General features: G+C 42.9%; 2 protein-coding genes and 2 long non-coding RNA genes across 15 annotated transcripts in view; 1 reads left to right on the forward strand and 3 right to left on the reverse strand.

Moving 5' to 3' along the window:
* Positions 1-14,048: 14,048 nt before the first annotated feature.
* On the reverse strand, positions 14,049-22,257 carry LOC144062084 (uncharacterized). Its single transcript, XR_013296334.1, has 2 exons — positions 20,767-22,257; positions 14,049-19,515 (listed from the first exon to the last, which is right to left on the reverse strand). It is a non-coding gene; the product is annotated as an uncharacterized LOC144062084 (long non-coding RNA).
* A 148,942-nt stretch (positions 22,258-171,199) lies between these two features.
* LOC144062592 (neuroligin-1-like) lies at positions 171,200-421,695 on the reverse strand. Of its 9 annotated transcripts, XR_013296419.1 has the most exons (15): positions 421,681-421,695; positions 420,646-421,015; positions 357,895-358,546; positions 341,288-341,347; positions 316,363-316,422; positions 278,312-278,464; positions 273,482-273,694; positions 253,380-253,646; positions 251,429-251,790; positions 238,179-238,339; positions 226,485-226,553; positions 226,265-226,414; positions 225,789-225,919; positions 224,599-225,685; positions 220,193-224,419 (listed from the first exon to the last, which is right to left on the reverse strand). XR_013296419.1 is itself a non-coding variant. In XM_077584130.1 (14 exons), exons 3-14 carry the CDS (start codon positions 358,349-358,351, stop codon positions 225,624-225,626), a joined length of 2,145 nt encoding a protein of 714 aa, XP_077440256.1. In that variant the 5' UTR covers positions 358,352-358,546; positions 420,646-421,015; positions 421,681-421,695; the 3' UTR covers positions 220,193-225,623. The 9 variants fall into 9 exon arrangements, 8 of the variants coding, with proteins under 8 accessions (XP_077440249.1, XP_077440250.1, XP_077440253.1 ...); XM_077584130.1 differs by having other exon boundaries at positions 220,193-225,685; XM_077584131.1 differs by lacking the exon at positions 226,485-226,553 and having other exon boundaries at positions 220,193-225,685.
* A 20-nt stretch (positions 421,696-421,715) lies between these two features.
* Positions 421,716-422,877, forward strand: LOC144062593 (uncharacterized). Its single transcript, XR_013296420.1, has 4 exons — positions 421,716-421,990; positions 422,381-422,537; positions 422,617-422,670; positions 422,758-422,877. It is a non-coding gene; the product is annotated as an uncharacterized LOC144062593 (long non-coding RNA).
* An 18,880-nt stretch (positions 422,878-441,757) lies between these two features.
* ect2 (epithelial cell transforming 2) overlaps positions 441,758-576,716 on the reverse strand; it is a 191,101-nt gene continuing 56,142 nt past the window's right edge. For 2 of the 4 annotated variants that reach the window (XM_077584339.1, XM_077584338.1), the window contains exons 8-26: positions 575,777-575,850; positions 575,400-575,530; positions 565,870-565,985; positions 562,141-562,203; positions 561,651-561,821; positions 547,427-547,643; positions 541,710-541,828; positions 532,042-532,161; positions 531,813-531,881; positions 518,738-518,848; positions 503,978-504,074; positions 487,901-487,982; positions 486,965-487,043; positions 482,490-482,609; positions 475,342-475,480; positions 469,589-469,743; positions 463,423-463,530; positions 451,045-451,170; positions 444,444-445,776 (exon numbers count right to left, since the gene is read on the reverse strand). In XM_077584339.1, coding sequence (XP_077440465.1) covers positions 445,624-445,776; positions 451,045-451,170; positions 463,423-463,530; positions 469,589-469,743; positions 475,342-475,480; positions 482,490-482,609; positions 486,965-487,043; positions 487,901-487,982; positions 503,978-504,074; positions 518,738-518,848; positions 531,813-531,881; positions 532,042-532,161; positions 541,710-541,828; positions 547,427-547,643; positions 561,651-561,821; positions 562,141-562,203; positions 565,870-565,985; positions 575,400-575,530; positions 575,777-575,850 — 2,250 coding nt within the window. In that variant the 3' untranslated portion in view covers positions 444,444-445,623. Of the gene's footprint in view, positions 443,280-444,443; positions 445,777-451,044; positions 451,171-463,422; positions 463,531-469,588; positions 469,744-475,341; positions 475,481-482,489; positions 482,610-486,964; positions 487,044-487,900; positions 487,983-503,977; positions 504,075-518,737; positions 518,849-531,812; positions 531,882-532,041; positions 532,162-541,709; positions 541,829-547,426; positions 547,644-561,650; positions 561,822-562,140; positions 562,204-565,869; positions 565,986-575,399; positions 575,531-575,776; positions 575,851-576,716 lie in introns of those variants that run through there. The other 2 variants (XM_077584340.1, XM_077584341.1) reach the window with 2 other exon arrangements.

Genomic DNA, 576,716 nt, shown 5'->3' on the forward strand with positions numbered 1-576,716 from the left:
CTAGGGGTCGAAATCCCCCATTGAAATGAATGGCTGGATCCAAGTCATCGAAATCCCTCATTGAAATGAATGGCAGGCTACCAAGGGTCGAATTCCCCCATTGAAATGAATGGCGGACTACCAGGGGTCGATATGCCCCATTGAAATGAATGGCGGGCGCCTAGGGGTCGAAATCCCCCATTGTAATGAATGGCTGGCTCCCAGTGGTCGAAATCCCCCATTGAAATGAATGGCGGGCTTCAAAGGGGTCGAAATCCCCCATTGAAATGAATGTCAGACTACCAGGGGTCGAAATCCACCAATTAAATGAATGGCGGGCTCCCAGGGGTCGAAATCCCCCATTGAAATGAATGGGGGGCTCACAGGGGTCGAATGGCGGGCTTCCAGGGTTCGAATTCCCCCATTAAAATGAATGGCGGGCACCCAGGAGTCGAAGTCCCTCATTGAAATGAATGGCGGGCGCCTAGGGGTCGAAATCCCCTATTGATATTAATGGTAGGCTGCCAGGGGTCGAAATCCCCCATTGAAATGAATGGCGGACTCCCAGGGGTCGAAATCCCTCATTGAAATGAATGGCGGAATACCAGGGGTCGAAATCCCCCAATGAAATGAATGGCTGGCTACCAGGGGTCGAAATCCCCCATTTAAATGAATGGCGGGCTCCCAGGGGTCGAAATCCCCCATTGAAATGAATGGCGGGCGCCCAGGAGTCAAAATCCCCCAATGAAATGAATGGCGGGCTACGAGGGGTCAAAATCCCCCATTGAAATGAATGGTGTGCGCCTAGGGGTCGAAATCCCTCATTGAAATGAATGGCGGGCTCCCAGTGGTCGAAATCCCCCCTTGAAATGAATGGCGGACTACCAGGGGTCGAATTCCCCAATTTAAATGAATGGTGAGATCCCAGGGGTCGAAATCCCCCATAGGAATGAATGGCGGGTTACCAGGGGTTGAAATCCCCTATTGAAATGAATGGCGGGCTCCCAGTGGTCGAAATTCCCCATTGAAATGAATGGCGGGCTACCAGGTGTCGAATTCCCCCATTTAAATGAATGGTGGGCTCCCAGGGGTCGAAATCCCCCATAGGAATGAATGGCGGGTTACCAGGGGTTGAAATCCTCCATTGAAATGAATGGCGGGCGCCTAGGGGTCGAAATCCCCCATTGAAATGAATGGCTGGCTCCCAGTGGTCGAAATCCCCCATTGAAATTAATGGTGGGCTACCAGGGATCGAATTCCCCCATTGAAATGAATGGCGGGCGCCCAGGAATCAAAATCCCCCAATGAAATGAATGGCGGGCTACCAGGGGTTGAAATCCCCCATTGAAATGAACGGCGGGCGCCCAGGGGTCGAAATCCCCCATTGAAATGAATGGCTGGCTCCCAGTGGTCGGAATCCCCCATTAAAATGAATGGCGGGCGACCAGGAGTCAAAATCCCCCATTGAAATGAATGGCGGGCGCCTAGGGGTCGAAATCCCCCATTGAAATGAATGGCTGGATCCAAGTGGTTGAAATCCCCCATTGAATCGAATGGCGGGCTCTCAGTGGTCGAAATCCCCCATTGAAATGAATGGCGGGGGCGCCTAGGGGTCGAAATGCCCCATTGAAATGAATGGCTGGCTCCCAGTGGTCAAAATTCCCAATTGAAATGAATGGCGGGCTCCCAGGAGTCGAATTCCCCCATTGAAATGGATGGCGGGCGCCCAGGGGTCAAAATCCCCCATTGAAATAAATGGCGGGCTACCAGGGGTTTAATTCCCCCATTGAAATGAAAGGCGGGCTACCAGTGGTCGAAATCCCCCTTTGAAATGAATGACGGGCTCCTAGGGGTTGAAATTTCCCATAGAAATGAATGGCGGGTGCACAGGGGTCGAAATCACCCATTGAAATGAATGGCGGGCTACCAGGGGTCGAAATACCACATTGAAATGAATGGCGAGCGCCCAGGGGTCGAAATCCCCCATTGAAATGAATGACGGGCTCCAAGGGGTCAAAATCCCCCATTGAAATGAATGGCGGGCTCACAAGGGTCATATCCCCAAATGAAATGAATGGCGGGATACTAGGGGTCGAAATCCCCCATTGAAATGAATGGGGGGCTCACAGGGGTCGAAATCCCCAATTGAAATGAATGGCGGGCTTCAAAGGGGTCGAAATCCCCCATTGAAATGAATGGCGGGCGCCCAGGAGTCAAAATCCCCCAATGAAATGAATGGCGGGCTACGAGGGGTCAAAATCCCCCATTGAAATGAATGGTGGGCGCCAAAGGGGTTGAAATCCCCCATTGAAATGAATGGCTGGCTCCCAGTCATCGAAATCCCTCATTGAAATGAATGGCAGGCTACCAAGGGTCTAATTCCCCCATTGAAATGAATGGCGGGCGTCCAGGGGTCGAAATCTCCTATTGAAATGAATGGCGGGCGCCTAGGGGTCGAAATCCCCCATTGAAATGAATGGCTGGCTCCCAGTGGTCGTTAACCCCCATTGAAATGAATGGCGGGCTACCAGGGGTCGAATTCCCCTATTGAAATGAATGGCGGGCGCCCAGGGGTCGAAATCCCCCATTGAAATCATGGGCTGGCTACCAGTGGTCGAATGGCGGGCTCCCAGCGTTCGAATTCCCCCATTAAAATGAATGGCGGGCACCCAGGAATCGAATTCCCTCATTGAAATGAATGGCCGGGCTACCAGGGGTCGAATTCCCCCATTGAAATGAATGGCGGGCGCCTAGGGGTCGAAATCCCCCATTGAAATTATTGGTAGGCTACCAGGTGTCGAAATCCCCCATTGAAATGAATGGCGGGCTTCAAAGGGGTCGAAATCCCCCAATGAAATGAATGTCGGACTACCGGGGGTCGAAATCCCCCAATGAAATGCATGGCGGGCTCCCAGGGGTCGAAATCCCCCATTGAAATGAATGGGGGGCTCACAAGGGTCGAATGGCGGGCTTCCAGGGTTCGAATTCCCCCATTAAAATGAATGGCGGGCACCCAGGAGTCGAATTCCCTCATTGAAATGAATGGCGGGCGCCTAGGGGTCAAAATCCCAAATTGAAATTAATGGTAGGCTACCAGGGGTCGAAATCCCCCATTGAAATGAATGGCGGGCTCCCAGGGGTCGAAATCCCTCATTGAAATGAATGGCGGAATACCAGGGGTCGAAGTCCCCCAATGAAATGAATGGCTGGCTACCAGGGGTCGAAATTTCCCATTTAAATTAATTGCGGGCTCCCAGGGGTCAAAATCCCCCATTGAAATGAATGTCGGACTACCAGGGGTCGAAATCCCCCAATTAAATGAATGGCGGGCTCCCAGGGGTCGAAATCCCCCATTGAAATGAATGGCTGGCTACCATGGGTCGAATGGCGCGCTCACAGGGTTCTAATTCCCCCATTGAAATGAATGGCGGGCGCCTAGGGGTCGAAATCACCCATTGAAATGAATGGCTGGCTCCCAGTGGTCGAAATCCCCCATTGAAAATGAATGGCTGGGCGCCTAGGAGTCGAAATCCCCCATTGAAATGAATGGCTGGCTCCCAGTGGTCGAAAACGCCCATTGAAATGAATGGCGGGCGCCCAGGAGTCGAAATCCCCCATTGAAATAAATGGCTGGCTACCAGTGGTCGAATGGCGGGCTCCCAGGGTTTGAATTCCCCCATTAAAATGAATGGCGGGCTCCCAGGGGTCGAATTCCCTTATTGAAATGAATGGCCGGGCTACCAGGGGTCAAAATCCCCCATTGAAATGAATGGTGGGCGCCTAGGGGTCGAAATCCCCCATTGAAATGAATGGCTGGCTCCCAGTGGTCGAAATCGCCCATTGAAATGAATGGCGGGCGCCCAGGAGTCGAAATCCCCCATTGAAATAAATGGCTGGCTACCAGTGGTCGAATGGCGGGCTCCCAGGGTTTGAATTCCCCCATTAAAATGAATGGCGGGCTCCCAGGGGTCGAATTCCCTTATTGAAATGAATGGCCGGGCTACCAGGGGTCAAAATCCCCCATTGAAATGAATGGCGGGCGCCCAGGGGTCGAAATCCACCATTTAATTGAAAGGCTGGCTACCAGGGGTAGAAATCCCCCATTCAAATGAATGGCGGGCGCCCAGGAGTCAAAATCTTCCAATGAAATGAATGGCGGACTACCAGGGGTCGATATCCCCCATTGAAATAAATGGCTGGCTACCAGTGGTCGAATGGCGGGCTCCCAGGGTTTGAATTCCCCCATTAAAATGAATGGCTGGATCCCAGTGGTCGAAATCGCCCATTGAAATCAATGGCGGGCGCCCAGGCGTCGAAATCCCCCATTGAAATAAATGGCTGGCTACCAGTGGTCGAATGGCGGGCTCCCAGGGTTCGAATTCCCCCATTAAAATGAATGGCGGACTCCCAGGGGTCGAATTCCCTCATTGAAATGAATGGCTGGCTCCCAGTGGTCGAAATCCCCCATTGAAATGAATGGCTGGCTCCCAGTGGTCGAAATCCCCCATTGAAATGAATGGCGGGCGCCTAGGGGTCGAAATCCCCCATTGAAATGAATGGCTGTCTCCCAGTGGTCGAAATCGCCCATTGAAATCAATGGCGGGCGCCCAGGGGTCGAAATCCCCCATTGAAATAAATGGCTGGCTACCAGTGGTCAAATGGCGGGCTCCCAGGGTTCAAATTCCCCCATTAAAATGAATGGCGGACTCCCAGGGGTCGAATTCCCTCATTGAAATGAATGGCTGGCTCCCAGTGGTCGAATTCCCCCATTGAAATGAATGGCGGGCGCCCAGGGGTCAAACTCGCCCATTGAAATGAATGGCGGGCGCCCAGGGGTCGAAATCGCCCATTGAAATCAATGGCGGGCGCCCAGGGGTCGAAATCCACCATTGAAATAAATGTCTGGCTATCAGTGGTCGAATGGCGGGCTCCCAGGGTTCGAATTCCCCCATTAAAATGAATGGCGGGCTCCCAGGGGTCGAATTACCCCATTGAAATGAATGGCTGACTACCAGGGGTCGAATGGCGGACGTCCAGGGTTCGAAATCCCCCATTGAAATGAATGGCGGGCTTCCAGGAGTCAAAATCCCCCAATGAAATGAATGGCGGGCGCCTAGGGGTCGAAATCCCCCATTGAAATGAATGGCTGGATCCCAGTCATCGAAATCCCTCATTGAAATGAATGGCAGGCTACCAAGGGTCGAATTCCCCCATTGAAATGAATGGCGGACTACCAGGGGTCGATATGCACCATTGAAATGAATGGCGGGCGCCTAGGGGTCGAAATCCCCCATTGTAATGAATGGCTGGCTCCCAGTGGTCGAAATCCCCCATTGAAATGAATGGCGGGCTTCAAAGGGGTCGAAATCCCCCATTGAAATGAATGTCGGACTACCAGGGGTCATAATCCACCAATTAAATGAATGGCGGGCTCCCAGGGGTCGAAATCCCCCATTGAAATGAATGGGGGGCTCACAGGGGTCGAATGGCGGGCTTCCAGGGTTCGAATTCCCCCATTAAAATGAATGGCGGGCACCCAGGAGTCGAATTCCCTCATTGAAATGAATGGCGGGCGCCTAGGGGTCGAAATCCCCTATTGATATTAATGGTAGGCTGCCAGGGGTCGAAATCCCCCATTGAAATGAATGGCGGACTCCCAGGGGTCGAAATCCCTCATTGAAATGAATGGCGGAATACCAGGGGTTCGAAATTTCCCAATGAAATGAATGGCTGGCTACCAGGGGTCGAAATCCCCCATTTAAATGAATGGCGGGCTCCCAGGGGTCGAAATCCCCCATTGAAATGAATGGCGGGCGCCCAGGAGTCAAAATCCCCCAATGAAATGAATGGCGGGCTACGAGGGGTCAAAATCCCCCATTGAAATGAATGGTGTGCGCCTAGGGGTCGAAATCCCTCATTGAAATGAATGGCGGGCTCCCAGTGGTCGAAATCCCCCCTTGAAATGAATGGCGGACTACCAGGGGTCGAATTCCCCCATTTAAATGAATGGTGGGATCCCAGGGGTCGAAATCCCCCATAGGAATGAATGGCGGGTTACCAGGGGTTGAAATCCCCTATTGAAATGAATGGCGGGCTCCCAGTGGTCGAAATTCCCCATTGAAATGAATAACGGGCTACCAGGTGTCGAATTCTCCCATTTAAATGAATGGTGGGCTCCCAGGGGTCGAAATCCTCCATAGGAATGAATGGCGGGTTACCAGGGGTTGAAATCCTCCATTGAAATGAATGGCGGGCGCCTAGGGGTCAAAATCCCCTATTGAAATGAATGGCTGGCTCCCAGTGGTCGAAATCCCCCATTGAAATTAATGGTGGGCTACCAGGGATCGAATTCCCCCATTGAAATGAATGGCGGGCGCCAAGGAATCAAAATCCCCCAATGAAATGAATGGCGGGCTACCAGGGGTTGAAATCCCCCATTGAAATGAACGGCGGGCGCCCAGGGGTCGAAATCCCCCATTGAAATGAATGGCTGGCTCCCAGTGGTCGGAATCCCCCATTAAAATGAATGGCGGGCGACCAGGAGTCAAAATCCCCCATTGAAATGAATGGCGGGCGCCTAGGGGTCGAAATCCCCCATTGAAATGAATGGCTGGATCCAAGTGGTTGAAATCCCCCATTGAATCGAATGGCGGGCTCTCAGTGGTCGAAATCCCCCATTGAAATGAATGGCGGGGGCGCCTAGGGGTCGAAATACCCCATTGAAATGAATGGCTGGCTCCCAGTGGTCAAAATTCCCAATTGAAATGAATGGCGGGCTCCCAGGAGTCGAATTCCCCCATTGAAATGGATGGCGGGCGCCCAGGGGTCAAAATCCCCCATTGAAATAAATGGCGGGCTACCAGGGGTTTAAATCCCCCATTGAAATGAATGGCGGTCTACCAGGGGTCGAAATCCCCCATTAAAAAGTATGGCGGGCTTCCAGGGGTCGAATTCCCCCATTGAAATGAAAGGCGGGCTACCAGTGGTCGAAATCCCCCTTTGAAATGAATGACGGGCTCCTAGGGGTTGAAATTTCCCATAGAAATGAATGGCGGGTGCACAGGGGTCGAAATCACCCATTGAAATGAATGGCGGGCTACCAGGGGTCGAAATACCACATTGAAATGAATGGCGAGCGCCCAGGGGTCGAAATCCCCCATTGAAATGAATGACGGGCTCCAAGGGGTCGAAATCCCCCATTGAAATGAATGGCGGGCTCACAGGGGTCATATCCCCAAATGAAATGAATGGCGGGATACTAGGGGTCGAAATCCCCCATTGAAATGAATGGGGGGCTCACAGGGGTCGAAATCCCCCATTGAAATGAATGGCGGGCTTCAAAGGGGTCGAAATCCCCCATTGAAATGAATGGCGGGCGCCCAGGAGTCAAAATCCCCCAATGAAATGAATGGCGGGCTACGAGGGGTCAAAATCCCCCATTGAAATGAATGGTGGGCGCCAAAGGGGTCGAAATCCCCCATTGAAATGAATGGCTGGCTCCCAGTCATCGAAATCCCTCATTGAAATGAATGGCAGGCTACCAAGGGTCGAATTCCCCCATTGAAATGAATGGCGGGCGTCCAGGGGTCGAAATCTCCTATTGAAATGAATGGCGGGCGCCTAGGGGTCGAAATCCCCCATTGAAATGAATGGCTGGCTCCCAGTGGTCGTTAACCCCCATTGAAATGAATGGCGGGCTACCAGGGGTCGAATTCCCCCATTGAAATGAATGGCGGGCGCCCAGGGGTCGAAATCCCCCATTGAAATCATGGGCTGGCTACCAGTGGTCGAATGGCGGGCTCCCAGGGTTCGAATTCCCCCATTAAAATGAATGGCGGGCACCCAGGAATCGAATTCCCTCATTGAAATGAATGGCCGGGCTACCAGGGGTCGAATTCCCCCATTGAAATGAATGGCGGGCGCCTAGGGGTCGAAATCCCCCATTGAAATTATTGGTAGGCTACCAGGTGTCGAAATCCCCCATTGAAATGAATGGCGGGCTTCAAAGGGGTCGAAATCCCCCAATGAAATGAATGTCGGACTACCGGGGGTCGAAATCCCCCAATGAAATGAATGGCGGGCTCCCAGGGGTCGAAATCCCCCATTGAAATGAATGGGGGGCTCACATGGGTCGAATGGCGGGCTTCCAGGGTTCGAATTCCCCCATTAAAATGAATGGCGGGCACCCAGGAGTCGAATTCCCTCATTGAAATGAATGGCGGGCGCCTAGGGGTCGAAATCCCAAATTGAAATTAATGGTAGGCTACCAGGGGTCGAAATCCCCCATTGAAATGAATGGCGGGCTCCCAGGGGTCGAAATCCCTCATTGAAATGAATGGCGGAATACCAGGGGTCGAAGTCCCCCAATGAAATGAATGGCTGGCTACCAGGGGTCGAAATCCCCCATTTAAATTAATTGCGGGCTCCCAGGGGTCAAAATCCCCCATTGAAATGAATGTCGGACTACCAGGGGTCGAAATCCCCCAATTAAATGAATGGCGGGCTCCCAGGGGTCGAAATCCCCCATTGAAATGAATGGCTGGCTACCAGGGGTCGAATGGCGCGCTCACAGGGTTCTAATTCCCCCATTGAAATGAATGGCGGGCGCCTAGGGGTCGAAATCACCCATTGAAATGAATGGCTGGCTCCCAGTGGTCGAAATCCCCCATTGAAAATGAATGGCTGGGTGCCTAGGAGTCGAAATCCCCCATTGAAATGAATGGCTGGCTCCCAGTGGTCGAAATGGCCCATTGAAATGAATGGCGGGCGCCCAGGAGTCGAAATCCCCCATTGAAATAAATGGCTGGCTACCAGTGGTAGAATGGCGGGCTCCCAGGGTTTGAATTCCCCCATTAAAATGAATGGCGGGCTCCCAGGGGTCGAATTCCCTTATTGAAATGAATGGCCGGGCTACCAGGGGTCAAAATCCCCCATTGAAATGAATGGTGGGCGCCTAGGGGTCGAAATCCCCCATTGAAATGAATGGCTGGCTCCCAGTCATCGAAATCTCTCATTGAAATGAATGGCAGGCTACCAAGGGTCGAATTCCCCCATTGAAATGAATGGCGGACTACCAGGGGTCGATATCCCCCATTGAAATAAATGGCGGGCGCCTAGGGGTCGAAATCCCCCATTGTAATGAATGGCTGGCTCCCAGTGGTCGAAATCCCCCATTGAAATGAATGGCGGGCTTCAAAGGGGTCGAAATCCCCCATTGAAATGAATGTCGGACTACCAGGGGTCAAAATCCCCCAATGAAATGAATGGCGGGCGCCTAGGGGTCGAAATCCCCCATTGAAATGAATGGCTGGCTCCCAGTCATCGAAATCCCTCAATGAAATGAATGGCAGGCTTCCAAGGGTCGAATTCCCCCATTGAAATGAATGGCGGGCGCCCAGGGGTCGAAATCTCCTATTGAAATGAATGGCGGGCGCCCAGGGGTCGAAATCCACCATTTAAATGAAAGGCTGGCTACCAGTGGTCGAATGGCGGGCTCCCAGGGTTCCAATTCACCCATTAAAATGAATGGCGGGCACCCAGGAGTCGAATTCCCTCATTGAAATGAATGGCCGGGCTACCAGGGGTCGATATCCCCCATTGAAATGAATGGCGGGCGCCTAGGGGTCGAAATCCCCCATTGTAATGAATGGCTGGCTCCCAGTGGTCGAAATCCCCCATTGAAATGAATGGCGGGCTTCAAAGGGGTCGAAATCCCCCATTGAAATGAATGTCGGACTACCAGGGGTCGAAATCCCCCAATTAAATGAATGGCGGGCTCCCAGGGGTCGAAATCCCCCATTGAAATGAATGGGGGGCTCACAGGGGTCGAATGGCGGGCTTCCAGGGTTCGAATTCCCCCATTAAAATGAATGGCAGGCACCCAGGAGTCGAATTCCCTCATTGAAATGAATGGCGGGCGCCTAGGGGTCGAAATCCCCAATTGAAATTAATGGTAGGCTACCAGGTGTCGAAATCCCCCATTTAAATGAATGGCGGGCTCCCAGGGGTCGAAATCCCCCATTGAAATGAATGGCTGACTACCAGGGGTCGAATGGCGGGCGCCCAGGGGTCGAAATCCCCCATTGAAATGAATGGCGGGCGCCCAGGAGTCAAAATCCCCCAATGAAATGAATGGCGGGCTACGAGGGGTCAAAATCCCCCATTGAAATGAATGGTGTGCGCCTAGGGGTCGAAATCCCCCATTGAAATGAATGGCTGGCTCCCAGTCATCGAAATCCCTCATTGAAATGAATGGCGGGCGTCCAGGGGTCGAAATCTCCTATTGAAATGAATGGCGGGCGCCCAGGGGTCGAAATCCACCATTTAAATGAAAGGCTGTCTACCAGGGGTCGAAATCCCCCATTGAAATGAATGACGGGCGCCCAGGAGTCAAAATCTTCCAATGAAATGAATGGCGGGCTACCAGGGGTCGATATCCCCCATTGAAATGAATGGCGGGCGCCTAGGGGTCGAAATCCCCCATTGAAATGATTGGCTGGCTCCCAGTGGTCGAAATCCCCCATTGAAATGAATGGCGGGCTCCCAGGGTTCGAATTCCCCCATTAAAATGAATGGCGGGCAACCAGGAATCGAATTCCCTCATTGAAATGAATGGCCGGGCTACCAGGGGTCGAATTCCCCCATTGAAATGAATGGCGGGTGCCTAGGGGTCGAAATCCCCCATTGAAATTATTGGTAGGCTACCAGGAGTCGAAATCCCCCATTGAAATGAATAACGGGCTTCAAAGGGGTCGAAATCCCCCAATTAAATGAATGTCGGACTACCAGGGGTCGAAATCCCCCAATGAAATGAAGGGCGGGCTCCCAGGGGTCGAAATCCCCCACTGAAATGAATGGGGGGCTCACAGGGGTTGAAATCCCCCATTGAAATGAATGGCGGGCTTCAAAGGGGTCGAAATCCCCCATTTAAATGAATGGCGGGCGCCCAGGAGTCAAAATCCCCCAATGAAATGAATGGCGGGCTACGAGGGGTCAAAATCCCCCATTGAAATGAATGGTGGGCGCCTAGGGGTCGAAATCCCCCATTAAAATGAATGGCTGGCTCCCAGTCATCGAAATCCCTCATTGAAATGAATGGCAGGCTACCAAGGGTCGAATTCCCCCATTGAAATGAATGGCGGACTACCAGGGGTCGATATCCCCCATTGAAATGAATGGCGGGCGCCTAGGGGTCGAAATCCCCCATTGTAATGAATGGCTGGCTCCCAGTGGTCGAAATCCCACATTGAAATGAATGGCGGGCTTCAAAGGGGTCGAAATCCCCCATTGAAATGAATGTCGTACTACCAGGGGTCGAAATCCCCCAATTAAATGAATGGCGGGCTCCCAGGGGTCGAAATCCCCCATTGAAATGAATGGCGGGCGCCCAGGGGTCGAAATCTCCTATTGAAATGAATGACGGGCGCCCAGGGGTCGAAATCCACCATTTAAATGAAAGGCTGGCTACCAGTGGTCGAATGGCGGGCTCCCAGGGTTCCAATTCCCCCATTAAAATGAATGGCGGGCACCCAGGAGTCGAATTCCCTCATTGAAATGAATGGCCGGGCTACCAGGGGTCGATATCCCCCATTGTAATGAATGGCTGGCTCCCAGTGGTCGAAATCCCCCATTGAAATGAATGGCGGGCTTCAAAGGGGTCGAAATCCCCCATTGAAATGAATGTCGGACTACCAGGGGTCGAAATCCCCCAATTAAATGAATGGCGGGCTCTCAGGGGTCGAAATCCCCCATTGAAATGAATGGGGGGCTCACAGGGGTCGAATGGCGGGCTTCCAGGGTTCGAATTCCCCCATTAAAATGAATGGCGGGCACCCAGGAGTCGAATTCCCTCATTGAAATGAATGGTGGGCGCCTAGGGGTCGAAATCCCCAATGAAATGAATGGCTGGCTACCAGGGGTCGAAATCCCCCATTTAAATGAATGGCAGACTCCCAGGGGTCGAAATCCCCCATTGAAATGAATGGCTGACTACCAGGGGTCGAATGGCGGGCGCCCAGGGGTCGAAATCCCCCATTGAAATGAATGGCGGGCGCCCAGGAGTCAAAATCCCCCAATGAAATGAATGTCGGACTACCAGGGGTCGAAATCCCCCAATGAAATGAATGGTGGGCTCCCAGGGGTCGAAATCCCCCACTGAAATGAATGGGGGGCTCACAGGGGTCGAAATCCCCCATTGAAATGAATGGCGGGCTTCAAAGGGGTCGAAATCCCCCATTGAAATGAATGGCGGGCGCCCAGGAGTCAAAATCCCCCAATGAAATGAATGGCGGGCTACGAGGGGTCAAAATCCCCCATTGAAATGAATGGTGGGCGCCTAGGGGTCGAAATCCCCCATTGAAATGAATGGCTGGCTCCCAGTCATCGAAATCCCTCATTGAAATGAATGGCAGGCTACCAAGGGTCAAATTCCCCCATTGAAATGAATGGCGGACTACCAGGGGTCGATATCCCCCATTGAAATGAATGGCGGGCGCCTAGGGGTCGAAATCCCCCATTGTAATGAATGGCTGGCTCCCAGTGGTCGAAATCCCCCATTGAAATGAATGGCGGGCTTCAAAGGGGTCGAAATCCCCCATTGAAATGAATGTCGGACTACCAGGGGTCGAAATCCCCCAATTAAATGAATGGCGGGCTCCCAGGGGTCGAAATCCCCCATTGAAATGAATGGCTGGCTCCCAGTCATCGAAATCCCTAAATGAAATGAATGGCAGGCTACCAAGGGTCGAATTCCCCCATTGAAATGAATGGCGGGCGCCCAGGGGTCTAAATCTCCTATTGAAATGAATGGCGGGCGCCCAGGGGTCGAAATCCACCATTTAAATGAAAGGCTGGCTACCAGTGGTCGAATGGCGGGCTCCCAGGGTTCCAATTCCCCCATTAAAATGAATGGCGGGCACCCAGGAGTCGAATTCCCTCATTGAAATGAATGGCCGGGCTACCAGGGGTCGATATCCCCCATTGAAATGAATGGCGGGCGCCTAGGAGTCGAAATACCCCATTGTAATGAATGGCTGGCTCCCAGTGGTCGAAATCCCCCATTGAAATGAATGGCGGGCTTCAAAGGGGTCGAAATCCCCCATTGAAATGAATGTCGGACTACCAGGGGTCGAAATCCCCCAATTAAATGAATGGCGGGCTCCCAGGGGTCGAAATCCCCCATTGAAATGAATGGGGGGCTCACAGGGGTCGAATGGCGGGCTTCCAGGGTTCGAATTCCCCCATTAAAATGAATGGCGGGCACCCAGGAGTGGAATTCCCTCATTGAAATGAATGGCGGGCGCCTAGGGGTCGAAATCCCCAATGAAATGAATGGCTGGCTACCAGGGGTCGAAATCCCCCATTTAAATGAATGTCGGACTCCCAGGGGTCGAAATCCCCCATTGAAATGAATGGCTGACTACCAGGGGTCGAATGGCGGGCGCCCAGGGGTCGAAATCCCCCATTGAAATGAATGGCGGTCGCCCAGGAGTCAAAATCCCCCAATGAAATGAATGGCAGGCTACGAGTGGTCAAAATCCCCCATTGAAATGAATGGTGTGCGCCTAGGGGTCGAAATCCCCCATTGAAATGAATGGCTGGCTCCCAGTCATCGAAATCCCTCATTGAAATGAATGGCAGGCTACCAAGGTTCGAATTCCCCCATTGAAATGAATGGCGGGCGTCCAGAGGTCGAAATCTCCTATTGAAATGAATGGCGGGCGCCCAGGGGTCGAAATCCACCATTTAAATGAAAGGCTGGCTACCAGTGGTCGAATGGCGGGCTCCCAGGGTTCCAATTCCCCCATTAAAATGAATGGCGGGCACCCAGGAGTCGAATTCCCTCATTGAAATGAATGGCCGGGCTACCAGGGGTCGATATCCCCCATTGAAATGAATGGCGGGCGCTGAAGAAGGTATATTTAAATCACCAACTGAGGGATGTAGTTAATCCATAACTTTATGCGTGTTCAATAAACCAACTGGTGAGATGAGAAATGAACAGAGTTTCCTGCGCAGGATAATTCTTAAAGGAGATCTCCTGTTGCACCATTGAATCAAACTCCGACAAGTTCTGATCAACAATGCACACCCTCCTCTCGAAGGGCCAGCCTTTTATTACAATTCAGTCTCCAAGCAGAATATCTCTCCCTTCATGAATGAGCAAATGTGTTATACAGTTGAAGGACATGTCAAACAATAGAACTCTTAGTGCAGTTGCAGCTGTCTTCGTCTCTAGCCAAAATATGTATATTTTCAAGGCACTTTTCATATTCTTCTTCATAACAAAATCTCACTTTATCATTTGACCCAAAAGCACCAATGACCGTGACTAATGGAAAAGCAAAACAAGTTCTGTTCAAGACCACAATGTACGTGTACAAAATAAAACAAGAAATTCTGGACCAATCAGTGTATAGCAAAATCAAGGGCGAAAATATGTTTTCGTACAAAGTGATGAGAAGGAACTTTTCTAGACTAAATAATATGGTCCCAGCTTTAACCCAGAACATACGAGGTCAACATCATGTGCCCTGCTCAGGACACAAGACACTTTGACAAACTTAAAATGAAGAATTAAATGTTCATGATCAGTAACAATAATCGATATATGAAAATAGGTATTAAAATGTTATAATATCCTTCAGTCCCCCTTTTGGGCTTACGTAAACACTAAGCCCAATAACTAAATATTTAAACATTTTACACAAAGATTCCAGCGGGATCTACATCGGATGTTGCAGCAGGCCGGGCTGAGGAAGTAACAGACTCCATCATCATGTAAGAAGACTTATTTCGTACGTCCTGTTTTTCAATTGCGGCAGAAATAATTTTCTCGCAAAGGGAACGAATACAGGGTATACAACAACATCCGCATATTGTTATTAGAGCCGTAAATACAGCAATTGATATCAAAATTGTGGAAATTAAGGTTTTGTAGCGGCCAAATACAGTCATCCAATTATCCCATAGCGAAGTGTCTATACCCGAGTGTTCATTCATCTTTCTATTAAGTGTCCGGAGTCCCTTAATTGCCATAGTTAAAGTACCATCCGGTGCGGTATTATTAGGAATGAAGGTACAACATTGATCTGCGAACATTGAGCAAACTCCCCCTTTTTCTGCCAATAGCATATCAAGTGCAATTCGGTTCTGAAAAGCCATCAAAGATGTGGCAGCCAATTGGCCATGTACAGCTTCAAATCCAGATTGAGTCCAATTTCCTAGTCTTTGTACATTGTAATGCACATAATTAATTCTGTCTACATTTTTGTTAATGGTACACCACCAACAAATTAGGGATTCAAATCCTGAAGTTATTTGATTAGTCAATTTGTATTCATTTGGCACACCTCTCGGCACTCCAATTGCATCAATGTAGGTGGGGACATTTTCCTGTTGCCAAGAAGATCGTTTAATTCTATGGAAAGGAGGAGAAGATTGTGGTTCCCAAGTGTCAATCATTTGTAAAAGGTTATCAACCGAGGTGGGAAAAAGTTGTACTGGCAGAAGAAGGGTGATGAGAGCACAATATCCTTTGCCATCCCAAGGCAACTTGTCAAATATCTGATTATGCCCACACCACCACCAAATGTCAGCCCTTGATTGCGGCTTGAATTTTTGACCCACATTTATTATTGTAGTGCAGTGTGAAATGTGATCTAGTTCTCCCAATTGTTCTCCGGTACCTGTCATTTTAATACATGAAAAATTACCATCTGCAATTTCCTTTGAAAATATTGGTTTAGTTGTCTGCAAATTCACTAGTGGATATATCTTATCCCATTGAGAGCATTTGGCATTTGGGGCAGTTTTATTCATAATTTCCATTATACATTGTTCCTCGATTTTAGCCGGGATTACTCTCAATAAAGGTCGTGGTCCCACACATACTACACACTCCTTACCAGAGGCGTGTGCTGCCTCGTGTGCTAGCAATAGCCAATTGTTGCTGCTTTTGGACACTCCTGTAGTAACCCTAAACCATTCAATTACACCATCAATCGGTACACTTACAGCTTTTACCCCATTCTCCATTGAGTATTTAGTCATTTTTGGTTGGTCTAGCTTACTCATAGTCTTATTTACACAGATTAGAATAGGAAAACGTGGGTCAACGCCGTGGGACCATGCCCATAACAGTAATCCAAAACAGGAGGTGTTGTACAGAGTTACATTAGCTGGTCGTATATTCCCGTCGGGAATGGAAAAGGTTAATTCTAGTTGACCTCCCATTTTACGCAGTGTTGTCCTTTTAGAAAAGAAAACAGCCTCCTTGCTTTTTCCCGGTGGCCAATATTGTCCACTTTGGGTGGTTATAAAAGTACCCCAATCTAGTTGCGCAACATTTCCTGTCAAATACCACCAATATTTCACCCATATTCCTCCCCTTGTCTCTTCCCATCCTCTAAATCCCTTTAATGACGTAATGGGAATTTTGACAGAGGTGTTTGTGTTTGGGGCAACTGTCACCGTGACTGAGTCATCATACGTTTTGGATATAACCCAGGGAATGTGTGGAGAGTTCATGTCTCGCTTAGCCCGAATTTTTGTGGTTGCGTTTACAGATGTGGTTAGGGGATCCCAAAAACACAAAATTGGCATAACAGTCAGTATAAGAAAGAGTGTCGTGATGCAGACGCAATTGAAGACGCATTGTCTCTTCGAAGTAGCCATCTTGTGATTTTTTTTTTTTTTTTTTTTTTTTTTAAACAGTCGTCACTTTCTTTATTTTCTTGTGTGGATGGTGCACTCAGGTTCCTTGAGCAGCATCAGCAGAAGGTTGAACAGAGCCTTTTTGTGAAGAGGGTCCTTCTGCCTCTCTCCAACTGCCAGGGGTGCAAAAATCGGTCACCGGGATTTTATCTTCCCAAGTTGTGACTCATTCTTTGTGGAATGCCCTGGAAAAAGGGACACATTCCTCCTGTTTCCATTCGAAAGACGTCCTCAGCGAAACTCAATCTTCATGTAGTAATTCCTCAGCTCGTTAGCTGACACTGGAAGCAGTTGAATGGCCTCTCGGCTGGCACGTCTGGTCACTGGAGCAGCTGGCTGGTCTCTCTGTTGATTCCCGGTGGTGGCTGGCTCCTGAAGGTGGGGGTTGAGTAGAAGGCGGACCTCCGGCTGGTCTAATAGGCAAGATGTGGAACCAGGTGCCCCGTGGACTGGACTAGATTGACCTTTTCATCACCTTATCTGGGTGCAAAATATTTTCATTTAGTCACTAATAAACATTTATTCACATCCCTTCTTTTTGAAAGAGCATTTTGGTAGTGTTATTAGTTAGGGGTTAGTAAATGTTAGTAAAGTTCTGTAGGCATCTCCTGTGGGAAAAAATTCTGTTTGTTGTGACATTAAATTAGGATCCAGCCTTTGGCTGACTTTAATGACCTGAGCACATTCTTAAATGCAAAAAATGAAAATCTTTAGCCAGTTCAAATCTGACGAGGCCAATTTTGTTTACAGAATGTAATAATTATTGGAATGTTTTATAATATTTATTGTTATAGATATAGCATGGATGTGCTTCCAGCCATTAAATAAATGCAACTTTCGTCAACAAATAAAATCAAAAAATAACATCTAACCCCAGGGCCCCAAGGGAAAAATAGAAATAGAAATGGAACATATTCACCTTATTTTCGCCGTCCCTGCCAAAACTTACTCCTTCTCCATGGTCAAGGAAATCCCCAATTGTCCTCCTGTAAAATTCATTCTCACGGACTATCTATAATTATCGCATTAAGACTAACTTTTAATTTTAAATTTATTTATTTAACATGGACTGTTTGTGTCCTTCGCGACGATATACCCAGACCAACCAATAATTCCCCCATCTGAAAAAAAAATCGCTTTAGAGACTCTTTCAGACTAATATATAAAGTTTTGCAGTAAATAAATTTTGCTTGCTTTTTGTTTAGAAAGAGGGGAAAATTTTACATTTAACCAGCAAATTCGACAATGCGTCCCAAGCAACTATTTAAATTTCAAAAGAGAATTCGGGAAAACACTAGAAGACCAAACTTAAAAAAGTAAAATATAATAATTAAGATTGAAATAAATTGTATCTTATCTGTATTCATATTAGCTGTTTCAATTTCTGAAACCAGACGAAATTTACCTGTATTATCTTTTGTACTATAAAAATATTGTAGCTTATGCCAATGAATTTTACAAAGAATCTCAGTTTTCAGCCAATTCATCAATTATTATTAATACATAAAGTTGCCCTTAGTTTTAATGTTACCATTAAGCTTGCTAGTCCCCCTTTTTGATGTTTGTCCAAAAAGCTGACTGTTTCAAAATAGACAGAGATAAACAAATCAGATCAAATCAAAATAGACATCAAACGTTTTTAAAATGTAATAAATCTGTGTGTATATAGTGTTGTCAATCAGTTCATTATATTTACGAAATGTTTTACTGTAGATGTTATCACCTTATATCTGTCAAAAATAGAGTGCAGTGTAAACAGTCAGTATCACATCATATGGCCTGGTATCACTAATTCAAGGAAAGCATTGTTTGTGGGGTTGAGTCACCATCGTAGTGGACAGTTCTGGACGCAGGAATGCTTTAAGGACGCTTGTGCAGAGCATATGGAGCAGTTTTTCATAGGACAGTTCGTGCGGAGCATTGTGTGCATTGGGCAGTGGAGCAGTTTTTCTTTTATCACATTTGTATATGATGGCACAGTCATTGTTGCAACAGGTGGCGCCAGGAACCTCCCCTCTCCATCAGGTATTGGCAGGATGTTTTGTGATGATGGCTGCATCACGCCCCTCTGATGGTGGTGGCAGTTGCAGTTTCTTTGTGGGTGGGGGTTTTTAAAGAGGTCTGTGTCCCGCCAGTTGACTTTGTTCCGAAATAATGACCCTTGACCAATAATCCTCACTCGACTGAAAACATTAAAATCTGCCCCAACAGTATTTAGGTTATAACATGTCAGTAAATATTAAAACCAAAAACTTCCTTTATTAAAAAATTAAATAAAAATAAAAATAATAAAAAATAATAATTAAAACAATGAAAGTTTACAATTTTAAATAATTGCTAATTATATGTCAATATTTGTTATGGTTTACAATATTTAATTTAATATGTTTTGCATACCTTCATAAATAATACTTAGGATAAAATAGGACAGATATACTCTAACAATTTACAAATATAGTTAATTAATAAGTGTGTAGTTTTCAATTAATGTTTTCTCAATGGAGGCCGCAGCCCGTAAAGTCAGCCTTTGGTCAAACGTCAAAGCAGGAATGATTTTTAATTACATAGCACCTCAAATTATGTCAAAAATGTGTTTCTTCCAGATAGCTTCCCCAGTCTGTTTGTAATGAGACTTCAAATGTCGAATTCAAAGGTTAAATATATTCAGGAGAGATTAAAATTACTTTCTATTTATAAACGTCGGAGAAAAAATAAATAAAAAACTCCTTTTAAATTATAATTAACACATTACTTCATCCCCAGGACCGGAACATGGCACTTTGGTGCGACCCCAATTGTCCTTAATGGGTGTGTCTCCTGATTCTGAAAAGATATTTAAAATTTATTAAACAATGTTCTCGCGCACAAACAAAATCATAAGGGAAAAAACAATCATCTATATAAGAATTATTCCACATTAATTGCCATCCAAGTTATTTGTTTTTAGTTATTATTATTATTATTATTAAAATAAGAGTAGAGACTAAACTATTTAATCTAAAACAATCACACAATTAACATTACCTTTTATAAAAACATTTTATTTGACCTCATTACAAAGATTGATGGCTGTTGGCATTTTTTAACCCGAGAAAGGGAATGAGTCATAGCAACTACAATCAGTCAAAGCCACCCATGCTCTACAAGCATAAGACATGCATCTAAATTTTATAATATCTTAAAACTATACCTCTCTATGTTATTTGTGTATTAATATTCGTTCGTTTTATAGCAAACATAATTTTTAAATATGACGTATTTGCACTCTTGAAGCCAGTTTAAGTATTCAACATTAGTGCTTAAGAAATTTATGTAAGGGGCTTATAAAATCAGTTACGGCAACAATTTATATAATGTCGTTCAATTATTTAACACAGACAATTGCGGGTTTTAGCGTTAGAAGTTTTATTAGTAATTTTACCGTCTAATTAATTTATCCCGTTTAGCGCTTATTAAACGGCTTAATTTGTTTTATTACATAAATTTGTATTATACAGTTATTTTATTTGCAAAGCAACATTTCAGTATTAATCATTTTTTCAATACACTTTTCTTAAAGATACGTCCGGGACTCTATATAAAATTACATACACTCATAACATTATTAACGGGCGGTCGCCGTGTACGCACATTCAAAGTTAAATTGCAGTCATTAAAACCATCGAACAAATGCCATATCTTATTAGAATAAACTAACCTTTTTCACAATATAATCAAGTCCCGTCGTTCAATATTAATTACATTTTAAGTCATTATTTAAACGGTATGATTAATCCGGAAGCTTTAATTCCGACTAGCGGAAGTCATATCAGGTCAAATCATTTAGTCTTATATCATTATTTAGTTATATAAATGGTTATAACTTCACAAAAATACCTAAAGCTAGTATTCTAGCATTATTCATTATTTTGTCAACAAGCTTTCGATCATTTCTGGCTTTTCTTCCACTCGAAGAAATTACAGATGTGTGTTGCACCAGCTCATCTAGTTCGTGACGTTTTTTCACACATGCAAGTTCAACGTTCTTCATCAAAGAGATTAGACACACTGCAGATTGTAATGACGGAAAATAACCTTTTCTACAGCCGTCTTGCATCCAGTCGCAAAGTTCTTTTTTTGTTTCTCGTTTAGCCTTTGTAGGTAAAATCCCTATAGCCACAGCGCATGCGTTCCCAATTTGTTTATCCAGCGTCATCCCATCTAAACTCAACGGAATCCCATTCGGGTCAAACCACTGTGTTTTGAGTTCAAATAGAGTGTCCATGTTTCGTCTTAATTATTAACTCAGGTATTTTATAGCTTATTGATTTGTATTATATTATATTATATTGTAAATTATCATAGTTCAGTTGTATTATTATTTAAATGAAGTGACGTCTCACTTATAACAGAATTAATCAACTGTTCTCGTCGCGGTCCCTTTAAGATTTTACCGTAACGTTAGAGTTTCTTCACCGATCAGACGGCATACACACAACGGACAGACAAGACATGTCGTTTTGTACGACATATCAACACATAAATATCCGGATGTCAACTGCGCTACCCCAGCTTCAACAGTTTCTTTGTCTTTGAATTTTAGTCACGAATATTCAATAGACCTATTGGCTTGATCTAAAACGTCGTATCAAATATGCTTTAGTCAGCCCGACTTACACGAGTTGAGTCAATACATCTTATATCTCTTATATCTTGTCTAAAAATGTCAATATCCAATTATTCATAGACCTATCGATTAATCTTAAAACGGCGTACTAAATCCGTTTTATGTCAATCTGACTTCCTATAAGTTGAGTCCTTTGTCCCTAGAAAATGAAGCAGTCGATCCTCCCGCAGCTTTAATCGGCAACACTTATTCAAGGATCTTTGTTATCTAATTACCCAAGAATCTATTACTCATAAAAACAAAGTGTTTGTCTCTCCCGCGCATCAGGCAGGGATCAAGACAAAGATGCTTTTTGAGCCGACTTCTCTCAACTTAAATATGTATGGACGTAAAACCAATGCCCACACATCTAACGCTTGGTTACAACAATAATGTTTCCCCAGCTGATTTACTCTCAACTTCAACAACTTAATCTTATGTCAACTGCGCTACCTCAGCTTCAACAGTTTCTTAACCTCATATACACAGACTTCAAATCAATTATCTACGTATCTATCGTCTGTAAAAACCAAATTGTAAAGACAAAATGTTTCCCAGTACTGACTTACAAGCGATCGCTATTCAATTCAATGTGCACCACAAATATGTATACTTCAAATACCGTAGGAAATTATTCAATTCAATGTGCACCACAAATATGTATACTTCAAATACCGTAGGAAATTCCACAATTATTGACTCCATACAACCAAACAACTTAAACTTCTACCTCTGCTCACACAAATCTCACCCTTGATTTGGTTATCTTACAAGAACGCATGGCGGCCGGAGCGCTCCTAGACAGAAAGAATTCCTCAAAACGTGGATAAGATCTCCACTTACCTCAATTAATATGGCGCCAGGAATTCAAACCGTCCGCGAACGCAACAACCGTCAAACGCCTTGCCGTCGGAGGGTCACCAACTGAAGAAGGTATATTTAAATCACCAACTGAGGGATGTAGTTAATCCATAACTTTATGCGTGTTCAATAAACCAACTGGTGAGATGAGAAATGAACAGAGTTTCCTGCGCAGGATAATTCTTAAAGGAGATCTCCTGTTGCACCATTGAATCAAACTCCGACAAGTTCTGATCAACAATGCACACCCTCCTCTCGAAGGGCCAGCCTTTTATTACAATTCAGTCTCCAAGCAGAATATCTCTCCCTTCATGAATGAGCAAATGTGTTATACAGTTGAAGGACATGTCAAACAATAGAACTCTTAGTGCAGTTGCAGCTGTCTTCGTCTCTAGCCAAAATATGTATATTTTCAAGGCACTTTTCATATTCTTCTTCATAACAAAATCTCACTTTATCATTTGACCCAAAAGCACCAATGACCGTGACTAATGGAAAAGCAAAACAAGTTCTGTTCAAGACCACAATGTACGTGTACAAAATAAAACAAGAAATTCTGGACCAATCAGTGTATAGCAAAATCAAGGGCGAAAATATGTTTTCGTACAAAGTGATGAGAAGGAACTTTTCTAGACTAAATAATATGGTCCCAGCTTTAACCCAGAACATACGAGGTCAACATCATGTGCCCTGCTCAGGACACAAGACACTTTGACAAACTTAAAATGAAGAATTAAATGTTCATGATCAGTAACAATAATCGATATATGAAAATAGGTATTAAAATGTTATAATATCCTTCAGCGCCTAGGGGTCGAAATCCCCCATTGTAATGAATGGCTGGCTCCCAGTGGTCGAAATCCCCCATTGAAATGAATGGCGGGCTTCAAAGGGGTACAAATCCCCCATTGAAATGAATGTCGGACTACCAGGGGTCGAAATCCCCCAATTAAATGAATGGCGGGCTCCCAGGGGTCGAAATCCCCCATTGAAATGAATGGGGGGCTCACAGGGGTCGAATGGCGGGCTTCCAGGGTTCGAATTCCCCCATTAAAATGAATGGCGGGCACCCAGGAGTCGAATTCCCTCATTGAAATGAATGGCGGGCGCCTAGGGGTCGAAATCCCCAATTGAAATTAATGGTAGGCTACCAGGGGTCGAAATCCCCCATTGAAATGAATAGCGGACTCCCAGGGGTCGAAATCCCTCATTGAAATGAATGGCGGAATACCAGGGGTCGAAATCCCCCAATGAAATGAATGGCTGGCTACCAGGGGTCGAAATCCCCCATTTAAATGAATGGCGGGCTCCCAGGGGTCGAAATCCCCCATTGAAATGAATGGCTGACTACCAGGGGTCGAATGGCGGGCGCCCAGGGGTCGAAATCCCCCATTGAAATGAATGGCGGGCGCCCAGGAGTCAAAATCCCCCAATGAAATGAATGGCGGGCTACGAGGGGTCAAAATCCCCCATTGAAATGAATGGTGTGCGCCTAAGGGTCGAAATCCCCCATTGAAATGAATGGCTGGATCCCAGTCATCGAAATCCCTCATTGAAATGAATGGCGGGCGTCCAGGGGTCGAAATCTCCTATTGAAATGAATGGCGGGCGCCCAGGGGTCGAAATCCACCATTTAAATGAAAGGCTGTCTACCAGGGGTCGAAATCCCCCATTGAAATGAATGGCGGGCGCCCAGGAGTCAAAATCTTCCAATGAAATGAATGGCGGGCTACCAGGGGTCGATATCCCCCATTGAAATGAATGGCGGGCGCCTAGGGGTCGAAATCCCCCATTGAAATGAATGGCTGGCTCCCAGTGGTCGAAATCCCCCATTGAAATGAATGGCGGGCTCCCAGGGTTCGAATTCCCCCATTAAAATGAATGGCGGGCAACCAGGAATCGAATTCCCTCATTGAAATGAATGGCCGGGCTACCAGGGGTCGAATTCCCCCATTGAAATGAATGGCGGGTGCCTAGGGGTCGAAATCCCTCATTGAAATTATTGGTAGGCTACCAGGGGTCGAAATCCCCCATTGAAATGAATGGCGGGCTTCAAAGGGGTCGAAATCCCCCATTGAAATGAATGTCGGACTACCAGGGGTCGAAATCCCCCAATTAAATGAATGGCGGGCTCCCAGGGGTCGAAATCCCCCATTGAAATGAATGGCTGGCTCCCAGTCATCGAAATCCCTAAATTAAATGAATGGCAGGCTACCAAGGGTCGAATTCCCCCATTGAAATGAATGGCGGGCGCCCAGGGGTCGAAATCTCCTATTGAAATGAATGGCGGGCGCCCAGGGGTCGAAATCCACCATTTAAATGAAAGGCTGGCTACCAGTGGTCGAATGGCGGGCTCCCAGGGTTCCAATTCCCCCATTAAAATGAATGGCGGGCACCCAGGAGTCGAATTCCCTCATTGAAATGAATGGCCGGGCTACCAGGGGTCGATATCCCCCATTGAAATGAATGGCGGGCGCCTAGGAGTCGAAATACCCCATTTTAATGAATGGCTGGCTCCCAGTGGTCGAAATCCCCCATTGAAATGAATGGCGGGCTTCAAAGGGGTCGAAATCCCCCATTGAAATGAATGTCGGACTACCAGGGGTCGAAATCCCCCAATTAAATGAATGGCGGGCTCTCAGGGGTCGAAATCCCCCATTGAATTGAATGGGGGGCTCACAGGGGTCGAATGGCGGGCTCCCAGGGTTCGAATTCCCCCATTAAAATGAATGGCGGGCACCCAGGAGTCGAATTCCCTCATTGAAATGAATGGCGGGCGCCTAGGGGTCGAAATCCCCAATGAAATGAATGGCTGGCTACCAGGGGTCAAAATCCCCCATTTAAATGAATGGCAGACTCCCAGGGGTCGAAATCCCCCATTGAAATGAATGGCTGACTACCAGGGGTCGAATGGCGGGCGCCCAGGGGTCGAAATCCCCCATTGAAATGAATGGCGGGCGCCCAGGAGTCAAAATCCCCTAATGAAATGAATGTCGGACTACCAGGGGTCGAAATCCCCCAATGAAATGAATGGTGGGCTCCCAGGGGTCGAAATCCCCCACTGAAATGAATGGGGGGCTCACAGGGGTCGAAATCCCCCATTGAAATGAATGGCGGGCTTCAAAGGGGTCGAAATCCCCCATTGAAATGAATGGCGGGCGCCCAGGAGTCAAAATCCCCCAATGAAATGAATGGCGGTCTACGAGGGGTCAAAATCCCCCATTGAAATGAATGGTGGGCGCCTAGGGGTCGAAATCCCCCATTGAAATGAATGGCTGGCTCCCAGTCATCGAAATCCCTCATTGAAATCAATGGCAGGCTACCAAGGGTCGAATTCCCCCATTGAAATGAATGGCGGACTACCAGGGGTCGATATCCCCCATTGAAATGAATGGCGGGCGCCTAGGGGTCGAAATCCCCCATTGTAATGAATGGCTGGCTCCCAATGGTCGAAATCCCCTATTGAAATGAATGGCGGGCTTCAAAGGGGTCGAAATCCCCCATTGAAATGAATGTCGGACTACCAGGGGTCGAAATCCCCCAATTAAATGAATGGCGGGCTCCCAGGGGTCGAAATCCCCCATTGAAATGAATGGCTGGCTCCCAGTCATCGAAATCCCTAAATGAAATGAATGGCAGGCTACCAAGGGTCGAATTCCCCCATTGAAATGAATGGCGGGCGCCCAGGGGTCGAAATCTCCTATTGAAATGAATGGCGGGCGCCCAGGGGTCGAAATCCACCATTTAAATGAAAGGCTGGCTACCAGTGGTCAAATGGCGGGCTCCCAGGGTTCCAATTCCCCCATTAAAATGAATGGCGGGCACCCAGGAGTCGAATTCCCTCATTGAAATGAATGGCCGGGCTACCAGGGGTCGATATCCCCCATTGAAATGAATGGCGGGCGCCTAGGAGTCGAAATACCCCATTGTAATGAATGGCTGGCTCCCAGTGGTCGAAATCCCCCATTGAAATGAATGGCGGGCGCCCAGGAGTCAAAATCCCCCAATGAAATGAATGGCGGGCTACGAGGGGTCAAAATCCCCCATTGAAATGAATGGTGTGCGCCTAGGGGTCGAAATCCCCCATTGAAATGAATGGCTGGATCCCAGTCATCGAAATCCCTCATTGAAATGAATGGCGGGCGTCCAGGGGTCGAAATCTCCTATTGAAATGAATGGCGGGCGCCCAGGGGTCGAAATCCACCATTTAAATGAAAGGCTGTCTACCAGGGGTCGAAATCCCCCATTGAAATGAATGGCGGGCGCCCAGGAGTCAAAATCTTCCAATGAAATGAATGGCGGGCTACCAGGGGTCGATATCCCCCATTGAAATGAATGGCGGGCGCCTAGGGGTCGAAATCCCCCATTGAAATGAATGGCTGGCTCCCAGTGGTCGAAATCCCCCATTGAAATGAATGGCGGGCTCCCAGGGTTCGAATTCCCCCATTAAAATGAATGGCGGGCACCCAGGAATCGAATTCCCTCATTGAAATGAATGGCCGGGCTACCAGGGGTCGAATTCCCCCATTGAAATGAATGGCGGGTGCCTAGGGGTCGAAATCCCTCATTGAAATTATTGGTAGGCTACCAGGGGTCGAAATCCCCCATTGAAATGAATGGCGGGCTTCAAAGGGGTCGAAATCCCCCATTGAAATGAATGTCGGACTACCAGGGGTCGAAATCCCCCAATTAAATGAATGGCGGGCTCCCAGGGGTCGAAATCCCCCATTGAAATGAATGGCTGGCTCCCAGTCATCGAAATCCCTAAATTAAATGAATGGCAGGCTACCAAGGGTCGAATTCCCCCATTGAAATGAATGGCGGGCGCCCAGGGGTCGAAATCTCCTATTGAAATGAATGGCGGGCGCCCAGGGGTCGAAATCCACCATTTAAATGAAAGGCTGGCTACCAGTGGTCGAATGGCGGGCTCCCAGGGTTCCAATTCCCCCATTAAAATGAATGGCGGGCACCCAGGAGTCGAATTCCCTCATTGAAATGAATGGCCGGGCTACCAGGGGTCGATATCCCCCATTGAAATGAATGGCGGGCGCCTAGGAGTCGAAATACCCCATTTTAATGAATGGCTGGCTCCCAGTGGTCGAAATCCCCCATTGAAATGAATGGCGGGCTTCAAAGGGGTCGAAATCCCCCATTGAAATGAATGTCGGACTACCAGGGGTCGAAATCCCCCAATTAAATGAATGGCGGGCTCTCAGGGGTCGAAATCCCCCATTGAAATGAATGGGGGGCTCACAGGGGTCGAATGGCGGGCTTCCAGGGTTCGAATTCCCCCATTAAAATGAATGGCGGGCACCCAGGAGTCGAATTCCCTCATTGAAATGAATGGCGGGCGCCTAGGGGTCGAAATCCCCAATGAAATGAATGGCTGGCTACCAGGGGTCAAAATCCCCCATTTAAATGAATGGCAGACTCCCAGGGGTCGAAATCCCCCATTGAAATGAATGGCTGACTACCAGGGGTCGAATGGCGGGCGCCCAGGGGTCGAAATCCCCCATTGAAATGAATGGCGGGCGCCCAGGAGTCAAAATCCCCTAATGAAATGAATGTCGGACTACCAGGGGTCGAAATCCCCCAATGAAATGAATGGTGGGCTCCCAGGGATCGAAATCCCCCACTGAAATGAATGGGGGGCTCACAGGGGTCGAAATCCCCATTGAAATGAATGGCGGGCTTCAAAGGGGTCGAAATCCCCCATTGAAATGAATGGCGGGCGCCCAGGAGTCAAAATCCCCCAATGAAATGAATGGCGGTCTACGAGGGGTCAAAATCCCCCATTGAAATGAATGGTGGGCGCCTAGGGGTCGAAATCCCCCATTGAAATGAATGGCTGGCTCCCAGTCATCGAAATCCCTCATTGAAATGAATGGCAGGCTACCAAGGGTCGAATTCCCCCATTGAAATGAATGGCGGACTACCAGGGGTCGATATCCCCCATTGAAATGAATGGCGGGCGCCTAGGGGTCGAAATCCCCCATTGTAATGAATGGCTGGCTCCCAGTGGTCGAAATCCCCCATTGAAATGAATGGCGGGCTTCAAAGGGGTCGAAATCCCCCATTGAAATGAATGTCGGACTACCAGGGGTCGAAATCCCCCAATTAAATGAATGGCGGGCTCCCAGGGGTCGAAATCCCCCATTGAAATGAATGGCTGGCTCCCAGTCATCGAAATCCCTAAATGAAATGAATGGCAGGCTACCAAGGGTCGAATTCCCCCATTGAAATGAATGGCGGGCGCCCAGGGGTCGAAATCTCCTATTGAAATGAATAGCGGGCGCCCAGGGGTCGAAATCCACCATTTAAATTAAAGGCTGGCTACCAGTGGTCAAATGGCGGGCTCCCAGGGTTCCAATTCCCCCATTAAAATGAATGGCGGGCACCCAGGAGTCGAATTCCCTCATTGAAATGAATGGCCGGGCTACCAGGGGTCGATATCCCCCATTGAAATGAATGGCGGGCGCCTAGGAGTCGAAATACCCCATTGTAATGAATGGCTGGCTCCCAGTGGTCGAAATCCCCCATTGAAATGAATGGCGGGCTTCAAAGGGGTCGAAATCCCCCATTGAAATGAATGTCGGACTACCAGGGGTCGAAAGCCCCCAATTAAATGAATGGCGGGCTCCCAGGGGTCGAAATCCCCAATTGAAATGAATGGGGGGCTCACAGGGGTCGAATGGCGGGCTTCCAGGGTTCGAATTCCCCCATTAAAATGAATGGCGGGCACCCAGGAGTCGAATTCCCTCATTGAAATGAATGGCGGGCGCCTAGGGGTCGAAATCCACAATGAAATGAATGGCTGGCTACCAGGGGTCGAAATCCCCCATTTAAATGTATGGCGGACTCCCAGGGGTCGAAATCCCCCATTGAAATAAATGGCTGACTACCAGGGGTCGAATGGCGGGCGCCCAGGGGTCGAAATCCCCCATTGAAATGAATGGCGGTCGCCCAGGAGTCAAAATCCCCCAATGAAATGAATGGCGGGCTACGAGTGGTCAAAATCCCCCATTGAAATGAATGGTGTGCGCCTAGGGGTCGAAATCCCCCATTGAAATGAATGGCTGGCTCCCAGTCATCGAAATCCCTCATTGAAATGAATGGCAGGCTACCAAGGTTCGAATTCCCCCATTGTAATGAATGGCTGGCTCCCAGTGGTCGAAATCCCCCATTGAAATGAATGTCGGACTACCAGGGGTCGAAATCCCCCAATTAAATGAATGGCGGGCTCCCAGGGGTCGAAATCCCCCATTGAAATGAATGGGGGGCTCACAGGGGTCGAATGGCGGGCTTCCAGGGTTCGAATTCCCCCATTAAAATGAATGGCGGGCTCCCAGGGGTCGAAATCGCCCATTGAAATGAATGGTGGGCGCCCAGGGGTCGAAATCCCCCATTGAAATAAATGTCTGGCTATCAGTGGTCGAATGGCGGGCTCCCAGGGTTCGAATTCCCCCATTAAAATGAATGGCGGGCTCCCAGGGGTCGAATTACCCCATTGAAATGAATGGCTGACTACCAGGGGTCGAAATCCCTCATTGAAATGAATGGCTGGCTTCAAAGGGGTCGAAATCCCCCATTGAAATGAATGTCGGACTACCAGGGGTCGAAATCCCCCAATTAAATGAATGGCGGGCTCCCAGGGGTCGAAATCCCCCATTGAAATGAATGTCTGGCTATCACTGGTCGAATGGCGGGCTCCCAGGGTTCGAAATTCCCCAATTAAATGAATGGCGGGCTCCCAGGGGTCGAAATCCCCCATTGAAATGAATGGCGGGCGCCCAGGGGTCGAAATCCCTCATTGAAATGAATGGCTGGCTCCCATTGGTCGAATTCCCCCATTGAAATGAATGGCGGACTACCAGGGGTCGATATCCCCCATTGAAATGAATGGCTGGCGCCTAGGGGTCGAAATCCCCCATTGAAATGAATGGCTGGCTCCCAGTGGTCGAAAACCCCCATTGAAATGAATGGCGGGCTACCAGGGGTCGAAATCGCCCATTGAAATCAATGGCGGGCGCCCAGGGGTCGAAATCCCCCATTGAAATAAATGGCTGGCTACCAGTGGTCGAATGGCGGGCTCCCAGGGTTTGAATTCCCCCATTAAAATGAATGGCGGGCTCCCAGGGGTCGAAATCGCCCATTGAAATTAATGGTGGGCGCCCAGGGGTCGAAATCCCCCATTGAAATAAATGTCTGGCTATCAGTGGTCGAATGGCGGGCTCCCAGGGTTCAAATTCCCCCATTAAAATGAATGCCGGGCTCCCAGGGGTTGAATTACCCCATTGAAATGAATGGCTGACTACCAGGGGTCGAATGGCGGGCGCCCAGGGGTCGAAATCCCCCATTGAAATGAATGGCGGGCGCCCAGAAGTCAAAATCCCCCAATGAAATGAATGGCGGGCGCCTAGGGGTCGAAATCCCCCATTGAAATGAATGGCTGGCTCCCAGTCATCGAAATCCCTCAATGAAATGAATGGCAGGCTTCCAAGGGTCGAATTCCCCCATTGAAATGAATGGCGGGCGCCCAGGGGTCGAAATCTCCTATTGAAATGAATGGCGGGCGCCCAGGGGTCGAAATCCACCATTTAAATGAAAGGCTGGCTACCAGTGGTCGAATGGCGGGCTCCCAGGGTTCCAATTCCCCCATTAAAATGAATGGCGGGCACCCAGGAGTCGAATTCCCTCATTGAAATGAATGGCCGGGCTACCAGGGGTCGATATCCCCCATTGAAATGAATGGCGGGCGCCTAAGAGTCGAAATACCCCATTGTAATGAATGGCTGGCTCCCAGTGGTCGAAATCCCCCATTGAAATGAATGGCGGGGTTCAAAGGGGTCGAAATCCCCCATTGAAATGAATGTCGGACTACCAGGGGTCGAAATCCCCCAATTAAATGAATGGCGGGCTCCCAGGGGTCGAAATCCCCCATTGAAATGAATGGGGGGCTCACAGGGGTCGAATGGCGGGCTTCCAGGGTTCGAATTCCCCCATTAAAATGAATGGCGGGCACCCAGGAGTCGAATTCCCTCATTGAAATGAATGGCGGGCGCCTAGGGGTCGAAATCCCCAATTGAAATTAATGGTAGGCTACCAGGGGTCGAAATCCCCCATTGAAATGAATGGCGGACTCCCAGGGGTCGAAATCCCTCATTGAAATGAATGGCGGAATACCAGGGGTCGAAATCCCCCAATGAAATGAATGGCTGGCTACCAGGGGTCGAAATCCCCCATTTAAATGAATGGCGGGCTCCCAGGGGTCGAAATCCCCAATTGAAATGAATGGCTGATACCAGGGGTCGAATGGCGGGCGCCCAGGGGTCGAAATCCCCCATTGAAATGAATGGCGGGCGCCCAGGAGTCAAAAACCCCCAATGAAATGAATGGCGGGCTACGAGGGGTCAAAATCCCCCATTGAAATGAATGGTGTGCGCCTAGGGGTCGAAATCCCCCATTGAAATGAATGGCTGGCTCCCAGTCATCGAAATCCCTCATTGAAATGAATGGCGGGTGTCCAGGGGTCGAAATCTCCTATTGAAATGAATGGCGGGCGCCCAGGGGTCGAAATCCACCATTTAAATGAAAGGCTGTCTACCAGAGGTCGAAATCCCCCATTGAAATGAATGGCGGGCGCCCAGGAGTCAAAATCTTCCAATGAAATGAATGGCGGGCTACCAGGGGTCGATATCCCCCATTGAAATGAATGGCGGGCGCCTAGGGGTCGAAATCCCCCATTGAAATGAATGGCTGGCTCCCAGTGGTCGAAATCCCCCATTGAAATGAATGGCGGGCACCCAGGAATCGAATTCCTTAATTGAAATGAATGGCCGGGCTACCAGGGGTCGAATTCCCCCATTGAAATGAATGGCGGGTGCCTAGGGGTCGAAATCCCCCATTGAAATTATTGGTAGGCTACCAGGGGTCGAAATCCCCCATTGAAATGAATGGCGGGCTTCAAAGGGGTCGAAATCCCCCAATTAAATGAATGTCGGACTACCAGGGGTCGAAATCCCCCAATGAAATGAATGGCGGGCTCCCAGGGGTCGAAATCCCCCACTGAAATGAATGGGGGGCTCACAGGGGTCGAAATCCCCCATTGAAATGAATGGCGGGCTTCAAAGGGGTCGAAATCCCCCATTGAAATGAATGGCTGGCTCCCAGTCATCGAAATCCCTCATTGAAATGAATGGCAGGCTACCAAGGGTTGAATTCCCCCATTGAAAAGAATGGCGGACTACCAGGGGTCGATATCCCCCATTGAAATGAATGGCGGGCTTCAAAGGGGTCGAAATCCCCCATTGAAATGAATGTCGGACTACCAGGGGTCGAAATCCCCCAATTAAATGAATGGCGGGCTCCCAGGGGTCGAAATCCCCCATTGAAATGAATGGGGGGCTCACAGGGGTCGAATGGCGGGCTTCCAGGGTTCGAATTCCCCCATTAAAATGAATGGCGGGCACCCAGGAGTCGAATTCCCTCATTGAAATGAATGGCGGGCGCCTAGGGGTCGAAATCCCCAATGAAATGAATGGCTGGCTACCAGGGGTCGAAATCCCCCATTGAAATGAATGGCTGACTACCAGGGGTCGAATGGCGGGCGCCCAGGGGTCGAAATCCCCCATTGAAATGAATGGCGGGCGCCCAGGAGTCAAAATCCCCCAATGAAATGAATGGCGGGCTACGAGTGGTCAAAATCCCCCATTGAAATGAATGGTGTGCGCCTAGGGGTCGAAATCCCCCATTGAAATGAATGGCTGGCTCCCAGTCATCGAAATCCCTCATTGAAATGAATGGCAGGCTACCAAGGTTCGAATTCCCCCATTGAAATGAATGGCGGGCGTCCAGAGGTCGAAATCTCCTATTGAAATGAATGGCGGGCGCCCAGGGGTCGAAATCCACCATTTAAATGAAAGGCTGTCTACCAGGGGTCGAAATCCCCCATTGAAATGAATGGCGGGAACCCAGGAGTCAAAATCTTCCAATGAAATGAATGGCGGGCTACCAGGGGTCGATATACCCCATTGAAATGAATGGCGGGCGCCTAGGGGTCGAAATCCCCCATTGAAATGAATGGCTGGCTCCCAGTGGTCGAAATCCCCCATTGAAATGAATGGCGGGCTACCAGGGGTCGAATTCCCCCATTGAAATGAATGGCGGGCGCCCAGTGGTCGAAATTCCCCATTGAAATCAATGGCTGTCTACCAGTCGTCGAATGGCGGGCTCCCAGGGTTCGAATTCCCCCATTAAAATGAATGGCGGGCACCCAGGAATCGAATTCCCTCATTGAAATGAATGGCCGGGCTACCAGGGGTCGAATTCCCCCATTGAAATGAATGGCGGGTGCCTAGGGGTCGAAATCCCCCATTGAAATTATTGGTAGGCTACCAGGGGTCGAAATCCCCCATTGAAATGAATGGCGGGCTTCAAAGGGGTCGAAATCCCCCAATTAAATGAATGTCGGACTACCAGGGGTCGAAATCCCCCAATGAAATGAATGGCGGGCTCCCAGGGGTCGAAATCCCCCACTGAAATGAATGGGGGGCTCACAGGGGTCGAAATCCCCCATTGAAATGAATGGCGGGCTTCAAAGGGGTCGAAATCCCCCATTGAAATGAATGGCGGGCGCCCAGGAGTCAAAATCCCCCAATGAAATGAATGGCGGGCTACGAGGGGTCAAAATCCCCCATTGAAATGAATGGTGGGCGCCTAGGGGTCGAAATCCCCCTTTGAAATGAATGGCTGGCTCCCAGTCATCGAAATCCCTCATTGAAATTAATGGCAGGCTACCAAGGGTCGAATTCCCCCATTGAAATGAATGGCGGACTACCAGGGGTCGATATCCCCCATTGAAATGAATGGCGGGCGCCTAGGGGTCGAAATCCCCCATTGTAATGAATGGCTGGCTCCCAGTGGTCGAAATCCCCCATTGAAATGAATGGCGGGCTTCAAAGGGGTCGAAATCCCCCATTGAAATGAATGTCGGACTACCAGGGGTCGAAATCCCCCAATTAAATGAATGGCTGGCTACCAGTGGTCGAATGGCGGGCTCCCAGGGTTCGAATTCCCCCATTAAAATGAATGGCGGGCACCCAGGAATCGAATTCCCTCATTGAAATGAATGGCCGGGCTACCAGGGGTCGAATTCCCTTATTGAAATGAATGGCGGGTGCCTAGGGGTCGAAATCCCCCATTGTAATGAATGGCTGGCTCCCAGTGGTCGAAATCCCCCATTGAAATGAATGGCGGGCTTCAAAGGGGTCGAAATCCCCCATTGAAATGAATGTTGGACTACCAGGGGTCGAAATCACCCAATTAAATGAATGGTGGGCTCCCAGGGGTCGAAATCCCCCATTGAAATGAATGGCTGGCTCCCAGTCATCGAAATCCCTAAATGAAATGAATGGCAGGCTACCAAGGGTCGAATTCCCCCATTGAAATGAATGGCGGGCGCCCAGGGGTCGAAATCTCCTATTGAAATGAATGGCGGGCGCCCAGGGGTCGAAATCCACCATTTAAATGAAAGGCTGGCTACCAGTGGTCGAATGGTGGGCTCCCAGGGTTCCAATTCCCCCATTAAAATGAATGGCGGGCACCCAGGAGTCGAATTCCCTCATTGAAATGAATGGCCGGGCTACCAGGGGTCGATATCCCCCATTGAAATGAATGGCGGGCGCCTAGGAGTCGAAATACCCCATTGTAATGAATGGCTGGCTCCCAGTGGTCGAAATCCCCCATTTAAATGAATGGCTGGCTCCCAGTCATCGAAATCCCTCATTGAAATTAATGGCAGGCTACCAAGGGTCGAATTCCCCCATTGAAATGAATGGCGGACTACCAGGGGTCGATATCCCCCATTGAAATGAATGGCGGGCGCCTAGGGGTCGAAATCCCCCATTGTAATGAATGGCTGGCTCCCAGTGGTCGAAATCCCCCATTGAAATGAATGGCGGGCTTCAAAGGGGTCGAAATCCCCCATTGAAATGAATGTCGGACTACCAGGGGTCGAAATCCCCCAATTAAATGAATGGCTGGCTACCAGTGGTCGAATGGCGGGCTCCCAGGGTTCGAATTCCCCCATTAAAATGAATGGCGGGCACCCAGGAATCGAATTCCCTCATTGAAATGAATGGCCGGGCTACCAGGGGTCGAATTCCCTTATTGAAATGAATGGCGGGTGCCTAGGGGTCGAAATCCCCCATTGTAATGAATGGCTGGCTCCCAGTGGTCGAAATCCCCCATTGAAATGAATGGCGGGCTTCAAAGGGGTCGAAATCCCCCATTGAAATGAATGTTGGACTACCAGGGGTCGAAATCACCCAATTAAATGAATGGTGGGCTCCCAGGGGTCGAAATCCCCCATTGAAATGAATGGCTGGCTCCCAGTCATCGAAATCCCTAAATGAAATGAATGGCAGGCTACCAAGGGTCGAATTCCCCCATTGAAATGAATGGCGGGCGCCCAGGGGTCGAAATCTCCTATTGAAATGAATGGCGGGCGCCCAGGGGTCGAAATCCACCATTTAAATGAAAGGCTGGCTACCAGTGGTCGAATGGTGGGCTCCCAGGGTTCCAATTCCCCCATTAAAATGAATGGCGGGCACCCAGGAGTCGAATTCCCTCATTGAAATGAATGGCCGGGCTACCAGGGGTCGATATCCCCCATTGAAATGAATGGCGGGCGCCTAGGAGTCGAAATACCCCATTGTAATGAATGGCTGGCTCCCAGTGGTCGAAATCCCCCATTGAAATGAATGGCGGGCTTCAAAGGGGTCGAAATCCCCCATTGAAATGAATGTCGGACTACCAGGGGTCGAAATCCCCCAATTAAATGAATGGCGGGCTCCCAGGGGTCGAAATCCCCCATTGAAATGAATGGGGGGCTCACAGGGGTCGAATGGCGGGCTTCCAGGGTTCGAATTCCCCCATTAAAATGAATGGCGGGCACCCAGGAGTCGAATTCCCTCATTGAAATGAATGGCGGGCGCCTAGGGGTCGAAATCCCCAATGAAATGAATGGCTTGCTACCAGGGGTCGAAATCCCCCATTTAAATGAATGGCAGACTCCCAGGGGTCGAAATCCCCCATTGAAATGAATGGCTGACTACCAGGGGTCGAATGGCGGGCGCCCAGGGGTCGAAATCCCCCATTGAAATGAATGGCGGGCGCCCAGGAGTCAAAATCCCCCAATGAAATGAATGGCGGGCTACGAGTGGTCAAAATCCCCCATTGAAATGAATGGTGTGCGCCTAGGGGTCGAAATCCCCCATTGAAATGAATGGCTGGCTCCCAGTCATCGAAATCCCTCATTGAAATGAATGGCAGGCTACCAAGGTTCGAATTCCCCCATTGAAATGAATGGCGGGCGTCCAGAGGTTGAAATCTCCTATTGAAATGAATGGCGGGCGCCCAGGGGTCGAAATCCACCATTTAAATGAAAGGCTGTCTACCAGGGGTCGAAATCCCCCATTGAAATGAATGGCGGGAACCCAGGAGTCAAAATCTTCCAATGAAATGAATGGCGGGCTACCAGGGGTCGATATACCCCATTGAAATGAATGGCGGGCGCCTAGGGGTCGAAATCCCCCATTGAAATGAATGGCTGGCTCCCAGTGGTCGAAATCCCCCATTGAAATGAATGGCGGGCTACCAGGGGTCGAATTCCCCCATTGAAATGAATGGCGGGCGCCCAGTGGTCGAAATTCCCCATTGAAATCAATGGCTGGCTACCAGTGGTCGAATGGCGGGCTCCCAGGGTTCGAATTCCCCCATTAAAATGAATGGCGGGCACCCAGGAATCGAATTCCCTCATTGAAATGAATGGCCGGGCTACCAGGGGTCGAATTCCCCCATTGAAATGAATGGCAGGTGCCTAGGGGTCGAAATCCCCCATTGAAATTATTGGTAGGCTACCAGGGGTCGAAATCCCCCATTGAAATGAATGGCGGGCTTCAAAGGGGTCGAAATCCCCCAATTAAATGAATGTCGGACTACCAGGGGTCGAAATCCCCCAATGAAATGAATGGCGGGCTCCCAGGGGTCGAAATCCCCCACTGAAATGAATGGGGGGCTCACAGGGGTCGAAATCCCCCATTGAAATGAATGGCGGGCTTCAAAGGGGTCGAAATCCCCCATTGAAATGAATGGCGGGCGCCCAGGAGTCAAAATCCCCCAATGAAATGAATGGCGGGCTACGAGGGGTCAAAATCCCCCATTGAAATGAATGGTGGGCGCCTAGGGGTCGAAATCCCCCATTGAAATGAATGGCTGGCTCCCAGTCATCGAAATCCCTCATTGAAATGAATGGCAGGCTACCAAGGGTCGAATTCCCCCATTGAAATGAATGGCGGACTACCAGGGGTCGATATCCCCCATTGAAATGAATGGCGGGCGCCTAGGGGTCGAAATCCCCCATTGTAATGAATGGCTGGCTCCCAGTGGTCGAAATCCCCCATTGAAATGAATGGCGGGCTTCAAAGGGGTCGAAATCCCCCATTGAAATGAATGTCGGACTACCAGGGGTCGAAATCCCCCAATTAAATGAATGGCGGGCTCCCAGGGGTCGAAATCCCCCATTGAAATGAATGGCTGGCTCCCAGTCATCGAAATCCCTAAATGAAATGAATGGCAGGCTACCAAGGGTCGAATTCCCCCATTGAAATGAATGGCGGGCGCCCAGGGGTCGAAATCTCCTATTGAAATGAATGGCGGGCGCCCAGGGGTCGAAATCCACCATTTAAATGAAAGGCTGGCTACCAGTGGTCGAATGGCGGGCTCCCAGGGTTCCAATTCCCCCATTAAAATGAATGGCGGGCACCCAGGAGTCGAATTCCCTCATTGAAATGAATGGCCGGGCTACCAGGGGTCGATATCCCCCATTGAAATGAATGGCGGGCGCCTAGGAGTCGAAATACCCCATTGTAATGAATGGCTGGCTCCCAGTGGTCGAAAGGCGGGCTTCCAGGGTTCGAATTCCCCCATTAAAATGAATGGCGGGCACCCAGGAGTCGAATTCCCTCATTGAAATGAATGGCGGGCGCCTAGGGGTCGAAATCCCCAATGAAATGAATGGCTGGCTACCAGGGGTCGAAATCCCCCATTTAAATGAATGGCAGACTCCCAGGGGTCGAAATCCCCCATTGAAATGAATGGCTGACTACCAGGGGTCGAATGGCGGGCGCCCAGGGGTCGAAATCCCCCATTGAAATGAATGGCGGGCGCCCAGGAGTCAAAATCCCCCAATGAAATGAGTGGCGGGCTACGAGTGGTCAAAATCCCCCATTGAAATGAATGGTGTGCGCCTAGGGGTCAAAATCCCCCATTGAAATGAATGGCTGGCTCCCAGTCATCGAAATCCCTCATTGAAATGAATGGCAGGCTACCAAGGTTCGAATTCCCCCATTGAAATGAATGGCGGGCGTCCAGAGGTCGAAATCTCCTATTGAAATGAATGGCGGGCGCCCAGGGGTCGAAATCCACCATTTAAATGAAAGGCTGTCTACCAGGGGTCGAAATCCCCCATTGAAATGAATGGCGGGAACCCAGGAGTCAAAATCTTCCAATGAAATGAATGGCGGGCTACCAGGGGTCGATATACCCCATTGAAATGAATGGCGGGCGCCTAGGGGTCGAAATCCCCCATTGAAATGAATGGCTGGCTCCCAGTGGTCGAAATCCCCCATTGAAATGAATGGCGGGCTACCAGGGGTCGAATTCCCCCATTGAAATGAATGGCGGGCGCCCAGTGGTCGAAATTCCCCATTGAAATCAATGGCTGGCTACCAGTGGTCGAATGGCGGGCTCCCAGGGTTCGAATTCCCCCATTAAAATGAATGGCGGGCACCCAGGAATCGAATTCCCTCATTGAAATGAAAGGCCGGGCTACCAGGGGTCGAATTCCCCCATTGAAATGAATGGCGGTTGCCTAGGGGTCGAAATCCCCCATTGAAATTATTGGTAGGCTACCAGGGGTCGAAATCCCCCATTGAAATGAATGGCGGGCTTCAAAGGGGTCGAAATCCCAAAATTAAATGAATGTCGGACTACCAGGAGTCGAAATCCCCCAATGAAATGAATGGCGGGCTCCCAGGGGTCGAAATCCCCCACTGAAATGAATGGGGGGCTCACAGGGGTCGAAATCCCCCATTGAAATGAATGGCGGGCTTCAAAGGGGTCGAAATCCCCCATTGAAATGAATGGCGGGCGCCCAGGAGTCAAAATCCCCCAATGAAATGAATGGCGGGCTACGAGGGGTCAAAATCCCCCATTGAAATGAATGGTGGGCGCCTAGGGGTCGAAATCCCCCATTGAAATGAATGGCTGGCTCCCAGTCATCAAAATCCCTCATTGAAATGAATGGCAGGCTACCAAGGGTCGAATTCCCCCATTGAAATGAATGGCGGACTACCAGGGGTCGATATCCCCCATTGAAATGAATGGCGGGCGCCTAGGGGTCGAAATCCCCAATTGTAATGAATGGCTGGCTCCCAGTGGTCGAAATCCCCCATTGAAATGAATGGCGGGCTTCAAAGGGGTCGAAATCCCCCATTGAAATGAATGTCGGGCTACCAGGGGTCGAAATCCCCCAATTAAATGAATGGCGGGCTCCCAGGGGTCGAAATCCCCCATTGAAATGAATGGCTGGCTCCCAGTCATCGAAATCCCCCATTGAAATGACTGGCAGGCTACCAAGGGTCGAGTTCCCCCATTGAAATGAATGGCGGGCGCCCAGGGGTCGAAATCTCCTATTGAAATGAATGGCGGGCGCCCAGGGGTCGAAATCCACCATTTAAATGAAAGGCTGGCTACCAGTGGTCGAATGGCGGGCTCCCAGGGTTCCAATTCCCCCATTAAAATGAATGGCGGGCACCCAGGAGTCGAATTCCCTCATTGAAATGAATGGCCGGGCTACCAGGGGTCGATATCCCCCATTGAAATGAATGGCGGGCGCCTAGGAGTCGAAATACCCCATTGTAATGAATGGCTGGCTCCCAGTGGTCGAAATCCCCCATTGAAATGAATGGCGAGCTTCAAAGGGGTCGAAATCCCCCATTGAAATGAATGTCGGACTACCAGGGGTCAAAATCCCCCAATTAAATGAATGGCGGGCTCCCAGGGGTCGAAATCCCCCATTGAAATGAATGGGGGGCTCACAGGGGTCGAATGGCGGGCTTCCAGGGTTCGAATTCCCCCATTAAAATAAATGGCGGGCACCCAGGAGTCGAATTCCCTCATTGAAATGAATGGCGGGCGCCTAGGGGTCGAAATCCCCAATGAAATGAATGGCTGGCTACCAGGGTTCGAAATCCCCCATTTAAATGAATGGCAGACTCCCAGGGGTCGAAATCCCCCATTGAAATGAATGGCTGACTACCAGGGGTCGAATGGCGGGCGCCCAGGGGTCGAAATCCCCCATTGAAATGAATGGCGGGCGCCCAGGAGTCAAAATCCCCCAATGAAATGAATGGCGGGCTACGAGTGGTCAAAATCCCCCATTGAAATGAATGGTGTGCGCCTAGGGGTCGAAATCCCCCATTGAAATGAATGGCTGGCTCCCAGTCATCGAAATCCCTCATTGAAATGAATGGCAGGCTACCAAGGTTCGAATTCCCCCATTGAAATGAATGGCGGGCGTCCAGAGGTCGAAATCTTCTATTGAAATGAATGGCGGGCGCCCAGGGGTCGAAATCCACCATTTAAATGAAAGGCTGTCTACCAGGGGTCGAAATCCCCCATTGAAATGAATGGCGGGAACCCAGGAGTCAAAATCTTCCATTGAAATGAATGGCGGGCTACCAGGGGTCGATATACCCCATTGAAATGAATGGCGGGCGCCTAGGGGTCGAAATCCCCCATTGAAATGAATGGCTGGCTCCCAGTGGTCGAAATCCCCCATTGAAATGAATGGCGGGCTACCAGGGGTCGAATTCCCCCATTGAATTGAATGGCGGGCGCCCAGTGGTCGAAATTCCCCATTGAAATCAATGGCTGGCTACCAGTGGTCGAATGGCGGGCTCCCAGGGTTCGAATTCCCCCATTAAAATGAATGGCGGGCACCCAGGAATCGAATTCCCTCATTGAAATGAATGGCCGGGCTACCAGGGGTCGAATTCCCTTATTGAAATGAATGGCGGGTGCCTAGGGGTCGAAATCCCCCATTGTAATGAATGGCTGGCTCCCAGTGGTCGAAATCCCCCATTGAAATGAATGGCGGGCTTCAAAGGGGTCGAAATCCCCCAATTAAATGAATGTCGGACTACCAGGGGTCGAAATCCCCCAATGAAATGAATGGCGGGCTCCCAGGGGTCGAAATCCCCAATTGAAATGAATGGCTGGCTCCCAGTCATCGAAATCCCTAAATGAAATGAATGGCAGGCTACCAAGGGTCGAATTCCCCCATTGAAATGAATGGCGGGCGCCCAGGGGTCGAAATCTCCTATTGAAATGAATGGCGGGCGCCCAGGGGTCGAAATCCACCATTTAAATGAAAGGCTGGCTACCAGTGGTCGAATGGCGGGCTCCCAGGGTTCCAATTCCCCCATTAAAATGAATGGCGGGCACCCAGGAGTCGAATTCCCTCATTGAAATGAATGGCCGGGCTACCAGGGGTCGATATCCCCCATTGAAATGAATGGCGGGCGCCTAGGAGTCGAAATACCCCATTGTAATGAATGGCTGGCTCCCAGTGGTCGAAATCCCCCATTGAAATGAATGGCGGGCTTCAAAGGGGTCGAAATCCCCCATTGAAATGAATGTCGGACTACCAGGGGTCAAAATCCCCCAATTAAATGAATGGCGGGCTCCCAGGGGTCGAAATCCCCCATTGAAATGAATGGGGGGCTCACAGGGGTCGAATGGCGGGCTTCCAGGGTTCGAATTCCCCCATTAAAATAAATGGCGGGCACCCAGGAGTCGAATTCCCTCATTGAAATGAATGGCGGGCGCCTAGGGGTCGAAATCCCCAATGAAATGAATGGCTGGCTACCAGGGTTCGAAATCCCCCATTTAAATGAATGGCAGACTCCCAGGGGTCGAAATCCCCCATTGAAATGAATGGCTGACTACCAGGGGTCGAATGGCGGGCGCCCAGGGGTCGAAATCCCCCATTGAAATGAATGGCGGGCGCCCAGGAGTCAAAATCCCCCAATGAAATGAATGGCGGGCTACGAGTGGTCAAAATCCCCCATTGAAATGAATGGTGTGCGCCTAGGGGTCGAAATCCCCCATTGAAATGAATGGCTGGCTCCCAGTCATCGAAATCCCTCATTGAAATGAATGGCAGGCTACCAAGGTTCGAATTCCCCCATTGAAATGAATGGCGGGCGTCCAGAGGTCGAAATCTCCTATTGAAATGAATGGCGGGCGCCCAGGGGTCGAAATCCACCATTTAAATGAAAGGCTGTCTACCAGGGGTCGAAATCCCCCATTGAAATGAATGGCGGGAACCCAGGAGTCAAAATCTTCCATTGAAATGAATGGCGGGCTACCAGGGGTCGATATACCCCATTGAAATGAATGGCGGGCGCCTAGGGGTCGAAATCCCCCATTGAAATGAATGGCTGGCTCCCAGTGGTCGAAATCCCCCATTGAAATGAATGGCGGGCTACCAGGGGTCGAATTCCCCCATTGAATTGAATGGCGGGCGCCCAGTGGTCGAAATTCCCCATTGAAATCAATGGCTGGCTACCAGTGGTCGAATGGCGGGCTCCCAGGGTTCGAATTCCCCCATTAAAATGAATGGCGGGCACCCAGGAATCGAATTCCCTCATTGAAATGAATGGCCGGGCTACCAGGGGTCGAATTCCCTTATTGAAATGAATGGCGGGTGCCTAGGGGTCGAAATCCCCCATTGTAATGAATGGCTGGCTCCCAGTGGTCGAAATCCCCCATTGAAATGAATGGCGGGCTTCAAAGGGGTCGAAATCCCCCAATTAAATGAATGTCGGACTACCAGGGGTCGAAATCCCCCAATGAAATGAATGGCGGGCTCCCAGGGGTCGAAATCCCCAATTGAAATGAATGGCTGGCTCCCAGTCATCGAAATCCCTAAATGAAATGAATGGCAGGCTACCAAGGGTCGAATTCCCCCATTGAAATGAATGGCGGGCGCCCAGGGGTCGAAATCTCCTATTGAAATGAATGGCGGGCGCCCAGGGGTCGAAATCCACCATTTAAATGAAAGGCTGGCTACCAGTGGTCGAATGGCGGGCTCCCAGGGTTCCAATTCCCCCATTAAAATGAATGGCGGGCACCCAGGAGTCGAATTCCCTCATTGAAATGAATGGCCGGGCTACCAGGGGTCGATATCCCCCATTGAAATGAATGGCGGGCGCCTAGGAGTCGAAATACCCCATTGTAATGAATGGCTGGCTCCCAGTGGTCGAAATCCCCCATTGAAATGAATGGCGGGCTTCAAAGGGGTCGAAATCCCCCATTGAAATGAATGTCGGACTACCAGGGGTCAAAATCCCCCAATTAAATGAATGGCGGGCTCCCAGGGGTCGAAATCCCCCATTGAAATGAATGGGGGGCTCACAGGGGTCGAATGGCGGGCTTCCAGGGTTCGAATTCCCCCATTAAAATAAATGGCGGGCACCCAGGAGTCGAATTCCCTCATTGAAATGAATGGCGGGCGCCTAGGGGTCGAAATCCCCAATGAAATGAATGGCTGGCTACCAGGGTTCGAAATCCCCCATTTAAATGAATGGCAGACTCCCAGGGGTCGAAATCCCCCATTGAAATGAATGGCTGACTACCAGGGGTCGAATGGCGGGCGCCCAGGGGTCGAAATCCCCCATTGAAATGAATGGCGGGCGCCCAGGAGTCAAAATCCCCCAATGAAATGAATGGCGGGCTACGAGTGGTCAAAATCCCCCATTGAAATGAATGGTGTGCGCCTAGGGGTCGAAATCCCCCATTGAAATGAATGGCTGGCTCCCAGTCATCGAAATCCCTCATTGAAATGAATGGCAGGCTACCAAGGTTCGAATTCCCCCATTGAAATGAATGGCGGGCGTCCAGAGGTCGAAATCTCCTATTGAAATGAATGGCGGGCGCCCAGGGGTCGAAATCCACCATTTAAATGAAAGGCTGTCTACCAGGGGTCGAAATCCCCCATTGAAATGAATGGCGGGAACCCAGGAGTCAAAATCTTCCATTGAAATGAATGGCGGGCTACCAGGGGTCGATATACCCCATTGAAATGAATGGCGGGCGCCTAGGGGTCGAAATCCCCCATTGAAATGAATGGCTGGCTCCCAGTGGTCGAAATCCCCCATTGAAATGAATGGCGGGCTACCAGGGGTCGAATTCCCCCATTGAATTGAATGGCGGGCGCCCAGTGGTCGAAATTCCCCATTGAAATCAATGGCTGGCTACCAGTGGTCGAATGGCGGGCTCCCAGGGTTCGAATTCCCCCATTAAAATGAATGGCGGGCACCCAGGAATCGAATTCCCTCATTGAAATGAATGGCCGGGCTACCAGGGGTCGAATTCCCTTATTGAAATGAATGGCGGGTGCCTAGGGGTCGAAATCCCCCATTGTAATGAATGGCTGGCTCCCAGTGGTCGAAATCCCCCATTGAAATGAATGGCGGGCTTCAAAGGGGTCGAAATCCCCCAATTAAATGAATGTCGGACTACCAGGGGTCGAAATCCCCCAATGAAATGAATGGCGGGCTCCCAGGGGTCGAAATCCCCAATTGAAATGAATGGCTGGCTCCCAGTCATCGAAATCCCTAAATGAAATGAATGGCAGGCTACCAAGGGTCGAATTCCCCCATTGAAATGAATGGCGGGCGCCCAGGGGTCGAAATCTCCTATTGAAATGAATGGCGGGCGCCCAGGGGTCGAAATCCACCATTTAAATGAAAGGCTGGCTACCAGTGGTCGAATGGCGGGCTCCCAGGGTTCCAATTCCCCCATTAAAATGAATGGCGGGCACCCAGGAGTCGAATTCCCTCATTGAAATGAATGGCCGGGCTACCAGGGGTCGATATCCCCCATTGAAATGAATGGCGGGCGCCTAGGAGTCGAAATACCCCATTGTAATGAATGGCTGGCTCCCAGTGGTCGAAATCCCCCATTGAAATGAATGGCGGGCTTCAAAGGGGTCGAAATCCCCCATTGAAATGAATGTCGGACTACCAGGGGTCGAAATCCCCCAATTAAATGAATGGCGGGCTCCCAGGGGTCGAAATCCCCCATTGAAATGAATGGGGGGCTCACAGGGGTCGAATGGCGGGCTTCCAGGGTTCGAATTCCCCCATTAAAATGAATGGCGGGCACCCAGGAGTCGAATTCCCTCATTGAAATGAATGGCGGGCGCCTAGGGGTCGAAATCCCCAATGAAATGAATGGCAGACTCCCAGGGGTCGAAATCCCCCATTGAAATGAATGGCTGGCTCCCAGTCATCGAAATCCCTCATTGAAATGAATGGCAGGCTACCAAGGTTCGAATTCCCCCATTGAAATGAATGGCGGGCGTCCAGAGGTTGAAATCTCCTATTGAAATGAATGGCGGGCGCCCAGGGGTCGAAATCCACCATTTAAATGAAAGGCTGTCTACCAGGGGTCGAAATCCCCCATTGAAATGAATGGCGGGAACCCAGGAGTCAAAATCTTCCAATGAAATCAATGGCTGGCTACCAGTGGTCGAATGGCGGGCTCCCAGGGTTCGAATTCCCCCATTAAAATGAATGGCGGGCACCCAGGAATCGAATTCCCTCATTGAAATGAATGGCCGGGCTACCAGGGGTCGAATTCCCCCATTGAAATGAATGGCGGGTGCCTAGGTGTCGAAATCCCCCATTGAAATTATTGGTAGGCTACCATTGGTCGAAATCCCCCATTGAAATGAATGGCGGGCTTCAAAGGGGTCGAAATCCCAAAATTAAATGAATGTCGGACTACCAGGAGTCGAAATCCCCCAATGAAATGAATGGCGGGCTCCCAGGGGTCGAAATCCCCCACTGAAATGAATGGGGGGCTCACAGGCGTCGAAATCCACCATTGAAATGAATGGCGGGCTTCAAAGGGGTCGAAATCCCCCATTGAAATGAATGGCGGGCGCCCAGGAGTCAAAATCCCCCAATGAAATGAATGGCGGGCTACGAGGGGTCAAAATCCCCCATTGAAATGAATGGTGGGCGCCTAGGGGTCGAAATCCCCCATTGAAATGAATGGCTGGCTCCCAGTCATCGAAATCCCTCATTGAAATGAATGGCAGGCTACCAAGGGTCGAATTCCCCCATTGAAATGAATGGCGGACTACCAGGGGTCGATATCCCCCATTGAAATGAATGGCGGGCGCCTAGGGGTCGAAATCCCCCATTGTAATGAATGGCTGGCTCCCAGTGGTCGAAATCCCCCATTGAAATGAATGGCGGGCTTCAAAGGGGTCGAAATCCCCCATTGAAATGAATGTCGGACTACCAGGGGTCGAAATCCCCCAATTAAATGAATGGCGGGCTCCCATGGGTCGAAATCCCCCATTGAAATGAATGGCTGGCTCCCAGTCATCGAAATCCCTAAATTAAATGAATGGCAGGCTACCAAGGGTCGAATTCCCCCATTGAAATGAATGGCGGGCGCCCAGGGGTCGAAATCTCCTATTGAAATGAATGGCGGGCGCCCAGGGGTCGAAATCCACCATTTAAATGAAAGGCTGGCTACCAGTGGTCGAATGGCGGGCTCCCAGGGTTCCAATTCCCCCATTAAAATGAATGGCGGGCACCCAGGAGTCGAATTCCCTCATTGAAATGAATGGCCGGGCTACCAGGGGTCGATATCCCCCATTGAAATGAATGGCGGGCGCCTAGGAGTCGAAATACCCCATTGTAATGAATGGCTGGCTCCCAGTGGTCGAAATCCCCCATTGAAATGAATGGCGGGCTTCAAAGGGGTCGAAATCCCCCATTGAAATGAATGTCGGACTACCAGGGGTCGAAATCCCCCAATTAAATGAATGGCGGGCTCCCAGGGGTCGAAATCCCCCATTGAAATGAATGGGGGGCTCACAGGGGTCGAATGGCGGGCTTCCAGGGTTCGAATTCCACCATTAAAATGAATGGCGGGCACCCAGGAGTCGAATTCCCTCATTGAAATTAATGGCGGGCGCCTAGGGGTCGAAATCCCCAATGAAATGAATGGCTGGCTACCAGGGGTCGAAATCCCCCATTTAAATGAATGGCGGATTCCCAGGGGTCGAAATCCTCCATTGAAATGAATGGCTGACTACCAGGGGTCGAATGGCAGGCGCCCAGGGGTCGAAATCCCCCATTGAAATGAATGGCGGGCGCCCAGGAGTCAAAATCCCCCAATGAAATGAATGGCGGGCTACGAGTGGTCAAAATCCCCCATTGAAATGAATGGTGTGCGCCTAGGGGTCGAAATCCCGCATTGAAATGAATGGCTGGCTCCCAGTCATCGAAATCCCTCATTGAAATGAATGGCAGGCTACCAAGGTTCGAATTCCCCCATTGAAATGAATGGCGGGCGTCCAGAGGTCGAAATCTCCTATTGAAATGAATGGCGGGCGCCCAGGGGTCGAAATCCACCATTTAAATGAAAGGCTGTCTACCAGGGGTCGAAATCCCCCATTGAAATGAATGGCGGGCTACCAGGGGTCGATATACCCCATTGAAATGAATGGCGGGCGCCTAGGGGTTGAAATCCCCCATTGAAATGAATGGCTGGCTCCCAGTGGTCGAAATCCCCCATTGAAATGAATGGCGGGCTACCAGGGGTCGATATACCCCATTGAAATGAATGGCGGGCGCCTAGGGGTTGAAATCCCCCATTGAAATGAATGGCTGGCTCCCAGTGGTCGAAATCCCCCATTGAAATGAATGGCGGGCTACCAGGGGTCGAATTCCCCCATTGAAATGAATGGCGGGCGCCCAGGGGTCGAAATCCCCCATTGAAATCAATGGTTGGCTACCAGTTGTCGAATGGCGGGCTCCCAGGGTTCGAATTCCCCCATTAAAATGAATGGCGGGCACCCAGGAATCGAATTCCCTCATTGAAATGAATGGCCGGGCTACCAGGGGTCGAATTCCCCCATTGAAATGAATGGCGGGTGCCTAGGGGTCGAAATCCCCCATTGAAATTATTGGTAGGCTACCAGGGGTCGAAATCCCCCATTGAAATTAATGGCGGGCTTCAAAGGGCTCGAAATCCCAAAATTAAATGAATGTCGGACTACCAGGAGTCGAAATCCCCCAATGAAATGAATGGCGGGCTCCCAGGGGTCGAAATCCCCCACTGAAATGAATGGGGGGCTCACAGGGGTCGAAATCCCCCATTGAAATGAATGGCGGGCTTCAAAGGGGTCGAAATCCCCATTGAAATGAATGGCGGGCGCCCAGGAGTCAAAATCCCCCAATGAAATGAATGGCGGGCTACGAGGGGTCAAAATCCCCCATTGAAATGAATGGTGGGCGCCTAGGGGTCGAAATCCCCCATTGAAATGAATGGCTGGCTCCCAGTCATCGAAATCCCTCATTGAAAAGAATGGCAGGCTACCAAGGGTCGAATTCCCCCATTGAAATGAATGGCGGACTACCAGGGGTCGATATCCCCCATTGAAATGAATGGCGGGCGCCTAGGGGTCGAAATCCCCCATTGTAATGAATGGCTGGCTCCCAGTGGTCGAAATCCCCCATTGAAATTAATGGCGGGCTTCAAAGGGGTCGAAATCCCCCATTGAAATGAATGTCGGACTACCAGGGGTCGAAATCCCCCAATTAAATGAATGGCGGGCTCCCAGGGGTCGAAATCCCCCATTGAAATGAATGGGGGGCTCACAGGGGTCGAATGGCGGGCTTCCAGGGTTCGAATTCCCCCATTAAAATGAATGGCGGGCACCCAGGAGTCGAATTCCCTCATTGAAATGAATGGCGGGCGCCTAGGGGTCGAAATCCCCAATTGAAATTAATGGTAGGCTACCAGGGGTCGAAATCCCCCATTGAAATGAATGGCGGACTCCCAGGGGTCGAAATCCCTCATTGAAATGAATGGCGGAATACCAGGGGTCGAAATCCCCCAATGAAATGAATGGCTGGCTACCAGGGGTCGAAATCCCCCATTTAAATGAATGGCGGGCTCCCAGGGGTCGAAATCCCCCATTGAAATGAATGGCTGACTACCAGGGGTCGAATGGCGGGCGCCCAGGAGTCAAAATCCCCCAATGAAATGAATGGCGGGCTACGAGGGGTCAAAATCCCCCATTGAAATGAATGGTGTGCGCCTAGGGGTCGAAATCCCTCATTGAAATGAATGGCGGGCTCCCAGGGGTCGAAATCCCCCATTGAAATGAATGGGGGGCTCACAGGGGTTGAAATCCCCCATTGAAATGAATGGCGGGCTTCAAAGGGGTCGAAATCCCCCATTGAAATGAATGGCGGGCGCCCAGGAGTCAAAATCCCCCAATGAAATGAATGGCGGGCTACGAGGGGTCAAAATCCCCCATTGAAATGAATGGTGGGCGCCTAGGGGTCGAAATCCCCCATTGAAATGAATGGCTGGCTCCCAAGTGTCGAATTCCCCCATTGAAATGAATGGCGGGCGTCCAGGGGTCGAAATCTCCTATTGAAATGAATGGCGGGCGCCCAGGGGTCGAAATCCACCATTTAAATGAAAGGCTGGCTACCAGGGGTCGAAATCCCCCATTCAAATGAATTGCGGGCGCCCAGGAGTCAAAATCTTCCAATGAAATGAATGGCGGACTACCAGGGGTCGATATCCCCCATTGAAATGAATGGCGGGCGCCTAGGGGTCGAAATCCCCCATTGAAATGAATGGCTGGCTCCCAGTGGTCGTTAACCCCCATTGAAATGAATGGCGGGCTACCAGGGGTCGAATTCCCCCATTGAAATGAATGGCGGGCGCCCAGGGGTCGAAATCCCCCATTGAAATCATGGGATGGCTACCAGTGGTCGAATGGCGGGCTCCCAGGGTTCGAATTCCCCCATTAAAATGAATGGAGGGCACCCAGGAATCGAATTCCTTCATTGAAATGAATGGCCGGGCTACCAGGGGTCGAATTCCCCCATTGAAATGAATGGCGGGCGCCTAGGTGTCAAAATCCCCCATTGAAATTATTGGTAGGCTACCAGGGGTCGAAATCCCCCATTGAAATGAATGGCGGGCTTCAAAGTGGTTGAAATCCCCCAAAGAAATGAATGTCGGACTACCGGGGGTCGAAATCCCCCAATGAAATGAATGGCGGGCTCACAAGGGTCGAATGGCGGGCTTCCAGGGTTCGAATTCCCTCATTGAAATGAATGGCGGGCGCCTAGGGGTCGAAATCCCCAATTGAAATTAAAGGTAGGCTACCAGGGGTCGAAATCCCCCATTGAAATGAATGGCGGGCTCCCAGGGGTCGAAATCCCTCATTGAAATGAATGGCGGAATACCAGGGGTCGAAGTCCCCCAATGAAATGAATGGCTGGCTACCAGGGGTCGAAATCCCCCATTTAAATTAATTGCGGGCTCCCAGGGGTCGAAATCCCCCATTGAAATGAATGGGGGGCTCACAGGGGTCGAATGGCGGGCTTCCAGGGTTCGAATTCCCCCATTGAAATTAATGGCTGGCTACCAGGGGTCGAATGGCGCGCTCACAGGGTTCTAATTCCCCCATTGAAATGAATGGCGGGCGCCTAGGGGTCGAAATCACCCATTGAAATGAATGGCTGGCTCCCAGTGGTCGAAATCCCCCATTGAAAATGAATGGCTGGGCGCCTAGGGGTCGAAATCCCCTATTGAAATGAATGGCTGGCTCCCAGTGGTCGAAATCGCCCATTGAAATGAATGGCGGGCGCCCAGGAGTCGAAATCCCCCATTGAAATAAATGGCTGGCTACCAGTGGTCGAATGGCGGGCTCCCAGGGTTTGAATTCCCCCATTAAAATGAATGGCGGGCTCCCAGGGGTCGAAATCCCCCATTGAAATGAATGGCGGGTGCACAGTGGTCGAAATCCCCCATTGAAATGAATGGCGGGCTACCAGGGGTCGAATTCCCCCATTGAAATGAATGGCGGGCTCACAGGGGTCGAAATCCCCCTTTGAAATGAATGGCGGGCTCCCAGGGGTCGAATTCCCCCATTTAAATGAATGGCGGGATCACAGGGGTCGAAATCCCCCATTGAAAAGAATGGCGGGCTTCCAGGAGTCAAAATCCCCCAATGAAATGAATGGCGGGCTACCAGGGGTCGAAATCCCCCATTGAAATGAATGGCGGGCGCCTAGGGGTCGAAATCCCCCATTGAAATGAATGGCTGGCTCCCAGTGGTCGAAATCCCCCATTGAAATGAATATCGGGCTACCAGGGGTCGAAATCCCCCATTGAAATGAATGGCGGGCGCCCAGGAGTCAAAATCCCCCAATGAAACGAATGGCAGGCTACCAGGGGTCGAAATCCCCCATTGAAATTAATGGCGGGCGCCTAGGGGTCGAAATCCACCATTGAAATGAATGGCTGGCTCCCAGTGGTCGAAATCCCCCATTGAAATGAATGTCGGGCTACCAGGGATGAAATCCCCCATTGAAATAAATGGCTGGCTACCAGGGTTCGAATTTCCCCATTGAAATGAATGGCGGGCGCCCAGGGGTCGAAATCGCCCATTGAAATCAATGGCGGGCGCCCAGGGGTCGAAATCCCCCATTGAAATAAATGGCTGGCTACCAGTGGTCGAATGGCGGGCTCCCAGGGTTCGAATTCCCCCATTAAAATGAATGGCGGGCTCCCAGGGGTCGAATTACCCCATTGAAATTACCGGCTGACTACCAGGGGTCGAATGGCGGGCGCCCAGGGGTCGAAATCCCGCATTGAAATGAATGGCGGGCGCCCAGGAGTCAAAATCCCCCAATGAAATGAATGGCGGGCGCCTAGGGGTCGAAATCCCCAATTGAAATGAATGGCTGGCTCCCAGTCATCGAAATCCCTCAATGAAATGAATGGCAGGCTACCAAGGGTCGAATTCCCCCATTGAAATGAATGGCGGGCGCCCAGGGGTCGAAATCTCCTATTGAAATGAATGGCGGGCTTCAAAGGGGTCGAAATCCCCCATTGAAATAAATGGCTGGCTACCAGTGGTCGAATGGCGGGCTCCCAGGGTTCCAATTCCCCCATTAAAATGAATGGCGGCACCCAGGAGTCGAATTCCCTCATTGAAATGAATGGCCGGGCTACCAGGGGTCGATATCCCCCATTGAAATGAATGGCGGGCGCCTAGGGGTCGAAATCCCCCATTGTAATGAATGGCTGGCTCCCAGTGGTCGAAATCCCCCATTGAAATGAATGGCGGGCTTCAAAGGGGTCGAAATCCCCCATTGAAATAAATGGCTGGCTACCAGTGGTCGAATGGCGGGCTCCCAGGGTTCCAATTCCCCCATTAAAATGAATGGCGGGCACCCAGGAGTCGAATGCCCTCATTGAAATGAATGGCCGGGCTACCAGGGGTCGATATCCCCCATTGAAATGAATGGCGGGCTTCAAAGGGGTCGAAATCCCCCATTGAAATGAATGTCGGACTACCAGGGGTCGAAATCCCCCAATTAAATGAATGGCGGGCTCCCAGGGGTCGAAATCCCCCATTGAAATGAATGGGGGGCTCACAGGGGTCGAATGGCGGGCTTCCAGGGTTCGAATTCCCCCATTAAAATGAATGGCGGGCACCCAGGAGTCGAATTCCCTCATTGAAATGAATGGCGGGCGCCTAGGGGTCGAAATCCCCAATTGAAATTAATGGTAGGCTACCAGGGGTCGAAATCCCCCATTGAAATGAATGGCGGGCTCCCAGGGGTCGAAATCCCTCATTGAAATGAATGGCGGAATACCAGGGGTCGAAGTCCCCTAATGAAATCAATGGCTGGCTACCAGGGGTCGAAATCCCCCATTTAAATTAATTGCGGGCTCCCAGGGGTCGAAATCCCCCATTGAAATGAATGGGGGGCTCACAGGGGTCGAATGGCGGGCTTCCAGGGTTCGAATTCCCCCATTGAAATTAATGGCTGGCTACCAGGGGTCGAATGGCGCGCTCACAGGGTTCTAATTCCCCCATTGAAATGAATGGCGGGCGCCTAGGGGTCGAAATCACCCATTGAAATGAATGGCTGGCTCCCAGTGGTCGAAATCCCCCATTGAAAATGAATGGCTGGGCGCCTAGGGGTCGAAATCCCCCATTGAAATGAATGGCTGGCTCCCAGTGGTCGAAATCGCCCATTGAAATGAATGGCGGGCGCCCAGGAGTCGAAATCCCCCATTGAAATAAATGGCTGGCTACCAGTGGTCGAATGGCGGGCTCCCAGGGTTTGAATTCCCCCATTAAAATGAATGGCGGGCTCCCAGGGGTCGAATTCCCTTATTGAAATGAATGGCCGGGCTACCAGGGGTCGAAATCCCCCATTGAAATGAGTGGCGGGCTCACAGGGGTCGAAATCCCCCATTGAAATGAATGGCGGGCGCACAGTGGTCGAAATCCCCCATTGAAATGAATGGCGGGCTACCAGGGGTCGAATTCTCCCATTGAAATGAATGGCGGGCTCACAGGGGTCGAAATCCCCCTTTGAAATGAATGGCGGGCTCCCAGGGGTCGAATTCCCCCATTTAAATGAATGGCGGGCTCACAGGGGTCGAAATCCCCCATTGAAATGAATGGCGGGCGTCCAGGAGTCGAAATCCCCCAATGAAATGAATGGCGGGCTACCAGGGGTCGAAATCCCCCATTGAAATGAATGGCGGGCGCCTAGGGGTCGAAATCCCCCATTGAAATGAATGGCTGGCTCCCAGTGGTCGAAATCCCCGATTGAAATGAATATCGGGCTACCAGGGGTCGAAATCCCCCATTGAAATGAATGGCGGGCGTCCAGAGGTTGAAATCTCCTATTGAAATGAATGGCGGGCGCCCAGGGGTCGAAATCCACCATTTAAATGAAAGGCTGTCTACCAGGGGTCGAAATCCCCCATTGAAATGAATGGCGGGAACCCAGGAGTCAAAATCTTCCAATGAAATGAATGGCGGGCTACCAGGGGTCGATATACCCCATTGAAATGAATGGCGGGCGCCTAGGGGTCGAAATCCCCCATTGAAATGAATGGCTGGCTCCCAGTGGTCGAAATCCCCCATTGAAATGAATGGCGGGCTACCAGGGGTCGAATTCCCCCATTGAAATGAATGGCGGGCGCCCAGTGGTCGAAATTCCCCATTGAAATCAATGGCTGGCTACCAGTGGTCGAATGGCGGGCTCCCAGGGTTCGAATTCCCCCATTAAAATGAATGGCGGGCACCCAGGAATCGAATTCCCTCATTGAAATGAATGGCCGGGCTACCAGGGGTCGAATTCCCCCATTGAAATGAATGGCGGGTGCCTAGGGGTCGAAATCCCCCATTGAAATTATTGGTAGGCTACCAGGGGTCGAAATCCCCCATTGAAATGAATGGCGGGCTTCAAAGGGGTCGAAATCCCCCACTGAAATGAATGGGGGGCTCACAGGGGTCGAAATCCCCCATTGAAATGAATGGCGGGCTTCAAAGGGGTCGAAATCCCCCATTGAAATGAATGGCGGGCGCCCAGGAGTCAAAATCCCCCAATGAAATGAATGGCGGGCTACGAGGGGTCAAAATCCCCCATTGAAATGAATGGTGGGCGCCTAGGGGTCGAAATCCCCCATTGAAATGAATGGCTGGCTCCCAGTCATCGAAATCCCTCATTGAAATGAATGGCAGGCTACCAAGGGTCGAATTCCCCCATTGAAATGAATGGCGGACTACCAGGGGTCGATATCCCCCATTGAAAAGAATGGCGGGCGCCTAGGGGTCGAAATCCCCCATTGTAATGAATGGCTGGCTCCCAGTGGTCGAAATCCCCCATTGAAATGAATGGCGGGCTTCAAAGGGGTCGAAATCCCCCATTGAAATGAATGTCGGACTACCAGGGGTCGAAATCCCCCAATTAAATGAATGGCGGGCTCCCAGGGGTCGAAATCCCCCATTGAAATGAATGGCTGGCTCCCAGTCATCGAAATCCCTAAATGAAATGAATGGCAGGCTACCAAGGGTCGAATTCCCCCATTGAAATGAATGGCGGGCGCCCAGGGGTCGAAATCTCCTATTGAAATGAATGGCGGGCGCCCAGGGGTCGAAATCCACCATTTAAATGAAAGGCTGGCTACCAGTGGTCGAATGGCGGGCTCCCAGGGTTCCAATTCCCCCATTAAAATGAATGGCGGGCTTCAAAGGGGTCGAAATCCCCCATTGAAATGAATGTCGGACTACCAGGGGTCGAAATCCCCCAATTAAATGAATGGCGGGCTCCCAGGGGTCGAAATCCCCCATTGAAATGAATGGGGGGCTCACAGGGGTCGAATGGCGGGCTTCCAGGGTTCGAATTCCCTCATTGAAATGAATGGCGGGCGCCTAGGGGTCGAAATCCCCAATGAAATGAATGGCTGGCTACCAGGGGTCGAAATCCCCCATTTAAATGAATGGCAGACTCCCAGGGGTCGAAATCCCCCATTGAAATGAATGGCTGACTACCAGGGGTCGAATGGCGGGCGCCCAGGGGTCGAAATCCCCCATTGAAATGAATGGCGGGCGCCCAGGAGTCAAAATCCCCCAATGAAATGAGTGGCGGGCTACGAGTGGTCAAAATCCCCCATTGAAATGAATGGTGTGCGCCTAGGGGTCAAAATCCCCCATTGAAATGAATGGCTGGCTCCCAGTCATCGAAATCCCTCATTGAAATGAATGGCAGGCTACCAAGGTTCGAATTCCCCCATTGAAATGAATGGCGGGCGTCCAGAGGTCGAAATCTCCTATTGAAATGAATGGCGGGCGCCCAGGGGTCGAAATCCACCATTTAAATGAAAGGCTGTCTACCAGGGGTCGAAATCCCCCATTGAAATGAATGGCGGGAACCCAGGAGTCAAAATCTTCCAATGAAATGAATGGCGGGCTACCAGGGGTCGATATACCCCATTGAAATGAATGGCGGGCGCCTAGGGGTCGAAATCCCCCATTGAAATGAATGGCTGGCTCCCAGTGGTCGAAATCCCCCATTGAAATGAATGGCGGGCTACCAGGGGTCGAATTCCCCCATTGAAATGAATGGCGGGCGCCCAGTGGTCGAAATTCCCCATTGAAATCAATGGCTGGCTACCAGTGGTCGAATGGCGGGCTCCCAGGGTTCGAATTCCCCCATTAAAATGAATGGCGGGCACCCAGGAATCGAATTCCCTCATTGAAATGAAAGGCCGGGCTACCAGGGGTCGAATTCCCCCATTGAAATGAATGGCGGTTGCCTAGGGGTCGAAATCCCCCATTGAAATTATTGGTAGGCTACCAGGGGTCGAAATCCCCCATTGAAATGAATGGCGGGCTTCAAAGGGGTCGAAATCCCAAAATTAAATGAATGTCGGACTACCAGGAGTCGAAATCCCCCAATGAAATGAATGGCGGGCTCCCAGGGGTCGAAATCCCCCACTGAAATGAATGGGGGGCTCACAGGGGTCGAAATCCCCCATTGAAATGAATGGCGGGCTTCAAAGGGGTCGAAATCCCCCATTGAAATGAATGGCGGGCGCCCAGGAGTCAAAATCCCCCAATGAAATGAATGGCGGGCTACGAGGGGTCAAAATCCCCCATTGAAATGAATGGTGGGCGCCTAGGGGTCGAAATCCCCCATTGAAATGAATGGCTGGCTCCCAGTCATCAAAATCCCTCATTGAAATGAATGGCAGGCTACCAAGGGTCGAATTCCCCCATTGAAATGAATGGCGGACTACCAGGGGTCGATATCCCCCATTGAAATGAATGGCGGGCGCCTAGGGGTCGAAATCCCCAATTGTAATGAATGGCTGGCTCCCAGTGGTCGAAATCCCCCATTGAAATGAATGGCGGGCTTCAAAGGGGTCGAAATCCCCCATTGAAATGAATGTCGGGCTACCAGGGGTCGAAATCCCCCAATTAAATGAATGGCGGGCTCCCAGGGGTCGAAATCCCCCATTGAAATGAATGGCTGGCTCCCAGTCATCGAAATCCCTAAATGAAATGACTGGCAGGCTACCAAGGGTCGAATTCCCCCATTGAAATGAATGGCGGGCGCCCAGGGGTCGAAATCTCCTATTGAAATGAATGGCGGGCGCCCAGGGGTCGAAATCCACCATTTAAATGAAAGGCTGGCTACCAGTGGTCGAATGGCGGGCTCCCAGGGTTCCAATTCCCCCATTAAAATGAATGGCGGGCACCCAGGAGTCGAATTCCCTCATTGAAATGAATGGCCGGGCTACCAGGGGTCGATATCCCCCATTGAAATGAATGGCGGGCGCCTAGGAGTCGAAATACCCCATTGTAATGAATGGCTGGCTCCCAGTGGTCGAAATCCCCCATTGAAATGAATGGCGAGCTTCAAAGGGGTCGAAATCCCCCATTGAAATGAATGTCGGACTACCAGGGGTCAAAATCCCCCAATTAAATGAATGGCGGGCTCCCAGGGGTCGAAATCCCCCATTGAAATGAATGGGGGGCTCACAGGGGTCGAATGGCGGGCTTCCAGGGTTCGAATTCCCCCATTAAAATAAATGGCGGGCACCCAGGAGTCGAATTCCCTCATTGAAATGAATGGCGGGCGCCTAGGGGTCGAAATCCCCAATGAAATGAATGGCTGGCTACCAGGGTTCGAAATCCCCCATTTAAATGAATGGCAGACTCCCAGGGGTCGAAATCCCCCATTGAAATGAATGGCTGACTACCAGGGGTCGAATGGCGGGCGCCCAGGGGTCGAAATCCCCCATTGAAATGAATGGCGGGCGCCCAGGAGTCAAAATCCCCCAATGAAATGAATGGCGGGCTACGAGTGGTCAAAATCCCCCATTGAAATGAATGGTGTGCGCCTAGGGGTCGAAATCCCCCATTGAAATGAATGGCTGGCTCCCAGTCATCGAAATCCCTCATTGAAATGAATGGCAGGCTACCAAGGTTCGAATTCCCCCATTGAAATGAATGGCGGGCGTCCAGAGGTCGAAATCTTCTATTGAAATGAATGGCGGGCGCCCAGGGGTCGAAATCCACCATTTAAATGAAAGGCTGTCTACCAGGGGTCGAAATCCCCCATTGAAATGAATGGCGGGAACCCAGGAGTCAAAATCTTCCATTGAAATGAATGGCGGGCTACCAGGGGTCGATATACCCCATTGAAATGAATGGCGGGCGCCTAGGGGTCGAAATCCCCCATTGAAATGAATGGCTGGCTCCCAGTGGTCGAAATCCCCCATTGAAATGAATGGCGGGCTACCAGGGGTCGAATTCCCCCATTGAATTGAATGGCGGGCGCCCAGTGGTCGAAATTCCCCATTGAAATCAATGGCTGGCTACCAGTGGTCGAATGGCGGGCTCCCAGGGTTCGAATTCCCCCATTAAAATGAATGGCGGGCACCCAGGAATCGAATTCCCTCATTGAAATGAATGGCCGGGCTACCAGGGGTCGAATTCCCTTATTGAAATGAATGGCGGGTGCCTAGGGGTCGAAATCCCCCATTGTAATGAATGGCTGGCTCCCAGTGGTCGAAATCCCCCATTGAAATGAATGGCGGGCTTCAAAGGGGTCGAAATCCCCCAATTAAATGAATGTCGGACTACCAGGGGTCGAAATCCCCCAATGAAATGAATGGCGGGCTCCCAGGGGTCGAAATCCCCAATTGAAATGAATGGCTGGCTCCCAGTCATCGAAATCCCTAAATGAAATGAATGGCAGGCTACCAAGGGTCGAATTCCCCCATTGAAATGAATGGCGGGCGCCCAGGGGTCGAAATCTCCTATTGAAATGAATGGCGGGCGCCCAGGGGTCGAAATCCACCATTTAAATGAAAGGCTGGCTACCAGTGGTCGAATGGCGGGCTCCCAGGGTTCCAATTCCCCCATTAAAATGAATGGCGGGCACCCAGGAGTCGAATTCCCTCATTGAAATGAATGGCCGGGCTACCAGGGGTCGATATCCCCCATTGAAATGAATGGCGGGCGCCTAGGAGTCGAAATACCCCATTGTAATGAATGGCTGGCTCCCAGTGGTCGAAATCCCCCATTGAAATGAATGGCGGGCTTCAAAGGGGTCGAAATCCCCCATTGAAATGAATGTCGGACTACCAGGGGTCAAAATCCCCCAATTAAATGAATGGCGGGCTCCCAGGGGTCGAAATCCCCCATTGAAATGAATGGGGGGCTCACAGGGGTCGAATGGCGGGCTTCCAGGGTTCGAATTCCTCCATTAAAATAAATGGCGGGCACCCAGGAGTCGAATTCCCTCATTGAAATGAATGGCGGGCGCCTAGGGGTCGAAATCCCCAATGAAATGAATGGCTGGCTACCAGGGTTCGAAATCCCCCATTTAAATGAATGGCAGACTCCCAGGGGTCGAAATCCCCCATTGAAATGAATGGCTGACTACCAGGGGTCGAATGGCGGGCGCCCAGGGGTCGAAATCCCCCATTGAAATGAATGGCGGGCGCCCAGGAGTCAAAATCCCCCAATGAAATGAATGGCGGGCTACGAGTGGTCAAAATCCCCCATTGAAATGAATGGTGTGCGCCTAGGGGTCGAAATCCCCCATTGAAATGAATGGCTGGCTCCCAGTCATCGAAATCCCTCATTGAAATGAATGGCAGGCTACCAAGGTTCGAATTCCCCCATTGAAATGAATGGCGGGCGTCCAGAGGTCGAAATCTCCTATTGAAATGAATGGCGGGCGCCCAGGGGTCGAAATCCACCATTTAAATGAAAGGCTGTCTACCAGGGGTCGAAATCCCCCATTGAAATGAATGGCGGGAACCCAGGAGTCAAAATCTTCCATTGAAATGAATGGCGGGCTACCAGGGGTCGATATACCCCATTGAAATGAATGGCGGGCGCCTAGGGGTCGAAATCCCCCATTGAAATGAATGGCTGGCTCCCAGTGGTCGAAATCCCCCATTGAAATGAATGGCGGGCTACCAGGGGTCGAATTCCCCCATTGAAATGAATGGCGGGCGCCTAGGGGTCGAAATCCCCCATTATAATGAATGGCTGGCTCCCAGTGGTCGAAATCCCCCATTGAAATGAATGGCGGGCGCCCAGTGGTCGAAATTCCCCATTGAAATCAATGGCTGGCTACCAGTGGTCGAATGGCGGGCTCCCAGGGGTCGAAATCCCCCAATTAAATGAATGTCGGACTACCAAGGGTCGAATTCCCCCATTGAAATGAATGGCGGACTACCAGGGGTCGATATCCCCCATTGAAATGAATGGCGGGCGCCTAGGGGTCGAAATCCCCCATTATAATGAATGGCTGGCTCCCAGTGGTCGAAATCCCCCATTGAAATGAATGGCGGGCTTCAAAGGGGTCGAAATCCCCCATTGAAATGAATGTCGGACTACCAGGGGTCGAAATCCCCCAATTAAATGAATGGCGGGCTCCCAGGGGTCGAAATCCCCCATTGAAATGAATGGCTGGCTCCCAGTCATCGAAATCCCTAAATGAAATGAATGGCAGGCTACCAAGGGTCTAATTTCCCCATTGAAATGAATGGCGGGCGCCCAGGGGTCGAAATCTCCTATTGAAATGAATGGCGGGCGCCCAGGGGTCGAAATCCACCATTTAAATGAAAGGCTGGCTACCAGTGGTCGAATGGCGGGCTCCCAGGGTTCCAATTCCCCCATTAAAATGAATGGCGGGCACCCAGGAGTCGAATTCCCTCATTGAAATGAATGGCCGGGCTACCAGGGGTCGATATCCCCCATTGAAATGAATGGCGGGCGCCTAGGAGTCGAAATACCCCATTGTAATGAATGGCTGGCTCCCAGTGGTCGAAATCCCCCATTGAAATGAATGGCGGGCTTCAAAGGGGTCGAAATCCCCCATTGAAATGAATGTCGGACTACCAGGGGTCGAAATCCCCCAATTAAATGAATGGCGGGCTCCCAGGGGTCGAAATCCCCCATTGAAATGAATGGGGGGCTCACAGGGGTCGAATGGCGGGCTTCCAGGGTTCGAATTCCCCCATTAAAATGAATGGCGGGCACCCAGGAGTCGAATTCCCTCATTGAAATGAATGGCGGGCGCCTAGGGGTCGAAATCCCCAATGAAATGAATGGCAGACTCCCAGGGGTCGAAATCCCCCATTGAAATGAATGGCTGACTACCAGGGGTCGAATGGCGGGCGCCCAAGGGGTCGAAATCCCCCATTGAAATGAATGGCGGGCGCCCAGGAGTCAAAATCCCCCAATGAAATGAATGGCGGGCTACGAGTGGTCAAAATCCCCCATTGAAATGAATGGTGTGCGCCTAGGGGTCGAAATCCCCCATTGAAATGAATGGCTGGCTCCCAGTCATCGAAATCCCTCATTGAAATGAATGGCAGGCTACCAAGGTTCGAATTCCCCCATTGAAATGAATGGCGGGCGTCCAGAGGTTGAAATCTCCTATTGAAATGAATGGCGGGCGCCCAGGGGTCGAAATCCACCATTTAAATGAAAGGCTGTCTACCAGGGGTCGAAATCCCCCATTGAAATGAATGGCGGGAACCCAGGAGTCAAAATCTTCCAATGAAATCAATGGCTGGCTACCAGTGGTCGAATGGCGGGCTCCCAGGGTTCGAATTCCCCCATTAAAATGAATGGCGGGCACCCAGGAATCGAATTCCCTCATTGAAATGAATGGCCGGGCTACCAGGGGTCGAATTCCCCCATTGAAATGAATGGCGGGTGCCTAGGTGTCGAAATCCCCCATTGAAATTATTGGTAGGCTACCATTGGTCGAAATCCCCCATTGAAATGAATGGCGGGCTTCAAAGGGGTCGAAATCCCAAAATTAAATGAATGTCGGACTACCAGGAGTCGAAATCCCCCAATGAAATGAATGGCGGGCTCCCAGGGGTCGAAATCCCCCACTGAAATGAATGGGGGGCTCACAGGCGTCGAAATCCACCATTGAAATGAATGGCGGGCTTCAAAGGGGTCGAAATCCCCCATTGAAATGAATGGCGGGCGCCCAGGAGTCAAAATCCCCCAATGAAATGAATGGCGGACTACCAGGGGTCGAAATCCCCCAATTAAATGAATGGCGGGCTCCCAGGGGTCGAAATCCCCCATTGAAATGAATGGCTGGCTCCCAGTCATCGAAATCCCTAAATGAAATGAATGGCAGGCTACCAAGGGTCTAATTTCCCCATTGAAATGAATGGCGGGCGCCCAGGGGTCGAAATCTCCTATTGAAATGAATGGCGGGCGCCCAGGGGTCGAAATCCACCATTTAAATGAAAGGCTGGCTACCAGTGGTCGAATGGCGGGCTCCCAGGGTTCCAATTCCCCCATTAAAATGAATGGCGGGCACCCAGGAGTCGAATTCCCTCATTGAAATGAATGGCCGGGCTACCAGGGGTCGATATCCCCCATTGAAATGAATGGCGGGCGCCTAGGAGTCGAAATACCCCATTGTAATGAATGGCTGGCTCCCAGTGGTCGAAATCCCCCATTGAAATGAATGGCGGGCTTCAAAGGGGTCGAAATCCCCCATTGAAATGAATGTCGGACTACCAGGGGTCGAAATCCCCCAATTAAATGAATGGCGGGCTCCCAGGGGTCGAAATCCCCCATTGAAATGAATGGGGGGCTCACAGGGGTCGAATGGCGGGCTTCCAGGGTTCGAATTCCCCCATTAAAATGAATGGCGGGCACCCAGGAGTCGAATTCCCTCATTGAAATGAATGGCGGGCGCCTAGGGGTCGAAATCCCCAATGAAATGAATGGCAGACTCCCAGGGGTCGAAATCCCCCATTGAAATGAATGGCTGACTACCAGGGGTCGAATGGCGGGCGCCCAAGGGGTCGAAATCCCCCATTGAAATGAATGGCGGGCGCCCAGGAGTCAAAATCCCCCAATGAAATGAATGGCGGGCTACGAGTGGTCAAAATCCCCCATTGAAATGAATGGTGTGCGCCTAGGGGTCGAAATCCCCCATTGAAATGAATGGCTGGCTCCCAGTCATCGAAATCCCTCATTGAAATGAATGGCAGGCTACCAAGGTTCGAATTCCCCCATTGAAATGAATGGCGGGCGTCCAGAGGTTGAAATCTCCTATTGAAATGAATGGCGGGCGCCCAGGGGTCGAAATCCACCATTTAAATGAAAGGCTGTCTACCAGGGGTCGAAATCCCCCATTGAAATGAATGGCGGGAACCCAGGAGTCAAAATCTTCCAATGAAATCAATGGCTGGCTACCAGTGGTCGAATGGCGGGCTCCCAGGGTTCGAATTCCCCCATTAAAATGAATGGCGGGCACCCAGGAATCGAATTCCCTCATTGAAATGAATGGCCGGGCTACCAGGGGTCGAATTCCCCCATTGAAATGAATGGCGGGTGCCTAGGTGTCGAAATCCCCCATTGAAATTATTGGTAGGCTACCATTGGTCGAAATCCCCCATTGAAATGAATGGCGGGCTTCAAAGGGGTCGAAATCCCAAAATTAAATGAATGTCGGACTACCAGGAGTCGAAATCCCCCAATGAAATGAATGGCGGGCTCCCAGGGGTCGAAATCCCCCACTGAAATGAATGGGGGGCTCACAGGCGTCGAAATCCACCATTGAAATGAATGGCGGGCTTCAAAGGGGTCGAAATCCCCCATTGAAATGAATGGCGGGCGCCCAGGAGTCAAAATCCCCCAATGAAATGAATGGCGGGCTACGAGGGGTCAAAATCCCCCATTGAAATGAATGGTGGGCGCCTAGGGGTCGAAATCCCCCATTGAAATGAATGGCTGGCTCCCAGTCATCGAAATCCCTCATTGAAATGAATGGCAGGCTACCAAGGGTCGAATTCCCCCATTGAAATGAATGGCGGACTACCAGGGGTCGATATCCCCCATTGAAATGAATGGCGGGCGCCTAGGGGTCGAAATCCCCCATTGTAATGAATGGCTGGCTCCCAGTGGTCGAAATCCCCCATTGAAATGAATGGCGGGCTTCAAAGGGGTCGAAATCCCCCATTGAAATGAATGTCGGACTACCAGGGGTCGAAATCCCCCAATTAAATGAATGGCGGGCTCCCATGGGTCGAAATCCCCCATTGAAATGAATGGCTGGCTCCCAGTCATCGAAATCCCTAAATTAAATGAATGGCAGGCTACCAAGGGTCGAATTCCCCCATTGAAATGAATGGCGGGCGCCCAGGGGTCGAAATCTCCTATTGAAATGAATGGCGGGCGCCCAGGGGTCGAAATCCACCATTTAAATGAAAGGCTGGCTACCAGTGGTCGAATGGCGGGCTCCCAGGGTTCCAATTCCCCCATTAAAATGAATGGCGGGCACCCAGGAGTCGAATTCCCTCATTGAAATGAATGGCCGGGCTACCAGGGGTCGATATCCCCCATTGAAATGAATGGCGGGCGCCTAGGAGTCGAAATACCCCATTGTAATGAATGGCTGGCTCCCAGTGGTCGAAATCCCCCATTGAAATGAATGGCGGGCTTCAAAGGGGTCGAAATCCCCCATTGAAATGAATGTCGGACTACCAGGGGTCGAAATCCCCCAATTAAATGAATGGCGGGCTCCCAGGGGTCGAAATCCCCCATTGAAATGAATGGGGGGCTCACAGGGGTCGAATGGCGGGCTTCCAGGGTTCGAATTCCACCATTAAAATGAATGGCGGGCACCCAGGAGTCGAATTCCCTCATTGAAATGAATGGCGGGCGCCTAGGGGTCGAAATCCCCAATGAAATGAATGGCTGGCTACCAGGGGTCGAAATCCCCCATTTAAATGAATGGCGGATTCCCAGGGGTCGAAATCCTCCATTGAAATGAATGGCTGACTACCAGGGGTCGAATGGCAGGCGCCCAGGGGTCGAAATCCCCCATTGAAATGAATGGCGGGCGCCCAGGAGTCAAAATCCCCCAATGAAATGAATGGCGGGCTACGAGTGGTCAAAATCCCCCATTGAAATGAATGGTGTGCGCCTAGGGGTCGAAATCCCGCATTGAAATGAATGGCTGGCTCCCAGTCATCGAAATCCCTCATTGAAATGAATGGCAGGCTACCAAGGTTCGAATTCCCCCATTGAAATGAATGGCGGGCGTCCAGAGGTCGAAATCTCCTATTGAAATGAATGGCGGGCGCCCAGGGGTCGAAATCCACCATTTAAATGAAAGGCTGTCTACCAGGGGTCGAAATCCCCCATTGAAATGAATGGCGGGCTACCAGGGGTCGATATACCCCATTGAAATGAATGGCGGGCGCCTAGGGGTTGAAATCCCCCATTGAAATGAATGGCTGGCTCCCAGTGGTCGAAATCCCCCATTGAAATGAATGGCGGGCTCCCAGGGGTCGATATACCCCATTGAAATGAATGGCGGGCGCCTAGGGGTTGAAATCCCCCATTGAAATGAATGGCTGGCTCCCAGTGGTCGAAATCCCCCATTGAAATGAATGGCGGGCTACCAGGGGTCGAATTCCCCCATTGAAATGAATGGCGGGCGCCCAGGGGTCGAAATCCCCCATTGAAATCAATGGTTGGCTACCAGTTGTCGAATGGCGGGCTCCCAGGGTTCGAATTCCCCCATTAAAATGAATGGCGGGCACCCAGGAATCGAATTCCCTCATTGAAATGAATGGCCGGGCTACCAGGGGTCGAATTCCCCCATTGAAATGAATGGCGGGTGCCTAGGGGTCGAAATCCCCCATTGAAATTATTGGTAGGCTACCAGGGGTCGAAATCCCCCATTGAAATTAATGGCGGGCTTCAAAGGGCTCGAAATCCCAAAATTAAATGAATGTCGGACTACCAGGAGTCGAAATCCCCCAATGAAATGAATGGCGGGCTCCCAGGGGTCGAAATCCCCCACTGAAATGAATGGGGGGCTCACAGGGGTCGAAATCCCCCATTGAAATGAATGGCGGGCTTCAAAGGGGTCGAAATCCCCATTGAAATGAATGGCGGGCGCCCAGGAGTCAAAATCCCCCAATGAAATGAATGGCGGGCTACGAGGGGTCAAAATCCCCCATTGAAATGAATGGTGGGCGCCTAGGGGTCGAAATCCCCCATTGAAATGAATGGCTGGCTCCCAGTCATCGAAATCCCTCATTGAAAAGAATGGCAGGCTACCAAGGGTCGAATTCCCCCATTGAAATGAATGGCGGACTACCAGGGGTCGATATCCCCCATTGAAATGAATGGCGGGCGCCTAGGGGTCGAAATCCCCCATTGTAATGAATGGCTGGCTCCCAGTGGTCGAAATCCCCCATTGAAATTAATGGCGGGCTTCAAAGGGGTCGAAATCCCCCATTGAAATGAATGTCGGACTACCAGGGGTCGAAATCCCCCAATTAAATGAATGGCGGGCTCCCAGGGGTCGAAATCCCCCATTGAAATGAATGGGGGGCTCACAGGGGTCGAATGGCGGGCTTCCAGGGTTCGAATTCCCCCATTAAAATGAATGGCGGGCACCCAGGAGTCGAATTCCCTCATTGAAATGAATGGCGGGCGCCTAGGGGTCGAAATCCCCAATTGAAATTAATGGTAGGCTACCAGGGGTCGAAATCCCCCATTGAAATGAATGGCGGACTCCCAGGGGTCGAAATCCCTCATTGAAATGAATGGCGGAATACCAGGGGTCGAAATCCCCCAATGAAATGAATGGCTGGCTACCAGGGGTCGAAATCCCCCATTTAAATGAATGGCGGGCTCCCAGGGGTCGAAATCCCCCATTGAAATGAATGGCTGACTACCAGGGGTCGAATGGCGGGCGCCCAGGAGTCAAAATCCCCCAATGAAATGAATGGCGGGCTACGAGGGGTCAAAATCCCCCATTGAAATGAATGGTGTGCGCCTAGGGGTCGAAATCCCTCATTGAAATGAATGGCGGGCTCCCAGGGGTCGAAATCCCCCATTGAAATGAATGGGGGGCTCACAGGGGTTGAAATCCCCCATTGAAATGAATGGCGGGCTTCAAAGGGGTCGAAATCCCCCATTGAAATGAATGGCGGGCGCCCAGGAGTCAAAATCCCCCAATGAAATGAATGGCGGGCTACGAGGGGTCAAAATCCCCCATTGAAATGAATGGTGGGCGCCTAGGGGTCGAAATCCCCCATTGAAATGAATGGCTGGCTCCCAAGTGTCGAATTCCCCCATTGAAATGAATGGCGGGCGTCCAGGGGTCGAAATCTCCTATTGAAATGAATGGCGGGCGCCCAGGGGTCGAAATCCACCATTTAAATGAAAGGCTGGCTACCAGGGGTCGAAATCCCCCATTCAAATGAATTGCGGGCGCCCAGGAGTCAAAATCTTCCAATGAAATGAATGGCGGACTACCAGGGGTCGATATCCCCCATTGAAATGAATGGCGGGCGCCTAGGGGTCGAAATCCCCCATTGAAATGAATGGCTGGCTCCCAGTGGTCGTTAACCCCCATTGAAATGAATGGCGGGCTACCAGGGGTCGAATTCCCCCATTGAAATGAATGGCGGGCGCCCAGGGGTCGAAATCCCCCATTGAAATCATGGGATGGCTACCAGTGGTCGAATGGCGGGCTCCCAGGGTTCGAATTCCCCCATTAAAATGAATGGAGGGCACCCAGGAATCGAATTCCTTCATTGAAATGAATGGCCGGGCTACCAGGGGTCGAATTCCCCCATTGAAATGAATGGCGGGCGCCTAGGTGTCAAAATCCCCCATTGAAATTATTGGTAGGCTACCAGGGGTCGAAATCCCCCATTGAAATGAATGGCGGGCTTCAAAGTGGTTGAAATCCCCCAAAGAAATGAATGTCGGACTACCGGGGGTCGAAATCCCCCAATGAAATGAATGGCGGGCTCACAAGGGTCGAATGGCGGGCTTCCAGGGTTCGAATTCCCTCATTGAAATGAATGGCGGGCGCCTAGGGGTCGAAATCCCCAATTGAAATTAAAGGTAGGCTACCAGGGGTCGAAATCCCCCATTGAAATGAATGGCGGGCTCCCAGGGGTCAAAATCCCTCATTGAAATGAATGGCGGAATACCAGGGGTCGAAGTCCCCCAATGAAATGAATGGCTGGCTACCAGGGGTCGAAATCCCCCATTTAAATTAATTGCGGGCTCCCAGGGGTCGAAATCCCCCATTGAAATGAATGGGGGGCTCACAGGGGTCGAATGGCGGGCTTCCAGGGTTCGAATTCCCCCATTGAAATTAATGGCTGGCTACCAGGGGTCGAATGGCGCGCTCACAGGGTTCTAATTCCCCCATTGAAATGAATGGCGGGCGCCTAGGGGTCGAAATCACCCATTGAAATGAATGGCTGGCTCCCAGTGGTCGAAATCCCCCATTGAAAATGAATGGCTGGGCGCCTAGGGGTCGAAATCCCCTATTGAAATGAATGGCTGGCTCCCAGTGGTCGAAATCGCCCATTGAAATGAATGGCGGGCGCCCAGGAGTCGAAATCCCCCATTGAAATAAATGGCTGGCTACCAGTGGTCGAATGGCGGGCTCCCAGGGTTTGAATTCCCCCATTAAAATGAATGGCGGGCTCCCAGGGGTCGAAATCCCCCATTGAAATGAATGGCGGGTGCACAGTGGTCGAAATCCCCCATTGAAATGAATGGCGGGCTACCAGGGGTCGAATTCCCCCATTGAAATGAATGGCGGGCTCACAGGGGTCGAAATCCCCCTTTGAAATGAATGGCGGGCTCCCAGGGGTCGAATTCCCCCATTTAAATGAATGGCGGGATCACAGGGGTCGAAATCCCCCATTGAAAAGAATGGCGGGCTTCCAGGAGTCAAAATCCCCCAATGAAATGAATGGCGGGCTACCAGGGGTCGAAATCCCCCATTGAAATGAATGGCGGGTGCCTAGGGGTCGAAATCCCCCATTGAAATGAATGGCTGGCTCCCAGTGGTCGAAATCCCCCATTGAAATGAATATCGGGCTACCAGGGGTCGAAATCCCCCATTGAAATGAATGGCGGGCGCCCAGGAGTCAAAATCCCCCAATGAAACGAATGGCAGGCTACCAGGGGTCGAAATCCCCCATTGAAATTAATGGCGGGCGCCTAGGGGTCGAAATCCACCATTGAAATGAATGGCTGGCTCCCAGTGGTCGAAATCCCCCATTGAAATGAATGTCGGGCTACCAGGGATGAAATCCCCCATTGAAATAAATGGCTGGCTACCAGGGTTCGAATTTCCCCATTGAAATGAATGGCGGGCGCCCAGGGGTCGAAATCGCCCATTGAAATCAATGGCGGGCGCCCAGGGGTCGAAATCCCCCATTGAAATAAATGGCTGGCTACCAGTGGTCGAATGGCGGGCTCCCAGGGTTCGAATTCCCCCATTAAAATGAATGGCGGGCTCCCAGGGGTCGAATTACCCCATTGAAATTACCGGCTGACTACCAGGGGTCGAATGGCGGGCGCCCAGGGGTCGAAATCCCGCATTGAAATGAATGGCGGGCGCCCAGGAGTCAAAATCCCCCAATGAAATGAATGGCGGGCGCCTAGGGGTCGAAATCCCCAATTGAAATGAATGGCTGGCTCCCAGTCATCGAAATCCCTCAATGAAATGAATGGCAGGCTACCAAGGGTCGAATTACCCCATTGAAATTACCGGCTGACTACCAGGGGTCGAATGGCGGGCGCCCAGGGGTCGAAATCCCGCATTGAAATGAATGGCGGGCGCCCAGGAGTCAAAATCCCCCAATGAAATGAATGGCGGGCGCCTAGGGGTCGAAATCCCCAATTGAAATGAATGGCTGGCTCCCAGTCATCGAAATCCCTCAATGAAATGAATGGCAGGCTACCAAGGGTCGAATTCCCCCATTGAAATGAATGGCGGGCGCCCAGGGGTCGAAATCTCCTATTGAAATGAATGGCGGGCTTCAAAGGGGTCGAAATCCCCCATTGAAATAAATGGCTGGCTACCAGTGGTCGAATGGCGGGCTCCCAGGGTTCCAATTCCCCCATTAAAATGAATGGCGGCACCCAGGAGTCGAATTCCCTCATTGAAATGAATGGCCGGGCTACCAGGGGTCGATATCCCCCATTGAAATGAATGGCGGGCGCCTAGGGGTCGAAATCCCCCATTGTAATGAATGGCTGGCTCCCAGTGGTCGAAATCCCCCATTGAAATGAATGGCGGGCTTCAAAGGGGTCGAAATCCCCCATTGAAATAAATGGCTGGCTACCAGTGGTCGAATGGCGGGCTCCCAGGGTTCCAATTCCCCCATTAAAATGAATGGCGGGCACCCAGGAGTCGAATGCCCTCATTGAAATGAATGGCCGGGCTACCAGGGGTCGATATCCCCCATTGAAATGAATGGCGGGCTTCAAAGGGGTCGAAATCCCCCATTGAAATGAATGTCGGACTACCAGGGGTCGAAATCCCCCAATTAAATGAATGGCGGGCTCCCAGGGGTCGAAATCCCCCATTGAAATGAATGGGGGGCTCACAGGGGTCGAATGGCGGGCTTCCAGGGTTCGAATTCCCCCATTAAAATGAATGGCGGGCACCCAGGAGTCGAATTCCCTCATTGAAATGAATGGCGGGCGCCTAGGGGTCGAAATCCCCAATTGAAATTAATGGTAGGCTACCAGGGGTCGAAATCCCCCATTGAAATGAATGGCGGGCTCCCAGGGGTCGAAATCCCTCATTGAAATGAATGGCGGAATACCAGGGGTCGAAGTCCCCTAATGAAATCAATGACTGGCTACCAGGGGTCGAAATCCCCCATTTAAATTAATTGCGGGCTCCCAGGGGTCGAAATCCCCCATTGAAATGAATGGGGGGCTCACAGGGGTCGAATGGCGGGCTTCCAGGGTTCGAATTCCCCCATTGAAATTAATGGCTGGCTACCAGGGGTCGAATGGCGCGCTCACAGGGTTCTAATTCCCCCATTGAAATGAATGGCGGGCGCCTAGGGGTCGAAATCACCCATTGAAATGAATGGCTGGCTCCCAGTGGTCGAAATCCCCCATTGAAAATGAATGGCTGGGCGCCTAGGGGTCGAAATCCCCCATTGAAATGAATGGCTGGCTCCCAGTGGTCGAAATCGCCCATTGAAATGAATGGCGGGCGCCCAGGAGTCGAAATCCCCCATTGAAATAAATGGCTGGCTACCAGTGGTCGAATGGCGGGCTCCCAGGGTTTGAATTCCCCCATTAAAATGAATGGCGGGCTCCCAGGGGTCGAATTCCCTTATTGAAATGAATGGCCGGGCTACCAGGGGTCGAAATCCCCCATTGAAATGAGTGGCGGGCTCACAGGGGTCGAAATCCCCCATTGAAATGAATGGCGGGCGCACAGTGGTCGAAATCCCCCATTGAAATGAATGGCGGGCTACCAGGGGTCGAATTCTCCCATTGAAATGAATGGCGGGCTCACAGGGGTCGAAATCCCCCTTTGAAATGAATGGCGGGCTCCCAGGGGTCGAATTCCCCCATTTAAATGAATGGCGGGCTCACAGGGGTCGAAATCCCCCATTGAAATGAATGGCGGGCGTCCAGGAGTCGAAATCCCCCAATGAAATGAATGGCGGGCTACCAGGGGTCGAAATCCCCCATTGAAATGAATGGCAGGCGCCTAGGGGTCGAAATCCCCCATTGAAATGAATGGCTGGCTCCCAGTGGTCGAAATCCCCGATTGAAATGAATATCGGGCTACAAGGGGTCGAAATCCCCCATTGAAATGAATGGCGGGCGCCCAGGAGTCAAAATCCCCCAATGAAACGAATGGCGGGCTACCAGGGGTCGAAATCCCCCATTGAAATTAATGGCGGGCGCCTAGGGGTCGAAATCCACCATTGAAATGAATGGCTGGCTCCCAGTGGTCGAAATACCCCATTGAAATAAATGGCTGGCTACCAGTGGTCGAATGGCGGGCTCCCAGGGTTCGATTTCCCCCATTAAAATTAATGGCGGACTCCCAGGGGTCGAATTCCCTCATTGAAATGAATGGCTGGCTCCCATTGGTCGAATTTCCCCATTGAAATGAATGGCGGGCGCCCAGGGGTCGAAATCGCCCATTGAAATGAATGGCGGGCGCCCAGGGGTCGAAATCCCCCATTGAAATAAATGGCTGGCTACCAGTGGTCGAATGGCGGGCTCCCAGGGTTCGAATTCCCCCATTAAAATGAATAGCGGGCTCCCAGGGGTCGAATTACCCCATTGAAATGAATGGCTGACTACAAGGGGTCGAATGGCGGGCGCCCAGGGGTCGAAATCCCCCATTGAAATGAATGGCGGGCGCCCAGGAGTCAAAATCCCCCAATGAAATGAATGGCGGGCGCCTAGGGGTCGAAATCTACCATTGAAATGAATGGCTGGCTCCCAGTCATCGAAATCCCTCAATGAAATGAATGGCAGGCTACCAAGGGTCGAATTCCCCCATTGAAATGAATGGCGGGCGCCCAGGGGTCGAAATCTCCTATTGAAATGAATGGCGGGCGCCCAGGGGTCGAAATCCACCATTTAAATGAAAGGCTGGCTACCAGTGGTCGAATGGCGGGCTCCCAGGGTTCCAATTCCCCCATTAAAATGAATGGCGGGCACCCAGGAGTCGAATTCCCTCATTGAAATGAATGGCCGGGCTACCAGGGGTCGATATCCCCCATTGAAATGAATGGCGGGCTTCAAAGGGGTCGAAATCCCCCATTGAAATGAATGTCGGACTACCAGGGGTCGAAATCCCCCAATTAAATGAATGGCGGGCTCCCAGGGGTCGAAATCCCCCATTGAAATGAATGGGGGGCTCACAGGGGTCGAATGGCGGGCTTCCAGGGTTCGAATTCCCCCATTAAAATGAATGGCGGGCACCCAGGAGTCGAATTCCCTCATTGAAATAAATGGCGGTCACCCAGGAGTCGAATTCCCTCATTGAAATGAATGGCGGGCGCCTAGGGGTCGAAATCCCCAATTGAAATTAATGGTAGGCTACCAGGGGTCGAAATCCCCCATTGAAATGAATGGCGGACTCCCAGGGGTCGAAATCCCTCATTGAAATGAATGGCGGAATACCAGGGGTCGGAATCCCACAATGAAATGAATGGCTGGCTACCAGGGGTCGAAATCCCCCATTTAAATGAATGGCGGGCTCCCAGGGGTCGAAATCCCCCATTGAAATGAATGGCTGACTACCAGGGGTCGAATGGCGGGCGCCCAGGGGTCGAAATCCCCCATTGAAATGAATGGCGGGCGCCCAGGAGTCAAAATCCCCCAATGAAATGAATGGCGGGCTACGAGGGGTCGAAATCCCCTATTGAAATGAATGGCTGGCTCCCAGTGGTCGAAATCGCCCATTGAAATGAATGGCGGGCGCCCAGGAGTCGAAATCCCCCATTGAAATAAATGGTAGGCTACCAGGGGTCGAAATCCCCCATTGAAATGATTGGCGGGCTCCCAGGGGTCGAAATCCCTCATTGAAATGAATGGCGGAATACCAGGGGTCGAAGTCCCCCAATGAAATCAATGGCTGGCTACCAGGGGTCGAAATCCCCCATTTAAATTAATTGCGGGCTCCCAGGGGTCGAAATCCCCCATTGAAATGAATGGGGGGCTCACAGGGGTCGAATGGCGGGCTTCCAGGGTTCGAATTCCCCCATTGAAATTAATGGCTGGCTACCAGGGGTCGAATGGCGCGCTCACAGGGTTCTAATTCCCCCATTGAAATGAATGGCGGGCGCCTAGGGGTCGAAATCACCCATTGAAATGAATGGCTGGCTCCCAGTGGTCGAAATCCCCCATTGAAAATGAATGGCTGGGCGCCTAGGGGTCGAAATCCCCCATTGAAATGAATGGCTGGCTACCAGGGGTCGATATCCCCCATTGAAATGAATGGCGGGCTTCAAAGGGGTCGAAATCCCCCATTGAAATGAATGTCGGACTACCAGGGGTCGAAATCCCCCAATTAAATGAATGGCGGGCTCCCAGGGGTCGAAATCCCCCATTGAAATGAATGGGGGGCTCACAGGGGTCGAATGGCGGGCTTCCAGGGTTCGAATTCCCCCATTAAAATGAATGGCGGGCACCCAGGAGTCGAATTCCCTCATTGAAATGAATGGCGGGCGCCTAGGGGTCGAAATCCCCAATTGAAATTAATGGTAGGCTACCAGGGGTCGAAATCCCCCATTGAAATGAATGGCGGGCTCCCAGGGGTCGAAATCCCTCATTGAAATGAATGGCGGAATACCAGGGGTCGAAGTCCCCCAATGAAATCAATGGCTGGCTACCAGGGGTCGAAATCCCCCATTTAAATTAATTGCGGGCTCCCAGGGGTCGAAATCCCCCATTGAAATGAATGGGGGGCTCACAGGGGTCGAATGGCGGGCTTCCAGGGTTCGAATTCCCCCATTGAAATTAATGGCTGGCTACCAGGGGTCGAATGGCGCGCTCACAGGGTTCTAATTCCCCCATTGAAATGAATGGCGGGCGCCTAGGGGTCGAAATCACCCATTGAAATGAATGGCTGGCTCCCAGTGGTCGAAATCCCCCATTGAAAATGAATGGCTGGGCGCCTAGGGGTCGAAATCCCCCATTGAAATGAATGGCTGGCTCCCAGTGGTCGAAATCGCCCATTGAAATGAATGGCGGGCGCCCAGGAGTCGAAATCCCCCATTGAAATAAATGGCTGGCTACCAGTGGTCGAATGGCGGGCTCCCAGGGTTTGAATTCCCCCATTAAAATGAATGGCGGGCTCCCAGGGGTCGAATTCCCTTATTGAAATGAATGGCCGGGCTACCAGGGGTCGAAATCCCCCATTGAAATGAGTGGCGGGCTCACAGGGGTCGAAATCCCCCATTGAAATGAATGGCGGGCGCACAGTGGTCGAAATCCCCCATTGAAATGAATGGCGGGCTACCAGGGGTCGAATTCTCCCATTGAAATGAATGGCGGGCTCACAGGGGTCGAAATTCCCCTATGAAATGAATGGCGGGCTCCCAGGGGTCGAATTCCCCCATTTAAATGAATGGCGGGCTCACAGGGGTCGAAATCCCCCATTGAAATGAATGGCGGGCGTCCAGGAGTCGAAATCCCCCAATGAAATGAATGGCGGGCTACCAGGGGTCGAAATCCCCCATTGAAATGAATGGGGGGCTCACAGGGGTCGAATGGCGGGCTTCCAGGGTTCGAATTCCCCCATTAAAATGAATGGCGGGCACCCAGGAGTCGAATTCCCTCATTGAAATAAATGGCGGTCACCCAGGAGTCGAATTCCCTCATTGAAATGAATGGCGGGCGCCTAGGGGTCGAAATCCCCAATTGAAATTAATGGTAGGCTACCAGGGGTCGAAATCCCCCATTGAAATGAATGGCGGACTCCCAGGGGTCGAAATCCCTCATTGAAATGAATGGCGGAATACCAGGGGTCGGAATCCCACAATGAAATGAATGGCTGGCTACCAGGGGTCGAAATCCCCCATTTAAATGAATGGCGGGCTCCCAGGGGTCGAAATCCCCCATTGAAATGAATGGCTGACTACCAGGGGTCGAATGGCGGGCGCCCAGGGGTCGAAATCCCCCATTGAAATGAATGGCGGGCGCCCAGGAGTCAAAATCCCCCAATGAAATGAATGGCGGGCTACGAGGGGTCGAAATCCCCTATTGAAATGAATGGCTGGCTCCCAGTGGTCGAAATCGCCCATTGAAATGAATGGCGGGCGCCCAGGAGTCGAAATCCCCCATTGAAAATGAATGGCTGGGCGCCTAGGGGTCGAAATCCCCCATTGAAATGAATGGCTGGCTCCCAGTGGTCGAAATCGCCCATTGAAATGAATGGCGGGCGCCCAGGAGTCGAAATCCCCCATTGAAATAAATGGCTGGCTACCAGTGGTCGAATGGCGGGCTCCCAGGGTTTGAATTCCCCCATTAAAATGAATGGCGGGCTCCCAGGGGTCGAATTCCCTTATTGAAATGAATGGCCGGGCTACCAGGGGTCGAAATCCCCCATTGAAATGAGTGGCGGGCTCACAGGGGTCGAAATCCCCCATTGAAATGAATGGCGGGCGCACAGTGGTCGAAATCCCCCATTGAAATGAATGGCGGGCTACCAGGGGTCGAATTCTCCCATTGAAATGAATGGCGGGCTCACAGGGGTCGAAATTCCCCTATGAAATGAATGGCGGGCTCCCAGGGGTCGAATTCCCCCATTTAAATGAATGGCGGGCTCACAGGGGTCGAAATCCCCCATTGAAATGAATGGCGGGCGTCCAGGAGTCGAAATCCCCCAATTAAATGAATGGCGGGCTCCCAGGGGTCGAAATCCCCCATTGAAATGAATGGCGGGCGCCCAGGGGTCGAAATCCCCCATTGAAATGAATGGCGGGCGCCCAGGAGTCAAAATCCCCCAATGAAATGAATGGCGGGCGCCTAGGGGTCGAAATCTACCATTGAAATGAATGGCTGGCTCCCAGTCATCGAAATCCCTCAATGAAATGAATGGCAGGCTACCAAGGGTCGAATTCCCCCATTGAAATGAATGGCGGGCGCCCAGGGGTCGAAATCTCCTATTGAAATGAATGGCGGGCGCCCAGGGGTCGAAATCCACCATTTAAATGAAAGGCTGGCTACCAGTGGTCGAATGGCGGGCTCCCAGGGTTCCAATTCCCCCATTAAAATGAATGGCGGGCACCCAGGAGTCGAATTCCCTCATTGAAATGAATGGCCGGGCTACCAGGGGTCGATATCCCCCATTGAAATGAATGGCGGGCTTCAAAGGGGTCGAAATCCCCCATTGAAATGAATGTCGGACTACCAGGGGTCGAAATCCCCCAATTAAATGAATGGCGGGCTCCCAGGGGTCGAAATCCCCCATTGAAATGAATGGGGTGCTCACAGGGGTCGAATGGCGGGCTTCCAGGGTTCGAATTCCCCCATTAAAATGAATGGCGGGCACCCAGGAGTCGAATTCCCTCATTGAAATAAATGGCGGTCACCCAGGAGTCGAATTCCCTCATTGAAATGAATGGCGGGCGCCTAGGGGTCGAAATCCCCAATTGAAATTAATGGTAGGCTACCAGGGGTCGAAATCCCCCATTGAAATGAATGGCGGACTCCCAGGGGTCGAAATCCCTCATTGAAATGAATGGCGGAATACCAGGGGTCGGAATCCCACAATGAAATGAATGGCTGGCTACCAGGGGTCGAAATCCCCCATTTAAATGAATGGCGGGCTCCCAGGGGTCGAAATCCCCCATTGAAATGAATGGCTGACTACCAGGGGTCGAATGGCGGGCGCCCAGGGGTCGAAATCCCCCATTGAAATGAATGGCGGGCGCCCAGGAGTCAAAATCCCCCAATGAAATGAATGGCGGGCTACGAGGGGTCAAAATCCCTCATTGAAATGAATGGTGTGCGCCTAGGGGTCGAAATCCCCCATTGAAATGAATGGCTGGCTCCCAGTCATCGAAATCCCTCATTGAAATGAATGGCAGGCTACCAAGGTTCGAATTCCCCCATTGAAATGAATGGCGGGCGTCCAGGGGTCGAAATCTCCTATTGAAATGAATGGCGGGCGCCCAGGGGTCGAAATCCACCATTTAAATGAAAGGCTGTCTACCAGGGGTCGAAATCCCCCATTGAAATGAATGGCGGGAGCCTAGGGGTCGAAATCCCCCATTGAAATGAATGGCTGGCTCCCAGTGGTCGAAATCCCCCATTGAAATGAATGGCGGGCTACCAGGTGTCGAATTCCCCCATTGAAATGAATGGCGGGCGCCCAGGGGTCGAAATCCCCCATTGAAATCAATGGCTGGCTACCAGTGGTCGAATGGCGGGCTCCCAGGGTTCGAATTCCTCCATTAAAATGAATGGCGGGCACCCAGGAATCGAATTCCCTCATTGAAATGAATGGCCGGGCTACCAGGGGTCGAATTCCCCCATTGAAATGAATGGCGGGTGCCTAGGGGTCGAAATCACCCATTGAAATGAATGGCTGGCTCCCAGTGGTCGAAATCCCCCATTGAAAATGAATGGCTGGGCGCCTAGGGGTCGAAATCCCCTATTGAAATGAATGGCTGGCTCCCAGTGGTCGAAATCGCCCATTGAAATGAATGGCGGGCGCCCAGGAGTCGAAATCCCCCATTGAAATAAATGGCTGGCTACCAGTGGTCGAATGGCGGGCTCCCAGGGTTTGAATTCCCCCATTAAAATGAATGGCGGGCTCCCAGGGGTCGAAATCCCCCATTGAAATGAATGGCGGGTGCACAGTGGTCGAAATCCCCCATTGAAATGAATGGCGGGCTACCAGGGGTCGAATTCCCCCATTGAAATGAATGGCGGGCTCACAGGGGTCGAAATCCCCCTTTGAAATGAATGGCGGGCTCCCAGGGGTCGAATTCCCCCATTTAAATGAATGGCGGGATCACAGGGGTCGAAATCCCCCATTGAAAAGAATGGCGGGCTTCCAGGAGTCAAAATCCCCCAATGAAATGAATGGCGGGCTACCAGGGGTCGAAATCCCCCATTGAAATGAATGGCGGGCGCCTAGGGGTCGAAATCCCCCATTGAAATGAATGGCTGGCTCCCAGTGGTCGAAATCCCCCATTGAAATGAATATCGGGCTACCAGGGGTCGAAATCCCCCATTGAAATGAATGGCGGGCGCCCAGGAGTCAAAATCCCCCAATGAAACGAATGGCAGGCTACCAGGGGTCGAAATCCCCCATTGAAATTAATGGCGGGCGCCTAGGGGTCGAAATCCACCATTGAAATGAATGGCTGGCTCCCAGTGGTCGAAATCCCCCATTGAAATGAATGTCGGGCTACCAGGGATGAAATCCCCCATTGAAATAAATGGCTGGCTACCAGGGTTCGAATTCCCCCATTAAAATTAATGGCGGACTCCCAGGGGTCGAATTCCCTCATTGAAATGAATGGCTGGCTCCCATTGGTCGAATTTCCCCATTGAAATGAATGGCGGGCGCCCAGGGGTCGAAATCGCCCATTGAAATCAATGGCGGGCGCCCAGGGGTCGAAATCCCCCATTGAAATAAATGGCTGGCTACCAGTGGTCGAATGGCGGGCTCCCAGGGTTCGAATTCCCCCATTAAAATGAATGGCGGGCTCCCAGGGGTCGAATTACCCCATTGAAATTACCGGCTGACTACCAGGGGTCGAATGGCAGGCGCCCAGGGGTCGAAATCCCGCATTGAAATGAATGGCGGGCGCCCAGGAGTCAAAATCCCCCAATGAAATGAATGGCGGGCGCCTAGGGGTCGAAATCCCCAATTGAAATGAATGGCTGGCTCCCAGTCATCGAAATCCCTCAATGAAATGAATGGCAGGCTACCAAGGGTCGAATTCCCCCATTGAAATGAATGGCGGGCGCCCAGGGGTCGAAATCTCCTATTGAAATGAATGGCGGGCTTCAAAGGGGTCGAAATCCCCCATTGAAATAAATGGCTGGCTACCAGTGGTCGAATGGCGGGCTCCCAGGGTTCCAATTCCCCCATTAAAATGAATGGCGGCACCCAGGAGTCGAATTCCCTCATTGAAATGAATGGCCGGGCTACCAGGGGTCGATATCCCCCATTGAAATGAATGGCGGGCGCCTAGGGGTCGAAATCCCCCATTGTAATGAATGGCTGGCTCCCAGTGGTCGAAATCCCCCATTGAAATGAATGGCGGGCTTCAAAGGGGTCGAAATCCCCCATTGAAATAAATGGCTGGCTACCAGTGGTCGAATGGCGGGCTCCCAGGGTTCCAATTCCCCCATTAAAATGAATGGCGGGCACCCAGGAGTCGAATGCCCTCATTGAAATGAATGGCCGGGCTACCAGGGGTCGATATCCCCCATTGAAATGAATGGCGGGCTTCAAAGGGGTCGAAATCCCCCATTGAAATGAATGTCGGACTACCAGGGGTCGAAATCCCCCAATTAAATGAATGGCGGGCTCCCAGGGGTCGAATCCCCCATTGAAATGAATGGGGGGCTCACAGGGGTCGAATGGCGGGCTTCCAGGGTTCGAATTCCCCCATTAAAATGAATGGCGGGCACCCAGGAGTCGAATTCCCTCATTGAAATGAATGGCGGGCGCCTAGGGGTCGAAATCCCCAATTGAAATTAATGGTAGGCTACCAGGGGTCGAAATCCCCCATTGAAATAAATGGCGGGCTCCCAGGGGTCGAAATCCCTCATTGAAATGAATGGCGGAATACCAGGGGTCGAAGTCCCCCAATGAAATCAATGGCTGGCTACCAGGGGTCGAAATCCCCCATTTAAATTAATTGCGGGCTCCCAGGGGTCGAAATCCCCCATTGAAATGAATGGGGGGCTCACAGGGGTCGAATGGCGGGCTTCCAGGGTTCGAATTCCCCCATTGAAATTAATGGCTGGCTACCAGGGGTCGAATGGCGCGCTCACAGGGTTCTAATTCCCCCATTGAAATGAATGGCGGGCGCCTAGGGGTCGAAATCACCCATTGAAATGAATGGCTGGCTCCCAGTGGTCGAAATCCCCCATTGAAAATGAATGGCTGGGCGCCTAGGGGTCGAAATCCCCCATTGAAATGAATGGCTGGCTCCCAGTGGTCGAAATCGCCCATTGAAATGAATGGCGGGCGCCCAGGAGTCGAAATCCCCCATTGAAATAAATGGCTGGCTACCAGTGGTCGAATGGCGGGCTCCCAGGGTTTGAATTCCCCCATTAAAATGAATGGCGGACTCCCAGGGGTCGAATTCCCTCATTGAAATGAATGGCTGGCTCCCATTGGTCGAATTTCCCCATTGAAATGAATGGCGGGCGCCTAGGGGTCGAAATCCCCCATTGTAATGAATGGCTGGCTCCCAGTGGTCGAAATCCCCCATTGAAATGAATGGCGGGCTTCAAAGGGGTCGAAATCCCCCATTGAAATAAATGGCTGGCTACCAGTGGTCGAATGGCGGGCTCCCAGGGTTCCAATTCCCCCATTAAAATGAATGGCGGGCACCCAGGAGTCGAATGCCCTCATTGAAATGAATGGCCGGGCTACCAGGGGTCGATATCCCCCATTGAAATGAATGGCGGGCTTCAAAGGGGTCGAAATCCCCCATTGAAATGAATGTCGGACTACCAGGGGTCGAAATCCCCCAATTAAATGAATGGCGGGCTCCCAGGGGTCGAATCCCCCATTGAAATGAATGGGGGGCTCACAGGGGTCGAATGGCGGGCTTCCAGGGTTCGAATTCCCCCATTAAAATGAATGGCGGGCACCCAGGAGTCGAATTCCCTCATTGAAATGAATGGCGGGCGCCTAGGGGTCGAAATCCCCAATTGAAATTAATGGTAGGCTACCAGGGGTCGAAATCCCCCATTGAAATGAATGGCGGGCTCCCAGGGGTCGAAATCCCTCATTGAAATGAATGGCGGAATATCAGGGGTCGAAGTCCCCCAATGAAATCAATGGCTGGCTACCAGGGGTCGAAATCCCCCATTTAAATTAATTGCGGGCTCCCAGGGGTCGAAATCCCCCATTGAAATGAATGGGGGGCTCACAGGGGTCGAATGGCGGGCTTCCAGGGTTCGAATTCCCCCATTGAAATTAATGGCTGGCTACCAGGGGTCGAATGGCGCGCTCACAGGGTTCTAATTCCCCCATTGAAATGAATGGCGGGCGCCTAGGGGTCGAAATCACCCATTGAAATGAATGGCTGGCTCCCAGTGGTCGAAATCCCCCATTGAAAATGAATGGCTGGGCGCCTAGGGGTCGAAATCCCCCATTGAAATGAATGGCTGGCTCCCAGTGGTCGAAATCGCCCATTGAAATGAATGGCGGGCGCCCAGGAGTCGAAATCCCCCATTGAAATAAATGGCTGGCTACCAGTGGTCGAATGGCGGGCTCCCAGGGTTTGAATTCCCCCATTAAAATGAATGGCGGACTCCCAGGGGTCGAATTCCCTCATTGAAATGAATGGCTGGCTCCCATTGGTCGAATTTCCCCATTGAAATGAATGGCGGGCGCCCAGGGGTCGAAATCGCCCATTGAAATCAATGGCGGGCGCCCAGGGGTCGAAATCCCCCATTGAAATAAATGGCTGGCTACCAGTGGTCGAATGGCGGGCTCCCAGGGTTCGAATTCCCCCATTAAAATGAATGGCGGGCTCCCAGGGGTCGAATTACCCCATTGAAATTACCGGCTGACTACCAGGGGTCGAATGGCGGGCGCCCAGGGGTCGAAATCCCGCATTGAAATGAATGGCGGGCGCCCAGGAGTCAAAATCCCCCAATGAAATGAATGGCGGGCGCCTAGGGGTCGAAATCCCCAATTGAAATGAATGGCTGGCTCCCAGTCATCGAAATCCCTCAATGAAATGAATGGCAGGCTACCAAGGGTCGAATTCCCCCATTGAAATGAATGGCGGGCGCCCAGGGGTCGAAATCTCCTATTGAAATGAATGGCGGGCTTCAAAGGGGTCGAAATCCCCCATTGAAATAAATGGCTGGCTACCAGTGGTCGAATGGCGGGCTCCCAGGGTTCCAATTCCCCCATTAAAATGAATGGCGGCACCCAGGAGTCGAATTCCCTCATTGAAATGAATGGCCGGGCTACCAGGGGTCGATATCCCCCATTGAAATGAATGGCGGGCGCCTAGGGGTCGAAATCCCCCATTGTAATGAATGGCTGGCTCCCAGTGGTCGAAATCCCCCATTGAAATGAATGGCGGGCTTCAAAGGGGTCGAAATCCCCCATTGAAATAAATGGCTGGCTACCAGTGGTCGAATGGCGGGCTCCCAGGGTTCCAATTCCCCCATTAAAATGAATGGCGGGCACCCAGGAGTCGAATGCCCTCATTGAAATGAATGGCCGGGCTACCAGGGGTCGATATCCCCCATTGAAATGAATGGCGGGCTTCAAAGGGGTCGAAATCCCCCATTGAAATGAATGTCGGACTACCAGGGGTCGAAATCCCCCAATTAAATGAATGGCGGGCTCCCAGGGGTCGAAATCCCCCATTGAAATGAATGGGGGGCTCACAGGGGTCGAATGGCGGGCTTCCAGGGTTCGAATTCCCCCATTAAAATGAATGGCGGGCACCCAGGAGTCGAATTCCCTCATTGAAATGAATGGCGGGCGCCTAGGGGTCGAAATCCCCAATTGAAATTAATGGTAGGCTACCAGGGGTCGAAATCCCCCATTGAAATGAATGGCGGGCTCCCAGGGGTCGAAATCCCTCATTGAAATGAATGGCGGAATACCAGGGGTCGAAGTCCCCCAATGAAATCAATGGCTGGCTACCAGGGGTCGAAATCCCCCATTTAAATTAATTGCGGGCTCCCAGGGGTCGAAATCCCCCATTGAAATGAATGGGGGGCTCACAGGGGTCGAATGGCGGGCTTCCAGGGTTCGAATTCCCCCATTGAAATTAATGGCTGGCTACCAGGGGTCGAATGGCGCGCTCACAGGGTTCTAATTCCCCCATTGAAATGAATGGCGGGCGCCTAGGGGTCGAAATCACCCATTGAAATGAATGGCTGGCTCCCAGTGGTCGAAATCCCCCATTGAAAATGAATGGCTGGGCGCCTAGGGGTCGAAATCCCCCATTGAAATGAATGGCTGGCTCCCAGTGGTCGAAATCGCCCATTGAAATGAATGGCGGGCGCCCAGGAGTCGAAATCCCCCATTGAAATAAATGGCTGGCTACCAGTGGTCGAATGGCGGGCTCCCAGGGTTTGAATTCCCCCATTAAAATGAATGGCGGGCTCCCAGGGGTCGAATTCCCTTATTGAAATGAATGGCCGGGCTACCAGGGGTCGAAATCCCCCATTGAAATGAGTGGCGGGCTCACAGGGGTCGAAATCCCCCATTGAAATGAATGGCGGGCGCACAGTGGTCGAAATCCCCCATTGAAATGAATGGCGGGCTACCAGGGGTCGAATTCTCCCATTGAAATGAATGGCGGGCTCACAGGGGTCGAAATCCCCCTTTGAAATGAATGGCGGGCTCCCAGGGGTCGAATTCCCCCATTTAAATGAATGGCGGGCTCACAGGGGTCGAAATCCCCCATTGAAATGAATGGCGGGCGTCCAGGAGTCGAAATCCCCCAATGAAATGAATGGCGGGCTACCAGGGGTCGAAATCCCCCATTGAAATGAATGGCGGGCGCCTAGGGGTCGAAATCCCCCATTGAAATGAATGGCTGGCTCCCAGTGGTCGAAATCCCCGATTGAAATGAATATCGGGCTACCAGGGGTCGAAATCCCCCATTGAAATGAATGGCGGGCGCCCAGGAGTCAAAATCCCCCAATGAAACGAATGGCGGGCTACCAGGGGTCGAAATCCCCCATTGAAATTGATGGCGGGCGCCTAGGGGTCGAAATCCACCATTGAAATGAATGGCTGGCTCCCAGTGGTCGAAATCCCCCATTGAAATAAATGGCTGGCTACCAGTGGTCGAATGGCGGGCTCCCAGGGTTCGATTTCCCCCATTAAAATTAATGGCGGACTCCCAGGGGTCGAATTCCCTCATTGAAATGAATGGCTGGCTCCCATTGGTCGAATTTCCCCATTGAAATGAATGGCGGGCGCCCAGGGGTCGAAATCGCCCATTGAAATGAATGGCGGGCGCCCAGGGGTCGAAATCCCCCATTGAAACAAATGGCTGGCTACCAGTGGTCGAATGGCGGGCTCCCAGGGTTCGAATTCCCCCATTAAAATGAATAGCGGGCTCCCAGGGGTCGAATTACCCCATTGAAATGAATGGCTGACTACAAGGGGTCGAATGGCGGGCGCCCAGGGGTCGAAATCCCCCATTGAAATGAATGGCGGGCGCCCAGGAGTCAAAATCCCCCAATGAAATGAATGGCGGGCGCCTAGGGGTCGAAATCTACCATTGAAATGAATGGCTGGCTCCCAGTCATCGAAATCCCTCAATGAAATGAATGGCAGGCTACCAAGGGTCGAATTCCCCCATTGAAATGAATGGCGGGCGCCCAGGGGTCGAAATCTCCTATTGAAATGAATGGCGGGCGCCCAGGGGTCGAAATCCACCATTTAAATGAAAGGCTGGCTACCAGTGGTCGAATGGCGGGCTCCCAGGGTTCCAATTCCCCCATTAAAATGAATGGCGGGCACCCAGGAGTCGAATTCCCTCATTGAAATGAATGGCCGGGCTACCAGGGGTCGATATCCCCATTGAAATGAATGGCGGGCTTCAAAGGGGTCGAAATCCCCCATTGAAATGAATGTCGGACTACCAGGGGTCGAAATCCCCCAATTAAATGAATGGCGGGCTCCCAGGGGTCGAAATCCCCCATTGAAATGAATGGGGGGCTCACAGGGGTCGAATGGCGGGCTTCCAGGGTTCGAATTCCCCCATTAAAATGAATGGCGGGCACCCAGGAGTCGAATTCCCTCATTGAAATAAATGGCGGTCACCCAGGAGTCGAATTCCCTCATTGAAATGAATGGCGGGCGCCTAGGGGTCGAAATCCCCAATTGAAATTAATGGTAGGCTACCAGGGGTCGAAATCCCCCATTGAAATGAATGGCGGACTCCCAGGGGTCGAAATCCCTCATTGAAATGAATGGCGGAATACCAGGGGTCGGAATCCCACAATGAAATGAATGGCTGGCTACCAGGGGTCGAAATCCCCCATTTAAATGAATGGCGGGCTCCCAGGGGTCGAAATCCCCCATTGAAATGAATGGCTGACTACCAGGGGTCGAATGGCGGGCGCCCAGGGGTCGAAATCCCCCATTGAAATGAATGGCGGGCGCCCAGGAGTCAAAATCCCCCAATGAAATGAATGGCGGGCTACGAGGGGTCAAAATCCCTCATTGAAATGAATGGTGTGCGCCTAGGGGTCGAAATCCCCCATTGAAATGAATGGCTGGCTCCCAGTCATCGAAATCCCTCATTGAAATGAATGGCAGGCTACCAAGGTTCGAATTCCCCCATTTAAATGAAAGGCTGTCTACCAGGGGTCGAAATCCCCCATTGAAATGAATGGCGGGCGCCTAGGGGTCGAAATCCCCCATTGAAATGAATGGCTGGCTCCCAGTGGTCGAAATCCCCCATTGAAATGAATGGCGGGCTACCAGGTGTCGAATTCCCCCATTGAAATGAATGGCGGGCGCCCAGGGGTCGAAATCCCCCATTGAAATCAATGGCTGGCTACCAGTGGTCGAATGGCGGGCTCCCAGGGTTCGAATTCCCCCATTAAAATGAATGGCGGACACCCAGGAATCGAATTCCCTCATTGAAATGAATGGCCGGGCTACCAGGGGTCGAATTCCCCCATTGAAATGAATGGCGGGTGCCTAGGGGTCGAAATCCCCCATTGAAATTATTGGTAGGCTACCAGGGGTCGAAATCCCCCATTGAAATGAATGGCGGGCTTCAAAGGGCTCGAAATCCCCCAATGAAATGAATGTCGGACTACCAGGGGTCGAAATCCCCCAATGAAATGAATGGCGGGCTCCCAGGGGTCGAAATCCCCCATTGAAATGAATGGGGGGCTCACAGGGGTCGAAATCCCCTATTGAAATGAATGGCGGGCTTCAAAGGGGTCGAAATCCCCCATTGAAATGAATGTCGGACTACCAGGGGTTGAAATCCCCCAATGAAATGAATAAGGGGCTCACAGGGGTCGAATGGCGGGCTTCCAGGGTTCGAATTCCCCCATTAAAATGAATGGCGGTTACCCAGGAGTCGAATTCCGTCATTGAAATGAATGGCGGGCGCCTAGGGGTCGAAATCCCCAATTAAAAATTAATGGTCGGCTACCAGGGGTCGAAATCCCCCATTGAAATGAATGGCGGACTACCAAGGGTCGAAATCCCTCATTGAAATGAATGGCGGAATACCAGGGGTCGAAATCCCCCAATGAAATGAATGTCGGACTACCAGGGGTCGAAATCCCCCAATGAAATGAATGGCGGGCTCCCAGGGGTCGAAATCCCCCATTGAAATGAATGGGGGGCTCACAGGGGTCGAAATCCCCTATTGAAATGAATGGCGGGCTTCAAAGGGGTCGAAATCCCCCATTGAAATGAATGTCGGACTACCAGGGGTTGAAATCCCCCAATGAAATGAATGGGGGGCTCACAGGGGTCGAATGGCGGGCTTCCAGGGTTCGAATTCCCCCATTAAAATGAATGGCGGGCACCCAGGAGTCGAATTCCGTCATTGAAATGAATGGCGGGCGCCTAGGGGTCGAAATCCCCAATTAAAAATTAATGGTCGGCTACCAGGGGTCGAAATCCCCCATTGAAATGAATGGCGGACTACCAAGGGTCGAAATCCCTCATTGAAATGAATGGCGGAATACCAGGGGTCGAAATCCCCCAATGAAATGAATGGCTGGCTACTAGGGGTCGAAATCCCCCATTTAAATGAATGGCGGGCTCCCAGGGGTCGAAATCCCCCATTGAAATGAATGGCTGACTACCAGGGGTCGAATGGCGGGCGCCCAGGGGTCGAAATCCCCCATTGAAATGAATGGCGGGCGCCCAGGAGTCAAAATCCCCCAATGAAATGAATGGCGGGCTACGAGGGGTCAAAATCCCCCATTAAAATGAATGGTGTGCGCCTAGGGGTCGAAATCCCTAATTGAAATGAATGGCTGGCTCCCAGTCATCGAAATCCCTCATTGAAATGAATGGCAGGCTACCAAGGTTCGAATTCCCCCATTGAAATGAATGGCGGGCGTCCAGGGGTCGAAATCTCCTATTGAAATGAATGGCGGGCGCCCAGGGGTCGAAATCCACCATTTAAATGAAAGGCGGGCGCCCAGGAGTCAAAATCTTCCAATGAAATGAATGGCGGGCTACCAGGGGTCGATATCCCCCATTGAAATGAATGGCGGGCGCCTAGGGGTCGAAATCCCCCATTGAAATGAATGGCTGGCTCCCAGTGGTCGAAATCCCCCATTGAAATGAATGGCGGGCTACCAGGGGTCGAATTCCCCCATTGAAATGAATGGCGGGTGCCCAGGGGTCGAAATCCCCCATTGAAATCAATGGCTGGCTACCAGTGGTCGAATGGCGGGCTCCCAGGGTTCGAATTCCCCCATTAAAATGAATGGCGGGCACCCAGGAATCGAATTCCCTCATTGAAATGAATGGCCGGGCTACCAGGGGTCGAATTCCCCCATTGAAATGAATGGCGGGTGCCTAGGGGTCGAAATCCCCCATTGAAATTATTGGTAGGCTACCAGGGGTCGAAATCCCCCATTGAAATGAATGGCGGGCTTCAAAGGGGTCGAAATCCCCCAATGAAATGAATGTCGGACTACCAGGGGTCGAAATCCCCCAATGAAATGAATGGCGGGCTCCCAGGGGTCGAAATCCCCCATTGAAATGAATGGGGGGCTCACAGGGGTCGAATGGCGGGCTTCCAGGGTTCGAATTCCCCCATTAAAATGAATGGCGGGCACCCAGGAGTCGAATTCCCTCATTGAAATGAATGGCGGGCGCCTATGGGTCGAAATCCCCAATTGAAATTAATGGTAGGCTACCAGGGGTCGAAATCCCCCATTGAAATGAATGGCGGACTCCCAGGGGTCGAAATCCCTCATTGAAATTAATGGCGGAATACCAGGGGTCGAAATCCCCCAGTGAAATGAATGGCTGGCTACCAGGGGTCGAAATCCCCCATTTAAATGAATGGCGGGCTCCCAGGGGTCGAAATCCCCCATTGAAATGAATGGCTGACTACCAGGGGTAGAATGGCGGGCGCCCAGGGGTCGAAATCCCCCATTGAAATGAATGGCGGGCGCCCAGGAGTCAAAATCCCCCAATGAAATGAATGGCGGGCTACAAGGCGTCAAAATCCCCCATTGAAATGAATGGTGTGCGCCTAGGGGTCGAAATCCCCCATTGAAATGAATGGCTGGCTCCCAGTCATCGAAATCCCTCATTGAAATGAATGGCAGGCTACCAAGGTTCGAATTCCCCCATTGAAATGAATGGCGGGCGTCCAGGGGTCGAAATCTCCTATTGAAATGAATGGCGGGCTCCCAGGGGTCGAAATCCCCCATTGAAATGAATGGGGGGCTCACAGGGGTCGAATGGCGGGCTTCCAGGGTTCGAATTCCCCCATTAAAATGAATGGCGGGCACCCAGGAGTCGAATTCCCTCATTGAAATGAATGGCGGGCACCCAGGAGTCGAATTCCCTCATTGAAATGAATGGCGGGCGCCTAGGGGTCGAAATCCCCAATTGAAATTAATGGTAGGCTACCAGGGGTCGAAATCCCCCATTGAAATGAATGGCGGACTCCCAGGGGTCGAAATCCCTCATTGAAATGAATGGCGGAATACCAGGGGTCGGAATCCCACAATGAAATGAATGGCTGGCTACCAGGGGTCGAAATCCCCCATTTAAATGAATGGCGGGCTCCCAGCGGTCGAACTCCCTCATTGAAATGAATGGCCGGGCTACCAGGGGAAGAATGCCCCCATTGAAATGAATGGCGGGCGCCCAGAGGTCAAAATCTCCCAATGAAATGAATGGCGGTCTACCAGGGGTCGAAATCCCCCATTGAAATGAATGGCGGGTGCCCAGGGGTCGAAATCCCCCATTGAAATGAATGGCGAGCTACCAGGGGCAAAAATCCCCCATTGAAATGAATTGCGGGCTACCTGGGGTCGAAATCCCCCATTGAAATGAATGGCGAGCACCCAGCAGTCGAATTCCCCCATTGAAATGAATGGCGGGCGCCTAGGGGTCGAAATCCCCAATTGAAATTAATGGTAGGCTACCAGGGGTCGAAATCCCCCAATGAAATGAATGGCGGGCTCCCAGGGGTCGAAATCCCCCATTGAAATGAATGGGGGGCTCACAGGGGTCGAATGGCGGGCTTCCAGGGTTCGAATTCCCCCATTGAAATGAATGGCGGGCGCCCAGGAGTCAAAATCCCCCAATGAAATGAATGGCGGGCTACGAGGCGTCAAAATCCCCCATTGAAATGAATGGTGTGCGCCTAGGGGTCGAAATCCCCCATTGATATGAATGGCTGGCTCCCAGTCATCGAAATCCCCCATTGAAATAAATGGCTGGCTACCAGTGGTCAAATGGCGGGCTCCCAGGGTTCGAATTCCCCCATTAAAATGAATGGCGGACTCCCAGGGGTCAAATTCCCTCATTTAAATGAATGGCTGGCTCCCAGTGGTCGAATTCCCCCATTGAAATGAATGGCGGGCGCCCAGGGGTCGAAATCCCCCATTGAAATAAATGTCTGGCTACCAGTGGTCGAATGGTGGGCTCCCAGGTTTCGAATCCCCCATTAAAATGAATGGCGGGCTCCCAGGGGTCGAATTACCCCATTGAAATGTATGGCTGACTACCAGGGGTCGAATGGCGGCCGCCCAGGGGTCGAAATCCCCCATTGAAATGAATGGCGGGCGCCCAGGTGTCAAAATCCCCCAATGAAATGAATGGCGGGCGCCTAGGGGTCGAAATCCCCCATTGAAATGAATGGCTGGCTCCCAGTCATCGAAATCCCTTATTGAAATGAATGGCAGGCTACCAAGGGTCGAATTCCCCCATTGAAATGAATGGCCGGGCTACCAGGGGTCGATATCCCCCATTGAAATGAATGGCGGGCGCCTAGGGTTCGAAATCCCACATTGAAATGAATGGCTGGCTCCCAGTGGTCGAAATCCCTCATTGAAATGAATGGCGGGCTACCAGGGGTCGAATTCCCCCATTGAAATGAATGGCGGGCGCCCAGGGGTCGAAATCCCCCATTGAAATGAATGGCTGGCTACAAGGGGTCGAAATCCCCCATTGAAATGAATAGCGGGCGCCCAGGGGTCGAAATCCCCCATTGAAATGAATGGCGAGCTACCAGGGTAAAAATCCCCAATTGAAATGAATTGCGGGATACCTGGGGTCGAATTCCCTCATTGAAATGAATGGCGGGCTCACAGGGGTCGAAATCCCCCATTGAAATGAATGACGGGCGCCCAGGAGTCAAAATCCCCCAATGAAATGAATGGCGGGATACCAGGCGTCGAAATCCCCCATTGAAATAAATGGCGGGCGCCTAGGGGTCGAAATCCCCCATTGAAATGAATGGCTGGCTCCCAGTGGTCGAAATCCCCCATTGAAATGAATGGTATGGCTACCAGGGGCCAAATTCCCCCATTGAAATGAATGGCGGGTGCCCAGGGGTCAAAATCCCCCATTGAATTGAATGGCGGGCGCCCAGGAGTCAAAATCCCCCAATGAAATGAATGGCAGGCGCCCAGCGGTCGAACTCCCCCATTGAAATGAATGGCGGGCGGCTAGGGGTCGAAAGCCCCCATTGAAATGAATGGCTGGCTTCAAGGGGTCGAATGGCGGGCTACCAGTGGTCGAATTCCCTCATTGAAATGAATGGCCGGGCTACCAGGGGAAGAATGCCCCCATTGAAATGAATGGCGGGCGCCCAGAGGTCAAAATCTCCCAATGAAATGAATGGCGGTCTACCAGGGGTCGAAATCCCCCATTGAAATGAATGGCGGGTGCCCAGGGGTCGAAATCCCCCATTGAAATGAATGGCGAGCTACCAGGGGCAAAAATCCCCCATTGAAATGAATTGCGGGCTACCTGGGGTCGAAATCCCCCATTGAAATGAATGGCGAGCACCCAGCAGTCGAATTCCCCCATTGAAATGAATGGCGGGCGCCTAGGGGTCGAAATCCCCAATTGAAATTAATGGTAGGCTACCAGGGGTCGAAATCCCCCAATGAAATGAATGGCGGACTCCCAGGGGTCGAAATCCCCCATTGAAATGAATGGGGGGCTCACAGGGGTCGAATGGCGGGCTTCCAGGGTTCGAATTCCCCCATTGAAATGAATGGCTGGCAACCAGGGATCGAATGCCGCGCTCACAGGGTTCGAATTCCCCCATTGAAATGAATGGCGGTCTCCCAGGGGTCGAAATCCCCCATTGAAATGAATGGCGGGCGCCTAGGGGTCGAAATCCCCCATTGAAATGAATGGCTGGCTCCCAGTGGTCGAAATCCCCCATTGAAATGAATGGCGGGCGCCCAGGGGTTGAAATCCACCATTGAAATGAAAGGCTGCCTACCAGGGGTCGAAATCCCCCATTGAAATGAATGGCGGGCGCCCAGGAGTCAAAATCCCCCAATGAAATGAATGGCGGGCTACCAGGGGTCAAAATCCCCCATTGAAATGAATGGCGGGCGCCTAGGGGTTGAAATCCCCCATTGAAATGAATGGCTGGCTCCCAGTGGTCGAAATCCCCCATTGAAATGAATGTCGGGCTACCAGGGGTCGAATTCCCCCATTGAAATGAATGGCGGGCGCCCAGGGGTCGAAATCCCCCATTGAAATAAATGGCTGGCTACCAGTGGTCGAATGGCGGGCTCCCAGGGTTTGAATTCCCCCATTAAAATGAATGGCGGGCTCCCAGGGGTCGAATTCCCTCATTGAAATGAATGGCCGGGCTACCAGGGGTCGAAATCCCCCATTGAAATGAATTGCGGGCTCACAGGGGTCGAAATCCCCCATTAAAATGAATGGCGGGCGCCCAGTGGTCGAAATCCCCCATTGAAATGAATTGCGGGCTCACAGGGGTCGAAATCCCCCATTGAAATGAATGGCGGGCTCCCAGGGGTCGAAATCCCCCATTGAAATGAATGGGGGGCTCACAGGGGTCGAATGGCGGCCTTCCAGGGTTCGAATTCCCCCATTGAAATGAATGGCTGGCAACCAGGGGTCGAATGCCGCGCTCACAGGGTTCGAATTCCCCCATTGAAATGAATTGCAGTCTCCCAGGGGTCGAAATCCCCCATTGACATGAATGGCGGGCGCCTAGGGGTCGAAATCCCCCATTGAAATGAATGGCTGGCTCCCAGTGGTCGAAATCCCCCATTGAAATGAATGGCGGGCGCCCAGGAGTCAAAATCCCCCAATGAAATGAATGGCGGGGTACCAGGGGTAAAAATCCCCCATTGAAATAAATGGCTGGCTACCAGTGGTCGAATGGCGGGCTCCCAGGTTTTGAATTCCCCCATTAAAATGAATGGCGGGCGCCCAGGGCTCGAAATCGCCCATTGAAATGAATGGCGGGCTCCCAGGGGTCGAAATCCCCCATTGAAATAAATGGCTGGCTACCAGTGGTCGAATGGCGGGCTCCCAGGGTTTGAATTCCCCCATTAAAATGAATTGCGGGCTCCCAGGGGTCGAATTCCCTCATTGAAATGAATGGCTGGCAACCAGGGGTCGAATGCCGCGCTCACAGGGTTCGAATTCCCCCATTGAAATGAATGGCGGTCACCCAGGGGTCGAAATCCCCCATTGAAATGAATGGCGGGCTCACAGGGGTCGAATGGCGGGCTTCCAGGGTTCGAATTCCCCCATTGAAATGAATGGCTGGCAACCAGGGGTCGAATGCCGCGCTCACAGGGTTCGAATTCCCCCATTGAAATGAATGGCGGTCTCCCAGGGGTCGAAATCCCCCATTGAAATGAATGGCGGGCGCCTAGGGGTCGAAATCCCCCATTGAAATGAATGGCTGGCTCCCAGTGGTCGAAATCCCCCATTGAAATGAATGGCGGGCGCCCAGGGGTTGAAATCCACCATTGAAATGAAAGGCTGCCTACCAGGGGTCGAAATTCCCCATTGAAATGAATGGCGGGCGCCCAGGAGTCAAAATCCTCCAATGAAATGAATGGCGGGCTACCAGGGGTCAAAATCCCCCATTGAAATGAATGGCAGGCGCCTAGGGGTTGAAATCCCCCATTGAAATGAATGGCTGGCTCCCAGTGGTCGAAATCCCCCATTGAAATGAATGTCGGGCTATCAGGGGTCGAATTCCCCCATTGAAATGAATGGCGGGCGCCCAGGGGTCGAAATCCCCCATTGAAATAAATGGCTGGCTACCAGTGGTCGAATGGCGGGCTCCCAGGGTTTGAATTCCCCCATTAAAATGAATGGCGGGCTCCCAGGGGTCGAATTCCCTCATTGAAATGAATGGCCGGGCTACCAGGGGTCGAAATCCCCCATTGAAATGAATTGCGGGCTCACAGGGGTCGAAATCCCCCATTAAAATGAATGGCGGGCGCCCAGTGGTCGAAATCCCCCATTGAAATGAATTGCGGGCTCACAGGGGTCGAAATCCCCCATTGAAATGAATGGCGGGCTCCCAGGGGTCGAAATCCCCCATTGAAATGAATGGGGGGCTCACAGGGGTCGAATGGCGGCCTTCCAGGGTTCGAATTCCCCCATTGAAATGAAGGCTGGCAACCAGGGGTCGAATGCCGCGCTCACAGGGTTCAAATTCCCCCATTGAAATGAATTGCAGTCTCCCAGGGGTCAAAATCCCCCATTGACATGAATGGCGGGCGCCTAGGGGTCGAAATCCCCCATTGAAATGAATGGCTGGCTCCCAGTGGTCGAAATCCCCCATTGAAATGAATGGCGGGCGCCCAGGGGTCGTAATCCACCATTGAAATGAAAGGCTGGCTACCAGGGGTCGAAATCCCCCATTGAAATGAATGGCGGGCGCCCAGGAGTCAAAATCCCCCAATGAAATGAATGGCGGGGTACCAGGGGTAAAAATCCCCCATTGAAATAAATGGCTGGCTACCAGTGGTCGAATGGCGGGCTCCCAGGTTTTGAATTCCCCCATTAAAATGAATGGCGGGCGCCCAGGGCTCGAAATCGCCCATTGAAATGAATGGCGGGCTCCCAGGGGTCGAAATCCCCCATTGAAATAAATGGCTGGCTACCAGTGGTCGAATGGCGGGCTCCCAGGTTTTGAATTCCCCCATTAAAATGAATTGCGGGCTCCCAGGGGTCGAATTCCCTCATTGAAATGAATCGCCGGGCTACCAGGGGTCGAAATCCCCCATTGAAATGAATGGCGGGCTCACAGGGGTCGAAATCCCCCATTAAAATGAATGGCGGGCGCCCAGTGGTCGAAATCCCCCATTGAAATGAATGGCGGGCTATCAGGGGTCGAATTCCCCCATTGAAATGAATGGCGTGCTCACAGGGGTCGAAATCCCCCATTGAAATGAATGGCGGGCGCCCAGGGTTCGAAATCCACCATTGAAATGAAAGGCTGGCTACCAGGGGTTGAAATCCCCCATTGAAATGAATGGCGGGCGCCCAGGAGTCAAAATCCCCCAATGAAATGAATGGCGGGCTACCAGGGGTCGAAATCCCCCATTGAAATGAATGGCGGGCGCCTAGGGGTCGAAATCCCCCATTGAAATGAATGGCTGGCTCCCAGTGGTCGAAATCCCCCATTGAAATAAATGTCGGGCTACCAGGGGTCGAATTCCCCCATTGAAATGAATGGCGGGCGCCCAGGGCTCGAAATCGCCCATTGAAATGAATGGCGGGCGCCCAGGAGTCAAAATCCCCCAATGAAATGAATGGCGGGCTACCAGGGGTCAAAATCCCCCATTGAAATGAATGGCGGGCGCCTAGGGGTTGAAATCCCCCATTGAAATGAATGGCTGGCTCCCAGTGGTCGAAATCCCCCATTGAAATGAATGTCGGGCTACCAGGGGTCGAATTCCCCCATTGAAATGAATGGCGGGCGCCCAGGGGTCGAAATCCCCCATTGAAATAAATGGCTGGCTACCAGTGGTCGAATGGCTGGCTCCCAGGGTTTGAATTCCCCCATTAAAATGAATGGCGGGCTCCCAGGGGTCGAATTCCCTCATTGAAATGAATGGCCGGGCTACCAGGGGTCGAAATCCCCCATTGAAATGAATTGCGGGCTCACAGGTGTCGAAATCCCCCATTAAAATGAATGGCGGGCGCCCAGTGGTCGAAATCCCCCATTGAAATGAATGGCGGGCTCCCAGGGGTCGAAATCCCCCATTGAAATGAATGGGGGGCTCACAGGGGTCGAATGGCGGCCTTCCAGGGTTCGAAATCCCCCATTGAAATGAATGGCGGGCGCCTAGGGGTCGAAATCCCCCATTGAAATGAATGGCTGGCTCCCAGTGGTCGAAATCCCCCATTGAAATGAATGGCGGGCGCCCAGGGGTCGAAATCCACCATTGAAATGAAAGGCTGGCTACCAGGGGTCGAAATCCCCCATTGAAATGAATGGCGGGCGCCCAGGAGTCAAAATCCCCCAATGAAATGAATGGCGGGCTACCAGGGGTAAAAATCCCCCATTGAAATAAATGGCTGGCTACCAGTGGTCGAATGGCGGGCTCCCAGGTTTTGAATTCCCCCATTAAAATGAATGGCGGGCGCCCAGGGCTCGAAATCGCCCATTGAAATGAATGGCGGGCTCCCAGGGGTCGAAATCCCCCATTGAAATAAATGGCTGGCTGCCAGTGGTCGAATGGCGGGCTCCCAGGGTTTGAATTCCCCCATTAAAAAGAATTGCGGGCTCCCAGGGGTCGAATTCCCTCATTGAAATGAATCGCCGGGCTACCAGGGGTCGAAATCCCCCATTGAAATGAATGGCGGGCTCACAGGGGTCGAAATCCCCCATTAAAATGAATGGCGGGCGCCCAGTGGTCGAAATCCCCCATTGAAATGAATGGCGGGCTATCAGGGGTCGAATTCCCCCATTGAAATGAATGGCGTGCTCACAGGGGTCGAAATCCCCCATTGAAATGAATGGCGGGCGCCCAGGGTTCGAAATCCACCATTGAAATGAAAGGCTGGCTACCAGCGGTCGAAATCCCCCATTGAAATGAATGGCGGGCGCCCAGGAGTCAAAATCCCCCAATGAAATGAATGGCGGGCTACCAGGGGTCGAAATCCCCCATTGAAATGAATGGCGGGCGCCTAGGGGTCGAAATCCCCCATTGAAATGAATGGCTGGCTCCCAGTGGTCGAAATCCCCCATTGAAATGAATGTCGGGCTACCAGGGGTCGAATTCCCCCATTGAAATGAATGGCGGGCGCCCAGGGCTCGAAATCGCCCATTGAAATGAATGGCGGGCGCCCAGGGGTCGAATGCCGCGCTCACAGGGTTCAAATTCCCCCATTGAAATGAATGGCTGGCTCCCAGTGGTCGAAATCCCCCATTGAATTGATTGGCTGGCTCCCAGTGGTCGAAATCCCCCATTGAAATGAATGGCTGGCTCCCAGTGGTCGAAATCCCCCATTGAAATGAATGGCGGGCGCCTAGGGGTCGAAATCCCCCATTGAAATGAATGGCTGGCTCCCAGTGGTCGAAATCGCCCATTGAAATCAATGGCGGGCGCCCAGGGGTCGAAATCCCCCATTGAAATAAATGGCTGGCTACCAGTGGTCAAATGGCGGGCTCCCAGGGTTCGAATTCCCCCATTAAAATGAATGGCGGACTCCCAGGGGTCAAATTCCCTCATTTAAATGAATGGCTGGCTCCCAGTGGTCGAATTCCCCCATTGAAATGAATGGCGGGCGCCCAGGGGTCGAAATCCCCCATTGAAATAAATGTCTGGCTACCAGTGGTCGAATGGTGGGCTCCCAGGTTTCGAATCCCCCATTAAAATGAATGGCGGGCTCCCAGGGGTCGAATTACCCCATTGAAATGTATGGCTGACTACCAGGGGTCGAATGGCGGCCGCCCAGGGGTCGAAATCCCCCATTGAAATGAATGGCGGGCGCCCAGGTGTCAAAATCCCCCAATGAAATGAATGGCGGGCGCCTAGGGGTCGAAATCCCCCATTGAAATGAATGGCTGGCTCCCAGTCATCGAAATCCCTTATTGAAATGAATGGCAGGCTACCAAGGGTCGAATTCCCCCATTGAAATGAATGGCCGGGCTACCAGGGGTCGATATCCCCCATTGAAATGAATGGCGGGCGCCTAGGGTTCGAAATCCCACATTGAAATGAATGGCTGGCTCCCAGTGGTCGAAATCCCTCATTGAAATGAATGGCGGGCTACCAGGGGTCGAATTCCCCCATTGAAATGAATGGCGGGCGCCCAGGGGTCGAAATCCCCCATTGAAATGAATGGCTGGCTACAAGGGGTCGAAATCCCCCATTGAAATGAATAGCGGGCGCCCAGGGGTCGAAATCCCCCATTGAAATGAATGGCGAGCTACCAGGGTAAAAATCCCCCATTGAAATGAATTGCGGGATACCTGGGGTCGAATTCCCTCATTGAAATGAATGGCGGGCTCACAGGGGTCGAAATCCCCCATTGAAATGAATGGCGGTCTCCCAGGGGTCGAAATCCCCCATTGAAATGAATGGCGGGCGCCTAGGGGTCGAAATCCCCCATTGAAATGAATGGCTGGCTCCCAGTGGTCGAAATCCCCCATTGAAATGAATGGCGGGCGCCCAGGGGTTGAAATCCACCATTGAAATGAAAGGCTGCCTACCAGGGGTCGAAATCCCCCATTGAAATGAATGGCGGGCGCCCAGGAGTCAAAATCCCCCAATGAAATGAATGGCGGGCTACCAGGGGTCAAAATCCCCCATTGAAATGAATGGCGGGCGCCTAGGGGTTGAAATCCCCCATTGAAATGAATGGCTGGCTCCCAGTGGTCGAAATCCCCCATTGAAATGAATGTCGGGCTACCAGGGGTCGAATTCCCCCATTGAAATGAATGGCGGGCGCCCAGGGGTCGAAATCCCCCATTGAAATAAATGGCTGGCTACCAGTGGTCGAATGGCGGGCTCCCAGGGTTTGAATTCCCCCATTAAAATGAATGGCGGGCTCCCAGGGGTCGAATTCCCTCATTGAAATGAATGGCCGGGCTACCAGGGGTCGAAATCCCCCATTGAAATGAATTGCGGGCTCACAGGGGTCTAAATCCCCCATTAAAATGAATGGCGGGCGCCCAGTGGTCGAAATCCCCCATTGAAATGAATTGCGGGCTCACAGGGGTCGAAATCCCCCATTGAAATGAATGGCGGGCTCCCAGGGGTCGAAATCCCCCATTGAAATGAATGGGGGGCTCACAGGGGTCGAATGGCGGCCTTCCAGGGTTCGAATTCCCCCATTGAAATGAATGGCTGGCAACCAGGGTTCGAATGCCGCGCTCACAGGGTTCGAATTCCCCCATTGAAATGAATTGCAGTCTCCCAGGGGTCGAAATCCCCCATTGACATGAATGGCGGGCGCCTAGGGGTCGAAATCCCCCATTGAAATGAATGGCTGGCTCCCAGTGGTCGAAATCCCCCATTGAAATGAATGGCGGGCTTCCAGGAGTCAAAATCCCCCAATGAAATGAATGGCGGGGTACCAGGGGTAAAAATCCCCCATTGAAATAAATGGCTGGCTACCAGTGGTCGAATGGCGGGCTCCCAGGTTTTGAATTCCCCCATTAAAATGAATGGCGGGCGCCCAGGGCTCGAAATCGCCCATTGAAATGAATGGCGGGCTCCCAGGGGTCGAAATCCCCCATTGAAATAAATGGCTGGCTACCAGTGGTCGACTGGCGGGCTCCCAGGGTTTGAATTCCCCCATTAAAATGAATTGCGGGCTCCCAGGGGTCGAATTCCCTCATTGAAATGAATGGCTGGCAACCAGGGGTCGAATGCCGCTCTCACAGGGTTCGAATTCCCCCATTGAAATGAATGGCGGTCTCCCAGGGGTCGAAATCCCCCATTGAAATGAATGGCGGGCTCACAGGGGTCGAATGGCGGGCTTCCAGGGTTCGAATTCCCCCATTGAAATGAATGGCTGGCAACCAGGGGTCGAATGCCGCCCTCACAGGGTTCGAATTCCCCCATTGAAATGAATGGCGGTCTCCCAGGGGTCGAAATCCCCCATTGAAATGAATGGCGGGCGCCTAGGGGTCGAAATCCCCCATTGAAATGAATGGCTGGCTCCCAGTGGTCGAAATCCCCCATTGAAATGAATGGCGGGCGCCCAGGGGTTGAAATCCACCATTGAAATGAAAGGCTGCCTACCAGGGGTCGAAATTCCCCATTGAAATGAATGGCGGGCGCCCAGGAGTCAAAATCCTCCAATGAAATGAATGGCGGGCTACCAGGGGTCAAAATCCCCCATTGAAATGAATGGCGGGCGCCTAGGGGTTGAAATCCCCCATTGAAATGAATGGCTGGCTCCCAGTGGTCGAAATCCCCCATTGAAATGAATGTCGGGCTATCAGGGGTCGAATTCCCCCATTGAAATGAATGGCGGGCGCCCAGGGGTCGAAATCCCCCATTGAAATAAATGGCTGGCTACCAGTGGTCGAATGGCGGGCTCCCAGGGTTTGAATTCCCCCATTAAAATGAATGGCGGGCTCCCAGGGGTCGAATTCCCTCATTGAAATGAATGGCCGGGCTACCAGGGGTCGAAATCCCCCATTGAAATGAATTGCGGGCTCACAGGGGTCGAAATCCCCCATTAAAATGAATGGCGGGCGCCCAGTGGTCGAAATCCCCCATTGAAATGAATTGCGGGCTCACAGGGGTCGAAATCCCCCATTGAAATGAATGGCGGGCTCCCAGGGGTCGAAATCCCCCATTGAAATGAATTGGGGGCTCACAGGGGTCGAATGGCGGCCTTCCAGGGTTCGAATTCCCCCATTGAAATGAAGGCTGGCAACCAGGGGTCGAATGCCGCGCTCACAGGGTTCGAATTCCCCCATTGAAATGAATTGCAGTCTCCCAGGGGTCGAAATCCCCCATTGACATGAATGGCGGGCGCCTAGGGGTCGAAATCCCCCATTGAAATGAATGGCTGGCTCCCAGTGGTCGAAATCCCCCATTGAAATGAATGGCGGGCGCCCAGGGGTCGTAATCCACCATTGAAATGAAAGGCTGGCTACCAGGGGTCGAAATCCCCCATTGAAATGAATGGCGGGCGCCCAGGAGTCAAAATCCCCCAATGAAATGAATGGCGGGGTACCAGGGGTAAAAATCCCCCATTGAAATAAATGGCTGGCTACCAGTGGTCGAATGGCGGGCTCCCAGGTTTTGAATTCCCCCATTAAAATGAATGGCGGGCGCCCAGGGCTCGAAATCGCCCATTGAAATGAATGGCGGGCTCCCAGGGGTCGAAATCCCCCATTGAAATAAATGGCTGGCTACCAGTGGTCGAATGGCGGGCTCCCAGGTTTTGAATTCCCCCATTAAAATGAATTGCGGGCTCCCAGGGGTCGAATTCCCTCATTGAAATGAATCGCCGGGCTACCAGGGGTCGAAATCCCCCATTGAAATGAATGGCGGGCTCACAGGGGTCGAAATCCCCCATTAAAATGAATGGCGGGCGCCCAGTGGTCGAAATCCCCCATTGAAATGAATGGCGGGCTATCAGGGGTCGAATTCCCCCATTGAAATGAATGGCGTGCTCACAGGGGTCGAAATCCCCCATTGAAATGAATGGCGGGCGCCCAGGGTTCGAAATCCACCATTGAAATGAAAGGCTGGCTACCAGGGGTTGAAATCCCCCATTGAAATGAATGGCGGGCGCCCAGGAGTCAAAATCCCCCAATGAAATGAATGGCGGGCTACCAGGGGTCGAAATCCCCCATTGAAATGAATGGCGGGCGCCTAGGGGTCGAAATCCCCCATTGAAATGAATGGCTGGCTCCCAGTGGTCGAAATCCCCCATTGAAATAAATGTCGGGCTACCAGGGGTCGAATTCCCCCATTGAAATGAATGGCGGGCGCCCAGGGCTCGAAATCGCCCATTGAAATGAATGGCGGGCGCCCAGGAGTCAAAATCCCCCAATGAAATGAATGGCGGGCTACCAGGGGTCAAAATCCCCCATTGAAATGAATGGCGGGCGCCTAGGGGTTGAAATCCCCCATTGAAATGAATGGCTGGCTCCCAGTGGTCGAAATCCCCCATTGAAATGAATGTCGGGCTACCAGGGGTCGAATTCCCCCATTGAAATGAATGGCGGGCGCCCAGGGGTCGAAATCCCCCATTGAAATAAATGGCTGGCTACCAGTGGTCGAATGGCTGGCTCCCAGGGATTGAATTCCCCCATTAAAATGAATGGCGGGCTCCCAGGGGTCGAATTCCCTCATTGAAATGAATGGCCGGGCTACCAGGGGTCGAAATCCCCCATTGAAATGAATTGCGGGCTCACAGGGGTCGAAATCCCCCATTAAAATGAATGGCGGGCGCCCAGTGGTCGAAATCCCCCATTGAAATGAATGGCGGGCTCCCAGGGGTCGAAATCCCCCATTGAAATGAATGGGGGGCTCACAGGGGTCGAATGGCGGCCTTCCAGGGTTCGAAATCCCCCATTGAAATGAATGGCGGGCGCCTAGGGGTCGAAATCCCCCATTGAAATGAATGGCTGGCTCCCAGTGGTCGAAATCCCCCATTGAAATGAATGGCGGGCGCCCAGGAGTCAAAATCCCCCAATGAAATGAATGGCGGGCTACCAGGGGTAAAAATCCCCCATTGAAATAAATGGCTGGCTACCAGTGGTCGAATGGCGGGCTCCCAGGTTTTGAATTCCCCCATTAAAATGAATGGCGGGCGCCCAGGGCTCGAAATCGCCCATTGAAATGAATGGCGGGCTCCCAGGCTTCGAAATCCCCCATTGAAATAAATGGCTGGCTACCAGTGGTCGAATGGCGGGCTCCCAGGGTTTGAATTCCCCCATTAAAATGAATTGCGGGCTCCCAGGGGTCGAATTCCCTCATTGAAATGAATCGCCGGGCTACCAGGGGTCGAAATCCCCCATTGAAATGAATGGCGGGCTCACAGGGGTCGAAATCCCCCATTAAAATGAATGGCGGGCGCCCAGTGGTCGAAATCCCCCATTGAAATGAATGGCGGGCTATCAGGGGTCGAATTCCCCCATTGAAATGAATGGCGTGCTCACAGGGGTCGAAATCCCCCATTGAAATGAATGGCGGGCGCCCAGGGTTCGAAATCCACCATTGAAATGAAAGGCTGGCTACCAGCGGTCGAAATCCCCCATTGAAATGAATGGCGGGCGCCCAGGAGTCAAAATCCCCCAATGAAATGAATGGCGGGCTACCAGGGGTCGAAATCCCCCATTGAAATGAATGGCGGGCGCCTAGGGGTCGAAATCCCCCATTGAAATGAATGGCTGGCTCCCAGTGGTCGAAATCCCCCATTGAAATGAATGTCGGGCTACCAGGGGTCGAATTCCCCCATTGAAATGAATGGCGGGCGCCCAGGCCTCGAAATCGCCCATTGAAATGAATGGCGGGCGCCCAGGGGTCGAATGCCGCGCTCACAGGGTTCAAATTCCCCCATTGAAATGAATGGCGGTCTCCCAGGGGTCGAAATCCCCCATTGAAATGAATGGCGGGCGCCTAGGGGTCGAAATCCCCCATTGAAATGAATGGCTGGCTCCCAGTGGTCGAAATCCCCCATTGAAATGAATGGCGGGCGCCCAGGGGTCGAAATCCACCATTGAAATGAAAGGCTGGCTACCAGGGGTCGAAATCCCCCATTGAAATGAATGGCGGGCGCCCAGGAGTCAAAATCCCCCAATGAAATGAATGGCGGGCTACCAGGGATAAAAATTTCCCATTGAAATGAATGGCGGGCGCCTAGGGGTTGAAATCCCCCATTGAAATGAATGGCTGGCTCCCAGTGGTCGAAATCCCCCATTGAAATGAATGGCGGGCTACCAGGGGTCGAATTCCCCCATTGAAATGAATGGCGGGCGCCCAGGTGTCGAAATCCCCCATTGAAATAAATGTCTGGCTACCAGTGGTCGAATGGCGGACTCCCAGGGTTTGAATTCCCCCATTAAAATGAATGGCGGGCTCCCAGGGGTCGAATTCCCTCATTGAAATGAATGGCCGGGCTACCAGGGGTCGAAATCCCCCATTGAAATGAATGGCGGGCTCACAGGGGTCGAAATCCCCCATTAAAATGAATGGCGTGCGCCCAGTGGTCGAAATCCCCCATTGAAATGAATGGCGGGCTCACAGGGGTCGAAATCCCCCATTGAAATGAATGGCGGGCTCCCAGGGGTCGAAATCCCCCATTGAAATGAATGGGGGGCTCATAGGAGTCGAATGGCGGGCTTCCAGGGTTCTAATTCCCCCATTGAAATGAATGGCTGGCAACCAGGGGTCGAATGCCGCGCTCACAGGGTTCGAATTCCCCCATTGAAATGAATGGCGGTCTCCCAGGGGTCGAAATCCCCCATTGAAATGAATGGCGGGCGCCTAGGGGTCGAAATCTCCCATTGAAATGAATGGCTGGCTCCCAGTGGTCGAAATCCCCCATTGAAATGAATGGCGGGCGCCCAGGGGTCGAAATCCACCATTGAAATGAAAGGCTGGCTACCAGGGGTCGAAATCTCCCATTGAAATTAATGGCGGGCGCCCAGGACTCAAAATCCCCCAATGAAATGAATGGCGGGCTACCAGGGGTCAAAATCCCCCATTGAAATGAATGGCGGGCGCCTAGGGGTCGAAATCCCCCATTGAAATGAATGGCTGGCTCCCAGTGGTCGAAATCCCCCATTGAAATGAATGTCGGGCTACCAGGGGTCGAATTCCCCCATTGAAATGAATGGCGGGCGCCCAGGGCTCGAAATCGCCCATTGAAATGAATGGCGGGCTCCCAGGGGTCGAAATCCCCCATTGAAATAAATGGCTGGCTACCAGTGGTCGAATGGCGGGCTCCCAGGGTTTGAATTCCCCCATTAAAATGAATGGCGGGCTGCCAGGGGTCGAATTCCCTCATTGAAATGAATGGCCGGACTACCAGGGGTCGAAATCCCCCATTGAAATGAATAGCGGGCTCACAGGGGTCGAAATCCCCCATTAAAATGAATGGCGGGCGCCCAGTGGTCGAAATCCCCCATTGAAATGAATGGCGGGCTATCAGGGGTCGAATTCCCCCATTGAAATGAATGGCTGGCTACCAGTGGTCGAATGGCGGGCTCCCAGGGTTTGAATTCCCCCATTAAAATGTATGGCGGGCGCCTAGGGGTCGAAATCCCCCATTGAAATGAATGGCGAGCTACCAGGGTAAAAATCCCCCATTGAAATGAATTGCGGGCTACCTGGGGTCGAAATCCCCCATTGAAATGAATGGCAGGCTCTCAGGGATCGAAATCCCCCATTGAAATGAATGGCGGGCTCCCAGGGGTCGAATTCCCTCAATGAAATGAATGGCGGGCTCACAGGGGTCGAAATCCCCCATTGAAATGAATGGCGGGCGAACAGGAGTCAAAATCCCCCATTGAAATGAATGGCGAGCTACCAGGGGCAAAAATCCCCCATTGAAATGAATGGCAGGCTCCCAGGGATCGAAATCCCCCATTGAAATTAATGGCGGGCTCCCAAGGGTTCGAAATCCCCCATAGGAATGAAAAGAGGGTTACCAGGGGTTGAAATCCCCCATTGAAATGAATGGCGGTCTACCAGGGATCGAGATTCCCCCATAGGAATGAATGAATGGCGGGCGACCAGGAGTCAAAATCCCCTACTGAAATGAATGGCGGGCTCCCACGGGTCGATATCCCCCATTGAAATGAATGGCGGGCGCCTAGGGGTCGAATTCCCTCATTGAATTGAATGGCCGGACTACCAGGAGAAGAATGCCCCCATTGAAATGAATGGCGGGCGCCCAGAGGTCAAAATCTCCCAATGAAATGAATGGCGGGTGACCAGGTGTCGAAAAATGCCATAGGAAATGAATGGGCCCATTCATTTTCAATGGCCGGGTGACCAGGTGTCGAAAAATGCCATAGGAAATGAATGAAGCCCATTCATTTTCAATGGACGGGTGACCAGGGGCCAGTACCACCTGCCGCCATTAGGGGCGCTGTAGATAGGGGACTTCGTCCCCCCATTCGAGAGGTTTGCACCCAAACCTCAAAATGTATGGGGTACAATATCAGGAGCGAGCTTTTTAAGACGAAAAATATTCTAAGTCAACTTTCTTCGAAATATTTTCAGAGTGCCACTTCCAGCGGGGGCTCTCGCCTGCCAAGGCCGAAATAGGAGCACTATGGGCGGCCTGCCTCAGCACATTTGGCCACCCCATCCTGGTTCTCAAAAATTTTCTAAGTCAACTTTTTTGAAATATTTTCAGAGTGCCACCTCTGGAGCCTCTGCAGCGGGGGCTCTCGCCTGCCATAGCCGAAATAGGAGCGCCATGGGCGGCCTCCCTGAGCACATTTGGCCCCCCATCCTGGTTCTCAAAAATTTTCAAAGTCAACCAATCTTCGAAATATTTTCAAAGTGCCACCTCTGGAGCCTCTCCAGCGGGGGCTCTCGCCTGCCATGCCCGACATAGAAGCACCATGGGGCGGCCTCCCTGAGCACTGTGCCACCCCTGGAGCCTCCGCAGCGGGGGCTCCCGTCCACGCCACGCCACCCACCTTCTCCTACGTTACGAGCTGCATGCAAGACCCGCCTTCGGAGGGCCCCCGCCGGCCGGCCTCGCGCCGGTGTTCGGGCGGGAGGCTCCTCCGGCTCGCGGGTCGCCTTCTAGCGCCCCGCGAACGTCGGCCCGATGGCCGGCGCCCGCACGCCCCGGCGCGCCCGATCGGAAGCGAGGCCGAGACGCACCCCACGCTCCGTACCCCCGCATAAAAATGGGGGGGACGGGAGCTATCACCTGGCTGTCCTACGACGGAGCCCGGCGCCAAGCAAGGCCCTCCCGTCCCCCACAGACCTGCGCTCACGCCTCGTCAGGGGGAGCTTGGAGCCCGCAGGCGGCGGCGGTGCCTCCGGAAGCACGGTTTCTCAAACCATCCCAACGAACCGAACACAAAAGGCGAGACCAAAGCACCTGGCACGCCGCTCCGAGGGAGGAGGTGGGCGGGCAGGCAGGCCCGGCGGGCAGGCAGGCATGTGCGTGTGTGTGTGCGCGCGGGTCCCCCCAGCAAGACCTGGGGGAAGACCTTCCGCTGCGTCGCGCCGCGCCGGCCGGCCAGCCGGCCACAGCCAACCCCTTCCTCGCTCCCTCCCGCACCGCTACCCCAAAAGGCAATTGTCCGCCCGCCGGCCGGCAGCGGCGGCGTCCGTGACCGGCCCGTCCGGTCTTTTCACCGCCCTTCGCCCGGCCGCGCCAGAGGCTACCCTGGTTGATCCTGCCAGTAGCATATACTTGTCTCAAATATTAAGCCATGCAAGTCTAAGTACACACGGCCCGTACAGTGAAACTGCGAATGGCTCATTAAATCAGTTATGGTTCCTTTGATCGCTCCGCCGTTACTTGGATAACTGTGGCAATTCTAGAGCTAATACATGCAAACGAGCGCCGACCTCCGGGGACGCGCGCATTTATCAGATCCAAAACCCACGCGGGTTCGGCGGGCGGCGGGCCGCGTTCCTCTGTCATCGCCCTCCCACCCGCCCGCCACCCGGCGGGAGAGGGAGGAGGGCGCTCGGCGGGGAGCCACCCCAGCTCGCCGGCCCGGCCCTCTTGGTGACCCTAGATAACCTCGAGCGGGGCGTTTGACTGGGGCCGGTACACCTGTCAAACGGTAACGCAGGTGTCCTAAGGCGAGCTCAGGGAGGACAGAAACCTCCCGCGGAGCAGAAGGGCAAAAGCTCGCTAGATGATTCTGGGTCGGGGTTTCGTACGTAGCAGAGCAGCTCCCTCGCTGCGATCTATTGAAAGTCAGCCCTCGATCCAAGTTTTTGTCGGCCGGACCCCCACCCATCTCCCTCTCCTTCTCCTTCTCCCTCCCATCCCGCGCTTTCCCGTTTCCGCTGTCCGCTGTCCGCTTTCCCGTTTCCCCTCTCCGCTCTCCGCTCTCCGCTCTCCGCTCTCCGCCTCCGCCTCCGCCTCCGCCTCCGTGGTCCGCTCTCCGCCTCCGTGGTCCGCTCTCCGCCTCCGCGGTCCGCGGGTCCGCTCTCCGCTCTCCGCTCTCCGCCTCCGCGGTCCGCTGTCCGCTGTCCGCTGTCCGCTTTCCCCTTTACTTTCAGCACTTTCAGCACTTTCAGCACTTCCAGCACTTCCAGCTCTTTCCCCTCTTTCCCCTCTTTCCCTTCTTCCAACTGCGGGCGCGCCGGGCGCCCAGGGGCTCGGGCGGAGGGGTGTGTGTGCGTGCATGTGCCGAACAAGGAGGAGAGCGCCTCTCTTCGGGGCTTGTCGCTGGCTGTTGGCGGGACTCCATGGACCAGGGGGAGAGCGCTGGTCTTCGGGGCTTGTTGCTGGCTGTTGGCGGGACTCCATGGACCAAGGGAGAGCGCCTCTCTTCGGGGGCTTGTTGCTGGCTGTTGGCGGGACTCCATGGACCAGGGGGAGAGAGCCTGTCTTCGGGGCTTGTTGCTGGTTGTTGGCGGGGCTCGAGCGCCTCTCTTTGGGGCTTGTTGCTGGCTGTTGGCGCCTGTCTTCGGGGCTACACGGACCAGGGGGAGAGCGCCTGTCTTCGGGGCTTGATGCTGGCTGTTGGCGCCTGTCTTCGGGGCTCCACGGACCAGGGGGAGAGTGCCTGTCTTCGGGGCTTGTTGCTGGCTATTGGCGGGACTCCATGGACCAGGGGGAGAGCGCCTGTCTTCGGGGTTTGATGCTGGCTGTTGGTGCCTGTCTTCGGGGCTCCATGGACCAGGGGGAGAGCGCCTGTCTTCGGGGCTTGTTGCTGGCTGTTGGCGGGGCTCGAGCGCCTCTCTTTGGGGCTTGTTGCTGGCTGTTGGCGCCTGTCTTCGGGGCTCCACGGACCAGGGGGAGAGCGCCTGTCTTCGGGGCTTGATGCTGGCTGTTGGCGCCTGTCTTCGGGGCTCCACGGACCAGGGGGAGAGCGCCTCTCTTCGGGGCTTGATGCTGGCCTTTGGCGGAGCTCCAGGGGACCAGGCGGAGTGTTGACCCCTGGTCACCCGCCACTCGATGTCGACCCCTGGTCACCCGCGGGGGATTTCGACCCCTGGTCACCCGCGGGGGATTTTGACCCCTGGTCACCCGTGGGGGATTTCGACCCCTGGTCACCCGCCACAAGATGTCGACCCCTGGTCACCCGTGGGGGATTTCAACCCCTGGTCACCCGCCACAAGATGTCGACCCCTGGTCACCGCAGGGGAATTTCGACCCCTAGTCCCCCGCGGGGGATGTCGACCCCTGGTCACCCTCCAACATCCAATGGCGGGTGCCCAGGGGTCGACATCGAACGGCGGGTGCCCAGGGGTCGAAATCCCCCATTGAAATGAATGGCGGGTGCCCAGGGGTCGACATCGGATGGCGGGTGCCCAGGGGTCGACGTCGACTGGCGGGTGACCAGGGGTCGACATTGGATGGCGGGTGACCAGGGGTCAAAATCGACTGGCGGCAGCCCAGGGGTCGACATTGGATGGCGGGTGACCAGGGGTCGAAATCGACTGGCGGGTGCCCAGGGGTCGACATCGAATGGCGGGTGACCAGGGGTCGACGTCGACTGGCGGGTGACCAGGGGGAGAGCGCCATGGACCAGGGGGAGAGCGCCTGCCATAGCCGAAATAGGAGCACTATGGGCGGCCGCCCTCAGCACATTTGGCCCCCCAATCCTGGTTCTCCAATTTTTTCCAAGTCAACTTTTTTCCAAATATTTTCAGAGTGCCACCTCCAGCGGGGGCTCTCGCCTGCCATAGCCGAAATAGGAGCACTATGGGCGGCCGCCCTTAGCACATTTGGCCCCCCAATCCTGGTTCTCCAATTTTTTCCAAGTCAACTTTTTTCCAAATATTTTCAGAGTGCCACCTCCAGCGGGGGCTCTCGCCTGCCATAGCCAAAATAGGAGCACTATGGGCGGCCGCCCTCAGCACATTTGGCCCCCCAATCCTGGTTCTCCAATTTTTTCTCAGTCAACTTTTTTCCAAATATTTTCAGAGTGCCACCTCCAGCGGGGGCTCTCGCCTGCCATAGCCGAAATAGGAGCACTATGGGCGGCCGCCCTTAGCACATTTGGCCCCCCAATCCTGGTTCTCCAATTTTTTCCAAGTCAACTTTTTTCCAAATATTTTCAGAGTGCCACCTCCAGCGGGGGCTCTCGCCTGCCATAGCCAAAATAGGAGCACTATGGGCGGCCTCCCTGAGCACATTTGGCCCCCCCATCCTGGAGCGCCATGGACCAGGGGGAGAGCGCCTCTCTTCGGGGCTTGATGCTGGCTGTTGGCGGGGCTCCACGGACCAGGGGGAGAGCGCGGGTCTGCATGCGAAGGGCATTCGCAGTGAGACAAAACTGTGGTGTGAATCTTGCAGTGTCCCCTTGCACGCAGGCGAGTGTTACACTGTTTACCACACAAAAGTAAAATTGATGTAGTTCAAACATCCACACAATTGTAAATAATGACACATGCACAGTTGTACCCTTTGTAAATAGTTTGTCAAATTGTTACTGTTTTCTATGTAAATAAACTGTTACTTTGCTATAAAAAAAATACTTTTTCATTGTTGTTGGTACTGTTTTATAGAAGTAAAGCACTATTTAGGTGTTTGTGGCATCATTCATGGACAAAAAGAAGTGTAGAATTCACTAGAGTGCATGAAATAACATCACAAACATCACAAAAAGCTGTTTTTCTCCGCTTTTTGTTTCAAAACAGAGAATTTCGGTGAAAGTTACCATTTTCTATTGTTGATTACTGAAGAACGGTATAAGGTAGAAACAAACTTTTTTTTCTGATGAAAGATGAGCGTCCAATCTTTCATTTGGTAGTATGTGTGTTTCCAGAGTCCAAACACAACACTTTCTGTGGACCTTGAAAGATCACTCAAAATGCTTAAATCGGCTGGCAGTGGGGACAACCCGTTTCTGAAAACGTCTGGCAGTGAAAGAGTTAAAGCAATAAAAAGTTATTTTTGGCTCTCACACCTAAACTAAACATTGTAGACTCAAAATGTTTGCTGTATTTAGTGTATTTTTGCGTCCTGAAGATTATTCCAGCATTAATTTCATTGTGCTTATGTTCATTTTGAAGATTTTGACATTTTCACCTGAAGTGTACAATCAGGGGCTGAAAACGCATTTAAAGCAACAAAAAGTTCTTTTTGGCTCTCACACCTAAACTAAACGTTGTAAACTAAAAAAAATTGCTGTGTTTAGTGTATTTTAGCATCCTGAAGATGATTCCAGCATTAATTTCATTGTGCTTATGCTCATTTTGAAGATATTGAAAGTTTCACCTGAAGTGTACAATCAGGGGCTGAAAACGCATTTAAAGCAATAGAAAGTTCATTTTGGCTCTCACACCTAAACTAAACGTTGTAGACTCAAAATGTTTGCTGTATTTAGTGTATTATAGCATCCTGCAGATGATTCCAGCAGTAATTTCATTGTGCTTATGCTCATTTCGAAGATTTTGTCATTTTCACCAGAGGTGGACAATCAGGGGCTGAAAACGCATTTAAAGCAATAAAAAGTTCATTTTGGCTCTCACACCTAAACTAAATGTTGTAGACTCAAAATGTTTGCTGTATTTAGTGTATTTTTGCATCCTGAAGATGATTCCAGCATTAATTTCATTGTGCTTATGTTCATTTTGAAGATTTTGACATTTTCACCTGAAGTATACAATCAGGGGCTGAAAACGCATTTAAAGCAACAAAAAGTTCATTTTGGCTCTCACACCTAAACTAAACATTGTAGACTCTAAATGTTTGCTGTATTTAGTGTATTATAGCATCCTGCAGATGATTCCAGCATTAATTTCATTGTGCTTATGCTCATTTTGAAGATTTTTACATTTTCACCAGAAGTGGACAATCAGGGGCTGAAAACGCATTTAAAGCAATAAAAAGTTCTTTTTGGCTCTCACACTTAAATGAAACGTTGTAGACTCAAATTTTTTGCTGTATTTAGTGTATTTTAGCATCCTGAAGATGATTCCAGCATTAATTTCATTGTGCTTATGTTCATTTTGAAGATTTTGACATTTTCACCTGAAGTCTCCAATCAGGGGCTGAAAACGCATTTAAAGCAACAAAAAGTTCATTTTGGCTCTCACACCTAAACTAAACATTGTAGACTCTAAATGTTTGCTGTATTTAGTGTATTATAGCATCCTGCAGATGATTCCAGCATTAATTTCATTGTGCTTATGCTCATTTTGAAGATTTTTACATTTTCACCAGAAGTGGACAATCAGGGGCTGAAAACGCATTTAAAGCAACAAAAAGTTCATTTTGGCTCTCACACCTAAACTAAACATTGTAGACTCAAAATGTTTGCTGTATTTAGTGTATTATAGCATCCTGAAGATGATTCCAGCATTAATTTCATTGTGCTTATGCTCATTTTGAAGATTTTGACATTTTTACCTGAAGTGTACAATCGTGCTGAAAACGCATTTAAAGCAATAAAAAGTTCATTTTGGCTCTCACACCTAAAATAAACGTTGTAGACTCAAAATGTTTGCTGTATTTAGTGTATTATAGCATCCTGCAGATGATTCCAGCAATAATTTCATTGTGCTTATGCTCATTTTGAAGATTTTGTCATTTTCACCAGAGGTGGACAATCAGGGGCTGAAAACGCATTTAAAGCAACAAAAAGTTCATTTTGGCTCTCACACCTAAACTAAACGTTGTAGACTCAAAAGTTTTTGCTGTATTTAGTATATTTTAGCATCCTGAAGATGATTCCAGCATTAATTCCATTGTTCTTATGTTCATTTTGAAGATTTTGACATTTTCAGCTGAAGTCTAATATCAGGGGCTGAAAACGCATTTAAAGCAACAAAAAGTTCATTTTGGCTCTCACACCTAAACTAAACGTTGTAGACTCAAAATGTTTGCTGTAATTAGTGTATTATAGCATCCTGCAGATGATTCCAGCATTAATTTCACTGTGCTTATGCTCATTTGGAAGATTATGACATTTTCACCTGAAGTGTATAATCAAGCTGAAAACGCATTTAAAGCAATAAAAAGTTCATTTTGGCTCTCACACCTAAACTAAACGTTGTAGACTCAAAATGTTTGCTGTATTTAGTGTATTTTTGCATCCTGAAGATGATTCCAGCATTAATTTCATTGTGCTTATGTTCATTTTGAAGATTTTGACATTTTCACCTGAAGTATACAATCAGGGGCTGAAAACGCATTTAAAGCAACAAAAAGTTCATTTTGGTTCTCACACCTAAACTAAACATTGTAGACTCTAAATGTTTGCTGTATTTAGTGTATTATAGAATCCTGCAGATGATTCCAGCATTAATTTCATTGTGCTTATGCTCATTTTGAAGATTTTTACATTTTCACCTGAAGTGTACAATCAGGGGCTGAAAACGCATTTAAAGCAACAAAAAGTTCTTTTTGGCTCTCACACCTAAACTAAACGTTGTAAACTAAAAAAAATTGCTGTGTTTAGTGTATTTTAGCATCCTGAAGATGATTCCAGCATTAATTTCATTGTGCTTATGCTCATTTTGAAGATATTGAAAGTTTCACCTGAAGTGTACAATCAGGGGCTGAAAACGCATTTAAAGCAATAGAAAGTTCATTTTGGCTCTCACACCTAAACTAAACGTTGTAGACTCAAAATGTTTGCTGTATTTAGTGTATTATAGCATCCTGCAGATGATTCCAGCAGTAATTTCATTGTGCTTATGCTCATTTCGAAGATTTTGTCATTTTCACCAGAGGTGGACAATCAGGGGCTGAAAACGCATTTAAAGCAATAAAAAGTTCATTTTGGCTCTCACACCTAAACTAAATGTTGTAGACTCAAAATGTTTGCTGTATTTAGTGTATTTTTGCATCCTGAAGATGATTCCAGCATTAATTTCATTGTGCTTATGTTCATTTTGAAGATTTTGACATTTTCACCTGAAGTATACAATCAGGGGCTGAAAACGCATTTAAAGCAACAAAAAGTTCATTTTGGCTCTCACACCTAAACTAAACATTGTAGACTCTAAATGTTTGCTGTATTTAGTGTATTATAGCATCCTGCAGATGATTCCAGCATTAATTTCATTGTGCTTATGCTCATTTTGAAGATTTTTACATTTTCACCAGAAGTGGACAATCAGGGGCTGAAAACGCATTTAAAGCAATAAAAAGTTCTTTTTGGCTCTCACACTTAAATGAAACGTTGTAGACTCAAATTTTTTGCTGTATTTAGTGTATTTTAGCATCCTGAAGATGATTCCAGCATTAATTTCATTGTGCTTATGTTCATTTTGAAGATTTTGACATTTTCACCTGAAGTCTCCAATCAGGGGCTGAAAACGCATTTAAAGCAACAAAAAGTTCATTTTGGCTCTCACACCTAAACTAAACATTGTAGACTCTAAATGTTTGCTGTATTTAGTGTATTATAGCATCCTGCAGATGATTCCAGCATTAATTTCATTGTGCTTATGCTCATTTTGAAGATTTTTACATTTTCACCAGAAGTGGACAATCAGGGGCTGAAAACGCATTTAAAGCAACAAAAAGTTCATTTTGGCTCTCACACCTAAACTAAACATTGTAGACTCAAAATGTTTGCTGTATTTAGTGTATTATAGCATCCTGAAGATGATTCCAGCATTAATTTCATTGTGCTTATGCTCATTTTGAAGATTTTGACATTTTTACCTGAAGTGTACAATCGTACTGAAAACGCATTTAAAGCAATAAAAAGTTCATTTTGGCTCTCACACCTAAAATAAACGTTGTAGACTCAAAATGTTTGCTGTATTTAGTGTATTATAGCATCCTGCAGATGATTCCAGCAATAATTTCATTGTGCTTATGCTCATTTTGAAGATTTTGTCATTTTCACCAGAGGTGGACAATCAGGGGCTGAAAACGCATTTAAAGCAACAAAAAGTTCATTTTGGCTCTCACACCTAAACTAAACGTTGTAGACTCAAAAGTTTTTGCTGTATTTAGTATATTTTAGCATCCTGAAGATGATTCCAGCATTAATTCCATTGTTCTTATGTTCATTTTGAAGATTTTGACATTTTCAGCTGAAGTCTAATATCAGGGGCTGAAAACGCATTTAAAGCAACAAAAAGTTCATTTTGGCTCTCACACCTAAACTAAACGTTGTAGACTCAAAATGTTTGCTGTAATTAGTGTATTATAGCATCCTGCAGATGATTCCAGCATTAATTTCACTGTGCTTATGCTCATTTGGAAGATTATGACATTTTCACCTGAAGTGTATAATCAAGCTGAAAACGCATTTAAAGCAATAAAAAGTTCATTTTGGCTCTCACACCTAAACTAAACGTTGTAGACTCAAAATGTTTGCTGTATTTAGTGTATTTTTGCATCCTGAAGATGATTCCAGCATTAATTTCATTGTGCTTATGTTCATTTTGAAGATTTTGACATTTTCACCTGAAGTATACAATCAGGGGCTGAAAACGCATTTAAAGCAACAAAAAGTTCATTTTGGCTCTCACACCTAAACTAAACATTGTAGACTCTAAATGTTTGCTGTATTTAGTGTATTATAGAATCCTGCAGATGATTCCAGCATTAATTTCATTGTGCTTATGCTCATTTTGAAGATTTTTACATTTTCACCAGAAGTGGACAATCAGGGGCTGAAAACGCATTTAAAGCAATAAAAAGTTCTTTTTGGCTCTCACACTTAAATGAAACGTTGTAGACTCAAAATTTTTGCTGTATTTAGTGTATTTTAGCATCCTGAAGATGATTCCAGCATTAATTTCATTGTGCTTATGTTCATTTTGAAGATTTTGACATTTTCACCTGAAGTATACAATCAGGGGCTGAAAACGCATTTAAAGCAACAAAAAGTTCATTTTGGCTCTCACACCTAAACTAAACATTGTAGACTCTAAATGTTTGCTGTATTTAGTGTATTATAGCATCCTGCAGATGATTCCAGCATTAATTTCATTGTGCTTATGCTCATTTTGAAGATTTTTACATTTTCACCAGAAGTGGACAATCAGGGGCTGAAAACGCATTTAAAGCAATAAAAAGTTCTTTTTGGCTCTCACACTTAAATGAAACGTTGTAGACTCAAATTTTTTGCTGTATTTAGTGTATTTTAGCATCCTGAAGATGATTCCAGCATTAATTTCATTGTGCTTATGCTCATTTTGAAGATTTTGACATTTTTACCTGAAGTGTACAATCGGGCTGAAAACGCATTTAAAGCAATAAAAAGTTCATTTTGGCTCTCACACCTAAAATAAACGTTGTAGACTCAAAATGTTTGCTGTATTTAGTGTATTATAGCATCCTGCAGATGATTCCAGCAATAATTTCATTGTGCTTATGCTCATTTTGAAGATTTTGTCATTTTCACCAGAGGTGGACAATCAGGGGCTGAAAACGCATTTAAAGCAATAAAAAGTTCTTTTTGGCTCTCACACTTCCTGCAGATGATTCCAGCATTAATTTCATTGTGCTCATGCTCATTTTGAAGACTTTGTCATTTTCACAATGTGGGTGGACAATCAGGGAATGAAAACTAATTTAAAGCAATAAAAAGTTCATTTTGGCTCTCACACCTAAACTAAACGTTGTAGACTCAAAAATTTTGCTGTATTTAGTGTATTTTAGCATCCTGAAGATGATTCCAGCATTAATTTCATTGTGTTTATGCTCATTTTGAAGATTTTGACATTTTTACCTGAAGTGTACAATCAGGCTGAAAACGCATTTAAAGCAATAAAGAGTTCATTTTGGCTCTCACACCTAAACTAAACGTTGTAGACTCTAAATGTTTGCTGTATTTAGTGTATTATAGCATCCTGCAGATGATTCCAGCATTAATTTCATTGTGCCTATGCTGATTTTGAAGATTTTGTCATTTTCACCAGAGGTGGACAATCAGGGGCTGAAAACGCATTTAAAGAAATAAAAAGTTCATTTTGGCTCTAACACCTAAAATAAACGTTGTAGACTCAAAATGTTTGCTGTATTTAGTGTATTATAGCATCCTGCAGATGATTCCAGCAATAATTTCATTGTGCTTATGCTCATTTTGAAGATTTTGTCATTTTCACCAGAGGTGGACAATCAGGGGCTGAAAACGCATTTAAAGCAATAAAAAGTTCTTTTTGGCTCTCACACTTAAATTAAACGTTGTAGACTCAAATTTTTTGCTGTATTTAGTGTATTTTAGCATCCTGAAGATGATTCCAGCATTAATTTCATTGTGCTTATGCTCATTTTGAAGATTTTGACATTTTTACCTGAAGTGTACAATCGTGCTGAAAACGCATTTAAAGCAATAAAAAGTTCATTTTGGCTCTCACACCTAAAATAAACGTTGTAGACTCAAAATGTTTGCTGTATTTAGTGTATTATAGCATCCTGCAGATGATTCCAGCAATAATTTCATTGTGCTTATGCTCATTTTGAAGATTTTGTCATTTTCACCAGAGGTGGACAATCAGGGGCTGAAAACGCATTTAAAGCAACAAAAAGTTCATTTTGGCTCTCACACCTAAACTAAACGTTGTAGACTCAAAAGTTTTTGCTGTATTTAGTATATTTTAGCATCCTGAAGATGATTCCAGCATTAATTCCATTGTTCTTATGTTCATTTTGAAGATTTTGACATTTTCAGCTGAAGTCTAATATCAGGGGCTGAAAACGCATTTAAAGCAACAAAAAGTTCATTTTGGCTCTCACACCTAAACTAAACATTGTAGACTCAAAATGTTTGCTGTAATTAGTGTATTATAGCATCCTGCAGATGATTCCAGCATTAATTTCACTGTGCTTATGCTCATTTGGAAGATTATGACATTTTCACCTGAAGTGTATAATCAAGCTGAAAACGCATTTAAAGCAATAAAAAGTTAATTTTGGCTCTCACACCTAAACTAAACGTTGTAGACTCAAAATGTTTGCTGTATTTAGTGTATTTTTGCATCCTGAAGATGATTCCAGCATTAATTTCATTGTGCTTATGTTCATTTTGGAGATTTTGACATTTTTACCTGAAGTGTACAATCAGGGGCTGAAAACGCATTTAAAGCAACAAAAAGTTCTTTTTGGCTCTCACACCTAAACTAAACGTTGTAAACTAAAAAAAATTGCTGTGTTTAGTGTATTTTAGCATCCTGAAGATGATTCCAGCATTAATTTCATTGTGCTTATGCTCATTTTGAAGATATTGAAAGTTTCACCTGAAGTGTACAATCAGGGGCTGAAAACGCATTTAAAGCAATAGAAAGTTCATTTTGGCTCTCACACCTAAACTAAACGTTGTAGACTCAAAATGTTTGCTGTATTTAGTGTATTATAGCATCCTGCAGATGATTCCAGCAGTAATTTCATTGTGCTTATGCTCATTTCGAAGATTTTGTCATTTTCACCAGAGGTGGACAATCAGGGGCTGAAAACGCATTTAAAGCAATAAAAAGTTCATTTTGGCTCTCACACCTAAACTAAATGTTGTAGACTCAAAATGTTTGCTGTATTTAGTGTATTTTTGCATCCTGAAGATGATTCCAGCATTAATTTCATTGTGCTTATGTTCATTTTGAAGATTTTGACATTTTCACCTGAAGTATACAATCAGGGGCTGAAAACGCATTTAAAGCAACAAAAAGTTCATTTTGGCTCTCACACCTAAACTAAACATTGTAGACTCTAAATGTTTGCTGTATTTAGTGTATTATAGCATCCTGCAGATGATTCCAGCATTAATTTCATTGTGCTTATGCTCATTTTGAAGATTTTTACATTTTCACCAGAAGTGGACAATCAGGGGCTGAAAACGCATTTAAAGCAATAAAAAGTTCTTTTTGGCTCTCACACTTAAATGAAACGTTGTAGACTCAAATTTTTTGCTGTATTTAGTGTATTTTAGCATCCTGAAGATGATTCCAGCATTAATTTCATTGTGCTTATGTTCATTTTGAAGATTTTGACATTTTCACCTGAAGTCTCCAATCAGGGGCTGAAAACGCATTTAAAGCAACAAAAAGTTCATTTTGGCTCTCACACCTAAACTAAACATTGTAGACTCTAAATGTTTGCTGTATTTAGTGTATTATAGCATCCTGCAGATGATTCCAGCATTAATTTCATTGTGCTTATGCTCATTTTGAAGATTTTTACATTTTCACCAGAAGTGGACAATCAGGGGCTGAAAACGCATTTAAAGCAACAAAAAGTTCATTTTGGCTCTCACACCTAAACTAAACATTGTAGACTCAAAATGTTTGCTGTATTTAGTGTATTATAGCATCCTGAAGATGATTCCAGCATTAATTTCATTGTGCTTATGCTCATTTTGAAGATTTTGACATTTTTACCTGAAGTGTACAATCGTGCTGAAAACGCATTTAAAGCAATAAAAAGTTCATTTTGGCTCTCACACCTAAAATAAACGTTGTAGACTCAAAATGTTTGCTGTATTTAGTGTATTATAGCATCCTGCAGATGATTCCAGCAATAATTTCATTGTGCTTATGCTCATTTTGAAGATTTTGTCATTTTCACCAGAGGTGGACAATCAGGGGCTGAAAACGCATTTAAAGCAACAAAAAGTTCATTTTGGCTCTCACACCTAAACTAAACGTTGTAGACTCAAAAGTTTTTGCTGTATTTAGTATATTTTAGCATCCTGAAGATGATTCCAGCATTAATTCCATTGTTCTTATGTTCATTTTGAAGATTTTGACATTTTCAGCTGAAGTCTAATATCAGGGGCTGAAAACGCATTTAAAGCAACAAAAAGTTCATTTTGGCTCTCACACCTAAACTAAACGTTGTAGACTCAAAATGTTTGCTGTAATTAGTGTATTATAGCATCCTGCAGATGATTCCAGCATTAATTTCACTGTGCTTATGCTCATTTGGAAGATTATGACATTTTCACCTGAAGTGTATAATCAAGCTGAAAACGCATTTAAAGCAATAAAAAGTTCATTTTGGCTCTCACACCTAAACTAAACGTTGTAGACTCAAAATGTTTGCTGTATTTAGTGTATTTTTGCATCCTGAAGATGATTCCAGCATTAATTTCATTGTGCTTATGTTCATTTTGAAGATTTTGACATTTTCACCTGAAGTATACAATCAGGGGCTGAAAACGCATTTAAAGCAACAAAAAGTTCATTTTGGCTCTCACACCTAAACTAAACATTGTAGACTCTAAATGTTTGCTGTATTTAGTGTATTATAGAATCCTGCAGATGATTCCAGCATTAATTTCATTGTGCTTATGCTCATTTTGAAGATTTTTACATTTTCACCAGAAGTGGACAATCAGGGGCTGAAAACGCATTTAAAGCAATAAAAAGTTCTTTTTGGCTCTCACACTTAAATGAAACGTTGTAGACTCAAAATTTTTGCTGTATTTAGTGTATTTTAGCATCCTGAAGATGATTCCAGCATTAATTTCATTGTGCTTATGTTCATTTTGAAGATTTTGACATTTTCACCTGAAGTATACAATCAGGGGCTGAAAACGCATTTAAAGCAACAAAAAGTTCATTTTGGCTCTCACACCTAAACTAAACATTGTAGACTCAAAATGTTTGCTGTATTTAGTGTATTATAGCATCCTGCAGATGATTCCAGCATTAATTTCATTGTGCTTATGCTCATTTTGAAGATTTTTACATTTTCACCAGAAGTGGACAATCAGGGGCTGAAAACGCATTTAAAGCAATAAAAAGTTCTTTTTGGCTCTCACACTTAAATGAAACGTTGTAGACTCAAATTTTTTGCTGTATTTAGTGTATTTTAGCATCCTGAAGATGATTCCAGCATTAATTTCATTGTGCTTATGCTCATTTTGAAGATTTTGACATTTTTACCTGAAGTGTACAATCGGGCTGAAAACGCATTTAAAGCAATAAAAAGTTCATTTTGGCTCTCACACCTAAACTAAACGTTGTAGACTCAAAATGTTTGCTGTAATTAGTGTATTATAGCATCCTGCAGATGATTCCAGCATTAATTTCACTGTGCTTATGCTCATTTGGAAGATTATGACATTTTCACCTGAAGTGTACAATCAAGCTGAAAACGCATTTAAAGCAATAAAAAGTTCATTTTGGCTCTCACACCTAAACTAAACGTTGTAGACTCTAAAAGTTTGCTGTATTTAGTGTATTATAGCATCCTGCAGATGATTCCAGCAATAATTTCATTATGCTTATGCTCATTTAGAAGATTTTGACATTTTTACCTGAAGTGTACAATCAGGGGCTGAAAACGCATTTAAAGCAATAAAAAGTTCATTTTGGCTCTCACACCTAAACTAAACGTTGTAGACTCAAAATGTTTGCTGTATTTAGTATATTATAGCATCCTGCAGATGATTCCAGCATTAATTTCATTGTGCTTATGCTCATTTGGAAGATTTTGACAGTTTCACCTGAAGTGTACAATCAGGTGCTGAAAACGCATTTAAAGCAATTAAAAGTTCATTTTAGCTCTCACACCTAAACTAAACATTGTAGACTCAAAATTGTTGCTGTATTTAGTGTATTTTAGCATCCTGAAGATGATTCCAGCTTAAATTTCACTGTGGTTATGCTTATTTTGAAGATTTTGACATTTTCACCTGAAGTGAAGAATCAGGCTAAAAACGCATTTAAAGCAATAAAAAGTTCATTTTGGCTCTCACACCTAAACTAAATGTTGTAGACTCAAAATGTTTGCTGTATTTAGTGTATTATTGCATCCTGCAGATGATTCCAGCATTAATTTCATTGTGCTCATGCTCATTTTGAAGACTTTGTCATTTTCACCAGAGGTGGACAATCAGGGAATGAAAACTAATTTAAAGCAATAAAAAGTTCATTTTGGCTCTCACACCTAAACTAAACGTTGTAGACTCAAAAATTTTGCTGTATTTAGTGTATTTTAGCATCCTGAAGATGATTCCAGCATTAATTTCATTGTGTTTATGCTCATTTTGAAGATTTTGACATTTTTACCTGAAGTGTACAATCAGGCTGAAAACGCATTTAAAGCAATAAAGAGTTCATTTTGGCTCTCACACCTAAACTAAACGTTGTAGACTCTAAATGTTTGCTGTATTTAGTGTATTATAGCATCCTGCAGATGATTCCAGCATTAATTTCATTGTGCCTATGCTGATTTTGAAGATTTTGTCATTTTCACCAGAGGTGGACAATCAGGGGCTGAAAACGCATTTAAAGAAATAAAAAGTTCATTTTGGCTCTAACACCTAAAATAAACGTTGTAGACTCAAAATGTTTGCTGTATTTAGTGTATTATAGCATCCTGCAGATGATTCCAGCAATAATTTTATTGTGCTTATGCTCATTTTGAAGATTTTGTCATTTTCACCAGAGGTGGACAATCAGGGGCTGAAAACGCATTTAAAGCAATAAAAAGTTCTTTTTGGCTCTCACACTTAAATTAAACGTTGTAGACTCAAATTTTTTGCTGTATTTAGTGTATTTTAGCATCCTGAAGATGATTCCAGCATTAATTTCATTGTGCTTATGCTCATTTTGAAGATTTTGACATTTTTACCTGAAGTGTACAATCGTGCTGAAAACGCATTTAAAGCAATAAAAAGTTCATTTTGGCTCTCACACCTAAAATAAACGTTGTAGACTCAAAATGTTTGCTGTATTTAGTGTATTATAGCATCCTGCAGATGATTCCAGCAATAATTTCATTGTGCTTATGCTCATTTTGAAGATTTTGTCATTTTCACCAGAGGTGGACAATCAGGGGCTGAAAACGCATTTAAAGCAACAAAAAGTTCATTTTGGCTCTCACACCTAAACTAAACGTTGTAGACTCAAAAGTTTTTGCTGTATTTAGTATATTTTAGCATCCTGAAGATGATTCCAGCATTAATTCCATTGTTCTTATGTTCATTTTGAAGATTTTGACATTTTCAGCTGAAGTCTAATATCAGGGGCTGAAAACGCATTTAAAGCAACAAAAAGTTCATTTTGGCTCTCACACCTAAACTAAACGTTGTAGACTCAAAATGTTTGCTGTAATTAGTGTATTATAGCATCCTGCAGATGATTCCAGCATTAATTTCACTGTGCTTATGCTCATTTGGAAGATTATGACATTTTCACCTGAAGTGTATAATCAAGCTGAAAACGCATTTAAAGCAATAAAAAGTTAATTTTGGCTCTCACACCTAAACTAAACGTTGTAGACTCAAAATGTTTGCTGTATTTAGTGTATTTTTGCATCCTGAAGATGATTCCAGCATTAATTTCATTGTGCTTATGTTCATTTTGGAGATTTTGACATTTTCACCTGAAGTATACAATCAGGGGCTGAAAACGCATTTAAAGCAATAAAAAGTTCATTTTGGCTCTCACACCTAAAATAAACGTTGTAGACTCAAAATGTTTGCTGTATTTAGTGTATTATAGCATCCTGCAGATGATTCCAGCAATAATTTCATTGTGCTTATGCTCATTTTGAAGATTTTGTCATTTTCACCAGAGGTGGACAATCAGGGGCTGAAAACGCATTTAAAGCAATAAAAAGTTCATTTTGGCTCTCACACCTAAACTAAACGTTGTAGACTCAAAAATTTTGCTGTATTTAGTGTATTCTAGCATCCTGCAGATGATTCCAGCATTAATTTCACTGTGCTTATGCTCATTTGGAAGATTATGACATTTTCACCTGAAGTGTACAATCAAGCTGAAAACGCATTTAAAGCAATAAAAAGTTCATTTTGGCTCTCACACCTAAACTAAACGTTGTAGACTCAAAATGTTTGCTGTAATTAGTGTATTATAGCATCCTGCAGATGATTCCAGCATTAATTTCACTGTGCTTATGCTCATTTGGAAGATTATGACATTTTCACCTGAAGTGTACAATCAAGCTGAAAACGCATTTAAAGCAATAAAAAGTTCATTTTGGCTCTCACACCTAAACTAAACGTTGTAGACTCTAAAAGTTTGCTGTATTTAGTGTATTATAGCATCCTGCAGATGATTCCAGCAATAATTTCATTATGCTTATGCTCATTTAGAAGATTTTGACATTTTTACCTGAAGTGTACAATCAGGGGCTGAAAACGCATTTAAAGCAATAAAAAGTTCATTTTGGCTCTCACACCTAAACTAAACGTTGTAGACTCAAAATGTTTGCTGTATTTAGTATATTATAGCATCCTGCAGATGATTCCAGCATTAATTTCATTGTGCTTATGCTCATTTGGAAGATTTTGACAGTTTCACCTGAAGTGTACAATCAGGTGCTGAAAACGCATTTAAAGCAATTAAAAGTTCATTTTAGCTCTCACACCTAAACTAAACATTGTAGACTCAAAATTGTTGCTGTATTTAGTGTATTTTAGCATCCTGAAGATGATTCCAGCTTAAATTTCACTGTGCTTATGCTTATTTTGAAGATTTTGACATTTTCACCTGAAGTAAAGAATCAGGCTAAAAACGCATTTAAAGCAATAAAAAGTTCATTTTGGCTCTCACACCTAAACTAAATGTTGTAGACTCAAAATGTTTGCTGTATTTAGTGTATTATTGCATCCTGCAGATGATTCCAGCATTAATTTCATTGTGCTTATGCTCATTTTGAAGACTTTGTCATTTTCACCAGAGGTGGACAATCAGGCTGAAAACGCATTTAAAGCCATAAAAAGTTCATTTTGGCTCTCACACCTAAACTAAACGTTGTAGACTCAAAATTTTTGCTGTATTTAGTGTATTCTAGCATCCTGAAGATGATTCCAGCATTAATTTCATTGTGTTTATGCTCATTTTGAAGATTTTGACATTTTTACCTGAAGTGTACAATCAGGCTGAAAACGCATTTAAAGCAATAAAGAGTTCATTTTGGCTCTCACACCTAAACTAAACGTTGTAGACTCTAAATGTTTGCTGTATTTAGTGTATTATAGCATCCTGCAGATGATTCCAGCATTAATTTCATTGTGCCTATGCTGATTTTGAAGATTTTGTCATTTTCACCAGAGGTGGACAATCAGGGGCTGAAAACGCATTTAAAGAAATAAAAAGTTCATTTTGGCTCTAACACCTAAAATAAACGTTGTAGACTCAAAATGTTTGCTGTATTTAGTGTATTATAGCATCCTGCAGATGATTCCAGCAATAATTTCATTGTGCTTATGCTCATTTTGAAGATTTTGTCATTTTCACCAGAGGTGGACAATCAGGGGCTGAAAACGCATTTAAAGCAATAAAAAGTTCTTTTTGGCTCTCACACTTAAATTAAACGTTGTAGACTCAAATTTTTTGCTGTATTTAGTGTATTTTAGCATCCTGAAGATGATTCCAGCATTAATTTCATTGTGCTTATGCTCATTTTGAAGATTTTGACATTTTTACCTGAAGTGTACAATCGTGCTGAAAACGCATTTAAAGCAATAAAAAGTTCATTTTGGCTCTCACACCTAAAATAAACGTTGTAGACTCAAAATGTTTGCTGTATTTAGTGTATTATAGCATCCTGCAGATGATTCCAGCAATAATTTCATTGTGCTTATGCTCATTTTGAAGATTTTGTCATTTTCACCAGAGGTGGACAATCAGGGGCTGAAAACGCATTTAAAGCAACAAAAAGTTCATTTTGGCTCTCACACCTAAACTAAACGTTGTAGACTCAAAAGTTTTTGCTGTATTTAGTATATTTTAGCATCCTGAAGATGATTCCAGCATTAATTCCATTGTTCTTATGTTCATTTTGAAGATTTTGACATTTTCAGCTGAAGTCTAATATCAGGGGCTGAAAACGCATTTAAAGCAACAAAAAGTTCATTTTGGCTCTCACACCTAAACTAAACGTTGTAGACTCAAAATGTTTGCTGTAATTAGTGTATTATAGCATCCTGCAGATGATTCCAGCATTAATTTCACTGTGCTTATGCTCATTTGGAAGATTATGACATTTTCACCTGAAGTGTATAATCAAGCTGAAAACGCATTTAAAGCAATAAAAAGTTAATTTTGGCTCTCACACCTAAACTAAACGTTGTAGACTCAAAATGTTTGCTGTATTTAGTGTATTTTTGCATCCTGAAGATGATTCCAGCATTAATTTCATTGTGCTTATGTTCATTTTGGAGATTTTGACATTTTCACCTGAAGTATACAATCAGGGGCTGAAAACGCATTTAAAGCAATAAAAAGTTCATTTTGGCTCTCACACCTAAAATAAACGTTGTAGACTCAAAATGTTTGCTGTATTTAGTGTATTATAGCATCCTGCAGATGATTCCAGCAATAATTTCATTGTGCTTATGCTCATTTTGAAGATTTTGTCATTTTCACCAGAGGTGGACAATCAGGGGCTGAAAACGCATTTAAAGCAATAAAAAGTTCATTTTGGCTCTCACACCTAAACTAAACGTTGTAGACTCAAAAATTTTGCTGTATTTAGTGTATTCTAGCATCCTGCAGATGATTCCAGCATTAATTTCACTGTGCTTATGCTCATTTGGAAGATTATGACATTTTCACCTGAAGTGTACAATCAAGCTGAAAACGCATTTAAAGCAATAAAAAGTTCATTTTGGCTCTCACACCTAAACTAAACGTTGTAGACTCAAAATGTTTGCTGTAATTAGTGTATTATAGCATCCTGCAGATGATTCCAGCATTAATTTCACTGTGCTTATGCTCATTTGGAAGATTATGACATTTTCACCTGAAGTGTACAATCAAGCTGAAAACGCATTTAAAGCAATAAAAAGTTCATTTTGGCTCTCACACCTAAACTAAACGTTGTAGACTCTAAAAGTTTGCTGTATTTAGTGTATTATAGCATCCTGCAGATGATTCCAGCAATAATTTCATTATGCTTATGCTCATTTAGAAGATTTTGACATTTTTACCTGAAGTGTACAATCAGGGGCTGAAAACGCATTTAAAGCAATAAAAAGTTCATTTTGGCTCTCACACCTAAACTAAACGTTGTAGACTCAAAATGTTTGCTGTATTTAGTATATTATAGCATCCTGCAGATGATTCCAGCATTAATTTCATTGTGCTTATGCTCATTTGGAAGATTTTGACAGTTTCACCTGAAGTGTACAATCAGGTGCTGAAAACGCATTTAAAGCAATTAAAAGTTCATTTTAGCTCTCACACCTAAACTAAACATTGTAGACTCAAAATTGTTGCTGTATTTAGTGTATTTTAGCATCCTGAAGATGATTCCAGCTTAAATTTCACTGTGCTTATGCTTATTTTGAAGATTTTGACATTTTCACCTGAAGTAAAGAATCAGGCTAAAAACGCATTTAAAGCAATAAAAAGTTCATTTTGGCTCTCACACCTAAACTAAATGTTGTAGACTCAAAATGTTTGCTGTATTTAGTGTATTATTGCATCCTGCAGATGATTCCAGCATTAATTTCATTGTGCTTATGCTCATTTTGAAGACTTTGTCATTTTCACCAGAGGTGGACAATCAGGCTGAAAACGCATTTAAAGCCATAAAAAGTTCATTTTGGCTCTCACACCTAAACTAAACGTTGTAGACTCAAAATTTTTGCTGTATTTAGTGTATTCTAGCATCCTGAAGATGATTCCAGCATTAATTTCATTGTGTTTATGCTCATTTTGAAGATTTTGACATTTTTACCTGAAGTGTACAATCAGGCTGAAAACGCATTTAAAGCAATAAAGAGTTCATTTTGGCTCTCACACCTAAACTAAACGTTGTAGACTCTAAATGTTTGCTGTATTTAGTGTATTATAGCATCCTGCAGATGATTCCAGCATTAATTTCATTGTGCCTATGCTGATTTTGAAGATTTTGTCATTTTCACCAGAGGTGGACAATCAGGGGCTGAAAACGCATTTAAAGAAATAAAAAGTTCATTTTGGCTCTCACACCTAAACTAAACGTTGTAGACTCAAACATTTTGCTGTATTTAGTGTATTTTTGCATCATGAAGATTATTCCAGCATTAATTTCATTGTGCTTATATTCAATTTGAAGATTTTGACATTTTCACCTGAAGTGTACAATCAGGCTGAAAACGCATTTAAAGCAATAAAAAGTTCATTTTGGCTCTCACACCTAAACTAAACGTTGTAGACTCTAAATGTTTGCTGTATTTAGTGTATTGTAGCATCCTGCAGATGATTCCAGCATTACTTTCATTGTGCCTATGCTGATTTTGAAGATTTTGTCATTTTCACCAGAGGTGGACAATCAGGGGCTAAAAACGCATTTAAAGCAATAAAAAGTTCATTTTGGCTCTCACACCTAAACTAAACGTTGTAGACTCAAGCATTTTGCTGTATTTAGTGTATTTTTGCATCCTGAAGATTATTCCAGCATTAATTTCATTGTGCTTATGTTCAATTTGAAGATTTTGACATTTTCACCTGAAGTGTAATATCGGGGGCTGAAAACGCATTTAAAGCAACAAAAAGTTCATTTTGGCTCTCACACTGAAGGTATTAGTTGATTACTATATTAAGTGTAATCTTTGCGTGTTCAAAATAATTGCATATGAGATCTTATGAAGAAGCTTTCTTTGCAAAGAATTTATTTTAAGAGCTCTTAAAGACACATCAGAAATTGCTTACATTCAAAGGTAATGTTAAGCCCCGAGTGTGCCCCAATATGAAAACCCACAGTTGCTTTATACTTGAAAAAAGCATACTCCTCCTCTGAGGCTGGACAAAGGGTTAGTAATTATAATAGGCAGACAAGTGATATACCGACATGTTTACTACAACTCCCCGTCCAGGCCGGAAATATATGATTAGACAGGTAATGCCATCAGACCTTGACTCCCTTTTAAGACATACATTCTCATCTCCATGAGAACTTGAGAACTTGACTCCCATGTACATTCATATCCCACCAGCTGGAAAGGAGTGAAAAGTTCCAATATACTTCACAACACATTATCACAGTTATATTCATTACAATACACAATTATATGTTCAATATATACTTATAAGTAAATTCATAAACAGCAAAAATATAAAATGAAAATGTTAAATGTCTTCAGTCCCTCAATGAACAAATATATTTGTTCAAAATAAGACATTAAATCCCTTAGAAATAGTCTAGAGAAAAATTCCAGCCGGATCTTCATCGGATGTCGCCACCGCGGTCATAGCTTTAGAAGTTACAGATTCTACCATCATATAAGACGACTTGTTTTGTACATCTTGCTTTTCAATGGCTGTGGCAATAAGCCGCGTGCACAACGATCTTAAACAAGGAATGTAACAGCAACCACAAGTTGTCAAAAAAGCTACAAAAACGGATACAGAAATTAAAATTGATGAAACCAAATTTTTATATCTTCCAAAAGCATCCATCCAGTTATCCCAAATTGACGTATCGATACCGGACTGCTCTTTCATTTTTTTATTAAGTGTTCGGAGTCCCTCAATGGCATTGGTTAAACTTCCATCCGGTGCAGTATTATTAGGAATAAAAGTACAACATTGTTCTCCGAACATTGAACAAACACCTCATCTCTCTGCAAGTAACATATCGAGAGCTATACGATTCTGAAATTCCATTAGAGATGTGGCTGACAACTGGCCGTGTACAGCTTCAAAACCTGATTGAGTCCAATTTCCTAGTCTTTGAACATTGTAATGTACATAATTAATCCTATCTACATTTTTGTTAATGGTACACCACCAGCAAATCAAAGATTCAAAACCTGAAGCCACCTGGTCCGCAATCTTATACTCATCTGGGACCCCGCGTGGCACTACAATCGCATCTATGTATGTGGGAACATTTTGATCCTGCCAAGTGGATCTTTTGGCCCTCTGAAAAGAATGAGAAAAATTTGGTTGCCAAGTATTAACAATTTGCAGAAGGTTATCAACCGATGTAGGGAGAATATCTACTGGCAGAAGGAGGGTGATGAGAGCACAATATCCCTTCATATTCAGAGGTAATTTATCAAATATTCGGCTATCTCCACACCACCACCAGATGTCAGCTCTAGATTGAGGCTGGAATTTACGACCCACATCTGTTGCTGAAATGCAGTGAGTGGTGTGGTTCAGTTTTCCCAATTGTTTCCCAGTACCTGACATTTTAATACATGAAAAATCACCATCCGCCACTTTATTTGAAAAAATAGGTTTAGTAATTTGCCAATCAACCAGTGGATACACTCTGTCCCATTGAGATCATTTATCATTAGGGACAGTTTTATTCATCAGTTCCATTACACATTTAGCCTCTATTTTAGCATGAATTACCCTTAATAAAGGTCTTGGGCCCACACATACAACGCAATCCTTTCCGGAAGCCTGTGCTGCTGCATTTGCTAACAGTAGCCAATTATTACTGCCACCAGACAGACCTGTTGGAGCCCGAAACCATTCAACTACACCATCAATTTGGAAACTAAAAGCTTCCACCCCAGACTCCATTGTGTTTTTGGTCATTTTAGGTTGTTCTGTCTTACTCATAGTTTTATCAATGCAAATTAAAATTGGAAAATAGGGATCAGTTCCAGAGAACCATAACCATAGCCATAACAAAAGGTGTTATTTATGGTTACATTAGGTGGCCTTCAGGAAGAACAAAAGTTAATTCGAATTGACTTCCCATTCTATGCAATGTTACTCTCTTGCTAAAGAAAACTGCCTCCCCGCTGGAACCTGACGGCCAGTATCGGCCACTTTGGGTGGTAATGAAGGTGCTCCAGTCTAGTCGTAAAACACTACCTGTCAAATACCACCAGTACTTGAGCCAAAGGCCCCCCTTCGTCGGCCCCCCACTACTAAAACCCTTCAAAGATTTAATGGGGAGTTTGACAGATGTGTTTGTGTTAGGAGCAACGGTCAGGACAATTGAGTTATTATACGCCCAGGACATTATCCATGGAATTTGGAGAGAAACAACATTTCTTTTATCACGGTGTGTTGTATTCAAACTCACGTCAAGGGGTTTCATGAAAAACCAAAATGGCACAACAATTAATATGAGGAAAATCGTCACAATGCAGCAATTAGTAGCAGAGTTCTTCTTCGAAACCATCTTGAGAAGAAGTTCGTTTGTCGAAGGAGAAGGATGTTTGTCAGTCGTTGGTTGATTTTATTTATTTTTTCCTTAGAGGAAGAGGCGCTGTCAGCCTCTTTCCGAACCCTGGCTCACTGCCAGAGATCCAAGGAAAGGTCACGGGATTTCTTTCCCAGTGTGACTCTATCCTTGTGAATTGATGAAAAGGGGCATGTGACTCAAATCACCATTGAGTGATTTCCCCCTTTCAAACAGCAGATTGCCCCAGGATCAGCTTTTCCAGGCGAATCAACTGCAATGATGCTTAGGAAAAGGCACTCCAATGAATCTCCTTTCAGCGACCTCCTCCGCATGCAGCTCCCCCCCTTGGACAGCTTGTCAGGTAGACACTGGAAACAGCGTGTTTTGGATCCGTCAGATGGCTCCAACTGGTGTGGGCGTAGATCATCAGATGGTTGCCCTAGGTGGCAGCGTTGAGCCAGAAACAGCCGGCCTGGTAGAGGAGAGATGATGCCAAGTATCCCCTCTTCGATACAAGCGCACCGCACAGGATGTACGTTCTTTGACCTTGAATGGCCCTAACCACCTGGGGGCAGACCATTTACGTTTAGTCACTTTCAACCGCACATATTCACAATCATTTATTTTTGAAGGAACATCTGTCTGGTTATCTGTTAGTTTATAGAATGTAGACACTATCTCCTTAATTACTGGGGGCCTCTCAACGTGTGACTCCCCCAGCGGAACATTGGGGGCAGGAAACGGCCTGTTTTTATGATCCTCAAAAGGAGTCCAGCCTTTAGCTGAATTTAACGACATGCGCACATTCATCAATGCGACAGGCAGAGCCTGCAACCAGTTAAATTTTGATGAAGCTAGTGCTTTCGCCAATTTTTCTTTAATAGTTCTATTCATTCGTTCAACTTGTCCCTGTGATTGAGGATGATAAACAGAGCCAAATGTATGTTTCAGCCCCAATGCTTTTTCTACTTCTTGTAAATGCTTATTCCAAAAATGACTGCCATTGTCCGACCGAATTTTCCTGGGGAACCCATGTGATAGTAGATAATGATTAATCAAATATTTTACCATGATATTTACTGTTGTAGATTTAGCATAAATGTGCTTTTTGTCGTACATCAAATTTCTGTATTTTTTACGCTGGTTTTTATTATAGCAGTGTAAATCATTTAAAAACAACATCATCTTAACCCAAACTGCTCATGTCCGGCCGGGCTATAAACAGTCTGAGAAGAGATTTATATATATACTTATTCCTTTAATAAACACTGCAGTCCTGCAGTTCATTTTTACAACTTGTCAATGTCAATTAAAATAATGTCAACCAGGTGTCTCGATGTTCCTTCCACACCTAAATGGCAAATTCCATGGGCTCTAGAAATTATACTTTTCAATTGTTTCTGAAATTGAATATACTTACCTTATTTTCACCATGAGTTGTCTTTGCCAGCACTTACTTTTCCTCCCATGGTCAAAAATCCGATCACCTCAATTCTCCACCTGTGTTCATTCACTCACATTCTGTAGAAGTATCACATTCAGACTAACTTATAGTCCTACATTTATTTAATTCAACATGAACTGTCTGTGTGCATACTTTCTTTGTGACACACACAGACAGACCAGTAACTGACTTCCTCATCTGATAAAGATCAATTTTGATCATTTCAGACCTGAATGTGAACACTGCAGCCGCTTACAAATTGCTGCTTCAAAGAGGGGGGAAAAAAACTGACACCTTGTGTCCTGTTTATAAGAAAAAACAAATTGGGGCAATTTGGCCAACACCAAAACTACAGGAGCAGATCCTGCTTAGCTTGCAACAACAATTCATAAAAACAAAAACCCTTGAGGCGCAAATTTGAATCCTGTCCAGGCAACACAGAGTGAGGAAAAAAAACAACCTAACTGTAAAGTAAGATATAAGATCAGAGGGACCTACTTTAAACAAACCAAAAAGTAATCTTAAAATGCTAATTATCCTCACCTCTTCTACAGAGTAGTGGGGCTTGTATAACACAGCAGGCAACTTTACAGATCGTGACCCAATTAAAAAATCACAGTGCTGCGACCTTAATCAAAAATTAAAAATTTAACCAGCAAATTCGCCGTAAGTGTTCCACATCTGAGTCCCAATTCACAAGCCAGAGAGAGAAAAAGAGAAATGGGCAAAAAATTAGAAGACCAAATTCAACAAGCATCAAATAACGGAAAATATAATAATTAAGATTGAAATAAATTTTATCCTACCCTAATTCACATAGGCCGTTCTCAATTTCCGAAACTGCGTTGCTATAGATCATATCTCCCCTTCCGACACAGTACACAGTGCAAACGTACCCAAACAGACCAAAATATGACTCAAGGAGCCGATCTCAGATGCCTCGAGGACTTTGAGTCAACAACTGGAGTTCATATTCCTTCCTGTCCAGCAGATGGCAGCATCTATGCAGGGCAAAGTTCAAAGCAGGCCTTAGCTGTCACTGGAGACCCCTGACAGTTTCATCAGGACGGCTGTGATGTTTGAGATGTCTGCTCAAAGAGTTGATGGACATTTTGCTCAGATAATTCATAAGAGTCATTGATGGCGAGTGGATATAGTGTACCATCCTTATCGCAGTCAGCTTGCCGTCCACTCTGTGCACCAAGCAGAGTAGGAGAACGCTTGTCCATATTCCCAACAGCCAGGTTATTCCAGCACGTTTGAGACACCCAAGAACAACACCTCTCGTCAAAGATTGAACCTGCCTGAAACATTTATACACTCGGAACAGATAGAGGGAGATGAGATCATAGCAAGAGATCCTATCTGCTTGTTATAATTAAAAAATAATAATTTTCTCAAAAAATATGTAATTTGTAGTTTTATTTAAATGTGTTCACTACACTATAGCAAGTAGTATTACTATATTTACGCATATGTCTACCATAGACTTCTTCTTCATTACATGTTACCTCAAATTATGCTTAAAATGTGACAGCTCACAGTCACCCTGGCCACATGGAGGGAAGTCCTCTCAAATTTCAGGACTTCTCAGACTTCTAGAATGGGACTCAGATAAGGACAAAGGTTAAATCATTTTCACACCTACGAATAAGTCATGAGAGATGCAGGGGGAAAAAATCAAAAATCAAAAGTATTTTTCAATTAAAATTTGGTTTTATTACCCATTCAACTATATTAAAATTTGGTTTTATTACTCATTCAACTATAAAAAACACATCTGATTTTAAAATAATATGGAGAGTGGCCTGTAGTTAACACCTAGACCTCTATATCCTTCCGCATTCTTCTCTTACCTAGAAAAGAGAAAAACTCCCATTACAGGACACATTGCCCTCTGGCTCCTATTTTACACACAAATTACCACCATTTACTGTCAAAACAGGTGCTTGCAAATCCTGCAGCATTTGAATAGCTGTATTATATGGTGATTCAGTAAAACGTGTTCTTAGGGCCAAATCCATCACTCGCACTGGCTTCAGCATAAACCGGCGGAGATTTTAGCCTAGCATTAGCCATGCGTTCATCAAACACGTTGCTGTTAGCCGAGCCGTGGTTAGCGGACTCGCTCAACACAGCTTTACGAGCAACTTTCACAGAGCTGCCCAAAGCAAGCATTCTAGCGTTAACCAACATTTGGTCCACAACCTTACATTGTCGTCTAACTTTTCTTCCATTCGAAGAAAATATAGATGTGTTTTTCACGGAGTTAATCAGCGTCTGGCGCTGTTTTACACAAGCGAGTTCCACAGACTTCATTAATGCAATCAGACATGCCTCAGATTTTAACGGTGGGAACCAACCTTTATCACAATTAGTGCGTATCCATTCATTTAAAAGATTTTTCATCTTACACCGTCGCCGTGGTGGGAGCGCGTCAGCCATGACGAGCGTTGCGGCTGTTACTTGTTCGCTTAGCGAGAGGCTCTGAGTATGGACCGGAAGTTTATGCAAATCGAACCATCCTGAGTCTCGGTCAAAAATGTCGTCCATTATATGTAGTAATTTAGTCGTTTATAATATTTATAAAGTCAGTGACGTCTCACTTATGGTACTACAATACAACAGATCAAAACTATTCTCATTAATCCCCCCCAAAAAATTATTATTACATATATATATATATATTTTTTTTTTTAGAAAAATAAAAACAAAAACAAAAAGAAAAAAAAATGAAACAGAAATAAAATATCGATTGCGCGACTTAATAAATATATCCAGGATCTTCGCGGGCGGCTAATTCACAGCTCACACTCCGATGTGAATGATATCACACGGGCGGCTAATTCAACACAGCACACACACCGAGGAATTATCACACGGGCGGCTAATTCACACAGCACTCACCTACGTGGAACTAAATCACACGGGCGGCTTCACAGCACTCACTCCGTGTGAATGATATCACACGGGCGGCTAATTCACTCACTCACAGCTCTCACTCCGTGTGAATAATATCACACGGGCGGCTAATTCACACAAAAAAAAAATAAAAACAGCCTATTCCACCGCGGAACCAATCTCATATGCCGTTTCGAACGGCGGAGCGCTCCTACTTGACGTCACTTCCGTACACAACGGGCTTCCATGCATAGTTCAATGTCGTAGTAATTTTCAAAATCTAGGAATTTCGCGTCCCTCCGTAACAAATACGACTTTTTAAACCCCACGAACTTGTTCACAGATCTCAAATACAATTTGGTACGGACGTAATGCAGCTTTGAGTAATCCCAAACAAACAGAATTTCTCTACGTGGATAATTGTCCACTCATCTTGTTAATATTTGCGCATTTAGAAATTCAATGCTCAGGATCATCGCAGCTGTTGCAAAAAACATCCCAATTTGTCGCCGTCGGAGGTCACCATTTGAAGGTATTAGTTGATTACTATATTAAGTGTAATCTTTGCGTGTTCAAAATAATTGCATATGAGATCTTATGAAGAAGCTTTCTTTGCAAAAAAAATATTTTAAGAGCTCTTAAAGACACATCAGAAATTGCTTACATTGAAAGGTAATGTTAAGCCCCGAGTGTGCCCCAATATGAAAACACACAGTTGCTTTATACTTGAAAAAAGCATACTCCTCCTCTGAAGTTGGACAAAGGTTTTTTTTTCTTTCTTTTTTTTTCTCAGAGCTCAGTATTGTTCATTCGATTTGACATCATCATTGCTCTCCTTTTTTAAAAATGTATAAATTAATTTTTTTTTTTTTTTAATATATATACATATATATACATATACACACACACATATATATATATATACATTTTTTTTGTATGTGGGTGAGCATGTGTATGTGCGTGCGTGCGTGTGCGTGCGTGCGTGTGTGTACTCATCAGTTCACCTAAAGCCCATTAAAAAAAAAAATCACATACTAATAATATAATATAATAATAAATTGCCAAATGCAGAAACATCAATGTAAGTTATCACGATGTAGTGGCTCTCGCTAACAGACAGAATTAAGTAACCAGAATTAGGTTAAAAAATTCTATATACATAGACCATGTTTCTATAAATTTTGATATTTTGTTTTTATTTGAGGCAGATATTTTTTCCATTTAAATGTGATTTATGAGGAGGTTAGACCATTGGTCGATATTCAGAGTTTGTTTATTTTTCCAGTTAACAAGAATTGTTTTTTTAGCGATAGTAAGGGCTACAAGTGTAGATTGAAATTGTTTATGTGGTAAGTCAGTTGTTGTTAGGTCACCTAGCAAACACAAGTTTGGAGATAAAGGTATCCTACAGTCCAAAATAGCGGAAAGTTTTTCTAAGACTTTAGTCCAGAAATACATAACCGGAGTACATAACCATAAAGCATGAACATAAGTGTCTGTAGTGTTTAATAAACATTGGAGACAAATGTCGGAGTCTGAGAGTCCCATTTTCTTAATCATATATTGAGTAATGTATGTTCTGTGAATAATTTTATATTGGATAAGTTGTAAATTTGTGTTTTGTCATTTTAAATGCGTTTTCACAAACTTGAAACCAAAAGTCAGATTCCGGTGCTATAGACAAGTCTGTCTCCCATTTCGAGATGGGTAAAGACATTTTATCAGTATATGAAAGTAACTTATATATTTTTGAAAGTTTTTTTGTTGTTGTCGGAGAAAGCTTGTTAATATCTTTAGCTAAAACAGGCGGTTGGAGCGTACCCCGAAGTGTTGGAATTTTTTTCATTGTCATATATTTAACTTGTAGATAATGTAAAAAATTTCCGTTTTTTATATTGTATTTTTGGAGCAAGGATGTATATAATATAAACATATTATCTGAGAAGAGATGGTGGAGATGTGTAATTCCTTTCTGCTCCCACACACCTAAATAAAACGGTTGGTTGTTAAGTTGAAAGTCGGGGTTATGCCATAGGGGAGAAAGCCCACAGGGCTCCACTTGGGCTTTTGTCAATTCTAGTGCCTTCCACCAGGCAGTCACGGTGGCGGAAATCATTGGGTTTTTAAAACAATTATGTCGCTTAATCGATGTTGTAATAAAGAGTAAATCTCGAAGTCTGAGGTTATTACAATCCTTCTGTTCTAGTTCCAACCAACAGTTAGTGTCTCTGTTGGGTTGTGCCCATAGAACGATATATTGTAGCTGGTTAGCTATATAGTAGTACATAAAATTTGGTGCCTCTAGACCACCTTTGGATTTACTTTTCTGAAGAGTAGATAGACTAATCTTTGTTTTTTTTTATTCCAGTAAAATTTTGTAACGGCTGAGTCCAACAACTGGAACCATTTAGCCGTAGGTTTAAACGCAATCATTGGACAAAGGGTTAGTAATTATAATAGGCAGACAAGTGATATACCGACATGTTTACTACAACTCCCCGTCCAGGCCGGAAATATATGATTAGACAGGTAATGCCATCAGACCTTGACTCCCTTTTAAGACATACATTCTTATCTCCATGAGAACTTGAGAACTTGACTCCCATGTACATTCCTATCTCACCAGCTGGAAGGGAGTGAAAAGTTCCAATATACTTCACAACACATTATCACAGTTATATTCATTACAATACACAGTTATATGTCCAATATATACTTATAAGTAAATTCATAAACAGCAAAAATATAAATTGAAAATGTTAAATGTCTTCAACACCGAAACTAAACGTTGTACACTACAAAAAAATGGCTGTATTTAGTGTATTTTAGCATCCTGAAGATGATTCCAGCATTAATTTCAATGTGCTTATGCTCATTTGGAAGATTTTGACAGTTTCACCTGAAGTGTACAATCAGGTGCTGAAAACGCATTTAAAGCAATAAAAAGTTCATTTTAGCTCTCACACCTAAACTAAACGTTGTAGACTCAAAATTGTTGCTTTATTTAGTGTATTTTAGCATCCTGAAGATGATTCCAGCATTAATTTCATTGTGCTTATGCTCATTTGGAAGATTTTGACAATTTCACCTGAAGTGTACAATCAGGCTGAAAACGCATTTCAAACAATAAAAAGTTCATTTTTGCTCTCACACCTAAACTAAACGTTGTAGACTCTAAATGTTGGCTGTATTTAGTGTATTATAGCATCCTGAAGATGATTCCAGCATTAATTTCATTGTGCTTATGCTCATTTTGAAGATTTTGACATTTTCACCAGAGGTGGACAATCAGGGGCTGAAAACGCATTTAAAGCAACAAAAAGTTCATTTTGGCTCTTACAACTAAACAAAATGTTGTAGACTCAAAAATGTTGCTGTATTTAGTGTACTTTTGCATCCTGAAGATGATTCCAGCATTAATTTCATTGTGCTTATGTTCATTTTGAAGATTTTGACATTTTCACCTGAAGTGTAATATCAGGGGCTGAAAACGCATTTAAAGCAACAAAAGTTCATTTTGGCTCTCACACCTTAACTAAAGGTAATTAAAAAAAAAATGCTGTATTTAGTGTATTTTAGCATCCTGAAAGTGATTCCAGCATTAATTTCAATGTGCTTATGCTCATTTTGAAGATTTTGACATTTTCACCTGAAGTGTACAATCAGGCTGAAAACGCATTTAAAGCAATAAAAAGTTCATTTTGGCTCACACACGTAAACTAAATGTTGTAGACCCAAAATGTTTGCTGTATTTAGTGTATTATTGCATCCTGCAGATGATTGCAGCATTAATTTCATTGTGCTTATGCTCATTTTGAAGCTTTTGTCATTTTCACCAGAGGTGGACAATCAGGTGCTGAAAACGCATTTAAAGCAATAAAAAGTTCATTTTAGCTCTCACACCTAAAATAAACGTTGTAGACTCAAAATTGTTGCTGTATTTAGTGTATTTTAGCATCCTGAAGATGAGTCCAGCTTAAATTTCACTGTGCTTGTGCTTATTTTGAAGATTTTGACATTTTCACCTAAAGTGTAGAATCAGGCTAAAAACGCATTTAAAGCAATAAAAAGTTCATTTTGGCTCTCACACCTAAACTAAATGTTGTAGACTCAAAATGTTTGCTGTATTTAGTGTATTATTGCATCCTGCAGATGATTCCAGCATTAATTTCATTGTGCTTATGCTCATTTTGAAGATTTTGTCATTTTCACCAGAGGTGGACAATCAGGGAATGAAAACTCATTTAAAGCAATAAAAAGTTCATTTTGGCTCTCACACCTGAACTAAATGTTGTAGACTCAAAAATGTTGCTGTATTTAGTGTATTTTTGCATCCTGAAGATGATTCCAGCATTAATTTCATTGTGCTTATGTTCATTTTGAAGATTTTGACATTTTCACCTGAAGTGTAATATCAGGGGCTGAAAACGCATTTAGGCAAACAAAAAGTTCATTTTGGCTCTCACACCTAAACTAAACGTTGTACTTAAAAAAAAAAAAAAATGCTGTATTTAGTGTATTTTAGCATCCTGAAAGTGATTCCAGCATTAATTTCAATGTGCTTATGCTCATTTTGACATTTTCACCTGAAGTGTACAATCAGGCTGAAAAGGCATTTAAAGCAATAAAAAGTTCATTTTGGCTCTCACACCTAAATTAAACATTGTAGACTCAAAACGTTTGCTGTATTTTGTGTATTTTAGCATCCTGAAGATAATTCCAGCATTAATTTCACTGTGCTTATGCTCATTTTGAAGATTTTGACATTTTCACCTGAAGTGTACAATCAGGCTGAAAACGCATTAAATCAATAAAAAGTTCATTTTGGCTCTCACACCTAAACTAAACGTTGTAGACTCTAAATGTTTGCTGTATTTAGTGTATTATAGCATCCTGCAGATTATTCCAGCATTAATTTCATTGTGCCTATGCTGATTTTGAAGATTTTGTCATTTTCACCAGAGGTGGACAATCAGGGGCTGAAAACGCATTTAAAGCAACAAAAAGTTCATTTTGGCTCGCACACCTAAACTAAACATTGTAAACTAAAAAAAATGCCTGTATTTAGTGTATTTTAGCATTCTGAAGATGATTCCAGCATAATTTCAATGTGCTTATGCTCATTTTGAAGATTTTTACATTTTCACCTGAAGTGAACCAATCTGCTTTTAGGTCTGTCTGCACAAAGAAGGCCTCAGGACCAGTTGGGATATCTGCCCTTCTGCTAAAATACTGTGCAGAGGAGCTCACAGCGGCATGGCAGCCCATCTTCCAGAGATCTTTGGACTCACACTCCATTCCCAGTCTCTAGAAAAAATCAGTAATCACCCCGGTTCCTAAAAAACAATGTCCTGTTGTCAATAGTGACTTCAGGCCTGTGGCTCTAACTTCCATTGTTATGAAGTGTTTCAAGAGGCTGATGGTGACTCGGCTCAGGGGGGAGGTGGATGCACACTTAGACTCCCTTTTGTTTGCCTACAAGCGGGGTCGCGGCACTGACGATGCTATCAACAGCATCACACATCTGGTCAGCAAACATCTGGACGTCCCTAAAGCTTATGCACGTGTGTTGTTCGTTGACTTTAGCTCAGCGTTCAACACAATGCAGCCGCACCTGCTTTTGGGTAAACTGAAGGAGATGAATGTGAACCCGTACATCTCGAGGTGGTATCACTCCTTCCTGACACAGCGCACACAGCAAGTCAGGGTCAACAGCTCCCTCTCGGAACCCAGATTGATAAGCACAGGCGCCCCACAGGGCTGCGTCAGCTCCCCGGTCCTCTTCACATTGTACACAAATGATTGTGTGACATCACACCCTGAGAACTTAATCATTAAGTTCTCTGATGACACAGCTATTGTCAGCTTGCTGCAGGCCGGCGGTAGCCCACTGGACTATTTCTCAGAAATAGAGAAATTTGTCCAGTGGTGTGACCGGAATCATCTTGTGCTCAATGTGGGGAAGACAGAGGAGGTGATATTTGATCCAAAAACTGTGGTTGACCACGGGCCAGTCGTCATTAAAGTTAATCACATCAGCCAGGTGGGTTCAAACAGGTATCTGGGGGTCCACATTGACAACACACTCAGCTGGAGGGTACACGTTGGAAGTCTCTGCTCCAAACTCCAACAGCGTCTCTATTTCCTACACAGGCTGAGGGTCTATGGAGTGGAGCAGAGGATCATGCTGTTGTTCTACCGGGCTGCATTGGAAAGTATCATCAGATACGGCATTGCGGCCTGGTACGGCAACCTGACTGTGCAGTCAAGGTCACAGATTGCCGGTCTGGTGCGGACGGCCATGAAGATCATGGGGGTCGGGAATCATCCTTCCCTACAGATGCTTTATGAGCAGTCCGTCACCAGAGTGGCACAGAAAATTGTTACTGACCCGACTCACATTCTGCATCATGAGTTCCAGCTACTGCCTTCCAGCAGGAGATTCAGGGCTCCCAGAACCAGGCTGAACCGCTACAAGAACTCATTCCTGCCGACATCCATCAAATTACTTAATAACCGACATTAACTAAGTGGTGCAATATATATATATATATAGGAGTGTCTGTGTATTATTTATTTTAATTATCTCTCTCTATTCTGTTGTTTTTCTCACTGTAAACTACTGCTGCACTTCTTATTTAATTTTGATTTTATCTCTTTCTATTCTGTTGTTTTTTCCTTACTGTAAACTGCAGCTGGACGGAGTCCAGGAAAAAGTTCCCCACGGGGAAAATAAAAAGTATATCGTATCGTATCGTATCGTAAGTGTACAATCAGGCTGAAAACGCATTTAAAGCAATAAAAAGTTCATTTTGGCTCTCACGCCTAAATTAAACATTGTAGACTCAAAACGTTTGCTGTATTTAGTGTATTTTAGCATCCTGAAGATAATTCCAGCATTCATTTCATTGTGCTTATGCTCATTTGGAAGATTTTGACAGTTTCACCTGAAGTGTACAATCAGGTGCTGAAAACGCATTTAAAGCAATAAAAAGTTAATTTTGGCTCTCACACCTAAACTAAACATTGTAGACTCAAAATGTTTGCTGTATTTAGTGTATTTTAGCATCCTGAAGATAATTCCAGCATTAATTTCATTGTGCTTATGCTCATTTGGAAGATTTTGACAGTTTCACCTGAAGTGTACAATCAGGTGCTGAGAACGCATTTAAAGCAACAAAAAGTTCATTTTGGCTCTCACACCTAAACTAAACGTTGTACACTAAAAAAAATGGCTGTATTTAGTGTATTTTAGCATCCTGAAGATGATTCCAGCATTAATTTCAATGTGCTTATGCTCATTTTGAATATTTTGACATTTTCACCTGAAGTGTACAATCAGGCGCTGAAAACGCATTTAAAGCAATAAAAAGTTAATTTTGGCTCTCACACCTAAACTAAACGTTGTGAACTAAAAAAAATCTGCTATATTTAGTGTATTTTAGCATCCTGAAGATGAGTCCAGCATTAATTTCATTGTGCTTATGCTCATTTTGAAGATTTTGACATTTTCACCTGCAGTGTACAATCAGGGGCTGAAAACGCATTTAAAGCAATAAAAAGTTAATCTTGGCTCTCAAACCTAAACTAAACATTGAAGACTAAAAATGTTCGCTGTAGTTAGTTTATTTTAGCATCTCGAAGATGATTCCAGCATTAATTTCATTGTTCTTACATCACACCTAAACCAAACGTTGTTCTAAGATTTGGACGGTTTCACCTCAATCGGAAGTTGAAAACGCATATAAAGCAATGCAAAGTTAATCTTGGCTCTCACACCTAAATATAATATTGTAGAATCCATATTCTATGTAGTGTATTTTAGCACCCTAAATGTGATTTTAGCATGCAATTCACTTAATCAGAGGCTGAAAACGCAATTCAAGCAATAAAAAGTTAATCTTGGCTCTCACACCTAAACCAAACGTTGTGGACTCCAAATTATTTTTCTATTTAGTGTATTTTAGCATCCTGAATATGATTCTAGCATGCATTTAATTGTGCACATGTTCATTTTGAAGATTTGGACACCCTCCATCCATCATTTTCTTGACCGCTTTTCCTCACAAGGGTCGCGGGGGTGCTGGAGCCTATTCCAGCTGGCTTCGGGCAGTAGGCGGGGTACACCCTGAACTGGTTGCCAGCCAATCGTAGGGCACACAGAGACGAACAACCATTCTCACAATCACACCTATGGACAATTTGGAGTGTTCAATTAACCTGCCATGCATGTCTTTGGAATGTGGGAGGAAACCGGAGTACCCGGTGAAAACCCACGCAAGCACGGGGAGAACATGCAAACTCCACCCAGGAAGGCCGAAGCCCGGACTCGATCTCACGTCCTCTGCACTGGGAGGCGGACATGCTAACCAGTCAGCCACCGTGCTGAGATTTGGACACATTCACCTCAAATTTATAATCAGGAGCTGAAGACACATTTAAAGCAATAAAAAGTTCATCTTGGCTCTCACACTTTGACCAAACGTTGTGGACTCCAAATTATTGCTCTATTTAGTCTATTTTAGCATTCTAAATATTATTCTAGCATACATTCCATTGTGCACATGTACATTTGGAATATTTGGACAGTTTCACCTCAATCAGGGGTTGAAAACATGTTTTAAGCAATAAAAAGTTAATCTTGCCTCTCATACCTAAACCAACCATTGTGGTCTTCAAATGATTGCTCTATTTAGTGTATTTTAGCATCCTTTATGTGACTCTAAAATGCATTTCATTGGGCACATCTTAATTTTGAAGATTTGGACAGGTTCATTTCAAATATACAATCAGGAGCTAAAAACACATTTGAAGCAATGAAAAGTTCATCTTCTTTTTGGTTGTAACTACAGATCAGTTACTTCATGATTGTACATCATCATTACTCCAAACTCACATTACCCATGGATGGGGACCTTCTGCTTATAATTATACTACAACTCTTTTTTTTTTTCATTTGATGTATTTTTCTGAATTTTTGGGTTGTAAATACAAATCAATAACTTTATGATTGCACATTCTCATGTCTCCAAACTCAAAGCACACATGGATGGGGACCTCCTGCTTATACTACAATTCTTTTTTCAGCAAAATAACACTTCCTGTATTTTTCAGAATTTTGGGGTTGTTATTACTGATCAATAAATTCATGATTTTATCATTATATCTACTAATTCACATCACACTTAACTCACAACAGCTTCTTCCCAGCCACAGTAAGACTAACGGCACAAGAAATTAAGGACACAACAACCCCCTTATAACTTAAAGGGATACTTGACTGATTGAGCCATTTTCAATATTAAGAAGGTTAATATTTTGTCTGTAATGAATGTGATAACTACATTATTTTTCACGAACAATTAATACTTTTAAAGCACTTTTTCCATTTCACCTGTGCTTAGGAAACAGGTACCAATCAATCATGGCTCAGTTTGCTGACCAAAATTACAAAACAGGTGAGCCGTGATTGGTCGTTACCTATTTCTTCAGCACAGGTGATGTCACTTGAGCCATGATTGGTTGATATATTTTTCCTCAGCACAGGTGAATTTCAGTCAGAAGCAAGTGGAATTGTTCAGGAAAAGTAATGAAGTTATACATTAATTATAGACAAAATATTACCTTCTTACTATTGAAAATGGTTCAATCAGTATTCCAAAATCTATTTATTTTTATTGATTTTGACTCTTTTCCCACATATAAACAATACGAAGCGTTTTTGGGGGATTATCTCATGTTTTTAGTTGTTATTGTAGATGCCAGGATAATATGGCTCTAACGTGTTGTAAACTCACAAGCATTTTTAATATGAACGTCATGCAAATCAACTTGTGATTGTGATTGGTTATGTAAGATCCAATCATGAACTAGAGGTGTTGACATCATCCAAATTATGCGTTTTATTGGTTTGGACATGCAAATATGTCATGTTCTCTAAGACCATCTATGGGTCTGAAGGGGTTAAGATATTGTAAGCAATTTAACTGGGTGTAATAACCTTCCTTACCTCCTTGTATTTAATTTAAAGGTACAGTAAGTTGATTCTACCTCCCAGTACATGCAATTTAAATGTGCAATAACTTTGTTTATTTAACTTTTAGAACTTTTATAATTATTACTTACCCCTTTATGATACTCTTTGTTAAAAATGTAAGTCTGAGCTGTATGTGCAATAACTATGTTTTTAGCTGTATCTTTGTTCTTGTCACATCCTCATTTAGTTCCCTTTTGTACTCAAAGAAATGCACAACAATTCCAATGTGCCTATGCTGCTTTGTATTTGTGTAAATGCAAATAAAGTCTACTCCATTCTATTACATAGAATACACTTGAAAAACACTTTCATTATTTATATCATTGCTATCAAGACCTCTATGATCCTCTCAGACCAAATTTGTTGAGTTCAATTTGTTTTATAGATCTTAAATAAATAATTGTTTTATTCTGCTACCTACAATTTGAATTACATTCATAGCTGATGTTCATGCCATGTGTTATTGTGATAACATATTTTGGCTCAGAACCTCAATCAATCAATCAAAGTACAGATGCAAAAGGACTAACTTGTAATCCACCACTTGCCCTTTTCATTGAAGTTTGAGGCACAGTGGGAAAAACATTTGCTGATTTGTTAAAATTATATTTTCAGGAGGAATAAGAATTCCCTTTTTAAGATAAGTACAAGCACATTGAAGCAATTGCATTCTGCCGATAATTTTTGTCATCGTATTTTGTATGAGTTACGTTGAACTGTCTCTATACACTAATTTAATTAAAAAAAAAAAATACAAATACAAAAATAATCTTCCATCGGTTTTGTTCTGTATGCTACTGTAGTGTTGTTTGATATTCTTGTGTTAGTAGTGCTTCATTAAGATTTTTTTTTTTAGTCTACCTTGCATTTAAGTGCAAGTACTGTTTTTCACATAATTTTTCTTGTTAACATTTTTCATTTGTTTCTGTGTTTGGTGTACATTTGTCTGCAAGTTCTTATTCTTGTGAAAGTAGCTATAACTACTATAATTAATGGCAGCACAGCAGCACAAACCTCCCTCATGCGCTACAGCCTGCTAATTAATTGAAGCTCGGTCCGTTTGTCCTGGCATGCACACAGGCCACTGATTGTCAAAAATTATTTCACTCTTAATTGCTCTATTCCCCGTCACTTGATGCTTATTGGATTTAGTCTAACACATTTTTACCCACTTCCGTTTTGGAGCACCAGCTTCTGGATGGGCACCATGGACGTGAAACAACCGACAGCGATTTTGCTGGTTACCTTCTTGATTTTTTTCCCACATCGCTGTGGTCCATGGATCCCACTGATGTTGGTCTCTGTAACGTCTCACCTGTTGTGTTTCAGATGAAACCAGGACAAATATATGTTCCCCAATACTCTGTAAAAGAGGCTGGGATGATTGTCATTTCAGAAACAATTGATGGTTTGCTCAAAGCAGGAGTGTTGTGTGAAATTCCCGGCTCTGAATATAACACGCCTATTTTACCCGTTGAGAAGAAAGATACTGGAAAGTTTCACAAGGTCCATGACCTGCGAGCGATTAATGCGGCCGTCTTAACTCCTACTTTTTCTGTCCCAAACCCTCACTCTGCATTGTTGTTTTGTGGAAAACACTACTTCACCTTTATATTTTTATGCAGGATCGTGAGTGATCGGCGGCAACAATGAATACACAGAGACTGATATGCTTTGCTAGAATAACTGTGCCTTTTATTCCCCGCAAACAGCAATCAACATTTATACTGTGCTAGAATAATCGTACGTTTTATTCCCCGCAAACAGTAATCAACACCTGTGCTTTGCTAGAATGATTGTACCTTTTATTCCCCGTAAACAGCAATAATCACAACTCGCTTTGCTAGAATAATTGTACCTTTTATTCCCCGCAAATAGCAATAATAATAACTTGCCTTGCTAGAATAATTGTATCTTTTACTCCCCACAAACAGCAATAATCACAACTCGTTTTGCTAGAATGACAGTGTATTTTATTCCCCGCAAACAGCAATCAATACACTACAACGTTAAGCAGCATAATATGATCATCATCAGCGCTTACCTTGACACTAGACCGGAGAGCCTACGGTCCGGGTAGAACGAGCTGCAAAACGGCTGGGAAATGGTACGTGTTCCACAGCTGACTGTCCGGACCGTGTGCCGCTCCGTCTTTTATTCGTTAGCGTGAGAAACCGGGCTAGCCAAGTCCTTTCTCAGACACTTTCAAAAACATGTTTTGCGAAGCAGGGAAGGCTGTAGTGTAAACAAGGAAGAGTTCCCAGGCTGATTCCACCATTTATTTACAAATTGTTGGGCACCTGGATTCGTACAACAGTTCAGGACAACAACATATCCTTATATAAGAGGTTACATGAGGACATATCAAACCATGGTTATTTTCCCTTCATTCCACCCCCTGGACTCATGAAACCTCAAAATATATTCAGAAAACGCATTGGTCCTGGCACATTTGTCTAAATCAAAAAATGGGTTAATTATAGACCCATACCCCTGTTACTGTTTTGTCGTTTGATGATCCTCCCATAATTGACTAGTATGGAAAGTGATATTTTCCCATAGATATTATCCATACATGTTATTACAAAATATCGTCCCGAGATGCTGTGACTATCGCGAGACCTACAGCGAGACCGGGAAACCTCAACATGGCGGCGCCCTGCTGCTAAGATAGAATTAGCTCTATTATATTAAACTAATCCAAATTTAACCATCATATATCTTGCCTTTCTTTTTTTTCCCCCCTCTCTTTTTCATCCGACAGATTTGGAATACCACCCAACGTGGAGGACCTCGAACGCTTCATCGACGCATATTTTTACAGCTACGCGATGGAGAATCCTTCCGTCGAGAAACTGTCGAGAAAACCTCCGAAAAAGAGGAAAAATGATTCAGCGACGGACATGGAGAACCTAGCCACTACGGAGGTTTCGGTCAGTATGCTGGAGTCCATAAATAAAAAATTAGAGGTCCTCTCCCTAATCAGCGAGGACGTCAAAGAATTGAAAGTAAGTATGGAATTCTTCAGCCAACAAGTAAGTGAGCTCCAACGAGACAATGCCGAGTTACACTCTACACTCGTGACCGTTTCAGCCGAGTTAGAAACCGTTAAAAAGGAAAATAAAACGCTAAAAGAAACTGTTCTGGATATTCAATCCCGTAGCATGCGGGAGAATTTAATATTCTCAGGAATATCCGAATACCTCTGACAATCCAGAGGTTGAGATAAAAAAAATTATGACGACGTCGTTAAAAATTCCTCAGGAGTCGGTAAATAACATCTCTTTTCACCGGGTACATCGGCTTGGAGCCCCTAGGGGCAACAGACCCCGTCCTATTATCGCCAAGTTTGAGCATTTTAAACAGAAAGAATTTGTTAAAAGTAAAGGACGGGAGCTTAAAGGGACCTCATTTGGAATGAACGACCAATTCCCGAGAGAGATTAATGAGCGGCGAAAGGTACTGTTTCCTATAATGAAACAAAATAGGCAGGAGGGTAAACGGACTGCGATGGTCGTCGATAAACTATACATCGATGGCCAACTATTCCGGAACCCCAACTCCACTCCCTGGCTGTTCCAAATGGCATTGGTGGAACTAAACTTTGTTTGATCATTAGATGTATACATATACTGTATATGTGGTTATAAAACCTTAAATATGAATACTCATTATGTTTAGGCGATATTATAAATATATTATTAAATACATAACTATATCTAAAGTTTATTTAAACAAAAATCTCGCTTAGGTTACCAGTTATTGGTGTATTTTTATGTTTAATCCCCCGTTAACTTCCTTTACTTTTACCTCCCTACCTGTTTTTTCACTGTTATATTTACTTACTCGTTACCTCATATTTTACACAAATTACATAAACCAACTAACCAATCTCAAAAACCAAAACCCAAATAAGAAGGAATTTACCTTCTTTTCCGCTGTGCACCGGTCTTTTTCAAGAATTTATTATTTTCTTACAAATAACTCTATTGCTGATAAAACTGTTACAAAAATACATCCTATTATTATTAGCGACCATGCACCAGTCTCCCTTTCCCTACAAGTTGATTATACCTTTAAACCACCACCGACATGGCGGTTTAACATCTCACTGCTAAACGACGCAGTTTGACAAAATTATAAGAAAAGAATGGGCAGACTTTTTGGAAATAAATGACTCTCCAGACCTATCGCCATCTCTTCTCTGGGAAACTGGGAAAGCAGTAATTAGAGGTAAAATTATATCATATTCATCTTATAAAAAGAAACAGGATCAAAAATCAGAAAAAGACTTGGAAGATAAAATTAAACAACTGACGGATGAGTACGCAATAAACCCAAATAACCAAATATGGACTGACTTACAAAATACAAAAATACAGTTAGACGATATGCTAACTAAAAAGACAGAATTTATAATACAACAATTGAGATATAACAACTTTGAATATAATAACAAATCAGGTAAATTTCTTGCAAACCAACTTCAACGCAATCGGGAAAAGTCTCTTATAACGGCGATTAAAGGGACAACTGGTGAATGCACACAATCACCAGAAGAAATGAATCACATTTTTTATAACTATTATCGTAACCTATACTTAGAAACTAACAAGCCTAACCCTGAGCATATTGAGGCATTCCTCAGTAGCTTAAACATACCTCAGTTAACTACTGAATATAAAGACATGTTAGATGCGCCACTTACTATAAACGAGTTGTACAGTGCTCTAGATAGTATGCCTAATGGCAAAGCACCTGGCCCGGATGGTTATCCGGCTATAATTTTTAAGCACTACTGGTTAATGCTTGCTCCACTATTCTTAAGAGTAGTAACAGAAATTAAAACTAAGGGTTACATACGCCCACACATGAATACAGCAGCAATTAAACTTTTATTAAAGCCAGAAAAAGACCCCGCCCTTCCATCAAGTTACCGTCCGATTTCACTAATTAATACTGATATTAAAATTATCACTAAGGCTTTCACATCTAGACTAGAAACAGTAATCTCGACAATTATTCATAGCGACCAAACAGGCTTTATTAAAGATCGGCACTCTACTAATAATATTAGGAGACTCTTTAACCTTATTAGCATGTCACAGCGGCATGATAAAAAGGCAGTTATTATATCATTGGATGCAGAAAAAGCTTTCGACAAAGTTAACTGGTCCTTCCTCTTTGCTGTTTTAAATAAATTTGGCTTTGGGAAATCATTTATCCACTGGGTATCAGTATTATATGATTCTCCAAAAGCTACAGTTACTACTAATGGGATTATATCTCAGAGCTTTACTTTACAGAGAGGCACAAGACAGGGATGCCCACTATCCCCTTTATTATTTGCAATATTTATTGAGCCACTTGCATTAGCCATACGCCAGGAAAGAAGGATTCAAGGAATTCACTCTGGGGTAACAGAACATAAAATTAATCTATATGCCGATGACATCTTACTTTATTTAGAAAAGCCGGCTACTTCGCTAGGGGAAGTATTTAATTTAATAACTAAATTCTCACAGTTATCAGATTATTCTATTAACTGGACAAAATCAACACTTCTACCTATTACAGAAAATTCATGGAGCCCTGCAAGCCAGGACCCACACTACTCATTTCCTATAGGTAATTTAAAATACTTAGGCATAAAAATCTCACCTAAATTAACTGATTTAATTCATTTAAACTTTTCTCCACTTCTGGATAACATTTATAGTGACTTGGAGCGCTGGAATAATCTTCCTATTTCTCTAATAGTACGAATAGCCACCATTAAAATGAAAGTTTTACCTAAAATAAACTATTTTTTCTCAATGATTCCATTTAAACCTATGGCTAAATGGTTCCAGTTGTTGGACTCAGCCGTAACAAAATTTTACTGGAATAAAAAAAAAGCAAAGATTAGTCTATCTACTCTTCAGAAAAGCAAATCCAAAGGTGGTCTAGAGGCACCAAATTTTATGTACTACTATATAGCTAACCAGCTACAATATATCGTTCTATGGGCACAACCCAACAGAGACACTAACTGTTGGTTGGAACTAGAACAGAAGGATTGTAATAACCTCAGACTTCGAGATTTACTCTTTATTACAACATCAATTAAGCGCCATAATTGTTTTAAAAACCCAATGATTTCCGCCACCGTGACTGCCTGGTGGAAGGCACTAGAATTGACAAAAGCCCAAGTGGAGCCCTGTGGACTTTCTCCCCTATGCCATAACCCCGACTTTCAACTTAACAACCAACCGTTTCATTTAGCTGTGTGGGAGCAGAAAGGAATTACACATCTCCACCATCTCTTCTCAGATAATATGTTTATATCATATACATCCTTGCTCCAAAAATACAATATAAAAAACGGAAATTTTTTACATTATCTACAAGTTAAAAATATGATAAAGAGAAAAATTCCAACACTTCGGGGTACGCTCCAACCGCCTGTTTTAGCTAAAGATATTAACAAGCTTTCTCCGACAACAACAAAAAAACTTTCAAAAATATATAAGTTACTTTCATATACTGATAAAATGTCTTTACCCATCTCGAAATGGGAGACAGACTTGTCTATAGCACCGGAACCTGACTTTTGGATTCAAGTTTGTGAAAACGCATTTAAAATGACAAAACACACAAATTTACAACTTATCCGATATAAAATTATTCACAGAACATACATTACTCAATATATGATGAAGAAAATGGGACTCTCAGACTCCGACATTTGTCTCCAATGCTTACAAAACACTACAGGCACTTATGTTCATGCTTTATGGTTATGTACTCCGGTTATGTATTTCTGGACTAAAGTCTTAGAAAAACTTTCCGCTATTTTGGACTGTAGGATACCTTTATCTCCAAACTTGTGTTTGCTAGGTGACCTAACAACAACTGACTTACCACATAAACAATTTCAATCTACACTTGTAGCCCTTACTATCGCTAAAAAAACAATTCTTGTTAACTGGAAAAATAAACAAACTCTGAATATCGACCAATGGTCTAACCTCCTCATAAATCACATTTTAATGGGAAAAATATCTGCCTCAAATAAAAACCAAATATCAAAATTTATAGAAACATGGTCTACGTATATAGAATTTTTTAACCTAATTCCGGTTACTTAATTCTGTCTGTTAGCGAGAGCCACTACATCGTGATAACTTACATTGATGTTTCTGCATCTGGCAATTTATTATTATATTATATTATTAGTATGGGATTTTTTTTTTAATGGGCTTTAGGTGAACTGATGAATACACACACGCTCGCACGCACGCACGCACACACACACACACACGCACATACACATACTCACCCACATACAAAAAAAAAGGTATATATATATATATATATATATATATATATATATATATATATATATATATATATATATATATATATGTGTGTATATGTATATATATATGTATATGTATTTAAAAAAAAAAAACATTTATTAAATTTTTTTTAATTAATTTGTTGGATTTTAAAAAAAAAAAATAAAAAAAAAAGGAGAGCAATGATGATGTCAAATCGAATGAACAATACTGAGCTCTCCTGGAAAAAAAAAAAAAATATATATATATATATATATATATATATATCGTCCCCTTATTCCAAAAGTGTTCTAGATAATTTGTCATCCATGGCGCGTTTTACCCATTTCACATAGAAACAAGTACATACATTGAGTAAGATATCGCACATAATACCACAATAAGTACAATCAATGGAGGAGTCGTCACTTTCCGTGCAAAGGGTGATAATCCTGTGAATATATCATACCAGTGCGACGCTGATGATTGTTCCACCGTCTTTGCCACTGCAAGTACCTGTTCCCTGGCTACCACTGTCATTATCTGTAATTTATTAATGTTATGACGGTGGTCTTTCACCATCTGTTTTAGCACCTTAGAGTCGCTCAGTGCGCAACTGTACTTCTCCAAGGAGATACCAAAACGGTTGTCATGCAACACCTCCCACTGGATCAAGGTGAGAGCTGTGGCATCAGTGAAATTGGTTAACCGATAAGTATGATTGTTCCATGTCCACAGATAGACATCCTTGAGGCAGCCAGAGAATGGTACTTTCGGAATTATTTGTCATTACAATTGCTTTAAAATCGATTTCTTTGTACTTTGGCATGTATGTATTGCAATGAACACGCAGACCAATTCATCCAATCAATCATATATTGCAAAACCTCATTAGTGGAGTTGTTTACTTTTTCTCGAAACTGCACTTGTTTTTCCCAAATTAATCCATTCTGTGCTTGACCTTGCACCGCAGTTGGCATCCACTGTGCCACTTTTACTAATGTATCATGTGTGTAATGTCCAGTGTAGTGCAGCTTGCTTGTAGTAATCTGGTTGTCAATCAGGTTGGCGGATCCCAGCAACGTTCCTGTCTCCCCCAGTAGAGTGTCATACCACGCCCGTCGAGCACAATGACACTCTGGTAAGATAGGGAACTTGATTGTCCAACGTACCTCAGTTCGAATCACTCCATGTGCCATCTTCATACAGGTTGGCACGATAGGAACAACGTGGGTTGTGACATTGGTGATTGTCCAATCAGTGCCATTGCTGGTGCAATTCCTTTTTTCCGTATCATACTCACATAAAGAACACGTGGCATTCACCGTCAGTTGGCACCCTCTGGCTATCACAGGAATGTCCTGTCCATGGAAGCACTTCCGACACACCTGGAGCGGACAATCACTGCTTACGTTGGCAATCAGGCAGGCTTGACAAGTAAAGTCGTCCTGGGTGCGGTCGTCAGTGGCGTTTCTCCACCGCAACCGAAACCACCACACGTGCTCCAGCGTTCGACCAATGGTGGCCGTCTGAATTGGCACCCACAAAAAGAACGATCATCACCATCAGTAGCACACCACCTGCAAGGCCTCCGATGCCCCATCGTCCGGCACCACCATGTCTTCGGCGAGCATACATCTTCTCGTTGTACTCGGATCCCCAATCGAGGAGAAGTCATACCTGTACACGTATACATAGACAACTACATGCTAGAATTAGTTTACTTGTAAATAACAGCTTGTTCTGCCCATACTTTTGCTCCAGCTTTGTCGGTCAATAGTTCTCTGTTTGTTTTCACCTTTTTTGGCATTCCGCACAATTTTCAACCGCTGTTTTTACATCATCTATTTTTAGATCATCTATTTTTAGATCAATGCCTCAATCCAGGGCCCACTGTCGGGTCCCCTGGATACCCCAATGCCCGCTTTTCTGATGTACCCATCTTGCTAGGCCCACCGTGGATTCCCTCTGCACTATCATTGCTTCTACTAACTGGTCTACCGCTTGATTGTGTAGTGCTTCAGAATCTTTATTTTTAGTGTGTGCATCTACACGTGACACCGTAATTTACACACCCTGTACTTTGTCCCAAATGTCTTTCCATAGTTCTGTACCCCATACCTCATTCCAGTGTATTTTCTACCCATGTGCATGCCGTGGGCCGCCAAAAAATGGATGGTGGGTGGCAAATGGCCCCGGGCCGTAGTTTGGACACCTTTGTCCTATGTTTTGACTTCTGGGAAATTAAAAAGATAACATCAGACAATGTTGTCTAAACATCAAATCCACACAGAGATAGTTATAAAACGTGTTACAAAATATGCATTATATCACACATTGGTTTATTTCCCCTTAAGATCCACAAGATAACATTGTAATTTTTCTTAAATTACATTACAATCGTAAGAATGTTGAACACAAGGAACCGTCAGGTTCCTGAAGCTAACGACCAGCGTGTGACGTTGTATTGTTTTAGCCGGCCAGTCACTCACGTAAGGCCGCTGTTCCAACATAGCCATAACATACGCTTCCAATAAATCACTTCCCCCTCCCTCAGTAACACCAATGTGTACCACAACATTAAGTCCCGCATCAGTACTTAACCGTGCAAACTTTTTAACGTCCATATGGTTCAACTTAACCTCTGACGCACCCATTTCCACCAGACGCAACATACCAAGTATCTAGCGCTTCACCTGACAGCTGCTTCTATTTACTAGTCAGATGTGCGATCTCGTCCTGAGTGTAATCCTCTAGCAGCATGCTAATCTGCGGCATAGGAATGGCCTGCAAATCCCGCTCTACTCGCCTCTCATCAGGCAGTACATCATGCAATTTCCTCCGTCTCAACACAGGTCTCGCCTTTGGTTCTGCCTCCCTCCTTGGTTCTGTTCCACACTCCTCATAATCCCAGATATAATCACGCCAGTCGTCTTCCTCATCACTATTCCAAATGTCAACATCCCATGAAGAAGGATCAATCCTCCCACCCTGTAGTGCAGCTTTGGTTACAAAGGCGCGCACATTTTTCATGGATGGTTGTTGTTTCTTTTTCCTCGCTTTATTTATTTTGGCCACATGTAGAACAGATTGCTCAGCCATGTCTCGGTATTTCCCCAGCTGCACTTGTATTACTTGCACTTGTGCTTGGGCTACCGCTTTATCACCATTTTCCTTAATCACCTCATCTTCCTTTTCATGTAACTGTTTTTCCAATTGCTTAATTTGTTCCGTTTGTTTTCGCCATGCAGAAGTCGTTAGCTACAACCGTCTCTGCAGAGTGTCTATCGGCTTTTTGCCAGTTACAGAAATTTGCTGTAGAGCCGCGGTTGGCGCTGTAGGACCTCCGTCTTTCAGCACTTCAATCCACGGCTCCATACGCCATACGATTGTACCTTTTATTCCCCGCAAACAGCAATAATCACAACTCGCCTTGCTAGAATAATTGTATCTTTTATTCCCCGCAAACAGCAATAATCTAACTCGCTTTGCTAGAATAATGGTGTTTTTCATTCCCCGCAAACAGCAATCAATACACTACAACGTTAAGCAGCATAATATGATCATCATCAGCGCTTACCTTGACCCTAGACCGGAGAGCCTACGGTCCGGGTAGAACGAGCTGTAAAACGGCTGGGAAATCGTACGTGTTCCACAGCTGACTCTGTCTGGACCGTGTGCCGCTCCGTCTTTTATTCGTTAGCGTGAGAAACCGGGCTAGCCAAGCTCTTTCTCAGACACTTTTGAAAACATGTTTTGCGAAGCAGGGAAGGCTGTAGTATAAACAAGGAAGAGTTCCCAGGCTTATTCCGCCCTTTATTTACAAATTGTTGGGCAGCTGGATTCGTACAACAATTCAGGACAACAACATATCCTTATATATTATATTATATATATTCTCTATTCCCAGTCTATGGAAAAAATCAGTAATCACCCCGGTTCCTAAAAAACAATGTCCTGTGGTCAATAATGACTTCAGGCCTGTGGCTCTAACTTCCATTGTCATGAAGTGTTTCGAGAGGCTGATGGTGACTCGGCTCAGGGGGTAGGTGGATGCACACTTAGACTCCCTTCAGTTTGCCTACAAGCGGGGCCGCGGCACTGACGATGCTATCAACAGCATCACACATCTGGTCAGCAAACACCTGGATGGCCCGAAAGCTTATGCACGTGTGTTGTTCGTTGACTTTAGCTCAGCGTTCAACACAATGCAGCCGCACCTGCTTTTGGGTAAACTGAAGGAGATGAATGTGAACCCGTACATCTCGAGGTGGTATCACTCCTTCCTGACACAGCGCACACAGCAAGTCAGGGTCAACAGCTCCCTCTCGGAACCCAGATTGATAGGCATAGGCGCCCCACAGGGCTGCGTCAGCTCCCCGGTCCTCTTCACGTTATACACAAATGATTGTGTGACATCACACCCAGAGAACTTAATCATTAAGTTCTCTGATGACACAGCTATCGTCAGCTTGCTGCAGGCCGGCGGTAGCCCACTGGACTACTTCTCAGAAATAGAGAAATTTGTCCAGTGGTGTGACCAGAATCATCTTGTGCTCAATGTGGGGAAGACAGAGGAGGTGATATTTGATCCAAAAACTGTTGGTGACCACAGGCCAGTCGTCATTAAAAGCAACCACATCAGCCAGGTGGGTTCATACAGGTATCTGGGGGTCCACATCGACAACACACTCAGCTGGAGGGTACATGTTGGAAGTCTCTGCTCCAAACTCCAACAGCGTCTTTACTTCCTACGCAGACTTAGGGTCTATGGAGTGGAGCAGAGAATCATGCTGTTGTTCTACCGGGCTGCATTGGAAAGTATCATCAGATACGGCATTGCGGCCTGGTACGGCAACCTGACTGTGCAGTCAAGGTCACAGGTTGCCGGTCTGGTGCGGACTGCCATGAAGACCCATGGGGGTCAGGAATCATCCTTCCCTACAGATGCTTTATGAGCGGTCCGTCACCGGACTGGCACAGAAAATTGTTAATGACCCAACTCACATTCTGCATCATGAGTTCCAGCTACTGCCTTCCGGCAGGAGATTCAGGGCCCCCAGAACCAGACTGAACCGCTACAAGAACTCATTCCTGCCGACATCCATCAAACTGCTTAACAACCGACATTAACTCAGTGCAATAAGATATATATATATATATGGTGCAATGTTGTGTACATACATATCTATATATATATATATATATATATATATATATATATATATATATATATATATAGAAGTGTGTATATGGGTGTGTGCAATGTACTTCTCTACACATGTATACTCCTGTGAAGACTTCTGGGAAGTCTTCTACTTATTGCTGCACTTCTTATTTATTTAATTTTAATTTCATCTCTTTCTATTCTGTTGTTTTCTCTTACTGTAAACTGCAGCTGGACGGAGTCCAGGAAAAAGTTCCCCACGGGGAAAATAAAAGTATATCGTATCGTATCGTATCGTATATAAGAGGTTACATGAGGCCATATCAAACCATGGTTAATTTCCCTTCAATTGTCCCAAATTACATCAACCCACACTCATTTCACTTGCATTGACCTGGCTAATGCTTTCTTTTACATTCCACTCCACCCTTCAATTAAGCAATTTTTTGCTTTCACTTGGAATGGTGTTTGCTACTCCTACTCCTAGCCTGCCTTAAGGCTTTGTCCTTTCACCTGGACTCTTCAACGACTGTCTTTGCCAGTTGCTGTCTCCACTTGAACTGCCCCCTGGTGTTCTCCTAGTGCAGTATGTGGATGACCTCTTGCTGGTAGCTCCATCTGAAACTTCTTGTCTTGAAGCCACCAGGTCTTTGCTCTTCATCTCCTTGAAACAGCATCTTTCCATTGCTGCAGCTCTTGCGATTCCTGATTACAGTCGCATGTTGTATCTTGACGTTTCTGAAAAGGTCAGTAGTGTTTCTGCTGCCGTTTATCAGAAGAGGGAAGGAGGAAGTCGACAAGTTTGTCTGTATGTATTAACTCCATTGGAAAAATACGAGCAAAGACACCCAATTTGCGACACCTATTGACAACCCGGACTTGATCCTTTTCACAGATTGATGTTGCTTCTAAGGCAAAGATGGCCTACAATCTGGATTGGCAGTAACCCAACCCACAGAAACAGGTTTTGAAGAAGTCCAAGCATAAATAATTTTAGCCTCTCAGTCAGCACAAAAAGGTGAAATTTTGGCATTGACAGCAGCTCTCAGATTGGCAGAACACCAGTCAGTAAATATTTACACAGATTCGGCGTATGCACACATGACAGTTCATGTTGCATTAAAAGAATGGTAGCGAAACGATTTCCAAACTGTAACTGGTACACCCATTAAATATCAGGATGATATTCTTAAATTGCGAGATGCTTTAATGCTCCTAACATCGGTGGCAGTAATAAAATGTAAAGGTTACTCTCGAACTAATGATTGTGTATCAGCAGGAAACAAATCAGCAGATCGAGCAGCAAAAAAGGTTGCGGGGTACCGACCTACACTCCAATTAACTCTAAGTCAGTCTGAATGTGACAATCCACAGGAGGTGATAGTAGAAACAGTTAAGTTGTGGCAGGAAAAGGCAAGTGCAGAAGAAAAGAGTGTGTGGATGTCCAAATGGGGACAAAAAGAAGAAGATGGTATATGGCGGAAAGAAGGTAAATGTATTCCATCTTCATTTCTGAAGCCCATGGAACATGCCATGTAGGTGTGAAAAGAAACACTGAGGCGACTCCACTCCTGGTGGCATCCTTTCATGAGACAAATTGTTAAAAGTGAACTGCAGGACTGCAGTGTTTGCAGCAGGTATAACAGTATGCCTACATCTAAACCTCCCCAGGGCACTCACGATCTGGACGTGACTGTTCCTAGTCAGGTGGTTTCGATGGATTTCACTGACATGATAAAACCAGTGTCAGGATACAGATATTTGCTGGTAATAGTGGATTCCTTTTCAGAATGGCCAGAGGCATATCCCTGCAAATTTGAAACAGCAAATATCGTAGTAAAACATCTGATTAATCATTACATACCATAACATGGGTTCCCTAGAAAAAATCGATCAAACAATGGAACCCATTTCAAAAATAAACATCTACAAGCAGTAGAAAAGGCATTGGGATTAAAACACACATTTGGTTCAGTGTATCATCCCCAATCCCAAGGACAGGTTGAGCAAATGAATAGAAATATTAAAGAAAAATTGGCTAAAGCACTGGCCTCATCAAATTTGAATTGGCTACAAGCTCTTCCTGTTGCATTAATGAATGTGCAAATGTCACTAAACTCAGCCAAAGGCTGGACTCCGTTTGAATGTCACACCAACAGACCATTTCCGGCTCCAACAGCTCCATTGGAAGAGACGCACGTTCCAGGACTTTACTTTCTCCCAGCTAACAAAAAAACAACCAGATGCTCCTTCAGAAATAAATGATTGTGAATATGTATGGTTGAAAGTAATTAAACGAAAATGATCTGAGCCCAGGTTGACTGGACCCCACAAGGTGACGGAGAAGACAACTTCTGCAGTTCGCCTCCACGGAAAAGGTGATCCGTGGTATCACATCTCCTCCACCCGACCGGCAAGGACACCGGCTGGAGCCATTGTCCCTGCACCAGGCAATCACCCAACAACAACCGAGAAGCAAACCGGCTCCCATTGACATCGTTCTATTAAAGGTTGAGTTCATGGTATACGGGCAGAATAATCCCGGTGACTCATCCTGGGACCAGGCAGTCTACCCTAATGTCCTGAAGAAGCTGACAGCGCCCTCCAGCAGCAACCCAAGAACATCATCTCGAGATGGCTTTGAAGTGGGAATGCATCTCCATCTGCTGCTACATCACGACACTCTTTCTCATATTGACTTTTATGCCAATCTGGTATCTCTGGAAGCCCCTCAGTACAACCTTGAACGTAACCACAACACATCGTACTAAGCGAAGTATTGATTCTCCACAAACTCCCTGGCACCCCATGGACAGGGGGACATCCCTTAACTATCAACATGTGGTACACATATGCTTACTCCACTGCAAAATTGTTTAATGAATCAAATTGTTCTTTAATACCACATACTGCTAAACAACCTTCTCTCACTGCTAAAGGGATGTTTCATTGTTGCGTGCTTTTGCTTCTTATTCTACTGATAAGATGATAATGTCCAATCTTTCCACACAACCCTTGCTTAATGTTGCGCCAGCCGTCTGCGACGATGACGCCGCTAGTACTTTTTTTTTCTTTAATTTTGTTCATTTCATGTGTTGAACTCTTTCGAGTCCGAAAGAGGGATTGAAGAGGGTCTTCTGCCCAGATTTAGTCATAACTGTTTTAATTTCCTCAGTAGAGCTTTGTTCTGCGGATGTATCTTTGTGAGTGTTATCGCAATTTCTTCCAGGTGCAGTCATGACTGAAAAACCTCCTCTATTCCTCAAATGGGCTTTGGTTTTGTGTCTGAATAGTGTCCTTGAATGTTATCGTGTAGGTCCGGTAAACTCCGGTTGAACTGTTTACTGGAAACTGTGTGGTACCGCCCTTCAAGATAGTATAAGAATATTGTAAGTCCTCTGTAATCTTCGCACTTGTGAGAGGCTACAGCCATTGTCTGTAACTCACTTGTGGCCGGAATATTCTGTAGAAATAAAAGCTTCGAAGGAACTGTTCATCGTCTCCAGCCTGTATTCGGATAACCAACATTCTCACTACCCGAAAGAAAACAAACATGCGGAGGAAAAGATCTACTCCACATTAACTTCCACATTTCTTGACCGATTCCAATCATTTAAATTTTAAACTGTTCAGCTTTTTATATTTTTTTAAATAAATATTTTTTAAAAACACACACAATATTATTATTTTTTAGTTCAGTTGAATGTGTGTGTGTGATGTATCCAACAAGTTAAAGTCAAATGTGTATGCGTGAATGTGCATGTTTCTTAAAGCGACAGTAAGATACTTTTAGTTGATTATGGTTAACTTCCACATTTCTTGATTTCCAATCGTTTGAATTTTAAACTGTTCAGCTCATTTAAATTTTTTAAAATACATTTTTTTTTTAAAAACTACACATTATTTTATTTATTTTTGGATGAAATGGAATGGACTGCTATTTAAATAGTGTTTTTTTTTAGCTATTACAAGTGCTACTACTAAAAGTCCTATTACTATACTATCTATACTATTGCTTAAAGTACTACATGCGTCTTTCCACCTTGCAAGAGTCAGCAGTCCAATTCAAAATTTCCACGGAAATTGTTCTAGTTATTTATTATACCACGGATTTTTCCGCAAGAATGTAGCCCGTACCGTAGATCGCACCAGCACAAATGAGGTATCAAACGATGCGGCTCAATCTGACTCGCTGCGGCATTACTTTTCTTGGAATTCCAAATTACCATGGCGACGCAATTCCCCAAAAACTCTCAAAAAAAGTCGCATTGGAATGAATGGGAAACGGGAACTAGAAAAATTCCCGCGGAAATTTTGAATGGGACTGCTGACTCTTTGGTAATGAGCTGAACAGTTTAAAATTTAAACCACTGGAATCGGTCAAGAAATGTGTAAGTTAACCATAATGAACATCAACTAAAAGTATCTCACTGTCCCTGAACATGTATTTTAAAAAATGTAAATGAGCTGAACAGTTTAAAAATTAAATGACTGGAATCGGTCAAGAAATGTGGAAGTTAACCATAATCTAAAAATATGTCACTGTCACTTTAAGAACTCATACCCATTTTTGACTTGGAGCAGTCACGCACCCCACATTCCATTGAGATTGCATGAGAGAAGCACCCCTTCAACAAAAGCCTCTCGCGACTTAACGGTTGAAGATACAGATTCAAGAAATGACTCGTTAGAACGGCAAGGGTTTGGGGAACACGAGCATGTTCTCATTTTCTTAATCGGATAAAAAATGACCAAATGAGAGCAGGTTGAAAACTTATGATTTATCAGAAATGGAGAGAGGAAGGCGCCTGAAATTAACATGTAAAAGACAGGCGAATTAGTCCGACTTCTCTTGCTTAAGGTGAAAATAAAGGTACTAAATGACACCTTAGCCAAATAAAAGTTAGTTTGTCTGAAAGAAGACACTCGTGACTACAAAATGTGAGAATTTGATGTCTAGTGAGCAAAGATTGTGGCCATGGTGACGAGTTGAAGTGACGTCAAGCACCCACATTGCATTGAGATTGAATGAGAGACGCACACCTCAAAGAAGAGCCTCTCACGACTTAACTCTTCAAGATACAGATTCAAAAAATGGCTCGTTAGAACGGCAAGGGTTTGGGGAACACGAGCATGTTCTCATTTTTTTAATCGGATGAGAAATGACCAAATGAGAGCAGGTTGAAAACGTATGATTTATCAGAAATGGAGAGAGGAAGGCGCCTGAAATTAACATGGCAGAGATAGGCGAGTTGGTCCGACTTGTCCGAGCTTAAAGGGAAAACTAGAAAAATTCCCGCGGAAATTTTGAATAGGACTGCTGACTCTTTGGTAATGAGCTGAACAGTTTAAAATTTAAACCACTGGAATCGCTCAAGAAATGTGGAAGTTAACCATAATCAACATCAACTAAAAGTATCTCACTGTCCCTGAAAATGTATTTAAAAAAATGTAAATGAGCTGAACAGTTTAAAATTTAAATGACTGGAATCGGTCAAGAAATGTGTAAGTTAACCATAATCTAAAAATATGTCACTGTCACTTAAAGAGCACAAACATTTTTGACTTGGAGCCGTCACGCGCCCCACATTCCATTGAGATTGCATGAGAGAAGCACCCCTTCAACAAAAGCCTCTCACGACTTAACAGTTGAAGATACAGATTCAAGAAATGGCTCGTTAGAACGGCAAGGGTTTGGGGAACATGAGAATGTTCTCATTTTCTTAATCGAATAAAAAATGACCAAATGAGAGCAGGTTGAAAACTTATGATTTATCAGAAATGGAGAGAGGAAGGCGCCTGAAATTAACATGTAAAAGACAGGCGAATTAGTCCGACTTCTCTTGCTTAAGGTGAAAATAAAGGTACTAAATGACACCTTAGCCAAATAAAAGTTAGTTTGTCTGAAAGGAGACACTCGTGACTACAAAATGTGAGAATTTGATGTCTAGTGAGCAAAGATTGTGGCCATGGTGACGAGTTGAAGTGACGTCACGCACCCACATTGCATTGAGATTGAATGAGAGACGCACACCTCAAAGAAGAGCCTCTAACGACTTAACGGTTGAAGATACAGATTCAAGAAATGGCTCGTTAGAACGGCAAGGGTTTGGGGAACACGAGCATGTTCTCATTTACTTAATCGGATGAAAAAATGACCAAATGAGAGCAGGTTGAAAACTTATGATTTATCAGAAATGGAGAGAGGAAGGCGCCTGAAATTAACATGGCAGAGATAGGCGAATGGTCCGACTTGTCCGAGCTTAAAGGGAAAATAAAGGTACTAAATGACACCTTAGCCAAATAAAAGTTAGTTTGTCTGAAAGAAGACACTCGTGACTACAAAATGTGAGAAGTTTTTTGGGAATAGCGTCGCCATGGTAACTGGGAATTCTTAGAAAAATAATAGCGCAGCGAGTCAGATCGAGCCGCATCGTTTGATACCTCATTTGTGCCGGTGCGATGTACGGTACGGGCCGCATTATAGCGGAAAAATCGCTGTAATAATAAAAAATAAAAAATAAAACTAGAAAAATTCCCGCGGAAATTTTGAATGGGACTGCTGACTCTTTGGTAATGAGCTGAACAGTTTAAAATTTAAACCACTGGAATCGCTCAAGAAATGTGGAAGTTAACCATAATCAACATCAACTAAAAGTATCTCACTGTCCCTGAAAATGTATTTTAAAAAATGTAAATGAGCTGAACATTTTAAAATTTAAATGACTGGAATCGGTCAAGAAATGTTAATCGAATAAAAAATGACCAAATGAGAGCAGGTTGAAAACTTATGATTTATCAGAAATGGAGAGAGGAAGGCGCCTGAAATTAACATGTAAAAGACAGGCGAATTAGTCCGACTTCTCTTGCTTAAGGTGAAAATAAAGGTACTAAATGACACCTTAGCCAAATAAAAGTTAGTTTGTCTGAAAGGAGACACTCGTGACTACAAAATGTGAGAATTTGACGTCTAGTGACAAAAGATCGTTGCCATGGTGACGAGTTGAAGTGACGTCACGCACCCACATTGCATTGAGATTGAATGTGAGAAGCACCCCTTCAACAAAAGCCTCTCGCGACTTAACGGTTGAAGATACAGATTCAAGAAAGGGCTCGTTAGAACGGCAAGGGTTTGGGGAACACGAGCATGTTCTCATTTTCTTAATCGGATAAAAAATGACCAAATGAGAGCAGGTTGAAAACTTATGATTTATCAGAAATGGAGAGAGGAAGGTGCCTGAAATTAACATGTACAAGACAAGCGAATTAGTCCGACTTCTCTTGCTTAAGGTGAAAATAAAGGTACTAAATGACACTTTAGCCAAATAAAAGTTAGTTTGTCTGAAAGAAGACACTCGTGACTACAAAATGTGAGAATTTGACGTCTAGTGACAAAAGATCGTTGCCATGGTGACGAGTTGAAGTGACGTCACGCACCCACATTGCATTGAGATTGAATGAGAGAAGCACCCCTTCAACAAAAGCCTCTCGCGACTTAACGGTTGAAGATACAGATTCAAGAAAGGGCTCGTTAGAACGGCAAGGGTTTGGGGAACACGAGCATGTTCTCATTTTCTTAATCGGATAAAAAATGACCAAATGAGAGCAGGTTGAAAACTTATGATTTATCAGAAATGGAGAGAGGAAGGCGCCTGAAATTAACATGTAAAAGACAGGCGAATTAGTCCGACTTCTCTTGCTTAAGGTGAAAATAAAGGTACTAAATGACACCTTAGCCAAATAAAAGTTAGTTTGTCTGAAAGAAGACACTCGTGACTACAAAATGTGAGAATTTGACGTCTAGTGACAAAAGATTGTGGCAGTGGTGACGAGTTGAAGTGAAATTTTTTCTAATACATTATTTGGTTCCCGGCACTGGATGGCTAATTAGCCAACAGAGTGTGTGAGAAAGCTAATTCAGCCACTGTCTTTGAACCCGAACAGGGGGGGGGGGGGGCTTTCATTCCTTAAAAAAGATTTTGACACTGAGCTAAAGATGGGAAAAATTCCTACAAAATGAGCTAAATTTCGTATCGGTCGGATAACGTATGCGCGCGCAGCGTGTCTTGGAAAAAGGTGCTTGAAGTGTGATTTTTTTCCCATTCATTCCCAATGGGGAGTTAATTTGGGAGTTTTTTGGGAATAGCGTCGCCATGGTAACTGGGAATTCTTAGAAAAATAATAGCGCAGCGAGTCAGATCGAGCCGCATCGTTTGATACCTCATTTGTGCCGGTGCGATGTACGGTACGGGCCGCATTTTAGCGGAAAAATCGCTGGAATAATATATAATAACTAGAAAAATTCCCGCGGAAATTTTGAATGGGACTGCTGACTCTTTGGTAATGAGCTGAACAGTTTAAAATTTAAACCACTGGAATCGCTCAAGAAATGTGGAAGTTAACCATAATCAACATCAACTAAAAGTATCTCACTGTCCCTGAAAATGTATTTTAAAAAATGTAAATGAGCTGAACATTTTAAAATTTAAATGACTGGAATCGGTCAAGAAATGTGGAAGTTAACCATAATCTAAAAATATGTCACTGTCACTTTAAGAGCACATACATTTTTGACTTGGAGACGTCACGCGCCCCACATTCCATTGAGATCGCATGAGAGAAGCACCCCTTGTACAAAAGCCTCTCACGACTTAACGGTTGAAGATACAGATTCAAGAAATGGCTCGTTAGAACGGCAAGGGTTTGGGGAACACGAGCATGTTCTCATTTTCTTAATCGGATAAAAAATGACCAAATGAGAGCAGGTTGAAAACTTATGATTTATCAGAAATGGAGAGAGGAAGGCGCCTGAAATTAACATGTACAAGACAGGCGAATTAGTCCGACTTCTCTTGCTTAAGGTGAAAATAAAGGTACTAAATGACACCTTAGTCAAATAAAAGTTAGTTTGTCTGAAAGAAGACACTCGTGACTACAAAATGTGAGAATTTGACGTCTAGTGACAAAAGATCGTTGCCATGGTGACGAGTTGAAGTGACGTCACGCACCCACATTGCATTGAGATAGAATGAGAGAAGCACCCCTTCAACAAAAGCCTCTCGCGACTTAACGGTTGAAGATACAGATTCAAGAAAGGGCTCGTTAGAACGGCAAGGGTTTGGGGAACACGAGCATGTTCTCATTTTTTTAATCGGATGAAAAATGACCAAATGAGAGCAGGTTGAAAACTTATGATTTATTCGAAATGAAGAGGAAGAAGTCGCCCAAATTAACATGGGAGAGATAGGCGAGAGAGTCCAACTTCTACTCGCTTAAAGGGAAAATAAAGGTACTAAATGACACCTTAACCAAATAAAAGTTAGTTTGTCTGAAAGAAGACACTCGTGACTACAAAATGTGAGAATTTGACGTCTAGTGACAAAAGATTGTGGCAGTGGTGACGAGTTGAAGTGAAATTTTTTCTAATACATTATTTGGTTCCCGGCACTGGATGGCTAATTAGCCAACAGAGTGTGTGAGAAAGCTAATTCAGCCACTGTCTTTGAACCCGAACAGGGGGGGGGGGCTTTCATTCCTTAAAAAAGATTTCGACACTGAGCTAAAGATGGGACAAATTCCTACAAAATGAGCTAAAATTCGTATCGGTCGGATAACGTATGCGCGCGCAGCGTGTCTTGGAAAAAGGTGCTTGAAGTGTGATTTTTTCCCATTCATTCCCAATGGGGAGTTAATTTGGGAGTTTTTTGGGAATAGCGTCGCCAAGGTAACTGGGAATTCTTAGAAAAATAATAGCGCAGCGAGTCAGATCGAGCCGCATCGTTTGATACCTCATTTGTGCCGGTGCGATGTACGGTACGGGCCGCATTTTAGCGGAAAAATCGTGGAATAATATATAATAATAACAACAAGAAAAATAAACCACTGTCCTAGGTAGAATAACAATATGTGCCTGCTTGCTTCGCAAAGCAGTCCCATAATAATATTAACAACAAAAATAAACCACTGTCCTAGGTAGAATAACAATATGTGCCTGCTTGCTTCGCAAAGCAGTCCCATAACAAGAAAAAAAATAAACCACTGTCCTAGGTAGAATAACAATATGTGCCTGCTTGCTTCGCAAAGCAGTCCCATAACAAGAAAAATAAACCACTGTCCTAGGTAGAATAACAATATGTGCCTGCTTGCTTCGCAAAGCAGTCCCATAACAAGAAAAATAAACCACTGTCCTAGGTAGAATAACAATATGTGCCTGCTTGCTTCGCAAGCAGTCCCATAATAATAATAAGCCCATTTTTCTAGGAATAGTAATATGTGCTGCTTTAAAGCGGAAAAATCGGTGGAAGATAATATAAGAATAATAATAATAAGCCCATTTTTCTAGGAATAGTAATATGTGCTGCTTGCTTGCTACGCTCAGCAGTCCCATAATAAAAGTCCAAAAATCAAGCAGCTTTTTCCAAGCCACGCTACGTGCGCATACGTTAACCGGCCGATATGATTTTTAGCTAATTTTGTTGCAATTTTTCTCATCTTTAGCTCATTGTCGAAAATGTTTTTAAGGAACTTAAGCTCTCCCCCCGTGCGGGTTCAAAGAGAGTGAGCGAAAGGGAGAAAAATAGCCTTTTAACATTGGTGTGTATTGCGTCTGCTTGAGTGGAGCAATTAGCCTCAGAGTGACGAGAGAGAAATATCTATTTCCGAAAGTTTAATTTCAACTCGTCACCATGGTCACAATCTTTACTCACTAGACATCAAATTCGCACATTTTTTAGTAACAAGGGTCCTCTTTCAGACAAACCCACTTTTATTGGGCTACGGTGTCATTTAGTACCTTTTTTTTTTTTACTTTAAGCGAGGAGAAGTCTGACTTTTTGAGCTATCTTTTCCATGTTAATTTGGTCGGCTTTTTCTCTTCATTTTTTATAAATCAAAAGTTTTCAACCTGCTCTAATTTGGTCATTTTTCATCCTATTAAAAAAATGAGAACATGCGTGCGTTCCCCAAACCCTTGCTGTTCTAACGAGCCATTTCTGGAATCTGCATTTTCAACCGTTAAGTCGTGAGAGGCTTTTGTTCGAAGTAAGTGTTTCTCATACATTTTAGTTGAATGTGTGTGCGTGAATGTGTGTTTCTTAAAGCGACAGTAAGATACTTTTAGTTTATGTTGATTATGGTTAACTTCCACAAAAAAGCACATTATTCTATTTTTTTTTTTTTAATGAAATGGAATTGACTGCTATTTAAATAGTGCTTTTTTAGCTATTACAAGTGCTACTACTAAAAGTCCTACTATTACTGCTATTGCTCCAAGTACTACATGCGTCTTTCCACCTTGCAAGAGTCAGCAGTCCCATTAAAAATTTCCGCGGAATTTTTTCTACTTTTAAGTATGATACATTTTCTTTACCTAAGAAAACGTACAATGTTTTGTGTTTTTTCCTACATAGGAAAACAAACTGCAGTCAAAAGAAGCTGGACCCCAGACGCGTCTGCTGCAGTGGAAAAGGAGATTGATCATAAGGACTTCCTGGTAAAGAAGATTGTCAGTGCGGTATTACTGCAGAACATCAAGCTCTCAGAAAAAGAGACCGGAAAGCAGTTAAATACCATGTTAAAAATCACATTACAGCGCTGAGAAGAAAAGTCTAATGTGAAAGCATCTTATGGAACTGAGGTAGAAACAAAACGTTACAGGTATAGTATCTACAATTTTTTTATCCTTGGGTGTGTTCTGTTGTTGTAGGGGTTTGCTCAGGTTTTGTGGCTGCAGACCTACAAATGTACACATTTCCCAAATTTTATTGAGTCACATTTTTTTTCCTCATTAGGGCTTGAACAATGAAAGTGCTAGGAGCATGTTAAATATTTCAAAGGATTTTTCATTTGTATTCATATTTATTGACTGACAACTGTGGCATGTTAATACCTACAATAAAAGTGCTCATTTCAGTTCAGAAAACTTTGAAGCGATATTTCTTTTAATCTCTAATGCCAGGTGGAAAGTTTAAGATATAGGCCTATACATCATCACTCACTCCAAAAATAACAATTTTAATCCAAAATGAGGAAACTGGGATTAATAATCAAGACTGGTATCAGGATCTACAGACAGTGACCTTGGGGTCCATTAACATATAAAAACTTGATATCCATATGTGTATGTGAATGGGCCGAGCCCGATTAACGCATAAAAACTTGATATATATGTGTGTATGTGAATGGGCCTCACAAGTCGACAATGCTAGAAACAGGACCCACAAGTAGTCAAATACCTTTTTGGACAAAACTATAGAAATCTATTAAACTGAAGTGATATTAATGTTTGGGATTTTTTTTTTCCAGCTTTGTTTTTTTTACAGCACTGTAAATCCAATGAAAAGGGTGGATCCCATAAAGCATAAAAAAAACCTGGAGGGGCCCATCAGGGGAAAAAAACAAGATTGTGTGTGTGTGTGTGTGTGTGTGTCGGGGAGGGGGGGGGGTGTTAATTTCATAGCTGAACTGCATAGAGTCAAGGACATTATCATGTCCATCACAATTTGAGACCATGGTTCAGTTGTTCCCCGGTGGGATCTGTGCTCAACACCAACTCCAAAGCAGTGAAGATTGAATGCCTCTTTCCTTATTGACACAGATTTTGTTGCTTTTATTAAAACTCCAGGCATATCTCCAATTGTGTTGTGGAATGTGTGAAAGCTTCTCTATTATTAGGGCCTGAGCAGCAACCGTTGCAATGTCTTATTGTTGTTATTGTTTTTTTTTTAAACAATTTTTTCATTCACATTTTATAAAAATAAAAATACAAGGACACACAAAAAATAAACAAAACAAAATAACAAGGTATATCTAAACAAGATACTGAATAGCACTACTTTGTCCATTACATTAATCCTAAATCAAACAATCAAGGTGGATGGCACACTACGACTTTTTTTTTTCTGCATTGAGTGAGGTGGTCCAAAAACGGCTTCCATATATCAAAACATTTGTTGAGATGTTGTTGTTGATGTTCATCATAACATATCACACTTTCTCCATGTCTAATACAGCATTGAGTTCAGTAATCCAGCTCTTAAAATGAGGCACAGTAAAGGGCTTCCACAGTCCTAACATTATTTTCTTAGCAATTACCATTCCATACATAAAAGAACTTTGCATTGAAACACTGCGGGTTAGCAAAGAAAGAGAAACCCTAAATTATGCAACATCTGGTTCAGGTTCAAACATACACCTCAGAGTACCATTGACATGACATGATTCGGACAATTAAAACGAAAAAACGAGCTCAGAATTAGCCAATTTGTATATCCAGTTTCTTCTCCCAAGCATTTTTCAATACATTTGTAGTACAACCCACTTGATCAGAGTGAATTTTGAGTCAGGTGGACCCAGCGAAATCTTATAAATTAGGTTTTCCTCCGGAAGGGACTCAAAGTTGGGTATACACACTGTCGAATATGATTCCTAATCTGTAAAAAAAATTGCTTATTAATATACAGTACACGTCTTTTAAAGCAAATATAGAAGAGTCTGGCAGTCTACAATACTTCTTAATTTGTAACCACATTTTCAGGGGAATTCCAATCTATTACATTACTCACTTTTGCAGTTGCAGAAGATAAAGATGAAGAAAAAAGGAGTGCTGGGAGGGACGTATTATTGACCACCACTCTTTTCAATGGCTACCCATGGGGAAGTTTCAGTGGATGTTTCTATTTTGTAGCCTTCCGGCCAGTAAACAAGTGCATCAGCTGAAGAAATCCATCATAAAAATTAACTTAGGGTCTTTTGGCAAAACTACGGCAAGATATTTAAATTTATCAGTAATTTTAAATTGCCAATTATGCATAAATTCAACATCAGATTCAAGATCAGCACCCAATGACACAAATTCACTCTTTTGCCAGTTAATTGTGTATCCTGAGATTTCCCCAAATTAAAAGATCAAGTAAAACAGGACCAGACTGCTCAGGTTGTGACAGAAAGATAACAACATTGTCTGCATACGAAGAAATGTGGTGAGCTACATTCCCTAATCTAATGGGCTCAAGATATCGATGGTTCCTAATACTGATGGCAAGAAGTTCAATAGCAATGGATTGAAGGGACAGCCTTGGCGAGTTGGAGCAAGATGGTGCTTTCAAGCTTTGTGAAGTTGGGTGAGGATGGGCAAGCATATGTCATAATCCATTAAATAAACTGACTACAAAGTACAAACCACAAATTCTCCTGTACCTTCACCATAAAAGCCCACTCTCCTTGATTGAATGTTTTTTCTGTGTCAAGGCAAAGAACAGCCACCTTTGAACTAGTGTTTTTCTGATACTGTTTTTTGGCCTCCGATACCGATTCTGATACCCAGTTTTGCAGCATTGGCCGATGCCGATACCGTACCAATACCTAGTGTTTTTTTTTTTAACATGAAAAAGCTGCCCTGCCATTGGTTCAGAGCATTCAAAGGCCAATAGGATATCTAGGCTCGGCCTGCAGTGAACAGGTCACACATCAGTGAATTTTGTGCACGAGTGTCATAAGGTGGAAGTATTTTTCCTTGTGTGTTATATTGGTGTATTTTGTATTTGCTTTGTTTTGTTTTGGTTGTAGTGTTTGATTTTGGTTGCAGTGCATTTATTTTTTTTATAGACTTCCAACCTAATTGACACCTAATGAACAACGATTGTCTGCACCTGTGCAGCTCTGGCCCTCCCTGACCAGTTTTCTTTTTAACCAATCTGAGGCTTGCACAATGGCTTTTTAAAGACTCAGGTAGATAGACATGGGGATAAAGGAGGAAACTGGACAGAGGAACAGGGGGAACGGATGGAGGGACAAGGAGCCGACAGGGAGAGGGGCAGGGGCAGGGGAACAGGAGAGTGGACCATGGACTGTGGACGACAGATTGGCAGGCAAAGAGGGCAGAAGACGGCAGCCTGTCTGGAGGCAGCGGCAAGGATTGGGAGGTGTCACACGACCGCAGCGGAAGGGCGAAGAGCTCTGCCTAGGCTGTGAGTATTCGGACCAGTGACACTCAGTGGACCGACGAGGACCACCGCTGTATAGCGACACGGATTGTTGCCACTTGTACTGCCTGGTGTGCCTGCTCACCACTCCGTCAGGGGATGGGTCAAATGCGGAGAACGAATTTCGCCCCCACTTAGTTGGGTGTGACAATCAGTGGAATTTACCTTACCTTACCCTGTAGACCCTGCCTGACTGTGGTTGGGGAGCACCGAGGAGCCGTGGTGAACCTGTCGAGGCGGGACCCCCGCTCGAGAAAGACTTACCTCGACCCCCACTGCCTGCGTCCCTGAGGAGGGGGTTCCAACCCCTTTGCTTTTTAAAGAAGAAACTGATTTTTAACGCCCTCCTTCCTTATGAAGAGTTTAAAATTATTTTGAATTATAATGAATGATATATGAATACTTTTTAACAGCTAATTTTTAGTAGGTTTTACTTTTTAAATGTTCTAACCTCTCTTTTTGATATTTGCCCACCTGACGACCCAATGTAAATTGCGCCGTTTGAACTTATTGTGTATCTCATTGGTCCCTCAGCGTGCTCTCTACTTTTAGCATGTTTCCTGCAAAAACTATTTAAGGTATTTTATTTCATTTTGTAATTATTCACCCCCTTCCCATGTGACAAACCTCACATGAGCAAGGCACAAAATGCTGCATCCAAAGTCCTATATTATTATCGGAATAGTTAGGTGTTAGTACTTGCCGATGCCAAAGCCACTGTTTTAATGCCGTATCGGGACCTCTCCCGATACCAGTATCGGCACAACACTACTTTGAACTTTTCTTATATTTATGATACATTAGGTTAGTTAATCTTCTAATTCGATGAATGGCGTTACGAGCTTGTTGACTTCTTAGCTGTCGGGCTAGCAATTTATGGGACTTATCCCCCAATTCAAAATGTTTTTGTCCAATCATACACAATTGCTCGTGTAGCTGGTCAGTTAGAATTGTATTATATTCATATTTCAAAGTAAGAATATTTTGTAAGATAAGAAGACTAGAAGAGGACCTATAGGCAAGTTCCAACAACAATGGCTCAGTCTCCATTTTCTTGCGCTTTTCCTTTTTCAAGGAGGCTTCAAAAGAAAATATATAGCCTCTGATCACAACTTTGAAAGTTTCCCATAAGGTAGAATCTCAGACTTCCTGAAAAAACGAGGAAGTCTGAGATTTTAGCCTCTATGATTTAACAAAATTATGTATGAGAAAGCAAAGACTGATGAAGGTGCCAACTATAGTGAGACCTTTTATTAAAATCAAGTACCAATAAAGTTGGAAAGAGGTCAGAGATTATATTTTGAAGAAATCATATTTGTTATAATTTAGAATCAAGTAAAAAGTAGTCTTGATGTCTCCAAATATCAACCAAGTTTGTGGAAGTCATCAGATTATTTAAGGTAATGGAAGCGGAAGTGGGTGATTTACTTATTTGATTTAAACTGTTCAAATAATTATCAAGCATACAATTACAATCTCTTCCTATAATTAAATGTGGATCTGAGAGGTGTAACAATTATAGACCAGTCACCCTCAATTTGTTTCTTTCCCTTTCCTTAACATTTCCCTCTTGGAAATAGGCATTCAGTTAACCTTGGCTGAGTGACCTCTCTCCGTTTCTCCTCCTTTGCCTAAACCAGAGACAATTCAAGTAGCAGTGGCAGTCTGCAGCTCAGTCTTATCAAGTCATAAAACAATACGAGCGAAAGGTCAGTTGGAATCCTGGTCAGTACATTCGAGCCTACTTGGAGGTTACACGTGACCAGAGTGCCTAATGATTGGAACTGCCCTCACATGGAACACCTATACAAACAGCGACCACAGTTTGGACTGTCGCCCCGTCCGTCAACCTGCTACCTGCTCCATCCTCCGAGCGTCCTGTCGCGAGCTGGTTCAACGGCTGGTCTCCCTCGGGATGCAGGCACGCAGCGGATCTCGGCCTCAGCAGCTGGATTGGGCAGCTGAGACTCAGATCTCATTGCGCGCCGAGAGTACAACTCCGGCTGAAGCCTCCCGACCTCGCCAGAAAGCGCCATACACCTCATAAGCCGGGAGCCCCGAGCTGCGTCACACCTCATCTAACTGTGGAATATTTTTGGGGGTTTTCCTTGCCTTTTGGGAGAAACCTTTTTTCTTCAATCGACCTTCCCTCCGCTAGCTCGATTCAACTCACTCCAGTAAGTTGCACGCCTTATAGCCAATTTGACATATCGCTGGTGCAACTTCCATTTAAAATATTTCACAGATTTGGCAAGCCAAACCTTTCCTTTCTACCTCGTTAAATTGTTCCTTTCTTATTTTTATTAAATTCATTTTTATTCCTTTTCTTTTCACTGTAGGATAGTTAGGTAGGCAGTGTTTTGATTCTGTATGTATAACCGTAGTGAATGAATGCATGTTTTTCTAAATTTAATTCAATCTCAATCGTGCTGTGTTAGAGTGGATTAGTAATTATTTCATTAATACAAAGAACCCCGAACATTGAATTCTGATTATAAATAAATGAAGATTTGAATTTTATTCGTTGTTCCTCCAAAAGTGAAAGTAAACAGATTTGTGGTGCCCCTAAGGCGATTGAGGGAATTACGAACTCCTCACGCGCCGATCAAATTATTAATTCATCCAAAAAGACAACATTAATTATCGCTACAGACAGTAGATTAAATGTTTAACAGAAAAAAGTAGGTCTTTCAAAATTTGGACCATATAAATTAAGAAGCATAACATGAAATTAATAGATGTAACAACCAATTACCAAGACAAATCAAGCATTTGTAAAAGCTCATTGTAGCTCATAGTTGAAACATATATAAAAGGAATTGTTTTGCAGATTAAAATTGCCACTCCACAAGCTTTGCTAGAAAATGTAGACTGAAAAATCTGATTGACCCAGCTAATTTGAGCAACTTTTCTTCAGTGGGCCTAATATGTGTTTCTTGCAAATAGATAATGTCAGCAGTCAGAGATTTTAAATGAGAAAACACTTTAGCTCTTTTAAGATCATGACCTAATCCACGTACATTCCAACTGGTAAAAGTAATGCCTCCACCTTGCAAAGGTGAGCTAGACTGCATTACTTACATTGGTAGTGCACGTTTATCGCCCTTATTAAATATTGATACAAACAGAAATAAAACACACAAACAAACAACAACAAACATACCTCTTCCCCCATCCCACTTTCCCAAACAAAGTGAGAACCTAAACCCCAAATACACAAATAGAGGTCGCCGGGCCATACAGGAGCTCAACATCAGCTAAATTAACATAAGCTCCTTACTCTTTTTACTGGGAAAAAAATACCTGAACAACAAACAGCTATAAACATGTCCCGGTTTAAATAATTATGAAATAAAAAATCTGATACCAGAATATACCATAATGTCAGAAAAATACTTAATGGTTCTGCAATGTTTCTACAAATGCCTTCGCATCCCGAGGGGATGAAAAAGCCTTGTCAGATGTGCCATAGGTGACCTGCAGCCATGCCGGGTAGATGAAGCCGCTCCTCGCTCCAGCTTCTCGAAACAACTTCTGTCGCTGCTTCATCACCTCCGCCGGGTAATCAGGGAAGATGTGAATTGCCTTGCAGTTGTAGTGCAAAGGAAATTGCTGCCTGGCAAGCTGCAGTATTTTCTCCTTCACTCTGGAATGATGGATTTTCACTACCATCACACGAGGCTGGGTGTTGTCTCCAGGGAGCCGTCTTCCAAGCTGATGTGCCCGATCAATCTCCACCGGTTTAGCGAAGTTGTCTGCGCCAAGCAAATCGTTGATGAACTTCATCATAAACTCCGTTGGGCGACCATTTTCGATCATCTCAGGTAATCTTGATGACTTTAATATTTTGCCGTCTATAGACCAGTGCACATCTGCTCAACCAACAAAAGACATTGGCCATGTTCAGAGCTTGCGTTTTCCATCCCCTGTATTTGATTGCCGATGCTCGCCAAAGATGCCTCTTAAATCTTAAATCATTAAATCTGTCAGTCATCGACAAACTCAAACTACACAACTATTTTGTCTTTCGCGATAAATTCGCTCTCTCGTTGATCCCAACAATACACCACCCGATCATCGCGACCGCGTCGGCACTGCTAGTCGGGGAGGTGGAACAAATTAAGAGGCAGGCCAGGGAGCGGCTTTACGTGCCACTCTGCATAAACATGAGTGCATTGCTCGCGCTCCGTGTTCGGTAGTGTTTAAAATATGATTTAGTAGCTTATTAGTACTGTATTTTAATTTATTTACATGCGTCGGGGTAATATCCTATTTTGTTAATTAATTAGGGGGTTACATTATTATTATTTTATCAAACACTTACCACTCGCGATCAATTAAGTCCAACTAAAGTCACAAGTCAAGTTGAGTTGCAAGTCTTTTAACATTTTGTCAAGACGAGTCTAAAGTCATCAAATTTATGACTTGAATCTGACTCAGATCCAATTCATATGACTCGAGTCCAAACCTCTGTCATGCAAGGCGCTGCCAGGATCACTGGGATCAAATTGTAGTTCAGTGTCTTTCTCAAGGACAGTTCAACATGGTCAAAAGGGCTAAGGATCGAACCCACAACCTCCCAGTTGGGAGATGACCCTTCTACCACAGAGCCATGCCGGCCAAAGATGGTTTCAATGTGTTTAAAGTAGCAGTGTGGCGGCCATGGCTCAGGAGGTAGAGCCAATCGTCCAGTAAAAGGAAGCCTCACTGTTCGATTCCAGCTTTCTCAGTCATGTGTAGTTGTGTCCTTGGGCAAGACACATTGCCTCTAGTGCCACTCACATTGGTGTACAGTATGGATGGTGCAAATGTTTCGTGGTAGTCGGAGGGCCCGTAGGCAGCTGTGGCTACTTAGGTAGTTTACCGCCACCAGAATGCAAATGCTTGAGTAATGTATCCATTGTAAAGTGTTTTTGAGTGTCCAGAAAAGCGCTATATAAATCTGAGGTATTATTAAGGCTCAAGCAGCTACCGCTGCGAGATCCCTATTGTTTTCGTTCGAATTATTATTATTAGGGACAGAGTAGCTATCGCTGCGAGGTCCCTTTTGTTTTTGTAAGAATTCTTCTTCTTCTCCGTAAACTATCTCATTTTTGGGGACTTAAACATTTACGAAAACTCACCAAATTTTGCACATGTGCGCATGTCATTTTTTTTCCTATTTGCCAACAGTTTTCATTCGATTTACTTTTAACTTGGCATGTATGATCTCAAGACCTGGGACAACAACTGGGGAAAAAATCTTGACTTTTTGAAATACTGTATGACGGGGGCGAAGCCTCAAATTTTGCCTTTAATATTTCCTTCATCAAAAAAGAGAAAATGCTTAATAATTATGCTGTACAAGCTCCAAAAAATACCCAAACTTCTCATGCATCTTAATAGCCACGACCTGAAAACATCTATAAGATAATATTCGGTTAGAAATGTAGCTCCACCTAGTGGTGACAAGAAATGTCATACTTTACATTTGTATCCTTTTATCCTCCATTTTCTCTCATTTTTGCACATTCACCGGTATTATAAATTTGACCCATTTTCCTAGACGATACATTCAATTGAGTTCAAACTTGCCTGTATAATCTCAAGACCTGGGACAACAACTGGGAGGAAAATCTCGAGTTTTCTAAATACTATATGATGGGGGCGGGGCCTCAAACTTTCCGTTACATATTTGTTTTGCCACAAAGGAGAAAATGTTTAATAACTCCTCTGTACATGCTCCAAAAAATGGCAAAGTTCTCATGTATGTTAATAGTCACGACCTAAAGGCATCTATATGATAATATTTGGTTATATCTATAACGCCACCTAGTGGTGACAAAAATTTAATTTTTTTTACATTTTCATCTTCTCCACCAAGCCCGTGAAAGGGATCCAGTTGAAAATGTGTCACAAAAGCCTTAACATGTTGATCATGGCCCACACTAAATATTGTGGCTTTTTGGCAAAGGGCGTGGCCATGACGGTGCTGCAAAGTCTGATAACTCACTGTGACAATAAAAGCTGCTTTAACTTGACCCAGATGATCCTATCTTCTCCAGATTTCACACATTTGATGAGAGTCCAGTGCTGAAGACATCTATGAACTTATATTTCACCATACTGATAGCGCCACCTAATGGCAATTTTTTTTAAACATTTTCTTCTTCGACATTTTTCTCTAACCACTTTAACTGGATCTACCTCATATTTGCTTAGAAGAGTGTTAGGCCTTCATGATGTCATAACACGAAGTTATGAATTATGAGTTTTTGCAAATTACTCTGGGCATGGCAAGGCATTGTTTGCCAAGAATACAACGCCGATTTTGACGGCCTAAACATGCACAGAAATTCATTAAACTTGGGAGACACATTTGGCCTGGCAAAATTAGCAATATTTTATCATGTATCGTGCGATTTGTCATCACTAGCGGCCTCTAGAATTTTTAAATGAAGCAGCTCCGGTTGTACGTTTAAGCAAGATCTACGAAAAAATGTTGGTATTTGAGAGAGTCCAAGACCTACAAGAAAAACTCTTGCACCCATATGTTTAAATGAACAGGAAGTGAGCTACACATTTTTGAATGTCAGATTTTAGCCCATTTTTGCACATTCACCGGGGTCATAAATTTGATTTATACAAAAATGTTTAACTAGCGCCCCCTACAAATCTATAACGAAGTAGCCCTTGGGTCGACAAAAAAAAAAATTACAACACCTAAAGTCTTTTGTCCCAAAGTTGGATACTCTTTGTAAGTGTGATAACTGTCATTTATGAATATTTTTTTTACTTTCCACCACTCAAAATGTTCAGTGACATCAGAACAATCCATCCATATGTACTTGTATTCATTTATTTATGATGCCCTTTATGGACAATAAAAGCAATATTGTGGTATATATATATATATATATATATATATATATATTGACCTTTTGCACATTATGTCACAGCCAAAGAGCCACTTACTTGCCTGTATTGTAACCATTGAATCTCGTGCAGCGTAAAGTCCTTTATCTAATTGATTATTTTATAAAATGGTCATATCTTGCTGTGCGGTTGGTTGTACAGACAGATAAAGGAAAACAAATGTTGCTTTTTATCACATACCTACTAATGAAGACGAACAACGTCGATATATAGCAGGAAGTGAGCTACGAATTTTTGAATGTACGATTTTTATACATTTACTATTGACTTATTGACTATATTGACTTCAAATTTGGCCTGAACCATATCAAGACCTGGCCCATGAACAGGGGAAAAAATATTGACTTTTACAAATACTATTCGACGGGGGCGGGGCATCAGTTTTTGTGATTAATATTTCCTCACTCAAAATATTCAGTGGCATCACACCTATCCATACATATGTACTTTATATTCATTTTTGATGCCCTTTATAAACAATATTGTGCTATGAGTAAAACGATTAAATATGTATATTTGTACTCTAAAAAATTGCCAATCGGGGCAACTCTTTGCCAAAAATAAAAAAGGACGCTGATTTTTTAGGGTTGTATCATTTAACGAAAGTCATTGATTTTTACACACTCATCACACCTGGCAAAAAATAAATGAATTTGTAAAGGTTTATTATACCATTTGATAAAAAAAATCAGCTTCAAATATGCCAATACCCCAACGTGCAAGTATCCCCAAGTGGCCTGGGCTGCGAGGGCCCTTTATAGCTGCCCGCAGCTCTAGTTATTAATATTATTATTATTAAAGTATCAGAATAATGTAGCACTGGAATTTTATATGAAAGTGATGGTACAATAAATGTATTAATTCTCAACATAGATTGCAAAACTCTTCCTCATAGTTCCATCTGATATTTAGACATTTTTATTTCTTCTTTTACCTAGTCCCAGGCCATAGTATCCATAATTACAGGACTGATTTCACCATAGTCTTGAAGGAATGTTTTTCCGACAATCCTTTCAGGAAACTCAACTAAAATTAATTAATAGGGGTGAAATTCATATTTTTTTTTAAATTTTATTAAGAAAGTAAAGTGTCATGCGCACATTGTGTTGAAATCTACATATCCTTCTGGTCCCCAAGATTTCTTTGGAACTGTCTACATATCCTTGGATTCAGTCTTGCTGCGGCAGTTGTACTCCAAGCCACTCATTGAATAGAATGACTATAAAGCATTGATGCTCAAAGTGCAGAATTAAATATTTTAATTGTTCTAATGTTAATTTTTTCACAATTTTCAAACTCGAAAGTACAAGAATGCAAAAGTTCTTTAGGTTTTCCTTGTGCGTATTGCATACTTTTCCTATAATGTTTTTGTCTTTTCTGATGTTTTCATCTGAAAAACAATGTATCCATTCATAAAATACATGCCAAAATTGCTTTGACTAGAATCTGCCCTGTCATACTCTACAGTGCATTGAGTATCTATTCCCAGGTCACTCAGCCCCAAGCAGATTCTAATACTTTGTACTTCCAGACTACACAGTTGTCTTGCTGTATTTTAAGTAAGAGTAAAAATGCTGAAAAATATATCGTAATGTTTCTGTATTGTTACATTAATCTTAGTGTTTTGTACTTCTTGATTTTTGTGATTTTTATCACCCAAAAAGGTGCCTTACAACCTGTGATAATAACGTCAGTATAACCAGTGTTTCAGGCTGTTAGCCCCTGACTGGCATTAGAGTCTTGCCTGTTTGAGTGGACACCCTGGACTATACTCGGGTGGTGGAATGTGAGTGTGGGTGGGGAAGAGTGTTATTTTGTTGGCTGCTAGGAAAGGTGCTGAAAGAGTGGAGGGAGGTAAGCCGTCCAATAGTACTGGGAATCATGGTAATTGTGTTTGGCGTCATGAGAGGGATATCATCTGGTGAGCGCCTTAAGGCCAAAGTATAGTCTGGTGGGCAAGTAGTCCTCAGCAACATATCATGAGGATTCAGTGAATCAACCAGCCGCCTGCAGTCTTGGTCCAGGTCTGAGTGTTGCTTCATCTGAAGAGACATTATCTCCTCTTCCTGTGTATGAGCAAGGTTGTTGGTTGCACTCTGTTGAGGACTGCAGCGCTTGTGGATGTCATGCCGGTGCTTGTCTTTCTTGTAATAAAGAGCTGCAAAAGCCAGAATGTTGAGGAAGAGCAGAGATGCTCCCACAGCGATAGTCACGGACAACTCAGTGGAATAGTCACGCTGGTCCACCAGATGTGGTTGGTTGTGGATGTCCTGGTTCTCTGTTGGGAGGGGAGTTGGGTTGGGATTCTTAGTCACTAGAACCTTTGGCTTTGGGGTGCGGTTGTTTGCGCCTGATGGAGAAATCTGAAGAAACCATACAACACAAATATATTATTATATAATAAACAATTGGTTGATAATAATTCTGTCCCAACCTAGGGGCTGGGTGGCATTGAAATGCGGCACAACTCCCAAGCGGCCAATCTATTTCAGGTTGATCTGGTCAAATGTTTTTGCTTTGCATCTGCAAGCGGTGTCAGGTCTGTCATCTCAGCACCCTGAGTTTGTGTGTGTGATGGTCAATTGGAATCTTTATTTCAAATATCACATAAAACAGTAAACAAAAATACTAATCAATAATAAACAAACACAACTAATAGATGAATAGACGCAGCAATTAATTCTGTTCTCGCAGAATTACTCACCATTTCCTTTGTTGAACAGCTTCGTGCATTTTTATCTGGTAAAGATGTACGTGCTTTTTCTCCCCCACCCCCTAAGACGAGACCGAAGACGACATTTTCATCCGTTGCGCCTTGATTGGTCAAAACAAATGTGCAAAGATGCCGCATCGTCCAATCAGCTCAAAATATTGTACAGCAAGTCCCTCCTTTCCCAAACGGATATGCCGAGTGAAGTTCCAGATTAATATTGTGTATTCCCTTGAGTTAATCCCAATTATCAATCTGCCTTGTGAGGTTAGCATTTTCATCTTTCATTTTCAAATTTAAGCATTACATTACCACTTTATCATATTTTTATTTCATCTTATGTTATTTTCATAAATCTAGGGACTTAGTGGGCTAAACTGGAACCTTAAGGGATTGACAGCGAGAAATTAAATTAGTAAGAGTATATTCAGACCTGCACTGTTTGATTCGCTTTAAACGTAGCAGAGTTTGTTTCCCACGCTGATCCGGACCTTTTGTGCAGGTCTGAACCCACTGAGCCATAGACGTCTATTAGACGTCTCGTCTAAGTTTAGACCGACATTAGCCCGTCTATAACTGGTCTATATTTTAGCCCGAATCTAGACAACACAATTAATCAAGTAAATATTAATAAATAAATAATAATTAATTAAATAAGTAAAATAACTGTAGGTTGCATAAATTATGGCAAAATGTTGGATTACTACGTTTTAAACAGTCACTGATTAATGTACAGTGTAGTTTAAATTTAGACTTGATTTAGACGTCTAAATCAAGTTCTCATTTGAACTCTCTTTAGACCAAATCCTGAGGATTTAATTAAATACATTGAATATCGTGTATTGACAAAAACAAGTAAAGAAATAACTGCACAACTGGATCATTAATGTCAAACAAAATGCCACATCGCACGACTCACGAATAAAGCAGACAAATACGCATATGAGCATTGGGCGTACAAGAACGTGCTGGACTGTCATCAGTCGGTCTTTACAACGCTATGATACCTCCCCACCACTAAGAGGCAGAAACGTGCTTCAGCTTCCAGTCCTTTTGAAAGAAGAAAAAAGTGCAAACAAGTCATTGGTTGTAAACTTCTCATCAGTCGACGCTTTGAAAACAAATAAACACTTTCTCAAAGACATAGAGAAGGTGAGTGCTCGAGGCCACGTTATTGAAATGCTTTTGAATAATTTAAGATAGAAGTGCTTCTGAGGTTAAGGTTAAAGGACAAAGGGGGTTAGGGAGTTAGCTTTTTATTTATTTTATGCTTGCTACAATTTTTTTTATGTATGTAATGATTATGGCCATTTAAATCAGCTCTTTAAGATAAGAAAATGAGAAATATTGCACATAATGAATTGATATACTATCCGATCTGATTTCAAACCATAACCCTTTAGCAAAATTAGTGATTAGTTAATGCACATGCATATCCTTTTTAAATATTAATGTACGTATTATTGATCATTTATACCTTCTACAACACTTTGTTGTACAGCAAGAGGACAAAGTACATAAGTTATTAGCTAAACCGCCTATACAGCGCTATATCAAACGTGACTAGGGATGCACCGAAAATGAAAAATGCTCTACCGAAAACCGAAACGCGGAAAAAAAATTATGCCAATTTTTACTTTCATTGCATTTATTATAATAAATTTAAATTATAATATTATTATAAAATATTTATTGAGCACTGGCATTTTAACAAAGCACAATATAAATTGAAATGTGCCCACACCAAAGACATATTGGCTAATGGTACATTAAACACCAAATGAGGGTTGAGCATTTTCTGGCGTTGCGATAGCACTTTATAGCCAATATAGTTCGCACAGGCGGGCACGGATGCGTGCGACAGGACAAGGTGCGGCGCACTTAAAATTCGCACATTAACATCACCAGTGTTTAAAAATAAATAAATACATTTGTACGCAACAGCTAATCGGCTTCGGGAACTGACTGCAAAGTCACACACAGCGTCCTGTACAGGTATGTAGCCACCCAGCGATAGCAGTAAGTTGTTTTTGTGTTTTGTTGATACCAAGAGTGCTAGCATTAGCTTAGGTATTTAGCACGGCCATCGTAATGGCAAAAATAGCCATTTTCGGCCCAAAGTTTTCGGTGGGCAATTTAACCCATTTCTGCTCCAGCCGTGCGCCCGAGACGCCCCGCAGCACCCAAACCAACTGACTGTGGCCTCTCAAACGCGCAAGCAATCACCACCAACCGGGATCTGTGCCAGCCAAACACCTGCCGCGGCCTCCACGCCGCACGCGCACCTCGCAACCAACCGGAGACCTGCAACGGCCTCTCAGTCATGCGCCCATCACCATCAGCCAAAGGCTACTAGACGAGTGCATCGTGGCCCACCAGCTGCAACAGAGTTGTGTTCCGCTCGTTAGCCGAAGAGCTAACCGGCCGGCACTGCTAGCTGCCGAAGCTAGTCGCCGTAGCCACCGTTAGTTTGCTAAGCTGATCGCTGTTGCAAGTGTTAGCTTGCTCTACGGGGAAAGTATTAAAGACGGTTGTAGCTACATGTGCTAACTCACTAAATCTATTGAATTACGTGACGAACCATATGCTAAGCATACACCGATTTTGATTTCAATCCCGTATCGAGCCTCTCTGTCCCCCGAGTGGCTTTTGGCTACCGTGGGACTCGCTAGATAATGACATTTCTGCTCCAGCCGTGCGCCCCAGACGCCCCGCAGCACCCAAACCAACTGACTGCGGCCTCTCAACCGCGCAAGCACATCACCACCAACCAGGACTTGAAGCAGCCAAAGACCTGCCGCGGCCTCCATGCCGCACGCGCACCTCGCGACCAACCGGAGACCTGCAGCGGCCTCTCAGTCGTGCGGCCATCACCATTAGCCAGAGACTCCAGTGCAGCATTCCAGCTGCGCGTGCGCCGGCCGCCCAGATTGCCTCCAACTGAGTTTTCTTCAACTGAGGATCGATTGCAATCTGACCATATACCGCTGGCGCAACGCTTTTATTCAAATATAAAAGGATTGATAGGTCAAAACCCTTTTATCTTTGATTCACATTTTTTATTCCGTTTCGTTAATAGGTTAGGCTGTGACTGATATATGTGTGTGTTTACTAAATAAATTTGTTGTCTAGAAATTGAATTTCTGCCAAATCATTTGTTTACTGAGTGAATTAGTAATTTTCTTACTAAAGTAAAGAACTCCATGATTAACTAAAGTAGCAACTTCAGATTATAAATACTTTTTTTTTATTGTTTATTTTGCTCCTACAAACAAGCAAAGTCAACGTGGTGTCCCCAGAGGTTGCTGAGGAAATTACAACTCTCCTCAGTACCGTCTTGCTTACAGTAGTTTGCGCGTTCACCAAGTGGGTAGAATGTCTGCTCTAAACGACACCGCGCACACCACCGCATGCCTGCTGATGAATCACGTGTTCTCCCGTTTTGGGTTGCCCTCACGGGTCAACTCAGACCGGGGAACCCATTTCACAGCTGCGGTAATGCAACATCTTTGGCAAAGGCTAGGAATCAATGCCCGGTTGCATTATTAGCCATCACCCGCAGTCATCAGGACAGTGGCAAATTTGCTGAAAAAGTTTGTGACTTCTAACCATCGGGACTGGGACACCCGACTCCCACTGATACTCATGACAATTCGAGCCACTCCGCACAAATCTACTGGGGTGTCACCCTCTGAAATGATGACCAAACGGCGAATGACGCTTCCCCTGCACCTGACGTACCAGCTAGGAGAAACTAACCTAGCTACGGCGTACACGGCCTCCCAGTACGTGGAGGACCTATAAACCCACCTCCAGGCCACGTTCACGTTTGTCCAACGGCGACTTAAAGAAAGCGTAGAAGGTCAGAAAATCTACTACAAGAGATAAGCATCGCGAACGGAGTCTCAAATCGGTGATCGAGTGTGGTACTATTTGTTCGCGCAACCGAATGCTAGTACACCGCGAGCCCAGAGGGGCGTCACCCGAAAAAATTTTCTCATTGGGCCGGACCCTATGAAATTGTTGACAAGCTGTTGCTCATTGCCTACCAAATTAGGACGAACAGAGGACGTCAGGGGAATCAGCTGAGGTGGGTCCACCGAAATCAAATCAAAAGTCACTGCGGTTTTGAACGCCCGGACTCGCAACCAAACGACGCCCGAGACCGGTGCGTGTGCGAAACTGACAAAGGGGGGGGTCACCGGCAGACAAGATCCAGCGGCCTAAGCGAGAACCTCAACTGACACCTCAACACCGTCGACGGACTCAACTGACTGTGATGAGTAAAAGCACCAGGTGTGTTTAAGGGGGGGTCAATACCTCGCTGCACCCATTGGACAAAAGATGAACTTGATGTACCCCTAGTTAAGACCACAACAAGCAAAGTTAATTCACATGCTTTTTTGGCTACTAGAAAATTATGCTGATGACAATCCTTTTTTTAAAATTGTTTTTAATTTAATTTAAAAAAAACTGTATGTGGGTGAGCAAGTGCGTGTGTATGTGTGTGCGTGTGCATGTGTGCGTGCGATTGAGTGTGTACTCATTAGTTCACCTAAAACCTATTAAAAATCCCATACCGTTCACCTAAACCGAATACTTCAGAATCCAGCAAGTGAGGTTGTCAGGAGACCCGAGGAAGGATCAAAGAAAAGAAAGGAAAGTGAAATCCAGCACCGACCAGACATTACCTACTACCCACCGGGTTACCAACCAGAGTCTTTCACCAACCCCAGAAACATTTAAATTCCAACAAATTAGGGAGACCTCAAGAGACCAAAGGAGAGACTGAGGAAAGGAAGGAATGATGGATGAAGCAGAGTGAGATCCACAGACATCAGCTTCCACCGATTCAACGACCAGAGGAAGAAGCAGATTGTGTTTGAATTTCGATAGATGCTGGTGTGGTGGATCTGGCATGCATGAAAACCTCCACCAAAGAGGGGAGCCGTCGACCATGGCCAGGACAGAGCAAGCACAACACCTCAGGGCCCCCCGGGCCACGGCAGCGCCAAGGGACAACCCCAGGGCCCCGCAGAGGCCACCGGCCGGAGAGCAAACCCAGGAGCGCCCCAACACGGTCCACGCCCCCAACCCAACGCAGCAGGACGGGGCACGGCAGGCCCGCCAGGCACCCCACAGTTAAAACAGAGCCTGAGGGAAAAACATAGATCCTTCAGGCACCAGGACTGGGCCAGCCTCAAGACAACAGATAGGAAATTTAAAAAAACGAGGTACTTAAAGCTAATCTGAACTACAAAAATAAACTGGAATCTGAATTCAGCAGCAAAACAACCAAGCAGGCCTTCCAGAGGATGAAAACCCTGATGGGATGCGAAACCAAGTCAACATTGACAGTAAGGTACGCTGCAACCGCCTGTTTTTGGGGGGGGGGGATCTGGGTCAGGGGTGGTACGGGTGGCTGGGTTCATGGGGGGAGCGGGGGCTGTGGGGTGCCTGGCAGGCCTGCCGTTCCCCGTTCTTCTGCATTGGGCTGGGGCCGTGGGCCATGTTGGGGACAGGGGCGCTCCTGGCTCCTGGGTTTGCTCTCCGGCCGGTGGCCCCTGCAGGGCCCGGGGGTTGTGCCTTGGCGCTGCCGTGGCCTGGGGGGCCCTGGGGGGTTGTGCTTACTTTGTCCTGGCCGCCCACCCCAATTTCAAAACAAAGCAAATGTTTATATTATATTAGAAATATTGTAATTTTTTTATTTCATTGCAATATGTTTAAAAATGTGAGAAGTAATTAGAAATATATTGTTATTGCATGTTCAGATGTTTGTGATGGTTTTGATAATGTTTGAAAAACAATGTATTGATTGAGATTTAAGTAGGATAGTTTGGTCAATGTCAACATCAAGAGATGTATTTACAGTATATCCAGTAGTAAAATAAGCATATGTTACTGAAATCAAATTAAAAGTTCCAAAACACGTGATGTGAATTGTCTTCCTGGAACTACATCAAGATAAGTTTCACAGGTTAAATTTGGTCCCTTTTTAGACAACCTGATTTAACATTCAATTTTGACAACTTTAATTTCCTTTATTATTGGTTTGTTTTGAATAATGTTTAACAGACCTCTATACGACGTATAATGGAGTTAAAATTTGGTGGATACCAGCAGTAAGGGATGACGTCAAGATGAAGGAGTCCTATTGGGCCTTTTTAGCCTGTGGGACTCTCCGGAGTCCTCCTCAATTCCTTTGAGGAAGCAGAGTCTGGGGACTCTGAGGTGGGCTCTCCTATCTCTGGGGTTGAAGTCACTGAGTTGGTTGGAAAGCTCCTCGGTGGCAGGGCCCCGGGGCTGGATGAGATCCTAAAGGCTCTGGATGTTGTGGGGCTGTCGTGGTTGACACGCATCTACAACATCGCGTAGACATTGGGGGCAGTGCTTCTGGATTGGCAAACCGGGGTAGTGGTTCCCCTTTTGAAGAAGGGGGACCCTTCTTAACTCTTTGACTGCCAGACGTTTTCAGAAACGGGATGTCGCCAGTGCCAGCCGATTTAAGCATTTTGACTGATCTTTCAAGGTCCACAGAAAATGTTGTGTTTGGACTATGGAAACACACATACTACCAAATGAAAGATTGAACTCTCATCTTTCAAAAAAAAAGTTTGTTTCTACCTTATTCCTTATACCTTATTTCTTCAGTAATCAACAATAGAAAATGGTTAGTTTCACCAAAATGCACTGTTTTGAAACAAAAAGCGGAGAAAAAGAGCTTTTTGTGAAACAATGTTATTTCATGCACTCTAGTGAATTGTAGACTTCTTTTTGTCCATGAATGATGCCACAAACACCTAAATAGTGCTTTACTTCTGTAAAACGCTATCACCAACAATGAAAGTGTTTTTTGGTTGCAAAATACGTTTATTTCCATTCAACAGTGTAACAATTTGACAAAACAATTTCGCAAACTATTTACAAATGTGTGCAACTGTGGTACTATTTACAATTATGTGGACGTTTCAAATACAGTTTTTCTTTTTGTAACGCTCCCATGCGTGCAAGGAGATGCAGCAGGATTTGCACAACAGATTAGTTTCACTTGCGATGGCTCCTTTTGCGTGCAGACGTTACACTTTCTTGACGGCCTTTTTTTCCAGGGAATAGCAAGTAGCAGACTGTACCCACTCCTCCGATGAATATGCATTGGACTCGGGGTACTCTTCGTCGTCCGATTGAACGTCCGCCTGAGCGTCCGCCTGAGCGTCCGCCTGAGCGTCCGCCTGAGCGTCCGCCTGAGCGTCCGCCTGAGCGTCCGCCTGAGCGTCCGCCTGAGCGTGCTCGGTTGTGCTCCGCGTTTTCCGGTGTTAGCATCGCTAGCCGGTGAATCTTTATGACGTCGTCATAGCCGCCGCGTCAACGCTTGCAACTTCAGCGTCAACCTCGGAGTCACCATCATCATCATCGATGATGATCATCGTCGTCATCAATGTGCTCTTTAGCGTTGGTCAATGCCTTTCGTCTTTGAAAAAAATTCCCAAGTGTGAGCTGCTTGCAACCGGTTCGCTTCTTCAGCCATCTAGCTCCGCCTCACGTCTTCTACTGCCGCGTCAATGCTTCCAACCTCGGAGTCACCATCATCATCATCGATGATGATCATCATCGTCATCAATGTGCTCTTTAGCGTTGGTCGATGCTTTTCATCTTTGAAAAAAACTGCTCGAACGTGATATGCTTGCAACCGGTCGCCATGTTTTCTTCCCTTCCCCAGCCATTGTCCCCTCTAGCTCCGCCTCACGTCTTCTACTGACGCCTACCCAATCTTGTCAAAAGAGAGTCATTGCTGCCCTCTAGGGGCCAAAAATAGTCATTAGGCTAACTAGATCTGCTTGAAACTTTCACAGCAGCTGGCCAAGGCTTTCCTCCACCCGTTTCAAAAAAAATAAAAAATAAAATTGGATGACGTCTTTTAAGGTCATTGGCGGCCCTCCGTAGGTTTTTACTTGACGTCTTTTAACGTCCATGGCAGTCAAAGAGTTAAAAATTGGGTGTTCCAACTATTGAGGGATTACACTCCTCAGCCTCCCTGGTAAGAGCTGTTCAGGGGTGCTGGAAAGGAGGGTCTGTCAGTAAGTCGAATCTTGGATTCAGGAGGAACAGTGTGGTTTTCGTCCCGGCCGTGAAACTGTGGTCCAGCTCTACACCCTCGGCAGGGTCCTTGAGGGTGCATGGGAATTCGCCCAACCAGTCTACATGTGTTTTGTAGATTTGGAGAAGGCATTCGACCGTGTCTCTCGGGAAACCCTGTGGGGGTGCTTTGTGAGTTTGGGGTACCAAGCCCCTTGATGTTTGCTGTTTGGTCCCTATACGACCGGTGTCAGAGTTTGGTCAGCGTGGCCGGCAGTTTCCAGTGAGGGTTGGACAACGCCAGGGCTGACCGATTCTGTTCATAACTTTTATGGACAGAATTTCTAGGCGCAGCAGTGACATTGAGCGGGCGCAGTTTGGTGGCCTGAGCATTGCAACTCTGCTTTTTGCAGATGATGTGGTGCTGTTGTATTCATCAAGCTGTTGACCTCCAACTCTCACTGGAGTGGTTCACAGCAGAGTGTGAAGCGGTTGGGATGAAGATCAGCACCTCCAAATCCGAGACCATGGTCCTCAGTCAGAAAAGGGTAGCATGCCCTCTCCGTGGAGGTGCAGCGTCTGCAGTGATGCGGACTCTGTATCCGTCCGTTGTGGTGAAGAAGGAGCTGAGTCGAAAGGCGAAGCTCTCGATTTACCGGTCGATCTACGTTCCTACCCCTATTGTTCCTATGGTCACGAGCTGTGCGTTGTGACCGAAAGAACAAGATCTGAGATACAAGCGGAAGAAATTAGTTTCCTTCGCAGGGTGTCCGGGCTCTCCATTAGAGATAAGGTGAGAAGCTCGGTCGGAGTAGAGCCGCTGCTCCTCCACGTTGAGAAGAGCCAGTTCAGGTGGCTCGAGCATCTGGTTCGGATGCCTACTGAGCGCCTGCCTGGAGAGGTGTTCCGGGCATGTCCCACCGGCGGGAGGTCCCGGGGATGACCCAGTACACTATGGAGAGACTATGTCTCTCGGCTGGCCTGGGAACACCTTGGGATCCCGCTGGTTGAAGTGGCTGGGGAGAGGCAAGTCTGGGCTTCCCTGCTAAAGCTGCTGCCCCCACGACCCGACCTCGGATAAGCGGCAGAAGATGGATGTATGAATAAATGGAGATAAAATCTGCTGCTGGAGGGGGTAACTGCTGGGTGGGCTGGCCTTGGTGAGCGCACAGGAGTATCAAGATCTGGATGTGAAGAGCTGTACGCACTGTGAAGGCTGTGTTGGGTATGAAGCATTTTAAGCATCATCGGATGAATAAGTGGAGGCGTATGTGACGTATGTGAACATTGGAACTCCCAAGACACTTGATAAACCTTTAATGAAAGTTGGTTATTTTTAATATTATTGGGTAATACTAAACAAGAAAGAAATAGAGTGATGCTAAAATATTTGTTTGTGCCTTCCAATAACTCCTGGTTATTATTGTAGAGAACATTCAGCCCCAAACTACACAAAACAGTAAAATAAATAAATGAATAAAATAAAATAAAAAATAAATAATTAAAAAAGGCCCACATTTTTGTGGACCTATGACTTCTTCAAAAAAAACAAAAACTTCTGGACCTTTTTACATTTCTAATTGAGAACCCCTGGTTTTGTGTATGAATGCAGTCATTTGAACTAAAAGTAGAAATAGATTCATTAAAAAAGAGATCCCAGATTTTAAGATTATCGCTGTTTAAATTACAAATCACGACAAATGATGACATTTGCTTCTGCCACAAGGTCGGGTGCCCTTGTTATGACTGTTGTAAGAGCCAGCCCGGAGTGCAGATAAATTTCCCAGGACTGGGGCCATAATTGCCGCTGGTGTTTTTGAAGGCGCTTTTGTGAAGATAGAGGACTCTTTGTCCTCTTCAGCCTTGATTGTATATGAAGAGGGTCCCACTGGTCCATTGGTCCATGCCCGGGGCAAGACTTTCGAAGTCAGGTTGCAAAAAATTAATTACTCTGAATAAAAAAAAAAAAGACAAAGTCCTGGCCGAGATTCAAGCTGACCACAATGATTTATTGACAAAGACGCAGACATGAGAATGCTCCGTTTGCAAATGGAGTAGATTTTCAAAACAAAGAAATGCGTTTGTTTATATAGACCAACATATTGATGTCACTAGAGTGTGCTTAAAACCTTACAGTATGAGCTGAGCCTGAACGTGATATGACCATTGGAACAATAGCAGCTTTGTTGAATCGCAGGTGCAAGTCATAAAACTCCTGGAAGCAGCTTCAACGCGAGGGCATACTCTGGTCAGCCTGTTTTTTTCCAGCCCTTAATGATTATTAAATCATCTTAATGGGTTACAGTTGTCAAGAACGAATTTTTATGACGGTTAGCTGATGTACATCACGAGTTTACTTATTTTGCTTGCTTTGTCAATCCAGTTTAATATAGAACAGTAGATAAACACAAGATAATTAGTATATAATATATAGTGTCACTTGGGCTGCATTCATACTGCACTATGAACGCTCATCCGCACGCATTCGTTTCATACATCAACAAAAGCCGGATATGCGCTCTGCGCGGGCGGGAGAGAAGGCTTTGAAGGGAGATTACTGACACATCTGTGAATATATACAAAGCTGTTTAGAGTAACAGTGTACATTTTTATTTGTCTTTAATTTTATCACACTTGAAAGATGAAGCATAAAGTTGACATGTGTAGGCAATAGTAGAAATTTAGCCCCGCAGACAGTTCATCACGAACAGGCAATGATGCGACGTCATCTTTGGTAGACTTCTCAATGAAGTGAGGAGGTCGAGGAGTGTCCCCTTATTTCCCCAAAATATTTAGATTACCTCTTCCAACCTCGCTACTCTGGCGACATAAGATGAACAAATAAGTCAGACGGATTTCTGTTGCTGTTTGTAAACAGCACATTCAAAACTGATGCACGAGGAAGCCGAGGACAGCAGCCAAACAGGAGCGAGCGTGTTAACAGTCCACAAACCAGGAGCGCAGGCGTTTGCACAGCTGAACTTGTATAATGTATGCAGACAAGCCACATGAATTGAACTCCTAACACGTCCGTCAAACAAGTCCACCAGTCCACCAATCTGTATCATGCGTTGGCACAGCTAAATCTGCATATGACATTGATAAAAGTCGCTTGCCTCGGCGGCTTGGCTGGCGGTCATTGGGCTACTTCCGTGAACACTGCAACGTGACGTTGTTTTGGGTGTACGTCACTCGACGTGTGCTCTTTGCGCATCATGGGCGCGTTGCGTTCAGATTAGATGTCGCATTTGTTTTTAGTACAGTACAGTACATAAAAAGATCAGATTTAACAAAAAATCAAAATTGGGCATCATGCAGTGTGAACGTAGCCTTGGATACCTTTAGAATTGCATATATGGCCAAATTCAAATTTCATCTTGACGTGCGTCATTCTATTCACTTACCTGATGAAACATTATGGTGCATTTGGACTTTTTTTGGTTGCAATGTCCATTTATATAAATCATTTGTGAAGTGACGTTAGAAATGAGGAACTCCGGGTTATTTTGAGGCAGGATTCCTAGACGCACTGCTAGTTAAACTCGGCTAAAAACACGTTGGCTAAAGATGCATTTGTTCTAATAATTGTTTATTTTCCTGCACTTCTATTACAATTTAAACTTTTGTGCTCCTGGGAAATGAAAATAGGGACCTCAAGGAAGTTGTTTTTGGAGAAATCTCAAAGTCAACATTTTTGTTCATACAATACATTTTTGTGTCTAGCTAATGTTGCCGACATGCAGACCCTGCCAGAGCAGGTCACAAATGGGCTAAAATTAAAACTTATAATATGCCCTTTAAAATTATACCAAACACAGCTCTATCTCTCTCTCTCGCTCTCTCTCGCTCTCTCACTGAATCTCAAGTCTAAGACTGTTCAGTAAATATTATTCAAACATTTTCTGAGTTTCTAAAAAAAAAATCTTACTTTTGTGATGAAAGGCACTGATTTGAATCTCAATTAGGCTGTTTTGCCAATAGTTTTCAAATAAACAAAAATTATAGCAACTTTTGATCAATCCATATCAATTTCACACTTTTTTTAACCGTTTTTTTTTTTTACCGATGTAAGCCCCACTTTTTCCGATCAAACCATACCCACTTCTGGTTTAAGCTACCCCCCCCCCCCCCCCACACACACACACACACAAATACAGATAGAGATAATTTAGATGGTTGAACAGATACAGATAATGTTGTACTCGCTCATCACTAGTTTTTTGTTCTCTCTGTTATTCCTGGCTTTGTTGCCAGTGTTTTGTGTTGTTTGTACAATTCGGACCGGAGACAATAAACCTTGTTGTTACCTCCTACCTGTCTGCGTTTTTGGGTAACAGACCAAAATAATTTTGACGCGGATTGGTTTGTTTCAATCATCTGATATTAAGGCCAATGGTTGAATCTGGTTTGGTTATTGTTGCACACATGGGTGTTATAAAAATAGTGGAATATAAAACGTCCTGAAGGTTAGCCTAGCGTGCTACTCTCTATATTAGCGACATTAGCTAGCTGCGCCAGACACCATAGACATAATAGTAACATAGAGTAAGCCATGTGTTTGGCTCCAATAAATTCATAATAGTAGCGGTTTTGACGTGGATTGGTTCGTTACAAACATCAGACATGCAGTTATGATCAGTGTTGGGCAAGTTACTTCTAAAATGCAACATATTTCATATTAGTGATTACTTGCATTTGAAAGTAATCAGTTTCTTTACACTATTACCGTCTATGTAGAGCAGAGGTGGGCATTAAGGGCCGGAGCACTGCAGGTTTTGCATGTTGCCCTTCTCCAACACAGCTGAAATATGTTCAGCTCATCAGCAAGCTCTGCATAAGCCTGATAACGATCTTGTTGATTACAATAAGCTTGTGTTTGAAGTGAGAAACTTTCAAAACCTGCAGGTCTCCGGCCCTCGAGGACCGAGATTGCCCACCTCTGATGTAGCGTAAGAAGTAGGAAAGAATTAATAAAGCAAAACAAAACAAAACAAAACAATAAAACTAAACAAAAAACTTTTTTTTTTTTTAAAGTAACTTAAAAGTAACTTAAACTTGAGTAACTCACACATGATTGTATTTGCAACATTGACATTCAAAAGAAGGGCTGACGGGTAGAAACCATGGTTAAGTCTGCACACTCCTTGCTAAGTTCATCTTGAGTAATGTCTGGGTGTAAGTTGCAGCTGGTACCAATCATTTGGAATTGGTAAATTGGTTCCCGGACGCCACCAACAGGCCCACCCAACCAGGCGAGCAGCCAAGGCAAGAGCATGCTCGTTCACCTGTAGCGTCTTCGCTGACCTTGGATCAGCTTTCACACATTTTGTGGCTTCCAGAAAAGTAGACCTGCTTGCATTCTTCCCATTGTGTCCACAGCAATGTTCACTCCATTTTGGTCAGTGCAGCCACCACTGTTGCCAGCATCCGATGATGCTTAGATCTTGATACTCCTGAGTGCTCACCAAGGCCAGCCCACCCAGCGGAGTAGCCCCCGCTAGCTGCATCCCGGAACCATATTTACCAACCCATTGTTAATATTTACAGCAGATACATTGCAGCCACAATACAACCTTATCACGACAGCCTGGCATGTTACAACAAATGTCCAAACAGAAATATTGCCAGACAATGTTTACATTCTTACAGGAACAGCAATACATGTTATCAATGCAGGTCTATAAACAAGAGTTAACCTTGGCAGTGTCAGCAAGTAATCATATGCTATATTTACATTATTCAATTCATGACAGCTCCAGTTTTGGGTTAGTTAGTAATATGTTACAATAATTTAATTTGTGTAAAACATAATCCACAATTTAATGGTGTGAGTTACTGATAGCAGTTATTGTCTCTCAAACACCGCCAATTCTTCCACTCTTTTCATAATCCATATTTTCTTCTGAGAAGATGAGTCTTCTTTTGTTTGGATGAAGATCTGACAGTCTTTTGTCCATTTGTTCTCGATTAATCCATTCTATCTCAATTGTCGCGCCCTTCTGGCAATGTCAGCATTTTGTTTGGTGAGATTTTCGTTGCCGTAGACATGTTTATCTTTAAGCTTGTAGCTATCTCTCAAAAGAGCAATCTTTTTCTTCCTGTCAACAAACCTGATCAGAACTGCCGGTGGTCGTGTCCCCCCAATTGGAAGCGAAAAGCACATCTGAATGTGCGCTGGATCCACAATTAATCCCAAATCTCTGATTGAGTTGTTACTTGCTATTCCACAGTCTCGTTCACTGAAGCTTGGTCAGAATCAACTGCACTTGTGCTGGCCGCAGCTCTCGCCCGAGGGCCGCGGCTTAATCTGTATACCAGTAAATATCACATCGTTGATTCAAAGATTCTGTTCCAAATCATGAAAGAAAAAGTTTATAAAACTGTGGTGAGACCAGCAATGTTCTTTGGTCTGGAGACAGTGCCAAGGAGGAAAAGACAGGAGGCAGAGCTGGAGGTGGCAGAGATGAAGATGCTGAGGTTCTCTTTCGGAGTGACCAGGATGGATAGAATCAGGAATGAGTACATCAAAGGGACAGCACATTTTAGAGGCTTTGGAGATAAAATCAGAGAGGCCAGACTGAGATGGTTTGGTCATGTCCAGAGGAGAGATAGTGATATATTGGCAGAAGGATGCTGAGTTTCAAATGCCAGGCGGAAGGTCTAGAGGAAGACCAAAGAGGAGGTTTATGGGTGTAGTTAAAGAGGACATGAAGGTATTTGGTGTGAGAGCAGAGGATGCAGAGGACAGGGTTAGATAAGGCAACTGATTTGCTGTGGCGACCCCTGAAGGGAAAAGCCGAAAGGAAAAGACGAAGAAGACTGTATATATTTATGTATATACTGTATGTGCTTTCACATTGGATGCCATATTCTTGAAGTACTGTATTTAACTGCATTTGATGTAATCCGTTTTAAATATTGGTAATACAGTGGCACTCATGACTCAATATAACGTTACTTGAGTGTGCGTGCATGTCTCTGCTCTTCTCCATTCCGCTCCCAATTAGTCGAATGCGTAATCAAATACTACAAACTCGGGGGGAAAAAAAATTCACACTCGACTTATTTTTTAAGGAGTGTCAAAAAATGCATCACAACCTGTCACTCATCTGGGCTTTTTCTATGCAGACCTGCGATTTCCTATTGTGTACCTGTTCAATGAACACACTTTGAGTCCACTGCAGGGCCAGAAGTGATTGTTGCTTTTTCTTCTGCTTCTCTGCGAAAAACATTTGCTCTTGTTACAAACCATCTTGTCCGTCATGTAAGAATTTTTTTTCCATATGAGTGCTTTTAGGTGTTCAATGCTGAAGCCTTAATTAGCTCGTTATGCTTCTCAACGAGGAGTGCACAGCCAGTCAGCGCTTCAGTGTTCGGTGCGTGAAGCCTCTCGTACACAAACTGAAGGAGGCATGCTGCTTTTATGTGTACCCGCCTTTAAAACAGAGTATCACATATATATCACATATCACATCGTTGACTCAAAGATTCTGTTCCAAATCATCCACTTTTTGTTCCAAGGTGAAAATGCGTTGATCTTTTTCTTGTGTCTCTTTCTTCAACTGCTGAATTTCCTGCAGAAGTGGTTCGATGCTCTTTTTCATTCTTTGAGTTTTGCAAGAGAAGATTTTATCTCCTCAATTTCGTCAGCTCTTTTTCTGCCAGGCATATTGCAGCACTGTAGTTAAAAATCCCAATGTCAACAAAACAGTTAGAAGTCACGAGCGAGTGCAGAAGCAAGTACAGATGCATCTTTCCTCGACAGATGCATCCTTGATTTTTTTTTTTACATCGGGGATTAATTTATTTAATTATGATTTTGAGATTTTAAAAAGAAAATGAAAAGTTTGCAACCAGAGCTAGCAAAGTTAACTTATAATGAGGACTTTTAACTAAATATCGTGCGGTATAATGTTAAATATTTTTACTCTATGGTGTGAGATCCATCCTTTGATCCATATTTGTATCAAGATGTATTTTTTCCTAAATATACATATTGGAACTGATATTTGGTCCGGTAAATAAATAATCCCAGACTGTACACCATAAATAAAATTATCAACATACTAAAATTAATTTACATACAAAGGACAGATGAGTTTATATTTCCAATGTGTGTTACTCTTATCAATAACATAATGTATTTTTTTATGTATGTAAAGAAATTGACTAAAAATAATAGTGATAGATAAAGTAAAATTGATAACTGGTCTAACATAATGGATGGATGGGTGGATGGACGTGTGTAACAAAAGCAAAAATATCTATGTATGTTCACACTGCAGCCCAATTCAGATTTTTTTTTGCCCATTTATGCGACATGTGTCTGATGTCTCCCCACCCCAATGCAGTGATAGGCTACAATTCCAATTTCTTGTCTTCTTCTTCTTTATAAATTGGATATGTTTATTATGCGTCTGCAAAATGAACGCAAAGTAACATTGTCAAATTTTTATTTGTCTTTAATTGAATTCCATTTGAAACATGAAGCATTAAGTTAACATTTGTGGCAGCCCGGCAGGCGGTTTATTTATTCCGCGAAGCAATGACGTCACGTCAGCTTTAGTAGACGTCTCGAACTCTTCATACGTTGCCTCATTTCCCCAAAACATTTATTGTACCTTCTCCTGTCTCACTACTTTGGCGATATGAGATGAAAAGGCACCGATTTACATGTAAATCCATGTGATAAGGTGATCCCCTTATCATTGACATTAACATTCATCAGTCGTTTGAGCTTTTTCTGTGTATGCTAAGATTTCCAACTGTGTGCGTGGTCATTGGACGCACCTAAAGTCCATTGCGGAATGCGAGCGTGTTCTTGCTTTCTTTTTGTTTATCTGCGATAAATAATATTGTCTTCCTAATGCATTTATTGAAAAACATTTGCAACCGCGGCAGATACAGATTTTTTTCGGGGGTAACTACTTTGGCACAGCACCACCTCCAAAGTGTGTGTCAAGATGATTCACTCCTCAATACACTAAGCATGGTTTTAGGAGTCAGTTGTAACAGCAAAGTTAACTTATTACCCACCCAGTGTCTTTGGTAAAGCCCATATCTTACTGAGCAGCACAGGATTAAGAGGGTGTGTGCACATAGCGAGTGTTGCTTTTTTGGCAGGCTTCAAAGCACAAGCAATGAATAAAAACAACACAAGCAATAATGCTACATGGCTATGAGCAGCGCGAATGCCGCGGCTCACAAATGAGAAAGAGAATTGCGTGTGCTTATGAAGACCCGATGGTGGTCACATACGAACCAAAATGTTTAAACTGGTTTTAAAAGACACTTTACAGGCTCCGGGTGGCGGAGTGATGTAGGCGGCGTGTTCGCTTACCCGGGAGACCATGTTCGTGTGTGTGGGTGAGTGAGTGAATACAAAGAAAAAAAAGCCAGAGTGACAGAGTGAAGCAACGGACCAGCGCGAATGTTGATGACGTATGTAAACAAACACGCATGTACATGGCTGAGAATTATCGCCTCTGACAAACTTATCAAGCTATTTTTTTTTATTATTGTGCAATTACTTGATTTATTGCATATCGTGACAGCCCTAACTGAAAGGGGAAAAAGTTCATACCTTGGTGGTAGTGGGAATAAGTGGAGTGACATCATTGAGGCTGTGCAAATGAGGAACCAGTTCCAACCATAAATTAACCTGAAAATAGAGAACAGAGAAAATGTAAGCAGAAGGATTTGAATCAGTCTGTTTGTAGTGTTTGAATGTGAGTTTTTAACTTTGTTTTACAGTGTTATACAGTGGCACTCATGATTCAATATAACATTACTTGAGTGTGCGTGCATGTCTCTGCTCTTCTCCATTCCGCTCTCAATTAGTCGAATGCATAATCAAATACTACAAACTGGGAACAAAATAATTCACACTTGACTTATTTTTTAAGGAAAGTGTCAAAAAATGCATCATAACCTGTCACTCTGTCAGTCATCTTTTTCTATGCAGACCTGTGATTTCCTACTGTTTGCCTGTTCAATGAACGCACTTTGAGTCCACTGCAGGGCCAGAAGTGATTGTTGCTTTTTCTTCTGCTTCTCCGCGGAAAACATTTGCTCTTGTTACAAACCATCTTGTCGGTTAGCTTGCCGTGGCTGTCAGTTATGTAAGAAAAAATGTTCCATATGAGCGCTTTTAGGTGTCCAATGCGTGAAGCCTTAATTAGCTCATTTTGCTTCTCAACAAGGGGTGCACGGCAGTCAGCGCTTCAGTGTTCAGTGCGTGAAGCCATCTTCCTGAGCCTCCTCGCGCACAAACTAAAGGAGGCGTGCTGCTTTTATGTGTACCCGCCTTTAAAACAGAGTTGGCGGGCTGTCTCGTATTTATTTACCGGTGATAAAAAAAATTTTATACCGAGCCGTTTTTGACAACAAAACATCGAGGTACGGTACTGTTACCGCTATCCCGTGCAACACTAGTTGCAGCTTTGATAATTCCTCATTTATAGTTAGCTAGCAATTGATTTACGTCCTCAAAAGTAACATTTTCAATATAGTGATTAGGTATGCCCAGGATTCTTGCCCCCCCCCTCCCTCTCAGATTCTCACCACTCTGCCCACCCAGGGCGGCAACCATCTTGGCTAATTGATTAGGTATGCCCAGGAGAAAAAAAAATTGCCAATAGGTGGCGCTATCAGTACGAATAAATATAAGCTCGTAGATGTATTCAGACCTGGCCTTTCATCAAATGTGTGAAATTTTGAGAAGATAGGATCATCTGGGTTAAGTTATTGCAGCTTTTATTGTCACGGTGAATCATCAGACTTCGCAGCACCGTAACGGCCACGCCCTTTGGCGAAAAAGTTACAATATTCGGTGTTGGGCATGATTAACATCTTAAGGCTTTTCTGACAAAATTTCAACTAGATCTCTCAAACGGGCTTGGCACAATGGATAAAAATGTAAAGTATAACATTTCTTGTCTCCACTAGGTGGCGCTACATGTATAACTGAATATTATCATAAATATGTTTTCAAGCCGTGGCTATTAAGATGCATGATAAGTTTGGGATTTTTTGGAGCTTGTACAGCGGAGTTATTAAGCATTTTCTCTTTTTTGATGAAAGAAATATTAAAGGCAACATTTTAGGCCCCGCCCCCGTCATATAGTATTTCAAAAAGTCACGATTTTTTCCCCCAGTTGTTGTCCCAGGTTTTGAGATGATACATGCCAAGTTAGAAGTAAATCGGATGAAAACTGTTGGCAAATGGGCAAAAAGAATGACCACAGTGAATGTGCAAAATGGGCACAATGGGCCAAAATTGGACATTCAAAAATTCATACCTCACTTCCTGCACATTTTAGGTAATGGCCTCCAATGACTCTTTTGTGCGTCCTGGGGCACTACACGTGCCTGCCAATTTTTGTAGCCCTAGGTCAAACGTGCCAGGATTGGTGCATATTTTTCCACGCTAGGGGGCGCTCTATGCTATACGCTATAGGCAACAACATAATATCAAATTTTAGTTTTAGTTTAGTTAATTTTGAGTGTGCAAAGTTTGGTGGGTTTTTGTAAATGTTTAGGTCCAAAAAATGAGATTTATAAAGATTATAAAGAAGAAGAACGAAAAACAATAGGGAGCGTCATCCGCATATAGTGCAAATTTATTAATCGTGTCTCCTCTCATAACCCCACTGATTTTGGTGTCACTCCTAATAGCAATAGCAAGAGGTTCTACGGCTAAATCAAATAGAAATGGTGACACACAGCAGCCCTGGCGCATCCCTCTATGCAGCAGAAAAAAAAGATGATATTAGCCCATTTGTTTTAACAGCTGAAGTAGGGTTGTCATAGAGAATTCTAATCCAGTTGCAAAATAATTTCCCAAATCCAAATTTCTCCATGATTTCATGTAGATACGCCCATTCAATTCTATCAAATGCCTTTTCAGCGTCAAGTGACAGAATTACCTCAGGAGATTATGATAAGTGATTAGAATAAATTATATTAAAAAGTGGTGAATAAGTGTTGAAATCACATCGATCCAACGATTTGCAAGCGACTTAGTTACGATTTTATAATCACAACAAAGAAGATTTATGTGTCTAAAGGAAGAGCAATCAAGTGGGTCCTTGTCTTTTTTCAATATTAAGGATATGGTGGCTTGAGTGAGGGGTTGGCGGTAGGCTGCCATAAACCAAAATTTCATACATTGATTTCAGGATAGGCACTAGATGCAAACATGCACTTTATAGTATTCAATGCAAAATCCATCATTTCCTGCTGCCCGACCAACCTGCATGAAATTAATAGCATTTTGTATCTCCTCAACGGTGATAGGTCTATTGAGTAAGGACTGGGTAACCGAGTCAAGAGTGGGGATGTCCAAATAATCTAAAAAAGATTGAATTGTACATGCGCTTGAATCTATGTTCGAAGAATAATCTGTTAATCTGAATAATACTTTTGAAATTGACTATTAATAAGTTTCGGGTCACGTGGATATATTTGGACCAATGGTGATCTCCGTAATTATTGGCTATTTGACGAATAGTTTTTGTTTAGACCTAAGCAAGTTCCTCCCTGCCTGTTGAGTAGAAAAATCATTGAACTCTAACTAGAGCAAAGTGCGCTCTTTCTGTAAATCAGATGAAGTTTACTAGACATTTTTTTTTACCAATTTCCAAAATAGACTGTTCAATCTCAGAGAGACGTTTAATTACGCAGTTTTTTTTTCTGATGAGCTATGTAGAAAATTATCTGACCTCTAATGTAGGCATTATGGGTCTCCCACAGAACGCCTCGCAACATGACTGGGTTATCATTTGTCTCCAGAAAGAAGTCTATTTGCTCCGCAACAACATTTCTAAAGTCAGCGCACAACAATATAGAAGGGTCTAATTGCCACGTATGCCGGGGATGAACGTTATCCTGGAAGTAGATATCCAATTGCTTCGGAGAGTGATCCGATACAACAATACTATGGTATTTGGGAATTGGTGACGCGTGACATGAGACTATTATTAATTTAAAAATAGTCAATTCTCAAGTAACTTTTGTGGACAGGCGAACCTGGATGGAGTTTTCTCCAAGGATCAACTCCACTGTAAGAATACATAAAAACCCGGAGGAAAGCACCAGATTTTGATAAGGGGTTACCAGGTTTGGGATTGGATTTATCAAACTGTGGATGCAGCACACAGTTCATATCCCCAGTATCGACGCCAGGTAAAGAAGCAAGCAATCTGGTGAAACACTGTGGCTCATCCCAGTTGGGGTTATATATATTTATAAGGACAACTGGAGAGTTGCAAAGTTTTCCGATTAATATAATGAACCTGCCATTGGAATCCGTAACCTTATCAGAGAGAACAAATTGGATTCCCTTCTTAAAAAGAATAGCAACACCCCTTGAATTGTGATTAAAGTTGTAATGATAGACTTGGCCTATCCAGTTATTTCTCAATCTCGTCTGATAGGTAACCTTTAAATGTGTTTTTTGTAGAAAAATGATGTCTGGTTTAAATGAGCTCAGATGATTAAAGATTTTGTTACGTTTAACTGCAATACCCATTGCAAATATCTGTGCCATCAATACCTTTTACTGAATGGTGAAGTTTAGCAACATAGACTTAGGGCCAAAACAATAACAAAAATAAACAAGAAAAAAAAACTCTTGGTATTTTCCCCCACAGGGCATAAGCCAAACAAAGTAGATTGCGCCATCTCCAGACGAGCACACCAGGGGTGTATTTCACAAAGCAGTTTTAGTCAGAACTCTGGGTCAAGAAACCCTGAAATGTGGGAAACTCTGCATTTTCTGTTTCAGAAAGGGAGGTAACTAAAATCAGAAAAAAATAGGTAACTCTAGCCTTTTTCATAAAAATAGGTAATTTAAGCTCTCGGTCAGTTACCCTAGCAACATGTTCCATGAACAAAACCTGGTCAGTTGCAGGTTTTTCGCAATGAACCTTGAGGTTTTCTCTTTCCCCGCCTCCTTTCAGCCACACACAAAATTTAATTTCCTCATTCATAAAGTCCGGCGAGTTTTGGCAAAAATATGCCTATAGTCTATAGCATAAAGTTTTGTCTCGAACATGGCATGTCCTTTTGACAATGACCGTATTGATGAAGGTGCCACATTATTGCGCAGGGAATTAAATATTCGCCATGAGATTGTTATCAGACCACACATAGATATGCTGGTATTTCCGGACAGTTATCTTTTTGAGCGGTATCGTTTCACATCACAGTCCATCATCTATATCATACAGAACTTAATCCATCCTTTCATTTGCAACATTACTGGCGCCGTAGTCATGCGCTCACATCACAGCATATATTGTGTGTTGTGCTCCGCTTTTTTCTTATAACCGTTTGAATAATGTCTTTATATTTCATCTTAAGTCAAGTGCGCTTCTCCCACGCAGGATTGCACCTAAATTAAATTAATTAATGAGTTATCATTCAACAGGTTTCCCCTATAATGTGATTGCAATGGACTACATTTAAATGTACGCATTGACCTGACACCCGAGTAGCAACGTTCTCCCATGCCGCCTTCCTCTATGGGGATCCGCTGCGGTGTTGCACTTTTTTCTAAAGACATGTTCAAATTCGCCGTATGATCGCATTAAGATTTTCAGTTGAGAGGGTTAAAAAATAAAAAAACGCAGAAGCAGAGGGTGGCGCTTCCCCGTTGCCATGGTGACTTGACGAATCGTGGCTCCATTTATGTGGACTTTTTAGTGTAGTAGCAACGGCAGGTGAAACTACTCTGCGTTGATATAACTACCTCAAATCAGCTGTCCTGGAACCAAAAACGCAGTTTCCTTTTTCATGGCATGTCAACTCGCTGTTCAGGGTTAGTCTCTGTGTTTGTTGAACATGCTTTGTGAAATGGACCCCAGGAATAGTAGTTAGCAAGCCTCATAGGTCTCAGCATGAAAGGAAAAAAAAATGTTGAAAGGGAATTGTCCTCAAAACCGAAATGTCCCAAAAAGTCACTTGAAATGACTGCCATAACATACAAATATAAAATATAAACAATAGTAATGATTTTGAAAAAATATCTATAAAAAATATATACAAAAAATATATAAATAAAAATAATAATAACTAGAGCTGCGAGCAGTTATAAAGGGCCCTCGCAGCCCGGGCCACTTTGGGGTACTTGCACATTGGGGTACAGGTACATTCAAGGTCGAATTTCTTTGAAAATGGCATAATATACCTGTACATATGCATTGTTTTTATATGTTTTTGCCAGGTGTGCTAATATGTGTAAAGCTCAAAGAGTTTTGGTTAAGACCCAAAAATCAGCGTCCGTTTTTATTTTGGGGAAATAAGTTGCCCTGATTGGCATTTTTTACAGTACATATATACACATCATCGTTAGTTTTACTCATAGCACAATATTTGTATTGCTTGTACTGTCCATAGAGAGCATCATGAATAAATAAATAAATCAATCAATACATAAATAAATAAATAAAAAGTACATATGTATTGATAAGTCTGATTCCACTGAACATTTTGAGTGGTGGAAAGTACAAAAATATTCATAAATGACTTAGTTATCACACTTACAAAGAGTATGCAAATTTTGGACAAAATATCTGATGTGTCGTAAAAAAAATTGTATCGACCCAAGGTCTAGGTGGCACTATATTTATAATTGACCATTGTCATACCTTTAGGTCGTGACTATAAACGTACATGTGAAGTTTGGGATTTTTTGAAGTATGTACCAAGGAGTTACTACGCATTTCGTCTTTCATGGCGAAGGAAATATGAAACTATGCATCGTCCGCGTTCAATATTATTTCTAAGGGTCAAGATTTATTTCCCCTGTTGATGGGCGAGGTCTTGACATGGTCAAGGCAACATTTGAAGTAAATCGGCTGAAACGTGTAGGAGAAATGGGCAAAAGAATGCCCCCTGTAAATGTGCAAAAATCTGCAAAAAATGGGATATTCAAAAATTCATAGTTCACTTCCTGTTCCTTTTAGCATTATGGTCCAAGATACTTTTTTTCGTAGGTGTTGGGCTCCCTCATATACCAAAAAATTGCAGTAGATCTTGCTTAAACGTACAACCGGGGCTGTTTTGTTAAAAAATTAGTAGGGGGCGCTAGTGAGTCATTTTTGTAAAAATCTTACAATACATGATAAAATATTGTTCATTTTGCCAGAACAGATGTGTGCCAAGTTTCACGAGTTTCCGTGCATGTTTAGGCCCTCAAAATTGGCCTTGTTTTCTTGGCAAACAGTATGTAGCCCCGCCCACAGTGATTCACGAAAAGTCGCAAACTTCGTGTTGTAACATCATGAATATGAGGTAGATCTGGTTAACCCGGTTGGAGAACAACATCGAAGAAAAAAACATGTATTTCATTTGGCCAATAGAGGGCATTATGACTATGATGAAATATAAGTTCGTAGATGTATTCAGGACTGGACTTTTGAAATTTTGAGAAAATAGGATCATCTGGGTCAAGTTAAAGCAGCTTTTATTGTTACGGTGAATCTGTATTTGCAGTACCGTCATGGCCACGCCCTTTGTCAAAAAGTCACAATAATTGGTGTGGGGCATGATCAACATGTTAAGGCTTCTGTGACAAATTTTCAACTGGATCCTTTTCACGGGCTCGGTGCACTAGATGAAAATATAAAAAAAAATCTATTTTTGTCACCATTAGGTGGCGTTATAGCTATTAGATAGATACAAAATATTATCATATAGATGCCTTCACGTCGTGACTATTAACATACATGAGAAGTTTGGGATAGGTCCCCAAAAATGAGATAGTTTACAAAGAAGAAGAAGAACGAAAAACAATAGGGGACCTCACAGTGGTCGCTGCTCAGGCCCTAATAAATATAGTGAATAATAATAATAATGATGATAATAATAATAATAATAATAATAATAATTGAAGCAAGAAGGAAGGTAGATTACACACGTATTAACTATCAGTGAACCAATAAGCGAAGTGCGCATCTCGGACCGCTCAGTGCATTGTGGGTAGGGGGGAGGGCGTTACCCAGCTACCAAACAGTAGTCAGGAGTAATGGAAAGCAATGGAGACTTAAACGATTTCAACCGCATGAAATTTGATGATTTAATTAAGCGTTTTTGTAGTCGCCATGGATTGCCTGTTACAACAAGGACATCGTTCGGCAACAGACAGAAACAGAAAGACAAACTGGTTGCCCTTGCATATGCTGCATCGATCCAAAAACTACCGGTCTTATTGACAAAGGAGGAAGAGAGAGAAAGATGACGAAGTCATTGTTAATTGTTGGAGACAAAGTAACTTCTGACCCTTTGAAGACAAGTGGCTGGAAGAAGCCCATGGTTTGAAACTTTGGCTACCTTGCATGTTGTCAGCCGATATTACTGAATGTGTGCACTTTATTGGGAGTTGGATCGAGGACACAAAACTGGGACGCGATCAAGAGACGGGTAGGATCTTTCTTCACTGAAGGGGTCAATTGGGGCTAGAAGCAGGTTCCTAAATGACCGACACTCCATTAGTTTTGTTACACGTACGTCCGCTAGCATGTTTCGTGATGCTTCCGTCTGCTCCCTCGGTTTCAGGATATTGACAAAATGAATGTGTTCAAGAAATTCGCTATTTTAGCCTTTTTCTTTTCTGGCTTAAAATTGGGAAGAGTGAACGGAGGTTTACAAGCGTACACTTCCGTCTTCTCGAGCTTTGCAATGGTGTTTTTTTTGCCTATAAACTCCATTAGGACAATTAAAAATTGCACCAAATGCACTTGTTGTTTTGTCACTTAAAGCTGAAAGTCGTTTAAACAATGCTTGCAAGCTTTAAGGTGTGCAGTTACGCAAACACTTTCAGCACTCCATTCGCCGCCATTTAAATGACGGCTTTGTTTGGTAGCAAGTTTTTTTTTTTACTTGATTTTCGCGCATACGCAACTGTATGCGCACTTCGCTTATTAACAAAGATGAACCCGTATGAGGGAACAATAACGCACTAACCATTAAAGTCTACTTCCTTCCTTGTCAGTAGAGAGAAATGAGAAAGGGAAAAAAAAGACACAGGTAGAACTGCAGCAAGGATTGACATGTTGGCGTGAGGTAAACAACCTCTCAGTTACCCAAGTCCCCCGGCTGCAAGTGTCTTTGAACGTAATCTTTCGCTTTGGCCAGGTTGACAAAAGATCTTTGCTCACCGTTCGTGGACGTGATTTTCAACGTCGCAAGAAACAGGAGACCAAACCTGGTGTTAGGGCAGCGGCTCAGCAAATCCCGAACTTCTTTGAAAGTAGCTTGCCGCTTCCTCAGCCACCGTAGTCGGGGAAGATGAAGTACCGCTTGTTGTCGTGGTGAATGGGGTGCTTGCTCGCTGCTTTCCTCAGGACATCCATCTTCTCCTGAAAGTAGTGGAATTTTACAATAATCAGCCGTAGATCTCCTTGTTTGAGCTTTGGCTGCAAACTCCTGTGGGCCCGGGCCTCGGAGTATAATCCAAACTCAGCGCGTCCTCCAACAGTTTGGCCACGGATTGTTCCATGCGTACATCACCAAAACTTTCGTCCACTGCGGCAGTTGTCCCTGCGTTGTATTGACTTTAAAGCATCTGTCTTGGCTGTCAGATGTTTGACTTGAGAGGACAATGATGCGAGCTGTGTCTCAAGCTCAACCAATCGGTTGGAGCCGTCTTCCAAGACGCGGATCGACATAGCATGTAGCTTAGCTCCTGATTAGCACTGTCCAAGGCTTCGTGTAGCTCAGCGCTAACTTTAGCTATTTCTCCGCACAGCTTGCTGGAGAGACTTTCTATCTTGGCATGCAGGTTTGTTGGGAGCGCAGCCACCGCGTCTCCTATCTTGGCCAGGACAGATTTTTCGGAGGCTTTGATGGCCTCCATTATGGAAGCGACGGCCAGATCCAGAGGGTCCTTGGGAGGCCCCGCCTCAGGAGAGTCAGCAGGCTTCACTGCCGTTGGTTTTGGTCTACTCTTGCCAGACATTTACAAAAATCAAAAAATATTTGACTAAATTAAACAGTTTCAAAGTAAGTGCCATATCAGAAACATGGCTTGATAAAGAAAAAAATAAGTGACATGGGACTTGAAGGATATGATTTTTTTACTTAAAGTCACCAGGAAGTATAAAGACCTAAATAACCCATGGATGACAAAGGGGATGCATTTAAAAAGAAAAATATTTATATAAAAAGAATTATAAAATTGAGAACTGTTGATGCTGAAATTATTAATAAGACCTAAAAAAATAATTGTGTAAATATTATAAGAACAAGTAAGAAATATTATTATCATACACTATTGGAGCTAGAAGCAACACATATGAAATATGGAAAATATTAAATCATGTAATTAAAAATAATTTTTAAAAAAATTGATCATCCGGAATATTTTTTAAAAGATAAAAATATTGTTATTGATAAAATTACAGAAATAGCTAATGAATTTAATGAGTTCTTTGTCAATGTTGGTAATGATTCCTGAGCCAAGAAATAAATATGAAGTAAATAATATCAAAAATAACTCCTACACTATGTTTCTTAGTGCAGTAAATGAAACTGAAGTTTTAAATGTTGTAAAAACACAAAAAAGTAAAAAGTCCACTGATTGCTTTAATATTGACATGACATTTGTCAAAAGCATCATCGAACATGTTGTACAACCATTTATATATCTGTAATTTGTCATTTAAAGCTGGTATCTTTCCATCAAAAATGAAAACCGCTAGTCATTCCTATTTATAATAGATATAGACCAATATCACTTTTGCCACAGTTCTCCAAAAAATTTTGAGAAACTTTTTTACGTTGACTGGAAGCAACACAGGCTCTTAAGTGAAAATCAATATGGATTTAGAGAAAAACTATCAACCTCGATGTCACTTGTACAAGCTATAGCTACAAGTATAGATAATAAAGAATTTACAACTGGGATTTTTATAGATTTTAAAAAAAAAAAGCATTTGATACTATAGATCATTATAGTATATTATTAAATAAATTAGAAAGATTTAATAAATTTGTGAAATACAGTTTAGCATATAAATAGATTAAAAGTTACCTAGATAACATATATCAGTATTTGCAGTTCTACAACATACAATCAAATCAATTGATGATCTATCACGGCATTCCCCAATGGTCAGTGCTTGGCCCTAAGTTATTTATATTACATATAAACAATATCTGCTGTGTCTCCAAAATACTTAAAAGTGTTTGTTTTTTTTGCTCTCTATTGCACTGGAGAAAATTTGAAACTGTCACGCCGCATTAGCGGTCCTGTGTTGCTCTTATTTTGGTCCATCCATTTCTGGTTTTATTTTGAAACAACTAACCACCACTCTCACTCCAGGTCACTTGCCCTTCCTCTTGCCATGCTCAATCCCGGTTCCTGAATCATTCCACCTGTCTCCAATTATCCACCTAATAAATAGACTGCATCAGCCACCTCCTAGTGCTGAAGTGTCACACGCCGTGCATGGAAGCTCTTGAGCCGCCGCAGCTCTTGAGCCGCCGCAGCTCTTGCGCCGCAGCCCTTGCGCCGCAGCCCTTGCGCCGCAGCCCTTGCGCCGCAGCCCTTGCGCCGCAGCCCTTGCGCCGCAGCCCTTGCGCCGCAGCCCTTGCGCCGCAGCCCTTGCGCTGCTCCTGTGCATTGTTTTTATGCATTGTTTTTATGCATTGTTTTTATACATTGTTTTTGTGCCTATTTCCCTCCTGAGTGGAGCGCCTTTAGTTGTCTTTTTTTTAGTTTTGTAAAGAAACTGCTGCCATTGAGGCCAACCTACTCCCTGCGCCTGGGTCCTCCCTTCCTCGTTGTGTCAGAAACAGCTTCTGTTTACGGTGGAAAATTTATTAAAAGCATTAAAAAAAAATGTTTTGATGACTTCCGGGTTGACAGCAAGTAAGATGGCAGCCTAACGTTTTGCTCTTGCCAGAATGAATCCTGTTAAACTCCACTCAGCGAAAAACAAAGAATAGAATCAATGTGAAGAGACATGAGTGGGGTAGACAAACGCAAAGGACGACAAACTAGAAGCACCCGAAAACAAACCGCAAGAAGACGCCAAAATGGATGAAAATGCCAAAGCATGCAAGCTAATGGATAATGCTAACACTTTGACACTAAAGAGAGCCTACCTGGCCTAACAAGACTATTTGACAAGTTGAGACAAGAAATAAGAAATGGATTTGTGTCGTTCAACAAGGGAGGTTACGGCTGAAATAAGAAACGAGCTGGATACATTCAAGTTGGAAATGAACAAGCGTCTAGCAGACAACGACAAGCAACTGAAGGATCAAAGAGAATGCTTGAAGGACGCACATGCACACATTTGTAAAATTGAGGACTGGGATATGGAAGTTAGAGATATCCTGCTGAAAAGTGACTGTTTTTTCACTTTTCAGCAGGATATCTATATCTATATATATATATAATCAGTAAGATTATAAAGGACAAACTGTCGGACCTGGAGGGAAGATCACGACGGAATAATCTGCGCATTTTTGGAGTGCCCGGGGGAGCAGAGGGGTACTCCATGCCCAGCTTCGTGGAGGAACTGCTGCAGAAAGAGCTAGAGCTTCCAGCTGAAACACGGCTCATGATCCAGTGGGCACACAGGGCACAAACCAAGCGACCTGGCCAGGGAGCGTCACCAAGATTAATTATTGTGAACTTTCACCAGTTCGAAACTAAAGAGTCCATACTCTCATACAAAAACATCCCAAAATAAACGGGAAACCATTGTTCTTCGATCAGGACTATGCTTTTGAGGGGGTTCCAAAAACGTAAAACCTACAGAGGCATAAAGCAAGTCCTGAAGGAAAATGGGATCAAGTTTCAAACACCAATGACCAATATTAAAATACGCTGGACGGATGGGGACAAAACATATGCAAACCCGAAGGATGCGGCTGATGAGATGAGGAGAAGAGGACTCGATGTGACAATCAAGGCCCCGGAGCAGATTGAGGACGCAATGGAGAGGCGTATACAGCAGGCGAGTAAATAGATGCGGGCGCGTGCGTCGGAGTCCCGGACCAGCGCGGCAAGCCAGAGAGCGAAGGAGAAACTGCAGGAGTTTCGGTGATAAAGTTATGGAGCAACAAAGGGAAGTAGCAAAAATAACTATAAAACATGCAAGGTTTTAACTGAAGAAATTGTTATATGTAGATTACTTCCTGCAAATGTCATCATTAAGAAATACAATTAATATAGGCAAGAGACTGTGTAGAATGGAAGGAGTTGAGTCGCTACTTACCGTATTTTCGCAACTATAAAAAGCGCACTTTAAAGTCTTAAATTTTCTTAAAAAATCTAAGCTGTGCCTAATAGTGATGTGTCGGTCGCGAACGAACCGGCTCTGAGAGCCGGATCTTTGACGTGAACGACGGGAGCCGCCTCCTGACTGGGAGCCGCTTTTTTTTTCTCTCTCTCTCTTTATTTTCTCTCTAAAGCCGCATTTGATTGGTGAGTATGTGTGTGTGACGTCTCTGTGTCTGCGCTCAGCGCTGAGCAGCAGAGGGGGGAGGGGCACATGACAGCACGCTGCAAGCAGTCACACACACTCAAACGCAAACGGGAGGGAGGAGACGAGAGAGAGGAGGAGAGCGCTTGTATAAACGGAAAGGTAAAAAAAAAAAAACTGTTCAAAAATGAGTGACAAGAGAAAAGGCAGCAATATATGGACACATTTCAATACAACAACTGACAAAACTAAGGCAGAGTGTAAAGTCTGCAAGACTAAAATTTCATATCGGGGAGGCTCTACAAACAATTTACACCGGCACATGAGAACTACTCATCCTTTAGTTCAATTGGAGGAAAAAAGGCAAATAAATGAACCTGATAATGAAGGTGCTACTGCAACTGTTGCTGCTGCGGCTGCAGTGTCTTCAGCATCATCCAGTGCACCACCACAACAACGGAAAATTACAACCCAGAACTCTCTGGGCCAATTTTTGCAAAAGTCAATGACTCCAGCAAGACAGAAGGCAATTGATGAAGAACTGGCTAAAATGATTGCATGTGATTTCCAACTATTTTCAGTTGTGGAGGACAAATGATTCAGGTTTATTCATTCACTCAATCCAATGTATGCACTTCCAAGTAGGAAAACACTCTCCCAAAAAATCATCCCAGGCCTGTATGACAGAGAACGTGCTTCGCTGCAAGAGAGGGTTAAAAAAGCCACTTCAGTCCCATCTGAAAGAATCTTCTCAAAAGCAGGACAGATATTAACGGAGAGAAGAAATAGGATCAGCCCCTCAAAGTTGAGGCACTTGGCATTTCTGAATGTAAATCTAGACTGAAGAACACTGTTTTCTGGATGCAGATTTTTTCTTTTATTTTTATTTTACACATTTTAATTTATATTTTGCTGTGCGATTCTGTTTGTCTGTTGTTTCACTTGAAATTTGTTATTGTTAAACCTTATTTAAGTTCATTTGTAAATAGTTAAATGTTTGTTTTGCACTATCTAATTTGTTTTCTATTTTCTTTTTTTATAACTGTCGAGTTTATAAATAAAAGTGTATTTTATACAACAAACATTTGATATAGTGCAATTTTTTCACATTAGTAATTCATATTGCGCATAGTTTTAAATTGTTGTTGGTAATATATTTATTTAAGCGACAAAAAATCTAAAGAGCCATTTGGGAGCCGAAAGAGCCGGCTCTTTTTAGTGAGCCGAACCAAAAGAGCCGGTTCCCTAAAAAGAGCCGGAAGTACTAGTGCCTAATAGTGAGGTGCACCTTGTGTGTGGACCACGGTCCAAAATCTGACTGACTATGTGGTAGAACTTCTTGCGACACATTGCTTATATACAAGAAAGGCGGACCAGACTGAGGACAGACATGAGAGCACGGGAGAGTCAACTTTAAAAACATGCACTAGCATATGTTTTAGCATAATAGCATGCTACCATATGTTTTGAGCTAGCGTATGTTTAACCGTGCCTGCGCCCAACAGTGCGGTACGCTTTATGTGTGTGTTAAACACAGAAATAGCACCCGTAACTGTGACTGCGCCGTATAATACGGTGCGCCTTATGGTCGTGAAAATACGGTACATCTACAGGGGAGCCCTTCTCTTATAGAAGGCTTTCCCTCTCACCTACCAACAGGTCTCAGGGCCCAAAGGAAGGCCCCATTGTTTTCCGGAGGGATTTTTTTTTTTATATTATTATGTTTCATTTTTTATTTAGATGTGTTTGTTCTTTTGGTCAAGTTGTTCAGAACGCCCTTTGTCCAAGATGCAACCTAGGGGGTTAGGGTTAGGAAGATATGATCACACTATTTAATATTTATGCACCACATGGATCTGACAAATCATTCTGTAAAGCTATCTTCGATTACATTACTTTAGAGACGCAAGGAATATTTGTGTGTGGGGGCGATTGGAATATTAATTTGAATCACACTTAAGATTCATCTAGTGCAAAAAAACACAGCACATGCATGTCAAAGTATATCAATACAACATTAATGGAGCTGGGGATAGTAGATGTTTGTCGTGAGTGCCACCCATTATAGAGGAACTATTCATTCTATTCAGCCCCACATTTTAGCCACACAAGAATAGACTATTTTTTTCATGAACAAAGAAGATCAGTTTAGAATATTGGAATGTCAGATAGGGGTTGCAGATTTGTCAGATCACTGTGCTTTAACATTGAATATAAACAGGACAATTAAGACAACAAACTGGAGATTAAATGTTCGCATGCTAAATAATCAGCAAATTGTAGAAAATATGAAAATTCGAATACACAATTACAAAAAAAGAAAATTGTAATGGCGAAACAGATCCTACAATAATATGGGATGCGATGAAAGCAGTAATAATGGGCAAATTAATATCCCATGCCTTATACATAAAAAAAAGATTTTGGATTTTCCGAAAGCTACAGAAGATTTAATGCTTTAAAACAACTGCATAAAAAAATAATGACCCAGAAACACTCAACAAGATAAGAGAAACGAGGAAAAAATAGACAAAATTGTAACACAGGAGGTAGAAAAAAGATTTTTTAAACAAGCTTACTATGAAGACGGAGCAAAATTAACCAAATCTCTAGCCAGACGTTTAAGAAACCAACAACAACTTAACGTTATTCATAAAATTAGAAACCCTAGATCCAAAACATTAGTATACAAACTTGAAGATTATTAATCAAACCTATATTCACAACCAGAATCTACGACAGAAGAAGCAATTCAAGAATTTTTAAATTCACGAGATCTACCAAAAATAGGAAAAACACAAAATTCAGTAATAAATTCTCCAATCACTGAAAAATAATTAAACGCGACGATTAAAAAAACGCGTGGTATCGGATCTGTAAAAAAGAGCTGACCCCTTTGCTGTTGGCATCATTTAATCATACACTGCAAAATGGTGTACATGGAGATAAGCCATAATTACTGTTATACACAAAGAGGGCAAGGACAGAGAGCACTGTGAAAGCTATAAACCAATATCAATATTAAATTGTGACTATAAGATATGCACATCAAATATATGTAACAGATTTCAGACTTTCATTTTTAATTTGATTGACAAAGATCAATCAGGCTTTATTAGAGGGTGTCAAACCCAAGACAACATCAGGAGGACACAACATGTTATACAACAGCTGCAGGAGAAAAATGAAAGTGCTTTACTCTTAAGTTTAGATGCCGAAAAGGCTTTCGATTGTGTTAGCTTGAAATTTTTGTATATTTGTTTGGAAAGGTTTGGCTTCAACTCACAATTAAATAAATGTCTGAAAACATTATATAAAAATCCAAAAGTGAGAATTAAGATAAATGGCAGCCTCACAAACTGGTTTGGGCTGGAAAGGTTGGCCAGGCAGGGATTTAGCCTTTCCAACTTTATTTGCAATCTTCATCGAAACTAATCTTCATCGAAATTATTAAAATTAACTAAAATGGGCAATAATCTGAAATATGTTACCAAATGTTGAATGACGTTTATCAATCCTTTCATGGACCGCAAATGAGGTCTTGGGTCCAAAATAGTGAAGCTTGTTCTTTGAGGTGCCTTAGTAAGATGATGGCTTTGTTAGAAAGATGATGGCTTTGTTAAAACGTCAATCTCTGTGAATGTTGTTTAAATTAAAATATTTGTAAACAATAATGTCTGAAAAAGTATATTAATAAATGTTATTTTTTAAGATGTATATATTTCTATTATTTCATGTTCAACCTAGTGTGCACAAATGCTAAATTTGTACCTTTGAGGGTCCAATGGCTCATCACTGTACCATCAAAGGTACACAAGTGTACCCCCTTCAAGAGGGTACATTTTGGGATCTTTACATATTTATCTAAAATTGTACCAGGGGTTCTTAACTCATTCACTCCCAGCCATTTTCACTGAAGCAACTCCCTTCGCTCCCGGCTGTTTTCCTGGATTTTGACTGATTTTGCAAGGCCCACAGAATATTGTGTCCTATACATGGAACTTACCAATAGAAAGATTAGTCTCTTCTTTCACTAGGAATTTTTTTTTTTTTCATATTCAGATTCATATTTCTATCTGTTTCCATTTTGCAGCAATTAGTATTAGAATATAGCTAAGTTTCATCATTATTCACAAATCTGTTTAAAACTGTGGGTAAATTAGCTTTCTCCTTTTTTAACATGGCCCTGGTTGATCTAGTTTTGTCTGCTGCTACCTGCTGGCCATTTTTGTAATAACTACCATTTCTTCAAACGTTCTCTGCAGTTGAGAGGCTGCATCAAAGCCTTCTGTATGCGGGACACTTAAAACATTTAAAATTTTGGAGCAAAGTTACCTAGGAGAACCAACTTTTCCTCTCAAAAGTGGCCTGGGGCCCATTCAGAAATTATGATTTATGCTGACTTATTATTGTTAGTATTTAATAACTAAGTTAAATCTAGTTAAAGTTTATCAAATAATTATCAAATAACATGATATAATGTGGTCATCAATGACATTTATTTATGTGTAAACACTGACACCCAAGATGCCCAACAAGCAAAGAATTCTGGAATTCTGAGCTTCGTCTCAAGTCAAGCTTTTACCACAAGACTAAGTTATTTTACCTCATCAAAAAGATGTTTTGAAATGACAAATAAAATTATGAGGTGATAAAAAAAAGGTGATAACATTTTTTGAATGTCAGAACAAGAGAGATATTTAAATTTGTTTACATTATTTTTTTTCAATAAATAAACAGTCCGTGCTTGTGTGACGTATGGTGGCGTCAAAGTTAAGCAGGGTTTGGCTAATTACTGCCGCCTAAAAGCTTGACAAGCTTCTAAATGATCTTAAAAACGCACTTCTCCGTTTTTATGTGGATGTGGGTTTTTTTAAACAAATGGGGCAGTGTGGACAGATTTTTTTTTCAACACGGGGAGGGGGGAAACATTCGGTTTTAAAAATACCCTGCTACATGTGACATAAATGAAAGCTGCCTGCGTGCGACCTTTGCGGCACACAGTTAAAAAAAAATTAATTACTTTGCAGCACACTAGATGGCGCTTGCGGCCCATGGCCCACAGACAGAATTTGGCCAACTCAGGTTAACGAGATGGCGTCCATATGTCATGTGACCAGCAGTTGATTGGTCATGCTGTGATTTGTCAACTGCTGGTCACATGACAAATGACGCCATCGAGTTGGCCAAACTCTCTCTATATACGGCTCTGATGGCCCAATGTTTAGGAATCACTGCCCTAAGGTACATATTTGCCTGCAAAGGTACAAATTATTCCTAAAATGTACCCTCTTAAAGGGGTACAATATTTGTACCCATTAGGGTACTGCCACAGTGATGAGCCATTGAACCATAAAAGGTACAAAATTAACACCTTTTTTCTGACAGTGTACAATAAACATAACAATGTTTTACAACAACACTGAACCATATTTTATTATTTAATATGTACTAGTGGATGATTTTTTTTTTAAAATTGATTGTGGTAAACAAAAAATTGCAAGCACACACCGCTCGCCGGGTTGTTCCCATTCAATTGAATGAGAGCTGCAGCCAGCCACAAACCAGAGCCTCGTCGCTCCACCGGCCCACGGTTATGACTCCCGCCTCAGGGATGGCGGCTTTGGTGGAGGACTTCGGATGTCGGAGAGTAAAGACGACAAGCTGTTGCCTTGGAGACGCGGCCAAAGGAATTAAACTCAGCTCTCCATTCAGAATGAATGAGCATTGTGTGCCGGTCTCGAAATCATTCATTACATTACAATCATAGCAGTCCATATGAAATTGTATTTGTAATTATTGTCAATTCCAAGCTTATGTCACAGTCTGAGTCAGTGAAACGACCCTCTCTATTTAAAAGCATTGGACTTTGGATCATTGTAATTTGATTTGTGAATATTATTTTGATTTAAAAATGTGATGAAATGTGCAGCTATTAAAACAATCTGCCTTGTTTGTAGGATAGTCACAGGCAAAAGCAATAGAATATGCCATTTGTTTTCAATATATAAAGGAACCATTTGCATTGCGTGTTGGGGATATATCAGAAATACCGGGATGTTCAGAATTGTCAATGTGTAAAAGCTTCTGTGCATTTGATGGGATGTATTTTACGATGTTGCCGCATCATGTAATGGCAATTCATAATTTGAATCACAGCAAAAAGAGTAGCATAGACTTGTCACTCGTGAAATGTTATGGCAGAACCGCATACACTGCGAGTGTGAAAGCTTGGACAGTTCAGCGCCCCCATCCCGCCGCGCGCCTGTTGTATTGGAAATGTAATAGAGGCCGTCCGGTCACGTGCCGGTCGGGTCTAGTGGAAAAGTGGCTTTAATTTAGCATAGGTAGACTCCTTTTATACATCATGAACAGTGGAAACAAGATTCAAATAAGCACAATTTTGAGCGTTTATGATTAACACTGTAAATACTTTTGTACCTGAATGTGTTATTGTTTTGCCTGTCTGTTTTAAAATAAATGTGCACATTCTAAAGGAAAACAATTGCTTTACTTCAGTTTAGAATAAGGCTGCAAAATAATAACCTTGCAAAACAAATTATTGCAGTATTTGTGAGTTCACAAACTGCCAAGAATACATCTTGTACCGAGCCCGTTGATTTTCACTGATCCGAACCACCGGCGATTCAGACCAATCACAGAGCGACATTGTGTTTGGGGCATGATATGCAGCTGGGACGAAACCAGGAACGAATGGACGCTGCAATTAATTCTGTTCTTGCAGAATTATTCACTGTTTCGTTATTGAATGAGGAACAGCGAGAGGCTCTTCGTGCATTTTTAGCTGGTAAAGATGTTCAAGCCCCCCCACAACGTGAACAAAGACGACATTTTCATCCGTGGTCATGATTGGTCAAAACAAACGTGCAATAAATGCCGCATCGTCCAATCAGCTCGAAGTATTGTACAGAATGTCCCGCCTTTCACGAGCAAACCACCGCGGGGCAGTCCCAGATTGATAATGTTGAGAACTCCCTTGAGTGAATCATAATATCAATCTGGCTATTGCCAGGTTAGCAAAATAACAAAATGTGGGAAAAGTGAAGCTCTGTGAAAACTTTGCAGATGTACTGTGTACTAGTAAATATAATTTTAATTTGAGAAATGCAAGGAAAAGTAAATGCACATTGTGGGTTTTAAATGTTTTCGTTGCCGTTATATGCTACATGCATCATTCATGTATAACATTTACTTTTACTGATAGGTACGATAGGTACTAAGATAGGTAGGTACCTTGTTTGCACGATAGTGCTCTTTAACACGGGGCTTGAGGCCTATATGCAGGTAAAGCTGGTCTTTTTGGTTGTAGCGCGTCCATACCACTTCTTCAAAGCGGTTAAGCTTTGTGTGGATGAATTTGGTGTCCTGGGGTACAGGCTGATTAGGGTCCCTGGAAAAGAGCATCAAAAAACAAAATGTAACTTTTTCATGAACAGGGAATCGCTTAAACAAAATGGGGGGAACAAATAATAAAATAATAAATAAATCATGATTCTGTTCAGTTTTTTTGTTTGCCCAACAAATGAATTATAGCAACTAGTTCAAATGTTTCTGCAAAGGTTTTTTTTTAAATTGTTTTTAAGTCTTATCCACACTGTACCATGGTTTTGGGAGGGCAAATAAAATAGTTATTAAAATTTAGTAATGTTTGAACTTCTCTTTTATATCTTTCACAAGTAACACTAGTCATGAATGTCTGTCTGTCTCTCTGTCTAATCTCTATGAAGTGTTGCCTAATCTCCATAAAATGTTGGCGACAGGAACAGTCTGAACACTGCTTCCTTATGCAACTCAAATGCACTTAAATCTATCTATCCATCTATCTAGTGATGCAGCATAGTGCACAAGTTTTTAGAATGTCTCCCTCACAGTTCTTGAACTTTGGTTAATCATACCAGAGTGCTGTGGGAACCCAAGTGCAAACCAAAGGGAATTCTATTTCCTCGGCATGGTGAACTATATGGGGAAGTTCAGCCCAAATCTCAGCAACATCGCACTCAGGCAGCTCATTCACAAAGACTATTCATGGGGCTGGCTCCCACAGCACCAACAAGCTTTTGAAAATCTCAAGTCCTGTCCTGTCATATTTTGATGTGAAGAACCCAGTGACACTGACGTGACACATCTCGTTATGGATTAGGTGCAGTATGTTTACAAGATGAAAAGCCTGTCACATATGCATCTTGCACTTTGTCAGATACAGAAACCTGCTATGCGCCAATAGAAAAAGAACTCCTTCCAGTTGGAACTATTGAGGACATGTTTTTTTTAATGACTGAGAACAGGAATCTTTTTAAGTCTATGAATACATATTTACAGAACAGTCTGAAAATGAATATTCACTGTTACGCCTTCCTGACACAACCCACTGTATTTCAGAATCGTTTTTTATTGCCATGTAAGTGAATAAATTTCATATTACTAGGAATTTGTCTTGGTGACTGGTACAGACATAAGACATAAACGAGTAACATTAAAATGACATAATATAAACATTAAAATAAAGATGAAAAATATATTAAAAAGATAAAACAAATCCTTCTAAGTAATACTTTACATTGACGTGAATTTGTAAACTATGTAGTATTTGATTAAACAGACCATAAATGTTAATGTAGTTAATGTAGATGGGGAAAAAAAGAAAGTGATAGTGCAGCAGGGTGATTAAATTGCATTTAAAAGTCCAACAACAGAGGAAGAGAAGATGTTTTTATAGCGTCAGGTTCTGGTCCGAATGGACCGTAGCCTTTTGCCTGAGGGGATTTTTTGATAAAGTTCCTATCCAGGGTGAGAGGGGTCAGCTGCGATCCGACCTGCACACCTCACAGTCCTGGAGGTGTACAGGTCTCGGAGTGATGCCAGGTTGCAGCGAATCACCTTCTCAGCAGAGCGAACAACACGCTGCAGTCTGTCTCTGTCCATGGCAGTGGCCCCAGTGAGTGAAGTAAAGCTTAATTTGCAATATTTATGTTTTTATGAACTGCAGTGGGGGGCAAAAATCTAATATATATTGATTCGTAGTGTTTTCAGCTGTGCATGTGTAGTGCTTTTACCAGCTAAATAAAAATGAACTTAGGCAGCCAGTGTGAGAGACTGGCGCAACATGAACCAATCTCTGCCTTGTCAAGAGCGCTGCGTCTGCAGAAAATTAAGGATCAATTAAGAGATAATTAATGACTGTCCGCGTAGCAGAAGGCGTTGCTGTGCAGACAGATCCTCTCTCTCACTCTCTGTGTGCTGCGTGTCGGAGAAGAGGGAGAGGCCGGCTTTCCTTCAGCACGGATATTAAGGAAGTCTAACTGTGTTAGATTGGTATCTGGGAAAAATCAATTATATGTACCGGAAACTGTGTTGTACGAATATCCGGCTAACCCCTATCCGATACCCAGTTTTGCAGTATCGACTAATACCGATATCGTTACCGATTCATAGATTTTTTTTTCTATTTTTCAACATGAAAAAGCTGCCCTGCCATTGGTTCAGAGCATTCAAGGGCCAATAGGATATCTTGGCTTGGCATGCAGTGAACACATCACATGTGAATGCCGTGCATGAACAAGACACGAGATACTGCATCCAAAGCCCCATATTAATGTCGGAAATAATGGCATCGGTATGTTACTTGTTAGTACTAACAATGCCGATACCACTGTTTTAATGCAGAATCGGGGCCTCTCCCCGATACTAGGGGGATAAAAACACCCCCCCTCCTTCCTGCTTCTTGCGCAGGAAACGCCTCCTCTGGAAACTTGCTCTGGAGTCTCGCGTATTTGTATACAACCAGTGGTCTGATTCATTGCCGCAGCCACGACTTTTTTGCCTCTAACATGTCGGACTCTTCTATGGTAATTGTCTACAGTTGTTCCTAAAAATCGCTTCAATGTATTTAGAAATGCTCATGTAGCTATGCTATTATTGTGACTGTCTACAACTGGCTATAGCATCTAATATTGTCATACTAACGTACAAGTTAGCATTACGAAAACTTCCATTTACATTAGTTTTTGCTCTGTAGTAGTTATATGTATATTTTTTGTCAGTACATAAACAGCATAACGATTGTCACCTATATTTTGTATGTTTTTAGAGCCTCGAAGGTGAGACCCGTGAGGCTTCCGACTCTGAATACGAGCCAACTACGGTTAGATCCCGAGGAAATGTCCGTAGGTAGAGGTGTGAGAGGAGTTCGGCGCACCAGAGGTCGAGGGGGACCTCGAACCAGAGGACGAGACGGTTTGTTGAACAATTTGTCTCAGGACAACATAGCAAGAATCCAAAATTTCCAGGCCCAGAGGATTGCAAGTTTAGTACACCTATATGTTATCCTTTCTTAAGTGTGTAAGTGTTTGATAATAACATGTATATCTGATTGCAATAAAAGGCAGTTATTGTGATATTACCTGGCCAAGGTGTAATGCTAGAGAGAGTGCACACACACATAATGTATTGATGAATGTGATTGCGTAAGCGAATTTGACACAATGACATTGCAGTACACATTAGGTTTTTCCACTGGTGAACACAATTAGATACTGATGAACCCATAAATGGTCATTTTGATTTTAGTTTGTCTTACAGGCTAAGATTCAGAGTCTAAGCCATGAACAATGTCAAGTGCCGCTTGAGCGTGCCTCGACCGTGAGCCTAGTCTGATTTTTGACCTCCTGGACACCTCTAATTCAACTCCAGTAGAACCTCCACACCCACAACTATAGAGCTGGTGTGAATTTAGGAAATGCAGAGAGATGCCCACACTTCTGGAGAGGAAATGCTGTGGACAAGAACCTCAACACTGCGTCGTTGATGCCACACATGGACTTGTTCATACTTGAAGATGGTGTACTACGACTTGCCAGACGACTCTGGAATTAGCAGAACAGGACCCCAAAGAGCTTGGAGAAAGCAATAGGCAATTTTGGTATGCTGCCTATCGCCAATTTGTCATTTGGAGATTTGGAGTGCTGGGCCCAGGCAATAGAGTTGTCATACCAAGTTGTTGTGTATGGAAAATTCAAGACCATTTCCCTGACCCACATGATAATTATGTTTTATTCCATCTAGAGTGTAAACTCAAACATATACTTTTTTTTATTGTGCAATAGATAATACCTCAAAATTTACTGTGAATTATTTTTGTACTATGTGTGTTTTTAATTGTGCAATAGATAATACCTCAATATTTACTGTGAATTATATTTTGGACTATGTGTGTTTTAAATTGTGCAATAGATAATACCTCAATATTTACTGTGAATTATTTTTGGACTATGTGTGCAATAAAAAGTGTGTTGAAATATCTGTCTAATTACTTTAATATGTGCATTATAGACCTTATTATTTACTCAATTTGAGATCAATCTTTCCCAAATTAAAAATACTTGAACATTTTGCCATTTGGGGTGAAGTTGATGCTTTGATGTGGAGTACGTTTAATGACATCTGTACATCACATTTAGGGGTAATATGAAAATATATGCATAAAAAGAATTAAATGCAAAGTTACTACAGAACTCTATTCAGTGTAAAACCTTTAGAGTGCTATTTACATTTGGTGTTATAATTATTATACAAGTAAATGTTTGGAAAGGTCAAGTGGCAGAGGCTGTGGGGGCCTTCTTCATTCAGACGGTTTCCCTGCAGGAAAGAAAATAGAGCATTTTAGGAACAGATTATGTTTAGTGCTTTTTTTCAGACCCACATATTCCTAGTTACAACATCATTGATGGATCACTGTGTCTACCCAAAGTAAAATCAATTTTAAAAAAAATAATAATAATATGACATAGCATGTCATCTGCATACTGGAAACTTACATAGCCTTTTGCTGACTTGTTGATGCTCTAGCTCCTAGATGTCAAACTCCGGTCCTTGAGGGCTGGAGTCATGCAGGTTTTGGATATTACCCTTCTCCAACACAGCAGATATATGATCAGCTCATCATGCATAAGCCTGATAACGATCCTGCTCATTGGAATCAGCTTGTGTTGAAGAGGGAAACCTCTAAAACCTGCATGACTGCGGCCCTCTTGCACCGGAATTTGAAACCTATGCTAGCTCTTGTATAGTTGAGGTCGGACCACCTGCTAGAGTGTGTTAGACATTATTAACATTTTTAATTCTTTATTTCATATATTAACCATGTTGAAATGTTTTATAGATGTGTAGAGTAGGTGAAATAGTGTTGAAGTATAATTTGACCTTAACCTTGTTTTTGTCTAAAAATTCCTTCTCAGTGTTTTGCGCACACATTCTCTTCGTGAGAACAGATTTTGCCACACACATACCCTGAGAGCACCATCACTCATGGCCACTCTAAATCCAGTTCAATTTGTTTGTGAGATATGGTTTTGGGAAAAAAGTACGAAAAGTACCCTGAGAGTATATTTTGTCTAAAAAGATGAACACAGCTGCGGACTGTGTACGAAAATAATATTATGTAACATATTGTGTGAGAACCAATCTGTTTTACTTATTCATGATGGGAGGAGAATAGGTGTTCTCTTACTGATTTGGATTCTTTAAAAGCTGTATTACACAAAAGAGGGGGCACACACGCACCCCGGAATTCCACCTTTTACGTGATGTTAAGTGTTGTGTGACCGGAGAATTATCTGTAATAAATCATCTTTGCAAGGAGTTTTTGTCACAGGAAGTCTATCTTCAAGTTTTTGGAACATGCAAAAGAGGACAAATAATTAGCCTCTATCAAGTGCCAAACCATCTTGGATCCTCGGGTCTGAAAGACTTTCTGCAGTGCTTCTCCATAACAACAGTTCCTCTGGCAGTGACGCTTATCGCTGGAGACCATAAAGACAATCTTTTTTTGACTCATTCTCCATCATTTTGCCATTTGGTAATAGTATTGTGCACAAAACCCTGGACTGTCCATCCGAGCATCACCTTTGAACAGATAGGAAAAGAAAAGAGGAACATAGACAAAAAGTCCATGTGCATAAGAGTAATAGTATTTTGTTCCCATAATAGTATAGTGAAAATCACTCACCAAGCAGAACAATTGTGTCTTTGTTTTTCCAGCTCATTGATGAGTTGTCTGGGTCGTCAAGCACTGTGTCCTCCATGGAAACCTCCAGTATGTTGTCCAGACATATGCGTTTTTTTAGTGCACCACCAGCCCTGTTGTGCATAAATACAAACAAATGAGTACACCTCAAAACACTTTTACGAGACCAACCAACACAATCAACATCCAACAGACAACACATCTTCATAAATATCTAGTTTTCCTTCCTGAGGAGACCCCCTTCAGCACAAGGCAGTCAGACAGAGTCGTTAAAAAAGATGTGATAAGGCAGTCGACTATTTGAGCTTAATCCCAGTGTTCTACCCCCCAGGATGTCCTTAGATGATTGTATTTTTTAGTGAGTGAGTGTAGGGGGTTGGAGTGGAACTTTTCACAATTTAATTATTCTAGAGCTTGTCTAAATTTTCAGTGTGGAGAAAAATTTAATGTATACAAACCGCAGACAAATAGGAGGGACATAATCTTGATCTAGACTGTCATCAGAGTCTGAGTCAAACTCCTTAGTCTCATTTTCTTCAGAGGTGAACACTATCTGCGATTCCTCATCTGGAGTTGAGGGCTCATCCTCGTCATCATCCGATTCTATTCTGTGCAACACAAGATTGTCAATTCCAAGTCAATTATTCCTCCAAACAGGCATGCTATAATTATACCTACGTAGTATTCTGAAGACTGTTAAATTCTTCTACATTAACGTCTTCTTGTTCTTCTCTGGAAGTTGGGGGACTATAACATTGACAGCAATAAACATAAAAAAAAAGTGACTACCATTGTAGTATAAAATTACCAAAAGTTACATCTTTTTTTTTTTTAAATAGTGCTGTAGTGTAAGTATTACCCATCTTGTTCTTGCTGAAGACAACTTTTCTCTTCACTGCTGCTACTGCCCAACTTCTCTATGCCTTTAACAGAGAAATCTGCACCCCTGCAATGGACTCTATGCACAAATAGCCATAAAGTATTTCCGGGAAAATCTCATAACGCACCGCCTTTTCCGGTAATGCCATCGCCGTTTGTTTTCCTTCAGAGAACCTTGACCAGTTGTCAGCGTTTTGGAGTATTTTTTCATCCTTTTTTTTTTTATGAGTGTGGTTGTGTGCATTTGTCAGGGCATCGAAGAAGAGGAGAGAGGACATTACGCCGAGTGATCGCTGCTGTGTGCCGACAGACAGATTATAACGCTGCCTTGTTTTTTTCTCTTATGTTGATCACTGGAGACAGTTTGTTTTAACTTGTTAACATTCGCAGGGATAACTAGTTATCGACCACACAGGGGCGCCATTTGTTAACAACAGAGCTGTATTTTGAAGCTTGAACTTTGATGTGTTGTTACGCTGTTTACAAAAAAATATTTAGTGTTTCTGCCTTTCTGGCGTTTTGACTTTTCATGTGCCTATGTGTATTTTATCCATATGCTGCCATTTGATTGTATTAAAAAACATGAAAATATTTAGATGAGTCATTCTTGCACCGCTGACAACGCTGTCGAATTTCCAAAGCAACCACTTTTCAGCAAGGCATTAAAAAAAATGTCAATGGGCTGACATAAAAAGAGGTAGAGGCATTACATCTGTTTCAAAATATTGACGAGGCAGAGATTGTCGGATCCCGTCGACGAAGAGGAGAAGACTTGGATGAAGAGGAGGCTACAGACCAGAGAGTTGTTGTGGTTGGCCGGTTGATTTATTGAACATATTAGCACATTACAAAATAAAAGTTGAGGTTAAAATAAAAATTTGAAGAAAAAAAAAATTAATCAATGTCATAATTTACATGTTCAAAAGGAGTAGGAAGCACAATAACTTATATGTACACTTATCCAATAACGTATTATTAAAATAAAAAAGGAAAATGAACAAGTTATGAACAGTTAGCTGGCAGGTTCCATCTGAAAGATCCAACACCTCAACCTTATCATCTGACTGGTAGAGGGAGGGGGGTACTGTGTGGACTCCATTAGTCCCGGGAGATGAGCTACAATACATAATTTACATTCACATTAAAAAAATGTAATAAACAAAATAGCTTTAGTAGCTCCTCAAACGGCTTGTATTTACATGTAATAATAATTTTAAGTATCATTACCAGAGCTGTGGGTTATCTAATCAGTAGTTTTAAAATTCTGATTTAGGCTTAGAGTTTTACATCACATCAACAAGTGCGCTTCGCTGAAGTCTCCCCGCACTGGAGGGTTGGGTACACTCATACGTCCATATACGTTTTGTCCATTGGATAAAATATTGTCAATCAATCAATCTTCATTTATAAAGCACTTTTATTACCAACAATGCAACACAATGTGCTTTGCAGCATTAAAATCATTCCCTCAAAACGACAACCCCCCCCCCCCCCCTCAGATCTTTTGGCATTATACTTACTTACTTATAGATTTATTCGACATCTGGGCCAGAGTCTGCTTATATGTGAACCCTGGCCTCACCCTATGTTTTACTGCTGTACTGTAGACATGGGATTTAGCATGATGGGGGAGGAGAACTATGTTTTGTAAAGCCTTGTACTAACTATACGTTACCCCCTTTCTCGGACTTGGTATCTGTCCGTTTGTGTGTATATATGCAATAACCCAGTACCATTTATTTTCTTACGCAAACTACTCACCTGTCTGACAGGGACTCCTGTACTATTGTGGATGCAGGAAGTTGTGGTCTCACCCACCAAGTTTGCGGTAATGGGGTGGACGTGATATTGTCATAACTGCAACATAATGGCCAGGAAGATGTATTTACACACAACCTGCATGAGAATATTTTGTGTTCGCTATAAATGATTTATTTTAAAAAGATTAACAATTGACTTTTTACACTACTCCACTGTTCATATATAAGCTACATGACATAGGCTACATGCAAAACATTCGCTGTGTAAGTAGGAAAAGTTAGCGTCATTAAACAAAGCGTTGAGCTGCATTGACACTACTGTCATTTTACAACTTTACATGTTTAACAAGCTTCATAAAGTATAGTTCTCATTTAAAAAGTAAACTGAAGTTACCTGTCCAACAGAAACTTAGCGACCAAAGCATTCAGACCTCTGCTGCTTTAGCACACGCCATCGATGAAAAGACTTGCCCAAAATGACTTTTGTTTGGCTCCGCTCTTTCAGTCCTTGTCTCCTCCGTTCAGCAACCTCAAAAACAGTCTTTCTTTTATGGCTCGGTGGTCCTATATTCTTCTCTGCCATTGTTGGTTAACTTTGAACACACACGCGAGGAGATAGCTACAGTGGGAAGAAGCTACACCGCTGCTGCTGCTGCCACCGCCACCGCACTAGTAAACACTGTTACGTCAGAGGCCAGGATTTTTTTTCTTCTTCTTTTTTTTCTTCCTCGAGAGCTCAGTATTGTTTATTCGGTAATTTTACCGATTCGACATGTCATCATCATTGCTCTCTCTCATTTTTTATTTTTGTTTTGTATGTGCGTGAGTATGTGCATGTGCGTGTGTGTGCATGTGTGCGTGTGTGTGAGTGTGTACTCATTAGTTCACCTAAAACCTATTAAAAATCCCATACCGTTCACCTAAACCGAATACTTCAGAATCCAGCTAGTCGTGAGGTTGTCAGGAGACCCGAGGAAGGATCAAAGAAAAGAAAGGAAAGTGAAATCCAGCACCGACCAGACATCACCTACTGCCCACCGGGTTACCAACCAGAGTCTTTCACCAAACCCAGAAACATCTAAATTCTAATTTAAATAGATTGGCTACAATCTAACATTTCCCGCCACGTCCACAGTTTATGAATATTTTTTTTTGGGGGGGGCATAAGTAAAGTCAGGTTGATAAAGCGATTTTAAAGTAGTTGGACAATTTTATTTGATTTTTGTAAAATCCTTTAGATGATTTTGCTGCGTTTGTGCTGGTTTGTGCCATAAAAAGTTGCGTTTGTGCTATTACTGTTTTGCACGTATTATAAATTATTTTTTAGGTCATCCAGAGCTCACCCAGCCCCCCATCTATTGAGAAACGGACGCGAAATGGGTCCATTTGTTTGAGCTACCTTTGTGCTGAATTGTGCAGTTAAAATTTCCGTTTGTGCCGCAACGGTTATATTGATATTAAACATTTTAGTTTTGTGTGATAACGTCATCCAGCCCCCCGTTTAGTTCAGATTGGAGCCAAAATGGTGTCAATCGTTTGTGCTGCATTAGTGCTGGTTTGTGCTGTTAAAATTTTAATTTGTGCTGCGACGGTTTTATAGTAGTTTTATAGTAATAGCATGTTTCTGCATACTCTTCAAGATCCTGGAATGCCACCAGTTGCAGGACGAACTTCAGGTAAACATTTTACACTATTGTAGCTTTTTTGCTAGCTAGGCTACATAAAAACTTAAACGTTTTCACTGCTGTAAATTACTTTTAGTTTGAGCATCTATCCATCTATTTTCTCAACCGCTTATCTCACAATTGTGTGCTGGAGCTGCTCCCAGCTGTCTACAGGCAGTAGTCTCCAATAACATGCATATTTTTGTAAAATGTTTTTCTTATCCTCTTTCTTGATTCACATGCATTAAGCCCATGTGATTATGCATTAAGCCCATGTGATTATTTCTTAAATTATAGCAAATGTGAAAGAGGCTCGCAATAAACCGAAACATCTTGTGTGACCATATCGTCAGTAACAAAACATTTAATTTATACAACAAATTGATACATGTATTAGAAGTTTGACATGACAGCCTGCAGAAGAAATTTATGTTGGAACAACGATTTAATGAAGAAACTTATGTTGGAACAACGATTTAACGTGTCAACACACACACTCACACACACAAAATATCAAACAATATGTGTTAATCATTGCTTTGTATAAAACACAGCATGTGGGTAGATCTTTGTGTTATCTGATGCTGCTTTCACTCCACTTCCCAGGTCATCATACATTTCCCAGGTGCATGTAGCCCTCCTGCAATATGCCACATAATGACCAAGGGAATCCTGGGTCAAGCCTCTTTGAAATGCGATTACTGCTCTCAAAGTGAAGGTCTTCTCTTGTAGCACCAGACTGGATGGCAATTCAAGCAAGGCAACTTGTGCACAAGTGCTCCCATGGTCAGTGTTAATCTACACAATCTCTCCCAGACTGTAGCTGTGGGAAACATTCCCTGAACATAGAGCTTTTTCCGTACTGTCTTGCTGTTTAAATGTGTCAGGACACTGAAATGGATTTTGGATTGGCCTGAGTCAGGTAGAGTCAGGAAGGTTGAGTCCTTTTTTAGCTGCGACCTGAAGATGAGCCATGCCATAGGTCTGCAGTGTATCAAATTTGGTACACACAAGTGGAACTTCCCTCATTACAAGTGTGCTTAAACTGCAGTACTGTGAGTAACATTGTTTCTTTAAATAAACACTTGGAATGTTCCTCATGGCTCTCTCAATCACAGTCGAGATGTGGCAATGTGCATTAATTTGGAGAGCACCAGAAGTCAGGTGGACAGGTGTGAATATTTCCCTCAGCATTTCTGCTCTCTGTATGTACCCCTGTTGGTTCACTCCCCGTGTAGTCATTGTTTTCACTAGGTGGAGAAACTGGTTCTCACATTTGTTGTTACTGACAGCTTTTTCAAATGAAAAGCTGTCACAAAAAGAACAACACAAGCTCCGAAAAACAGCATAAAATGCAAAAGTGTTCAGCACAGAGACTTTCAATGGTTTCCATTTTTTTAATAACTGCATCTTAACTTTTTTACGTCCCACAGATGGATCAACATGCAGCCATTCAGGACAAGGAGAGATATATGAATTAATCTTCCTTTTTTTGGGTGGAACCACTAAGCCTCTCCAGTTTTCCACTTCATTGTCCAGACTTATTGCAGCAGCATCAGACTCCTCACCAGGTTGAGCATAATTTTTTATTTTGTGTTCGTCAGTCTGAGTAGTAATGAAGACATTGTCAGATCCTGTGTGTAGCATCAACATCATCAGCCTTTTCACTTTTTTGTTTTGCACAACACATCCGCATGTTTCCCCCTCCGTGAGTCATCACCTTATCGTGGTGGAGGGGTTTGCGTGTCCCAATGAGCCTGGGAGCTATGTTGTCCGGGGCTTCATGCCCCTGGTAGGGCCACCCAAGGCAAACAGGTCCTAGGTGAGGGACCAGACAAAGCATGGCTCAAACGACCCCAATGATGAGTACAAACCTTGGATTTTCGTTTCCCTTGCCCGGACGCGGGTCACTGGGGCCCCCCTCTGGAGCTAGGCCTGGAGGTGGGGCTCGAAGGCGAGCGTCTGGTGGCCGGGCCTATACCCATGGGGACCGGCCGGGCACAGCCCGAAAAGGCAACGTGGGTCCCCCTTCCCATGGGCTCACCACCGGTGGAAGGGGCCAAAGGGGTCGGGTGCGCAGTGAGTTGGGTGGCAGCCAAAGGCGGGGGCCTTGGCGGTCTGACCCCCGGCTACTGAAGCTAGCTCTGGGGACATGGAATGTCACCTCTCTGACAGGGAAGGAGCTCGAACTGGTGTGCGAGGCTGAGAAGTTCCGACTAGATATAGTCGGACTCACCTCCACACACGGCTTGGGTTCTGGTACCAATCCTCTCGAGAGGGGCTGGACCCTCTTCCACTCTGGAGTTGCCCACGGTGAGAGGCGCAGATCAGGTGTGGGCATACTCATTGCCCCCCAGCTAGCCGCCTGTACGTTGGGGTTTACCCCGGTGAATGAGAGGGTAGCCTCCCTCCGCCTTCGGGTGGGGGGACGGGTCATGACTGTTGTTTGTGCTTATGCACCGAACAGCAGCTCAGAGTACCCACCCTTTCTGGAGTCCTTGGAGGGTGTGCTGGAGAGCGCACCCCCTGGAGACTCCCTCGTTCTACTGGGGGACTTCAACGCTCACGTGGGTAATGACAGTGAGACCTGGAGGGGCGTGATTGGGAGGAATGGCCCCCCCGATCGAAACCCGAGTGGTGTTTTGTTATTGGACTTCTGTGCTCGCCACGGACTGTCCATAACGAACACCATGTTCAAGCACAAGAGTGTCCATATGTGCACCTGGCACCAGGACACCCTAGGCCGTAGTTCGATGATCGACTTTGTAGTCGTGTCATCGGACTTGCGGCCGTATGTGTTGGACACTCGGGTTAAGAGAGGGGCGGAGCTGTCAACTGATCACCACCTGGTGGTGTGTTGGCTCCGATGGCGGGGTAAGATGCCGGTCCGACCAGGCAGGCCCAAACGTACTGTGAGGGTCTGCTGGGAACGTCTGGCAGAATCCCCTGTCAGAAAGAGTTTCAACGCCCATCTCCGGCAGAGCTTCTCCATTGTCCCGGGGGAGGCGGGGGACATTGAGTCCGAGTGAACCATGTTCCGCGCTTCAATTGTTGAGGCGGCCGATCGGAGCTGTGGCCGTAAGGTGGTTGGTGCCTGTCGTGGCGGCAATCCTCGAACCCGCTGGTGGACACCAGCGGTAAGGGATGCCGTCAAGCTGAAGAAGGAGTCCTATCGGGCCTTTTTGGCCTGTGGGACTCCGGAGGCTGCTGACGGGTACCGGCTGGCCAAGCGGAATGCGGCTTTGGCGGTCGCTGAGGCAAAAACTCGGGCATGGGAGGAGTTCGGTGAGGCCATGGAAAACGACTTCCGGACGGCTTCGAGGAAATTCTGGTCCACCATCCGGCGTCTCAGGAGAGGAAAGCAGTGCACCGTTAACACTGTGTATAGTGGAGACGGAGTGCTGTTGACCTCGACTCGGGACGTCGTGAACCGGTGGGGAGAGTACTTCGAAGACCTCCTCAATTCCACCAACACGCCTTCCTTTGAGGAAGCAGGGTCTGGGGACTCTGAGGTGGGCTCCCCTATCTCTGGGGTCGAAGTCGCCGAGGTGGTTGGAAAGCTTCTCGGTGGCAGGGCCTCGGGGGTGGATGAGATCCGCCCGGAGTTCCTGAAGGCTCTGGATGTTGTGGGGCTGTCGTGGTTGACACGTCTCTGCAGCATCGCGTGGACATCGGGGACGGTGCCTCTGGATTGGCAGACCGGGGTGGTGGTTCCCCTTTTTAAGAGCTATCTGCACACGCAAATGACCTGACATGAAGCGCTTTGAGCTGCCAGTGTGCAGGGACATTGGTTGTACACATTAAAGTTATGTTTTACCAACTTGAATATTGTGCAAAATAAAATCATATTCATCTTGACAGCATAACTTCTCAAGGTCAACTGTTGTGTCCATTTTATTTTTTTGGGTGGGAGGGGGGGGGGGGGGTTAAGATGGGTGAACTCTAAAACAATTTAAGCTATGTGCAAACAGCATAGAAAATGAAGGAATTACTTGTAAAAAAAAAAAAAAAGTTTATTAAGTACTCGTGATCAAATTAACGTGGCGGTATGAAAGAAAAAGCATATGTAGTAATAAGTTAAAAAAAATCAGACTTCTAAATTGTGTTTCAAAGGCATGGACAAAAATGAAGGTATTTGTTGCACAATGTTTTGAGGCAATCACGGCAAACAAATTATATTTTTTAACTTTCATTGAGACTTCGATCTGCACCTCTCAGCAGTTTAACCCACTCTTGTTCTAGTATCACAGATTTGAAGGTTGCTTTCTCCAGACGGCATTTTCCATCTCCTTCCACAGGTGCATAGTTAATAATAAGCATCACAAACGCCGTGACATAATCATTCGAAACTTCAGAGTGTGGTAGACTACCATGAGACGAACCTTCTCAATAGACCGCATCCAAAACAAATTAAGACTGCGTCGTGCATCACCACCAGAGCATCAGTGGTGACGTCATCAGACGAAACTAAATGTGCCATATCTATAAAACCGTCGCAGCACAAACGAAAATTTTAACAACACAAACCAGCACTAACGCAGCACAAACGATTGGCACTATTTTGGGTGCATTTCTAAGGAAATGGGAGGCTGGATGACGTCATCATAAAATAAGTATGCCATATCTATAAAACCGTCGCAGCACAAACGAAAATTTTAACAGCGCAAACCAGCACTAACGCAGCACAAACGATTGGCACCATTTCATCTACAATCTGAACTAAATGGAGGGATGGATGACGTCCTCACACGAAACTAAAATGTTTAATATCTATAAAACCGTTGCGGCACAGATGGAAATTTTAACTGCACAATCCAGCACAAAAGTAGCACAAATAAATAGACCCATTTCAGGTCTGTTTCTCAATAGATGGGGGGCTGGGTGAACTCTGGATGACCTAAAAAATAATTTATAATAACTGCAAAACAGTAATAGCACAAACCAGCACAAACGCAGCATAAATGAAACAGACTATTGCGCAAAACGGACATGCGACTTATACCCGTTTTCATCTGTTCTTCTTTTGTGAATATTGAGAGGGGACTCCGCCGCTGTAGAAGGTGGGATACACCATAGAGATGTCATCCACCAGTAATTTAAAAGAAGAAGAAGACCAGGAAGCAACTGCGCTGTGCAATGACGTCGTATGAGTTTTCTTTTGTAATTCTTGATAAACCGTAGCGTTTCTTTGCTGTTTTCCATCCAAAATAGCATTAATATTTTCTTCTTTAATTAATTCCAAAAAGATTTATGTTTCGTCGTCCCCCCAAACATACCTTTCTTTATCGTTCAACATTGCTTTGGGATATTGCTTTCCGGTTTTGCCAGTGGTTATTCGCAAAACCTGTTACCATAGCCAAAATTCGCATTTTCCTTTTATCAATACGCTTCAAAATCCACCCCCTCTAAGCGTAAAAACGTTTTAGCGAATTTTGGGCCCTTTTTCGAATACTAGCATTTTCATTCAGTCATTCTTAAAAATTTGAATTAAAATGGGTGGATGGAAACCCAACAAATGGCACTAATGGTCTTGGTAGAAGACATAACCAGTTTGCAAATCATTGCAAAAGGAGGTGCAATGTCTGATTAAGTGAGGGGTTCACATACTTTTGCACCCATGAAATTTGAATTTTTCTTAAATCAAAAACTTTTGCTCAATAACGAATGACAATATTATCATTCTTTTCGTTCAAGTCCATTATTTTAAATGTCAGCTTTGTAGATTGGGGTATGACTAAACATTTAATACGGTTATTTTAATATTTTATACAAAAAATCTGACCATGTCTGCAGGGTTCACAAACTTTTGAGCAGCACTGTATACGCACACACACACACACACACACATATATATATATATATATATATATATGCAGTGCTCTTTTTTTCATTCATTCATGATGCCAACAAACGTTGGAAACGTTGCTTTGACTTATATTTTTGGACATTGTTGATGGTGGGGGGCTGGGGTGTGGTGGGTGTGGGTGGAGGACAGAGGGCATGGGGGGAGCGTGGGCTGTGGGCCGGTGGGGTGCCTGGTGGGGTGCCTGGTGGGACTGCCGTTCTGCTGCGTTGGGCTTGGGGCATGGGCCGTGTTGGGGTGGGGGGGCGCTCCTGGCTCCTGGGTTTGCTCTTCGGCCGGTGGCCCCTGCGGGGCCCGGGGGTTGTGCCTTGGCCCTGCCGCGGCCTGGGAGGCCCTGGGGTGTTGTGCTTGCTCTGTCCTGGCCGGATCGACGGCTCCCCTCTTTGGTGGAGGTTTTCATGCTTGCCAGATCCACCACACCAGCATCTACCGAAATTCAAACACAATCTGCTTCTTCCTCTGGTTGTTGAATTGGTGAAGGCTGATGTTTGTGGATCTCACTCTGCTTCATCTATCCTTCCTTCCTTTCCCCATTATTTCCTTTGGTCTCTTGAGGTCTCCCTAATTTGTTGGAATGTAGATGTTTCTGGGGTTGGTGAAAGATTCTGGTCGGTAACCCGGTGGGTAGTAGGTGTTGGTCGGTGCTGGATTTCACTTTCCTTTCTTTTCTTTGATCCTTCCTCGGGTCTCCTGACAACTTCACGACTCTAGCTGGATTCTGAAGTATTCGGTTTAGGTGAGCGGTATGGGATTTTTAATAGATTTTAGGTGAATTAATGAGCACACACTCACACGCACACACCCACACCCACACATGCACATACAAAAAAAAGAAAAAGAGAAAAAAAGAGAGAGAGAGAGAGCAATGACATGCCGAATCGGTAAGATTACCGAATGAACAATACTGAGCTCTCTCTCAAAAAAAGAAAATAAAGAAATATTAGTTATTTCGGTGGCAATTTTTCTTACTCGGAAGTCATACGCTCGGTTCAGTAAAACCCTGCCTCTCCCCCTGTGGCTGCTGCGCCCCTCTCATGACGCTGTCTGAGCCAGCAGCTTCGCGAAACGCCCACGAAACATACAGATAGGTTTTAAGCCGATTTTTAAAATTGACTCTAAATTTCACGGGCTGCTAGATCTCTGCATTTGGTCACGCAAGCCATCAATTTTTGAATAAACATTTGAAACAAAACGGGTCTTTGCCGCAAGTAATCATGGAAGAGGAGGGAAGCAGAGAGGTTAGAGGAAAAGAGGAAGAAAAAAAAGAACACAGTGGATCACAAACCCGCACCCTGTTGCTTATGGGGGGAGCGCACTATCCACTACACCATCCGTTCACCTAAATGCATCAGCGCAAATGTTTTACTTATAGTTTACACCAGTGTCACCCAATGGATTTTAAGACAGCCAATTGTCATTTCATTGCACTTTGGCATTGCAAATGTGAAGAATAGTCGATTGCTTTGAATTCATTTGGACAGAATGTTTATTGATAAGAGAAAAAAAACTTTAGAAAAATCTCAGATTAACTTGTCATTGTGGCCACAATATTTGATCACTATCCATCATATTTTGACATTTTGTAGTCACAAGGGTTTTCTTTCAGACAAACCAACTTTAGTCCCTTTTATTCGTTTTAAAGCGAGAAGTCTCTATTCAACCCTATGTTTTTTTTTTTTAAGTTACAGTTTTTAACCTGCTCTAATTGAGTCATTTTTTTAGAACCTGCTCACGTTCCCCGAACCCTTTCTGTAATCTGTATCTTGGAGGTGTGAGCTTTCTCATAGAACTCAGTTGAAAACAAATGTGTGCATGCATGTGCTGATTCAGGTGTTTCTTGTCAACTGACATCTTCATGCTGGGGCAGCGCTATACCTTTTTTTTTTTACTTGATGGACTGATTTCAACAGGAAGTGGCCTGATTTCAACAGGAAGTTGCCTGATTTCATTGGGAAGTAACCTGTTATCAATGAGAAGTGACCTGATTTCAACAGGAAATAAGCTGATTTCTACTACAAGTGCTGTACTACATGCAGCTTTCTACCTTGCAAGAGTCACCAGTCCCATTCAAAATTTCAGTGGGAATTTTTCTAGTTATTATTATTATTATTCACCAGAGCTTATCCTTAATTTAGTATTCCCGTAGGCTCAAGAAGAGTGACGCAAGTAGTATAACAATAGATAAGTGCCATTTGTGGGACTTTACCCGGTTTTGGCGAAGTTGGTCCAATAAGTCATCATCACAGCACTGAGCATAACATCATTCTTCGAGAAATTGCAAGGAAATAGCTCAGTTGGTCCAGTCATTGGAAGGCCAAAAACATAGGGGATCTCATCTCCATGAGATGCGTCAGCCCACGGTGGCACCTAATGAGTAGGAGAATAATTGGGTCAAACTACAGTAAGGTTAATAGGACATAACATACATAAAAATCATGCAAAACTAAAATAGCAAGGCAGACAAATAAACATAAAAAACAAATTAATTAAGAAAACAAAATGAAAAGTGGTTCGGAGATTGTGTAAAGCGTATACAAAAACAGCAAACAATCATCTGCAAATCCTTTTCAACCTATATTTAGTTCAATAAACTGCAAAGACAATTCAAGAATATTTAATGCGAACTGGAAAACGGTTCGGATAATGGATGGATGGATATTTATTGATGGATATTTCATTTTTATTTTTGCAAATATTCACTCATTTTGAATTAGATGAGTACAGCACAACACTTCTGTGTTACTTACATCACCTTCCCTTTTGATGTCACTCAATATACATTATTGGAACTGAAGACACTAATTGTTTCAGCTTTGTACGTATAATTCTTTCCAGTTCTTTCTTGTTGAATATAACTTAATTTGCTCAATTGTTTGGGTCTTCATTGTTATATTTTGCACTGCATAACACGCTGTACTTTTTCAATGGGAGACATGTCTGGACTGCTGACAGGCCAGTCAAGTAACACCATGTTATAACAGTATGCAAAATGTAGCTTAGCATTGTCTTGCTGAAATAAACAGTAATCTCCCTGAAAAAGACGTAACTTGGATTATTGTCATCATATGTTGCTCCAAACTTGTATGTACTTTTCAGAGCCACACCTGGAAGAAAGAAGATCAGTCTGGACAGGATTCCAATAACTGATAATTGGCCCGGTTCAAAACAAACTGTGCGATCAAATTAGTTTATTTGCTGTGACATAATCTTCGTGAGCAACGTCACTCTAACATTCAAAATAGCACGCGGGAGAGACGATAGATTGTTTCAAAAGTAAATTTTTTAGGCATGTGGGAATATTGAAAATCATTCCCACGCTGAACTGAATGAGCTGAACATTTTGAATGTAGAATGGGAATGAATTGTTGAATGCGTCATTGGAAATGAATGGGGAATTGCAGAGTCAAAAATGTATACTCATGTGGAATGTGGAAATATTTTGCATGGGTGAACTATATCACATTTAATGGCAAGGTAAATTGAACGAGGTTAATGTTTTGAATTGATACATTCTCTTAGTTCAATGAGATGTGCTATCAATTAAACAAACCTTTCCCTCAGAATGATTTTTGTTGGTGAAAAATATACAATATTTAGTGGGAAAATGTAGACATTTTATTATGTGAGAATTGGGAGAGTGCTGAAAATGTATCCCAAGGTGAACTGAATGAGCTAAATCGTCTTAATTTAGAATGGGAGTAAATTTTTTAATGTCTCATTCGAAATAATAGGGATTTTTGGGATAAAAATGTTGAATTGTGGATCAACTAAGAAAGTTAGGTATGAGAAAAATAATAGCCCGCGAAGCATGAACATTTGAAACATGTTGAGGTTAGAATGGTTTAAATTTATAAGTAGTAAAGGACAAAATATGGCAGAAAAGAAAGATATAGTATAACTAGACTAAGTGCAATTTCTGGAGAAATTGCGTGGGAATGCTGAAAGCTGAATGCTAAGCCTAATTCTTAAGGAAATTGGAAGATAAATTACAAAATATTAATAGTAAAATAATTTGACAATGATTTGTATTCAATATTGCATATATGTTAAAGATTAGTTAAAACCTGATTTGAACCCAGAAACACTGATAACCAGCCCTTTTTCTTAACCACTCAGTCACTTTAGCCATGGATGAATCAGTGACATTGTATCTAATTGCAGTGAATATGTCAGTATATACTGAAAGCTTGCATTTAATTAGAATTTTGAATATAGAACAGATGATATAGAAACAAAACTTAATAATGACGAATTACATCAAAAGTAATGGATGTGAAATAATTTGACAATGATTAGTATTCAATATTGCATTTCTACAAAAGAGTTGTTTCTAGCAGGGATCTAACTCACATCATCCAGTGTGGCAGATAAAGACTCAAACCACTACCCTAATTTGCCTTCTTCAAAATCATTTCAGTGAATTTATAATCTCATTCCTGATATGATAGTCAGCATGTAATCAATTAGCATAATTGCCATGGATACATTTGCTATGTACAGTAGGAGGTGGGATTCCAACCTGCGACCTTTTGGTTACTGGACAAAGGACTTGACCAAGTGCGCCACTGAGCAGTATGAGTGATCTGGTGACGATGGGAAGTTGTATGTATGGAAGTGGGCGTAGAAAGTGGGACTTATGAAAAAGTTCAATGTCTGTCCCATTGAAAATGAATCGGGAAAAGTTTATATTTAACGTTAAATTCTGCAAGTACTGTATGTAATGTGGAATCAGACGGTAAGTACCCAGGAAGAAGTGAATTTTTGAAGTTGAAATTTGAACGGTGTAAATTGGATGTATTATGTGGAAGTTATTTCTCTGTGAAAGAGTGAGGAGAATAAAATGCTATAGAAATAATAATAATAATAATAAGTAATAAAGGTTAGGAACAACACAATAAGGTTAGAAACAACACAACTACACAAGGTACAATTTCTGTAGAAATATTGTGGGAATGCTGAAAAGCTGAATGGTTTTAGCTAATTCCTAAGATTTGAATGCATGTGCTTATGAAGTAAATTGAAACATAAATTACTGAAGTACTAAAATCTGGTCCAAGCTGGGTTTGAACAGAGATATTCCGTGGTGAAAGGTCATTGCTCTAACCAATGAGCTAACTTATTCAAAATCGTTGCTGATAGCGTATTTATTTTGAAGTGTCATCTAATGTAGAAAGTTATTTTCTCATTTCAGTGAAATGTTTAACTTTAACATAAAATTTGAATGAATGTTTGTGGTTGTACCAAGCCAAAATGTTGAAAAACTCAAGGGCTACGAATACTTTTACAAGGCGCTGTAAGTGTTGGTAATGCCTAGGGCAGAGTTCCATGCGAGCATGACGTTAAGTTTAGGTTTGAAAATTCCGTCCATAATTCAATTTCTTTCAACTACATTTCACCTCATTCAATATGATTCCACATATTTCTTAATTTTTTCATGCAGCATTTCAGCATTCACACGCAATTTCTCAGAAATTGCTATATCTAGTTATTATTGTATGAATGCTTAAAGGCGCTGTAGAGGTAGAAGCAGCGCACTGTGTATATCGAAAGGGGCTCAACAATAGTCCTGTCTAAGTCCATTCAATTTGAAGTCCTTTGTGACACAAGACTTTAAATTTAATAGCTAACCCTCTGTTTCTGTCATTCCTAGATTATTTGATTTCATATTTCTATTCTATACACAGTCACTAACTGCAACTATCTGTTTCTTATTTTATTTACAGCTACCTTTTTCTAAGACTAAGATTTGATGCAAAACGTCTACATTTTCTTCATGTGGTCAAATGCATTTGACAAAACAGCTGCCTACTGCAAGGCAAGACAAGTTTATTTTGATAGCACATTTCATACACAAGGCTTTACACAAGGAAACAATAGGGGCTTTTCCACCACTGGAACTTATGGAGAACTTTTCAATTTACCTTGGTAAAATTCAGTTTACACGTTTTTCCACCAACAACAATTTCCGGGGTAATTAAATTCCCCAGGGGGCATCCAAGTACTGTCTCAGCAGCAGGGTCTTTCTGAGCCAGGCTGGAACTTTGAAGGGGCGGGCTGCACTTATGGAGGACCAAAACACTCAAAATTGAAAATAAATGACTAAATAAATATCTAAAAGTGAAAATAAAAACAGATATCAAAAATATAATAAAAAAATAAATAAAATAAAAAATAAATATAATGGAAATAAAATAACAAAAAAAATACATATATGCATAAATAAATAAAAGTCAAATTAAAAATAATAAAAAACAAGATTAAAAAATATATATAAAAATTGTCAAAATAAATACAAAAATAAATATATGAATATAATTATATATCAATGAATACATAAAAAAGCTCTGCTCTCACATTAATTTATTTCATGCTGCCAGGACAAAATGTTATTCAAATGAGGGGGCGGTCTTAAGCGTGTCTTGGGTTGGACTCCGCCATTGCAAACTACCTTTCATTGGTCTAGTGAGCGGCTCGGTGAACAAGGAAGTCTCGCTGGCTTACATGGAGAGCTCCAGCAATGGACGACTACCACCCAAGACACACTTAAGACCGCCCCCTCATTTGAATAACATTTTTGAATTATATATTTTTTTATCCGTTTTTATTTTCACTTTTAGTTATTTGTTTAATTATTTAGTCATTTATTTATTTTGAATTTTGACAGTTTTGATCCTCCATATGCACTGACCAAGGCTGATTGGATGGTCGATTTCGGGGTGGTGTTGTTTTTACATCGGCTGGGCTCATCAAACTCATACGTCATCAAACTAATTTGAATTAATTACTGAGAACTCTAAGATGCTGTGGAAACACAAATTCTAAATTCCCTGCGGAACTGTTACAACCAAGAACTCCTGTTACTTACTCAAAGATGCTGGGCTTGTTGGTGGAAAAGCAACTATTAAGAACAAACCAGGGAAAACAAGTAGCAAGTAGTTTACAAAATTTACTAAAAGAACATACATTCACAATGTTAAAATGTAAGACAGCAAACTAACATTTAGAGTAAAAAACATTTCTAAAATAATTAAAAGAGAAAAACATAATCTAAAAATCTTTAAAATACCTAATCAAAGGTATAGGAAAAAAAACAAGTTTCTAACCTGGATTTAAAAGCATTTACTCGGGGCTGACTTCTGTTGGCAGCTTATTTCATTTCTGTGCAGCATAACAGCTAAATGTAGCTTCACCATTTGCTTTGAACTCTGGGTTCCACTAGTTGACCCAAGTCTGCAGATATCAGAGCCCTACTGGGTTTGTATTCAATCAGCATTTCTTGAATATATTCAGGACCTAAACCATTCAGTGATTTATAGTAGCAACATTTTTAAATCTATTCTATAGCTGACTGGGAGCCAGTGTCCTTAAAGCCTTAAGGACTACAGTGATATGTTCTGATCTCTTTGTTTTGGTCAGAACCCGAGAGCATTCTGAATTAACTGCAATTGACTGATGTTCTTTTGAGAGAGTCCAGTCAGAAGATCGTTACAATAATCGAGTCTGCTGGGGGTAAAAGCATGGATAAGCTTCTCTTGGTCTGCTTGGAGCATGCAGTTCATCAGGGTGTGTGTGTGGGGGGGGGGGGGGGTGTCTTGCACTTCTTTCACAATTAGTAATACTATCTTTGGCTTGTTTCCATACTTATTGTCCAAGAGCTTGAACACTTGACTTGCAGATCCACAACTGGATAATACAAGATCTCGTTTGACTTTGTCATCTAAGCTACCCAACAGATAGAACTTCTTCACATTTTCCAATCCATTAGGGTTGCCTAGCTGTTGAAGGCCCTCCCATTCAGCTTTCCAACGGTAGTAGTCTCTCATGTTGTCAGAAAACAAGGGCAGACATGCTCGCTCAAGACTGATCTGAGGCCTGTCATAAATCATGGGGTATGCGCTGGAACCTCTTTGCTGTAATACAGGATTGTCAGTGAATGCACCATAGCGTCTATCAGGGGGCATGCTGGGTAGGCTCGGCTGGATACCGCTTACTGGCGGATCAGGGTCAGGTTGAAAATCCTCGGCTCCACCTTGCTTGCTGGTTTCGCCATGTTTCCTGTTTTGGATTCGGTCCGCTGCACCATCTGGTTGCACCTGCTTCACAATTTTTCTTCTTCTTCTTCAGAATGGTCCCAACTTCGAGGACTGCCTAGCCATGCCCACTCATCCGATAGTTTTGCATGCTGCTTCTTCAGCCTGCGAGTGCGGTCCCTTAACTCTGTCACTTTGGACCGAGGGATTAAGTCTATCCACTCAGACAAGCATCTTTCAAGTTCATCAATCTCCCAATTCAATTCTTTATCCAACAAATCATGCTGCTCCCTTGTCCTCAGCTGTTGGTCGATCGCCTCAGCTCTGTCCAATGCTAACTTAGCCTCATCAGCGAGCATTGTAATTTCTTCATTAGCAAACCTGGTCCAGAAGCTCCTCAAAAGGATCAGTTCAGTTTCACAAAACTTTTGGTGACACTCAGCTGTTTTATCATCAATGGTTTGTGCTTTTTTGTAGTAGTCTTCATTGTCTACTTCTCTATGGGGCAGGGCATAATCAAATCCTGCCGCCCTGACTCTGGAGTGGTCATTTTTAAATTCTCTCCAATCTCTTTTCATGTCATTTTCCCCCAGTACATTAACACCGTAGGCGAGGTAGTCGGCTTTTTTAGTGAATGCAGCCTGAGCTCCACTTCTGCTTTAGCCTCTCCAGCTCCTCCTCCGATGATGTTGCCATCTTGCTGACCCTTTTGCAGCAAACACAATTTATTTTTGCCAACTGGGCTCAAGTGGTCCTTTTTATTTTAGCCTCTGTCCTTTTTTGTTTATTTGTGATTCTTCAGCTGGCAAGTCAGTAGATGATCAAGCAACTTTCCTTGTGGGTGGGCTGTTCGCTTATCAGAAGTCCAACAATCTCCAGATTGTAATTGTTGTTTATTAGTTTCAGGCTATCCTTTTTCCCAGATCCTTAGCTAACTTTGCTTTGCTTTGCAACTAACTGTTCGGATATTTTGTTTCAGCCCTCCGAAAGGGCGCAGCAGGACACATACATCGGTAATTAGTCTTGTTTTTTTATTGAACAAAGGACCACAGGTTATAAACCTGGAACAAAACAGACAAAAAAAAACAATATCGCAATATAATGTTATATTCGAATTATGCAAATAAATGCACTGTACACATTGCAGTTTATTGCATCTGAATTATTTCTTCTCATTACTTTGGCCATCTTTCTGTCACTTGTAATCACAGGAATGTTACAAGCTTCCTTAGATTGGGTTCTGGGGACATACGCTGTTTATGCATAGGTAGTCTGGACCGAGAGCATATCAGACCGAGCTGTACTTGAGATTCTCCATAGACAAAGATGGGGGTCGGCAAGTAGGTGGCTGTTTGCTGAGGCTTGGTGGAGTCCGACAACTGGTAGATAGCTCTTTGTGGAGTCTTGGGGGGAGCTGTTTACCAAGTCTTAGAGGGAAAATGGGCGAAACACAGAAGTCAGTAGATAGCTGTCCGGAGAGTCTTGTAGATAGCTGTTTGGAGAGATTGACAAGATGGTTCATTTTATCGTTGAAATCCGGAGGGGAGTAATTCAAAGGGTTGTTTGGGAGCAGTGGACAGTGCTAGGGTTGGTCTGATAGTGAATGTGGTGGTGTAGTTTAGCAGGCATAGTTCGGGGGCGATGTACAGTGCAGGGTTGCTGATTGATCGGCAATTGGACTTTCGGAAGATGATAACAAATCAATCTGTTCTGAAGGGCGGGATATGGAAGATGGTATTCCAGCCGCACCAGCCTCTCTTCTTATCTGTTGTTTTGGTTCATCTTGCTCTTTGTTATGGGAACATAGCGTCCAGTGATGCACACTGTGTAAAATGTTGGCAGCCAGTAATTTAACATCCTGCCTATTGAGATAAATCTCATTTCGTTGAAAAAGATGGCAATGTTCATAAAAAAATTGTCAATAAAGTTCACTGAATAAGAGGAACAGATGCTTTTCAGCCAGCTCGAGAGCAACATAATCTGTCTGAAATGCTCATCACCTGGCCGAAACGTAGGCAAGGGACCACTCAGAAATACTTTTGCATTTAGAGATAGCATTTTATGTAAAAGGGTTAATAAACAGGGATGTGATTTGACCAAAGTGAAATTATCTGAAAATTTAGCCGGGGGTCTGGGGGCCGCTGGCACCCAGCTAGGTCCAGGTCACTCACATGACAAAGAAATAGACAAAACAACAGCATAAATTTTCAATGTATATTGAACTATCCCATATAAAATGGCAGTTTTAGTCAACTCAAAATCAGTCACATTCAAAAACATTGGACTGCCTTTGCTTTTAAAAACTATCACTGAGAATATCATCATATCTAACTAATGTGATTACTAAGTTAACACATAAATAATGTTGAAGAGTTCAAATTTCATGAACAAATAATTGTATCATGACCAAATGAAAAGTAACTCATATTAGAGCATACCACAAATGTCTTTGTTATAGCAGAAGATGTTATCTGTCGGAGTCATGTGCATACACAATGAACTACTAAAAAAAAAAAAAAAAAACGGATTTTTTTTTCTTTGGTGGGGGAGATAAAAAAAGCGGAATTCCGCGAATTAGCGGAAAAATCACATCCCTGAATAAAGTCTTGGTTCAGTATCTCTGACTGTTTTTTCAACACATCAAATGCTCCTTTGTGAATCACAACCGATATGACAGTCAGATGCTCAGTAGCAATCTTGTTGACTTTTTCTGAAATGTCCAACACCATGCCATTAGCAAAACACAGAACATTTGTATTTTTTCTGCTACACAGACGTTTAACATGTTTGTGTCTGTAGCTGAACTCATTTGCTGAGAAGCTCCACTTTCATACCTTTGACTGGTGCTTGTGATCCACTGAGGCTTGCTGGTCCCATGGCAGTACGGCAAACCTGTTTCTCAGTTCAATGTCAGAGTTTTGTCTTCGTTGACCATGAGATGGTTTCCTTTTCCTTGCCGGTGCCAATGTCCAAGGCTGATTTCTTAGTGTTAAAGTATGCTTTGTATAGGCCGACGAGTTTCCTCAGTCATTGGTCAGCTGTTGGGCGACAGCTCCTCAGTTTTGGCTTTGCTCCAAGCACATTCCAAGGAGGGTCAGTGGATGGCGCTAGCTCCATCTTCCATTTCCTATTCACCTCCACAAACATTTCAAAGTTGTGTATTCTTGTCTCCAGCACTGCCAAACATCGATGGAGATGGAAGGCATCATTCTTTCAGCCTTGTTGCTAGTAGCATTCACGTGCTAATTAGCAGGTTATGTTCACATTATCGTGAGTAGTTTACAAAAAAATTCGAAAAAATTACCCCAGCTGGCTGTATCTACAATATGTAAAGGTAGCACAACCACATCAAGGTAAATGTGCAGGAGAAATTAAAAAAAGAAAAAAGCAGCTGAAAGTATGCAAGCAAAGCAAGAGCTGAGCAGATTAGATTGTGTCTACACACTAGGCAAGCAGAAAGTAGCTTTTTTACGGCGAGCCTTAGAAATCTATATGTAAAGTGTGCTGTTTCTACCCTTAGCTGTCAGTAATGCCTAGGGCATGAGTTCAATGGGGCATGACAAAGTTAGGTTTGAGAAGAAAAGAACAAACTGAAATTGAGACAAATCGACTACAGGCTTTTTGCGATATGTTGCTTAAAAATAAACTGTCCTTTCCTATATTAGAAAGAGGAAGCACCTTGACCCGATGACTTATAAAACAAAGGTTAAAGAAAAGTTTAAGAAAAAATTTAAAAAAAATCGGACAACCTTGTCATGTGCTCAAAAACGAAGGTGCTGATTGGACAAAGAGGAGATCTGTATCTGAAATTGATTGCTCTTCCTAGGTACCTGGATGTCTGTCAACTGATTTCAATTCAATGATTACAAATAAACAATACAAATTCAATTTATGTGATTCAAATTCAGTTTTACAATGTAATTATTCAATATATAAATTCAAATCAAAATGATTTATATTCATTTTGTCTTGGCACATATTCCAGTCCATAGTTATGTTCTGCTGTTTAATATCCAAGTGTTTGTGAATGCATCAAGTGACTAATGGAAATGGGGTGTTCGTGGAGCAGAGTAGTTGAGGCAAACGTTCGAAGTTGTTGCTCGTGTCCACACTTTTGTCTGATGCTGTTTGTTCTTTTTTTCGGCGTCAGCTATGGCCAACAGAAGTTTGCTTGTGCTTAAATATGATTAGATAACCAACCGGCGTGTGCTGTCAACCTACTTGAGAGACATTACAGTAGACATTTGTCAGTCTGTCAGTCAGTGACCCAATTATTCATGATTACATTGACAATTTGACATCCGTCAATTTTTCCAAGTTTCTCTTCAACCGTTAATCGTCAGCAAAATGGGCGTCCGTCATTGACAGATTGACATACAATCCGTCAATATTGATGGAATGCCCACCTCTGCTGATTTCTCCAAAACAAATGGATGAAATTGAAAATGCATGCTAATATAATTTTTCTGATAAAAAAAAGACACATTATGAGAGTTTATGAGTGAAAAATGGGTCATACCAACTGAATGATGGTTGTAAACCGTGAAGGGCTCCCTTATTATTGTTTATGTGACATGAAAAGCTGCAATGGTGGGGTTTTACTGTGACAGAGGTTTCTCTGCTCTTAAACTGATCAAAACACTAGAACAATCATGATAGCCACTTGAGCCTTTTAAAAATATGATATGGATTTTATTTTTTACATAAATAGCACTTTGCATGGAAACAACTAGGGGACTTATGCTAATGTAAATCATGCAAACAGATCTGTAAATATTAACAAAGGTAAGCAACCATATCCACAAGTGTGTTACTTTTAGACATCCCTGTTCCCTTTCTTTAGCATAGATAGCATGATTTAAATTGTATTTTTTTTTTAAATAATAATCTGCCATTGTCTTCTTGTAATTAGGAAATAAAAAGTGTGGGGGGGAGAGGGTTCGCGGGATACAGAATAAAGTTTATTCCGTTATATTACAATGACATATCTAAACATATTAACAGTAAACCTACCAGATGTGCCGTAATTCTTAGTTCATCTATGAGGTCAGTGGGAAATGAGCACCAAACAACAACTTCTAGTGCTTATTTGCATCCCTGTTAATAACACTTGGAACACTATAACAAACAATGACTAGCAGGAGCCTTTTATACAATGATGTCAATCATAACACTCACCTATTTCTAACTGACCTCACTAACCTGTGTGATGTTCCATAAATTTAACATAATTATTGTATTTTTATTTATTTAATTATTTATTTAGGATTCTTCAACATTCTTAATTTTTTGTTGGCCCTGTCGCAGGTTTTTTGGAATGTGTTGCAGACAGTTAAATTCAAAATGAGAGAATATTTGCAAGAAAAAAACAATGTTGATCATTTTGAACATTCAATATTCAATTATATTCATTATATATACAATCAAATGTATATAGGTTGAAAATGATTTGCAATTCTGTCTTTTTGCATTTTACAAAACATGCCAACTTCATTGGAATTGGGGTTTGTAAGTGGTTTGACAACATTATAAGCTTGTGGGATGCTCTGAGACATATTTCAATATGTTGTTATTAAACAATATAACATACATGCCAAAATGAACAGTTCATTGAATAAAAAAAAACCCCAGAGTATTTCATGATTTTTGAATTATGCACCGAAAATCGTAAGTAATAATTTATTAAGTTATGTAATGTACAGTATGTTATGTAATTGTATGTTGGGATTTTTTTTGATGTCATCATTCTCATTCTTCCCTTAGTAATGTGCCTCAAACCAAGCCACTACATGCAGTTTCAATGGTGACATATATATGAAAATTAAAATTTACAGTTTTTCTCCATAGGTTTTGCACATTTCTTGAAACTGAAATTACATTTTCAAAATACTATGGACAAATCCCAAAACCACTTTACAATTGGTGTCAACTGAATGGCATTCCTCATTGCTCTCATCAAATTACCAATGTCTTAGCACATGTCTCAATTGCCTCAGTGAATCTGTGCAAATAGTTGTGTACCTTTAGCCTACAGTTAGCACAATGCGCACACATTTAGCACATTTTCCAAATGAATAAATCTTGATGATCAAACTGGATAAGTTGTTTTTCAGTCAAATTGTTGTCCTCTCCAAAACATGTCAGCAGGATTTCAGTGTGTAAAATCATCTGTTCAATTGTCAAAATGTGAATTTCCATCGTGGTAATCTCATCAGGGCCTGGTTTACAACCCATCCAAGGATGCTCATTGAGCTACTACCAGCATACTCTCCTTTCCTCAATCCAATTTAGTTTTTTTTCCGCTTGGAGGTGGACAGTGTATGAACATCGGGCTCAAGACCAGTTGACCCTACTTCAAGCATTGGATGCTGCATGCGAGGACATCACATGGGATCAGTGTAGAGGATGGTTGAGACATTCACGCCGTTTTTTTCCTCACTGTATTGCAAGGGAAAACATCCACTGTGACGTGGATGAAAACCTTTGGCCAAACACAAAGCAGCGTATGGACGACCAAAATGAGGACGATCGCCAAGAGGGGGAGGGTGACGATAGTGACTAGTGAAAGTGTTACAGTAGTTGGTTCTTCATTTACGCTGTGCGCTAGATATAATTTTTGTTATTAGTTTTTCATAAATATACAGAATTTGGCTTACATAATTTCCTTGACTGTGTGAGTGGAGTATGTCAAACTGCAAACTTTGAAAACTGCTCTTGTAAAATCCTTTGTCCGCCTCCGTTTTATATATAATTGTATTTTGTTAGCAGCACACCTCGGCTGTTGTGACAAAACATCTAACCATTTGGACTTGCAGTGCTCACACAATGCCAAAGGGATGATGCATTATGGGGGCACTGACTACTTGTATGATATTTGATTTTGACACATAGGTAAGTTATTTTGGGAGAGATATGAGCTTTTGCAGATGATCCATGGTGTTGTTGAAAATCATCCAAGTTATTTTGGCAAAAGTGAATGCAGATGAGCCAAAGCAATTGAGAAGGATCTTTGTAGTTGTGACAGTACCGACTATGTGTTTGGGAAAGGAACTTGGAGTGAAGCATGTGTGACCAGTTTTGGGATAGATATGTGCTTTTGCTAATCAACTGATAGGTTGTGCACAAATGTAAGTCTTTGGCCAAATGAGCTTGCAGTTTTGAAAATGTAATTTCAGTTTCAAGTAATGTGCCAAACCTATGGAAAAAAAGTCTAATACAGATTTACATGATGAAGTCTCTCTCTCAAAAAAAAATGGAAATGGGGTTTGTAAAGATTTAATAGTTTCAACTCAAAGATCTTGAAATGCCCCATGGCAGCCGTTTACAAATTAACTGTCAAGGAAAAATTTGCCGAAAAAGATGACATACTGATGATTCGTTTTACATATCTATCTCAAGGAAACAATGATGCACCTGTGAGACCCACCTGTTCTGTTTGACAGTGATGATAGAATGCATAGAAGTATGTAGGAGACCCAAAGCTAGAGTGCAGGTCAGCTGTGGCAACAGCAGGTGCTACCCACTGATGATCAGTGAATAGGGCTAGCAAGGTCTTCCTCCGAGTCTCTGGGTTGTGCCTATCAGCCCAATCTGTGTACATGAATTTGATGGTCTCTCTGAGAATGTCTTTACCCTCTGGATAGCCATAGAGATCATCCACAAAGCTCGACACAGCGTAGTCAAAGTCATTGGCCTGAACACCATTTTCATTGTCCACGATCAGCTCCACAAATTTAAGACCTTCACCCTGGTTCACTCCAAGCATAATATCATAGTTAAGGAATTCACCTGAAAATGAAACACAGAAAAGAAGGTTGACAAGCTGTAAAAAGTAGCAATATTTTTATCATCCATCCATCCTGTTCTGCTTATCCAGGGTCGTGTCACAGTGGCAACAGTTTAAACAAGGAAGCACACCCCCCAGCCACTTTGTCTAATTCTTCGAGTGATATCCCTTGGGATTCTCAAGCCAGCAAGGGGGTATACTCTCTCGACATTTCTTGGGTCTTGAACAGAGCCTCCTCCTAGTGAGGCATGCCTGTAACTCTTCGCCAGGTAGTTGTCCAAGTGGTATCAGCAGCAGATGCCCAAGTAACCACATCTGGCTTGTCTCAATGTGGATAAGCAACAGCTCTACTCTGAGCCCATGCTGAATGACCAAGCATTGACCTTATCTCTAAGAGAGAGCCACCGACACCCTACAGTGAAAACATATGAAAACCCTGTTCTTTTGGTCACTACCCTTAGATGACCACGGATAATGGGTGGGAATATTTTATATTGGGTAATAATTAGTCAATATAATCTACTCTGTTTTCTCATTGGAAGGCATGTAGTGGAATTGAGAAGAACATTTTAGAAGTGTTCATCCCATTCTCCCCCAAAAAAAAGAAGAAGAAGAAGTATTCATCCCAATAAATTGAGAGCTATGTTGTTTAGTTCAGCCCCCTCTTCATCACAACAGTCCATTGCAAAGTTGGCATCACCACAGACTTTGCAGAGATCCCTTTTTGGATCTACCTCTACATTGTTCTTTGTACCACAAGACGCTTGATCTCTTCGACTTGTTGAATCTCAGCCCATCCGCTTCATACTCAGCTGTGTACTGCTCCAGCAAGAGTGGAATATCTTGGCTTCAAGAAGCTGACATAACCACATTCTATGCCAAAAGCAGAGATGTAATGCTGGGCCAACAAACTGTACCTTGTCAATTAGTCAATTGCATCACAAACATTCTGTCCATGAATCTAACGAACAAACTTCGTGGAAAAGGGGCAGCCTTGGCAGAGGACAACCTTCAAAGTAAAAATAGATAAATAAATAAATCAAGCTTCCTGCCGGCAATGCAGATCAACTCTGACACCAGTTGTACAGGGATGAAATGGTCCACCCCCAGGACTTATCAAGAGACACAGTCGAACACCTTCTCCAAGTCCACAAAGCACATGTAGGGTGGTTGGACAACTTACATGTACCCTCAAGGACCCTGCTGACAGTGTAACGCTAGTCCTCTGTCACACGACCAGGACAAAAACTACACGGCTTCCCCTGAATGTAAGGTTAGACTTTTCCAACAGGCCATCCTTCAAGAACCCCTAAGCAGACCGGTTACCCGCGTTTAGGCGAGGTGTCACCAATGTGTTGCAAATATATATATATATTCATCTGGTCCCTCAACTAGGACCTGTTTGCTCTGGGTCACATAAACTGTTCCACCACGGAAAGCTGATGGCTCAAGGAAGAGTTAAAAAAACATTCTACTAAAAAAAAAAAAAAAAAGTATAATTTGACTACTTTAACTGATTACAAGTACTGTACTAGGATATTGTGTGAGAGACTCAATTATCAACAACATTGTTAAATTCAAAATGTTGTACCTTGCTCCATGAGTATCTGAGGGTCATCGGGGATTACATCACCATCAATAACAGGTCCAAAGGCAATGTGGTAGCGCGCTGGCTGGATATCTTGATCCACCAACTCTTTATAATCTTTCCTCTGAAGACATGCCACAAGCTCGACTGTGTCCTCAAAATTACAGCCAACTTTGCGGCCCAGCATTCTGGCATACTTAGCTGGCTGGAAGCTGACAGCCCAGCTTGACAGTGCTGTGCCACTCTGGGTGATAGCCCTTTGAAACAGGCCTGTATATGTTTGAAACACAAAAAGGAAAGAAGGAGGGCGATTATTTTGATAAAAACTTTTTAAAATTACACTGATGTGAGATAAATATAAATAAATAACTTACTGGCCACATTGAAAAGCATAAGTAATACTTGCCTGAGTAAAGTTTTATTATGCAATAATAAATACAGTTTACTGTATTTGTTTTATTTATTTCAAGGATAACCCTGTGAGATGCATCATCTCATTTTCAAGTAGGTCCTTTTAACACACACATTCAACTAACAGTATTACAATATCATAGTAAAGCCAAATTGACAACATAATACAAAAACATTTGAACACAGAGACACCTACAACCACACACATGTGCAAGCAAACACACACGCACGCATGCCCTAAACCAAACCCAAAACCCCAACCATCACAAATGATTGCCTAACCACAACCCCAACCCTAACCCAATTCAAACCTAAACTCTAAAACCAAGTCTTGACCCACAAAAATAAGTCTTAAGTTGTTGCCTTCCAAAATGGGCTCACAAGGACAAGTGGGTCCCACAAATCTGTAAAATCCCGGAATATGGGTGCGACCATGTAGCAAAAAAACAAAAACTAGGGATGGGCGTGTACGGATACCATGGCTGATACCAGGACACATTTCACGGTGTCGGTAGTAGTATCCCGCTCTTGTGGCCGTTTTTTGTCAGAAACTGAAATGGTTATTTTGCGTTTATTAACCACCACAGGGAGAGCACACAAGTCTTCAGTTGTAACCAACAATTTAATTAGCTATGAAGTGTAGACAGATCTTTGTATATTATATAATTTATCGTCGTTGACTACTGCACTGCTATGAGATGAATGACGGAGAATGTGAAAAAGGAAACGGAAATACAGAGCACCCTTCCAAATTAAAAGCATGGATTCCAAAACAAGATACTGTATAATTAAACATCACACACTAAACAGCTTTGAGGAATTCTTAACATGGTAGATATAACTAAATTACTTGAAACACTAATGTATTGAATTGAATTATTTGCAATTCACTGTATTCCTTTAAAATAAGTTGTACAACCACATATTTTGATTGGGACTTTTTTTCCCTGGCAACTGGATTATTTGTTTCATTTTATTTATCTATTTTTTTATATTTATTTTATTGTGTGCTCTATGCAAAATTACATTTATGAGCAAATTGAAAAAATATAATTGTCATTAATTTCAAGCAATTTTAAGTAAATTTGCTATAATTAGGATATATAGTGTGGATGGTTGTTTGTCTCTGTGTGCCCTGCGATTGGCGGTTAAGAAAATGGATGGATGGGATATGATATATAGGTATTTAAAAAATATATCTGTCATTGGTTTTTTTGGAAGGCGGCACGGTGGCTGACTGGTTAGCACGTCCGCCTCCCGGTGCAGAGGACGTGAGATCGAGTCCGGGCTTTGGCCTTCCTGGGTGGAGTTTGCATGTTCTCCCCGTGCTTGCGTGGGTTTTCTCCGGGTACTCCGGTTTCCTCCCACATTCCAAAGATATGCATGGCAGGTTAATTGTGCACTCTAAATTGTCCATAGGTGTGATTATGAGTGTGGATGGTTGTTCATCTCTGTGTGCCCTGCGATTGGCTGGCAACCAGTATACCCCGCCTACTGCCCAAAGGCAGCTGGGATAGGCTCCAGTGCCCCCCACGACCCTTGTGAGGACAAGCGGTTAAGAAAATGGATGGATATTTTTGGGGCGAAATTATGTATCATAACTACTAATGGTATTGGCACTTGGTATCGGTATCGTAACAGTGAGTGCTGAAGATTTGAGTATTGGTATTGGTCTCAAGAAAAGTGGTATCGAACTTTCCTGACAAACACACACAATTAATCACACTTGATGCTTCCTTCGCCTAGTCTCCACCAACCAGCCAATATGTCACAATATGCATGGACACATACACACTCTACAGTACATACACACATAGTATCATCAACATCAAGATTGTTGTTGATAATACTTAATTGTTGTTGTGTAAGGAATACAAATGCACACAAGAGAGTAACTCCAGGCATAGTCCAGCAGAGAATGTTAATTAAAAGCACATATCAGGATCCTAGTGTGAACCCAAATGCACGAGTAAGTATTCCCTCATTCAAACCCCCATCTGGGCAAGGAAAAAGTCAAAATCCCTTTTCGGGTAAGTAAAAGAAAAGTTTAGAAGAGACCATTGATGAGGGTTCTAAACATGCATGAATAAATCATTGGATACACATCAGGCTTTTTTGATTCAAAGTGTTGAGCAGAAGTGGTTCAACAAGGGAAAAGCAACTATGGGGGTTCAGCGGTTCTGTGGTTTACAACAGTCCAGCAGCCACGAAGGCAATGGGGGACTTTTTGTGAGCGACTCAGACGGACTGTACATATGAAAGTCTGTGGCTACGCTTGTTGTCATAGTTACGGCTGACAGTATCGTGCCAAAGTATTTTTTTTTTTTAATTGTTATTATTAATATTATTACTAGCGCAAGAACTGATTTTGGGCGACATGAGCTTCAAATGTTGTTCACCCTACTTCCTGCGGTCTCTAAAGCCGTCATACCCGAAGCTGGAGCCATGACCACGGGCCAGGCGAGCGCCGGGGGAGGTTCTGTGCTGCGGCTGGCTGAAAGCTTATTTAAGTGGATGGGCCGGTGTTGTGATGTCGGTCGCGACCCAGGATTTTATTTTTATTTTTTTACTACAATCATTACAAATTCATCCACTAGTACATATTAAATTGTAAATATAGTTCAACATTGTTGTAAAACCCTATTAATGTTTATTGTATATACTGTGTTTTTATCTTTGTCGATGGCTGGAGCCACCGGTCCTCTGAGCCACAACCAGGAAGTGGGCGTGTGCAACGGTTGCGCCGTGATCTGTTTCTTCTTCGGTACAATAAAGTTTAAAAAAAAAAGTTTCTTCTTTGGTTTTTACTTCAGGTCTTTCCTATGTACTCCCGTTAACATAGCACTTACATAGTGGCACAAGGCTGCAACTGCAGTTAAAATACGTTGCTGCTAAGCTCAATCAAAATTAGGTTGTGGTGGCGGCGGCCACCTCCGAATTTTCTACATAGGAAAAACCCTGGTCATGCATTGTTGTTTAGCGACCTCTATCGGCTATGTTAAACAGCGAAAAAATACAAAACTGAAACTCAAACCCGGATCATTTAGTCGGGAGACTAACGTCTAGCTTACTGAGCTAACAGTCGAGTAATGATCTTAGTGTTAATTTTTAGTGTTGACATGTACTGTATGTCAATCATTGGTCAATTATTTTACCTCCCTTGTGGCATAGAGGTAAATATGCTGATTCTCCAAACCCGTGGGCATTGGATCGAGTCCCGATATCTCCGGGTTTTTGGTAGGGATGTTCCGATCCGATCCGATTATCGGGTATTAATCTGTCATAATGGTCCTGATCCACACCCCGACAAGGTATGACAAGGTAAAACAGGGAATGGTGAGGTCAATATATCTCTTTTGCTACTTTGGCACAGCCAATGTCTGTCAAAATTGCACTGGGGGAACATCGGAAGCCATTTGGCAGGAAGGCGGTAGCTAGCAGGAGCTGTTCGACAACAAGAAGCCACCTCCTTGCCACCGGCTCACTGCCTCGCCGCCGTCGGGGGACCTTTGCGAGAGAGAGCGGGGACTGGTTGGTCTAACCGCCGGCCAAGCTGGGACCTCTGCGAGAAAGAACACGGGCTGGTTGGTCTCACCGCCGGCCAAGCCGGGACCCCCGCAAGAGCGAGCGGGGACTGGTTGGTCTCACTGCTGGCCAAGCGGGGACCTCTGCTCTTTCTCTAGCAACCCGCCACCCGATCGGTGAAATCCAGCACCGACCAGACACCACCCACCAGGCCACCAACCAGAGTCCTTCACCAACCCCAGAGACATCTAAATTTCAACAAATCAGGGAGACCTCAAGAGACCAAAGGAGAGACTTAGGAAAGGAAGGAAGGACAGACGAAGCGGAGTGAGATCCACAGACACCAGCCTCCACCGATTCAATGACCTGAGGAAGATTGTGTCTGAGTTTTGATAGATGCTGGTGTGGTGGATCTGGCGTGCATGAAAATCTCCCCACCGGCCCACAGCCCCCGCTCCCCCCACGACCCTCATCCACCCCAACCCAGCCCCAGCCGCCCCCAGGCCCCCAAACCCCCAAACCCCCAGACACCCACAAAATTGGGAGCAGGTGAACCGGAGCAGAGGGAAATGATATCCCCCTCTGCTCCAATCCACCCGCCTTCTAGGCATGTCAGTGAGTGTATGTGGTGCATTAAAAAAAATAAATGGGGGGGGGGGGGTCACGGACAGGGGACCGCAGCACTGCTCTATACTGCGGTCTGCCCCAACCAATGCCGTACACACACAGTTGCACATGTGGTGCATTAAAATTGGAGGGGAGTTGTAGGGCGAAGACGGTGTTTCCACCCTACCCCACCCCTCCCAAAGTGTGTTATGTGCCCTATATCTATTGAATTGTGCAAAACTAGTGCAGTGAGTTGAGAGGAGCGACAAGCGGGGAACACCCCCCCCCCCAACCGGGCGGGGGCGGGAGGCGCACCCGCCCACCAAACCCCCATCCACCCCACCGGGACCCCGGCGGGCATGTGGGACCAGCCGAGGAAGGGTGACGAGGGAGAAGGGACAGGGAGGCGGAGGACGGGCGGGGAGAGGCGAGGAGGGAGAGGCAGCAAGGGGGAGGAAGGGGGAGGGGAGAGGGGACCACGGGGCACCCCGGCGGCCCACAGGCCCCGAACCGCGTCGCCGGGCCCTAGAGCGACGGACCACGCCGGGGTGGCGCCGCCCCAGACACCAGGGAGAGCCCCGCAACGCAGCACCCTCCAAGAGACCCAGGGAACGGCCAAGACGCAGCCGCCACCCAGCAGCCAACAGAGGGGCAGAGCCGCGCACGCCCAGCCAGGGGGCACCTATAGAATTAACCCCCTGGCATGCAGTGAATCCGAATATTAACCCTTAGTGCCCATTGGAGGTGAATCTGCTCGATCCTGTTGGCAGCAACTGGTTTCCTGACTATAAAAACACAACCATTAGTTACAAATTGCCAAATACAGAAACGTCAATGTAAGTTATCACGATGTGGTGGCTCTCGCTAACAGGCAGAATTAACTCTTTCACTGCATACCTGTCAACTTGTACGTTTTATACGTATTTTATACGTTTTTTTACCATTTCAAATCATGTACGCCGTACACCGACTTTTGTACGGGGGAAAAAAAAATGCGCTGACATGCGCATGCGTAGATATACATAGAGTAAATATCGTGGAAGCAAGCATGGAGGAGCCACCTAGTAAGAAACGAAGAACTCAAGGATCGGGTCGACACCAGAAAGAATGGGAGTTACTTCAAGGTGAATATGCTGGCTGGATTAAAGCATCGTTAAGAGGCACTCAATTCTCATTCTGTGTCCCTTGCAATAAATACGATGATTGTTAAGGAGAGCCTTGCACGTGGCTACACCCAAGACGTCATTCAGTACTGCAGAACTCACCCATTTACCCTCATGATTGATGAAAGCAATGATCGTACTACCAAAAAGCGACTTGTTGTGTTAGCTCACTTCTTTGATGGGGAGAACACAAATACCAGACTCCTCGATTTACCAGAGTTGGCATCAGGCACAGCAGCATCAATCTTTGCCGTTATTGACAACATTTTACAAGAAAATGACATTCCATGGAGTAACGTTGTGGGATTTGCAAGCGACAATTGCAACACCATGGTTGGAAAGAAAAACTCTGTCTTGTCTAGGATAAAAGAAAAAAATGGGGCTGTTTTTAGTGTTGGATGCATTTGTCATCTTGGCAATCTGTGTGTCAAAGATGGACTGAAGACATTGCCAGTAAACATAGATGACTTGCTGGTGGATATATTTTATTTTTTTAAAAATAGTTCCAAACGAATTGAGGATTTTAAAGAGTTTCAGGACTTTACAAATTCCGAGCAAGAAAAAATCCTAAAGCATTGCCCGACACGATGGTTGTCTCTGCAAAAAGTGGTTGAAAGAACATTGTCTCAGTACGAAGCACTCAAAAGCTACTTCGCTAGCCATGCGGATGTTGAAAGGGCAGGTAAAGTGAAAAGCATCCATGATCGACTTCAAGACCCTGTTACTCTCCTCACACTCCACTTCCTCAGCTTCATCCTGCCTCAAATAAATCAATTCAATATTGTGTTCCAAACAGAGGCATGTATGATTGGAGATTTGCTACCAGAAATGGAAAGACTCTTAAAGAAACTCTTGGTGAAATTTGTGCAAATGGAACATGTCAAATCTGCTGATAGCCTGCTGGCAGTTGATTATACAAACAGATGCCTGCAGCATGAAGATAGCAGGCTTGCTGTTGGCTTGGGCAGCAGGGCCCTCTTCCAAGACACCAATGAGGAGGATGAAATCAGGCAAAGCATCACACCAGCCATGCAAGCAACTTTTTTTTCCTCTGTTCGCTCCTTCTACGAGGCTGTTGTAACTAAAATGATACAAAAAATTCCATTTGAGAATACAATACTGAGTGACTTGGTGGTGTTGGACCCAAGAAAGAGAGAGATGTTGGATTACACAAGTATTGTTAAGCTTGCAAACAAGTTTACACCAGACTTTGATCAGGAACAATTAAAAGATGAATGGGAAGACTATCAACTAATACCTGATGATCTTCTCCCTCAGAAAAGTCAGGATGGACAACCAATTCGTCCAGAGACATTTTGGCCTCATGTGTTCAAAATGAAAACTGGTTTAGGGCTGGATCGCTTTCCACTGATGAGAAAGATGTATCTAATTTTACTCAGCCTTCCTCACAGTAATGCTGATAGCGAGCGGGTTTTCAGCCATGTGAGGAAAATTCATACAGAGTACAGAAAGACAATGGGAACAGACACTCTTACTTCTTTATTACAGATGAAATTGAACTGTGACAACTGTTGCTCACAAGTGAGACCCTCATTAGAGCAGATAAAGTCTGCTAAATCATGCACATTGGCTTACAATAGGAAGCACTGAAGGCACAGTTTATTGCATTGTAAACTTTTTAAATTGAATAAAAGACTTTGTATGCAAATTACCTTTGTTATTTCTATTACACTGTCTGGTTACCGCGAGTAAACATGCGTCGTACGGTGTTTGTAAGGTTTTTTGGGGGTTTGTAAGGGGAATCATAATCATTTATAAGGGCAGTTATCGGCAGAGGTTGACAGGTATGCACTGCCAGACGTTTTCAGAAACGGGTTGTCCCCACTGCCAGCCGATTTAAGCATTTTGAGTGATCTTTCAAGGTCCACAGAAAATGTTGTGTTTGGACTATGGAAACACACATACTACCAAATGAAAGATTGGACTCTCAGCTTTCATCAGAAAAAAAAGTTTGTTTCTACCTTATTCCGTTCTTCAGTAATCAACAATAGAAAATGGTTACTTTCACCGAAATTCTCTCTTTTGAAACAAAAAACGGAGAAAAAGAGCTTTTTGTGAAACGATGTTATTTCATGCACTCTAGTGAATTGTACACTTCTTTTTGTCCATGAATGATGCCACAAACACCTAAATAGTGCTTTACTTCTGTAAAACGCTTTCACCAACAATGAAAAAGTGTTTTTTGATTGCAAAATACGTTTATTTCCATTCAACAGTGTAACAATTTGACAAAACAATTTCGCAAACTATTTACAAATGTGTGCAACTGTGGTACTACTTACAATTATGTGGATGTTTCAAATACAGTTTTTCCTTTTGTAACGCTCTCCTGCGTGCAAGGAGACGCCAGGACTCGCACAACAGTTTACTTTCACTTTCACATTGGTCCGTTTTGCGTGCAAACGTTACACTTTCTTGACGGCCTTTTTTTCCGGGGAATAAAAAGCAAGTAGCAGACTGTACACACTTCCTCCGATGAATATGCATTGGACTCGGGGCACTCTCCGTCGTCCGATCGAACGTCCGCCTGTGCGTGCTCGGTTGTGTTCCGCGTTACGACACCGTCATAGCCGCCGCATCAGCGGTTCCAATTTCGCCGTCAAGCTCGGATTCACCTTCATCATCATCGAGGATGATCATCGTCGTCATCAATGTACTATTTTAGCGTTGGTCGATGCCTTTCGTCTTGTAAGTGTAGAGCTGCTTGCAAACGCTCGCCATTGCCCGTTCCCTCCTCCATCTAGCTCCATCTAACGTCTTCTACTGCCGCGTCAATGCTTCTCAACCACGGAGTCACCACCCTCATCTTCATCATCGATGATGATCATCGTCGTCAACAATGTGCTCTTTCAGCGATGCTTTTTGGTCTTTGAAAAAAACGTCTCGGGCGTGAGCTCCTCGCGACCGGCCGCCATTTTTCCTTTGTCTTCCATTCTCATCTCCTGCTCGACGCTCTAGCTCCGCCTCTACTGACGCCCACCCGATCTTGTCAAAAGAGAGTCATCGCTGCCCTCTAGGGGCCAAAAATAGTCATTAGGCACAACAGACAGATTGGAAACTTTCACCAGACATGCGGAAGGGTTTCCTCTACCCGTTTCAAAAAAAATCATTGGATGACGTTTTTTGACGTCATTGGCAGGGATCCGTAGGTTTTTACTTGACGTCTTTAAACGTCAGTGGCAGTGAAAGAGTTAAGGAACCAGAATTAGGTTAAAATATTCTATATACGTAGACCATGTTTCTATAAATTTTGATATTTGGTTTTTATTTGAGGCAGATATTTTTTCCATTAAAATGTGATTTATGAGGAGGTTAGACCATTGGTCGATATTCAGAGTTTGTTTATTTTTCCAGTTAACAAGGATTGTTTTTTTTTTGTGATAGGGCTACAAGTGTAGATTTAATTTTTTTATGTGGTAAGTCAGTTGTTGTTAGGTCGCCTAGCAAACACAAGTTTGGAGATAAAGGTATCCTACAGTCCAAGTTAGCAGAAAGTTTTTCTAAGATTTTAGTCCATAAATACATAACCGGAATACATAACCATAAAGCATGAAAATGAGTGTCTGTAGTGTTTTGTAAACACTGGAGACAGATGTCGGAGTCTGAGAGTCCCATTTTCTTCATCATATGTTGAGTAATGTATGTTCTATGAATTATTTTATATTGGATAAGTTGTAAATTTGCGTGTTTTGTCATTTTAAATGCGTTTTCACAAACTTGAATCCAAAAGTCAGATTCCGGAGCTATAGACAAGTCTGTCTCCCATTTTGAGATGGGTAAAGACATTTTATCAGTATATGAAAGTAACTTATATATTTTTGAAAGTTTTTTTGTTGTTGTCGGAGAAAGCTTGGTAATATCTTTAGCTAAAACAGGCGGTTGGAGCGTACCCCGAAGTGTTGGAATTTGTTTCTTTATCATATTTTTAACTTGTAGATAATGTAAAAAATTTCCGTTTTTTATTTTATATTTTTGGAGCAAGGATGTATATGATATAAACATATTATCTGAGAAGAGATGGTGGAGATGTGTAATTCCTTTCTGCTCCCACACACCTAAATAAAATGATTGCTTGTTAAGTTGAAAGTCGGGGTTATGCCATAGGGGAGAGAGCCCACAGGGCTCCACTTGGGCTTTTGTAATTTCTAGTGCCTTCCACCAGGCAGTCAGGGTGGCGGAAATCATTGGGTTTTTAAAACAATTATGTCGCTTAATCGATGTTGTAATAAAGAGTAAATCTAGAAGTCTGAGGTTATTACAATCCTTCTGTTCTAGCTCCAGCCAACAGTTAGTATCTCTGTTGGGTTGTGCCCATAGAATGATATATTGTAGCTGGTTAGCTATATAGTAGTACATAAAGTTTGGTGCCTCTTTGGATTTACTTTTCTGAAGAGTAGATAGACTAATCTTTGCTTTTTTTTTATTCCAGTAAAATTTTGTAATGGCTGAGTCCAACAACTGGAACCAGTTAGCCGTAGGTTTAAATGGAATCATTGAGAAAAAACTGTTTATTTTGGGTAAAACTTTCATTTTAATGGTGGCTATTCGTCCTATTAGAGAAATAGGAAGATTATTCCAGCGCTCCAAGTCACTATAAATGTTATCCAGAAGTGGAGAAAAGTTTAAATGAATTAAATCAGTTAATTTAGGTGAGATTTTTATGCCTAAGTATTTTAAATTACCTACAGGAAATGAGTAGTGTGGGTCCTGGCTTGCGGGGTTAAATACTTCCCCTAACGAAATAGCAGGCTTTTCTAAATAAAGTAAAATATCATCGGCATATAGATTAATTTTATGTTCTGTTACAGCAGTGAATTCCTTGAATCCTTCTTTCCTGGCGTATAGCTAATGCAAGTGGCTCAATAAATATTGCAAATAATAAAGGGGACAGTGGGCATCCCTGTCTTGTGCCTCTCTGTAGAGTAAAACTCTGAGCTATAATCCCATTAGTAGTAACTGTAGCTTTAGGAGAATCATATAATACTGACACCCAGTGGATAAATGATTTCCCAAAGCCAAATTTATTTAAAACAGCAAAGAGGAAGTCAAACTTTGTCAAAAGCTTTTTCTGCATCCAATGATATAATAACTGCCTTTTTATCATGCCGCTGTGACATGCTAATAAGATTAAAGAGCCTCCTAATATTATTAGTAGAGTGACGATCTTTAATAAAGCCTGTTTGGTCGCTATGAATGATTGTTGAGATTACTGTTTCTAGTCTAGATGTGAAAGCCTTAGTGATAATTTTAATATCAGTGTTAATTAGTGAAATCGGACGGTAACTTGATGGAAGGGTGGGGTCTTTTTCTGGCTTTAATAAAAGTTTAATTGCTGCTGTATTCATGTGTGGGCATATGTAACCATTAGTTTTGATTTCTGTTAGTACACTTAAGAATAGTGGAGCAAGCATTAACCAGAAGTGATTAAAAAATATAGCCGGATAACCATCCGGGCCAGGTGCTTTGCCATTAGGCATACTATCTAGAGCACTGTACAACTCGTTTATAGTGAGTGGCGCATCTAACATATGTTTATATTCAATAGTTAACTGAGGTATATTTAAGCTACTGAGGAATGCCTCAATATGCTCAGGGTTAGGCTTGTTAGTTTCTGAGTATAGGTTACGATAATAGTTATAAAAAATTTTGATTAATTTCTTCTGGTGATTGTGTGCATTCACCAGTTGTCCCTTTAATAGCCGTTAGAAGAGATTTTTCCCGATTGTATTGAAGTTGGTTTGCAAGAAATTTACCTGATTTGTTATTATATTCAAAGTTGTTGTATCTCAATTGTTGTATTATAAACTCTGTCTTTTTAGTTAGCATATCGTCTAACTGTATTTTTGTATTTTGTAAGTCAGTCCATATTTGGTTATTTGGGTTTATTGCGTACTCATCCGTCAGTTGTTTAATTTTATCTTCCAAGTCTTTTTCTAATTTTTGATCCTGTTTCTTTTTATAAGATGAATATGATATAATTTTACCTCTAATTACTGCTTTCCCAGCTTCCCAGAGAAGAGATGGCGATAGGTCTGGAGAGTCATTTATTTCCAAAAAGTCTGCCCACTCTTTTCTTATAATTTTGTCAAACTCTGCGTTGTTTAGCAGTGAGATGTTAAAACGCCATGTTGGTGGTGGTTTAAAGGTATAATCAACTTGTAGGGAAAGGGAGACTGGTGCATGGTCGCTAATAGTAATAGGATGTATTTATGTAACAGTTTTATCAGCAATAGAGTTATTTGTAAGAAAATAATAAATTCTTGAAAAAGACCGGTGCACAGCGGAAAAGAAGGTAAATTCCTTCTTATTTGGGTTTTTAAGTCTCCAGCTGTCGACGAGGCCAAAATCATCCATATATTCCCCTATTACTTTAGTAGATTGTAATCGCCTACATGTTGTATTATTAGAACGGTCTATTAATGGATTTAATAATTGTGTTAAAGTCTCCTCCAATAATAATAGTAGAGTTTGCTGCTAAATCAAACAGCTGAGAGAAAAATTCATGGAAAAAGGCCGGATCATCATTATTAGGGGCATATAAATTACCAAATGTATATATTTTATAAAATATAGTCATCTGAATAATAATGTATCGGCCCTCTGGGTCTGTTATTGTATTATTTAGAGTAAAGAGTAAATTATTATGTATGAGTATACAGACTCCTCTTTGTCTACTGTTATAAGGGGCAGAGTACGCTTGGCTAAAATTCTTATCAATAAGTAATTTTTCTTCAGATTTTTGTAGGTGAGTTTCTTGTAGGAGGCAAATATCTGCTTTTAATTTTAAGAGATGGTCTAAAGTTTTTATTCTTTTTGCCTGTGAGCGAGCGCCACAAACATTCCAGGAAACCAGAACTAGTTTATGCATACAAACAATATAGACTCAGTCCTGTGTATATATCTGTATAGGCCATTTGTCAATATTGGCATGTTATAGGATAGAATCAAAGTGGTATGATCACGTGAGAAGAGAAGATAATCTTTATGTGTGTGGGGCACACTGATATATGTAGATGTATATATTAGTGGATAGCTAATAGCCCATACACGTCAAGCCGTTGAAGCCACAGGGCGGCCATCTTACCACTCCCATTTCGCAAGCAGACTGCTGTGTATATTAGCACTGGGACGATCCACTTGTGTCACGATCCAATCTGGATCCCAATACATGGCTGGCGATTCGATACGTATTACAATACTTAAATGTTATACTTAATCTTAACTCATTCACTCCCAGCCATTTGTTGGCTGTTTTTTGTAATAACTATCATTGCTTTAAACAACCTCTTCAGGTCAGAGGCTGCAACAAAGGCGTATGTATGCTCTAGCATAAAACATTTTTAAAAAAACATTTTAAAAAATTACATTTTTGGGACCATGGCAATATTTAAAATACGTTTTTATACGTTTTTGGGAGCAAATTAGTTAAAATATGTATTTTAAAAAAACAGGCATGCATATCCAAAATTTTTACTTAAATACAATTCGACATTTATTCAGGTCTGACAATTGAAAAGTGCATAAACTGTTCCAGTAATTGTTTCTGACAGATAGGAGTGCAAAAAAAAAACTAATTAAAATGCCGCAGAGCTAATGTACATGCTCTGACTTAAGGAAACTTCTCTGTGCTGTGATTATTTCACCGGCTGCATAGAATACACGTTCAGCAGGCACACTTGTACCTGGTATGCGTAACATTTGCTAGCTTTGCCAGAAATGGATACTCATTGCAATGTTGCTTCTACCAAAGTAATGGGTTTTCTGACAATGGCAAAGATGGTGCTCCCTGAAATGTTTTCACTTCCTCCTCTGCACAGTGCATGGCAGATTTTACTGGGCTTGAAGTCTGCCTCATTTCAAATGTGTTGCCAAGTAATTCAGCCAAATCACGTGTCCCTTCTTTTGGCAGGTGGCATGCAGCTTTGGGTGTTCTCTTCCTGTACAGTGTCACTATTAGTCAGGTCTTTCAGATCTTGTCCTTCAGCATCAGCCAGTAAAGGAGAAAGCAAAGGAGAAAATAGTGGACAATTATTTAGACAAATAATCATCTGAATAGATTTCTGATAGCCCACACTAGGTTTCTGATAGCATTTTTCAAATAAATTTTAGCCAGACATGTTTGTGTTGAAATTTTACATATTTCATCCCTGACTTTTCTACAACCATTTGTAATATTATAACAAAATAAGAAAATTAGAAGTAGTGAATAATTAAATAGGAGCTTCTTGTCTATTTGAAGCAATGTCAATGAGAAACTATATATATATATATATATATATATATATATATATATATATATATATATACAGTGCTGCTCAAAAGTAAGTTTGTGAACCCTGTAGGCATGGTCAAATTTTTTGTATTAATTATTAAAATAACCTTACTAAATGTTTAGTCATACCCAAATCTACAATGCTGACATTGACAACAATGGACTTGAACAAAAAGAATGATGATATTGCCATTCATTCTTGAACAAAAGTTGTTGATTTAAGAACAACTTTTTTTCATGGGTGCAAAAGTATGTGAACCTCTCACTTAATCAGACATTGCACCTCTTTTTGGAACGATAATTTTGTATATATACATATATATATATAAGTAACCATTGTATGGAAAAGTAAACTGAGAGTGCATTTACCTGGGAACAGTGGGCCACTGTGGCAGCAGTTTCTGCAGTTAAATGTGAAATAGTTTCCTGCTTCTCGTCTGCAGACATAAAGGGCAGGCCTTTAAATCTTGGGTCTAAAGAGGATGCCAAGTTAAAAGTTGCCTTCTCCTCTTCAGATATGTATCTTTCTGAAAGATCAAAGATCATTTTGGAAAGCTCCTTTCATTTCACGGACAAAAGGGGAATCCACCAGCTTTTCTTTGGTTGCTTGTAGCAGCTGTGCGAGCTGTGGTGGGATGACAAAAAGTGTTGGTTGGGCTTCATCTGACATAACACAAGTGGCGACTTTTAATGGCTTCATGGTTTTCACAAACTTCTCTGCATTACTCAGGTTTGTTTCTGTGAATGTGCTAAGGTCTTTCTCTCTCTCTTTCTCTTGTGGAGTTCTGGAGAAAGCGAGCGGTCGTCACTGCTGCCTGTTATTGCTGTGTAACTATGTTGGTCAACAATTTGTGTTGTAGCAGTCCAAGTATTTTTTGCTTGTCTGCAGACATAAAGGGCAGGCCTTTAAATCTTGGGTCTAAAGAGGATGCCATGTTGAAAGTTGCCTTCTCCTCTTCAGATATGTATCTTTCTGAAAGATCAAAGATCATTTTGGAAAGCTCCTTTCATTTCACGGACAAAAGGGGAATCCACCAGCTTTTCTTTGGTTGCTTGTAGCAGCTGTGCGAGCTGTGGTGGGATGACAAAAAGTGTTGGTTGGGCTTCATCTGACATAACACAAGTGGCGACTTTTAATGGCTTCATGGTTTTCACAAACTCTCTGTAGGTTTTTAGTATGGGGCCAGGGAGCGTGTGGTTGGCAGGGTGGTCAGTATTTTTTAACAAGTGGATGGTTTGTGTTGCTTTGAAGACCCCCTTTTTCTTTCATCGCTCAGTTCCTTAGACCCCAATATTAGATTTGGCAGAGGCATCTTTTGTTGAATTATAGGTATAATACTTTAATCTAAAAATATACAAGTTTCCTCCTGTAAACATCATAAAGCATATAATTTATACATGTATTTAAGGCAAGTTGTAAAATGTCTGAAGTCCTCTTCTTTATGTTTAACAAATTTAAAACATCATAAATCATGCTGTTTCTACTAAGTAGATATATTCTCCAATGTTCTTCAATTTTCGATATTGCAAATGTATAGGATCGTATGCCGAGAAACATTTCTTGGGAGTAGTAATATGTCGGCCTCGCGGCTTCAAAAGTCTTGGCCTATTGGCTATCTAGTAATATATACTGATCAGTGGGTAACTCGCTGCGAGCTAGCAGCCGCCACTAAACGCTGGCAACAGGCGCCATACAATACAATGTCAGCGTAATTATATTTTAGCGCTTTTAACTGGAGCTTGAACGTGATTTCAGGACAAGAAAGGACAGGATTTCAAGTTATGTTATTGACGTCTGTCACAACAGTTTGAGGCATTCATATTGCCGTCACAAATTCCGAAAAGACGAGTCACGTCAACCCTTACACCACAACAATGCACTACTACAAGTCTTGGCCTATCAACTATCCAGTTATATCTTATGCAGACAAATCTTACAAGTCACACCAGACATACGTATGCTATCTGCCTATCATGTTAACATTGTGGCTATATGTTTTGTTGTGCATTCATAAGGCTGGGAAGCGCTGGGAGCACACAATTCTTGCTACAGTGATTAGAGCTCTAAATTCCGATTTTCAGTTGAACGCACCATCACAGGTGAACGAGTCTTTTACCACACTATAAAAACGTGTTGTTTGCTCAATGTGGAAGATAGGGGACAATATTCAGTCGGTGTTAACTTTTCTCTCCTTAGCTAGATAAGGCTTGACATGTACTCAACAATAGCTGAATTGAAATATTACAATATAATTATAATATATGAAACGCTTTATTCCCCCCACGCCCTCAAGTTCCAAAATACCCATTTGTGCCCCTGGTGTGAGGAGCTGTGATGAAATTATCTGAGCACCCCACACACAATACGACCAAATCTGTTGAAAGCCCGATTTTATTTTTATTTTTTTTCTTTGTGTTTGATCATTGTGGAAGATAGAAGGAACAATATTCAATCGGTGTTTGTAACTTTTCTCTCCTAAGCTAGATAAGGCTGCTTGACATGTACTCAACGATAGCTGAATTGAAATATACTTTAAAATATACATGGTAATTGCTACAACTTAGTTTCGATTTTAACCTATGTATAAAATGTTTGTTCCCAGTTTGTTCCCAGCAAGACATCCTTCAATACCATTTCACAACACTTCCATTATAACAGTAAGTCTACTGTGGCTCAGTGGGTAGTCCTGCAGAGCTTTGACCTGTAAATAGGAGGCGATAGTTAGAATGCCCCCTTAGAGTGGATGCACCTTGTGTTTTTTATCAATTTATAATTCAACAACAATTAATAATTTGTAACTTTCACATAATTTATCTTTCAATTTACTTTCTGAGCATTCCACAAGCATTCAAATATTAGCATTCAGCTATTAGCATTCAGCATTCCCATGCAATTTCTCCACAAATTGCACTTTTCTAAAGCGGCATAAAAAGAAAAGGAGTTGTTTACAGGAGTGTAAATGGGCTCTGGGTGGCAAGGCATTGCTTTCCCTCGGTGCTGGCAGCATTGGTTTGCTTCCCACCCGAAGACCACGTTTGTTCATGTAGTATGTGTGTGTGGATCAAAAAATAAATACATTTGTAAACACAGACTTTTGTCATGACTGTTTTGATTTTGGATTCCCACTGTCTTCCTCGCCAGCTCGCTTTCTGATTGGCTGCGCGGTGGTTTGTCCTTGGAGCACTCTACACACGGAGGGAAGTCGGGCCGAAACAATCCAACATGTTGAATAGCCCTGATTTCAAGTCAGAAGAGGTCCTTCCGAGGGCCGATATCGGTATGAGCCGTGTGGTGTCAACATACGGCAGGACTATCTGTTAAGATTATTGCTCAGATAATCGATTGTCAGGAATGGAAATTTGGGGTTAAAAACGGGCCAATTCTCTTGCCGTGTGAACCAGGTTTTAGCAGTCCAATCCCCGGCTACAGAAGCTAGCTATAGAGATGGGGAATGTCACCTCTGTGGTAAAGTTGGGCACGCCTCGACAAGTCCTGTTGAGAGGGGTTGAACTATCTTCCAGTCTCAGATGTCCCCGGTGAGAGGCTCCAAGCAATTGCAGGGAAAACATATTGCCCTCTGGCTCAGGGCCTGTACATTTGGGTTATCCTGGTAGGGTAGGAGGATGTGTACTTACTGCTGCACCAAACAGCAGCTCAGAGTACCCAACCCTTTTTGTTCTGCTGTGGGACTTCAATGCACATGTAGGCAATGACAATGAGACCTCGAAGGGCATGTTTGGGTAGCAGCCCCCCTTAACCAGTACCTAAGTGTTGTTATGTTAATAGACTTTTGTCCATCCTTCCATTTACTACTGCTAGTCAGTTCACTGGGGTAGCAGCTTTACCAGAGAAGCCCAGACTTCCCTCTCCCCAGCCACGTCTAGCGCATCTGGGGGTATCCCCAGGTGTTCCCAGGCCTGCCGGGAAACAGTCTGTCCAGCGTGTCCTGGGTAATACCTGGGGTCTCGTGCCGGTGGAACATGCCTGGATCACGTCATCAGGGAGGTGTTCGGGAAGCATCCTGACCAGATGCCCAAGCCACTACAAATGGCTCCTCTCAACGTGGAGGGGAAGCTGCTTGACTCTTAGCCGCTCCTGGATGACCGAGCTTCTCACACTATCTCTAAAGGCCTAGAACACAAATCCAACGTCGGCCAAACGTGACCAATGCCTACCCCCTGTGGCGTCGGCCCAGATGTCGGCACCTCGCGTAGAAAAATGACGTAAATACACACCGCACCAATCCCGACTATTACGTACCTTCAGGGCATGCGCGAGAAGTAATTCCCCTCCATACCAATGCCGAAGGCAACCGGAAACCTCTTAACGGGTCGGGATATAAAAACGTAAATGTATACCGGTTACTTTTACTAATTACAAACAGTTGCTATACTTCTCAAGTATTAAAGTAAATTCTACCTGCTATATCCAGTCGCGTCCCCATGTCATGTCATAGTTTGGCTTTCATACCGTTGTCGGGATACCCTTTAACGTTAATATTGTAACATCTTGCAAGAACGCCACCAGCAAACGTTGGTTGGGATGTCACCCAATTTATCTTAATAAACGCTACTGTTGGCCGCAACCGACACGGGAAAATAGAATACAACCTACAGGGGCTAGCAGAAAAGCCAACAAAACACGCAACCAGCCCGCACGTAACGTCTCTCCCCTCACGCTAGGCAGTGCTAAACAGAAATGGCAACAACGGAACACACAACACACTTAGTTTGTTACAATATCATACAATGCCGGTCTCTCTTGAACCAAAGAGACAAAGTCATCTTCCCGATCTTCCGTCCAGACAGACATTGTACGTTCAACTGCGGATGGTACAGCAGGGTGACGATGCGCAAAATGAGCGGGAAAAAAATGGTCCAGGCTTTTCATCGGTACTGTTTATCCACATTTGTCACTTCCTCTTCTTGCCCAGTGCGCTAATTCGCTAACTAACAGCCAATCACAGTGATTAAATGCCCCAACACCAATTCAACATGTTGAATTTGCTGGAAACGGCCCACCCCGACGTATTCCAACTCAATCTGACTTAACGACAGTAATTTATACACTGCTCAAACGGCCCAACGCTGTCCGACTCTCGATGTCGGATTGGTGTATCTAGGCTTTAATGGAGAGCCAGGACACCCCGCGGCAAAAACTAATTTTGGCTGCTTGGGATCTTGTTCTTTCGGTCACGAACCACATGACCATAGGTGAGGCCAGGAACGTACATTGACCGGTAAATGAAGAGCTTGGCCTTTCGAGCTCCTTCTTTACCACGACAGATCGATATAGAGCCTGCATCACAGCAGACGCTGTATTGATCCGCCTGTCGATCTCCCGCTCCATCCTGCCCTCACTCGTGACCCCAAGATACTTAAACTCTTCTACTTGGGGAAGGAACTCATCCCGACCGGAGATGGCACTCCGCCCTTTTCCAACTGATGGATTTCTGTGATCATTCCAAATTGTCCATAACATACACAATTTTCAAACATAAGGGTGCACTTGGAACCAAGACACCAAAGGTTACAGTTAAATGTGGTGGAGTCATCAGGATTGTGGATTATATTTTGGACACTCGGGTGAAGAGAGGGGCAGACCTGTCCACTGTTCTGGGTTGGTTCCGATGGTTAGATGCCAATCTGACCTGGCAGACCTAAACTTATTGTGAGGGTCTACTAGGAACATCTGACAAAATCCACTGTCAGAAAGGGTGCAGTTGGCACTACTTTTCCGCTATGTCACCCTGTTATCTACAAAGAGATCTAAAAAGTACTTGAATTTAATATTTATTGGGCTTCACAAAAATTATTTATCCAAACTACCAATTCACAAGTATATAAAAGTTTCTAATCTCCCATTTTACAGACAAATTTTCAAAAATGTTCAGTTGTCATTAATATTTTAGCTGTAAATTACCTTTTCAGCAACAAGCTTTACATTTAACATTTATAATTACTGTATTTCATCACACATTCAACTTTAGCACATAACACAAACGTAACATAACATCAACACCTTATGTGTTTGATTCCAATGACATCAAGAATACTATTGGATTGGATTGAATACTCTGGATTCCCATTGAGTTTTTAAATTTTACCTTTTGTGGAGTTGCTCCAACGGTTGCCCTCTGAATAGTGAGAAAGTGTGAGAAGGTTGACACAAGAGGCTCCAGCCCCTGACCCAAACACAGTTATGCGCAACGGATCACCACCAAAAGCTGCAATATTTTCACTGGTCCAGCGAAGAGCCTGAATTTGGTCCAACAAACCATAATTCCCCTTTGCTGCCTGGTCGCCAGTACTCAGGAAACCTGCACAGAAATGATCATAATTGTATACAATTGAAGGCAACACTTCGATTTTAAAGAGATGATGTGTTGTGATATGGAGCTCAAGGAAATAAAGCAATAGAAAAACACTAATTTCTGAATATGTGGGTTTTTATGCGAGTTCCAATCAGGGATTACCACACCGTATCACTCTATTTATAAAATTGGCAAATTTTATACTTTAGAATAATATCTTTCAAAGAACAGACAACAACAATACGGCAAAGGGAGAAAAGCAGCTTACACAATGGTTATTCCAATATTTACAGGTACCTAAGCATCACTTTTATATTTATATTTTATGTTAGTCACACCAGTTTAGTCACTAAACATAGACTATTCTCTTGTCTGAATATTGTTTTCTCTCACCTCAGGAAAACGGTCTTGTCTGACTTTGTCATTCTGTAAATAAATTAATCATGAACTCAATATGCCCCACCCCAAACCCCCCACCTCCCTCTCAGCCATTAAATAATATACAGTAAATGGATTTGTGTTTCCCCTGACCAAACGTGGGACAACAGGACCCCTTCTGAAGCCAGGCTTGGAGAAGGGTTTCAAGGGCGAGTGCCTGCTTGCCGGGCCTACAACCACTGGGTCTAGCTGGGCACAGCCTAAATAGATAACATGGGGAACCCTTCCTTTGGGTTCACCACCAATATCCAGCAACAGAAGCTAGCTCTAGGGACGTGGAATGTCAACTCTATTGGAAAGAAAAAGCCTGAGATCTGTGATTCTGTGAGCTAGAAAGATTCTTCTAAACACACAGTTTAGGCTCTGGTACCAGTATTTTTGAAGGGGTTGGACTTTCCTCCACTCCGAGCAGGTGTGGTCTTGCTTATTGCACCCCGTCTTGGTGCCTGTACAGTGGTGTTCACCCCAGTAGACGAACGGGTAGACTACCTCCGCCTTTGGGTGGGGGGACTGGTCCTGACTGTTATTTTGTGCCTGTACACAAATATCAGTCCAGAGTTCCCACCCTTCTTGTAGTCGATGAATAGGGTGCTGGAGAGCATTGCAGCTCTTAGCTACCTTGTTCTGCTGGAGGACTTGAATGATCATGTGTGCAATGACGGTGAGACTTGGCAAGGCGTGATTAGAAAATACGGCCCACCAATTTGAACACAAGCAGTGTTTTGTTTTTGGAATTCTTTGCTCCTCCATAACAAACACCGTGCTCAAGTAAAAGGGTCTCCATACGTGCACTTGGCACCAGGACACTCTGAGCCGAAGTTTAATGATCGAATTAGTGGTCATGTCAGGATTAACGGCTACATTTCTTGGACACTCGGGTGAAGAGAGAAATTGAAGAGTGAAAATGCCAAACTTCACATGTATATTAATATTTGCAGCCTGAAGACAGCTTTTGTATAATATTTGGTTGTACAGTGCGGATCGGCAAACATGAGAAAGTGTCAGCACTGTGAGACAGTGACATTGAGCAAGTAAACACTACGCCGTTGTAGTACCCAAGTTTTCAATTACTATGAATAAAATAGTTTCCTCCCATTACTGATTTTATTGAATTGTTAAAAAGATCCTGGGTTTTGTGCCACCTAGTGGTGACAAGAAATTCATTCAATTCATTTTTTTTTTTTTACATTTTTTTTTTTATGTCGTTTAACGGATCGAGTTGAAAATTTATGAAAGCTTAGAGATGTTGATCATGCCTGTAAACAAATATTGTGAATTTTCGGCAAAGGGCTTGGCCATTTCATTGTCGAAAAGTCTGATAATATACTGTGACAATAAAAGCCGTAACTTCACCCACATGTTTTTCTCTTTGATATTTTTCTACTACCACACCAACCTTGTATTTGCATGGAAGAGTATTTGGGGCTTCATAATGTTGAAACGCGAACTTTGTGATTTTTCCTGAAATGCTGTTGCTGTGGCAACAAATTGTTCATTAAAAAATAACAACAAAAGAGGTCTGATTTTGAGGGTCTTAACATGAATGAAAACTCGTCAAACTTTGCACACTTATCACACCTGGCACTTTATGTTCATTGTGCCAATAAAAAATAATAATAATCAAATTTCCCAAGAGGTACGTGCAGTTATACAGGTCCCTCACTTTGGAGTACTTGCACGTTAGGGTACTGGCACATTGGAATTTGAATTTTTTCGAAAATGGCACAATAATATGACCTTGACATAATTATTTTTTTGTTTTGTGCTAGGTGCCAAATTTCAAACGCTTGCAAATTGACTTACCACTTGCGATCAATTGCGTTATTTTTTTAACGCACTAATTTGCGCGTAATTACTTAAGCTATATTAATGTGTAAAACTGACAGCCTTATTATCAAGATTTCTCAATACATGTCTATAGACACACATGTCTTGACTTAAGAAGACATCTCAAGACATCTCAAAAATGTGTCTTAAGACACAATTTACAATTACGATTTTTTTCACACCCGACCTGGGCCTCTTTCGTTATATAAATCAAATATGTATGTGTTGCGTCTGCACTGTGAACGCTTATCCGCACGCATCCAATCTATACGTCATCAAAAGCCTGATATGCACTCTGTGCAGGTATGGAATCAGATTTGTGCCTAAAAGAATCAAGCAACACTTCTTGAAACGTAAACAAAACTAAAAAGAATCAAGCAAAAATTCTTGAAGCGTAACCAAAACTAAAAAGAATCATGCAAAACTTGTTGAAGTGTTTTTTTGCTTTAAGCAATATTTGTTTAAGTGCAAACAAAAACTACGACTTAGAAAAACGTTGGCTCTCAATGACATAATTTCTCACCTACACTCCTGTTTTCCTGTTTACACTTCCTTGGTTTTCGTTTACGCCATTAAGCCCACCCACCCGTGAGGTTTGTGCCAAAAGTCAGAAGCAAAAGTCTGAGCCTCAACGCAAAATGAGGAAGCACAAAACGAGGGAGCATAAACCGGAAAACAGAGAGCTTAAGTGATAAATTATGTCATCGGGAGTGTTAGACATTATTAACATTTTAATTCTTTATTTCATATATTAACCATGTTGAAATGTTTTTTGATGTGAAGTAGGTAAAATAGTGTTGAACTCAGTATAATTTGACCTTAACCTAAGCTAGTACACATTGTTTGGTCTAGAAGTTCCTTCTCAGTGTTCTGTGTGAAAGTATATTCTGTTCGAGAGAGAGAGCGCGCCATCCTACAACTATACTACATTAGGAGCTGTCGAGTTCAACTTGTTTGTGAGATTTTGTAATGGGAAGAAGTACAAGAGGTACCCTGAGAGTATATTTTGTCTAAAAATAATGAACACAGGTGCAGTTTGTGTACGAAAATAATATTATGTAACATATTGAGTGAGAACCAATCTGTTCTACTCATTCTTTGTAGGAGGAGAAGGGGCGTTTTGCTTTCGAAACTCGATACTATAAGAAGCCCTCTTCCCCAAGGGAGGGGGCACATGGGGACTCTGAAATTCCACCTCATACGTGATGTTCAGTATTGCTGTGACCGGAGAATTCTCTGAAATAAATCATCCTTGCGCAGGGACTCTGTTCATGTCTTATCTCATCATTTGATTTATTGGACACGCAAAAGTATGGATTTTTAAGTATACTCCTTCAGGAGCAAATGTTTTTCTAAGTCGTAGTTTTTGTTTGCACTTGAACAAGTTTTGCTTAATTCTTTTTAGTTTTGTTTACGCTTCAAGAATTTTTGCTTGATTCTTTTTAGTTTTGTTTACTCTTCAAGAAGTGTTGCTCAATTATTTTTGCCACAAATCTGATTCCATAGGAAGGGAGACTACTGACACATCTGGGAATATAAAAAGCTGTTTTGAGTAAGAGTGTTAACTTTTTATTTGTCTTCATTTTAATCGGACTTTAAACATGAAGCATAAAGTTGACATATTTGGCGATAGTAGAAATTCAGCCCTGCAGACAGTTCATCACGCTCAGCCATGACGCAACATCATCTTCCGTAAAAGTCTCAATCATGGAAATAGAGTGTCGCCTCATTTCCCCAAAATATTCTAACTCTTCAAACCTCTCTACTAATGAATTTCTGTTGCTGTTTGTAAACACAACATTCTAATATTAGACTTATATTAAAAGTCATAGGTGATAATAAAAATACAGCTGACCTAAAAAAAAAAAAAAAAAGGCCTTAATAAAATTGATCATGCTAACTGGTAAGGAAAATTAAAGGATATGGAATCAGTGGAAAAGCACAATCATGGCTTATTGACTATCGTCATATGTTTTACTAAAAACACCACTTGTTTCTTATTTATCAGATTAGCACTCGTGTGCAGTGTTAGCTAGTCAATCATTAACTACAGCATTTCAATGTTGCTATTGCTAGCCAGATCATGTAAATTCTCATAAAAATAATGTTATGGTATTGTAAGACCACAATGTTGTTATATTTTGTCGTTATATCTAGCTTGTTGGATTGAGTGTGTGGTATAAAATACCCCATCAATATGCAGTAGTGGTAATGTAGATAGAAATCACTCACTTGCAGCCAGCCCACAACTTTTGCATGCAGCTAAACATAAGCCAAGTCTTTTCACTGTAGTAACTATCATCAGATATTTTGATCATTTACACAAATACTAACTCTGCAATATGGTTGTATCCTTACCTAGAACACCCAACCGGTAATTGACTGTTATGACAATCACATTCCCATAGCTGGCCAGGACACTGCCATCAAACAGGTTACCAGTTCCTTCCATGTAGGATCCACCATGGATGAAAACCATCACTGGCTTGGGACTTCCACTCTCCCTTATGTCTAAAGATGGAGTAAAAAATTGGGAAAAGAGGAGATAAGATTTCAAATTGATGATGTTAGTCAAAGAAAAAATGTCACTTGTAGGAAGCCAAGGCCACCATTGTGTTTTGTAGGGCTGGAACGGTTTTTGAAAACCATTAAAACCAATCGGTTAAATAGTTTCGATTCGGTCTCCACCTTATGAGCGCTAACCCATTATGGTGCCGTCCATTGTTATGGTGGCGTCCATTGTTATGGTGGCGTCCACGGTTCCGGCAGCGCCTCATAGCATGTGCGTCATATCCTTCCAGTGATGCTGCAGCCAATCACATTGCAGCAGGACCGTTAGAGCTTGGAGGCTTTTTGAGTTCTATAGTTTCATAATGATGCTAGTAGGCTACCAGTGTTAGCGTCCTGAGCCATCGCTCATCGCTGCCAAGTCTTTACTAATCCAACGCAAAATTTGTGGTACATGAAACAGACATCAGAATTACAACTGGCTGGAAATCTCTATGTTCATGACTGAGGTGTTTTTTTCATACGGGAGTTTGGTTTAACCCGAGGATAATCGATAATACCATAGCACACAGCTAGCCGACACCCATAGGCCTCAAGTCCCATACCAGTGTATTCGCATGGACACTTTCCAACTTGCTATGTCGTATTGGTGTATGGAGGCCTGACCTGGGAGGCAAATGTTGACCGTTCTGTAAATACCCACAAAATAAAGGTGGGAATCAGCACATCCTGTTCGTTTTGTTTGAAATCCAGTGCGGTGGTGTTTAGAACGTGAATTAAGAGATGACTACGATTGCGTACAATTGGCCACACACTGAGCTCATTCACACACTATGTAAAGAAGGTAATAACGAGATAAACATTCCTCTATGAATGAATGAATGGATGCCTTTATTGTCATTGAACAATAGGTGTACAACGAAATTTGGAGCGCTGCTCTGTTTGGTGGAAGGTAAAAAAAAAAAAGTGCAAGTAACAAAATGTGATTAATAAATAAAACAGATGCATGTCCGTTGTAGTACAAGAGCATTAACAATAGTACAGGAGAATAAGTATGTACAGTGCACATTGAGAAGAGTATTGCACATTAAGGAAGTGTGGTATATTGCCCTTGTGGTATGGTTCAACATGCATATTATTAAAGTGTCATAGTGTATTGCACATCAAGTAAAGTTCAGGATACACAGTACAAGAATTGCATGGTCGCAGGAATACTGCAGCAGTGAATTAGTTTTGGTTCCTTTGTGTTTTGTTATTATTCAGAGCATTGATGGCTCTGGGGGGAAAGCTGTCCCTAAGTCTGTTTGTACAGGCATTGTGGGCCCTGTAGTTCCGACCGGAGGGCAACAGTTTGAAGGTGTGTGTGATGGCCGGGGTGGGTTAAGTCCAGGACAAAAAATTTTGCTATGCTGAGATAGCGAGAGCTGGCAATGTCGTCCAGGGAAGGGAAGGAGCAGCCGGTAATTTTTTGAGCGGTGTTTATCACCCTCTGCATTGCTCTCCTTTTGACTGCAGTGCATCCAGCATACCACACTGTGACGCAGTAAGCTAAGATGCTCTCTCTCAATGTGTTTTTTCCTGAGCACTCTCAGGAAGTGCAAACGTTGCTGGGCTTTGTTCACCGCCGCCGTGGTGTTGGCAGTCCTGGAGAGGTCATCCGAGATGTGGATGCCCAGGAGTTTGAATGAGTGGACCCTTTCGACTCCAGTCCCGCTGATGATCAGTGGTGTCTGTGTTGTGTCTGCGGAATTCCAATGTGAGTTATTTTGTCTTTGTGGTGTTCAGAGTGAGGTTGTTTTCTTGGCTCCACGCTTACAGTCTCTCAACCTCATCCCTGTAGGCAAACTTATCTCCTCCTGAGATGAGTCCGATCACGGTGGTGTCATCAGCAAATTTGATGATGGAGTTGGAGAGATGAGTTGGTGTGCAGTTGTGAGTGTACAGCGAGTACAATAAGGGACTCAGTACACACCCTTATGACGAGCCAGTGCTAAGTGTTATGGTGGAAGAGAGGTGTTGGCAGGGTTTGACAATTTGTGGCGGTCTGTTAAAAAGTATTTTATCCATCTGCAGATGGATGTGGAGAGACCGAGGAGGAAAGGAGGATTTGTTGGTCAGAATAGCCGGGATGATGGTATTGAATGCTGAGCTGTAGTCGAGAATAGCATCCTCACATAGTTCCCCTGGTGTTCCAACCTCATATAGTTCCCCTGGTGTTCCAAATGTCTTACTGCTGTGTGGAGAGCTATGCCGTTTGCATCCTCAGTAGATCTGTTTGCTCTATATGCAAACTGGTAGGGGTCAAGCGTGGGAGGCAGATCTGCTTTGATATGCTGAGCAACCAGTCTCTCAAAGCATTTTGTGATGATGGGTGTGAGAGCGACAGGCCTATAGTCTTTTGGGATGTTGGTGGGTTGTTGTTTGGGAACTGGGATTGTTGATGTTTTTAGACAAGAGGGAAGGAGATCAGCGACTGTAAAGTAATGGTAGGTGAGAGTGTAGCCCAACAGCATAGCATGGTAGTGTGTAGAATGACTCTGGCGGTGAGGAAGGCAAAGACGGCAAAGGCAGAGCAGAGGACGAAATGGTAGAAGCTGAAAAAGGAAGAGTGTTGTATGACTTTCAGGAAGGAGTTGAGACAGGCTCTGAATGGACAGGAGGGGCTTCCACCTAACTGGACAACTACAGCAAATGTGATCAGGGAGACAGGTACGACAGTCATTTGTGTGTCATCTGGAAGGAAAGGAGATGAGGAGACTTGGTGGTGGAATGGGGAGGTGCAGATGTGGATCCAGAGAAAGAGGTTAGCTAAGAAGAAGTGGGACACTGAGAGGACTGAAGGAAGTAGACAGGAGTACAGGGAAATACAGCGTAAGGTGAAAGTAGAAGTGGCAAAGGCCAAACAAGGGGCTTACGATGACTTGTATGCTAGTTTGGACAGTAAGGAGGCAGAGACTGATCTACAGGTTGGCAAGGCAAAAATACCGAAATGGGAAGGACGTGCAGCAGGTTAGGGTAATAAAGGATAGGGATGGAAGTGTGTTGACAGATGCCAGTAAGTGTGATGGGAAGATGGAAAGAGTACTGATGAATGAGGACAATGAGAGAGAACAAAGTATAGAAGAGGTGACTGTTGTGGACCAGGAAGTAGCAAAGATTAGTAAGGATGAAGTGAGAAGGGCATTGAAGAGGATGAAGAGTGGAAAGGCACTTGGTACTGATGATATACCTGTGGAGGTATGGAAGTGTCTAAGAGAGATAGCAGTAGAATTTCTGGTTTGTTCAACAAGATCTTAGATAGTGAGAAGATGTCTGAGGAATGGAGGAGAAGTGTGCTGGTGCCCAGTTTTAAGAACAAGGGAGACATGCAGAGTTGTGGCAACTACAGAGGAATAAAGCTGATGAGCCACACAATGAAGCTATGGAAAGAGTAGAAGCTACACTGAGGGCAGAGGTGAACCACAGATGCAGTATTTGCTTTGATAGAGAAGTATAGATAAGTTCAGAAAGAGCTGCATTGTGTCTTTGTAGATCAGGAGAAATCTTATGACAGGGTGGTCAGAGAGAAACTGTGGTTTTGTATGAGGAAGTCTGGAGTGAGAATTATGTTCCTGTGGTGCAGGACATGTCTGAGAACTGTAAGACAGTGGTGAGGTGTGCTATAGGTGTGACGGAAGAGTTCCGAGTGGAAGTGGGACTACATCAGGAATCAGCTCTGAGACACTTCTTGTTTGCTATGGTAATGGACAGGATGACAGACAAGGTTAGACAGGAATCTCCATGGACTATGATGCTTGCTGATGACATTATAATCTGTAGTGAGAGCAGGGAACAGGTGGAGGAGAAGCTAGCGGTGTGGAGGTTTGCCCTTGAAAGTAGAGGAATGAAGGTTAGCTGTAGAAAGACAGAGTATCTGTGTGTGAATGAGAGGGACCCAAGTGTAAAAGTGAGGTTACAGGAAGGAGACCAAGAAGGTGGAGGAGTTTAAGTATCTAGGGTCAACAGTCCAGAGCAATGGAGAGTGTGCAAAAGAAGTTAAAAAGCGTAGCAGGCTGGAACGGGTGGAGAAAAGTGTCAGGTGTGATGTGTGATAGAAGAGTTTCAGTTAAAATGAAAGTAAAGGTTTATAAAACTGTGGTGAGACCAGCTTAATTGGGTGTGACAAATCAGTGGTACTTTAACTTTAATTGCAGCACACAGCTTTTTTCCTTCATTCCTTCTTCCATCAGCAGAACTGGCACCTTTTTCCGTTTACTGTTGCAGCTGCAGCTGCAGGTTGACAAGGGCAGGCGCCCCCTGAACAGCTTCCACAATGGCTGCAAAGGTTTCTGTGAGGGCAGGCGCTCCCCTCTCTCAAGGCATGGGTTGACAAGAGTGGTTCCCAATTTGTTTTTTTCTCCCCTGACATTCAGGTCTGGTTGAGCTCCTTCCAAATGACAAACACTTTACGAGGACACATTACTGATGTTATGGAAGATGACCATGGGCCAGTATGCAGTCATCCTTCTGTAGATGTATGTTCCAATAACTTTGCTGAGGTTGTCTACGCCTCCTGGTGTGATGACCAGGGAAAAGGTGGATGAATTCCTGGACATGGACAACTGAACATCTTGGTCGCCCAAGAGTCATTGGTGTTTGATGCTGCTGTTCTTCCCTGGTTCCTGTCTGAAATTGATGAGGACCATGTTGTTTCGCTGTTCTTGTCTCTCTGTCATCTTGAGGGATCTCCTCCTGTTCTTCTTCTTCTGGAGATACACCATTCTCTGGGTTTCATTCCTGCCTATCTTCCTCTTCAGAGACATAATTTTCTTGTTCCTCTTGAGTTCCTGAAAATATCTCATCCAGTATCTGTTGGACAGTGAAATGTCTATTCATGGCTTCAGCAAGAAGCCAACAAGGGGACCTTTTTTCAGGGTACCTTTATAGCCATTATTTTCTATATTGAATTTGTTCTTATCATGTCTGAGAATGTTTTTGGGGAGCATTGGAGGGGTTAGGTTGGAGGAATTAGTTGGAGGAAAAATGCAACTTCAACTCGTACAACAGTCCATATTCTTTGATGTGTGTGCGTGTGTGTGTGTGTGTGTGTGTGTGTAAGGGGGGCATTTGAACTTTAGTTTGGTGTTTAAATGCTTTTATAATTCATGGTTCAGATATGACCCATAAGACAATCTTTGTACCCTAGTGGTGTACTGCTCACATTGGAAAGATAAACAAAATCTTTTTCTGATGATGGGGTCCATTTAGGAAGAGTCATAACGTTTCAAGTTGGAAAACTGTAGTTTAAGGTATTTTTTCTACAGCTAAACATGGTAGTGGTTTACTTTTGACCCGCAAGACAACACAAGGGCTATAGCTATCACAATGGCAAGGCAATCTGAAGAAATAAAAAGGCAACATACTGACCTGACCATGAAAGCGGTACACATAAGGAAAACCAAGCAAAAAAAGTGAACTCTTTGACTGCCAGACGTTTTCAAAAAGGGATGCCGTGGGTGCAAGCCGATTTAAGCATTTTGACTGATCTTTCAAGGTCCACAGAAAATTTTGTGTTTGGACTATGGAAACACACATACTACCAAATGAAAGATTGATGAGTGAAGATCTCATCTTTCATCAGAAAAAAAAGTTTGTTTCTACCTTATTCCGTTTTTCAGTAATCAACAATAGAAAATGGTTAGTTTCACCCAAATGCTCTGTTTTGAAACAAAATTCGGAGAAATCAAGCTTTTTGTGAAACAATATTATTTCATGCACTCTAGTGAATTTGACACCTTTTTTTTTTCCATGAATGATGCCACAAACACCTAAACAGTGCTTTACTTCTGTAAAACACTACCACCAACAATGAAAAAGTGTTTTTTGATAGCAAAATACGTTTATTTACATTCAACAGTGTAACAATTTGACAAAACAATTTGGCAAACTATTTACAAATGTGTGCAACCGTGCTACTATTTACAATTGTGTGGATGTTTCAAATACAGTTTCTCTTTTTGTAACACTCCCATGCGTGCAAGGGAACGCAGCAGGATTTGCACAACAGATTAGTTTCAATGCGATTGCAGACACTACACTTTTTTGATGACTTTTTTTCCCGGGGAATAGCAAGTATATACTGCAGTGTGTGTTTGGCCATGTTGCCATCAAGTCTACTCTCAGGATCATGATACGGTGACGTTACGGTGGTGTTACGTCTGGCTTCCTCATGTCCTTCAGTTCCTATACCGGGTGGTAAGAGATGTTCTGATCCATCTTATCCGCTCCATTCATGGTGGCATCGTAGTCCATAACCAGTGTCTTCTCCGTGATCAGACTGTACCCACTCCTCCGATGAATATGCATTGGACTCGGGGCACTCTTCGTCGTCCGATTGAACGTCCGCCTGTGCAGAAGTGCTTGGTTGTGCTCCGCGTTTTCCGGCGTTAGCATCGCTAGCCGGTGAGGCTTTATGACGTGATCATAGCCGCCGCGTCAACGCTTCCAACTTCGGCGTCAACCTCGGAGTCACCATCATCATCATCGTCGTCATCAATGTGCTCTTTAGCACTGGTTGATGCTTCTCTTCTTTGAAAAAAAACGATCAAGCGTGAGCTGCTTGCCACCGGTCGCCATTTTTGCTTTCTCAGCCATTGTCCCCACAACACTCTAGCTCCGTCTCACGTCTTCTACTACTGACGCCTACCCGATCTTGTCCAAAGAGAGTTATCGCTGCCATCTAGGGGCCAAAAATAGTCATTATACTAACTAGATCTGCTTGATACTTAGGGTGGTAAACTACTTTAGTAACCACAGCTGCCTGTATGGCTGCCAGTGTGCGCCTACGTCCCTCCAACCACCACCAAATATTCACACCATTTATACACAAGTGAGTAGCACTGGAGGCAGTGTGTGTGAAGTGTCTTGCCCAAGGACACGACACATGACATGAAAGCGGTGATCAAACAGCCAACCTTCTGGTTATTGGACGACCGTCTCTACCCCTGAGCCACGGCCGCCACAGAAAGAATCACATCCGCCTAATTCAACTGATAACACTCCTACAGAGTTAGCTACAGAACCAGGAGCACCACAAACACCAAGTGTTGTCTAAACCAGGTCCGGAAGAGAGGCTATAAAAACAAAGAGACTGGATATGTAAATGCTAAACTTGTATTGGATATGCTAAGTTCAAGCTTCGTATATACCTTTGAAACAGTGAAATGTTTTGCATGAAAATGTTATATAATGATGATAATGGTATTGTACTGGAAAGACGTACAGTTTATATTTGAAAATATTTGGTGTCTACAGCTAAAGAGTCAACATAAGTTGTGTAAGGGGGATGTGGTGTAATCCATTATATTGAATCCGTATAACCAGGGATAAAAGTGGCTAAAATTTCTTGCCGAAACTCTCTGACATAAAAATTGCCACGCAGCCAGAATTATTTTTATTTTTTTTATTGTTTTTGGGGAGGGTGGTCGTGTCAAACATCTTCAAACCACCGAATTGCAAGGGAAACTGCGTTTTGCACAGTTATACCTACACACCTGTATAACACACAACAGGTGTTACACATGGATTCGACCAGTGGCTCTCAACCCTGGTCCTCGAGTACCCCTATCCAGCCTGTTTTCCATGTCTGCCACAAACAACACGTGTTTCAAACGATCAGCTAATCAGGAAGCTCTGCATGAAGCCTGATAACGATCTTCAGCTGTGTTGGCTGGGGAGACATGGAAAACAAGCTGTATAGGGGTACTCAAGGACCGGGGCTGAGAAACAGTGCATTAGGCTACTGCATTACACTTACTGTAACATGACTGTAACAAGGCATAGGCCTATGTGAGAAACTTATTTTGATTTAAAAATATAATAATTCAATGATGTGCAAAATAACAGATTACAAAAACACCGACATGTGCACATCGACGTGCCTCGTCAGATACACAGAGCCGGTGGGCAGAACTCGGTGGAATGAATAAATAATAGATATCGTAGAAACGGATTACGCTACACAAGCACACTGTAATGATTCAGAAGCACTTTATGCTACGTTCACACCAAAATATGGTTTCGCTTTTGTGCCAAAAGTATTTACCCCCATACAAAAATTGCAGAAAAGTGGAGTTTCTTCAAAAAGTTTTTTTGTTAACATATATTTAAACTTCAAACATCTGGAACAAAACAGAACAATGGTCAAATTCAGTCGTCTGAGCTTTTTCTATGTAGCTGATGTGGCACATATTTCAACCCATCAGGCCGGGAGGCGAAATGCGAAAAAGTTTTTAAAAAAATTCAATATTGGCGAATATGCGGATTTTTGTCACACCGCGCAGTGTCCTCCCACCACTCCAAAAGCCCCACGCACGCGCCCGTCCAAGCTAAATTGTCTATATGCAATAATGCTGCCTAAACGCAACCCCACCCTCCGCTTTTGATGACTTGTGTATGGAAATCTGACATTAGTAGATTATTTTCTTCTTGTGTGGCAGCCTGGCAAGTTATTTAACATGGGGTTTTGGCAGTTGCCATCATATTTTCGGACCGAAACACCGTTCCAGATCGTTCCGGTCCTAAATCTTTTACCTGAACGTAGTTCCAGACCGTTCTGGCCCACTTTCATCTCTTTGTATAACCACTAGAGGGCAGACTAGGTCTGTGATTACAGTACATTAGACGGGAGGAAGTGCATTCGTTGTTGTTCCAGCCTGTTAATAAAGAAGGCTCCATGGTTACTCAAGAACAGCCGTGTTCTTTTAAAAGCACTCAACACAACAGAGACTAACTTCTTTCCTTTCATAAGGCACTAATGAAATAAAAATCAGGCAAATTGAAGATGTGTCACTGGGGAAGTTCTGGGGATTTGTGTGAATTGCCACAGAATGACCCATTGAAAAACTGTTATTTGAATCACATAAATTAATTGAATTTACATTTATTACTGTTACCGTTCCAGTGCACCGCATGCAGGACAGTTGCTAGTTGTTTAGAACAAACTGGGGGATAAACGTCACCACCTGGCTTCGTGCCCGGACAGAATTTACACATATTACATCGTTAGAAAGCTGAATTCCTGAATATTTGAATAATGCCAACATTTTAAGATTCAATCATATCAGCAGGCTCAGCGATCACTTAAGTCAGACAGTCGCAAACACACAATAAAAGATGCAACTCATCGGTCTATTTCAGCTGCATAAATTTCCAATATATCAAACTCCATAAAAAAATGGTCCTATTCAATCAACAAGGGTCCAGTATTCCTGTAAAACTTTTAGTCCACACCTAGCCTTGCATTCATAAAGCCACGTTATTTGCTGCTGCAAACTTTCCATTATTGATCGTAGATTGACAGTTAGCATGCACGGATTAGCCACTCCGAAGTAGCAAAACATCGTAGGCACCTAGGGCGTTGATTGACACCGCACTTGGTCGAATACACAAAGGTTTTCCCAGCCACAGGCCCACAAAAGCCAAAGTTCCCCACTCTATAGCAGGGGTCACCAAATGGCGGATCGCGGTCCAGATCCGGACCCCGAGACCCTTTCATCCGGACCTGCAAGAATATGCACTGGTGGGGAAATATATTCAGTTTAAACGATAGACGATATTTGAATAGGTGTACGTGAGGGCAGCTATGTTTGAGCAGGGGTCCTTTGACAGAGCCGGTGTCCGGTAAGCTTGCAATTTGTTTTGTTTTTTGGGGTACACGCATTCTCACAACAAACGTGATGGCGTTGTCAAAAGTCAAAAAAGTAGACACTGAAGTGTGATTGGACTGAGGCGTATACTTTAATTTTACCGGCATCGAGGGCTACGAGCCCCGTTTATCTGCCTCTTGAGTGCTCACTATGCGTGGAGTGGATACTGGGCGCAACACAAAAATCCCTTTACTGACTCCAGAATGGTCGAGGAATGTTTGGAAGCAATGGCAAACATGCTATTTAAAGAGAAAGGAGAGCAACTTAAGAACGAACAATGAAAACAACAAGCAGCGCTGCTCTCGAAGGATGTATGCCTTAGCTGCGGATGAATGAATCATCAATCAACTGATGTAAGTGACAATCCTGAACTTTTGGTGTATGCCCGATTCTATCACGAGGACACTAAAACATTTATTGAGGACATTTTGGGTATCACAGCTTTGAAAACCCATACGAGAGGAGAGGACATATATTTGGCCATAAAGGAAATGCTTAAAGAGAAAGGAAATAATGTGAAAATTGCTGTATTCATAACTAGTGATTGGGACCCTTCCTTGAAATATTTAACAATTGAATATTTGCACAAAAAAAATAATTAATGAACAATGGACTAAAAATAAGTTGAATTATTTAAGAAATTGATATTTTTTGTCAATTAATTGACATGTTTACAATTAAATAAAAAAAAGTAGAAAAATAAATTATTGCGGTTGGGTGTTTTACTTGTCCGGACCCCGGTCAATTGGGCTGATCGGGTTATTGGACACACACATTCTACACACTGGGAGCTTAACATCACTTTTCGAATGTAAGCTTTTTTCCTGTGTCTTAAGAGCTCTTAATAAATCCTTGCAAAGGAAACTTCTTCATGAGGTCTCAATTTTGATTTATTTGAACACGCACAAGATTACACTTAATAAAGTAATCAAATAAAGCCTTCAGGACGGGGATAAGCAGAGAGCTATCATACAGTTTAATCCGGAACCTCCTCAGCCCGAGTAAACCAAAAGAGAAGACTTACACAGAGCTGGTGACGTAGCTGAAGAACCACTTCAACTGAAACCCAGTGAAATCGTTCAAGGGTACAAGTTTGATTCTTGCAGTAGAAAACCAAATGAATCGGTAATGGAGTGTGTGGCGGAGCTGTGCAGAATAGCGCAATATTGTAATTACAGCATAAAAGATGATCGGATCCAAAGAAGACTACTTGCAGAAAAAGATCAAACATGTGAAAAAGCTTTGTCCATTGCCGTTGAAGCAGAAACAGCCAATAAAAATGCACATGACCTCCAGAATCCGAGCGCAACAGCGAAGTGCTTCGAAGTAAACAAAGGCATGCATCAAAAAGGAATGTTCAAGAGTGGCAGTGTTCAAGAGTGCTACCGTTGCAAAGGACAACACAAGGCTGCAGAATGTAAGTTTAAAAAAGAAAAATGTCATGCTTGTGGGTAAGTTGGTCACATTGCCAGAGCATGCAGAAACAAAAGTAAAGTAAAATAACATGCTAAACCTGTTGGTGGGGAAAAGGAGCAGTCACGTTCAAGTCACCATGCACATAAAGTTCATGAGCAGCAAGAGGACAGTAACACGGACAGCTCAGAGGAAGATTATTTTGCATTACAAAGTATGAAGTTCAAGCTGGGGCGTATGAGCGAAATGCACCTGAGAAAAGTTGATCCGTACAAGGAGAGCATGAAACTGAATGGCAAAAGAGTTACATTTGAGATTGATACAGGTTGCAGCCTCACTGTAATACTGTAAATGAAAAGACATTTAAAGCAATGTGGGGAAAGGCAAACACACCCCATATCCAACAAGTCAGGATCATTTTGGAGACTTATCCAGGAGATCCCGTGAACGTTGTGGGAGCAGCATACTTTTGAGTCAAGTACAAAAAACAGAGAGTCAAACTGCCCATAGTAATTTTGAAAGGAGATAGTCTCACATGGCTTGGCTGAGGCTGAGAACAGGAAATTAAACTGGACTGGAAATGGATAAAAGCCAGACACAAAGCATGAAAGGTACATTATGTCCATTGTGAAAAAAACACACACCGGAAGCAGATGTGACATTACAAGTAGTGCTGTGCCAGCATGAGGAAGTTATCAAACAGGAGCTGGGCACCTTGAAGGGCACCAAAGCTACCATTCATTTGACGCTTCTTTGGTCCAAGGTCGATTCCTTATGCCATGAGGGCAAAAGTGGATGAGGAAATTGACAGGTTATTAAAAGAGGACATAATCACTCCAGTAAAATACTCAATCTGGAAAAACTCCAGTCAAACCTATCCTGAAACCCGTGGGCACAGTCAGATTGTGTGGAGACTACAAATTAACTGTAAATGTGGTGTCATCACTAGAACAATATCCAATACCCAGAGTGGAAGATTTGTTCAATGCACTAGCAAAAGGGACACAGTTTTTCAAGTTAGACATGAGTCATGCCTATCAACAAATACTCATGGATGAGGATTCAAAGAAATACCTCACAGTGAACACGCATCGAGGATTGTTCACCTCCAAGAGACTACCGTTTAGCGTGGCCTCTATATTTCAGAGAACGATGGAGAGTCTCTTAAGTGGAATTCCTCTAGTCACAGTGTATCTGGATGACATTTTGGTCAGTGGTGTGGATAAAGCTGATCATCTCAAGAACTTGGACACTGTGCTGAAAAGACTGAAAGAGGCAGGACTGCGCCTCAGGAGAAATAAATGCACCTTCCTTTAGGATGAAGTAGAGTACCTTGGGTGCAGAGTCGATGCACAAGGACTACACCCAGTGGATAAAAAGGTCAAAGCAATCCAAGATGCGCTTGCCCCAACAAATGTGACAGAGCTCAAATTTTTCTTGGGATTGTTGAACTACTACAACAAGTTGAAGCATGATGTTCTGAGCACCTCCAATGTTCTGGTACACTACTCAGCGGACCGAGAGCTTGTTTTGTCATGTGATGCATCGCCATATAGAGTAGGTGCTGTATTGTGACACATCATGGAAGATGGAGGTGAGAGACCAATTGGATTTGTTTCCCGTACATTGCAACCTGCAGACAAATTACTCTCAGGTGGACAAAGAAGGACTTGCCGTCATATTCGGAATTGAGAAATTTCACAAATATTTGTATGGACACAACTTTGCCATCTTTACAGATCACAAGCCGCTGATCTATCTGCTTAATGAAAAGAAGCCCATTCCCCAAATGGGATCACCACGAGTACAAAGGTGGACTGTGAAACTCGGTGCATACATTGTCTAGAAACCAGGCATGCAACATGAAAATGCTGACACCTTGAGCAGATTGCCAGTCCCTGTTAAATTAAAAAAGGAGGAGAAAACCGAACAAGTACTGATGATGGACATGTTGGATGAGACAATGATAAATGCTGATAAAATTAAACGATGGACTTCAAAAGATGCTGTTTTGTCACAAGTACAGGCATACATCCTCAAAGGATGGCCGGCAGAAAATAATCCAGACCTCAGAGCGTTTCAACAGAGAAAACTGGAACTCAGTGTAAGAGATGGCTGCGTTCTTTAGGAGCACACGTTGTAATCCCTACAAAAGGTAGAGAGACGATGCTCAAATTGTTACATCAGACATACACAGGAATTACTAAAATTAAAGGATTGGCCAGATCAATTATATGGTGGGCAGGAATGGATCAAGATGTGAAGAAAACTGTTCAGGCAAGTCCGGAATGTCAGGCACATCAAAAAGCACCTGCCACTTCACCGCTACATCCGTGGGAATGGCCTGATCACCTTGGTCAAGGATTCATGTGGACTAGCAGGACCTTTCTTAGGAGAAATGTTTCTTGCAATTGTGGACAAAGTAGCTGGATGTTTACCCAACAAAAACATGCACCTCCCAAGTCACTATTGAAAAACTCTATATTATACTCAATATTTTCGGAAAAAAATGCTTGTATCTGACAATGGAACTTGCTTCACAAGTGCAGAGTTTGAAACATTCAAAAAGCAGAATGGTATCCATCATGTGAGATCCACACCGTTTCACCCATCCTTAAATGGACTCACTGAGAGAGCAGTTCAGACCTTCAAGGAGGGAATGAAAAAGGGATCACACTGCATGCAACGACAGGCTTGTCACCTGCGGAGCTCATGATGTCACGCAGACTCAGGTCAGCATTGGATTTGATTGTTCCAGACGTGAAAACCAAAGTGCGACAAAAGCAACTGAAACAGAAGAAGACTCACAACACACACAGTAAGAAGAAAGGATTTACATCGGTAGATGCTGTTCTCATCAGGAACTATTCGTATGAACCGAAATGGATTCCTGGTGTTATCCAAAACTGCTCAGGACCACTTTCTTACACTGTTTGTGTTGGTATTGGTCAAGTTGTGAAAAGGCATGTAGATCAGGTCAGATCATCGGAAAAGAATCTTGTAATTCCTCCTCCGATGAGGGAAGCTTCACTTGCTCAGGGGAGAAAAGCTTCCCCATTGTTTTAGAAAAAGTAACTCTCAAGTTCCCCTTCTTTCTTGTCTGCATGGTATTACCCACGGCCCCCGTGGGCGGGGGTGAGGGTGGCAAGGGAGAACTCGGGAGCGGCGGATACAAGGTCGATTGTAGAGATTTTTCGGGGGTTTGTTCCCTATCTTCCCATTTTTCCTCTTTTTTAAATCCCACTGGCCCTGTCTCATCATCTTCTTTTCTTTGAAACATGACTGTATTTTCCCCCATCTCTTTCTCTTTTTCCCATCTTTTATTTTTGGACTCTTTCTCGATTTTATCATTACTTTTATCTTCCCTCCTTTTTTGTGCCATTACCATCCAAAATTCTGTATCCTCGTATCCGTCTTTGCTCATTTTCTTCTTATTATCTTTTCGTGTGGTTTTTATTTTATCTTGCAAGTTAAATATTTTTTGTGTATTAAGCTGGCCAGCAAATTCATATTTCGTTATCCACAAATTTAAATGTTTTGTTTTAGAAGGACATTGGTTTTCTACAAACTTCCAGTCCTTACATGTTAACTGTTGTTTCGGGTCTTTCTTGTTGGCTATTTTGCTATTTGTTTTCCCCATGTTGAAGTCAGTGATTTTCTTAAAGAGATTAAACTGACTTTAAGTCCCCGAACAAACAATAATGAGGTAGCGAACCTCCACTCACACCGAGGTAGCGAACCTCCACTCACTCCCTCTCTACGGAGTGTAAACGCGCGTAGGACACCGTCGCCCTCTTCCAGTGTTATAGACTCTCTCTGTCTCTTCACGCAACATTGACTAGTATTCTTACGGTTTTTTATTCTATCCCCTTTTCCTCAATTTTATAGACTCCCTCTGTCTATTTCTCAGTCCCCTTTTCCTCAGTTTTATAGACTTCCTCTGTCTATTTCTCAGTCCCCTTTTCCTCAGTTTTATAGACTTCCTCTGTCTATTTCTCAGTCCCCTTTTCCTCAGTTTTATAGACTTCCTCTGTCTATTTCTTTTATCCACGGAGTTTAAATACGTACAGGACACCGTCGCCCTCTTTTCCACGGAGTTTAAACGCGCGTAGGACACCGTCGCCCTTAACTTTAAACGGACACTCATTTACCAAACATCCGCCAATGAAAATATAAGTGTCCTACCAGTGTTGCCTTCTCTCTTCCTGGCTTGCTTCAACCTTTAGTCCCCAGAAACAGGGCCGAGGTCCAGTCCCCTAAAAAGGGACAGCTGCCGTGGCCACGGTCTTTTCTTGGTCGTCGGCTCTGCCTCCGGGCACCTCCGGTATGTTGCAATCCGGCTCCAAGGAAGGCGAAGGACCAATTTAAATGTCAGGTTCAGATGTAGACATTTATCAAATAAAGAGAGAAGAAGCATCTGGTTCCAAATTTATTACTCATGAGGAAGAGAAAACTGCAGCCTTAGTTTGATCGGTACAGAGTCTCTTGGTTCATCATTCAAATAGCCCCCATATATATATTAATCGGGGCATCTGATTACATGACAGAAAGAGAAAAACAACTCCTATCTCACTTCACACTCTCTAAGTGCGGCATGCAAGTCCAGGGGCCCTGGAGTTGACGTGCGTCTCGTCTTCTTATCAGTTGTCCTCACTCTGCAGCTGAGTCGTCCTCCTGCAACTTCACCCAATACAACAACACTCCTTTGCAATACATAACAATCCTAAACAAAAACTACCACATGATTACGTTGACTTACACTTCAATGTATTTATGTTCTCACTGCAATGTGTTTTCCCAAGAGGCAATTCACTTCAACACGGCAAATGTATAATAATCCTCCAAAATAATTCTTACAGCGAGAGTAACCGATCCTGAGCTAAATGTTGAGAAAGAGCACAGCAGAGTGATTACCAACACTACCTCGAATCTTACATTACCAGAGTTGAACAAACCACAAATGTTAGAACAGGGTTCTAGTGCAGAGAATGTATCAGAGATACCAACTGTTCCAGACACTCAGGTTGAGATAGCTTTACCTACTGAACCAGAATTGAGGCGATCTACCAAAGAGAGACTTTGTTTGTTAAAGTAGTAGGATTTTCTGTTTAGAAGTATTGCTTAGTTTTTGCTAAGTCACTAAGTTTATTTTAACAAAATGTTTAATTTGATAAGCGACTTGTCTTATTGTTTGAATTATTGCAGGCATTTTTTTGTTTAAAGGTGGGGGAGATGTGGTATACAGAGAGTGAATGTGTTAAATACATATTAATTTAATATTAGGTTCCCCAGAAGAGGGCGAACCTTGCGTTATGTTACCACAATGTTACCAGATAGAACGGTAGTGAACAAAAGACCAATTTGTACTGCAGCAAGTGTTGGCATGCCCAAGTAAAAGTTTTTGGAACTACAACTTGATATGTTGTGTTAAGTTATTTGGCCACGATGCAACAGTCAGTCAGCCTGGATCGATGTTTGACATTTGGTGGCTCCCATTACAATACTTCACTTTGCAACACTTTTTTTTTATCCACGCGCTGGCTAACCCGGAAGTAGATTTGTGTGTCAAAGGACGCAAATCTGACTGCCCTACACCCCCCATCCCGATGTCATTGGCTATCTTAAGCTGTCAATCAAAGCCAAACTTGAAAGGAAGTATATGGTTGGTTGGCAAGCGATGCTTTACGTGAAGCAGAAACAACACAAGTTTACATGACAGGTAGGAAGAAGTTACAAGGTGCGTTTCCATTACAATTTTTTGCTAAAATAAAAGCGATATTGTACTATTTCAATAAAGTACAATTTCGACTTGCCGGTGTTTTCATTGAAAAGCGTTTTGCTTCTGAGGCGCAATTCTCGTAATGTCCCGTCTCGCGGGATCTCGCGGTTCCCTAGGAGGTGCTCATAATGTTTACGGAAGACAGACGCCTGGAGTTCTTGATATTACTTTAAAAACATCTCCCTCCCCTCATCGGGCGGGTTCGGGCATTTGGTGTTGGTGTTGTGTGTGCACGCGCTTATAACTTGTGTTAAGGTGGATTTCAACAAGGACGTGCGCCGTATGTCGCTCGATTGCTCGTTGTCCTGAGTAACGGCCATTTCTCATGCAATGATATGGGACGTGCATTGAACGGCGGCATATTTGCCCCATAGCTGAATCGCTTTGTGCTTAAAGAGACTTGTTAACCCCTCCGGAGGCAACTCCGACACGAAAGCGAGTGGCCCCGTACTTCCTACTTACTTTCCTCCGTGCTGGGCGGGGATCACATGACTACAGGGACTGCGCAAAAAGTGTTTCCTTTACACTTTTGCGAAATACTTCTATTTCGACACGTCTCAAAAACCACCTCATGAGAGCGTAAAAACTTTTTTGCCATATTTGAGAATTTTTTCGTAAATCACGTGTTTCCATTACTAGCTTGCTGATGCGCAAAACTGAGGCTAATGGAAACGCGCATACAGATTGGTAAGGCCTCTCAACACAGCTTCCAATCAAGGGTGGGCACAGCTGACTGCCAGGGCGGGCCCGGCCCCCTAATTCACGACCATGCCGCCGGTCCGGAACAAATAGCAAAATGTATATTCAAACTAAAATAACCAAAAATTGACAGAAACAGAGGATTAACTATTCAATTTGAAAACCTATGTGCAGTGTTAGGCAAGGTACTTCCAAAATGTAATATATTTCATTTTACTAATTACTTGCATTTGAAAATAACAAGTTTGTTTACAAAATCATCATCTGTGTAGAGCAGTGGTGGGCAAACTCTGTCCTCAAGGGCCGGCATCCTGCAGGTTTTGGAGGTTTCCCTGCTGCAACACAGCTGATTACAATCAACAGGATCGTTATGAAGTGCTTGCTGATGAGCTGATCATATATCAGCTGTGTTGGAGAAGGGAAACATCCAAAACCTGCAGGACCGAGTGTGCCCACCCCTGGTGTAGAGTAATGAATTAATCAAGTTTAAGTTACTTTTAATTTAAAATTACTTTAAAAATTCAGGGATTAATTGATTTGTTATTTCTACATTTTAAAATGATAATGCAAAATTTGCAACCATAGCTGGTAAAGTTAAATTGTCCATCCATCCATCCACACACACACGCACATGCACATACTCACGCGCATACAAAATAAAAACAAAAATAAAAGAAGAGAGAGAGCAATGATGATGACATGTCCATCCATCCATTTTCTTAACGCTTAGTCCTCACAAGGGTTGCAGGAGCCTATCCCAGCTGGCTTCGGGCAGTAGGCGGGGTACACCCTGAACTGGTTGCCAGCCAATCGCAGGGCACACAGAGATGAACAACCATCCGCACTCACAATTACACCTTTGGACAACTTGGAGTGTTCAATTAACCTGACATGCATGTCTTTGGAATGTGGGAGGAAACCAGAGTACCCGGAGAAAACCCACGCAAGCAAGGGGAGAACATGCAAACTCCACCCAGGAAAGCCTAAGCCCAGACTCGAGCTCACGTCCTCTGCACTGGGAGGCGGACATGCTAACCAGTCTCGACCGTGCCGCCAAGTTTAATTGTAATGAGGATATTTAACTATATAGGGTGGTGTATAATGTTAATGTTTCAATTATATGGTGGGAGATCACTGCCTTTAATTAATATTTGTATCAATAACAAGATGTATCTTTTTTTAAGGGGATCAATTTATTTATTTATTTTTTTAATAATATGCATTCCCCCACCCTGAATAACTCCCCAGAGTCGAGAAAAACGACCCATGTCTATAGCAGTTTGTGTCAACACAGTTCAAACAGCACTCTCAAACGGGCTGTTTCAGCAAATCGGTTTTATACGTCACTAACCTCACGTTTTGGTTTTATACGTCACTAGCTCAGCCCGAACTCCACCCTCACAATTTTGAACCCCTCCTTCATTACAACACTCACGGCAGCTGGTCGGCACTGCAGGCAGCAATGGGCCTTCATGAGACAGCAGGGAATGGCTGGTTTCTGCTCGCTGGCTTGCGGAAGTTGCTTGGCAGTAGGGATGGATATCGAAGACAGTACTTTTTGTGGTATGGACCGATTTGGGTCCGTACTTCCAAGCACCAATTCACGTAAAGAGAAGTTTGATTTAGTTTTAATTTAGCCATCTGTGCAAATTTAAAGGTATCCCGTGACATATGTGAATGTTGGATGTAAATGTTGGTTTTAATTCTGTAGAATATCTCAAGTATGTGGGTGACCTCTTATCTGTTTTGGAATGTGAGTAAATGTTGTGATTTGTGAGAGAGTGTTTGTCTCTGGAGTGTGTTGATGTTTGTGTACTCACATTACTTCTTATTAAAAAAAGAGACAGAGAAAGGGAAGAAAAAGGGAAACAACTGCAGTCCCCTATGGGAGTAGTAAAGAATTGCATGCATAATATGGCCATGATAATTAGTTTAAGTAAGGGTGCTTGTGATCACAAAAAGAGAGTAACTTCCTTTTGCCCCTAACTGTATATTTTGTGACTAGCCCAATTGAACACGCGGATGGATTAGTGACAATTTTACTTTAAACTTGGTTAAATGATTATTTATGATCGTGATAATAAGGGCATCATTTGGCTTACAAAATGGTCATATGGAGAAGGCCTAATTTTAATGATGTGGCTTGAAATGACTGTGCCACCTCTGACCTGTTAAGACTTTGCACGACACTAAGAGTGTCTTTGACTTCATGAAGACCTGACGGGGACAGACTGACCATGTGACTTGTTGTTGTATTGTTTTGTTGTTTAACCCCTTTTTATTGCAGAGCAACTGACTCATCGTGATAGATTTGTAAAGTATTTTTCTAACCCCAATTGTCTTACTGTTTTATTGCCTTTTTGTCATTGATAGTTGATTTGTTGATGATCAATGCTACTGGGGCTGCACAGTATTGGAAAGACATGAGATATGCGATATAGCTGCTGAATAAATCGATATTATTGTGATTTTTAAGATGTATCTAAAGAAATGAAATTTTGGTGAATTAATGAGAGAATTACATTTTTCATGCGGCAAAATGAACAAACTCAATGTATACTTAGTTATATAATGGTAATTATACCTCTCAATGATTAACTGTTGAATGGTGATGCACATTTTAGTTAACGTATGATATTTATATAAAATATACAATTCAGATAAAAGCATACAATTCTATATGAAACTTATTGCATGTCTTTGCGATATGCACATCTCATGGGCCATTATCACAATATCAATATTTTTTTTCTTTCAATATATTGTGCAACCCTATGCTAAACTAATATTACAGGTCAGAATCTTCTATATCTTATCTGTGTGACCACTGCATATTGGATGATTTTCATTTATCATTGTAGATTTGTTTTTGTTGCGATGTGTTTTTGTCATTGTGTATAAGCGAATGATTTCAGGCTAAGTTTCTGGGTTCTCGTGAGTGCCGATCCCGAGACGAGACGGTAAGTCGGTTCTAGTCTGGGTACCAGGAGTCTCCTGGTATTGTTTGTGTTGAAACTGGAATTGTGTCAAAAGGGAGAAGAGAGCCTAAGTAAGGCAAAACGTTTTCTTTTTTTAATCATTTTTCAAAATATATATTGTTCTGATGATTTTTTTATTTTTCAATGTTTTTGTTTGTAAAGGGAACTGGTGCGTTGGTGAGTTCTTTTGTTCTTTACCACTTCATGTCTGACAATAGCATTCGAAGCACCTATGGTGCCATGTTGTCTTGCATATTTTTTGTATGTCTTTGTATGATGAGTTTCAGATACAGAAGGGGGATAGTTATTGAGGTGGAGGCAGCTAGGGGTTCTGGTGGCCATAAGGGAAAACTACAACGAGCACCAGCCATTGACCCATAGACACCCCCAACTAATGAGCAGGGTTCAACTCCGTCCAGCATGACTGCCAACAACCAGACGAACAGCGAACATCTCCAGGACCACCACCAGGCTCACCTTTTTGGCCACGACCAGAATCTCCACCACCAGAAGTGACCGACCCCCAGATGAGCCTTTCCCAAACACCCGCCAGGATCACCCACCTGATGCCCCCATCCAGCGGCCCGTGGGCATCTGTCAATCACGATGACGTTATGTGAATTGTGGGGGTAGGGCGTGGGAACCAAACAAACAAATCAGTCAGTGGATGTGCCATTGTGGACTGGACGACGTCATGTTTAACAAACTCAAACAAAAAAGCGGTGCGCAAAAAAGAAAATAAATTAAGATGTTAAAACAAAAATGCCTAAAATAGATAATTTTGTTAGTTTAGGCCAGGAAAGTGGCCCACTCCCGTTGGAGTCAAGCGTCTTGCTCTCGCCGGAGTCAAGCGGCCCGCTCCCGCCTCGGCCGGATTCCGTTAGCTTGCCACTGAAACAACGAGCCTCCCGCCGTGTTCTGGCACTGCTTCTCCCGGTCAAAAGTCTTCCCCACCACCTGTGCAGCCTGTTTCAGGTACGATTTTGTCAACAGACAGAGGATTATATGCAATTACTCGGCCCCCTGACACCAACACAAAAAGCTATATAATAGCATCTGGCTCATGTAGGCCCACCGGAACATTCCCCAAGGACAAAAAACAATGAAACAGGTGTTTTTCAGAGAACTATTACACCACCACTACCAAAGCAGGTATCAAACTCCCGCGACCTTGGTTGTGCTGGCTGTTTGCAGACAGAAGTGCACCTTTCTACAATGATGCAAGAACGACTTAGTGGATTGGCTGTTGACAGGAGAGCAAGGTCTTTAGACTTGAGGAGCGTCAATAAATGACTTTGCTGAGTGCAAGGCATGCAAGATGACCTTCTAATGAGTGAGTGCAACTTGTGAAATTAGTGGGATGTAAATCTATGGCAAATTATTTTATTGTCTTTTGGTGCCGCAGTGAGTCTTTTGGATTTTAACCAATTGCACCGACGTCACGTGATCACGTGACTGCCCTATGACGGACGGCGGAAGGAAATGATTGTTGAATGGAAGTGGACGTGACCCGGAGCGACTTAGTAACTTAGCGACTGTTATTTTACAAATTAAAAGTTATTATTGCCCATCGAGCCAAGCTACTACTTCAACCAAAGGATGCCTGTCAGTCGAAGGTGCACATTTAGTCGGGACTCATAGAGCGCGATATTTACTTAAGTTGGAGATCGCTAGTTTGAAACCAACCCCTTACCTTCTGTCGTCTGCTGTTTTTACCAAGTTAATCAAATTGCAGACTCTGCTGAAATTCACAGGACACGACTTATATCTTTATGTAGTCAATGCCGGTGTCTAAACGGCTCTCCTCCTTACACCGGAGCTGATTTAAACGCTCGTCGAGACGCTACGCTCGTACCGGGGGACAATATACCTCGTAATGCTAAGGTCAAACTTCTTTATCATGCTAACTGAATTATTTTGACTCATTCCGTTCTATATTGAAAAGCTGCGATGATGTTATGTTGACCAGTATGGGGGAAAAAAAGACTCCTAGTTGGAAGCTATGCAGTATGATTCCGGACAGCTCCAGAGTGGAAAAACTCCAAGCACAAAGACAAAAATCCCCCATTATTAAACAGTCAAATGCACTTAATAGCTTTGTAGAAGATACATTTTAAAACTAAGCTGTGTGTACGTGCAGTTGGAGTGGACGCTAACTATCTGGCTTGTTAATGTAATTTGAAACATGTAATTTGACGCCTCTGTTTAATTAGAGTGTACGTTTACTAATAAAATGTATGAACATTTATCTACTAACCTCACAAAAAAAAAATTGCACCGAGGCCTCTCAGCATGTTGTTACGCCACTGCATAGGCGGGATCGTGTTTGACCTTGATTGTTCATGATGTGTTTACATCATGAAACCAGGAAATTATGTGTTTTAATTTAGCCATCTATGCAAATTTAAAGTTATCCCGTGACATTATGGGCATCGTTTGAGAACTATCTTATGCTTACCACATTGTATTAAATGTCTAGTGTAAAGTTCCTAAAACCGGCTGTCCTTGGAAGCATTCTGCTAAGATAAAATTTGTACAAAGTGCATCGACTCATTGGCTCAGAAAAATGACAACTGAAGCGTGTTAAAAATGATTTAATTGTCCTTCTAAGCGATGAGTATCTTGTCGACAAAACTTGCTAATCTGACCAAAGAAAAGAGTCAGTGCACCACCAAACGCAGGTGAAACCGTAAAAATGTCTTATCCACAAAATTTACAATCAGGCAGCTGCACGTGCGCTAGCTAAGCACGGTCAGTAACTCTAAGTGGAACTATAGTGCCCCCAATGGTCACAAAATGATATAGCACAAAGTTAACTGCAAGCCTGTGGCGCACTCTAGTGGCCAAAGAAATCAATATGAATAATTAGGCTAGTTAAGAAGGAGTGTACTATATTTCCAAAGACCAATAAGATTCGTTATATCATAATGTCGCACCTCTTATAGACCACGTCGGGCACATTCGAATGATTAATTTGAACCAAATTATTCTCTTACAACTGTCTTTTTTGTTGTTGCTATATTTGAGTCCAACGTGGGTTCAAACTTTGGACCCATCATGCGGCAGGCTTTGCGTTCTTGAAAAACTGCACAAGAAGAGTTAGTTTACGATAACATCAATTATTAATACATATATTTAATGTTAGTTTTTAACTATGATCGTAGTGTTGCTCATTGCACAGAACTTTGCTTCACACATGTATGTAGTACTTATACTTCAATAATTGTACATTTATTTTTATTATTCTCTGAGGCTCATTTGTTTTGTTAATTTTTTGCATTCTTATTATTTGTCAAGTTTTATGTATTGAAAAGTAATTGTTAAATTGTTATATATATATATATTACTGTTAAATAATCAATGATGAACATTTATTACCACCCCAATAAATAAACAAAATAAAATAAAAAATACAAAAATAAATGAAAAAAAAAAAGAGAGAGTACAAAAATAACAACAATTGGTACCATTGTGTACCGATATCGATTCTCAGGTGTCGAGAATTGGAACAGTACTGGTTAAAATATAAAAGGTACCCTTCCCTACCCGGCAGCGAGGCGACGCCTCGTCGCCAGCTCGAGGAAGCCGTTCTGCATTGAGGCGGGTCCTGCGCCACCCGCCGCCGGCTCGCAGAAGCCGACCCCGTGCCGCCACCTCACGGAAGCCGTTCGGCAGCGAGGCAGGTCCCGCGCCGCCGCAGGGGACTTTTGCGAGAGAGAGCGGGTACCGGCTTGTCTTACCGCTGGCCAAATGGGGACCACCACTCTTTCTCTCGCGAAGGTCCACCGCCGCCTGACCGAAGCCTGCTTCGCTGCCGAGCAGCTTCTGCGAGCCAGCAGGCTCCATGGAAGGACGGCCGTGTGGGAAGTGGCAACCGAGTTTGCCAAGGCGGGTGTGACAGAGAATAATGTAATTAATTAGAAAAATGTCCGCGGAAATTTTGAATGGGACTGCTGACTCTTGCAAGGTGGAAAGACGCATGTAGTACTTTTAGCAATAGTAGTAGTAGTAGTAGTAAGTAGTAGTAGTAGTAGTAGTAGTACTTGTAGTAGTAGTATTATTAGTAGGACTTGTCGTTTGTAGTAATTTTAATAGTAGTCAAATGGCCAAGATGGCTGAGGAGGCGAGGAGGAGAGAGTCAATGGCGTACCTAATCAATTGGCCAAGATGGCCTGGGCGAGCGGAGTGGCGAGAATCCTGGGCGTACCTAATCAATTGGCCAAGATGGCCGCCGCCCCGGGTGGGCGCAGGGGAGAGAATCATTGGTGTACCTAATCAATAGGCCAATCTTTTTTTTTGATGTATTTAAAAAAATATAAATGAGCTAAAGAGTTTAAAATTTAAACGATTGGAATCGGTCAAGAAATGTGGAAGTTAACCATAATCAACATAAACTAAAAGTATCTTACTTAACGGTTCAAGATGCAGATTCCAGAAATGGCTCGTTAGAATGGCAAGGGTTTGGGGAGCGCGAGCAGGTTCTCATTTTTTTAATCGGATGAAAAATGACCAAATTAGAGCAGGTTGAAAACTCTTGATTTGTAAAAAATGAAGAGAAAAAGGCGGCGAAATTAACATGGAAAAGATAGCCAAGAAAGTCCGACTTCTCCTCGCTTAAAGTGAAAAAAAAGGAACTAAATAACACCTTAGCCAAATAAAAGTGGGTTTGTCTGAAAGAGGACCCTTGTGACTACAAAATGTGCGAATTTGATGTCTAGCAAAGATTGTGGCCATGGTGACGAGTTGAAGTTAAAGTTTTGAAAATAGATTTTTGTCTCTCGTCACTCTGTTGCTAATTGCTCCACTCAAGCAGACGCAATACACACCAATGTTAAAAGGCAATTTTTCTCCCTTTTGCTCACTCTCTTTGAACCCGCACAGGGGGGAGAGCTTACATTCCTTAAAAAAAATTTAGACACTGAGCTAAAGATGGGAAAAATTGCAACAAAATGAGCTAAAAATCATATCGGCCGGTTAACGCATGTGCGCGTAGCGTGGCTTGGAAAAGGCTGCTTGATTTTTGGACTTTTGTTCCTCTTTCCCATTCATTCCAATGGGACTTTTTTAGGAATTGCGTCGCCATGGTAACTCGGAATTCCACGAAAAGTAATGCCGCAGCAAGTCAGATCGAGCCGTTTGATCGTTTAATACCTCATTCGTGCCGGTGTGATCGACGGTACGGGCCGCATTTTTGCGGAAAAATCTGGAAGATAATATAATAAAAAAAATTATCTGAAAAAATGTATCAGAAATAATGAACCCGATTTTCTTAGGATAGTAATATGTGCCTGCTTTGCTACGGAGCAGTCCCATAATTATGCCTGTTATAATGGCATTTTGTACATAAAGATGGCATTTGGTGATCATCTATTGAAACTCAAAAGCAAAAAAAGCATGTAGCCTATCAATATTTCTTCAGGCGCTGACATGAAAGACAGTGTGTAGACCAAAGCAGGTGGCACAGGTGAGCCTTGGCCACGCCCAACAAAATCCGCCCGTTTCAAACTGGGCTCACAGTAGACCATTTTGTGGAGCCTGTATTTGTACAATAAGGCATAATTTTGCACACACAAAAAATTATACAGTATTACGGCATCCAGAAGATGCTTTGTGTCATCATTGCTGCAAAGCTCATTTTAGGGGATCTTTAATATAAATATTGGAACAGGTATTTTGGTCCAGTAAATTAATAATCTATCCCAGACTAGCTATACCATAAATAAAATTATCAATGTAATCAATAAGCATTTTATTTCATGAAACCATGACAGTAATTAGTTTTGCAAACAATGACTTCTATACTAGTATATACGACACTAAGGCTACGTTCACACTGCAGGGCATGATGCCCAATTCGGATTTTTTGTTAAATCCGATATTTTTATGTGACGTCTAATGTGCACAACGCGCCTGTGATTTGACACGTTTGCGCAAATAGCACACGTCGAGAGAACATGGCAGTGTTCACAGAAAAAAATATGGTTCCGACTCGCAACGTTTTATCTCCAGCCAAACCGCCGAGGCAAGCAACTTTTAATAGTGCCATAACTTGGCATATACATTACAGCTGTTAAACGTCCTCAGCGCGTTCTTTTGGACACTCGCATGTCTTGAAACGTTTCTGTGTGTACAAGACTCTTTTGAGGAACAAAGCCAACTTTGCTTCTGTTAGATAAATGTATCTTAATTATCCCATATTTAGTCTTTTATTAATTGCAAAGCATTTATTCAACATTGTGAATTTACTCAACAATGTGACATCTGAATTTTGCGAGTTGGAGTCTACTACAGTCACAAGCTTCATTACAAGACAGGAAATCTGCCCTCATCACAAGACAAATGGCCAAGACAAATGGCCGGAACATTTTTATGGTTGAGAAGCTTTTAGTGTTAAGGAATGTTTGAAATGTTTGCATTGTTGCCTGTGTAATGACTTTTTGTAAATGATCGTCACATTGCTGCTATGTGTTCCCCCAAACCCCTCAGAGCAGTAATGTCCATGTGGTAGATCAACCCAATAAAAGGAGGAGAAACGACAAGTGTGTCAGAATGGGCAGGAGGTTGTGATCTGTTCACATCTCTGTTAATTCTCCTCGCGAGTCTATATATCTTGTCTTCCTTCCGTGTCTGTATATTTAATGTTCTAGGTTGAATGAACCCGACAGCTTCCGTGTGAACAGTGCCCAAGACACGTATGAGCTCCACCCTCCCCCACAGTCTCTCATAAGGTACGAAGGTAATCGCTAACCCTGTTGGCCTAATTCATATTAAGGACATAGAGTACCTTATTTAAGTATTATAGTCTGTTTTCAATGATGAGGATGGCAACGTGTGATATGTGTTTGTGTTTTTGTACGTGTGTCATAATCCCAGTATGTACTGACCAAGTTTCCGGTGAGGGCTCATTTGCTTGCAGCAGCATTGATCAAAAACACAGATTCCCTCGTAGGAGGCGGCGTAAAGTTAATCCAAGGGAAAAGGGTTGGAACAGCCTCAGGTTTTGGGCATCTGACACTTAAACCCCAACACGAAATCCTCGGAGGTGAAATGCTACTGTAGACTTGTGTGCTGCCCTTTCCTGATAATAAAATGTGGTCTTAAATCCCACCGAATCGCTCAAATCCACTTCTGTTTCTGTTCCGTGTCGCGGGGAAATGAATGAAACGAAAGGTAAGGCTGCTTTAAGTTTAAGACGCAGGAAGGGCATCCCAGTACGATATTTAGTGGGGGGGTTTATTTTCCCCACTACGTGTGAAGATGGCCTGCCCTTCGACCCACCCCTTAATTAGGAGACTTATTTAAGCCACCTGTTTTCTATATGGTATAAATCATTGCTGCACTTTGCTGTGTTGACCTGTCTGTGCATGTACGAGCTCTTAGCTGATATCAAGGTAAAGAAAAACTTCTCTTTTTCTTCCTAACTTGTTTTTAAAAGTAACATGTTAATAATGGTTTAGCTAAAAGGAAATATTTTGTAGTGTGCCAGATCTGGTTTGAAGGGGTTCCTGTTACTCTCAAGGGTAAGTTGGTCACCACACCTCTTGACATAGGAGCCGTATTTAATAATAATAATAATAAATATATATATATATTTTAGGCTAACCTGTTGCTGTTTTGTTTTTAGTTGAGTTTGGGTTATTTTTGAATGCTCTTGGTTTTATGTGACTGACTGGGTTCGCTTTTAATTGTTTTTTTTTTATTGTTCCAGTAAAGCCGTGTGCATCCTGGTGGTTGAGCTAGGCACTGGGGAAGGTCCCTCCTGCACCTTTGCATGCGAGTTAGTGCACGGGTCCACAAGTTTTAGTTTACACCATTTTTGTTTGCTGTGCTTGCCTGTCGGCTGCGGTGAGTATGTGGTGGCACCACTGGGCACCCCCTCCTAATGTAGGTTGCTCACCAAAGGGTGGTCTCGGCGAGCTGTTTGTTATTTTAAATCTTGATCTTAATTCTATTTTTAGTGTACAGCAGCTAATCTTAGCATTGTTTTTAACTGCCAAGTCCAATCTTAATAAACTACATTGTCAAGTTGTTGTGTTTTGTTTTAAACAATTGTTTTTATTTTTCTCTTTTTAACTTATCTTGAAGTTTTTATTTAAAAAGGTGTTTTAAATAAATATTTTAATTGGAACCTCACCTCTGTATTCAGAAGCTTACCTGCATTATGGTTGTAGCGATAAGATTATTCTAGCCCCCACTCCAGCACACATACAATGGCTTTTATTTTCCGCCCGCGGCATCCCGTCGCTATTAACGACATCAGATATTTCTTTAATGATTTGTTTGGAAGGTGTTTGGACGCATGCGCGAGATGCTGTGACTATCGCGAGACCTACAGCGAGACCGGGAAACCCCAACATGGCGGCGCCCTGCTGCTAAGATAGAATTAGCTCTATTATACTAAACTAATCCAAATTTAACCATCATATATCTTGCCTTTCTTTTTTTTCCCCCTCTCTTTTTCATCCGACAGATTTGGAATACCACCCAACGTGGAGGACCTCGAACGCTTCATCGACGCATATTTTTACAGCTGCGCGATGGAGAATCCTTCCGTCGAGAAACTGTCGAGAAAACCTTCGAAAAAGAGGAAAAATGATTCAGCGACGGACACGGAGAACCTAGCCACTACGGAGGTTTCGGTCAGTATGCTGGAGTCCATAAATAAAAAAATTAGAGGTCCTCTCCCTAATCAGCGAGGACGTCAAAGAATTGAAAGTAAGTATGGAATTCTTCAGCCAACAAGTAAGTGAGCTCCAACGAGACAATGCCGAGTTACACTCTACACTCGTGACCGTTTCAGCCGAGTTAGAAACCGTTAAAAAGGAAAATAAAACGCTAAAAGAAACTGTTCTGGATATTCAATCCCGTAGCATGCGGGAGAATTTAATATTCTCAGGAATATCCGAGAATACCTCTGACAATCCAGAGGTTGAGATAAAAAAAATTATGACGACGTCGTTAAAAATTCCTCAGGAGTCGGTAAATAACATCTCTTTTCACCGGGTACATCGGCTTGGAGCCCCTAGGGGCAACAGACCCCGTCCTATTATCGCCAAGTTTGAGCATTTTAAACAGAAAGAATTTGTTAAAAGTAAAGGACGGGAGCTTAAAGGGACCTCATTTGGAATGAACGACCAATTCCCGAGAGAGATTAATGAGCGGCGAAAGGTACTGTTTCCTATAATGAAACAAAATAGGCAGGAGGGTAAACGGACTGCGATGGTCGTCGATAAACTATACATCGATGGCCAACTATTCCGGAACCCCAACTCCACTCCCTGGCTGTTCTAAATGGCATTGGTGGAACTAAACTTTGTTTGATCATTAGATGTATACATATACTGTATATGTGGTTATAAAACCTTAAATATGAATACTCATTATGTTTAGGCGATATTATAAATATATTATTAAATACATAACTATATCTAAAGTATATTTAAACAAAAATCTCGCTTAGGTTACCAGTTATTGGTGTATTTTTATGTTTAATCCCCCGTTAACTTCCTTTACTTTTACCTCCCTACCTGTTTTTTCACTGTTATATTTACTTACTCGTTACCTCATATTTTACACAAATTACATAAACCACCTAACCACTTTGATTCTATCCTATAACATACTAATACTGACAAATGGCCTATGCAGATATATACACAGGACTGAGTCTATATTGTTTGTATGCATAAATTAGTTCTGGTTTCCTGGAATGTTTGTGGCGCTCGCTCAGAAGCAAAAAGAATAAAAACTTTAGACCATCTCTTAAAATTAAAAGCAGATATTTGCCTCCTACAAGAAACCCACCTACAAAAATCTGAAGAAAAATTACTTATTGATAAGAATTTTAGCCAAGCGTACTCTGCCCCTTATAATAGTAGACAAAGAGGAGTCTGTATACTCATACATAAGAATTTACTCTTTACTTTAAATAATACAATAATAGACCCAGAGGGCCGGTACATTATTATTCAGGTGACTATATTTAATAAAATATATACACTTGGTAATTTATATGCCCCTAATAATGATGATCCGGCCTTTTTCCATGAATTTTTCTCTCAGCTGTTTGATTTAGCAGCGAACTCTACTATTATTATTGGAGGAGACTTTAACACAGTCTTAAATCCATTAGTTGACCGTTCTAATAATACAACATGTAGACGATTACAATCTACTAAAGTAATAGGGGAATATATGGATGACTTTGGCCTCGTCGACAGCTGGAGACTTAAAAACCCAAATAAGAAGGAATTTACCTTCTTTTCCGCTGTGCACCGGTCTTTTTCAAGAATTTATTATTTTCTTACAAATAACTCTATTGCTGATAAAACTGTTACAAAAATACATCCTATTATTATTAGCGACCATGCACCAGTCTCCCTTTCCCTACAAGTTGATTATACCTTTAAACCACCACCGACATGGCGGTTTAACATCTCACTGCTAAACGACGCAGAGTTTGACAAAATTATAAGAAAAGAATGGGCAGACTTTTTGGAAATAAATGACTCTCCAGACCTATCGCCATCTCTTCTCTGGGAAACTGGGAAAGCAGTAATTAGAGGTAAAATTATATCATATTCATCTTATAAAAAGAAACAGGATCAAAAATCAGAAAAAGACTTGGAAGATAAAATTAAACAACTGACGGATGAGTACGCAATAAACCCAAATAACCAAATATGGACTGACTTACAAAATACAAAAATACAGTTAGACGATATGCTAACTAAAAAGACAGAATTTATAATACAACAATTGAGATATAACAACTTTGAATATAATAACAAATCAGGTAAATTTCTTGCAAACCAACTTCAACACAATCGGGAAAAGTCTCTTATAACGGCGATTAAAGGGACAACTGGTGAATGCACACAATCACCAGAAGAAATTAATCACATTTTTTATAACTATTATCGTAACCTATACTTAGAAACTAACAAGCCTAACCCTGAGCATATTGAGGCATTCCTCAGTAGCTTAAATATGCCTCAGTTAACTACTGAATATAAAGACATGTTAGATGCGCCACTTACTATAAACGAGTTGTACAGTGCTCTAGATAGTATGCCTAATGGCAAAGCACCTGGCCCGGATGGTTATCCGGCTATATTTTTTAAGCACTTCTGGTTAATGCTTGCTCCACTATTCTTAAGAGTAGTAACAGAAATTAAAACTAAGGGTTACATACGCCCACACATGAATACAGCAGCAATTAAACTTTTATTAAAGCCAGAAAAAGACCCCACCCTTCCATCAAGTTACCGTCCGATTTCACTAATTAATACTGATATTAAAATTATCACTAAGGCTTTCACATCTAGATTAGAAACAGTAATCTCGACAATTATTCATAGCGACCAAACAGGCTTTATTAAAGATCGGCACTCTACTAATAATATTAGGAGACTCTTTAACCTTATTAGCATGTCACAGCGGCATGATAAAAAGGCAGTTATTATATCATTGGATGCAGAAAAAGCTTTCGACAAAGTTAACTGGTCCTTCCTCTTTGCTGTTTTAAATAAATTTGGCTTTGGGAAATCATTTATCCACTGGGTATCAGTATTATATGATTCTCCAAAAGCTACAGTTACTACTAATGGGATTATATCTCAGAGCTTTACTTTACAGAGAGGCACAAGACAGGGATGCCCACTATCCCCTTTATTATTTGCAATATTTATTGAGCCACTTGCATTAGCCATACGCCAGGAAAGAAGGATTCAAGGAATTCACTCTGGGGTAACAGAACATAAAATTAATCTATATGCCGATGACATCTTACTTTATTTAGAAAAGCCGGCTACTTCGCTAGGGGAAGTATTTAATTTAATAACTAAATTCTCACAGTTATCAGATTATTCTATTAACTGGACAAAATCAACACTTCTACCTATTACAGAAAATTCATGGAACCCTGCAAGCCAGGACCCACACTACTTATTTCCTATAGGTAATTTAAAATACTTAGGCATAAAAATCTCACCTAAATTAACTGATTTAATTCATTTAAACTTTTCTCCACTTCTGGATAACATTTATAGTGACTTGGAGCGCTGGAATAATCTTCCTATTTCTCTAATAGGACGAATAGCCACCATTAAAATGAAAGTTTTACCTAAAATAAACTATTTTTTCTCAATGATTCCATTTAAACCTACGGCTAAATGGTTCCAGTTGTTGGACTCAGCCGTAACAAAATTTTACTGGAATAAAAAAAAAGCAAAGATTAGTCTATCTACTCTTCAGAAAAGCAAATCCAAAGGTGGTCTAGAGGCACCAAATTTTATGTACTACTATATAGCTAACCAGCTACAATATATCGTTCTATGGGCACAACCCAACAAAGACACTAACTGTTGGTTGGAACTAGAACAGAAGGATTGTAATAACCTCAGACTTCGAGATTTACTCTTTATTACAACATCGATTAAGCGCCATAATTGTTTTAAAAACCCAATGATTTCCGCCACCGTGACTGCCTGGTGGAAGGCACTAGAATTGACAAAAGCCCAAGTGGAGCCCTGTGGACTTTCTCCCCTATGGCATAACCCCGACTTTCAACTTAACAACCAACCGTTTCATTTAGCTGTGTGGGAGCAGAAAGGAATTACACATCTCCACCATCTCTTCTCAGATAATATGTTTATATCATATACATCCTTGCTCCAAAAATACAATATAAAAAACGGAAATTTTTTACATTATCTACAAGTTAAAAATATGATAAAGAAAAAAATTCCAACACTTCGGGGTACGCTCCAACCGCCTGTTTTAGCTAAAGATATTAACAAGCTTTCTCCGACAACAACAAAAAAACTTTCAAAAATATATAAGTTACTTTCATATACTGATAAAATGTCTTTACCCATCTCGAAATGGGAGACAGACTTGTCTATAGCACCGGAACCTGACTTTTGGATTCAAGTTTGTGAAAACGCATTTAAAATGACAAAACACACAAATTTACAACTTATCCAATATAAAGTTATTCACAGAACATACATTACTCAATATATGATGAAGAAAATGGGACTCTCAGACTCCGACATTTGTCTCCAATGCTTACAAAACACTACAGACACTTATGTTCATGCTTTATGGTTATGTACTCCGGTTATGTATTTCTGGACTAAAGTCTTAGAAAAACTTTCCGCTATTTTGGACTGTAGGATACCTTTATCTCCAAACTTGTGTTTGCTAGGTGACCTAACAACAACTGATTTACCACATAAACAATTTCAATCTACACTTGTAGCCCTTACTATCGCTAAAAAAACAATTCTTGTTAACTGGAAAAATAAACAAACTCTGAATATCGACCAATGGTCTAACCTCCTCATAAATCACATTTTAATGGAAAAAATATCTGCCTCAAATAAAAACCAAATATCAAAATTTATAGAAACATGGTCTACGTATATAGAATTTTTTAACCTAATTCCGGTTACTTAATTCTGTCTGTTAGCGAGAGCCACTACATCGTGATAACTTACATTGATGTTTCTGCATTTGGCAATTTATTATTATATTATATTATTAGTATGGGATTTTTTTTAATGGGCTTTAGGCGAACTGATGAATACACACACGCTCGCACGCACGCACGCACACACACACACACACACACACGCACATACACATACTCACCCACATACAAAAAAAAGTATATATATATATATATATATATATATATATATATATATATATATATATATATATATATGTGTGTATATGTATATATATATGTATATGTATTTAAAAAAAAAAAAAAAAAAAGGAGAGCAATGATGATGTCAAATCAAATGAACAATACTGAGCTCTTCTGTAGAAAAAAAAAAAAAAAAAAACGACATCAGAAGTTGATGCGCACAACGATCACTTAACTACCGGGTTTTGTGAAAAGGGTCTATGCCTCTCACATCACCAGCTAAATTGGCTAGTAAATACTTATGACCACCCGTCAAAATAAATTTTAACCTGCATTTGGCGGGTGTTAATGTGTGTGTGTATATATATATATATATATATATATATATATATATATATATATATATATATATATATTATTATTATTATTATTATTATTATTATTATTTATTCTTGAGCAATTTGGACTTTCCAATTGTTTCAACCTGATTTTGTTGCTCAATCGGAACCAATACATTTTATATGAAATAACAGGTGTAGGTTTATCATGTCAATTCATTGTTCTTTTTTTAAAATCAATGTGTCGTCAAAACTTACAGGTCAGTCATGCTGAGAGGAAGAGAAATCTCATAGGACCTCAGGAAGTGGGTAGTTACAGCACATCTGTCTGCGGAAAGCTATAAAGTCATCTAAGAAAAATTGAGCTTCATCATTCCACTGTAAAGCAGATCATCTGCAACTAGAGAACACTGAAAAATACTACAATCCAGCCTAGAAGTGGATGACCTTCTAAGATTTTTATTTTCCAGGGACAGCAGGTTAAAAAAAGAGAACAATTCTGAGGTCGTAGTCACTGAAAAGTTTGGAAAGCTCCTCGGTAGCAAGGCCCCGAGTGTCGATGAGATACACCCGGAGTTCCTAAAGACTGTGACTGTTGCTGTCGTGGTTGACACGCCTGACATGCCTTGACAACATCGCGTGGACTGGATTGGCCTGGGTGGTAGTCCCCCTTTTAAAGACGGGGGACCGGAGGGTGGGTTATATAGAGCACTGGTTCTCAGCCCCAGTCCTCAAGTACCCATATCCATTCTGTTTTCCATGTCTTCCCAGCCAACACAGCTAAGGATTGTTATCACACTTCATGCAGAGCGTGCTGATTAGCTGATCGTTTTAAACACCTGTGTTGCTTATGACATGGAAAACAGGCTGGATTGGGGTACTCAAGGACCGTGGTTGAAAACCACTGATATAGAGAGATCACACTCCTCAGCCTGCCTGGTAAGGTCCAATCAGGTGTGCTGGAGGGGAGGGTCCGTTGTGAAGTCCAATCTCGGATTCAGGAGGAGCAGTATGAATTTCCTTCCAGCAATGGAACAGTGGACAAGCTCTACACCCTCGGCAGGGTCTTCGAGGGTGCATGGGAGAACGCCAACCAGTCTACATGTGTTTTGTGGGCTAGGAGAAGACGTTCGACTGTGTCTCTCGGGGAGTCCTGTGTGTGAGGAGTGGAAGGTGCTTAGGGAGTACGGGGCACCAAACCCCCTGATATGGGCTGTTCGGTCCCTTTACGACTGGTGTCAGAATTTGGTCCGCATTGCCGGGCAGTGGATTCATTCTCAATGAGGAATGGACTCTGCCAAGGTTGCCCTCAATTCTCTTCATAACCTTTATGGACAGAATTTCTAGGCGCAGCCGAAGCATTGAGCGGTTCCAGTTTGGTGGCCTCAGCATTGCATCTTTGCCTTTTGCAGATGATGCGGTGCTGTTGTCTTCTTCAAGGCATGATCTCCAACTCTCACCGGAGCAGTTTGGATGAAGATCAGCACCTCCAAATCCGAGACCATGGTCCTGAGTCGAAAAAGGGTGGAGTGCCTTCTCTGAGTCAGGGATTAGATCCTGCCTCAAATGGAGGAGTTCAAATATATTGGGTCTTGTTCACGAGTGGTGCCAGGATGGAGCGGGAGATCGACAGGCAGAACAGTGCAGATGTGGAGCTGAGTGGAAAGGCAAAGCTCTGGATTTATCGGGCGTTCTACGTTCCTAACCTCACCTATGGTCACGAGCTGTGGGTCATGACCGAAAGAACAAGTGGACAAGATACAAGCGGCCAAAATGAGTTTCCTCCGCAGGGTGTCCAGGCTCTCCCTTAGAGATGGCGTGAGAAGCTTGGGACTCGGGACTCAGGAATTGACATCGGGAATTGAGCTGATGCTCCTCCGCGATGAGAGGAGCTAGCTGAGGTGGCTCGAGCATCTGGTTCAGATGCCTCCCTGGAGAGGTGTTCCGGGCATGTCCCACAACCAGGAGGCCCCAGTGATGACCCAGGACATGCTGGAGAGACTATGGGACTCAACCCCGGGTAAGCGTTAGAAAATGGATGGACACCATCTGTATTTGCTATGATTTGAGTTTTTGAATCGTGCGTTTTCTCTCCGTACCACAAAACATCTACTTGTCTACAACACAATGCAAACTTCATCAGTGTGCAGAGGCTGGCGTAGCATATATACTTATATTTTGGACTCTCCGATTGATCGATGTCATATTTTACTACAAAGAAATCTACACCATACATGTTGCAGTTGGTGAGGCCACACGAATTGTTCCATACATAATTTATCTTTTACCAGCAATGCTCAACACATTACAGAATGAAATAAGGAATGGACCTATATGCCACTATTTTACACACAACCTAAAGTCATGGATTGTATAATAAAAAAATAACTTAAAAATGACACAAATTCAACTAATGGTAAAACGGATTAATGTCCTTATAAATTCATTAATTAAATGTATTGTGCCACGCAATGTACTCTGGAAACCAAAATGGCTAGATATGACACGTCTGTGCAGTGTGCTTACTGCGACGTATTAGGAAAGTATTGACGTTTTTTTTGTTCATTGGCACCACAAAAAAATACAAATCTAGAATGTATGTTGTATGAATAGCGCAAGTTTTGATGTTGACAAAAATGTCAGCCTCATGAAAATAGTTTGAGAAATGAGCAACCTATGGCTATGCACTGTGGTGTTTTTTCCCCCAATTCCCCAGGGAACTAATGGTTAAAGGGACAGTATACATTATTTAGATCCATCTAGTCGTGAACTAATAGAATGCAATGAATTGGGAGAATGTGCACCACGGTGCTTCAGTACGACCACACTTAGCAAGCCCAGTACTAGTTACTGTAATAGGATTTATTTTTACATTAATGTAGAGAAAACTTCACTCATGTGCAGTTAGACTGTGATGTGTGCTAGACTTGCACAAAAATACAGCCCTTAGTGTGAAAACGTAAAAGCCAGAATTTAATATACTAATGATATTTTAATGAAACAGATCAATGTATGACATGCACAATGTGTTTCAAATTGGGTGCTGTGACGAATATTGACTACATTTACAAAGTTGAATGTATAGAAAAACAAATGTGAAGGAAAGAACAAACTCAGACACACAGTGTCAAAAGACAATATTAAGGACATCAAAACAAAGCTGAAAAATATGAATTCATTCATCCCAAAAATATACAGTATTTTCTTACACACACACACACACAATGACAGTTGCATAAAAAAAGACAAGAATTGTTGGAAAATCATAGAAGATACAATGTTTAAAGAGAAAATGAAGTTTGATTTTCTTATTCATGCAAATTTGTCATTTTGTCAGTAAATGGAAAATACCTTCATCTGCTGCGTGGCCACTATCACTTAAATCATCAGAGTGTTTCTTTGTAAGGGGACCTATAAGACCAAGGAGAAGGAAGGAGGAAAACAGGATAATCAAAAACACAGACAGCCTCAAAAATACGCTCTCAAGGATTACACTGTTACTTAAATGCTTCTGTAGCCTCGAAGTATGTATATATATTTTATTACATAGAGGCATTGGACTGCACCCTGTAGAAATCCAGGTTTGCCTGATCACAAAAAAAGACACAAAGAGCAATATGTTGTGTTCCCCGATTTGAACAATAGGTGGCAGTATTACTTTGAATAATCAAAAAGAAAAAGGCACAGAACAAACGCTCTCCAGTGTTTCCACATTAGATAAAAAAAACTTTTTGGCTCCACAAGTGATTGTGTTGATAGCATTGTGTGAGTTGGCTGATGTCAAAGAAAGATGAAGCATTAAGTCATATAACCTATATAAAATACAATGTACTGTATATATTACAGTTTTTCACAATTGCTTAAGGACGAAATAGAAAACCCGGGCTCGGACTTTAAAGTAGCACAAATGAGCATTTGGTCTTCATTTATTATGGCGGCACATTTGTACAAAAGCGGTATTGTTTTCCCTTTAATTTCCCTTGAAAGAACCACATTTCCCATGAGGCCAAGCGCAAATCATCATGAAATCCGGACGTCCAAGACGTCCGCAGTTGGACTGAATTACATTGTTTCCAGTGGCTCTTTTCTACTTTTTCTTTATACATCACTTTAACGTTTGTCAAGTATATTAACAGCAGACGGTGGTTGTGATCGTATCTTCTTTATTGTACACATAAACGGCTGCCCCTCCCTTCCCGCGATGCATTCACAAGCATTTGTAAACAAAAATAACACAACTTTTGAGTGTTGCGTGGCTGGTTGCGTCAGTCTGGAAAGGCGAATTATCAAGCTGATGGCTATTTATTGCTACCATGCAATTTTCCAATAGCTAACATTAGCATAATTATTTTTTATTTGAGCATTGAAAGTAGGGGTGTGCCAAAAAATCGATTCTCATAAGAATCGCAATTCTCATTTAGTACGATTTAGAATCGCTTTTAAACGTCCCAAAATCGATTTTATTTAAATTATTTTATACTGTCTTCCCTTTGTGTGTGTGTGCCTTTATTAGGAGCGCTGTTCATGTTGTACCCGATTTAGCCACTTAGGGGCAGTGTGGTTCCATGCGGTCTGATATACTGTTAAGTTGTAGAGACATTAGAGAGTAGAAGGGAAAAGTCACGATCAAGTTATTGCAATAAAAGTTTTTGTTTTTTCAGCGTGGAACCGTTCTTTTGAGTGATAAAAGTGCCGTGAGTAGAGCACTAATTAGCGAGTCAGTAGAGTAGATCAATACGATTCCTTAAACATCTATAAATTGAAGCAAAAAATCATTGTCAATCAAATCATTTTGAATAAAAAAATCGCCCCATAATCGAAAATTGATTCTGAATCGAATCGCACACCCAAAAATCGGAATCGAATCGTGAGACATTAAAAGATTCCCACCCCTAATGGAAAGCTACGTTCTAAAAAGAGCCAAGTTCCCGCAAAGGCACTGTCGTTTGGAAATCCCCCGTCTTCCGCCTTGCCAGCAAGTGAAAATCCTGTACTGTGCTTTTAACCACACCCAGGTAGGCTTTTTATCATCATTATTATTGTCGCCTCAGACAAAAATCTTACTTTTTCGGGGTGATTTGTAGCTCCTGTATAACAGCAATCGCGCGTATACATTTGACACGACTTCGGTCTGGAACGCTTGGGGAAAGCACGTATGCCGTAAAGCAGACTGCACGTTTGTAGTTATTTTGTGTGGTAGTGTTCACACCATCCACCTCAAAGTTGTTTAGTGCTAGTATAAATTATACAGACCCCCCAAAAGTTTAATTAGTCTAGCTGTAAGTCAATGTTTCATCAGCAGAATTATGAAAATATGAATTTAAGGTTCAAATCGTATTTAGTGTTGCTAACACTACACACAATTAGCACAACCACGGACACTAGATGCAGAACATCTTACATCCTGTGCAAAATGAATCACTATTGTAAAACTCTAAACACATACCATTGTATGTTTATGAAATACATGTTTCATAAGGCTTGAACAAGTTTCACACTTCTATGTTTAACTTCAACAACTTTTTGCTTTTTGTTACTGTAAGCGAAGTACAGTACACTAAGAAAAGGCAAATACACAACATGGTCAATTAATCAAACACAATACCAATGCTACACACTATTGAAAATCGTATTTCTCTTCATACACATTGCATCCAGTGCCACTCACACTGATGTATGAATGGTGACTGTGAATGTTTGGGGGTGGTCACAGTAGGCAGTGGCAGCCACGTTTCCGGTAACCTGCACTAGGGCAGTTGTGGCTACTTACATTTACTTACTTAACGTTTACCGTCACCAGAGTGTGAGTGCATGAATAATATATTCATTGTAAAGTGTCATTGAGTGTCCAGAAAAGCGCTATATAAATCTGATGCATTATTATTATTATTATTATCACAACAAAATTAAAATAGACAATAGACGAAAATAGACAAATAAAAATACTGTACTATCAGTACAGGTTAAATTAACTGTGAAGTTATGAAATAAATTAATAAATAAATACAATTAATTAAATCAATTTTGTATTTGGATCTGACCAGCAAATGTCATCAACATTGTAGGCAATATCCCCATTGTTTTTTTTTCCGTCTTGTTGGAATGTCCTTATGGCAGATGCAACTGTATATTTCTGCTACGATTTGGCTGAACTTTTAGTCAAGCCTCCCTCACGTCCTCGTGTAATTCAGAAACCTTTCAGAACTCCGGATCCGGATCCACACATCCCCGCATATTGTGTGAATTGACACGCGGACTCCTTGCGGCGTCTGTACGGAGCCTGTTCCGTATCTGTTTTGCAGTCAGTGTAAATTGGGTAAATTGCTGGGGGTGGGGGTGTCTGGGGCTTTGGGGACCTGGGGGCGGCTGGGGCTGGGTTGTGGTGGGTGGCGGATGGGGATGTGAGGGGCGTTGGTGTCTTGGGGGGAGCGGGGGCTGTGGGCCAGTGGGGTGCCTGGCGGGCCTGTCGTGCCCCGTTCTGCTGCGTTGGGCTGGGGGCGCCGTGTTGGAGTAGGGGGGCGCTCCTGGCTCCTGGGTTTACCCTCCGGCCGGTGGCCCCTGCGGGGCCCGGGGGTTGTGCCTTGGCGCTGCCGTGGCCTGGGGGGTTGTGCATGCTAGATTCACCACACCAGCATCTATCGAACACAATCTGCTTCTTCCTCTGGTCTTTGAATCGGTGGAAGCTGATGTCTGTGGATCTCACTCTGCTTTATCTATCCTTCCTTCCTTTCCTCAGTCTCTTCTTTGGTCTCTTGAGGTCCCCCTAATTTGTTGGAATTAAGATGTTTCTGGGGTTGGTGAAAGACTCTGGTTGGTAACCCGGTGGGTAGTAGGTGATGTCTGGTTGGTGCTGGATTTCACTTTCCGTTCTTTTCTTTGATCCTTCCTCGAGTCTCCTGACAACTGGATTCTGAAGTATTCGGTTTAGGTGTACGGTATGTGATTTTTAATAGGTTTTAGGTGAATTAATGAGTACACACTCACACGCACGCACACATGCACATACTCACGCACATACAAAATAAAAATAAAAAAGGAAAAAAAACAGAGAGAGCAATGATGATGACATGTCCATCCATCCATTTTCTTAACCGCTTAGTCCTCACAAGGGTCGCGGGGGGTTGCTTGAGCCAACCCAGCTGGCTTCGGGGAGTAGGCGAGGTACACCCTGAACTGGTTGCCAGCCAATTGCAGGGCACACAGAGACAAACAACCATCCACACTCACAATCACACCTATGGACAATTTGGAGTGTTCAATTAACCTGCCATGCATGTCTTTGGAATGTGGGAGGAAACCGGAGTACCCGGAGGAAACCCACGCAAGCACGGGGAGAACATGCAAACTCCACCCAGGAAGGCCGAAGCCCGGACTCGATCTCACGTCCTCTGCACTGGGAGGCGGACGTACTAACTAGATGATGACATGTCGAATACTGAGATCTCTCTAAAAAAAACACAAAAAAAAGTAAATTGGTTGTCAGCGTCTATTCAACTATATCAGCTAGTGTTGCACAAATTTCATTTGAAAATTTGGTCCTTCTTCTTTGACGATGTTCTCCTCCTATTTCAGGTCTTACTTGAGCTCTACCTCCTGCTCCTCTACAGATTCCCCCATACCCTCGATTTTCTTCCAATTTGGTTGAAAGCAGAAAAATTTACAAGCTGCCTTTTTGTAGTGCTCAAACCTGATTGGTTTGTCTACAATAAAGCAATCATGTGTTTGCACACCTAATGCACAGGGTTGGGAGGGTTACTTTTAAAATGTAATCCATTACAGTTACAAGTTACCTGCTTAAAAAAATGTAGTTAGTAACGTAATCCAAGTACCATAATGTTAAAGTAATGTAACTAGATTACTTTTGGATTACTCCAATATTTAGTATGCTCATGAAGACAAAATAAAAATAATTGGTTGGGGGTTGGAGGGGGTTTGGGGGCGGCTGGGGCTGGGTTGGGGTGGATGGCGGGGGTAGATAGGGGGCGAGGGGGTCATGGGGGGAGCGGGGTTTGTGGACCGGTGGGGTGCCTGGCGGGCCTGCTGCGTTGGGTTGGGGGAGCGGGCCGTGTTGCGGTGGGGGGCGCTCCTGCTCCTGGGTTTGCTCTCCGACCGGTGGCCCCTGTGGGGCCCGGGGGTTGTCCCTTGGCGCTGCCGTGGCCTGGGGGAACCTGAGGTGTTGCGCTTGCTCTGTCCTGGCAGGGGCCGACGGCTCCCCTCTTTGGTGGAGATTTTCATGCATGCCAGATCCACCACACCAGCATCTATCGAAATTCAGACACAATCTGCTTCTTCCTCTGGTCTTTGAATCGGTGGAGGCTGGTGTCTGTGGATCTCACTCTGCTTCGTCTCGCCTTCCTTCCTTTCCTCAGTCTCTCCTTTGGTCTCTTGAGGTCTCCCTGATTTGTTGGAATTTGGATGTTTCTGGGGTTGGTGAAGGACTCTGGTTGGTGGCTCGGTGGGTGGTGGGTGTTGTCTGGTCGGTGCTGGATTTTACTTTCCTTTCTTTTCTTTGGTCCTTCCTCGGGTCTCCTGACGGCCTCACGGCTCTGGCTGGGTTCTGAAGTGTTCGGTTTAAGTGAACGAGATTTTTTAATAGGTTTTAGGTGAACTAATGAATACACACTCACATGAAAAAAAAAAATATTTTTTAAATAAATTAAAAAATATATATAAATATAAATAAATATCACCACAATTTATATTCTATACAATGTGCCCCTTTTATTTGTGGGTGATAGGGACCCGGGCAGCCTACAAATAGCAAAAACCCTTGTGTAATTAAAAAGCATGTAGGCTATTGATCGATTGATTGATTGAAGGCCATATGCTGTTTTTGAATTGTCACTGAAAGCAACCACACCTCATAGATAGATAGATAGATAGATAGATAGATAGATAGATAGATAGATAGATAGATAGATAGATAGATAGATAGATATAATATTTAATTCCCTGCGCAATAAAGCGGCACCTTCATCAATTGGATCATTGTCAAAAGGACATGCCATGTTCGTGACTTTACGCTATAGACTATAGACGTATTTACGCAAAAACTTGCCGCAGCGGAATTTATGAAGGAGGAAATGAAATGTGTGTGGCTGAAAGGAGGCAGGGACAGAGAAAATCTCGAGGTGAAAAACCTGCCACCGACCAGTTTTGATTTATGGACAATGTTGCTATGGTAACTGACCGAGAGCTTAAATTACCTCTTTTCCTCTGGTTTCAGTTACCTCCCTTTCTGAAAAGGAAGACACAAAGTTTCCCTACATTTCAGGGTTTTTTGACCCAGGGTTCACACTGAACCTACTTTACGAAATTCACAGGCGTCATACGTTTGACCCCTTTTCTACAATATGCTTAATTAAAATTCAAATCAGTGCCTTTCACAAAAGAAGAACTATTTTTCAAACAAGTTTTATGAACTCAGAAAATGATGTGTATGAAAAAATAATTACAGAACAGTCTGAGAATTGAGAGTGTTTTGGTGACAATAGTAAAGGAACTATTTACAGAACTTTTTTTATTAACAAGCCAAGGCAAGCAAAACAAGAGATCAATTACTATCCGCGTGCCAAAAGACAGAAGCGACACAGACAGATGATCTCTCTCTGCCTGTGTGCCACACGCAGCAGGGGCTGTGTGTCGTGTGCCAGTGACAGAGAATAAAAGAGAGGCAGTGAATGAGGGGAGAGAGGTGATGGCTTGCCTTCAGCCGCAACACGGATTTTAAGGAATTATTTGCATATTATATTAGTATCCGGAAAAAAATCAACTATCTCTTCTTTATCTCTAACTCTTCTTGAAGGGCAGCCTATAAGTCATTGAGGTTCTTGGGTGCAGAGTTTTCAGCCTCTACATGGCGACACAGCTGATCCCACAGGTTTTCAATAAAATTCAGGTCTGGAGAAAGTGGAGGCTATCCCATTTGACGTAAACCAGTCTCAAACACCCATTCCCTGATGACGCCACTTCCATGAGAAGGAGCATTGTCGTCCATGAAGATGAAATTAGTCCAGTGGTGGTTATGTAGGGGCACAATCACAGGATAAATTATGTTATTCAGGTAGTATGGGCTTGTCACTGTACCATTCACAAAGTGTGGGGCAGTTCTTTACCGACTGGACACACCTGCCAACACTGTAACACCGCCACCACCAAAAGCATGCCTGGTGATAACAGTGGCTGATGCATAATGCTCTCCAATATTGTTGGCGGCCATCATTTCTGCTCAACATGAATCAACTTTTATCAGAGAACAGCACTGAGGCCCACTGGTCCCTCGTCCAGCGTAAATGCTCCCTGGTCATGCAAGATGATGACAAATGTGCCTGATGGTGTGGTCAGGTACCCTTGCAGGTCGTCTAGCACGCAGACCACACTGATGTAAACAGTTTTGAATGGTCTGACGTGACACTTGGGTGCTTCGGCACTTCCCTTAACTCTTTGACTGCCAAAACCGTTAAATAACGTTTAGTAAAATCCTACGGAGGACTGCCAAAGACGTTAAAAGACGTTCACTATGTTTTGTTTTTTGTTTTTTTTGGAAACGGGTGGAGGAAAGCCTTGGCCAGCTGTGCTGAAAGTATCAAGCAGATCTAGTTAGTATAATGCCAATTTTGGGCACTAGATGGCAGCGATGACTCTCTTTGGAAGAGATTGGGTAGGCGTCAGTAGAAGACGTGAGGCGGAGCTAGATTGTTGAGGGGAAAATGGCTGAGGAAGCGAAAATGGCGACCGGTTGCAAGCAGCTCATGCTTGAGCATTTTTTTCAAAGACGAAAAGCATCGACCAATGCTAAAGATCACATTGATGACGACGATGATGATGATGGTGCCTCCGAGGTTGACGCCGAAGTTGGAAGCGTTGACGTGGCGGCTATGATCACGTCATAAAGCCTCACCGGCTAGCGATGCTAACGCCGGAAAACGCGGAGCACAACCGACGACCGGTTGCAAGCAGCTCACGCTTGAGCATTTTTTACAAAGACGAAAAGCATCGACCAATGCTAAAGAGCACATTGATGACGACGATGATGATGATGGTGACTCCGAGGTTGACGATCAGCAAGCCTGATAAGCCTGAAAGTAAAGTTGGAAAATACGACATCAGTTCCTACAAACACTTTACTAGGCTTTTCTTTGTTACAGTTTGGCACTTTAATTTTATAATTGAATGTAAAAAATTTTTTTTACATGCCTGCCAGGCACATTCAAGGGGAGGTGCTGTTACTTGAAATATTTGTATTTATTACTTCCTGTTGCACTACTCCAACTCCAAACTGAAAAAAAAAGGTATTTCATTTACCCCTCCGTGAGCCGACACCTTATCGTGGTGGAGGGGTTTGTGATGATCCTAGGAGCTATGTTGTCTGGGGCTTTATGCCCCTGGCAGTGTCACCCCTGGCAAACAGGTCCTAGGTGAGGGGCCAAACAAAGCACGGCTCAAAAGACCTCTATGACGAGTAAAATAAATGAACTGTCGTTTCCATTGCTCGGACGCGGGTCACCGGGGCCTCCCTCTAGAGCCAGGCCTGGAGGCGGGGCTTGTTGTTGAGCGCCTGGTTGCCGGGCCTACACCCATTGGGCCCGGCCGGGCTCAGACCGAAGAGGCAATGTGGGTCCCCCTTCCCATGGGCTCACCACCGGTGGGAGAGGCCAAAGGGGTCGGGTGCAAAGTGGGATGGGCGACAGCCAAGGGCAGGGACCTTGACGGAACGATCCCCTACAGAAGCTTGCTCTTGGGACATGGAATGTCACCTCTCTGGCGTGGGAAGGAGCCCGAGCTGGTGTGTGAGGCCGAGAAGTTCCGACTAGACACACAGATTGGGCTCTGGTACCAGTCCTCTCGAGAGGGGTTGGACTCTCTTTCATTCTGGAGTTGCCCACAGTGAGAGGCGCAGAGCAGGTGTGGGCATACTTATTGCCCTCCGGTTGCCGCATGTACATTGGGGTTCACCCCGATAGACGAGAAGGTAGCCTCCCTCCGCCTTTGGGTGGGGGAACGGGTCCTGACTGTTGTTTGTGCATATGCAACAAACAGCAGTTCAGAGTACGCACTCTTTTTGGAGTCCTTGGAGGGTGTGCTGGAGAGCGCTTCCTCTGCGGACTCCCTCGTTCTGCTGGGGGACTTCATCGCTCACATGGGCAATGACAGTGAGACCTGGAGGGACGTGATTGGGAGGAAAGCCTCTCCCCCGAACGGTGTTTTGTTATTGGACTTCTGTGCTTGTCACAGATTGTCCATAACGAACACCATGTTCAAACATAGGGGTGTCCATATGTGCACTTAGTACCAGGGCACCCTAGGCCGTAGTTCGATGATCAACTTTGTAGTCATGTCATCAGATGTGCGGCCGCATGTTTTGGACACTAGGGTGAAGAGAGGGGCGAAGCTGTCAAATGATCACCACCTGGTTGTGTGTTGGCTTCGATGGCGGGGAAGATGCCGGTCAGACCTGACTTGTATTTTGAAGACGTACGTAATAGAACTCAAGTTTAGCAACTTGTAAATTTCAGCTGGCTGAATTTGAAGTTGTGTCTTTGTTTCCTGGGAATTGAATTTGCTGTGCACCGCGACGTAACGACACTCTGTCTTATGTACCTCGGAGTAGCTACCCGAGGCTAACATAACGGCTTCAGAGTATTGTCCCCGTTTATCCTCCCGATCAAGATGTATTGGGTGTGATTGTTTATATCGCAAGCCCAATAACAGCTCGGCTGCCGTGTACCCTTGTGCTGGGACGCTAGACGTGTACCACGCCCGCCTGCTCACAAGGTGGCGCCATTGTCCTTGTGAATTTGAGCTGTCTGCGTTCAGGAGACGCCTAGCCGCCATGCTGCAAAGCCTGCCCGCTACCTGCCCAGTTATTGAACCTGCCTCGAGGCTGACCGCCTCTTGCAGGCCCAAAGGCTATTAGACGAGTGTATTGTGGCCCACCAGCCACAACAGAGTTGTGCTTCGCTCTTTAGCTGAAGAGCTAACCGACCGGCACCGCAACTGCCGAAGCTAGTCACCGTAGCCGTCGTTAGCTTGCTAAGCTGACCGCTGTTGCAAGCGTTAGCTTGCTCCGCTGGTAAGGATTAAAGACAGTTGCTACCTACATGTGCTAACTCACTAACTGTATTGAATTACATGACAAACCATATGGTAGACATACACCATATGGTAGGCATACACCAACTTTAAATTCTATCCCGTGTCGAGCCTCCCTCTCTGGCTTTTTAGCTACCGTGGGACTCGCTAGATAATAACAATTATCTACGCCGATTAAATACATTCGTGGGCTAGTTGACTGCTTGTGTTTAATTACTATACAGATTACCCGACGGTACTCCGACACGACATGTGACTCGTTCCCAAGTAGGTTTACAAGCACCTATGTTGACAAAAGTCGATCCAGCCACCGGGAATTCTGCTACTATGTACAAGCCTTATTCCCCTTCCGATTTGGCCAAAATTTTACAGAGACTCCCACCATTATCAGCGGGGGGCAGAATTGGCTCAGGTCTTTGCAGAGGGAGGTGATAGGTCAGATTTTGACAGCGGAGGATGTGCGTGCGCTTTTGACCCACGCCTGTCCTCTCTCTCAACTTGAAGTGTTGATGACTAATTCGGGACTGCCATCTTTAATGGATGGTGAAGCACTGTCACGTGATAATTATTTGACACTTTTTGAGGTCCTTGATGAATTGTTCCCAATCCCGGAAATTGTTATTTCTGATTTGATGTTCGCCCCAAAAATTTATGAAGATGCGGCTATATTCATTGACCGTGCGCTTGTAAAATTTTCGTTAAAAACTGGACACTTGCCAACTGACTCTGCACTATATTCACAAGTTTTCAGAGCAGCTGTGCTAAAAGGTCTTCCTAAAACGGTTGTTCTGGCCATGGACTCAAATCCGGATTTGCCCGGAGCAGAATATTCTAGGTGGTTGGCCCATCTTAAACATCATTTGAGGAGGTATGCTAAAGATGTCGAATCAAAAACTGAAAAACAAAAGAATAGTGAATTACAATTAGCCATTATGCAATTGCAAACTTCAAAGAAAAAAGGGGAGAATCCTGTTCTTCAGGCTTCCACTGATATGTCATCGCCTAATAATGTTGTGGGAGATTTGTCATGTTTCAGTCAGTTCCAATCGTTGGTCGAGATTACTGCTTCAACTGTGGTCAACCTGGCCACTGGGTGGATTCCTGCCGTTGCCACGCGGCAGAACTCAGCGGCAACAAAGAGGGCGTGGATACTTCCCACAGAGGAGACGTGGCTCACAGAACATGCCCGCACGCCGACTGTCATCACAACCGCCAGTGCCGAATCAGCAGTTCCTGCCGCCACCTGGTGAACAGTTTCCGCAATGACTGGACCCTGAATTCACATCCAAAGGCCTCCAGGAACCGATGATTGAGACGGAGGTAGGAGGAACTTCCTTGTCATTTATGGTGGATACTGGAGCTCGTCACTCTACCATAAAGACTTTGCCGTCTGACTGTACGCTCACCACGAATGGCATTTCGCTGGTTGGATTCAAGGGAGAACAAACTGTTCTGAATTTCACAGCCCCTATAAACACGCGATGCTTCACACAAACTTTTTTACATGAGTTTGTATATGCGCCGAACTGTCCCGTGAATCTTATGGGAAGGGATCTTCTCATAAAAACTGCACCATTGATCCAGTGCGGGTCGGACGGACTCACGCTCCAATTCCCAGATGGACATTCATACTACTGCGATGCTGCCTCTGTCTCTGACTCCTGCCCCCAGTTCCCAGTGGTGCCTCAATACGCTATGACATGCGCTCCGGCTGACATCTACTGGGCAAGGATTGACACTGATTCCTCCGGCTGGAGGGATGCTGAAAAGTTTTGGACAGAGTGGTCGACTTGGATTCGTAACCTCCGTTCATACGATATGGTATCTGACTGCTTGCATTGCACTTTTTTTTATGACAGATGTGGTGATGAGATATACAGTGAAGCCTTCCGTACAGTTGTTGGCAACACATGGGAGTTGCGTGTAGGTGATCTGTTCGCAGGTGGGCCCGGAGTCGCGTTTTCTGTAAGTCTGACTGAAGAACAACTTAAGTGGTATGAGATGGCGGAACCACCTGATGAATCTGTGCTGGCATGTCATCCTCATGTTTCATTGATGGTCTCATCCCAGCACACGGCGAAAGATTTGGGTCCATTTGTCCTGGCGTGCACAAAAGCAACTGATTGGTAACACTCTATACACCCAGATTTATTATATTCCAAATCTCTTGTTGCCTATTGGATTAAATCTGATTTATTTGCTTCCATGTCTGTTTTAGAACATCAACTTTTGGATCGACATCATGGGAGGGAGACATCTGACAGCAACCTTGCTTGTGACATGCTAAAAACTTTGCCTGCTAAACTGTGGTCTGATGACCCGACTGACGTAGGCTCGTGTAAAGTTACTCCAGTACCTTTTGAAGCAAAACCCAAATCCGTTTGGGTGCCGCAATACCCTATGAAGCCTGACGGTCGTCTTGGCATCTCGGCGACAATTAATGGTTTGCTGAAAGCGGGGGTGCTTTGTAAAATTGATAAGTCGAGCTACAATACTCCCATTCTCCCTGTAGAAAAGAAAAATACTGGTAAATTTCGCATGGTGCATGATCTCAGAGCTATTAATGCTAAGGTGTTGACACCTGCACTGCCGGTGCCAAATCCGCATTCTGCGCTGTCACAAATTACTCCGTTGCATACGCATTTTACCTGCATTGATCTTGCAAATGCATTTTTTTGCATCCCACTTGACGTGTCTATGCAAAAGTATTTTGCATTTTCATGGAATAATGAGTGCTACTCATATACCCGATTGCCACAAGGGTTTGTGTAATCTCCTGGTGTTTTTAATGCTTTCCTTAGACAGCTGCTATCATCTCTCCAACTTCCTACTGATGTTCTGTTGGTGCAGTATGTGGATGATCTACTGCTAGCTGCACCGTCCGAGGAGTCCTGCCTTCAAGCTACACAGCTTCTTTTGAGCCACCTGGCTTCGGTGGGCCTGAAGTGCTCCAAGGACAAACTCCAAATTACTCATCTTTATTTGAAGTCTCCTCTCTGATCCCGGAACAGCACAAGGGGACCAAAAGGTTCCTGTTTATTTAGCGGGAAGGGGGGGGGGGGTTGAGGGGCTGAGCGCTCTGCTCCTCAACTCGTCCTGTCATAAAAATGTATAGGGACCAGAATCTCTCTACATCAAAGACTCTGGTCGGGAAGTACTGTTTTCTGTAGAGGTTCAAAGGAGAGTATAGGCAGGGCTGATTCTAAAGAAATGTTGTATAAAAATGCCACAAGATTGTCACACAGACACACACACTCTGGAGACAGACCATCTTTTGTCAGTGGGTTCCCTGTGTCTTCAAAAGCTTTTGTAATAAAAAACTTGCAAGAAACTTCTTCATCGATCTCATTGATAATTTATTTGAACAACGCAATAGATTACAAAATCCATGTAATCATTACAATAGCTATTTGCATTAATAGGCCTGCGGTTTAGGAAAAGCAACACAAGGTTTACACCTGTGTTAGCGCATTTGTAAAGATTGCATAAACAATATACAATTTTGGTTAAGCATATTAAAAGAATGATTTGCACTGTTGTGAGTTATTTTCCTCTAGCTTTCTCCTACTATTGCTTGTCTAGCACTAGTCTACCCTTCCCCTTTTAATATTTTGTTGCTTTTGGGTTTGTTTATTTTGTCTGGCTTTCTGCCATTCTATTGTTTTCATTATTTTCATTTTTCCCCCTTTTGTTTTATAGTTAATTAAGACGGTTGTGAGTTCCAAGTGATATATTAAGGATTCAGCCCTAATATTTTTTTACAGTTTTAGTCTTAACCGAATCCATAAGAGACATTTTCATACTGTGCTGACACTTCAGCTAGTTCATTTGAGTGAGACTAGTGATCCATTTTAATTGTATTTACCCTTCCTGTTTTTGTATATTTAATTCAATTTTAATTTTAACTTTTTATGTAGACTTTTAAGTGAGTGAGTGAATCAAATTGAATTTAGATTAACTTGGCATAGATTTCTCACAACGTAGCCTCGCTCCATGTTCCCTCCTCCTTGCTACAAACATTCTCTTTTGTGTGTCTGTTTCCTTTCTGACAGCTTGAACCCAGTGTTTATTGTTGACGATGATACTTGATAGCGGTAGTTAAGAAGTTGCGTACGCCTAGCTGATTAACTACTAAACGCTAGTAAAAGTTAATCGTCTAAAAAAAAAAAAAGTTAATTGTTGACAACATGGCTGAATTACGAGAAACTCTCAGCGCATGTGAGAGCCTTGACTCCCTGGCACTGCTCGTTTAGACGCTGACCAAGGATATCTTACCGGGATACACGGAGTCTGTTAAAAATGCGAATGTTGATTCACTTAACAGTAACCTCGCGCAGCTCATGGGCGAAGCTGCAACAACAGCCCCAAGAGATAATTCACTCCTTCGAATGCTTGGATGTCTAACAGTAAATCTTGTGGTGCAGCTAAAGTTGAGCGATGCACAGAATTGCCAGGTGAAACACCAGCTTGAAGTGGCATGACAGCAGAACCATGAAGCAACGGCACAGCTGAAAGCCACCAACGACCGAGTGAAGGTTGAGATCCAACTGGTTGGCGTTAAAGACGCCGTGCATGCCGAAAACTCAGACAGCGATGCAGACAAATTTGCATCCGACGATGACTCTCCTAAAAAGATTGGTGAGTTAACACAAGCTCTCGCATCCGTCGAAGACACAAATCGAGAGCAAGAAAGACTGCTGAGAACTGCTGACAAAATTCATAAGCTGAAATCAGAGGTGACTGAACTGACTGACCGACCGACAAGAGACCAACTTCGATAAGCCGAAGCAAATTACTTGCGGGTTAGTTCGCGCCTAGCTTAGTCATCCGACAATGTGAAGCGCCTCCAAGTACAGGTACATGCCCTTAGAGAGGAACGCAATTTTGAAGTAGACCGCTCGTACGACCTGAGAACAAAATTAGCATTGACTGAAGCCGAGGTTACCCGCCTCCAACAATGCCAGCAGGATTATGAGGCAGAGTTAGCTCAGATTAAACATGACATGCCAGAGGATCACCGCTTTTAGAAGCTCCACCTGCAGGCAGACTTCCTGATCCCAGAGCCACAGCACCACAGTTGAAACTGCCGCCTGAGCCCGACACTGGATGGAGGACGCCGCCAGTGACCACGGCCGCTTTAAGCGCCCCCACGAGGTTTGGGACCATCAGGTGCTGACAGTTTCCAACGTGGACTCATGTCGACTCTCCCGTTGGAGACACATGGGCGTGGCCTGGAAGGATTTGGACAAACTGGCTCAAAACTTTGCCAAGCTTGAACCGAAACCAGGGGGGGTCCCACAACACATCAGAGTACCTGAAAGACATTTACTATCTACTACTACTACTATCTCCAGAAATTGCCAATGGCAACCGTGGAAGATAAGTTGTACTTGATAAGAAGGACTTCCAGCCGCGCAGTCAATCGACTGCTGAAACGGCAGCCTGCTGATGTGTTGTCTGATCCCTTGGCTCTGCATCAGGCCATGGCACGTAAATTTGATGGCTCTCCTGAGTTGACTGGCATGGAAGTCGCCATGTTTGTCAAACAGGGAAAAAAGAAGCCCCCTCAGACTTTCTATAGTCGTCTTCGCAATGCCTATTTTGGGACTCGTAACGAGCCCAACATGGAGGAGGACCTGAGTTTTAAAACATTGTTTGTCCGGAACCTCCAATCAAACCTCAATCACTACTTAGGATTGGCTTTGTGTCCTCAGACACTGAACAGCTCGCAGCTGTGCGACTTAGCAGCTAGGGGCTATGCAATATTAAACGTTTCAACCCCTAAGGTAGGAGATCCCGACGTCTATCAATTGGACCTTCGGAGCTTGAGGAAGCCTTCTCCGATGTTTCAAAGGAAGCCCAATCTAGATCAAAATGGTTGAACCAAAACGGTCACAACTGAAAGGCAAACCTGTCCCGTGGCCCTCGGTTACGCGGGCCGCTCCAAAACTGACATCCCGCGTGACGAGCGATGAGACGGAGAATTGCAAACCGACTACCGCCGTCAAGTATGTCATTCCCGATCCGCTAAAAGTAAACCTAATTCGCGCTACAATCCAAAACATGATGAAACCGAATGCGCGACGGCAACCGAATCTTGCCAAGACAACTCCGAGACCGACTACAGCACAGTTGCCGATGGGATACTCAAAGCACTGTTGCCTTTGACGGCGGCAACAAGTATGACAACATGGAAATGGAAAATGGGCGGGAAAGAGATATACAGGCAGTCCTCCAACTTTAAGGCGCCCATGCCTCTTCCGTAGCACCTTCTTTTCTGTTAATTTCCCACAATAATCACGCCATTTTAAAGTTATTTAAAGTTGTGTTGTTGTTACTTCCAGCAACGGACCTCCATCAGCAGATTGGCTCGACATCAGGCGCATCACCTCCCGTGAGTCATCACCTTATCGTGGTGGAGGGGTTTGCGTGTCCCAATGAGCCTGGGAGCTATGTTGTCCGGGGCTTCATGCCCCTGGTAGGGCCACCCAAGGCAAACAGGTCCTAGGTGAGGGACCAGACAAAGCATGGCTCAAACGACCCCAATGACGAACACAAACCTTGGATTTTCGTTTCCCTTGCCCGGACGCGGGTCACCGGGGCCCCCCTCTGGAGCTAGGCCTGGAGGTGGGGCTCGAAGGCGAGCGTCTGGTGGCCGGGCCTATACCCATGGGGACCGGCCGGGCACAGCCCGAAAAGGCAACGTGGGTCCCCCTTCCCATGGGCTCACCACCGGTGGAAGGGGCCAAAGGGGTCGGGTGCGCAGTGAGTTGGGTGGCAGCCAAAGGCGGGGGCCTTGGCGGTCTGACCCCCGGCTACTGAAGCTAGCTCTGGGGACATGGAATGTCACCTCTCTGACAGGGAAGGAGCTCGAGCTGGTGTGCGAGGCTGAGAAGTTCCGACTAGATGTAGTCGGACTCACCTCCACACACGGCTTGGGTTCTGGTACCAATCCTCTCGAGAGGGGCTGGACCCTCTTCCACTCTGGAGTTGCCCATGGTGAGAGGCGCAGAGCAGGTGTGGGCATACTCATTGCCCCCCAGCTAGCCGCCTGTACGTTGGGGTTTACCCCGGTGAATGAGAGGGTAGCCTCCCTCCGCCTTCGGGTGGGGGGACGGGTCATGACTGTTGTTTGTGCTTATGCACGGAACAGCAGCTCAGAGTACCCACCCTTTCTGGAGTCCTTGGAGGGTGTGCTGGAGAGCGCACCCCCTGGAGACTCCCTCGTTCTACTGGGGGACTTCAACGCTCACGTGGGTAATGACAGTGAGACCTGGAGGGGCGTGATTGGGAGGAATGGCCCCCCCGATCGAAACCCGAGTGGTGTTTTGTTATTGGACTTCTGTGCTCGCCATGGACTGTCCATAACAAACACCATGTTCAAGCACAAGAGTGTCCATATGTGCACCTGGCACCAGGACACCCTAGGCCGTAGTTCGATGATCGACTTTGTAGTCGTGTCATCGGACTTGCGGCCGTATGTGTTGGACACTCGGGTTAAGAGAGGGGCGGAGCTGTCAACTGATCACCACCTGGTGGTGTGTTGGCTCCGATGGCGGGGTAAGATGCCGGTCCGACCAGGCAGGCCCAAACGTACTGTGAGGGTCTGCTGGGAACGTCTGGCAAAATCCCCGGTCAGAAAGAGTTTCAACGCCCATCTCCGGCAGAGCTTCTCCATTGTCCCGGGGGAGGCGGGGGACATAGAGTCCGAGTGGACCATGTTCCGCGCTTCAATTGTTGAGGCGGCCGATCGGAGCTGTGGCCGTAAGGTGGTTGGTGCCTGTCGTGGCGGCAATCCTCGAACCCGCTGGTGGACACCAGCGGTAAGGGATGCCGTCAAGCTGAAGAAGGAGTCCTATCGGGCCTTTTTGGCCTGTGGGACTCCGGAGGCTGCTAACGGGTACCGGCTGGCCAAGCGGAATGCGGCTTTGGCGGTCGCTGAGGCAAAAACTCGGGCATGGGAGGAGTTCGGTGAGGCCATGGAAAACGACTTCCGGACGGCTTCGAGGAAATTCTGGTCCACCATCCGGCGTCTCAGGAGAGGAAAGCAGTGCACCGTTAACACTGTGTATAGTGGAGACGGAGTGCTGTTGACCTCGACTCGGGACGTCGTGAACCGGTGGGGAGAGTACTTCGAAGACCTCCTCAATTCCACCAACACGCCTTCCTTTGAGGAAGCAGGGTCTGGGGACTCTGAGGTGGGCTCCCCTATCTCTGGGGTCGAAGTCGCCGAGGTGGTTGGAAAGCTTCTCGGTGGCAGGGCCTCGGGGGTGGATGAGATCCGCCCGGAGTTCCTGAAGGCTCTGGATGTTGTGGGGCTGTCGTGGTTGACCCGTCTCTGCAGCATCGCGTGGACATCGGGGACGGTGCCTCTGGATTGGCAGACCGGGGTGGTGGTTCCCCTTTTTAAGAAGGGGGACCGGAGGGTGTGTTCCAACTTTAGAGGGATCACACTCCTCAGCCTCCCAGGTAAGGTCTATTCAGGGGTGCTGGAGAGGAGGGTCCGTCGGGAGGTCGAATCTCGGATCCAGGAGGAGCAGTGTGGTTTTCGTCCCGGCCGTGGAACAGTGGACCAGCTCTACACCCTCAGCAGGATCCTCGAGGGTGCGTGGGAATTCGCCCAACCAGTCCACATGTGCTTTGTAGACTTGGAGAAGGCGTTTGACCGTGTACCTCGGGGAGTTCTGTGGGGGGTGCTTCGGGAGTATGGGTTACCGAGCCCCCTGATACGGGCCATTCGGTCCCTGTACGACCGATGTCAGAGTCTGGTCCGCATTGCCGGCAGTAAGTCGAATTTGTTTCCGGTGAGGGTTGGACTCCGCCAAGGTTGCCCTTTGTCACCGATTCTGTTCATAACTTTTATGGACAGAATTTCTAGGCGTAGCCGAGGCGTTGAGGGGGTCCGGTTTGGTGGCCTCAGCATTGCATCTCTGCTTTTTGCAGATGATGTGGTGCTGTTGGCTTCTTCAAGCCGTGACCTCCAGCTCTCACTGGAGCGGTTCGCAGCCGAGTGTGAAGCGGTTGGGATGAGGATCAGCACCTCCAAATCCGAGACCATGGTCCTCAGTCGGAAAAGGGTGGAGTGCCCTCTCCGGGTCGGGGAGGAGGTCCTGCCCCAAGTGGAGGAGTTCAAGTATCTTGGGGTCTTGTTCACGAGTGAGGGTAGGTTAGAGCGGGAGATCGACAGGCGGATCGGTGCAGCGTCTGCAGTGATGCGGACGCTGTATCGGTCCGTTGTGGTGAAGAAGGAGCTGAGCCGAAAGGCAAAGCTCTCGATTTACCGGTCGATCTACGTTCCTACCCTCACCTATGGTCACGAGCTGTGGGTCGTGACCGAAAGAACAAGATCCCGGATACAAGCGGCCGAAATGAGTTTCCTCCGCAGGGTAGCCGGGCTCTCCCTTAGAGATAGGGTGAGAAGCTCGGTAATCCGAGAGGGACTCAGCGTCGAGTCGCTGCTCCTCCACGTTGAGAGGAACCAGTTGAGGTGGCTCGGGCATCTGGTTCGGATGCCTCCTGGACGCCTCCCTGGGGAGGTGTTCCGGGCATGTCCTACCGGCAGGAGGCCCCGGGGACGACCCAGGACACGCTGGAGAGACTATGTCTCTCGGCTGTCCTGGGAACGCCTTGGGGTCCCGTCGGATGAGCTGGCTGAAGTGGCTGGGGAGAGGGAAGTCTGGGCTTCCCTGCTAAAGCTGCTGCCCCCGCGACCCGACCCCGGATAAGCGGAAGAAGACGGACGGACGGACGGACAGGCGCATCACATTTCCCTGTTTAAGTTTGAATTAGCTCTGCTCTGCTGTCTGTCAGCAATGAATGTCTGTGCGTAAACACGAAATATTGGTTCCGGCTCTTCTGGGTCGTGCAAATATGTTTTTTTAAATTACTGTACAAAGTATTTTGATGTATATATCGGCTTTAACGTTGAAATCCGACTTAAGTTGAAATTTGGGTTACATCACCAGCGTAGGAACGGAACTCAGCCGTAACTTGAGGACTCCCTTTACAAGACAACAAGCCAAAGTGAAACTGGAGATCGCAGAAGTGCTGATAGTCAGAGATCAAGATGGGGCACTGCTAATGGATGAACAGCAGCTCAAAGACCGGTGGAGAGGTTACTTCAACAACATCCTTAATCAAACCAAGGATCCATTAAAGGAGCTTCCACCTGTAGATGGTCCAGTGCGAGACATTTCAGTAGCAGAGGTTAGGGAGGCTATGCAGAGAATGAAGAATGGGAAAGCAGCAGAAGGATCAGGACTACCAGTAGACTTGTTGAAACATTGGTAGTGAAGGAGAAAAGATGATGCATTTTTGGAAAATTTGGTGCGTGGCGGAAATGCCGAGAGTGGGAGCATAGTGACATTGTTACCATCTATAAGAAGAAAGGTGACCCTCTAGAGTGTGAAAACTTCAGAGGGATCAAGTTGTTAGGACATGGTATGAAGATATTTGAGAAGCTAATAGAGAAGAGGTTAAGAGCACTTGTTAATTAATATTAACAGTATGCAGTTCGGTTTCAATCCAGAGAGGGGAACAACAGATGCTGTGTTCATTATTAAGCAGTTACAGGAAAAGCACCTGGAGGTAAGTGAAGACTGTTTTTTCACCTTTGTGGATCTAGAAAAATCTTATGATTGTACCCCTAGAGACCTAGTATTTTGGTGCCTAAGAAAGAAAAACGTCCCGGAAATGTGATCAAGTTGGTAAAAGAGACATACCACAGTGCAAGAACAGGAGTAAGGACGAAGTATGGGAAGACGGACAAATTCTGCAACATTGGCTTACACCATCGCTCAGGCTTGAGCCCTTTTCTATTCACTGTTTTACTGGATTGTTATTAATGAAGTGTATAAAGATGGGGAACCATGGGAACTTTTTTATGCGGATGACGTAAGGAAGAGCTCCAACAAAAGTGTCTCTCCGGGCAAAACGGTATGGAGTCAAAAGGACTGATGGTCAGTACATTCAAGACGGAAGTAATGGTCAGTAGTAGAAATGAAAAGACGATTGACCACTTCAGTCTAGCACATAAAGGCGTTTAAAGACTTACTCAACAGGAAGTCAGACTCTTTTGCTCTACCCCTCACTAAGTTTAGTAATCGGCGCTTTAAAGGGGGTGTTGCCTGAAGGACCGTTGGGTAGCAAATGGGAAGAGGGTTGGGCGTGGTCTGGCTGTGATTGACAGCAGCGACTTGCTAAAAAGGCGTTTAAGGAGGCGTGTACAAGTCTGAGCCGGTGGGTGGCGGAGGCGACTGTCACAATCCACAAGTGACGTAGTCTGCAACTTCTCGTTTAATGAGCGGACAAACAGTTGTTTTTACTCTGTTGTTTTAGTTTCTTTGTACTTTGTCTTGTTTTGCCTCCTTGTTTTTGTTTAATTAAAGAAACACTTTTTGGACTCCACCTCTGCCTTCTCGCCTCTGCTTCACTGCATTTCGGTCCTCCACCACCACATTCCTGACAGAACCTGACAGAATGGACCAACCAAGACTGGACTTAGCTCTCGACGCCAACCGGCACGCCGCCAGGCCGGCCGTCGGAGCGGCCTCTAAGCGCCGTCAGCCTGCCGCCCAACCCAGTTTTTACATGTAGGTTCCCCCTTGTCCTCTGTCTCCCGCTCACCCGATCCCCTTAGTACACTTAAGTCCTTAACTCTTTCACTGCCACTGACGTTAAAAGACGTCAAGTAAAAACCTACGGAGGGCTGCCAATGACGTTAAATGACGTCATCCAATTTATTTTTTATTTTTTTTTTGAAACGGGTCCAGGCAAGCCTTCCGGAGCTGTGGTGAAAGTTCCAATTAGGTCTGTTGTGCCTAATGACTATTTTTGGCCCCTAGAGGGCAGCGATGACTCTCTTTTGACAAGATTGGGTGGGCGTCAGTAGAAGACGTGAGGCGGGGCTAGAGTGTTGAGGGGACATTGGCTGAAGAAGCCATAATGGCGGCCACTTGCAAGCAGCTCACGATCGAGACGTTTTTTTCAAAGACATCGACCAACGATAAAGAGCACATTGATGACGACGATGATCATCATCGATGATGATGATGGTGACTCCGAGGTTGACGCCGAAGTTGGAAACGCTGACGCGGCGGCTATGACGACGTTATAAAGGTTCACGGGCGAGCGATGCTGACACCGGAAAACACGTAGCACAACGCTCAGGCGGACGTTCAATCGGACGACGAAGAGTGCCCCGAGTCCAATGCATATTCATCGGAGGAGTGTGTACAGTCTGCTACTTGCTATTTATTCCACGGAAAAAAAGGCCGTCAAGAAAGTGTAACGTTTGCACGCGAAACGGACAAAGCGAAAGTGAAAGTAAACTGTTGTGCGAGTCCAGCGGCGTCTCCTTGCACGCAGGAGAGTGTTACAAAAAGAAAAACTGTATTTGAAACATCCACATAATTGTAAGTAGTACAGGGATGTGATTTTTCCGCTAATTCGCGGAATTCCGCTTTTTTTATCTCCAAAAATAAAAATTTAAAATTTCCGATTTCGTCTCTACAGCATTCCATTTTAGTGTTTCCGTAACTGAAATGAAACGGATCTTGCGATTGGCTGAAGTGAAACGGATCTTGCGATTGGCTGAAGTCTCCGTGTTGACCAATAAACGTGCTTGTTATAAAGGCATAGGAGTATGCCATTGTTCATTTCTCACACGTTTTTGCCGGGTGTTTAAAGAAAGATGTCCGTGATCGAACGCAAAGATGCTCCGCGAGTTAAGGAAATTGACAAGATCGTAAAAAACAAGTTTCGATGGGACTGGTTAGAGAAGGATATATCTACAAATGTTGGAAAGAAGACTGTGACGAATTTGTTCAGTGACTTTATTCGGAAGATCGATCGTGCCGGGAAAGCGCTTTCCATTTGGTGCCATGATACCATTGACTATGGTGGGAGAGGTTCAAAGCTCTTGAAAGTCACGCAAAGAGCAAAAAACACGTGAAAGAACTCCAGTCAAGAACAACAAATTATTCCATCGCTGGAAGTTTCGGTGCCCAAACGAAAACTCCAAAACTTTACGGCCTCCATCCCTTATTGACATCACAAGCGGAAGCAGTAATAGAGAGACGTGATCCACCCCAACAACCTGTACCAGTTGCTGATAGAGTCGTGAATTTTGAGGTAGGTGGTAAACTTTTCAAATTAATTTGACAGTTTTCCCCTTTTTTTCGAAAATATTATAACGTAATAATGATCATGTTTGCACTTTTCAGGCTTCAATATGTTGATATGCGGCCCCCAGACCCCTGGCTAAATTTTCAGATAATTTCACTTTGGTCAAATCACATCCCTGGTAGTACCACAGTTGCACACATTTGTAAATAGTTTGCGAAATTGTTTTGTCAAATTGTTACACTGTTGAAATGGAAATAAACGTATTTTGCAAACTAAAAACACTTTTTCATTGTTGGTGAAAGCGTTTTACAGAAGTAAAGCACTATTTAGGTGTTTGTGGCATCCTTCATGGACAAAAAGAAGTGTAGAATTCACTAGAGTGCATGAAATAACATCGTTTCACAAAAAACTTTTCTGATGAAAGATGAGAGTCCAATCTTTCATTTGGTAGTATGTGTGTTTTCATAGTCGAAACACAACATTTTCTGTGGACCTTGAAAGATCAGTCAAAATGCTTAAATCGGCTGGCACTGGCGACATCCCGTTTCTGAAAACGTCTGGCAGTCAAAGAGTTAACATATGACACCATTTTGCCACCCAACTGTTTCGTAGACACTGATTCGGATTTAGACACGGACTTGGATTTTTTTTTTTACTAGCGCTTTAGACCCTTATATGTTTTCAACACTGTTTTCTTTTGATGAATACTTCTCCACACTCTAGTCGCTGAAAGACTCCCATAGCTTTCCCAATTCTGTGAGTCACATCTTTCTCTTAGTCTCCATCACTTGAGATTGTTCTTTCTAGATAGGTGAATGAGTTGACTTTTCAATTTTCTCCGTCTCTTATTTGTACTTCTTTTCTTGATTCTATACCGATTTCCACCACTTTGGTCTTCTTATTGTTTATTCTTAATCCAGTTTTATCTGCTGTTGTTTTCAAAATGTCAGTCATTGCTTGCAGCTCTTGCATATGCTGTTGCTAATCAGTGCAATGTCATCTGCAAAGTCAAGATCTGTTTGCTTTGCTTTTTCCAAGTAACTCCAAATTTATTGTTGTCAATTGCAGTCTTCATTACATAATATAATGCCAGTGAGAACAGAAAGGGAGACAGAATTCAGCCTTGTCTGACTCCTGTTTTTATTTTTTAAAAGTCTGTATTTCCACCCCTCAAAAAAGGGAAGGTGTATTTGTATTGTTTAAATACTGCACAGGGTGTACATACATGTGTATACACAAATAGAAATTAAATTAAATTAGAAATAAATTAAAATGGAAATGTTCTGTTTTTGGAGCTTGGGAACAGATTTACATTATTTCCTATGGGAAGGTTGAACAAATCGGACTTTGGACACTTCACAGGAACAAATTATGTTCAAACTCCGAGGTACCACTGTGTTACGGTAAACATTTTAGTTTCATGTGAAGACCCAGCCGGCCATCTACTGCGAAATGAACCCCAAATTACACAATTTGTATAGTGCTGCTTGTGTGCTTGTTTCGTGCACGTATGTATACATAGTTTTATTAAAAATAAATAAACAAATAATAATAATCTTTTTTTCTCCTTAATACAATGCCAAGGTATCGAATCGGGACTCGGAATCGGACGATTTTCAAAATGAAGTGACTAGTCGCACGTGAGTCCAAAAAAAGTGTGATTGGGACATCCCTAATTAAAACACTATTTAATCAATGTTCACACATACACAAAAAAAAACATGTCCCAAGTGTCGAAAATGAGAACTAAAATGGCAAATAACGTAATCATTATTATTATTATTTTAAACCTTCACATGCAGGGGAGTGGACAGGGAGGGTCTGCCTCCCCGGCCTGCCCTGACCATATGTCACTGTTTACATTTTACCATTCTGCACATAGGGATGCTAACAAAAAGCTTCACCTGTATTTTGATCTGCTGTACAACCCATTTCAGTTCTCTAATTTATATCTATCTATCTATCTATCTATCTATCTATCTATCTATCTATCTATCTATCTATCTTTTGTTTGCTCTCTATTTCTTTATTTCTACATTGTGCATGTAATAATACATACCTCCTTTCCTACATATTTTCTTGCCCGGTTTTCTTGCACATTCCTTGGATATTCTTTTGACTGAAAGATGAATAGAAAACTAAAAAATAACATGTGGCCACCTGGACACACATTGCAGAGATGTTGGCATGCACACACAAACACACATGCGTGCGCGCGCGCACACACACACACACACACACACACACACACACACACACACACACACACAGTACATAAAGGGATTCAATGAAATTGTAATATGACAAATAAATGTGAGGAAAATTAATAACACCATCTTATGAGAGCATCAGTTACCTACCCTTGTTTATGGCTAAGGGTTTGGGTAGCTCTAAACAGTAACAAGGCAGTACAGAAGGCCTAATATATCAGGAAATGCTAGAAGAGCTATTTTGTAGAGGTTATTGTGGTTCTTTGGAAGTCAGAATTTTAGGAGTCATACTATTTTTCTGTCAAAATTTCATGATTGCTAAGATACTTAAAGTTTGTTGGGTTTCTAAGGTTTATTGACTTAAAAATGACATAAAAGGGGCAGTCTGCAGCAGTTTGTCATACCGTATGTGTTAAAAATGTACGACAAGACAGACAAATATTTTTAAATTATCTTGGGAAAAATCATTCCTCTCTGGCCCATCTTATGCCTCTAAATTATATTGTAATCATTATTTTAAACAGGGTCGTACATGAACAAAATGTGGCCCCTGAATAAATGTACATAAGTTATCCCATATTTACTCTTATAGTATTAAGAGTAATAGCATGGCTCATGCTGCTGCAGCTGAAAGACAGCAACTGTACTCTTATCGCAAGATAAGGACTGAAACATTTTGTTGTTGGAGCGCCGAAGAAAAAGACACGTCTGTATTATTTAGAGCAACAATGGCTGTGTAGGAAATACCTTTTAAAAATAAAAAAGAGGAGGCGACACATGAAGTCCATAAAAATTAGGGATGCACCGAAATTAAATTTTTGGGCCGAAACCGAAAATGAAAAATGCTTGGCCGAAACGCCGGAAAAAAATTATGCCAATTTTTACTATCAATGTATTTATTATAAATAATTAAACTTATATTATTATAAAATATTTTATTAGCACTGGCATTATAACAAAGCACAATATAAATTGAAATGTGCCCACACCGCAGACATGTTGGCTAATGGTACCTTAAACACCAAACGAGGGTTGAGCGGTGCGATTACTCTTTATAGTCAATGTTGTTCGCACAGGTAGGCACGGAAGCGTGCGGCGGGACAAGGTGCGGCGCACTTAAAATCTGCGCATTCACATATTTACCGTTTAAAAATAAATCAATAGATTTGTTTGTTGGGTAGACCAGCTAATCGGCTTGGGGAACGGACTGCAAAGTCACACACAGCGTCCTGTACGTCTATTGCCACCCGGAGATAGCGGTAAGTGTTTCCGTGTTTAAAACTGTTGATAGCAATAGTCCTAGCATTAGCTAAAGTACTTAGCACGGTAAAAAAGTGGAAGGGTTCGAGAGGCTCTTATAAAAAAAAAGGGACGGCACTGCAGGCGAAAGAGTGGCTCACCCGTACCGCAGTACACGGCAGTTCTGTCTTTTTTCGACCAACTTAAATGTTGTACACCAAGCGACGCCCTTCTCCTCCGGTGTGCGCAATGACCCCGGGAACTGCTGGACCGACCGGTGCAAACTCACACGGTGAAAAGTCAGCGAGAAGCGAGGCGGACACTCACCCCTGCGTTTGCTGTTTAATTCAAACAGACACTTGTCACAACATCCTATTTCGGTCATATTCTTTCTGCTTTAATTTTATTTTGTCCGAATGTTGAAAATTTTTTATGGCCGAATATTCGATGCATCACTAATAAAAATATAAATATTGCAAATTAAGCTTTACTCACAGCTTAACACCTGTTAGGTAGTAAAAAAACAACAACATTGAAAACAAAAAATGATAGAAAAATAAATCTGTGTTGTTATAACAACTCTTGTTCATTCACATAATAGTTCTGTATTCAGTATTTTCCCGAGTTTATAAACAACTTGTTCTGTACATAGTTTCTTTACTATTGTGATCAAAAACAGTGAATATTCATTCTCTGGCTGTTCTGTAAATATTTATTCATAGACTTAAAAAGATTCCTGTTCTGAGTCGTTTAAAAAAAAAAAAACATGTTCGAAATAGTTCCCTTACTATGATGATAAAAAACTTTTTTGAAAAATTGTTCTTCTTTTGTGATCAAAAGCGTTAATTTGAATCTTTATTACTTTTGCCAAGAGTTTTCAAATAAACCAAAACATTAAAAAAAATTGATCAATCCATATTAATTTCAAACATTTTTTTTTCAATTTCGTACTAAAAACATACATTAATGTTGATGTAAGCCCTACGCATTTTTGTTAAGCCACGTCTACCTCCAGTTAAACCACACCCACTTATGTTTTATGCCACGCCTACTCCAAATACAGATATAGATCATTTAGATGGTCGAACAGATACAGATAAAGATAGTGCTGTACTCGCTCATCCCTAGTATATATCTTATTTCAAATTAGTTTTACACCTAAAATCCTGAAAAGTAGGGTGCGCAAAAGTATTCAGCTTCCCTACCGGAATTAATACTTTGTTAAACCCTCTTTTACTGCAATGACAGCTTCAAGTCTTTTTGGTATGTTTTGCCCATCGGAAGGCTGAAATGTTTGCCCATTCCTCCTTGCAAAACAACTCCAGCTCAGCTAGGTTAGATGAAGAACATTTGTGAATCGCAATCTTAAAATCTGATTTCACATAAAGTGTGTGTGTTTAATGTGTGTGTGTGTGCGCGTGTGTTTTTTAACTATTCGATTGTTGCTTTAGCTGTTCTTATGCCAAACATAGGGTTTGTCATGTAAGCCAAAACGTTCAATGTTGGTCTCATCTGACCAGAGCACCTTTTTCCACTTGTCAGTGGTATCTCCTACATGACTACTGGCAAACTGTAGAAGTGACTTCTTGTAGCTCGCTTTTAGAAATGGCTTGCTTCTTCTTACCACCCTTCCATACAGGCCAGATTTGTGTAGTACTCATCTGATGTTCTATGGACAGATTCCCCTACCTCTGCTATGGATCTTTGCAGTTCATTTAAAGTGATGAAAGTCCTACGATGAGTGCCCTCCTCCTTCGGTTGGAAACTTTGGAATGGCGGCCTTGTCTTGGTAGATTTTGGAGTTGTTTGGTACTCCTTTCACTTATGGATAACTGATTGAACAGTACTCTGTGATGTTCAAAGCTTTTGAAATCTGTTTGTATCCTTCTCCTGCTTTAAATCTGTCCACAAATTTGTCCTGGACCAGCCTGGTGTGTTCTTTGGTCTTCATAATGCTGTTTTCTGTGCTGCGGGCTCTTAATAGACCACTGACACCATCACAGAACAGCTGTATTTATACTGAGACTTGATTACTCATCGTCATCAGGGCAACAGGTGATCAATTAAGACATCACCAGACAACTTCTGGGGGCTGCGTGGCTCAGTGGTAGTGGTCATTTTGCAACTCAGAGGTTATTGTGACCACGTCGAATAGCAAGATACTGAACCCCCAGTTGCTCCTGATGCTGCGTTATCAGTAAGTGAATGACTAATCAAATGTAAAGCGTTTTTTAATTTTTTATTAATTAATCAATTGGACCTTTCTGACGTGTTATTATAACAGCTTCCAACACAACATATTAGGGGTGGGAATCTTTGACTGTCTCACAATTTGATTCAATTACGATTTTTGGGTCTGCAATTCGATTCAAAATCGATTTTCGATTCAAAATGATTGGATTGACAATGATTTCTACTTCAATATATAGCTGTGCCAATAATCGTCATGATCTACTCCAGTCTGACTCGCTAAAAGTAACCATAACAACACTACTCGCGGCACTTTTACCACTCAAAAGAACGGCTATTCATACAAAACGCTTCAGGAATGTAGACAGAGAAGCACCTTAACATTACTCACCAGCATATGCTCTTCCTACGCCGCAATAAAACAACTTTAATTGGAGTAACTTGATAGTGACTTTTTCCTCCTACTCTCTAATGTGGCTACAACTTAACAGTATCAGAACGCGGAGAACCACACTACCTAAGTGCTTCCAATAAAGGCACACACAAACAAGGGAAAGACAGTATAAAATACTTTTTAATAAAATTGATCTTGGGACATTTAAAATCATTCTTAATCGTATGAGAATAAGAATGAGAATCAATTTTTTTTTTTTTTTGCACACCCCTTCAACATATACTTCATTACAACGTCCAAAAAGAAAAAGGGCTGGCGGGATGAAGCCAAGGTTTATTAATCCCCGTCCCCAGAATACATTTTAAGATGCATTAATTCAAGATCTTGAGCTTTAAGGGACTTGTAAGGTGGAAAAGTGCTATATAAATGAAGTACCATTTACCATTTCTGAAGTCAGTGAAAAAAAAGAGGGCTGAGTACTTTTGCACACCCTACTTTTCAATTTTTTTGTGAAATAAGTTATAGTTTGTTTCACTTCATGATTGTGTGCTACTTTGTGCTTAACTATCAAAATGTCAATGAAATATATTTGTTTGTGGTCGTGCCGTGCAAAATTTTTGAAAAACTCAAGGGGTATGAGTACTTTTTCAAGCCACTGTACATAGCTGCTTAGTGTGTCTGTTCTTACACTCCACGGTCATGTTATGAAGGGGTGTGGCTTTGGTCAGAGACAAGACCTCAATTCAGCCAGCATCAAAGCATTTACTGTGCACATTTGGAAGGACAAAAAATTTGAGAGAAGAAAAACAATATCCATTGGAAGCTACTGTGAAGTAAGCAGGTACATTTAGAGCAGAGAAGCTCGGGAAGCGTACACTCAGAAGTGTCAAGTGTTTCCCTGCCATGCCCATTCATGTGATCCGTGTGCAGCCATGGTGAAGACTGAGCAGAAGAGTTTGTTACAGCGGTTACTGGTTTAGTATTAGTCGGTCTTGAATTCCCGTTTTTGTAGACATTTTGAGCAATTGTTCTCCTCAATTCAACTCTTCAATTTCTTTAACCTCTTGAGTCAATGCTGTTTGACAAGAAGGAGTGCTAAAATATGGACTACTACATTAGCTTCTCACGCAGGCTGCTATCTAGCTTAGGGTGACCAGATTTTCAAATAAAAAAAACGGGATTCTATATAATATACAATAAATGTCATTAAATTTCCTCGCTAGTCAATCTTCGTCAACAGGGGCCGGGACGAACTAAAGAAAATCTCATTACTGTTCAAGAGCGCTAAACACATCAATACACCCACCATTATCCAACCTTTTTTGCTCGGTCCTGACAGCTATGGACTATATGCCACAGAGGAGGCGGAACTTCCGACTTCCGGGTTTTCACCCATCAACTTTGTTTCCGTTTCCGGTTTGCACCGTGTGGGCCGCGTTCCAGTACTTGCGCTTCCGCCTTTGTGTCCCTCGGTTGCACGTTCCCGTCGACGGGTGCGAGGCTGTGAGTTTGTAGTGTCTGTCTCGGTATCCGAAGCATTTCAAATAGCCGAGACGCCCTCCCGCCGGTGAGCGGGAGCGTGTGCTTGGGAGGCGCAGTGGTGGAGATGCGAGTGTTGGAACGTGGCCAGAAACGGCGCTGATGTGTAAAACCTGGAAGTCGGAAGTCCATTGGACAATGGCTGTGCTGTCACGCATTGCAACAATGGTGACACATAAATTGGTCTTGTCTGGACAAGACAAGCAAAACCAAAAAAATATATTGAGTAAAAAAACAACTCAAGAGACGGTATGCTGGTATAATTGGTATAATTCTGGTATAAGATGGTATAATTCTTTTGGTCACCTGTGGGAGCGCCACATCTGTATTTGTTAAACTAGCAAGGTAACAAATGATCAATCTTGAAATGAAGGGGATACATTCAGAATTTGTTATTCAATGAAGGTTTAATATTTTTATTCAAACACACACAATTCACTTTGGACTCCGTTAAGGACAAAAAAAAGTTTACTTCCTATTCCTAACACTTTTCGCAAAACAAAAGTGATATTTCTACTATTTAGATAAAAGTACAATTTCGACTTGTAGGTGTTTCCATTGAAGAGTGTGCTCATGTATGTTTATGGAAGATGGATGCCCAGAGTTGTTACGATTACTTTAAAAACCTCTCTCTCTCCTCATCGAGTGGGATCAGGCATTTTATGTTGGTGTTGCTATGTGTGCTGCGGACAGATTTCAATGACGACGTGCACCGTATGTTCCTCGATCACTCGTTGCCCGGGGGGGGGGGAACGGCCATTTCTCATGCAACAATTAGGGGTGTAACGGTTCACAGAAGTCACGGGTTCAATACGTACCTTTTAGGTCACGGTTCGGTACAAGTTCGGTATAGCAGGAATAATAAAAAAGTCCCAAAAACTTGCATTGTTTTTTTCTAATATATTTTTAGCAGACAGTACTGCAGGTAAGCTTTCTTTTTAGAACTACCAAACTAAAGCCTAGTTTCCACTGACGGTATCTACCCTACTCTGCTCTACACCAAAAAACAGTGCGTCTCCATTGCCATGGCCACTACCCGTGAGCCCCTCCTCACCTTGCCAGTGATGTCATGCTAAAGCGACCGCAGCTAGCGTGCACTGCACACACAGGCAAAAACAATGGAGAGCGCAAAAAATGGTTTGTGCCTGTTTATTTCAGCCTGAAGACATCAAATGAATAGCATTAATCTGTTTGGAAGCCATTGTTTTCCTCTTTTCATTGTTAATGGCAGCTGTTTTCCCGGGGTGGTGGTTTGCGCAGCTGCACATTGATGACGACATGTCTCGAACCAGTCATTGGCCTCCAAAATAATTACGTCACGTTTTGGAACTGGGCTACTTTTTTTAGAACCGCAAAAGGAGCAGGTACCAGAAAAAGCAAGTAGAGCAGAGCCAGTTAGATTTGTTGGTGGAGACAAGGCTTTTGCAGAGTAGAGTAGAGTAGAGTAGACACTGGCGATAGAAACAAGGCATAAAATAACTTTGCATAAGATGCAGATTACCATATAAGCTCAGACTTCCCTCTCCCCAGCCACTTCAGCCAGCTCCTCCGACGGGATCCCAAGGCGTTCTCAGGCCAGCCAAGAGACATTGTCTCTCCAGCATTTCCTGGGTCCTCCCCGGGGCCTCCCGCCGGTGGGACATGCCCGGAACACCTCTCCAGTGAAGCGTCCAGGAAGCATCCGAACCAGAAGCCCGAGCCACTTCAACTGTTTCCTCTCAACGCGGAGGAGTAGCGGCTCGACACTGAGTCCCTCCCGGATGATCGAGCTTCTCACCCTATCTCTAAGGGAGAGCCCAGATACCCTGCGGAGGAAACTCATTTTGGCCGCTTGTATCCGTGTTCTTGTTCTTTCAGTCACGACCCACAGCTCATGACCATAGGTGAGGGTAGAAACGTAGATCGACCGGTAAATTGAGAGCTTTGCCTTTCGGCTCAGCTCCTTCTTTACCACAAAGGACCGATACAGAGTCCGCATCACTGCAGACGCTGCACCGATCCGCCTGTCGATCTCCCGCTCCAACCTACCCTCACTCGTAAACAAGACCCCAAGATACTTGAACTCCTCCACTTGAAGCAGGATCTCATCCCCGACCCGGAGTGGGCACTCCACCCTTTTCCGACTGAGGACCATGGTCTCGGATTTGGAGGTGCTGATCTTCATCCCAACCGCTTCACACTCAGCCGCGAACCGCTCCAGTTAGAGTGAGAGATCACGGCATTAAGAAGCCAACAGCACCACATCATCTGCAAAAAGCAGAGATGCAATGTTGAGGACCTCCTCAATGCCTCGGCTGTGCCTCGAAATTCTGTCCATAAAAGTTATGAACAGAATCGTGACAAAGGGCAACCTTGGCAGAGTCCAACCCTCACTGGAAACAAATTTGACTTACTGGCGGCAATGCGGACCAAACTCTGACATCGGTCGTACAGGAACCAAACAGCCCGTATCAGGGCGCTCGGTACCCCGTACTCCCGAAGCACCCCCCACAGGATTCCCCGAGGGACACGGTCAAACGCCTTTTCCAAGTCCACAAAGCACATGTGGACTGGTTGGGCGAACTCCCACGCACCCTCGAGGACCCTGCCAAGGGTGTAGAGCTGGTCCACTGTTCCACGGCCGGGACGAAACCCACACTGCTCCTTCTGAATACGAGATTCGACTTCACGACGGACCCTCCACTCCAGCACCCCTGAATAGACCTTACCAGGGAGGCTGTGTGTTACCTCTATAGTTGGAACAATCACTTCTTAAAAAGATGGACCACCACCCCGGTCTCCCAATCCAGAGGCACTGTCCCCGATGTCCACGCTATGTTGTAGAGGCGTGTCAACCACGAAAGCCCCACAACATCCACAGCCCTTAGGAACTCCGGGCGGATCTCATTCACCCCCGGGGCCCTGCCACCTCAGTGACTTCGACCCCAGAGATAGGGGATCCCACCTCAGAGTCCCCAGACCCTGCTTCCTGAAATGAAGACGTGTCGGTGAAATTAAGGAGGTCTTCGAAGTATTCTCCCCATCGATTCACAACGTTCCGAGTCGAGGTAAGCAGCACCCCAACTCCACTATACACAGTGTTAATGGCGCACTGCTTTCCTCTCCTGAGATGCCGGACGGTGGACCAGAATTTCCTCACAGCCATCAGGAAGTCGTTTTCCATGGCCTCACCGAACTCCTCCCATGTCCGAGTTTTTGCCTCAGCGACCGCCGAAGCTGCACTCCGCTTGGCCAGACGGTACCTGTCAGCAGCCTCCGGAGTCCCACAGGCCAAAAAGGCCCAATAGGACTCCTTCTTCAGCTTGATGGCATCCCTTACCGCTGGTGTCCACCGGCGGGTTCGAGGATTGCCCCCACGACAGGCACCAACCACCTTACGGCCACAGCTCTGATCGGCCGCCTCAACAATGGAAGCGCGGAACATGATCCACTCGGACTCAATGTCCCTTGCCTCCCTCGAGATAAGGGAGAAGTTCTGCCGGAGGTGGGTGTTGAAACTCTTTCTGACAGAGGATTCTGCCAGACTTTACCAGCAGACCCTCACAATCTGTTTGGGTCTGCCCGGTCGGACCAGCATTGTTCGGTGCATAAGCACAAACAACAGTCAGGACCCGTCCCCCCACCCGAAGGCGGAGGGAGGCTACCCTCTCGTTCACCGGGGTAAACCCCAACGTACAGGCGCCTAGCTTGGGGGCAATGAGTATGCCCACACCTGTTTTGCGCCTCTCACCGTGGGCAACTCCAGAGTGGAAGAAAGTCCAGCCCCTCTCGAGAGGATTGGTACCATAATCCAAGCTGTGTGTGGAGGCGAGTCCGAATATATCTAGTCGGACCTTCTAAGCCTCACACACCAGCTCGGGTTCCTTCCCCGCCAGAGAGGTGACATTCCATGTCCCCAGAGCTAGCTTCAGTAGCTGGGGGTCGGACTGCCAAGGCCCCCACCTTTGGCCGCCACCCAATTCACTGCGCACCCGACCCCTTTGGCCCCTCCCACCGGTGGTGAGCCCATGGGATGGGGAACCCACGTTGCCTTTCCTACATGTTGAGGGTCTGCATTTGACAAAATAATTGTTTTAGTGTTGGTACTTTTGTATTTTTTCAAACTTTTATTTTTTTTTATTTTTATTTTTTTTGTGGTTTTCTAAAATAAATAAGGGACAATAGGTACCTGGGCAAAAAAAAGGGGGGAAAAGTTGAGTAAGTCTTATATGATGCACAAGCCTTAAGCTTCATCACTGGAAGCTGCACGGGAAATCTTGAGAGACTCCCATACGCTGGTCTCGGTCTAAACGGGTATCTCATGCCGGTCACCAGTCTCTTTAAGCTCCTGGCGTTACCGATAGCACAAAAACATTAATCCATTCATACAAAAGCAATGACATAGTATGAAAAGAGCGGCGTAGAGACAGTTGTTAGCCCACTAGAGCCCAATAGTCTGTGCGTGCGTGCGTGTGTGTGTACACTGCGCTTGTGAGTACCGACTCAAAACTATTTAACACCAGCCACCTGGTTTGGTGTGGATACTGCAATGAACTTGTGTTGTGGTGTGGAAGAGGACCCAAGTGCAGGGATGCAGGGTGAGAAGGCAAATGTAAATTAAAAAAAAAAGTTTAATTAAACAAAACGGGGTGGCAAAGACAAACCAAGCGAGAGACGTGACGAGGAAACAGCAGGACGTGTGGAATAGATCGACACAGACAGAGGGGAAACATAAGAATAAAGCCCCATCCACACGAAAGTTTGGGCAGTTCGTCCACACGGCGGCGCCGCTTCGGAGCTTGAAACCGATCACTTTTGTAACCGTGTTCCAGAGTGGAAAGATTTCAAAATACGCCCTGTACGTTCCAATAAAGACAGCATATGCAGGGATATCCTCCAGTGATTATGTAGCGGTCGCAGCTCGATGACGACGCATTGTCGTAGTTTGATGACGCATGCTCCAATTTTAGCCGTGACTGCGTGCGAACCGCCAGTCTGTCAACAACAATGGTGGATAGCCGTGTCGTAGTCATTTTGCGTGATGTTGCTGTACTTGAATCACCCGCCATTGTCACTTCTCTTGTGTTTGTCTCACTGATCTGTATATATTGCTGTATAGCAGATAGCCCATACACGTCCCTGCAAGCCATTGAAGCGACAGGGCGACCATCCAACTCCTCCTATCTTGCGAGCAGACTTCTGTATAATCTATATGTACACGTACAGATTAGACAGATACATCTTGTAGGCTCATAGTATAAATCCGGGATGGTCACTATTTTTTAACAATTAAAAAAAAAAGGAAGAATAAGAAAAAGAAAATTAACAAGTAGGATGGTATGTGCTGCTTTGAAGGCCCCCTTTCTCTTTTATTGCTCAGTTCCTTAGTCCCCAATATAAAATAATACTTTTGTTGTATTAGTTATAATTCTTTATATATAAAAAAAAAATCCTCCTGTAAACATCATTAAACATACCATTTATACATGTATTTAATTAAGACAAGTTGTAAAATGTCTAAAGTCATCTTGTTTATGTTTAACACATTTAAAACATCATAAATCATGCTGTTTCTATTAAGTACTAGGGCTGGGACGATCCACTTCGGACGGATCCTGATACTTTGGTGGCGATCCAATACGTATTGCGATACTTAAGTTTTATTTGGGGGCTTTTTTTGGGCTATTATTAACCTTAACATATCTATTTGAAAAAAGGGATCATCCGGCCGGGATGGCCCATATTTCACTCACTCATGTTTTTTTGTTTTGTTTTTTAAATCAGGAAAACTATATAATTATGCATTATCAATGTCAGACATCTGTTTTGGTAAATTTGTAAATAATATCAGTAAAAGTGGGGATCAGGCAAAAGTTTTCCATTCAAAATCATTGCACATACTGTACATACATTGCTAAGAATTTCCCAAAAACTTAATCTGGACCAACATTACCGCGGCCATCTCCACCTTATGCCCACTTTGACCAAACATCAAACAATTAGCTTCTCCACATCTGATTTAAAAGAAAAAAAATAAGGAAACGAGCAGCCCACATGATTCTTTATATATATATATATATATATATATATATATATATATATATATATATATATATATATATACATATATATATATATATATATATATATATATATATGTTTCTATATATATTTATATAATAAATCCCCAAGATATGAATGGACGCAATCAATGCTTTCCGAGAATACACACACTAACTGACATAACGGGACACACCCGGGCAAGACACAAGTGACTGAGAGCACTGATTGGTTGACACAGCAGGAAGGGCAGGATTACACTTAATAAGACCAAGGGAGATACAAGGAAATCAGAACACAACAGATCACACACAAAAAAATACCAAAACCCAAATTATGAAAAAAAACAGACCATGACAGTATCCCCCACCCCCTTAACTTATTCACTCCCAGCCATTTTCACTGAAGAAACCCCCTTCGCTCCCGGCTGTGCGTGGATTTTGACAGATTTTGCTAGGCCCACAGAATATTGTGTTCTATTGCTATAAAAACATGGAACCTACCAAAAGAAAGATTAGAGTCCTTTCTCATCAGAAAAAAAGTATATTTGTATCTGTTGTTTTGCAGCGATTAGCATTAGAATACAGCTAAATGTCATTATTCACAAACATGTTCAAAACACTGAGGGAAATGGGCTTGTTGCAACATGGCCCTGGCTGATCTCTTATAATCTGATGCTACCTCATGACCATTTTTTGTAATAACTACCATTGCTTTAAGCGACCTTTTCAGGTCAGAAGCTGCATTAAAGCCTTCTGTATGCTCTAGCATAAGACAAACAAACAAACGTATAAATATGTTTTTGGGACCATGCCAATATTTAAACTAGAATGTGTTTATACGTTTGTGGGAGCAAATTAATTAAGGGATGGATCACAGACATCCTGAAAAACAAAGCAATCCAAAGCGAGGCAAGCGGGAGGGGGCCCAAAGACGGCCTGCCCAACCAGTTCAGTTCAAAAGGGGCGTCTGAATGCCAAATGAGAGGTGCCCGACAGGTCATGGCCCAGACACCAGACGAGAGGTTTCCGGCTGGGTCAGTCAGGAGGGCAGCCCCGACGCCAGAAGAGAGGTCCCCGGCCAGAGCGCGTCCCGGACGCCAGACGAGTAGTCCCCGACCGGGCCGGTAAAGAAGGCGTCCCGGACACTAGACAAGAGGTGCCCGGCCTAGCCAGTCAGGAGGGCGACAGGGCTGTTCGGAAGGCGGTTACAGCAGGATCCGTGCCGCCAGGATGCAAAGTGCTTCAGATTACTGCGGCAGGGTCCACGCCGCCCAGGCATGAAGAGTAGGAAGTGGCCACACCAGAGCCTGTTACACTGGAACAGGAAGATCGGAAAGCAGGTCGTGTGCCGCCGGAGGAGGATCCGATGGTGGCCGCAGGGCTTGCGTCGGTGGAGGAGGAACCCAAAGGACCTGTGCCGCTGCACCATGATCAGAAGTAGACATGGGCCAATAACCGGTTTGACGATTTACGATGGTTTTAAAAAGTCAAAGTTTCTATAACCGCTAATACTGAACGTCAATTTAAAGTTAATTTCCTCCAATTGATTTTATTGTCCTCCTACAGCGAGTGCACGTGCAGTCGTGCAGCGGAGGAGGAGAGAAGTGGGGTGGGGGATAGGGATAAGAGGATAAATACATAAATAAGTATGTGTAGGTGCAAGCAGGTCCCCAAGGACAACATGAGTAACTGGGGTCTGTTCTAAAAATAGCTCAACAGCTACGGGATACTGTGACTTGCTAAAAAGAATTAAAACAAGGAAGAATGTCAACGTTTCTTTATTTGAACTTAGCATGGTACACGTTTCTTAATGTACCAAATATTCTAGATTTTGTTTAAAAATGAAATAGAATGTATTGAATGGAAAAAAAATCTGTTTTTATTTAATAATTTTCAAAAGGACATTTTACAGCTCTAATTTATCACCGTAGTACCGCAATATTTTTGCTCACGGTTATCATAATGTCAAAATCTAATATCGGCCCATGCCATCAGAAGACGACGGCGGGTCATGTACCGCCGGAGGAGGATCCGATGGCAACCGGACCAGGAGCAGAGGGCGGATGCAGGGCTTGTGCCACCAGACCAGGAGCAGAGGGCAGCCATAGGGCTAGCACTGCCTGGGGAGGGTCCGATGGCGGCCATGGAACCTGCGCCACCTGGAGTGGAGTCGATGGCGGGAGCAGAACCTGTGCTGTCTGGGGTGGATCCGATGGTGGCCACGGAACTTGCGGCGCCTGGGGTGGATCCGATGGTGGCTGCGAGACTTGCACCGCCCGAAGAAGAGCGTGTGCTTGAGCCTGCTGCCGCCGTGGAGCAGGGATGGGGGACTACTGCTACCCACCATGGAGCAAGGATGTGGACCTGCTGCCGCCGTGGAGCATTGACTAGAAGGAGCAAGACAAGCTGAGGAGGGAGAACCAGGTGAGGGAAACGACGGGGGAACTAAAGTGGCGTGAGGCTATGGGGTGCATATGAGGACGAGGAGCGGGGTGACCAAAAAACGGAAAAAAAACTCTCACGTGCACTCAGACCATAATAAAGAAACTCAAATTCTTCATACTCATAATCCGAATCAGAATCTAAGGTCACAAAGTGTAGGGCAGTTCTGTATCGATTGGACACACCTGCCCACACTGTAACACCGCCACCACCAAAAGCTCGCCTGGTGACAACAGTGGCTGATGCATGAATACATGAATCGACTTTCATCAGAGAACAGCACTGAGGCCCAGTGGTCCCTCGTCCAGCGTAAATGCTCCCTGGCCCATGCAAGATGATGACGCATATGCCTGGTGGTGTGGTCAGGTACCCATGGAGCCCACACTGATGTAATTGGTTTCAAAAGGTCTGTCGTGACACTTGGGTGCCTCTTACCTCCCTTAAACGTGCCTGAAGCTGAGTGGCATTCAACATCCGGTTTCTCAGGGCATTGTTCAAAATGTAGCAGTCATCAGCATGGGAAGTGGCCAATGGACGCCCACTTCTACTTTTTTCTGTGACTCTAATCGAACTAGGACATTGATTCAATGTAAATTCACACCTCCACCCACAATATTGGATTACAAGCCAGGCTTTCCAGTGGTATCTCTGGATATGTGTAGGCAAAATTAACAATTTTTTTATTGATTGTATTTAAAAGAAAAAAAAGGCATAAACTCACCTTCCCTTCATAATAAATTGTTATAGTACGAGATAACATCAACATCATTACATGGGGGGGGGGGGATCGAGGTTCATTATTCCAACAGGTAAATCTATTATAACCTTGGCAGTCATAAACTACACAGATAACACACAATATTAGTATAGCACAAGTTTCAAGACATAGGAACAGGTGTTAATGTTGATAGACTCAGTAATGGGCACACAATAAGATTATTTTTCATTGTACACGGGTTTGTCTTCAAAGTCACCAGTGGAAGGCACTCTTGCTTCATTCCCAAGCACTTTTGAGTTCACAATGCATTCCCAAAAATTGTACTTGTAAATATACCGTTAAAAAGCTTTGTTTGCATTGTCTGACTGATTTCCCGATCTTCCTAGATGCGAAAACAGGAAGTATTTCTAGTTTCGTCAACAAGTCCGTCCTGCTACCGATTATATGTGGATGTGAATGAGAACGCATAGGTGAATTTGGAATTTAATAGGAAGGAATTTAACAGTTAAATTCCCTTTTAATTGGTTTAATGATTGACAAACACATGGCAAAAAAACGGGACGACAGGACGGGACTTGCGTAATATCGGGCTAAAACAATGAGGTTGGCGAAATCCACAGGACGTGCGACCCAAGGCTAAAAAAGAACGGACTGTCTGGTCACCCTAATCTAGATGTCATATTCTTGTCACTTGTGAGAAAAATGTGGCATGTTAAATATGTAGTAACTGTAATTACTGCATTTTTAACAGTGACTTGACATTTATGGCTGATTTAGTTTAATTATTGACTGTGACAGGTAATATAAATTTAAAAAAAAAAAACATTGTCAGGCATATCGATAATCAGCAGCTTAAAGCCTAAAGCATTTTGTTTGATATTCTAAAATATATTTATATATTCTTTTTTTCAGCCCTCCTATGTATCGGTCCAGTTTACTTGCCATCACAAACTGTTGTCAACAACAACACAGCATCATCCTGAAATCATGTTTATTCCCTAATCAAGGACACTTAATGAACTCTAATTAATTACGCCGACATTGTAGCCTACAATAGGGCACCTGTTTCCACCGTTAGCGACCAATGCCTAGCAGCTAACTCACTGAGCTAGTGCCCGGTCTAGGCTGGCAAGAGCTATCAGACTAACTTTCAAAGGAAGTTTTATAAGCGAAAATGACTCTTCAAACTTCAACCGACACAGTTATATTTCCTACAAATCCATTTTTAGAAGACTTTACTCAAATGTGCTGTTTTAGCCAGCAAAATCACTACTGTGGTTTTGCCGTCACTGCGTCCCCTACTGACTAATGTTTCTAGAGAAGAAAATAAAGCAGTTCGCTGCTACGCAGTCTACATTTAAGTTTACAAAAGAAATTGATTATATAAAAAAAAACATTATTCCTTCATTATTAAGTGTAATGTGTTATTTTCTCTTCTGTATTCACTGTCTCTTAACCTAGCAAATAAATATGTATTTTTTTTATTTTATCCAAGATTATTCAATAGAATTTTCAATAGAATGTCTGAATACCAAAATATTCTATAGCTGCAGCCCTCTTTTAAACTGCCATATGCGGGCATAACTTCTGCTGAGTGTAACTGGAAAATAAACCAATAGAATAAAACAAGTTGACGGAAAAGTGAGGCAGAATGAAATGAATGAAGTGAGGCAAATACATTTCAATTGTTTTCTCCAAACACACAGTTAAATACTAAATGCATGCTTATTGAACATGCTGAAGGTCATGCAATCTACTGAGAGATTGTCACAGACACAAACTTGCTCTCACACAGATACAATAACACAATGACTCTAAACTCTTAAGAAGGTTGCAGATTCATTTTACCCTCCACTATCCTCTATTTTTTGCTCAGCCAATCGCCTAACTCACCATCTTCCGTGGGCACATAGATGTTAAGGTAGAGGCAGTCCTCACTCTGGTCCTGGATGTATGATGATACAACATCAATACTGTTTGTGAACCACACTGGCAGCATCACATCAGGAAGGCGGCCCTCCACAATGTTTTGGGGGCACACTGGGGCAAAGTGTGTTGCATTGCGGATATCCGGCCATGGCACTAATGGCTCAGGTGGCTGAAAGCGGTGCTCGCCTGTGGGGGGGGCTGCAAATGGGACACCAAGAAACTGTACAACAGGGCCCAAGATCTCATTGTTCAACTCCTTCTTGATTCCACGGAGCTTGCCATTGGTGGTAGTGACCACTGGGTAATTTTCATGCAGTTTCTCAGCCTCCACAGCGCACATGTACATAAGCAGTAGACCCAGCCATAGAAAGGACCACCATTGGCCAGTGCTTGTGTGATGTCCCAAACCTTTGTATTGCATTTTCTTGCTGCATGTATAAGAAGGCCGAAGAAGTAGATGTCCAGTCCTTAGATGTTGCCTTGAAGTAGCCTTATTTTTTTTTTGCTGTGAATTTAAATATAGTCCAAATAGTAAAAATGTTTCCTTTCCTATTTTTGGTTTAGATGATAGAAGATGACAATTCAGAATGCCATAAGAGATTGTTTAATCCAGCCCCTGCAAAAAAAGAAGAAAGAATGTGCAACAATTAGTACCCACATGAAAAATAAATGGCTAGTTTCACACATAATTCTTTAGAAATAATAAGAAGAATTTGAAATCAGAACCAGATTTATAATTTTTAATGAAAATATTACATGATAATAATAATAATAATAATAATAATAATAACAACAATAATAACAATAATAATAACAATAATAATAACAATAATAATAATGATAATAATAGAATATAAGAATAATAAGAATGTTGTTGCCATTGCTCTCCATTAAATAACACTGGTCAACAACCAAATTCATTGTTTTTCAGGTGAATTAGGATCATTTTGATGTACTGAATCAAAAAATCACTTTAGTTTTGCTCAAGCAGGTCAACTTTCTAAACTAGGCTACATATTGATTTGTTTGTTTCTTTATATTTGTGTTTACTTGAAGGGAATTTTACATCAGGTGATGCAGTTTGTTTGTATTTCTTGGATAAGCAAATTCTTAAGATTGTGCATTTGCCAACTTATTAAAAACAAACAAAAAAATTGTCATAAAATAAAATGGCTTTGACTAGAATATCTTGCAAAAATAACCCTGATGTATTCCGATACATATGTAGCCAATAAACCATTGTTCCTATCAGGAATCTATTCACAAGTTTTATAAAATGTGCTTACCCTGCTTATTTTGGTATTAAACTTGTTGACCTGAATAAAGTTTGGGCATCACACCATGGTATGTGTGGCACTATGGTAAAAGAGAATACACAGAAATAGTCCCCCCCTCCCCATATCATTTTATTTTCATTTATGTTTAAAAGTCATTTTCTACAGAGAGAACTACTGTTTAGTAAGGATGAGCAAGTAGTCTGGCAATAGCCAGATTGATTTGTGCTTTACTTGAGGGAGTTCTGCACAATATCAGTATGAGACTACTCCGCATTGATTTGCTCGGGAAAGGCGGGGCATGCTGTACAACACTTTGAGCTGATTAGACGAAGCAGAATCGTGTGCACGTCTACCTAACTTTTGTTTTGACCAATCACGGTAAAGGATGAAAATGTCGTCACCGACATGCGACTGTTGTGACTAGCTGATATCATGGCGTTGAGTTTATGTTGATATGCGGATACAAGAGACTAATTCAGCGAGAACAGAATTAATTGCAGTGTCCACGTATTCGTCCACCGGTGTCGCCATGTTTGGTTTGTTTCTTTTCACAGCTTCGGTGCTTCTTGTTTTCGTCACAGCTGCATATCCCGCCCTCAAATACAATGTCGCTCCGTGATTGGTCCGAACCATCAGTGGTTCGTATCAGTGGAAATCAATGGGAGCGGTACAAGATGGATTCTCGGGAGTTCGTAAACTAACAAATATCGCGAGAATACATCTTGCGAGAGCAAGGTTAGTGATGAGCCGTGCAACACGAGCATTCGCTATGAATAATTCATTTTTTCCAGATACGAACATAACCCGGACATAATTCCTTATTATCCGTATCCTACGCTCCAGCGCTCCTCTCTGCAGGCTGCTTCTTTTAACCTCTGCCTCTCTTTTCACTGTGACATGCCTGGCTGTCATTTTGTTTGTGATGTAAAAGCGACATTTGAGACGTGAATTAACCTAAAATTGTAGTCAAATTGGCCCACACAACAGATTAAAATTATTATTTTTCGTTTCCTTCTTGTTAGAAGTTGTAATTATTGGACATTTTTGTTCAGTCGCTCTTTGCTGTGACGCGTTTGTGTGCAAGCAACACGGCCCTTTTCATTTTGGACTTATTTTATTAAAATGAGTATGGTGTAGTCAAGCATTGCCATAATTTAGATGTCAATCCATCTCAGGTTTCATATTCTTTCTTTTAAAAAAAAAAAAGACATTTAATTGTAGAAGTGACTGCAGCGCGACACAGCCAACCACTGATCATGCATTACGGTGGCATGAATGGAAACCGTGACTGATTGTCCCCAAACTTTATGAGTACATGTGTGGACATATGTTAATCATAGGCTAAAATATTAGAACGAAACGTGCAATAGTTTTGATAATATTTAAGACGGAAGCGCTGCCGCACATTCATATAATAATAATAATGCATAACGCTTTCGAAAATCATCCAAAATATTGCGAGTTTCGGTCTAATATTTCCAGACTATGATTACCACATGTCTGCACATGTACTCATAAATTTTGGGGACAATCTGTCGTGTTTTTTTTTTTTTTTTTACATAAAGTGACGTCATGTATACAGGAAAACGGGATCGAGCCATCACGACGTGAACAATTAACAATAATAAAACATATAAAACCCTACGAGATTTGTTCTAATATTTTCAGACTATCATTATCACATGTCACGCATTTCATTCACAATACCATGACGGACCGGTTGCGCACATAAACACGAGTTGGCTGCGTGTCCTGCTACTCCCCCCTGAAGGAAGAATAGCCTATATGCAACCTGAGATACAGAAGTCCTATCCAAATTATGTCAATACTTGATGATGCCATAGGCATTTTATAGCACAATATGGACAAGGAAATAAGTTTCTGCTCACCACGTCATCGTGATGACACGCTGCACAAAAAAAGTCCAATATGACATCGTACATGGTATGTCATCATTTTGATATGTAAAATGCTTAAAACTTTCGTTTCAGGGAGTTAGATGCCATTGATATTTTAATGTTCATATAGCCTTATTCCCGTGCAGCAACATTTTGTTGCGTTTACGGGGAATCATGTCTCCCTCTCTCTCTCTCTCTCTCTCTCTCTCTCTGTGTCGTTCGCTCTCTCTCTCTCTGTCTCTCTGTGTTGTTCTCTCTCTCTCTCTCTCTGTTTAAAACGTTTGGTAGTTAAAAAAATAAAATTGAAAAAAATTAAAATAAGAAAAGCTATGTTGCGTATGACAACTCTTTTTAATGCATACTTAGTTTATTATTTCCTACTGCATGTGCTGTATTCGGCAGTATTACATCCATCCATCCATTTTCTCGGCCGCTTTTTCCTCACAAGGGTCGCGGGGGTGCTGGAGCCCATCCCAGCTGGCTTCGGGCAGTAGGCGGGGTACACCCTGAACTGGTTGCCAGCCAATCGCAGGGCACACAGAGACGAACAACCACACTCACATTCACACCTAGGGACAATTTGGAGTGTTCAATTAACCTGCCATGCATGTTTTTGGAATGTGGGAGGAAACCGGAGTACCCGGTGAAAACCCACGCAAGCACGGGGAGAACATGCAAACTCCACCCAGGAAGGCCGAAGCCCGGACTCGATCTCACGTCCTCTGCACTGGGAGGCGGACGTGCTAACCAGTCAGCCACCGTGCTGCCGCAGTATTACATATTATTTTCAAATGTTTTTCCTGAGTTTGTAAAAAAAAATTGTTCTTATTCTTTTTCACAGTTTGTAACACACGTTCTCAAAACACTAACGCATTAGGGATGAGTCGGATATCAAATTGTACACACGAACCTGAAAACCTCACACACAAAATGCTAGACCTGACACTCCCTTTTCAAGATGACTCTTTGCCATAAAATCCCTTACCTGTTCACAAAATGGAACTCGTGTTCTCATTTGGTACACACAGCATCATTCTTGAAAGGCACACACATAGCAGTCAATTGATACACAAAGCTCAGCATTTGCTGCACACTACCAAGCATTCACAGCACACTTGAAGTGCAAAATTGAAAACCCAATTATAAAAATGCAACACACAATGTGAATGGCAATGCCTCATGAGAACGACCCATTTTTTCTTTTGGAAAATGGGAGTGGTGGCCCACTTCGTCAAGCATAAAATATCACACACGTATGCAACAATTTATTGTTTTATTTAGTGTTTCAGTACATAGGCATTTCTAATAAAAATGCATATAAAAATGAAAAGGGGAAAAAAGTCAAAAGGTTATAAGTTTGCCTCAAACACCCTCACAGGAGGAATTGCACCACATCAAGTCTCCTGTTTCTATGGATTTGCATAGTTGTGTGTTGTGGTTTGATGTTTTGAAATTTCATTTGAGGTGTGTGTGCAACAACTGACCATTGTGTGTACAGTTTTGACAACAAGGTGATGTGTAATTGACATCAGAGTGTAAAGAATAAAAGTCAGAGTCTAATGCAGATAAAGGAGTGCTTAGTGTTTAGCAATTGGTACTTGAAGTGAAGGTTTTGCAAACTGTGCCATATTATCGAGTGTTGTGTGTTACGAACTGTGAAAAACTGTAAATAGTTCCTTTAGTACTGTGAAAAAATACTGAATCTCAATTCTCAAACTGTTCAGTAAATATTTATCCATACACATACATTTTCTGAGTATATATATATATATATATAATAAAAAAACTTTCATAAAAATAGTTCTTACTTTACTGAGCAAAAGCACTGATTTGAATCTCAATTAGGAAATTTTGGCAATAGTTTTCAAATAAACAAAAATTATAGCAACTTTAGAGCCATATCAATTTCACACTTTATTTTACCATTATTTTAAATGTGAAATTGAAAAAAAAATACTACCAAATCCATTCAAACCATGCCTACTTCCAGTTAAGGTCACACCCACTTCTGGTTTAGACCACGCCCTCTCAGAATACAGGTACAGCAATTTAGATGGTTGAACAACTACAGATACAGATAGTGGTGTACTCGCTCATTCCTACTGTTTAGTGTCTCTTTGGTATCAAAGTGCAATATAAGTTTTCACCAGCAGATGGTGATTAGAAGCTTGCTTATCAGCAGTGTATGACTGACGGCCATCGAGGAAGACAGTCAGTAGATAATGACGCAAGACATGGTCGCACACCGCGAATGCTGTTTAATTTGTTTGTTATTTTGCTTTGACAGGCTATAAAGGAAGAAATAAAGAAAGTCAATATGTTGCACAGCAGATGAACCTGCCCATCATTCTCGTCTGTGTAACATATGCAAGTCATGCACCGCGTTAGTGGACCAAAGGCAAAAAGAGCTGTCTGAAGTTTGGAATTCCCATGGCTTAGCGGGAGCCGGCAAACTATGCCACTGACTTCTACTTTTGCACTATTTCTCAGGGGGCAAAACCCCTCTTTTTTGGAAAACAAACACGGAATGTTTTAAAAGGTTTTTCACCAGAAATGATATCTAGGACCTTCAAGGATCACAACTTGGGTGGACAACCTGGTCAACTAGCTACTGGAAAGCTACAGAGGGCCAAAACCCTTCTTTTTGGGATATGTTCCTGGTGAAATAATGTAAGTGCAAATATTTAGGTACTACAATGACATAAATAGTCCTACAACTTTCAAATTGAGAGAGTATCCTGACACATAGGGGAATACAGGAAGAAAAAAAAAGATTCTGGAGCTTGCTGCACCTCTATTTTAAGATAACACCAATAACATCCCAAATTAGAAACAAAAAAATGCTCATGAAAACGTGTATTTTTCAGCACTTTAAGGTGGATATCTATGCCTAACATGGTTATATAAAGCTTCCCAAATTAGCATAAGCTTCCATTTGAGTCCAAGATGGCCTTTCAATCTTAAATATTGCTCTTGCTGAGGCCAAAAGTCTACCTCTACTCTATAGCCCAAATTGAAAACAAACGTGAAATATTCTAAAATGTTTTTCCCCAGAAACGTTATCCAGAACCTTCAAAGATCACAACATGGGTGGAAAATGTAGTCAACTATTTACTGGAAAGCTACAGGATGGGTCCAAATAAACAACATTGCCCTCAAATAAGCATAAGACTACAGGTGAATCGAGTAAAAACAACAACCACAACAAAACAACTAATAGGTATTGCCATGAAACATGCCCAGTTGATTATCTTAGTTTACGACTTTTTTAATTGCAAGTGTTCATAGTATAATGTTTAAATACACAAATGAGTCATGTAAATACATATTGTAAAATTTGCATAATCTTTTCTGGCTTTCTGTATTATTATAGATCAAGCTAAATTTAGTAAAATTTACGTAGGACTTAAAGATACATGTCGCAAGATACAAGAGTTTTTGACGATTTGTGACCCCTCTGGCGAAAAGCGGAATGGAAGCCAGCGACGAGTGCCGAGACGTTAGTTAGTGATAGTTTTATTGTGCATTGCTAATCATAAATATACCCTATAGCATTTTCGTGACGAGGTGAAAATTACTTTTTAACAAGAAGAAAGCAAGCTGTGGGTCCCATTTCATCCTCTTAGGTTTTTCCACCTACTCCAATATTAACGCTGCTCCAACATTGATCCACGTCCTCCTGTGACGCTTGTCCGACTTCAGTTTTGCCTTTTTTGTCACACTAAACAGTGCTATCCTTTCCTGCTCGATATTCTGACTGTGGTTCAGGGACGCAGGGGACATTTTTCCCTCGGTCAGTCACCTCTGTGGACAACTCCCGTTGCATGTCGTCAAACTTTCGGCTTTTGTTAAAAAGTAATTTTCACCTTGTCACGAAAATGCGATAGGGTCTATTTATGATTAGGAATGCACAATAAAACTACTTACCATAACTTGCCCGGATGCAGGTCACTGAGTTACACAGGACCTCTTTGGCGGGGAAGGAGCCCGAGCTGGTGTGTGAGGCAGAGAAATTCCGACTAGATATAGTCGGACTCTCCTCCACACATGACTTGGACTCTGGTACCAATCCTCTCGAAAGGGGTTGCACTCTCTCCCACTATGGAGTTGCCCGCGGTGAGTGGCGCAGAGCAGGTTTGGGCATACTTATTGCCCCCCGCTTGGCACCTGTACGTTGGAGTAGCCTCCCTCCACCTTTGGGTGGGGAGATGGGTCCTGACAGTAGTTTATGCATATGCACCAAACAGCAGCTCAGGGTACCCACCCTTTTTGGAATACTTGGGGGGGGTGCTGGACAGCGCTCCCCGTGGGGACTTCCTTGTTCTGCTCGGGACTTAAACGCTCACGTGGGCAATGAGAGTGAGATTTGGAGGGTCGTGATTGGGACGAACGGCCCCTGATCATGTCCACCTTTGTTTGCCTGCCCTTCCTCGTGTGTCAAACAATCAGTGCCCTCAGCCACTTGTCTTGCCCAGGTGTGTCTCATTTTCTCAATTAGTGTTTTTGTGTATTTATTCTCTCCTTTCCTGTTTCTGTTTTGTCGATCCATTGTTGTCGCTTCCCCTCGTCCTGCAGTAACCTCGTCATGTATTTTGCTTCATTTGCATTATGGACTCTGTTATTTTCATGTTTACCTACCGGTGTTTTTGTTCACTTCTCCGCTTTGTTTAATTAAATCATTCCTGGACTACATTCCCCTGCCTCCTCGCTCTGCTTCTCTGCACTTGGGTGCTGACCACACCACACGTAACAGAATGGTTCGACCAAACCCGGACCCAAGCGGGGAGATCCCGGCGTCTACCGGCACTCCGTCAGTCGGCTGTTAAATGCCTGCCGACTACCCTCATTCCTTCATGTACGTTCCGCTTTCACGTCTGTCTCGTGTCCTTCTGTGCCCCGCTGACCCGTGTCGTATAGTTTTCCTAGTGTACTGTATCCCGTTCCTCGTTAGTGAGAAAGGGACCTAACAGTCCACTTCAACATTGAAGAAGGATACAGCACTTGAGACTGAAAGTTCTGTCTACAGGTTTAATCTGTTTCTCTCTTGTGAAACTACAAGCAACAGACAATATATTTTACAAATATGATCACTCTCAAGCTCAAACGAGGCACATGTCAACAGTTGTTCAAATAAAAGTAAAATAAATTATCTTTTATTTCTTTTTTTGTTTTTTACTCGACAGCACAATGTGTAATTTCTGGACACTTCATCATGCATTTTCATATCTTTCTAATCTAACATAAATACAAACTAAAATTCCTTCAAAATATCCAAGATTAATAACTAACTAAAATATATCTAAAGGATACTTACAGACAATGCCACATAAAGTGAGGATGTTAAACGATTGAAATAACTTGTAGGAAGAACGATGTCTACAAACAAATTTACTTTCCTTTTGTGTAAATATACCTAAGCCACCTAGATGGAACAAATCTACCAAACATGACAGCAGTCAATGACTACACACTCCCCGCCTGGCATGACACAATGCCACTAACAACACTTATAACAGGAGCTTTAAGGCCAACAACTAGGCTAGTGGTAAAAGAAGTACAAGTTCAGTTATAGGCCGCAGTGGCACTTTTGTCCCATCTTTTCTTGACACTTTTATCTCTGCTTTGCGAACATTGCCATTTTTGCTCGGGAAGACTTGAGTCATGATTCCAAGGGGCCATTCATTCCTCTTTAGCTGGCTGTCCTTGAGAAGCACAATGTTTCCTGGCTCAAGGTTTGGGGAGGTGCTCTGCCATCTCCGCCTAGGTTGCAGTTGTGCGATGTAATGCTTCCTCCATCTGTTCCAGAATGTGAGGATATCTTTGCCATCCGAGTCATTTTCAGGTGTTATTGGCACACCCACTTTATGTGTCAGAAGAGTTGCCGGGGTGAGAATGACAGGGTTGCTTGGATCGATGGATACAGGTATGAGGGGCCTCTCATTGATAATGGTAGCGACCTCTGTCATCAGGGTAGTAAGCACTTCATGAGTTAGCTTTGATGGACCAAGTTGGAGGAACATTGTGTTGAGAATTCTCTTTGGAATTCCTATCATCCTCTCCCATGCACCACCCATGTGTGGAGCATGAGGAGGGTTGAAGATCCAAGAGCAGCCTCTTTGTGAGAGATACTGCTCGGCCGAAAAAAAATCAATGTTCATGGGAATTTTGAGTTCCACTGCTGCTCCAATAAAGTTGGTCCATCTGTCGGAGCGGATCAATTTCAGAGGGCCTTTATAGCAAGGACACCACGTTCCAGGGGCCAAAGACATCAAGTCCTATATTTGTGAACGGGGGCTCCATAGACAGACTGTCAGCAGGGAGGTCGGCCATCTTCTGTACCTCAAGGCTGCTGTGGAGTTTCCGGCATGTGACACACTACTTAACACTTAACACTACTTAAACATTTTGTCATGCTTGTGACCCAGTAGCCTGCCATACGAATGGCACCCTCAGTGAAAAGTCGACCTTGGTGAGAGGTTTGCTGATGATGATGTCTCACCAGGAGGATTGCGACATGGTGTTTAGAGGGTTATTTTCTTCAATTTTGAAATCTCCCTGAATATGACCTCCAACTAAAAGACCTTGCACATCAATGAAAGGTTCCAGGTCTTTGATGGAACTTTTTGGATGTACCCTTACACCCCTTTTCAGGCAAACAAGTTCATCAGCATAAGCATCGTGCTACACAGCCCTGATGACATAATGCCATCTACTGCAGACACCACTCTTCTCATCAGAGCAACTACAGAAGCTGTGAGATATGTGGCTAAGGTTTGCACTGCACGGATTAAAGACCGCCATCATGAGAATATACTGAAAAGTGAGGATCCTAACTGCTGGGGTATGGCCTGTGTGTTGAGGACAGAGACATAGACGAATCTCAGTGTCTTCATTCAGGTTGATGAGCTCAAAGGAACCTGGGTCTTGTGACTCCTTTGTGTCTTGATAGAGAAAAGATGGACCACTGAACCAGATTGTGTGTGAGAGCTGGGCAGCGATGACAGACCGGGTTGCATGGTCAGCAGGATTTTGGTCAGTTGCCACATATTTACATTGTTTTGGGATAGAAGATGATCTTATTCGTATAACACGGTTACTTACATACACATAGAACCTCCATGTTTCATTGTGTATGTACCCAAGTACGACCTTGCTGTCGGTGTAATAGCTTGTGGCGTCGAGCTGAAGGTCAAGTTCAGAGGCGATAAGGTTAGCCAATTCCACAGCTAGAACTGCTGCACACAGCTCTAGCAGAGGGACTGTATTCTCTGGCCGGGGAGCAAGCTTTGCCTTGCCCATAATGAAACCTACATGGTGCTTTCCATCTTGATCGGTCACCTTAAGGTAGGCGACTGCGGCAATTGCCTTCGTCGAGGCATCGAAAATATACATAGCTCTCTTCTTTTTGCTGTTGAGGGAGAGACTTTGGTGTATGTCCTTGAAATGTGCAACTCACCAAGGGCTACAAGGGAGCGTCGCCAGGACATCCACTGCTGTATCATCTCTGCTGGTAATGGAACATCCCAGTCGCTATTCTAAACTGGGTGAGTTCTCTGAGGATGAGCTTCCCTTGGACAGTGACGGACGGGAGTCACAAACCCAACCGGGTCATAAATGCTGTTCACAACGGACAAGACTCCCCGTTGTGTGAAGGGTTTTTCTTCAATTGCAACCTTGAAGGTGAACGTATCTGACACCAAACCCCAGCCAAGTCCTAAGCTGCGCTGCACTGGAGGGATGTCAGATTTGAGATCCAAGTCTTTGCGATCACTGGCACGGTCCTCAGGTGGAAAGCCTTCCATTACCTCTTGGCTGTTTGACGCAATCTTGTGCAGCCTTAGATTGGACCAGGTTAAGACACTCTGAGTTCTCTTCAGTAAGCGTTATGCACTCTCAGCTGTTGGGAAGGAGTCCAGCATCTACATAAAAGTCACAAGTGACAAAATGTTTCACCTCTTTGTCAATGATCAGCCTATCTGCAACAGAAAGTTTGAGGCAGTAGATGGCAACTGCTGGGCTTGGACTGTTCCCAAAAACATGCTCATGCGATGCTCAATAACATCTTGAGATGGCTCATTCTAAGGAAATTCCTGTCTTATTCCCGCACTAGGAAACAGTGGAACATTTGTTTGATGTCTGCTGTCACTGCGATATATACACACTTTCTTTATTCTCTTAAGAGGGCGGTGTAATCTCAACATGCCCATTTTCAAAGATCTTCTCCATGAAGGTGAAAAAGTGCTGGCTCATGGCAGGTTTCTTTTGAAGACTTCGCTTGAGGGCAAAGAAGTGATTCAGGGCTTGAGGCTTGTTGTCCAGGAGACAAGGGTGTGGTGACCTGAAGGGCAAGAGAGCGACCCAGCTGTTATTGTCATCCTTTTCTACGCCCTGCTTCATTATTGCCATGAAGTTGAGGTCATCGATAGAGGGGGCTAGAATTCTGCCTGTGTCCAGTATGTGATGCCCAAGGATCTAACTCTCTTTCACACTGATGATGTTGGGATGGGGTTTGAATGCAGTTGGATGCCCTTGCTCAAGAGCACTTGTGAAGAATGTGTTCACTCTGATTGACCTGTCGGCATTGCTCAAGCAGACGTTACCTACGATCACCCTGCCAAGATCTAGTTTCTGAGTGTAGAGGGCACTGAAGGGACCGTTTATGAACTTTCGGACCTTGTGCAGGCGAGTTTCAGCTCTGGGATATCTTGAGATATCTTTCTTAGATGAGGGTGGAATCGAGCAGTGTTAGGACTGGGGATCTTTTCCCGGTTGTCTGGTATTTCATTGCATTCCAAAAGCTTAGGGAGAAGACGGACAACTTGGCCATTCATAGATTCAATGTAGAAGCCAGCTGCCATTATTCCGGTTACTTGCATCACACCTATTCATTAAGCTATTCATTAAGTTTCCTCCACAGACCTGTGTGAACTGGTTTGTTACCTCAGTGGCTGTGGCAGGCTCTGACTCCCCGCCGTGCTCTGAAGGAAGGCTTGCCTTGTTGATCCACGGCATAGGACCTGGATGGAGTGCAGTGGGGTGTCGGTCGCTCTCGCACTCAGCACACTTTACAGTATACAGGGAGTCTTTAGCAATATGAGACGATGAAACGGAGCACTTGAAACAGATTCCATTCTTCTTGAGAAACATCTTCCTCTCTTCTGTGGGCTTGAGACGGAATCCACGGCACCCTTGTAATGATGGGGCTTTTTAGGAAGAGGGCATGTTTCATGAGGGTGCTTCACTTCTGTTACCTCGCTGTCTTGGTGTATGCTGATCCCTGCAGACACCTCAGTTTTGTGGACAGCAATTTCCTTTCGCTTGATGGACTCCGAAGGAGGCTTTTCAGCTTTGCTTGAGTCTGTATGCCTCGTTAGTATAAAGCTAGGGTCATTTCCAGCTGTCAAAGACAGAGAAGGGGGGTAGGCAACTTGCTGCAGCATTTTGTAATTTAAGCCAGAAAAAAGCAATTTTTCAGGCTATACGGTAATTTTTGCAAAATGGGGTTAACACTCCTGGCAGTGTCCAAATAAGAAAGGACGGGCAGACTTCCATTAGCCTTGGCGGTGTTCAACTCCAGTAGTAAGTCAATTCAAGTCTACCAGCTTCGAAGGCTTTTTACTTTTATTACTCAAGCGAATGGTACACGTATGTGGTTTGGCTCTGTCTCGGATGTAGAGAAATATGTTGAAACCGCTACTAACTCTTCCTATAGTGTCAAGTTTGGACTTTAATTTTTTTTTTCTTCTATTGGCCAGGTAAGTATATATACAGCTGCAGGCCAGAAAAGGTCATTCATTTCCAAAACTCATACCTGGCCATACCCTGTAAGCATCTCCTATGTGTGGAGAAGAATATTTTGTTTGTCATTGTAACTTTTTGTTTCAATAGGTTTGTTTCCTATATATTTTTATTTTCGTAAAAGGCACATAGGTGTGATTTTTCATTTATTTTAAGGGGTCAATTTTTCTTTTTTAATACCCTGTTGATAATGTGGGATGTGGGGTCTTGAGTGAGAATAGGTTACTGTTTGTATCCGGAAGACCAATGTTAGTTAGGTTAGGTGTGCTGTTTGTTCTTTAACAGCTAAAGAGGGTTTTTTTTGTCACGAATGTGTTTTAATTATCTTTTTTTTTTGTCACGAATGTGTTTTAATTATCTTTTTTTTTTTTAACTCTACCTGCTGCTTTTGTTTTAATCGTGCATTGAAAGTATCACTATGCTTATCATCTCTCAATGAGTACATTTAATGTGATTAGCTGAAATGTCAAGGGCTTGAATCACCCAGTTAAGCGCAAAAAAGTTATGATCCATCTGAAGCAATTAAAGGTTAATATAGCATTCCTCCAAGAGACCCACCTTAAATGCTCAGATCACCTACAAATAAAGAATTGGGGGGGAGATCAATATTTTCATTCCACTTTTCAAGAAAAGGAGAGGGGTGTAGCCATAATTATCAGCAAGGACACACACTTTGTTTGCTCCAATTCTTTGGCTTTACTAATGAATTCTACCAGGCCTTTAGTGAACAATTATCCCCGATATTGACCAAAATGTATGGCAAATTCTATGAACCTGGTGGGCTCCCTTCTACTCTCAACCAAGCATGCATTACACTTCTGTTAAAAAAAGGAAATGACCCGTTGGATTGTGCCTCGTACCGACCAATCTCATTACTAAATTCAAACTACAAAATTTTGACAAAGTTATCTCTCTTCGTCTTGAAAAGATTTGACCTTGTATTATCTCCAGACCAAACAATTTTTGTGAAACAAAGACCACTCTTCTTCAATATCATATTGGCTGGTAAATGTAATATATTCTCCAAGCCAGTCCACCTCAGAATGCCTTCTCTCTATGGATGCAGAGAAGGCATTCAACAGGGTCAAATGGTAATTTATTTTTCAAACCCTGATCAAATTTGTGTTTGCGGCATCTCTCATTGCTTGGATCCGGTTGCTCTATTCCTGTCCCTCTGCGGTAGTTCTGACTAACAATCTTTACTCCGAACCTTTTAATTTGGCCCGCGAGACGAGACAAAGTTGTCCCCTCAGTTCACTGCTATTTATCTTAGCCATCGAGCCGCTTGCAATAGCCATACGATACAATATATTCTCAGGGGCAATACAGAACATAAGTTGTCTTTGTATGCAGAATACATTCTCCTCTATGTGTCAAAGGCTGAGTCTGCTATTCTTCATATAATTACAACTTTACGTCAATTAGAGGAGGTTTCAGGTTACAAGTTAAACTTACAAAAAAGTGAATTAATGCCTTTGAATCTGTCCACTTCAGTATTAACACAGATTCAAGTCCCTTTTAAAGTTACTATAAACAAATTTACTTATGTTGGTATTGTCATGACAAAAAAATTCTCAGACCTGTTTGGGAAAAAATATTGGAAGCCTTTTAAGTCAGACTAAACTGATTTCACATCTTTGCCATCCCTACCAATTTATCTTATCGGCAGAATCAATTCAATCAATATGACTGTTCTTCCAAGATATTTCTATCTATTTCAATGTTTGCCCATTTTTATTCCGGGTAGTTTCTTTAAAAAAAAAAAATGGATAGTACATTATCCTAGTTTATCTGGAGTGGTAAACCCCCTCGTCTGCACAATAATTTTTTGCACAAAAAAAATAAACAAAATGGGGGCTTGGCTCTGTCAAACTTTCGTATGTATTGTTGGGCTGCAAATTTATATTGCATGATGTTTTGGAAAAACTGTATTTCTGGGGAGGAGTGTATGGGTTAGCATGGAAAGACTTTCTTGTAAGCCAGTAAACCTCACTGCCATTTTGGCTACACCCATGCCAATATCCACATGCAAGTTAAACAATCACTTAAAATCTATTTGCAGTTTAGAAAATATTACAAATTACTACAAGATGGACTTTTTGGTCCGATAGCAGATAACCATCTATTCCAACCGTCTATGCAAGACAGTGCATTTACCAATTGGCATAGGAGGGGAATTAAAGCTGACCTTTATATTGCAGAAGAGTTTGCATCCTTTGAGCAACTTGTACGGAAATTCATTTTGCCTGCTTCTAACTTTTTCAGGTACTTATAGGTTAGGCATTACATAAAGGAGACTTTCTGATTTTACACAAACCGACAAAAGGGATATTGGACAAAAAAATATATTTTGATATTAAGAAAAAGGGGGGCAACTCTTTTGTGATTAAGCAATTTGATTGTCTGTTATAAATTCTAACTTGCAACATGTATGGGGCATAGATCTTCAGATGCAGATAGATGATGACTTGTGGGTTAGATGTAAAGCTTGTGATGCTACTCTCCTTCATATGTTTTGGTCGTGCTCTGGTCTTGTGAGCTACTAACTACTATCCATAGTGTTAGGACTTAAAATTCCTCTCAATCCTGTTATTGCTTTATTTGGTGTCATACCAAATGGGGCCTTATCTGGAGGAGCACAGCTCCCCGTGGGTGGACGAAAAGTCATAGCCTTTTCCACGCCGTCTCATCCTCTTAAAATGGAAAGACCCTGACCCTCTGTGGCTCATTGGATCAGAGATGTCCTATCTAACCTCCATTTGGAAAATATTAGCTATCTAGTGCGCAGATTGGATAGAAATTTTTGAAGGTTTGGAAATCCTTTTTTGTTTTTTGTTTTGACAAACCAACGACACTGGTATAGCCCTTGATGGCTGATTTTTATTGTTTTATTGAGTTTATACAACTTGTATCTGACCTACGTGCAATTGTCATAATTGTATCTGCAGTGCAAAACCTCTGAATTTTCAATTGTATATGTCAATGGTGACAGCAGGGGTGGGTGTGGGAATTGGTTCTCCTTGTTTTAATGTTTTGGAATCATGTAAATCTCAATAAATATATCCAAACACAAAAAAAGTCAGTGGAATACATCCTAAAATGTACAGGAAGTGAGCTATGAATTTTTGAATGTCCCAATTTGGCACAGTTTATTTATTTAATCTTTTTCTCCAACAGGGTTAACCGGCTCTACCTCATATTTGCTCAGAAGAGTGTTTATGCCTTAATGATACAATACGAAGTTTGTGAGTTTTCGCGAATGGCTGTGGGCATGGCAACACACTGTTTACCAAGAAAACAACGCTGATTTTGAGGGCCTAAACATGCACGGAAACTCTTGAAACTTGGCAAACACATCTGGCCAGACAAAATAAGTTATATTTTATAGTGTACAGTATTGAGCAATTTTAAAAATAATCGCCTACTGCCCGAAGCCAGCTGGGATAGGCTCCAGCGACCCCAGCGACCCCAGCGACCCTTGTGAGTATAAGCGGTTAAGAAAATGGATGGATGGATGGACTCACTAGTGCCCCCTAGAAATCTTTGAGGTTGAGAGATAGCAACTCCCCCCCTCTTTTTCACCCTCGCACTTCCACCCTTCCACACTTTTGAAGTCAACCATCACCCATGTCATCAGGATGTGAATGTTTGCTTTTCACCCACCAGAACCACGAGTTTATGACACCAAAGTATCTTACTGGGGGCTCCATCCTCTCCCCTGTCAAGTTTGTGGATTAAATCACAGATAAACCCCAAGCCAGATGGCCTGGTTGAACCCAGGTCAGTCATATTCGAGCGTTCTTGAAAGTTACATGTGACCACAGCGCTTTCAAGTGGGGACGATCGGAACTGCCCTCACATGGAACACCTATGACCCACAAAGCAATCTTACACATTTCATTTAAAAAAATTAATCACATACAAGTAAATGTACGCACAACTGAATGTTTCACACCATGTATGTTTTGTTTGTGTTTGGAGAAGAATGTCATATGTATTTCAACCTCAAGAGAGTTCTTAGTTACTCCGCAAATAACGAAATTACCTCATGACACAGTATTAGTCGATATGTGTAACGATAACATGTTTTGCTTGGAAGAACTTGGCTTGCCAGCCTGACCAAATTTTAATTATTAGTTATTAATTCTTTAAATAATTTGGAGCTTAAAAGGTCTTGGAGTTGAGTCGAGTCAAGGAGGGAGGGGTCGGTCCTCCCTTCTTGAACACACCCCACAACTTTAAAACCGCTGGCGCGGGATTTGTTCGCTCTCTCGTCTTCTGCCGCTGTTCCTGTTTATTTTCCACCTTTTTCCCTCCGTCTGGCCCTGAACTGACAAAAAGGACTTTCTGGTGCCGTGCCACATTCTCAACCACGTGGCACCTTTGTTTCCTGAACGACCAATTGTCTCCGACTTGGAGATCGTACCGCAGCCGCCGCGCAACAAATCCCTGTGCGCGCCCGCACTGCCAGACGTACACATCCTGTTTTTGTTTTTTTTTCATTTTTCACATTTTCTTTTTTTTATATTCGTCCCACCTTGGCAACACAGTCGCCGACAAACTTTTCCGTGACCCCATTGGGACCCAGCAACCACAGTTGAACGGACACGCGCAAGTCCTGTGCGTCACTCAGCACCTGTTTCCAGTGTGCCCTCGCAGCGAGAGCTGGTTCAACGGCTGATCTCCCTCGGGACGCAGACGCGCAGCGGATCTTGGCCTCAGGAGCATGTTTTGGCCAGCTGATACGCGGGTCTTCCTGCGCCGAGAGGACAACTCCGGCTGAAGTCCCGACTGCGCACCTGAGTCGAGCTGTGTCACCCTCGTCCGACTGTGAAACAATTCTTTAGCATTTTTATTTGTGCCTTGTTTTTTTGGAGCAGTATTTTTTCTTCTTTCTTCAACCAATCTTCCCTCTGTCCGCTCGATCCTACTCACTCCAGTAAGTTGCATGTCTCATAACCAATTTGACATATCGCTGGTGCAACTTCCATTTCAAACATCTCAAAGACTTGGCAAGTCAAACCTTTCCTTTCTACCTCGTTAAATTGTTCCTCTCTTATTTCTATTAGTTTTACTTTTATCTTTTTTTCCCACCTTATGATAGTTAGGTAGACAGTATTTTGATTCTGTATGTGTAACTGCAGTGAATAAATGCATGTTGTTGTTTTTTATCTAGTTCAGTCTCAATTGTGCTTGTGTCCGAGTGGATTAGTAATTCTTTTAGTAATACAAGGAACTACAAACTTTGAATGTGGCGACTTCAGATTATGAATAAATAAACGAGAATTTGGATTTTAGTCGTGTTTCTCCAAACTGAAAGTAAACAGAATGTAGAATGTGGTGCCCCTATAGATGATTGAGGGAATTACGACTTCCTCAAGCGGTGATCAAATTACTAATTTGTCCAAAATTATCGCTACATGGTGTCTGACAAAGATACAAAAAATATTTTAAGATTTGAAAAATCCTTGTGTGTACTAGGCTTAAGGAGGCATTTAAGGAGGCATGAATCCAGAGAATTGAAATTCAAATTGCTACTGCCACCTATGGCCCAAAAAATATCGAATTACACTCAAAAATATAAATGCAACACTTCTGTTTTTGCTACCAATTTTTATGAGACAAACTCAAAGATCTCAAACTTTTTGCACATACACAATATCACCATTTCTCTCAAATATTGTTCACAAACTAGTATAAATCTGTGATTGTGAGCAATTCTCCTTTGCTGAAATAATCGATCCCACCTCAATGGTGTGCTATATCACAATGCTGACACCATGATTAGACTGCCCACCATAAAAGACTGAAAGGTGCATTTTTGTTATATTGGGAAGGGTCTGGGGACTGAGAAAACCAGTCAGTATCTGGTGTGACCACCATTTGCCTCATGCAGTACAACACATCTCCTTTGCATAGAGTTGATCAGGTTGTCAATTGTGGCCTGTGGAATGTTGGTCCACTTGTCTTCAATGTTTGTGCGAAGTTGCTGGATATTAGCAGGAACTGGTACATATTGTCATATACCCCGATCAAGAGCATCCCAAACATGCTCAATGGGTGAAATGTCCGGTGAGTATGCTGGCCATGCAAGAACTGGGACGTTTTCACCTTACAAGAATTGTCTACAGATCCTTGCAACATGGCCGTGCCTTATCCTGCTGCAACATGAGGTGATATTCTTGGATGTATTGCACAACAACGGGCCTCAGGATCTACTCACGTTATCTCTGTGGATTCAAAACGCCATCAATAAAATGCACGTGTTCTTCATCCATAACAGACGCCTGCCTATGCCATAAACCCACCATGGGTCACTCACTTTACAACATTGACATCAGAAAACCACTCACCAACACGACGGCACACACGTTGTCTGACATTCCCAGCAGACCCACACAATGCGTTTGGGTCTACCAGGTCGGACCGGCATCTTCCAACACACCACCAGGTGGTGATCAGTTGACAGTTCCGCCCCTCTCTTCACCCGTGTGTCCAACACATGTGGCCGCAAATCCGATGACACAACTACAAAGTAATTTCATTGAACTGCAGTCTAGGGTGTCCTGGTGCCAACTGCACATATGGACACCCTTGTGTTTGAACATGGTGTTTGTTATGAACAAGCACAGAAGTCCAATAGCAGATCAATGGGGGGGGTTCCTCCCAATCACGCCCCACCAGGTCTCACTGCTATTGCCCACGCGAACGTTGAAGTATGCCCACATCTGCTCTGCGCCTCTCACCGTGGGCAACTCCAGAGTGGAAGAGAATCCAACCCCTCTCGAGAAGATTGGTACCAGAACCCAAGCTGTGTGTGGGACGAGTCCGACTTTATCTAGTCAGAACTTCGATTCACACTTGCACACCAGCTCAGCCTCCTTCCTTGCCAGAGAGGTGACATTCCATGTCCCCAGAGCTAGCTTCAGTAGCCGGGGGTCGGACCGCCAAGGTACCTGCCCTTTGGCTGCCACCCAGCTCACCTTTGTCCCCTCCCACAGGTGGTGAGCCCATGGGAAGGGGGTCTGCCTTCTCGACGTGGCCACCAGACTCTTGCCTTCGAGCCCCACCTCAAGGCCTGGCTCCAGAGAGGAGCCCCAGTGACCCGCGTCCGAGCAAGGGAAACCGCAATCCAAAATTGACATTCATCATAGGGGTCTTATTGAGCCGTGCTTTGTCTGGTCCCTCATCTAGGACCTGTTTGCCATGAGTGACCCTGCCAAGGGCATGAAGCCCCAGACAACATAGCTCCTAGGATCATTGGATCACACAGACCTCCACCACGGTAAGGTGGAGGTTTGTGACTCTTTGTTGAGTGTATATTAAATAAGACAGAACATGAACAGAACAAGCTGCTGTGTCATCCGCTGAGGCGATTCGAGGAATCTAGATTTATTAGTGGTATTAGCATCAATGGTGGAGTATATTAGCAGAATGATGCTGAGTTTCCAAATGCCAGGCAGAAGGTCTAGAGGAAGACCAAAGAGGAGGTTTATGGATGTTGTCAAAGAGGACATGAAGGTAGTTGGTGTGAGAGCAGAGGATGCAGAGGACAGGGTTAGATGGAGGCAACTGATTCGCTGTGGCAACCCCTGAAGGGAAAAGCCGAAAGGAAAAGAAGAAGCATCAATGGTGGATTGACCACTGATCAAAAAGCCATAAATGAGGATTTTTATGAGCACCTTTACACTCCCGAAAACTGGAATAGTAAGAAGCTGGATATGTTTTTTAATGGTTTGGACTAAGGGTGAGAATCTCTGACATGAGGTCGATTCGATAAGTAACTCAATACACAGGTTGCAATCATCTCTCAGAGCAGAACGGTTCGATATGGTTTGATTAAGTTTGGGAGCGATACGATTTTCGATTCAATACAATTCATTTCAATATTCAAAACAATATTATAGTTGACATTTGTTGCTTGTAGACGTTAACCACAAATTCTTACAGTATCTTCAAACATGATAAAAAAACATCTTCTACATTTTCATATACTGAATCAATTATTCAAATCGAACTCAACAAAGAGCTAGGCGATATGACTGAAAAATGTATTACAGTTTAAGTATTGATTAGTCATTGACAGTTATATTTGGGTTTTTTTCTATTCAAAGGAAAAGAAAAGGCTTATAATGTAATATGAAATTGGCATGATCTGAGCTGTGCTGCGCTCAGTTGTTGTTTGTTGTTGTGTTGCAGTCAGTTGACCACAGGGGGCATCAACGCGACTCACACAGCTGTTTTCATTCATCTAATCAGTCAGCGTATTTAAGATGCAATCCACCCAGCTACCGGTTGTCGGACAATTCACTTGCCAGCCACCAATGCCCAAGCCTAGTCTTGACTGTTTCTCGACCTTGATTCTCGTCTCGTCTCGTCTCGTCTCGTCTCGTCTCGTCTCGTCTCGTCTCGCCTTGTACTACAATCTTGCCTTGCCCTTGTAAGATTTCTAGTATAGTGATTTTTGTATTCTGCCTATATATATCCTACCTTACTGTCCAGACAAAAGAAATATCAAGCCACCTTATGGAAAAATCTAAATCAAACACATTTTAACCACTTAATATATCCCAAAATATTGCCAAAAGTGACCTCTGCTTTTTATCAACAATTTTTGTTTTTCTTTTTGCCGTCACATTCATTTTTGATTTTGGTTAATGTACGACTTTTTTTTTTTTTTTAAATAAGTTCTGAGACTACGATGACCACGAAATTATGTCCGTCAACAGATTTGAGTTTGATGACGCAATTGCAGGCAGATCTCAGTACTCTTATCTGCTTCTTGTAAATAAAATAAAAAAGCTATGTGAAGTTTTTTTCCTTTTCTTTTTTCTTTAGCATTTACATCATACAAGCATGAAAATTTACAAAGTATTCTTTACACACTAACACACTGTGGGAATACATTCAACATAATTCCCTTTTTTCAAATATAATTCTGCAATAACAACAAATTCCTCCAACCCCCACCACGAGAACTTAAGGAGGCACACAGCTTTAAACTAAAAAACCTACTGTAAAATTAAACTGTGCTCTTAGAAGTAAGGGAAATCTGAGATACAGTAATATAAATGTGTACAATACGTAGTTGTACAATCTATACCAATACATGGAGTCTAAGATGACGTGCCAAAATTGGCTGCCCTGTTTATCAAGTAGGAATGGTTTTCAGGCCATTCAAGTATGTCAGTACTGGTTTCCAAACAGAAAATAATCTATCCTTGGACCCCCTCAGTGAGTACTTTATCTTTTCCAGTTGTATAAACTGCATCAGATTGCTCATCCACAAGGCTGGTTTTGGTGGGTATTTAGATTTCCAATGAAGCAATATCCGTCTACGTGCAAGTAATGTCGCAAAAGCATTTATGTTCTTATGGTTATTGCTAGTGATGCACCGAATATTCGGCCATCGAACATTTTCGGCCGAAAATGGCTATTTTTGCCATTATCGAAATAAAATGAAAAAAAGACAGAACTGCCGTGTACTGCAGTACTGGTGAGCCACTCTTTCTCCCGCAGGGACTTCCCCTTTTTTTAATAAGAGCCCCTCGAACGCTTCTACTTTTTCACCGGCATCCTGGTGGCCATGCTAAATACTTAAGCTAATGCTAACACTATTGCTATCAACAGTTTTAAACACGGAAACACTTACCGCTATCAGCAATAGACCTGTACAGGACGCTGTGTGTGACTCTGTAGTCCGTTCCCGAAGCCGATTAGCTGGTGCGAACAAATGTATTTATTTATTTTTAAATGTTGGTGAATATGTGAATGTGTAGATTTTAAGTGCGCCGCACCTTGTTCCGCCGCATGCTTCCGTGGCTGCCTGTGCGAACTACATTGACTATAAGGTGCAATCGTACCGTCAGAAAATGCTCAATCCTCGTTTGGGTGTTTAATGTACCATTAGCCAACATGTGGTGTGGGCACCTTTCAATTTATATTGTGCTTGGTTAAAATGCCAGTGTTAGATAAATATTTGATAATAATAATATAATTTTAACTCTTTTACTGCCAAAGACGTTAAATGACGTTCTGCAAAAACCTACGGAGGAGCGCAAAAGACTTTAAAAGACGTCCTCCCATTTTTTTTTTTTTTTTTTTGAAACGGGTGCTGGGAAGGCTTGCGGAGCTCTCCTGAAAGTTTTAAGCAGGTCTCGTGAGCCTAATGACTATTTTTGGCCCCTAGAGGGCAGCGATGACTCTCTTTTGACAAGATCGGGTGGGCGTCAGTAGAGGCGGAGCTAGAGCATTGAGCAGGAGATCAGAATGGAAAACAAAGGAAAAATGGCAGCCGGTCGCGAGGAGCTAACGCCAGAGCCGTTTTTTTCAAAGACCAAAAGCATCGCTAAAAGAGCACATTGTTGATGACGATGATCATCATCGATGATGAAGATGATGGTGACTCCGTGGTTGGAAAGCATTGACGCGGCAGTAGAAGACGTTAGATGGAGCTAGATGGAGGAGGGAACGGGCAATGGCGAGCGTTTGCAAGCAGCTCTACACTTACAAGACAAAAGGCATCGACCAACGCTAAAAGAGTACATTGATGACGATGATGATGAAGGTGAATCCGAGCTTGACGGCGAAATTGGAACCGCTGACGCGGCGGCTATGACGGTGTCGTAACGCGGAGCGCAACCGAGCACGCACAGGCGGACGTTCGATCGGACGACGGAGAGTGCCCCGAGTCCAATGCATATTCATCGGAGGAAGTGTGTACAGTCTGCTACTTGCTTTTTATTCCCCGGAAAAAAAGGCCGTCAAGAAAGTTTAACGTTTGCACGCAAAACGGACCAATGCGAAAGTGAAAGTAAACTGTGTGCGAGTCCTCGCGTCTCCTTGTACGCAGGAGAGCGTTACAAAAAGAAAAACTGTATTTGAAACATCCACATAATTGTAAGTAGTACCACAGTTGCACACATTTGTAAATAGTTTGCGAAATTGTTTTGTCAAATTGTTACACTGTTGAATGGAAATAAACGCATTTTGCAATCAAAAAACACTTTTTCATTGTTGGTGAAAGCGTTTTACAGAAGTAAAGCACTATTTAGGTGTTTGTGGCATCATTCATGGACAAAAAGAAGTGTACAATTCACTAGAGTGCATGAAATAACATAGTTTCACAAAAAAGCTCTTTTTCTCCGTTTTTTGTTTCAAAACAGAGAATTTCGGTGAAAGTAACCATTTTCTATTGTTGATTACTGAAGAACGAAATAAGGTAGAAACAAACTTTTTTTTTCTGATGAAAGATGAGAGTCCAATCTTTCATTTGGTGGGACGTGTTTCCATAGTCCAAACACAACATTTTCTGTGGACCTTGAAAGATCACTCAAAATGCTTAAATCGGCTGGCACTGGCGACAACCCGTTTTTGAAAACGTCTGGCAGTCAAAGAGTTAATTGATTATAATATATGCAATGATAGTAGAAATTGGAATAATTTTTTTTCCGCATTTTGGTTTTCAGTCAACCATTTTCATTTCGGTTCATCCCAAGTTATTACTAATCGTTGAGCAATTTCCATCCGACACGCCAAATATGGCCATTACTGCGGATCAAGGTGAAGTGCCTTAGATAAAGTGTCAAAAATCATGGGCCAATAAGAAGACAGAGTAGAACAAGACCAGAACATGTGTGTTAAATTGGCAGAGCTGGTTTGGCAGCTATTAAAATTTGCATCTGTATTTGGGTATATTTTTGACAGCTTTGCCTTCGAATGGTGGCAGCGGTGCAAAACCTTAAGTTGTATCACACTCAGTTTTGCACATGAAGTACTGTTATTCACTCTGCAGTGCAATGTTTCATATTTCCTCCAAACTCAGTCCTAATTCATTTACCCAGTCTGCTCTAATCTTTTGAACAGATACTTCATTAAGTGAGGATATACAGTCTTTAATTCTGGAAAATAGTTCCTTGAGTCCGGTGAACTTTCCAATAATTCGTCCAAAGCTGATACTGGAGGTATATATGTCATTATGCTAAAGGAAGTGGAAGATTACCGAATGAACAATACTGAGCTCTCTCAAGAAAAAAACTAACTAAAAATGCCTTGTCTCTGCCCACGAAAGAATCCAGAATCTGATGTAGAAGGGGGAAGAGATGATTTTTGATTTTTTTGTGGAGAAAATTATGGAGCCCATGTCTAAGCTGATTCCATATTTTAAGGGTATGTACTACTACTGGATTGCTAGTTAAGTCAGTAATAGAGAGGGGGAGACTGGAAGTCACTAGGGCGCGAAGTAATGTAGAGGCACATAATATGGATTCAAGGTGACACCAGTCAGTGTCGGAATTGTGTAGCCAGTATAGGATTTTTTGAACATTTGCAGCTCAGTAATAATGGCAAAAAATTGTAAGCGCCAGGCCACCTTTTGCACTAGGCCTTTGTAACAAGTCTAGATGTATTCTATTCTTTTCCCATCCCATATAAATGAGGTGAGAGCCTTGTCTAGGATTCTAAAGAATGATTTAGGGAGATAAATTGGAATACAATGAAATAAGTATAGAAATTTTGGGAGCACATTCATCTAATACAGTTCACTCTTCCCGCTAAAGATAGGCGAAGTTGTCTCCAATTTAAGTCTGATTCAACTTTACCAAGTAGCCTTAGAAAGTTATCCTGATAAAATCTTTGCATGGTCCTTGAGATATCAATGCCCAGACATTTAAAACCATCCTTGGATACTTTAAAGAGTAGGGCGTTATCCTGCATCGAGAGGGGCCAAATCATTCGCGGGCAACACTCACTTTTACTAAGGTTTAATTTGTACCCAGAAAATGCACCAAACATCCCCAAAACACGGACAATGTGAGGTATACTTGAAATGGGGTCTGAAACGTACATTAATAAGTCATTTGCGTAGAAAGAAACCTTGTGCTCCCGCCCGCTTCTTTGAATTCCGTTCATTGATTGCATTGATCTAAGTGTGATAGATAAGGGTTCAATGGCAGCCTTGGCCTGTGCCCCTTAATAATTGGAAAGGTTTCGATCACTTGCTATTTATAACTACAGAGGCAGTAGGTTATGTATATAGAAGTTTAAACCAGGTAATAAAGTTGGGGCCAAAACCAAATTTCTCAAGACACACAAATTCCCCCTCCACCCTGTCAAAGGCCTTCTCCGCATCCAGCGTGATGACCACCTCTGACACCTCATTGGAAGCGGGAGTGTGAATAATGTTTAAGAGTCTTTGTATATTCGTGAATGAATGCCGTCCGAGGATAAAATAAGTTTGGTCAATAGAAATCACATCTTGCATTTTATCTTCCAGGTGCAAAGCAAGAGCCTTGGCCAAAATTTTCACATCACTATTTAGAAGGGTATTGGACGTATGAGCAACATTCAGTGTTCATTTTGTCTGGTTTTAGCAAGAGAATTATTGACACCTCAGTCAGCATGAGCCACGGGAAAAGGAATCATTAAACATGTTGAGCAAGATAGGGGATAATTTGATTTAAAAAATTTTTTTTAACTCAATTGGAAACCCGTCAATTCCCGAAGTTTTGCGACCTTGTAGTGCCCTTATTGCCTTGGTGATTTCATCCCATTTAAATGTAAGCTCAGTCTCGCCACTATGTACTATGCTTATCTTGGGGACATGAAGACCATTGAAGAAATGTTCCATATCAGCGCTGGCCTTCTTACTTTCTAAATCATATAAGGTAGATTAAAATGAGGAGAATGTTTTGTTAATTTGTTCTGGGTCTATTGTTAAATCTCCTTTAACTGTCCTTATTTGTGGGATTTGTTGAGACGCTGAACGGGGTTTTAGTTGCTGTGCCAACAGATGACCTGCTTTTTCACCATGTTCATAAACATATCTGTTGAACTATTAATGCTTCAACGAACGGTGAATGAACAGTTATTTTATTTGTCTTCCATTTGAGGTGTTCTTAATTTATTCAAAGGAACTGATTGTGAAGGAGAATGAAGTTATACTTTTTTCTGTTAGATTCTGTTAGAGCTTAGGTTTTAGTTGCTAGCACATGTTTCTGTAGGGACTAATTTAATTTTGGACAGACCAGGGATGGAACCCATGTAAAAATGTTTTGTCTAAGATACAGGCCACATGGGCAGCCGGTAAGAAATGTTTGGCTCTTTTTTCTAGTAGTTTATGTATTATGCTTCAGTAATTTGTGCATATATTAATTTGAGTATTTTGTGTTTGTTTGTACCTTTTTGAAGGTTAATAACCTGCTGCTTAAAATTGCAATAAATTACCAAAAACTGCCTGAGTTGTCACGCCCCTTGTGTCCTCCCTTTCGGAGGGGAAAATATCCAGTTATGAACCATGTGCACCTGGCAAAAAGTGCTGGGCGGCGTGGGATAACAAAACAAAGCAATCACCGAGGACCTGAAGAGGAATCCCAAGACAACAGTCAGCTGGTGAAGAAGCAAAAAGCAAGCTAACGAGCTAAATTGAAAGGAAAGCTGACAAGCCAGCAAGCATCAAGCCATCCTAAAGCTAACAAGCAAGCCGATGAGATATTCAGACTACTGGACAATCGCTACGGGAACAAAGGAACAATAGCATGCCGTATAGTTGAGGAAGTAGACAAGATTCCTGCAGTTAAAGGAAACCAGCCAAGGAAGACAATTGACCTCATTCAAGCCGCGGAAAGAGCATTGTTTGATCTCCAAGACTTGGGCAACGAAGATGCTCTAAAGAACAGACTAGTGGTTAAATCAATAGAGAGCAAGCTTCCAGACACCATGAAGAGTGAATGGTTCCTTCAAGTGAGCGATCCTGCAAATGGGATAACACCAGGCAACCACTTCGATCGTCTTCTCCAGTTTCTGAAGAAACAAGAGGAGTTTCTTGAGAGAATGGAGCAGTCGACAATTCTGGATGATCCTGGACAATACAAAAGTGAAAAAGAGAAGAGGAAGTCTTTCACGAAGGCCACAAAAGGAGAAGTCTCGGAAAGATGCATGCATCATGTGTGGTGAAGAAGAGCACAGAGGAAGACTGTTTGCCTGTAAGAAAAGGACTTGACCAGCCAGAGAAAGAGGCTTTCTTGAAGAATGCAGGAGCATGCAGAAAGTGCTTAGGCTCTCACAGTGACGTTGGCAAGTGCACCCTAAGGTTTCTCTGCACAAAAGAAGGATGTCAGAAAGGTGTTTCCTCAAATCACCATTACCTCCTCTGCCCAAAGAAAAGGAAAGATAATGATTGCAGTGGAAAAGTCGACAAAAGCAGAAGGAGAACTAGAAAAATTCCCGCGGAAATTTTGAATGGGACTGCTGACTCTTTGGTAATGAGCTGAACAGTTTAAAATTTAAACCACTGGAATCGCTCAAGAAATGTGGAAGTTAACCATAATCAACATCAACTAAAAGTATCTCACTGTCCCTGAAAATGTATTTTAAAAAATGTAAATGAGCTGAACATTTTAAAATTTAAATGACTGGAATCGGTCAAGAAATGTGGAAGTTAACCATAATCTAAAAATATGTCACTGTCACTTTAAGAGCACATACATTTTTGACTTGGAGACGTCACGCGCCCCACATTCCATTGAGATCGCATGAGAGAAGCACCCCTTGTACAAAAGCCTCTCACGACTTAACGGTTGAAGATACAGATGCAAGAAATGGCTCGTTAGAACGGCAAGGGTTTGGGGAACACGAGCATGTTCTCATTTTCTTAATCGGATAAAAAATGACCAAATGAGAGCAGGTTGAAAACTTATGATTTATCAGAAATGGAGAGAGGAAGGCGCCTGAAATTAACATGTACAAGACAGGCGAATTAGTCCGACTTCTCTTCCTTAAGGTGAAAATAAAGGTACTAAATGACACCTTAGCCAAATAAAAGTTAGTTTGTCTGAAAGAAGACACTCGTGACTACAAAATGTGAGAATTTGACGTCTAGTGACAAAAGATCGTTGCCATGGTGACGAGTTGAAGTGACGTCACGCACCCACATTGCATTGAGATTGAATGTGAGAAGCACCCCTTCAACAAAAGCCTCTCGCGACTTAACGGTTGAAGATACAGATTCAAGAAAGGGCTCGTTAGAACGGCAAGGGTTTGGGGAACACGAGCATGTTCTCATTTTCTTAATCGGATAAAAAATGACCAAATGAGAGCAGGTTGAAAACTTATGATTTATCAGAAATGGAGAGAGGAAGGCGCCTGAAATTAACATGTACAAGACAGGCGAATTAGTCCGACTTCTCTTGCTTAAGGTGAAAATAAAGGTACTAAATGACACCTTAGCCAAATAAAAGTTAGTTTGTCTGAAAGAAGACACTCGTGACTACAAAATGTGAGAATTTGACGTCTAGTGACAAAAGATCGTTGCCATGGTGACGAGTTGAAGTGACGTCACGCACCCACATTGCATTGAGATTGAATGAGAGAAGCACCCCTTCAACAAAAGCCTCTCGCGACTTAACGGTTGAAGATACAGATTCAAGAAAGGGCTCGTTAGAACGGCAAGGGTTTGGGGAACACGAGCATGTTCTCATTTTCTTAATCGGATAAAAAAATGACCAAATGAGAGCAGGTTGAAAACTTATGATTTATCAGAAATGGAGAGAGGAAGGCGCCTGAAATTAACATGTAAAAGACAGGCGAATTAGTCCGACTTCTCTTGCTTAAGGTGAAAATAAAGGTACTAAATGACACCTTAGCCAAATAAAAGTTAGTTTGTCTGAAAGAAGACACTCGTGACTACAAAATGTGAGAATTTGACGTCTAGTGACAAAAGATTGTGGCAGTGGTGACGAGTTGAAGTGAAATTTTTTCTAATACATTATTTGGTTCCCGGCACTGGATGGCTAATTAGCCAACAGAGTGTGTGAGAAAGCTAATTCAGCCACTGTCTTTGAACCCGAACAGGGGGGGGGCTTTCATTCCTTAAAAAAGATTTTGACACTGAGCTAAAGATGGGAAAAATTCCTACAAAATGAGCTAAATTTCGTATCGGTCGGATAACGTATGCGCGCGCAGCGTGTCTTGGAAAAAGGTGATTGAAGTGTGATTTTTTTCCCATTCATTCCCAATGGGGAGTTAATTTGGGAGTTTTTTGGGAATAGCGTCGCCATGGTAACTGGGAATTCTTAGAAAAATAATAGCGCAGCGAGTCAGATCGAGCCGCATCGTTTGATACCTCATTTGTGCCGGTGCGATGTACGGTACAGGCCGCATTTTAGCGGAAAAATCGCTGGAATAATATATAATAACTAGAACTAGAAAAATTCCCGCGGAAATTTTGAATGGGACTGCTGACTCTTTGGTAATGAGCTGAACAGTTTAAAATTTAAACCACTGGAATCGCTCAAGAAATGTGGAAGTTAACCATAATCAACATCAACTAAAAGTATCTCACTGTCCCTGAACATGTATTTAAAAAAATGTAAATGAGCTGAACAGTTTAAAATTTAAATGACTGGAATCGGTCAAGAAATGTGGAAGTTAACCATAATCTAAAAATATGTCACTGTCACTTTAAGAGCACATACATTTTTGACTTGGAGCCGTCACGCGCCCCACATTGCATTGAGATCGCATGAGAGAAGCACCCCTTGTACAAAAGCCTCTCACGACTTAACGGTTGAAGATACAGATTCAAGAAATGGCTCGTTAGAACGGCAAGGGTTTGGGGAACACGAGCATGTTCTCATTTTCTTAATCGGATAAAAAATGACCAAATGAGAGCAGGTTGAAAACTTATGATTTATCAGAAATGGAGAGAGGAAGGCGCCTGAAATTAACATGTACAAGACAGGCGAATTAGTCCGACTTCTCTTGCTTAAGGTGAAAATAAAGGTACTAAATGACACCTTAGCCAAATAAAAGTTAGTTTGTCTGAAAGAAGACACTCGTGACTACAAAATGTGAGAATTTGACGTCTAGTGACAAAAGATCGTTGCCATGGTGACGAGTTGAAGTGACGTCACGCACCCACATTGCATTGAGATCGCATGAGAGAAGCACCCCTTGTACAAAAGCCTCTCACGACTTAACGGTTGAAGATACAGATTCAAGAAAGGGCTCGTTAGAACGGCAAGGGTTTGGGGAACACGAGCATGTTCTCCGAAATCCCTCATTGGCGCCGCTTCGCTACACCGTCGACACGCCACTCAACCCCCCCCCCCCCCCCACGTCGACGACAGACGAGACAAAAGCCTTACTGTATATTGTAGCAACGAGAGATGTACACAATTGAGATTTAGAGCCTACTCAAACTTTTCTTAGTTTTTTTTTACTGCACATTAAAACTTTAATGTAACATCTGCTAGCTCTTTGCTAGCGCTAGCAGGTGCAGCTAGCATGTAGGCTACCATCTCTAGCACTTAACTTTTCCAATCTTGTTAAAACAGCAACATAACGTTCAAACACATCAAATACGTTTCAATACATCGCCAGTATTAACGTGATGTAGTTTAGGATGGGGAAAACTTGCAAAATCACACTTATTTAGCATTATTCACCAGACTACAAACAATTGCCTTGCAACTTACCTCAGACGAGATGAAATGGGAGGAGTAGGTTCTCGAGAAACTTCTAATTGGTGTCATTAAAGCGTCTCTCATTGGCCACAGCACAGACAAGCAGAAAACGAACCAATCAGGGAAAAGAGAGAAGACTAGATCCAACTATCATCAAGATTGGTTGCATTCCATTGAGATTGTATGACAGACGCACCCCTGGAACAAAAGCCTCTCACGACTTAACTCTTCAAGATACAGATTCAAGAAATGGCTTGTTAGAACGGCAAGGGTTTGGGGAACACGAGCATGTTGTAATTTTTTTAATCGGATGAAAAATGACCAAATGAGAGCAGGTTGAAAATGTATGATTTATCCGAAATGAAGAGGAAAAAAACACCCAAATTAACATGGAAGAGATTGGCGAGAGAGTCCAATTTCTCTTCGCTTAAAGGGAAAATAAAGGTACTAAATGACACCTTAGCCAAATAAAAGTTAGTTTGTCTGAAAGAAGACACTCGTGACTACAAAATGTGAGAATTTGACGTCTAGTGACAAAAGATTGTGGCAGTGGTGACGAGTTGAAGTGAAATTTTTTCTAATACATTATTTGGTTCCCGGCACTGGATGGCTAATTAGCCAACAGAGTGTGTGAGAAAGCTAATTCAGCTACTGTCTTTGAACCCGAACAGGGGGGGGGGGCTTTCATTCCTTAAAAAAGATTTCGACACTGAGCTAAAGATGGGACAAATTCCTACAAAATGAGCTAAAATTCGTATCGGTCGGATAACGTATGCGCGCGCAGCGTGTCTTGGAAAAAGGTGCTTGAAGTGTGATTTTTTTCCCATTCATTCCCAATGGGGAGTTAATTTGGGAGTTTTTTGGGAATAGCGTCGCCAAGGTAACTGGGAATTCTTAGAAAAATAATAGCGCAGCGAGTCAGATCGAGCCGCATCGTTTGATACCTCATTTGTGCCGGTGCGATGTACGGTACGGGCCGCATTTTAGCGGAAAAATCGTGGAATAATATATAATAATAACAACAAGAAAAATAAACCACTGTCCTAGGTAGAATAACAATATGTGCCTGCTTGCTTCGCAAAGCAGTCCCATAAAAATTCCCGCGGAAATTTTGAATGGGACTGCTGACTCTTTGGTAATGAGCTGAACAGTTTAAAATTTAAACCACTGGAATCGCTCAAGAAATGTGGAAGTTAACCATAATCAACATCAACTAAAAGTATCTCACTGTCCCTGAAAATGTATTTTAAAAAATGTAAATGAGCTGAACATTTTAAAATTTAAATGACTGGAATCGGTCAAGAAATGTGGAAGTTAACCATAATCTAAAAATATGTCACTGTCACTTTAAGAGCACATACATTTTTGACTTGGAGACGTCACGCGCCCCACATTCCATTGAGATCGCATGAGAGAAGCACCCCTTGTACAAAAGCCTCTCACGACTTAACGGTTGAAGATACAGATTCAAGAAATGGCTCGTTAGAACGGCAAGGGTTTGGGGAACACGAGCATGTTCTCATTTTCTTAATCGGATAAAAAATGACCAAATGAGAGCAGGTTGAAAACTTATGATTTATCAGAAATGGAGAGAGGAAGGCGCCTGAAATTAACATGTACAAGACAGGCGAATTAGTCCGACTTCTCTTCCTTAAGGTGAAAATAAAGGTACTAAATAACACCTTAGCCAAATAAAAGTTAGTTTGTCTGAAAGAAGACACTCGTGACTACAAAATGTGAGAATTTGACGTCTAGTGACAAAAGATCGTTGCCATGGTGACGAGTTGAAGTGACGTCACGCACCCACATTGCATTGAGATTGAATGTGAGAAGCACCCCTTCAACAAAAGCCTCTCGCGACTTAACGGTTGAAGATACAGATTCAAGAAAGGGCTCGTTAGAACGGCAAGGGTTTGGGGAACACGAGCATGTTCTCATTTTCTTAATCGGATAAAAAATGACCAAATGAGAGCAGGTTGAAAACTTATGATTTATCAGAAATGGAGAGAGGAAGGCGCCTGAAATTAACATGTACAAGACAGGCGAATTAGTCCGACTTCTCTTGCTTAAGGTGAAAATAAAGGTACTAAATGACACTTTAGCCAAATAAAAGTTAGTTTGTCTGAAAGAAGACACTCGTGACTACAAAATGTGAGAATTTGACGTCTAGTGACAAAAGATCGTTGCCATGGTGACGAGTTGAAGTGACGTCACGCACCCACATTGCATTGAGATTGAATGAGAGAAGCACCCCTTCAACAAAAGCCTCTCGCGACTTAACGGTTGAAGATACAGATTCAAGAAAGGGCTCGTTAGAACGGCAAGGGTTTGGGGAACACGAGCATGTTCTCATTTTCTTAATCGGATAAAAAAATGACCAAATGAGAGCAGGTTGAAAACTTATGATTTATCAGAAATGGAGAGAGGAAGGCGCCTGAAATTAACATGTAAAAGACAGGCGAATTAGTCCGACTTCTCTTGCTTAAGGTGAAAATAAAGGTACTAAATGACACCTTAGCCAAATAAAAGTTAGTTTGTCTGAAAGAAGACACTCGTGACTACAAAATGTGAGAATTTGACGTCTAGTGACAAAAGATTGTGGCAGTGGTGACGAGTTGAAGTGAAATTTTTTCTAATACATTATTTGGTTCCCGGCACTGGATGGCTAATTAGCCAACAGAGTGTGTGAGAAAGCTAATTCAGCCACTGTCTTTGAACCCGAACAGGGGGGGGGGGGCTTTCATTCCTTAAAAAAGATTTTGACACTGAGCTAAAGATGGGAAAAATTCCTACAAAATGAGCTAAATTTCGTATCGGTCGGATAACGTATGCGCGCGCAGCGTGTCTTGGAAAAAGGTGCTTGAAGTGTGATTTTTTTCCCATTCATTCCCAATGGGGAGTTAATTTGGGAGTTTTTTGGGAATAGCGTCGCCATGGTAACTGGGAATTCTTAGAAAAATAATAGCGCAGCGAGTCAGATCGAGCCGCATCGTTTGATACCTCATTTGTGCCGGTGCGATGTACGGTACGGGCCGCATTTTAGCGGAAAAATCGCTGGAATAATATATAATAACTAGAAAAATTCCCGCGGAAATTTTGAATGGGACTGCTGACTCTTTGGTAATGAGCTGAACAGTTTAAAATTTAAACCACTGGAATCGCTCAAGAAATGTGGAAGTTAACCATAATCAACATCAACTAAAAGTATCTCACTGTCCCTGAAAATGTATTTTAAAAAATGTAAATGAGCTGAACATTTTAAAATTTAAATGACTGGAATCGGTCAAGAAATGTGGAAGTTAACCATAATCTAAAAATATGTCACTGTCACTTTAAGAGCACATACATTTTTGACTTGGAGACGTCACGCGCCCCACATTCCATTGAGATCGCATGAGAGAAGCACCCCTTGTACAAAAGCCTCTCACGACTTAACGGTTGAAGATACAGATTCAAGAAATGGCTCGTTAGAACGGCAAGGGTTTGGGGAACACGAGCATGTTCTCATTTTCTTAATCGGATAAAAAATGACCAAATGAGAGCAGGTTGAAAACTTATGATTTATCAGAAATGGAGAGAGGAAGGCGCCTGAAATTAACATGTACAAGACAGGCGAATTAGTCCGACTTCTCTTGCTTAAGGTGAAAATAAAGGTACTAAATGACACCTTAGTCAAATAAAAGTTAGTTTGTCTGAAAGAAGACACTCGTGACTACAAAATGTGAGAATTTGACGTCTAGTGACAAAAGATCGTTGCCATGGTGACGAGTTGAAGTGACGTCACGCACCCACATTGCATTGAGATAGAATGAGAGAAGCACCCCTTCAACAAAAGCCTCTCGCGACTTAACGGTTGAAGATACAGATTCAAGAAAGGGCTCGTTAGAACGGCAAGGGTTTGGGGAACACGAGCATGTTCTCATTTTTTTAATCGGATGAAAAATGACCAAATGAGAGCAGGTTGAAAACTTATGATTTATTCGAAATGAAGAGGAAGAAGTCGCCCAAATTAACATGGGAGAGATAGGCGAGAGAGTCCAACTTCTACTCGCTTAAAGGGAAAATAAAGGTACTAAATGACACCTTAACCAAATAAAAGTTAGTTTGTCTGAAAGAAGACACTCGTGACTACAAAATGTGAGAATTTGACGTCTAGTGACAAAAGATTGTGGCAGTGGTGACGAGTTGAAGTGAAATTTTTTCTAATACATTATTTGGTTCCCGGCACTGGATGGCTAATTAGCCAACAGAGTGTGTGAGAAAGCTAATTCAGCCACTGTCTTTGAACCCGAACAGGGGGGGGGGGCTTTCATTCCTTAAAAAAGATTTCGACACTGAGCTAAAGATGGGACAAATTCCTACAAAATGAGCTAAAATTCGTATCGGTCGGATAACGTATGCGCGCGCAGCGTGTCTTGGAAAAAGGTGCTTGAAGTGTGATTTTTTCCCATTCATTCCCAATGGGGAGTTAATTTGGGAGTTTTTTGGGAATAGCGTCGCCAAGGTAACTGGGAATTCTTAGAAAAATAATAGCGCAGCGAGTCAGATCGAGCCGCATCGTTTGATACCTCATTTGTGCCGGTGCGATGTACGGTACGGGCCGCATTTTAGCGGAAAAATCGTGGAATAATATATAATAATAACAACAAGAAAAATAAACCACTGTCCTAGGTAGAATAACAATATGTGCCTGCTTGCTTCGCAAAGCAGTCCCATAACTAGAAAAATTCCCGCGGAAATTTTGAATGGGACTGCTGACTCTTTGGTAATGAGCTGAACAGTTTAAAATTTAAACCACTGGAATCGCTCAAGAAATGTGGAAGTTAACCATAATCAACATCAACTAAAAGTATCTCACTGTCCCTGAAAATGTATTTTAAAAAATGTAAATGAGCTGAACATTTTAAAATTTAAATGACTGGAATCGGTCAAGAAATGTGGAAGTTAACCATAATCTAAAAATATGTCACTGTCACTTTAAGAGCACATACATTTTTGACTTGGAGACATCACGCGCCCCACATTCCATTGAGATCGCATGAGAGAAGCACCCCTTGTACAAAAGCCTCTCACGACTTAACGGTTGAAGATACAGATTCAAGAAATGGCTCGTTAGAACGGCAAGGGTTTGGGGAACACGAGCATGTTCTCATTTTCTTAATCGGATAAAAAATGACCAAATGAGAGCAGGTTGAAAACTTATGATTTATCAGAAATGGAGAGAGGAAGGCGCCTGAAATTAACATGTACAAGACAGGCGAATTAGTCCGACTTCTCTTGCTTAAGGTGAAAATAAAGGTACTAAATGACACCTTAGCCAAATAAAAGTTAGTTTGTCTGAAAGCAGACACTCGTGACTACAAAATGTGAGAATTTGACGTCTAGTGACAAAAGATCGTTGTCATGGTGACGAGTTGAAGTGACGTCACGCACCCACATTGCATTGAGATTGAATGAGAGAAGCACCCCTTCAACAAAAGCCTCTCGCGACTTAACGGTTGAAGATACAGATTCAAGAAAGGGCTCGTTAGAACGGCAAGGGTTTGGGGAACACGAGCATGTTCTCATTTTCTTAATCGGATAAAAAATGACCAAATGAGAGCAGGTTGAAAACTTATGATTTATCAGAAATGGAGAGAGGAAGGCGCCTGAAATTAACATGTACAAGACAGGCGAATTAGTCCGACTTCTCTTGCTTAAGGTGAAAATAAAGGTACTAAATGACACCTTAGCCAAATAAAAGTTAGTTTGTCTGAAAGAAGACACTCGTGACTACAAAATGTGAGAATTTGACGTCTAGTGACAAAAGATCGTTGCCATGGTGACGAGTTGAAGTGACGTCACGCACCCACATTGCATTGAGATTGAATGAGAGAAGCACCCCTTCAACAAAAGCCTCTCGCGACTTAACGGTTGAAGATACAGATTCAAGAAAGGGCTCGTTAGAACGGCAAGGGTTTGGGGAACACGAGCATGTTCTCATTTTCTTAATCGGATAAAAAATGACCAAATGAGAGCAGGTTGAAAACTTATGATTTATCAGAAATGGAGAGAGGAAGGCGCTTGAAATTAACATGGCAGAGATAGGCCAGTTGGTCCGACTTGTCCGAGCTTAAAGGGAAAATAAAGGTACTAAATGACACCTTAACCAAATAAAAGTTAGTTTGTCTGAAAGAAGACACTCGTGACTACAAAATGTGAGAATTTGACGTCTAGTGACAAAAGATTGTGGCAGTGGTGACGAGTTGAAGTGAAATTTTTTCTAATACATTATTTGGTTCCCGGCACTGGATGGCTAATTAGCCAACAGAGTGTGTGAGAAAGCTAATTCAGCCACTGTCTTTGAACCCGAACAGGGGGGGGGGCTTTCATTCCTTAAAAAAGATTTCGACACTGAGCTAAAGATGGGAAAAATTCCTACAAAATGAGCTAAAATTCGTATCGGTCGGATAACGTATGCGCGCGCAGCGTGTCTTGGAAAAAGGTGCTTGAAGTGTGATTTTTTTCCCATTCATTCCCAATGGGGAGTTAATTTGGGAGTTTTTTGGGAATAGCGTCGCCAAGGTAACTGGGAATTCTTAGAAAAATAATAGCGCAGCGAGTCAGATCGAGCCGCATCGTTTGATACCTCATTTGTGCCGGTGCGATGTACGGTACGGGCCGCATTTTAGCGGAAAAATCGTGGAATAATATATAATAATAATAACGACTAGAAAAATTCCCGCGGAAATTTTGAATGGGACTGCTGACTCTTTGGTAATGAGCTGAACAGTTTAAAATTTAAACCACTGGAATCGCTCAAGAAATGTGGAAGTTAACCATAATCAACATCAACTAAAAGTATCTCACTGTCCCTGAAAATGTATTTTAAAAAATGTAAATGAGCTGAACATTTTAAAATTTAAATGACTGGAATCGGTCAAGAAATGTGGAAGTTAACCATAATCTAAAAATATGTCACTGTCACTTTAAGAGCACATACATTTTTGACTTGGAGACGTCACGCGCCCCACATTCCATTGAGATCGCATGAGAGAAGCACCCCTTGTACAAAAGCCTCTCACGACTTAACGGTTGAAGATACAGATTCAAGAAATGGCTCGTTAGAACGGCAAGGGTTTGGGGAACACGAGCATGTTCTCATTTTCTTAATCGGATAAAAAATGACCAAATGAGAGCAGGTTGAAAACTTATGATTTATCAGAAATGGAGAGAGGAAGGCGCCTGAAATTAACATGTACAAGACAGGCGAATTAGTCCGACTTCTCTTGCTTAAGGTGAAAATAAAGGTACTAAATGACACCTTAGTCAAATAAAAGTTAGTTTGTCTGAAAGAAGACACTCGTGACTACAAAATGTGAGAATTTGACGTCTAGTGACAAAAGATCGTTGCCATGGTGACGAGTTGAAGTGACGTCACGCACCCACATTGCATTGAGATAGAATGAGAGAAGCACCCCTTCAACAAAAGCCTCTCGCGACTTAACGGTTGAAGATACAGATTCAAGAAAGGGCTCGTTAGAACGGCAAGGGTTTGGGGAACACGAGCATGTTCTCATTTTTTTAATCGGATGAAAAATGACCAAATGAGAGCAGGTTGAAAACTTATGATTTATTCGAAATGAAGAGGAAGAAGTCGCCCAAATTAACATGGGAGAGATAGGCGAGAGAGTCCAACTTCTACTCGCTTAAAGGGAAAATAAAGGTACTAAATGACACCTTAACCAAATAAAAGTTAGTTTGTCTGAAAGAAGACACTCGTGACTACAAAATGTGAGAATTTGACGTCTAGTGACAAAAGATTGTGGCAGTGGTGACGAGTTGAAGTGAAATTTTTTCTAATACATTATTTGGTTCCCGGCACTGGATGGCTAATTAGCCAACAGAGTGTGTGAGAAAGCTAATTCAGCCACTGTCTTTGAACCCGAACAGGGGGGGGGGGCTTTCATTCCTTAAAAAAGATTTCGACACTGAGCTAAAGATGGGACAAATTCCTACAAAATGAGCTAAAATTCGTATCGGTCGGATAACGTATGCGCGCGCAGCGTGTCTTGGAAAAAGGTGCTTGAAGTGTGATTTTTTCCCATTCATTCCCAATGGGGAGTTAATTTGGGAGTTTTTTGGGAATAGCGTCGCCAAGGTAACTGGGAATTCTTAGAAAAATAATAGCGCAGCGAGTCAGATCGAGCCGCATCGTTTGATACCTCATTTGTGCCGGTGCGATGTACGGTACGGGCCGCATTTTAGCGGAAAAATCGTGGAATAATATATAATAATAACAACTAGAAAAATTCCCGCGGAAATTTTGAATGGGACTGCTGACTCTTTGGTAATGAGCTGAACAGTTTAAAATTTAAACCACTGGAATCGCTCAAGAAATGTGGAAGTTAACCATAATCAACATCAACTAAAAGTATCTCACTGTCCCTGAACATGTATTTAAAAAAATGTAAATGAGCTGAACAGTTTAAAATTTAAATGACTGGAATCGGTCAAGAAATGTGGAAGTTAACCATAATCTAAAAATATGTCACTGTCACTTTAAGAGCACATACATTTTTGACTTGGAGCCGTCACGCGCCCCACATTGCATTGAGATCGCATGAGAGAAGCACCCCTTGTACAAAAGCCTCTCACGACTTAACGGTTGAAGATACAGATTCAAGAAATGGCTCGTTAGAACGGCAAGGGTTTGGGGAACACGAGCATGTTCTCATTTTCTTAATCGGATAAAAAATGACCAAATGAGAGCAGGTTGAAAACTTATGATTTATCAGAAATGGAGAGAGGAAGGCGCCTGAAATTAACATGTACAAGACAGGCGAATTAGTCCGACTTCTCTTGCTTAAGGTGAAAATAAAGGTACTAAATGACACCTTAGCCAAATAAAAGTTAGTTTGTCTGAAAGAAGACACTCGTGACTACAAAATGTGAGAATTTGACGTCTAGTGACAAAAGATCGTTGCCATGGTGACGAGTTGAAGTGACGTCACGCACCCACATTGCATTGAGATCGCATGAGAGAAGCACCCCTTCAACAAAAGCCTCTCGCGACTTAACGGTTGAAGATACAGATTCAAGAAAGGGCTCGTTAGAACGGCAAGGGTTTGGGGAACACGAGCATGTTCTCATTTTTTTAATCGGATGAAAAATGACCAAATGAGAGCAGGTTGAAAACTTATGATTTATTCGAAATGAAGAGGAAGAAGTCGCCCAAATTAACATGGGAGAGATAGGCGAGAGAGTCCAACTTCTACTCGCTTAAAGGGAAAATAAAGGTACTAAATGACACCTTAACCAAATAAAAGTTAGTTTGTCTGAAAGAAGACACTCGTGACTACAAAATGTGAGAATTTGACGTCTAGTGACAAAAGATTGTGGCAGTGGTGACGAGTTGAAGTGAAATTTTTTCTAATACATTATTTGGTTCCCGGCACTGGATGGCTAATTAGCCAACAGAGTGTGTGAGAAAGCTAATTCAGCTACTGTCTTTGAACCCGAACAGGGGGGGGGGCTTTCATTCCTTAAAAAAGATTTCGACACTGAGCTAAAGATGGGACAAATTCCTACAAAATGAGCTAAAATTCGTATCGGTCGGATAACGTATGCGCGCGCAGCGTGTCTTGGAAAAAGGTGCTTGAAGTGTGATTTTTTTCCCATTCATTCCCAATGGGGAGTTAATTTGGGAGTTTTTGGGGAATAGCGTCGCCAAGGTAACTGGGAATTCTTAGAAAAATAATAGCGCAGCGAGTCAGATCGAGCCGCATCGTTTGATACCTCATTTGTGCCGGTGCGATGTACGGTACGGGCCGCATTTTAGCGGAAAAATCGTGGAATAATATATAATAATAACAACAAAAATAAACCACTGTCCTAGGTAGAATAACAATATGTGCCTGCTTGCTTCGCAAAGCAGTCCCATAACAAGAAAAATAAACCACTGTCCTAGGTAGAATAACAATATGTGCCTGCTTGCTTCGCAAAGCAGTCCCATAACAAGAAAAATAAACCACTGTCCTAGGTAGAATAACAATATGTGCCTGCTTGCTTCGCAAAGCAGTCCCATAACTAGAAAAATTCCCGCGGAAATTTTGAATGGGACTGCTGACTCTTGTAAATAAGCTGAACAGTTTAAAATTTAAACCACTGGAATCGCTCAAGAAATGTGGAAGTTAACCATAATCAACATCAACTAAAAATATCTCACTGTCCCTTTAAGAAAAATGCACTTTCACGCACACACATTTGACTTTGTAAATGAGCTAAACAGTTTAAAATTTAAACGACTGGAATCGCTCAAGAAATGTGGAAGTTAACCATAATCAACATCAACTAAAAGTATTTCACTGTCCCTGAAAATGTATTTAAAAAAATGTAAATGAGCTGAAGAGTTTAAAATTTAAACGACAAAAATCGGTCAAGAAATGTGGAAGTTAACCATAATCAACAGAAACTAAAAATATCTCACTGTCACTTTAAGAGCGCACACACATTTTTGACTTGGAGCCGTCACGCGCCCCACATTCCATTGAGATTGTATGAGAGACGCACCCCTTGAACAAAAGCCTCTCACGACTTAACGGTTCAAGATACACATTCAAGAAATGGCTCGTTAGAACGGCAAGGGTTTGGGGAACACGAGCATGTTCTCATTTTTTTAATCGGATGAAAAATGACCAAATGAGAGCAGGTTGAAAACTTATGATTTATCAGAAATGAAGAGCGAAAGGCGCCTGAATTTAACATGAAAGAGATAGGCGAGTTTGTCCGACTTGTCCTCGCATAAAGTGAAAATAAAGGTACTAAATGACACCTTAGCCAAATAAAAGTTAGTTTGTCTGAAAGAAGACACTCGTGACTACAAAATGTGAGAATTTGATGTCTAGTGAGCAAAGATTGTGGCCATGGTGATGAGTTGAAGTGAAACTTTTGGAAGTACATTTATTTGTTCCCGCCACTCTAAAGTTAATTGCTCCACTCTGGCACTTGCAATACACAACAATGGGAGAAGGCTATTTGTCTGCTGTTTGCTCACTGTCTTTGAACCCGCACAGAGGGGAGAGCTTACATTCCTTAAAAAAGATTTCGACACTGAGCTAAAGATGGGAAAAATTCCTACAAAATGAGCTAAAATTCGTATCGGTCGGATAACGTATGCGCGCGCAGCGTGTCTTGGAAAAAGGTGCTTGAAGTGTGATTTTTTCCCATTCATTCCCAATGGGGAGTTAATTTGGGAGTTTTTTGGGAATAGCGTCGCCAAGGTAACTGGGAATTCTTAGAAAAATAATAGCGCAGCGAGTCAGATCGAGCCGCATCGTTTGATACCTCATTTGTGCCGGTGCGATGTACGGTACGGGCCGCATTTTAGCGGAAAAATCGTGGAATAATATATAATAACTAGAAAAATTCCCGCGGAAATTTTGAATGGGACTGCTGACTCTTTGGTAATGAGCTGAACAGTTTAAAATTTAAACCACTGGAATCGCTCAAGAAATGTGGAAGTTAACCATAATCAACATCAACTAAAAGTATCTCACTGTCCCTGAACATGTATTTAAAAAAATGTAAATGAGCTGAACAGTTTAAAATTTAAATGACTGGAATCGGTCAAGAAATGTGGAAGTTAACCATAATCTAAAAATATGTCACTGTCACTTTAAGAGCACATACATTTTTGACTTGGAGCCGTCACGCGCCCCACATTGCATTGAGATCGCATGAGAGAAGCACCCCTTGTACAAAAGCCTCTCACGACTTAACGGTTGAAGATACAGATTCAAGAAATGGCTCGTTAGAACGGCAAGGGTTTGGGGAACACGAGCATGTTCTCATTTTCTTAATCGGATAAAAAATGACCAAATGAGAGCAGGTTGAAAACTTATGATTTATCAGAAATGGAGAGAGGAAGGCGCCTGAAATTAACATGTACAAGACAGGCGAATTAGTCCGACTTCTCTTGCTTAAGGTGAAAATAAAGGTACTAAATGACACCTTAGCCAAATAAAAGTTAGTTTGTCTGAAAGAAGACACTCGTGACTACAAAATGTGAGAATTTGACGTCTAGTGACAAAAGATCGTTGCCATGGTGACGAGTTGAAGTGACGTCACGCACCCACATTGCATTGAGATCGCATGAGAGAAGCACCCCTTGTACAAAAGCCTCTCACGACTTAACGGTTGAAGATACAGATTCAAGAAAGGGCTCGTTAGAACGGCAAGGGTTTGGGGAACACGAGCATGTTCTCCGAAATCCCTCATTGGCGCCGCTTCGCTACACCGTCGACACGCCACTCAACCCCCCCCCCCCCCCCACGTCGACGACAGACGAGACAAAAGCCTTACTGTATATTGTAGCAACGAGAGATGTACACAATTGAGATTTAGAGCCTACTCAAACTTTTCTTAGTTTTTTTTTACTGCACATTAAAACTTTAATGTAACATCTGCTAGCTCTTTGCTAGCGCTAGCAGGTGCAGCTAGCATGTAGGCTACCATCTCTAGCACTTAACTTTTCCAATCTTGTTAAAACAGCAACATAACGTTCAAACACATCAAATACGTTTCAATACATCGCCAGTATTAACGTGATGTAGTTTAGGATGGGGAAAACTTGCAAAATCACACTTATTTAGCATTATTCACCAGACTACAAACAATTGCCTTGCAACTTACCTCAGACGAGATGAAATGGGAGGAGTAGGTTCTCGAGAAACTTCTAATTGGTGTCATTAAAGCGTCTCTCATTGGCCACAGCACAGACAAGCAGAAAACGAACCAATCAGGGAAAAGAGAGAAGACTAGATCCAACTATCATCAAGATTGGTTGCATTCCATTGAGATTGTATGACAGACGCACCCCTGGAACAAAAGCCTCTCACGACTTAACTCTTCAAGATACAGATTCAAGAAATGGCTTGTTAGAACGGCAAGGGTTTGGGGAACACGAGCATGTTGTAATTTTTTTAATCGGATGAAAAATGACCAAATGAGAGCAGGTTGAAAATGTATGATTTATCCGAAATGAAGAGGAAAAAAACACCCAAATTAACATGGAAGAGATTGGCGAGAGAGTCCAATTTCTCTTCGCTTAAAGGGAAAATAAAGGTACTAAATGACACCTTAGCCAAATAAAAGTTAGTTTGTCTGAAAGAAGACACTCGTGACTACAAAATGTGAGAATTTGACGTCTAGTGACAAAAGATTGTGGCAGTGGTGACGAGTTGAAGTGAAATTTTTTCTAATACATTATTTGGTTCCCGGCACTGGATGGCTAATTAGCCAACAGAGTGTGTGAGAAAGCTAATTCAGCTACTGTCTTTGAACCCGAACAGGGGGGGGGGGCTTTCATTCCTTAAAAAAGATTTCGACACTGAGCTAAAGATGGGACAAATTCCTACAAAATGAGCTAAAATTCGTATCGGTCGGATAACGTATGCGCGCGCAGCGTGTCTTGGAAAAAGGTGCTTGAAGTGTGATTTTTTTCCCATTCATTCCCAATGGGGAGTTAATTTGGGAGTTTTTTGGGAATAGCGTCGCCAAGGTAACTGGGAATTCTTAGAAAAATAATAGCGCAGCGAGTCAGATCGAGCCGCATCGTTTGATACCTCATTTGTGCCGGTGCGATGTACGGTACGGGCCGCATTTTAGCGGAAAAATCGTGGAATAATATATAATAATAACAACAAGAAAAATAAACCACTGTCCTAGGTAGAATAACAATATGTGCCTGCTTGCTTCGCAAAGCAGTCCCATAATAATATTAACAACAAAAATAAACCACTGTCCTAGGTAGAATAACAATATGTGCCTGCTTGCTTCGCAAAGCAGTCCCATAACAAGAAAAAAAATAAACCACTGTCCTAGGTAGAATAACAATATGTGCCTGCTTGCTTCGCAAAGCAGTCCCATAATAATAACGACAAGAAAAATAAACCACTGTCCTAGGTAGAATAACAATATGTGCCTGCTTGCTTCGCAAAGCAGTCCCATAATAATATTAACAACAAAAATAAACCACTGTCCTAGGTAGAATAACAATATGTGCCTGCTTGCGAAGCGCGGAGCAGCAGCTGCGTACAAAGCTCACACAAGAACAAGAGAAGTTCTTGGCTGACTTGCTGCCGGACTGGAAAAGTATGAGAAGGTCTTCACTTCCTGCTGTCACAGGAGTAAAGCATGCCAGCACATATGAAAAGAAGCAGATGGTGAGTGAACTGAAAAAACTTTTTTTTTTTATTGCTCTCCTTTTTTTTACTTTTTATTTTTTATTTTTTTAAATATATATACATATATATACACACATATATATATATATATATATATATATATATATATATATATATATATATATATATATATATATATATATATATTTTGTATGTGTGCGTGCCTGCGTGCGTGCGAGCGTGTGTGTATTTATTCATCAGTTCACCTAAAGCCCATTAAAAAAATCCCATACTAATAATATAATATAATAATAAATTGCCAAATGCAGAAACATCAATGTAAATTATCACGATGTAGTGGCTCTCGCTAACAGACAGAATTAAGTAACCAGAATTAGGTTAAAAAATTCTATATACGTAGACCATGTTTCTATAAATTTTGATATTTGGTTTTTATTTGAGGCAGATATTTTTTCCATTAAAATGTGATTTATGAGGAGGTTAGACCATTGGTCGATATTCAGAGTTTGTTTATTTTTCCAGTTAACAAGAATAGTTTTTTTAGCGATAGTAAGGGCTACAAGTGTAGATTGAAATTGTTTATGTGGTAAGTCAGTTGTTGTTAGGTCACCTAGCAAACACAAGTTTGGAGATAAAGGTATCCTACAGTCCAAAATAGCGGAAAGTTTTTCTGAGACTTAAGTCCAGAAATACATAACCGGAGTACATAACCATAAAGCATGAACATGAAGTGTCTGTAGTGTTTTGTAAACATTGGAGACAAATGTCGGAGTCTGAGAGTCCCATTTTCTTGATCATATATTGAGTAATGTATGTTCTATGAATAATTTTATATTGGATAAGTTGTAAATTTGTGTGTTTTGTCATTTTAAATGCGTTTTCACAAACTTGAATCCAAAAGTCAGATTCCGGTGCTATAGACAAGTCTGTCTCCCATTTCGAGATGGGTAAAGACATTTTATCAGTATATGAAAGTAACATATATTTTTGAAAGTTTATTTGTTGTTGTCGGAGAAAGCTTGTTAATATCTTTAGCTAAAACAGGCGGTTGGAGCGTACCCCGAAGTGTTGGAATTTTTTTCTTTATCATATTTTTAACTTGTAGATAATGTAAAAAAATTCCGTTTTTTATATTGTATTTTTGGAGCAAGGATGTATATGATATAAACATATTATCTGAGAAGAGATGGTGGAGATGTGTAATTCCTTTCTGCTCCCACACACCTAAATAAAACGGTTGCTTGTTAAGTTGAAAGTCGGGGTTATGCCATAGGGGAGAAAGCCCACAGGGCTCCACTTGAGCTTTTGTCAATTCTAGTGCCTTCCACCAGGCAGTCAGGGTGGCGGAAATCATTGGGTTTTTAAAACAATTATGTTGCTTAATCGATGTTGTAATAAAGAGTAAATCTCAAAGTCTGAGGTTATTACAATCCTTCTAATATTGTAGCTGGTTAGCTATATAGTAGTACATAAAATTTGGTGCCTCTAGACCATCTTTGGATTTACTTTTCTGAAGAGTAGATAGACTAATCTTTGCTTTTTTTTTATTCCAGTAAAATTTTGTAACGGCTGAGTCCAACAACTGGAACCAGTTAGCCGTAGGTTTAAATGGAATCATTGAGAAAAAATAGTTTATTTTGGGTAAAACTTTCATTTTAATGGTGGCTATTCGTCCTATTAGAGAAATAGGAAGATTATTCCACCGCTCCAAGTCACTATAAATGTTATCCAGAAGTGGAGAAAAGTTTAAATGAATTAAATCAGTTAATTTAGGTGAGATTTTTATGCCTAAGTATTTTAAATTACCTACAGGAAATAAGTAGTGTGGGTCCTGGCTTGCAGGGTTCCATGAATTTTCTGTAATAGGTAGAAGTGTTGATTTTGTCCAGTTAATAGAATAATCTGATAACTGTGAGAATTTAGTTATTAAGTTAAATACTTCCCCTAACGAAGTAGCCGGCTTTTCTTTTTTTTCTTTTTTTTTTTCAGGAGAGCTCAGTATTGTTCATTCGATTTGACATCATCATTGCTTTCCTTTTTTTTTTTTTTTTTTTTAAAAATCCAACAAATCAATTAAAAAAAATTTAATAAATGTTTTTTTTTTTTTAAATACATATACATATATACATATACACATATATATATATATATATATATATATATATATATATATATATATACCTTTTTTTTGTATGTGGGTGAGTATGTGTATGTGCGTGTGTGTGTGTGCGTGCGTGCGTGCGTGCGAGCGTGTGTGTATTCATCAGTTCACCTAAAGCCCATTAAAAAAAAATCCCATACTAATAATATAATATAATAATAAATTGCCAGATGCAGAAACATCAATGTAAGTTATCACGATGTAGTGGCTCTCGCTAACAGACAGAATTAAGTAACCGGAATTAGGTTAAAAAATTCTATATACGTAGACCATGTTTCTATAAATTTTGATATTTGGTTTTTATTTGAGGCAGATATTTTTTCCATTAAAATGTGATTTATGAGGAGGTTAGACCATTGGTCGATATTCAGAGTTTGTTTATTTTTCCAGTTAACAAGAATTGTTTTTTTAGCGATAGTAAGGGCTACAAGTGTAGATTGAAATTGTTTATGTGGTAAGTCAGTTGTTGTTAGGTCACCTAGCAAACAAGTTTGGAGATAAAGGTATCCTACAGTCCAAAATAGCGGAAAGTTTTTCTAAGACTTTAGTCCAGAAATACATAACCGGAGTACATAACCATAAAGCATGAACATAAGTGTCTGTAGTGTTTTGTAAGCATTGGAGACAAATGTCGGAGTCTGAGAGTCCCATTTTCTTCATCATATATTGAGTAATGTATGTTCTGTGAATAATTTTATATTGGATAAGTTGTAAATTTGTGTGTTTTGTCATTTTAAATGCGTTTTCACAAACTTGAATCCAAAAGTCAGGTTCCGGTGCTATAGACAAGTCTGTCTCCCATTTTGAGATGGGTAAAGACATTTTATCAGTATATGAAAGTAACTTATATATTTTTGAAAGTTTTTTTGTTGTTGTCGGAGAAAGCTTGTTAATATCTTTAGCTAAAACAGGTGGTTGGAGCGTACCCCGAAGTGTTGGAATTTTTTTCTTTATCATATTTTTAACTTGTAGATAATGTAAAAAATGTCCGTTTTTTATATTATATTTTTGGAGCAAGGATGTATATGATATAAACATATTATCTGAGAAGAGATGGTGGAGATGTGTAATTCCTTTCTGCTCCCACACAGCTAAATGAAACGGTTGGTTGTTAAGTTGAAAGTCGGGGTTATGCCATAGGGGAGAAAGTCCACAGGGCTCCACTTGGGCTTTTGTCAATTCTAGTGCCTTCCACCAGGCAGTCACGGTGGCGGAAATCATTGGGTTTTTAAAACAATTATGGCGCTTAATTGATGTTGTAATAAAGAGTAAATCTCGAAGTCTGAGGTTATTACAATCCTTCTGTTCTAGTTCCAACCAACAGTTAGTGTCTCTGTTGGGTTGTGCCCATAGAACGATATATTGTAGCTGGTTAGCTATATAGTAGTACATAAAATTTGGTGCCTCTAGACCACCTTTGGATTTGCTTTTCTGAAGAGTAGATAGACTAATCTTTGCTTTTTTTTTATTCCAGTAAAATTTTGTTACGGCTGAGTCCAACAACTGGAACCATTTAGCCGTAGGTTTAAATGGAATCATTGAGAAAAAATAGTTTATTTTAGGTAAAACTTTCATTTTAATGGTGGCTATTCGTCCTATTAGAGAAATAGGAAGATTATTCCAGCGCTCCAAGTCACTATAAATGTTATCCAGAAGTGGAGAAAAGTTTAAATGAATTAAATCAGTTAATTTAGGTGAGATTTTTATGCCTAAGTATTTTAAATTACCTATAGGAAATGAGTAGTGTGGGTCCTGGCTTGCAGGGTTCCATGAATTTTCTGTAATAGGTAGAAGTGTTGATTTTGTCCAGTTAATAGTATAATCTGATAACTGTGAGAATTTAGTTATTAAATTAAATACTTCCCCTAGCGAAGTAGCCGGCTTTTCTAAATAAAGTAAGATGTCATCGGCATATAGATTAATTTTATGTTCTGTTACCCCAGAGTGAATTCCTTGAATCCTTCTTTCCTGGCGTATGGCTAATGCAAGTGGCTCAATAAATATTGCAAATAATAAAGGGGATAGTGGGCATCCCTGTCTTGTGCCTCTCTGTAAAGTAAAGCTCTGAGATATAATCCCATTAGTAGTAACTGTAGCTTTTGGAGAATCATATAATACTGATACCCAGTGGATACATGATTTCCCAAAGCCAAATTTTATTTAAAACAGCAAAGAGGAAGGACCAGTTAACTTTGTCGAAAGCTTTTTCTGCATCCAATGATATAATAACTGCCTTTTTATCATGCCGCTGTGACATGCTAATAAGGTTAAAGAGTCTCCTAATATTATTAGTAGAGTGCAGATCTTTAATAAAGCCTGTTTGGTCGCTATGAATAATTGTCGAGATTACTGTTTCTAGTCTAGATGTGAAAGCCTTAGTGATAATTTTAATATCAGTATTAATTAGTGAAATCGGACGGTAACTTGATGGAAGGGTGGGGTCTTTTTCTGGCTTTAATAAAAGTTTAATTGCTGCTGTATTCATGTGTGGGCGTATGTAACCCTTAGTTTTAATTTCTGTTACTATTCTTAAGAATAGTGGAGCAAGCATTAACCAGAAGTGCTTAAAAAATATAGCCGGATAACCATCCGGGCCAGGTGCTTTGCCATTAGGCATACTATCTAGAGCACTGTACAACTCGTTTATAGTAAGTGGCGCATCTAACATGTCTTTATATTCAGTAGTTAACTGAGGTATGTTTAAGCTACTGAGGAATGCCTCAATATGCTCAGGGTTAGGCTTGTTAGTTTCTAAGTATAGGTTGCGATAATAGTTATAAAAAATGTGATTAATTTCTTCTGGTGATTGTGTGCATTCACCAGTTGTCCCTTTAATCGCCGTTATAAGAGACTTTTCCCGATTGCGTTGAAGTTGGTTTGCAAGAAATTTACCTGATTTGTTATTATATTTAAAGTTGTTATATCTCAATTGTTGTATTATAAATTCTGTCTTTTTAGTTAGCATATCGTCTAACTGTATTTTTGTATTTTGTAAGTCAGTCCATATTTGGTTATTTGGGTTTATTGCGTACTCATCCGTCAGTTGTTTAATTTTATCTTCCAAGTCTTTTTCTGATTTTTGATCCTGTTTATTTTTATAAGATGAATATGATATAATTTTACCTCTAATTACTGCTTTCCCAGTTTCCCAGAGAAGAGATGGTGATAGGTCTGGAGAGTCATTTATTTCCAAAAAGTCTGCCCATTTTTTTCTTATAATTTTGTCAAACTCTGCGTCGTTTAGCAGTGAGATGTTAAAACGCCAATTTTTTATTATTTAATTAAAACTAATTAATTATAGTCCTTATGATGCTTACTTGTCACTGCAAATGCAGGACAGAAGGTTAGCACATTATTAGACTTGGCCTCAGACACAAATTATATCGCCCACAAAGCTGCCAGACGCCTCCAGCTAAGGGGCGAGGACATCACATTGGTCATTCAAGGGGTTGACGGAATGGCAATGAAGGTTACCACCAAGAGGGTACACTATGAGGACCAGGATAAAAACTCCAGAGGGTAAAAAAAGGGCTCATCAGATTCTGTGCTATGGATTGAACAAAGTAGCCAAAGTGCACCAGGCAGTCACCCCACAACAGCTGAAGAAGTTTTTCCCAGAAGTTTCAACTGAGGAGCTGATCCGTCCACAACAGATTGAGCATCTGAAAAGCCACAGAGAAGGACGTCTAGCCCCACAGAAGATAAAGGTGACTGGGGACCTTGTTTTGTTGGAATGTCCTTTAGGGAAAATTGCAGGAGGAGCACATCCCAATCTGTTTGAAAAAATAGATATGGAATTGTACAAGTCCAGAACCCACTTTGTGAAGTCACTGAGTACAGCTGTAGTGTCATACAAAGAGACACTTTTAGACCCACAGACCAGCCAAAACCAGCAAGAGATGCATGACGAGGTGGAAGTGATTCGAGGTGCAGCTCTGACCACTAAGGAGATACTCAACTGGTGGAAGTGGGACAGCATTGTTAGCGGCATGTGAACCAAGACATGGGGGATGTCGGTGTGGTGAAAGAAATTACCCTAGTGGAAGAAAAAGAACTGGAGAAGATCTAGGAAGGCCTCACTTATGTTATGAGAGATGAGCACACCTTACTGGGATGCAGCATACCCATGGAGAGTTGATCCTATGTTCCTTCCAAACTCCAGGCAAGGTAGAGGCTACCTTCTTGACAACTGAGAGACGCCTTGAGAAGGACCCAGAGTGGAAGTCTGCATATGTTGCACAGGTCCACGAGATGGTCACAGGGGGTGCAGCTTTGAAGCCCACCAAAGAAGAAATTGAGGGCTGGGAGGTTCCGGTTTGGTACATCAGCCACCTGATTGCTCTGAATCCCTATTCAGTAACAACCCCTGTCTGGATTTTATGGAACAGCATCCAGGAGTACCAAGGAGTAAGCATGAACAGCCTTCTTTTCAAAGGTCCTGATGTCCTCAATCCCGTCAGAGGAGTTCTCCTAAGGTTCAGAACAGGTGTGCACGCAGCTCTGGGAGTCATCAAGAAAATGTATAACTGTCTGGCTGAAGAAAAAGGAGGTCCATCTTCACCGGTTTCTCTGGAGAGATGACACAAATGGGAAGATGGAAGAGTACGCCATCACCAGGTTAAACATCAGCGACCGACCAGCTGACTGTATTGCACAGCTTGCCATGAGAGAAACGGCGAGATTGCCCCAGTTTGCAAACATGGAGGAGGAACGCAGTGTTCTGGAGGAGGACTGTTACGTGGATGACATCCTTACATCCCTCAATGATCCAGAAAGATTGAAAGCCTGCATCACTGTAGTGGAGAAGATTCTCAACGCTGGATGCTTCTTTCTCAAACCATGGATCTTATCTGGTCAGAGTGGGAGGAAGTCCAGGCCCATGACTAACGCCAGTGTAGAAGGAGTAACTGAAAATTTAAATTCTCCCAAACCAGATGTGCGAGGAAAAAAACAAAGCACTTGGACTAGGATACAATGTGGAGGAGGACACGTTCCATATAATAATTTCAATCAACTTGAGAACAGGACCTGATTTCCAGGAGAATGAAGTCAGAGAAAAGACTCCTCAAGTTCTCACCAGAAGAATGTTACTGAGTCAAGTAGCTGGCCTGTACGACTCAATTGGTTTAGTAACACCAGCGAAGCAGAAGGGTGTGATACTCGTGAGGAAAGCCTTTCAAGAGGCAGGAAGAGGAAATTTGTCAAAAGAAACGTGGATGCTCCTATCTCACCAGCTCTCTGAGAGGCATCAGTAAAGTTGTTCCAGGAGTATGCAAGATTAAGCCATATCCAATTTAACCGATGTCTCACACCATCAGGATGGACAAGACAAACTGTCCATTAGGAATCACTTTCTAAGATGGAAGTGATGGGGCCGTGCTTTACCTGCGCTGGGAAACAAAGGAAGGAATTGTTGTCAGACTTGTTGAGGCCAAAGCAAAACTGACACCTCTTGATCAGAAAGGTGATGTGATCAAGGCGGAAATGTGTGGTGCGCGACCCGGCTGAGGAAATATTTTGAGAAGCATGGTCGGTTGAAGATTGAGCGTTGGATCCACCATGTTGACAGCCAAACAGTGTTGGGAGCAATACAGAAGGACAGCAGTGGCTACCAAACTTTCTTTGCCAACCGAATCGGGGAAATTCAAAGGGCTGGACCAGTTGATGAATGAAAGTGGGTTGAGTGTTGTCACAATATAGCGGACATCATCACAAGAGGAGCTACCCCTGAAGACCTTGATGAGGAGTCAACCTTGCAAAGGGGCCCAGACTTCCTAAGAAGGCCAGAGGACGAGTGTCCAGTAAAGTTAGCCAATCATGTTGTTACTAGCATCAGTGATAACGTGAAGAGACTTCAAAGAAAAGCCTTTTCTGCTGTAGTCACTAGAGCTCAGGCAAAGAAAACATCTGATCCAGTGAAGAAGGACCTTGTTGACAACACAGGAATTGGCTCTGTGGACCCAAGGCCAATTCAAGCCCATCCCAAGAAGAAGCTTTTTGGTGCGGCAACTATGAACCTCGAGAAACCTGAACATTTCAGAACCCTATCGAAGCTGTGTGGAGTTACAGCCTGGATCTGGCGGGCTGCAGAAATATGGATGAGCAAGAAGGAAAGGACCCTGTGACAAGTGGGAAGCAAAGGTCTCTGGTTTGAGATGGAAAAGGCCCATATTGACCGTTGAGCAATCAAAATCTGCCTTCCAAGATCTCGTTCTTGCAGCTCAGAATGGAGAGAACTTCCAGGTTCAGACTCAACAGGCTAGTTATAATTAAACATGATGAAAACGGACTTCTGCTCTGTGGCGATAGGATTCAGGCCTAGAGCAAAAATGGAACTCTGCTGGCAAGAGAGGCTCATGAAATAAATCATGAAGGAATCGCTGCCACACTTCTACGAATGCGAAAGAAAGCCTAGGTGGTGCAGGGCCGGAGGATAGTAAAGAAAGTTGTCAACAACTGTCTCACCTGCAGGAAGCTGAAGGCACCTAGCATGTATAGAAAAGGCGTCCATGGAAAACGTGGCTGCCAGGAATGGTACAGAGTGGAGGTGGGTCGTCCATCCCGCAGATTCACCCCACCGAAATGGCAGCTGTCCAAATCCTCAAGAGAGCACTTTCCAATCTTGGCTGAACCACCGGCAACTTCACTTGGGGAGAATTCCAGACCCTCTTGTTCTCTGCAGCTAACTTGGCAAATGAGAGACTGATCGATACCCGGGCCCAGGTGCAAGAGGACATTGTGGAATACGTCTCTACAAATTCCCTCATCCTCTGATGAACGGGAAGGCTGGAGATCTGGAAGGGATTCGTTTGGAAGGCCGCTCATGGCACAGATTAAAGGCTATCCAGGCTGCAGTAAACACGTTTTGGACAAGCTGGAACGACTTTGCAGATCCAAACCTGTTTGTCCAACCCAAATGGCACAAAGCTTCTAGGAATGTTCAGGTAGGAGACCTGGTCTGGATAGGGGATCAAAATACATTAAGAGGCCAGTTCCGATTAGGCCGAGTTCTGGAGACCTACCCTAACAAAAGAGGAGTTGTCCGGGATGTTGACATTCAGACCTGCGTAGGCCTTCTTGCTCCCCTCACTGCTGTATTGCGGAAGAAGCATTCAGTCCCAACTCCAACCACTGTCCTTCGCAGGGACATCCGGCGACTGGTGGTTCTGCTTGTAGTTGAGGAGCAGCAAAAACCTGAGAATTTTCAAGGTTCATAAATGTGGTCTTATGTGGACACTAAAGGAACTGTATCACTGGGCTGGGATGTTCAAGATTCCCAAAAGACTTTCATTGAAGAAGCACAGCTGATTTCATGTGGTCTCCCTGAATCAAGGATCGGGAGACCAGGGATATATAAAAGGGTGGAACCCATGTGGAAATGTTTTGTCTAAGATACAGGCCACATGGGCAGCCAATAAGAAATGTTTGGCTCTTTTTTTCTAGCAGTTTATGTATTATGCTTCAGTAATTTGTGCATATTGTCTTAAGACTTCTAGTTAAGATAACGTACATTACGATGACCATGAAGGCTCCCAACAACTTATGCTTGGGGACTCAAACACTTTTGGAACAAATGCACAAATCAGTAATTGAACCAAACCAAATTATATTGTGAATAACAAAAAACAAAGGGAATAAAACAAATAAAATAAAAGCTATAAAACAAAATACACAGCTACGGAGCTGGTGATGCGCTTAAAGCGCATCACCAGCTCCGTAGCTGTGTATTTTGTTACAAAGCATAACTGGAGTGTTGATACCTAATAAAACAATGAGATAGTCCTACTGTAAGTCCAGCGCTATTTTTTGACCTACGAAACAGAGGAAACGTGTCCATAAATGCACAAATCGGTAATTCAACACAGCACCAAACCAATCAAATTATATTGTGAATAAGAAAAAAGAAAGGGAAGAAAAAGAAATGTAAATAAATAAAATACTGTAAACCAAATTACTCAGCTAAGGAGCTGGCGATGCGCTTCAAAAGCATAAAACCTAGTGTGTTAATGCCTAATGATAAAAATATAGCTTGAACCAGTAACTGAACACAACACTAAACCAATCAAATTATATTGTGAATTTAAAAAAAAAAAAGGGTAAAAAAGATTTTTAAAAATAAAATAAAATAATGTTAACCAAAATACACAGCTGATGAGCTGGTGATGCGCTTCAAAAGCATAATGACACCTAATATAATGACTTAGTCATACCTGAAGTCCATATTTGTTGACAGGCTTGGGAAGTAACGGAATACATGTACCGCCGTATTTTTTTTTAAACTGTATTACAGTTACAGGAAAAAAAACATGAAATCAGATTACAGGTGCATTTATTAAAAATGGGGATTACTTCGAGGGATTACAATTTCTACGATGAGGGTGAGAGAGAGAGAGAGAGGGAGAGAGAGAGAGAATGAATGAATGAATGCATGCACATGCATGCATGTGCATGCATGCCCACCCACCGCGCGAGTGGGACTGCATGCATGCCCACCCACCGCGCGAGTGGGACGGCATGCATGCACGTGCATGCATGCCCACCCACCGCGCGAGTGGGACTCTTGCTACATGTCGAGGAGGTGGGGACAAACTAACTAACTAGTCGTGTCGTCCACACGCGGGCATTTTGAAAAAGCTTTTTTAATTACACAAGGATTTTTGCTATTTGTAGGCTGGCCGGGTCCCTATCACCCGCAAATAGCAGGGGCACATTGTATAGAATATTTATTGTGGTGATATTTATTTAAATTTTATCTTCATGAGCATACTCAATATTGCAGTAATCCAAAAGTAATCCAGTTACATTACTTTAATATTATGGTACTTGGATTACTTTACTAACTACATTTTTTAGCAGGTAACTTGTAACTGTAATGGATTACATTTTAAAAGTAACCCCTCCAACCCTGTTTGTTGACATACAAAAATGAGGAAACGTGTCCACAGCACCGGCGGGATGCAGCATCAGATGTGGGTCCCAACTGTGACATTCTCAGTTTGGTTTTATGCCAAACCTGCGGTCGAAAAGCTTCTGTGCTTCATCAGGTGTATCAAAGGTGAACGCGTCTTCGCCGTGTGTGATGCGAAGCAGGGCAGGTTACAGCACGCGGAACCTGATGTTCTTCCGATACAGGGCTTGCTTGACGTCGTTGAACGCGGATCTCTTTTTGGCGAGCGCTGCGCTGACATCTTGGAAGATCCGTAAAGTGGTGTTTCTGTACTTGACTTTGTGGCCTAGCGCGACTTTGTGACCTAGCGCGAGCTTTGCAGCGACAACAACAACCATCCTCTGGATGCCCTGATACTGTATCAAAGGAATTTTGGGTGAAATTCTGTCTTATTGAAGAAATACAGGCTCCACAAGATGATCGACTGTGATTCAATAGATGATCACCAAATGCCATCTTTATGTACAACATTCCATTACAACAAGCATAATTAATTACTTTATTCTCTGCCTTGCCTGCCTCTGCAAACTTGGTTGCCGCTTCCCACACAGCTGTACTTCCACGATGGGAAGCCGTCCTTCCACAGAGACTGCCGGTTCGTAAAAAGCTGCTCAGCAGCAAGGCAGGCAGTCGGGCAGCGGTGGACCTTCGTGTGAGAAAGAGCGCCGGTCGCCACACTGTCCAAAGGGAGCGGAGACCTGCCTCGTTGCTGAGCGGCTTCTGTGAGCCAGTGGCGCGGGGGAAGCTTCCGCAAACCGGCGGCGTGGGGCCCGCCTGGCTGCCGAACGGCTTCCGCGAGCTGGTAGTGCAGGGGCAATTTGTGCGAGCCGGCGCCACTGCCAGAATGGCTTCTGCGAGCTGGAGGCGTGGGGGGCGGTTTCCGCGACCCGGCGTTGCGGGGCCCGTCTTTCTGCCAAATGTCTTCCGCGAGCCAGCGGGCACAAACCTGCCAAACTACCGAGCGTCTTCCATGAGCCAGCGAGTAGAAAGCAGCTAGTCCCCGCTCTCTCGTGTAGGTCCACTGCCACAGGCAGTGCCGACCAGCTCCCTCGAGTATTATAATGAGGGCGGGGGGAGGGGTTAAAAATTCTGAGGGTGGAGTTCGTGATTATAAAACTGAAAAAGGTGTATGAAACAGCCTATTTGAGCTGTGTTGACACGAACTGCCAGAGACAAGGGAAACATGGGTCATTTTCCTCACAACTCTGCGGATTACACCGGCTGCGTGTGCGTTGCGTCTCCGCTACGCTCTGTCGGCGCAGCCTATTCATTTCCATTCTATAAGCTTGTTCAAATTACACCGGCTGCGTGTGCGCTGCGGATCGACTGCGGAGTAGCTGTGTCGTGCCGGAGACCGCCGCACGGATAGAATTATTTTCTAATTTTGTCGGACGACACATCTGTCGGCATCCGTCAAATGGCAAACTAGCACAGAACACATCAAGCGGGACAGGACGACCAACACAGTTTTAAAATAAAATTTCTGGTTACTTTTCAGAATAAAACACTCGCCAGATCCTATTTCGCAATCATGTCAGTAAACGTCATAATGGGCGTAGCCAGGCCTGGAGTCAACATGCCAGGTGCTTATTCACGGTTTAAACACCAGTGAACATGGATGAGGAGAGGTTTATATTGGAGGTGGAAAGCCACAAAATAATATATGACACAGCACATCCTTTTTATAAGGACAACCCAAAAAAAGGCAGGAAAAAAAAGTTTAATCAAGGGAGGTTCAATCAGAGGTTTCAGTCCTTTATTTCTGCTTCTCTATTTCTGCTTCTCTGTTGAGCACATACAAAAGTGTGTTCATCGTTTTATAATTATCACACGCGATCACGCGAGACACGGCGGGAAGCTGAACGTGACGGATTTGCCGGACAGCAGGTGTGCGCAGCCGGTGAGTTTTGTCCATAAAATTGACGTGTCCGCAGCACGCAGTCAAGACGCAGCGGAGAGGAGACGCAACGCACACGCATGCAGTGTAATCCCGGTGTTAGTCTGGGTGGGGGAATGCCATATTATGATCAAACTTAAAAAAACCTGTAATTTTATTTTCAGGTCCCGTTTAAGCAAATGAAGAGCGGCAAAGATTCGGGACACGATGGATTGAATTCTTTAAATAGTTTACCATACACCATATAGCATGACCAAGCAGGTAAACAAATTTGATAATATCTGCCCACCAGTTCACAGTTACGGTTGCAGTGAATGTAGGTTATCTGTTGTGAATATCCTTCCATCCATCCATCCTTCCATCCATCCATCCATTTACTGCTTATTCGCTTATTCAGGGTTGGGTCGCGGGGGCAGCAGCTTTAGGAGGGAAGTCCATACTTCCCTGTCTCCAGCCACTTCAATCAGCTCCTCCAGCAGGATCCTAAGGCGTTCTCAGGCCAACTGAGAGACATAGTCTCTTCAGCGTGTCCTGGGTCGTCCCTGGGGCCTCCTGCCTGTGGGACATGCCCGGAACACCTCTCCAGGGAGGCGTCCAGGCCATGTCCCAAGACCAAGACCGCGAAGGTCCCCGCCCTTGACTGCCGCCCAGCCACTATGGCCCCTCCCACAGGTGGTGAGCCCATGGGAATAGTTGTGAATAGAAGTCACATTTTCTTTTTTTTTTTGGTACTGGTATTTTTCTTTTTTATTTTATTTTTATGGTAGCCTACTGATATTTTTCAAAAATGTCTTTTTTACTGTCATGGGTCCGAGCAACTACTGAGAAGACTCCTACTACGTCCACGGAATTAGAGCATGAAATCACGTATTAAAAAAAAGAGCGAGCATGTCAATAAAGTCAAAAAAATAGTGAAGAAAATTAAGTTCGGCGATAGTGAAGTGAGAAAAAAAGGTTGCTTCATACTAGTGTTGCATGGGATACCAGTACCGTACCGCGATGTTTCTGTGCCAAATATGGCTCTGTATCGGGGGTTTTTAGCATCGGTATTTTCGCGGTTTCTGCGACCCGGCGTTGCGGGGCCCGCCTTTCTGCCAAATGTCTTCCGCGAGCCAGCTGGCACAAACCTGCCAAACTACCGAGCGTCTTCCATGAGCCAGCGAGTAGAAAGCAGCTAGTACCCGCTCTCTCGTGAAGGTCCACTGCCACAGGCAGTGCCGACCAGCTCCCTCGAGTATTATAATGAGGGCGGGGGGAGGGGTTAAAAATTCTGAGGGTGGAGTTCGTGATTATAAAACTGAAAAAGGTGTATGAAACAGCCTATTTGAGCTGTGTTGACACGAACTGCCAGAGACAAGGGAAACATGGGTCGTTTTCCTCACAACTCTGCGGATAACACCGGCTGCGTGTGCGTTGCGTCTCCGCTATACCAGTACCGTACCGCGATGTTTCTGTGCCAAATATGGCTCTGTATCGGGGTTTTTTAGCATCGGTATTTTAAAAAATCTATACACGTAAATACATACATAAATATATACAGTAATACAGCCTAATATTTTTGAATTAATAACAAAAATAATTAGAAATTCTTTGTCAGTTTTAATTTGGCTGCTTTTGCTGATGTTTTAGATTTTTGTCGAGGTACTGTTTCAGTACCGCTATCGAGGAATTTTACAAAGGTATAGTATCAAAGTCAAAATTTTGGTATCATGACAACACCAATTCATACATTCTATGTTGCCCCTCTCGTCCTGCATTTTTTCTGCTGGGCAACATTTATTCATTTTTGCTGATTTTGACTCATTTCCCACATAAGAACATACAAAAATATTTTTTTGGGGGGGGTTATCTCATGTTTTTAGTTGTTATAGTGGACACCAGGATAATACTGTAACGTGTTGTAAACCTATAAGCTTATATGCAACATTTTTAACATGAACATCATGGAAATAAACTTGCGATTGTGATTGGTTATGGAAAATCCAATCATGAACTAGAGGTGTTGACATCCAAATTATGTGTTTTATTGGTTTAGACATGCGAATATGTCATGTCCACTGAGACCATCTATGGGTCTGAAGGGGTTAAGTGAAGTGGAATTTTATTCTATTTAAATGACAAGTGATATAATGTTGTAATAACATTTGTAGAAGTCCATAACTTAAAAATGGCCCATAATGTTATAAATGTGCCCTTTTTTTTAAATGTAATAGGCCTATAAAGTAATAACTGGCAAATAATGTAATAAAAGTAATGAAACTGTAATGTAATCACTTTTGGCTAATAATTTATGTTATCTGCTATTACGTTATTGACCAGGTAAAATAAAATCCCGACCAGACACATAATAACTAGCCAAAAACTAAATATTACTAAATTATTGGTCAAAATTGATTATGTTATAGCTTCAGGACTTTTATTAGGGTTAGGGTTAGGGTTATATTGGCCAGTTATTACATTGTCGGCCTACCACATTGTGAAAAGGGCAAATTTTAGAACATTGTCGGCTTGTACAAGTTTTTTTTTAATCAACATTATATTCTATTATATAATATAGCAACATTATCAATAGCGAGTATTCGTATGTAGTATAATACTGCTATGTTGCTTATTTAAAAACATTAAAACATTTTTGGTGGGTGACTTAAATGCATTAATTTACATTCATTTCAATGGAGAAAGTTGATTTGAGGTGTGAGTCATTTGAATTACAAGGCACAAATTAAACTCGTAAGTTAAGGAAGCACTTGGTAAAATATCACGTAAGTCATTGTTGTACAGTGAATAAATGTTTTATTTTGACATCTTGCATTGCAGTATTTAGAAGAATTTCATATCCATCAATTTTCTGTGCTGCTTATCCTAACTAGGGTCAGCCCAGGAGCCTATCTCAGATGACTTTGGGTAAAATGCGGGGAGAATTTAAAATGGCTTCTTCAAAATTTTGAAAGCAATAACTGCATACCATTATCTAGTTTAGATTCAATTTAAACACTTTAGTCTTTTATTACTAGAAATGGCAAAAGGAGAGAAAAGAAGGGCATATTAACGGAGAGAACAATAGTGAGAGGTAGTCGGGGGGTGAAAAAAAGCATTGAGTAGATGTTTTCCTTGAGGGCTCAGCTATGTAGATCAGAGCTCCAGGGACTGCATGAACTGCTATAGCCTGGCCCCCTCTCTCCAGAAACAGTGAAGGCAATGGGATATAACAAAGAAACAAATCCAATCACAAAGCCAGATAGGGACATAAAATATTAGGCTTCATTATTACGCAAGGTTATATTTTGAGCTACAGTGTCTGCTGATTATTTTATTTGGTAACTCAGTCAGTGCTTGCTTGGACTTTGAGACTTGATGTGGGTCAAAAATATGAAAATGAGGTATGTTGTTGGAGAGCTGTATGTCTCTTTGCTAGGCTAAAAAATTTAAGGACATTTCCATAGAGGTTTAATTTTGGATCTTTTTAACCAATTCAATATCGCCTTAGACACAAGTGTAATTTCTTTAATCCGTTAAAATGCAATATTTGCATATTCAATAAATGCACCCACATATAATCATCTGGCCAAGTCAATAATGTTATAGTAAAATATAATGCATTGATCCATGTTAATCATACAACTGTGCCCTCAATTGTTGCAAATATCAATTGAACCTTGCACACAAACACATACATTAAATATCAGACCCCCCCCAAAGCAGTGTTGAATGTATGAGATTCCAAACAGTTTAAGTTGGGAAACGTCATGGGGACATGATAGGATTTGAATCCCGATTTATTAAATCAGTCTAATAACGCTGCTGTTTGCGCAGAGTGGATGTGCCAGGTCTGTTAGCCGTCTGGAAGGGGGGGGGGGGGGGGGGGCATGTTTCCACATATTATCCCTTTCCACTGCGCAGAAATTACGACATAAAGTATATAGTTGAATTTAGCCCCCCGACCAACTCGCCCACCATCGCTTTCTCCTATGTCGTGCGATTAAGACATTCAAACCACTGAACAGGCTGCTTCAGTTCATCAGTCGTATCATGCCATATATTACCGAATTCCTTCTTCCTGACTAGATAATTTGACAAGATGTGTATTTACCATGTGAGTGTCTCCAGTCTGCTTGGTCCACAGTAGTCCTCTGTGCACTGCGTTATCAACTGGAAAAGGGAGCCTTTTTTTGTCGACATAGCCCACAAAATAATGGGTTCGAATGAACGCACTGCCAGACAAAAAAAAATAAAAAGGGGGGTGGTGGGGTTCTGCTTCACGGAAAAAAACAGTGGTTAATTGCATGCGTTTCATTGATCCACGTCGATATTACGGATTATATTCGACGACAAGCATGCAGCCACAACGCACTGAGCGTTTGACGCACCAACCGTCTACCTCAGAAATGGCGGTGATGCTGGAAAGATGAAGGATTCCACCCCCACCACCGTCCGCCTCTCACGATACAGGCTGCACTTGGCTGATAAAAATAAATAAATAATAATAATAAATCATCTTCATACAGCTTTAATACAAGCAGCGTGTGTGGAGTAGACCACGCCACAATAGCGTGCTTTAACCTAAGGATGGAAATTAATTATGTAAATTCTAGTCTTCTGGTTGTAGCCAACTGTATGTTTGAATGTATGTAGATAAATCGTATTATTATGTAGATGCATCATATTATTATTATTATTATTAGTAGTAGTAGTAGTAGTATAGATGTATGGAATGGATGTTTTAATGCTTTTGATTTCATGTCGTTGCAGTACAATTTATCTACATACATTCTTATACCCACTGAGCCATAGATCGTCTATTAGACGTCTCTTCTAAGTTTAGACCGAAATTAGCCCGTCTATAATTGGTCTATATTTTAGCCCGAATCTAGACGATACAATTAATCAAGTAAATATTAACTATTACATTTTTTAAAACAACTGTAGGTTGTATAAATGATGGCAAAATGTTGCATTACTACGTTTTATACAGTAATTGATTGTGTACAGTGTAGTTCATATTTAGACTTGTTTTAAACGTCTAAATCAAGTTCTCATTTCAACTCTATTTAGACCAAATCTGGACGATTGAATTAAATACATTGAATAATGTGTATTGACACAATAAAGTAAATAAATAACTGACCAACTGGATCATCAGTGTGAAACAAAATGCCAGATCGCACGATTCATGAATAAAGCAGCCAAATACTATACGCATATGTGCATACGAGATTGTCATGTACTGTCAGCAGGTCTTTATAACTGTATGATACCTCCCCACCACTAGGAGGCAGCAACGCGTTCAAGCTTCTGGTCAGTTTTGAAGGGAGAAAAAGAAGAAGTGACGTGCCAACAGTCATAAGAAGCAAACTTTTGATTTGTAGTCCTCTTGGACAACCATTGCTTCAAAAACAAAAAACTATTTCTCAAAGACAGAGAAGGGCTGCCTATAGGTGAGTGCTCGAAGGCACATTATTGAAATGTTTAGTCCTGCAATGTTTGTTCATTTAATTGTTCAGCTTGCGGTTAAGTTTCCATCAATCATGGTGTTTAAAAAAATAAGAGATGTGCTTCTAACACAGAAATGTTAAGGTTAAAGGAGGAAGGGGGTTAGAGAGTTAGTTAGCTTTTTATTTCTTGCTTGCTCCATTTTTTTTTTTTAATTGTATGTAAGGATTATGGTTTGTACATCAGCTGTAAGATGGTGCAAACATTTTTGGAGGGAAATATTGTACATAATCTATCTTCTCTGATTTCAAACCATTCCGTTTATCCAAATTGGTGATTAGTTAATGCACATGTAAATTCTCAATATTAATTATTATTGATCATTTCTACCTTAGGTCATCCACAACACAATGATGTGCAGCAGGAGGACAAAGTACACAAGTTATTAGGTAAACTGCCTACTGTATATCAAACAAATGTGACTAATGTTCCAGCAGGTAATCAATGGCGCACACACATCAGCACCTGGCAACGTGACAGGCAGGACACAAGGTACCGTATTTGTTAAGTATCAAAATGTTCACAATGGTAACACTGTGAGTAAAAATATTAATTTCAATACCCCCAACAGTGAATATTGGCGGCAAGACGCACCACGTGTCCAATGCAGCCAGGACTCCTGAAGGTACACAGTAATTCAGTGTAGTGTTGGACTGCTTTGGTATGGGTTGCAAGTTAGATAAGTAACTTATGCAATTTATTTATCTCCCAGCGATAGATGCAGTCTCATCCATGCTAATGTCGGGACCCCCCAGGGTAACACGTGGATTACACGTGCTCGCCCAAAAATTTAAATATCCTCAAAAAGTTGAATAATTTCCATAATTCCATTCAAAAAGTCAAACTTTCATAGATTATAGATTCAGGGCCCACAATTTAAGTGATTTCAAGTATGTATTTCTTTATTTTTACATTATTTGGTCTTCCAGCTAAAAAACAAACAAACAAAAAAATGAAAACAGGATGTCAAAAAAAATTAATAATGTGAAGAAATAACGATGCATACGTCCCAGTGTTTTGCATGGGAAAATAAAAGATAGATGGAAAGATGGTATTTTCAAAACGACATGGCATTCTTCAATTCTTGGTTGGATTCCATTTGCCTTAATCACTGCCTCGATGCGCCGTGGCATTGCTTGGGTGTCCTGGAAGCCCAGGCTTTATGGATGCTTGCTGTCAGCTATTTGTTTTTTTGGTTTGGTTTATAGTTTTAGTGAACATATAAACACAAAGAAAACACATTACAAGTTTAAAATATAAGTTGAAGTAAAAAGAAAAAAGAAAAACAAGAATAGGAAGAAAGAAAAGAGTTTATATGTTTAAAAAGCGTACGAGGAAGTTAAAAACTTAGCTAGTCCTACCCCTTATTTGTTTTATCTTGATAAAATGATAAGGTTAATGTATTTCAACAAAAGAAAAATGTATAAACCCAGTCATAGATACAAGTGCACTTGAACATAAGCGCATTTGCCAGTGACATATGTACATGAAATTCATAGGCATATACCATAATACATTTATAAATCATATCCTCACACTCACATATACAATTTTCATTACAGTCATACCGATACATCCAAATAAATTACAGCATATATACAATTTTAACAGCTCGTGTCTGATGTAAATCTTTTTTTTTTTTTTAACTTTGCTTTTAAACAATTTGTTTAATTCAGCAAGTGACTGACATCTTTTCAGGTCAGTTCCAAAATCATTCCACAAATTAACACCTTTTACAAAAACACACCTTTGCTTAATATTTGTTCTTGTTTAAAAACTTTTGTAGACACTTGTATGTTACTTATGTTATAAGGACTCTCTCTAATTTCAAACACCTTCTGAGTACTGTGGCAGAGTAGATTATTGTGAATTTTATACATTTGTGCGATTTCCAAACAATTGGTCAGATATGGTAATAATAATGAACAATATAATGTGTATAATGATTTCTTATTTAGGACATCCTTAGTTTTAGAGAGTATCCCTATAATTTTTGACATTTTCCTTTTGACATTATACTATGTGTGTGACTTCCAACATAATTTTTCATCAATAACTACTCCAAGACATTTATTTTCATACACTATTTCTATTTCAATTGAATTTACCATAATTTTGACCTGTTGTGTGGTTTGTCTAGTACCAAAAACTATAAACTTTTTCATTTTTCGATGGAAATATACCGGCTTTAAACAACAAATTACATATATATGTGAAAAAGGTTGCACAACATATTTTATAATACTCTTTACTAATGTCATATCAATGTTGAAGCAGTCAGTGGACTTTTTATTTTTTAATGTTTTAACATTTAATACTTCTGTATCATTAACAGCATTAAGCCACACAGTCGATGAATTATTTTTGATGTGCTTATCTATTTCACGTTTGTTTCTTGGCTCAGGGATTTATTTTTGCCAAATTACTGCCAACATTAACAAAATACTCATTAAAATCATTAGCTATGTCAGAATTTTTTTCAATAACAATATTTTTATCTTTTATAAAAGATTCTGGACAATCTATTTTTAAGCTATTTTTAATTACATGATTTAGTATTTTCCATATTTCTTGTGTGTTGCTTTTATTCTGCTCATTCTCTAGTAATGCATGGTGTATTAATTGTTATTCTGCTAGGTTTCATAATTACAGGGAATAGTTTATTACTATACATTGTATTTTTAAAACCAGTTGTTTTCTGATGCTCATTCTGATTTAACAAATCAAAGTTAAAATCACCACACATTATTTGCGTTTTATTTTATTTTTTTATCATTTGTGTAACTGAGAATGTCCGTTAGTTTTTCATTAAATATGTCAAGACATGATCCTGGTGTCCTATACATACAACTTTTAATGACATTTGGTGCATTTTTAATATGTACTTCAATGGTTAAACATTCCATTATGTAGTCAATGGTGGTAGTCAAATGTTAAATTTTACTGCTTCTTAGAGTTTTGTCTACATATATTGCTAACCACCCCGCCCCCCCTTCTATTTTCCCTATTTGTTGCAAACAATTCATATCCTTCCAGTCCCATGTCACTCATTTTTTTTCTTTATCAAGCCATGTTTCTGAGATGGCAATTATTTTGAATTTATTTAATTTATTCAGGTATTCTTTGTTTTTTGTAAAAAATTCTGTAGAAACTTCTACCATTGAAATGTATAATTGAAAGTGCATTTTTCATTTTTATATTTTTGTTGAATTGATCACCAATATAATAGTTGCAAGTGAAACTGCAGTAATCATTTTTGTAGAAGTGATTGTCTGGGTCCAACTTATTCTCCGTGTCGAATGTTTTGTAGTCAGCATATTCAAATGTCCATATTATTTGTGCTCATCATGTTCATCTTTCCTTGTGTTACTGTGCTGATGTTGATATGTACTTGTGGTGCATTTTTGTCATAATCTACAGTGAGTTTATTGTATTGAATGCCCTGGAGATTGTATATTCCTCATACTTTTGTGGTTTATTTGCCTTTACTGAGTTATGGTGTACTGGTGCGAGCATGAGTAATCAACTTGTCATGTCGTAAGTATGCAATTTCTCCTCTCTCTCTTGCAACTCTCAGTTTAGGCATCAGTTTTTTTCTTTTCCTTTTAACAGCATCTGTGTAGTCCTCATTTATGAACATTTTTGCTCCCTTAAGATTCTTAGCTTTTTATTTTATTTTTTATTTTTTTGGGGGGGGGGGGCAGTCTGGTGGCCCTCATTTTCTTTCTTTCTATTGTGGCCCTTGTTTTCCTCTTAAAATACAATACTATCAAGACGAAAATGAGGGCCACCAGACCCAAAATCAAAGAGCTGATAGCAAGTATCAAGAAAGCCTGGGCTTCCAGGACCCCCAGGCAATGTCACGGCGCATCGAGGCAGTTGTTAAGGCAAAGAGAACCCAACCAACTATAGTAGATTGACATATCGTTTTGAAAATACCATCCATCTTTTTTTTCCCCATGCAAAAGACTGGGAAGTAAGTATGCATGGTGATTTCTTCATATTATTAAATTTTTTTGACATCCTGTTTTAGTGGTTTTTATGAAATGGAAGCCCAAATAATGTAAAAATAAACAAATAAACACTTGAAATCACTAAAGTTGTGGGCCCTAAATCTATAATCTAGGAAAGTTTGACTTTTTGAATGGAATTACAGAAAGTATTCAACTTTTTGAGGATATTCAAATTTTTTTCGAGCACTTGTATATGTTCACAATGGTGAGTGTTTAAAAAAAAAAAAGTAATTTAATTGCCTTTTCTACTCCACACTGTCCGAAGCCAGTACCCCAACAAGGTAATATTTGCGGTGATCGCAATTAATTTTTAAATTAATTTTTCATCAACAAATATTTGCACTCCAATGCAGAGAATATTTTTTTTACAATGTATCTCGGAGATCCATCCATCCATCCATTTTCTTGGCCGCTTTTCCTCACAAAGGTCGCGGGGGGTGCTGGAGCCTATCCCAGCTGGCTTCGGGTAGTAGGCGGGGTACACCCTGAACTGGTTGCCAGCCAATCGCAGGGCACACAGAGACAAACAACCACACTCACAATCACACCTAGGGACAATTTGGAGTGTTCAATTAACCTGCCATGCATGTCTTTGGAATGTGGGAGGAAACTGGAGTACCCGGTGAAAACCCACGCAAGCACGGGGAGAACATGCAAACTCCACCCAGGAAGGCCGAAGCCCGGACTCGATCTCACGTCCTCTGCACTGGGAGGCGGACGTGCTAACCAGTCAGCCACCGTGCTGCCCGTGCTGTATCTCGGAGATCTGAAACCAAAATAATAATAAATAATGGCAGTATTTTTGCAGATGTCAGCGGTCGCCTGGCTGGAAGGAAAACCTTGAGTCTCCACCCAGAAACGTCCTAGACAGGCCAAAACAAAACCTTTGGACCATACCTTTACTTGATGTTACTTGATATGTGCAACCAAATCAAACTACAACATATCCAAATGCACAGACAGAATGCTACATACTTTTTGTAATAAGGCAAAGACTTGTTGTAATTGGCAAATGTTTCAGCTAACTAGGAAGAGGGTGTACAACTGTGCCATGATGGAAAAAAGAAAGGTATTTAAAAGGATTCAACTAATTTAATAAAAAAAAAAAAAAGTCATTAAAGTGAGTAATTAAAGTTATTCTGTTATTTTATGTCTGTTTGTCTTAGAGTTTCAGATGGTAGTTGTGGAGACCATAATGGCCATCCTTGGATGCGTTAAAGAGCCTCAACTTTTGGGGAGAAATCAAAGCTGAGAGTGGACAGTTGCCCATAAAGACTCGGCAGACTTATGACATTATATCCTGGGAAATTAGAAATTGGTGTGTTTTTTCTTCTTCTGCATTTTGGTTTATGCATCCCAGGCAGGTAGTGTCTGGATTTGTTTTTTTAAACTATTTTTGTAATTTTGTAGACTTTAAGCCACCCCAATTTCAAAACAAAACAAGTGTTTATATTATATTGGTAATATTGATGTTGTTATTTTTATTTCATTGCAATATGTTTATAAATGTGTAAAGAAATTAAAATTATATCTTCACATTCAATGTTTGTGATGTTTGGATAATGTTTGAAAAACAATGTATTGATTTAGATCTAAGTAGGATAGTTTGGTTAATGTTAACATCAAGGGATGTATTTATATCCAATGGTAAAATAAGCATGGCATTAGTGTCACTAAATCCTAATTAAAAGTTCCAAAAACATGTGATGTGAATTGTCATCCTGGAACTACATCAAGGTAAGGATCACAGGTTAAATTTGGTCCTTTTTTTAAGACAACCTCATTTAACATTCAATTTTGACAACTTTAATTACCTTTAATATTGGTTTGTTGTGAATAATATGTTTAACAGACATCTATACGACGTGCAATGGAGTTTAAATTTTGTATAAAAGTGTACGTCTAGCAAACGTCTAAATGTAGACATTTATAAATAGACGCCTATTAGGAGTTATTTAAACGTTTAAGATTAGACGAGGCACATACAATCAGTATAAAAATAAACGTCTAGAAGACGTCTAACTTTGGACGTCTATAAATAGACAATCTAGAAGATTAACCAATCTTGGTCAGAATGACCAATTTGTATCGGTTGGCCCAATCATCAATATATGATCAAGATGTTTTGACCAAAGTATCTGTTGGACTACCAGCTAGATTGGTCAAATTTAACATTTTTTTTGTGGTAAATTTGACTGTTTTTAGGGTGTAAGGTTAAAACTGTGTAAGGTTCAAACTGAAAGAATGAGGAGTTTGTGCGGCACTGGCCAATTGTCAAATTGGCCCAAACGCAACCAAAAAGCATACAAATGCTAAGCAAATACACTTACATCTTACAGGAAATTTTAATAATTTATATCCAGCCCATTGTCTTAATTTCAAAGCGTGTGCGTTGGCTGCTCAGCTTCCAATCAGTTGTGGGTTTATTTAGTTTTGTCCGATCACATTTCAGCACAATCAATTAAATCTGCCAGCCTTTCAATGCTCTCTCTCTCTCTCTCTCTCTCACACACACACAAAATAATTGTTTGAATATTTTTTTGTTTTGTTTTTTATCAATTTGAAACAGCCAGATTTCAGATTCACCACTCTCCAACTTCACCATGGGTCAGAGTGGCGTCTACATTTTCCCGTACTCTGATTGCTAAAGTGGGGTTCATAATTACTGTACAGTATGTGCAGGTGACTGAGCAGAAAATGACTCATGTCGGACATTATTAAAAAATCATTTTCAAGGCAGACATTTCAAGTTAATTGTGAGGATAGGTATAGACACTGCATGGCTGTAGGTAGGTGCATGGCTGACTAGTTTTGAACCCGGTAAAGGATTTATTCGGCACTTCCAGAGCTCAATAACCAACAAGTCCAAAATACGGCCAAGTGTTGCATATTGTAGTTTAGCGACCTCTATCGGCCATGTTCTATCAGTCATGTTAAATAGCAAAAAAAAGTAATGAGAATCAAAAGTAATGGGAATTTCATTATTCTCAAATCTGTTATCGAACTGTGGGGAATCAGCTTGTTTGCAACATGGCCCTGGCTCTTTTATTCTGCTGCCACCTGCTGGCCATTTCTGTAATGACTACCATTGCTTCACCTTCTCTGCAGTTCAAAAACTGCATCAAAGCCTTCTGTATGCTCTAGCATTGAAAAAAAAAAAACATTTAAAAAAACGTATAAATACGTATTTGGGAAAGTTAAAACATTTAAAATATGCATTTATACGTTTTTGGGACCAAATAAGTTTATAACCCATCAAACCCACGTATCATAACAGTTTAATATACTGAACCTCTCTTACGACAGCATTGTTAGTCAGCCCCGTACATGGCTGAGAAGCCATTGTTTGTGAGACGAATTTCATGAAATAAAACGCCAAACATTAAAAATACAAATACGAGAGTGCGGCGCGCCATGAATGAACACCGGCGAAAACGCGCTGCGCAAATGGACACCTCCACAAAAATGGACCGTCCAGAAAGAGGAGCAGGTGGAAGAGCTGTGTTCACAATAGCCTAACCTCTCTATTCTATCACAATTAAGTAAATTTCACTACTTAAAATGTCGCTATTATAAATGTTTAACATTGATATCTCTCATTTTTCACCGGCTTAGCGGAGCGGTTTAAGCACAGTGCTCTCACAATGATTAAGCGTAGCGATGTGGATTGATTCTACGCTGGAACATCCACAACTGTTTATTTAAAAGCTGATAAAAATGTTTTTATACAGTGCTGCTCAAAAGTTTGTGAACCCTGCAGGTATGGTCAGATTTTTTTGTATAAAATATTAAAAAATAACCTTATTAAATGTCTAGTCGTACCCCAATCTACATTGCTGACATTGAAAATAATGGACTTGAACAAAAAGAATGATAATATTGTCATTCATTATTTAGTAAAAGTTGTTGATTTAAGAAAAACAAGATTGTATGGGTGCAAAAGTATGTGAACCTCTCACTTAATCAGACATTGCACCTCCTTTTGCAATGATAACTTCATTCAAACACTTTCTTTAGTGATTTATCAGTCTTTCACATCTACTTTGGGGGATTTTTGCCACACTTCCTTGCAAAATCCAGCCAATTGAAAGATGTTGGATGGGCATCTAGCATAAACTGCCTGCTTCAGGTACCGCCACAGTATTTTGAAAGTATTTAAGTCAGGATTTTAACTGGCACATCCAGAACATGAATCTTGTTGTTCTTCAGACATTCCTTGGTTTTATTGCTGGAATGGTTTGGATTATTGTCATTTTGCATGATCCATCTTCTACCAGTCTGTAACTTCACAAAGAACGGCTTCAGGTTATGATCCAGGATTTCACAATTTGATCTTTTTTGTGAGCAGAGGCTTCTACCTAGCAAGCCTTCCATGAAAGCCTTGTCGATTGACTTTTCTTCTGATTGTTGAAGCATGCACATTTGTCCCAGATGCAGCAAAAGGGGTCTGCAAATCCGTTAATGTGATGTTCGAGTTGGCTTTTTACCTGAATTATCATTTTTCTTGTGGTTGTTGCTGATATTTTAGAAGGTCATCCACAGGCAGGATTGTATTTATTTTCAGTGTTCTCCAGTTGCAGATGATCTGCTTCACAGTGGAATGATGAAGCTCATTTTTTTTTAGATGACTTTATAGCTTTCCCCAGACAGACGTGCTGTTACTACCCACTTCCTGAGGTCCCCTGAGATTTTTCTTCCTCTCAGCACGACTGACCTGTATGGGTTCACCTAGGTAAGACTAAAGTGACATGGTTTTATATTTGACTTTAATTGAATCCCAATTGAAACATGAATTATAAAGATTTGTGGTGGTGATATTAGTAATTTAGCCACGCAGACGTGACGTCATCGTTAGGGAGAGAAAAAAAGGAGAGGTCTCTGTGAGATGAGGCGCTGGACAGGCTCGCCTCATTTTCACAAAATATTATTTCTACCTCCTCCTGCATCACTCCTCAGTAGATATGAGATAGTAAAAATATGAGCCCCGACGACGGACTTATTAAAGTCCGTGGCCCTGACAGGATGCTGGACCATACGTATTTACTTCTGCAAACAGCGTTGTGAGTGGCATATCCTTTTCTGCGCATGTGGGTGACTTTGGGAACGCATTACGTCCACACAGCAGACTGAGGTCGCAATTAATATGTAATGTGAACGCTTACGCAAAAAAATCGATTTCACCCAAAAATCGGAATTGAGCATTAAGACCTGCAGTGTGAACTAAGTCCCCAAAGTTGTGAGGAAAATGACCCATGTTTCCCTTGTCTATGGCAGTTTGTGTCAACACAGCTGAAACAGCACTCTCAAACGGGCTGTTTCAGCAGATCGGTTTTATACGTCACTAACTCCACCTTTTTCAGTTTTATACATCACTAGCTCAGTGCGAACTCCACCCTCACAATTTTGAACCCCTCCTCCCACCTTCATTATAATACTCACGGAAGATCATCGGCGCTGCAGCAGTGGACCTTCATGAGAAAGCAGGGAATGGTGGGTTTCTGCTCGCTGGCTCGTGGAAGCCGTTCGTTAGCGAGGTGGGCCGCGCGCCGCCAGGTTGCTGAAGCCGTTCGGCAGCGAGGCATGCACTGCGCCGCCGTCGAGGGACTTTTGCGTGAGAGAGTGGGGACTGGCTGGTCTCACCGCCGGCCAAGTGGTGACCTCCGCTCTTTCTCTCGCGAAGGTCCACCACCGCTTGACTGGGGTCTGCATCGCTAACGAGCAGCTTCTGCGAGCCGGCAGGCTCCGTGAAAGGAAGGTCAAGTTTGCCGAGGCGGGTGATACAGAGAATAATGTAATTAATTATGCCTGTTGTAATGGCATTTTGTACATAAAGGTGGTATTTGATGCTCATATATTGAAACTGAAGAGCAAAAAAGCATGTATCCTATCAATATTTTCTCCAGGTGCAGACATGAAAGACATTGAGTAGACCGAAGCAGATGGCACAGGAGAGGCTTGGCCACGCCCAACTCATTTTGTAAATAGAAGCGCTTATAAAATCCAAAATCCGCCCGTTTGAAATGGGCTCACAGTAGACCATTTTGTGGAGCCTGTATTTGTACAAGGCAGAATTTAACAAAAAAATATATATTTTGATCCAGTCAGGGCATCCAGAGGATGGTTGTTGTTGCTGCAAAGCACACGTTAGGTCACCTTTAACATTCACGCTAAATGCATTTCCTTGTTTGGAAGCCAAGCTAATAGTTTGTGAAGTACTGAGTGAGAGTGAAGCCTTGCACTTCCTAGCATGCTTTGGTTCAGCGTGGTGGGCCACCATTGATGGGTGGACTTTTCGGCATTGACGCCAAGTGGCAGTTGGGATGTCCCCGCGATCCGCTTGCCATGTGTGGGGAGCACCGCCTATATAACGGTTTATTAAAAAAATATATATATATACACTATATATATATATATATATATATAAATAAAAAAAGGGGGTTAAAAGCACTACATTCCCAAACTTTTTTTCTTTACCCCCCCAACAACACGGACGTCGGGAGTGGGCGGTAGGGGTGTGTGTGTGTTAACCATTCGGTGAACGAATCTTTTGAGCGGTTCTTTTTAATGAACTGATTCTAATGATTCAATTCACTTAAAAGAACTGTCATGCACATCACTAATCCCATCCTTGGCTGCTGGATCTGCTTGAAGATGGCATGTCCTCTCTTCACTTGGGGCTTTCCTTTTGCTGGCCATTTTCTCCACCTTCAGGCCGACCAAGGGGGGAAATGCAGACCACTTCAAGTTAGTCCCTCTGGGTCTGGCTAGGTCTCTACCAAAACCACTTTAATTGCTGCTTTTGAAACGAACTCGTGGCCCGAAATGAACAGCGCCCCCTGGCGGCCAACTGGGAAAAATCCCGCTGGTGCCGCCTTCTCAGTCCAGGCCTGGATACAATAATATTACACATTATTTCCTTTCTCTTTCAGCATTTCCTTTATGGCCAAATATATGTCCTCTCCTCTCATATGTATTTTTTAAGCTGTGATACCCAAAATGTCCTCTATAAATGTTTTAGTCTCCTCGTGATAGAATCGGACATACACCAAAAGCTGAGGATTGTCACTTACATCGGTTGATTAATTCAACAACAGCTAACGCAACACACCGGGCTCTTCGAATGGCACTGTGGCTGTTCATCAGGGAGTGCACATCATCTGAGAGCAACTCTGCTCTTGTTGTGAATGACAGGGGAATTTGACGGACCTTATGTTGCTCTCTTTCTTTCTCTTCAAATAGCGTGTCGTGTCTGCCATTGCTTCCAAACATTCCAAACACACAGGATTTTTGTGTTGAATCCACTGCATGCGTAGTGAGCACTCGTAAGCAGATAAACCGGGCTCAATGCCGGTAAAATTAAAGCATACGTCTCAGTTCATTTATTTTTCAGTGTCTACTTTTCTGACTTTTGACCACGCCATACTTCATCACGTTTGTCGTAAGAAAGTGTGTACACCGAGAAACAAAAAAAAGTTTGCGATCTTACCAGACCCCGGCTCTATCAAAAGACCCCTGTTCTGGCATAGCTGCCCTTGCGCGCTCCTAATCAAAAATCATATATTGGTAAAACTGAATGTTTTCCACAGGTACATATTCTTGGAGGTCCGAATGAAAGGGTCTCAGGGTCCGGAGCTGAACCACGGTCCGCCAGTTGGGGACCACTGATCTATATTAAACATAGAGGTAGACTCCAAGATTTTTTATTCAACCCTCCAAGTAGTGTGCAGACTAAGCCATCCAGCATTTGCTGTAAGGACTATTACTATGGTTTTACACCAACAAAGTGTGCAATAATCGAGCCAAATTGACCCAGAAAAACTAACTTCGCAATAGCATTAGCTAAATTAGAATTAGCTAGGAACATTATCAAGTACAAAACTGCAATAAGCGAGTACTTGTGACGTTTATGAATTTAAAATGGAATGGAATAGAAGAAAAACATCAGGGTGAGGGCGCAGGAAGTTATTTGAAAAACCTTTATGTGCGGTTGGTATGCTGGAACAACGGGCAGTAGAGGCTTTGACAATTCAATATGTTTGAATGAGACAAGCGAATACATCAGGCTTAGTAAACCTATGATGAAGATAAAGCGCTATTTATGTCAGATCGACCTCGGTCGATAGAAAAAGAGGATCCCAAAAATGCAGACCCAGACAGGAAAATACAATCTAGAAATGTATTTACAGAAAAAATCAAAGTAAACTTTAACAGAAAGCACTGGCAAACACAACCAGGATAAGTAACAAAAACCACAAGCACAAGGGCTGGAGGAAAAAGGCACAAACCCAAAAAATACTTGCAAAAGGCAAGGGGCAAAGGAGTAACAGAAAACATTTGCAAAAATATGCAAGGGAATAAATATCAAACTATGCAACAATCAATGATAACAAAAAGTGCCGTGGATATACTTACATGTGAAAACAAAAACAGGAACAATATCAAACTAAGACTATGACTACGAGGCGTGGCTATGAATCAAGAGAGTGCAGAGAATTCTTGACGCAAGTAGCAGTGAGCAAAGAATAATCCGACAGTGGACTGCTGCTCTAGGAATCCTTTTCAAGTCCACTAACTAAATGCTGATTAGGAAATGGACCACAGGTGCGGCTTGAGGGAACGCCCACTCACGCGACTGGGAGGAGAAGACAAAAAACAAACAGCACTAAGAGCAGGATCATGACAGTACCCCTCCCTCAACTGATGCCCCCTGGCGGATCACCCGGTTTCGATGGATGTGCCTCATGACGCAGGAGTGACGGATCCAGGAGCTGGGAACCCACTGACGCTCCTCTGGCCCATAGCGCTCTCAATCGACCAGATACTGGACTCCCCTTCCGCGGCGACAAGAAAACATTATCTCCTTCACTGTGTATACTGGGTCTCCATCAACCAGCCAAGGAGGCAGTGGTGGTGCCGCAGGGGGGTTCAGTGGGCTGGGAGTTTCTGGCTTGAGCAGGGACACATGGAAATTGGAAAACAGGATGGATCTTCAGTGTGGGAGGTAGACGAAGTCTCACCGAAACTGGGTTGATGACTGATTCCACTTCGAATTGGCCGATGAAGCGGGGGCCCAACTTCCGGGAGCTTCCAGCCAGATGCAGGTCCTGGCTGCTTAGCCAAACGCGGTCCCTGGGCTGGTAGTTGGGCGCCGGGCAATCTGTTGATTGCGTGTTGCGGTACGGGACAACACTGCACAAGTCGCACGCTATTCGTGATGGGCCCGCATGAGGTGAAGCTGCACCGAGAGTAGTTCCACAGTCCCCTCCTAGGACTAGAATAACGGTGGCTGGTATCCATATGCTGACATGAACGGTGACAGACCTGTGGCATTATGTGCATACGCCACCAATGGCAAGTGTAAGGTCCAGGTTGGATTTTGCAGGCATATGCAGTAGAATACTGCCTCCAGGTCCTGGTTAGCCCTCTCAGTTTGACCATTCGTCTGGGGGTGGTACACCGATGACAAGCTCGCGGTGGCTCCCAACACCTTACGTGCCAAACCTGGGAGACAATTTGTGGCCCACGATCGGACACCATGTCAAGATGGAGTCCATGGTGTCAAAAAACATGGTTGACCAGAAGCTGTGCAGTCTTCCAGGCTGATGGGAGCTTACCAAGGCCACAAAATGGGCTAGCTTAGAGAATTGATACACAATAGTCAATATGACAGACTTTCCTCTGGTTGTTTGCATGTCAGGCCACCAGAATTGTTGTCCGAGGAAAGCTAGAGTCCGGTTTATCCCGTGATGGCAGGCGATCTTGGACTTGTGTCCCCACCGCAGTACCTCACGACGCAGACTGCCTGGAACAAACAGCTTCCTGGTACGGCACTCAACTGGAACCTGCGCGCATTCCAGGGCTTCTATGACCTTCCTCTCCACGTCCCACCAAAGAAGCAATGTTCTGGCAGGATGGTCTCTGACTGCTGCTCATTGGCTGCCGGTACATGAATGCAGAATTGAACATCGGGTTTCTGGTTTTTGGACCCCTGGCGGAATGAGAGCGTAAAATTGAATCGAGAGAAGAATATGGCCCACGTTGCTTGACGAGGGTTGAGTCTTTTGGCGGAATGAAGGTATGCAAGGTTCTTGTGATCAGTGTAGATTGTGAATGATTCCTTGGTTCCTTCTAGCCAGTGTCTCCACTCCTGTAAAGCTAGCACTATAGCCAGCAATTCCCGGTTGCCCACGTCGTAATTTGCCTCGGCGGGACTCAGAAACTTGGAGAAGAAGGCGCAAGGGTGGAGCCTCTGGTTGACCGGAGAGCGCTGGGACAGGATGGCCCCCACCCCTGAATGAGTCAACCTCGATGACAAACGAAAAATCGGTATTAGCATAAGGGGTTGGGGTCCTCCCAACTGCACGCTCCCATGCGTGTTCCCTGTGCTGCTCCCTCAGTCGGCTATCGAGGTGGATGGCCAACGATATTAGTTCCTCTAAGTCAGAGGTATCATCGCTTACGGCTAGTTCGTCTTTAACGACTGAGTTTAGCCCACGGCGACACAGAAAACATAATGCTCGGTCATCGAAGCCACTTTCGGCAGCCAGATTGCGGAATGAAATGGAATAGTCCGCCACCGACTGCCGTCCTTGCAGCTGACTTCTAGCCTCCCTACACTTTTACAGGGTGATCAAAACAGTAAAACAGTAAAACCCCGCCTCTCTGTGTGTGGTTGCCATGTCCCTCTCGTCCTAAAAAAACTCATCTGGCAGCCCTTGCATGTCAAGAAATAATACCACGCTAACCACCATTCATTCAGTTAGGTTTAACAGTGCAGACATTTTACTTGTAGTTACACAAGTGTCAGCCACCACATAACTTTTTGGGGAATTTAAGACGGCCAATTGTCATTGCACATTGGCATTGCAAATGTGAAAGATAATTGATAGCTTTGAATTCATTTGGACAGCATGTTTACTGATAAAGGCTATGCACCAAACAGCAACTCAGAGTACCAACCCTTTCTGAAGTCCTTGGAGGGTCTGCTGGAGACCGCTCCCCTTGTTCTGCTTGGGGACTTCAACGCTCACGTGGGCAATGACAGTGAGACCTGGATATGCGTGATTGGGAGGAACGGCTTCTCTCTATCAGAACTAGAGCTGTGTTTTGTTATTGGAACTCTGTGCTCATAAAAAACAAGCATGTTCAAGGATAAGGGTGACCATATGTGCACTTGGCACCAGGACTACCTGGGCTGCAGTTCGATGAATCGATTTTGTCTGCATGTTTTGGACACTCGGTGAAGGCATGGGCGGCACTGTCAACTGATCACCACCTGGTGGTGTGTTGGCTCTGATGGTGGGGGAAGATGCTGGTCCGACGTGGCAGAACCACATGTGTTGTGAGGTTCTGCCGGGAATGTCTGGCAGGATCCCGTGGCAGAAAGAGTTTCAACTCCCACTGCCAGCAAAACTCCGCTCATGTCCCGGAGGAAGAGGTCTACATTGAGTCAGGGTCCACCATGTTCCGCGCGGCTCCATTGTTGAGGCTGCTGATCGGAGCTGTGGTCGTAAGGTGGTCGGTGCCTGTCGTGACGGAAACCCACGAAACTGCTGGTGGACACCAGCGGTAAGGTCAAGCTGAAGGAGTCCTATTGGACCTTTTTGGCCTGTGGGACTCCAGAGGCAGCTGGCTGGTCAAGTGGAACGCGGCTTCGATAGTCGCTGAGGTAAAAACTCGGGCTTGGGAGGAGTTCGGTGAGGCCATGGAAAATGACTTCCAGACGGCTTGGAGGAATTTCTTGTCCACCATGTATTACCACTGTGTAGAGTGGAGATGGAGCACTGCTGATTTCAACTCGGGACATCGTGAGTCGGTGAGGAGAATACTTTGAAGACCTTCTCAATTCCACCGACACGACGAAGCAGAGTCTGGGGACTCTGAGTTGGGCTCTTTTATCTCTGGGGTTGAAGCCAGGTGGTTAAAAAGCTCCTCAATGGCAAGGCGGTGGATGAGGATCCTCCCAGAGTTCCTAAAGGATCTGGATGTTGTGGGGCTGTCGTGTTTGACACCCCTCTACAACATTGCGTGGACATCGGGGACAATGCCTCTGGATTGGCAGACCGGGGTGGTGGTCCCCCTTTTTAAGAAAGGGAAGCGAAGGTCGTGTTCCAACTATAAAGGGATCACACTCCTGGGAAGGTCTATTCAGGGGTGCTGGAGAGGAGGGTCCATCGGGAGGTCAAATCTCTGATTCAGGAGGAGCAGTGTGGTTTTTGCCCCAACTGTGCAGCAGTGGACCAGGTCTACACCCTCTGCAGGGTCCTCAAGTGTGCATGTGAGTTCGCCCAACCAGTCTACATGTGTTTCGTGGACTTGGACAAGGCGTTTGACCATGTCCCTTACGAGCTGTTTGGCCCCCGTAAGACCGATGTCAGAGTTTGGTCCGCATTGCCGGCAGCAAGTCAAATTCGTTTCCAGTGAGGAAATCCGCCAAGGTTGCCCTTTGTCACAGAGTCTATTCATACCTAAGGGCTGGGTATCTTTGGAAACCTGGCGATACAATACGTACCTCGATACGATTTGATACAATTTCACATGATACAATACAATAATACACAGTATAGCCTTACTGCTCCTTAGTTTATGTTGAATACAAACATCCATATATTCAACAAAGTAGAAATGTGTATATATCTTCAATTTATTGAAGAAAAAAAGCGCAACAAAGTTTGCAAAGATTGAAACATCATCTGAACAATAAATCGAGGTGCTTAAAAAAATCTTGCTGGCCATTTTCATCACTAGAGCTGCCAACTTTCAAATTCAATTCCAGAACAATTTGTCAGAATTTCTGTATTTTTAACCTTTTGTCAAGAACATTATCATGGGACCCCGCTACCGCAGTATCTCTATTTCATGAATGGTAATGACTGTACTAACTTCACAAGGCAATTCAATTGTGCAAATATTAATGCTTCAAAGAACAAATCAATCTCAAAAATAAAATCTTCACTTTCATGTTAAATCAAGCACCTCTATATATATATATATATATATATATATATATATATATATATATATATATATATATATATATATATATATATATAATTTTACAATAAAAACATCACTTACCATTACCTACACCACATTTTCTTTACACTACACTGAGAAATGAAATAAAACGACATGAGCTAGATGAATGAATAGCCACAAGCAACAGTGCAGTGTCATTGTGTTTGTTATTCTATGATAAATAAAGTTGTCAGCACAGACACAGTGCTTTTCTTCACATTATTGGTTGTAACAATCTGGAGATGAAGCTTCACTTATGTTAACTTTTTCAAATGTTTTGATCACTGTGAACGCGCAGCTCTCATTTAAGTCATATAAAATACAGACGAAGGAAACGTGCATCGTATTGCTTATTCAACTGGGGCTTTATTCGCATTTTAGCAGCAAACAATTGGCTGTGTGAAATGTTGGTCGCGGAATAAAAACTTTTGATTGCTTTAAACTAGCGCACACCTGCTACACACACATTCTTCACTTGCTGCAGTGTCTCCTCATCGCGCACACACCATACCAATCACAGATCACGATACTACTTTCCGATAACATTTTGTACCACTCTGCCCTTATTCCTCACCGCTGATGTGAAGAGCATTGATTTGAGTTAGCCAAAAGCTAATGTGGCCAAGGGCCCTCGACCGTCTGGCCGAGGAGGCTGCCCGGAACCTCCTCTTTGTCGGCTAAAAGTTTGGCGAGCCTCCCTTGTTCTGCAGTAGAGGTGTCCTGTCTTGAAAAAGTGGTTTCTAATGGTTGTGTTTTTATAGTCAGGAACCCAGTTGCTGCCAGCAGGATCGAGCAGACTACATCAAACGACACCTAAAAATCATCAACTCCTCAATAATCACCTCCAATGGGCACTAAGGGTTAATATTCGGATTAATTGCATGCCAGTGGGTTAATTCTATAGGTGCTGTCCCCCTGGCTGGGCGTGGGCGGATCTGCCCCTCTGTTGGCTGCTGGGTGGCGGCTGCGTCTTGGCCATTCCCTGGGTCTCGGTTGGGGCAGACCGCAGTATTGAGCAGTGCTGCGGTCCCCCATCCGTACCCCAACCGCGCCACCGTGCCCCCCCCCTTTTTTTTATGCACCACATACATTGACTGACATGACTGGGAGGTAGGTGGATCGGAGCGGGGGGATATCATTTCCCTCTGCTCCATCTCACCTGCTCCCAATTTTAATGCACACACACACACACACTTGTATATACACTGGGTGGGGTCGCATTCACAGTGTAGGGGTAGAGTTCGCCAGCTCGCCGACTGTAACAGTAACAGGGTTTGCTTTCACTAAGAATGCTGCCGTGACGACCGGGGCCTTTCTCCGTTGGGCCTGGGGTTCGGGGGTGCCGCCTGTCCCCCGGTGCCCCCATCTCCCCTCCTGCCCCCGGTGTTCCGTCCCTCCACATGGCGGGAGGTGGGGTGGGCGCGGGTGCCCTCTCCGCTCCGCTGTCCGGCCCCTCTCCGGCACGATGCCTGGGTACGGGGGGTCCCCGGGGTTTGGGGGTCGAGGGGGCTGGCGGTTTGTGGGGGTGTGGTCGGGGGGGTATGGGTGGCTGGGTGGGGGGGGGGGTCTGTGGGCGGCTGGGTTGTGGTGGATGGTGGGGGGAATGGGGTGCGGGGGCGTTGGGGGAGCGGGGGCTTAGGGCTGGTGGGGTGCCTGGCGGGCATACCGTGCCCCGTCCTGCTGCGTTGGGTTGGGGGTGCGGGCCGTGTTGGGGGTGAGGGGCGCTCCTGGGTTTGCTCTCCGGCCGGTGGCCCCTGCGGGGCCCGGGGGTTGTGCCTTGGCGCTGCCGTGGCCTCGGGGGCCCTTAGGTGTTGTGCTTGCTCTGTCCTGGCCGGGGTCGACGGTTCCCCTCTGTGGTGGAGGTTTTCATGCATGCCAGGTCCACCACACCAGCATCTATCGAAATTCAAATACAATCTGCTTCCTCCTCTGGTCGTTGAATCGGTGGAATCTGTGGATCTTACTCTGCTTCATCTATCCTTCCTTCCTTTCCTCAGTCTCTCTCCTTTGGTCTCTTGAGGTCTCCCTAATTTGTTGGAATTTAGATGTTTCTGGGGTTGGTGAAAGACTCTGGTTGGTAACCCGCTCGGTAGTAGGTAATGTCTGGTCGGTGCTTGATTTCACTTTCCTTTCTTTTCTTCGATCCTTCCTGGGGTCTCCTGACAACCTCACGACTCTAGCTGGATTCTGAAGTATTCGGTTTAGGTGAACGGTATGGGATTTTTAATAGGTTTTAGGTGAACTAATGAGTACACAGTCACACGCACGCACACATGCACACGCACATACAAAAAAAAAGAGAGCAATGATGTCAAAACGGTAAAATTACCGAATGAACAATACTGAGCTCTTAAAAAAAAAAAAAGTGGTTTCTAAAAATGTAGCGTTCGCTACCTTAACTGCTCCTGAATGAACTGTGGCGCATTACGTCACCGGAGCAACACAAATCTGATTCCAGAAGGTAACGGCTTTTTAAATCATGCTACAGCCAGACCACTGCAACGTTCATTGATTTCTGTAACAAAACAATGGACAATCTGTAACAGTTGGCAGCTCAGTAATAACTTTCCTCATTCAGGCGCTTCCGTCTCATGTGAGTCGCTGGCAGCGTTGCCTGCCTGAGCGTCATAGAGGAGTATCAATACTCAGAACTAGAATATTGGTACAAGAAAAGCCAAAAGGAAAAGAAGAAGACCATTTTTATTAATATCGATACATATCTATACATCAAAATTTTGAACACACCCCTATTCATAACATTTATGGACAGAATTTCGAGACGCTGCCAAGTAGTTGAGGTGATCCGGTTTGGTGGCCTCAGCATTGCATCTCTGCTTTTTGCAGATAATGTGGTGCTGCTGGCTTCTTCAAGCCTCTCCAACTGTCACTGGAATGTCTCACAGGTTAGTGTGAACCGGTTGGGATGAAAATCAGCACCTCCAAATCCAAGACCATAGTCCTCAGTTGGAATAACCCCTCCGGTTCGGGGATGAGATCCTGCCCCAAGTGGAGGAGTTAATGAATGTCCGGTAGGAGGCCCCGGGAACAACCCAGGACACGCTGGAGAGACTATGTCTCGGCTGGCCTGGGATCCCGCCGGTGGAGCGGATTGAAGTGGCTGGGGAGACTGAAGTCTGGGCTTCCCTGCTTAAAGCTGCTGCCCCTGTGACCCGAAGCGGGATAAGCGGTAGATAATGGATGATCCTAAAAAAAAGGTCTCTCTCTCATCTCTCTAGTCAGGATGTCTCTCAGCTGGCCTGGGAACGCCATGGGATCCCGCCGCAGAAGCTGGTTGAAGTGGCTGGGGAGAGGGAAGTCTGGGCTGCTGCCCCCGTGATCCAACCTCGGATAAGCGGTAGTAAATGGATGGATGGATAAATAAAATAATAATTTTATTAAATAACATTCACTTTAATAGCTATTTTTTCATTAAATAAAAACTGATAGATAATAAAACATCATGAATTTAAAACACATGGGCCAGAGAGGAAAAAAATCAAGTAATTACATTAATAAAGTATAAATAATACCAAAATTATATTATTACAAATTACAAAGTGTGAAGCAAAGTTCTTTACAATGAACAAAATAAAGAACAAAGTTAAGCAGTAATACAAGAGCAGAAGATTAATAATAATTGTATCTGTGTTATTTTGGTTCCTTGTGCAGTTTAAACTAATTTTCAAGAACGTGCCTCCCGCTCATTGGCACAATGAATTCGAACCCAACTTGAAGTAAAATCTCGCAAAAAAAATGACAGTTCGAAGAGGACGTGAACAACAATGAAGAAAATAATTGGGACTGTGGAGAAAACTCATTTTAAAATATGTATCCAACGCTTGCTCGTGCAAAATTGTGGCCACAAGATTTCGTTACCAATGAAATCATAAATAGGGTATAAGTATTGTCCTGATATTTTATAATATATTGTAACAATGGTAAAGCCACACACCATACAACATGATTTGAATTGGTGTTTTAAGACGGACATCTGCTGTGTCGGCGCCGGGGAGAGGCGGCCGAGGACCCAGTGCTTTCCGCAAATGGCGAGCCGATGGTGGTGACATCCCTGCTGCCACTATGCCTCAGCACCAAGTCCACGCAGGTATGGGGCATCACGCTTAACCAAAGCATGCTAGGAACAGCGAAGCTTCACTCTCGTTTGGCTTGTCGGCGATCAAATCTCGCTTGCTTCCACCCAAACCTGGAAATGTAGCGTGAATGAAATGTAGCGTGAATGAAATGTAGCGTGAATGAAATGTAACGTGAATGAAATGTAGCGTGAATGAAATTCAACGTGAGGGGGTGACGTCAGTACGCTGGTTGTGCGTACCCTGCTGCGTTGAAGTGCGCCATAGAAAATTACTAACACATCTACTCCTGCACAGTCACAACTTAAGACATGCTGTGGAACATGTCCCTCTCTGATTTAACGTGAATCTGTGCCGTCTTCGGTACCCATCCCACGTACCCGGAGTTCACTGATACACCGTATCTCTGGTCACGAGCCCCCACCCCCCGAAATACTTTCTCACCGGATCTGCACGATTCACGAATTAGAATAAATGTACATAAGTTATCCCATATTTGCTCTTATAGTATTGCAAAGCATGACTTATGCTCTTGCAGCTTCAAAACAGGAACAGTGCCCTTATCACAAGATAAGGCCTGAAACATTTTGTTGTTGGAACTCCCTGTAAAAAATAAAGAAAAAGAAAGGGCTCGGGAGAGTGTGCCACAGAGCGGGTAGGAGATTGTAACTGAGCACATTTCTGTCCGTTTTCCTCGCGAGCAAAAAAAGAATCTAAGTCTCTTGTCTTCCTTCCTTGTCTGTTGTTTATTAAATGTTCTAGGTTGACTGAACCTGACATTAACCTATTTTGGTTTCAAAACGGTGAATTTTACCGAAAGATGAGGAATTGTCATGCCTGCATCTTTGTTTATTTTAATCTTTTACATTCGTTCTTGTTCATATTTCCTATCACAGTAGTTTTGCCTTTTTAAGTTACCAAATAAATTAGGAAATAAACAGGCACATAATCAAAACCTGATTGTGTAGTGTGTTTTAACAATTTACATTAACCTCTAAGATGAAAAACAAACTCACAAACTATTAAAACGTAGCATGCTTTATTTGATGATTCAACGACAGATTTACTGAGGTTATCATCTGTTGTCCTGATAACTAAAACTGATGCGGTGCTTTGATAGGTGAGCTCAAGATTCATTTAAATACTAAATTTGAGTCTCTATTAAACATCAATTAATTATGTAAATTAATAATTAACTGACCCAATTTACGCTACACTTGTGAGTGCTGTATGGTGGCAGGTGACTCAACTCACTTCACAACAAATGGCAGTTTGGTAGAGATAAAGCAAATTTATTCATAAGTGATGCTTCAAGTTGTTTATTGTCACACTCAGTTGAAGGTTACCGTCATGAAAAACAAAGAGAATCACATGTTGTGCATTCAAAGTGATCACATAGCCTGATTTCTAAATGCTAACATACAATGGAAAACTCCATAGAAACACAGTTTAACAAATATCATTTGTTCTAGTTAAGTTACACTTTAAGCAGCATATTAAGACAGACCAAATTACATTCACACAAGTTCTCAGGAAATTGCATAATTTGGATCCTTTGCAAGCCATGGGAAGGCCAAAAGTAAATTCAAGTGAATTTATTTTTCAGTGTATTCAATGAGGAGGTTTATGCACCCTAATCTTCTGTAATCCATTTTTTTTGCCCAGGAAGGAAGGTCCCAAATTAATGGAGACATATTACAAATATGCCTACACATCGTATAATTAAGCTTTTTTTCAGCCCAACATTTCAATGGCCTCTACAGCATTACAGCTCAGCCCCTGCTTTTCAGCAGAAGTTTGACCTCCAAGTATTTGTGCAAATTGTTTTTAAACTTAAACTCCTGTTTGTACGGCATTTGACTTTGGAGGTTTTACTGTATTTTATGTCCTCAGTCTACATCAGTTCACACTGTCACCTAACCCTAGCCACTAAGGGAATATACTCCAAAACTTTGATCATCATCAGCAGATATCCCAGGGCCCAGAAGATGAAGAGTAATGCAGTTCTTCCAAATCAAGACTTTATAATCTACTTCATTTATTTTCATATCAAACTGAAAATCACATTTAACGTATTGAATCTGCATGTTTAGGATTAGGAGTCCAAGTGTTCAAAGGTAACCAGCTCCATATTGCACAAATAGTTGATAATACTCAAAACTACACTTCCAAAATTTAGTTTTGGACTGTAGCCTCAACGTGTCAAGAAACAATTGGATCCAAATTTGTCACCAAATTTGTCACCAATTTGGAGTTGAGATAAGGGTTGATTTGGGAATTTGAAAAGAAGCAAACTTGGGGTGGGTTGCATTGGTCTATGTTTAGGAACAGTATGGCTTGACGAAAAATTGGTTGATTGGGCAAATAAATGAGATTAGAAGCCATATAGATTTAGCCTCTAAACATACGGGTAGTAGTTGGGGCAGAGTTTCCCTGAGTATCTGTGGCAAAGCTTGGCTAAGTATTATTTTGGGCAGGGCTGCAAGAAGAGAATATACAGACAGGAACTCTTGCATTGAGAGGGGGGTGGTCCAAAGAATTAGAGCGTTGCACTGTGGTACTGCTTTTGGCAGAGTCACTCAAACTGTGTGTGGAGACAGAGCGAGACATCTAGGATACGAAATAAAAAGGGAGACAAAGTGACATTTCAGAGACACATTTCAGTTAATATCACAAAGATTCTAACGGTGCATTATGTATTCCTGCAAAGGGATCAGGTAAATGTATAAAACGTCGCTAACGCATTCAACCTTCAAAACAGTAGGGTTGTATTTATTTTGTAACCAGAGAATCATGAATAGAACTGTTACAATAGATGTACACAAGTTATTCCATATTTACTCTTATAGTATTGCATCTGGAAAAAAGGAACTGTGCCCTTATCACAAGATAAGGACGGAAACATTTTGTTGTTGTAACGCAGTGCACAAAAATAAAAAGAGAGGGCCTCAGAACGGGTAGGAGATGTAATCTGTGCACCTCTCACACCGCAGACATGTTGGCTAATTGTGCATTAACTCATGCCAGACGTTTTCAGAAAAGGGATGCCGCGGGTGCCAGCCGATTTAAGCATTTTGACTTATCTTTCAAGGTCCACAGAAAATTTTGTGTTTGGACTATGGAAACACACATACTACCAAATGAAAGATTGGACTATCATCTTTCATCAGAAAAAAAAGTTTGTTTCTACCTTATTCCATTTTTCAGTAATCAACAATAGAAAATGGTTAGTTTCACCCAAATGCTCTGTTTTGAAACAAAAAACGGAGAAATCAAGCTGTTTGTGAAACGATATTATTTCATGCACTCTAGTGAATTTGACACCTTCTTTTTCCATGAATGATGCCACAAACACCTAAACAGTGCTTTACTTCTGTAAAACACTACCACCAACAATGAAAAAGTGTTTTTTGATAGCAAAATACGTTTATTTACATTCAACAGTGTAACAATTTGACAAAATAATTTGGCAAACTATTTACAAATGTGTGGATGTTTCAAATACAGTTTTTCTTTTTGTAACACTCCACTGCGTGCAAGGCGACGCAGCAGGATTTGCACAACAGATTAGTTTCACTGCGATGGCCCCTTAGCGTGCAGACGCTACACTTTCTTGCTGGCTTTTTTTTCCGGGGAATAGCATGTATATACTGCAGTGTGTGTTTGGCCATGTTGCCATCAAGTCTACTCTCAGATCATGACACGGTGACGTTACGGTGGTGTTACGTCTGGCTTCCTCATGTCCTTCTGTTCCTATACTGGGTGGTAAGAGATGTACTGATCCATCGTATCCACTCCATTCATGGTGGCATCGTAGTCCAGAACCAGTGTCTTCTCCGTGATCAGACTGTACCCACTCCTCTGATGAATATGCATTGGACTCGTCGTCCGATTGAACGTCCGCCTGAGCGTGCTCCGCGTTTTCCGGCGTTAGCATCGCTAGGTACTCGGTTGTGCTCCGCGTTTTCCGGCGTTATGACGTGATCATTGCCGCCGCGTCAACGCTTCCAACTTCGGCGTCAACCTCGGAGTCACCATCATCATCATCGTCGTCATCAATGTGCTTTTTAGCATTGGTCGATGCTTTTCGTCTTTGAAAAATATGCTCAAGCGTGAGCTGCTTGCAACCGGTCGCCATTATGGCTTCCTCAGCCATTGTCCCCTCAACACTCTAGCTCCGCCTCACATCTTCTACTGACGCCTACCCAATCTTGTCCAAAGAGAGTCATCGCTGCCATCTAGGGGCCAAAAATAGGCATTATACTAACTAGATCTGCTTGATACTTTCAGCACAGCTGACCAAGGCTTTCCTCCAGCCGTTTCCCCCCCCCAAAAAAAACTTGGTGAACGTCTTTTAACGTCTTTGGCGCTCCTCCGTAGGATTTTACTAAACGTTATTTAACGTTTTTGGCAGTCAAAAAGTTAAACACCAAACGAGGGTTGAGCATTTTCTGGCGGTGCGATTTCACTTTATACGGATGCGTGCGGCGGGACAAGGTGCAGTGCACTTAAAATAGGTACATTCGCATATTCACCAACGTTTGAAAATAAATACATTTGTACACACCAGCTAATGGGTTTCGGGAACGGACTGCAGAGTCACACACCCGGAGATAGCGGTAAGTGTTTCCATGTTTAAAAATGTTGATAGCAATAGTGCTAGCATTAGTTAAAGTATTTAGCACAGCCACCGGGATGCCGGTGAAAAAGTGGAAGCGTTTGGGGGGGCTCTTCAAAAAAAAAGGGGGAAGGCGCTGCGGGAGGAAGAGTTGCTCAACTATACTGCAGTACACGGTAGTTCTGTCTTTTTTCTGACCCACTTACAGTAAATGTTATACACCAAGCAACGCCCCTCTCCTCCGGTGTGTGCAATGGCCTCGGGAACGGTGCGACTGACCGGTGCAAACGGACACGGTGAAAAGCCAGCGAGATGAAAAGGAGGACACTCACCCCCGTGTTCGCTGTTAAATTCAAACAGATGCTATCTTGCAGCGTTTTTTTGCTTGCGTCACCACAACCTATTTCGGCCATATTCTTTCAGCTTTAATTTTATTTTATTTTAATTTTCGGTGGCCAAATATCCCGTGCATCACTAGTTAAAACTGAATATGAAGCGAATAGCAAAGATAATTTCAAAAGAAATAGTACTTTGCCTTCATTTATTTTGTAATGGGCTTTTTTTTCCTTTTTTTAATTTATCAAAATGTCGAATATAGCTGTGTAGGATTTAGGAACAACTTTTAAGTGCAATATGAGGCAGAAACATTTTTATTTTTACATGGTTCATGTGTAAGTAAGTTTGACATTTTGAGTTGAATATTTTTCTTTGTAAACTCTTTGACTGCCAACCATTTTCAGGAAAGAGAGGTGAGATTTAGAGCATTTTGATTGATCTTTCAAGGTCAACAGAAAATTTTGTGTTTGGACTATGGAAACACAGATAACTGGTGTTACGTCTGGCGTTCCTCATGTCCTTCAGTTCCTATACCGGGTGGTAAGAGATGTTCTGATCCATCGTATCCACTCCATTCATGATGGCATCGTAGTCCAGAACCAGTGTCTTCTCCGTGATCAGACGGTACCCACTCCTCCGATGAATATGCATTGGACTCAGGGTACTCTTCATCGTCCGATTGAACGTCCGCCTGTGCAGAAGTGCTCGGTTGTGCACCACATTTTCCGGCGTTAGCATGGTTAGCCGGTGAGGCTTTACGACGTGATCGAAGCCGCCGCGTCAACGCTTCCAACTTCGCCGTCAACCTCGGAGTCACCATCATCATCATCAATGTGCTCTTTAGCACTGGTCGATGCTTTTCGTCTTTGAAAAAAATGCTCAAGCGTGAGCTGCTTGCAACCGGTCGCCATTTTCGCTTCCTCAGCCATTCTCCCCTCAGCACTCTAGCTCCACCTCACGTCTTCTACTACTGACTCCGACCCGATCTTGTCCAAAGAGAGTCATCGCTGCCATCTAGTGCACATAAATAGTCATAATACTAACTCGATCTGCTTGATACTTTGAGCACAGCTGGCCAAGGCTTTCCTCCACCCGTTTTCCAAAAAAAAACCCAAAAAACATAGTTAACGTCTTTTAACGTTTTTGGTGGCACTCATTTGGATTTTACAAAACATTATTAAACGTTTTTGGCTGTCAAAGAGTTAATGAGCAAAAGTGTTTTATAAAATAAATTAAGACAAAATTCTATTTATTTATTTTATTTTTTAATAATCAAAAAACCTCAACGTGCAATTTAAGTCACATTCCTTTCCCTTAAACATGGAGATTGAATTACAAAGTAGCCTTGGTCCAGAATATTGAAAAATAATTAACGTAAGGCAGGTTGCAGATACCAGCTGTCAAACTTACCAGCCAGACACTCGTTGGTCATGCTAACAGCTAGCCGCTAGCCAATTACGTCGGAGACCTCCGCCGTATTATACAATGACAACATAATTAATTAGCGGCTTCCTAGCGTCCTAACTTTAAATTAGCGATTGAACATGAGTTTGGGATAGCGTTGCGTTGATGTTGGTCGCAACTACAGTTAATCAACTACTATAAAGTAATGTCTAAAAGGGAGGTTAAGCTAGCCATCACGCCACGACGTGGGTGAATTTTAAAGTAAAAGTGTACTAATGCTATTTACATTGTCGTCAATGTATTACTGTTTTTGGTAAACTATTTTGAAGTTAGGCTTACCATGTTACGTTGAGTATGTTTCAGCCTCCTTGACATGTCACAATGGTATTGACTGTGAATGCGCACTTTGTTTTTTTTTCTCCCCCACCAACCAATCCGCGGATCGGGTGTGATCCAAACCGTGGGGCCTGATCCGAACCGACCACGGCAATGATGATACGTTGCACCACTAGTGAGTACGTAAATAATGTATCCACTGTAAAGCGTCTTTGAGTGTCCAAAAAAGTGCTATATAAATCTGATGCGTCATTATTATTATTATCATCAGCTGCGTTTGTGAAGACTTTCTAATGTTTACTTGCTTTGTCAATGGTAGCTCAACTCAGTGAGGGTTTTCTAATTGTGTTTGGCAGCTTGTTTGCGAATTTGCTCTGCATGGTGAGGGTTTTCCCCACACACATTACAATGCTAATTTGGTCTCGTCAACCCCCCAAAATTTCCAGGCTAGAGACGTGGATTTAAGGTTTGCTATTAGATTACTCGCTAAAACAAAAGACTCCTCAATCCCTATTTTCTCACTTTAAAACAGCCGTCTTCCACTAGGCTGGCACTACCAAGTCACATGATTTGCAGAATGAAGACTCATCAATTCAATTCCCCCCCAAGACTCCCGTGAGGCGCACGTACGTTGGGAGTTCGCTGATACACTAATAAAAAAAATAAAACAAAAGACTCCTCAATCCCTATTTTCTCACTTTAAAACAGCCGTCTTCCACTAGGCTGGCACTACCAAGTCACATGATTTGCAGAATGAAGACTCATCAATTCAATTCCCCCCCAAGACTCCCGTGAGGCGCACGTACGTTGGGAGTTCGCTGATACACTAATAAAAAAAATAAAAAATAATTATTAGTGAATGACAGAATTCCATCATGGTATACTATATAATCCCTGCCTAAGCGCGGTGTGCCCGCTCGCAATTTTGCTAGTGAGTGTGTCTATTCGGCCTGCAAATCCAAATTTTGACACGAAAACTACGATGTGAAATCACATATTTTGAGCCCTGTATATCATAACATACATTTCAATCAATTTTCATTTTTAAAATGACTATAAAGCTAAGCAATGGATTGCATTATCAAACTGACACACACACAAACACACACACACACACACACACACACACACACACACACACACACACACACACACACACGCACACACACACACACAAGACTTACAGGCAATGTCGAGCTGCTGTGGTTTTCAGTGCTGAGTCGTTTTTTATCATATGGGGTACTGTTGGACATAAATGCCTTCCGGATCACACGCTTTGGAGTCTTTGTGAAAGAAAATGCCCGTGTCACCTAGAACACACAAAATAAGAGTCATCAAAAATGTTTTTCGGTGAATCTGTTGTGCCACCAATGTAAATATTGTGAGAGGTTATGACCCTGTCTTCCCCTTATCATTCCTGTAATTTTTGCAGAAAACGCCTAAAAAAAGTGCACCCAAAGTAAATTTAAAGCTGTTCTTGAACCATTTGGAGTAGTTTGGGCTTTTTTAAAGTTAACACTTTGAATTTTTCTCTCCAACAGTCAGAACCTGTTTAAGTGCTACTGGCACTGAGTAATGGAAGTTTGAATAAAAAAATAAAAATAAAATAACAATAAAAATAATCTAATTATTTTTCACAGAATCCTTGAAAATAAATGGAAGAATGGAGCAAAAAACTCTAAAGTATGTACATCACGTGTCCAAGCAAGAGTTTGATATTGTTTTTCATTTTTGAAATATTGCGTTACGATTTTGGCTTTTTTTTCTTTGTTTTTCTCTAAGAGATCTCAGTATTATTCATTCGGTAATCTTACCGATTCGACATGTCATCATCATTGCTCTCCCTCTCTCTCCCCCCAACCTCTTTTTTTGTATGTGCGTGAGTTTACGATTTTGGCTTATTTTGAAAAAGAACTGCAAAAAGATCTCCACTTGCAGATGATGTAAAGTTCGCTGCTGTGGAGTGGACACTAGAAGACTGGGGGCGGCGTGGGTTAGTAGTAGTGTGGTCGTCTCGCAACCCTGAGGTTGTTAGTTTGATCCCAGACCATTGTGACCACACTGAAATATCCTTGAGCAAGACACTGAACCGCCAGTTAGTCATGATGCTACATCATCAATAGGTGAATCAGTACAGTAATTTCTGGACTATAAGCCGCTACTTTTTTCACTTGCTTTTGACCCTGTGGCTAACACAAAGGTCCGGCTTATCCATCAGATCACAAGGGGGCACACTATAAAGGAAGCACAGGCGTGTCAGGCAGAGCAAAACAAACCAAGTGAGCCCAAATACAGTAGGAGACAGAACGAGAGCGAGACAATTTGCGCCCTCATTAAGGAACTGAAAGTAGCGGAAACCCTTATATACCGGTGAGGTAACAAAAAAACACCTGCGGCTTATAGTTGGGTGCGGCTTATATGTGTAACAAATGCGAGTATTTCCCAAAATTTGGCTAGTGCAGCTTATAGTCGGGTGCGCCCTATAGTCAAGAAATTACTGCAGTAAAAATGTAAAGCGCTTTGAACCATTTACCACCATTACCATTCTACCTCCGATCATGCTTCCGTGTGTGTTGGTGGAAACCAGTGGGTAGGGATGCCGTCAAGCTGAAGAAAGAGTCCTACTGATCCTTTTTGGTCTGTGAAACTCTGGAGGAAGCTAATGGGTACTGGCAGGCCAAGCGGGACACATCTTTGGTGGTTGCTAGGGCCATGTTCTGTGAGGCCATTGAGAATTACTCTGGGACGGCTTCAAAGTAATTCTGGACCGCTATTCGGGAGCTCAGGAGAGGGAAGCACTGTACCATCACCATCAATTGTAGTGGGAATTGGCCGCTGTTGACCTCGACACTGAAGGTTATGAAATGGTGTCAAGAATAAAAACAATTTTTAAAAAAAATTCTCAATTTTGCAGCAGGTATGAACCTGGGTTATGGGTAAAAAGGGTGAGAATCAAAGTAAAATAAGAATACTGTAATAGAAACAAAAAAAAACAACAACTGTTCCTGAGCGTGTTGGCTTCTTAGGAGGAGTAGTGTAGAGTGTGGTTTTTGCCCTGGTCAAGGAACAGTGGACCAGCTCACACTCAGCTGGGTACTTGAGGGTGTAATTCACCCAAACATCCACATGTGATTTGTGGACTTGGAGAAGGAATTCAACCATGTTCCTTGTGAGATCTATTGAAGGGTGCTCCGGGTGTACAAGGTACCAGACCCAATAATGTGGTCTGTTTGGTCTCTGTACAAGTGGCATCAAAAATTGGGCGGTATTGCTGGCAGTAAGTCGGATTTCCAGAAATAGTTGGACTTCGCTAAAGCCGCCCTTTGTCACTGATTTTGTTTAACCTTTATGGACAGAATTTTTCAGTTGGACAAGGCATTGGGGGATCCGGTTTGGAAGCCTCAGTTTCGCATCTTTGGTTTTTGCTAGTGCTGTCAAATGATTCGTTTAAAACTAATCGCACAATTTATTGTAATTAATCGCGATTAATCAAATTTTTTTCAATTTTATAAGTTTTTTTCAAAGCTTGGAACATATATTTACTTGAGAAAAACATAATTAATGTAACATCATCAAATACAAAATATATTTAGAATCAAAGACTGTTCTAATAGCTTTCTTTGATCCTTGAATAGAATACTTCTCCAGTAAAATACTAACCTGGCAATAGCCAGATTGATATTGTGTTTCACCCAAGGGAGTTCTCCACAATATCAATCTAGGACTGCTCTACGGTGATCTACTCAGGAAAGGAGACGACATTAGTCGCAGAGTTAGAAATAGATACACTTTTTTGTTTTATTTATTTATTTTTTACCACAAGGAATCTTAATCTGTAATCAATGAATCAATTCATGTGTCAACAATAAAGATACATAGTGTACTATGTACTGTATCATCATTGTTCATCAAGTACAGACTGGGCTCGGCCAGATGTAAGTATCTGGGCCTGAGTGAGAATGTTACTCAACCAGAATCACAAAACAACTTGCCTATCATCTGATGCATCTTGCCTTTTATGTTCAGAGCACCCATTTTATGACCAGCTTGTCCTCACCCACAGAGTCAGGGAATGCCCACTGCAGCTGCTTGGTATAGCAAACGGGCTTGTCAGCACCAAGGACAGGTTTTTGACCTGTATTTAGAAATTCAGTGTCTTGGACTTCTAGATGCATTGCATGCTTCATCATGGAAGGGGTAGCTGCCTTGTCTGGAAATAGAGGCAGAATCCCTTTCACCGCCTTCGGCTTGATTGAGTCATCGCTCATTAAATGGGAATTGTAGCCAGACCAGGTGATCACTTCACCATTTGCGAATGGCCTGTTGAAGCACTCTGACAACATGTGCCATCCAGGACTGGTCCTGGATTTTTGAACCAGGTACTAGGTTGTGAGATGGTCTGGAACAGAGGTTAGGATTACATGGTGAATGCAGATCATTGCTTGGCAACTCTGCTGGCTGTAGCACAGAGTAGGACTATGACAACTGAGGAACAGAAGCATCTGTGGGGTCCAGTTTGACTCCTGTTATCCCAAGACAAGTGGTTGGTGACAGTGATGGCAGTCCCATGAAATTCATCCTGGGAGAAGTTACCCTGACTGTGGCTATCTATAATGTCAACGTCAAATGTCACAAAGACTTCACTGAAAGTTTTTGTGGGTAGCACAACTCCATCACTGACAAACTGAGCACTCCTCGTGCCATGGAGCGCTTCAATTCCATAACCCGACTGTATGAGACAGAAATACCAAAGGCATTGTTGATCTGTTGTTTCTGTCTGCCATCACCATGAAGCTTGAGGCCCATGTACAGTGGGAAAGGGGTCTCTCGGTCTTTGTTGTGCCTGATGTTGACTGATTTTGCGGCATGATGTATGATGAATCTCTTCGGGTGTTGTACATGATCTGTTGGCCAATGATAATTGCAATTCTTGCCTTGCCATGAATATGTTCTTGCAACTCCTCACTGTCCTGTTCTCGCAAGACTAAGGGTCCCTTGTAGCAGAATGTTGAGGAAGGAACTCGGTTGTCCAGGGACAGGAGATGTCACCGAATCTACGACAAATGAACCACTGAGTGGTTCTTGTCCCTGGAGACAGCATTCCTCAGAATCACTGCTGCCCGCATCAGGAGCAAAGTGTCATCTTGGCCAAGCTGTGTCTTGTGAGCTTCTGCAAGAAGGTTGCCAGCTTTTCGATTGGTTGATATGTACACCTGATTGCCCTGAGAGAATTCTGTCCACTCAGGGAGGAGCTTCAAGAGGTACTCCTTGAACCTTGTGGCATGAGGTTCCCAAGAATTAGGACAAGGAGTACTTTGGTCGTCCATCATCTCTCTCCAGTGATGTAAGGTCCTCTTTTGTTGGCATCTGAAGCCGGTCGTTAACTTCTTGACAGATACAGCACCGTTTCCAGTTGATGGCGTCTTCCATCCATGTATTGTTGTAACTTGAGCACTAGTCTAGTTGTAAAATATTTGTATTGTCCTTTCCGCAAGTTATGGTTACTGACTTCTAAGAAGCAAGACTGTGCTGTATGATAGACAGTAAATTTGTATATTTTATATATATATATATATATATATATATATATGTATATTGTATATATCTTTATCTACAACAAAATGACAACAGCAAAAGAAAATGTGTTCTCAGTTCATGTATTGAAGCACACATTTTTACACAACAGGAATGCTACAATTCAAATATGTCATAATATTTTTTGTCCTTTTCTGTTGTCTGTACAGTGAACAAAATTTACAAGAAACAAATTAGTTCCAGAAACCCATAACGCCAAGAGTAACCAAAAAGTAAAATTTAGTAATATACACTGACAAATCATCTAAGTCAAGCTTTTGAAGCTATATGGCAAGAATAAGATAACATCAATAAACTTGATCAAAATCGTGCAAAAATTGTTTATTTTTGTTACTTGACACAGTTTTACCAAATTTTGAATATTTTCAATTTTGACTGTCGGCCGCATTGGAATTTTGATTGCGGCTTCTCTTATCCACGCCACTGTAAACCAGATACCAGATTCAGATTCCTTGCCAAAAACCCTTGAAAAGTGGTTTTATATGTAAACATTTCTTTGGCACGTAATGGAAATTTGTTTCTGACAGGCAGTCATTTTTAATCTTCCAAGATGGCGGCACCATTGAGAATTTGCTTTGGCTCCCACCAGATTTTGACAGAGCATATGAAAATATATCTATGTACCAAATTTTATACTTTTATACCAATTTGCAGAATACCTCCTAGAATCCCCCTTAACAGACCGGACTACACTGCAATAACTATAGTTAATGTTTTGCATTGCTGCACCTCCAACACAACTATCCACTCTTTTCTGTTTATTTCCCCATCCCCCATTCCACAGACTGGACTATAGCACTCTATTTTTCTTGCACAAGAATACTATGAATACTTCATTTGCGTGTTTTTGTGTTTGCCATGCTTGTTATTATTTTGATATATGATTAATTCATTTTAATTCTGCTGGGTTATCTAGACATTCCAAATGCACTTCTGCACTTCATAGACACCCTATGCCAGTATTTATAACATTATCTCATTGGTGTTTATAACCATGGTTTTTGCACAATGACAAATAAATATTGAATTGACTAAAGGAAGAATGGAGTGACAGGTGAATCGGTGCAGCGTTTGCAGTAATGCAGACTATCAGTGTGTCATGGGAAAGGAGTTGAAACTGTTTACCTTTAAATGTTTCAATTTATATTTTAACTGTTTTGAATTTAGTTATACATGTGTAGATGTAAAATATAACCATGTTTAGCTTGATGAATAAGGATGTGATAATGATTTCTTTGAACTTTCTTTGAACTTTGTCCTCTCTCTTTCTGTGAGAAAGGAATGTGTTAAAAGGTTTCTGTTGATTTATCTGAAGGGTATGTTTAAAAATAATGTCAGAGTTTGTGGTCATCGGTCATCAGGTCGTAAAGTCTAAAGTCCAAAGGGCAAAGCCTGTCCACATCAATTCTCCAAAGTCTGGAAGTAACTAAGATATGGGCAGTCAGAAACTTGTACCTGCTTTTTATCACAACTCTTCTAAGGATTCAGGGAAGGGCGGGGACAGGTCCCAATGTAAGACTTTTTGTATAAAGATGCTGAAGATTCACAATCCAACACACATTTGGAGCTTTACACCAATTTTTGAGTGAGCTTGATTTTGTCTTAGGAGCTCCTAAAATAAAAACCTTGCAAGGAAACTTCTTCATCGATCTCAATTCTGATTTATTTGAACACGCAAAAGATTACAAAAATACATGCAATCTTACAAAACGAAGCAAAGCTCTTGATTTACTGGTCGATATACTGTACATTGCCATCTTCACCTATTGTCACGAACTGTGGGATGTGATGGAAAAAGGAAGATCGCTGTAAAAAGCCACTGAATTTGTGTCTGAGCTCTCCCTTCGAAATAGGTTGAGAAGCTTGGTCATCCGAGAGGGGCTCAGAATAGAGCCAGCAAGGGCGGATGGATGAGTGTTTTAGGGCGCACTTACACTAGGGCCATTTTTTCCATACCATATGGTGATTGTGTGATGAGTGATGGCCTGATTGACCCCCCTTCCCCTGTCCCCCTCCGGCCCACACTCACATTACTCTAACCAAATCGTGCCCGGGCCCAGTTGCCTCTGAAATATACGTCATCACATTGATACGTGCAAGAAGAAGTCATCATAAGGGTAATGCACTTCATCATCAGACCAACGTGAGCCCTTTGCTGCTGCCATCTCTTTGCTAGGGACGCTCTGGTTGTTGTATGGTTAACAGTTCTGGTCGCTCGCTATATACGTCGCACGTACGTACATGGTTACGTTTCGTGAAGCGACTACTCGCGTGCGGCCAACCGTACCTTTCTCTGGCCCACTCTCCCAATCGTGCTTAACTGGGGATCCAAACCGTACTCAGGCGCGGATCGATTGCGCTCACACTACCGGACTTTAACAGTAAGCGTGCTTGGGCACGGTACAATGGCCCTAGTGCACCCTCAGTCCTAATTATGTGCAACCATCCTCTGTGTTTGGCAGAATAACTTCTATGTCCTGAGTTCCTATTTTGTTTTTTAAATACAAATGTGCAAGGATTAATCGACAACTAACTAATTATCTAACAGATCATTATTTTTGACAATAGATTAATCATTATTTATTTCAATTGTCCAAATACTCGGAATGTCAGATTTTCAGTAGAAAATATGATCGGATATATGTAGCCCTCCATGAAAGTGGACTAATTATCTTCGTGTTGAATCAAAACAAAGCCATTGCTTTTACTTGAAAAAAAAAAAAAGCCATTATGGAGCAAAACAATAACGGAGTTATTTAGGTTAATTGGAAATAATGTTCTGTTTTTGAACAATGTTTTTTGTTATCAGGTTCCTTAATTAATCTATAAAATAATCAACAAATTAATCATTAAAATAATTGTTAGAGACAGCCCTTTTAAAATACATAAAAATTTGTGTTTAAAGGGGAATATTCTCAAAGTTTTCAATAATATTGTCATTTGCTTTTTCTTTTAATGGAAGGGGGGATTATAATCTGAAATCAGATTTTCGAGGAAAAAATGGACTAGTGTTACAATAAATGTACATAGGTTATCCCATATTTTATAGTATTGCAAAGCATTTATTCAGCAGTATAAATCATGTAAGTTGAAGTTGTTTGTGAAGAGAGCAGAACACGAGAAGGAGCATGACTCATGTTGCTACATCTGCAAAACAGGAACTGTGCTTTTATCACAAAAGAGCGGCTGGAACATTTTACCGTTGACTGTTGAAATTTACAGCGGCAGAGAAAAACACGTCTGCATTATCATCTGCACAATGACTCATATCTGTGATGGTTTTCACATTGCTGCAGTGTGATCCCCAACCTTTAGAGCAGCAACGTGTAAACTAGGTACCACCCTCTTCTTCTTTTCCTTTCGGCTTTTCCCTTCAGGGGTCGCCACAGTGAATCAGTTGCCTCCATCTAACCCTGTCCTCTGCATCCTCTGCTCTCACACCAACTACCTTCATCAGGGATGTGATTTGACCAAAGTGAAATTATCTGAAAATTTAGCCGGGGGTCTGGGGGCTGCTAGCACCCAGCTAGGTCCAGGGCAGTGCCTTGGTGGGGGGACAAGGGGGGCGTAGCCCCCCGGAGCTCATGGGTTTTCCGTGTTTTTAAGTACTTTCAATGCACTCACATGACAAAGAAATAGACAAAACAACAGCATAAATTTTCAATGTATATTGAACTATCCCATATAAAATGGCAGTTTTAGTCAACTCAAAATCAGTCACATTCAAAAACATTGGACTGCCTTTGCTTTTAAAAACTATCACTGAGAATATCATCATATCTAACTAATGTGATTACTAAGTTAACACATATTTCATGAACAAATAATTGTATCATGAGTAAAAAAAAAAAGTAACTCATATTAGAGCATACCACAAATGTCTTTGTTATAGCAGAAGATGTTATCTGTCGGAGTCATGTGCATACACAATGAACTACTAAAAAAAAAAAAAAAAAAATCGGATTTTTTTTTTTTGGGGGGGAGATAAAAAAAGCGGAATTCCGCGAATTAGCGGAAAAATCACATCCCTGCTTCATGTCCTTTTTAACTACATCCATAAATTTCCTCTTTGGTGTTCCTCTAGACCTTCTGCCTGGCATTTGGAAACTCAGCATCTGTCATGTTTGGGTTCTGTTTTCCTTGTGTGTCTCCCTTCGTCTTGTCTAAGTGTAATCCTGCCCTTCCTCATGTGAACCAATCAGTGCCCTCAGCCACTTGTGTCTTTCCCCAGGTGTGTCTTGTTGTGTCGTTAGCGTCTGTGTGTTTAGACTCCTGTCTCCCCTCTGTCTGTGTTGGTTCATTGTCTTTTCCCCATGTCATGTTGCCCGTTTTTGCCTTGTTGTTCCCCCCGATGTTTTGTTTTACCTTGTAGTTTGGAAGTTCGCTTTCTGTTTTATAGAAATTAAAATCCCTTTTTTCTTCATTGGCTGCATCCTTGCCTGGCTGTTTTTGCTCCCTGCATTTGGGTCCTCCACCAAACAGCACCCGTTCTGACAGAATGAATCAACCAAGATCGGACCCAGCGGGAAGCTCCCGTTGCCGACCGGCACGCCGTTGGTCGGCTCGAAAGCACCGTCAGCCTGCCACCCAATCCCATTCCCTCCATGTAAGTTATTTTTCTCTGGCTGGTTCCGCCTTGTCCTTTGTTTCCCATTCACCCGATCTCCTTAGTTCACTTAAGTCCCTGCCCTATGACACCATTTTGTCACCCCATTGTTTCATAGACACAGACTTCACAGATGATGATGATGAAGAAGGTTGTTTTTTTGGTTAATGCACTTACTGATTCCAGTTCCGATTTAGACACTGATTTGGATTTTTTCACCAGCATAGACCCTTACATGTTTTCGTCACGGTTTTCGTTTGCGGATTATTTTAACACCGGGTCATGTCACCCCCCGTCACCTCGGTCCCCGCCAAGTTCATCACTCCGGTCCTCATCTTGTGCACCTCATAACCCCGCATTACCACCATATCAAGACTTAGTCCCCACTTCACCTGGTTCCTTACCTAATCCCGTTTCTTCTCGTTACGTTCCTTCAGTTTCTGTATCCTCGGTTTCTAGTATCCCTGTTGCTCCTCACTCCCCATGGTGGCAGGCCGATGTGGCCCCGGTTCCTGCTCTCAAGTCTGCCTCAGCCACGCCATCCCAAGCCATGTTCACCCAGCTACCGCCAAGCCAAGCACAAGCCCCAGCTCTAAGGAGTAAAAAGATTAGGCAACAGAGAGCCAAGCTTCAAGTCCCCGAACCACGTCTGCCGCAGCTTCAAGTCCCCGGACCACGTATGCCGCAGCTTCAAGTCCCCGAACCACGTCTGCCGCAGTTTCAAGTCCCCGAACCACGTCTGCCGCAGTTTCAAGTCCCCGAACCACGTCTGCCGCAGTTTCAAGTCCCCGAGCCACGTCTGCCGCAGTTTCAAGTCCCCGAGCCACGTCTGCCGCAGCTTCAAGTCCCCGGGCCACGTCTGCCGCAGCGTCAAGTCCCCGAGCCACGTCTGCCGCAGCTTCAAGTCCCCGAGCCACGTCTGCCGCAGCTTCAAGTCCCCGAGCCACGTCTGCCACAGCTTCAAGTCCCCGAACCACGTCTGCCGCAGCTTCAAGTCCCCGAACCACGTCTGCCGCAGCTTCAAGTCCCCGAACCACGTCTGCCGCAGTTTCAAGTCCCCAAACCACGTCTGCCGCCGCAGCCCCAAGTCCCCGAGCCACGTCTGCTGCCGCAGCCCCAAGTCCCCGTGCCGGCTCCACGGTAGCCCCAAATCCCCGTGCCGGCTCCACGGTAGCCCCAAGTCCCCGTGCCGGCTCCACGGCAGCCCCAAGTCCCCGTGCCGGCTCCACGGCAGCCCCATGTCCCCGTGCCTCATCTGCCTTGGCAGCCCCAAGTCCCCGTGCCTCGTCTGCCGCCTTAGCCACGAGTCCTCGTGCCAGGTCTGCCGCCTCAGCTTCGAGTCCCCGTGCCACGTCTGCCGCCTCCACGGCAGCCTCAAGTCTCCGTGCCACGTCTGCCGCCTCCACGGCAGCCTCAAGTCCCCGTGCCAGGTCTGCCGCCTCCACGGCAGCCTCAAGTCCCCGTGCCGGCTCCACGGCAGCCCCAAGTCCCCGTGCCGGCTCCACGGCAGCCCCAAGTCCCCGTGCCGGCTCCACGGCAGGCCCAAGTCCCCGTGCCTCGTCTGCCGCCTCAGCCTCGAGTCCCCGTGCCACGTCTGCCGCCTCAGCCTCGAGTCCCCGTGCCACGTCTGCCGCCTCAGCCTCGAGTCCCCGTGCCACGTCTGCCGCCTCCACGGTAGCCTCAAGTCCCCGTGCCAGGTCCGCCGCCTCCACGGCAGTCTCAAGCCCCCGTGCCAGGTCCGCCGCCTCCACGGCAGCCTCAAGCCCCCGTGCCAGGGTTGCCGCCTCCACGACAGCCTCAAGCCCCCGTGCCAGGTCCGCCGCCTCCACGGCAGCCTCAAGCCCCCGTGCCAGGTCCGCCGCCTCCACGGCAGCCTCAAAGCCCCCGTGCCAGGTCCGCCACCTCCACGGCAGCCTCAAGTACCCGGGCATCCTTGCCGCTGCAGTCCCTGGCCTCCTGGCCTCGGCCGCTCTCGTGCAAAGTCTCTTCGACCCTTCCATGGCGGCTGCAAGCCCATGAGGGTGGACAGGAGGTGCATGTCCCACTGCCGTTCTGTTCCAGTGTGGCGTGCGGGGCGCCCTCCGGACCGGCACCGCCGGGCTTCCCTCGTCTGGCGTCCGGGACGCCCCCCGGACTGGCCCTGATGGGTGTGCCAGGTTCCCGCCTCCGTGACCCCCTCCGCCCGCCCTGTTTTTGAACTTTTTTGTTTTAGGGACATCTGGGAGCCGTCCCTTGAGGGAGGGGTTCTGTCATGTTTGGGTTCTGTTTTCCTTGTGTGTCTCCATTGGTCTTGTCTAAGTGTAATCCTGCCCTTCCTCATGTGAACCAATCAGTGCCCTCAGCCACTTGTGTCTTGCCCCAGGTGTGTCTTGTTGTGTCATTAGCGTCTGTGTGTTTAGTCTCCAATTCTCCCCTCTGTCTGTGTTGGTTCATTGTCTTTTCCCCATGTCATGCTGCCCGTTTTTGCCTTGTTGTGCCCCCCCCCATGTTTTGTTTTACCTTGTAGTTTGGAAGCTCGCTTTCAGTTTTATAGAAATTAAAATCCCTTTTTTCTTCATTGGCTGCATCCTTGCCTGGCTGTTTTTGCTCCCTGCATCTGGGTCCTCAACCAAACCGCACCCGTTCTGACAGCATCCTTCTGCCAATATACTCACTATCTCTCCTCTGGACATTTCCAAACCATCTTAGTTTGGCCTCTCTGACTATCTCCAAAGCCTCTAACATGTGCTGTCCCTCTGATGTACTCATTCCTGATTCTATCCATCCTGGTCACTCCCATAGAGAACCTCAGTATCTTCATCTCTGCCACCTCCAGCTCTGCCTCCTGTCTTTTCCTCATTGGCACTGTCTCAAGACCAAACATCGCTGATCTCACCACAGTTTTATAAACCTTTCCTTTTAGCTGAAACCCTTTTATCACACATCACTCCTGACCCTTTTCTCCACCCGTTCCAGCCTGCCTGCACACGCTTCATCACTTCTACATACAAGTCATCGTAAGCCCCTTGTTTGGCCTTTGCCACTTCTACTTTCATCCTACGCTGCATTTCCCTGTACTCCTGTCTACTTTCTTCAGTCCTCTCAGTGTCCCACTTCTTAGCTAACCTTTCTCTGGATCCACTACTGCACCTCCTCATTCACTCTTCCTTTTTCAGCTTCCACCATTTCATCCTCTGTTCTTCTGCCTTTGCCGTCTTTGTCTTCCTTACCACCAGAGTCATCCTACACACTACCATCCTATGCTGTCTGGCTGCACTCTCACCTACCACTACTTTGCAGTCGCTGATCAAGGTCCAACCCAAAATTACGGGGGTGGGGTGGGGGGATAATTACATAAAAAAAAAAAATACTTTGCTTTTACCTTTTTGGACGTCTTCTTGATGGCTCTTGAGGCTTTGCTTAGGGTGCTGTCCATATCTTTGGTACTGACCTGTAGTGAGTCTGGATCTGTACTGTGAATTAGATCACCCTGTGGATAGGATACAAAAGTAAAATAGCAGCTTTGATTAATAATTTACTTGCACCAAGTAGTGTAACAAAACAAATCTATACAATGACTTGTCTCTGTAGAGAAATAGTTATGCATTAGAAATTCTCTCCGCTCCGCTGCCCGGCCCCTCTTTGGCGCCGGGATCTGGGGGTCGGGGGCTGGGCATTTGCCGGTTAGTGGGGGTGGGGGGCGGCTGGTTGCTGGGGTTGGGAGGGTGTCTGGGGGTTTCGGGGCGGCTGGGGCTGGGTTGGGGTGGATGGGGGGGAGCGGGGGCTGTGGGCCGGTGGGGTTCCTGGCGGACCTGCAGTGCCCCGTCCTGCTGCGTTGGGTTGGGGGCGCGGGCCGCGTTGGGGTGGGGGGCGCTCCTGCTCCTGGGTTTGCTCTCCGGCCGGTGGCCCCTGCGGGGCCCGGGGGTCGTCCTTTGGCGCTGCCGCGGCCTGGGGGGCCCTGAGGTGTTGCGCTTGCTCTGTCCTGGTGGGGGTCGACGGCTCCCCTCTTTGGTGGAGATTTTCATGCATGCCAGATCCACCACACCTGCATCTATCGAAACTCAGACACAATCTTCCTCAGGTCATTGAATCGGTGGAGCCTGGTGACTGTGGATCTCACTCTGCTTCGTCTGTCCTTCCTTCCTTTCCTCAGTCTCTCCTTTGGTCTCTTGAGGTCTCCCTGATTTGTTGAAATTTAGATGTCTCTGGGGTTGGTGAAGGACTCTGGTTGGTGGCCTGGTGGGTGGTGTCTGGTCGGTGCTGGATTTCACTATCCTTTCTTTTCTTTGGTCCTTCCTCGGGTTTCCTGACGGCCTCACGACTCTGGCTGGAAGTGTTCGGTTTAGGTGAACGGTATGGGATTTTTTTTATTTTAATAGGTTTTAGGTGAACTAATGAATACACACTCACTTGCACGCACGCACATACACATTATCACCCACATACAAAAAAAAATAATAATAAAATAAAATAAAATATATTCTAAAAAAAAAAGGAGAGCAATGATGATGACATGTCAAATCGGTAAAATTACCGAATGAACAATACTGAGCTCTCCAGAAAAAAAAAGAAGAAAGAAATTCTGAGAAAAAAAAACACAAGTTCCTTGAAGCAATGCCATGGTGTCATTGCCACAGATGAATTGCTTTATTCAGTCCTATCCGCAGGGTTTCTCTCTCTCTCTCTCTCTCTAAAAAAAACTGAATGCAATTATGCGGAAGAGCCAAATTTTAATATTTTATTCAGAATAGAACATAGAGAACAAGTCAAAAGTTTAAACTGATAAAATGTATCATTTTAAGGGAAAACCTTGTTGATTTTAAATTCCATGGTGTCAACAAATCTCAGAGGCATCCCCTCTTCTTACAACAGTCTGCAAACGTCTGGGGATTGATGAGACAAATTTCTCAAGTTTAGAAATAGGAATGCTGTCCCATTCTTGTCTAACACGTGTCTCTCTTAACTGTTTAACTGTCTTGGGCTTTCTTTGTTGCACCTTCCCCTTTAGGATGCGCCAAATGTGCTCTTTCAGTGAAAGAAGTAGACTGCAGGCTGGCCATTTCAATACCCGGATCCTTTTCCTACGCAGCCATGATGTTGTAATTGGTGCTGCATGTGGTCTGGCATTATTGTGTTGAAAAATGCAAGATCTTCTCATAAAGTGATGATGAATGAATGGGAGCATATGTTGTTCTCAAATCTGAATACACCTTTTTGCATTGACAATGCCTTTCCAGATGTGGAAGCTGCTCTTATTATTACAGCGTGCGTGAAGAAGCCTAGCATTAATGGTGCTCTCCAGTGCCTGAAGAAGCCTAGCACTAATGGTGCTCTCCAGGGCTCGAACAGTCCAGCACAGTGGGTAGGAGGCGTTATGCCGGATAGATGACAGCTTTGTTGTCATTCTCCTGTGCCTACCACCTCTACCGGCACGAGACTGGAGGCCAGAACGGAGCCCGCCTTCTTCAACAATTAGTTCAGTCTCTTCCTCTCCGCAGCTGAGATGCTGTTGCTCCAGCAGACCACACCGTAAAATAAGACTGAGGCCACCACAGAGTCATAGAAGGTCCTTAACCCATTAAGGCCGGGAGCGCGTGACTGCGCTTTTACCGTTAAAGCCGGGAGAGCGGATATGTCTTTTAGTTGTGTTTTGACCAATTCTTGCTTTCTTAGCTGATGAAATGCATCGGAATATGCACAATAGGGTTGCTGAGATTTCAATTATTTTTTAATATTGTTGAATTTCCAGGAAAATTTCAGATTTTTGGGGGGGTTGGTCTCAAAAGTCACCCATAGGTTTTAGAGGCATGTTTTGCCAGGCGCTTTAGGACTTAATGGGTTAATAAGTCCTTCCGCACCCCAAAGGACCTCAGTCTACACAGTAGGTGTAGTCTACTCAATCCCTTTTTGTAGACTTAGACTTGATTTTTTTGATCCCTTTGAGATGACTCCCTCTGGGAATTTTACATTTCCAGCAGCAATAAGAGCAGATAGGCATGCAGACAGGAAGAGCAAAAATTAAAAATTTACAACAACAAAAAATCAATGAATAAATAAATAAAGTTACCGTAGAGTAGGTTATTGCACATTGAAAAAAGTGCCATTTCTGTGTAGTGTAGTGTACTCTACGCCCTCCTCCCCCAAGGGAGGAGTTGTAGAGTACGATGGCAAGGTGGACAAAATAGTTTTTTAGTCTGTTGGTACAACACTTGGGGAGCAACAACCTTTCAACTGAACAGGCTCCTTTGGATGCTGATGACAGTGTGCATCAGCATCAGAGTCAGTTGTCAGTCCAGTCCAGGTTATTAACCCATTAAGGCAGGGAGCACGTGACCGTGCTTCTACCGTTAAAGCTTGGAGGTGCTCCTACGCTCTTCTCCCTTTAAACCCGGGAGAGCGGATGTCTTTTTGTTGTGTTTTGACAAATTATTGGCATCTTAGACTATGAAATGCATCAGAATATGCACGATAGGGTGACGTGGGCCTCATAGCATGTCCTAAAATTTAATTAGAGCGTTTATGGTTGATGCAGATTCGCGGGAGTTATTAAAAAAATTACGCGATTGACGACAGCAACAGGAATTCAAATCAGTGTAATGAGTCGACAGTGACATACTGTTAAGAAATAGGTTTGTAGACAATGAGGATGTTGAAAATTTTGACAGCTTTGTAACATAGCTTTGAATGGATGACAAATAATTACCCCGATCCCCCGACGTTATTACAACTGCGCGAGTTATACAGCTGCAGATGCGACATTTGTTTGTTGATTTAAAAAATATATATATATTGAAGGTTTATAATAATAGATTTGTGTGAACGCCACAGGTATAAGCTCTAAAATGTTTCTGGAATCATGTTTCTATCTGTTTCAGGAGCTGAGATATCAATTATTTTTAATATTGTTGAACTTCAGGTTTTCGGGGGTGACTCAAAAGTCACCCATAGGCTTTAGAGGCATGTTTTGCCAGGCGCTTTAGGCCTTAATGGGTTAAGGTGAACACCCAAGTACTTATAAGAGTCCACTATCTCAATGTCTATTCCCTGGATGTTCACCGGAAGGGGGTGGGTTAAATTACCTTAAGTCAGGCGTAAATCCATCTAAATGGGACAGGGATTTCTGGGAGAGGAAGATGACGGCGTCCTCAACTATAATTCCCTGCTTGTAGGCAAATTGTAGTGGGTTTGCCAATGTGCTGACTAGGGGGCGCAGGTGGTGGAGGACCAGTCTCTCCAGGTTCTTTGCCAGGTGGGATGTCAGGGCCACTGGTCGGTCGTGGTTGAAGTCGCTAGGCCGAGATGACTTGGGCACCGGTACCACACAAATTGTCTTCCACAGCAGTGGCACCTTTTTTAGCTTCAAGCTCATGTTGAAAATATGCTCCACAATCCCACACAGTTGCCTTGCACAGGACTTGAGGAGCCTTGAGTTAAAGCCATCCGGACCTTCTTGACCTTGAGCCTTGACAGTTCTCTCTCTACCTGTGCTGTAGAGCAGGCCACGCTGGATACGGAGAGGGTCCTCTGAGTAGGTAGGAGGATGCTGCAGCAGAGCTGGTGGGGTCCATAGTATTGAGACATTCGTTGATTGTTGTATATTGCAGATATTGAACCTTGCATTCTCCGTTATTCCCACTGGCAGTTCTCTTTTCCATTTCTCTTTTATGTAGAAAATCGAATTCCCACTACTTTTCAATAGACATTGATAGAGGTCTGAAATCCCTTTACTCTTACCTCCCAGATATCCTTTACTTGACAATATCTACAGTAGTGCTGTCAGGAAATTTAAAAACATTACCTAAATAATTACAGGATCTTTAATTAATTAATTAAACTAATTAAGAAACTGACAAATAGGTAATCAGGAAAAGTTAGAGGTTAGAAGAGGTTAACAAAAATCAAAAGCTATAATATCTGGGTCATAACAACTCAAACCCAAAAGAAAAACTGGGGCTACAGAATCAACTCCTCACACCCCCCACCCCCCAACCCCGACCCATCTACCACCCCCCAACCCCAACCCAACTACCACCCCCCCAAGCAAAGGTTACAGAATCTCCTTGAGCCAGTCATTCATACAAGCTTGTTTACATTGTCTGAGTGTAAGTGTACACTGACTGCGTAAAGGATGCGGAGCTGCGGAAGGTTTATGCTAGGTTTCTACTTTTTCCGGATAAATTACATGAGCTGGACAGGAAGTCAGGCATCGGCATAAAGGTAGATTAGGTATATTTCAAAATAAAACTGTTGAACAACTCTTTTTTTTTAGAAAGCTAGCTCACTACATAGTCGGACATTTGACAAAAAAAGAGGTCAAAATAAATTAAACTTGACAAAATAACACTATTTAACTGTAAACACAAAACATGGTAGAAGTCCCAGAAATTGATATGCCACTCACGATCAATTGCATTATTTATTTTTTTAATGCAGTAATTATTTAATTTAATTAACGCAATAAACTGACAGCCCAAATCTAAAGTAATCACTACTTTCTAATTCAATTCTCTCTTTTATATTTTGAAAACTCTGCATTTCCCCCATTTCTACTATTGTACATATTGCTGCTCTCCTTCACCATCTCTTGAAGCCATAATCTTTTCCTGGCTGAAAGTCACTGTCATACGTCAGCCACCTTAAAATCTTCTTGCTTTCCACAAATTTAAGGTGAATTTAGTTATTGGATCTATTAAGCTCTCCTTTCTTTTAGATAGTTCCTTGTGCCCCCAGTAGTGCTTGGATCTGGTAGCCTTCCCCCTTCATTTGGATATCTTTCCATTTGGATATCTTTTCATTTGTCTATATAATTTCTATTACACCAACATGCAATGGCTCTAAAATGTGCTGCACAATAATAATCTTTTTACACAACTGTAATGTCACAATGTCACTTGTCTAATCCTCTGTTTCTTACAACACCCCCCCCCCACACACACACACACACACACACATTTTTTACTTCATTCTTAACTCAATAACTTCTTACATTCCCATTTTAGTTTGTATCTTTCTTTGATCTTCATTGTTGATTTGATCTGTCAGGCAGTCATTTACTTTCACTCTGGCTGTTGACCATTATACAATGCCCGTATACATCTTATTGAGTCTCCATTGAATCCAAATTGTTCCAGAATTAGATACAGACCACCCAACACTATGAAATGCCTTTTTCTGCATCCATACTCACTAAAACCACGCTCTTCCCGTTCTTTGAATCTCCTCCACTATGTGAATTGTACACATATTTGTTTTCATCAAAACTATGTGTTTGAAGTCTGTTTTAATTTTAGATTGTAAAACATACTGCAGTATGTGCTCTACTTGTTTACATGTAGAGCCCCTTTGCAAATAACAAAAGCTGATAAAAAGTTACTTGAAACATGTTGTACATGTGTGGTCAAATGTCTGATGTTGGATTGAATGTGGAATAATGATTGTTATGAGCGTGTAACAAGTTAGCGTTCAGTGAGTTCAGTAATAAAATACGGACGATATATAACATTTGGCAACTAACTGTGTGTGTGCGTGCATGAGTGGTTGTCTGTTACCGCATCAGTCCGGCAGATGGTGTTGGCTACATGTCGACAAAGCGTTCGAAGCCAGTCACTTTTCATTGTTTCTTCTCCAGCCAACTGGAAACTGAATAACATGTTCTCCTGTTCAGTCGGCGGGTGAACGACTAAAGCAAATGCATTCACACATTCTGAAAAAAAAAAAGGGTATAGGAGAGATGAGCGATAGAGAGGCATGGCGTTTAGTATTTCTCGAAGTGCAAAAATACATTCAGGACAAAATCTTAAATCCAGAACATTGTAGTACTGTTCATGAGTTTTACATAAACAAAGAATATAGACAGACTGCTCCACTTAAAGTGAGAATTTCTTTTGTTGGACCATTAGTTAGTTAATTAGGGCCTGAGCAGTGACGGCTGAAAGGTCCCTATTGTATCTGTACAAAATATTTTTAGGTCCTGAGCAGCAACTGCTGCAAGTTATGAATTTTTAATGTCCAATTTTGGCCCACTTTTGTACACTTATACGTTTGCTTCCTTGCCCTGATGATTCATCGATTGACTTCAAATTTTGGCTGTAACATCTCAAGACCTAGGACAACAACCAGGGAGAAAAAAATCTTTATTTTTTGCCTTTGCATTGGCCGATGTGTTTCCTCAGTCATTTGTTGGCGGTCAGGTTGGGCATTTTTGTATTTGCTCCCAGCATATTCCAAGGAAGGACAGTGGATGGAGCTAGCTAGCTGTTCGTTAGCATGCTCGTGTCCACTGTTTGAAGACATTGGCAGTGTGATGTCATTCTATGATTTCCCATTCACCTCCACAAACATTTCAAGGCGGTGCTTTCTTGTCTCCAGCAATGCCATCTTCTGAAGATGTTTGTGGTATTCATCGGTGGAGATGGAAGGCATCATTCTTCCAGCCTTGTTGCTAGTTGCAGTCGCATGCCTATTAGCAGGCCAGGCTCACGTTATCGTGAGGAGTTTACAAAAATGTTGAAAAATGACCCTAAATGGCTGTATCTACAAAACAAAAAGGTAGTAAGCCACATCAAGGTAAATATGTCCAGGAGAAATAGAAAAAAAACAGTTATCAGCTGAAAGAATGTAAGCAAAGCAGGAGCAGAGCAGATTGCGTCTTCACACTAGGCAAGCAGGAAAGCCTCCCGACTGTCGTGCCAATGAATGGGTACACATTTTCAACATCCAGAGAAGCCAGACTCAAGGATCGCATACCCTTAAAGCTCTCACCAGACCAGCAACCACCAACCTCACCCGATCTGCAGTATACTTTCTATAAAGAGACACCATTTACAGTGTGGTCTTCCATTCCATATCTTTGTACTCTTGTCCCCAAATCAAAACATATTATATCCAATTTTGTATAGCCACAATACCAACAATGTTTACATTCTTCTTAGAAACAGCAATCAATGCATGTTAATATTACAGATGTCCAAACAAGAGTTAGAGCCTGACCATGTTAACTTTTTTTTTTTTTTTTTTAAAGAAACTGCAATACATGGACACATTAAAGATGCCCAAACAAGAGTTAACTTTGCCAGTTTCAGCATTATTCAAGTTTACATTTACTTCATATAATCATGGAATTTTCTTGCACTTTTTTAAACTTTCTTTAAATAAAATAAAAAATCAACATTAACAATAATACAATAAGCCAATCATTTTCTACCAAATCTCTCCGTAACTGCTGCATTTCTTTCAAGATCTCAGGAAGTGGTTCCATGTCCTTCCTTATCTCCAACACGTCCTTATTCATCACCAGCATTGCAGTCTCTATTTTATTATTTATTTTAGCAAGAGAAGACTTCAGCTTCTTTCGCTTTTACTGCGCTTTTTCCGCCCGGCACATCTCAACAGTAAATCACAAAGGAGTGAAAATCACGAGTGAATACAAGATGCGTCCTTCCTCATCAGATGCGTCCTTCGGTCTACAAGTAGTCAACAAGTAGTTGTACACAAAACTGATATATTTGCAGGTAACCATGACAGTCTGTTGTATGACTGGCAAAAGACGGGATACACACGGGTTGGTTTTACCTTGTTTTTTACCTCAACTGAGCAGTTATTTGTTATGCCTGCCACTATATGCCACTGGCATACATAGAATAATAAAAGTTTAAATGATAATACAATAATAGTAATTAGCTGTGAATAATAAACATTTTCACTTTTAACTCCAAGACATACCATATTTTCAAGACTATAAAGCGCACTCAAAAGTCTTAAATTTTCTCAAAAATTGACGGTGCGCATCCGTCGTTTATTAGTCTGACATTTTTCTTTTAAGTTTCTTGCCATTCATTACAAAAACGAGTAGGCCTGGGTTAAAAAAAATAATAATAAAAAAATCTATATAGCAATATTGAATCAATATTCATTTTCATGGCCCTATATCGATTCATGGTTTATGAATCGATACTTTTTAATATGGCTACCAAATGCGAATGTGCCCTTCTGTTATTACATACCCCAGGAGGAACCTATAGTACTTTTGCAACTTTATTTACATAGTGCTGTGGTTGTAATCGATTTTAATTATTATTTAGTGTTTTGATTAGGTCATGTTCAATAAAACATACATGATTAATGTAAGTATTCATATATATTTTTTCATATTAATGCACCAAGTAAGAGCAAAAAGTTTCTACTATTTGCAGCATTGGTACTTCTGACAATGTCTTTCATACAAGAGACATAAAATTGGTACTGCATGAAATCCTTAAATTGAATCCAAAACCCTAAAAAGGAAAGAGGAACACAAATAATATGCACTTGAAAATATTTGAATACGCTGACTACATAGACATTCGACCCTGAGAATAATTTGGATCCAGACAATCACTTTTACAAAAATGATCACTCCAGTTTCACTTGCGACTATTACATGGACGATCAATTCAACAATAAAAATGGAAAATGCACTTTCAATTATACATTTCAATAGTAAAAGTCTCTACAGAAATTTTACAAAAATCAAAGAGTACCTGAATAAATTAAATAAATTCAAAATAATTGCCATATCGGAAACATGGCTTGATATTGAAAAAAATAGTTACATGGGACTGGAATAATAGGGAAAATAGAAGGGGAGGGGGTGTCGCAATATATGTAGACAAAACTCTGAGATGCAGTAAAATTGAATATTTGACAACCACCATTGACAATATAATGGAATGTTTAACAATTGAAGTACACATTGAAAATGCACCAAATTCATTATAAGTTGTACGTATAGGAAACCAGGATCATGTCTTGACATATTCAATGAAAAACTAGCGGATATCCTCAGTTACATAAACGATAAAAAAACGCAAATAATGTGTGGTGATTTTAACATTTAATTGTTAAATCCGAATCGGCATCAGAAAACAACTGATTTTATAAATACAATGTATAGTAATAGTATAGTCCCTGTAATTATGAAACCTAGTAGAATAACAACTGATACAGCTACACTAATAGATAGCATATTCATAAATAAAATTGAACATAAAAAAGAAAGTGGACTTCTTATCAATGATATAAGTGATCATCTTCCGGTCTTTGCAATTTTCCAAGAATATTTTGATATAAAAATAAAACCAACAATAATTTACACATCAGAAACAAGACTAAGAACACAACGCTCCATGGCTGACTTTAAGTTGGATTTAGAAAAACATAACTGGTCTGAGGTCTATTCAAACGATGATCCCAATATCACATACAGTGCATTTCAGTCCTCTATTACAATAAACGTTGTCTATTAATAAAAGTCACAAGAAAGTGTAAAGGTCTAAATAAGGCATGTATGACGAAGGGGATAGAGAATGCATGCAAAAAGAAAAACATTTTATACAAAACATTTATTAAATTGAGAACTATGGAAGCTGAAATAAACTACAAGACCTATAAAAATAAACTATTGAACATTATACGAACAAGTAAGCGATATCATTACCATGCATTATTAGAGCAGAATAAAAGCAATACACATATAGAAAATACTAAATCATTTAATTAAGGCCATGTATACACGTAGCTGGGGTTTTTTGCAAACACGAGATATTTTTCTGCAGCTTGCCCTGTCATCTACACGTCCGCGAATATTTTTTTAATTTATTTTTAATTTTTTACAAACGAAGGTTTCTAAAAACTCCGGCCAAAGTGAAGATTTGTGTATTTCTCCGGTTCCGTGGTCGCGTGTGTCCGTTAGTAAACAAAGTTTTACGTCATCCTCTACACATGTCACTCTCAATCACATACCTCAAAGTGTTAAAAAAGAAGGGAAAAAAAGGCGGCGTGGATTCGCTTCCCCACTGGGGAGTTCATGTTTGTATACAGTATGTGTGGTGAGTGGGGAAAAAAAAGTTGTTAAAAAACGAAGTTAGGCTTTTTTAAGATTTTGAATTTATTTGTTTTCCTCTATGCTCCGTTTATGATTTACTCATTGACTGTTTACAAGTTTTTTTTTTCTTCTTTTCCCTTCAGGGTTCACCACAGCGAATCAGTTGCCTCCACCTAACTCTAAAAATAGCACAAATAATGTATAAAATATACAACAATCTACTCTGCCACAGTACTCAGAAGCAAGAATTTGAAATTAGAGAGAGTCCTTATGACATAAGGTGTAAAAGTATCTAAAAAAATCAAAACAACAAATATTAAGCAAAAGTGTGTTTCTATAAGAAGTGTTAATTTGTGGAATAATTTTGGTACTGACCTGAAAAGATGCAAGTCACTTGCTGAGTTAAAAAAAAAATGTTGAAAAGCAAAGTTCAAGAAAATTATTTATATCAGACTTGAGCTGGCAAAAGTTTTCAAACTTCAAAAAAGATCCATAAGAATTATTAATCGATCAAAATATGCAGAACCAACACATTCACTATTTATTAAATTGAATACAACAAAATTTTACGACTTAGTAGAGTTTAAAATAGCACAAATAATGTATAAAACATACAACAATCTACTCTGCCACAGTACTCAGAAGCAAGAATTTGAAATTAGAGAGAGTCCTTATGACATAAGGTGTAAAAGTATCTAAAAAAATCAAAACAACAAATATTAAGCAAAAGTGTGTTTCTATAAGAAGTGTTAATTTGTGGAATCATTTTGGTACTGACCTGAAAAGATGCAAGTCACTTGCTGAGTTAAAAAAAAAATGTTGAAAAGCAAAGTTCAAGAAAATTATTTATATCAGACTTGAGCTGGCAAAACAGCAGAAATTGTGTCATTTCTTTCAATGTATCAGTATGAATGAAATGAAAATTGTATGTGAATATGAGGATGAATTAAGGTGTATGCCTATGAATTACATGAACATATGCTACTGCTACGTACATGTCAAAGTGCAGTTGTATACACGAACAGGATTATACATTTTCTATCATTTAAATATCATTACCCTATTATTGTATCTATTGAAATAAATCAAAACATAAGGGGTAGGACTAGATAAGTTGTTCACTTCTTCCTACTCCCTTTTGAACATGTAAACTCCTATTCTTGCTTTTTCTTTTTACTTCAACTTATATTTTATACTTTGTAATGTGTTTTATGTTTATATGTTCAATAAACCAACCAACCAAAAAATAAATAAAAAAATGAGGGTCACTCCTGACGGACTGCTCACCTCTCAGCATTTATAATGAGGTCCTATTTTTATTCCAAAAATACATTTGAACCAAAATGTCTCCAAAATAAGACTTCCCTACAATTGACAAAACATTTGTTAGCACTGACTTCAGTATAGCTTTTTATCAATGTGGACATGCGGTCATCTCACCTTCTGTGTCCTGCAGGTCTAGAACTCTTCGAATTTGTGACAGTGGCATCAAAGTGATGTGCTTCAGTTGAGGTAGTGGCCTTGTTTGTCCCAGTGGACTCTTAAAAGTACTGATAACTTTGTGCCGCTTCCTTGCAATCTGCATACAAACATACATTTAGACAGATAGATTGTTATGGCCGAGTAAAGGCAATTGTACTTCTATGGCACATTTCATACACAAGGCAAATCAATGTGCTTTACACAAGCAAAGACAACACCTACAAGCACCAACAATAACAGTTAACAACATTCAGTAAACCGAAATTAAATGATTACCCATCAACCAATCCCAATGGTGAGTCTACATGTCAATGAACACTTTTGTATTAACTGAGATGGAGACAGTGTACTGAGGCTTTCTACTCATCTTGGGGAGTAAGCCTCTTACACTAATAAATGCTAACCGCTAGCATTAGCATGCCGTAACATGATCGCTCATAAAAATCTATGCAATAGAGTTTATCATACTATATGTTGACATCTATTTTTATTACTGTGATGTAATGAAAAGAGAGGGGAGCTTGGATTCTGTGAGCCGGGAGCTTATGAAATATTTTGGCAATATGAGGCAAAAAGTCAGTGATACCAATGAGATGTGTGACTATTAAGATGTTAAATTCTGTTATTTTATATACACTAATCACAAAAAGTAATTAAAAAAGATATTTGGCTTTCAGGTGAAATTTATGGAAAATGTCAAAAAGTTCATGTTACAGTGATATCATAGCATGAAAGTAGTAAATAGAAGGATGCACTGGTAATTTCCTCATCTCAAGCAATTCATTTAAATAAAAGTTAACAACAATGGTGGGTACACCACACCAAAACATTTTCAACGTCTCAATAACTTATGTGCTCTTGAGCATCAATTGCAGCTTGACAAGGATGTCGCATGCTGTTCACAAGTCACATTGTCGGCTGAGGCATGGCATCCCACACTTCTTTAAGGGCAGCCTTCAGCTCATTGAGGTTCTGGGATGCAGAGTTTCCAGGCTCTACATGACGATTCAGCTCATCTCACAGGTTTTCAATAGGATTCAGGTCTGGAGAAACAGCAGGCCATTCCATTTGAAGTACCCCAGTCGCCAACAGCCGTTCCCTGATAATGCCACCTCGAGCTGGAGAATTGTTTTTTGTGAATTTTGTAGCAACTTGTGCAAAAAGTACTGAAACATTTAACAGTTGAATAGGTTCATTCAAAAGCTTAGTGTTATAAAGGTTAGAATGCATTTCTGGCTCGTCCAAGCCAAATATCCCTAACTTTTTGTGAGTAGTCTATTTTCCACTATCCACAAGCTATTTCAGTTTAAAGGAAGTACTCATTTATTTTTAGGAATATAGAGAAACTTTAATGCAACGCGCGTTAATCAAAAATAATTAATGATGTTGCAAATTAACGTGTTAACGCTAGTCCCACAGGCAAGCCATTTGGCTTTTCTACATAGAATACCCAAATGGCAGCCCAGTGGCTGGATTAGTCTCACCATTTGTTTGCAGATGGAGGGAATAACTGACTTCAATTAGTGTCTTTGTGAGTTTTAGATTAACATCCAAACACAACAGGTGTGTGCAGCTCTACCATTTGGCTTTTCTGATTTCAATACCAATAAACCTTTGGCCAAATCAACAATGACCCTTGCCTTATGGTTACTAATGACGCCTGTGGATTGATTTAGTCAGGTTGTGAAGGGAAGGGAAATCTGCGCAAGCATTTGAAATTTGGCCTATTGAGTGACCCGTAGGCTGCAGTGGCACGTCACTTCCTACCTGCGGCACTAGTCAAAAGCAGGGTGACGAGTCTTGGACGCAAGTGTGACACAGGTGAGCGAGGCAAGCTTACTTGGCCCTGTGAACGGCAAGTTTATCTATAATAAGAACAAAGACGGTACTATTAACAAGAACACAGTGATTTGTACCTTGTGTAAGAAAGAATTTTCCGTAATGTCCTATAATTCAAATTCTTTATTTGGGAACCTTTAGCAGATATAAGATTAAAATAGATTAATTAATTAATTACAAATTATGTAATTCGATTTAAAAAATGAATCGCCTCATAGCACTAATTGTTTGTTTAATTGGTCGTCTTTGTGTGAAGTTTGCTGATTTTTAGAAAAACGCATATGGAATGTTTATAAAAACAGAATCAGGTTCGTGTGAAAGTCACAGGTGTAAACTTATGTTTCTGAAAAATTCGCCCAGAGGTTTTAGAGGCATGTATTGGCATTGGTATTGTACAGGTACTTGAGGCCAAAATGGGTTAATACAATCATCATTTAGAAACTGTATTTCACTGGCGTCGGGTCAAAACCTCTTAACACCCAGTTCACACTGACTGTGTAACGGATGCAAAGCGGTTTCCCTATGGCATCCGTACGGACTGCAATTCACAACAAGTGCGTTGCGCAAGCTGTACGTGTCCAGAAATCTGCACCCGCGAGACCGCAAGATCCCGGGGTTACACGCTGAAGAATAACAACTAGGGCCCGACCGATATGCATTTTTTGAGGCCAATGCAAAAAAAATCGGATTACCGATTAATCGGCCGATTATTTAAAAATATATATTTAATGCATAAAATTACTTACCGGGGGATTGTATTTTGTGCCATCTTGTGGAAATGTGTTAAGACAAAAAAAAAATCCTTGGAAGTTTGCATCCTTAAATTTTGAGAATAGAAAGTCTTTAAATCCTTGAAATATCAACTTTAAATATAACTTGAAAGGACAATGACAAAATAAAACAATAAGAAAGTGAAATAAGAATAGAATAAACTAATAGCAACTGAAAAAAACAGTAAGAACAAATATTGACTGTTCCTGTGTGTTTTGGCCTCTTGGGGGCAGTGTGGTGCCGTGCATCCATGTTGTACACACTTAGTACACACTTACTTTTTGAGTACAGAAGAAAGTTGCAATATTCTATTGAAATAAGTCATTTTTCACACATTGTGAATAATTTGTGCCTTTGTGTAGTGGTATCTTCTTACCTGTTGGTATGTGTTCCCACAGCATTTATGTGTGAATATTCGTTTTTTGAAGGAAATACACTCCAGAAGTTGATGCTAACTACTTTTAGCTTTTAAAAGGGATCCTCCCTTTGCTTTTAGCATTAGAGCTAGGCTAGCAATGGTTTAAAAACGAAGCATGTTTTGTATTGAAATATACAGTGGATGTAATTCTTATTGTTGTGTGTTTAGTTTTACAGTTAACTCCAACTGAGATGTCATTAAACAGTTTAAAGGATGCTTTAGAACAACAGAATAACCAGAATAAAATAGGCTACACATTTGCTAGTTGCTAATGCTACGCAAGCAAAATGGTGCATTCAGGGTACTTTCACAGCGTCAGAAACTTAGGTTTTCTTCGATGATAACATTTTAAGGGAAAAATAATCGGCCAATTGGGCCAAATGGCCGATTATTATTTTTATTGTTTTGGCCGATGTTTGAAGGGCAATAATCGGTCGGGCCATAATAACTCCCAGCCATTTTCACTGAGTAATCCCCTTTGTTCTAGGCTGTTTTACTGGATTTTGACTGATACTGCAAGGCCCACAGAATATTGTGTTCTACCGCTATAAAAACATAGCACCTACCAAAAGAAAGATCACAGTCTCTTTTTCCATCAGGGAAAAAAGTATATTTCTATCTGTTTCCGTTTTGCAGCAACTACAGCAACTAGCATTGGGAATATAGCTAAGTTTGATCATTATTCACAAATCTGCTTAGAACTGTGGGTAAATCAGCTTGTTTTCAACATGGCCCTGGTTGATCTCTTCAACTCTGTTGCCACCTTCTGGCCTTTTTTATAATAACTACCATCAACCGTTTTGTGCAGTTGAGAGGCTGCATCAAAGCCTTATGCTCTAGCGTAAAAAAAAAAAACATAAAAATATGTATAAATATGTCTTTCAGGCACTTAAAATATTTAAAATAGAACACATTTATATGTTTTTTGGAGCAAATGAGTTAACTATGTACTGTATATAGAGCGCTACTTGTAAACAATAGCCACGCTTGCCTGTCGTTCACATCAATATGCTTTTTGGACATTATTTCATGGATTTCTATCATGGCTCTCCTACCATAGGTAAGTATGTTTTGTGTTTAAATAGTGTTACTTTGTCATGCTTGTTTTTTGTCTTTTAAATGTTCAACTCATGTGCAGCGTCTGCGTTTCTATTCATTCAGCGGCAACTCCCCACCATTCCTAAATCATAGCCGCCACTCCTGCACTTTTGGCTTTTGTTTTGGTAAGCTAAGTAAGTTTGGAGCTGTTGTGTTCTGGCGTGGTTATGGCCGACAGGTACGTGCAAACTGTCATTAAAGAGTTGTTTGTTTGCCGCCTTATTAGTTCAACAACGCTACAATACATGTACATTAAAAGAGGCCGCGGCGGCAGCACCTAAATGACGGTGAGCAATGACGATTTCGTCCGTCCTAATTTTCATTCATGAAATTGGACGACACAACATATGGCCACGAACAGATCTATTAAGCCTCAAAATATAGAACAACTCAAATTTATTAGCCGCTGCCGCACTTGTGTGTACACTCAGTTTACAAAGCGCGACACTACGGGAGCTGAGAAGTCATAACTCCAAAACCAAAATCAAACAGACTAAAAACATATTAGACACTCGTCTCAAGGTCTCAGACAAAAAAACTCACCAAAATTACATGCACTTACGGTACCAGGCTTTAGTTACAGCGGTGACGTTCCTGCTCCCCTACCCTCTTTCTCTCCTTTCGCTACATTTTAATGGGCATTTAAATCACAGCCTTTCACGATTACGTAATCTCGTTTTGTCAAACAGCTATTTAATTGCAATTGCAATTAATCGTTCAGCCCTCGTTGTGATTTTACCTTCTTTATTGTATACGCACGCAAGCGCTGCGCTCTCCCCTCCCTTCCTGCGATACATCCACAATCATTCTAAACAAGAAAGAACACAACTTTTGAGTGTTGCATGGCTGGTTGGGTCTGTATGGAAAGGGGAACTATCAAGCTGAAGGCTATTTATTGCTACCACACAATTTTCCAATCGCTAACATTAGCATAATTATTTTTGATCTGAGTATGGAAAGCTACCTACTAATAAGAGCAGAGTCCCCGCAAAGAAAGCGTTGTTGGGAAATCCCCCGTCTTTTGCCTCGCCATTGAGTGAAATCCTGTACTGTGCTTTTAACCACATCCATGTAGGCTTGTTATCATCATTATTATTGCCGCCTCAGACAACAATCTTTGTCTCTAGGGGTGTTTTGTAGCTTCTGCATGATAACAGTAATCGCGCGTAGACGTTTGACTCGACTTCCATCTGGAACGACTGGGGAAAGGACGTATGACGTAAAGGAGTATGCATGTTTGTAGTTTTTTTTGTATGTGGCAGAGTTCACACCTTCCACCTCGAAGTTGTTTAGTGCCAGTAAAAATTATACAGACCCCCTCAGGCCATGACAAACGTTTCATTAATCTAGCTGCAAGTCAATGTTTCATAAGCAGAATTATAAAAATATGAATTGAAGGTTCATATCATATTTATTGTTGCTTTAATATCCGCGCTGAAGGAAGGAAGTCCCTCTTCTCCGCGGCGCGCGACACACAGAGAGTGAAGATCTGTCCGCAGGGCGTCGCCTTCTGGCACGCGGACAGTAATTAATTATCACTTAATTGTTCCTTAATTTTCTGCAGCCGCAGCGCTCTTGACAAGGCAGAGCTAGGTTGGTGTCAGTATCTAACACTGGCTGCCTAAATTCATTTTTATTTAGCTGGTAAAAGCACTACACATGCACAGCTAACACACTCCGAATCAATAAATTTTAGATCCCCCCCACCCCACACTACAGTCCCTAAAAATATTGCAAATGAAGCTTTACACACAACAGCTTAACAACCTTTAATAATGTTAGGTACTAAAAATTAAACATTGAAAACAAAATAATAAAAAAAAAATCTGTGTCGCTCTTGTTCATTCACAAAATAGTTCATTATTTCTTACTCTATGTGCTGTATTCAGCATTATCTTCCCGAGTTTATAAAAAAATTGTTCTGTAAATAGTTTCTTTACTATTAATGTTAGATCAATGTATCTTAATTATCCCATATTTAGTATTTTTTTTAATTGTAAAGCATTTATTCAACCTTGTGAATTTATTCAACCTTGGAGACGAATGCAGTCACGAAACTTCATTACAAGACAGGAACTGTACCCTCATTACAAGACAAGTGGCCGGAACAATTTTATGGTTGAGAAGCTTTTAGTGTTAAGGAATGTTTGAAATGTTTGCATTGTTGCCTGTGTAGTGACACATTTTTGTAAATGATTGCCACATTGCTGCTACGTATTTCCCCAAACCCCTCAGAGCAGCAATGTTAATGTGATAGGTCAACCCAATAAAAAGAGGAAGAATGATATAATGTGTCAGAATGGGCAGGATATTGTGATCTGCACATCTCTGTTCATTCTTCTGGCCAGTAATAAGAATATATATCTCTTGTCTTCTTTCAGTGTCTGTTTATTAAATGTTCTAGGTAGAATGAACCTGACAATTATGATCAAAAACAGTGAATATTCATTTTCAGACAGTTCTGTAAGTATTTATACATACACTTAAAAAGATTCCTGTTCTGAGCCATTTATATAAAAAAAAAGAGTTCTCAATAGTTCCCTTACTATTGTGATAGAAAAAAATTTATCTCAATTCTCAGACTTTTCTGTAAATATTTATTCATACACATACATTTTGTGAGTTTTTGAAAAATAGCCTTTTTTTAATCAAAAGTATTGATTTGAATCTTTATTAGGCTTTTTTCAATAAATTTAAAATAAACAAAAATATAGAAACTTTTGATCACTCCATATGAATTTCAAACTATTTTTTTTTCAATGTCATATTAAAAAAATACAGTATTGTATTAATGGCAGCCCCACCCATTTTGTTAAATCACACCCACCTCTGATTAAACCACGCCCATTGCTGGTTTATGCCAGCAATGCCACTCGGAATACAGATAGAGATCATTTAGATGTTCGAACAGATACAGATAGTGCTCTACTCGCTCATCCCTTACACAAAGCCCAGGACAAAAACAAGCAAAAAAAATTACCTCCAGACAATCATTGAAGAGGAAGAGTGTGACATGTTCACCACGGTCACATGGTTGGTCTCCGAGTGCGATTGTTTCCACTTTGTAAACCAGACTGCGGTGGGAGGATAGCAAATTGGCCTGTACAGAGAAGGACAAGGCATTGAAAAGTCAAATTGACAATTAACTCTTTGACTGCCAGACGTTTTCAGAAAAGGGATGCCGTGGGTGCCAGCCGATTTAAGCATTTTGACTGATCTTTCAAGGTCCACAGAAAATTTTGTGTTTGGGCTATGGAAACACACATACTACCAAATTAAAGATTAGACTCTCATCTTTCATCAGAAAAAAAGTTTGTTTCTACCTTATTCCGTTTTTTCAGTAATCAACAATAGAAAATGGTTAGTTTCACCCAAATGCTCGGTTTTGAAACAAAATACGGAGAAATCAAGCTTTTTGTGAAACAATATTATTTCATGCACTCTAGTGAATTTGACACCTTTTTTTCTCCATGAATGATGCCACAAACACCTAAACAGTGTTTTACTTCTGTAAAACACTACCACCAACAATGAAAAAGTGTTTTTTGATAGCAAAATACGTTTATTTACATTCAACAATGTAACAATTTGACAAAAGAATTTGGCAAACTATTTACAAATGTGTGCAACCGTGGTACTGTTTACAATTGTGTGGATGTTTCAAATACAGTTTTTCTTTTTGTAACACTCCCCTGCGTGCAAGGGGACGCAGCAGGATTTGCACAACAGATTAGTTTCACTGCGATGGCTCCTTCGCGTGCAGACGATACACTTTCCAGGGATGTGATTTGACCAAAGTGAAATTATCTGAAAATTTAGCCGGGGGTCTGGGGGCCGCTGGCACCCAGCTAGGTCCAGGGCAGTGCCCTGGTGGGGGGACACGGGGGGCAAAGCCCCCCGGAGCTCATGGGTTTTCCGTGTTTTTAAGTACTTTCAATGCACTCACATGACAAAGAAATAGACAAAACAACAGCATAAATTTTCAATGTATATTGAACTATCCCATATAAAATGGCAGTTTTAATCAACTCAAAATCAGTCACATTCAAAAACATTGGACTGTCTTTGCTTTTAAAAACTATCACTGAGAATATCATCATATCTAACTAATGTGATTACTAAGTTAACACATAAATAATGTTGAAGAGTTCAAATTTCATGAACAAATAATTGTATCATGACCAAATGAAAAGTAACTCATATTAGAGCATACCACAAATGTCTTTGTTATAGCAGAAGATGTTATCTGTCTGAGTCAGATATACACAATATATACACAATGAACTACTTTAAAAAAAAAAAAAAAAAAAAAAAAAATTTTTTTTTGGGGGGGGGGGGAGATAAAAAAAGCGGAATTCCGCGAATTAGCGGAAAAATCACATCCCTGACTTTCTTGCCGGACTTTTTTTCCGGGCAATAGCAAGTATATACTGCAGTGTGTGTTTGGCCATGTTGCCATCAAGTCTACTCTCAGGATCATGATACGGTGACGTTACGGTGGTGTTACGTCTGGCTTCCTCATGTCCTTCTGTTCCTATACCGGGTGGTAAGAGATGTTCTGATCCATCGTATCCACTCCATTCATGGTGGCATCGTAGTCCAGAACCAGCGTCTTCTCCGTGATCAGACTGTACCCACTCCTCCGATGAATATGCATTGGACTCGGGGCACTCTTCGTCGTCCGCCTGAGCAGAAGTGCTCGGTTGTGCTCCGCGTTTTCCGGCGTTAGCATCGCTAGCCGGTGAGGCTTTATGATGTGATCATAGCCGCCGCATTAACGCTTCCAACTTCGGCGTCAACCTCGGAGTCACCATCATCATCATCGTCGTCATCAATGTGCTCTTTAGCATTGGTCGATGCTTTTCGTCTTTGAAAAAAAGGCTCAAGCGTGAGCTGCTTGCAACCGGTCGCCATTATGGCTTCCTCAGCCATTGTCCCCTCAACACTCTAGCTCCGCCTCACATCTTCTACTGACGCCTACCCAATCTTGTCCAATGAGAGTCATCGCTGCCATCTAGGGGCCAAAAATAGGCATTATACTAACTAGATCTGCTTGATATTTTCAGCACAGCTGGCCAAGGCTTTCCTCCACCCGTTTCCCCAAAAAAAAAAAAAAAAACTTGGTGAACGTCTTTTAACTCTTTGACTGCCAGACGTTTTCAGAAACGGGATGTCGCCAGTGCCAGCCGATTTAAGCATTTTGACTGATCTTTCAAGGTCCACAGAAAATGTTGTGTTTGGACTATGGAAACACACATACTACCAAATGAAAGATTGAACTCTGATTGAGATTGAGATTGAAAAATGGTTAGTTTCACCAAAATGCTCTGTTTTGAAACAAAAAGCGGAGAAAAAGAGCTTTTTGTGAAACGATGTTATTTCATGCACTCTAGTGAATTCTACACTTCTTTTTGTCCATGAATGATGCCACAAACACCTAAATAGTGCTTTACTTCTGTAATACACCACCACCAGCAATGAAAAAGTATATATATATATATACATATATATATACATATACATATATATATATATATATATATATAGATTCAACCTGATTTTGTTGTTCAATCGGAACCATTACATTTTATATTAAATAACAGGTGTAGGTTTATCAATTCAATGCCTTGTTCTTTTATTTTTTTTCTCCATCAATTGTGTAGTCAAAACTTAATTAAAAAGAGTTTTTGGTCAATTCATGTTGGTGCAAAAGTAAGTGAAATTGAGCTGCTTAAAATAAGCAGTCAAGTAGGATCAGGTAGGACAATTGGTAGCTAAACTAACCACTGAAATGGACCAATGAAATGAGAGGTTTAGCAAAGAAATTGTGCATCACTGACTGAAACAGAGACAAACACTTTCGTTTTACCCAGGTGAACCAATACAGGTCAGTCATGCTAAGAGGAAGAGAACTCTCAGGGGACCCCAGGAAGTGGGTAGTGACAGCATCTGTTTGGGGAAAGCTATAAAGTCATCAAAAAAAAAATAGCTTCATCATTCCACTGTGAAGCAGATCATCTGCAACTAGAGAACACTGAAAATTACTACAATCCTGCCTAGAAGTAGACAACCTTCTAAAATGTCAACAAGAACCACAAGACAAATGTTAATTCAGGTAAAAAGCCAACTCAAACATCACAGACCTCTTTGGCTGCATCTGGGACACATGTGCATGCTTCAACAATCAGAAGAAAAGTTAATCGACAAGGCTTTCATAGAAGGCTTGCTAGCTCACAAAAACAGATCAAAGCTGCCCATCTCAACTTTGCCAGAGTACCTGGACAAACCCTTCTGTGAGTCCAAAATTGAACTGTTTGGTCACAACTAAAACAGTCATGTTTGGTGAAAAATCAACACTGCATACCAGCAAAAGAACCTTTTCTCTACAGTGAAGCAGGGTTGTGAGAATGTTAAGTTCTGGGCTGGCTTTTCATCCTCAGAACCTGGACAACTACACATAGTCCAGGGAATCATGAATTCAGAGGAATATTGTGAAATCCTGGATCATAACCTGAAGCTTTTGTGAAGTTACAGCCTGGTGGAAGATGGATCATGCAACATGACATTAATCCAAAGCATTCCAGCAATACAACCAAGGAATGTCTGAAGAACAACAAGACTCATGCTCTGGATGTGCCCAGTTATAATCCTGATTTAAATTATATCAAAATACTGTAGCGGGACCTGAAGTAGGCAGTTTATGCTAGACGCCCATCCAACCTCTCTCAATTGGCTGCATTTTGCAAGGAAGAGTGGCAAAAATCCCCCAAAGTAGATGTGAAAGACTGATAAGTCACTAAACAAAGTGTTTGGATGAAGTTATCATTGCAAAAGGAGGTGCGATGTCTGGTTAAGTGAGAGGTTCACATACTTTTGCACCCATTATTTTTATTTTATTTTTTAAATCAACAACTTTTGTTCAATAATGAATGACAATATTATCAATCTATTTGTTCAAGTCCATTATTTTCAATGTCAGCATTGTAGATTGGGGTATGAATAAACATTTAATAAGGTTATTTTAATATTTTATACAAAATATCTGACCATGCCTACAGGGTTCACACACTTTTGAGCAGCACTGTATGTATATATATGTATGTATATATATATATATATATATATATATAAATATATATATATATATATATATATATATATATATATGCATATATATATATATGCATATATAAATATACATATATAATTGAAAGATATGAATAATATATATAAGATATTATTATATATCCTATCTCCTATCCAAACCTTAACTTTGGTTTCAAACCACAGTAAATCGTCAAACTGTTATCAGCCCATGTCAGTTAAGCTCACACAATGATTAGTGGAAGGAAAGTCAACTGCTAATTTACACACAGGCATAATGATGGTTGCAGATTAAAGTTTGTGTGTTTAAAGTCGCAGTAAGTAAAAACAAGAGACTAAACTCAGACTTACGGGACATCCGCCAACTTCATAAACAACATCAAAGATCTGCTTCTGACCATCTGTCTTCCTCTTGTCCTCGTTGATGTGACTGGGGTGAAATACAGTACAGTACAGTTACTATAATGGAATCAAATGTTAATACCAAAATTGTGACTTGGATAGTATACATGCATTAAGTGTCTCAATATAGAGACTGAAACTATACCACACATTTTTTTATTTAATTTTTTGGGGTTTTATTTTGTTTGAATACCCGACAATTCAATAGAATTTTCAGTAGGATACCCATGTACCAAAATATTTGATAGCTACAGCCCTAAAACTATTTAGTAAGAGGAAAGATCTTAGCTGTAGCTGTTGAAAAATGAGCCTGTAACTAAATTGACTCTTCTGCTTATGTTTACATTTGCACTTTAGATATAGGTCGTTCATTTTCTTGCAGTCTGCTAAATAAAAGGAAAACATATTGAAAACTAAAAATGTCTGTAATAAATTAAATACATTTTTATAATTACAAATTTTGCAACAATCTCGTCTCGTCGACGCAATCTCGTGAGAAATCTCATCTCGTGGGATTTGTGTCTCGTCCCATGCCTATTGAGGACTTCCTTGACATGTTGACGGGGTCGGGACAGCAGGCAGAAAAAATAAAAATTATTTTGAGGAATCGTTTCACCCCTAATTGCCAAAACGCTCCCATACATGCGACTTACATGATCCACGTGGGTTTTCAACTTCCTCTGCTGCTATTATAGTGAATGTGGACTGATCATGTTGCCTTCATGGGAACACACTGTTTGTTTATTTTCCAATCAACCAATCCGCAGATTGTGTACCAATCCGAACCATAGTGCTTGATCCATTCAGGACACGGATCAAAGATGATCCATTACACCACTAATGCTGATTGATATCCCAAATCAGAGTGAAGATATGGACACTCACGTCATAACTTCTTTAAGAGACTCAATTGCTTTCTCCAGTTTCAGTTTGTCAGGGTTCTCATCTGATGTGTGCTTCTTTATGTCTGCAATGGTAAAAACAAAACTATTAAGTAATTTAAAGAAACATTCTGGTGAAATTGAAGAGATACGATTGGTTTCAGATATTCATTCCAATATTTTTCTACTGCTTACACTCAGCATCGGAGCTGACCTGGAGCATATCACAGCAGACTCTGGTAGTGAGGTATGCCACACACTGGTCACCAGGCGAACATACTTAAAAGTTACTTGAAGCACTGTGTTGTATTTATTTCAATTATTAGCACTTTTCTGCATGTCTTGAAAAGTGGTTATACTACCAGATAATCATATTTATACGGCTACTGGATTTTTGTTTTATTTTATTTTCATTAATCTCTTTTTTTATTTGATTGTGTGGTCTATCTAAAATATATAATTTATAAATAAACTGAGAAAAAAAGAATGCCAATACTTTGGTTTTGAGTGATGTATTTTTTTGTCCATATTGTACTGCACAGCATGCATGTTGTTTGGTTGGTTGGTTTATTGAACATTTAAAACAAAGAGAAACATAAAACACATTACAAGTATAAAATATAAGTTGAAGTAAAAAAAGAAAAACAAGAATAGGAAGAAAGAAAAGAGTTTTCATGTTCAAAGGGGAGTAGGAATAAGTTAAAAACGTATCTAGTTCTACCCCTTACGTTTTGACTTATTTCAATAGATACAATAATTATTTCAATGAAAGAAAATGTATAAACCTGTTCGTGTATACAACTGCACTTTGACATGTACATTTGCCAGTATTATATGTACATGTAATTCATAGGCATACACCATAACTCATCCTCATAGTCACATATCCAATTTTCATTACACTCATACTGATACATCGAAAGAAATGACAATTTCTGCTGTTTTGCCAGTTCAAGTCTGATTTATATAATTTTCTTGAACTTTGCTTTTAAACATTTTTTTAAACTCAGTAAGTGACTTGCATCTTTTCAGGTCAGTACCAAAATTATTCCACAAATTGACACCTCTTACAGAAACACACCTTTGCTTAATATTTGTTGTTTTGATTTTTTTAGACACTTTTACACCTTATGTCATAAGGACTCTCTCTAATTTCAAATTCTTGCTTCTGAGTACTGTGGCAGAGTAGATTGTTGTAGGTTTTATACATTATTTGTGCTATTTTAAACTCTACTAAGTCGTAAAATTTTGTTGTATTCAATTTAATAAATAGTGAATGTGTTGGTTCTGCATATTTTGATCGATTAATAATTCTTATGGATCTTTTTTGAAGTTTGAAAACTTTTTGATTTGTTTGTACACTTGTACCCCTTATGTCATAAGGACTCTCTCTAATTTCAAATTCTTGCTTCTGAGTACTGTGGCAGAGTAGATTGTTGTATGCTTTATACATTATTTGTGCTAGTTTAAACTCAACTAAGTTATAAAATGTCATTGTATTTAATTTAATAAATAGTCAATGTGTTGGTTCTGCATAATGTGATCGGTTAATAATTTTATGGCTCTTTTTTTTTGCAGTTTGAAAACCTGGTCGGTATTTGTTTTATATGCATTTCCCCAGATTTTCCACACAATAAGTTCAATATGGTAATAATAATAATAAATAATATAATGTGTATAATGATTACTTATTCAGGACATCCTTTGTTTTAGAGAGTATCCCTATGATTTTTGACATTGTCTTTTTGACATTTTCTATGTGTGACTTCCAACATAATTTATCGTCAATAACTACTCCAAGAAATTTATTTTCATACACTCTTTCTATTTCAACTGAGTTTACCATAACTTTGACTTGATGTGTGATTTGTCTAGTGCCAAAAACTATGAACTTGGTTTTATTTAAGTTTAATGATGTGTTTTTTTTTAAGTCAAACCAGTTTTTTAATTTGTTCAATTTATTTTCCACAGTAGTCAGAAGTTGCTTCAGGTTCACTCCTGAACAGTAGAGAGTTGTGTCATCAGCAAATAAGCCACTTTTGAATATTTTAGACACACAACATATATCATGTATTTACAATATAAATAGTTTCAGGCCTAGCACAGACCCTTGGGGAACTCCATGAGTGACCTTCAAGTGTTTTGATTGTATATTGTTTAACTGTAAGTACTAATATCTAGTATCCAAATAACTTTTCATCCATTTAAATGTATTCATTAATATAGAAGGATCTATAGTATCAAATATTTTTTTTAGATGTATAAAAATCCCAACAGTAAATTTTGTATTATCTATGTTAGTATATATTGCTTCTACGAGTTCTATGACTGTCCTTGAGGTGGTCCGTTTTTCTTTAAACCCATATTGATTTTCACTAAAAAGCTGATGTTTCTCAATAAAATTACAGCCCGAAAGCCTACCCAATTCATTCAAGGATAACATCAGTTCCTTAAATGAGCTCTCTGGCGTCCCCAAACTAACCAAAACATTATCAGCAAACATAGCGACCTTGTGTTCAACTCCTGATATTAGTGTACCTCAGATTTTTTTATTTTTTTTTATTGATTGGCCTAGTGTCTTTAAAAATAAATCAAAAAGGAGACGTGACATTGGACAGCCCTCCCACATCCCCGTTCCATGGGGAAACTTCCAGATAAGTCCCCACTGATCTTAATCCGCGCTGTGGGCCTATCATACAATTACTCTAATGAACTTGTCCTTAAAAACCAAACTTCTTCAACACTTTATATAGGAAAACCCATCTGATCAAATCAAAGGCCTTCTCGGCATTCAGACTTCCTATTATTGATCGCAATTTATTCTTGTAGGTATAATCCATGATATGCAGTACCCTTCTGATATTATCAGTTTGCCTCTGGCGAATAAACCCAGTCTGATCTAAATTGATGAGGACTGGTAGCAGCTTCTCTAGTCTATGGGAAAGAATAGAAGTAAATATCTTATAATCCAAATTAAGTACACTGGTTGGTCGATAGCTTCCACACTCCTGTTTGTCTTTAACCTCTTTTGGGATAACTGAAATTGTTGCCTCTCTCCAGGAAGGTGGAATTACCCCCTCCTGTAATACAAGATTAAGTGTTCTTACTAAAAGTGGAGTTAGTTTCTGCTTTAGGCATCGGTACCAATGGGAATCATATCCATCAGGGCCAACAGCCTTTCCTGATTTCAACTTAGAGATGGCGGCATCAATTTCTTCTGTAGAAATTTGCTTTGTCAAGTTCTCATTATGTAAGTCTGGAAGCACTGGTAAATCCAGGAAGCCAAGGAAGGCTTGAATACGATTTTCATCCGAGGCCTTAGGTTGGAAATATGTAAAAAGTTTTGAAACTTTTCTGAATCCACCCCAATTCAGTCTCTAATACCTTATTTTTAGGATTCCTAATTAAATATATAGTACTTTCCTCCTGTCGTTTTCTCAATTTATATGCCAGATAATTTACTGATTTCCCACCCATCTCATAGTATTTCTGTTTTTTATTTTTTTTATTTTTTTTGCCTCCTGTGGATAAATATAATTTATTTCCCCTAGTAATTTTTTTGGGGTCATTTACATCCTCCAGTTGCTTCACTTTCAATTCTGCCTGTAGCTCTGTTAGTTTTTGCCCTTTGAGGCTTTTAAAATGCGTAGTTATGGAGATTAAATTCCCCCTCATGACCGCCTTCAGAGTGTCCCATAGAATAATAGGTGAGATTTCTCCAGTGTCTTTGACTTCCAGAAATACCTTTATGTTATCCTTAATTTTTGAGACAGTGACAGAGTCATTAAGTATATTAGAATTAAATTTCCACAATGCGTTACACGTCTTACTAGCAATCTGAATACACAACGAAATAGGGCTATGATCAGATAGATCCCTTGTTAGTATGTTGCAGGTTTTAACCTTAAATCTATCTATATTAAACATAAAAAAATAGTCAAGTCTAGCATAAACTTTGAACGCTCTTGAATAGTATGTATAATCCCTGGTAGATGTGTGTAACTCCCGCCAGACATCCATTATCCCCATTTCTGCCAAATAATCTCTAATTTTCCTTATGAGTGGGGTGGTTTGGTTTAATGAATTTGAGGAATCTAGTGCGGGATTAAGACGGAATTTAAAATCTCACCCACATATAACAACACCCCGGGAATTAACCATCAGGTTAAAAACACTCTTATAGAATAACCAGTCACTTCCAGGTGGGGCAAATACATTTATAATTGTAATATCAGATCCTTCTATCTTCCCAATTATTTTAACATATCTACCTTCGTCGTCTCTGTTACTTTTATTCTGCTCTAATAATGCATGATAATGATTTTTCTTACTTGTTCATATAATATTCAATAGTTTATTTTGTAGGTCTTGTACTTTATTTCAGCTTCCATAGTTCTGAATTTAATAAATCTTTTGTATAAAACGTTTTTCTTTTTACATGCATTTTTTATCCCCTTCGTCATCCATGCCTTATTAAGACCTTTATACTTTCTTGTGACTTTTATTAATGGACAATGTTTATTGTAATGGCGGACTGAAATGCACAGTATGCAATATTGGGATCATCGTTTGAATAGACCCCTCCGTGAGTCATCACCTTATCGTGGTGGAGGGGTTTGCGTGTCCCAATGAGCCTGGGAGCTATGTTGTCCGGGGCTTCATGCCCCTGGTAGGGCCACCCAAGGCAAACAGGTCCTAGGTGAGGGACCAGACAAAGCATGGCTCAAACGACCCCAATGACGAACACAAACCTTGGATTTTCGTTTCCCTTGCCCGGACGCGGGTCACCGGGGCCCCCCTCTGGAGCTAGGCCTGGAGGTGGGGCTCGAAGGCGAGCGTCTGGTGGCCGGGCCTATACCCATGGGGACCGGCCGGGCACAGCCCGAAAAGGCAACGTGGGTCCCCCTTCCCATGGGCTCACCACCGGTGGAAGGGGCCAAAGGGGTCGGGTGCGCAGTGAGTTGGGTGGCAGCCAAAGGCGGGGGCCTTGCCGGTCTGACCCCCGGCTACTGAAGCTAGCTCTGGGGACATGGAATGTCACCTCTCTGACAGGGAAGGAGCTCGAGCTGGTGTGCGAGGCTGAGAAGTTCCGACTAGATATAGTCGGACTCACCTCCACACACGGCTTGGGTTCTGGTACCAATCCTCTCGAGAGGGGCTGGACCCTCTTCCACTCTGGAGTTGCCCACGGTGAGAGGCGCAGAGCAGGTGTGGGCATACTCATTGCCCCCCAGCTACCCGCCTGTACGTTGGGGTTTACCCCGGTGAATGAGAGGGTAGCCTCCCTCCGCCTTCGGGTGGGGGGACGGGTCATGACTGTTGTTTGTGCTTATGCACCGAACAGCAGCTCTGAGTACCCACCCTTTCTGGAGTCCTTGGAGGGTGTGCTGGAGAGCGCACCCCCTGGAGACTCCCTCGTTCTACTGGGGGACTTCAACGCTCACGTGGGTAATGACAGTGAGACCTGGAGGGGCGTGATTGGGAGGAATGGCCCCCCCGATCGAAACCCGAGTGGTGTTTTGTTATTGGACTTCTGTGCTCGCCACGGACTGTCCATAACGAACACCATGTTCAAGCACAAGAGTGTCCATATGTGCACCTGGCACCAGGACACCCTAGGCCGTAGTTCGATGATCGACTTTGTAGTCGTGTCATCGGACTTGCGGCCGTATGTGTTGGACACTCGGGTTAAGAGAGGGGCGGAGCTGTCAACTGATCACCACCTGGTGGTGTGTTGGCTCCGATGGCGGGGTAAGATGCCGGTCCGACCAGGCAGGCCCAAACGTACTGTGAGGGTCTGCTGGGAACGTCTGGCAGAATCCCCTGTCAGAAAGAGTTTCAACGCCCATCTCCGGCAGAGCTTCTCCATTGTCCCGGGGGAGGCGGGGGACATTGAGTCCGAGTGGACCATGTTCCGCGCTTCAATTGTTGAGGCGGACGATCGGAGCTGTGGCCGTAAGGTGGTTGGTGCCTGTCGTGGCGGCAATCCTCGAACCCGCTGGTGGACACCAGCGGTAAGGGATGCCGTCAAGCTGAAGAAGGAGTCCTATCGGGCCTTTTTGGCCTGTGGGACTCCGGAGGCTGCTGACGGGTACCGGCTGGCCAAGCGGAATGCGGCTTTGGCGGTCGCTGAGGCAAAAACTCGGGCATGGGAGGAGTTCGGTGAGGCCATGGAAAACGACTTCCGGACGGCTTCGAGGAAATTCTGGTCCACCATCCGCCGTCTCAGGAGAGGAAAGCAGTGCACTGTTAACACTGTGTATAGTGGAGACGGAGTGCTGTTGACCTCGACTCGGGACGTCGTGAACCGGTGGGGAGAGTACTTCGAAGACCTCCTAAATTCCACCAACACGCCTTCCTTTGAGGAAGCAGGGTCTGGGGACTCTGAGGTGGGCTCCCCTATCTCTGGGGTCGAAGTCGCCGAGGTGGTTGGAAAGCTTCTCGGTGGCAGGGCCTCGGGGGTGGATGAGATCCGCCCGGAGTTCCTGAAGGCTCTGGATGTTGTGGGGCTGTCGTGGTTGACACGTCTCTGCAGCATCCCGTGGACATCGGGGACGGTACCTCTGGATTGGCAGACCGGGGTGGTGGTTCCCCTTTTTAAAAAGGGGGACCGGAGGGTGTGTTCCAACTTTAGAGGGATCACACTCTTCAGCCTCCCAGGTAAGGTCTATTCAGGGGTGCTGGAGAGGAGGGTCCGTCGGGAGGTCGAATCTCGGATCCAGGAGGAGCAGTGTGGTTTTCGGACCAGTGGACCAGCTCTACACCCTCAGCAGGATCCTCGAGGGTGCGTGGGAATTCGCCCAACCAGTCCACATGTGCTTTGTGGACTTGGAGAAGGCGTTTGACCGTGTACCTCGGGGAGTTCTGTGGGGGGTGCTTCGGGAGTATGGGTTAACGAGCCCCCTGATACGGGCCATTCGGTCCCTGTACGACCGATGTCAGAGTCTGGTCCGCATTGCCGGCAGTAAGTCGAATTTGTTTCCGGTGAGGGTTGGACTCCGCCAAGGTTGCCCTTTGTCACCGATTCTGTTCATAACTTTTATGGACAGAATTTCTAGGCGTAGCCGAGGCGTTGAGGGGGTCTGGTTTGGTGGCCTCAGCATTGCATCTCTGCTTTTTGTAGATGATGCGGTGCTGTTGGCTTCTTCAAGCCGTGACCTCCAGCTCTCACTGGAGCGGTTCGCAGCCGAGTGTGAAGCGGTTGGGATGAGGATCAGCACCTCCAAATCCGAGACCATGGTCCTCAGTCGGAAAAGGGTGGAGTGCCCTCTCCGGGTCGGGGAGGAGGTCCTGCCCCAAGTGGAGGAGTTCAAGTATCTTGGGGTCTTGTTCACGAGTGAGGGTGGGTTAGAGCGGGAGATCGACAGGCGGATCGGTGCAGCGTCTGCAGTGATGCGGACGCTGTATCGGTCCGTTGTGGTGAAGAAGGAGCTGAGCCGAAAGGCAAAGCTCTCGATTTACCGGTCGATCTACGTTCCTACCCTCACCTATGGTCACGAGCTGTGGGTCGTGACCGAAAGAACAAGATCCCGGATACAAGCGGCCGAAATGAGTTTCCTCCGCAGGGTAGCCGGGCTCTCCCTTAGAGATAGGGTGAGAAGCTCGGTCATCCGAGAGGGACTCAGCGTCGAGTCGCTGCTCCTCCACGTTGAGAGGAACCAGTTGAGGTGGCTCGGGCATCTGGTTCGGATGCCTCCTGGACGCCTCCCTGGGGAGGTGTTCCGGTCATGTCCTACCGGCAGGAGGCCCCGGGGACGACCCAGGACACGCTGGAGAGACTATGTCTCTCGGCTGTCCTGGGAACGCCTTGGGGTCCCGTCGGATGAGCTGGCTGAAGTGGCTGGGGAGAGGGAAGTCTGGGCTTCCCTGCTAAAGCTGCTGCCCCCGCGACCCGACCCCGGATAAGCGGAAGAAGACGGACGGACGGACGGACGGACGTTTGAATAGACCTCAGACCAGTTATATTATTCTAAATCCAACTTAAAGGCAGCCATAGAGCGTTGTGTTCTTAGTCTTGTTTCTGATGTGTAAATTATTGTTGGTTTTATTTTTTGATCAAAATGGTCTTGGAAAATTGCAAATACCGGAAGATGATCACTTATATCATTGATAAGAAGTCCACATCCTATTTTATGGTCAATTTTATTTATGAATATGTTATATATTAGTGTAGCTGTATCAGTTGTTATTCTACTAGGTTTCATAATTATAGGGAATAGACTATTACTATACATTGTAGTTATAAAATCAGTTGTTTTCTGATGCCAATTCGGATTTAACAAGTAAATGTTAAAATCACCACACATTATTTGCGTTTTTTTATCATTTATGTAACTGAGGATATCCGCTAGTTTTTCATTGAATATGTCAAGACATGATCCTGGTGTCCTATATGTACAACTTATAATGAATTTGGTGCATTTTCGATGTGTACTTCAATGGTTAAACATTCCATTATATTGTCAATGGTGGTTGTCAAATATTCAATTTTATTGCATCTCAGAGTTTTGTCTACATATATTGCGACACCCCCCCCCCCTTCTATTTTCCCTATTTGTTGCAAACAATTCATATCCTTCCAGTCCCATGTAACAATTTTTTTCATTATCAAGCCATGTTTCAAATATGGCAATTATTTTGAATTTATTTAATTTATTCAGGTACTCTTTGATTTTTGTAAAATTTCTGTAGAGGCTTTTACTATTGAAATGTATAATTGAAAGTGCATATTCCATTTTTATTGTTGAATTGATCGTCCATGTAATAGTCGCAAGTGGAACTGGAGTGATCATTTTTGTAAAAGTGATCGTCTGGGTCCAAATTATTCTCAGGGTCAAATGTCTTGTAGTCACCGTATTCAAATGTTTTCAAGTCCATATTATTTGTGTTCATCATGTTTATCTTTCCTTTGTGTTACTGTGCTGCTGTTGATATGTACATGTTGGTATATTTTTGACATCATTTACAGTGAGTTTATTGTATTGAATGCCTTGGAGATTGTATATTTCTCATACTTTTGTGGATTATTTGCCTTTACTGCGTTTTGGTGTGCTGGTACAGGCATAAGTAATCAACTTTTCATGTCGTAAGTACGCAATATCTCTTCTCTCTCTCTTTCAGCTCTCAGTTCAGGCATCAGTTCTTTTCTTTTCCTTTTAACAGCATCTGTATAGTCCTCATTTATGAAAATTTTCGTTCCTTTAAAATTTTTAGCTTTTTGTAGAATAACTGATTTGTCGTTAAATCTTTGCAGCTTCACTACCACATGTCTGTAAAGTATCAGTATCACAGTATTTTAAGTCCTTCCACAGTAAACTACAGGCATATATACAGTATGATTAAATATTACCTTTGACACATGGCATCTCTTATGAAATATGAGCTAAGTAAAGTCAAGTTTATTTATATAGCCCTTGATCACAAAATAATCTCAAAGGGCTTCACATGCCCACGTTGCCAAACATTAACGACATCCCCTGATCAAACCACAAGACGGCAAGGAAAAACGTAAAAAAAAAAAAAAAAAACATTAATGGAAAAATAAGAAACGCGCGCACCACCTAAAAAACTCTGGATCTCTCCAGAACCTGACTGATGACGCAGCGGATGTCTCCTCTGGCCCGCAGGTCTCCCTCCAGTGCCGGGAGGCCGCGAGCGAACCCACCAGCGCCATCAATCGCCCTGCAATCCGCTCTTTCAGGCCACCACCCGTGGCAGGCCTCCCGGCGAGTGAGGCCTCAGCGAGACCAACCAGCCCTTGCAGTACAACTGCGTCTTCTTTCAAGGTCTCATATTATTCAACTTTTCCACATACTACAATAATTATCTAATGTGTAAAAGTCTGTGACATGCATTTGTCAAAACTGAAACTGGATCTAATATTTTTGCTGTCCCTAAATCAGCAAAATACACTCTGTTCAAAACAGCCTGTTTTAGGGGCGTGACACTTTAGGTAAATAGCGGAACCAGGCCATGCCTAAGCGAAGCCCCTTCTCTCTCTCGAAGGGGCTCCGTTAGTCATGAGTGAATGCTGTGAATTGAAATGACTCGGCCATAGCGAGCAGATTTACCAATTTAAACCAGACAGACAAGTCTTTTACAGATTTGAGAACTATTTTAATATGTGGAAAAGTGGCATAACGTTTTACTGCAAGTAGCATAACGTCACAACAGAGACTATGTTGTAGCGCTAGTTTAGGCAGTGTTTATTTATCCGTAACCGGCAACTCTCCTGCGAGCATTATTTTGCTTTGAATGTCTCTGATTTGCCGTTAATGCTTGTAGACATTTACAAGCGGTTATGAATAACACACTGAATATGAATAACACCTTCTTTTTTATAAAGAAAATATACAAGTTTCCTCCTGTAAACATCATTAGGATATAATTTATACATGTATTAAGGCAAGTTGTATAATGTCTGAAGTCCTCTTTAAATGTATTGGATCGTATGTGGAGATACATTTCTTAAGAGGAATACAGCGGCCTCGCGACTTCAAAAGTCTTGGCCTATCGGCTATCCAGTAATATATACAGATCAGTGCAGCGGCCTGAGGAATGAGCCGTCTCCCGTTTCTCGTTTAAAATTGTAAATTGAAAACGGAAATCAAGCCGTCTGATCCTCTTATGTGTTAATTCTACAAAAGTCGGGAAACAAAATGTGACCTTAATTGGTTTCCCTCTTGTTTTAGCTTCACTCAGCACTTGAAAGACACAGTCAAGGCACTATCTGTGACCCATGCGCGATCTGTGACCTGTATTTACAGAAGATTGGCCATCTTGGATCACTAATCACATAGGTCAAAACTGTGAATGTTAAATAAGAGAATTTATGTGAATTGAATTGAGAAGAGTAATATGTTCAGGCGGGTTTTGATACCATAAAAGTTCAACGTTAGCTTCGTAAAACAAATTATTGTTATATAATGGTTCAGAATTTTTTTATTTTGTTTTGTGTGTGTGTGATGTTATGTTTAAAAATAACATCTCTTATTTCTGTTAATGCAAGGGGATTAAGAAACATTACCGTTCTCTGATCCTCTATTATAAACAAAGAAAGGCTTTTTGTTTTGTAAGGGGAAAAACGCCAATATTATTTTCCTCCAAGAAACTCACTCAGAAGCTGAAGATACTGTATTTTGGTCCAAACAATAGGGAGATTACATTTATGTCAGCCATGGCACTACAAGGTCAGCAGGGGTCGCCATCCTCTTAAAAAAATTTAAGGTTAGGATGATATCCCATCTTGCAGATAGTCATGGTCACTGGCTGATTGCTATTTTGACCCTTGATGAAATTAAATTCACCTTAATCAACATGTATGGGTACAATGACAAGACAGAAAATAAAAAAAATTTTTTTAAACAAATTGGTTCACTTTTAGACACTCTCAAATTATCATATGCTACCGACTGGAGGTGATCTTAATTTAGTCCAGGATGAACATTATGACAAATACCCCTCCAAATTTCCAGCCAAAAGTCAGCCATTTTTGTGATGAACATAGTTTATCTGATGTATGGAGATATTTAAACCCAGGAATATTGAAATACTCATGGTTTGGCTCAAAATATAGGTCTAGAATTGATCACTGGCTAATTGCAAATGATTTGTTGTGTCATGATGTCAGCTGTGATATTTCTGCTGCTCCACTGACTGACCACAGTGTTATTTATTTGTCTATGAAACCCAAAAACAAAGGGACATATTCAAATAAATATTGGAAGTTTTAACATCCAGCCTACTCAAAAACAAGGACTTTTGCAAAATGGTTTATGACATTTGAAACACTAGAGAACTAGCAACGCCTGTTAAGAAATGGGTGTTCCTCAAATATAAAATAAATCAACTTACAATTTCGTTCAGCAAGAATTATGAAAAAGCTTGAAAAAAAAGAACTGGAAATGATAAAACTATCAAATACATATTGTAACAAACCAAACCCTTCTTAAGATGGCAAACAGAAAATACATGACCTTCAACCAAAATTTAAATGAAGTCTATATGCAAAGAGCACAAGGAGTTTTTATTAGATCAAGAGCGAGATGAATAGAAGAGGGAGAGAAGAATTCAACATATTTTTGTGGTCTTGAAAAAAAGAAGACAGAAACGAAACAATATCAGCTCCTTCCTACCACTATTTTGGGAGTTGTTTCATATTTATGTAATTTGTAATCATTATTGATGCTTTTGTAATTCTATTATTGATTGATCCTTTCAGTTTTATGACGTTAAATCATACTTGTATTGATGGATCCATACACAAATGTTCCTTCTGGCAATCTACCTATGTTGTTTTGATACATGCAAAGAAAAAAACTTTACTGTTGCCATGTTTGTTATGTAAATTGCAATAAAGATTAAAAAAATAAAGAAATACAATAAAAAAAAACATTGGTCAAAACACGTTCACACACGCAAAATGAAACAGACATTTTTTAATTTAATTTTAATTTTAATCAAAGCAGTTCTGTACCCAAGCATGTCTTGTACGAATAGAAAATATTTAGACACATACTGTAATTATAGTTTACTGTGAGAGTGGGTACAGTTTATTTTTGTTGTCTTTAGAACAATGTGTTGCCAATACCAAAGCATAGGGGTTGAGGCTAGGTAAGGGGTGGGGGGTCATTTAAAACACACACACCGCAGACTGATTGTAAAGTATAACATACAATGCACACTCACTGGAAATGTAATTGGGTCAAAAGTAACATGTTCATCTTTAAAATGTATAGGATTAAAAGTTACTTTAAAATGCATCAAGAATCTAAGATATTTTTTTCATTTTGTATCGTGTTTTTTACACGCAGGCATATAACGATATTTTGTTCTAGTGTGTTTGCCATAGTTAGTGATCCAAGATGGACGATCTTCTGCGCATGCAGGTCACAGATCGTGCAGGGGTCACAGATAGTGCCTTGAAAGATACTCTTCTTCTTTGGCCGATGTTGCTTTAGTGGCGTAGGAGAACAAAATTTAGCAGAAGAGTGTCTTTCGAGTGAAAGCAAAACAAGGGCTGTGTCCAAATGTCCACCCTTATCCCCAAACCCCTCATTCACTACATAGCCCCACACTATGTAGTAGTCTAATATGTAGTGCCCTCATTCTGTTTGGCGATTCGGACAGCCAGCTCACTACTTTCTCCTCGTCGCATATCACGTGACCACCGTAACTGTCATGACGCATCGGCGCATAAATCTCCGACTATTTATTGCGGAAAAAAATGTTTTCAAATTGTACTTTTGTTGTAAATATTTTCAACTAAAACAAATTAATTATTTCTGTTGTATTTATTTAATGCATCGCTTTGATTCCCGCGCTTGCGCTGTCACTTGTGCCATGTTTTTTCACAGTTGCAATATATTGTGGTCTATCAACCCGTTTGAATGAACATCGATGTTCACTACTTTTCAGAGTAGATTGTGAGTAATTTTGAGTGCCCTACATTTTCGCTTTCTAGACATTCGGACACCACTACAAAATGCCGTGGCCCCTTAGTAGGGCACTATATAGGGAGTACGGTGCACATTCGGACACAGCCAAGCTCAAGGGAAACAAACTAAGGTCGCATTTTCTTTCCGGACTTGTGCAAAATAAACATATAATGGAAGGTCAGATAAAGACTAAATTTCAGTTTTTCAATGTCCAATTTTAAACAAGAAACAAAAATGGTTTGTTCCCGTTCAATGGAGACAGTAAAACTGCCTCCCTGTGGACGGCGGAGGAACGGGCCTTAGACACATGTGAATATCTGAGCGCTTGTGTGTGTGAATATCTCGAAACAGCGTGATGTTTGTCTAAAAAAATAAATGCGCATCCGCAACGATCCACAAATGCACTTTCCACAACTCGCAAGCAAAAATCATGGAAAATGCAGACACAATTTAAAAAGACATGTAAAAATCGCAGATATATTTGTGGATCTGAAAAACACGTGAAAATCGCAAAAATGTTTGGGGATCTGAAAAACGTGTGAAAATGACAAATATGTTTGCGGATCTGAAAAACACGTGAAAATCGCAAAAATGTTTGTGGATCTGAAAAACACGTGAAAATCACAGATGTATTTGTGGATCTCAAAAACATGTGAAAATCACAAATTTATTTGTGTGAATATTTTTGAGACAAATCTCTCCCCATATCAGCCAGCTTCTCGAATTTCTGTGGGTGTGACATGCCTTTACTAGAGGCGGTGCCTCTAACCCGAGGGGGCGGGGTCGAGTGCACTTTTGTGTCTTGACGTCACCAAGTCACGGAAGTTTAATTTGCCCGTTTGAAGCACACAACTTAGAAAGGAGGAGAAAGTTAAAGAAGTCGGCGGACTGACTTTTTTCATACCTGGTTGGATTGTAGGCAGGCTGATGATGCATATTATTGATAGAAAACCCCACTTAAATGCAATTCATACTATGGGAACTTTAAATGTGGAAATTGTATGGATGTTCAATTCTCCAATTAACGTTTAAAACAAAACGGTCTGGCTGGAATAAATTATTGTGAATGAAAAGGAAAAGAAAAAAGGCACAGAGTGGGAGGCGAACTGGTGTCCTACTGCATTCAGTGATTGCACTTTGGCATTGCAAATGTGAAGGATAATTGATTGCCTTGCCTAATGGCAAGTTCAACTTCTCCCCATCTGCCCAAGAGCACCTGTCTGCGCCTGCACTGTCTGAAAAGTACTCCCTGCGCTTAATATAGGGATCTGTAATATCCAACATGTACAGCTTCTTGCACATGTATTTCCTTAAGTCCTTTTCATCAAAGTGAGATATGAATTCACTTGAACAGAATGTTTACTGATAAAGGCTACTTTTACCACTTTCCTGCAAGCATCAAGGTCTCAGAGAAAGTGGGCGTGCAGAAGCAGTGCACCGGTGGGTCCTAACTTGCACATGTCTGTTAGTGTGGACCATGGGTAAAAGCTTCAAAAAGTTGTTTTTTCATGATACTTTAAGTCATTTGCTCCCCAAAAATTTATAAATATATTCTATTTTAAACGTTTTAAGTGTCCCGAAGATGTATTTATAGTTTTGTTTTTTATGCTAGATCATACAGAAGGCTTTGATGCAGCCTCTCAACTGCAAAGAATGGTTAAAGAAATGGTAGTTATTACACAAAAGGCCACAGGTGGCAGCTGAGCAAAGGACCAAGGCCATGTTGGGAAAAAAACCTCAATTACTCACAATTCTAAATAGATTTGTGAATGATGAAATTTAGCTATATTCTATTGTTAATTGCTGCCAAATGGAAACAGATAGAAATATAATTTTTTTTCCTGATGAAAGAAGATACTTTAATCTTTCCATGTTATTATAGCAATAGAACACAATATTCTGTGGGCCTTGCAAGATCAATCAAAATCGAGTAAAACAGCCGAGTGAAGGGGATTGCTTCTGTGAAAATGGCTGGGAATGAATGAGTTGATGGTTAGCTTGGACAAGTCCTGTAAACACTGCGTGTAGAATTATTTTTCGAAACCAGATACCATATTTAGGCAATGCACTTTTTGAACGTGGGATGAAAGCTGTAGTACAGAGAAAACATGGAGAGGGAGGTCATGCATAATTTACATAATTTGGTTAATATTAGTGTTGCTCCGATACCGTTACTGGTACCGGCAGAGGCCCTGATACTGCATTAAAACAGTGGTATCGGTGAGTACTAACAAGTAACGTGCCGATACCGTTAATTCTGACGCTAATATAGGACTTTGGATGCAGCATCTTGTGTCTTTCTCATGCACGACATTCAATGATGTCTGACATTCACGTTCACTGCATACCGAGCTAAGATATCCTATTGGCCCTTGAATGCTCTAAACCAATGGCAGCACAGCTTTTTCATGTTGAGAAAAAAAATGGTATTGGTATGGTATCGGCATCGGCCGATACTGCAAAGCTGGGTATCGGTGTCGGGGGCCAAAAAACGGTATCTGAACAACATTAGTTAATATGAGATGCAAACTCAGAAAGAACCATTGGCTGCGAAGCAGACATGCTTGCCACATGATAAGCATGCTATGGTTGAACAGACAACATTTCTTAAAGGTACTGTATGTGCACATATGAGTGTGAGTTACCATTTAGAAGTAGAGCCACACTAGGAAGTCTCTGTACAGGTCTGATGAGAAGCTCTACTAGTCCTTGTCGGCCACATTCTGGCTTGGCCTGGTTGATCTATGTATCAAATTGGAAAATTAACAGCATACTCATTTACTTTCCACACACAAGTGCAAATGTTGACGTTATTAATACAAATCACCAACAAAATAAACAACGCCCCAAAAAGAGGAAATCAAACAATTTAATAGTACAACATTTAATTTAAATCATTGATGTTATTCTATTTTACAATAAAAATTAGTGGTTGACAGTTACCTTCAGCGCCTTGAACCACTACGTGCCCCTGTTACTGATTTGTGATTATATTTTGCATATTTATCACACTCAAATATTTTGTATCATCAAGCAGAGATGGACACGTGTCTTAGGCCAAGTCCAAGTCTACGGCATTAGATTTGCGACAGACGTAAGCTTAATGAGAAATACAGTGCACAAAAGCATGTCATGTGCATACATGAATGCTTTGTGCGTACAAAAATGTTTTTTGTGCGTACAAAACAGTTCATGTGCACGCACCAAACAATTTTTTACGCTTGTGACTCTCTCCACTAAGCTAAATAACGCTTACAAAAAACAGCTGTAGAATAGATTTCAAAATTCTGCTTCTGGTCTATACTGTAAATCACTGAATGGTTTGGGTTCTGAATACATTTAAGTGTTAGGGACACCTTAGGATGAATTTAAATATGTTTTCTTGAAAAATATAATACACACGACAAAATGAACAGTTCATCGAATCAAAACATATTAACCAAATATTTCATTATTTTTAATCTGCCCAGTGGCGCGTTCCCAGCAATCAAATAGGGTATGAAGTCAGCAACCCAAAGCGTCCCTGCTGGTTGGCTGTTTGTATGTGTTTTTTCTCCACCTGAATTAGTTTCTATTCAAACTTTTTTCCTCATTCTGATATGAATAATTGGCTCACTGGACATCAAGTCGTTAACTTTCGGCTAATAATGCTACTTGAATGACCAGTGAAAGCTGTGACACATTATTTCACTGGATACCGGGCATAACGGTGTCTGATATGGGGAAAAAAAAGATCGTGGTTAGCATCAAAACGTGTGGCCCATGGGGCCTGGCCGGGCACAGCCCAAAAAGACAACGTGTGTCGCCCTTCCCATGGGCTCACCACCTGTGGGAGGAGCCAAAAAGGCCAGGTGCACAGTGAGCTGGGTGGCAGCCAAAGGCAGTCCAACCCTCGGTTACTGAAGATCTTGGGACATGGAATGTCACCTCTCTGGCATGGAAGGAGCCCGAGCTGGTGTGGAAGGCCGAGAAGTTTGACTATATATAGTCTGTCTCACCTCCACACACGGCTTGGGTTCTGGTACCAATCCTCTCGAGAGGGTTGGAACCTGTCCGTTGGGGTTTACCCCGGTAGACGAGAGGGTAGCCTCCCCCCGCCTTCGGGTGGGAAAACGGGTCCTGATTGTTGTTTGTGCTTATGCACCGAACAGCATTTCACAGTACCCAAACTTTTTGTTGATCTTGGACGGTGTGTTAAAGAGCATTCTCTCTGGGGACTCCCTTGTTCTACTGGGGAACTTCAATGCTCACGTGGGCAACGACAGTGAAAGCTGGAGGGGCGTGATTGGGAGAAACGGCCCCCCCGTCGGAATCCGAGCGGTGTTCTGTTATTGGACTTCTGTGCCCGTCACGGATTGTCCTTAATGAACACCATGTTCAAACATCAGGGTGTCCATATGTGCACTTGGCACATGGACAACCCTAGGCCGCAGTTCGATGATCGACTTTGTAGTCGTGTCATCATATTTGCAGCCGTATTTGTTGGACACTCGGGTGAAGAGCGGGGCGAAGCTGTCAACTAGTGGAGCAACGAATCATCTATCCGTGGTTTGTTTGGATCAGGCCTGGTCTGTAGATTGGTTGGTGGGGGGAAAAAAACAAAAAACAAAAACAAAGTGCGCATTCACAGTCCATTCTGACATGTCAAGGAAGCTAAAACAAACTCATCGGAGTATACATGCTAAGTCTAACTTCACAATTAAGTTTACCAAATACAGTAATACATAGACAGCAAAGCAAATAGTCTTTAGTTGATTGACATGTAGTTGCGACCAACATCAACATAACGCTATTCCGAAAACGTTTTCAATCGCTAATTTAGGACGCTAAGAAACCACTAATTAATTACGCTGTCGTTGTATGATGCGGCAGAAGTCTCTGACGTAAGTGGATAGCGGCTACCTGTTAGCATGACCAACGACTGTCTGAGTGTCTGGCTGCCGGCTGATAAGTAAGTTTGACAGCTTTAATTCTTTTTCAATATTCTGGACCAAGGCTACTTTGTAATTCACTCTCCATGTTTAAAGGAAGGGCCTTAAATTGAACGTTGAGGTCTTCTCATTATAAAAAAAAAAAAAAAAAGCTAAATAGAACTTTGCCTTTATTTATTTTATAAAACACTTTTGCCCGTTAAAAAAGACAAACATTCAACTCAAAATGTCAAACTTAGCTGTCTATATTATAGGAACAAAACTTAAAGCTATTAATACCTTGCTATTTCACACATGAACCATGTAAAAAATAAGAATGTTTTTGCCAAATATTGCACTTATATAATAAAAAGAAACGCGACAAAAATGAACCCATTTTCCTAGGATAGTAATATGTGCCTGCTTGCTCCGCTCAGCAGTCCCATAACTAGAAAAATACCCGCGGAAATTTTGAATGGGACTGCTGACTCTTGCAAGGTGGAAAGACACATGTATGTAGTACTTGTAGCAATAGTAGTAGTAGTAGGACTTGTAGTAGTAGCACTTGTAATAGCTAAAAAAAACAGCATTTAAATAGCAGTCCATTCCACTTAACTCTTTGACTGCCAGACGTTTTCAGAAACGGGATGTCGCCAGTGCCAGCCGATTTAAGCATTTTGACTGATCTTTCAAGGTCCACAGAAAATGTTGTGTTTGGACCTTATTCCGTTCTTCAATAATCAACAATAGAAAATGGTTAGTTTCACCGAAATGCTCTGTTTTGTAACAAAAAGCGGAGAAAAAGAGCTTTTTGTGAAACGATGTTATTTCATGCACTCTAGTGAATTGTACACTTCTTTTTGTCCATGAATGATGCCACAAACACCTAAATAGTGCTTTACTTCTGTAAAACGCTATCACCAACAATGAAAAAGTGTTTTTTGGTTGCAAAATACGTTTATTTCCATTCAACAGTGTAACAATTTGACAAAACAATTTCGCAAACTATTTACAAATGTGTGCAACTGTGGTACTATTTACAATTATGTGGATGTTTCAAATACAGTTTTTCTTTTTGTAACGCTCCCATGCGTGCAAGGAGACGCAGCAGGATTTGCACAACAGATTAGTTTCACTTGCGATGGCTCCTTTCACGTGCAGACGTTACACTTTCTTGACGGCCTTTTTTTCCGGGGAATAGCAAGTAGCAGACTGTACCCACTCCTCCGATGAATATGCATTGGATTCGGGGCACTCTTCGTCGTCCGATTGAACGTCTGCCTGAGCAGAAGTGCTCGGTTGTGCTCCGCGTTTTACGGCGTTAGCATCGCTAACCGGTGAACCTTTATGACGTTGTCATAGCCGCCGCGTCAACGCTTGCAACTTCAGCGTCAACCTCGGAGTCACCATCATCATCGTCGTCATCAATGTGCTCTTTAGCGTTGGTCGATGCCTTTCGTCTTTGAAAAAAATTCCCAAGTGTGAGCTGCTTGCAACCGGTCGCCATTGTTCGCTTCTTCAGCCATCTAGCTCCGCCTCACGTCTTCTACTGCCGCGTCAATGCTTCCAACCTCGGAGTCACCATCATCATCATCGATGATGATCATCGTCGTCATCAATGTGCTCTTTAGCGTTGGTCGATGCTTTTCGTCTTTGAAATAAACTGCTCGACCGTGAGCTGCTTAACCGGTCGCCATGTTTTCTTCCCTTCCCCAGCCATTGTCCCCTCTAGCTCCGCCTCACGTCTTCTACTGACGCCTACCCAATCTTGTCAAAAGAGAGTCATTGCTGCCATCTAGGGGCCAAAAATAGTCATTAGGCTCACTAGACCTGCTTGAAACTTTCACCACAGCTGGGCAAGGCTTTACTCCACCCGTTTCAAAAAAAAATTTAAAAAACAATGGGTGGACGTCTTTTAACGTCTTTGGCGCTCCTCCGTAGGTTTTTGCAGAACGTCATTTAACATCTTTGGCAGTAAAAGAGTTAATTAAAAAAAAAAAAAATTAAAAATAATAACGTGTTTTTTTTGAAAATGTATTAAAAAAAATGTAAATGAGCTGAACAGTTTAAAATTTAAACGACTGGGATCGGTCAAGAAATGTGGAAGTTAACCATAATCAACATAAACTAAAAGTATCTTACTGTCCCTTTAAGAAACATGCACATTCACGCACACACATTGGAACTTTAACATACTGGAGACATAACGCACACACATTCAACTGAAATGAATGAGAGACGCACACCTCGAACAAAAGCCTCTCACGACTTAACGGTTCAAGATGCAGATTCAAGAAATGGCTCGTTAGAACAACAAGGGTTTGGGGAACGCGAGCATGTTCTCATTTTCTTAATCGGATGAAAAATTACCAAATGAGAGCAGGTTGAAAACTTATGATTTATAAAAAAAGGAGAGAGAAAGGCGCCGAAATTAACATGGAAAAGATAGGCAAAAAGTCCGACTTCTCCTCGCTTAAAGTGAAAATAAAGGTACTAAATGACACCTTAGCCAAATAAAAGTTAGTCAGCAGTCCCATAATTAAAGCCAGTGACCAGCGGTCAAACTCATTGACAGACCAGTCAGGCACTCGTAAACGCTAACAACAAGCTGCTAGCCACTTACGTCAGAGATTTCTGCCGTATCATACAATGATGGCGTAATTAACTCTTTGACTACCAGACGTTTTCAGAAAAGGGATGCTGTCAGTGCCAGCCGATTTAAGCATTTTGACTGATCTTTCAAGGTCCACAGAAGATTTTGTGTTTGGACTATGGAAACAAACATACTACCAAATTAAAGATTGAACTCTCATCTTTCATCAGAAAAAAAGTTTGTTTCTACCTTATTCCGTTCTTCAGTATTCAACAATAGAAAATGGTTAGTTTCACCCAAATGCTCTGTTTTGAAACAAAAAGCAGAGAAATCAAGCTTTTTGTGAAATGATATTTCATGCACTCTAGTGAATTTGAGACCTTTTTTTTCCATGAATGATGCCACAAACACCTAAACAATGACCACCAACAATGAAAAAGTGTTTTTTGATAGCAAAATACGTTTATTTACATTCAAAAGTGTAACAATTTGACAAAACAATTTGGCAAACTATTTACAAATGTGTGCAACCGTCGTACTATTTGCAATTGTGTGGATGTTTCAAATAGTTTTTCTTTTGTAACACTCCCCTGCGTGCAAGTGGACGCAGCAGGATTTGCACTACAGATGAGTTTCACTGCGATGGCTCCTTCGCGTGCAGACGATACACTTTCTTGCCGGCCTTTTTTTCCGGGGAATAGCAAGTATATACTGCAGTGTGTGTTTGGCCATGTTGCCATCAAGTCTACTCTCAGGATCATGATACGGTGACGTTACGGTGGTGTTACGTCTGGCTTCCTCATTGTCCTTCACTTCCTAAACCGGGTGGTTGATCCATCTTATCCGCTCCATTCATGGTGGCATCGTAGTCCATAACCAGTGTCTTCTCCGTGATCAGACTGTACCCACTCCTCCGATGAATATGCATTGGACTCGGGGTACTCTTCGTCGTCCGATTGAACGTCCGCCTGAGCAGAAGTGCTCGGTTGTGCTCCGCGTTTTACTGCGTTAGCATCGCTAGCCGGTGAGGCTTTATGACGTGATCATAGCCGCCGCGTCAACGCTTCCAACTTCGGCGTCAACCTCGGAGTCACCATCATCATCATCGTCGTCATCAATGTGCTCTTTAGCATTGGTCGATGCTTTTCGTCTTTGAAAAAAATGCTCAAGCGTGAGCTGCTTGCAACCGGTCGCCATTATGGCTTCCTCAGCCATTGTCCCCTCAACACTCTAGCTCCGCCTCACGTCTTCTACTGACGCCTACCCAATCTTGTCCAAAGAGAGTCATCACTGCCATCTAGGGGCCAAAAATAGGCATTATACTAACTAGATCTGCTTGATACTTTCAGCACAGCTGGCCAAGGCTTTCCTCCACCCCAAAAAAAAAAAAACTTGGTGAACGTCTTTTAACGTCTTTGGTGCTCCTCCGTAGGTTTTTACTAAACGTTATTTAACATTTTTGGCAGTTAAAGAGTTAATTAGCGGTTTCTCCATCTATCCATCCATCCTTCTTCTACCACTTATCCAAGGGCAGGTCACAGGGGAAGCAGCTTTAAGAGGGATGCCCAGACTTCCCTCTCCTCAGCCACATCAACCAGCTGCTCCGGCGGTATCCCAAGGCATTCCCAGGCCAGCCAGACATATAGGTTCTCCAGCGTGTCCTGAGTCGTCCCCGGCGCCTCACGCTGGTGGGACATGCCCGGAACACCTCTCCAGGGGGGCGTCCAAGAGGCATCCAAACCAGAAGCCCAAGCCACCCCAGGGGGGCGTCCAGGAGGCATCTGAACCAGAACCCAGAGCCACCTCAGCTGGCACCTCTCAACGCGGAGGAGTAGCAGCTCGACCCAGAGTCCCTCCCAGATGACCGAGCTTCTCACCCTATCTCTAAGGGAGAGCTTGGACACCGTGGGGAGGAAACTTATTTCGGCCGCTTGTATCCGGTATCTTGTCCTACGACCCACAGCTCGCGACCATAGGTGAGGGCAGGAACGTAGATTGATTGGTAAATCGAGAGCTTCGCCTTTCGGCTCAGCTCCTTCTTCACCACAACGGGGACTGATGCAGAGTCCGCATCACTGCAGACGCAGCACCAATCCGTCTGTCGATCTCCCGCTCCATCCTGCCCTCACTCGTGAACAAGACCCCAAGATACTTGAATTCCTCCACTTGGGGAAGGATCTCATCCCCAACCCGGAAAGAGCCATTTTCCGACTGAGGACCATGGTCTCGGATTTGGAGGTGCTGCTCTTCATCCCAACCACTTCACACTCGGCTGCGAACCGCTCCAGTGAGAGTTGGAGACCACGGCTTGATGAAGCTAACAGCACTTCATCATCAAAAAGCAGAGATAATCCTGAGGCCACCAAACCGGAACCCCTCAACGCCTTGGCTGTGCCTAAAAATTCTGTCTATAAAAGTTATGAACAGAATCGGTGACAAAGGGGCAGCCTTGGCGGAGCCCAACCCTCACTGAAAACGAATCCGACTTACTGCCGGCAATGTGGACCAAGCTCTGGCACCGGTCGTACAGGGTCCGGACAGCTTGTATCAAGGGGCTTGGTACCGCGTACTCCCGAAGCACCCCCCCACAGGACTCCCAGAGGGAACTGGTCGAACGCCTTCTCCAAATCCAAAAAACAAATGTAGACTGGGTGGGCGAACTCCCACGAACTCTCGAGGACCCTGCACAGTGTGAAGAGCTGGTCAACTGTTTCATGGCCGGGACGAAAACCACACTGCTCCTTCTAAATTCAAGATTTGACTTCCCGACGGACCCTCCTCTCCAGCACCCCTTAATAGACCTTACCAGGGAGGCTAAGGAGATCCCTCTATAGTTGTAGAGGCATGTCAACCACGACAGCCCCACAGCATCCCGAGCCTTTAAGAACTCATCCACCCCCGGGGCCCTGCCACCGAGGAGCTTTCCAACCACCTCAGTGACTTCAAACCCCGAGATAGGAGAGCCCACCTCAGAGTCCCCAGACTCTGCTTCCTCAAAGGAAGACGTGTCGGTGAAATTGAGGAGGACTTCGAAGTACTCTGCCCACCGACTTACGACGTCCCAAGTCGAGGTCAGCAGCACCCCATCTCCACTATACACAGTGATGATGGTGCACTGCTTTCCCCTCCTGAGACAGTGGATGGTGGGCCAGAATTTTCTCGAAGCCGTCCGGAAGTCGTTTTCCATGGCCTCACCGAACTCCTCACATGTCCGAGTTTTTGCCTGAGCAACCGCTGAAGCTGCGTTCCGCTTGGCCAGCCGGTATCCGTCAGCTGCCTCCGGAGTCCCACAAGGTAAAAAGGCTTGATAGGACTCCTTCAGCTTGACGGCATCCCCTACCGCTGGTGTCTACCAGCGGGTTCAAGGATTGCCGCGGCGACAGGCACCGACCTCCTTACGGCCCACAGCTTCGAACGGCCGCCTCGACAATGGAGGCGCGGAACATGGCCCATTCGGACTCCTTGTCCCCCGCCTCCCCCGGTACAAGGGAGAAGTTCTGCCGGAGGTGGGCGTTGAAACTCTTTCTGATGGGATTCGGCCAGACATTCCCAGCAAACCCTCACAATACAAATGGGTCTGACCGGCATCTTCCCCCACCGTCGGAGCAAACACACCACCAGGTGGTCATCAGTTGACAGCTTAGCTCGATCATCGAACTGCGGCCTAGGGTGTCCTGGTGCCAAGTGCACATATGGACACCACTATGTTTGAACATGGTGTTTGTTATGGATAATCCGTGACGAGCACAAAAGTCCAATAACATAACACAGCTCGGGTTCTGATCGGGGGCGGGGCTAGTCCTCCCAATCACGCCCATCCAGGTCTCACTGTCATTGCCCACGTGAGCGTTGAAGTCCCCCAGCAGAACAAGGGAGTCCCCAGAAGGAGCGCTCTCCAGCACACCCTCCAAGGACTCCAAAAAGAGTGGGTACTCAGAACTGCTGTTTGGTGTATATGCACAAACAACAGTCAGGACCCGTCTCCCCACTCGAAGGCGGAGGGAGGCTAGCTACCCTCTCGTTCACCAGGGTAAACCCCAACGTACAGGCGCCAAGCCGGGGGGCAATATGTATGCCCACACCTGCTCTGTGCCTCTCACCGTGGGCAACTCCAGAGTAGAAGAGAGTCCAACCCCTCTCGAGAGGACTGGTACCAGAGCCCAAGCTGTGTGTAAAGGTGAGTCCGACTATGTCTAGTTGGAACTTCCCAGCCTCACACACCAGCTATCGCTCCTTCCCCGCCAGAGAGGTGACATTCCATGTCCCAAGAGCCAGCTTCTGTAGCCGAGGATCGGTCCACCAAGGTCCCCCCACCCTTGGCGGGCGCCCATCCCACTACGCACCCAACCCCTTTGGCCCCTCCCACCGGTGGTGAGCCCATGGGAAAGGGGGACCCACGTTCACACTCACGGAGGGGAATTAGAAGTTTCTTAGCGTCCTAAATTAGCGATTTGATATGAATTTGTAGTAGCGTTGTGTTGATGTTGGTTGCAACTGTAATGTCAATAAAAACTACGATAAAGAAATCATAAAACGTCTAAAAGGCAAGTCAAGCGAGCCATCACACGACGACGTGGGCCAACTTCAAAGTTAAAGTCTACTAAGGCTATTTATTTGCATTGCCGTCAGCGTTTCCGTTATATTCATTCAACAGCGGCGCTCCGCCGCTCCTAAATCCGACCCATCTCTCCTTTGAGGTGCGCCTTTTGTGTGCACCAAGTTCCGGAGACGTTATCCTTCCAGCCAAGCAGGGAACATTTTGCTGTGCCAACACACGTATCATATTGGTGGGCAGGTTTCACGCTCGATCCTTGTTGGGTACTTCCTCGAGCCACTGTAAATGGCTGTGTATGATGTGTGAATTTGGAGTGCCCATGCAGGGAGGAAGAAGGCGGAATTAAGTTGAGGCTGTATGTACTCAAATGTGCAGATTAAACGAGAAAGTGAATAAAAAGAGAGATTAAACACCAGACTGCAGTGTGATCGCCCGTCTGCTGCAGTTCATTTTGTCTACCCCGTTTGGACCCCAACTTTTTGGCGACGTGCGGCGGGCAATATACTCTGAGACGACCCATATTTCAGTCGCGAGACCAAGCAGGAACAGATAACAAAATACTGCCAGTATTTGCACTGTGTAAAACAACATCAGTTTAGCCAAGGAATCCGGAAAATGGCATCAGCGAAGACACATGCTTATGAGGCAGTTTAAACTGCAAACTATCGCGGTTACGCGGTTGTACATTAACCATTAACTGTGTATTAACTTCCACATTTCTTGACCGATTCCAGTTGTTTAAATTCAGCTCATTTACATTTTTTAAAATACATTTTCAAAAAAAACACGTTATTATTTTTAATTCTTATTTTTTTAATTAACTCTTTTACTGCCAAAGACGTTAAATGACGTTCTGCAAAAACCTACGGAGGAGCGCCAAAGACGTTAAAAGACGTCCACCCATTTTTATTTTTATTTTTTTGGAAACGGGTTCAGGGAAACCTTGCGGAGCTGTGCTGAAAGTTTCAAGCAGGTCTAGTGAGCCTAATGACTATTTTTGGCGCCTAGAGGGCAGCGATGACTCTCTTTTGACAAGATCGGGTGGGCGTCAGCAGAAGACGTGAGGCGGGGCTAGAGTGTTGAGGGGACAATGGCTGAAGAAGCCATAATGGCGGTTGCAAGCAGCTCATGCTAGAGCCGTTTTTTTCAAAGACGAAAAGCATCGACCAACGATAAAGAGCACATTGATGACGACGATGATCATCATCGATGATGATGATGGTGACTCCATGGTTGGAAGCATTGACGCGGCAGTAGAATACGTTAGGCGGAGCTAGATGGAGGAGGAAGTGGACAATGTTGCAAGCAGCTCACAGTTGGGAATTTTCAACGCTAAAGAGCACATTGATGACGACGATGATCATCATCGATGATGATGATGATGGTGACTCCGAGGTTGACGGCGAAGTTGGAAGCGTTGACGCGGCGGCTATGACGACGTTATAAAGGTTCACGGGCTAGCGATGCTGACACCGGAAAACGCAGAGCACAAGCGAGCACGCTCAGGCGGACGTTCAATCGGACGACGAAGAGTGCCCCGAGTCCAATGCATATTCATCGGAGGAGTGGGTACAGTCTGCTACTTGCTATTTATTCCCCGGAAAAAAAGGCCGTCAAGAAAGTGTAACGTCTGCACGCGAAACGGACAATGAAAGTGAAAGTAATCTGTTGTGCGAATCCTGCTCCCTCTCCTTGCACGCAGGAGAGCGTTACAAAAAGAAAAACTGTATTTGAAACATCCACATAATTGTAAGTAGTACCACAGTTGCACACATTTGTAAATAGTTTGCGAAATTGTTTTGTCAAATTGTTACACATGGACAAAAAGAAGTGTACAATTCACTAGAGTGCATGAAATAACATCGTTTCACAAAAAGCTCTTTTTCTCCGTTTTTTGTTTCAAAACAGAGCATTTCGGTGAAACTAACCATTTTCTATTGTTGATTACTGAAGAACGGAATAAGGTAGAAACAAACTTTTTTTTCTGATGAAAGATGAGAGTTCAATATTTCATTTGGTAGTATGTGTGTTTCCATAGTCCAAACACAACATTTTCTGTGGACCTTGAAAGATCAGTCAAAATGTTTAAATCGGCTGGCACTGGCGACATCCCGTTTCTGAAAACGTCTGGCAGTCAAAGAGTTAATGGATTTGTGTGGATTTAACTGTTTTGCTCCTGTTGTGTTGCTCCTGCATACAAGCTACCATCTGTTGTACCATGCAAGCTAGCGTTTCTTTTAGCAAGCATGCGCCCAATAATGCGGTGCGCTTTATGTATGGGTTACATTAAATACCCCAACCTACCAACCCCGCCACGCCCGTCGACCGGTGGTTAAGTTGTCAGTTAACGTGTTCGTCGGTATCGCAGGCTACGTGAACCAATTACTTCGTTAACGCCAGAGATTACAATTCTCCTGTTAACGGAGGACATTTTACAATTGCCCAAAATTGTCAAATTATTTTTATTTATTATTAATTCAAAATATTGGGATGTACATATGTTAATTTATGTACATACTGCATATATTTATGTTTATACTGTATGTGCTTTCAAATTGCATGCCATATTCTTGAAGTACTGTATTTGACTGCATTTGATGTCGTCCGTTTTAAATATTGGCAATACAGTGGCACTCCAATGACTCAATGTAATGTTGCTTGATTGTGCGTGCATGTCTCTGCTCTTCTCTATTCCGCTCCCAATTAGTCGAATGCATAATAAATAACGACAAATTGGGAACAAAATAATTTACACTCCACTTATTTTTAAGGGAAGTGTCAAAATTGCGTCACAACCTGTGTCTGTTGCTCTGTCAGTCGTCTGAGCTTTTTCTATACACAACTGTGATTTCCTACTGTGTGCCAGTTCTTGAACGCACCTTGAGTCCACTGCAAAACGTTTCTAAAACTGAAAATTAAAAACCTCACGTGTGTTCTTCAAGTGTTTATTGCGTAGGCAATGCCAATGCTGACGCGTGGCTTCCACTCTGCTCCCGTGGAGCCTTAATTAGCGCGTCACACTTCTCAACGAGGAGTGGACGGCCAGCAAGCGCTACACTTAATAAGCTTTAATAAGCTTAATTAGCGCTTCATGCTTCTCAAAGAGGAGTGTACGTCCAGCGAGCACTTCAGTGCGTGGAGATCTTCCTGCGCCCTCTCGCACACACACTGAAAGAGGCATGTCGCTTACTTAAGACGTTTTCCACATATCGGTAGACAGGCGGCCATGTGTGTATGTGTATCTGCCTTTAAAACAAAGTTGGCGGGCTGTCTCGTATTTATTTTTGAAAGTACCGGTACGAAGAAAAAATTATACTGAGCCGTTTTTGACGCAAAAACATCCAGGTACGGTACTGGTACCGGTATCCCGTGCAACACTAGTCGGGGCATTTGATCACTGTGAATGGCTGTTAGCTATTAGAATCAGCTATCGACAAAGGAATATCCTTCCCTTGGTCGCTGGAGTATCCAGGATTTTGTCCATTTTATGTGGATTCTCCTTATGTTGCGCCTTTGCTGCCTTAATCTTTGTACAATCACAAGAGCGAGGATTGACAATGACAGCATTATACGATACTGTGCAAAAAGGGTTTCATTCACGTGGGAGAGCATCATGAGAGAAAAATTAACCGGTATGTATTGTTTACGTTTTTATATCCCGCCTCCGTAAAGAGGTTTACAGTTGCCTTTAGGAATAATGACTACCGCCGGCGATGGTATGGAGGGTAATTACTTCTTGCTATGTAATAGTCGGAGTCGGGGTCGGTGCGGTATTTACGTGATTTTTCTACGCAACATGCCGATGTCTGGGCCGATGTCACAGAAGGTAGGCGTCGGTGACATTTGGCCGACATTAGATTGGTGTATCTCGGCCTTTACATTGCCGATAAAGTGTCAGGAGCGCTTTTTTTTTTCAACTCTGCGAGACTGCTATGTGGAATTACCCCCTCTCTTACACCGGTGAGTGCTTTCAAAACTGATCATACAACAGCTTTACAAGTTTGTACACTCCAGATTTATTTCCCCTTTATGTGTGGTCAAAAAGCCATCGAAGTTAGCAGTTTCACGCAAGTATTGGCAGTGTTATTTAAATATGTTAGCAACGTATCTGCTAATTCGGCCGACGTAATGGCTTTACGGTGTTGGTCAGTCATCAAATTCAACTGTGTAATATCTTGTGGCGGCCGTGGCTAAGGGTGTAGAGACGGTCGTTCAGTAACCAGAAGGTCTGCTGTTTGATCCCCGCTATCCCCAAGTCATATGTCGTTGTCTTCGGCAAGTCACTTCACACACATTGCCTCCAGTGCTACTCACACTGGTGTATGGAAGGTGCAAATGTTTGGTGGTGGTCGAAGGGGCCTTAGGCGCACACTGTCAGCCACGCTTCCGTCAGCCTGCCCTAGGGCAGCTGTGGCTACTTAAGTAGCTTACCTCCACCACAGTGAGAATGCATGAATAATGTATTCATTCCATTGTAAAGCGTCTGAGTGTCTAGTAAAGCGCTACATAAATCGAATGCAATATTATTATTATTATTATTATTATTATTATCTATTAACCCGTGGGCAGTATTTTATTTTGAAATGGCTTGGTCAGAACCAACAAAAAGCCTCAAAATGTTCACAATAACGCCTAGGGGTTAAACCGTAGCAGCACAAACAAATGAAAGATTAGTTCCCTATTTTTTCCGTGTGATAATAACATCTGCTGATTCAGCAACCATGTACAAAGTGCCCGATCACGTATTTCGCCTTTATTTAATAACTACACAATCGAGCTACACCTACACGACTAACTGATTCAGTAATTGACTCACCTGATAGTGATCACTACACAAGCATTGAGGAGGATCCCAAATCCTCCGTCTTGTTGTTCACCCTTTTTATGGCTGCTGTGATCCATTGGCTACGCATTGGTTCCTCTTTTGGTAGCCTGGAGAATGCTCGATCCTTTTTTTGCCTCTTCTCGTTGTGGCAGCTGGTCCACAACAGCTGACAATCATTGTTAAAGTGTGCCGTTTACTCAAAGTTGCAGACACATGTCCTATGCTGCAAAAATGGCTGCACTATTTATTATACGCCTATTTTGCGATGCGTGACGTCAACATCCGGATCTCTATGCACACTTTTTGTTTTTGTTTTTTTCCACCAACCAATCCGCGGATTGTGCGCAATCCGAACCGTAGGGCCTGATCCGAACCGATCACGGATCAAAGATGACACATTGCACCACCAGAATTAAGAAATGTATAGCCTTTTCTTGTAGTATTTTTTGAGTGAACAAATGTATGAATAATCTAACAATTATTGTATTGCTGCTTGTGGTTGAAAAAAAATGCTAGTCTTACCTTTAGAAATGCATGGAAGCGTGGCCTTTGTCTCTCACACCGAATAATAGTATCCTTGCTCATTTCAAAAAAGTTGACAAAGGGAGGGTAGGCCTTCACAAGTTCTTTTGACTAGAGAGAAAGGAGATAGGAAAAATGAAAAAATTAGATATGGGATGGTCATCTTTGATAAATATTAGTGTTGTTCCGATACCGATACTGGTATCGGCAGAGGCCCCGACACTGCATTAAAACAGTGGTATCGGTGAGTACCAACAAGTAACATGCCGATACCATTAATTCTGACGCTAATATAGGACTTTGGATGCAGCATCTTATGTCTTGCTTATGCACTGATGTGTGACATGTTCACTGAATGCTCTGAACCAATGACAGGACAGCTTTTTCATGTTAAGAAAAAAAAACGTAGGTATTGGTATGGTATCGGCATCGGCCGATACTGCAAAGAAGATGAATGCAACACTCCTCGTAACCTAGCAACAGTCTGCACAGCACATCGGTCAGTGTTAAATTTCCGGTGTTCGATCAAATATGAAGTAAGCAGTATTAGGATAAAAAGTTATACTGTCATAGAGTAAATTTCCTTTAGTGTTGGGGTGGATGTTGGGTGTAACCTGAATAGCACTACCTTGAATCAACCTTAATAGTGTGGGTTTGATTCCAGGCCAGTGTGACTATGTCAAAGTATCCTTGAGCAAAATACGAACCCCCAGTTGCCCCTTGTGCCGTGTCATCAGTAGTCAAAATGTAAAGTGCTTTAAGGGCGGTGTAAGGAGGGAAAATGCTATATATAAACTGGACTAAGTGCAATTTCTGCTCTTGCGCTTAGCATTCATGCTAAAAGCTGAATGCTTATGAAGGAAATTGAAAGGTAAATTATGTGAAAAATAGACAATTTTAATTGTAGTTTAATTACAAATGAATAAAAAGAAAACTTAAATTGCAATCTGTCTAAGGTGGGATTTAATCATTTCAAAGAAATTATAATCAATTTCCTGATAGGATAGTCAGTTGGTATCGAACCATCAAATGTACTAAAATGTGGTTCAAGCGGGGTTTGAACGCAGGTTCTCCGTGGTTGGAGGCAATTGTTCTAAGCACTGCGCTAACTTGACTGTTAATTTTTATTTTATTTTTTTATAATTTATTTATTTTGAAAAGTGTCATCTGATGCTGAAAGCGGTTTACAAAATAAATGAAGAAAAAGTTATATTTTTCTTTTTTCTTTTTTTTTTTGCTGATCCGAAAAATGATCCAATCCGTGATCTGATCCGAACCGTGACGTTTGTGATTCGTTGCACCACGAGTTACTAGCCAAACAGGCCACCCCCCGCCCCGTGAAAATGTTCCCAGTTTTTTTCTTTTTGAAGCCCCTAAACATAAAGTAGCAACAGTATGTCTATGGCAGCATGTTGTCGCATTAAATACACTGATTCTGAAAACCTATAGTAAAGTTAATTTACTTACTCCGACATCCATATGGTCTGTAAAAAGCCTGCTCCTTTTTTCTGATGGCGTGAGCATTTCAAAACATCTTCTCCAACTCAACATAGTTTTGCACACGTTCAATTAAGAGAATATGGTGGTACAGTATATCTTCAGTTTATAATTCTACACATTTAAAGACATGTAAAATGATTGATTTACATCAAAACTGCCCATCTCTAGGCTTGCATCATTCAGACACAAATTTTTATATCACTGCACACCATTTCTCACCTGAATTCGTTCTGTGCTCCCGACAGACCTCAACTCAATTTGCCACTTTTCACGTGTTTAGCACTCGTGAAATAAGAGAAATACAATTGTTGGCATTATTAATTAAACAAGGCGAGTATATCATTATGACTTTCTATTATTATTATAGATTATAGACTAGAATAAAACTGTGCTTTTCTGCTACAGAATTGGCTTGACTCACCTTGAAGGTTTGTCTTTTGCCCTTTTGACAAAGTCCTGATCAAAATGTCATCTTGGTCGTGCTGAATAATATATGGTTGAGCGACCAAAGATTATAGATATAGATATTATAGATATTATTATATTATTATTATTCTACTATTTTCTTTGACAACCAGAAAAAAGAATCCCCCACACACTGACAGAACTTCACTTCAAGAGTTTATTTGAGGGAAACAACGTGTTTCGTTGAGCGTCATCAGGTTCACCTCAAATCAGGTTCACCTCAAATCTGAGCCAATCACTTCCAGGTGTGTTTAAGTGCTACAGTTAACATGACTTTTTTTTTCTTTCTTTCTTATTTTTACACAATTTAAATAATACACAATAGCAGGCACCAATACCAGCATTACATTCACCACAAAAGGCCACAACAACATCACAAAAAACAACTCAAATCCTATGATTCATTAATTCCAAGAGGTTCAACAGTGGCTAGTTCATGAATCCAAAAAGTTTCTCTTCTCAGAAACTGTTTGATGATGTCACCACCTCTCGGATTAGACGCTACTCTTTCAATACCAATAAATCTAAGGGAAGCTGCAGAACCATGATTTTTATCTTTATAATGTCTGGCAATTGCATAATCAAAATTATTATTTCTAATAGCCGCTTTATGCTCTTTTAGATTATGCTTTTTTTGGCCAACATTCATCATGCCACATGGGCAAATGAGTACATAAATAACGTGTGATAAGACAATTAATAAATTATTCTATCCTGTATTTCTTACCCGAACGGGGATGATTAAAAGATTTTGTATAAATTGTGTTGGCACAATGTGGACATTTTCCACATCTGTATTTCCCATAAACTTGCTGAGCAACCCAATTAGTTGGTGAAGGTTCAACATACATAGAATTGACAACAGTGTCTCTCGCATTTCTAGCTCTTTTAAAGGAAAATTGGGGTCTGGAGTCTGATAGATGGTTTAAACTAGGATCACATTTTAGTACATTCCAATGTTTATTGATAATATGTTTAACTTGCTTTGAAGCTGTAGAATATTCAGACACATAAGTGATTCTGTTTGCATTTTCATGCTGAGAAGGTGGGGGGTTAATAGTTCTTCATGCTGAAAGGTTTAACAATTAATTATAATAATTAAAAATTGTGCTAAATCCCTAGAGGCTTGAGAATTAATAAAAGACCCACGTTGGGCAACCAAGATCCTGAATTCAGGAAAAAGTGGGACCAAATTCTCGTGCTCACTTGACTTGACTTTATTCATCATTGAACAAACGAAGCAAAAGACTCGGAAAGTTAACAGTGATTGACACTTACAATGCTATAGCTGAAGGAAAACTATCCCAAACTTTGCAGCGTTTATGAAAAACGTCAACAGTAAAACTACATGGCTCTTGAGGCAGGCATAGCCCAGGTCTAATATCAAATTAACTGGTGTATTTAGTTATTTTAGAACTTGGAGAATGGGAATAATATCAGTTTGCACATGTTTGATGAAAAAGGTCAAATTTGAAGAGGTTTAGAGAGACAATGTTGACAATTCTATTTATGTCGAACCTTCACCAACTAATTGGCTTGCTCAGCAGGTTTGTGGGAAATACAAATGTGGAAAATGTGCACATTGTGCCAACAAAATTGGTAAAAAATCTTTTAATCATCCCCGTTTGGGTAAGAAATACAGGATAAAAGAAGTCATTAATTGTTTTTCCACGTGTTATGTACTTACTCATTTGCCAATGTGGCATGATTTATGTTGGCCAAAATGTAATCTAAAATTTCTCAAATAAAAAGGATTGCAGAGCATAAAGCAGCTATTAGAAATAATAATTTTGATTATGCTATTGACAGACATTATAATGATAAAAATCAGGGTTTTGCAGCTTCCCTCAGATTTTTTGGTATTGAAATAGTGTCTAATCCGAGAGGTCATCATCAAACAGCTTCTGAGAAGAGGATTCAAGAACTATCCACTGTTGAACCTCCTCTTAGAATCAATGAAACACAGCATTTGAGTTATTTTTTTTGTGATGTGTGAATTGCAGTCTGTGTGAATGCCGTACGGAAATCGCTCCACAGTTAGTGGGAATTGGGCGTTACCTAACGCCGTTAAGAACAAAACATAGTGTGTTACTGACAGACGCGAATGCCTCTTGCATTACATTATGACCACCCACCAAAATGAATTTTAACCCGAATTTGGCAGGTGTTAATTTAGAGCCCTGCATTCATATAATAATAATCATAATAATCATAATGCATAACGCTTTCGATTATCATCCAAAATATTGCGAGTTTCATTCCAATATTTCCAGACTATGATTATCACGTCTGCACATGTACTCGTACAATCAGTTGTGGGTTGTTGTTTTTTAAAAGTAATGTGATGTAATGTTTTGTGTCAATACATGCAACGAGAGCCATCACGACATAAATAATAAGAAGAAGAAGAAGAAGAAAAATGCTCCAAGTTTTGTTTTAATATTCATTTTCAGACTATCATTAGTCCCTGCAATTGGCTGGCAACCAACTCAGGGTGTACCCCACCTACTGCCCGAAGCCAGCTGGGATAGGCTGCACCACCCCCTGCAACACTTGTGAGGAATGAGCATTTAAGAAAATGGATGGATTAACTATCATAAGAACATGTATCCATACATTTTGGTGACAATGAGTCACGCTTTTCATAATGCCACCATCACGGACCGGTTGCGTACATAAACACAGGTTGGCTGTATGGGCTGCGTGTTCACCAGTCACTTTCACAAATGTCTTATTTCCTTCTTCTCAAAGGAAGAATATGAAACCTGAGAGGCTTGGAGTGTTATCTAAATTATGGCAATATTTGACGACGCCATAGGCATTTTTATAGCACAATAAAGACCAGGAAATAAGTTGTTGGGTAACATGCATGATTATGTGACCTAATTAGGTCGCTTGAAAGGTGAAAACATTGTGCCACCATTTCTAGAAGGGTGTTATTATGTGAGTGTCACAAGTTGATGTTGTAATGAATCATGTTACGGGGGGATGGTGATGTAAGAAGGATTTGTGGGTTGAAGATTAGCGTTAACTAAATTAGCGTCATGGTTATGAATAACTACAAGACCTTAATTGGGAGCCTTAAAATAAATAAATAAAATTTGCTAGATTTGCTTATAGATCGGCATGCCTGGGGTAGATTTAACCCATATTTTAAATTAATTTATATAATATAATATATTTATGTTTTATGAATTCATTTGTACAATAATAAGAATGATAATCCAGCTTTAGTATTGAAATTATTCATATTTGACGCCTATCTGCTTGGAAAGGAAAGGAAAGGCGCCGCATTGAGTAGCCGTGAGAGGTCAGCGTGACCCAGGAGGGAAGTCGTTTTGAGTCAACAGGTAGGGAGTGACACAGCGAGGCCGAGAGGAAGGCTAATTGTGGCAGATAAAAGGCAGGATGTTGAGTTGATTGTAGAGGTTGCTCAGTAGCATATGTGTGTAGATTTGCAGAGCTTGACTTGGGAACCTTTGATGTGAGAGGACAGAAAAGAACAAAAAACAAAACAATGTCTACTCATATTAACGTTAGGCCTACGGACCTGTCAATTACGAAAGGTCTGTACGTTAGTGATAACATGAATGTAATCAGATGTAACGACATATAAGCACTTACAAAAGCACAGGAATTGTATATATTTTGGTGGGAATACTTGGATGTAGCTTAGCTTTGGAAGGACCCCCATATATTGTAATAGTTAATATCCGCTACAGGGTGGGAAAGGAAGGAGGCAACAGGTCAGCTTGACCTAAAGCGTGAGATTGCTTGCAGCTGCACTAGCTATAAAAATATCTTGCGACGCTTAAGATGGAAAAAGGGCGCCATCTGTGGGTGAAACCCTCATACTAAATCCCTTAGTAGGAGGGTGTCCGGCAAAAACTCCTTATCGAAATATTGGGTTTATAAGGCGGAGACGGGCTAATTTCGGGGCTTTTCCGACAACCCTTGGGGAGATGGCTTATCCTACTCCTCAGGTAAGAAAAGGCATGATAATATTGGCTGCTTTTTGTGGCTGTTTTTAAGAGTAGAAAAGATAGCTGAACTATGCCTTATATAGGAAATTCCAAATTCAACTTGAATAGATAGGAGTAAGTCTAGGATAGCTAAGGAAAAGTCATTATTTCGAACCTATTTCGCCGAAACTACTTAAGTCTGTTTGACTATTTATTACTAAAAAGGGGTCCTTCTATAACATATCTGTCATTTATCTGGGTTTCACTCTTTCAAAAAAAAAATACAATTAGATTTTTTTTATTCTTTTCCAACTTTGGGAGTACTGCTGTTTGACTTTATATGTTATTTTATTTTTAATTTAGATTCCTTTGATTTTGAATTTGAATTTATTTTACTTTTATTTTTGAATCTTTGATTTTAATTTTGCTTTATTTCACTTTTGTTTCTGAATCGTTTGATTGTTAATTAGTTTTATTTTATTTTTATCTAAAAACTTTTTGACTTATTTTACTTTATTTTTATTTCTGATCATTATGATTTTGAATTTATTTTACTTTTAGTTTTTAAACTTGACTGTATTTTATTAAAATTTCTGAACCTCACGAATTAACCACTTTGTTGTATTATATCCAACTGGTTTGATTTTACTGTTTATTGTTAGAGGGATGACTATTAACAGTGGCAATTAAAGACTCTATCTAGAGTTAAGATTACCTAGGCTAAAGTATTTTGACCTATTTGAACAGGAATCTAGTGCTTGAATTAAGAAATACTTGCGTTACCTAATATCTTTCTTAGTGTCAGTTGGAGTTTATTTGGTTTTGATAGACATAACTCTATATCATCTGAGTTCCGAAAAGATAATATTTTATTTATATTTTAGATCTTTTCACTAATAAGTTAAGTGTTACTTAGCTCTTGAATTTAATTTAAACATGATTATTACAATTATTTTGTGGGTTAGTGTAGTAATAGATTCGCTGAGGTATTAATATTCCTTTTACTATTATTTTTAGGTAAATTAAGTAAACAGTAAGAGTAAGCAAAGTATCCCAATTTAGCTTATTACTTTTAACCTTTCTCTCACTTTAAGTTCTATTTCAGTCATACTTCTAACAACCACTTAGGTCTTTTAACGAACGAATAACTACACCTTAACATCGGTAACTGCTAATCCCTGAACCTTTACATTTACTTCGTTTTATTTTAGATTAGGATAACAAGATGGGTTTGATAAAACCATCTTAACTTATTTAGGTCTTAACAAGTGCAACCGATCATTAGAGGGTGAACCGCTGTAAAAAAAGCATGTTTAGATTTTATCTTTATTTCGAATTGGTTACTCAATAAGGGTTTATCTTAAGCAAGACCGGCTGACGCTCTAAAACCAGGGCGGTGAGAACCGCAGCCTACTTGAAGCGCTCCCGTCAACTCCTCAACTTTGGCCGTATTACAGTAGGTGGAGATAAAGGGGAGCTTTAACCCATTGAACGGAGAGTCGGCAATGTAAGCGAGATCTGACAAAGTCCAAAATGAACAGTCGATCACTCAGAGGCCATTGATATTTAATGTTCATATAGACTTACACACGCGCTGCAACATCTTGTTGCGTTTTGGAGGAATCACCGGCTTGACTGTCAGCTTTTCCCGTAGTGGGCTGTGTGGGACGAAAAGAACATTGCCAACACATTTTATGACAAATTACGATGAATTACTACGGGATTACGAGCAAATGCGGCAAAACAATGGCTTCGCAAGGAAATTTGAATATGTTCAAACAATGGCGACAATGGTGAAAACTACGAATAATTAGGAACACAAATGCGACATATTCCGACCAATTCCAAACCCTTTCAAACTCTGACGAAACCTAAGTTTGGTAACATTCTGCAACGCTCAGAACTCAGTGGAATAGGGACTTAAGACCATCACAGAGCACGTGCATTTTTACCCATACTAGATTACACACAGGTGGACAGGTGATCACCATCAGCCATTTAGGTCAACAATGGATCATTCAGAAATCATCAGGGAACTTATGGAGTCAGTTGGATGCACTGAAAGAAAAGGGGCTGAATAATTTCGCACTCCTTTTTTTCAGTTATTAAAAACTAAAGTTTAAAATGTGAGATAAATTTTGTTCCATTTCACGACCCTGTCTGACTTGTTTATTCACAAAATCTAATTCTATGTTTTTATGTTTGAAACCTGAAATGTGGCAAAAGGTCAAAAAGTTCAAGGAGGGCCAAGTAAGGCTCAATACATACTAATACGTAGACTATCTTAACTCATTCACTGCCATAGCAACCCCTTTCGCTGCCGGCTGTTATGCTGGATTTTGACTGAGCCCACAGAATATTGTGTTCTTTTGCTATAAAAACATGGAACCTAACAAAAGAAAGATTAGAGTCTCTTCTTTCATCAGGAAAAAAAGTATGTTTCTACCTGTTTCCCTTTTGCAGCAATTAGCATTAGATTAGAGCTAAATTTCATCATTATTCACAAATCTGTTAAGAATTGTGGGGAAACAGCTTGTTTTCATTATGGCCCTGGTTGATCTCTTATACTCTGGCGGGTTTTGTAATTACTACAATTTTTTTCACCCGGTCACTGCAGTTGAGAGGCTGCATCAAAGGTTTCTGTATACTTTAGCATTAAAAAAAACACACACATAAAAACGTATAAATAAGTATTTGGGACACTTAAAACATTTAAAATAGAACGGATTTGGGAACAAATTGTTTAAGACATCAAACAATTGTAACAAATTTTAAAAGCAGGACTAAGTGGCCTAAATGGCATTATTCTACTTTTGTCAAAATTGTAAAAAAAAATAATAATAATCTGTCTTTGCCTTGAGACCTCAAAACCCCAGTGCCATCGCCAACCAGCTTGTCAAAGCCAAAGTGGTATTAGCGGTTCACAAATAGTTGAAGGTAGTTAAAGTGAGAGCGATTGTGAATTTCATAACACATTGACCATCAACACTTCATACATCTTCCCAGCATCAAAATTTTATAATGAGGGACATTGCGCATTAGTGTCAGTAGTGTAGTGTATTGCAAAGAAGTGTTTAAGTATTAAAGCGGCTTCCGTCAGACCACTATTGTCTGGCTGGTGTATGCCTATGATTGTTGAAAAGATCGTTTTTTATTACATTTTCTCCTCTTTCTACACCTGTGATAGTGGTTTATAGACAATTGCTTTGACTTCATGTTTGGTTTACGCACTGACATAGATGGTTAACAGAACCCATTTATGTTATTCATTCGCTGTATGGCAGAGTTCTAAGGATTTTTTTTTTAATGGGTTTTTATTTTATGCAAGCCAGTATAAATTTAGAGTTGTGTCTATTTATACGCCATGCTTGTATGTGTTGCTGCTCACTGTGTGTTAAAGTAGTAGTTGTTTGAAGGTACCATACTTCTATGCTAACTATAACATGGTTTATGGCTTTTCACATCGTATGTCAGCATTAAACTAGTAAATTTTCATTCGAGAAAATTTCATGGTTTGATTGAATATTATTATTATGCTTAACATACAATGTTTGTTTGTTTGTTTCAGTGTTGCAGTAAACTACAAGGAGTGAAAAAAACAGCTTAAGGCAAACATTTTCTGAGCTGTGCAGGCAGTACTTGGGTGCAAAGGAATATTATAAAAGGTTTGTCTTATTAAGTTTAAAAGTGTTTAAAGTGTGTGGGAGCTAAAGAGCTTCTTTTTTTTTCCTTTTCTTTTTTTTTTTTTTACATGGAATCTAGATTGCAGCTTTTGTGGGTCCGGAAATATCACTTTCTAGCAGTCCTTCAAATAAGTGGGGTGGTGTGTTTATTTTGTCATTATGGGGGTTTATGTATATAAGCTTGAGAAAAAAAATAAAGGGATACTTGACACATTCAGCCATTTTCAGCAGTAAAAGGTTAATAGTGTGTCCAGAATGAATGTGATAACTTCATTATTTTTCATGACCAATTAATAATTTTAAAAACTATTTTTTTTCTACATGCAGTCGACTGAAGATGACATCACCTGTGCTAAGGAAGTAGGTAACGACTAATCAGGGCTCTGTTTGCTAACCAAACCCAGAAAAGAGGTGAGCCATGGTCGTTACCTACTTCCTTGGCACAAATGATGTCATCCTCAGTCCACAGCAAGTGGGAAAAAAATTCTTATCACATTTCTTCTTGACAAAATATTAACTTTTTACTGATGAAAATGGCTCAATGAGTCAAGAATCAGTTTTGGAATAAGGCGTTAACAACAAAATTTGGTGAAGAGTTGTACTGTACATGATGTACACAGCTTTTGCAATCATGCAAGATACTATCTAGTCTGTTTACCATATCACTGCAGGTTCAAAGGCCTCAATGTAAGAGAAAAAACTATTATATCACCTTATATATATATATATATATATATATATATATAAACACACACACACACACACAGGGCTTAAAGTTAAAAAAATAAAATAAAATCCGGGGAGCGGCATCAAGCCATTACTATTCGATTCATCGCCGTGGATGGACTGGGCATTTGGGAAACCCGTGAAATTCCCGATGGTCAGTCTTCTCCAAGTGTTAGGTCATCTCCTCTTTCATTATCAATTTATATTATGTATAGTACAGTAGAGCACTGCAGGTTGCAGTCCCCTCTAGTGCTGCAGCTATTGAATATTTTGTTATTCAAATATCCAATGGAAAATTCTATTGAATAATCAGATGTTATCGTTAACAAAAATATTTTTCGCATGGTGAAAGAACACCTATGAATACAAAAGACATTAAAAAAAATATTTCCACTTACTAATGATCGACGAACTTTCAATTCTAGATAATACAATTTTAGTTTTACCTAAATTTATTTTCCTCTCTAAAAAGTTAGGGAGATTTAAGAGAAATCTTTCCCCATGGATAATGGAATGACCTTCGGTTAAATATTAGGCATACATACATACATACATACATACATACATACATACATACATACATACTGTAACAAATATTGCCCGTCACCCTAAATTTTTTCATTTTATTTGCCTTTTTAAACATTTCCCCCTGGAGAATGTATGTCCTCAATCCTGTGTTTTCTCAAACCAACCAGAGACAGTTCAAAAAGTAAAAAATCTTTGAATTTCCCTCCAGCAGGGACTGGATTTCGTTTTTACAACACACAGGAAACACATACCTCAGCGCCTACCAACACCTAAAAGCCTGTTTAGCAAGCAAACTAGCGATAAGCTTATCAGTCCCCAGACAATCTTTTATGGTCTGGTCTATCTACAGGAATCAGCCATGTGTTTTTGGAAAACAACGCCCCTTGGAAGCTATCAGTATTATCCTCAAGAATCCTGTCGCTCCTAATTAATCTGAAGTCTACATAATTCGAGGCATAAACGGGCTCTATGTACTTGACTGACATCAAGTGACTTCTGTTGTTTATCTTTGTATACAACCTGTATGTCTATCTCAAATGAATATGTGTAACTTCTGCAGCCATCTAAGTTTAGCTAATTAGTAAGCTTAGCGGATTCAATAACTTTAAGATCGCTCTAATGTTTGAAATGTGCTCAGAATGATAAATGAAGCATCTGGCTTGTCAATTCTGATAAAAAATTACCAAATGCTATCCCAAAACCTTGGTCTCAGTTGACCAAGTCTGCTTCCAGCGCACGGAAGAGGTGGGACTACTGCCCGACCCCCTGGGACAGTTTAAAAGCCAGTGCGCGAAAGAACTTCACTCTCTTCTCCGCTCCCTCTTCTCCGCTCCCCTCTTCCTCGCCTCTCTTCTTGCCCCACGAACTCCTCCTGACCATCACAAGAGACGTGGTTGCCGAACATGCTGAGTGACCACGTGGCTTTTTTCTTTGAGCCCCGGACTTAAGCCACAGCGCGCGTTCCAAAGCATGCATCACGCAAGGACTCGCAACCACACTGCGCGTCCCAAAACGCGCGTGTCTGTTCCTGCCGAGAGCCGACCCACCTGCCTTCAGCTCTCTGAATCACGCAGCGCCCGGCCGACATGGTTCCACGACGGCTGTTAGGCACCAAGCCACTGCGCGGCAGCGACCCATTTCTGCTCCAGCCGTGCGCCCGAAACACTCCGCAGCGCCCAAACCAACTGACTGCGGCCTTTTAACGCAAGCACATCACCACCAACCGGGACTTGTGCCACCCAAGGACCTGCTGCGGCCTCCACGCCGCGCGTCCCGCCACCAACCGGAGACCTACAGCGGCCCCTCAGTCGTGCGGCCATTACCATCAGCCAAAGACTCCAGTGCAGCATTCCAGCTGCGCGTGCGCCGACCGCCCAAATCGCCTCCAACGGAGTTTTCTTCAACTGAGGATCGATGCTCACCGAGTATCTCTCTCTCTCCCGTGTAACTGAACCAGTCCGTAAGTGTGCCTTCATTGCAATCTGACCACATACTACTGGTGCAACGCTTTGATTCAAATATAAAAAGGATTGACAGGTCAAAACGCTTTCATCTCTACTCCCCATCTACTTTTTTTTTTTTATAAATCTTAGTTAGGTTGCATGTTTTCTTTTTATCTTTGATTCGCATTTGTATTCCGTTTCATTAATAAGTTAGGCTGTGTGTGTTTACTAAATAAATTTGTTGTCTGGAAATATATACACATATATATACATACATATATACATGCATGCACATGAACATATAAACACATATATATACATATATATATATATACACACACACATATATATATATACACACACACACACATACATATATATATACAAACACATATACATATATATATGTATATATATATATATGTATATATATATATATATGTATATATGTATATATATATATATATGTATATATATATATATATATATGTATATGTATATATATATGTATATATATATATATATATATGTACACACATATATAAACACACACACACAAATATATATATATATATATATATATATATATATATATATATATACATATATATACATATATATATATATATATATACATATATATATATATACACACATATATACACACACACACACACATATATATATATATACACATATATACACATACACACACATATACATATCTATATTTTTTATTTTTTTTTAAACTAAGGACATCCACTCTTACATATTTAAGGATAACATCTCCAACACTTGTTTCTTCTGACCATTCTCTCAGGAGGCTCTGAAGGTCACCCTGTGGGCAATTTGGGAGAGATGGAGAATTAGGGGACGGAAATAAATAAATGAATCAATAAATAAATCACAGATGATCACTTATTCTTGACTGATTACAAAGCGGAATTTGATTAAAAACTATTGTGTTAGAAATAGTTATGCATGTGCGTGTACACAACCTTTATTCTGCTGTGAACCTCATAGATGTCAGGAACGCATCCAAATATTGTCTTAATTTCCTCTGGGGCAAGGATGGGCCCACCCACTTGACCATCTTTTTCAAGTGGAAGCTTGAAAATCTGAAAATATGACAAAATGTATGTGTTATTAGATGATAAATGATAACACATTGGGAATGCATCAAAAAATTTAATTTCAGATGTGCTCAAAACACTGCTCGATCATACAGCAATGTCCCAATCACCTCTAATCATACAAGCAAAATGTATGGGGATGATGTTTTGCTTTTGACTCCAGCTAAAAACATTCAACAGGGGTCTTGTATCCTTACATCTACAATGGCTAACGTCCAGGTTTGGCATAACTAAAGAAAACATGAGATAAAATAAGTATGATAAAGATAGAAGGGTAATATTAGGCCTGAGCTTTAACATTCATCAACAGAGATCCGGACGTTGATGTCATGCGTCCCAAAATGGGCGTTAGCGCAGCCGTTTTGGCAACATAGCAAACATGTCTGCCACTTTGACTAAACGGCAAACGCTACACTTTAACAATGATTGATAGCTGTTGTGGAACAGCTGCCACAACGAGAAGAGGCAAAAAAAAGGAATGAGCATTCTTCAGGCTACCAAAAGAGGAATCAATATGTAGCCAATGGATCACAGCAGCCATGAAAAGGGTGAACAACAAGATGGAGGATTTGGGATCCTACTCATTGCTTGTGTAGAGATCACTTCATATCAGGTGATGTAGCTCGATTGTATAGTTAGTAAATGAAGGCAAAAGACGTGATTGGGCACATTGTACATGGGGGGTGGGGGGTTGCTGGTACGGTTTAATAAATGTTGCACAGCTGAATTTAATAACTGACCATAAAGGTTTTTTACGGCATAAGTGATGGCGGCATCAGCCGAATTAGCAGATGCTAAATTGCTAACGTACCTAAATAACACTGCCAAGACTTCCGTGAAACTGCTAACTTCAATGGCTTTTGGCCACACATAAAGGGGAAATACATCCGGATTGTACAAACTTGTAAAGCCGTTGTATGATCAGGTTTGAAAGCACTTACCCGCGGGTGGTTGATGACAAAATCACCACTAAACATTAACAGAAGCCCAGAGGCGTTAATTGCGAAGGATTCCATGTGTATACATCCAGTGTTTATGAAGTGTCTATTTCTGAGTGAAAACTTAAGTCCCCACCTTTAAAGACATTTTAAAGTCGCAAGCTCTGGTGACTAGGGTTGGGGAAAAAGTCAACCAAATCAACCACAAAAAATGGTCGAGTAATATTAATTTGCCCCGACTCTTTTATTGTACACCATATACAGTAATTTCCAGCACAAAGTCTGTCCCTATAATATCTCAACCACTCAGTAATTTCCTTTTCACAGGCTATTAGCGGCCTCTGTTGGTGGACACGCGTATTCAGTGAGAGTTTGCATATAAAGCTCAGCTGTGGTTTGGAATTAAGGTCTAGCATACCCATTAAGATGTGATTGGCTGGCAACCAGTTGAGGGTGTACCCAGCCTGCTGCCCAAAGACAACTGGGATAGGCTCCAACACCCCCACTACCCTTGTGAGGAATTAGCAGTCTGGGATTTGATTTTGAACTGTGGCCCCCTGCCTCAAAGACAGAATTGCACTACATTGCCCAACTACAAGCTAAGGTAACTTGCTTATCGTTGCAAGTTAGAACGTAGTTCATCGCTAGTTGGAAAGTAATGCATGGTGTTTGTAGACTTGATACCATGTCATCATGTGTGACAGTTGGAAATCAAAACTCATTTGTATTAAACAGATTATAAAACAGCAACAAGGCAAAACAGAACCCAAAAAGTTGAAAGCGGAGATTGGAATGGTTGAGGGCGATTATTTTCAAACGCTATGGTCAGAGGTCCATCGAAAACTTTTGTTGTTTTATACAAAAAAAAAGAAAAACAGGGAAAAAAAGAGAGCAATGATGATAACATGTCGAATCGGTAAGATTACCGAATGAACAATACTGAGCTTTCTCTAAGAAAAAACAAAAAAACTAATTGCCGCTATTCGTCTGTGGGCCAAAATGACAGAATGAGACATGCCGCTCTTGTCCGAGACATGACTGAAACCATCCATTTCGAACAGTATGATTCATATCCATGGTTATAATCTCTTTTGGACTGATCGTGTGAATTAAGGAGGGTGCGTAGCAATATATGCAAAAACTTCACTGGATTGCTGTCATAGAAACAATAACTAAACCAAAGTTTTTTTTAACTGTGTGCTGTCAAAATAAATCTGCCCAATGACGCCCCTGTGACTGTTGTAGGATGTTACCGCCCCCATTCGGCTACAGCTGGAGCAACTGCCCTACTATCTGAAGTTCTGCATAAACTGTCCAACGAGTTCATCGTTTTGGGGGACTTGAATTGGGACTGGCTATTGTCTTCATCAGCGTTGAGAGACATTTGTGATGCATTAAACCTGTCACAACTAGTAGAGTCTCCTACACGCCTCAACCAAAAACAAATGGAAAATTCTATATTAATTGACATCATTCTGATTAATGCCACACAAATATCCTGCTTCCGGTGTGATGTCAGTGACCACTGTATGGTTGCTTGTGTAAGAAATTGCAAAAGGATAAAAATAAAGGCCACGGTTTATTTTTAAATGAAATTATAAACATTTTAATGAACAAGCATTTCTTTATGAAATTTATCAGAGTGACTTAAACCCTGTGTCTCTTATGGATGAGATTGAGCTGGCCTGGGATTATTTTAAGAAGACCTTTTTAGCAATAATTTATAAACATGACCCTACCGGAAGCTATAAAGTGAGGGGTAGCGACAACTCTTGGTTTAATGACTCTGTTGCATCTGCCTTAGAGAACAAAATGAAGCTTGGACAAATGCAAAAAGAAACAATACTGATAATTGCTGGTGAAATTATAGAGTATTAAGGAATAGATGTACTAGTTTAATAAAAAGTGCAAGAAGTGAGTATTTTCTAAATTAAATAAAGCAAAATAAATTATCCTAAAAAAGAAATGGAAAGCAATTAAATCCTCAGGTGATGTGCCGCCTCCTATCCCTGAATTTATTCTAACAAGTAGTAGGGAAATTAAAGATAAACAAAACATAGTAGATACTTTTAATAAGCATTTTATCAATGCAGGAATAGTTACTCAGTCAACACTTCCAGCCAATCCCGTTGATAATATGAGCAGTTATACTGATGTGTCCAATATAAATCTAGAAAAACTTTATTGCTGGTCCTTTTGCCGCTATTTTTAATCTTAGTTTGATTAGTGGTTCTATTCCAAAAATGTCAAAATCTGCATTTGTCCTCTCTCTTTTAAAAAGCGACAATCACACGCTTTTAGATAATTATTGTCCAATATCCAGACTGTCTGTTTTGACTCAAGTATTCAAGTCTCATAAAAAAGCAACAACAAAAAATCTTAGTGGAAAATTCAATTTTAAACCCCAATCAATCTGGCTTCCGTCAAGGACACTATTACAGTTGTAACCTCAGTTACAAATTATATTATTTTAAATTTAGATAACAGGAAGTCTTTATTTATAGATTTATCTATAGCATTTGACACAGTGGACCATCATCTTCTCTTGCAAAGGCTGCAAAGCATAGGATTTAGTTGTAGTGCACTAAATTGGTTCAGTAATTACACGAGTGATAGAACTCAGTGTTTGACATGGCTCAGTTATACCTCATCCCTGTTAGAAGTAAAAATGGGTGTTCCACAAGGGTCAGTGTTGGGCCCCATCTTATTTTCCATCTATATAAATAATTTAGGTGGTGACTTAAAGCAAGCAAAGGTTCATCTTTACGCAGATGATACTATATTGTACACTTTAGCTACATCATTAAGTGACGCAATTACGTATTTACAGTCAACTTTTGTTCAAGTGCAAGAATCCCTGATTGGGTTAAGATTGGTTTTGCTACAAAAACTAAATTAATGATTTTTACCCGCTCATGCTCCCTAATGGACATAACTTTGCCAACTCTGGATGTAACTTCAATAGAGAGGGTGTCATCCTACAACTACTTAGTTATTTAGCTGGACGACAAGCTGTGTTTCGGAGTCCATATTGAGAGCCTTTAAAAAAAAACAACAACTCAGAACTAAGTTGGGGGGGCGGGGGGTGGGGGGGTTAGAATGAACAAGTGCTTTCCTTTCTCAGCAAGAAAAAGGTTAGTGCACTGCACTGTTTTATCAGTTTTGGATTATGGTGATTTAATTTATTTTGTTAAAGAAATTGGATGTCATCTACCACTCAGCCTTACACTTCATTACAGATGCACCAACTAGAATCCACCACTGCATTCTGTATAAAACTGTACAATGGTCCTCCCCTCTACATTAGAAGGAAAATTCATGCACTTTTTTTTATTGCCAAAGCACTTATGGGTAAACTGTCTTCTTACATTTCAAATCTGTTGTCTAAGCACTTATTGGACAATTTAACTATTCCATTGTCAAAAACAGAATTTGGTAAAACAGCCTTTTCAACGGATGCTCCAATTGTTTGGAATGAACTCCAAACCTCGGGGTATCAGGGTAATTATTCGTCGTCCATTCCGTTACAAAGCCGTCAAAATTTTCAACATCCTCATTGTCTACAAAGAGATTTCTTAACAGTATGTCACTGTCGACTCGTTACAAGGATTCGAATTCCTCCCGCGCCGTCGTCAATCGTGTCATTTATTTAATAACTCCCGCGAATCTGCGTCAACCATAAACGCTCGAATAAAATTCCAGGACATGCTATGAGGCCCACATCACCCTATCGTGCATATTCTGATGCATTTCATCGGCTAGGAGTCCAAGAATTGGTCAAAACACAATAAAATGACACATCTGCTCTCCCGGGTTTAAAGGGAGAAGAGCGCAGGAGCGCTCCCGGCTTTAACGGTAAAAGCGCTGGGTCTTAACTCTTTGACTGCCAAAAACGTTTAATAACGTTTAGTAAAATCCAAATGAGGGCTGCCAAAGACGTTAAAAGACGTTAACTATGTTTTTTGGGGGAAACGGGTGGAGGAAAGCCTTGGCCAGCTGTGCTGAAAGTATCAAGCAGATCGAGTTAGTATAATGACTATTTTTGGGCACTAGATGGCAGCGATGACTCTCTTTGGACAAGATCGGGTACTGTAGAACTGTAGTTGAAACATCCACACAATTGTAAATAGTACCACAGTTGCACACATTTGTAAATAGTTTGCCAAATTGTTTTGTCAAATTGTTACACTGTTGAATGTAAATAAACGTATTTTGCTATCAAAAAACACTTTTTCATTGTTGGTGGTAGTGTTTTACAGAAGTAAAGCACTGTTTAGGTGTTTGTGGCATCATTCATGGAAAAAAAAAAGGTGTCAAATTCACGAGAGTTCATGAAATAATATCGTTTTACAAAAAGCTTGATTTCTCCGTATTTTGTTTGGGTGAAATTAACCATTTTCTATTATTGATTACTGAAAAACGGAATAAGGTAGAAACAAACTTTTTTTTTCTGATGAAAGATGAGAGTTCAATCTTTTATTTGAAAAATTTGGTGTGGGCCTTGAAAGATCAGTCAAAATGCTTAAATCAGCTGGCACTCACAGCATCCCTTTTCTGAAAACGGCTGGCAGTCAAAGAGTTAATGGGTTAAATAATGGTTAAATGAAATGAAACTTTACTATTGCCACGTTTGTTCTGTAAATTGCAACAAAGTAAAAATATTAATAAAATAAAATAAAAACGCTGCAACCAATTCCTGTGTTTTGTCTGCTGTGTGACGTATTTGGTGACGTGGACTCGATTAGAGGTGGGCGAAAAAAAAACTGTTGCAACAAATATATTGATACACTCACGGCAGAATCGATATTTTATGACGGCAAAGCACATAATGGATTTACCCCGTCATTCAGACATGTCATTTAAGATGGAAACATACTCGACGTTACAGGCCTCCTACACTCCTACAACTTAAAAAATAAAGCTTTACCAAACAATACATTGATGCCCATGCAATTGCCTTGGTGGGCTTTTACTATGAAATAAGCCTGCGCGGCAAAGTGAGCCAGCTTGACTTCCTTTTTCGACGTGTTGGCTTACATATCGAAGTTTTTTATTTAAATTACATATTTTCTACCAACATTTTCACAATGCTATCCCTAAAGTATATTTAATCGCTAATTTAGGATGCTAGGAAACCGCTGGTTAATTACGTCGTCAACGTTAGTGGCTAGCAGCTAGGGTTAGCATTAGTGCAAAAAAGGGCTGGCAACAGTAATGAGTGACACCTGCCTGGCTTGCTTTCTTTACTTTTTTAATATCCTGGGCCGAGGCTACTTTGTTATTCACTTTTCATGTTTAAAGGAAGGGCATGTGCCTTAAGGCCTAGATACACCAATCTGACGTCGGCCAAATGTGACGCCTACCCCCTGTGGCGTCGGCTTAGACATCAGCATGTTGCGTAGAAAATTGACGTAAATACACATTGCACCGACTATTACGTATCTTCAGCGCATGCGTGAGAAGTAATTCCCCTCTGTACCATCGGTGGCGGTAGTCATTATTCCTAAAGGCAACCGGCAACCTCTTTACGGAGGCGGGATATAAAAACGTGGTGTATCCTGGACCCTGTCGACTCCTGGCTGCTACTGATTGGCAGTTCACCCACCAAGCTTCGGCCGTGCTGCCATCCGCGTTTTGGACGCGGTGGCGACCTCCAGAATCTGAAGGAGCTTCCTCAAAACCGCCGGACGGAAGGGCCATGCACCCCTGCTGCTCCCACAAGGATCGCGCTGTTAAATGCATGTCATTGACAAACAAAACGTTAATTTTGAGCGAGTTTTTCCTTTTCAAAAACTTGGATTTCCTCTGCCTGACGGAGACCTGGACTGTCCACTGCAAAGATTGAATTACTACTGCCTGGCTGTACTTACTTGGACGCTCAGAGGACGTCGGGCCGAGGCGGAGGAAAGGCGACTATTTACAACAAAAAAACTATTTAAATGTAAACAATGTCTATTTACCACATCGATCACAGTTTTGAAGCCACCTTCTTTGAAGTCGGCCAAACTGTCACTGTGCTTTGCTGTGTCATTTACCGACCTCCAAAATACATTGAGGATTTTTTAAAAGACTTTGTAAATCTTGCCAAAATCATGCTGAAATATGATCATATCCTCTTTATGGGGGAATTTAATATTCACGTGTGCTGTCCTGAAAAACCATAAAGTTGAGTACTGTTTATCCGCATTGTCACTTGCTCTTGTGCGGCGATTCGCTAGCTTCCAGCCAATCACAGTGATCAAATGCCCCCGACGCCGATTCAACATGTCGAATTTGCTGGAAACAAGTGTCTTCTCCGTGATCAGACTGTACCCACTCCTCCAATGAATATGCATTGGACTCGGGGCACTCTTCGTCGTCCGATTGAACATCCGCCTGTGCAGAAGTGCTCGGTTGTGCTCCGCGTTTTCCGGCGTTAGCATCGCTAGCCGGTGAGGCTTTATGACATGATCATAGCCGCCGCGTCAACGCTTCCAACTTCGGCGTCAACCTCGGAGTCACCATCATCATCATCGTCGTCATCAATGTGCTCTTTAGCACTGGTTGATGCTTCTCTTCTTTGAAAAAAAACGATCAAGCGTGAGCTGCTTGCCACCGGTCGGCATTTTCGCTTTCTCAGCCATTCTCCCCTCAACACTCTAGCTCCGCCTCACGTCTTCTACTACTGACGCCTACCCGATCTTGTCCAAAGAGAGTCATCGCTGCCATCTAGGGGCCAAAAATAGTCATTATACTAACTAGATCTGCTTGATACTTTCAGCACAGCTGGCCAAGGCCTTCCTCCACCCGTTTCCAAAAAAAAAAAAAAACTTGGTGAACGTCTTTGGCGCTCCTCCGTAGGATTTTACTAAACGTTATGTAACGTTTTTGGCAGTCAAAGAGTTTAAAAAAAAAAGATAATAGAACTGTGTCTTCTTGACACCTGTTTTATAAAATAAATCAATTTATCTTGTTTTGTTTTGTATTTTGTAAAACGATTCGATCTGTGACTCAATCTGTGATCCAATACAAACCCTGACTTTTGTGATCCTTTGCTGTCACCATCAGTACTTAATCTCTACCGTCCTGTTTGTGGGGGCGCTAATCCCTAAATGGTGGTAAAGTGGTAGGCAGTAGCAGTGGCAAAGAACTGGTGTCTAGACAATATTGGTGAAGAAGAAAAGTCAGCAAGTTTTCACTTTCGCTCACATACTGAATATCGTGATATAGTTGAGAAAATTTCTGTCAATATATCGGATACCATAGATGTCATTTATCATGATATTATTGTTATCGTGGGCCACATATCGTCACAGTATCAAATCGTGAGTTACCTGTATTGTTCCACCCCTAATTTCAACAAGCTACTGGCTGTCGCTGACGCGATGGTGCCAAAAGTTCAATTCAGCCAACGCCAAAAAAACGGGCGAAGGGCATTAAACCCTAAATGGTTATAAGGTGGTAGGCAGAAGCAGTGGCGAAGAACTGGTGTTTAGACACTATCGGCAAAAAGTGAACAGTCAGCAAGTTTTCACTGTCACTCGCATACTGAATATCGTGATATAGTGCTGAGAAAATTTCTGTCAATATATCAAATATCATAGATATCGTTTATCATGGTATTATTGTTATCGTGGGCCACATATCGTCACAGTATCGAAGCGTGAGTTACCCATATCGTCCAACCTCTAATCTCGACAGTGATTGGCTGTCGCTGACGAAACGGGCAAAGTAGCGAAATGCTCGCTGCAAACGTGCCATCTCATAATCTATAACTGGTTTGCAGCAGGACCAAAAAGTTGCCTTATTTGCTGATGTTATTCTTTAGTAACACAAAAGTATATTCAGTTTATTTTAGTTTTTGTTGATTATGGCGGCACCATATAGACAAAAGTGGTAGTGTTTTGCCTTGAATGAAGACATTTCCCATGTGGACCATAGTATGGCGTCATGAAATTCTCGTCTTCCGGGTGCCTGAATTCGGATTGCATTTCTGTTTGCAGTGGCTGTGTGAAGGATGGCTAGCTTGGTCAGCCTCTCAGCCTGGCCTGCATTGCCGGCTTTCTGCCATCATCTTGGATCCCAGCCCTGGCCTACATCGCTTGATTCTGCCATTGGCCTGGATCCTAGCCCCAGCCTGCATTGCTAGCTGCTACCATCGGCCTGGAACGCACCCTGGCCTGCATTGCCGTATTCTGCTATCAGCTTGGATCCCAGGTTTGGCCTGCATTGCTGGATTCTGCCATCAGCCTGGATCCCAGCCCTAACATGCATTGCTAGCTTCTGCCATTCCCAACTCACCTTCGCTCCCGCCTGCCTGAACGCAGTCTCAAACGTCCCTTTTGGTGTGGACGTTTTTCAGCACGCAGACAATAGAAACAACAACGCAACAGGGACGTTATTTTTATTTTATTTTTTATGTTCCACAAACACTTCTTATCATGGCTAAAGAATTTTAAGACTTGGGTAAATTAAAATTTTGACCTAGGATGAAAATTTGGGTGTGTTATTTTTTTAGACATGTAGTGCCTAAAATTTAACTTTTTAACTTTGAATTTTTAAAAGTTTTTGTTACACCCCCGCGGGAAACCCTGTTAAAAATAACCCAAATATTACCTGAATTATGGTGTTCAAAATGTCTACGTAGTTGCTTTCAGTTTGATAGAGCTCCTTGGAAACTTGCCACCTGGCTGATTGCTTGGGGAGGACTGCACTCTTTGATGGCTTTGAACTCTCTGGAATAATAAAATAAAACAAAACATAAAACAAGTCAAGGCATCTTTATTTATATAGCACTTTCAAACAGCTGCAGCTGTCACAAAGTGCTTCCAGAAGACATAACATAATGTTTTGTTAAAAATGCACACACAAAAAACTGGCAAATCTTTTCCTACATACACTTTAATGTTTGAAGTGGTAAGTGGAAAGAGATATTCAGTCTCCTTTCAACAGTTGACCTGAGATGCCATGATCACAGCATGCATGATGTCACACACATCCGCTATAACTTAGTTTAAAAAGTAAACAAGCTGTAGCGTTCATTGATGAGTAAAACACACAAAGATTGGTTCAATACGCCAGTTAAATTACGATTTGCTTCACTTCCGAGCACTGAACTCTCATTTCTCTCTGCATCTCACATACACTACCATGTTTCGCTCTGACATTTCTCATCCTCAGCTCCATCGCCATGCATCCAGCCATATCATCTTATAGTTCCACAGATTGCCCATCAGTGCCAATATCTCCGCTGTGAAAAATGCTGCCTAGCTATCAAGTATTTTAATATTTGAAGACTCAACTGAAAATTCTATCGAGTACTAGGATAAAATATATTTTTGCTTAAATAAAGCGTAATTTAAAGTACACAGCAAAAAAAGATAATTTTACCTTTAACTATATATATATATATATATATATATATATATATATATATATATATATATATATATACGTATACATATATGTATATATATATATATACACATATATATGCATATACATATATATATATATATACACACACACACACATATCGCTGGTGCATCTTTCATTTCAAATATCTCAGATTTGGCAAGTCAAACATTTCCCTTCTACCTCATTAATAATTCATTTATATCAGGAGGCAGGACAATTGGGGCCAAGCGGTTGATGTCTGAGTGGACTTTTGACAGATATCGTCTCTACTGCTTCCTTTGCTGTTGTCAACTTGCCGCTTTTTTCCTTTGAGAACAGATTTTTCATGAATCTGAAGGGGTTCCTAAATAAATAGGACCTTCCCTGCTCTTTTTCCTCAGATATTCTGCTCGGCAAGACCATGCTTGATCTCATCCAGCACGTTTATCCCCTCTTTCTCCTCTTCTGCAGCTTTTCGCCACTGCTTCTTCAGCATCCTCCTCTCCTTCACCAGCCATTCCACTTCCTGTTGCCTCCTGGATCTGGTTTGAATGGTAGGTGGTTTTCTGGTCCTCTCCATAGTCCTAAAGCGCTCAGCTCCATAGTTCTAAACGATTTCCCCCTTTTTGTCCAGCTTCCTTTCCGCAGATCCAGGTCCAGGAGCCTGCGGAGATCAGTATTAACAATGCTCCATTCTCTTCTCTCGGGAGACTATGGCCACCTAATCAGAGGTCTTCATCCCTGCATGTTCTTCTCGACAGGGGGTTGGAGTGGACTGGGCTTGTAAACCTCTTCTGTGTCTGGTTGTACCTACCTCCTCTGGGACAGGGGGATTGATGTTTTGCAGTCTGTGAGGTTGATTCTGCTGCTGAACATCACTCGACCGACCCAGCTTACGTTGCAAGAAGTAGTGGTTGATGCGAGTTCCCTGCTCCAATTCTTCCAAACACTTTTTCCTGCCTTGATGGATCCGCAGGTCATTAAAGGGATGTTACTTTAGCCCCGCCACAGCTGCATTTCTGTAGCTTTTGGTGGTGGTATAGTCTTGGTTCTCAGGGTCATTTCCGTTCCGTTATTCTTATGTTATTTAACGACACATCCCATCATCACTTTAAATTGCAATCTAAACCTCAAAACATAAAAAACACATGAACATTTAAAAACATTAACAAAACATTAAAACTTGCGATTTTGCCAACCCTGTTGTTCCCTGTTGATGGGAGGGGGGCAAAAAACTTCAAGCCTGAGGGTCCCCACCTAGTATTCCCCAAAACAGGAGATCGACTACAAAAGTCCGACACTTCTTACACGCAATTCCCTCTATCAGTTACTCTAAATTAATAATTCTGGTCATACGTTCCTGTAATACGTGGGTGGCCATGGGACGCAAACCACGTATGTGTCCTTTCAAAAACATTAGTAACCTTTTATCAAATTAAATAGAGTGAAATGAAGAATACAAAAAAATGGATACATTTAAAATAATAATAGAAAATCTAATTATTTTCCTTCTCAAATGTTTTTTTAAATAACAAAGGTTTTCAAACTGAAAATACGTACCACCATCAGCACAAAAAACAAACCAGCCCAGTTGTAACTCTGCATCAAAACTCAAAATCAAAACATAATAAATAATTGCTCCACTTATTCATTGTCAGACACTATGGCTGTTGATGACGTCTAAACTCAGTGAGCTTTTCCTTAGCGCGTTGTGCTGTTGTATCCAGAGTGTCAGACCGCTTAGATTAATGTGTTTTAACTATCCCATATTTAGTCTTTTATCAATTGCAAAGAATTTATTCAACATTGTGAATGTATTCAACATTGTGACCTCTGAACTGTGCGAGTTGGAGTCACGACTTACAGTCACAAAGCTTCAACACAAAGACAGGAAATGTGCAATCATCACAAGACAAATGGCCGGATGGTTGAGAAGCTTTTAGTGTTAAAGGATGTCTGCATTGTTGCCTGTGTAACGACTTTTCGTAAATGATTGTCACATTGCTGCTACGTGATTCCCCAAACCCCTCAGAGCAGTAATGTCCGTGTGGTAAGTCAACCCAATAAAAGGAGGAGAAACGAGTGTGTCAGAAAAGGCAGGAGGTTGTGATCTGTTCACATCTCTGTTAATTCTCCTCGCGAGTCTATTTCTCTTGTCTTCCTTCCGTGTCTCTTTATTAAATGTTCTAGGTTGAATGAGAGCCTGGCTATCCTGTGGAGGAAACTCATTTTGGCCGCTTGTATCCGGGATCTTGTTCTCTCGGTCACGACCCAGAGCTCGTAACCATAGGTGAGGGCAGGAACGTAGATCGGCTGGTAAATCGAGAGCTTTGCCTTTCGGCTAAGCTCCCTTCTTCACCACAATGGACCGATACAGCGTCCGCATCACTGCAGACGCTGCACCGATCCGCCTGTCGATCTCCCGCTCTAACCTACCCTCACTCGTGAACAAGATCCCAAGATACTTGAACTCCTCCACTTGGGGCAGGATCTCATCCCCGACCCGGAAAGGGCACTCCACCCTTTTACAACTGAGGACCATGGTCTCGGATTTGGAGGTGCTGATCTTCATCCCAACCGCTTCACACTCTGCTGCGAACCGCTCCAGTGAGAGCTGGAGATCACGGCATGAAGAAGCCAACAGCACCACATCATCTGCAAAAAGCAGAGATGCAATGTTGAGGCCACCAAACCGGACCCCCTCAACGCTTCGGCTACGCCTAGAAATTCTGTCCATAAAAGTTATGAACATAATCGGTGACAAAGGGCAACCTTGGCGGAGTCCAACCCTCACAGGAAACAAATTTGACTTACTGCCGGCAATGCGGACCAAACTCACTGACATCGGTCGTACAGGGACTGAATAGCCCGTATCAGGGGGCTCGGTACCCCATACTCCCGAAGCACCCCCCACAGGACTCCCCGAGGGACACGGTCAAACGCCTTCTCCAAGTCCACAAAGCACATGTGGACTGGTTGGGCGAACTCCCACGCACCCTCGAGGACCCTGCTGAGGGTGTAGAGCTGGTCCACTGTTCCACGGCCTTAGAGATAGGGTGAGAAGCTCGGTCATCCGGGAGGGACTCAACGTCGAGCCGCTACTCCTCCACGTTGAGAGGAACCAGTTGAGGTGGCTCGGGCATCTGGTTCGGATGCCTCCTGGACGCCTCCCTGGGGAGGTGTTCCGGGCATGTCCTACCGGCGGGAGGCCCCGGGGACGACCCAGGACACGCTGGACAGACAAGCGGAATTGAAGACCGAACAGAACGGTTAAATGAACCCAACAGCTTCCATGGCAACACCTCCTTCAAATGCTCCTCCACAGCTGCTGCCGTGTTCTTCCTTGTAGTTGTAGTCTCCTTTGCAGTTGTAGTTACCTCAATGGCACGTTTGGTCACATCCTTGGTCGCTTCGTCCGCACTTTCATAGATTCGAAGTCCTGTGTCCCAGTGCACTCACATCTTCGTGTACAGCGTTTGAAAGCGAATGCCCTTTTGTTTCAATACTGCTTTTATCGACTGCTTTTCCATGACGTTAGCTATGTAATTGTTGTCAAAGTAAATTCTCCTGCCGTTGAGTTCAATCTTTTCCATGTTTCCTTAAAGATCAACTCCTTAACTGCCATTTTCACTGAAGTAACCCCCTTCGCTCCCAGCTGTTTTACTGAAGAACGATTAGAGTCTCATCAGGGGAAAAAAAGTATACTTGTATATGTTTATATATTTTCGTTTTGCAGCAATTAGCTTTAGAATATAGCTAAGTTATTCACAAACCCGTTGCAAACACTGGCAAAAAGAGGTTGTTGCAACATGGCCCTGGCTGAGCTCTTATACTCTGCTGCCACCTGCTGGCCGTTTTTGTAATAACTACTACTTCAAGTGACCTCTTCATGTCAGAAGCTGTATCAAAGCCTTCTGTATGCTCTAGCAAACCCTTGAGGGCCGGAGTCCTACAGGTTTTGGATGTTTCCCTTCAACACAGATGATTATATGATCAGCAAGCTCTACATAAGCCTTATAACGATCCTGCTGATTGGAATCAGCTTGTGTTGGAAGCGGGAAACCTCCAAAACCTGCAGGACTGCGGCCCTCGAGGACCGGAGTTTGACACCTATGCTCTAGCATTAAAAAAAAACATTAAAAAATTTACAAATACATTTTGGGGAGTGAATCACAAAGTAGTAAGTAGTGGGTTTGAATGAGTTAACGTAGAACTTCAGAAAATTGACACTGATCGAACAAGAAGCTGTTGATGTCGTAGTGCTCGATGTGCCTGCTGTAACTGGCTCCATGTCGTCTGAGATGTTTCTTAAGCAAAGCATTCACAAAATCAATCATCGATGCTCCTTCAGCCTCCTCCGGCACCTCGTAAATTTGAGGTGCGGCCTTCCAAATAAATTTTCTTCTGCATGTAAACATTATCTTATACCAGCTGCTTCATTGTTTGGCAGGCCAACTCAAGCACTACTATGCAGGACTCCGCCTCCGTGATGTTGGCCTACCTCTGTAGCTCTTTCAAAGCATCATTCTTTTTTGACAAGGTCGTCTTTCATCGCCCGCTTAACATCGGTCTTAAAGTCGACAAGGTTTTGGTATAAGTCAGCTTGAAAGTCTTTAAACTCCTGGGTCAGCGGACCAGGCCCTACTGGAGGTACCGAAGACTAAGTGAGGGCTCATTGGGGTCGAGTTTTTTTCGTTGCTGATCTCTCACTTCTGGATGACCTCTGCTTAATGTTAGACAAGCCCCCTCTCTATCCACTTTTAAACCTTATCTTAAAACAATTTTTGCTTTACGAATAAAGTTTTGTTGAATTGAGGTTTTGTATCAAAGATTTTAATATTGTGGCAACAGTATTTTTTATTTTTTTATTATGACCCAGTGCCAACTCACTTTTTAAAACATACCTATACAAAGTAAATGCACTTTACTTTACTTACCTGCAAATGTGTCAGGTGTGAATGTGATGTCTAGCAAGGAGCCCAGAGACATCGGATGTTCTGCTGATGGCCTTTTAGGGGGCAGCGGGAAGGGCAATATCTCTGTCTCCTTTGTGAACTGAGCAAGCGTATCCCTTAAATACCGACGCTTGCGGTTATTAGTGGGGGTCGAGAGGGAGAGGAGGGACACTGCTTTCTTCATGGCTGGGCTGACATTCTGAGGAACAAGACAAAATATAAAAAACTAAATCTATGTCAACTGTAAAGACGAAGTCCATTGTAAAGAGACTAAAGAACACACTACAGAAAGGTGTTAATGTAAATTGAAACACATAATCAGGAAAAAGGGCTTTCCATTGTGACACGAAGACAACAATTATTCTTGCAATTTTGAAAACACAATTTAACACAAAACACAGTGTAAAACAGAAAAATGTAAATAAACATGATCACAGAATTTTTTCCCGAGTTATATAATTTCAAAAGAGGTTTTGTTTGATATTAATGTTGGCATACTTTAAAGGATACATAATTAGTGCACTTTCGCACATGTAATAGAGTTGGTGTCTACTCTAAATAACATGTTTCTGACATGCTTTTGTCAAAATATCCCAAGGATCAAGAATTACTGAACACTTTAAAACCGCAATTTCTCATTCTGCTGAAAGTAGCCAAATTGGAGAGGACATTGTCTCATGCAAGTGAACAACTGGAGACCTAACTAGGGATGTAACGTAATGATTCGGTCAAGCCCAATTTGATTAAATTTTTTATTTTCAGTTCCAATTTTTTATTCAATTAATTAAATTTTGTTATTTTTACAAAATGAATCATTTGATAACCAAAATATGTTTTTATTTTAACATCTGCATTTTGTCTTTGTTACAAACATTAACTTTTTGTACCAACTTCATTTTTGTCTTGTTACCAGTGTTTTGTGGTTAAGATTAATATTCTGCCCTCGCAACACGTTTTCAGCTTTGTGCAGTGAGACAGATAGTATGAAGAATGAAGCTCCAAAAGTTTTGATGAGGATTCGTGTCTATTCTTTTACTTTTTTCCTTCACAAAGACTTAACAAATGTCTGTTCAACAAAGTAACAAAGAGTCCCTCTACTGGACTAATAAGACACTACATCAGTGACACATATTTCACCGCGAGTGTACTTCATCTGATACAGCAGCCACAGGCTATATAAATACACATTGGGGGATGGAGGATTTCAATTTGCATAGCATAGTTTCATATGACGTAAAGATAGACAGTGACTCAACATTTAGCTGCAAAATATTTTACTGTAACAAAATTTATCTGCAACAAAACTGGTCAATTATTTTATATTAGTTTAAAAGGAACTCCGGCTGTCATGACAAGTTTGCTCTACATTATTTATTTGGTTGTTACTAACATAACTATGAGATTTATTTTTCAAAAATAATTTCCAGTTTAATACATTTTGTAGAAACTTTATTTGGACATATTGCCGCCATTGTAGGGCTGAAAAATATATTGTTTCATAACCGAAATGGCAATGTCAAAAAACGCAAAGCCGCGGTTAGAATAAAAAGTGAGACGCTACTCGAGGAGAAGTCAAGATAAACAACCAGTATTAACCTCTTCCTGGCGTATTTTAGCGGCTTTTGGATGTCTTCTGCAGAACTCGAAACGGAGTTAGGGAAGTTAATCCCCAAGAGAAACAGCACGTTGTCAATTTGGGAGTATTTGGGGTTTTTTAGGCTGCAGACGTGCACTATACTGTGCAAGACATGTCGTGCTAAAGTTGCAACATCTAGCGGTAACACTACAAATTTATACAGTCACATGCAACATCATCACAGACATTTGTATCACGTGATCGATGTCTGTGCGTCCCTCGGCTGCCACAGGGGTGATCTGATTAAACAGAGGAGCAAATAAACGGCAGATCGGAATGGATCACATCACATGAAAACAGGTGACCAGAGATCTTCATTCGGAATGAATTCAATTGGGATGACTAAAAAGTCTACATCTAAACCCAGCTAATGTGTGTGAATGATGTGTCCAACTAGTTTAAGTCAAATGTGTGTGCGTGAATGTGCATGTTTGTTAAAGCGACACTAAGGAACTTTTAGTTTATGTTGATTATGGCTTAACTTCCACATTTGACTGATTCCAATCATTCCAATTTTAAACAGTTCAGCTCATTCCCAATTTTTTTTTTTAATTCAAAAAATAAAAGCACAACATTATTTTTTGTTTTTAAATGTAATCCAATAGACTGCTATATAAATAGTGCTTTTTAAGCTATACAGCCTTAGCCAATCAGGGCTGCCTGTCATCGCTCAACTCACCCCCTTTATTTTCTGTGTACTCAAGGTTTGGCCTATCTACGACTACTACTATAACTTCTTTTTTTCTCTCACTAATTAACACTGATATTAAAATTATCGCTAAGGCCTTCGCATCTAGACTAGAAACAGTAATCTCGACAATCATTCATAGCGAACAAATAGGCTTTATTAAAGGTCGTCACTCTACTAATAATATTTACAGGCTCTTTAACCTTATTAGCATGTCACAGCGGCATGATAAAAAGGCAGTTATTATATCGTTGGATGCAGAAAAAGCCTTCGACAAAGTTAACTGGTCCTTTCTCTTTGCTGTTTTAAATAAATTTGCTTTGGGAAGTCATTTATTCACTGGTGTGTCAGTAATATATGATTCTCCTAAAGCTACAGTTACTACTAATGGGATTATTTCTCAGAGTTTTACTCTACAGAGAGGCACAAGACAGGGATGCCTACTGTCCCCTTTATTATTTGCAATATTTATTGAGCCGCTTGCATTAGCTATACGCCAGGAAAGAAGGATTCAAGGAAATCACTCCGAGGAAACAGAACACAACATTAATCTATATGCCGATGATATTTTACTTTATTTAGAAAAACCTGCTATCTCGTTAGGGGAAGTATTTAACTTAATAACTAAATTCTCACTTTTATGAGATTATTCTATTAACTGGACACAATTAACACTACTTCCTATTACAGAAAATTCATGGAACCCTGCAAGCCAGGACCCACACTACTCATTTCCTATAGGTAATTTAAAATACTTAGGCATAAAAATCTCACCTAAATTAACTGATTTAATTAATTTAAACTTTACTCCACTTCTGGATAGCATTCACAGTGACTTGGAACGCTGGAATAATCTTCCCATTTCTCTAATAGGTCGAATAGCCACCATTAAAATGAAAGTTATACCCAAAATAAATAATTTTTCTCAATGATTCCATTTAAACCTACGTCTAACTGGTTCCAGTCGTTGGACTCGGCCGTTACAAAATTCTACTGGAATTAAAAAAATTTTTTTAAAAAAAGATAAGATTAGTCTATCTACTCTTCAGAAAAGTAAATCCAAAGGACGTCTAGAGGCACCAAATTTTATGCACTACTATATAGCTAACCAGCTACAATATATCATTCTATGGGTACAACCCAACATAGATACTAACTGTTGGCTGGAACTAAAACAGAAGGATTGTAATAACCTCAGATTTTTAGATTTACTCTTTATTACAACATCGATTAAGCGACACAATAGTTTTAAAAACCCAATGATTTCCGCCACCCTGACCGCCTGGTGGAAGGCACTAGAAATGACAAAAGCCCAGTTGGAGCCCTGTGGGCTTTCTCCCTTATGGCATAACCCCGACTTTCAATTTAACAACCAATCGTTTTTTTTAGGTGTGTGGGAGCCGAAAGAAATTACACATCTCCACCATCTTTTCTCAGATAATATGTTTATATCATATACGTTACGATACGATATACTTTTATTTTTCCCGTGGGGAACTTTTTCCTGGACTCCGTTCAGCTGCAGTTTACAGTAAAGAAAAAAACAACAGAATAGAAAGACATAAAATTAAAATTAAATAAGAAGCGCAGCAATAAGTAGAAGACTTCCCAGAATTCAGAATACATACAAGAATACATCCTTGCTCCAAAAATACAAAATAAGAAACGGAAATTTTTGACATTATCTAAATAAATATGATAAATAAACAAATTCCAACACTTCGGGATACCCTCCAACCGCCTGTTTTAGCTAAAGAAATTACAAAGTTTTCTCCGGCAACAACAAAGAAACTCTCAAAAATATATAAGTTACTTTTGTATACAGATAAAATGTATTACCCATCTCGAAATGGGAGACAGACTTGTCTATAGCTCCAGAATTTGACTTTTGGACTAAAGTTTGTGAAAATGTATTTAAAATGACAAAACACACAAATTTACAACTTATCCAATATAAAATTATTCATAGAACATATATTACTCAATATATGATGAAGAAAATGGGACTCTCAGACTCCGACATTTGTCTCCAGCGTTTACGAAACACTGCAGACACTTATTTTCATGCTTTATGTTATGCACTCTGGTTTTGTATTTCTGGACTAAAGTCTTAGAAAAACTTTTCACTATTTGGACTGTAGGATACCTTTATCTCTAAACTTGTGTTTGTTAGGTGACCTAACAAAAACTGACTTACCACGTAAACAATTTCAATCTACGGTTGTAGCCCTTACTATTGCTAAAAAAACAATTCTTGTTAACTGGAAAAATAAACAAACTGTGAATATCGACCAATACTGTAGTCTAACCTCCTCATACTGTAAATCACATGGCGACACACGGCGACCATCTTGACCAATTAATTAGGTACGCCGAGGATTCTGGCCAGTTGATATAGGTACGACAAGGATTCTCGCCCCGTCGCGGCAGCCACTTAACCATTTGAGTACTACTAAAATTACTACAACTACAAGTACGACTACTACTACTACTACTACTACAACTACTACAAGTCCTACCTACTGCTACTATTGCTACAAGTACTACATGGGGCTTTCCACCTTGCAAGAGTCAGCAGTCCTCAAATTTTCGCTGACATTTTTCTAATTATTATTATTATTTACCATCAATATAAGATAGATGGTAAATAATGTTATGTACTTTTGATTAGTGATTTGTCCTTGTCTACAATGTTGTTGTTTTTTATTATTGTTTAAGAGAACAAACGACCTTGCAAAATGTACCATGATTAGCATTACATTTTCAACCTCTAATGCACATTAGAAGTTAATGTTCTTTTTTTTCTTTCTTTCCTGTCTGTCCAGAAAATGCTGTTGGACATGACACAAGAGTGTCTTCTCGCATAGCTGGAAAAAGTAGACTGCATTGAAAACAGCACAAAAATAATTAAATTTGCCGGAGCACTCACTTATTACAGAGTGTCCAATAAGATGGGACTCAAGGCAAAAAATTATTGAGAGGGAGCAAGGCTTTGTCTCAGGTTATGTCTGAAGACAAGAAAACACGCCACCTGGTCCCAACTTGGCAGGACACAAATGTCCTTAAGTCAATAAATGCCCTTGGTCCTCTTCAGGAGTTCACAGATGCCCTGTCCGGTGAACACTACGTAAGTGTGTTGTACCTGAAGCCACTGCGCCACACTCTTGAGCACACTAATCTTGCCAAGGAAATCAAGTCAAGAGTTCTTGGCTACAATGAAAATAAATACAGTGACCCATCTATACAGGAGCTTCTGGACATTAGTTTGTTCCTTGATCCTGGATTCAAGGCTACATAAGTGCAGAGATGGTCCTGTATATGAAAGACTGACGACGGAAATGGAAATACTGTCACGAACGGTAACTTGTACGGTTTCTTTAAATAAATACAAAATGCCATATCAGTTTAAGTTATATTTGTATTACACCGATTGGCTTTTTTTTTTTTTTTACGTAGTAATTACATCAAAACTTGACTTAAAAACTTTTACAGCTTTTTTCGCCGTGTTTTGCAGGGAAAACGGGCTTGTGTCAGCGCTACAGATGTTATGCCCCAGGCCATCCGCATCAAACACAAAAAAGGGAAAGCAGTCACTGAGCAGCTTCTTCAAGAGTAAGGCTGTCCCTCCACCTTCCTCAACTATGGAGTTGGAGGATGCCATTAAAGCTGAAGTGGACAACTACCTGATGACTTCTACTATTGATGGAGAGGAAGATCTACTGGCCTGGTGGAAAATGCCACCTTTCCATGGCTGTGCAAAGTGGCTCGTAAATTATTGTGCATACCAGGCACCAGTTCAAAGAGATTTTTTAGTGCTAGTGGCAATGTCTAATGTCACATGTCTGTGGTCTAAAACCATGAAAGGTGAACATGCTGGGACAAAAAAATCTGTTAAGTGTGATGGAGAGAGGTCAGGGAAGTAAGTATTTTTGAGTGATTTTGAGATTTTATTTGTTATGCAGTTCTGCACTTCACCCTGACTTGAGTTGTCAGCCTTTGTTTTAAAAAGTTATTTATTATGTTCAGTGAAAATGTTCTAAGGTTTACAAAATAGATGTGCATTTTTTGGTTGATGCTGCTTTGCCATAAATGAATGTCTCACCATATTTTCAGAAGGGCAGACAGAGGTAGTGTTATTTTATGTTTTTAGTTTTATTATATTTTCCTTTTCAGACTTTGACCTACTGTACCTAGACTATTGGGCAACATCCCTTTTTCCTTTACTGACATTGCTTAATTTAGTTTTTCTGATTAGTGAGTCAGTGACCACCTACTTAACATCATTTTTGAAAAGGTGTATTTAAATTAATAACTCAACAAAATTGAGGATTTTTTTGCACTATTCATTCAAGTAAATTACTTAATTTGTAATAACTGCCATTGGCCAAGGACAATAAATACATTTTTAAGCAATTCTTCCCTTTCATTTTCATCTTTGTATTAGGATAACAGAATTTGTCATCTTTTAAGCATGATGTAATTTTCTGTCATGTTTGCGAATGTGTAAATCTTGCGCCGAAGTGTGTTTTTTTGGGGGGGTATCGGGAAAAAATAAAATAAAATAAAATAAAAATCGAAATTGCAATATCTGTCAGAAAAATCACAATTCAATGTTTTCTTAATATCGTTTAGCCCTACGCCATTGTTATTTACGTCGCAACGCATTCCGTGCGTAGTGACGTAGAATGGCGGCAGGCTCTCTGCCGAGCAATCTGAAATGCCTATAAAGAAAGCAAGTTAAGCCTCGTAGCGTTCCTAAAGAAACAACACGCGTTAGGGAGAGTCACCCTCCCCCACGCCGTGCTCTCGTCATTCACCAGACGCATTCAAGAGTTTTGAACGTCCCTTTAGGAACGCTACGGATGCTTACCTTACTTTCTTTATAGGCGTTTCACATTGTTCGGCAGAGAGCCAGCCGCCATTCTTCGTCACTACGCAGTGAAAGCGATGTAAATAACAATGGCGGCGTACGTCCAAATAAAGTTTCTACAAAATGTATTAACCTGGAAATTATTTTTGAAAAATGATTCTCATAGTTATGTTAGTAACAACCCAGTAAATAATATAGAGCAAAATTGTCATTACAGTCGGTGTTCCTTTAAAATGGAGAGATTGATGAAAAAAGGCTTTGATTTTATGTGAACATTAGTTTGCTCAACGCAAAGAGGCCAGCTCTTCTTGCAAAACCACCAAACCATGTTTCCCTTGGGAACACCAAAGCTTCACAGCCTGCCTAGCATTATGTTCAGTCAAGTCTGGACCATCAACGTTACTTTGGATCAGGTCGTCCAATGCAGTGTTTCCCAAGCATGGGTATGTGAGGACATTACAGGGGGTATATGGAAACTCAGCTAACTGATGAATATAAAATGAAGCTGCTATTCTATGACCGAGTATTTCTTGTTCAGTGTTTTGTTTAACGCTATAAATATAGCGGTCAAAGTTAAAGCGGTTAATGCATTAAGTAATCACAAAAAATGTTAGCATTAATCATGTATTAGTCTTGTATTAACGCAGTCATACTTATTGCGCTGGTAGCGAGCTTTAATTGGTGTCTTTTTTGCCTTAAACAAACATGCACAATAAGATTTTCTGCCATAAAGCTAAATAAACAGCATGCTCTTTGAAGTTAATTGCCTTCAATTAACACGTGCACGGGGGAAGGAAGTAGTAATAGTAGTAGGAGGGAAGAATGGTGGGTGGGGATTAGGGTGAGAGTTTGCATTGCCCTTGTTTTTGGCTAGCCCAACTTACTGCCGGTAATGCGGACAAAACTGACACCAGTCGTAAAGGGACAAAAAGCCCGTATCAGGGGGCTCGGTACTGCGTACTCCCCACAGGACTCCCTAAGGGACATGGTCAAACGCCTTCTCCAAGTCCACAAAACACATGAAGACTGATTGGGCAAACTCCCATTCAACCTTGAGGATCCTGCCAAGGGTGTGGAGCTAATCCACTCGTCCACTGTTCCACTGTCGGAACGAAAACCATACTTCTCCTCCTGAATCCGAGATTCGATTGACCGACTGACCCTCCTCTCCAGCACTCCTGAATAGACCTGACTAAGGAGGTCGAGGAGTGTGATCCCTCTATAGTTGGAACACGCCCTCCGGTCCCCGTTCTTAAAAAGTAGGACCACCACCCCAGTCTGTCAATCCAGAGGCACTGTCCCTGAGGTCCATGCGATGTTGTAGAGTCGTGTCAACCACGACAGCCGAGCCCCACAACATCCAGAGCCTTGAGGAACTCTGGGCAGATCTCATCCATTACCGGGGCCCTGTCATCGAGGAGCTTTCCAACCACCTCAGTGACTTCGTCCCCAGAGATAGGAGAGCCCACCTCCGAGTCCCCTGACTCTGCTTCCTCAAAGGAAGACGTGTCGGTGAAATTAAGGAGGTCTTCGAAGTATTCTCCCCACCAACTCATCAGGTCAGCAGCACCCCATCTCCAACATACACAGTGTTAATGGTGCACTGCTTTCCTCTCCTGAGACGCCGGATGGTGGACCAGAATTTCTTCGAAGCCGTCCGGAAGTCATTTTCTATGGCCTCACCGAACTCCTCCCATGTCCGAGTATTTGCCTGAGCGACCGCCGAAGCTGCGTTACGCTTGGCCAGCCGATACCTGTCAGCTGCCTCCGGAGTCCCACAGGCCAAAAAGGCTCGATAGGACTCATTCAGCTTGACGGCATCCCTTACTCCTGGTCTCCAACAGCGGGTTTGAGGATTGCCGCCGCAACAGGCACCGACCACCTTACAGCCACAGCTCCAATCAGCCGCCTCAACAATGGAGGCGCGGAATATGGCCCGTTCAAACTCAATGTCCCCCGCCTCCTTAGGTACAAGGGAGAACTTCTGCCGGAGGTGGACACTGAAACTCTTTCTGATGGGATTCCGCCAGACGTTCCCAGCATACCCTCACAAAACGTTTGGGTCTGCCAAGTCTTCCCCCACCATCAGAGCCAACACACCACGAGGTGCCGATCAGTTGACAGTTCCGCCCTTCTCTTAACCCGAGTGTCCAAGACATGCGGCCGCAAATCCGATGACACGACTACAAAGTCAATCATCAAACTGCGGCCTAGGGTGTCCTGGTGCCAAGTGTACATATGTGCGAACATAGTGTTTGTTATGGACAGTCTGTAACAAGCACAGAAGTCCACTAACAAAACACAGCTCGGGTTCTGATGGGGGGGCCATTCCTCCCAATCACTCCACTCCAGGTCTTACTGTCATTGCCCACGTAAGCGTTGAAGTCCCCCAGCAGAATGAGGGAGTCTTCAGAGGGAGCGCTCTCCAGCACACCCTCCAAGGACTCCAAAAAGGGTGGGTACTCTAAACTGCTGTTTGGTGCATATGCACAAACAACAGTCAGGACACGTCCCCACCCCCCACCCGAAGGCGGAGGGAGGCTACCCTCTCACGGTGGTGCCAGAGCCCAAGCTGTGTGTCCAAGCTGCGAGTCCGACTGTCTAGTCGGAACTTCTCGGCCTCACACACCAGCTCGGGCTCCTTCCCCGCCAGAGAGGTGACATTCCATGTCCCAAGAGCCAGCTTCTGTAGCCAAGTATGGGCCCGCCAAGGTCCCTCCCCTTGGCTGCCGCCGATCCCATTACGCACCCGACTCCTTTGGCCCCTCCTATCGGTCGTGAGCCCATGGGAAGGGGGACCCACGTTGCATCTTCGAGCTGAGCCCGGCCAGGCCCCATGGGTGTAGGCCCGGCCACCAAGCGCTCGCCAATGAGCCCCGCCTCCAGGCCTGGCTCCAGAGGGAGGCCCCGGTGACCCGCGTCCGGGCAGATAAAACAACAGTCCATTTATTTCACCCGTCATAGCGGTCTTTTGACAGAGGACCTGTTTGCCATGGGTGACCATGCCAGGGGCAAAAAGCCCCAGACAACATAGCTCCTAGGATCATTGGGACACACAAACCCCTCCACCACGGTAAGGTGCCGGCTCACGGATAATTATAATTCATAAAGGGTAATGTTTATCTCGTTATTACTCCTTCTACATGATGTGTGAATAAGCTCAGCTCATGCCCCAAGTAGCCTTAGTCATCTCTTCATTCAAGTTGTAAACACCACCACACTGGATTACAAATGAAACGAACAAGATGTGCTTTAATTGCATATTTCCACCTTTACTTTGAGGGGATTTACATAACGATCAACATTTGCCTCCCAGGCAACGACATCGCAAGTCGAAAAGTGTCCGGGCGTACGCGCTCGTATGGTGATTGAGGCCTACTAGCGTTGGTTAGCTGTATTCTCTGCTATCATCGATTATCCTCAGACCTCGGGTTAAACCAAACTCCTGTTTGAAACAAAATACCTCAGTCATTAACAAAGATTTCCAACGTCCTTTTCATGTACCACAAATCTTGTGTTGGATTAATAAAAACTTGGCAGCGATGGCTCAGGACGCTAAACGCTATTAGCACCGTAGCGTCATGAAACGCTCTACCTGCCTCGCTGCAATATGATAGGCCGCAGCGTCGTGTGAGATTATGACGCACATGAGGTGCCGCCGTAACCATGGACAGCGCCATAATAGATTAGCGCTCATAAAGGAAGGGGAAAAAAATAGTTGAATGAAAGGACCAAACGGAACGGGGACATCAAAATTACCCAATAGAAATGCACTGTACTACATTGGCGCTAAAACACACAATGTTTAAAGGGCAGAATGTTAGCGTGGAGGAGCAGTTTGGACTGTGTAGCACTTCCACCGCTTCAATGCTTTGATGAACGCACTCGGTTAGCCAGCTCTCCAAGATGTGTCCATGGCACTCTCAAACCCTGTGAGAGCCAAGAGTGGAATGGACACCGTCTTGTCAGTTGGAGTGACCCCAAGCCACTTGATTTTATTCAGCAATTCCAGAAAATAGCTCGTAACAGTTGTGCTCTTTCTTGGCTCACAGCAGAGCTGCTCTCTTTTCAGGCTTACAGTAAGGCAACGTCAGTTTATAATGCGCATCCAAAAACCTAACAAAATAAAAGCCTTCAACGTCATTCAAACGAGTCCCTATAACACAATTCAGCAGGAATAAATTAAATAACAATGCATATATTTTTGAGAACTGGCCTCAAATTGTAATTTACAGTTTTTAAAATGTGCAGAATTTCTCAAGTTACTTAACTCTTTGACTGCCAAGCATTTTCAGAAAAGAGAACATGTGGGTGCCAGCTGATTTAAGCATTTTGACTGATCTTTCAAGGTCCACAGAAAATTTTGTGTTTGGACTCTGGAAACACAGATACCACCAAATGAAAGATTGAACTCTCATCTTTCATCGGAAAAAAAAAAGTTTGTTTCTACCTTATTCAGTTTTTCAGTAAACAACAAAAGAAAATAGGTTAGTTTCACCCAAATGCTCTGTTTTGGACCAAAATACGGAGAAATCAAGCTTTTTGTGAAACAATGTTATTTCATGCACTCTAGTGAATTTAACACCTTTTTTTTTTCCATGAATGATGCCACAAACACCTAAACAGTGCTTTACTTCTGTAAAACACTACCACCAACAATGAAAAAGTGTTTTTTGATAGCAAAATACATTTTTTACATTCAACAGTGTAACAATTTGACAAAACAATTTGGCAAACTACTACTATTTACAATTGTGTGGATGTTTCAACTACACAGTTTTTCTTTTTGTGTGGTATATTGTGTAACACTCCGCTGCGTGCAAGGGGACGCAGCAGGATTTGCACCACAGATTAGTTTCACTGCGATTGCCCCTTTGCGTGCAGACCCTACACTTTTTCTTGCCGGCCTTTTTTTCCGGGGAGTAGCAGGTATATACTGCAGTGTGTGTTTGGCCATGTTGTCATCAAGTCTACTCTCAGGATCATGATACGGTGACCTGTTGTTATGTCTGGCTTCCTCATGTCCTTCAGTTCCTATACCGGTTGGTAAGAGATGTTCTGATCCATCTTATCCACTCCATGATGGCATCGTAGTCCAGAACCAGTGTCTTCTCCGTGATCAGACTGTACCCACTCCTCCGATGAATATGCATTGGACTCGGGGTACTCTTCATCGTCCAATTGAACGTCCGCCTGTGCAGAAGTGTTCGGTTGTGCACCACATTTTCCGGCGTTAGCATCGCTAGCCGGTGAGGCTTTACGACGTGATCGAAGCCGCCGCGTCAACGTTTCCAACTTCGGCGTCAACCTCGGAGTCACCATCATCATCATCAATGTGCTCTTTAGCATTGGTCGATGCTTTTCGTCTTCGAAAAAAATGCTCAAGCGTGAGCTACTTGCAACCGGTCGCCATTTTCGCTTCTTCAGCCATTCTTCCCTCAACACTCTAGCTCCGCCTCACGTCTTCTACTGACTCCTACCCGATCTTGTCCAAAGAGTCATCACTGCCATCTAGTGCCCATAAATAGTCATTATACTAACTCGATCTGCTTGATACTTTCAGCACAGCTGGCCAAGGCTTTCCTCCACCCGTTTCCCCCCAAAAAAACGTTAGTAGTTAACGTCTTTTAACGTTTTTGGCGGCACTCATTTGGATTTTACTAAACGTTATTAAACGTTTTTGGCGGTCAAAGAGTTAATGTTTTATCACAACTAAAACAGTCATGTTTGGTGAAAAGTCAAACACTGCATACCAGCAAACAAAAACTTCACCCTAGAGTGAATCATGATGATGAGAATGTTATGTTCTGGGCTGATTTTTCATCCACAAGACCTTGACTTCACATAGTCCAGGGAATCATGAATTCAGAGGAATAATGTGAAATCCTGGATCATAGCCTGAAGTCGTCCTTTGTGAAGTTACAGCCTGGTAGACGGTGGATCATGCAACATGACAATAATCCAAAGCATTCCAGCAATAAAACCAAGGAATGGCGGAAGAACAACAAGATTCATGTTCTGGACGTGCCCAATGAAAATTCTGACTTATCAAAATACTGAGGCAGGACCTGAATTGGGCAGTTTATAGCTGGGTTTACATGGAGACTTTTTAGTCATTCTGATTGAAATCATTCCGAATGAAGATCTCTGGTCACCTGTTTACATGTGACGTGATCCATTCCGATCTGCCGTTTGAATGCTCTCCCGTTTAATCAGATCAGCCCCGTGGCAGCCGCGGGACACACGAATATTGATCACGTGTTTTATAAACATAGAGTTCATTCGTCATTTAGCACAGTAGTTGTGATAGTGTTAACACTTTTACTGAAGCAACATCTTGATAAAAAAGTTTCAAGTACTTAAAAACAAGTTCTCCCCTCGCAAACAAGCTCTGGGGAGACGACATTCCGAATGAAGTGTATACATGACGCTCGTTCAAATTGATGAAAGGAAAAATAAATATATATATATATATATATATATATATATATATATATATATATATATATATATATATATATATATAGGGATTCGGGTTCGAATTTCCTGCCCTCTGTCAGTGGATGTGAAGGGAGGGATTGTGCACATCCATTTTTCAGCCAAATGTGGCAATTCAATTTCCTATATAGAGGAGCTCTAACTTCATCCATGAGGTGGGTGGGTCAGGGACAAAAAATTTGCCCCAAACAACAACCTCTGGGACTCATTTGAGGACCGATGCCAAAATTTTATGTGCACTCCTGTCTTTTATTACGGTTCATATTAACAACAACAACAAAATAATTCAAATATATACACATATATTCATAAAAAGTTAGGGATATTTGGCTTTCAGGTGAAATTTCAGACAAGCCTAAAATACATTCAAGCCTTTACAGGTGAACTTAATGTGACCTTCTCTAAGCTTTTGAATGCACATGTCCAAATGTTAAATGTTTCAGTACTTTTTGCACAAGTTGCTGTTCTCTGACAAGGATCTTAATGGAAAAATTCACAAACGACAATACTCAACATCATTATCAACATCATCAAGGAACGGCTGTTGGAGACTGGTGTACCGCAAATGGAATGGCCTGCACTTTCTCCAGACCTGAATCCTATTGAAAACCTGTGGGATCAGCTGAGTGGCCGTGTAGAGGCTGGAAACTCTGCACCCAAGAACCTCAATGACCTGAGGGCTGCCCTTCAAGAAAAGAGGGATGCCATGCCTCAGCTGACAACGAGTGGACTTGTGAACAGCATGAGACGTCGTCGTTGAGCTATAATTGATGCTCAAGGGCACATGACCAGTTGTTGAGACGTTGAAATTTTTTGTTGTGGTGTACCCACCACTGTTGTTAACGTTTATTTAAATGAATTGCTTGAGATGAGGTTAGGTCAATTTGAAGAAATTTCCTGTTTTTTTAAATAAAGGGATGGAAATTTTACTTCTATCCAATTAGCAATTAATCAAAAAAAATTTGACAGATTAATCAGTAATTGAACAAATACAGTAAACTTACCTTTTCATAATGGTACATAGACTCTCCAGCTCGAGCATCCATTTGAATGCTTCCCCAAAACCACTACAAAAGAAAAACATGTCAATTGTGTAAAACAAGTCATCCGAATGAAAATAAATGATGACAACTAATACAAAGGTTACATCAGTGTAGATCAATAGAGGGGAGCCCGTCCAGGGCAGCTACGTACATAACATTTGGTGTTTGATATTATTTATTTAATTAACGTTTATTTATGCAGTATTGTTAATTACTTATTTATTCCTTGGTGAGCCGATCTACAAGCTGGCTCTAGGTATGTAGCATGTCACCTTTCTGGCAGGAAAAAAGCCTGAGCTGTTGAGTGAGGTTGGACTCTTTCGCTCTGGCGTTGCCCACGGTGAGATGTCAAGCAGGTGTGGGCAGATTGACTGTCCCCTGGCTCAGTGCCTACACAATAAATTCTGTATTTGACTATTTAGAGTGGGACCAAATAGACTCAGTTTTAGAGTAATATTTACACTTGGAAGTGAGTAAAACAAAGAATTGGGATAAAAAGTCACTCAAGGGTTGAGGAACAAACTCACAACCTTCAGCTTGCGAGACTGCCACATTACCACCTGAGCTATGCCCCTCCTACTGTGTCGTTACAGCCAAGAGGAGACCAAACACATTGTTTTTGGTCTCGGAGTTACAAATATTCCAGCTGACACGAGCAATATGGTGATATTCGTACGACACGAGGATCCGGTACATAGAACAAAAAATTCCCGGATACAAATATAACAGATAGACTTCCTTAATATCCGTGCTAGAGGAAAGCCGGCTTACTTTCCCCTCTCCGCACACGGACAGTAATTAATTATCTCTTAATTGGTCCTTAATTTTCTGCAGCCGCAACACTCTAGACAAGGCAGAGCTTGGTTCATGTTGTGTCAATCTCTCACACTGGCCTCCTAAGTTAATTTTTATTTAGCTGGTAAAAGCACTACAAGTGCACAGCTGAACACACTACGAATCAATACAGTATGTTAGATCTCCCCCCGACCCTCCCCACTGCATTAAAAAAAAAAGCATGTTCTAAATAGTTCCCTTACTATTGTGATTAAAAAAATAAAGTGACTCTCAATTCACTGCTCTGTAAATATTTTTTTATACACATACATTTTTTTTTTTCAATTTCATACAAAAAAAATACATTAATGTATTGATGAAAGCCCCTCCCATTTTGTTAGCCCTACCCTCGGTTAAACCCCGCCCATTTCCAGTTTATGCCACGCCCACTACGAATACAGATTCAGATCATTTAGATGGTGGAAAGGATACAGAAAGTGTTGTACTCACTCAACCCTACTAAATATTACTCTAAAACTGAGTCTATTTGGTCCAATCAAAATAGAGTCAAGTTTACTGTACAGAATTTAGGGGAACTAAAAAAATAATAATAATTGATTCGGCAATATATTGCGATATTACAGCGAGCAATTATCGTATTAATTCAATATGCAGCCAAATCAATGTTTAAACATAAATTTTTGATGGGAAATAAAAAATAAAAATAAAAAACGTCTTACTTAGGGTTCACACTTAAGGCATGGTAGAATGTTATATTCATGTAACATTAAGCAATTTAATATTTTAATTTAATAATCTAATATCTCAACAAGAAGCAGATTGTAACCTGTTTGTTACATACAGTGGCTCACAGTCATAAGCCTGAAGTACATTTTCATACAAATCTTACAGTGTACATGTACAGGTTTACTGATTAGTATTTTCTAAATTAGAGTTGTTGTTTTTTGTACAATAATCGTTTTATAGATTTGCATCGGAATTAATCTGTATCGAATCAAATCGTGACCTATGAATCGTGATACAGATCAAAAAGGTACTAGGCAATTCACACCCCTAGAATTTACTGTGTATACATTGGGGTTCACTCCAGAAGGATGAGAGGGTAGCCTGCCTCCGTCTTCGGGGATGGACGTTTTTTGATTATGCACCAAGCAGCACTCACGAGTCCTTGCACGGGGTGCTGGAGAGCGCTCGCACTGAGAACTCCCTTGTTTTTCTGGGGGACTTCAATGCTCACATGGGCAATGACAGAAGTGGGAGTAAGTCATTGTTTTGCAAGTCACAAGTAAGTCTCAAATCTTTGCCATCAAGTCCCGAGTCAAGTCCCAAGTCAAGACTGACAAGTCCCGAGTCAAGACTGACAAGTCTCAAGCGATTCACAAGTCCTACACTTTGAGTTTCAAGTTATTTTGAGTCATTTTAACAACACTGTAGATTATATTATTTCTGGTGACCATGCATCAAAGTAAGGGAGTGAGTGAACCCAGTGTGGTGACAGATTGCCGTGTTTGCAATGAGTTACCAGTGAGTTTACAGTCTCATTGACTACGCAGCTAGCAACGATAGTTAGCCGATAAACAATTGACATTAGCTTATTTACCATTCTTTGTGCAACTTCAGATGTTGAACGATGTTTGAAGTTGTTGCCTCTCCGTCAGTGATCTAATCTTGGACATACTGCAATTCATTTTTCGTTGACAACCTCATAGTTTTTGTACCCAAACAACTAGTGGTGACAGATCACAAAAGTCACGGATCAGATTATTTCTAAAAATAAATAAAATAAAATTAGATAAATAGAACTTTGTCTTTAATTCATTTTATAGAATGCTTTTGCCCATTAAATTTAAAAAATATATATATAAACTCGAAATGTCTTATATGGTCGTTAGGATTTAGGAACACAACTTTAAGTGCAATATAAGGCAAGATACATAATTATTTTATACATGGTCCATGTATAAAATAAGCTATCCTGCCTTACGTTATATTGCACTTGAAATTAATAATGAAAAAAAGATCTAAATGCAATTTAAGGCATATTCTCTTCGTTTAAAAAGGGAGATTGGATTAAAAAGTAGCATAGGTCCACAATATTGAAAACAATAAGAAAAGCAAGTGAGTCAAGCAACAGCTGTCAAATTACTGTTGGTAGCAGAAACCCAATGCTAACGCTAACAGATAGCTACTAGCCACGAACGCCGGAGACTTGTACCGTATCGTGCAATGACGGCGTAATTAACTTTTTTTAACTTTGTTTCGCGCCCTAAATTAGCAATTTAATACACTTACGGGGTGGCATTATGATAATGGTGGTAGAAAATATGTAATTTCAATAAAAATTTCGATAATGCAAGCCAAAATGTCAAAGGGATGTAGTCAAGCTTACATTTACGCCACCATGCAGGCAGACTTCAAAGTAAAATCCGCAAAGGTTGTTGCATTAGTGTCAATGTATTATTTGGTCAGCATTATTTTGAAGTTTGCCTTTGCGTTGGCGGCATGGGTTTGCGCGTTTGCAACTTTCCTGACTGACTGTCTGAATGACGGCACTGTCAGCCCAGCTCGCACACATACACACACACACGCACACAGAGGAACTTACTAGAGTCGTTAACATACATTTTTGTCTTTGTTTTGGTGGAAGAAGCAAGTATTTTCAAGTCAAAGGGCTCAAGTCCGAGTGAAGTCACAAGTCATTGTTGGTAAAAGTCCAAATTGAGTTGCAAGTCTTAACATTTTGTCAAGTCGAGTCTAAAGTCGTCAAATTCATGACTCGAGTCCACACCTCTGGGCAATGACACCTGCAAGGACATGATCGAGAGGAATGACACCCCCGCAAGACACCATCCACCCCTTACCCAATCCTAAATAGCCAAAATAATAGACATCTACCTCTTGTTTGACCACAAGGACTTTCTTGGAGGAACAATATGGAAGCTCCTTCATCATATTCTCATCCACCACCATGTGTGTACATCTTTCATTTCCAACCTCCAGATATCTGCCACCTATATCCAGAGAACAAACAACATTACACCAGGTTTATTAATGTACATCTAAACATAACTAATGGGCATAGATTCATTTTCTAAATCTAGATTAATCTCACTCTAATTCTGGAGTTAAAATGCTCCATTTGAATTTTGACAAAGGCAGTACATGTTACCAAAATAATAACTTTTGCTGATAAGTGTTTTCAGGGATGTGATTTGACCAAAGTGAAATTATCTGAAAATTTAGCCGGGGGTCTGGGGGCCGCTGGCACCCAGCTAGGTCCAGGGGTGTGTGGGAGCAGAAAGGAATTACACATCTCCCCCATCTTTTCTAAGATAATATGTTTATATCATAGACATCCTTGCTTCAAAAATACAAAATAAAAAACATAATTTTTTTACATTATCTGCAAGTTAAAAGTATGATAAAGAAACAAATTCCAACACTTCTGCGTACGCTCCAATCGCCTGTTTTAGCTAAAGATATTACCAAGCTTTCTCCGACAACAACAAAAAAACTCTCAAAAATATATAAGTTACTTATGTATACTGATAAAATGTCTTTACCCATCTCGAAATGGGAGACAGACTTATCTATAGCTCCGGAATTTGACTTTTGGATTCAAATTTGTGAAAACGTATTTGAAATGAAAAAACACACAAATTTACAACTTATCCATTATAAAATTATTCATAGAACATACATTACACAATATATGATGAAGAAAATGGGACTCTCAGACTCCGACATTTGTCTCCAGTGTTTACAAAAAACTACAGACACTTATTTTCATGCTTTATGGGTATGCACTCCAGTTATGTATTTCTGGACTAAACTTTTCGCTATCTTGGACTGTAGGATACATTTATCTCCAAACTTGTGTTTGCTTGGTGACCTAACAACAACTGACTTACCACATAAACAATTTCAATCTACACTTGTAGCCTTTACTATCGCGAAAAAAACAATTCTTGTTAACTGGAAAAATAAACAAACTCTGAATATCGACCAATGGTCAAACCTCCTAATAAATCACATTTTAATGGAAAAAATATCTGCCTCGAATAAAAACCAAATATCAAAATTTATAGAAACATGGTCTACGTATATAGAATCTTTTTTGGTGGCCACCTGCCCCTGCTGGTCGCTCCTCTTAGCTCACTGCACTAGTTTTGCACAATACACATTGTTAATAGACACATAGGGCACATAACACACACTTTTGGGGTGGGTGGAGGGGTGGGGGTGGGGGTGGTTCTGGGATAGGGTGGAGACAGACCGCAGTATTAAGCAGTGCTGCGGTCCCCCATCTGTATCCCCGCCGCGCCACCGCTGGGGGTGGGGGGGTGTTTAGGGGTTTCGGGGCCTGGGGACGGCTGGGGCTGGGTTGTGGGGGGTTGGATGGGGAGCAGGGGTGGATGGGGTGAGCGGGGGCTGTGGGCCGGTGGGGTGCCTGGCAGGCCTGCCGTGCTCTGTCCTGCTGCGTTGGATTGGGGGCGCGGGCCGTGTTGGGGTGGGGGGCGTTCCTGGCTCCTGGGTTGGCTCTCCGGCCGGTGGCCCCCGCGGGGGTTGGTTCTTGACGCTGCCGTGGCCTGGGGGTCCCTGGGGGGTTGTGCTTACTCTGTCCTGGCTCCCCTCTTTGGTGGAGGTTTTCATGCATGCCAGATCCACCACACGAGCATCTATCGAAATTCAAACACAATCTGCTTCTTCCTCAGGTTGTTGAATCGGTGGAAGCTGATGTCTGTGGATTTCACGCTGCTTCATCTATCCTTCCTTCCTTTCCTCAGTCTCTCCTTTGGTCTCTTGAGGTCTCCCTAATTTGTTGGAATTTAAATGTTTCTGGGGTTGGTGAAAGACTCTGGTTGGTAACCCGGTGGGTAGTAGGTAATGTCTGGTCGGTGCTGGATTTCACTTTCCTTTCTTTTCTTTGATCCTTCCTCGGGTCTCCTGACAACCTCACGACACTAGCTGGATTCTGAAGTATTCGGTTTAGGTGAACGGTATGGGATTTTTAATAGGTTTTAGGTGAACTAATGAGTACACACTCACACGCACTCACATGCACGCACACATGCGCACACACATACACACGCACATGCACATACGCACATTCAAAATAAAAAGTATTTAAAAATACAAATAAAAAGAGAGAGCAATGATGATGACATGTCGAATCGGTACTATTACTGAATGCTGAATACTGAGCTCTCTCAAGAAAAGAAAAGGAAAAAAAATGTAGTCACTAACGTAATCCAATCACCACACTATTTAAATAATGTAACTTTGACAGTAACAGTGTACCCCAACTGTTAACAGGGGATAGAGACCAGGCCGGACCGCAAATAATGAAAATCCATGACTAATAGGGCACCCATTTAAATGCATAGATAGACAGATAGATAAGACATAATCATAATAATAATAATGCATCAAATTTATTTAGCGCTTTTCTAGACACTCAAAGACACTTTACAATGGAATGGATACATTATTCATGCACTCAAACATTCGCACTGGGGTGGCGGTGAGCTAATTAATTTAACTAATGTGATTACTAAGTTAACACATAAATAATGTTGAAGAGTTCAAATTTCATGAACAAATAATTGTATCATGACCAAATGAAAAGTAACTCATATTAGAACATACCACAAATGTCTTTGTTATAGCAGAAGATGTTATCTGTCGGAGTCATGTGCATACACAATTAACTACTAAATCACTGGCCATGCAGAAACATGAAATTCATTCAAAGTTCTGAAATTTATATTTTCTGTCACATTCTAGATAAATTATAACATCACTTAATATCACAAATATTGTTTTCTATTTTCTACTCATTAAAACATTCAACATATTTACAGGAATGACCACAGCACTTTTTTAAGCCTTTTGGTTTCAATGAGATTTTTAATAGAGCAGATTTCCAACCTTTTTTTTTTTCAGCAACAAATTTAGTAGACTTCAGTGCATCCACAAGAGAATGATTATCAGTAACAGATTATTGGTACAGGTTGCTCAGTACTACAAGCATAGAGATCAGAGAATAATGTTGACAGGAAAATTGCATTGTTAATTCCCTCAGACATTGATAGTGTTTCACCTGCAAGTGTACTCCTGACAATTTTCTTGATTTTCTTTGACTGCCGAGAAATAGGAGAAAACTGTCAGTTTTTCACAAATCAAAACAGTTAAGTGGCCACCTACCTCCATCTGAGAGATTTGCAAACGATGCATATGTAAATGTAACCAACTTCAGGCTATCATCTTTTCCAAGGTGTTGAAAATTCAACTCAATTGTCTTAGTTTTGATTTTAACAACTCTATTTGCTTCATGAATGGTCTGTATGGTAGCACATTTGAGATTTGATACCAGATTTCTGGCATCAAACATTGCATCAGGTGTGCTTTGTCTAGCAACCCATAAAAAAAGCCCTATCTTTGATCTGAGCTGATCCCTCTCTTCCTCAGTAATAGGGGAAGCTTGCTCAGCTGCACGTGACAATGTGAGAGGTATAGGCTGTAAGTGTGCAATGTATGTGTCTTGATGTATTTTCACTCTTTTGTCAGAAGTTACAAAATCTACACCGACAAAAGAAAAACTGTCATGAGCTTCACGCCCAATGCTGAACCTTGCTTTGAGATGTGCCGTGACTGTCATTTCAAACATTTGAGACCCATCCCAAATGAAATTATCAACATGCAGGGCTTAAAGTAAAAAAAAAAAATCCTGAGCCTGAACTTTTTCCGGGGAGCGGTGGTGCAGAGTCCAAAGTGCCGATTTGTTGTTTGACCAACATCAAGCTATTGATTACTATTCGATTTATCGCCGTGGATGGACTGGGCATTTGGGAAACTCATGAAATTCCCGATGGCCAGTCCTCCCCAAGTGTCAGGTCATCTCTTTCATTATCCATTTATATTATGTATAGTAACAGTATAGCACTGCGGGTTGTAGTCCCCTCTCGTGCTGCAGCTATTGAATATTTTGGTATTCAAATATCCTACAGAAAATTCTATTGAATAATCAGGTATTTGGATAAAAATTATATTTTCGCATGGTGAAAGAACAATTATAAATACAGAAGACAATAAAAATATATTTCCTCTCACTAATGATCGACCAACTTTCATTTCAAGATCATAAACTTTTTTTTCATCTTTTTTTACTAAAATTTAAATTGTGCTTAGCAGCACATTATTTTCCTCTCTAGAAAGTTTGGGAGATTTTAGATAAATCTCTCCCCGTGGATTTTGGAATGACATTCCGTTAAATATTATGTAACCTCCCTCTCTACCCACTCTTAAAACACATCTTTGTTCTTTGGCGTTCTCGGCTTGAGACTCATCATTGTTTCAATGTTTTATGGTGCCTGCTGTATTTTGCTATAAATTTATTTATTTACCTACTTGTGTTATTTTATTGACTTATTAATTTAACCACTTAAGATAATTATTAATTTGATTAATTAATTAATTTAATTTTAATTTATTTAGTGTTATTTTTGTTCTACCTGTCTTTGTTTCATGACTGATTTTTACTCCGTATTAGCATTACATTTCTGCTCACTGTCCACAATGCTTACACAGTAACGTCCAGAACGAGTAAAATCCAGTTTGACAGGCTGCTTGAACATTACTGCACTGTCACGCTCCATGTTGAAAATTGTACCTGCTCTTTTTAGGGATGTCTTGCAGAGCAGTGGGATGTCAACAGGTACAACTTCAGCTTCTATGTTACACTTTGTGTGCCAAATTTTAGCCGGTATCTTCACACTTTTCACTGAGTAGACCACTTTTCCATTGCCAAATTTAAATGGCCTGCAACTTTGTTTTTCAGTCTCTCTCATAGTATTAGCACTTTTCTTTCCTAATACTGTACTGTAGTGTTCAAGCCACTGTTGTCCGCACAATGTCCTAGTGCAAGCAGTGTCTATTATTGCTGAGCCAAAACATTCTGTCATGAATATCTTTGCATCTGTTGGTAGTTACTTGGTAAACAAAGTAACATTACACTCTTCAACTTCCGTTTCACGATCCTCCGTTATTTTTACACTCTCGTCTTTGTGTGGACAGTCTTTATCCCAGAGAAACTTACTTTGGCATACTGCACATTTTGATTGCCATCCATACTTGTCAAGTGGATTTGTACCATTTTGTGGAGTTTTCTGTCGAGGGGACCTTTGCGAGGCTTTGTTATTTTTCCGTTGCTGCTCCGTAGCATATACCGTTTCCTGGCTGATTCCTTCCGTTACAGCACTCACGTTTCCACAAAATATCCTCTTCAGCACTGACTTCATGTTAGCAAAGTTTAAGTCACTACACGCTGCTAAAGTAGCTGCCTGTCTGTCATTTCCAAACATGCTGTGTCCAACAGCTTAAAAGCTAAAACAGCATCTTGTAACTACTCCATGTTGTATTTCCACATTCATGAATATCGTTGTTCAAACTCAATTATATAGTCCGCCATGGACATATTCACGTCTTTCATAATCCGGTCAAAACTGGAGTAAGCCTCATATATTCTGTCCTTTTCTTCTTTTAGGAACAACCCATCAAGTTCCGCAAATAGAGTGTTCATTCCCGTGTCATCATTTAGTTTGTCCACTGGAATTTCCATCGCTGTTTCTCGCGCCCTACCTGATAGCGCCAAAGCCCCGCGAGGGCTTGCTTTTTCTTCTCCAAGTCGGTGACTCTTGTCCAAATTCCGACCTAATTTTTCCAGCTTTCGTAGGGTTTACCTTCTTCAAATGGTGGCGGAACTCTGTATTTGCAAACCATCCTCTGCTACCAATGTTACCTGGAATAAAAACTAAATTTTTGTTTCAAGTTCAGACCACTTTATTCCTTTGTACTCTGCTCCCACCACGTTACAACCACCACCCAACACTAGCTCTCTCTCAAGAGCCCACTTGACATAAAAGAAGTAGCACTGCCCCTTAGCGGTGTGGCATGTGAAGGTTATTAAATTGAATAACAAGATAGGCACAGCTGGATAGATGAGCGCGGATAGGTGGTGAGCTGTTCAGATATATAGATTATTTATTCTGCCCATGAGGGAAGTAGTAGTAGCCATCATAACGTGTGAAATTGGGAAAAAGCGGACAAATAACGCTTATTAAGGCAACATTTACAGATTCACACCCAAATCAGTGTTTCCCACACCATGTTAATACTTGGGGGGCACCCAAGTAAATTGGCCACCACCCAAGTGAAATAAAAATAAATATTAAAAAGTGTCGCAAGCAGATATACTGCATATAACATTAGTTCGCCGTCACTCACACACTTGTGGATCATGAGGTTAGAGGAGACACAAGTAGCAGGGCTGAGAATACCCAGCAAACACCCTCCATTAGAGTCCACCCACCTAAGTAGATTTCAAATCTGTGCGGAACACTGCAAATAACCTTGCCTTCATCTCTCACAAAGACACACGAACCCCAATTATGACCTAATTACGCTACGACGATGACAATGCATAGCGTTACATCAACCGCAAAACAAACTTTAATCCCAGTCGCAAGTTTTGCCGTTTTTATCGTTAATATGGTGTTTAAATAGTACATCGGTGCATGATTTGTAAGAAAGGTGGAACTCTTACACATGTTAGCGTGTAGCGGGTTAGCAACTAGCTCCTCCATAGCAGGACGCCGCAGCACGCAGCGCCGACAGTTCAAACTTTTTCATTTTCTCCAGTGAGCAAGTTCCAAAGAGTAAATAGAGATCACCACTTCCTCTAACCCCTCCTGCATTCAAATTGGCCGTGTAGTGTGTGGAGGACTCAACTCTCGTCATGTCCCGTCCACCCTGCACTCTTTATCAAGGGACAGACAGTTTGGCCAACTTCTCCTAATATAGCCTGCTGCTTCTCCACAGAGAAGTTACACACAGCATGGAATTTAAGACCTCACCCAGATATTAAAATTCAATACTTTTACAAGAATGTTTAAGGTGGTATTTCCAAATTAATAAATCTAATGCTTTTAAGAATATGAAGCCCCTGTGATAGCAATGTCAGTTTAGTGATGGGACCATAAACAACAAACGTAAATTCCCCATGACGACTTGTTTATGGGATGCACACCCATCTCATTTTCAAAATGACGGAGAACTTTAACCAGTGATGTGATTTGACCAAAGTGAAATTATCTGAAAATTTAGCCGGGGGTCTGGGGGTCTTCGCCCCCCGGAGCTCATGGGTTTTCCGTGTTTTTAAGTACTTTCAATGTACTCACATGACAAAGAAATAGACAAAACAACAGCATAAATTTTCAATGTATATTGAACCATCCCATATAAAATGGCAGTTTTAGTCAACTCAAAATCAGTCACATTCAAAAACATTGGACTGCCTTTGCTTTTAAAAACTATCACTGAGAATATCATCATATCTAACTAATGTGATTACTAAGTTAACACATAAATAATGTTGAAGAGTTCAAATTTCATGAACAAATAATTGTATCATGACCAAATGAAAAGTAACTCATATTAGAACATACCACAAATGTCTTTGTTATAGCAGAAGATGTTATCTGTCGGAGTCATGTGCATACACAATTAACTACTAAATCACTGGCCATGCAGAAACATGAAATTCATTCAAAGTTCTGAAATTTATATTTTCTGTCACATTCTAGATGAATTATAACATCACTTAATATCACAAATATTGGTTTCTATTTTCTACTCATTAAAACATTCAACATATTTACAGGAATATACAAGTGTTCATTCTTGAGCACAATCCATTCACATGACACAAACACTACTTCCTCCTAGACTTCATTGCTTTGGAATGGGTCTTTCTAGCCTGCTTCTGTGCAGCCTTGATGGTTCTTCTTGCGGCAGCCTTGCTCATTTGGGTGTCCTGTTTCACAGCAAGTTCTGTTCGTTTTGCAGACAACATAGCTGCTTCTGCATCCTTCTCTTCCCTGTACCTTTTGGAGGATGTCCTCAGATTTAGGCACAGTTTGGACTGCACAGCATCCATCAGAATGTCTTTCCTGCCACAGAGGTGGTCTTTCTTGCTCTTAGGGCATATTTCACAGTCTGGATAGAACTGTATGTGGCTATGTCCATTCTGCATGCTTTGGGGTTCAGGACATCACCCATGACACTGAAAGCCCCCTCTACTTGCGGCCCATGGAAGCAACTCATGAGAGCCTTCACCATCTTGGCCAAGGTTGGGTATCTTCCAACAGCACAGACTTGAGCCCACCAACGATCCAGTGCAATTGCCTTCCCCTCTGAGTCCAAAGGTGTTGGCAACTCACTGTCCAACTGGTATTCTCTCACCTCGAGATCATAGTTTCCCAGCTCTGACTCATCAAGGACATTGGTGACCAACGATGACAGCTTCTTCAGTTGGTTTAAAGTTGAGCTGTGTCCTCTGGCAAGTGGGTCAATGGCAGAGGCTGCTTTCAGAAGCTTGCTGTTCATGGGCAACTTTTTCTGAAGGTACAGTCCACATGCCAGATATGCTGCCTTGGCTTTGGTTTTGAACTTGAACACAACTGACGACTTGTTGGAAGAATCCATCAATTTGCTGGTGACACCACCATAGAAAATATCCTTTTCTCTGAGTTGGTTGGCTTTGTTGTTCAGCTCAATTTCTGTCAGTTTACAGCCTTGAAGGGACTCTGGCTTCAGGAAACAGGACAAGAACTTCTTGAAGAAGGCCACTTGCTTGTCGTTCAGCTTGTGGATCATTGGTGTATTCGTCTCTTTCACGTGTTTTTTGCTCTTTGCGTGACTTTCAAGAGCTTTGAAAACTCTCCCACCATAGTCAATGGTATCATGGCACCAAATGCAAAGCGCTTTCCCGGCACGATCGATCTTCCGAATAAAGTCACTGAACAAATTCGTCACAGTCTTCTTTCCAACATTTGTAGATATATCCTTCTCTAACCAGTCCCATCGAAACTTGTTTTTTACGATCTTGTCAATTTCCTTAACTCGTGGAGCATCTTTGCGTTCGATCACGGACATCTTTCTTTAAACACCCGGCAAAAACGTGTGAGAAATGAACAATGGCATACTCCTATACCTTTATAACAAGCGTGTTTATTGGTCAACACGGAGACTTCAGCCAATCGCAAGATCCGTTTCATTTCAGTTATGGAAACACTAAAATGGAATGCTGTAGAGACGAAATCTGAAATTTTAAATTTTTATTTTTGGAGATAATAAAAGCGGAATTCCGCGAATTAGCGGAAAAATCACATCCCTGTTTAACCCATGAGCTAAAGACAATCAAAATTATCTTACAGTTTTAGGTTTTGACATAAACTCAAATAATCTCCAAACACTAGCATTTGATAATGGAATTGTGTAATATATATATATATATATAAATAAAACTTGTGTTCTTTGTTGAAAACTGACTCTAAAAAAAACACATTTCACCCCAAAACACTGACCATGTCTCACAGTCCTTTCTTCCATATTTGTTTTCTCTTCATCTGAAAACCCCCAAAAACTGAGGATGCAGTCTTGGAATGGCCGAACTTTGAATTCAGTTCGAAAACCCTCCACTCCTGCATGGAATGACCTGATTTTGTGGAAAATGAAGAGGACAAGTTTACTTGTTATTCTCCCTAATGAGTAGGTTTGTTTTTAAAATTGAAACTTAAAACACAGTTCTCATAACATTACTAAAATACATACTAAATAATACACATGACAGACACTAACAAAAATAATTAAATGAAACTTTAAAATGTTCAGCTCGTCCCTACGACAAATTTGTATATTAAATATGAAAATGAAACTGAAAAAGTAATGATTATGGACTTACTCGTCATTTCTTCTCTCCCATGCTTTGTATATCCATGACGCAGTGAGTATGGGAATTCCCATAGACACGGCCACCTAAAACAAATTAACATATCTCATTCACTCCCAGTCATTTTCACTGAAGCAAACCCCTTTGCTCCCGGCTGTATTACTGGCTTTTGACTGATTGTGCAAGATCCACAGAATATTGTGTTCTATTGCTATGAAAACATGGAACCTACCAAAAGAAGGATTACTTTCATCAGGAAAAAAACTTGTTTCTTTTTTGCAGGCATTAGCATTGGAATATAGCTAAGTTTCATCATTATTCACAAACCTGTTGAAATCACTGGGAAAAAGAACTTTTTGCAACATGGCCTTGGGTGATCTCTTGTATTCTGCTGCCACCTGCTGGCCTTTTTTTTTCTTTTTAAAAAATAAATAAAAATAAATAATTGGAAATGAGTTGAACAGTTTAAAACTGGAACGATTGGAATTAATCAAGAAATGTCGTAATTAACCATAATCTGTTGTTTTTTTCTTTACTGGAAACTGCAGCTGGACGGAGTCCAGGAAAAAGTTCCCCACGGGGAAAATAAAAGTATATCGTATCGTATCGTATAATCAAAGTAGACTTCCTTAATGTCGCTTTAAGAAACATGCACATTCACGCACACACATTTGACTTTAACTTGTTGGACACATCACGCACACACAACTAAATTGTATGAAGAAGCGCACACCTCGAACAAAAGGCTCTCACGACTTGTTGTTCTCATTTTTTCTATCGGATGAAAAATGACCATGTATGCTAAAATGGCTGCTATAAAATAAACTGCAACAATTTCAGACCATGTTACGGAAATACTTTTATCTGAATTTGACCAGTCAGATGCAAACTTAAATGTGCATCACCATCCAATAGTTGAAGATTATCTAGGGTAAATACAATTAAAGAATAC

Source organism: Vanacampus margaritifer, chromosome 13, assembly GCF_051991255.1.
Source record: "Vanacampus margaritifer isolate UIUO_Vmar chromosome 13, RoL_Vmar_1.0, whole genome shotgun sequence".
Taxonomy (NCBI): domain Eukaryota; kingdom Metazoa; phylum Chordata; class Actinopteri; order Syngnathiformes; family Syngnathidae; genus Vanacampus; species Vanacampus margaritifer.

Excerpts from the sequence above, each read along its gene's own strand:
- LOC144062592 (XM_077584123.1), bottom strand. The coding sequence starts at position 358,351 with ATGCAATACAAAGGTTTGGGACATCACACAAGCACTGGCCAATGGTGG. Across the intron at positions 278,465-316,362 it reads TGGCCACGCAGCAGATGAAG|ACATAAGGGAGAGTGGAAGT; the intron begins GTATTTTCCATT and ends CTCCATCTTTAG. Across the intron at positions 273,695-278,311 it reads TTACCGGTTGGGTGTTCTAG|GTTTCCTGAGTACTGGCGAC; the intron begins GTAAGGATACAA and ends ATTTCTGTGCAG.